The sequence below is a fragment of the Colias philodice genome, chromosome 16 (genome assembly GCF_061535455.1).
Source record: "Colias philodice isolate Cphi_HAF_F1 chromosome 16, ilColPhil1 Martin Lab GWU primary, whole genome shotgun sequence".
Lineage (NCBI taxonomy): Eukaryota > Metazoa > Arthropoda > Insecta > Lepidoptera > Pieridae > Colias > Colias philodice.
The window spans coordinates 5,034,774-5,596,752 of record NC_143101.1 but is presented as its reverse complement, the minus strand read 5'-3'; the positions used below and the strand labels follow the sequence as shown (position 1 = coordinate 5,596,752).

The window sequence follows — 561,979 nt, the reverse complement described above, 5'->3', positions numbered from 1 at the left end:
TTTCCCTCAAACAAGCCAAGAAAGAGCAAGAATTCGACAAGAGTAAGTGTTTCTATTAATTTATTTATAACTTTCAATGTTTTGTACAATTTTAATAAATAACTTAATCCTTTACATAGAAAGAAGGTCGCTGCTATTGTAGTCACAAACAATTCTATTATTCCACATATTGATTGTCTATTATACCACAAAATGTTTGTTTCTGTTCAATTCTAAATGTTTTAAAGGTTTACAAAATATTATGACAAATCCATTTGAAAGTCTTTTTAATAATTGTATTAAGTATATTTTATAATATATTTAGGTAATTGTCTTTAATTATAAAATGTAAATATGTATAACTGATTACAGATTTCAAAGGAAATTTCAATTACCAGGGGTAATAGGATGCATAGATTGCACTCACATATCTATTATAAAACCTCACATTGATGAACAGAATTATTTTAACAGAAAAGGATACCATTCCTTGAATGTGCAAATGGTAAGCTATATTTCTTTGCATAATTAGTTAGTAAGCATTGTTTTTAACATGTTACATTAAAACAAAATAACAAAGCAACTGCAAATAGAATATTTTTTATAACTTAAATTTTTTTTCAGATATGTGATGATAATTTAAAGATTACCAATGTCAATGCAAAATATGGTGGAGCCACGCATGATTCCTTCATATGGGCATCCAGTGAAGTGGAACCATACATGCGTGGACTTCACGAAAATGGTGAATTGACGTGGCTATTAGGTAAATCAAATAATTCCTACCTACTTCTATATATTTATCATAAAAATATTGGAGTTATAAAATATAAAGCTCTTTAACTACATTATTTGTTTAAGGTGATTCTGGATACCCGCAGAGAGCGTGGCTGATGATACCAATTTTAAATGCCGAACCAGGTTCTCGGGCAGCGGTGTACACTACACGCCATTTACAGGCACGCAATTGTATTGAACGATGTTTTGGTATACTGAAGGCTCGTTGGAGATGCTTGCTGAAGCATCGTACACTCCATTACCATCCTCGTGTTGCCAGTAAGGTAACTATTGCATGTTGTGTTCTGCACAATATTGCACAGGATGCTCAATTACCTCTCCCTAATAATATGGCTGAGCAACAAGAGGATGTTGATGAACCGAGTGTGCTGGTTGGACCCATTTCCAGCAACCAAGACGAGCTGATGAGTGGCAGAATAATACTTAATAATTTAGTTAATAGGTTAATTTAATAGGTTATTTTTGTCTCTCTATGGTAATGGCGTGTAGTATGTAGCGTGAACTAGTGGTTCCCTGGTCCAACTAACTGGAACAGCACCTGGCACTGGCAGCACTGCACACTCCTGATTCACGGGAGCATTATTTTATTTACAAATAAGTTTGATAATTAACCATTGTTTAATTTTTTAAAACAAAAGTATGTAATTTTGGTTATAAAGACTGAAGTAGTCATTTAGTTAATTGTTGAATTAAGTATAATATTATTATAAAAGCTAGAAGAGTGAATTACTTACTAAATAAAGACAAATTAAAATTAAGTACATAAGTGCAGTAGGTATTACTTTAAAACCTACAGTGTATTTTTTAAAGTGTGTTGTGTGTAGTTTTAAAGTGTATTACTTTTAAACCTAATGCAGTGTGCCTGACCAAGTAGTTTTGTATAATATTTTTTCGCTCCTAAAACATTATTTTGTTTACTTCACAGATTTAAATAATGCAACTGCATTAGTTACAGAATATATTAATCCTTTGAAAGTTTCTGATAACTGCTCATATTTTAGTGCAGGTCATAAGTGAAAAAACTGATCATCGTTACAGCCTCAACCTATTTTTTTATATTTTTAAGTTTGTAATTTTAATTGTATTTTTTGTTAGTATTTATAAAAGTGTGTACTGAATTAATGGTGGTATAAACTACTTAACTAATTAAAGAATAAAATATACTATTATTATGTATACATGTTTTATTCAATCTTCTTAAAACTAAAACAAACACTTAAAATAAATTAAGTACATATAAATCCTATAAAATTTAAAGATTAAAAAGTAAAACAACTAAAGACAGAGGACAGAAAATACTGTACTTAAACTATTAAATTAAAATCAAAAACAAATTCAATATTCTTAAAACTAAAACAAACACTTAAAATAAATTAGAACATATAAATCCTATAAAATTTAAAGATTAAAAAGTAAAACTACTAAAGACAGAGGACAGAAAATACTGTACTTAAACTATTAAATTCAAATAATATTAAAATCAAAAACAATTTCTCGATGACACAATAAAAAAGTCATCGGGATATGTGAAATTCCATCATCATAAGTCCTCGTAAAAGATAAGTAATAACTTTATTACTTATATATTATACTTTTATTTTTTTAATAATTACAGTTAACTAATGTTTTTAGTGGGTTATTTCATATTTGTTACGCTTTTAGGTAGTTATGTGAATTTGATGATATGTTAGTTATTTTTTAAATGTGTCTGGCTAGATGTAAGAACCATGAAAACTGTCTGGCTCTTAAGGTAACATCTTTTAATAGGTCCCCAACTAACATATATAAAATTTAGCTTTGAAACTATAATGAAAGTTAGGTACAATTTTATACACCCTTACCTGTTTCCGGCCAAAGTAACCACAACCCAGACTTGATAATCGCTAGTCGTTCTTATCTATATCTCTGAGACATATACAGAGAAACTTTCAAGTTTATTAAAGAAAGGAATGTCTGGCTGTCGTGGGCTCTTGATCTACTATACAATTTAAAGATTAAAATGTAAAACAACTAAAGAAAGAGGACAGAAAATACTGTACTTAAACTATTAGGGTCGATCAACTTTTAATGGTCCGACGGTACACGCATCATGTCCCTGAACGATAATTAATAAACATGAAATCATAAAGAGTTAAATTGGTTTTAATTATATTCTTTTTAATATTTTCTAACATTATTGTAAACAATATTTTACTTGTTTTATTAATTTGTGCGTAGTTTCATGGTTGTCCAGAGACTAAATGCAATTTTCCAGTACTATCACATTTGTCCCCAAGCTACAATGCATTAAAAAAACTTCGCATCACGAACACATACTATCACGACCATAAATACCAAATACACTTCTTGTTTCAGTTAATGATTATTGACATAAAAACATACAAATATTTTTTTTTTATTGGATATAATACGATTTTCAGGCATTTTACTTATGTCCCCATAAATCATCTACATGGCACAGGTCTCACAGACAACCGTAATTTAGTTATGGAAACAAAACACAGAGTGCGCGGTAGATTCCTAAACAACAAGCTAAACACAATAATTAACTGTCGGGCTCAAACGCCATTTTGATTTGTATAAAATCACGGCAACAGTCGTCCGAGCAACGTTGGTGAGTGTGGGGTGGCTTTATTGTCAGTCCGTCAGACAACTGTGATTAAAACATAAGTACTTGATGCATTGTTATCAATTATACTACACGAGATGCGCTTTCGTCTATAATTTAGTGTGAGCTGAGATTAATATATATGACGGAAGAAGAGCCCGAAAGGCTATTTTTAAAAAGAGTGACGTCAGCAATTCTGACGTCACCATCATCAGGGCAGGCGCTCACACTCGAAGTAGAACGCCCGTGGGTATTTTTACTGCCTTTTTGATCTACGTGGAAATTATAGAGAGAGCTCCGAACGCTCCGACGGCCGGCGAGTGAATGTGTTCTGTGCCGTCGGTCGCTCGTATTTAAAGCAAACAATGACTCACAAGAATTAGTTTGAGTGTTGCCACTCGAATTTTTACAATGAATTTTCATCAGTTTTAACAAACATTAATTATTTCGTTAATTTAATTATTTCATTAGTGGTTGATTAATGAATCAACCACTTATTTAAAAAGATCAAAGTAAACTTTAGCTAGTTATAATTATTTAGTAGTTTGAGGGTAGTCGTTTATCGTCGTTGCGCCGACACGGCCATACTGACAGGCGGTGCGCGCTCTGCACCAGCCTCTTTGTAAATGTCTCGTTGTAAAAGCAGGTCACTAATGCGCTGGACTGACCAAGTGAAATCTGCTATAGGAATTTGTGTATCAGACTGCACCAGACAGTCTAGTAACAGGAAGACATGGCGGGAGATCGTGCGGAAAGCTGTGTCCACCTCCACTACCAATGTGGATGTCTCAACGTGACCACGACCACTCTGCCAAGAGTGAATCGACAAAGAAGAAGAGAACGATTCTCGGCGTATTTTGTGTCGGTTCTCGGAGAGTCTCGAAGGTTCTCGTAGATTTCTCGGAGGTTCTCGTAGATTTTAAGTCTAACACGGTCATACTGACAATCGTACGTCCTCGTACGCCTTTTCTCGTATTACAACACTACGGTAGTTCATCTCGGGATTTCAAAAACACACTGCCTCGGCCACACTGACTTTTCAGAATACTGAACACTCCACATGACAGACACAGTCCGTTCGCGTATCATGTGATCAACACCTACTCATTTGTGATATAGGCAGATTCTCGAAGGTTCTCGTAGATTTCTCGGAGGTTCTCGTAGATTTATGCTTATCACAAAGAGAGGCGCAGCTCAGATAACACACACAATTCCTTCGATGAACTACACTCCCGTTACAATTATCCACGTAACAAACTTTTACTTTACACAACGCACGAAAAAACACAAACGCCAGTATGCCGTTACAAAACTACGTAAACGATAACATTTAAAAATAGAGAGCTTGAATTCTATCCCACTTCTGATGACGGAAGAAGAGCCCGAAAGGCTATTTTTAAAAAGAGTGACGTCAGCAATTCTGACGTCACCATCATCAGGGCAGGCGCTCACACTCGAAGTAGAACGCCCGTGGGTATTTTTACTGCCTTTTTGATCTACGTGGAAATTATAGAGAGAGCTCCGAACGCTCCGACGGCCGGCGAGTGAATGTGTTCTGTGCCGTCGGTCGCTCGTATTTAAAGCAAACAATGACTCACAAGAATTAGTTTGAGTGTTGCCACTCGAATTTTTACAATGAATTTTCATCAGTTTTAACAAACATTAATTATTTCGTTAATTTAATTATTTCATTAGTGGTTGATTAATGAATCAACCACTTATTTAAAAAGATCAAAGTAAACTTTAGCTAGTTATAATTATTTAGTAGTTTGAGGGTAGTCGTTTATCGTCGTTGCGCCGACATATAAAATAACAATAGTATTTGCTTGGCGGGTCAAAATTTTAAAAATGTCCCGCCGACAACCAGTCACTTGGCCAACCAAAGTGGTTGCACCATGGACAATTTGGTTGTCCCTAGGACAATAATTATATAAAACTTATACTTTAACAGTTAAATAGTTCATGTTTTGTTTATTACTCGGCTGTTTCGGGAACACATTTTTATTACGCGATTTTATGTCTAGTTTAATTGTAATTTTAACATTTCAAAAATCAAGACGACTAAGATGTCCCCATATGAAAATCACATTATACTTTATTCATTCAGTTATATCGAGAATCAGTTCATTTTAATTAAGTAAAATCAATAATACGATACGTAACAACCTCGCCTTAATAGTTTTTTTGTAAAAAATATCACTATTTCCGCTTTACTGAAACTTTTTTATATATGAAACATTGTTTGGTTGTTCAAAAGACATCATTCGTTTCAATTTTAATAAAAATATTTCGTATTTTGGGTGTAAATAGAACAAATATCAAAATATTATTTATTATTTAATATTAGAAGAATTTATTTTAATTCTGAAGGGAATTTAACATTTAAAAAAGTACTATTGTGTAAGTTGTCCAAAGGACATTATTTCCCGTGAATAGATCGGTTCGTGAAGTTAAATCCACAAATGTATTTAATCAACATCACTGCTACCTATATAATCTTAATCTACGAAGAATTATCTTCTAAATGAAATAGTAAAATGCTGAAAATTAAGTTAAAAAAAAAATACGAGAAAATTATGATCGGGACCTTTAAAAATTGATTGACCCATTAAATTAAATAATATTAAAATCAAAAACAAATTCAATATTCTTAAAACTAAAACAAACACTTAAAATAAATTAGAACATATAAATCCTATAAAATTTAAAGATTAAAAAGTAAAACAACTAAAGACAGAGGACAAAAACAAATTCAATATTCTTAAAACTAAAACAAACTCTTAAAATAAATTAAGTACATATGTAATTATAAATCCTATAAAATTTAAAGATATTAATCTAAAATAAACGCTTAAAATCATTTAACACAGTAAATATTTTACATCAGCTCTATAAAAAAAATAAAATGGTCACAAATCCAGTCACAGTCGCTCCATTTCTCTTTTATGGAGTAGTTTCTCACATTCATGGAGGAGCTTTTCCCTTTCCCTTTCTCGCTCATGGAAGAGCTTCTCTTGCGTCTCCTCCAGTGCAAGGAGTCTCTGTTCAACTGCCACAAATTCTGAAATATACAGCTGGGTTAACAAACAATTGAGAGTCTGAAATATACAGCTAGGTTAATAAACAATTGAGAGTCTGAAATATACAGCTAGGTTAACAAACAATTGAGAGTCTGAAATATACAGCTAGGTTAACAAGGTGCAAGTTCAAACTTACTTTCTTCCACTTATCTTGTGATTTATGTACCCCACCACCAATTGAATTTAGTAAGACTGTCAGCCTTGCCCATATTTCGTCGGCTTTTACTCGACCCTGAAGTCTCCACTGAGGTCACCATACCTATAGGTAACACACACCAACGAAGCACTTGGTATTGATATGATTTCATTGTTTATTATAAGAATATTGAAGTAAGTTTGGAAACAAAACTGTATTTTTTTTATAGTACCTTTCCATGAATTCTATTAGAGCAGAAAATTGCTCCGGGCTGGCGCTGAAAAATAAGTACACATTTTAATAAATTCAATTTAAACCTTGAAGACATAATATATTTTTATGCATCATTGCAAATGCAAAACGAACTTACCTCTATATGTATTTTTATAATCTAAAGCAAAACCTGAATTTTTTAATTCACTTCAATTAAGTAAATTTATTGACTTTCTACTTTTTCGGCAGTTTAATTATTGAATTATTGAATATTTTTCAACATTACTAATGTCAAACTGAATGACAGTTCACAGTTTGACGTACCCTGACTGACGTTAGAATTCGAAGCCATAGACATTAGCGTACGATCCAATAGAATGAGCGTTCGCAAAGTTGTAATCCACTTGGCTACCTGTCGTATAGCGTATTCGATAAGACGTCAACGTTTGTAGAAAGAGAAACGCTATGAAGCGTAAGCCACTTGACTAGGCCCCAAGGTATGTTTAGGTTAAAAAATAAAATCAAAGCAATTTTCATTTTACCTGGAATATTGTTGGCATTCTTGAAATGTAACTAAATTTGTCATGTTTTATTTAAAAAAATTTATACAAAAACGACCCGTGTACGTTTAAGTATGAAATTTTAAGTAAGGTAACCCTGTTTTCTCTTGAGATTTGATTCTCTGATTGAAACATATTTCACTGCTTCACCCCATTTTTAATATTAAACGAGAATCTTTATACTCCATAAGTCCATAACATAATATTATGGTGTCTACAATATTATAACATTAAATTTTCCGAGCAAAATGTTGAAAACTTGTAATTGTTTCATAAATTCAACAGGCGCTTTAATAATAGAAGTCTATTTTTTTCTGCCGCGGCCGGAGGTGAATATCGTGCCATGAGTAAAAGGTACTTAGGAAGTACTTATTATGTTTTTAAATGTATTAATTTTTCCCCATTAATGTTAAAGGATATGATTATGATATCATGATAATAAAACATAAACATATGAATAGGTACTCATCTATGCAGACATCCACGTATTTCCTTACATGAAAGGAAAATTGAAATATGAAGCAATCCATCACCATAGGAGTGACTCTACAGACTCAAGAGTGATTCACTTCCATCCAGTTTTCTATAGTTTGTTTGGCTAATAGGATATTAGAGAACGTCCACATTGAATTAATTTCCCTTTAAAAAGATAACGATTCCAATTTTAATAAATAATAGTACAACTAAGATTCGAGCTATATTATTTTATGTTATTGGCAACTTGTTATACGCTGGATTATTATTATACATTTTTTTACACCTAAATAAGTTTAGTCAAGCAATTTGCAAAGGTAAAAGGGAAATCAACGTCTTGATCTAATATTACGAAACGTCGTTATGAAAAATAAGTACATTCGGCAGTATCCTGTGTCGACAGAACAGGTAAAGTGGAAGCAAAGGGTGCTAATGGACACGCTAAATTGAAGGGAAACGCAATTTTCAATCTATTTGGAGCTCGGGATATGACCGGAACGCCGAGGGAAAATTCCACACGTTACTCCGTGGTTTACACAAGATTTATACCGAAAATGTGTTTATTAGTCTACGTTTTAGCATATAATTTATTCAACTGGTGCGGATTTTGCTTGTCAAAATTTGTTGTAGTCGTGGGCTGTTTTTTTCATATTTGTAAAAGGGAAAATTCAAAATCCAAAAAAGGTACCTAACAAAGTGTTTATGTATTTTCTTGTTATTTGAAGTTACTGCAACACAAAACTAATCTTTTGTCTAATTGAATATACAATATCCTACATGGCTTCATTATAGTATAGTATTGTGTGTGCCTAGAGCTATGTAAGTTCAACATATTCAATTTAAGTTCTCAACTAAGCGTATTCTCAAGTCATTAGCTCTACAGCTGTGGTTCAACATATTTAAATTACTTTATTGCAAGTTGAAGGAAAACAACAACGTAGGTAACAATATAATGAGTGTATATAGGTATAATATATAATCATTTGATTTCACAATATCTATAGGTATTTCTCTAGATATTCTCCATAAAGTCAATTTATTTATTTAGTCACAAGAAACAGGTACATGATACACATTTATTATTAAAATCATCGTTAACTCAAGAGAATTCTCATTGAATTTAAAAACGCAATACTATCGCATTTTTATCGTAGTTACATTGATTGATTCATTAAACTTTAATCAAATACTCAACTTTCTCAATCGAAATGTATAATAAAGTAACCTGCAGATATTTACAGAGAACAATGCATCGACCTTACAAGATTGAAATTGAAAATTGAATCAGGGTTTTCTGTTTCTATTGGAGAGTTGAATAAAACACATTATAATATAATATAATTTCAAACATTTATTGGAGGTACAATATGCACCATGAATTTATACTATTTTAACGTATTACATAGTAATATTATACATAAAACATTATTTAAATAATATCTGACAAGTAAAGTATTTACGTATATTTAATACTAGCTTCCGCCCACGACTTTGTACGTGCATCCCCGTTTTTCCTCGTTCCCGCAAGAATTTCAGGAAATCCTTTCTTGGCGGATGCCTACGTCCTAACATCTACCTGCATGCCAAATTTCAGCCCGATACGTCCAGTGGTTTGGGCTGTGCGTTGATAGATCACTATATCAGCCACCTTTGAGTTATATATATATAGATTAACATTAATAGTCATATTTATTATGACTTATCACATTTTTAACTACATTACTGTGTTTTTGTCATTGGATAATGATTTGAAATACTTTAGGTACCTATATATTATTCTTTTGTTCGGATATTTACAACACATACATTATTAATTTGTAGTAATAATAGTAACATTTATTAGTTCATCTTTTAAAAATAATTGAACACATATAAATTCTTGTAATAGATAGTTGTTGTCTTTGGTTAATACCTATTTATATGAAATTTGAAGTTTGAATCCTAAATTAATGAATATTACGGAAAATTTAAGCTTTTAAGAAAAATCTGGCAAACAATTACGAAAATATACTTTTATTTCTTACAATAATAAACCAACGTAATATTATTTAAGTTTTAAAAAGTTATTGAAGATAATTAAAATTCAAACTATCAATCGTAATTATACTCTCTGAAGTAAAAAGCGTCAAACTTACTGCGAGAGTAATAAGTTCATTGTGCGATTAAGAGAAAAGTTTCTTCAGACAAAAGCATTAATAACGCGATAAAACTTAGAGTTAAATTTCTCAAAACTAAAAAAGAGCCATTGTAAACCTATTATGGTTTTAGTTTTTTACCCGACTGCAAGTGGTGTCAATAGATTCGTCTTATTCGTGACACCGGCTATATCAAAATTGAAAAAAAGGCGTAGGTAATCATTAGTAAAATTAGCAGTTGGATAAATTATTATATAAAACAAGATTGTATATGATATATAAAATACATCATTTTATTTTTTTCGTAACTACTAGTTACCTTTTTCGTCAAGGTATTTTTTAGCACGCTTTAAAAACCATAAGTACGAACATAGGTCATAAGATCCGCTTCTTATTAATTTTATCAAAGAATTAGCTTACATAATTATTGTACAAAAACATTGTCATGGTAGAAAATAGTAATTATAAGATTCTATAGTCGTTCCATCCTAATTTTACAATAATTTATTCTAAAGAATTACTTACCTATAACAATCTTAAGAAATTAAGGGTTCCTCATGAGATCGTGAACCTCAAGCCTAAAACATATAAAACATTGTACAATAATCCATTTGTTTCTACAAAATATGTGCTTTACTTAGAACCTCGAAATTTCATTTGATCTGGCGAATTCTTCTTTTCTGCAGGGGTCTGTGACTAGTATTTTGTTCCTTTTCCTCACCAAAGTATAAATAACCCTGCAAATTATTAAAAAAAGATATAGGTTAGTTAATAAGATTCTATTGAATTTGGTAATAAGAAAGGACACGTTTTTAACGAAGATATGTCATTTGTAAATCCTTAACCTGTATTTGCGAATGAATAACATAAGATATGTACGCAAAATTTATTAAAATAATAATAATATTTTCACAGTTATATCTCCTGTTATTAATAACTGAGCATTAACTATGAAAACAGACATTCAACAATACATAAAAAATTAAGGCGTAATTATTAATAATACTATGTTGTCCCAAGATATAATTACGCATTAGGTGTTAATAATTAATATATATTTTATTACCTACGAATGCTTTGTGTCTAAATTAATCGATGAAAATGTTTAAGTTCGATTGATAAATAGTAAGTACCTAGATACAACACTCACGTGACACCGCACCGTGTTATCATATAGAGCAGGCTCCAAGGAGATGTTCGTTTGCAAAAATCGCGGACCTAAATCTGACTTCTGATATATATTGTATAGATCCCAGACATCCTATAGACAGATGTTGCCAACCAGTTTTGTGGTCCCCCTGCCCGCACCCCGGTAATTAAATATGGCATACAAAGAAAAAAATAAAAATTTCCAAAACATGCCGTGTGGGGTATCAAATGAAAGAGCTTATTGAGTAGATCACGAATATATAGCATACTATATACATTTCTTACACTTTCTCTAAGATTTTTTAGAAAATTTACGAAAATGGTCCATTTTTGAGTTAACTTTAAACCACTATAGATTGAAAACTCATGAATATATTTTTTAAATTATTATTTTAAATATTTGACAATAGTCCATTGTTTATGATTCAATAGTTCGTAATATAATATAAGTGAGCTATGTGGTGGATTTGATGAAAATAACTATATACTATATGAACTTGAAAATATACTCGCCATCTTTGAATGCTCCCCCCACTCCCCCATGCAACTATTTCACTGTACGAAATATTGAATCGTAAACAATGGACTATTGTTAATTATTTAAAATAATAATTTAAAAAATATATTCATGAGTTTTCAATCTATAGTGGTTTAAAGTTAACTCAAAAATGGACCATTTTCGTAAATTTTCTAAAAAATCTTAGAGAAAGTGTAAGAAATGTATATAGTATGCTATATATTCGTGATCTACTCAATAAGCTCTTTCATTTGATATCCCACACGGAATGTTTTGGAAATTTTTATTTTTTTCTTTGTATGCCATATTTAATTACCGGGGTGCGGGCAGGGGGACCACAAAACTGGTTGGCAACATCTGTCTATAGGATGTCTGGGATCTATACAATATATATCAGAAGTCAGATTTAGGTCCGCGATTTTTGCAAACGAAACTCCACTGAGAGTCCGGTCTAATATTATATAATAATAATATGTATGTTCTTAACTTCATAATACTTCTTAAAAAGCTGAACGTATAATATATATAGTATTATTTTGTTGTAATGTATTAAAAATTAATTAATTACATAAATTATTTATGTATTCATGAATGCATATCGCCGTCAGCACATTGTAATAATCATATAGCGAAAAGATTACACTTAACCATTTAAAGTCTTAAAGAACATGTCTTACGATTGACATCATAATACGATAAATCGATTTTAAAAGGGATCTTTAATATTCCAACAAATATCTGGGTAAAACTTTCTCTGCTTGTGTAACACTTTTGTATAATCTTATGCATTTATAAGTTTTTATTATTATTGGGAAATGAAACTTGTTTAAGGTATATCTGCGACCTGCGTATAGTGATTAAGTTTACTGCGAAATCGGAAGTAATTTATCACTTTTAACGTTGCATATATTTTTGTCTGGGGTTTTTACTGAATAAATGTATACCAACGTAAGATATCTTAAAAGAGTCATTTGAAATTTAAGCTATTTCAAAAATTTGAATTTAATTTTATTGTAAAGTACGCTTGTCGCTTAACGTAGATATTGATAAAATAAATTTATAAAATAGGTATTTTACGTTAATTTTATGTACTCTAGTATTTAATATTACTCCAGTATTTTGTTATTATTATAATCTCATAGCAATCGCTTTGCATAGTTGTTCAACTGAATACAGTCAAAAGTGGTTCTGGTAGGTAGGTAACTACCTACTCCATTAAATAAAATGGCAAACGTGGTTACCTTATTATTATTTACTCTTTTACACGTACATACTTACGCATGAAATAGGCTACTCACATGAATAATCCCAAAGCGAAGACCGTAAGGGCAGCGTCGAACAAATAAAAAGCGCCAGGTAGGGTTTCTATTGTTGACACGTAAATGAAGCTAGATGTAGGCATGTATATGGAAGGGGCGAGGGCCTCCATCACACCCATTATTGAACTAAGCTTGGCTGAAATAAAAGCAAACTATCGTAAAGGTTTACAAGTACAAAACTTGGCCTGAATACTTTGTTAGCGATAAATGATGGATGTGGATTTGTAGAGTGAATGGACTTTTTATGTTTATATGATTACAGGTGTGCTTCTTTCCTGTTTGAAAATAACTTCTCAGAATTCGTCCGTAATTTATACGTATAGGTAAAAACATGTAGGTATGGTTAGTGTATTTACAAGTATTCATAGCCAAGTGAAATAAAGAATGAAACTAGGTATAATATACTAACCTACATCTTCGCTAGGAACAGACTTAGTAGCAAGAGACCGGATAGCGGTCAAGCCTGAAGAACTGAAGATATTGAATACTGGTGCCAAGTAGTACCAGTTTCGAGTGGGAGCGAAAGTGAGAACGAAACATGCTGCTATCCTGCTCAAACCAGCTAGAACACCAATAACGCTGTCTTGCACTTCAAATTTTTTGCTCAGTATAGTGATACAGAAGAGGGTTCCTGAAAATGAGTTTTAAAGTATATCACAGGAATAATTTTTATCTATAGGTACTAATATCAGTTATTAGTTAAGTGCTAAGTTAAGCAAACGTGCTGGTCTAACAAAACGAAATTACATATTATTCTATGTCGCCGTTTCTAGGTTACGTTGTTGAATTTTGTTGAACTGTCAAATGTTGCCTATTAAAATGACAATCAAGAGTACAATGCATGTAGGTACCTACATAATATATCAATGTTTTTATGTCGTACGTACAAAAGAAGGATCAGGACAAGAAATCAGTATTTGCGACGAAAGCTTTTCACTTTTAAATAATAAATAATTCCTTGGTGTAGAGTTGGTTCTAGGTGGCGCTATGTAAAATATAAAATCATGTATATTTCGTTCCTACAATAGATGTACGATCAACTAACGTGCATTGCAACAAACTAATCGCTACTAATTAATCCCCTGGTTATATTTTCAAATTTATAGCATTTATACGCGTAGGTACTTGCTTCCGTCCACGACTTTGTACGTGCATCCCCGTTTTTCCCCGTTCCCGCAAGAATTTCGGGAAATCCTTTCTTAGCGGATGCCTACGTCCTAACATCTACCTGCATGCCAAATTTCAGCCCGATACGTCCAGTGCTTTGGGCTGTGCGTTGATAGATATAGTGATATACATATATCAACGCACGTCATCATCACCTTTGAGTTTTATATATATATATAGATTTGTACAATATTATTATGGGGCTCTTCACAATTACTGATTAACTGTCACTAACACTGTAGGTATAAAGTGAAACTACATAATATATTGCGTGTCGATTTTGTCACGACGATTTCGTTTTTCTGACATCAAAATGTATGCTAACATGTATTATTAAAATGTATATCCACGCACCTCAGCTGGTATTATTTTCTAAATAATTACAATTTTTAGTTAGGAATTTGTCGTTTATTCAACTGTTAATTCATTATTATCATGAATAAAAGGCAAGGTTGTTATCACTTAAACTCAACTTGTTTTTGAATTAACTAACTGAAGGTCGTTTACATTTATTTAGCCTTCTTTGGTTCTGGGCACTATTGGTTTCACATTCGGAATTGAAAATTAATGAGTGCTATTATGAAATTTATTATTAAGTACCTACTCCAGTTTTTGCAAGGAATGTTCACATTACGCTTGGTTTACTAAAGTCTAAAACCATAAATTAATTTCTAAGATTTTTTTAAATCAACCGATTGTTGTTTCGTTGGTTAAAAAAGGTATAAGTAGTAAGTTATATATAGTAAGTAAGTTATATGCTGTTCTAAAATTTCCAGATCTTACGATCGCTATAATAAATATTTTACACATATTTTATGGTATTTTTATTTTTAGGGTTCCGTAGCCAAAATGGCAAAAACGGAACCCTTATAGTTTCGTCATGTCCGTCTGTCCGTCTGTCCGTCTGTCCGTCTGTCACAGCCGATTTACTCGGAAACTATAAGTACTACAGTGATGAAATTTGATGGGAATATGTGTTGTATGAACCGCTACAAAAATATGACACTAAATAGTAAAAAAAAGAATTGGGGGTGGGGCCCCCCATACACGTAACTGAGGGATGAAATTTTTTTTTTCGATGTACATACCCGTGTGGGGTATCAATGGAAAGGTCTTTTAAAATGATATAAAGTTTTCTAAAAAACATTTTTCTTAAAGTGAACGGTTTTTGAGATATCAGCTCTCAAAGTCGTAAAAAGTATGTCCCCCCCCCTCTATTTTTATAACTACGGGGTATAAAATTCTAAAAAAAATAGAGGTGATGCATGCTAATTAACTCTTTCAACGATTTTTGGTTTGATCAAAGTATCTCTTATAGTTTTTGAGATAGGTTGATTTAACTGTAATTTATTATATTTGCTGCTACGGAACCCTTTGTGCGCGAGCCCGACTCGCACTTGGCCGGTTTTTTAATATCACATAGGCTAAATAGAGGGACCAATTGGAAATAACTGTTGAAGATCATCCTTTTTTTTTCTCCACTATAGAGAGTAGAGCAAAGTTTGCATTGCCACTTAAAGGGTTTATTATACGCCAATTCTCTGAACATTGATTTGTAAAATTATTTATAGTCCATTGAATAAAAAGTTCTAGAGTGCGTGAGTTAGTAACGTAAGATGTTTCTTCGGAAACATGTCAAGAGTCCCTAGGTAATAAACACACTAAAACCCCGGGACACTAGGAGGAGCCCCGGAGTGGGGGGAGGGGGGAAATGGGTCCATTTTTTCATTTTTCGCTTGAATCTCAAAAACGGTACATGTTAGAGAAAAACTTTCAAGCAAAAGTTGAAAGGCCATAAAATTATCTACAAGTTGTACCTAAATCATTTTTTCCTATATCCTACCGTTTCTGAGTTATACGCAGTAAAAAATTATTTTGGCTCAAACAATTTCCCCATACTACACATCAATCGATCAAAAAATATTTATTTCTTGCAAAAAACTCAAATGTGCAACTTGTGACCGGTACTGATAGATTGCTCTTAATTAGGTCTATAATTGGTAAAATAAACACATTCCTCCATGGAAGCCTTTAGGAGGAATCGATTGTCAAAATGTTATATTAGGGCAGTTTGAGTTACTGAACTTGATCTTTTATTTTTTTCTTCCAAAAAAACTCAAAAGTGCAACTTGTGACCGGTACAGATAGATTGCTCATAATTAGGTCTATCATTGATAAAAATACCAGATTCCACCGCGGAGGCGTTTACGAGTAATTGAATTTTATTAGGGTAGTTACGATACTTGAACTTTTTATTTTTTTTCTTCCAAAAAACTCAAAAGTGCAACTTGTGACCGGTACTATTAGATTGCTCTTAATTAGGTCTATAATTGGTAAAATAAACACATTCCTCCATGGAAGCCTTTAGGAGGAATCGATTGTCAAAATATTATATTAGGGTAGTTTGAGTTACTGAACTTGATCTTTTTATTTTTTTCTTCCAAAAAACTCAAAAGTGCAACTTGTGACCGATACTGATAGATTGCTCTTAATTAGGTCTATAATTGGTAAAATAAATACATTGCTCCATGGAAGCCTTTAGGAGGAATCGATTGTCAAATATTATATTAGGGTAGTTTGAGTTACTGAACTTGAACTTTTTATTTTTTTTCTTCCAAAAAACTCAAAAGTGCAACTTGTGACCGGTACTGATAGATTGCTCATAATTAGGTCTATCATTGATAAAAATACTAGATTCCACCACGGAGGCGTTTACGGTGAATTGAATTTTATTAGGGTAGTTATGATACTTGAACTTTTTATTTTTTTTCTTCCAAAAAACTCAAAAGTGCAACTTGTGACCGGTACCGATAGATTGCTCATAATTAGGTCTATCATTGATAAAAATACCAGATTCCACCATGGAGGCGTTTACGGGGAATTGAATTTTATTAGGACAGTTAGTTAAAAAGTTCAAGTATCGTAACTACCCTAATAAAATTCAATACCTCCTAAACGCCTCCATGGTGGAATCTGGTTTTTTTATCAATGATAGACCTAATTATGAGCAATCTATCGGTACCGGTCACAAGTTGCACTTTTTAGTTTTTTGAAAGAAAAAAAATAAAAAGTTCAAGTATCGTAACTACCCTAATAAATTCAATTCCCCGTAAACGCCTCCGTGGTGGAATCTAGTATTTTTATCAATGATAGACCTAATTATGAGCAATCTATCTGTACCGGTCACAAGTTGCACTTTTGAGTTTTTTGGAAGAAAAAAATAAAAAGATCAAGTTCAGTAACTCAAACTGCCCTAATATAATATTTTGACAATCGATTCCTCCTAAAGGCTTCCATGGAGGAATGTGTTTATTTTACCAATTATAGACCTAATTAAGAGCAATATATCAGTACAGGTCACAAGTTGCACATTTGAGTTTTTTGGAAGAAATAAATATTTTTTGATCGATTGATGTGTAGTATGGGGAAATTGTTTGAGCCAAAATCATTTTTTACTGCGTATAACTCAGAAGCGGTAGGATATAGGAAAAAATGATTTAGGTACAACTTGTAGATAATTTTATGGCCTTTCAACTTTTCCTTGAAAGTTTTTCTCTAACATGTACCGTTTTTGAGATTCAAGCGAAAAATGAAAAAATGGACCCATTTCCCCCCTCCCCCCACTCCGGGGCTCCTCCTAGTGTCCCGGGGTTTTAGTATGTTTATTACCTAGGGACTCTTGACATGTTTCCGAAGAAACATCTTACGTTACTAACTCACGCACTCTAGACCCCCCTTGGAGGGACTCATTCAATGGACTATTACTCTAGCACTCTATAAAAAAAATAATTAATACGTAACTAGATAAGGTTAGAAAAACCCTATTATTTTTATTGAATATATATAATTATGTACTTATACAAATATATAAGAAGGTACGGTCTAAATCATAGGTTCATTAAACTCACTGGTAATTATTCACACCTGAAATGTAGGTATAAATGAGGTAATTTATATTAAATCATACAATGTTTTGCAAAGAGATAAGGAATTGGAACATTTTATAGATATTACTTTGTACGTTTTCATGTTATTGTAATCCTTGACCTATGGTATAATATATTAAAACTATGTTGCAGATACTAAAATAATAATTTATTTACGTAAGTGAATTTATGGAATTTGTTGATTTTTTATTGTTCTGGTAAAGAGTTCATCTTTTTTTTAATAAAAGTATCTTTTCGTACCATTGGTTGATATAAATAAAGAATATATTCTATTGGTATTATTCGGTTTTTAAGTTTATAATTTAAACATGCTCGATCATCGATGGACAACAAACTTCCATATACAAACATTACTACTCCTGGGGAAAATAACGTTGGAATGAAGTCGATTAAAATGATTTCACGAGAATTCTTACTGTTCGGAGAATGAACTCTACAAAAACTGGTAAGTACAATACATTGTCTATATAAATTTGGCATTCATTAACATGATCTAGCATACTTTGTATGCCCTTATGAACACATTATCGTAAAATAACTACTATACCTATTATTTGAATTTTAAATTTAATATTATAATTTATAACAGTAATCAAATATAAGAACGATATATTATATTCATTGTTTAACTTTATTTATTTCAAAATTTTAACAGCAAAATATTTTCGTTGCGAATTTAATACAATTTAATTCATTATCTAAGGATAAAATGTTAAATAATTATTATTATAACCTACTTCAGATTCAAATCAAGAATTACAGATATTATTATTATGAAAACAAAAAGAACCCGACAGCTAATTAATGGAACCTATGTCCACCGATGTCACTACCACAATTTTGATGATTGCAAAGTCGTAGGTACCTACCTCATAAATGGAAATCCGCGGTTTGGGCTGTAGGGCGTACCAAAATATATATTTATACATAAATACATATTTACACTCGAAATAAATAATTCTTCTTTCACAGTAAGGAAAAAAGCAAACAACAACATTATTATAATCTTTTTACTACCCAGCGATGACTTGATGAATCATATTATAACCGCTGTATTTTGCAAGTCGATTTTATAGATAAAAAGAAGACAAAAGCATTCATGCCCTTATTATCACATCAATAATATTGAATATTGTAAACATATTATACTAAATACCAACGGTTAATAACCTTTGTATGCAAGAAAAGTTAACATGAACGTATGTGTTTTATATTATTTTTTATATTGATAAATGTAGGTAAGAAGCGTTATCGTCGTTATTTTAAAACATTGGTTTTTTGATCACTACTGTATATAATATAAAAATAATATAATCGCCATATTAACGTATTAATTATGTTGATAAATAATTTTAGTGCAACTTAATTTGTTTTGTGGAATATTGGCCGATATTAAAAACAACGCAGTTTCCCAATAATTCATTTAGTGTAATACTTTTTCGGCATCATGAATATGTTAATATTTATATTACTAGTAACATTTTTTGAAGACTCCTGCGCAAAGGCGGCGGAAAGCGTGGGCGGTGTGGTCCACAGCCCACGGCCTCGCGTTGCTAGGGGCCTCGTGCCTCACAAATAAATTTGAAGCACACGTCATCAGGCTTTACTTACAAAAACAGTTGACTATACAGGGTTACTTGTAAAACACCGGCAACCTCGCAGGACAAGATAGCTAACATCATAAGTAACAACATTTGTTCTACGACTTTTGATAATTTGTTAGATTTTATTTTCATACAAAAATAAATATTCATTTAATTTTCCGTCTGAATATTATAAACTCTACGCCTCCCAAAAATTACGTAAACAAAAAGCGAACGAGAGGGGGAAGGGGGCGTCGCGTCGTCCATCCGATAATGAATAGAACATAGACTTACAAATGTAAGGAGAGTACAATAAAAGTTTAAAAAATCATTCAAAAATAATTTATTGCGTTATGCCAAAAGTCGTAGAACAAATGTTGTTACTTATGATGTTAGCTATCTTGTCCTGCGAGGTTGCTGGTGTTTTACAAGTAACCCTGTATATGACTCTATATTTGTAAATATAGGCAATAGAGGGCCGAGGCCCGAGACAAACGTCAAAACGCAAAGGAATAGAATCCGCTATCGATATTAATAATTGACATAAGCGTATAATGTTTTGCTAAGGATTTGGTCACCCTATCAACGACGACGACGACCACGAACAAAGTTTTCATCCAGTCGTTCGTTTTCATTCGGCGCCTCATCAAATCAAGCGTAAAACTCGAGAAATGCTCGACCAATTCGGCATATTTTTATTATTTTTGTTAAGGAACACAAGGAACGCAAGGTTCACATAAAGTGAATACACGAAAAAAGGACGACAGGGCAGGAAGGTAGTCAGAAATAAAAATAAACATCATATTTCATATGTAATTTTTTGATACATAATTTTCATAAAACGGTAACGGCATTTTCATGAGCGTGTTTTTCTTTCAGTTCCGGATTCTTCACAACATCTTTCAACGCTCGTCTATGTGATATATAAAGGTATCTGCAAAGAAAAAAATATATTTTAATGTTTATATTTTTTAATATAAGAAATAAATCGTGAAAGGTCATCAGGAGATTCTTCTTAAGACCGCCAAACCTAGATTTTACTTTTTAAATGTTTAAAATTCAAGAGGTTTTGATTGTAATTTCTACAAGTAAACTTCTTTTACAACAAGTTAATATTATTATTATCTAAGTTTACTTCGTATATATACAATTTTAAATCATGAATGAAGGCTGTTATATAAAAATATTGACTATTTGATTGACTAGTGTTAAGGTTAGCTTATTATAGCGCAATTTCATTAAGACGACTTATATACATATACATATATATACATATACACTTATATATAGATATACTTATAGATATCATTACCTATGTTTTCCACAACTACAGTAAGTAAATAAATGTATTTACTCTACCTGCGTCCAATTTATTGAACTATTGAAATATATTCCTCAATATTAACTGTTTAATTCAAGTTTAATAATCGTACCGCTCATATGCGGATATTATTCGAGCTTTTTGTAAACCGTTTTGTTGTTATAGTGTGTAGTCATTTTTTTAAGGAAACTTCAAAAAACTGATAAAAAATTAATGATTTGATACCACTATGATTCTCGAGAAGCAGACACACAACGTACAAATAATAATCGACTAGAATTCCAAAGCGTACTGAGTCACGAAACACAATTAAAAAAATGACCTAGACCTTTAAATTGGACGGGTGGAAATATTTAATATTTAATGTATAGCTTGTGTTACTTCGTGTTTTATTATATATATCTAATTTTAATAATTTTAAAGTATTTTTTTTAATAATTATAACTAGCTTACCTACCGCCCGCGGCTAATCACATATGCAATTTATTAACAATAGGACGAGGCAATTTGCCGTCGAGTGCCAGAAACGACTTAAGGGGGCTTCCCATTCTAATAGAAAAATTAAAATACTTAATAACTCATTCGAATAGTATAATATTGCATAGGCATTAGGAATACAAAATTGGTTATCTTATAAGAATATCTATACAATTTATAGTTGTTGTACAATCTTTGAATTTCTCTACTCAAAAATACTTACATAAAAATGAACACAGCCGGCACCGTCATCATTCCACCGAGAAGGTAAAACGCTCCCGTAAAGGTGTCAAGTGTATGCGAGTACACTTTACTATAAATAGGCGTATAGATTACAGGAACCACGGCTTCCACAAAACCGATTAAGGAACACATCTTTCCTGCAATGAAAAATTACACTTATAACATAATATATTTTAACGAAAATCTATTTATCGCCTATTATGATATGCTCAAAGTCTAAAATCGCTCATGCAGCGAAAAGATAGTAAAAGAGGAAGAGCCACAACGTAAAATTCGCGTTGTAGCTCTTATGAAAATGCAGCGTGGCACCTTTTCATTGCCACAGCGCGTAGTGAGCGAAACAACTCAAAATTCGTGTTTTGGCTCCGTTTACTGTGACCACAAGGGGTTGAATGATTTTGGCCTTTGAAAATAATCTGTAAGCGTTGCAAATTTTTAGACAGCTAACGGAGTCCGATCTTTAATAGATTTTTCCGACAGATATTATGAATAACTAATGTGGACATTACCCACAAATCATGATCCCATAGTACTAATGGATAAAAGCACGCACACATCGCGCATGGCTACTTTTTATTTAGTAGACTAAGACATTACAAATGATAATAATCTTTTACATGATGGAGCTAATTAATATCTAGTCCATTAGAAGAACAATATTGCCGTGATGATAGTGATTGTTCATAACTCCCCTGTTTTAAGAAGACGACGGCTTCAAACTATCGTCTAATGTTAGTATGCCGAAATGATATTTTAAAGTGATCTAATTGTTGTATCTTATTTAAATATTATTTAAACCCTCTTAAATCTGACTCTGATATACTGGTGGGTGGCAACGTTATTTTTTATTCCAAGTGCATATTAGGAAATAAAAGTTTACGAATTCTTGTCATATATATTTGTGTCGCCTTCTACAAGATTTAAAACCAATGGAAGAAAATTTCTTTTTCTTTTGTCCCCGTTTTTGGTACAGATAAATAATAAATAAATAAATATGAATTTGTAAGTTGTAACTTTTGCACTTAATTTAAAGAAAATACGAAAGATTTTGTAATCTGAAAAGCAGTTCGTAGACAGAAAATGAAGTTATTTTTATCTCTCAAAAGTTTTTCTAAGTTGTTAAATTGTTATAATATCTTAATATTGCTTAAGAAAATCAATGACATAGAATATCAGTGTAATTTTGTATTACCTAGTGTAATTAAGTTACTGAAGTTTAGCAGTTAAGTCAAATTGGATTTCGTGCTTGACGCTGGACAATAACGTAGAGGTACAATCCCCGAAAAAGAGACGGAACTTGACTTTTTTGTAAAACGTAATTACACAATCATCCAGCAAAAAATGTGGGGTCTTATCATGACATCATACATTAACTAGGTGTGGCAAATTTAGACAATAAACACTTTCTACCCAATCTATATATGTAGATAAAAAATCCGGCTAGTCACTGCTACGGTTTTACTGATTCCAAGGGACTTTCACTAGTATAGCATCATAGCTTTTGTAAAAGAACGAATTACCTACAATTTATTTTATATAATATAATAATATAAAGACATTCCATCAGATTTTTTATGATGTGGGTCATCTTTTATTTTGATACGTTCTCTATTACATAACACGTTATTTATGTAGAAAAAAATAACTGGTTTTTTGAATTATCAAACAAAATTATGCTATTTTAGTGGTCGTTTTGTGTTGTGATAATGATATAAAATTCCTTGCGACTAGTATGCACTAGTCCGGTTAGACGTGAACTCAAACTTTGATAATTTTGATAATTGTTTAAAAGTTTAGTTCTATAATTTATTTATATATAAAATATTCATTCAATAAAACCACTGATTGATGAATCCGAAATAGCTGCACAAAAAGGAATAGACACCACATTTCGTAATGCTATTACAATTTTACAAAAATAACAAGTTTTAATTTTGTTTAGTATACCAATATGAAGTTTCAATGCAATCTAGATGATTCCTAAGCAGCTAATTTATACATATTAATTAATTATACCAAGTAAAATACTCTATAAATATTAAAAATCAACATACCCACTTCATCAGGTTCGACAATCTTAGTGCCCAGCGATCTTATCACGGTTGTTCCAGAGTTTCCAAAGAAATCAAATGCTGGACCAGAAAAGAACCAATTTCTATTTGGGGCAAGTCCGTACACAATGCTGGCTGTAATTTTACAGCTGGTAGCTATTACACCAATGACTGCGTCGTGCATTTTGAGAAGCTTACTGAAGATTGACACTGCTATTGTTGTACCTAAAATATAAGCATTGAATATTTAAACAGGGTTAGCTAACTCAAGAAATTTCTTTGACGAATTTTTTATTTTTTTTTTGAAGTGAAACTTCTATAAGCGCGTTCAGTGTAAAATCTCAAGGTAACATCATGTCAATACCATCATGTAATTCAGTAAGGCAACGATTTTGGAATCTTTAAATCTTGCCAAAGAAGTTTAACTTCTGACACGTGTGCTCGGCACACACGCTCTTTTTTATTTTCGCCTTGACCTCTATAGTTTTGAGAAACATTGTACGTAGTGTGCTATGTACTAACCTGCTAAACCCATAAGTAATGAGTAGGTGGAGAAAAGGCTGAAGTCAACGAGATCCATATTAAACTTTTTTAGCACGTATAAATAAGTTAGTGGTCCTTCGCCTGTAATTGAAAAGTTCTTTATAGAGATGGATATTTATAAATTTACTATTGTATTAACTGGTGAAATAAAAATGGAACTTACCAAATACCGGGCCCACAACGACTATGTGTGCCCAAATAACAAGTAAAACATTGGCAAGTTTCTTTCCACGTGATAAGATTATCAATGAAAATGTATCCCATGCATTTTTTGGATTAAAGAATTGCACAATAATCTCAAAAAATGACCCTTTTAGGGGCTCTTTCCTGACATCTTTAACCCGGAAAAAGGTATATATGAATCCAAAGCAATACAATCCTAAATTGATTCCAAATATGCCGTAGTAGCCAACTGCTTCCGTTAAGACCCCACTTATGGAACTTCCAAAAGGAAATGCCAATGTAACAATAACAGCAACAATTCCAACCCTAAAAGTCCGAGATTCCACCGTGGTCACATCTGCTATATAACTATAAGATCCCATTAATGCGATAGACAATCCACCAGACACGGCTGTAGGCACAGCTTCTATTAAAGCAGTAATCCATAAGGGCCATTCTAAGAAGTTATATGTAGCTAATATGAGGCCAATCGCTGAAATTATTTCTCCCACAATAGGCACAAGCATCAAAGCCTTTCTGTTTCCTGTTTTGTCGCTCCATGCTCCAACGAACAAAATAATAATCGCCGGTAATCCACTTTGTAAGGGCTGCTGCCAAGCTGTCATGTCTGCTACCATTTTCTGTGCTCCATCCAATGCCTCTAATGTTATATTGTCATTAAAATTACCGGAAACTGCAGCTTCGCAAATGCTCTCTGAATAGTTGAGGTCCACGCGGCAGGCTTTAACCATATTTAATTTTTGAACTGCCAATCCCGATATTATACTGGGCAAAATGTAGCATAGCAGAAAAGGTTCGACGGTAAAAAAGTTGACAATGTTTACCGGGTTACATATAAATTTTAATCTTTCCACCAAGGACACGGGCGGTGGTGATGATTCGACATCTTTATTATTCTCACTTGTATTACGATCGAGTTCAAGTTCACTTACTTTTGCCATTATTTTTAGCTTTTAAGCTTCGGCTTAAAACATTTTCGGTGAGACAAAAGTCCGTATATTTGTAAACACGCACCACAACTGACATCATCAATGGCTTTGAAGCCCGGATAAACTTGTTCTTGTGTAGGTAATTATAGCTGCGGTCATATTAATCGGTTATCTTCTTTGATGATACTTACTTTAATTTTAAAACAAAATGTTTGGAAAAAAACACCATAATATAGCATAAAATCATAGTATATTATATGCATAAAATGATTCAATGTAGAAGTTTAGTTAGCTTTTTTTATTTAATACTAGCTGACTCGAAAGACGTTGATATGTTTTCATGGAAATTGTCAAACCCGTGAAGTTAAAATAGCGGTTAATTTTTCACATATTCTTAATTTTAGTCGCATTTTTCTTGAAGTTTTCTTTCATCAATGGCTCCTAAGATCCCTCTCCTGATAATAACGTAGCTACACATCAAAATAAGAATTATCGAAATCGGTCCATCCGTTCACGAGTGATGCCGTGACCAAGAGAAATAGGGATTCATTATTATACATTGAGATAAGAATAAAATTCGAATATACAGCTAAGTATATAGCTTTTAATAATTACGTTCTACATTAACATTGTACTTTTCCACTATTTATATATTTATAAAAGTTATCGTACATAATTATTATTCAAGTAGATATTTGAACACAAAGAACAAAAAGGGTTATTTTGGTTCCTTAGGCAAACAAAACGGTTATGATTATCACAATTATCAATTATTAACGGAAGGCTATGATTATTTAACTATACTGCTTCAATATTCAATCGGGAAATGTATAAATGTCATTCAATATAATATGCATAGGAATCACCTTCAACGCCTTTGTTGCACATTAGAATATTTGCATAGAAAAATTAATAAATAATGCAGAAGAATTCTTCCTCTCTGTGTATTAGATGTATTATTAAAACAGCTCTACCTCTCTACCCCTAACTGGCAATCCGCTTACCTGCTTCCCGTTCGAGCGTTTTCGTAAGATCACGTTTTTTAGACACTATATGCCTATGATTGTGAGCAGTAGATAATAATATAATATTATGCCGGCTGAATATTGAGTTGAAAAAAGAACAAAAAAAATGGCGTCTATTAGTTGTCTGTGTATTTTTTACGTAATATGCATATGCGTAAAAACTATATAATTTATAAGTATAAACTGGTAACCTATTAAAAACTCGAATTTCTATTACCCGAATCTTAAAACCCCGAAAACGGTTGTTAGAACTTTTAAAAGACAGATGTAATGAATGACAAATTTTTAAAATTCCTTTTTTAATTTCCCAGATGAATCAATTTCCAGATGCACCAAAACCAGATTTTTAAAAAGTATTTTTTTGTTTCCCGTAAGTATTCTCATAATCCAGATCTCAATATACCAGATTCTCAGAATACTTTTTTTTGTTTCCCATCGTACCATTTTCCAAATAAACTATTGCCAAATTTTCATAATCTTTTTATTTGGTTCCCATATAATCGTATAACAGATAAACTATTGCCAGATTTTCATAATCTTTTTATTTTATTTCCATACAATCGTGATTATACTATTACTATCGACTGAAAATAAACATTGTCAGTAAGTAAATTTATTGTTTTACTTGTCCATTACAAACCGGTTTTAGTGTCAAAGTCGACTCAGTAGGTTAGGTTTGAACTACGACCCCCACGCTAGAACTGACTCGCTATTGTTTTACTTGCCTATTACAGAAAGGTTTAAGTATCAAATTCGACTCAGTAGGTTAGGTTGGGTTTGAACTGTGACCCCCATGCACGAGCCGAGCGAGCGAAGCGAGCGTGCCGCGGCAGCGGCCGGCGAGTGCCAGAACCGACTCGCTATTGTTTTACTTGCCCATTACAGAAAGGTTAAAGTGTTAAAATCTATTCAGAAGGTTAGGTTAGGTTCGTGCTGCGTCCCCCTGGAAGGATTACGTTTTGCTGGATATCGTTTATTGGAATTTCAAAAATCTGGACATTGTTTGTCTGGATATCAATTAACTGTATTTCAAAAATTTGTGTTTTAAAAATCTGGCTTTCGTGCATATGGATTACGTTCTTCTGGATTTTGTGCATTTAGATTTCGTATGTCTGGAATTCATTCGTCTGGATTGTAAAACGTCGTACAAATAAAGAAATGGGCAAATGAAATTCGGAGTTGCGATTATATGGCAAACAAAACTTCGAAATTTTAAAATTCGGGGTTATGAAAAAATGTCCAAACGTTTTCTGGATTATGATATTCGGAATATTAAAATTCGAGATTAAGATAGGTTACCGTATAAACTACCTATGAGTTCCCTTGAGCATAGTACACCGACAACGGGACACCCTGTATATAGCGTATTTACGTGTTTATAAACTCTTCTAATAATTTGTAATGGTTATATATTGTGTGCTATATAATGGTACATATTATCTTGTACTGACTCTTTAAAATATAAGAAGAAAAAAATATTTCAAATGCACGTTTCTGTCTTTAGAGATAAATACATAGGACTCACAAAATGTACGCCTTTTCGATCTAATAATAATAGATGACTTTGCAAAGAATATACACGCTTGCGCTAGCAGGCGTTTAAAATTGCAAGAGTTATTGATTTTTAAAAACTTTAAAATATAAAATACTCAAGTGAGAAGTTATTTGGGCCCACGTTAGATATAGTATATTTAGATAGTGAATCTTATTTTTAAATATGTATTATATACTCTCTATTAAGAGGTACTTAGTTGCCCATCGAAAAATTTTCTTTTTCCATAACTTCTTATAAATCTATAGTAGTAGACATAAGTTATTAATTATTATTATCATTAACGTGTAGTTATTTTCAATTCATTCCCAAGCGTAGGTATAAACACTGCATTACTAACTACAAAATGCCAACATAATAAATTAATGAATGGAGAAATCTTCATTCCACGAAAATAGAAAAGAATATAAAAAATGCATAGAGACATGTTCGGTTTTGTCAATTAATGTATTATTACTTACCACTTAATCCCAATATCATGTTAAGTGTACCATAAAGGCTGTATTCCACTTCGGTCAAATTGAATTTGCGGATCGCGTACAAATATCCAACCTGGGAGTCACCTGCAAAGATATGCTATATTATTAGAATACCTTACTTTTAATACGTGTTTGTAAGTATAGTACAGTTTTTATCAATCTTTAAAGACGAAGAAAAATTTTTCGCAATATTTAAAAATATTGCGCGATTCTACCCGCGGACGATCCAGCGGACAAATCTAGTACCTATATGTTTCTACATATTATGTGTTATTCTGACCTAGGTTATTAGGTAGGTACTGAAAAGTTTCATCCAAATCTGTCTAGTAGTTTTTTCGTGAGAGATAAACAAAAATCTTTAATCACAAACATTGGCGTGCAGAATATTATAAGGATTTATTATACCTACATTTCGATACCAAAATTATCTAATATTAGCTTTCCGCCCGCGGCTTCGCCCGTGTTTCCACGTGGGATTTCCGGGATAAAATCTATCTTATGTGTTAATCCAAGTTACACTCTATGTGTGCTAAATTTAATTGTAATCGGTTCAGTAGTATTTGCGTGAAAGAGTAACAAACAAACGCACCTACACATACACATACATTCATTCTCACAAACTTTCGCATTTATATTATTATAGTAGGATTTTTTACTGTAAAATTATTTACAGCAGATGAAATATTTAAATAAAGTTGTTCACAAAATTAGTATGATTTTTAGTGTGACCCTTTAAAATATTGATGCACCCTTCGTTTTAAGAAATATCTAGATACTAATTACAATACAAGTAGGTAGATATTAAAATTTAATCATTTCTCTATTTTAACTTCAAAAAGTGTAAATTTATCTACTTAAATATCAGTTTATTTGATAAAAAAAATTATATGGCTATTTCAATACATTTGATCCTCTTGATACACGGTAAATAATTGTCTAGGCTTATCGCTTAAAGTTCATTAACACGACTAACTGTTTATATGTGACGTGTAATTGCCACAATACGTGAACTTAATGCTTTTATTGTTATCGTTACTTGAGAATTAGATCCGATTGTGTGAATATAACAACTAGCTTTTTCCCCCAACTCTGCCTGGGTTGCTTACTTGCTTATATTCTTTCCGTCGAACGGGATAAAAAGTATTCTTTATACGTCTTTTGATTCTAAGCTAAAAAAAAAAATCAAACAGATTTGGATGAAAAATCCAAATCTGTTCAGCCGTTCTTGAGTCATAAATAACATTGTAACTAACGACTTTCTTTTATAAACATGTTTAAATCTTAATTTTAATACAGACTTATCTGTAACTATGTCATGTGCGAAATTCTTATTTACTGGAGGAGCGGATTTCGTACTGCTGATGGATGTTCTTCATACAATTTTTGATAATTTTACATTTTTCAGATCGGCTATACGTATTATTAGGTTATGATCATAAACTTATATTATTGAAATAGGAACGAGTATAGCATCGATCGCTGAACCGTTTTGCAATTGAAGGTAGAGCGCCTAGTGCTCTATGCGTAAATCTTTTTGAATATACAGTGACTTAAACCCGGACTGGTGAATATTTTTTAGCAGTAGCAAACACATCACTACATATTATAATTATTATTGCTTACCGTCGTTTTTCCGTAAGCTTAGATCTTTAAAATAACGCAACAGATTTTAGAGCTTTAGAATTACACAACAGATTTTTATAGGTTTTTTTAAATAGATAGAGTGATTAAAGAGGAAGGTTAGTATATAATTTGTTAAGTTTTCTATAACGTGGACGAAAGAAAGAAGGACCAAATCCCACTTCCACTCGTTTCAGAATTATAAATTAGAGGCCGCTAAGTAAGTGTAGAATGATTTTTAGCTCAAGTTCAAGGTTATTTCGTAGAGTGTTACAAGACTTTATATAACACGCAGATTGTATAATCTAGACAAGAACAAGTTTTGCATTGATTGCTTCATACTAATCGCTAACCTCCATATTAGAAATTGGAATTATTCATAATGTTATCTTTACAAATTTTTCTACATTATACATACGTTATGTAAGCTATCCACTTGGAGTGATTTACATGTATTTATTGCACGTAGATGAATTGAAATTAAATAATAAAAAAAAACAAAACACACACTTTTGGATAAATGTGGGTCAAAATCGAGTCTAAAGGAGTTAGTTTCATACAAACATGTCGGTTACAAACAAACATATCAGTTAAAAAAAGGCATGTTATAAAGAACAGCATTAATTCTAACCTATTACAAGCATGTAGAATTTTCTGAGATGAATGTTTTAGGTAATGTAATAAACTAAAAAAACTGATAACTAAATAACTAAACATCTAATTACTAAACATTACAGTCATTCTCTTCGCAGATAGTTTAAATTTTTAAATAATTTTATATCTATCCAAAAGATTTTTAGTATTTTTGACAAATTATAAGTACCGATCTGACCCATATTTTAACATAATGAAGTCCATCAATTTAAATAAGGTCACTAGCGCTCTAGGAAGAAATTCTAACTAATTACGTACCTACTCGATTTTTAATGAGTTCTAACGGTATGGATTAACTTGGATGCAGTTCATGTGATTGCAATTCCATTGGATTGCGGTAACCGTGCGCTTGGCGTTATATAACACAGTAATATAGTCTTTATTTATGTTTAAAAAAGGTTTATAATACGTGGTTTAATGTTTATTGATAATTCCGAAAGTATATTGATTTGAAAAAACTTAAACTAAATAAATATTTTCAGAACGGATTTTGTATTGGGAAACTTCGGAAAGTTTGATTTAGCCTCATTGTACTGCATTATTTGTTAAGATTATTTTTTGTAGGTGACAATGCATAATAATTATATCTATTGTCTTTTTTAAGATTTATAAGGGCATATTATCTACATCAATATACTTGAATTATTTGATCGATTTTTAGTCAGTTGGATTGGTATCCCAGTGGATGATAACTGTAAAATTTTTGAAAAAACAATATAAATTACGGCCCGGGTGGTGTCGGGGTGAACAACTAGTAGACAATATTTATAGTAATATCACATAAAGTGAAAACTCGGTTTGATCCTCGATGGGGACATAAAATGTTTTCGCCTGGCAGGTCATAAAATGCTGTAGGTACAGATCGAGCGAAGTCACGTAAAAATAAGTTCTCTGTATGCTTGTTTACGGGCTTACAATTTTCATCTGTAAAGTATGGCGGGAAAATTTCATACATTGCGATTTTGGTAATGTATATACGTACGTTATTGTACACCGTTAAGAAGGTATACGAACGTAACGAAGATTATATTGTGTTAAAAATTAAAATAGATTTATCTATGATTTAGATTCAGCACATTTAGAGAGTTTAAAAAAGAAAATATTCATTCATAGGTACATATATTCATAGGTACATATAGTCAGTGCAAAGTTGAGGATTGTTTGAAAAATTGAAACACAATAAATTAGGTATAGTAAATTAAGCTGTAAGCATATAAAACTTATACAAGTATAATTTGAGCCAAAACTGTTGACTTTTTATTAAGGTTTATGCCTGATTTAATGGTTAATAACGAAAGTGGTACAACTGCAAGCAGGCCTTGATAACTTTATATTGCAGTAGCATAGATAATAATCCTTTCGCTGCAACTTTCGTTTTTGTTCGTTAAAAAGACTTAGCAAGAATCAGTTTTATTAATTCCATGTTACTGTGGTTCATTTTCTATCAATAAATTAAGCCAAACCATTTTTAGTAGATAATAATTTATGAAGTTATGAAGATCAAAGTTTAATTGTGAAAGTTGAGACCTGTTACACTTTAATTTAATTTAGGTAACTGCGAAAATACTCGGCAAATTTTAATTATGATAGGAAGCAATTATATTGATTACCTACATTGAAAACTTAATGAAAAATTTAAGTGGTTTCCCAAATAATTAAGAGAATTGAAATTAAACACAGTTAGGTTTTTTTTGTTAACGGGGAGGAAATCTAAAGATATTATACATAATACTCTCTTTTGAGGGAAAAGCGAGCATATTGGGTTACCCACTAAAACCTCCTCGGTGGCCAAACTCAAAGCATGGTAGTGGAGTCTCCGGGACCTCTTATAGAACGCACCAGAGCCTAGCTTTATATTATACCAATGATTACCATCGTATATAATAGAAAACAACTAACAATTTTATGACAAACGAGGTAGGAACCATTAATTGAATTTAAGTTTTTAAACATTGCAATAATTGATCGCATGAAACTTGGTTAATCGAATTGACTCAATTAGCCACATACAGCAAACGAATGCCCAGAAAACCTTTATACGAATATCTCCAAACACCTAATGGCTAATTAAAGTTTAGCCAATCGGTACAAGAGATGCCAGAGTGTATAAATTAGGTTTTTGTACAGTATTGCACGTTGCTGCAGCATTGCGTGTGCAGACACTAGTTTACCTCGGTTGTTTGAGTGGAACGACCTAAATGCAGTCATACATATTTGATCGAGCTAGACATTAATGAGTTTAAGTTCTTAATAAAAATAAATGTGTCAATCTGCACTGTATATTATATTTCGCGCGGGATCGAAACGATTATACTTACAATGAAACGAACGATTATTATATGTGCAACATAGTTAAAAACCATTCTAACCGTTTAAGATAACACTGGGTTCTCAATATTTAATTAAAATATTGTCACTGACTGACTTATCATTCTTCTAAATTGTACGGTAATCTTTTTCTCAAAAATAGGCCAAATAATTTAGAGACGAACATTTTATAACTATTCAATTTAAATCAGGGGCCACCGATAACGCTAATAGTATGGCCTAAATGTTAAGCAACGTGCATTTATTATTTTATTTTTTAAGAAAAGAAAATTGGGTTTTTGTATTAATTTTTAATAAAGTACCTATCGGTATATATTTTTATCTAATAAACATCACAGCAAAAAATTGTCACCGTTAAAAGATTCAAACCTCCTGAGGAGTTAAGGTTAATTAATTGTGCATATTATTCTGTCAAAATAGATAGAAAACGAGTTTAGTTATGATATTTCCCATCCAGCTGAAAATTGGTAAAATGATTTGAAACGTCTATACAATTTATATATTTTTAACCGACTTCAAAAAAAAGGAAAGGATAGCGATGAAACAATATCATGACATAGAGCTGATTTGATGATGGAATCGGAAGGCGAATGGTTGTTCTATAATATAATGTTGAACCATTTTGGTGTGTGAAGTCCCATGTCCCCAAGTGGGGTAAAGGGCAGATGCATTATACATCTGTTTCAATGATCGGTTTTCTTTAGGGACAAGTAGGTGATCAGCCTTCTGTGTCCTGCCAGACCGAGACATTTTTTTTTTCTTCGTCTCCACCGGGAATCGAACCCAGGACCCCTCGGTTCTACGCTCACGCGTCAACCAATGTACCAAGGAGGCGGTCAGAACCATTTTGGTACTTGGGATATAAATATTCGAGGTAAAAGAAATTAGGTATTCGCGATTTTTACTGAAACGATACCTAATTTTTATCATAAAATCACTTATGAGATTAGAAATATTGGGATATCATTTTTATAAATGACTAAACTGGTCAATCATGTTTGCTTTTTACGCTTTTAAATTAATATAATGTATTCAAAAATAAAGTAGGTAATATGTAATAGATCATTGAACTCTATAATGTATATTTTAGTTTAAAGAAGTCCTTGTTTTATTCGACATTAAAATTCAAGATTAATTTACTCGCAAAAGAAACGGCGATAAAATTGAGGTCATTATAATGTTGCATTTATACGTACATTAAAATTATCTCGAAATCGTATCGATTTAACGTAAACGCGTTTCCGACTATATTATGTCAATAAGTTATCAACGCTATATGCGCTCGTCGCTATATTGCGTAAATACCTACGATGCATTGAAAAAACAATCATTATATTTTTATACCTATTTGTTTTTATAATATTTATATAAAAACAAAAAAAATTTTAACAAACTTATTAAAATGACATCTGTGACGTACAAATAATTTTGGAATCCGTGAAAAAGAAAAAGCCTTCATTTAGCTTTTGCAGTAGAGACCCACCACTTGACGTTGTTACACGTATTTAAGGAAGTTAATTACATATTTTTACTATATTTATGTAGTTTTTATTTTTTTATTTTTTACATATCGTTGACAAATTGTATTTATATGCTAATACAATGTTAAACCTTGTAAGTAGTAAATGTTCTTTCTTATCTAAATGAAGGTGATATTTCAATTTGGTTTTTAGCAATTCATAGTTACACCTACCTACAGTATTATATAAAATAATATCAAATATAACTTACTAGATCTTCGTTAATTCGCTTTCTGAATTTATTTATTTGTAATAATTTGTATGTTGTTATTGTTGCTTTTTTAATTATACCTACTGCCTATATAAATTGATATCATAATCATAAAAAATAATGTTAAAGGAACATAATAACAATTTACTGTAACTTAGGCATTTAATTGCAATCAACAGAACTGTTATCATATAAGAAAGTACCGTTCATATGTAAACAGGTAAAAGTTTGATTAATACATATTGTTCCTTGATAAGCAAACGAAATGTGTTTATCCAAAAACCCTTTCATTCTTAATGTGTTTGATATAAGATAACGCTGCACTTCACTTTGTAAATATAATTAGAATTAAGCTATTATAAATAATTATGAGTAATTAGCGTAATTTGTTTTTGACTTACCATACAAAGGTCCCACCATCAAGAGGTATAGAACAATTACGGATAAAATTTGTTTTCTCATCCCAAATGCTCGGGGGCGAACTGCTACCATCACTGTATTAGTAACCAAACTCAACACTTCCACAATCTTCCTTAATGTATAAGTTTCTGAGTCTACTGAACGTCTATCATCTTCTAGAGGTAAAATGTCTTCTAATCTAAATAAACCGTAAAGAAACGAACATATGTGCAATACAAGGATTACGCAGAATACACCGTAATACCCTAGCGCTTTTAGAGCTACTCCACTCAAAGCAGTCCCAGCTGGAGTCCCTAAGCTCACACATATTGTAACTAAGCCTAAACGAAACGTCCTCGTCTTCACAGTTGTCCTATCAGTCATGAAACTAAACATTCCCATAAATATGATAATGTAACTGCCGGTGAATGCCGGAGGCAATGCTTCAATTAATGCAGTAGCGGTTAATGACAATTCATAAAAGTAATAGGTAGCTAATAAGAGTCCTATATTGGCTAAAATCTCCCCGATGAATGGGAATAGTATACATATCTTTCGCTTCTTAGTTCTGTCGCTCCATGCACCTACAAACAATACCATAACAGCAGGAATGGCGGTCTGCAAAGGGAACTTCCACGCTACGACCGTAGCGACTAACGACTGTACGTTATTCAACTCGGCACTAAGTCCCGTTGTATTCCTGTCTCTAATACGATCGCATATGTCATCTGGGTAGTTGAAGTTTACTCTGCACGATTTTTCCAAGTGCATGTTTTGCACGGCGAGGGAGGAGAGCGCCGTGCACACCATGTACGTAAACAAGCACGGCTCGACAGTCGTTTCGCGGTATACGTACTTGATCTTTTTCAATTGGCGTTTGAATTTTTCCCGCCATGTCTCCTTCTCTTTGTTATCCGTCAGCCGTATGTTCGATTTCGTCAAGTCGATCGTGCTGCATGTGTTAACCGCGCTCGCACTCATGTTAAAAGTGAGAGTTAGTAAAAGTGAAGGCACTGTTTGTTATTTGAACCACTCACAACACTACACTCGGTATGCGGTGCCACGGCCGATAGCGACTACTTAATCCGTGGCTTTCCGACTGTCGTTTTCAAAAACCAGAGTTGTTTATATCAGGTTGTAAAATGAAGCGCGATATGAGTGTGCGCCGCGTGCGAGTCGCTCGCATCTCGGCTGCCCCGATAACAGAGGTCTCATCGCACACGACAACTGTTTTATTAAATTGTTCGTTTATCTGTGCACCTTAAGTTACTCATCGGTAAACACGACACTTGAATGGGAGGGTTCATAATTATTTACGCACTCGATGTTTATTTACGCTCGTACATACATACCTAATACATATTCTACTGAACCGTGACGCGACAATAGCGAACTGTATTTTAAAAGGTGCTAATGATTAAACTAAGCCTGTGTACAGTTTATAATAATATTATGCCCGATATGAGATCGTTGACTTCATTTTATTGTATTGTCTTGTTAATTTAGCAGACCGTTAAATTTTTAGTAATTTGAAAAGGCGTTTCATAAGTAGAGTGGTGTGGGTAAATAAGCAGTTCAATTTTTTTATGAATTAAAAACCTTACTTTATGTATTTTTAAATCGCACATGTGAACACCTGTTCAATCTAAATGTTTGATAAGATATTTGTGTAAATAAAATATTAAACATTGATATACCTACTAGTTGTCCCTCTTGTATTCTATAATCTATATTATACCTAGTTAAATTGATGTTTAATAATTATTATATTTTCATCACGCTCTACATTTTTTTCCTTCATAACTCCTATTATTTTGTAATATTTATCCTTTCTATACAAGTGTTGTAAATTATCTAACTTATGCTAATTTTATCTTATAGAATTGTTAAAGATAAAAAAAACGGTCTAGATGTTTTATGAAAACCAGATTATCGATAAACCTTTTTCCCGTTGCGTATTTTAGTTTTACGGTTTTCCCTGCAGGACCAAGTCATGTCATTCTAGTATTTACAATATCCGTAATAATATAAAAAAAACGACCAAAGGCGGTTTTATATATTTATGGCAATGCGGGTAAATTTTTTACTATAAAATAAAATAATATTTATTTGCAAAAACATGCTACAGCAAGATGTCAAAAAATGTAATAGTCCATCATGTTTCGCATGCAAATATGAAAAATTACTTATCTATCAGTTTAACATAGAATTTTACACAACAAATTAATAAAATTATTGTATAAATAGAAAAATGAAGTGACTAGGCTCTGGCTCTATATAAAATAGCTGAGCTTATGTTCTTAGATATTGTCGTTGTATATTGTGGTACACATTTCTTTTTGTAGGTGACCTTTTAATTAAATTTGTAGTTTTAAGATAAATAAAGTAAAACAAAAATGAGAACTAAGTAGATATTAAAAAGGCATTTGCCATTAAATTCTTTTTGTATATCATAAAATGTTTGAGTCGTATAATAAAATGATTGACCTTAAGAAGTTAGAAATATCCAAAACTTTGAACTCAAAGCAATGAACTATATATATTCCAATAAGTTTCCTTTTGAGTCATTTAAAGCATTAGTAAAAAAACAAAGCCATATTATTTTTCTTCTTATTTTTTGTACTTTTAATGCTTGGAACGGGGTACTTCTATTTTTAAATAACTTAATAATTTTAAATACTTTATTGCTCTATAATTTTACTGAATATGAAGCTAAATATAAGTAAAAACAAATGACCGCCTTATCGCTAAATGCCGATTTCTTCCAGACAACCAGACGTACCGAGAGAAATAACAGTTAGAGGAGAGTTACTACTACTGCTCAACCCTACTGAGTAGAGCATAAATATATAATATGTAAGATTAAATAAAATATGTATGGGCTTATGTATAAATATAAAATTGATGAGTTTATTCACAATAGTATAAGTAGGAATAATTAAAGTCATAAAAATATGTAAGTAAAGAAATGGAATAAAGATATAGTAGAATATACAAACTTATACTTTGCCTTTTTTATTGTTTCAGGTAAAGCGTTCCTCAGCTTAACAGCCTGAACAGTGAACGAAGTATCGTAGAAACTAGTAAGATTTGGTGGCATTCGTAAACGATATCTACATTTGAGTGGAGCGAAGTGGTTCACCATTATTACCCCTGAAGACAACATTTTTCTAAAAAAATTTAGGCATTTTTTGGGTTAAACAAAACCTGATACAGAAGATGTAGCATAGGAGCATCCCAGAAATATGGGATAGGTAACCATATCTTTGAATTTGCATAAAGGATTAAAATCATTAGTTTAATCCGTTTCAAAAAATATTTTTATCCAAAGCAGCATTCCAAGTTTGGTGAATAAATATCACAGGTATACGAATATATAAAACCATTTTAAGATTATTCCCATTACGGTGTAAATTACCTTGTTTATTAAACAAACATCAGGTAAAATTTACCGTTACCTTTTTATGAAATTTGCAGTACTTACATGTGACTTACATATTAAGCAAAATATCTTGAAATGACTCTTTTATTATGTCGCATGCTTAAGTTTATTCAAATATATTTCTACTTTAAAAAACATAAATGAGGTAAATAATTAATAAAAACATTAAACGCAGATAGTAGTTTCTACGAAAATGCAACCAGCATTTGTTCTTGACCGAATTCCACGTTCGTTGCTATACTATACATATAGATTATAAATACATACGCACACTGCAGTGCGATAGATTAATTATTTTATAAGCATTTTTTGTATAATCTATGCTTTAATGTTATATAAACGAACACGTAAAGTACGTACGTTTTTCAATTCAACTTTTTATAAGTTTGCTATTTTATTTACCGTATGTACCTACTATTCAGTGCAGCCAATATATTCATATTAGAAGCAATAACTCATAAAATAAAAAAAAATAGGCAGATCCACACAGAGGGCGCATCACCTGCAGTAGTGCAGCAGTGTTTGCTTATCTGCAGTAAAAAAACCGGCCAAGTGCGAGTCGGACTCGCGCACGAAGGGTTCCGTACTATGGGGACTCCCCTTAATATTTTACTTCTTTTTAATTTTAGTTTTGGTGTTATAGCGGCAACGGAAATACATCATTTGTGAAAATTTCAGCTTTCTAGCTATTACGGTTTATGAGATACAGCCTGGAGACAGACAGACAGACAGTCAGATAGACAACAAAGTCTCAGTAATAGGGTCTTGTTTTACCCTTTGGGTTCGGAACCCTAAAAAAGCGAATACGTTGTATCCCGAAATACAATAAGCTGTAGGTAAATGCTGCCTACTGCTGCGTATTTCTGACCGTTGGTTAGTCTTGTTAACCTTTAAAACAGGAACCACAGGTGTACCTATATATCAATTATTGTGCCTATGGTACCCGGATGTTACTTAAAATTATTTATATGTAATGCCTTATCAACATATTATACATCAAATGTAGATACTATTGTCTGTTGTATTATATCATAGTAAATACGCGAATATTGCTATTAGATAGATACCTACCTACCTAATGTAAAAATGTATTTTAATTTTGTCATAACTTTATAACATTGTTTCTAAAAGTAGACGAGACGAACTCTCCAATATTCAGAATTAGTTCGTGATCAGAAAGTTGATGATAACATCACGAAATATGGTGATATTTTGGTATATTAAAATTCTGCAGAATTGTGAATTTGTAGGTCGAATAGGTGAAGATACGAGTGTCAATAAATAATCGTGGCTCGTTCTTAACACTCTTTTATTAGCTTTACCTGCATGTTTTTAACGACTCGATTTTGACAAACAGATTCAATTTAAAACGGACAGATTTATTTCAAACTTTGTACACTTATCAAGGATCTGTGACAATACAGTAATTTCTTGAGTTTACCTTATCACTACATCACTACATAGTATAAAACAAAGTCGTTTTCCCTGTCCCTATGTCCCTATATCCCTTTGTACGCTTAAATCTTTGAAACTACGCAACGGATTTTGATGCGGTTTTTTTAAATAGATATAGTGATTCAAGAGGAAGGTTTATATGTATAATAACATCCATTAAATAGTGGAGAAATACTGTTATTTTTGAGGTTTCTAATGTGATGTCGTAAAAAATTACATTTTTTCCGCTTACATTGCAAACGCAGGCATTAGGTATACACATTGAAAAGGTCTACAGAAAAGTCCGCGATGGTATATGTCTATCTCTTATGGATAACCCACAATAACTTTTTTTGTCATTTACTTTTTACGACAAATAATGGCTAATTTTCGATGCGAATATTTTAACCAATACAGCATTAATCCTTAACCAATTAAATACCTTGAATACCTTATTCATTTAATATAGATCTATATGGCCCTTTACACCGTATGATTTAAGTGAATATTTTCGAAGATATAACAGATTTAAAAAATGTTTAAAAATTGCGGGACGTAGCGTTTGCGGCGGCCGCCCAGCTATCTATTTTAAATACCCGTGCGAAGCCGGAGCGGGCCGCTTTGTTTTTATATACAAAGTTCACAGTTTTTCTGTAGTGTACTTAGTATCAGCATTGCACCCGTGCGAAGCCGGGGCGGGTCGCTAGTTATTCTGAATAATTAAAATATCATTTATATTTTGGCCCTTGAGCTCTACATTAGTAATTCGCTCAGAAATAAGAACAGAGAAGTAGAATAATAACTTGTAATTTTACTAGATAGTTCTATGAATTCCTTTAATTAGGTATTATTACTATCAGTTCGAAAATTATTTATCTTTGTTTACACATAAAGAAAGCGCGTTAATAGTGTAGGTATTACAATTTAATTTGGTTTTTTGTTTACATTAATTAGTAGTCCCTTATTTATTTGCAATACAAAATTTTGTTTAAAACTAGTTGCTAGATAATAATTTCATAAAAATAATATAAAATATAGTATAAATTATGTTTCAAATGTGTTTCAAAAACTTTAATACTTACGTACCTATAGAGGTGTCATCTATACTTATAATAAATCTGTAGAGAGGCCAATTCTGTACATGAAATATATTTTAAAAAAAACTATGAAGGGGTGATAAGGGATCGCTACTGATGCCAAAAATGCAATCAGTAAAATTTTTGTCTGTCTGTCTGTCTGTCTGTCTGTCTGTCTGTATATTCGTTATAGAAACAAAAACTACACGACGGATTTTAACGAAATTTGGCACAATTATTCTTCATACTCCTGGGCAGGTTATAGTAAAAGAATCATGTAAATCGGTGTAGAAACACCAAAGTTATACATGAAATACGCTATAAGTCATCGCGCGTGAATTACAGAATCATGCAGCTATAAGGATTATTTTTGTGTATCAGTTGCCGCGTTCGACGCGCTTCGCGGCGGGAGCTTTATAAAGGCGGCGGGTCCGCACCCCTTTCGCGTTGTTACGGCATCACGTGTGAACGGCTGAACCGATTTCGATAATTCTTTTCTATTATATTCCTTGAAGTACGAGGATGGTTCTTATGTAGAGAAAACGTAAATATGTACCACGGGCGAAGCCGGGGCGGACCGCTAGTATTAAATAATTTATATGGCCAATGCTATATTAATTACTAGCTGTTCTCCGCTCCTGATGCTCTTAGCGAGATTATATATAGCCTTTTTTTTTTTTAAGTGGGGAAATCTTGCATAGATACCCGCGGCCTCCGGGGAAGGGGCCGTGGGTTATGTCGGATTCCTACCGACCAAAACCCCACTGTGTTCCGTCAAGCCGCATCAACGACGGGGCCACGGGTATGGTAGAATTCTTCCGTGACCCCGTCAGCGGCTGCCCGTCGCCAGGCCAAAACAGATTATATATAGCCTATGATGATATTATATAGCCTTCCTCGATGAATGGGCTATCTAACACCGAAATAATTTTTTTAATCGGACCAGTACCGTACTTTCCGAGATTAGCGCGTTCAAACTATAAACAAATAAACAAACAAACTCTTCAGCTTTATAAAGCTGAAGACAATATTAAAATATTAGTATATAGATAAATGTAAAAAAACAATAATTATTATAAAAAATTCACTGGCTTGAATAACAACGAACGAGAAACTATCAGCTAGATTGCATTAAATTTCTGGTCCTTATAACTTAGTTCCCTTTTGTATATTAAAATAAAGATCTTAGAACATACAATTTGAATATTGATCAATAATATTATGTATATAGAATTTGTATAACATGCGACTGTCTTTTGTTGCGCCTTTTACAATAAGAAATAAATTATCATAACTACTGCATTGCTATTAATTATTTTATCATATGCGTCTATTTCTATACCTACCAAGATTTGCGAGGAAAAAACTGCAAGTACCTACTATACTAGCTCCGCGGTTTCACCTGCGTGGCTCCGCTCATGTTATAGCCTTCCTCGATAAACTATAACCTAAAGAATTTTTCAAATCGGAGCAGTAGTTCCTGAGATTAGCGCGTTCAAACAAACAAACTATTCAGCTTTATAATATAAGTATAGATTTTAATTAAAAGTGAGAGCTTGGTGCCGCCCCTCTATTACCATGGAGGTATAAAAATAAAACAAGTCGCTTAACAATTTTCAAGGTGTATGTAATTAAATTATACAATTTTCATAACACTGTGACGGCATTTTCATGTGCGTGCATTTCTTTTAAATCCGGATTCTTCACGACATCTTTCTTCAAACTTCTGTAAAGGAATCTGCAATGAAAACATAGTTTGAATGTAGCCGTAACTATAGTCAATAAATAAAGATAAATAACTTAGCTTTTCAATTGATCTGCAAATTATCCTGACAAGAACTGCTCAAAACGGTGAAGGAAAACATCGTGAGGCAATTGTGTCCAAGAATCTCTGTGATAGGTATTTGGCAACCCGCACCTGGCCAGCGTATAAGTAATAATAATTATGAGGGCTGATGATGATAATTCTGTCTGTCTGTCTGTTACTCAATCACGCCTAAACTACTGAAGCAATTTGCATGAAATTTGGTATGGATATATTTTGATACCCGAGAAAGGACATAGACTACCTTTTATTGCGAAATATGTACCACGGGCGAAGCCGGGGCGGACCACTAGTTACTTATATAATAAAATTCCTATTACCTCAATATATATTATATATTTATTTTTATGAATATTTTTATATTCTATTCTCCACCAAATACAGCTAAATTGTCTTTGCTATTTTATTACTCACAGCCATGAAAGTAAAACACTATTACCTACAATTAACAATAGTTAATTTTCCTTTTTTTATTTGAAATTACATATCGGTCAAACAATATAACAAAACGTTATTTGTGTCTTAATGAATGTTTGAAAAATTTCCAACGCTCATTTAAGTAATTACCATTATAATCATAATATTTATCTACAATTTGCGACAGTGAACAGAAAATGCCATTTTATAAAATTATGAAAGGCCATTTCATAATGAATTAAATATTATCACTTCACTTCATTTTCAGATTTACAAGGCACGTGGAAGTCCAGCTAAAATAGAAAAGAAATAAAGCACAGATAATTTTCAATTTCCTTTCTTTATGTTGGACAAAACTACCATTAACATATTGCGAAAAAATGTTTAATGACAAAGTTGATTAAAAGATCAACAACCTTGGTATTTCATTTTCATGTACTTAAATACAAAACCTGAAAATTTATATGTAAAATTAAAATAACCAAGTTTATTTCACTTTGGCAAAAAAATAATTAAGAAGCGGAGGTGTGGCTTGAAGGCATAGCATGCAATAGCTTTACCGCGGCAGTCCCCGAGTGCCACACGTCTTTTTTTTAGAAAACGTAGAACTTTCGACTGAAAATTCATGCTTTTTCGATATTGAATCGAAATAAGGCAATTTTGGGGCCGAATCATCTGCGTTCATAGGAAAGTACCTGGTTTCAAATCCCTACACGGGTGGTTCTAATTAGATTAGTCCGGAGACTAGTTAATCGAAAGAAATATAGATATTAAAGTAATTAGAAATAAACGTCACACTACTTGTAGAGCTGCACAGCCCCCCTAGACAAGGGCTTTCTATTAGCGTAAAGTTGAATAGAATAGATTATGAATGTATGAGATTGACGTAATCAATCGTCGTCGTCGTCGTAATCTAACGTCAATCTCATACATTCATAATCTATTCTATTGAACTTTACGCTAATAGAAAGCCACTTGTCTAGGGGGGCAGATAAGTCACACTTCTATTGAAAACGGCGATCTAGCCAAGGCGTGGAAGTATTATGCTTAACTCTAGCATGCTTTTCAAACCAAAAAAGTTACGTATACACACTTACGCATACATACTTACTTCTATGTATTTAACACCCACTCAAAAATTATAATATTATTAATGCGAAAGTTTGTGAGGGTGGATGTGCATGTGTATGTTTGTTACTCCTTCACGGAAATACTACTGAACCGATTACAATGAAATTTAGCACACATATAGAGGGTAACTTGGATTAACACATAGGAATGATTTATCTCGGAAATCCCACGGGAATGGGAACTATGCGGGTTTTTCTTTAAAATCGCGGGCGAAGCCGCGAGCGGAAAGCTAGTACTTACATAAAATTGAACACAGCCGGCACCGTCGTCAATGCACCGAGAAGATAAAACGCCCCCGTAAAGGTTTTAATTGTATGATTGTACACCATACTATAAATAGGCACATAGATCACAGGCACCAACGCTTCCACAAACCCGATTAAAGAACACATCTTTCCTGCAATGAAAAATTAAACTTAAACACATAGTAAGTATAATATTCGACGTCGTTATGGGTTATTAGTAATTTTCAAACATTTGATTTGAAGCAGTTAATCAACTGATGATGATTTTTTTAATTTTCAATTTTTAACATTAATTATCGTCATAAAAAAAATATACCAGCCGAATTGATAACCTCCTCTTTTTTTTGAAGTCGGTTAAAAATACGACTAATTAGTAAAACTTTCAGAAGGACTCGTTACCGAAAACTGTTTGATCTCAACAATTTTTATCTTTACATATACTTACAATGAATCGCTATTTCCTCCGGCCACGGCATGACGCGTGGATGGATTTCGATTGTTATTGTATATATTGATCTAAAAATATGCCATGAACACTATTTGATAGACATAATATTTGTTCATAAATTAGGTATACATATTTGATAAAAATACGTCTGGTTATCAGATGGGTGAACGTTGATCTTAATTCGGATCCTAGACCACTGGTAGGTAGAGAGTATCATTGCATCATCAAATTAACGAATAACATGAGTTTATTTTATTTGATAAAATATTATACAGAATTTTTATTTTGTGGGTTACTATCAAATATCATCATATTAGGTATACGTATATGATATAATACCCAAAAATAACTTACTTTTAAAATTCTAAAAGCAATTTATTTTTGCGTATTAAATCGAATTAAATATGAGTTATTATTAGGTATTTATTGCTCGTTTTGTGTTTTGATAATGACTTAGCATTCCTAGCGACTGCACTGCACTGATCCGGTTAGTCGTGACCTCAAACTTTGGTAAATTTTAAAATTATTAATATATTCAACAAGTTTTAAAAGTTAGATATTATAATTATGTCGCAGGGAAACGAGAACATGTATATATATAGATATTTACCGAATTTACTAAGGGTGGAAATAACGGAAAAACTTAGACATAAAAATATAGATGTATTTAAACGCGTTAAACGTAGTTAATAAAATTTAACACCTTAAATTATCTGTTATATAACATTCAACTGATAAAAGTATTTCAGAAATATTTAAAACGAATTCATACCTACTTCATCAGGTTCCACCACCTTAGTGCCCAACGATCTTATGACAGTTGTGCCAGAGTTTCCAAATAAATCAAATGCTGGACCAGAAAACAACCAATTTCTATTTGGGGCAAGTCCGTACACAATGCTGGCTGTAATTTTACAGCTGGTAGCTATTACACCAATGACTGCGTCGTGCATTTTTAGAAGCTTACTGAAGATTGTCACTGCTATTGTTGTACCTATAAAGTAAACATGGAATACTTAAAAACAATAATTTGAATTAGTCGATGTTTTACCATATTTTGCATTAAATATTTCATTGTTTAAATCGGTGCATTTTTTTTCTTGTATTGTATTTTCACGAACAGTCACGGTAAGGGGAGGGGGTGTCAAGTTAATTTCTTAATTTAAAATATTTCAAAAGTAGAGTTCTACATACATTTTATTCAGTGTATCATCTACTAACCTGCTAAACCCATAAGTGCTGAGTAGGTGGTGAATAAGCTGAAGCCAACCATATCCATATTAAACTTATTTTGGGCGTATAAATATATATAGTGTGATTCGCCTGTAATTAAAAAGTTCTTAAAAGTGATGGAGATCCACAAATAGACTTTTGTATTTTCTGATGAAATTTGAACTTACCATGTATCGTGCCGTAAATGACTATATGTGTACAAATAACAAGTAAAATATTGACAATTTTTTTTCCACGTGATAAGACTATTAGTGAAAATGTATCCCGTGCATTTTTTGTATCAAAGAACTGCACTATAATCTCAAAAAAAGACCCTTTTAAGGGCTCTTTTTTGACATCTTTAACCCGGAAAAATGTGAATATAAATCCAAAGCAAAATAATCCTAAATTGATTCCAAATATGCCATAGTAGCCAACTGCTTCCGTTAAGACCCCACTTATGGAATTTCCAACAGGAATTGATAATGTAACAATAATAGCAACAATTCCAACCCTAAACGTCCGAGATTCCAGCGTGGTCACATCTGCTATATAACTATAAGATCCCATTAATGCGATAGACAATCCACCAGACACGGCTGAAGGCAAAACTTCTATTAAAGCAGTAATCCATAAGGGCCATTCTAAAAAGTAATATGTAGCAAATATGAGACCAATCGCTGAAATTATTTCTCCCACAATAGGCATAAGCATCAAAGCCTTTCTGTTTCCTGTTTTGTCACTCCATGCTCCAACGAACAAAATAATAATTGCCGGTATTCCACTTTGTAAGGGCTGCTGCCAAGCTGTCATATCTGCAACCATTTGCTGCGCACCATGCATTGCCTCTAATGTTATGTTATCTTTAAATTCACTGGAAAATGCAGTTTTGCAAATGCTCTCTGAATAGTTGAGGTCCGCACGGCAAGCTTTTACCTCATTAAAATGTTTCACTGCTAATCCCGATATTATTTGAGGGAAAAAGAAGCATATTAAAAAAGGTTCAATGGTTAAAAAGTTGAAAATGTTAACAGGGTTACATATAAATTTCAATCTTTCCATCAAGGACACGGGAGGTAGTGAAGATGCTTTATCTTTATTGGTCTCACTTGTATTACGATCAAGTTCAAGTTCACTTACTTTTGCCATTATTTTTAGTTTTTAAGATTCGACTAAAATTTTCGATTGGACAAAAGACCGTTTATTTATAAACACACATTACAACTGACATCCACAAAGTTTTTAAAGCCAGGACTTGTTCTTGTCTAATTTTAGTTGCGGTCACTCAATGACGTTATATATTTGAATCTAAATTCTAAATATATGTATAGTTACTTGAATCTAAAAATAAAAAGCCTTGTTTTATTAAGATAAAACCAATAAACTAATTACAATATTTTCCGACCTGCTACATACACATTATCTGTTTTGAACTTTGAATCATTTGGTTCTAATCCTACTGGCTGTGCAGCATTCTCTACTCCTATTCTATATCATTTTCAAAGCTTATTTTGCTAGCATGATCAGTATATCGGTCATTACCACATTCGCCAGAAAAATGGCTTCAGATTCTTCAAAAAGATGCTATTATCTGTATTGGTTGTGTTTTTACGATATTCTACACGTTTATAGTGAACATACACCAAAATGATATAGGTAACATAATTAGAAGATAAAATTTGTTGGTTGAAATTCGTTACAAGTAGCGCAAAGTGGGTGTCACCACGGAACAGATAAATAAGTAATCTATTCCGTGGGTGTCACGCACCCATTGACCACTTCTACCTCATCCACACCATTCGCCGGGCGATGGATAATCAAAACGGTGTCATTAAATGCTTCTTAACCTCCCCCCGCGCAGCTACAGAGGCGCATGAAGCATAATAACAATTCGCAAATAAAATATTGATTGATTTTCGTAGGTCAGGGTGTATCACACCCAAGCTTGCGAACGTCGGGTTAATATCCACCTATCAAACTCAACTAAATTACGTTTTATAGTCACACAAAATTTTAGCCAGCCGTGTGGGAGGTGACACGAGAATGTTATATTATATTTATATAGAGATTTGCACAACAACATAATAGTTATGATTACCATAATTCTCAATATACGGAAGGCTATGATTGTTTAATTATGCAGCGATAGTACCTACACTGTATTATTAATTAATCGGGAAATGTAATTACATTCAATTTATGTATATGAACTACCTTCAACGACTTTGTACTAAAGAAAAAAATATATTATATAAGTAATTCAGAATAATTCACACAATCATAGTGTCGTGGCAAAATTAAGAACTAATACCATCTTGTAAAACTTCATTTAATGACCGATTGATGAGTGTGATTTACTATCTAATTTCAATAACTCAAACTTATTATATAAATTTATAATATCATTGCACGAGCGTGCATGAGCACAACAATATGATCTGTATAAGAATAAGTTAAGATTTCTGAAAAATTTGACGATCTGAAGGTTTTTTTTTGGAAAATTCCCTGAAAAAAAGGAAATTTTTGCGTCGGCATACCTTTTTAAACACCAATTTTGCTGTGACAGTGTCATCCAAAAGCCGAAATATTCTCGTATTGATGATGATGATTTCTTGTACTGGCTCTATAAAATATGAATGGAAAAAATATTTCACATGCACGTTGTAGAGATTTCAGATTAGGTACCTACCTACCTATATTTAGTACACATATTATTATAGTCGAGCCAATTTAATAGACAATATTGGACGTCTATCAATTTTATTTTCAAAGAGAGGTAACCTGCATAAAAACATCGATTAAAGTGAATTAATTGATACGGACTTGAAACATTTGTCAATCGAACTTGAAACACACTTATAAATTTATGATGATTTTTATTCCCAAGTAATCAATGCATACTAGATACTAGATGTCAGATTTCGATTTTTACAGTAACATCTCTTGTATTTAAAAAGTAAAAGGTTTATTGACACAAAATTGTAGCGACGCCAGTACTTTAAATCAGAAATTGTTTATTATGTTTGGAATGGTTTATCAGTAAAATCAAATCTTAAAATTATTTGTATCGGTCATTATTATTATAATTAGGTAATCGTAATTGAAAAAAATTAAGCAAATGTGCAGTTCTAACAAAACGAAATATCATGTTATTCTATTACTTGTTGAAGGTTACGTTGTTGAATTTTGTTGAACTGTCAAATGTTGCCTATTAAAATGGCTCTACTATAAGAGCTAGCGCGCACGAGCAACTTTGTCTCCGCAACTATTTTGTCTCCGCAACTATTTTGTCTCTTCACCCATGGGCTAGTATGAAAGTGCGCGCACGTAGCGACGCAACTCTCCATACAATTGATGGGAGAGACAAAATAGTTGCGGAGACAAAGTTGCTCGTGCGCGCTAGCTCTAATAATTATTATGGTATCTACAATATGTACCTATCCCCTTTCGTTATGATAATAATATAGATAGATGACTTTGTACAGAATATACATGTTTGCCTAAACTAAGTAGCAGGCGTTTAAAATTAAATGTAATAGCAAAAGAGTAATTGACAGAGAGAGTAAAGTTATATGGCCATATAAGAGATGTTTATTTTTTACAGATTTTTCATTTTTCTTTCTCATATATTTTTCATATAGTATAAGTGTGTTATTTCGAACCTTTAAAAAATCATAGGTATCTCTAATAAATTTACTTTATCGTGCAAAGTCATAGGACCTTTCTTTTTTTGTATTAAAAAAAAATGTCCGACCGGAGGAAACAGCAATCTAATTTTATATTGAATACTCAAGTCCATGGGTCCTTGGAAACTGTGAAAAAAATCAAACTAGCCAACGCAATCAAAAGATAAAGCGAGACGAAGCAACGTCTTATAGGACAGATCTGTGGGACAGATAAAGGAAAAATTGTGAAAAAATCATTTTATTTTTATTTTGAATTTCCAACAAAGAATGCATAGTTTGTAAAATTATATATATATACGGAATCCGATTTTTTTACTGTCAATAGGTAATTCGTTCTTCAGCTGGGCTTCTTGCTTCGTCGGGAAACGCAGCTTGTCGATCACCTGAGGGGTCATTCAAACTTTATTAATTTGTAGTGTGTAAAAAAAATGTGTAATGTAAACACTTGACATAATCTCGCTTGATGTTAAGCTGTGGTCTATGATGGTACGTGTTTGTGTTTCCCTACGCTTGTAGACCCCCATATTGTACTCGTCGGCTCCAACTCGTTGGTTAATTCGTCTAGTAAGTACCATAGTCATGTGTCACCTACTTTAGAATTTAAATGACTGTGTTTTTGAAGTGAAAACTTGTTTAGCGGCGTTGAGTACTTTTTCTGTAATGGGTATAAAATCTTAAACTCGCGTCAGGACACATGACCTGATCGAAAAAGCGTAAGACGGATACCATTCCAAAATATCAAACATGCTCAACGTTAATAATCAAGTTTTCACTTCTGCTGGCACTCCCGGAGTGCAACCCGTCTTTTTTGTAAATATATAAAAAGAATTCTACTACATAGTGTACAGTGAGACAACTGTAAGAATACCAAAAGTATTTAAATGATCACAACTGACTCCCTTGACCCTTAAATATAGATAGCAAATGCTTTCTTTTTTGGGAAAATAAAATATATAGTTTCTATATGTGTTGCTCGTCATCAAAATAAATATTATCATGAGATATTATCCTATACATGAAGGTAAATAACTATGACGATTCAAATGTGCTTCTAGACGAAATAAACAAATGTTTGAGTTAGAGTTTAAGCAAGTCGGGCTCTGTCAAAATTTGTAAGATACCTAACCCTCCTAACAGCATAGGCAGCAGAGCTAAGATCTCCAAAGATTTGTCACATCCAGTGTTATCCCTAAAAATATTGTGGATTGCACCGAACATAGCCGAATACACTGTGGTGTAAGAAGGAAGTATATTCACTAAATAATTTATTGTCACAATTCTCATTTCTTTCTGATCACAATCACATTAATATTGTGTTATAGCCTCACCTATAAGTAATTGATTTCCTCCGTGTATTATAAATATCCTGTGAAAACCTGCTATTAAAATATATTATTCATACTAAATTTTCCGTTAGAAATAGGTACTTATTACGTACTTTTATGAAGTAATTTATGTGAGTGCTAAAGCTTTAGACTATCAATGTAAACAACATTCCGATAATTTATACGAAGTTTTCATACCTTACTTTTTAAAGGTGAGGCCGGACGCAGAGTTCCGGGGCATTCGGGGCTTAGTTCCATTTCATTATTTAAGGGTTAAGGGACTTAAGGCTGCGCATAAACCCAGGAAATATCTTAAACACAGGCGGGCTCCCGCACACACCCCTGTCATCAAACCATAGGCGCAGCTAAAAATTTGATTGTCTTCTCTTTTCATAGAAGCGATAGCGATAGCAGATAGATGTATGCGTGCGATGGAATATGACTTCTTGCGGAATTAAAAACGTAGTAAGCGTCAAAAGTGTTTTATCGTGATAAAATCGAAACTAAAAGTTTTTACACAAAATGCTCAGACAAAGCGTTTTAATAGAATAATTTATGAAAAATAAAATGATAATAAGTCCATGTCCATTCCATTACCATGTCAAATATAAAACGTAAACGTGTGAAAATTAGATGTAGGTATATGTGTACCTATATGTTTATAGGTATAAACAATAAAAATTAAATTCGGCAAAGTGTAAGCGCAACATCAGAATATTTCAATAATGTGAAATGGTTCTTTAATTTTTCTTTGCTTCCATGTTCCGCACCCGCATGATTTTCTGTAAAGTTGTATATAAACGCTCTTAAAGGAGACGAAGAAATATGTGGGTAATTTAGACATTTCTTAAAATAGTAACGTCCACACTGCTTTTCTTTCTTCGAATTAATAGACGTTTAAAATATGAACGTGAACAATTGAAAATTGATCTTATATATAAAAATGAATCGCAAAATGTGTTGGTAAGCGCATAACTCGAGAACGGCTGAACCGATTTCGATAATTCTTTTTTTATTATATTCCTTGAAGTACGAGGATGGTTTTTATGTAGAGAAAACGTAAATATGTACCACGGGCGAAGCCGGGGCGGACCGCTAGTAGATGATAAATATCAGTAAATAGTTGAAAAATAATATATGACGTGGAATATAGAACCTCCTCTTTTAAAAGTTGATTAAAAACTCTAGATTCACGTGAGAAGACTTGGACTACGTAAAGTTAAAAAGTACTAGCTGTGCTCCGCGGTTAATATAAAGTAGGTACTAGCTGTGCTCCGCGGTTTCACCCGCATTGCTCATGCAATTACGCACTTGCAAGCCTATAGAGGCTTGCAAATGAGGAATCTATCGAGGGAGGCTATAGAGTCTTCCTCGATAAATAAACGGGCTATCTATTACCGAAATAAATTTTCAAATCGGACCAATAGTTCCTGAGATTAGCGCGTTCAAACAAACAAACTAGTAAAGATAAGCTTATGTACTTATTATTTACTGAGGTTTATTATAAATGCTGGATTCAGTGTAGCGACTAATACATATCAGTATTGTGAGGCAATGGCTAATGATTCCGTTATGGCTAATTACCGATTACCAAACAATAATCGGCTATCACATTGCTATTAATACATTCAAGACGTGCATTGTATTGTATCGGAATAATGAAGTATAGTAACAATATAGTTCTACCAAAGGCAAGGTATAACAAATATGCAAAAATAACACAAATGTAAAGAAATGCAATAATGCATAAGTAGTTATTTTAAATTTCGGTGGGTACCTATCCATGATTTTTTTAGACTTGAACCAGGGGGTCTATTCCACATAGGTAGTCCCAAGATCTATACAATCGATTCGATTGAACACTGAATTAATACTATAGCGCATAATCGTTGTGTGATTTAAAACGAAATTAATCTCATCCGAAAATCTCGAGCTAATCGTTATATATTTTGTTACCATACTCCTCCAAAACGGCTGGATCGATTCTCATGAAATTTTGTGTGCATATCGAGTAGGTCTAAGAATCGAACAATATCTATTTTTCATACACCTAACTGATAAAAGAAAGGTAGAACAATGTTTGCTGGGACAGCTAGAGTCTGGGTATAAAATCGAATTGATTGCAAAGCAAACATTTTAAATTGAGGTTGAATCTAAATCGAAAACAAAATCAAGATCAAATCAATTCCGTGGTTAGGCTCGAGAATAGATAAATAATATAAAATTCGTAAATTTACATAAGCATCCTATTTAGTTTTATAGCATTCAAATGATTTATAAATGCGAAAATTTTAAAATATTAAAAAAAATCGACCACGAGACGGGATTTGAATCTGTATTTTTCACAATATGTAGGTAATAATTTTAAAATGATGACCAGACCTGCAGGTCTCCATCACAAGCGCGAACCCATAAAACCACCTCTTTACAGGCGAAAGACACGGGTTTAAACTTCAAAGCCTCTAGATCGATTTTGTATATATGTATTCTTAAACTTTTTTCAAATTTACATTATATAGTATTTCATTGCTAATGTTCACGAGAAGGCGTTGGTCGTTTCTATCCACAGATTACTAAATATGATTTTCATTAATCTTAATGTTATGTAGTTGTAACTACTAGTTGTAGCTAGAACTTACTTAAGTCAATACAATAAATTATAGAGCTAGATTTAATTCGGAATTTCGCAAACGTTTGGACAACTTTATATACTTACCTATATAAATATCTTAAAATAGTTATTTATGTGATTTTGAACCTAATAAAATACAGGACATTTAAGTAAAAAAAGTTTTCACTAAGAGCTTAAAAATAATTAAGATAAGTTAATCGATAAATGTTTCAAGTGGTTAGTTGAATCCGTAACTTTAAGTTGTATTGCCTTTTACGCTTTACTTATTTTTATTACTTTAAATACTAGTTTAAATATTCACCAAACTGTAAAAACTTTAAAACTGTAAGGAAATAACACAAAACGGTCTAAATCCCCATGCAATCCAAGGAAATGCTAAAATATAGATTTTATAAAAAAGCCTCAACAGCACTTTTGGTCTAGATATACTTTTTTTAATAAATTCAAGGATTTCAAGAATTAAAAGTTTATAACTGATTATTAAATTCGAAGATCCTGAAAATAAGTTTTTGTTTAAAATTTAAAATAACAAGCAAAAAAGCTTGAATCTGGAGCCCTAGCACAAAATCTTGATAAAAGTGAACTTTTTATGACTTACATGGCGGTTATTTTTCATTGGTCATCGAAAGGAAAAAAGAAAAAAAAGTTTTTGCCCCAGGGCCCAGGGGTAACTTGGCGAGTGGCCTACGTCACTGCATTCCACATCTATTAAATCAATATTTTGAAGTTAATTTCAAGTAATGAAGTAAATTTTAAGATGTTTCTAATTAAGCTTTGAAATTTACTCACTATTTCCAGGACAGAAATGATACCTTTTCGGAATACTTTTTAAACAAGTGAGTATTTTTTATTTTGAACGAATTTAATGATTTTTCTGTTGGTCGTATTAGTCTCCACTTGGATTAGGGTTATATCTATAAAATATGGGGGAAAAGATGGCCAGGGCGGGGCCGGGGCCCCGAGCCAGTATATAAGGTATGTATCTAAGGTTTTAGTTTGAAGTTATAAATTTTATTTCAACCAACTCAAGTAACGAACGTAGATTTTCAATCTATATAATATATAAAACTCAAAGGTGACTGATATAGTGATCTATCAACGCACAGCCCAAACCACTGGACGTATCGGGCTGAAATTTGGCATGCATGATGCAGGTATATGTTAGGACGTAGGCATCCGCTAAGAATGGATTTCCCGAAATTCTTGCGGGAACGGGGAAAAACAGGGATGCACGTACAAAGTCGTGGGCGGAAGCTAGTTAGTAAATATATTTTTTTCGGATTAATAAAAAAAAAAACAATATCAAATTTTCAAAAATTAGAAGTCGTATCGCTCACCTCTATTCTAAACTCAAGAATATGGCTTACATGCAAAAATAAAATATAAATTTAAACATAGTTTATACAAAACATGACTATAAAATGAGCAAAAATTAATTAGAAACCTTGGAACAAAAATTGCTTTTTGACTATGGACCCATTCACGATAATATGTTTGACAATAAGTCTTAAAGTGTTGCGCAATTTTCATCTTGACCGACATTATGGGAAAAATTAGGACGTATTCGTACGTGATTCTTAGATGCAATCAATATTCAAACGTGTTAAGATTATGAAATAAAATAGTAAAAAGCGTGAAAAAGTTTATAATGGGATATTTTTATCGCTCCTTATTCGCAGCCAAGGTCAGCCATGGGAGTAAATTCACGTATGACCATTTTTTAACTGTAGTTTGTGCATAAAGCGGCAGCGGCTGTACAACATGGCCACGTGATAACATGATAAAGTACAAATTAAACAGTAACAGCAGCCAGCTGATAGGTAGTAGTCGATTGAAAGTCGACCACGACACTCGTAGGCAGCGCTCATACCCTAAGCAATTTCAAACGTCGCACGCGTCGTCGATCGCAATCATTTCAAAATTCATATCAGTACACAGTACTTACTGTACATGTATATGATTTAAACAAATATAACAACAATAATTATTATCATATCATATTTTTATGGTATATTTTTGCGTAATATGTTTAAAAACAAATGAACAATAAAGTGAAAATTCATTACGAAAATGACGTTGCGGGTCGAAGTGCCCGGGGAAAAGATTGTGAATGTAGAAACATGCAAGTGCAGTAAATCGTTCGGCGGCGAAATTAAAAAGAGAGAGGGAAAACTCAGCAGAAGGATTAAAGAGATCATTAAAAACTCATGGTCGTTTAGATCTAAAATTACTGTGGAACCGTATGTGGTATGTTACGTTTTACCTAGTGTGTTAGCGGGACTGGCTGTGCAGAATTTATGCTTAGAGAAATCTTGCCTCGTAAATTTAAACTATGACGATAAAACATGCACCAACATTATGCAAGGACGGACGCACAACCTCACGGAGCAGGAACAAAATGTACAAAAAATGGTAGCCAGTATGACGGCTTGGAGTTTCCCTCTGCAGACTGCCGTGCCTGGGATATTAGCCTTGTTTGTGGGTGCGTGGAGCGATCGAACAGGAAACAGAAAAAGGTTCATGGTATTACCTATACTCGGAAAGTTGATTTCAGTCGTTGGGATAATTCTAAGCACAGTGTTTTTTCGTCAAGTCGGTGTTAACGAGACTGCTGTGATCGAAGGTCTCCCACCGGCTCTGGCCGGTGGACGTGTTGCTATGACCATGGCGGTGTACAGTTATATCACAGACATCACTAGTGAATCCGAACGGACTTTTCGTTTAGGGATTATAACGGCTATATTGACACTGAGTAGACCGATCGGCCTAGCTCTTAGTGGTATTATGACAAAACGATTCGGCTACTATGGTGTATTTACCGTTGCGTGCGCTTTCTATCTGACGGGTTTCGTGTATATTGTGCTCAGACTGAAGGAGAAGACCAAGAAGACAGTGGACACTGATCAAACTGAATCTCTGTCATTTTCTGTGAAGGATCTCATTGCGACAGTGAACGTGGCTTTCAAGCCAAGGGAGGGCTTTCGTCGTCTTCAAATTATTTTGATCATGTTCGCGTATATGCTAATCGTCGGACCAGTCCTAGGTAAGAAAGTTTTATTATTTCGTATATATAAGACATTGAACTAATGTTAGTCAGATGCTGATTATTTTTTATATCTAACGTAGCGTAACCGTCGCGAAACAATTACTCTTAATATATTTGAATACATTTTATATGAAAGCAGTTTTCATCATAGACGGAATATTATTATCGTAAAAATTCACCACATGTGTTCGGATCGCTTCATTTTATTTTCTTTTTATGGCAAAACGTAAATTCTCTTGTTTTCAGTACTGTTGTATAAATCGCAACATATTAATGACTCTACATAAGAAAATTTCGCACATTATTTCAATATAGGTTTTACGAGTTTAACATAATAATAAAGAAGTAAACATGCTCTAGCTTTACTTTAAGATAGATAGGTAGTACTTATTATTTATTTCACAATACTAAATGTTTTCAACTTAACATAGATGTTAAATAAATAATAACTGCAATAGGTAGCAATTGTCTCATTTAAATTTTAGATACATTTGTTTTTGCGTAAACCGCTGCCTCTGCGTAATTGAAACATTAAACAATAATGATTTTAGTTAATTAATAGCCGATTGTTTTAGCTTCATTCGTAATTAAAAACTATACTAATTGATCATTTACATTTGAGCGAATTATTTTGTCATATGTTTAACAATAATATTTATCGATGAAGGTACAAAGAAGCACACGTTTCAAATATAATAAATCTAGTTCAAGATTTATTATTTACATTTAATTTATCACAGTTTAAAGGTTAAATTGACACACTAATCTTATTTGATACACGAACATTGTTATTTAAATAAATTAGAACTCATTATGGTTTATCTCTTCTAAATACACTTCCCTTATTCTGTTTTATACCGTCATTAATTCTAACATACTCAATTTACTTCATCCTACGTTCCTCAAAAGCCTTACTTGTATAATCATTATTCATTAAGCTCTTACCTTATGAGTTTATATCAAATCAATAATTTCATGTTGCTTCCATTTCGAATTATTACGGGAATACAGAACTTTTGAAAAGTGGTTTATCAAGAATTAGATCCTATACATCGGTATATATAATAGTCATAATAGGTATATATCTACAGATCTAATTCTTGAGGTGTCAGACCCAATAAAGAATAAGTAAATCACTAAAAGTATCCTGTAACATTTAAAATTCATCCAACACTAAGAGATTTGATCTAAAATAGTCGTCAACATATCTCTTATCAAGATTATGTTTAATAATAATAATATGTTACGTGAAACGTTTATATATTCTTTGCAAATAATATAGGTGAGCATAATAACAACAATTTTTTATGTGAACTATGCCGGTATATGCTTGGAAAATAGAGCGATTTAATACTGGATCAAACCTTTTTTTATCATCATCATCATCATCAGCCCATATACGTTCCCACTGCTGGGACACTAGCCTCCTATGAGGGTACAGGCCATAATCCACCACGCTGGCCAAGTGCGGGATGGCGGATGTCATGTCGTCGAAGTTTTGATTGAACTTTTTCTTATAACATATCTTAATTTTATCAATCTAATTATCATTTTTTGTATTACTTAGCTTACTCATGAAATTATTGTATTGTCACTGATCCTTGTTAAGCTTGTACAGAGTTTTAATTAATGAAATCTGTTCGTTAAATGTGGGTCAAAATCAAGTCTAAAGGTATCTCCAATTTGAATTTCAGTATTTAATTCAGAAACTGTTAGTTATAGGAAAAATATACAAGAAATAGTCTTAAAAATGTCTATAAAACACCAAACAAAAATAATTTGTTCAAGGTATTCGTTCAATTTGAAGTTGCGATAATAATTTTCCAATTTATTTTAACTGTTTTAAGTATTTATTTTTGAAGTGAAAACTTCTTTAGCGGCGTTGAGCACTTTTTCTGTAATGGGTATAAAATCCTGATCGAAAAAGCGTAAGACGGATACCATTCCAAAATATCAAACATGCTCAACGTTAATAATCAAGTTTTCACTTCTGCCGGCACTCCCGGAGTGCAACCCGTCTTTTTTATATATTTATACATCGTTTCGTACATCTACAATAAGAGGATCATTATAAATAATATTTGGAGAAATATGTTTGATAAGCTACATAGTATAGGTAAAACAAAGTCGCTTTCTCTGTCCGTATGTCCCTATGTATGCTTAAATCTTTAAAACTGCACAACGGATTTTGATGCGGTTTTTTTAAAGATAGAGTGATTCTCGAGGAAGGTTTTAGGATATCATTTATTGGGTTCAGACTAAGCGGGCGCAGCCGCGGGCGTGTCGCTAGTAATTTATATAATTCTGCAAAAACCAAACCTATCGCTAAACTTTATCGGGAAATCTTCCCCGTGCTCCTGTTAATGTATTGGATTGTATCTAATTACCTCGGTATTTAATTTCCCTATAAACAACACACGTCACTAATTAACATAATGTTAAATACTTACACTACCTCATTAGTTACTGCCAAATATTCCGCTTCATATAAGAAGATTATTTCGCTACACATCTGGTAAATAAAATCGTACTTCATAGATCCTACGCCTAATAAACTAGATCAAAATAAGTGATTATTAGAATACTTTTTAGAATCTTCACTGACTTCAAATAGTTATAACTGGATCAATATTTTAATGGGAGCAACCAGAAGGCACTACTTTACAAACAAAAACAAATTAACACAACCGTCACCCAATCGTAAGTTCTGAGGCAACAAAACCAAACAAAAAATAAACATTCAAATTGAGACCTCCTCTTTTTTAATGTCGGTTGAAAATACGATTTTACAGAATATTTCAAAAGTAAACATCGCGCCTTTTTAACCGTCTTGCAAAACCACAAAATAAGCACTCTGTGCTAGTTTCTATGTATTTTTTTGTGTATGTTAGACGATGCTTTCGACAATTGTAACACTATTAAGGAATTTTTTATTTGGTTCTAAAGGAGGTAGGCCCATTGTCAACAAGTCAGGTCTGATGAAGTAATCAGGAAAATGATTGAAAAATTAGTTAACAATGTAATGAAATCTTAGTTCACTTCCCTGATGTGACATTCCTACGCAATATATCCTGATTTCTGATCAAATTGATTTTACAAAGTATAGTTTAACATAAAACAACCACATAGTTTAAACATATTTCAGAAATTTTCATTCGGCTCTTAATAATGGTTATTCCTCCGCAGAAAAAATATATTTTTGTATTCATACCATAGCGTGTTTTAATTCAAACATTGGGGTAAATGCATTGTATTCAAACATATGTCTCTTTAAAGCTTTTATGGCTGTTACAAATTGATTAGAGTACAAAGAAATATAACAAAAGCAGAAGAGTTTACTAAGATAATAAATTATTCATAAATATATTTGCATCGCTATTATATTTTTGGCGAACGTTTTCGATAAATTCAACATGTGTAAAATTATCGCAAAATCACGAAGAAATTGCAATTATATCGTCTCATATAAAAAAAATATTGGGCTACCAAAGTGGATCTTTTGATTAAATTTGAATTAAAAGTAATGGGTTCCGTACAACTGAACGTTTTCCAAAAAATATTCCCCTCCAATTTATAACCGCGTCAAACTTTGCTTAATCGTAAATTTCTATTATTTTGTTGTTATAGCGGCAACAGAAATGCAACATCTCTGAAATTTTCAACTTGGAGGAATATATAATTTCTATTGGCTGCAATCTTTATTTCATCTCCCTACACACCGCTACACTAAATGTATTATTATCACGGTTCATGAGATACAGCCTGGTGACAGGCAGACGGTAACAGTACATTAATTTTACTTTTGGTTACGGAACCCCAAAAATATTGAAGTTGTCATGTCCATATAATCCTTTGCTTTCAAATAATATTATATAGAGTTCGGCATAAACAAAAATACTTCAGAAAATAAGTTAAACTTACCCATGTAGTTAAAGGCACACATTAGTTACGGTTATTAATATAATTCAGTGAATATATTGCTTGACGAGGTACACAATAAAACAACCTACTGCTTTGTCGATAGAACAACTATTGTATACATTTTTAAAGAACCGTACTAAATGCCCTGTAGAGTTTTGGAATTACTTATTTGCATCACTTATTTTTTAGTCTAAGAATTCTTAAAAATATCTTATTAACACCGAACACGCTTTTATTAGCTCCATTTTATACTTATATTTATTTTTATAAATGCTTAAGTTATGTGTAACTGTGAATTAAATTAATTATTTGTCTATGTTTATTATTATTTCAAAACGCAATAAGTCGACAAATCGATTCAAATCCAACACAGAGTGAGATCTATGATTTACATAGAGATACATAGAGTGGAGACCTTATGGATAAATATGTAAATTCAATACAATATTGCATTCAATTGAAATGTAAAGTAATTTTGTATTATTTATGCACTTAAGATTTGTATGCAATATACATATTTGATGCATTGCCAGTTTAAAAGACTGATTTATTCGTCATTCACGAATTTATTATATTATATTAGACTAGCTGTGCCCGCGACTTCGTCCGCGTGGAATAGTGACTGTATAGTAGTTACTATTTAATTTTTGAAGTGAAAACTTCTTTAGCGGCGTTGAGCACTTTTTCTGTAATGGGTATAAAATCTTAAACTCGCGTCAGGACACGTGACCTGATCGAAAAAGCGTAAGACGAATACCATTCCAAAATATCAAACATGCTCAACGTTAATAATCAAGTATTCACTTCTGCCGGCACTCCCGGAGTGCAACCCTTCTTTTTTATTGAATTTAAAGGAAAAACACGTACTACCATAAATAATACAAAGAACTATTAGTAAAATTTATTACTAAACTGAGCTAAAAAATAAAAAAATAAATACCTAATTAATTTTCTACGTAAAATTTATTTTTAGGCACCAGAGGGGAAGGGAGCAAATTTATTTTTCTTCCTTCCTTGTATGGATGTTTTTGTTAATAAATCGTGAAGCAACTGAGCGCCGAGACAAACGTCAAAACGCAAAGGAATAGAATCCGCTATCGATACTAATAATTGACATAAGCGTATGATGTTTTGCTAAGGATTTGTTCACCCTACCAACGACGACGACGACCACAAACAAAATTTTCATCCAGTCGCAATTTAACAAAATAGTGCTAAACACAATTAGAATAAAATATTAAAATTTCCTGTCGTTCTGGTGCTTGGAATTTTTTTTTTTGAATGAATGAATAAATAGATTTTTCGTAGAAACGGTAGCTCCTAGAAAATCGAAAAAAATCTATTTTTTATTAATTGACCTCGAAATTTTTTTCTTCCGAGTACCAGTATGACGGGAAATTTTAATATTTTATTTTGAACAAATTTGGTCTGGATGAGAATTTTGGTCGTTGTCGTCGTCGTAATTTTGGTAGTGTGACCGAACCATTACTAAAATGTGATGAGCTTATGTCAATAATAATTAGCGATAGCAGTTTCTATTCCATAGCGTTTATTCTAATCTCTGCCGTCTCGGCCTGCAGATCTTTCCTGTCTCACGCCTGTAGTAACTAAACCGTTTAGACCGTGCAATAAAAATTAATAAATACCATTTTAAATATTTATAAAAATAAAAAAACAAAGTCGTCGGAGCTGCCATACCATCATTATCATATCATATATTATATTTTTTTTATAATGGTACTTAATTTTAAAGATCCTCGGGAAGTTTGTAAAATTATTATTTATTCCTTTACATTCGTTGCGTTGGTTTTTTTTTTAATTTTTAAATTTTAAACTTCGGTTTCTTATTTTCAAGTAAGCGAGACCTACCTCTATTTTACATTCCTATATCATATTGATATCTATAAGTTTGTTGCTCCTTGACATCATCATCAACCGTGCACAAATTGTAATGGACCACAGTGACAAAAGAAGTGGTATCTTTAGGAAAAAAAATTGCCAAGGGCCAGGCCTATGTGGCTTTGAGTAGAGTTCAAAATTTCCAGTGTGTGGCTATCCTCTCGCTCCCATATCCCCCTCTTCTTTAATAGACTTTCAACCCATTCCCTTTCCACCCCTAGTAAATGGGATAACCGATTTTGATGTAAACCATATTATCTAATTGTACCTATATGTACACGTCATATCCTGTCGTTTGATGCTCCATTTGGTTTATTTATCTAACCACTGTCACCCCTAAAGTGCCCTATATGTAATAAACGGATGAACCGATTTCGATAAAACATTATTAATTGTAATTCACACGTTGCTCTTTCATATTTTGATATATCTACCGCTTGAGTATATTATTTGACAACATTCCATTATTGTTCATTCCCACTTTTACCGCTGTAATCTAATAGAAGCTGTAATGGATAAACCGAATTGGATAAAAATATAACTAATATTTTTTCCCACATTCCCACTTTTACCCCTATAAAGGTATAATAAATGGATGAACCGATTTTGATACACTTTATCTAAGAACCAGCGTCGGAAAATATGCTTTAACTACAGTTTTGGGTTTGGGATCGATTTAATAATTTAACCCCTGCTAATTTTTTTTACATATTTTCATTGTACAGACATCACTTTTCTAGAATTTTATTATATGTATTGATGATTGATGATTGACCACGCGCAAGGTTACTAATTTCCACTACATCCTCACGCAAATCGCCAATTTTTATTAACATTGAATCTGTTAATAAAAAAAATCAAAAGATAACCGTACCTTATTTTATTAAAAAGCTACTAACAAATAAAGTTTTATCAAGAACTAAAGTGACCTTCTTTATAGTCTTGTAAAAGTTATACCTACATAAAAATAAAATTTCATCATTTTCTTATTTTGTCATACTTAACTTTAACTAATAAAACATGAGTATAACTATATAATTATAATTATAAAGAATAAATACAAAAGTTACAACTTATCTTTTGTGGGAACGCAAGAAGGCGAAAATTAAAAAAAAAGCTGAAGATTTATAACAATGTAACGAATGAACACAATCACTGTTATCTACTATTACCTATATTAACTGTAATGGTGTCTTGTTTGACATCAAATAATAAACATCTACCCTCACTTATAAAAATTTAGTACATATATTCACATGAAATATAAGCGCACCTGAAATGGACTCTGGGAAGATATGAATTATTTATTTAACTTTAAAAAAAACAACCTCACCAACATCATAATATTTAAATTATGAATTTCCAAGAAGCGTTAATATTATGTAAATTGATTTGATTTTAATGAAATCTCATAGATGGCGCTGTTTTAAATTTGTCTTTATACTACTAAGATTCATTATACTGTTTCTCTGCCAAAATTACTTAAATGACGTAGTTTTTATAGTGTAAAGGTAGACAATAGTATGGCTTACTCAAAAACAACATTTAAACATGAGTCTTTAGATTGTACGCTATCGTAGTACAGAGAATACGTAAGAAGAATAAAGGTTCACAGCTCCTCCCCCGCAGGTGATAGCTTGATAATATGTAGCCTATAGCCTGACCCGACCTGTTAGTAATATTCATGCAAAATTTGAAGTCAATCTATGCAGTACTTTTCGAGATTAGCCCGGTCAAACATACAGACAAACAGACAAACAGACAAACCGACAAACAGACAAAAATTCTAAAAACTATGTTTTTGGCTTCTATATCGATTATAGATCATGAATTATGTATTCTTTTAAAAAAATATTCAATGTACAGTTTTGACTTTCCTACGATTTTATTATATGTAGACAAGAACTAAAGTGACCTTCTTTATAGTCTTGTAAAAGTTATACCTACATAAAAATAAAATTTCATCATTTTCTTATTTTGTCATACTTAACTTTAACTAATAAAACATGAGTATAACTATATAATTATAATTATAAAGAATAAATACAAAAGTTACAACTTATCTTTTGTGGGAACGCAAGAAGGCGAAAATTAAAAAAAAAGCTGAAGATTTATAACAATGTAACGAATGAACACAATCACTGTTATCTACTATTACCTATATTAACTGTAATGGTGTCTTGTTTGACATCAAATAATAAACATCTACCCTCACTTATAAAAATTTAGTACATATATTCACATGAAATATAAGCGCACCTGAAATGGACTCTGGGAAGATATGAATTATTTATTTAACTTTAAAAAAAACAACCTCACCAACATCATAATATTTAAATTATGAATTTCCAAGAAGCGTTAATATTATGTAAATTGATTTGATTTTAATGAAATCTCATAGATGGCGCTGTTTTAAATTTGTCTTTATACTACTAAGATTCATTATACTGTTTCTCTGCCAAAATTACTTAAATGACGTAGTTTTTATAGTGTAAAGGTAGACAATAGTATGGCTTACTCAAAAACAACATTTAAACATGAGTCTTTAGATTGTACGCTATCGTAGTACAGAGAATACGTAAGAAGAATAAAGGTTCACAGCTCCTCCCCCGCAGGTGATAGCTTGATAATATGTAGCCTATAGCCTGACCCGACCTGTTAGTAATATTCATGCAAAATTTGAAGTCAATCTATGCAGTACTTTTCGAGATTAGCCCGGTCAAACATACAGACAAACAGACAAACAGACAAACCGACAAACAGACAAAAATTCTAAAAACTATGTTTTTGGCTTCTATATCGATTATAGATCATGAATTATGTATTCTTTTAAAAAAATATTCAATGTACAGTTTTGACTTTCCTACGATTTTATTATATGTAGATATAGATAATAGTTATTTAGGAAATATATTTCATGTGCAGAATTGACCTCTACAGATTTAATATAAGTAGGTATACATATATTTAGATTCCAATTTCCATGTAACGTTAAATTCGACTATACAATAACTAACAGACAACGCAGGTTACTCTCGTTTCCGTAAGTTGAGGCGGCTACATATTCGGTCCTAATAACATGACTTTTTGTGAACGAAACGACAGCGCGGTTTAATTCGATGGCAACACCATCAGAAAAAAGGAAATATTTATTTTAACATTAACACAAAATATAAGACTGTGAGTGTGTAAAAATAAATCCAGCTAGTTTCACATCACACTTATGTTTATAATTAGGTATACGACATGAAAATATATTAATTACCAAGCAATAATCATATAGATAAATACTGAACAAAAGTATTAACAGTCAAAGTATATTATTTTTTACTAACAACATGTAAATGATGAAGGAATAATAATTATCAACGAACTAACCTTTTTGTATTAGAGTCCCGCCTCGTGATCGAATTATTAAAACACGAAGATTTTTAAAAATGTAACCAATGAACACAATCAATATTAGATTAACTGTAATGGTGTCTAGTTTGACTTAAAATAATATACATCTACCCTCACTTTTAAAAATGTAGTATATTCACACGAATTATAAGCGCACCTTATAGGGAAGGGAAGATTTATTATGGGTTAAAGAGTTAAATAAATAACTAACATAATTATATTTAAATTATTAATTTTTAACATTGTGTTCAGTAGTGTTAACATGTAAATTGATTTGATTTTTACGAAATCTCATAGATGGCGCTGAATCAAATTTGTCTTTATAGTACTAAGATTCATTAAACAGTTTCTCTGCCCAAATTACGTAAATGACGTAGTTTTTATAGTGTAAAGCTAGATAATAGCATGGCTTACTCAAAAACAACATTTAAACATGAGTCTTTAGATTGTACGCTGTCGTAGTACACGGAATACGTAAGAAAAGTAAAGGTTCACAGCTCCTCCCCGGGAGGTGATAGCATGATAATATGTTTAAAAAAACCTCACTCGACCTGTTAGTAATATTCATGCAAAATTTGAAGTCAATCTATGCAGTACTTTTCGAGATTAGCTCGGACAAACATACAGACAAACAGACAAACAGACAAACAGACAAACAGACAAAAATTCTAAAAACTATATTTTTGGCTTCTATATCGATTATAGATCATGGAATATGTATTCTTTTAAAAAAATATTCAATGTACAGTTTTGACTTTCCTACGATTTTATTATATGTATAGATTTCCGCCCGTGACTTTGCCATTGCTTAGTCAAAGAAACACCCGCGTTTCCGTGTGATTTCTAGGATTTCAACCAATGTCCTTTCTCAAGTCTCACTACTTCTGTTATATCTTTACCAAATTTCATCCAAATCGGTTTAGTGGTTGAGGCGTGAAGAAGACTCAGACAAACAGACGTTACAAAGTTACTTTCGCATTTATATTATTTAGTTTACAGATACAAAAAAGCGACCTTTTTTAAAGCAATAAAGCTCACGTTTCCTTTCTATTAGGGCTGATTTTTCAATCCTTGGTTAAAACTTATTCGTCGAATAACGTATAAAACTACCATTTTAAAAACGTATTCTAATTGCCCGTATTTGACAGTTTGCGTGACATTTTAATATTATCGCGTAATACTTTATTGGACGGATAAGTTTTATCCAAGCATTGAAAAATCGGCCCTTAATGGAATTATAAAATAATATGACACAGTGCATTGCGAATGCATAACGATGCACTATGAATATTTAGTTTACAACTTGTTTCTGGTATCAACATCAGCATTGTGCAATTGCTATAATAAAACTGGAAATATGTTGAATACATTCATCCTCACAAGATCGAGAATATTCTATGGGATTTTATTGATAAGTAAAAAATCTATAGGTGCGTATTTTCCTAAAAATTATAGACATTAGGAAATCCTGAATCCATTACTTTAATGGTTTTGTTGTAGTGTAATCCATCTTCCAACCTCATCCTAAGACTTTTGTGAGAATTTCTATACATACTTACATACTAATATTATAAAGCTGGAGTTTGTTTGCTTGGTTGTACGTGCTAATCTCAGGAACTAAGGGTCCCTTTTAAAAATGATTAAAAAATTATTTAAACAATCTTCACAGTACTTTTTATAATCACCATTTTCTATACGTAGGTAGGTCTTATTTTACATTTGCATTTATATTATAAAATGTTTTTTTTTTGTTTAATTTAAACATGTAACAACATCGTTTAAAATATTTATTTTGAATAAAATAACGTAGAAGAAAAAAAAAATGTTGTGTGGTTTTATGAAACCACGGTAAAAGTGAAACTGTTCGAACGGTTCCGAACACTGCTTTGTGTAGCGCATGTCGCGTGACGGTCGGCTGCCGAGTAGGTATACCTACTCGTCAGCCGCGATACACGCGACATGCGCTACACAGACCAAAAACTTTGAGACGATGTAATAAAAGTTTCACTTTAAAAATAAATAATATAGACGAATATTCGATTTCCAGAACTCGAGGTTTTTAGTTAAAATGAAAGTCAATGTAATTAATGCTATAACAATTCACTATCAGCCTTATTCCAATCGTTGATTTTTGTCGAAATCAAAGAAGAAAATGTACACATACTTTCCTATCCTATAAGTACACAAAGTAGTCGCAGTAGTGCAAAAAATTATAATTCTAAGTAATTAATATACTAAGGGCCGATTTTTCAATGCTTGGATAAAACTTATTCGTCGAATAATGTATAAAACTACCATTTTAAAAACGTATTCTTATTGCCCGTATTTGACAGTTTACCGTTTACGTGACATTTTAATTTTTAATAATTCTTGTTTATTCGTGTAATACTTTATTCGACGGATAAGTTTTATCCAAGCATTGAAAAATCGGCCCTTTGTTAAAAAAAATCTCTTATTAACCCATGAAAATATTTTATTGTCAACGATCCTTGATAAGTGTAGGTAGATACAATATTTGAATTAAATCTGTCCGTTTACAGTGCGTCAAAATTTAGTCTAATGGAGTCGTTTACGCATACAAACAAATCAGTTACATACAAACATATAGGTGAAGCTAAGAAACGCGTGTTTAAAATGAAAACATAATATTTTTACATACCTACTATCGATTAGGTACACTACCCTGTACAGTTCAAAGATATTTACACACACGGACGTCACTATTGCAGTCCTTTACAATAAGCATGTTTGTCCATCTCCGTGAAATTGAGATGAAAAACGAATCTCGTAACTTTCCGTAGAATTCCTGTGACAAGGCCTGATCATATTGTGATCGGCTAATATTTATCTGCCACGCATGCTGTCTGCTTGGTAAATAACAATGATGTATAAACATCGCCGTGTACATAGTTGCTAGATACCAAATAATTTTCGCACACCTTTGTTTGATGAATCCACATCGAAATTAGACTACTATATTTATTTATTTATTACACGCATCGATTGAATTATGGTTTTCGGTTCCATAATATCATCAATGCACCTAATTTTATGAGATTATGAACTATGAGTTTTCAAAAAAAATGGTGTATATTTTACCTAAATATAAAACTAAATGCTTTTGGATATCGTTATAAAAATAACAAAATTGAAATGAAGTAAACTGCCTTATTATTTATAGGTATTAAACAATGATAAGAAAAAGTAATTAAAATATAAACACGGTTAATGAGTATTTTTGTCTTATATAAACATTTACCATTGCATATACATTGTCTTTAATTCGCGGAGAATGTAATTTGCACTTTTTATGCAAGTTACCTATACCTTACTTATATTATAAACTAGCTGTACCCCGCGGTTTTACCCGCAGTTCTCAGTCTTGTTAATCTTAGCGTGATGATATATTATAGCCTATTGGTAGCCTTCCTCTATAAATGGGCTATCTTATACCGAAAGAATTTTTCAAATCGGACCAGTAGTTCCTAAGATTTGCGCGTTCAAACAAACAAACTCTTCAGCTTTATAATATTAACATTATTTTTTCTTTTATTCACGTGAAAGTCTATAAAAAGTCTAGTGATAGTTATGAGGCTAGACAGAGCAATATGCTAATTTTACCGCGATGTAACTTCTTTTTCCAATTTTTACCACCTGGCTGAAGTCGAGTTCAGATCGCTAGTTAGGTAATCCTAAATAAAATCTTTACGTGGCTATATTTTGATTTTGAATTAAAATTGTGCTTTTTATAGTTTCACAATAATACTAACTTAAAAAAAATTCGACTTTTGTTCCAAGTTTAGAATAATATAATTCCATTCTATGTTTTTATAATTATTATTTTATTGGCAATGACTACGTATTTTCTCTAAAGATCTAAAGCACAAATTTTAATGTCTACAAACGAGACGAAAATAATAAATGAAATACCTACAAACATTCGATTTACAAATAGTAGTTTGCCATTTCTTAATTTGATTGAGTGATAATTTTGCAAGGAGCACATAAGTTATCCAAATGTAAATGCTATAAAATTATAAATGACAATGGGTAAAATATATTTTTGTATGGATTGGATGAGATTGAATCTAATGCTCTACCAAAAGATCGACCTTTAACGATATAGTTAAGAAACTTGTTTGTTTACTTTGAAAGCTCCCTTGAAGAATGTATACACTACTTTCCACGCCTACACTGTACAGTGATCTCACGTCTTCAGAATTATAAAGTCTTGAGTGCAATTTGTTTCTTTAATACATTCAAAGTAATCTTACTTTTTCAATTCCTAATGGAGAAGGTATAAAACTGCACTATCATGGTATAAAGTACAGAAAATAATAGTATCAGACAATCTCATCAGTTCAAGTTATTGGAGTATTATTTTTTGTTATGGTTATTACTTATTATAAGCTAGGTCCGATTAATAAAAATAAACTCATGAATTACTAACATATCGCTTTCTGAATGCATTGTTTAGAGCCGATAAATACTTAAAAACTTAATAATTAGCATATTATCATTTACTATCGGGTTTTGTACTTACATAACTAAAATTGTGTTACAGCTAAAAGAATAAGTGCATACGCAAATCTTAGTTCTGCTTTGTTAAAAATTACGTTTTAAAGTATTTAACGTTGAGATATCTAATTTTGGATATATTTACAGGAGAGTCATTTATCACAAAGAATTAACATAATGCTTATCGTTATCTATATAATAATAATAATATACATTCGGTCGTTTTTTTGTACATGTATGCGTGTTTGTTAACCGACTTCAAAAAAAGGAGGAGGTTATCAATTCGGCCGGTATGTTTTTTTTGTTTTTATGTATGTACACCGATTACTCCGTGGTTTCTGAACCGATTTACGTGATTCTTTTTTTGTTCGATGCGGGATGGTGTCGAATTGGTCCCATAAAAATTTTATTCGGATAGGCCCAGTAGTTTTTATTTTATGAGCATTTTTGTCTGTATTTGTAAATGTTGCAAGTGCAAGTTTGAAGTCGGTTGTTTTTAACGCAGTTATTGCATGTAATGCAATCATGCATATTATTATACTTATATGTATAATCGCATAGATATGCCGTGGACGAATCCGCGGGTGACGCCAAGTATTTCTTCCAAACCCGTCCAATAACTTTTTTGTGAAAGAGAAGTCCATCCTCACAATCTTTGCAGTTCACATTTCAGGAATGCATGCTTTAATAGCGATCATATACAGTGGGTTGAAATTGAAATGTTACTGAACCTTTTATTAATTTAATCATATTGAGGTCGTTGTACAATATGCAAATCGGTTACATACAAACATACAGGTGAAGCTAATAAAAGCGTATTAAAAAGGGATAGATAATGTTTTTCTCCATGGTTGGGTATTCCCAGTAAAATTAAATGCACGCTGTGCAGTACTCCGATTTGGACACTGCGTTCCATTCTAGTGTTGTTGTAACGATACTTTCCCTAAATTTAGGGAGTTTACGAGTAAGTAGGTCTAGCTCTATGAGCGAGAGGATATAAAGATGCTATAAGATTTACTATTAGATATTTTTATATACTAGGTCTAGTCCCTTTCAGCTAAGTACACCGACACGGTGGGACAGCCGGTGTATTATAACGTAATATGTATTAATCAATAATAAATTTATTTCTTTCTTTCCAGAACATACATGTACAATATTTAAATAACATTTTCAATATAATTTTTTCAAGGACTGTCTCAACGTCAGAACCTAATGATTCATTTCATACAGAAATTAAAAATAAATATTAATAACTGCATTAATCTTAACTGCATAAACACAGTCCACAAATGGGGAGATAGAACAATACAATTTGGGTCGCATCAGACGTGTGCTATCATTACCTACGGTGAGGAAATCGTATTTATTATTTACCCGTTGTCATCACGTATAGGTACATATTATATCTGCGTATCACAACTATTGTGTTAAAGGGTTAGACACGTTTATGACATTGATATAAGTTGTTTGGAGACAAAGGTCTGTATGGATGTCAAAGCAAAAGTATGAAATAGGGAAAAATAATTGTATGAGATATATCTTCTTCTTATATATAAAAATGAATCGCAAAATGTGTTGGTAAGCGCATAACTCGAGAACGGCTGAAACGATTTCGATAATTCTTTTTTTATTATATTCCTTGAAGTACGAGGATGGTTCTTATGTAGAGAAAACGTAAACATGTACCACGGGCGAAGCCGGGGCGGACCGCTAGTATATTATAAAATTGATATTGTATAGATGTATGTATTCAAAAGGTCATAAATATAGGTACTTACCTATTCATTATTCCTAACTTTTTTTAAATATATAAATGCCTAATATATAACTCTGCCTGTCTGTCTGTTTCTTCTTCACGGCTTAACTATTGAATTAATTTGGATGAAATTAGATACAGAGATAGCTTGAGAACTGAGAAAGGACATAGGATAGGTATTTTTTATTGCAGAACTCCCACGGGAACGGGAAATACTAATGGGTTTTCCTTTGATAATGCAGGGAAAGCCGCGGGCGGAAAGCTAGTAACTAATAATTAATTAGACACCTATAAATATAGGTATATTTAACTCGTCTCGAGGCCGTTAAAAGTCTAAAATTTGTTTTCGCGCGCAAAATCTAAGACAAGGAAACACTAATTAATTATTGTTATTCATTTAGTTATTCAGAATTTTTATTCATATTATAACGGTACATTTACATCAAACGAGCGAATGCTCATTCTAACCCACTATGTCAAATTATTTTAGAGTAAGGGCCGATTTTTCAATGCTTGGATAAAACTTATTCGTCGAATAATGTATAAAACTACCATTTTAAAAACGTATTCCACAACGTATTCTAATTGCCCGTATTTGACAGTTTACGTGACATTTTAATATTATCGTGTAATACTTTATTGGACGGATAAGTTTTATCCAAGCATTGAAAAATCGGCCCTAAACAGGAGAAGAGCATTATATCGTTGTTTCGAGCATTATTTTGTGCGTTCGAAAAGATTATATGCAATGTTCTATTACTGAACAATACTGAGTACGAATTTTCGTTTACACTAAAAGACCATGAGAGAATGCTCTTGCTCTTGCTCTAGCTTTAGCTCTATGTTCGTTTGATGTAAATGCACCGTGAGATATCGGATTTTTACACGCGAATATTTTATCACTATTTTTGTTTCGAATGACACACTATTACAGTATCTCTACTGCTTATTTTTTTATAATAACATAATATTATGCAAATATGACCCAATTTTTCCATTAGGTAAAAAATATTTTGATGAATATTTTTTTTCTACATATGAGATTATATATTCAAAAACACCGGATATAGGTACGGAAGATCTCCCATCCTCTGTTTCTTGACGTCAAATAATTTTAATTTTATGTAAAAAAATTGTTGATATTTCCTAGGTCATATTTATTTATTTATTATTTATGAACCTAATACCAACGGAAGTCATAAATCAATCTTATTCATTACTCACATTAAAATAGCCCAAAATTAATTTTTTGTCGAAATAAATAATTTTTAAGTATTATTATGTCTTTTTCGTACATTATACCTACATAAATTATTTTCTAAAACTTACACTATACGAATTGACTTAGAATGATTTCAAATTGAATTTCTTGTTTCTTAACGAAGCAACCCGACCTATTTACTCGCATCTCAACTTAATTAAGACAGTAAAGTAAACTTAGGTATCAAACAACTGATAACTTAATATTCGCTCTATTTATATTATCTAAACTCACATAAATTGCGAGTTATTGTAACAATATAGTTATGAATACAATTCATAATTATTACAATACTTTCCTGTATAAAATTTGCATAGAGAAATTATTTCTTATAGGTATTGTTTTTATTGTACGGCTCTAAACGGTGAAGGTAAACATCGTGAAGAAACCGACATGCTGAGGAATTAAAGGACGACATGTGACATCCGTCAACCCGCACTTGGCCAGCGTGGTGGATTATGGTGCCTTTATTATGGCCTGTACCCTGTACCCTCATATGAGGCCATATAGGACGTTGCCACTGGGGCAATGTCCTATATTATGAGCTGATGATGATGATGATGATGACGATGACGATGATTGTTTTTGTAAAGTATAACAATGAAAATGTCAAATTTTGGAAAGCTGGTTAGGAGCATGTTTCAAGCTCTTTTTTAGAACATATGTATAATAATAATAGTTTAAAAAAAACTAAAAAACACGCTACACTAAAAAAGGTTTTCTATAAAAAGCGTGTTTTTTATTTTTTTTTAACTATTATTTATTTTATCAAATTAGTGTATTGTCATCGGTCCTCAATAAATCTACAAAGTTTGAACGAAATCTGGCCGTTTAAAGTGGGTCAAAATCGCGCCCAAAGAAGTCGGTTACAAACATACAGGTTACAAACATACAGGTGAAGCTAATATAAAGCGTGTAAAAAACAGTGTCAGTCTCAAATTTCATTCGTATTAAGACTTCGAGATTAAACTTCTTGGTCATAAGAATTTATTGTGCATTTTTTAGACATTTAAGATAACGGTAACTAGATAAAATCCCAAGGTCATCTCTGTTTTGATACTGTTCCGAAAACAAATATTTTGATATTAAAAAGATAATTAGAATTAGGTTTTATTATTCATGAGACGATCCGAACATATTTTTAAGGTAAAATCAGAAGTTTTAATTTCGTTATGATCATTTTCAAATTTCAATATTACCTACTGATACGCAAATAATATCAGTCGCTTTTAATAATTTGGAGGTTCATCGTGTAAATTTTCTTTAATGTCTTGAAAAATTCATAATGTGTAAAATATTTATTGCATATAATTTATATGCAGGAAATAAACTATGAATAGTAAATATTTGAAAAATAAAGGAAATGAATATCTCTATCATTATTAAAATTAAATAGTTATTTTCAATTACAAATTGTATTAAATGATGCCTATGTATTATGCATCCTTAAAAAGTGTAGCTTTTATCGTAGGTACCTAGTATATACGTATTTAGGTATGTAGAGTCGATTAAAATTCGAAGATTATTCTCAACTCTCAAAGAAATTGTTTATTATTGTACCTACCAAGTACCTACTAATACTGACCTTTCAAATGTTATATTTTTACCAATCCAGTATTTTGATACGCTAAGAAATTGAATATTTTTAGGCGGGATTCATTGTGTACATAATAAAAAAGGCTCTAAAAGATTTGATATCCAGATGACGTATGCATTGATGTTGGGGTAAACGTAGGTGCTTTGACGAAGGTCACACTTGCAAGACATTTTGAGAAAATTGTTCTTATAAATAAACTATTTCGCACCTCCATTCTTAATTCAATCTTGGAACCCTTTTATTTTGCTTATTTATGTTATAAAAAACTAAATAAAGCTTAGGTATGTTGCCTTTATCATAGAAGTAGAGTTGCAATGGTAGGAAAAAAAGTGTATGTATATTTCACTGTGGTTCGTACCTATCTGTCTGTCTGATACAGAAATACCTATAAGTGCTATAAAAACGAGTTTTTGTTTTAACCCGATTGGGACTTGGACAATGGACATATTTATTTATAAATTAAATGGTCTTTTATAATTATTATGAAATAAGAATGAAAAGATTATAATGTGGTTAAAACAAGTGTACCACGTGGTTATCATAAAAGCCAGCCACAAATCGATGTCCCATAAGCCACAATAACTGAGATACAATGCCCAAGAGCAAGAACAATGGAAATCATAGAAAATAATGATATATTTAGTCTGATTATTATTACAATTTTCCAGTCAATTAAAATTGCTTCTAGCAGTACTAGATGACAAACTTATCGTTCTTTATACAATGTTCTTCATACGATACAATAAAATATAGCAAATTCAAATAAAAAATCTTTTCTAAGAGCATTGGCACATTATCTAAATTCCGATATAACTACTATGATTCATTGTTTATCGCTGTAACCACCCCGGCTAGCAAGTTACTTATTGCAAATTACAAGCCTGTTGAATAAATACGTTTCGTTCCGATAGGTTTGGTTAAATAACCTACTGCTCTTGTTAATTAGGGTTACACATACATGACCCATATTATCTTCTGCGAGTATTTTTCTTCGACTAATAGATCGAAATCTCTAATAAACATGGCCTATTTGTTATTATCTGACGACCTTTAGCTGCATTAGCTGCGCTCCGCGGTTTCACCCGCGTGGCTCCGCTCCTGTTGGTCTTAGCGTGATGATATATAGCCTATAATAGCCTTCCTCGATAAATGGGCTATCTAACACCGAAAGAATTTTTCAAATTGGACCAGTAGTTCCTGAGATTAGCGCGTTCAATCAATCAAACAAACAAACTCTTCAGCTTTATAATATTAGTATAGTATATAGTATAGATTATTTTGAATCTAAATAATTTAAAAGTGCTAACGGGAATAAGGTTTCCGTTTTTTAAACAATACGTATTTCTTGTAAAATGATTGTTTTATGGAACACCAATTCTGGGAAGTGGATGATGTGGCCTGTGATGCATAATGTTTGCAGATTGGCGATTGGCGACACTCAGCCAGTGACGATTGTCATAGATGCTTCTGATTTAGTTTTATAGTGCTCAAATCTTTATATATAAAAATGAATCGCAAAATGTGTTGGTAAGCGCATAACTCGAGAACGGCTGAACCGGTTTCGATAATTCTTTTTTTATTATATTCCTTGAAGTACGAGGATGGTTTTTATGTAGAGAAAACGTAAATATGTACCACGGGCGAAGCCGGGACGGACCGCTAGTTTTTCATAAATTAGAATTATTTTTAAAGCGAAAGACGTGGCTTCGACTTCCTCCAAGTGATCCATTTTTTTCTTTTCTTTTAAATAATTCTAATAGATATTTCATTTCGTTAGGTGAGGCACAGATGACGTACTGGTTTACACGCTACAAGTTCAAATTCACCGAAGTCGACTACAGTTTGTTCCTAACATACTCCGTCCTTGTGGGCACTGTTGGTAAGTTTTATATCCATTTTATTTATAGGCATAAGTATTATTTATTTATTTATTATGAAGTACATAGCCATTTTGATTTGTGAATATTATAATAATTTAGTTTTCATTTATTTGTCATATTTATTTCGCTTCATTTTCCATTCAGGTTTTATGCCCAATAAATGAGTATGATCGACATTTAGGAAATATTAGATAAATACTAAGTTTATAAGTCTAACAAGTTTGTTTATTAGGAAGTATTAAAATGTTGGAAATATAGGAAAAAAATAATATCATGAATACCAAATATGAATCACTACGTAGACGACATTATAACGCGTAATTTGATTGAAAGATGCGTAATATTATCAACATTACTAGGAAATTGTAATCAAAAGTAAACCAACCACGTTTACATTCCACTTATTGTGCACTGATTCAATTAAGGTATACGCCTTTTAAAACATGTTTCATATTAATAATACAGAGGATTACATACAGATTTAAAAAAAATGATCATTTTAATGTAACGTTCAGTTTAGTTCAGCTAGAAATGTTCTTCAAATCTTGATTAATGACGTTGAGGCTTCAAAAGACTTATAAAGAGAGTATAAAAGATGTATGGTGTTATCGGGGATAGAAAAATTGGTATGGGAATATGTGCCTTCAAAATTTGACGATCGAGGCTTATTCCACTTGTGTTATTCCAAATAATAAATCTTATTTTACGGCTAATATCACACGCTTTGATAGTCTGTAAAATGAGTTTAAATAAAGTGCTAGACTTTACAAAACAGCAGATAGTAAGTCATCATTAAATATTTAATGCAAGTAATTCTTGGCACGCGAAAGCGTGCTAGAGAAACAATTAATTAACTAGAGTTTTTACTTTGTTTCAACAATACCTTTACCGAGAGTCAGCCAATAAAATATAGATTCAGGAAAATTAAGACCTTTACAATGCAATGAGGTGAATATCATGAATATGACAATGAAAATAACAATTTTACTCGACGCAATTGAAATAAATGAATATATATCTCCTTTTTATTCGTTTTACAAAATTATAGAGAATCGGCTGCTATAAAAAACATTGCAAAATCAGTATGTTTTTGTTGATTTGTCTGTTTACATTACGTTTTTGTGAGAATAACTAAGTGCAATGTTACGTTCTTATTTACATTTGGAAATGGTAATAATTAAGTCTTGTTTTTCATTAAATACCAATCTCTATAAGGCTACTACTTAAAAAGTGGACTTGCAATTTAGGCAATTTGTCAGTAATTGGATATAATATAATCTGGATAGAAAACTTATATTGGAATTTTATAATTCGTGTTCCTTTTAAAAAATATAGTTAAGGGGCACACACTTTGCGTAGTTGTTAGATACGTTTATCAGATTCTTCCTTCGTAATATTTGTTTTGAAATGTGTACATTATTTTGACTAGTAATGTTTTTATGTTTACTATGTAAACATCGCTTAATACTATATAACATGACGACGGAAGTGGCGATTAATTGCTCAAAGAAATAATTAGATTTTATCAGTAGTGTGCATACTGCTTTAAATTGTGTAAACATAGAGACAGCGTGTGAATTTTAATTGAATTTTACATGACACAGGTATTAAAATATAGAGTTTATTGACATAGATAATAATATTATGATACCCTGATTTGAATCTACAATATCGATATTCTTGGTTTAAGTTTTCTTTATTTTTTATGTTTTCTAAGACACTATATTATTTAAGTACACGTGGTAATTTCATTTATCTTCAGAAAGTTCTTCAAAGGAACTCATCAGCCATACTCAGTAGGATTATTTTTACGGTCCAAGTGTAAAACTCAAGAACTAATTGTCCAAAATATATATGTGACATTGGAAATGAGTTGCATTTACTAGGAATAGGTAACTTAAAACAAATTGAATATATTTTGTCGATTAAGAATCTATTTACAGAATTGCATCTACCTATATCTATTTAAATAAATATATGCAAGACAGTATGTATAGAAAAAGATTAATCAGTTAGTACATACCCTGTTGTCTACGATTTGGGAAAACGATATTCTAATAAACATCTAAAAGTAAGAGTAATACTGCTAACATTAGTTCTTATAACAGGCAACAAATAATCTTAATGGACTAGTAATTTACTTTGATATTTGCGAAGGAAAATATCTCAATAATTATTTGGAGAATTGTGACAAGTTTGTTTGAATAGTTAGTATTTACAATAATATCGAATTTACCAATATTGATAGAGATATTAGTAGAGCCCACAGCACGACATTTAACATCGAGAAATTTTCGATAATTAATTATTACCTTTTTTTATTTTTATTGTACAATAGGGGAGCGCTTGGCCACAATCTCGCCTGATGGTAAGCTGAGATGTGGCCTAAGATGGAGCGCGCTTCCCTAGAATGTACCTGTTCACTCTCCTCTTGAAGACCTCCAAATTGTACTCGTTGGGGAACACAGGTTCAGGAAGCATCTATTAAAATATACCTTTCAAATTTAACCGTGACCGTTATTACGAACCAAGCAAAATAGCCTTATCTATTTTGCCTGGACCAAATGCCAATAACATAGTTGATTTCGATATCATTGTTAATGTACAAAGGCGATAGTTTGAACTTTGACCTGACAAAATGTACGACTTGCTACAATCAGTTCATTATAATAGACAAAGCTCATTTAGGTTATCCAGAATATTACTGTAGAGGAATAGTACTGAGTTAGATACTAAAAGGCAATTTTCCGCAGGTTCCTTCATAACTATATACCTCTTCAGTAAGAGATGGAACATAGAAGATAGCATCATTGGAATGGTTGCGTGCGTGAGCAGAATTGCAGCCAGCGTGGTGTACGCTATGGCCCCCTCGAGGACCGTGTACTTCCTCGGTCCAGTCTTGGACATGTTCAGCGCGGCAGGAGCTACGTCACTACGATCTATTGCCACTAAATTAGTCAATGCCGATGAAGTTGGTAAGTTTCGCCATATATTTATGTTAGCTACAGTCAGCGGCATCGTACCTACATATATTAAAAGTCTATAAAGTAATCCAGGGTACAATTTTGCTCAGTGCCAAATTTGCAAAATCGATGAGCCGTTTATGTGTGAAATAATGACAAACATTCATCCATTAACCTTGATAAATTTTCGCGTTTGTTGCGTTTATACCTAAAGTAGGATGATACATACTCAGTGGTACACAATAAATGTCAGAATAGCTTATACAAAGAATGGCAGCCAATAACTATTTTGTATACAGAATTTAAAATTTCACTTTTTTATTAAATTGTAATGACTTAAAGAAAATATGTGGTGTTTATAAAATTGCCTGCTATATAATCCTACCAAACACGATCTAATATATTTGTTTGGAGTCGTATCGTCTGATTCAAACGTTACGTTACAATCAGACGAAACGACCTTCAATATTGCACTGAACTCTTGTTTTGATGCATTGCAATTGCAGCTGCTGTTTCAGTAGCAGAATATCAAGAAATTCGATGTATTACAAGAAAATAGGGCATGTGAAAGCCAGCGTGTAATATCTTTTGTCGGGTTTGGATTTGTCACATCGGATTATTAGAGTGAGATCACGTGATGAACAAGTATTTTCACAATCGATACTATACATTATTGGTACCAATTTTTAGTTACTATATTCATTATACACCCAAGATGAAACAGTCCAGGAAAAATTGACCTGATCATATAGATAAAAAGATTCAATTTCCATTGTGGAAATGGTGTTGAAAGCTCAGAAATTTTAAAGGGATACTTGAATTCTTCACTTTGATTCATTATCATTGTTTATTTCATTTCAGTTCAAATTGACAAGAATCAATTATCATGTGCTAGTTTCATTAGGTTGCTTTTAAAACCGATCGGAATTATGCAATGGCGCACGCGATCAAGTATTTTAGTTTTTCATTAATGAGTCGATTTATAAATACTTACCTATTTAAGTGTTGCATGATCATGCTTCCAAATCAAATTAAATTAGCATTATCGTCTATGATATTGTTTACAAGCGTTTAGTCAAACGTTTCAACAAAGAATCGACAATATAGTATTTACATATTAATGACCTAGCTATAATTGCTTAATCATCTATGTGGTATGAGACTTGCACCTAGTGAATCATTTTATATCCATGTTTCATATCCTAATGAAATCACAAAGAAATAAAACAAATCATTCATACTTTTAAAAAAAATCCACCTCAAACGCCAGTCAATTTTCTGCTAAGAAAACAAAATTTTGTTCTACTAATACCTATTATAAGTGCGAAAGTATGTGAGGATGTGTATGTGTGTGTTTGTTACTCTTTCACGCAAATACTACTGAACCGATTATAATGAAATAAAGCACACATATAGAGGGTAACTTGGATTAACACACAGGATAGGTTTTATACCGGAAATCCCACGGGAACGGGAACTATGCTGGTTTTTCGTTGAAAACGCGGGCGAAGCCGCGGGTGGAAGCTAGTATTTAAATTTTTTTGCAATATTTTCTTATTTCTATCCAAAAGACATATTATGCTAAATATAATATTATCGATTATTTGCTGTAAAAAATAAGTACATAATTAGTTTCAAGGATTTTATAAATTTATACTGTTTGAATAGCGCCAGAATTCAGTAGTATAAGTTTATTCAATAGGAAGTCGTATAATATATTACTTCATAAAGCGAAAGACCAGTTTCAGTGAACTATAAAAAATTTCATTAACACCTTAGCAAATAACATTTTCCAATCCGATGACTAACAAGTACAAATAAAAGTGTAAACACTGATTTACAGATTCTAAGAACTGTCGATAGGTATTAAATGCCGATTTTAACCGTGAATAAAGAAAATAAAATATATCCGACTTCAAAAAAGGGGGATTCCCTCTAGTCCACGAACCAATAAGAGGTTAAGGTATAAAGACTTTTATTCCTATAAATAAAACATAGCCCATTGGCATTCATCTTAGATCGACATCTCGGCGAATATAAATTCATTCATTCTTATGCATTCGGGACGCTGACAATTCAATTGTTTTTACGCGAATCAATTCTGTTTTAATGTAAATGTATACCTAATTGTAATTATTAGTCCTCGATGGCCAGCGAGCGTCAATCTCTCTTTTGCGCAAGTGAAGTAACGACTCACCTACAAAAGTTACGTTTATTATTGGCTGGTAATTAGTCGCGGTAGTTTGCTTACTTATTTACTAGCTTACGAACCGCAGCTTTGCTCGTGTATTCAAAGGAAATTACTATAGCAATCAGATATTTTATTCCAGTAAAAGTAGTCTATGTCACTGTACTCTATCTCTAATCACTTCGTTGCGACCTGAAAGAAAGAATCAATGAACAAACACACATTCGTATGTATAATAGGTATTAGGAAGGATCACACGTCTTATTTGTAATTGAATCACTATACTTAAATCTCTTGCGAGGTACGATCGTTCGACTGATGAAACGCTAGATCATGCATTATATTGCTGTATTCTATTCGATAAAACTAACTGGTACATTATCTATGTAGACTACTGAGTCTCATTCGTCAATAACATTGATATTTTTCTTGTAAATAGTATGACTTGTTTGAAAATTTCAGACATAACATACCTACCTACATTACAATATACACATACATTTAATGTTTCCCATGCTCCTGAATGTCGCTTCCTGCAAACATTTAGCAATGTTACACTTATATTCATAGAGCAATTAGACCATAACCGATATAAAACTAGTCCTAAATGAGGTGTTGCCAGTCGAAAATTTCTAGAACGTTCCATAATATGGATTCCACAATTATGAGTAACTAAGTTGGCAATTTTAACATCTCAATTTATTTCCACAATAAATCGATAACGTAAAAAGCGTAAACACACGTGTTAAGTTTTGTTTTATGACGCACGGGAAATAATTTCATGTTCTTTCCGAATCTCCATATTACGGTGCATTTGAACCGAATGCTCATTCTAACCCTACTTATTACTTTTGTCAAATTCTTTTAGCGTAAACAATTCTTAGTGCGTTGAGAAAGGTTCTATGCAATGTTCTCATAATGAACAACACTGAATACGAGTTTTCGTTAACACTAAAAGATCACGAAAGAATGCTCTTGCTCTAGCTCTATGTTCGTTTGATGTAAATAAATGCACCAGTTAAACAGTGAGTTGATTTTTTTTGAACATCATTATACTTATATATACCTACTTGTATTTTCCGAAAATATTAAACGCAAAGTTAATTCATAAAGTTAATGTATTTGGCATAAATAAGAAAATCAAATTCCGTTCTTTTATTATATTTTACGCATGGAATTATTTAATCTGTACCTACCTGCAATATTAGGCGATACATAACATATTTTATTGATATGAACTAACTAGATTGCTTCGCTTCGTTTGCACAGAAAATAAAACAAAAAATAAGTCGTTAACCGTAACCAGTTAAGTTAGACCGTTAAGTATAGCCAATGCTATTAAATGTTGGTAACTTCATCAAAATCCCTATAATTTCTCTACATGACAATCGATAGGCAAATCTTATATTGATCTGAATAATATTTTTTCTGTATAAACAGCGACCGTATTAATAAGTACCTCTTATTTCCAGACATGATTACACCGTGAATTGTACTGATGACTGTCAAATTCATATTATTTATCGCAATAACCAGTCATGGTTTATCACGGTATTATATGAATTTGACAGTCAGTTCAATTCACGGCGTAAACTGAATGGGATTAAGAGGTCATAATATTACGACCCCAGGTATAACGAAAATTCTAGATACAATCCTGCCTAAGAAGAATGCAAACCAAAGCTAAAATGCATCTTGTTCCAAATTATACTGGAAGTACAATTAAATGCACGCTATCAAAATAAATTTATAAATACAATTTGTGAACTGTGTTCTAAATTATTATCAGTCCTGCGACGGACTAATTTTGCAAATTTTCAGTCGACTTTAAAAAAAGGAGGTTTTTAATTCGACTGTAGTTTTTTTTGGTTTGTTACTTCAGAACTTTCGACTTTGTGAACCGATTTGATGATTATTTTTTAATTGAAGACTGGTGCGTTCCGGTTGGCTCTATTAAATTTTGTCTAGTTCTGACAATTTAAGTAGTTTAGTTTTTGTTTAAAAATAATTATCCTTTATGTCAGAAAAGCTTAATGTCCAGAAATATTCATTGAAAAATCTAAAATATATTGTTCTCTTCAAGAATCTTTTGTGTGACGTGTTAAAAGCGACTCTTCAGACGACGACAAACACTTTGATCTAAAGTTATGAATGTCGTTGTTTGACCTAACGCCTGGCTTATAAAAATATGGATTTTTTTTATTTTACAATGTTTATTTACTATATTATACGTATACTCTAGATGTTAAACTAACAATACGTACGTACGTACGTACCTACTAACTATATTCGTATAAGTAATAGATATACAAGTAAGAAAAAGAGCAAATATTTAGAAACTGTTTCGAATCATATCTATTTCATAATAAGGATAATATTATATTACTAGTTCTTAAGATTTTCAAAGGATTGTTGATCACGATGACACGGGAAAATATACTCACATTACTCAGTGTAGAGAATCAGACATTAAAAAATAAGAATTTTTTTTTTTTATGTGAAGAGCAGGCAAACGAGCAGACGAGTAAAATATATTATGCTATTAAGATGCTGAAAATTAAACTATGTATTTATATATTTAAATCGACGAAAAGTTAAACAGATATTATGCATCGTAGAAATAATAACATAAGAAAGATAATAAGAAATAATTATTGGTGACTGTGATGCACATAAACGAATCTCCGTATTTTTGTTATTTTAAGTCCCTGTGTATTTTTTTGTGTTTAACAAAAAAAATCTAATTGCAATAGAGAGTTTTACTGCAGTCATTGTTATAATTCCGTTTTAATGGAAACATTTTGATATTGTTATTTATAAACTGAGGAAAAGCGTAAAAATTCTTAAAGAACAATGTAAATACGATTACGAAACGAAACCTTGATATATATTCCATCTCTCGTTATCAATATTAACTAATTACACGGCTATTGTTTGATATTCTAAATTGGTATAGTTTGCTCGCTTGCTTTGTTGATTATCCAAACAATATATTTAATAACATTATGTATTGTTATAACAAAGAGCTATGAAAAATATCCGTATAATTTGTCCTTTGCGAGTAAAGTACCAAGTTGTTTGAAAATTTGAATACCAATATAGTTAACTAGCTTTCCGCCCGCGGCTTCGCCCGCGCAGTCAAAGGAAAACCCGCATAGTTCCCGTTCGCGTGGGATTTCCAGGATTGCGTCATTTTCCCGGGATAAAAAGTAGCCTATGTCCTTTCTCGGGTATCAAAATATCTCCATACCAAATTTCATAAAAATTGGTTCAGCAGTTTAGGCGTGATTGAGTAACAGACAGACAGACAGAGCTACTTTCGCATTTATAATATTATTAGTATAATTAGTATATTAGTATATTAGTATTAGTATGGATTATAATTTGACATCTACAATCGTGATGAAAGCATTCGAATGGTTATTTTCCATTTTTTTGTCTGTCTGTATCTTTACCGAGAATTGCGTTGAAACTATAAATAGAAATAAATAGATTAGATCTTTCTTGTTTTGAACAAGTAGAATATTAGATATAATATGAGCTTTTTATTCCGAATTTTAACATAATTCTGCTTGGAGAGAAGATGTACAGAGATTGTGAAAACAATACACGCACTAACGAAACAAAAAAAATGTGAGGAGAATAATTATGAAACATATTAAAAAAAATATTATTCAAGTTGTTAAATATCAGCGGCATCCTGAAGTCAGAAATTAAACAGTGATGCTCACGTGCCTCGAGGAACAATTAGATATCTAGGTGACCTTACCAAATGTGACATTATTCCCAACACGGCAATCCATACTAATTATAATATTATAAATGCGAAAGTAACTCTGTCTGTCTGTCTGTTACTCAATCACGCCTTAACTACTGAACCAATTTGCATGGAATTTGGTATAGAGATATTTTGATACCCGAGAAAGGACATAGGCTACTTTTTAGTTTTTACCCCGGGACATAGGATAGGTTTTATTCCGGAAATCCCACGAGAACGGGAACTATGCGGGTTTTTTTTGACTGCACGGGCGAAGCCGCGGGTGGAAAGCTAGTTTAACATAATAATATCTGCGTATTCAAATTGCCAATAAACTAAACATCAAATACATGCCGAGAAATTGCTCCATACATATAAAAAGCTAATTTATTTTATGCTTATTACCTTTCCCCAAATGATATGTTGTCGTATCATTTTCATTTTGTATAAAATCCATACTAATATTATAAATGCGAAAGTAACTCTGTCTGTCTGTCTGTCTGTTACTCAATCACGCCTTAACTACTGAACCAATTTGCATGAAATTTGGTATAGAGATATTTTGATACCCGAGAAAGGACATAGGATAGGTTTTATCCCGGAAATCCTACGGGAACGGGAACTATGCGGGTTTTTCTTTGACTGCGCGGGCGATGCCGCGGGGGGAAAGCTAGTATCAAATAAATAATTGAAGATTTAAAGCAGTGAATCAATATTAATATAATTTGTAGAGGTTTTGTCAACTTGGCCAGCGTGGTGGATTATGACCTGAACCCTCATAGGAGGCCCGTGTCCCAGCAGTGGGAACGAATATGGGATGATGGTGATGATGATGAAACTATGATCTTAAAAATGATGCACCAGTTATAGAGCATAAACATAAAAAAATATACCGGCCGTATTGAGAACCTCTTTTTTTTGTAGTCGGTTAAAAATAAACATTCATTAACAAAGGTAGGTTTTTATCACAGGACAGAATACTATAGAATAATTAAATATTCTACACACTATAAAAACTTTCATGTAGTCCGAAAAAAAGCCAAGAACGTTGCTAGTACATATTTTATCAAAAATCAAAAGTCAAAAGGCACAAACCCAGGTTTAAACTTACGCGCGATTTGATATACGTTCAACAAAACTGCCGTTAATTACTTTAATTCGGTCACCAGTAGCCTGAACTTCCATAAAAATGATTGAAGACGTCTGTTGCGCTATCGCACGAAAAATATACTTTAAACTTCGCATAATTACACAACTTTCTGAAATATGTCTCCAACGAAATTAGTAGCAGTCGCTTTAATAAAATTATATTCGAGTTTCATGACGATTCAGCGAAATGGAAAAACTTAGTGCTTTTTATTGAATTCTGTATTGTTTTGTATAATGCTGCTTTGTTATTAAATTTTACAATTTATGTGCGATTTCGAATTTTAAATTAAATTAGTTGATAATAAGCTACGGAGTTCTGAATAGAAATTATTTTAGAAATAGAAATATGTAGTGCTCATATTATTTTAGAAATAGAATATACACTAGCTTCTCGTTGTGGTTTCGCCCGGGTTGACCAGGAATAAACTAAAACATAATATGGTAGCTAACGACACTAAAAATAATGTAACGTTTAGCTAGTGACAGAATTCTGAAAATCACGTCGAAAATCAAGTTTATTTCGTACGAAAAAAAAAAACTTTTCCGTGCATTATTAGTATAAGTTCGTAATAAAATTGAATCAATACTTCTCAATGCGTCAATAATAATGTTATCAGAAATTTAACTCTTTAGTGGTTGATTTTTATCAAACACTAGCTGTTGCCCGCGACTTCGTCCACGATTCGGTCGTTTTTCGTCATTCGTCGTTTAAAAAAAATACGTGACACTTTATTTTTGAATGTTCTTAATTGTCTCTTATAAAATTTAACTACATTAAAATTGAATACTCTGATAAGAAAATCTTAAAATCATCGAAAATCATAGACATCGAATATCTGAGGAAAACATGAATGAATGTGATTTAAATTCTACATTTCTTAGTAATTAAAATAATAATCTAAATTAAATGTAGATTAACAGTTTGAGCGCACCATTATAGAATATGTACCTAAGTAATAAATTACGTTAGTTTACATTGTAACTTTACTAAAAACACGATGACTTTCTTTCGCGCTCGGTACCACAAACTAAACATGTTTGTGGTACGTGGCCCGCGTCACTTTACCCCCCACGAGTTCCCCTCCGTTGCTATGCGAAAATACATTCGTCGCCCTACTGTAGGAAAAATTGTAATACTGCGGCCTGGGCGTTATAACACGCTCAGGGAATTCCTGAGTGCTGATAGACTTCCGTCTATCGGCATTTATACCAATTTTATATTAATATCACCATCTTGAGGAAAAGCTTCTAATGTCGATTTAAAACGCATATATACGGATTAACCTGATGAATTAACATGTTCTAAAATTGTGAAATGAGTTCAGTTTTAAATTCGAGAAATATTGATTTCTTGTATTCGATTATTCGTCGTAGTCGAATACAAAATATATTTAAAGAAACTTAGGTTGGCCTTCAGGCAAAAGGGATCCTATCAAATGATAAACTTGACCTTGTATCTTAAAAGTAAGAATGAAAGGAGCATCTAATAATTGTTGAGCACCAAAGGATCATTTAAAACGCAATACTATAAGAGCTAATATTGTCTAAGAACTGTTTAGATTGCACATGTTCCTCTAAAACTTAAAAGTAGTGATTTCAAAGGTTCCGGCGTATCTTCAAACGAAAGCCGACTCCTTACTCCACTTTAAAGCATTACAAAAAGAACATACTACGTTAATATCGCCTATACAGAAGATGATCTGTAATCAATTGTGAGGTTATAAGCAAACCCACTTTTATATTATTTTGTCGGACCACACCACCGAATTTGTAGATTGATCTTCTATGTTTACCTCTAAGTCATTAAGACTATGTCGAAATCTGTTTGCAATAAGACGGGCCTCTCGCTATTCGTCCGTTTAAAGAGACCAATAGTTTCAATTCTTAATCTTTCATTAAACAAACTTATTAATCGTTCTTGTCTCAAATAATGGTAATATTCGCGTCCCTACTCTAGTCATTGCTTATGCTCATGTTCATCTTCGAGAGATCGAATAATATTATGGTGCACCCTATTATTTGTCAAACGGTCTTCATATTGAGTAAAAGTTTCAGAATTCTCGAGATAAAATATGACGATCGTGATCAGCTGTGAGACGTAATTCCCTCTCAGTGAGGGTTTCGGTCTCACGGGATAGTACAATATGCCATTTGCGATCAGCTGTGAGACGTTATATATACCCTCAGTGAAGGTTTCGGTCTCACAGGATAGTACATGCCGTTCGCGGTCAGCTGTGAGCCGCAATTCTCGTTGTGAAGCGGTTTCAGGTTCGGCATAACACATGTTGTTTTCGGTCAATAGTAAGCCTTTTATCTCTAACGATCCTTGAGAACTCTTATTTCTCATTTTCTTAACTTTGCTCGAATTTCGATATATAAAGATTTTTTAGGTGGCACTGATGCGGGTGAATAAAAATTAAAACGGACTAAGAGTGTTATAATCTCAATCATCATCATCAATACATATAATAAAATTGTGGAAAAGTGATGTCTGTACAATTAAAATATGTAGAAAAAAATTAGCAGGTGTTATTATTATCGAGAAATCGAGAGAAACCATTTTTTTCTCTTAAAAGCTCCCCCCCTCCCACTTCCCGAACTCCGATTGACCGTAATTTATTTTTCCTTACATTTTTATCATATCCTTTTCTAATGGGTTTCATCCTACTGCGATTTTTTTTTGTTTCAAAAATTATCTACCCTGGTGTATAGGTAAATTTTCCACATAAAATGTCCTTTAAATTATGTCGTATTATATTTTTAACCCCCGACGCAAAAAGACTGGTGTTATGTGTTTGACCGCTATGTATTTCTGTGTGTGTGTGTGTGTCTGTCTATGGCACCGTAGCTGGCTAACAGGTAAACCGAATTAGATGCGGTTTTTTTTGTTAGGCAGAATATTTTCCGACGCTGGTTCTTAGATAAAGTGTATCAAAATTGGTTCATCCACTTATTATACCTACATAGGGGTAAAAGTGGGAATGAAAAAAATGAAAGTTGTAATTTATTTTTAAAGATCGTCGGGAAGTTTATGAAATTATTTATTCCTTTTTCTATACACTTTTCTTCGTCTAAACGGTTTAGTTACGTGCTCTCTCTCTCTTCAGCCTTTAGTTACGTGCGTGAGACAGGAAAGATCTAATTTGGATTTGTTTCTGGATTTGATAAAAACTGAGTATCGATTAAGCTGATCAGTGGCTACTGGCTACACCATAGATTATTAAAAACATCCGTTTAAGAAAGGAAGGAAATAGAATTTGCTCCTCTCCCCCCCCCCCCTGGTTCCTAAAAAATAATATGACATAATTTAAAAGAAATTTTACGTAGAATTAGTTAGGCATTTCTTTTTTGATTTTCGATATTATATACTAATCATAATTTTTAATTACAATATGTAGTAACTATTTGGTATAGGTTAGGCATTTCATTTCTTGATTTTCTTTAATAATTTGGTACGTAAGTTTTTTAGCTCAGTTTAGTAAGAAATTTTAATAACAATTCTTTTAATTATTTATGGTAGTACAACAGTACAGTATGGTTGTACGTATTTACTCAATAATTGTATGTTAAGTAGTAATTCAGCATGGGCGTAGCCACGGTGGGGCTGGGTGGGGCGCTTACCCTGGCTTTGATCTGGTAGGTACTAATTGTGAAGGGGAGTGGGCGTGGGCGTGGGATTGGGACTGAACGTGGCATATGGCGTGGGAGTGCGAGTGGGCGCGGGAGTGGGAGCATGAAAATAAAAATGATTTTTTATTGTTGCCCCACCCTGAGCCCATGGTCATAGGTCCCATAGTCACTATTCCACGCGAACGAAGTCGCGGGGACAGCTAGTAGACAAATATAATCAGAAAGCTTTGAACTCCTAAGCTCAACCATAAAAGATAGACATTTATGATGTCGGGAGATATTTTTTATATAATATGGAGAACATTTCTTTCATACTTGATTTCTGTGTAGCTTTAACCATTAAGATACACGCATTAAGAACGCACACGCGACGAAAGCTTAAAAATGGAGTTGCTGCTCTGCTCACGAATATGAAAAATAATTGTACCAAGTTTCGTTTAAATCCGTCGAGTAGTTTTTGTTTCTATAACGGTTATACAGACAGACAGACGGACAAACATTTTTGACGTCGATGTCGATCTCTAATCACCTCGTGATAGTTATTTAGGAAATATATTTCATGTGCAGAATTGACCTCTACAGATTTAATATAAGTAGGTATACATATATTTAGATTCCAATTTCCATGTAACGTTAAATTCGACTATATAATAACTAACAGACAACGCAGGTTACTCTCGTTTCCGTAAGTTGAGGCGGCTACATATTCGGTCCTAATAACATGACTTTTTGTGAACGAAACGACAGCGCGGTTTAATTCGATGGCAACACCATCAGAAAAAAGGAAATATTTTTAACTTTGAAAAAATATTATGATTTACACTATTAATACTATTTTAACATTAACACAAAATATAAGACTGTGAGTGTGTAAAAATAAATCCAGCTAGTTTCACATCACACTTATGTTTATAATTAGGTATACGACATGAAAATATATTAATTACCAAGCAATAATCATACAGATAAATACTGAACAAAAGTATTAACAGTCAAAGTATATTTTTACTAACAACATGTAAATGATGAAGGAATAATAATTATCAACGAACTAACCTTTTTGTATTAGAGTCCCGCCTCGTGATCGAATTATTAAAACACGAAGATTTTTAAAAATGTAACCAATGAACACAATCAATATTAGATTAACTGTAATGGTGTCTAGTTTGACTTAAAATAATATACATCTACCCTCACTTTTAAAAATGTAGTATATTCACACGAATTATATAAGCGCACCTTATAGGGAAGGGAAGATTTATTATGGGTTAAAGAGTTAAATAAATAAATAACATAATTATATTTAAATTATTAATTTTTAACATTGTGTTCAGTAGTGTTAACATGTAAATTGATTTGATTTTTACGAAATCTCATAGATGGCGCTGAATCAAATTTGTCTTTATAGTACTAAGATTCATTAAAAAGTTTCTCTGCCCAAATAACGTAAATGACGTAGTTTTTATAGTGTAAAGCTAGATAATAGCATGGCTTACTCAAAAACAACATTTAAACATGAGTCTTTAGATTGTACGCTGTCGTAGTTCACGGAATACGTAAGAAAAGTAAAGGTTCACAGCTCCTCCCCCGGAGGTGATAGCATGATAATATGTTTAAAAAAACCTCACACGACCTGTTAGTAATATTCATGCAAAATTTGAAGTCAATCTATGCAGTACTTTTCGAGATTAGCTCGGACAAACATACAGACAAACAGACAAACAGACAAACAGACAAACAGACAAAAATTCTAAAAACTATATTTTTGGCTTCTATATCGATTATAGATCATGGATTATGTATTCTTTTAAAAAAATATTCAATGTACAGTTTTGACTTTCCTACGATTTTATTATATGTATAAAAAAAACCTCACACGACCTGTTAGTAATATTCATGCAAAATTTGAAGTCAATCTATGCAGTACTTTTCGAGATTAGCTCGGACAAACATACAGACAAACAGACAAACAGACAAACAGACAAACAGACAAAAATTCTAAAAACTATATTTTTGGCTTCTATATCGATTATAGATCATGGATTATGTATTCTTTTAAAAAAATATTCAATGTACAGTTTTGACTTTCCTACGATTTTATTATATGTATAGATACCTACCTATTGAGTTGATTTGAGAAAGGAAAAGTACCACGTGTAGACAGGTACATTTATCTTTACAACAATTTGAGTAAAAGCGGGCTACTCACATACCTGCAGCAGGGGCGATATTGGAATTGCACACTTAATTGGCTCCTTAATTGTGATGTGTATAGGCAAGTAGGGGGCATTAGAGAACAGCTGAAATTGCTCCGACCGCGCGCCGCGGCCGTGCAACCGGTGCAACCGAGATTGTCCCTACGGTTGGTGTGTGAGTAGCCCGCTTTATGTGCACATTTTGTCAATAATATCACAATAATATTTTCGCTAATAATTAGATCAGTTAATATTGATTTTGACGCAAGATGTTTCAGGACTATTCAATTTGCATCCGTTAAAAATGACTACAAAATGCAATCCGAGACGCTCAGACAGTTATACTTGGATGACCTTCGTCTATGATCAATATTCCTTTATGTAAAACTTTATATAACTTTAAAGTTTAAAGTTCAGAAATTTATTGACGACCCAACTTCCTGGCTCGTCTATAACCTATTAGATGTTACAATTACTTAGAGCAATTTTTTAATATTTTCAATATAAATAATTAAATAAAACCAACCAAGCCTAATTTATTGAACACTCTACTGAGAGAAGTATTCACAGTAAATATAATTCTAAGTACCTAAGTGAACAGATGAGTCAGTAATTTTAAATTTTCGGCGAAGTTTCCAACCTACGAAAAGACGAAGTTCCCATCTAAATCTTAAAAACCGTAATATCACATGATATCACTAAACATAGCCAAGGACAGTTTCATTGAGGCAATACTTTTAAATAAATTACCTATTAACTTAGATCCTTGCGTGTAACAGCCACGACGTCAGACACGCAGACAGCCATAAGAAACAAACAACAGAATTTCAAACTAAAGCTCTTGAAACAACATATAAATACGACTCTATTCTTCTGGAAAACTGTATGTACATATTTAAGCTAGATTCGTATATTAATTGTAAATTGTTTATAATTTCTTGAAGATCTCATCCCTTCGCGTTGATATCGCTCAATTAAGACTACACCATCCTGCCCACAACTATAATACTTTTGAATCCTATACCATCTAACCTATAAATCATCTATTACAGGTAAAACGAGCTCTCTAATCAGCATATCAGAGGCTTTGGTTCCTGTCATATACTCGCCCGTGTACAGCAAGGTGTACCTCAGCACGTTGTCAACGTTCGCGGGAGCTTTCTATCTCATCAGCGCCAGTTTGGCTGTTCCCGCTATTCTTATATATTTGTAAGTATATAACTATAAAATAAATATCTACACTAACCGATCATATGTGTAGATTGGTTACCACATTCGATTTTCAAAAACGGCACACTTAAGCACATATGATTACCCGTCAAAGTGAGGTGGAATATTGTGATTGGAAAAGAGACAATTGATGGAAAATGTATCTAATTAGCCGATTTTAGACTAAATACAATTACAAACAATTCAATTGAATTTTGATATTCTTACTTCCCTACCTATGGTGTGAAACGTAACACAAATGCGTCACACAAATCACATTCGTCTAGTTTATTGTAGAATGTTATACAATGTATTCAGTTTTAAAGAATCGAACAATAACACTTGTAAATGCATACTTCCACGTTGCCGGTTCTCGTTGTTTGAATGGCATTTCAACATTATCGCAAAAAATATACTTGCGGTCAACGCTATCTTGCCCTTCTAACGATTTCTATTGGCAGCCGACCTTGAACTGTTAGAAAATGTGCTATTTCTGAAATTTTAAGAATTACTATAATCGACCTTCTATCGGCCCTATTTTGAGACAGTTTTTTACTTTTATTCCTTACAACTATTACGATTGGTCGTTCATTTGTAGTGTTGAAATTAATTTCATGTTGAATGAAGTAATATTTTTTACTAGTTTCTTTTTAAGAAATCGTTAAAGGGCATGTTGGTATGTTTTTATAAAGAAAATTTTATATAAACAGGGCCTTTACCCAGATTTTACCAATGTTGCCATATCGAATAAAAAAGCACTCAGTAACGAGATAATACAGTAATGAAGTTAGTTCAGCTAATTATAGGTAAACCAGAATCTGATGGCAATTAGGGAAATCAAAATTTTGAGTGTGCAACCCTAGGGAAAATGGACTGAACGATCTTGATACTGCTTATTTTTTAGTTTGTTCTCAATATCATTAGTCACATTACATAAGTGGACAATACTGTACTTAATAATGAGATATCGACTTAATATTATGTAGGTACATATGTACTTACATGTATAATATACATATTACTTTTATACAGGTAATACATATTATTATTTACACATACCTATATTTGTATGTTCATTATCATTATGCCATGTGAAAATATCGATGTTATATCGATAGAAAACTAGACTGCTTATATTTTTTTATAAAATAAAATAAAAATAAAATAAAACTGTTTATTTTCGTAAGTATTATCAGATACACACATTATTAAATTGACTTGGACAGCTTGGACTTGACGAATAGCCGTATTGGATACTCCTGTAATAAGTTTTCATAAAATTATATTCCAATCAACAAATAATATTATAGTTACCTACATATAATATTTTTTAAAATTGAAAGTATCAAAGCGGGTAAGTCCAATTTACCAATAAAATCTTCTAAATTGAAAATTGTGATGTGTTTGACCCTTCTTCATCAAATATTTTTCTACACACATTATAAACAATACCTCTTGCTTGTGATAACAGCGGCTTTTTCGACATTTTCGAAGATTTTTTAGACAAAATCCTAAAAATTATTTATCAACTGCAAAAAAGACAAATAATTTGACAACCAATTTGATAGTTGTCAAATAAGTTGCCACATGAAAATCTTTTATTTCTTAAATATAAATATGCCATCAGATTCTGGTAGACCTATATAAGATTTTAGTTAATTTTATGGTGTAAATTTTACACCATAAAATTAACTGATAGTGACATAATATTCCATAATTCGTTTGTGTTACCTATATATATATATATATGGGTGATTATACAAAAATGGGGTAACTTTTGAGGATATTTTGTTTACTATATGTATTTTTTATATCAGATTGTTACAAATTAGGGTGTATATGATAGCTAATCTAATGAATATATTGTTCCAAATCGGGCCAGCCACTTTTTTAAGTAGATTGTGAGATATTTTAAATTTTCTGGAATTGGCCTCTAGGGGACTGACGAGGCTAACATGGTACTGATAAAAAACACAATTTTGTAATATTCTTAAAGAAATTGAATGAAAATTACTACAAATCTCTCAGTTTTAATAATGGCACATGTCTTTTAAGTATTAAAATCACTTAGTTACGTTTAAAAATGATAATTAATAATATGTGATACTGGGAAAAAACAATGTCTCAAGTTTCAAAACAGCCTTCTGATATTTAACGCTACGTGAATATTCTTACTCTCTTACTTAACTTTTACTACTTTGACTTAGTTTTACTTGATATGTCAAGTAATTTACAAACAATAGAAACAAAAAAACGGCCAAGTACGAGTTGGATTCCTAACAAACCTATTTTTTATTATGTTTGTAACTAAAAATTTACACTTTTAGCAATTTTTCCTTTATCTATGTTATAAGACGTTGCTATCTACCAAGTAGAAGTAAACTATATAGCAGTTTAAAGTAGACTGTATACACGGCAAGCATCCTGTGTGTTTTTTTATTCCCTTGCGAATATTGAATTTTGCGGAAATTTGCAGTATTAACAGATGTAGGTATCTTTTGATTGCGTTGCGTTATAAGTTTGATTTTTTTACAGCCCCAAGGGTTCTTAATCTTGAGTATCTAATATAAATTTCAGATTGATACCTCCACGCGTTCCAAAAAAACGTCTTAACAGACAAACGGACAACAAAGTGATCCTATAAGGGTTCTGTTTTTTCCTTTTGAGGTTCGGAGCCCTAAAATCTATCAATATTTATGTTAAAAGTACTAATTATAGTAAAATTAAAAACCAAAGGCTCGAATGAAAGTCTCATCTGAGTTTTCATAAGAGCCCCTTGACATTTTTATAATGTTATTAAGTATATTAATTAACTTTTATGTTATTTTGAGGTAATTTTACTTCATAGTATTATACGTATACGTATTTATCTGATAAATATAAAAAGCTATGCCCTGAAAGCATCAAAATCAATAATTAAAATAAAATATGATCTTTTTAATAAAATTATTAGTAGTTTGTTTCAATAGCTCTTTTCTTTGCTACTCTTTCTTAAATGTTTCTTCCCTAGTCAAATTCAGTTTCTTTTAGAGTGGCGCATGATGTTTTAAACTGAAATATAAAATAGAAATGCTTATACCAATAGCAATCAAGATAAAAGTTCTCAAAAACGACTGAATCATCAGTACTATGGGGTCGCGTCAGTCCCCTGGCACGATATCTGACAAAGGACTGATGCCAGCGGATTGATGAAAAGGGACTTAATATGAGGTTATAATCACAAATTATGTTTTTTTGTCTAATTTCTAATATCAACAAACTATATTTTTACAAATCATAGTTAACCATTTATAAATGAAAATAAAAATCAGATTAACAATAAAATAACGACTCACCATAGGACTGAAATGTTGACTGGCGCAGCAAGATTTTAGAGGACAAACACAACCCTAGCGCTGGTACAGTTATGACGGCCGTCAAAATATGCGGTGCACAAGTAACTTCATTACCAACATTAATACTTAGACAGGGATTTGACCTCGACTTGGTGATATTTAGCGAGAATTTCAAATTTAAAAAACACACAACGGACTGACTAGTGAAAACGATGACAAAGTTTAATTTTATTTTTTAAATAAAATGGAAAACATTGCGTTATGAAAGTTGTAGTATATAATACTATGTACATCAAAGATTGTAGTGAATTAGTAAGTTTTCTTAAATCGATGATAATGTTTAAACGATAGTCACTTGATTGTTGGTTTTCGGAGTTGTGACATGCCAAAGTACTGACGTTTGAAGCATTAATTTATTTTTTTTATTCATTTGTATTTTAAATAAAGAAGTGAAATTGAGTGACCAAATAAAGGACGCTTCATTGTTTTAAAATAGATTGTTATTTGAATAAAATATAATAAGACTTTGTTTAAATTGGCTGATGACATCGAGTTACCCCATTTTTGTATAATCACCCATATATATATATATACCTATAGGCTATAAGTTATAACCATCGTATAAATGGTACAAATATAACATAATATTTAATTATGTGCTTTCAAAATAAGGATTCCATCTCAATTCATCAATGTTCTCGTTTTATTATGCGCGCGATATCTTTTTTGTTTTATTTTCTTTGTGCTTTTAATTTTTAAACTGACTCTTTCAATGACAATTTTGTTCAATCATTCTTTGATGTCATCATTTTATCGCCTTTGTATATGTTTTGCTAGCTACCACCTGATGGTAAAAAAATTATAAAATATTATTATTATATATTTCAGATCACTGTTTATCATACGCCGAAAAGAGACTGAGATGGAGCAGGCCGCAGCCACTAAACCTAAGGATAACGAAGTTACAAGATTTTAGCGAATTAATATAAATTATAAATATAATAATTATTACCGATAGTTATTAAATTAATAATATTATATAACTAATGTATTTATTGTTAAGTTTTATTAATAATGTTATCTACAATGTACCTATTGGAAAATCTCAATAAAGTTAATGTTTGTATTGAAGGAGTTGTTTTCCTTTATTCCATAGCTTAATTTTTTTTTCAATGATACTTGATAGGTATCTACTAGATTTGAGGTTCTTGCCTGATTGACTAGCTCGCTTGCTCGTTTAACTTATTGCCTTTTTAAAATGCCAGCAAGCGATATTCGACAACATGTCCATGTTCTACCATCCATGTTGTATACTACGTGTCCACGTAGTATTAGTGACAAGCACTAAGCACTTAGTTACTAATCACGAGAAAACCAGCCCTTATGCGTGTCTCAATTTTTAGTCAACAAGATTTTCTTCATTGATAAGGACATTGGCCTCTTAAAGCTAGACGAAGACTTATAGTTTTTTTCATTGCCATTAGGGACCAAATTCAAGTTGACGATAAGAACTTGGTTCAGGAAAAAAATAGTATATTCCCAAAAAAATAAGTTCAGAAAAAACTAATTGGACGAAATGAAACAACTACCTAAATAGTTATACAAATTATGAACGGTTAATGACTAATGAGTAATATAATTTGATAAGGAAATTTCAATGTAAGATCCTATATTAATATTACACCAAATAATATTGTTAACTTTATTTATTTAAAAAATGTACCTACTACCTAGTGAATCATAATATGACAGCAAAGATTATTTAAAGCTTTCTCTATCATCCCTCCAACAAAAAAAAATTGGTTGTCTGTAAAGTCGCTTTACTGACGATAGTTGAACGTGACAACGTCTGATTGTGCTTCTTTGTCGCTCGTTCCGCGATCTCGCTTGCACTTCAAGCCTTACATGGAACGCCTCAGAGCGAAGTAACGCCGCATGAGTCATGTTTTTTCGTGCGTGCAGCCAGCTCTATCAAATTATAAGACGTTGTCACGTCAAAAGTTAATTTAGCCCTCATTCTTCTTTACAAATAGTAAAAGTATAGACTATAGGCAAATCATACTTAAAGACAAATGTACTGTTTAAAGTAATAAGTGTAAAACCTGATTGCAATAAGAGGCTTAAATCTTTTCAATTTTACAAAAATTGCCCAAAAACTGTTAGGATAATACTTTACTATGGACTAAGTATAGTATTATATCTAAAGCGTGTCTGCCGAATGTTTAAATAACTTTTAAACGATAACCTTTCATTGTCGTCTTCTTCCTGATATGTAATATTGAGAGCAACAGACTCTACTGATACAACTTAGTAACAACACAGATAAAAATATATTATGATACTATAATAGATACATAATAATAAACAATTCGCTAAATATAAGTTTTCATAAAGCGCCATCTAGCCAAACAATGCAGTAACAGGTATGTTTCTTACTGAAAAATGAACTTTGAAAACTTGATATATTATTGTTTATTTAAGAAGTTAATATCACGATTTCTTCCACCTTCTACTTATAATATAAACGCTAAAATTTTATTAAAAATGTATGAATTTATTAATGTTTTTCTTTCACGCGAATACCACTGAACAGATTTTGATGATACTTTGTGTTGACATAGCTTATGTACCAGAATAACATAAATTATATATATTACTAGCGGTCCGCCCCGGCTTCGCCCGTGGTACATATGAAAAATAGATGTTGGCCGATTCTCAGACTTACCCGATATGCACAGAAAATTTCATGAGAATCGGTCCACCCGTTTCGGAGGAGTATGCAGAATAACATTGTGACACGAGAATTTTATATATAAGATACTTCCTTTAAGAAATATTTACCCGCGTGAAAACGCGCAGTACAGAGAATACACGTTTAAAGGTATTTCAAAAATGCTTAACGAAGAAAAGTAACCAAAAACCACATTCTACATTAAAAATACTTTATTCTATCTACAAATACAAATCTACTTACAAATATACAATATCTACAATAACATTTGTTAAAATATAATACTTAAAACTTGAGTTTGAAGTCTGTTTTGGCTGGTACTGTTTTATCTGCATCTTTTCTTCCAATTAATATGTTTATAAATTGACTCTGAAGGTATGTTGGTAATGTTATGCCCAAAACTTCACAATTTCGCAGGATCTCTGTGCACCCTCTAATGTCCTTGTTTTTTACTGAAAATTTTAGTAATAAATAATTATTACCAACAAATATCTTGAAACTGACATCTCCCGGTTAGAATAAAATCTACACTAATATTATAAAGCTGAAGAGTTTGTTTGTTTGAACGCGCTCATCTTGGGAACTACTGGTCCGATTTGAAAAATTCTATCAGTGTTAGATAGCCCATGTATCGAGGAAGGCTATAATATCATCACGCTAAGACCAACAGGAATGGCGCACTTTGGGTAAAACCACGGAGCACAGCTAGTGTAATATATATTGAAATGGTACATTATTTCTTAAAATTCATAATTTACCTAATGTAATTTTCATGCAAATTGCATTGTTGAAAAATGTAAATATTCAATTCAATGAGCCTAGTTTTCACAACAAATTAATTAATATGGATGTTTTTTACTAAAAAACTGTACTTCTTGTCTGATAATTTCCCTTCATAAATAAAAATAACTTCCCCAATGAGAAATGGCACTTCTTTTTAATTTAATTTGAATAGTAAATAAAATAAATATTCAGGACAATTTTCACACACGACAAGGTCTGATCCCATACTAATCTTTCGCTTGTGTTATGGATACCAGATGGCTAATAAACATACATATATAATAATTTTTAAATAAATACTTATATAGATTATTAACACCCAGACGCAGAGCAAACATCTATCTTCATCTCACAAATATTTGCCCCAGGTGGGAATCAAACCCACAACCAGTGGTTTGGGAGGCAGGGTCACTACCAAGCCAACCGGTAACTTAAATAGTAAAATAAAAGCGTGATTGATAGACGTTAATGATTACCATCATAGAAGAGAACTGCATTAATTATACATACATTTAAAGTTGAAGTAAATCTGTAAAACTTGGGTATATTCAGCCATCATATGATATTTGAGCAACGTCTGTAGGAGTCTTGTTACAGCATCCTCATTATATTCCTTTAATGCAGCCAGGCAAAATGTTCCTGCCCTGAAAAAATAAATTATAAAAGTAAAATATTTGTAGTTAACGATTTCGAATAGCATTCTTTCGTGATCTTTTATACTAAATGCAAACTCATATTCAGTGTTGTTCAGTATTAGAACATTGCATAGAATCATTTCAAACGTACTAAGAACAATAAAATAATGCTCAAGGCATGTTTACGCTAAAAGAATTTGACATAGTGGGGTAAGAACAAGCATTTGCTTGTTTGATGCAAGTGCACCGTAATACTACATTGAACCATCAGAAAAATAATTTTAATATTGAAAAATGTCTTCAGTTTTGGAATAATCAGAATAAATAGAAAATGACAAATACTAACATCTCTCTCATAATTTTTTGAAGGCTTTCAGATGTTTCCAATAGTTCATTAGCCAGCATTTGATCTGAAAACCAGTCACTCTTCCAGCACACATGCCAAAGACACACGAGCGGGTAACTATCATTCCATTTGTCACTTAACTCTAGAACATATTTCTTAAAAGTAACCATTGATGCCTCCGACCTGTTCATAACAGAATCATGAATTAATTCTTTCAATATTATTCTGTAGAATGCCCTCAAATTTGTATACTTTCTATACGCATTATCTAAAATAGAGAGACCTTTTTGCGAATTCCCTTTCAGACATTGAGCTTTAGCAGAATAATGTAAAAATTCTCCATTTTTTTCATATAACAGAGGTGTCACTTTAGAAGTATATATTCTCAGATGCTCAACTGCTTCAACCTTTCCACTAAAACTGTAATCCCTGAAAAGCTTTTTTAGAACATCTTTTCCTATTATAACTTTCTTATTCTGACTTTCACTTATATATTGCAGTAATTCCTTATCTTTGTTTTGTTTATGAAGTTCTAGCAGCATGTCATCTAATTCTTGTGCTGATAATTTTGTTAAATCAACAGAATTTTTATTTTCAGCCACAGTGAAGTGTCTTCTTGTAACATCATTCATAACGTTACTTGCTGGTCTTAATGTTCTTGAGTCATCTTTCGTGTGACCATCTGATATTATATGATAAGAAAACGCGTCTAGGCTACCATATACAGTACTATAATAATTATTAAAGGAATATCTCTGTATTATTTTTTGGGCATAGCACAGAAGACGGTAATGTCTAAAATATAACCCTAAGTTTTGCATATTGAATGTGAACGGAGACCTTCTCCAATAGCAGGGAATTTAATTATGAGCCCCCTTAGATATTAACCACATAATTAATAAAATTTGATCAAATTAGTAAAAAATAAAAACAAGAATCCACAACTTTTCAATTTGTTGACATTCACTGACATTAGTGATGTGACATTTTGTCGATTTGTCATTACTTGCATAAATTTTTAAACCTAAAAAAGGTAAAACAAAATTATTATTTTTAATGTTATAATTAAAATTTAAAAGGTATTAATTATTCATATATTAATTTAATAAATTGTTAAATAAAAAGTGAAAAATATAACTAAATTAATATAAGCGCCATCTATTGATATTTATCACAATTGCTGTATGTCTTATTTTTACTACTCAACACTAGGTGGCGCTGATATAAAATATCTCAAAATTTTCGTTTCTACTATTTAATAATAGAGGGCACCATGAGAGTTGTAACCACATTTGTAACTATGAAATAATTTTTGTTTTGTAAAACTCACAAAATATAACCGGATAGACGTAAACGCGAGTCTCTCACTTGTATGCAAACATTTTTAATACAGTGTAGTGGCGAAGGATACTATGACGTGATGATAATGATAATTGATACGAGAGGTATTCTCCGTACCGTAATATTTATGGTAGCCGGTATTAATTTATTGGATACACTTTTCTAAGGAATATATTATAACAAATATAATTATATTTTGCATAACATTGCCAAAGCGTTTTCCAAACGCTTGCTTTGATGTGGTTGATATTCGATACGTAGTTCCCATTCGCCCATCGCTTGAAGACAGGCTATCTTAATATCATGTAACGCTCTAGTTTTTTTCAAAGTGACCGCTCAATGATCGGCGATTATCGTACAACTAACCATAAGGGTAGATCCACAGTGTGAGCTGTGGTTTGAATAATTTTCTAGTCTCAACTACATCCGTTTTTACACACTAACTAGGTACTAATTATTCATTTTTGCATTGAATTTATAGTAACTCTGGAATTAAAAATTAAGAGAAATTGCAGCATTAGACTAAAATTTATCGTAAAAGATTATGTTCCAAATAATATCTACTATTATTAAGATACAATATACGTAAATAAGTATTGTGGTAGGTCTGTTTTATTTTTATTAACAACTAGCGGTCCGCCCCGGCTTCGCCCGTGGTGCATATTTCGCAATAAAAGGTAGCATAGGTATTATGTTCTTTCTCAGGGTCTAAAGATTGTCTGTGCCAAATTTCATCAAAATCGGTTGAGAGGTTTAAGCGGGAAAGCGTAACAGCCAGACAGACAGACAGACGGACAGAGTTACTTTCGCATTTATAATATTAAATAATAGTAGTTAGGGATAATTTTATCATGATATAATATGATGATGATGATAAATATTGGAAGGATAAGGGGAATCCATGCATACACTAGTTATAAATAACACAATTAAATAGCGTTTATGAACAAAATGGTAACATTACCGTAATAAGTTACCTATTACCATATCACGATGTGGATTCACCCTTAGTTATCCGCGCCGTGGTCCCAGCGGGCGGTGACAGTCCATAACGTAACAACGTGTTCAATGTTCATACGCATCGATGGTATTGACAAATTTGAGACTAGGATTTACCGATACTTGTCTTTTTATATTCTTCAATGGTCACGTTTTCAACGTAATAGCATTTTTACTCTGTGGAAGGAATACTTTAAAGGAGTTTTTCTTTCTTTGCTAATTTGCTATTAGGTACTATAGGATGTATGTATTATTAAGACATAAATTTACAAATTAGGATCTATTCATATTATGGATTGTTGTCTCAATAATCAGCCGATTTTAATACTAAGATTTCAGCCTATTAGTAGTAAGCTATAGGTCTACTTGTAATGTGTTTAGATACTAACATAAAATATAGTTCCTGCACTTGCACAGATATTATAATAATTCTTATATTGCAATAGATAGAGTACCTATACAAAATTCTCGACCGATACTCTGATCTTTGCTAGTATATCAACATAAAAGAAAATATAATATAAATATCGCTTAACAAGCATAAATACTATAATCAACACCTACACACTGAACTCGAACTTTCCGTCAATTAATGTTGCAATTAGTCAAATTAAAATAGGATTAATACTTTCACAGCGTTACAAAGATATCATTAGCGGTTAAAAAGTGAATTATGACCAGTTTACTTTGACACTCCATTCAGTTGACGAGTTATGGATATTTGTTATTGCGGGAGGTCGATATAAAGTAGTCACAATGAGTTGGTAGCTTGTTCTTTGAATTAAATGGGCCCGCAGGCGCACCGTAAAGCTACAGTCTAATGAAATGAGTTATGCTTCGTTCTCCACGAATGCAGTTATCATTGTTGACAATATCAGAACTGGCTTGTTAGTAAAATGTTTGCTGTCATTACCCCATTTCGTATCTCTATTGCTTTAACTGTGTTACGGATTCATTTGTTTTATTTTGGATCGTTTAATTATGGCTGTCGCGTTATACGAAATATGATAATTATACCAACAACTCATTTAAAACAATTGGAGTAATACTATAAATAGTTTAAGTCATTGCCTATATTATAAGACGTAATACACTGGATAAGTAAGGTAATTGTTATAAGTTATACTAATTAATATGTACATTGAAAAAATATTTTCAAAAATCCAGGAATTTTTATTAGCAAAAAAAGCTTATACTTACTACATTTTAATTCTTACGAAATTTTATAGATTCATACAAGTTAACAAGTAGAGTACTTATACCATGGACGAATATAATTATTTGTCTATGCTTATACATAGAGCTGAATTGTGCAAACATTTCCTCTACTAAAGAGTGTTTCTTGGGGAAGGTTTTAGTATACAGGTCATTTGTTACCTACAAAGCGGGCGATGCCGCGCTCAGAAACCTAGTTCTCTATAAATTATATCTATTTCCCATTAAGAGAAAAAACGAACTTTAATTATGATTGGAATTGTAATTTTACCACTGATCCTTAATTTTCCATACATATAAAGGCGTTATTCCATACATAGAAAGTAGATATTTAAAGGATAATATAATTTCGTGTCCTGTCACGGTCAAGAATACGAAGAATGCACCAGATAGTCACAATGGTGGACGTCGATTAAATCTGAATAGGAATGATAACGAAAATCGATGCCACAGATATTATGATACCCACATTGTCCTGTCTCCACCCCCATTATTGAGCATGCTAAACTAGGCGTGGATATTGGACAATAGCTGCTATTCTACGCCTGTCTTTACCCATTATACTAAGAAATTTTGTTACGATTGGCTCCGTCTTAGACACGGAGGGATGTATAATGTTGTTATAGCGTCACTTGAGAAAAAATATAAAATCTATATATATAAAAGAAAGTCTGTATGTTCCAACACTTATAACTCGAGTTCTACTGAACCAATTTTCATGGTTTTAGATTCGTTGGATTTGTCTCCGTCCAGAAAAGAAGAATAAATCATAAAAACAACAAAAACTAGACGAATAAATATTTTCCCAAAATTTTGATTTTCGTACATGTCAATCATTATTTGTCAATCCTGTCAAATACGGAAAATAATGTTTGACATTCATGCGTTCAAAAATTTATTATGTGTAAAATAATAAAAAATTAAAAAGGGTGAATAAATATTGTTTGTATTTATTTTAAAATCAATTATTAAAAAGTGCAATAAAAGCAGATACATAAGAATTCCTCAAATGTTTGTGTTTACGCGTGTTTTCAGAAATTAATAAGGTATTTTTGGTGGGGAAACTAACCAAGAAGTTTAGTTCGATTAATTATTAAAAAAATTCTATAAAAATGTAAAAATTCTGACAATTATTTGTTGCGATTTCGTCGACTGCGTCAACAATATTGCTATCAAATTGCTATAAACAAGCTAAATTGCGTTTTGAAGATTACATCCATTTATGCGATGCAATTAGCACAGAAGAAGGTGCAGAAAATGTTGGTCTATTGATTATTTTACTGGCGACATACACAGGTAGCCCAAGTGAATATGCGCAAGATGCAATGACATAATAATATGTTCGTCATTATGGTCGGCCAGATTTATTCATTACATTTATATGTAATCCGAAATGGATGGAAATTATTCAACCGCTGTTTCCCGGACAAATATCAAGTGATCGGCACGACATCACCACACGTGTTTTCAAGCAAAAAATCCGATCACTGATGAGTTACATTAAAGGAACACATCTTTGGGATTATTCAATGATGGATGTATTCAATCGAATGACAACAATCTGGCTAGCAGCATGCACACATTTCAATTTGGTTAGTCGAAAGGATTCGGGCAGATAAAATATATGAGTGTGCGGGGATTGCTAATCCTGAAACTGATCTAGACCGACATAACGTTGTTATCACGAATATGATTCATGGACCGTGTGACACCATCAACCTCCAATCACCATGCATGGTTGACAGTGAGTGTACCAAAAGGTATCCACGAAAATTGATGGCAGAGACCATCACAGGCAACGATGGTTACCCACTGTATCAGCGTCGATCGCCCACTGATAATGGTAAAATTATGATCACAACTAAAGTGAAACGAAACGATGGCGTGGTCGATAACAGAAAGAGTTAATCCATGCTGTACGACTTATTAAAATTCAATCATTTTTCTCTGAGACGTGTTTTAAGTAATAAATTAAAATACTATTACATATCAATCCATCTAAATATATTTATTTTGTATCATTGTATTACGTTCATCAAAGCCTAAATTAGTTCAGCTAAAAGGTAACACAACATTCATTGACAGGGCGGTACAAAGTTCGCCGGGCCAGCTAGTATATGTATAAAAGTAATAATTTAATTGTCAGCTAACTACTTCAATTAATTTTTAAAAGACTATTTTTCAATAAGATCAATTATATTTCACTACTGACAACGATCAAAAGTGAATAGATAAAGTAAAAACATTAAAAAACCTCTATTATTCAAGTAAGGCTAAAGACTTACAACAATTTTTTTTGCTCGTGAATAAGCAATTCCCTTGAAAGCTTAACAAACGCTTCAAAGATGAAATATATTCCTTCAATATGAGAAATGTGACATACGTTGGTAACATATTGAAGGAAGATATGCTATTTTAACTCTATTTTCTCATTGATCAAAACTTTAGGACAAATTCTAATTCCATATTGGAGTTAAGTTTCTCAAGACAAAACTAATCTTTAAGTACAATAAACTATAACTTCTATAGGTTGTACTAATACATTATTTATACTTCAAGATTAGACTATATTATATTAATAATAATATATTACAGCGAAAGTAAACCAAACAATCCTGATTCATAAGAATAAGTGTCGCATGTAAAGCGGTGGTGTCACCACAACGCGGTCCCGCGGTTTGACCCTTTGTCCCCGACATTGAAACTAGAACGGCATCCGTTACACATTCTTACAAGCCCCACTTGTGTACTTATTAAGCCAGCAGTACAAATGCGCAGTATGAAATTGATTACAGCTTATTATCGTACCAATAGTTCACATTGTTCAAAATAGCTCTATGTGTAGCCCTTGGGATTTTCTCTATTTTATTTTATGTTACTACACATGGCGATGATTTAACGAACCCGGTCGTAATTTTTATAATATAAAAAAATCTAAAACTAAATAAAAGTGTTACAAGTGAATTGTGTGATTAATTTAAAAATAAATTGGAAAATCCAAAAGTGCACGCCTCATAATTTTTTTTTAATAAATATTTATTAATTATTATTTTTGTTTATTTAATAACAATTAAACCACATCGAATCAGACCCTGAAAAATGAAAGGGTTCTATTCCTGAGCATACTCAAGCGTAAGAGAAAAAAAAAGACTCGATTAGTAAAGTATTTCGGTCGCTATCGTGTTAACAAGAAAAAGGATCCGCACATACAGACACACGGACGTCCAAGACAGAAATTTTTTAAACTGTTTTTTAACTAGTTTAAATAACAAAAATGACATCAAAAATATCATGAACGTTAAAAATAGTGTTTTTTCTTAATATGTGTGTGTATGTATTTTCTTACAAGTGCAATGTATGATACATAAAGACATTTTAAGTTTGAAAAATCAGATGTTTTGCGCGAAGTGACAGTAGTACCCACCTCAACGCTTCGCTTATGAGGCGTGCAATATAAACTATTGAAATGCAATTCCATCAAGAGGTAACAACACAAAGTACAAATTATACTACCTATGTTATCTACTATTTACTTTAAGAACTGCATTTCAGAAACAGAACCGGTTGTTTACATTTTGTTACAAAAGGGAATTTCATCTATGATAATGCGGTAATATTTTGTCACATTCATCACACAGGAGCGTCACAGGTGACGGTAAGTGACAAGGCGTTCTTTTCCATCAACATAATAAATTATATTTTTGTGTTGTTCGAATTATTCCATTTAAATGTATGTGACCACCCTTCAAGAAGAACTTTATCCTAAAAAGAATAATGGGATGAATAGAAGATAAACGGAACAAAGGTAGGTATTTAAAAGTGAATAAGCTCTATCTATATCTAGGCAGGCATGCCCCTCCATAGACTGCATCACTATTTACCATCAGGATTCAGGTAGGATGCAGTTAAATGCATGACTATTGACTATCTTGTCAAAAAAAGGGGAAAAATGTAACTATAAACTGTAGTTCTGATGACTATCAGTCAAGACTCATAAGACGACAACTCTCTTTTATCCTGTTTTCTAACACAATCTGCAAAAAAAGGCAATCTGCAATGTAAATGATGTAAATAAATACGAAATAAATCAAATTAATCAAGGTAATAAATTAACCACTAATTCTGTTGATTAATTAACATTATAATTTTTTTTAATTATTGTTTTATGCAAAGTAACTTCTTAACGCTCTTTCTATAACTTCGCTAAATCTTTATCACCAAACAATTATTTATTAATAAAAAAAACAATACAATAGAAAAACGTATCGAACAATTTATCACTGCTCTTTACTTTAAATAATATGTTTTACCGTGGAAGCTCACAAAGCCGTCATCTGCAGACACGGAAGCGGCAATAATGCATGCACGACCAGAAAATTTATCTGTAAACATAATGCGTTATTTTCAAATAGTACATTGTTGCATACAAAAATAGATCTTAAAGCTATTGATATAGTTATATGATAAGATTTAACAATACTGGCGAGTTTTTATAGGTGAGGTGTCAACGATACTGTATCAACTCGAAATATTAGAATTACGATTTTATTATAGTCCTTATTGTGTATAGTAAGAGCGGTACTATGAATATGATTTATGATGGACTTTTACAATATTGCACGCCTCATAAGCGAAGCGTTGAGGTGGGTACTACTGTCACTTCGCGCAAAACATCTGATTTTTCAAACTTAAAATGTCTTTATGTATCATACATTGCACTTGTAAGATAATACATACACACACATATTAAGAAAAAACACTATTTTTAACGTTCATGATATTTTTGATGTCATTTTTGTTATTTAAACTAGTTAAAAAACAGTTTAAAAAAGTTCTGTCTTGGACGTCCGTGTGTCTGTATGTGCGGATCCTTTTTCTTGTTAACACGATAGCGACCGAAATACTTTACTAATCGAGTCTTTTTTTTTCTCTTACGCTTGAGTATGCTCAGGAATAGAACCCTTTCATTTTTCAGGGTCTGATTCGATGTGGTTTAATTGTTATTAAATAAACAAAAATAATAATTAAAAAAAATTATGAGGCGTGCACTTTTGGATTTTCCAAATTATTTTTATGATTTAATGTTAATGTTTAATATGATCTCAAAAGAAAAGATCGCGATTGTTATTATTCCATATTATTAAATAGATCTTTACAGAGCTTGTTGCATTTTCAAATAATGCCTGGAGCTTGTATGAAATATACGTTTTTATAGAAATAAAATCAAGAACTATTTTGAACATAAAGGACCTAAAGATAATTTAACAATGTCAATATCTACCTAATATTCATATTCAGGTTCAAAGAAAATATTATTTTAAAGAAGACGCTCTTAAAACTTGTAGAGAAAGACGGGACGCAGTCACGCTAGTGCCAATATCCGTCCTGTATATTGAATTTTATATTCTTCAACTATTAAAGTAGAGAATTGCACTTGTCATCCAATTTCCATTTCATACAAAGACTTCGAGAAATAAAGAATGGAAGAGAATATGTTACTTAACAGTTTATTTCTGTATAGGTACAAGAAGTATTTCTGCGATATACCTACATTTTTCTAGTGATAGAAACCTTAACATTTTCATTTCAAGTTTATAAAAGAGCAACATGGACACTAAATATAATATTACTAATTGTTAACCTCAAGACTCTCTATATTTACTCCTCCACGTAGGTAATTCCTACCTATTAAATACTCGCAATTCGAACCATCTCACATCTAACGGTGTACGACAAATCGTGAATAATCCGCGGTTATCTTCATAAAAATCCGCTGACCTGCCCAGTGCCCATCTACTACGGTGATATTTCCGTCATGATCAGTCAGATATACTGGCAGATAGCAAAATCTGTAGCACGTTTTCACACGATATCATTGAAATGCGACGTGATGCCGGATGAACCGTCGATCGTGTATTTGGCCATCGATAAACAAACAATAAGATGGTAAAAGTTCCAATATTAGCATCGATTTTAATGCCATGCACGAGAATTTTTAAATATTTACGCGACCGTTGATATGGCGTTTCAAACATCGCGGAGAAATCAGACTGGTAATATTATAGAAAATATTAAATACAGTCCTAGAAGTGGCCACATGTACAAATGCTTTGACAAGAATTTGAACATGTGGTCATATTTCACTCTTTTAAATCTTACCCAAATATTGTTAACTAAATACCGCTGCACCACCAGGTAGAACAAAACCATTTCACTTTGCAAAAGACCAATAGAAAGTGGCTCTGTTTAATTAATTACCCTGTACCATTATAACTAATTATTAACCAATATAATAAATCCCGTATCTCTAGATCTGCGAATGGCGACACAAATGAATTGCCAATTATAATATCGACTTGATCATCGGCGCAAATAGTTTCTCTCGTAAATTATCTGAGCCATTATTTACATTATCAATGATTTGGTAAGTCCGTCACCGCTATGATATCTAGCAAAGGCGCCGAACGCATAAATTGTTTAAGAAAATAGACCGCCCACCGCATCGGAGTGCATTCTAAAACATGACGTAGTAAAGAATCGTAACAGTATGGTGATGTTTGTTAGACGCCGAGTTTAATATTGAAATGATAAAAATGAATGGGTGTATTTTTAACATTTCACTTGTTACCTATAGAAATAAAATTATTATAAGTAGCAATAGGAAATATTTTAACAATTTACTGCTCATGGCATTTACAAAATATTTAAATAAAAACTATAAACCATTTGAAAAGAGCAGTTACAGTTTACGGGAAATCTAGATAGGTACGGAGTCCTACCTATTATAACATTAGTTTTAATAACTCTACTTTAAAACATGTTGATCAACACAATTTCAATTTCCCAGCACAGACTTCAGAGCTAATTTCCTACACACCTTACTTGTCAAAACTCGGTGCATTTAATTTATGAAACTGCCTTCTAATTGAGATTGGTTGTGCTAAAGTTGTTTATGAAGCGGCACTATCAAAGACCTGCGATAAGATTATGGATACATGCTTTATAAATAACTCAATAACTGCAATACTATTATTTGAACGTACTAATAAATTTCATGACATATTGCAATAGCAATTATTACAGATGTTAAAGGTGTTGTTATAGCTTCTATTTGGTAAGCGTTGAATGATTGATTTATAGGGTTTGGACTGTGGAGTAATGAGCATGCTTTTGAAGATTTATGCTCGCATTGAGTACCTAACTTTGCTTCAATACCTACTTACTACGTGGCTCTACAAAAATTGTAATATATTATAAAATTTCGTACAATTGTTAAAACAAGAATTTCTGATAGCTTCTTTTTGTTATCCTTTAAATAAAAAAAATATAATTACTGTACTTAATCCGTATTCCGCTTAGTATTCCGTAATATGCAATAGACTCTCCAATATGGAAAACTATCTATGATTAATGCAATAAGTTTATTTACAGTTATAATAAAAGTGGTTATCGATTCCGTCCGTAAAATTTTCAAGGAATAAAGCAGCCAGTGGTTTAGCGTCAACAGCAGTTATAAAGTTAGGATATACTGAAGCACATGAAAGTATTTCCTACGAATAGACAATGAGACAATGTGCACGACTGCATTGAAAGACAAAGGACATCCGTATTTTATACAATATTCAATAAAGGTATAATTTTGAAGCCGTTTCAATATCGCATTGAATAGCTTAAGTTACCGCGTAGGAAGGTATTTTATGTAACTGAACGATCGCAGTGAAATGTTAATAAAATTGATTAAATTATTACTAAATATAAATTTATAAATATTTTATAAAGAATAGAAAAAAAAAAAACAATCTAAATTATTACTGTAAATGTCATTTAAATTCACTATTTTTAAAATTGAAGTGCTCCTGACAATAATTAGTAACCTCTATTTACAAAATTTTACAGATTTTTTATTAATTAATAAAGTAGGTATTACTATTTAATTAAAGTAGTTTTATTATTAATTGAACTATTCATAAAAGTAATTTTTTTTGTGTTTCTACTCTGTATTTCATGACATACATATTTTATTACCAAAGAGCGTCTAACAAACAAGATAAACAAACTTTGAATGAAATAAATTTCTACGATCTACCAGAAAACCTACAAGCATTGTATTATTCAGATTTTAGATATTATACCACTACACTAAGCAGCCAATCATATAGGTATTCAGGATTAATATACGAGCTACAGGTAATCCAATACGTAAGTCTGTTTCCTAGTCTCTATTACATGTATACGATCTTAACATGACGTGGTTGATAACCATGTATCTTAATAAAAACACTTTAGTGATATTAATTGCATGCAAAAATTACTGGCTCAGACTGACGGTAAATGAAGCAATCCCAAGAGATTTTTACACTGTAGAGAAGTTACTATGTTATTACCATATTCAATAGGAAATATTAATTTATATAAAAGACTTCATGAAAATGTTCTAATTACATCGAACTTTATGTCGAATAATAAGTAACAGATAATCGATAAAATAATTTATAATTAGATTACAAACATTTTGATATGTCACTGAGGTTCTACGATTGAAATATAATTACGAAATGTAAATGCGACCGAATGTTTTACTTTTTTAAGTATGCGCTGAATAAAAAATGTCCAATACCGCCGTGTTATTTGCACGCCAAAATTTAAATATAAACTCTTGAATTGGTCCGAAAAATGGAAACATACCAGACCCGCCGAAATAATGAGGTGAATGTTTTAACACGAGGTTTGTTCTTGGAAAATTTGTATATTATTCATCTATTTTAAGTATATAACAAGCACAATCAACCTAATTTCATTGTGAGTGATTTAAATATTTTTGTGGAATATGGGTTGATAGAAAAATGATTAATCAGGTTATATAAGAAAAGTTTTCACATTGTTGATCAGCTGTTATGGTATAATAATTTACAATAATGTCTATGTTTTTGACTTTATTATAGAGCTTATGAACTTCTCTAATCATATCTATCTAGTCTCTACATTGAACGTGCGTTTATTTTAAAATCTTACTAATATTATAAATGTGAAATCTAGTAGGTATTTTATAATTCTGGAATAGAAATGATTAGAATGAAGGGCAATTTCATATGACACAGTTTCAAATGTGGTTAGATAAGAAAGGTTTTTGAATGCCTCTATATTGAAGATCTTCTTCGTTGTATTAGCTTTCTTTGTTTTAAAGTTGAAGTAGTATGAAACAGGTGTGCAATAACGACACTAACTACTATAGGTATACATTTTACAAAATGTTTGATGTGCCTGATTTGATTTTATGAATGAAATGCCTCCAAGGTTTGAATGGTCAAAATCAACATTTGTTCATTACATAGTACTATGATGTTATAGAAGTGTACAATACCAACATGTCATTGACTAATACAGGTAGGTACTTATAAGTGATACTATAGTTGCAAGGTACTTCTTCCGATAAATTTAAAACTATGGGTATACTAGATATATTTTCTTTACATAGCATCTTGTTTTTATGAAAATAGCATGTAGTAGATTTTTCATATTATGTGTATAAACATAGAGACTATATTGCAGATTTTTTGCTTTTAGTTGTTCTCATAAACACCCTTTATTTTTTTAATATCTATAATGAACACATCAACTTAAAAATTTTATTACACGTAGATTAATATGTTCTTACAACTTGATACTATATAACAATCTGAAGCTGTCATTGAATGTGTCAGCTGACAGTCAATTACGAACGAATATTAAGTTCTTCGCTAACGATGTGTTAATCAAATATCGTTGACATGCTATTAACATAGATATTGTATTGATAGGTGACAAAAAATATTGTCGTTAATTTATATTAACATGATCGTTGATTGGGATATACTTTAGGTGTTGGAGAAGGCATAGTTAATACGGTATTATTTTTATTAATAACTACATTGAGTGTTAATGTTTTGACTTTTGAAGTTTTGAATAATATCAAGGGATCTATCCAATGTTACCTAAAAAAGAAATAAATAAAAATATTTACTCCATCTGCCATAATATGTGTTAATATTTTGTGGCAATTAAATTTAACAATTATTATTGTCCAATTATTTTGGAACAAAAATGCACCAACAGATAAAATGGAAACAAAGGAAAGATAGCAGAACACGGATAAAGATTCAAAATATGTAGACTGTAGAGTCATTGGTGCATTTTCAACACCTTTTTAACAGAGTTATAATCGTTGAGATAAACAATGTTTGTTTACACAAATTGGACTTTTATGGGTAGGTACACAATAGGCAAATAGGCAAAAGGTCTATAAATATACTTTTACACCGATAGTGAACTGCTGTGAAAAATGTTCTTATTTATAGTTTTGTTTTTAGGTGTGAATTGATATTAGACAAAAAGCTATGGAAAATGCTTGAATGTATTGGGATTAAGAGGGTGGAAAATAATGTTATCTGTCGTCTTATATTTTCCAAGTTTGTTAAACAAATACATAACTTAAAAAATATGTTCTTCAATAGACTAGATTACTCGATTATAGGCAAAAAATTGGTAGAATTTATTTATTTATATTTATGCTTTATTGCTCTGTATAAATTACAAATTGAGACTCAATTGATTGTTGAAGTTGTCAATCAAATCAATAGGTAAATATAACTCATAAGAATGAACAGAAATATTTTTATTACAAGATTATAAATAGGTAACCCACACATCTATATCTAAGTACCTATTTCTATTTAAGAGCGACGTCACTGTCTGAAGGAGACCCTTCTACCAAAACACTGACAGCATCAATAATAATTATATTAATCAGTTAATGAGAATCAAAAAATTAATTTGCACTCATTAAATATTGTTACGCAGCCTTCATTAAGTACGTACGATAAACCTGTTCTAATGATGTTTATCACAGTGAATGACCATTTAAATTATGTGCCAAAAATATTATTAGAAGAAACATAAAAGCAAAACATTTTAATTGGAAGACGCAGAGCGAAGAAATCGCATCTCTTTTCGGAAATAACGTTAGACATTGACGAATGAAAAGGAAATGGGAGACAATCTTTGACTTCGAAACCGTTCGCTACAAATTCACACTATTATTTAAGTCGGCTAACAAAAAAAAAACATTATTATTTGCTAATTCATCTTCACGCTTCGCTTCTAACGAATGAGCTTTTTGAATACTTATCTTCTTCTACATACAATGTTAAGAATTTGATTTAAATTTGAAGTGTTAAATGAGTTTTCTTGTTGACGAAATTCTAAGTTTTTCTACGTAGAGTATATTGTTATAAACCGATGAGACGTAACCGTTAAATTGAAGCACCTGATGAGGATCCAACGGAATAGAGTTTTGTAAAAAATATTTTATAACTTCGACTTTATACTATTTCCTAGGAGTATAATTAATATTAAAATACCCATGAGAATAACGCCTACATAATTGTGAGAATTTAATTTTAAAGATTGGTTTAGTTTTACTGTAACTATAAAATATCAACTTACCGCAGCTCTCTAATAATTGCCATACCCAATCATTTTAACACCTAACATTATCTAAATCATAAAGCTCTGGAATTCGATTACCATAGAAGCTGTTTCAGGTGTACTGAAACTTAACTACATACAATTATGTTCCTATATCATAGTAAATTTCTAGTTAAAGTTTTGCCGGCATTCCTCGGTATAGTCGACCATACGGCGCGACAGAGTTCAGACGTGCCGTACCGCGCGACACTTCGAAAAACACGCGGCAAACTCCGTATCTATAAAACAATAAAAATAACAACATAAAAGGGAATTACATATAAACATTACTGCCTAATACTACAACATTAACATAGTTTGTGAATAAGTGAATGATTTTCAGTGATCCGTAATTATGAGGTCAGTATGCCTGCACTATCTGATAAGAACTTTTACACTTCTTGTCTTAACTAAACTCGTTTGTTATGAAACTGCTTATCTAATGTAGATTGCACTCTGTTTGTGTTTAGTTTCTTTTTCGGTTATTTGTGTCATAGTAACTTCGATTGATGCCGGATACATAAAGTTCAATGAATTAACCTTAACCCTACTTTCGTAATAGAATTTGAATGAATTGTTGTCTAAATAGCGTGAAAAATTAAATAACAATAAGATTTAGCGGTTGTATGCTATGAATATATTTTAACAATGGTATTTTTTACATCATAATATTAACGTTAGAAATACTCCACCCACAAGAATGACAAAGTCTTTGTAAAAATTGACAGTAGAGATATTTATTATATTTTATAAATGTTAAAATGATTATTAAATAATATTATATTAAATGTAACTTATTTTATTCATTCATATACAATGAAATTAAATTGTAAACTACACCATATTTTTAAATTAAATAAAAAGCAAATATGGAGATTAAAAAAATCCGAAGTAGAGAAAATATTTCTAAAATGAGGTAACGTAAGACAAACGCATGGTTTCAATATCTGTTAATTAAAAAGCACACGTTGCTCTTTGGTTAAAACTTTAATAACGATGAAAGTTGCGAACAATTTTCGATTCTAAATATCGAAGTTTTCATAAACCTTTATTTTCTCTTTTTTTATCTTTATGCTCTCTTTTAGAATAGAAATGTTAACATGATTTGTCACTCTGTAAAACATTCGATAAGTTATCGACTGATAAAAATCTATGAATTATTTATATTCGATGCGGTCATTGACATTTGAATCGCAAATTTCAAATTTTCCTTTGCCTATTTTATTATCGTTTGCAATTGTAATCTTGCATTAATTTATGATAAAATAAATTGTTTTTAAACAATTTTGGTAATTTTTGAGCCCGAAAAATTGAATTTTAGTTTAATTTTTGATAAGATGCATTGTTTTTTAAACAATTTTTGTAATTTTTGAGTCCGAAAAATGAATTCAACTAACAATGCAAAGAAATTCAATGCTCTACATAATATAATATTTCATTCGAACATATTGTACAAGAAATTAGTAACCGGATAATTTATACTACCCGTGCGTATTATAAATTATAATAAAATTTTAATATTAAAGTTCAATTCTAAATACATTTAATGAAAAACAAAAGGTTTTTATACTTTGTAAAGTTGCTTCAGACACACAATCAGTACGCAAAAATGTTAAAGGTCCCGGAGTTACATACAGTTTATCTTTGTACTTTCGTTGTTTACTATGATCATAAAGTAATCCTTATCTTATATTTAATCTTCATAATGTTGTAAACCCACTTTTTACATTGTCAAAGTTTTTGATACAATAATATTGTAAACATAATCACCGATTAGCGTTAAGTCTGGAGATTTTATCTTAAACAAATTGGATGGTAATTTTTTATGAATCAATAACCAATAGATAGTATCTTGCATAAAATTTTAATTGACGTATAATATCTATAAAATTAAACAGCTTACGATTATTTGTCTGACTCTTTTGGAATCTTTATTGATACATTCATAATAATGATGTATTTTTCATTTACATATGTAAGTATGCTTATTAAATTATTAGGAATTTGGCTTTACATGTAAAAAATCATAATCTGCCTGACTAAAACCAGTTGCAGTAGCTTATTTACGTAAATTCTCCCGTGTAATTAAAAAGATTGCCTTACAATTTCTCTTGCATTTAGATGAAAATCACGATGTATTTTTCAAAGACGGTATCTCGACTCTTGACCTAGTACCAAGGCTATGGTTAGAACGCATAGAAGTTGCTTCTAGCTGTAATTTACGCCACTGTAATGTTAAGGCATTGCTTTGAGATGTTGCAAAAACTGGGACAAACCCTTCCAAGACTTAGCATACTTGTTTGGCTTTGAGTTTTCGTGGTTTCCAGGAGCTTAAAGGTTTTAGTTGGCACATAATAGACACGCTTTTGGAACTTGTTTTGTACTTTGTTTAGACGTAGGTTAGTTGAATTTATTATTCATTTTCTGCACGGCTTTCAACATTAAATATTTTTAAAGATTAGTTATACATACGTAGTATATTATTATTAGTCTGTGGTTATACAGTAAAATATACCACAGATAAATATACCTAGATGTAATTAAGTTTTAGTTATAATAATTTCATCATTTTCCTTCTCTGCGTAATTAATATTAATTATTTTAAATTTCAATTAGAATGCTCGTTTTATTTTTTTTTGCAAGTTTAATTTAAAAAAGCTACTTATTATTAATTGCGAATTCATAATTTAGTAAGTACCTTTAATCAAGACGCAGTTGCAGTCCAATCAAAAGTTTATTTCTAATCTGCCATGTTCCAACGAAAATCACAACAAAAACGCTTCACAATGCTACCGAAGAGTTTTCTCAACCAAAACGCTTCCATCAGTCCTCGGAATCACAGACACAATAGAAAATCTATTGTGTCGCGCCCCGATCGGGGCTTACGGTGGTCAATGGGTTAAACAAACTTTATGTCGATGACGTCACTGTGTGAGTCATAATAATTGTAACACTTTCGGCTCAATTAACACATCACGATAAAATTCAAGCCGGTATGTTTGTCTCGAGATCAAAGCATCGTGGAGTAAAAGTTATCAAATCCTTCAAACTTCGATTTTGTTTGGGAAATAGTTTATTTCTTCAATTCGTTACATAATTTTCGTTTCTGCTGATTGTAACTGAATTTTTTATGTGTTTGGTTAAATGTTAGTGTAGCGTTCGAGAATTTATTGTAACATAGGTAGTCTTGAGTTCGTTCCTTGGTGGAAATTTAATTAATTTTGGCAAGTTCACGTACTTCAATAGCTTTTGAAAAATGAGTTCAAATGATCGGTTAATGAAAAGGCGTAATATTAAGATCGCGAACTTACCCAAGGTACATCTTATTATAAGCTTTTTTTCCATAAATTCTGCGTATCATATAATTTTTTTAATAAATTGAATCTGCAGCCAACCGGATAAAGATGATATTCTAAGATATAAACTTATATAATCTCAATTGCTTCAATAAAACTATTTTAACGTATTTTATGATTTAACACGCTCAACAAATGAAAAGGTAGTTTATGAGCAAATGAATACGTTAATTGTACAAAGTTGAAAAGCTTCTTAATGGCGAAAAACTACTTAAAAGGTCAACAACCTTACCATAAGTGATATCTAGTCACGCGTTTAAATTTTGTACAATAGAATATATAAACGTTTTTATGCGAAAGCCCTGATGGTGAACATGACGTTGCCATATTTTTTTTGTCATTGCCGCTTGGTACACGTTATTTATTTTACTTTTAATATGTTTATGGGCTTATTCGTGAGTTTACACGTGTTTTCGTTTTTTATTTAATTAACTGTGATCTTTATAATATGTTACTTACCCACGCGAAACACGTCAAATTTGGTACAGTTATTTCAATATGGAAAACTAGTCATTTGAAACAAACCCAATATTATTTGTATAAGCACTTAGTATTACATTTCAATTTGCAAGTAGTATAAAAACCGTAATAAAGTGTCATCTCAACAGCTTTTGTGTTCTCTTACTTTTTGCCATTATTTCCTGCTAATATATTGACACTACAGTAATAATTTTTGAACCGTTAAGGCTTTAGCTATGAAGTGCTTATTTTAAATTGTATAAGTAGTAACAGACACTAGCCACGATTGCCCTCGAGTCAAGCAATTCTAGACTAGAGAAATATGTAGAGACCGTTTAATTTATCATTTATAAATTAAATAAAAAAAATACAGGAAGTAGCTGAGGTAAAAGTAAGGCTCAGTATAGTTTTATTTACTTTCTTATTAATATTATAAGATTATATATTTTATAATTACCAATTAACGCACTTGGTTCGTCTATTACTATAAGTACTACATACTAGATACGTGTGAAAAAATAAAACACATAAATATGTAGAAAAAATAATTTCCGTACCAACTTTCCGTTCATCTTCACCAACTATCCTACTAATACATATTATTATAAATGCGAAAGTTTGTGAGGATGGATGTGTATGTTTGTTGCTCTTTCACGCAAATACTACCGAACCGATTACTATGAAATTTAACACACATATAGAGGGTAACTTGGATTAACACATAGAATAGGTTTCATCCCGGAATTCCCACGGTAACGGAAACTATGCGGGCTTTTCTTTGAAAACGCGGGCGAAGCCGCGGGCGGAAATCTAGTTAAAATATAGCTGGCTAATAGTTTAATACGTGACGCAATTAATATCTTTTATTACAAATAAGTTCCTGTTTTCAACACAATCAGTTAAATATTTTAATTCGGATAAAAATCCATTCACATTAATTAGCGAAAATAGTGTCCTATTGTAATAGTTTTACAGTTTAAATCCTGTCTTCCTATGAACTGGGGATTCGTTAAAAATAATCAGAGTACAATCAAAGTTTCCGTATTTACAATCTGAAGGTTAAATAGTTGCATAATACTTAATAAGTATAGGTTTGTAATTTTTTCTCTTGTAATCCAATAAAATTGTGGCTATACAAACTGAACTCTTTGGAACAAATATCATGTGTTCAAATTAATTTTCAGTATTCAACAAATTATGATCTTGTGCGGGAACCTAATAAAATATGTAATTATGTATATAAGGAAGATATGATTAAGAAAACCTATTTCTCATAATCTTATGAAGTTTTAAACTGTTCCAATTTAATATTCTATGGTCTTGTGTTGATTATTTCAATTATATAAAACTATTCAAAATAACGGTGATGAGAAATCAGAATGCCTTGAAAAGGTATAAGCTGTAAACATTTTATGGGGTATCAAAGAAGATGCAAATTGATTTAAAACAAATCAATGCAAATTACAAACACGATTATTAAACAGACTGCGAATGTTGTTTCACATCTTATAAAATAACATCAACAAACTGCATAACTACATTTTTTTAAAGATTTATACGTTTTATCTGTAACTGCATCCAATTTTTAAAGATTTATACGTTTTATCTGTAACTGTAGTAAACGTTATGATGAAATGATGAAAAGTTGGTACATCTTGTTATGATAACATTGCCAACTATAAAATCTGTCCTTCAATCATGTCACTTCAATTTCCTGAAGTTGATTCCTGGCCACGTCGAAGCGCGCAATTAGGTTCCATCCCGTTTTTCTTTTTAAATAATGCCCTTCTAATTGGCCTGGTAACTGTATCCCGTGTATTCAGGGTAACGATAACACTATCAACGGATGGCTTAGCGGGTTCGATCGTGTGATTTTTCTATTGGACTCGCGTGGATGTAGGCCACCGTGATGGCGATAAGCGCTAGTTGGGAACAATATTCTGTTCGTAAAATCTATTTAATAAACTGCGCTTGCTAGCGTGTTAGCGTTTTTAACCGACTTCATTAGTATTTGAGTAGTTCCATAAACATTGAATAAGTACAATCACAAGCTCTATAGTTTGTGAAAATATTATTTTTAAAACTAAAAGTTAAAAATAATTCGTGAAAAAGCTACACTTGACGCTGCGCTGGCATGAATATAATGAACGAAAATGTTGCCTGTTAAATTGTTCCGTTTTTTAAATTGTTCGAAATATACTCTTTTCAGCGTTCAATTATGACGTGGTCTTTTTAATCTAAAGTTGACTTATCAGTTTAGACGATAGGCTAAATAATAATGTGAAAGTGTAAAAACAATAACAAACAGATAATAAAGTGTCTTGATCGTATAATAGTCAGTTATCGCAGTCTGTGACATAATTTCTATGCAGGTAATTTGTTATTGTGTTGTGACAAACTGTTGAGGACTATTAGACGTTTGTTACTAAGCACGTCTGCTTATGCCCATTAGGCCAAAAATAGGAAGATTTATAGTCTGTTATTTTCCTATATTCGTTTAAATGTCTATTCCACCAGATTCCAGAACAAAATACGCCTTATAAATTTTTAATGGCCATGTGTCTTTCAAGGTTAATTTGTTTAAGACTCCTGTTTTATCCCTCAATATATAAAAACATAAATACTTCAAATCTCTATATAAAATTGTACAGCTCTCAAATAATAATCTCATTGTATTGGCTTCCGTATAATCTGAAGTTTTTGTGATAAGAATAGCATCGTGATTTGATAGGAATCAATAGGTACGTGTACGATCACTATCAATTATAGCTAATTGCTTGTATAGGTTTTAATAATCTTATTATGGTCTTAATGTACCTTCATAGAAAACATTTGAATAATACATTTATAGATGTGTAAAAGAAAATAAGAGTTTTAACATAATAGTCGTTGTTCAAACATTCATCAAACAGAATATATTACCATTAAATTAATTTTAAAAGGAAGTAATTACTTACTAATACTTTTTAATTCAATTCATACAAATCTCGGGAAAAATTATTATCACTTATAAACAATTTTCTGTTCTCATAATATACCTTACTTCTACCATTACGAAGTCGGTTTGTAAACAAATATAATGCCCTCATAATACAATCAGAGTAACTGATCTTTTGCGGTTGGGATATTTTTAGAGTTCAGATGCTTAAGAAAAGGAAGTATCGAGTACTTAATCTATTTAGCCTATATATAGTTCTATTGATGTGAAATTTGAATAGTCTCACATCGTATTTTGAAATGACTGTCAGTTGCGTAATCAGATTTTTCCTTACGATATTAACTGTGACCATTTTGGACGTGTAAAATAATGTTCGAAAGCTTTTCCTGACATTATTCAGCTCAATGTTCAGCTTTTCCTGAGATTATTATCATGAGCGTTTTTCGTAAATAGATATATATCGCAATAATCAGGTTAAAATAAGCAATTAGAAACCTTATAAATGTAAACTTTAAAACTAAAAAGTCGAAACTTAATTGAATACATATCCAATGAAAATGATACGCAGAAAAACATGACATAAAAATACATTTCGTGTCGAATACTCGGCAAGTCTGAAGTATTAAATTGATTGAGTGATACGAGTCGAGTATACTTGAAAGTTGACTGTAATTGGTAGTTAGACGTACTAATTAAAAAATCCCGGGAACGCAGTACAGTATCAATGAAGACAGTGTCCTACATTGACACTTTTTGCCTTGCATCGAGTTTCTATAGAGATTTATTGCGTCAATTTAAGACAATTTCTGATCGTTGTAAATAACATTGGTTAGTAACGTATCTGTGGGTGGTGGTATTTACATCCTTTTAAGTGATAATATTTTATTATTTTGATGTATTTTACGTACTTTAAGACAGTAGAATATATTTATATTTAAATGATAGGTAAGGATTACTTATGTAGTGCTCTATTTACTTGTTTTCATTCTTCAATCGAACAGCACCTTTATTGTGCCATCGTTTTTGAGAAAATATCAAGCTTATTAGCATAAAAACAAATAAAAAGACGTTATGGGCAGAAATAATATTTATTTTTCACAATGCAATACACCATACTGAGTTAGCAAGCAGTGTTGTATTGCAACATAATGTAAATGATAACCTAATTACAACGCCGTATCTTAAGAGTAAAAATTACTTCATCGTGTTCACGCCTTGGCTTTTTATTAGATTTTAATTATTTAAACATTTTATCTTTTACGAGGAAATGACACAGGTCATCACATTATTCACACTTTCAATTATGTACTTGTACTAGACGTCACCCGCGACTTTGTACGCGCTTTTTTTTTCGTAAACTAATTTCTTTAGAAATGTCGCAGTAGTTGTATGGTGTTTAATATCAGATAGTAAATTCTACCATTACATAACTACTCTCTAAATATAAAAACCCTTAAAGCTCTATATATAAGAAATTTAATATTGTATTCATATGTTTCCAACAGACTCGTCGAATTAATGATAAATATTTATAAATAATTCCTTGCAATAAATATTCTACACCGAAATCTGGTCATTGTGTCGAATACGAATACAAGATAGTTGGTTATACGGTAAAATTGTAGCGTCAGACCTAGGCTATTTATATAGTAACTATACTAATAGTTAACTGTATCTGCCTACCGTTCCTGTGGGTAAAATTCCAACACTTACAATTTTCTAACTATGTCATACTGAGCATTTAGAATATTTTTATGATGTGCTATTTTTTATACTTATTCAAAGATTGAGCTCGACAAAGCTTACGTTAACAACGAAGCAATTTGTCCTATAAATATAAGTAAAATAGTAATAATAGCACACATTAGATACAATTATTGTATATATCGGAAATAGCAAATGTGATAACCTGTTACCTAATATTATCTAATCTGCGTAATTTAATTACTTTAATGATTCACTTTGTTATGAATATGAGGTTTAATGGAGCTCACTTTGATAGCTTAATTATTATTGTGCTTGTTCCTACAATATAATAATTTATGCGTATAATTAACATGTTTTACATATAGCCATATTACTACAGCAAATATAGCATTGGTTAGGTGTTAAATTGGGTTCAAATTAAGATATTATGTAGGTAGATAGTAGGGCTGTCAAAAAAACTTTTGTCATTTTTTTACATCGCACCCAATTAAAAAATAACGAATGTAATCATCCAAAAATAAAGTTAATCTACACTTAACAAAGGAGCCATCATCCTTAAAGTGTGAAGATGACGATCGTGTCTATGAATAGTCTATTATGTCTTTTAAAGAGTGGCACATTCAGAATGTAAATTAGTTCATGGCAGTGTGTTGTTTGCTCAGTTGACTGTGTGTAAACAGCAGCTATTCGACAAATTATAAGAATTATTTGACACCATTAAATGTAATTCCGGTCAGGGTGAAATAAAAATGTACTTTTGTATGACCAAATGTGTGTGCAACTGCAGGAACACGTCTCTATATGGAAAAAGACTAATATATTTTTTATATTTCCCAAATAAAAAAAAAATCGAAATTATATTGAGAATAGACAAAACTAAACTGGTCTATTGTTAAAATTTTGCCACGTTTACGCTCTATCTGATAAAGCTTTGGTAACTGATATGACTCTATTTGAACTAGATTAAAAACGCAAATACATCTTGGTTGCAACCCATATTGTATAATATTCTATTAGCACATATATTTTCATATAGCTACATATATTTTCTTTATTTTGTTATATAAACTCTACCGTTTTTTAAAAATTTAAATATATTCTTCTTTCTTTGAATTATTGTAAAAAAAAAATATTTTACAGACATATTAAAATATCTTTTGCATATTCCCAGTTTTATTAAATGTGACCAAGAATTCAGGTCTTTGAGAATAATGGCTTATTCAACCCAACAAGATTGTCATGTAAGCCTCCAAGAAAATGGGTTATAATATGAGTACAACTATGGTATATAACGTTGCGAATATCATGTGGGGATTACGTTGAAACGGGATGGTATTTTACAACGAAGAAATCCACGTTTAAGCTATTTGCTTTTCCTTCTGAGATATTTCACTTGACATTTACGTTATTATGTGTAAATACGCGTAGAAGCGTACAAAGGATTTTTTGCGGCTGAATATTAAAAGGGAAAATCATTCAGATATGTTGGTAACACAGGTTGGTAACAATATATCTATTGTTGGCAGTCGTTTTATTGTAGGAATTCGCGTTTGTAAAAATATAATATCGTTGGTGAAAGAGAATATAACGAACTAGCTTTCCGCCTGCGGCTTCGCCCGCGTTTTCAAAAAAAACCCGCATAGTTCCCGTTCCCGTGGGATTTCCGGGATAAAACCTAGCCTATGTCACTCAGAAATGATGTAGCTTTCCAACAGTGAAATAATTTTTCAAATCTGCCAAGTAGTTTCGGAGCCTATTCAATTCATACAAACAAACAAACAAACAAAAAATCAAACCTTTCCTCTTTATAATATTTGTATAGATGTATAGATAATCCCGGATGAGGATAATAGGATTGATTATATTATATAAGAACTTTATTCACGTCTGTACTGCTTGACACTGCTTGACTTTCTCTACAGGCAAAAAGGATGCATTATTTTTTACGGGAACCAAACCTAACTAGCTTAAAATATTAAAACTGCTCATTCGCTACCAAATATACAAATTTCACATAAAATAAAAGCTATCACTAGTCACGCCAAAATATTTAAAACTACGGAACCACGTAACGTAATTGCTTATTAGCAGACCCATGTGGTAATTTCATGGTATTTGAAGGGCAATGACCTCATCGATGTTTGCAGTTTCACGTGAAGTACATTTCTCACGTATCTCAAGTTCTTTGCATTACAAACAATTAGTTATTTACACCTGCCAATATTGTTTGTGTAATATTTACAGTGTCTTGAAACTCTTCAGTACTTTCTTCACGAACTTTAGATTTAAGTTACTCATATAATATTATAGAGATATATAATCCATACTAATATTATAAATGCGAAAGTAACTCTGTCTGTCTGTCTGTTACTCAATCACGCCTAAACTACTGAACTAATTTGCATGAAATTTGGTATGGAGATATTTTGATACCCGAGAAAGGACATAGGCTACCTTTTATTACGAAATATGTACCACGGGCGAAGCCGGGGCGGACCACTAGTATTATATACAAATGATTCCTAGAGACTTATGTAAGTGATGAAAACCCTTTTTAATTTAGTTATAAACTATATTCCCCAATTCTCTGGTTAAAGATAATAAACTAAACTTTATGCAAAATGACATTTAGGAAAGTTAAAATTTTGTGTAAATCATTATCATATTGTCCGATTGTATCTAATTCTGAAGGGATAGAACTAACAGCTCGCCTTCCCTTATAGACTGGGGTAGAAGCCTTTGAAAATAATGAAAAGATAAAAAAAATCGCAGTCGGATGAAACCCATTAGAAAAGGAGGGGAATATGATAAAAATGTAACGAAAAATAAATTACGGTCAATCCGAGTTCGGGAAGCGGGAGGGGGGAGCTTTTAAGAGAAAAAAATGGTTTCTCTCGATTTCCGACAAAACTACAAGTCCTATAGAAAAAAGTTCAATGGCAAAGTTGTAGGTAATTAAAAGTTCTACAAATTTTGTATTCACAATTTTTTCACATAACCTAAAAATTTAGGTGAAAAATTCAAAAAACCAAGTTTTTGGTCTTTTATTTCTATCTACTTCAAAATTTATTTTTTTTCTACGAAATTTGGTGGAAACTTACTTTATTATGTCCCAAATACACTGTAATTTATTTGATTGAAAATATTTATTTTTTCGCCTTATTTTGAATTAATACCAAAAAAACAACCTAATTTTCAATCGAAAAGTCACCCGTCAAAATATCAGCTTTTTTCAAAAACTTGGGGTGCCTTTTATTCATTGAAATCTCTGCTTTCATATGGTGTAAAAAAAATAAACACCACCATAGTAAATGTTCTCAGGAAATGCATACAAACAGTGTGATAATGAGCTTTTACTAAATCAGGCACACTTCTTGAACTCTATATCTTCTCTTGTATCGGCTTTTCGGTAATATTTCAAAAGAAAAATAATTATCTGTTCTAAGTTTAATATTTTACAGCATATTCAAAAGCAAAATGATGTCGATAAAAACATTTCAGGTAGTTCGAGAAGTGTGCCTGATTTAGTAAAAGCTAATTTTCAGACTGTTTGTATGCATTTCCTGAGAACATTTACTATGGTGGTGTTTATTTTTTTTACACCATATGAAAGTAGAGATTTCAATGAATAAAAGGCACCCCAAGTTTTTGAAATAAGCTGATATTTTGACGGGTGACTTTTCGATTGAAAATTAGGTTGTTTTTTTGGTATTCATTCAAAATAAGGCGAAAAAATAAATATTTTCAATCAAATAAATTACAGTGTATTTGGGACATAATAAAGTAAGTTTCCACCAAATTTCGTAGAAAAAAAATAAATTTTGAAGTAGATAGAAATAAAAGACCAAAAACTTGGTTTTTTGAATTTTTCACCTAAATTTTGAGGTTATGTGAAAAAATTGTGAATACAAAAGTTGTAGAACTTTTAATTACCTACAACTTTGCCATTGAACTTTTTTCTATAGGACTTGTAGTTTTGTCGGAAATCGAGAGAAACCATTTTTTTCTCTTAAAAGCTCCCCCCTCCCGCTTCCCGAACTTGGATTGACCGTAATTTATTTTTCCTTACATTTTTATCATATTCCCCTCCTTTTCTAATGGGTTTCATCCGACTGCGATTTTTTTTTGTTTCAAAAATTATCTACTCTAGTCTATTAGGGCATAAGGAATATAATGTAGATTTCTTAAAGAAGAGAGAAAAATGTAAAGTTTTTATTTAGAAAGCATATTACATTGGAATGCTCAAATGCCTTTTTGTCCAATTCGTCGTCGTCGTCGTCGTCGTCGTGTCAGCCGTGGGACGTCCACTGCTGGACAAAGGCCTCCCTCAGGATTTTCCACCACGCCCGGTCACCGGCGGCCTGCATCCAGCGGTTTTTTTTTTATTTACTTATGAATCTAAAATTATAATCGGTCGTTTTTTTTCCTTTCAATATATTTATAATTATCATAACATACTAAAATCGTCATAATCACCTACTAAGATTACTTGAAACAAATAAAATATTTATAAAAGAATATGACGTCTTCAACCCGTTCCTGTTTAATTGCGTCTAATTTTATGGACATACCAATTACCAACAATTCTGAAATCCTCCGACGCTTGGGCGTCGATTCGAGACAGCGTATTAACTTCGTTAAAAATATTACGGTTTTGTGTGAACTCCCTTTTTCTGTTTAAACTGTAATATTATCGTATAGATGCTAGAATCCGAGCTTTATTATCACGCGTGTTATTTTTAACATTTTGTGTTATCAATGTCATATAAATGGAAAGGTTATTACGACAAATGGGAGAATATAATAATATATTTTTTCTATAGAATCTAGTTACAAGTAGCACACAGTTTAATTACATTCTATTTAGCAGACTTCATTCAAAATTGTGTCAGACTTTCAGAAATGTAATTAAAATTGTACGTTAGGATTTATGAAAGAGACTTGACGAAATAGGCCAGCTGCTACTTGAAAACATGAATAGGCTCTTTTTAGAGTCGAGTCCGGGTTACTCGAAACACAAGGTTACGTTTTCAAAATGTATTGCTGGCTCCGTACTAATTAATGGAAGTGAAACAATTTGTTTACTGCGTTGATTACACGTCGTATGATTTCTCATATCGATTCTAAAAACTAACAAAAGAGATGCTTCGAGTTAAATACTTCAGCAGTGTGTGTTTTTAATTGGAGCAAGAAGCAATAGCATCGGAAACGATAACAATAGAGCAACTGCATGCCTTATTAATATTAGAAGAAAATTGAAACAATCATTATAAATCAATCCATATATTTTTTTTTATGCTGCGATAGGGGAGCGCTATGTAGATGACAATAGCAAATAATAAAATATACCATTTATCCTAAAAATTCAATGATAACTACAACTAATTGATAGGGTATCATATACGTTATGCAAAACTTATAATTCAAATGAATTTAATCAATATTTAAGATAAAGCCCCGTTTGGCAGTTTAAAGTTTTACGAACTAAAGTTAACGTTTGAAAATTTATCACCAATCATCACCTATAATGTTGACGCAAATATAACCTGCGCTTAAATTTAACTTTATGAATCACATAATCAAGAGTTTAACCAGTGGGTGTTTAGTGTTCGACTTCTAATATCATTATAGAATCATTATAAAGTTTGACAAATGCCTATTTGATGCTCGCTTACAGTTAGCCGTGGCTCCACAGCGTGGCTCTGTGGGCGACCTTATGAATTTTATGGCTTTTAAATATTTTTATCCCCAATGTTTTATTAATTCCGATGCTAATGTGAAATAAACATTTTATTTTAGTTTTCGGTAGGGATTTATTTATGGTTCTGATTTAGTGTAGCAAGTGAAAGTGTTGTCTTGATTTGTTCGTTTTTGGGTACTTACAAACTTACATTTTATTAATTTAATATATCTATAACTAGTCACAGATAGATAACATACATAAATAATTACAGCTGTAATGAAATGAGGAGTTTTTGTTAGAAAAACAATACTAAACTATACGTTAATTAATATTACATATTCACTATATTCTTAATTTAAATGCGAAAATTATGCAAACAAACATTCATTTGGATTCAAGTTCATGTAATACATTATGAATGTATGTATGAAACCTGTCCTAGGACAATGTAATAGAGATTTGGTATTCATTGAATAAGTAACAATGCTAGCACAGGTATAACTGCTCATGTTATCAAATGAATAACAAATGAAAGCGCCAAAAATGTATTGTTCATTCTCCATTTATGATAAAATATTTAAATTTTACACATAAAAATATTTTTTAACTTCACGGTTTTAAAGCAGAGGTATAAAAGTGTAGCTCCGGTATTTTTAGGTTATCTAAACAAATAAATAAAATAGATTTATGTTCCAACTTCTAACCCGAGGGCTTGGCTTACTTCACTTTATTTCAAAGAAGCCTAATGGATTTGAGACATTCATTGATTTACCATTTGAATAATGCCGAAACAACAGCAACAGCTAAGAACATTTTTGTTTAATACGAAAATAGCTATTATAGGTACTTTCAAATGAAATTAATTTAATAAATTTAAAACAGAATAAACGAAACCATTCATCACCCATTTAATTTAATCTATTAAATAACATCAAATAGAAACTGTTTCTCACCCTATCTCATAACTCGTATCTAAATATAATTCAATTAATCTACATGATAACTTATAACACTTCAAGTCAACTCAACAAATCAATACACTGACATTTCAACTCGAATATCCAATTGTACCAACATCCAGAAGCCCTTATATTAAATATTCTAACATATTATTTGGGAACGTTGGCGCTATGTTGACGAAAACCCATTAATCTTCACGTCACTTATTTTTTGTTTGTAACACGCGCGTATCAACAGCATCGAATTACAGATATTAATTATGAACCCTTTAATGATTTATCTAATTCAGTTACGTGTTGTCATTCTTGTTGTCTGTTGCAATACTTCATCATTCCGATACAAGACGAAAGATTAGCTGAAGTCTATCAGTAGTTACTACGAAGGTATATTAGAAAGTAGAAAACTACGAGAAGGAAATGAGGGAATAAATATTTTTGGATTGAAATTTGATATCCAACTTTTACTGCGATGTTAAATAACTTTCAGAATACTTGTTTCTAAATGCTATTCACATCTCCCACGAAATAAACTAGAAAATGTGAAAAATGTCACAGAAAATATAAAGATGTTGAAAACGAAATGTGTCCTTAAAGACGCAGTAACACATCTAAGGCCGTTAGCACTGAAATCTTTCTTCATTATTTGGACATATTGTTATGTTTCAACCAATCAAAATACTAATCCTATACATTATTCAGATTTTTGCTCTATCTGCAGAAAGATTCACATTTTAAATCTAATTTAAAGTTATATTGCACAATTTTATAATAGTTAGAAAAAACTAAAAAGAAAACGCATATTGAGTTACTTTCATTAGAATATTTTATATTGGATGTGGGTTCGATAGTATAATATTATTTAATCTATAGACTGTATCACAACATAATGTTATTATTATTTAAAAGATTTTATCTAAGGTAGTAGTTAAAATCCCAGTTTGAACTTGGTGCAAATTTAAAATTAGATATTATTTTCATAATAAAGCAATTTTATTCACATACCTACCTATTATGTGAATACTTTATTGAAAAAAAACTTTTATTGATTATAAATATTATTTATGTAGGTAATGTATAATGAATGCATTAGAGTAAGATTGAATGTAACAAACGTGTGGGAAGCTGTGGTCTTCAGTCCACCTCACGATCTATAGAATGAGTTATTTGTTTTACGTCAAGAATTGATCGATCGTTGGCGTTGATAGTTTTCTTATTGTTTTTTTTTAGTAATATGCATATTATATCAATAGATATATTTCTAAATCAGAACACTGTTAGAAAATTCCATTAAATATGCATAATTTCAAAATAACACCATAGAATACTGATTAGCGAACATTTACAATAATAATAGCAGTTGTGAAAATAAACACGCAGTGAATTATTTCAATGATTATAAAATACTAGCTGCGCTTCACGGTTTCACCCGCGTGGCTCCGCTCCTGTTGGTTTTAGCGTGATGATATATAGCCTATAAGCCTTCCTCGTATAACACCGAAAGAATTTTTCAAATCGGACTAGTAGTTCCTGAGATTAGCGAATTCAAACAAACAAACAAACAAACTCTTCAGCTTTATAATATTTTCCTTTCTTATCTTTCCAGATCTTTTGGAGCGATCGACTGAATATCTAACACTGAAAATGACTGAAACTGGCGTCACGTGAAGATAGTGAAAGTTATTACACAACAATTGATTTATTTAGTGAAATCAGTGCATACCTTGGAACTGTGTGATTTAATTGTGTTTAACGTCATGTTGTGTCAAAGGCCTTTACTCTGCGTCTCATTGTAAGTATTGTGTAACAGAAAACGAGTTCTAAGTGCGTACATTTTTTGCGATTAAGCGGGTATATGAAATGACACACTTGCTATCGTATTGCTTTTGATGTAGCAACACAATGGTATCCAAAACAATTGTGTGAAAAAATTGATAACTAATTTGTGACATTTAACGCTTCTTTCATAAGACAATGTCATTGATTATTTTTCCGACCCAAATATCAACCAATAGAATTGCACCATTCGACGTCACGTGGTACAACCTACATGGTATTATACTGATAATTTTTTGAAAATTTTCTCTGGTCGTTGACGTCAAACTGACAGGTTCAATTCAATTGTGAAATTATTGGCCGACATTTGGGACGGAAAAATAATCTCCCGAATACCACACGAGCTTCAAAATTATCTGGCATTTCCCTCAAGGTTCCCTGCAAACAAATAAAGTCGTCAAGTATTTCAGGAAAAATCACTCGCGCTTCGCGCTCGTGATTTTTTAACCTTAACTAAAAACTTGACTCCTTCATTTGTTTGCAACGAACCTATCGGAAAATACCCGATAATTTTGAAGCTCTTGTGGTATTATAAGTGATTAACTCAAAATCAAATATACCTGTACAAATGATTATCGCTGAGGCTAGGTATATAGATTAAAAAGCTGGCGTTGCCGTTGGCTGCATTTTATTTTGTGAATACATTTCACATATATCTTATATTCCTAGTAGGTAGCTTAATTTCGTTGGCAACTGATTTACAGTACCAACATTGTATACGATATAATGGATAATATAGTAACCGCAATTTATAAGATATGTAGTTAATGTTTAGTATTTAACCAATAGCCCGACAACCATAAAATGCTTCATTGAACTTTATAAAATGATTTATTCGTTCCATTGAATCTGAGTTTGTAGCCTGGTGGCTGGTCCGCTTGTCTGTATGTTACTGCTCTACATTATTAATGTTTTGCTACCAGTACTTGTAATATTATGTATAATATTTAGAATCTCTCATTTTTTCATAAGTTCAAAAGCAAACTTTGCAGAGAAAATAAAATTTTGGGTAGAATTGGAATTAGTGTCTTGTTATTTAGATTTCTATGATTGGAATCATCAATCATTCGGACGTCGCGTTGCGTCGCAAGATGCTGACCTTTAATTTTTGAATTAGATTTTAAGCGTAGAGTGAACAGGTACTTTCTATCTTATCTTAGACCACATCTCAGCTTAACATCAGGCGAGATTGTGGTCAAGTGCTTCCCTATTACCAATAAAAAAATAAAAAAAAGATAACTTATTGCTGAAAATTGAATGCGTATCATACATTTCTTTTTATGAGAAAACTTTAAAAACACTTGTACGAAGGAAATTATCTTATAAGTGGTTATTCTTCGGAACAAAATAAGTTTATGCTTTGGTCTACCAGGTTGTTACAAGATTTAAAATCAATTATTTGAGTCGTAAATTAAATAATAAAGCGAGTATTGATATAATAATATGTTTACAGTTTACTATAGACATAAGTGTCTCATAAAATTAATTTTATAGTGCAGGTATATTTTTAATATCTATATTAACGAGCGAGAATAAACTAATATGGTTATAATTAAATAAACTTAAAATATTACGCTTGTCTTTTTTTATAGCTGTAGTTTAAAATTATGTAGATATGTTTTGTAATAAAATAACATGTGTAAAGTTTATAACCTTTTTAACCTTTATAAAAATATCTATGGTTCTAGACATATTATTAAACAGTGCAAATATGAAAAAACATTATTGAATTAAATTTCTCTCACCCCAAATGACGGGTAATTGATGCCAAAGTTGTGGATAAAATTATATTGTAGTCATGGTGAAATAATGTCATAGTAAAAACAATGTTCATTGGTTTATCTGTTTTGATACTTGCTTCATTTCTATGCTTCATTTAATAAGACTAAATGCAAATGTAACAACACTATAAATCCGTTTAAGCGACTTAATCGTCAACTGGCGAGCGCGAATCTCGCGAGCGCGCGCGAGTTGGCACTTTTCGATTTTGCCTACTTTTTTTGTCGTCAACTCGCGCGTCTATGTAAAGTACAGTCAAATAAAAAGAGATTGAAAACAAAAACTATTAATAATTATTTATTGACCGCGTTAGCTGATTCTGTGAAGTACTGACTTAGATTACGATTTAGAGGGCCGAAATGAGAAGGCCTGGGGAACGCATCCAATGACACATACTATCTCGTCTAACGCGCATGCGCACAACAGTATAGCTGTCATAGCGCTCTTTCTAATTCATTTTGCAAACTGAGTACAAATTTGACCATTTTATGCGATGGTACTTTTAAATTTTGTTTAAAACCTTTCCAGCAGTTGTACACTTTACATGTTGATTTAGGAAGTAGTAAAACTCATAATAATATTATACCCGTTATTTATGCGTTGTTGGGTAACAAAACAAGAGCAACTTACAAAATTTTGTTTCGCCTTATCAAGAGCCAAATTCCTCAGTTTAATCCCAAAACCATTCTACTAGACTTCGAGAAGGCTGCAATGTTAGCAGTCAAAGACATATTCCCTGAAACAAGCGTTAGAGGGTGTTTCTTTCATTTTTCGCGAAGTTTGTGGCGGAAAGCTAACGAAATAGGCATAACAAAATCTGTACTATTTAGAAAACATATAAAGAGGTGCGTTGTTTTGGCACATTTGCCCAAAGAAGCTGTTGAGAATGGTTGGTTGTATATTATGTCTCAATGTCCGAATGATAAAAATATTGTAAAATTTAATGATTATTTTGTAAGAACTTGGTTGAATGAGACTTCCATTTGTCTGCGAAAATGGTATTGTAATTTTAGCCAACACCGCACTACGAACATGGTTGAGAGCTGGCATTCTACGGTAAATAAAAAAATTAATAGCAAACCCAAAAGTATTGCACATTTTTTGACCATCTTAAAAGAAGAAGATAATTATTATCAGACTTTATACTTAAAGAAGTCTAATATAACTACAAAATGTAAAGAAACTTGTGCTATTGACGAGCACATTACCAACACTGTTAACGAATTTATCCATGGGGTTATAAATATTGACTTATGTATCGAACTTTTGATCTTGTGATTTTTGATTTAATTTAGCATAGTCTGTTTATTTTAACGTTTGCTATAAAAATCATTTATAACAAACCATGATCTGTGATTGTATAGTCTGTGATTAGTTTTATTAGTAGGTCATCAGTAATAACTTAGCCAATTGATGAATCTACTTATTGATAGTGTTTAGCGTTTTTTGTAAAAATCATTTACAACCATATGTGATCTGTGATTTTATAGTTTCTAAGACTCTTTCTATGGTTCCTAAGATTGATTTTATTAGGGAGCAATAATAAGTCAGTTTGTTGTCAATTACTATGTTTAGCTTTACTATTTTATACTTACCAATATTCATTATACGAGTATGTGAGGGGAGTGTTTTCGTTGTTTCTATTTTATTTACTTAGTTTTTTACAATTTACATACTAGATAATAAGATAATAAGCCAAATTCTCAAATCAATGTGATATTGTTGATAATTAGTAAGGGAAATACCACTAATAATTTATATTTTGTCCTGTTGATTTATAATAAACTGATTTCAAAACGATGTATATTTTGTTTTATTTTAAAAATCAAATTTCATAAAGTTTCTTATACATTTATAGTAGGTAAGTACCTAACTAAATTAAATTTGTTATAACGTTTTTGTAGCTGACTATACATTAAAACATCAAATTATATAGACGCGCGAGTTGACGACAAAAAAAGTAGGCAAAATCGAAAAGTGCCAACTCGCGCGCGCTCGCGAGATTCGCGCTCGCCAGTTGACGATTAAGTCGTTTAAGCTAGGAAGAGATTACGGTTGACTTTCGTAATTAAAACCGATCTAATTTCGCTAACTATAAGTTTTAAATTGCATAATTGCGTGGTCGATATTTATGAATGGAGGTTTCCGTAGGCGATCCGGATTTGTACGGGAATGCTGAATATCATGTCATTTGCTAATCTTTGCTTATTTATTAAGACTTGCTTCCTTCAACTTTCGTTCAGCTAATCTTGTTGCCAATGTTTCTAATGCTATTCTGTTTATTATAACACCTATTTAATTATTATTGTTAAGAAAATCTACCCAGATTTTTTTATGCACACCAGAGTTGAGAGCAGGATCAATTACATTTAATATACATAATCTATAATATAAAAATGAATCGCAAAATGTGTTGGTAAGCGCATAACTCGAGAACGGCTGAACCGATTTCGATAATTCTTTTTTTATTATATTCCTTGAAGTACGAGGATGGTTCTTATGTAGAGAAAACGTAAACATGTACCACGGGCGAAGCCGGGGCGGACCGCTAGTTTTTTATATAAATAACATACTTACTTTAAAGTTTAGTTTTCGAATTAATCTTTCTGCTCTCCTTAAATATATTAAAAGCTAGAATTTAAAATGTATGGTTTAAAAAGTGGTAATGGAGTAGAGTGCAAGTGCATTAGCGCCTTTTCTGAGTCAGACCACGTCAGACTGAGACTTTTGCGCTTTTTGGAAATCTAGTAATTTTGCGCTATAAAACCCATTTTACTTTATACATCACGAGTTTATAAAATGTTACATTGCTTCGTTGTTTTTATAAACTTAAATAAAATCATCACTGGATAAGTTTTCTATAATAAGTGTGCGCTAACGTGTCAAAATACCTGTCTTTCCCTATTTATTACTTATCATTGAATCGTAGGACACGTTCTAGAAGACTGGAACGTTTTGTTATTTGTTAAGATTTATAGTCACGACGAACCGGGGAATTTGTACAGAATTAAATCCTTTGGTTTTTGTGCTTCGCGCTCATATAAACTTTATAGAGAGAAATGTAGGAACTAGGAACATAATCAGTCTGCGATATTTATACAGCATAAGATTTTATATTTTTGTACGATTTTTTTACATTTTCATTTTCAACGATGCAGTATTAAATCATTAAAGGACTTTGCGTGTAGTTGATAAAAAATGTAACAACCGTTATGAATTATGATCTAACTAGCTGTTGCCCGCGACTTCGTCCGCGATTCGGTCGTTTTTCGTCATTCGTCGTTTAAAAAAATACGTGACACTTTATTTTTGAATGTTCTTAATTGTCTCTTATAAAATTTAACTACATTAAAATTGAATACTCTGATAAGAAAATCTTAAAATCATCGAAAATCATAGACATCGAATATCTGAGGAAAACATGAATGAATGTGATTTAAATTCTACATTTCTTAGTAATTAAAATAATAATCTAAATTAAATGTAGATTAACAGTTTGAGCGCACCATTATAGAATATGTACCTAAGTAATAAATTACGTTAGTTTACATAGTAACTTTACTAAAAACACGATGACTTTCTTTCGCGCTTGGTACCACAAACTAAACATGTTTGTGGTACGTGGCCCGCGTCACTTTACCCCCCACGAGTTCCCCTCCGTTGCTATGCGAAAATACATTCGTCGCCCTACTGTAGGAAAAATTGTAATACTGCGGCCTGGGCGTTATAACACGCTCAGGGAATTCCTGAGTGCTGATAGACTTCCGTCTATCGGCATTTATACCAATTTTATATTAATATCACCATCTTGAGGAAAAGCTTCTAATATCGATTTAAAACGCATATATACGGATTAACCTGATGAATTAACATGTTCTAAAATTGTGAAATGAGTTCAGTTTTAAATTCGAGAAATATTGATTTCTTGTATTCGATTATTCGTCGTAGTCGAATACAAAATATATTTAAAGAAACTTAGGTTGGCCTTCAGGCAAAAGGGATCCTATCAAATGATAAACTTGACCTTGTATCTTAAAAGTAAGAATGAAAGGAGCATCTGATAATTGTTGAGCACCAAAGGATCATTTAAAACGCAATACTATAAGAGCTAATATTGTCTAAGAACTGTTTAGATTGCACATGTTCCTCTAAAACTTAAAAGTAGTGATTTCAAAGGTTCCGGCGTATCTTCAAACGAAAGCCGACTCCTTACTCCACTTTAAAGCATTACAAAAAGAACATACTACGTTAATATCGCCTATACAGAAGATGATCTGTAATCGATTGTGAGGTTATAAGCAAACCCACTTTTATATTATTTTGTCGGACCACACCACCGAATTTGTAGATTGATCTTCTATGTTTACCTCTAAGTCATTAAGACTATGTCGAAATCTGTCTGCAATAAGACGGGCCTCTCGCTATTCGTCCGTTTAAAGAGACCAATAGTTTCAATTCTTAATCTTTCATTAAACAAACTTATTAATCGTTCTTGTCTCAAATAATGGTAATATTCGCGTCCCTACTCTAGTCATTGCTTATGCTCATGTTCATCTTCGAGAGATCGAATAATATTATGGTGCACCCTATTATTTGTCAAACGGTCTTCATATTGAGTAAAAGTTTCAGAATTCTCGAGATAAAATATGACGATCGTGATCAGCTGTGAGACGTAATTCCCTCTCAGTGAGGGTTTCGGTCTCACGGGATAGTACAATATGCCATTTGCGATCAGCTGTGAGACGTTATATATTATACCCTCAGTGAAGGTTTCGGTCTCACAGGATAGTACATGCCGTTCGCGGTCAGCTGTGAGCCGCAATTCTCGTTGTGAAGCGGTTTCAGGTTCGGCATAACGCATGTTGTTTTCGGTCAATAGTAAGCCTCTTATCTCTAACGATCCTTGAGAACTCTTATTTCTCATTTTCTTAACTTTGCTCGAATTTCGATATATAAAGATTTTTTAGGTGGCACTGATGCGGGTGAATAAAAATTAAAACGGACTAAGAGTGTTATAATCTCAATCATCATCATCAATACATATAATAAAATTGTGGAAAAGTGATGTCTGTACAATTAAAATATGTAGAAAAAAATTAGCAGGTGTTATTATTATCGAGAAATCGAGAGAAACCATTTTTTTTCTCTTAAAAGCTCCCCCCCTCCCACTTCCCGAACTCCGATTGACCGTAATTTATTTTTCCTTACATTTTTATCATATCCTTTTCTAATGGGTTTCATCCTACTGCGATTTTTTTTTGTTTCAAAAATTATCTACCCTGGTGTATAGGTAAATTTTCCACATAAAATGTCCTTTAAATTATGTCGTATTATATTTTTAACCCCCGACGCAAAAAGACTGGTGTTATGTGTTTGACCGCTATGTATTTCTGTGTGTGTGTGTGTGTCTGTCTATGGCACCGTAGCTGGCTAACAGGTAAACCGAATTAGATGCGGTTTTTTTTTGTTAGGCAGAATATTTTCCGACGCTGGTTCTTAGATAAAGTGTATCAAAATTGGTTCATCCACTTATTATACCTACATAGGGGTAAAAGTGGGAATGAAAAAAATGAAAGTTATAATTTATTTTTAAAGATCGTCGGGAAGTTTATGAAATTATTTATTCCTTTTTCTATACACTTTTCTTCGTCTAAACGGTTTAGTTACGTGCTCTCTCTCTCTTCAGCCTTTAGTTACGTGCGTGAGACAGGAAAGATCTAATTTGGATTTGTTTCTGGATTTGATAAAAACTGAGTATCGATTAAGCTGATCAGTGGCTACTGGCTACACCATAGATTATTAAAAACATCCGTTTAAGAAAGGAAGGAAATAGAATTTGCTCCTCTCCCCCCCCCTGGTTCCTAAAAAATAATATGACATAATTTAAAAGAAATTTTACGTAGAATTAGTTAGGCATTTCTTTTTTGATTTTCGATATTATATACTAATCATAATTTTTAATTACAATATGTAGTAACTATTTGGTATAGGTTAGGCATTTCATTTCTTGATTTTCTTTAATAATTTGGTACGTAAGTTTTTTAGCTCAGTTTAGTAAGAAATTTTAATAACAATTCTTTTAATTATTTATGGTAGTACAACAGTACAGTATGGTTGTACGTATTTACTCAATAATTGTATGTTAAGTAGTAATTCAGCATGGGCGTAGCCACGGTGGGGCTGGGTGGGGCGCTTACCCTGGCTTTGATCTGGTAGGTACTAATTGTGAAGGGGAGTGGGCGTGGGCGTGGGATTGGGACTGAACGTGGCATATGGCGTGGGAGTGCGAGTGGGCGCGGGAGTGGGAGCATGAAAATAAAAATGATTTTTTATTGTTGCCCCACCCTGAGCCCATGGTCATAGGTCCCATAGTCACTATTCCACGCGAACGAAGTCGCGGGGACAGCTAGTAGACAAATATAATCAGAAAGCTTTGAACTCCTAAGCTCAACCATAAAAGATAGACATTTATGATGTCGGGAGATATTTTTTATATAATATGGAGAACATTTCTTTCATACTTGATTTCTGTGTAGCTTTAACCATTAAGATACACGCATTAAGAACGCACACGCGACGAAAGCTTAAAAATGGAGTTGCTGCTCTGCTCACGAATATGAAAAATAATTGTACCAAGTTTCGTTTAAATCCGTCGAGTAGTTTTTGTTTCTATAACGGTTATACAGACAGACAGACGGACAAACATTTTTGACGTCGATGTCGATCTCTAATCACCTCGTGATAGTTATTTAGGAAATATATTTCATGTGCAGAATTGACCTCTACAGATTTAATATAAATAGGTATACATATATTTAGATTCCAATTTCCATGTAACGTTAAATTCGACTATATAATAACTAACATACAACGCAGGTTACTCTCGTTTCCGTAAGTTGAGGCGGCTACATATTCGGTCCTAATAACATGACTTTTTGTGAACGAAACGACAGCGCGGTTTAATGCGATGGCAACACCATCAGAAAAAAGGAAATATTTTTAACTTTGAAAAAATATTATGATTTACACTATTAATACTATTTTAACATTAACACAAAATATAAGACTGTGAGTATGTAAAAATAAATCCAGCTAGTTTCACATCACACTTATGTTTATAATTAGGTATACGACATGAAAATATATTAATTACCAAGCAATAATCATACAGATAAATACTGAACAAAAGTATTAACAGTCAAAGTATATTTTTACTAACAACATGTAAATGATGAAGGAATAATAATTATCAACGAACTAACCTTTTTGTATTAGAGTCCCGCCTCGTGATCGAATTATTAAAACACGAAGATTTTTAAAAATGTAACCAATGAACACAATCAATATTAGATTAACTGTAATGGTGTCTAGTTTGACTTAAAATAATATACATCTACCCTCACTTTTAAAAATGTAGTATATTCACACGAATTATATAAGCGCACCTTAAAGGGAAGGGAAGATTTATTATGGGTTAAAGAGTTAAATAAATAAATAACATAATTATATTTAAATTATTAATTTTTAACATTGTGTTCAGTAGTGTTAACATGTAAATTGATTTGATTTTTACGAAATCTCATAGATGGCGCTGAATCAAATTTGTCTTTATAGTACAAAGATTCATTAAACAGTTTCTCTGCCCAAATTACGTAAATGACGTAGTTTTTATAGTGTAAAGCTAGATAATAGCATGGCTTACTCAAAAACAACATTTAAACATGAGTCTTTAGATTGTACGCTGTCGTAGTACACGGAATACGTAAGAAAAGTAAAGGTTCACAGCTCCTCCCCCGGAGGTGATAGCATTATAATATGTTTAAAAAAACCTCACACGACCTGTTAGTAATATTCATGCAAAATTTGAAGTCAATCTATGCAGTACTTTTCGAGATTAGCTCGGACAAACATACAGACAAACAGACAAACAGACAAACAGACAAACAGACAAAAATTCTAAAAACTATATTTTTGGCTTCTATATCGATTATAGATCATGGATTATGTATTCTTTTAAAAAAATATTCAATGTACAGTTTTGACTTTCCTACGATTTTATTATATGTATAGATATTGTTCATTACACTAAGTAAGGAATGATATTTAAATTTTGACCACAATACATATTGATTGGTAACATGTAACATTGTAATTTGACGATACAGGTAATTGATTTCGTTTTAGCAAATCAATTACAATCATACAATCAATTGTATTACATATATTGTAATATAACAATAAAGCAAATTGTAATCACAATTAAAATCACGTTTCCTGTAAATTTAATAGCATGACACACGCCTATACAAGTACCTACATATTAGGCTTTGTGGCTTTCGAAGAACTACAGTCATGCTTCTAAATATGTTCAATGTCATTCGAGTAGCTTTTAAAATCGAGATTGATTAGTGTTAAATCGATGTATACATTAGTTTATGCAAATCGAGTGCTCAATTGAAATCGTACTTTGAATTGTAAAAATAGAGCTATTGATCTGGTACCACAGAACAGTAAAAACATATTATAGAAGTGCTGTAATGTCTAATTAGTATGAAAACCAGTGTCGCCAAACCCACACATTTAAACCGATAGTTATACAGTACACTACAAGTAAACTATGCCTTTGATTGGACAGCTTAATTTGAGTAAAAACTGACTTAGGTTATAAATTCAGCATTTCAATATGTACCCTAACGCACCATGTTACGGTTTATTTTAGTATAACATCCCTAGGTATATTAGCTGTTTTGTTTCTCATTGCACAGAAATTCCAAATTCGAAAACATTCAGCTACTCCACAACAGAGGGCGTTAGTTTTCGATAGATATAAATTTGAAACGCAATACATAGAGATAAGGTTGAAATTTGTGTCACTCAACATTAATGACATTAACTTGATATTTATCTGATGCTATGCTCTGAGGGATGTCAGCCTTGTTATCGATATCGAGATATCGATAATTCACAAATAAATATTTTTTGTGTATTTTTTTTTCTTTCTATTATACGAGTATAGTATAATGTGTCACATTTTGGAGTATGTTTATTACTACTAAGTACGTCTTTTTATATTATTATTATTAAATAAAAAACGGAATAGAATAGTATAAATCTATATTTACAAAATACAAACAGAAAATATGCATTATTTTAAATCTTGGAACTGCTGTAGGTTCGGCATCCAGTTAACTCGTCACGTTGCATTTATCCATTTCTCTTTTAAATTAGCCTCTTTGGGAAATCTATAAATAAATTAGACAAATGAAAGCTAAGGAAAAATAAAATAAAATTTAATATTTATAATGTTTGTCTTTTCTAAAGTATCGATACTGTCGATATGCGCCACAAGCATCACTAAAGCGAAATTCGTTTGTTTATTGCAATAATATTCCAGAAAGTCTTGTTTGCTGTTCAATCTATAATAGTACTAATTTCTTATGGATTAAGGTTCATTTTGACTAGATATTTGTATACAATTTTGACAAATTACGACAAGCGAAGTTATAATATAAAATATAATTAAAATAAATTAAAATAAGACTTACCGACGGTATGAAATGCCTTCATTGCTGATATTATTTCGTCTGCTATCATTTTTGCACTCTTTATACCGAACAACACGTCCTAATTAATGAATAAATATGGAAAAAAGGTTTGACAGTTGACAACCGACTCGAATATTTTTCTGCGCACAACTGAGAGCAAGTTAGGTGATCTTACCTTACCAGTGACACGTGGGCCACGCCCACATCACACTTCTATCTACTTTACTGTTCTGTGTCTGGTACCTATGTTACCTTGGTGAGGTCATACATCGATCGGGTAATTAAATGTGGATGTCATTTCTTATTATGTGTTTTTTAGGTATATTGTATTATATAATTACAATGTATTACGAACACTTGATGCATAGATTACACACGCTATTTTTAAATGCATCGTAATCTTAATTTAATCGCTTAAAATATATTGTAAATTAAACGCTTCATAGTAATTAACATTTTGTCAATCAATAACTAATTACTTTATCGTTTTGTAATTGCCTAATAGTTCCAAACTTATGAGGTTAGGATGCCGAAAAGCATACCTCGTTGTTCGAATCGTAATGCCAATCGGTTCTATGAATCGTAAATTTACCAAACACAGTATTGACGTTAAGCTAATATTCGTTTACTTAGCATTTACTGCTGCTTTGTATTTATGACTATTTAGCTGAAATTAACCTTTGAAGCTTGTCGTTCCATGTATGACTGTATTTCGAATTTATGAATATCGATTCGTAATTACGCTACTAGCATAATTTACACACACATTACAGCACACGCAGCTTAAGCATTTTTTTTAAATTTCATAATGAATTTCGTTTAATATTTAAATTTTGTACTAAAAATATGTATATTTATGTATTCCGTAGAATGATCATACTATTGTGAATTTAAAGCTAACAGCTTATTGCTAAAAATATGTGTTAATATGTTTTATATAAGCAACAATTTTGGGAAGAAAAACTTTTGAGGTCGTGCTTCACTTCTGCTCTTTAAACTTTCGACAATTGTAGATACGACTGATAGTGAGCTTATTATAACGACAGTGTATCAAATCAGAATTCACTCGATTAATTTGAATCGAATTGAGGCGTCCAATTTGTGTCATCAACGTATGTGGTCGAATTGAATGTAATCGTCGTAATTGACACACACTTTCTGATAATTTTTATAGTTTGTTTTCAACTAGCTTAATTAATAAAGAATATTTTTGTGGCGCTTTTTCATTGATTCGAGGTCGTTGCATCATTATTTTTAGACGACTTATATAATAGTAGGTATGTTATATTAACAAATGTAGAGTAACTATCGCGACGTTAATTCATTCATTTTTTTTATTACTGACCTCTGTCAGTCCCCGTATTACTATATCCTAGCTAACATTTTTATCCAATTCAAACCCACGTTGTAACAATAGACAGTATAGGTACACATGATGAATACATTAATTTCACTTACATAAGTAGAGAAACAGAATATATTTTAAAAATAAAAATATGCCAAATAAGCGCAGTAGCACGCAGTAGTCATGTTAAAGAAAAATTATATTAACATTTAGGTGCAGATCTGACAGCTATTATAACTATTAATTATAATAATTATTCGCAACTAAATATAAGGTGATTAATGGTTATTTGATAACAGCCTGGTAAAGTCGACTTAGTTTGACGGACAGCGATATGCAATACTGTAACAGTAACCTATACCTACAATTTAAAATTAGACTGACTTGTTTAAATGTATTCAATTTTCATCTTGTTACATACTTATAGACTAAATTTAATCCTTAATTTCAGCTGTGTTATAGCTTAACACAATTTATTTTAAGTATTGTTTTTAGTAATTAAGAATGAACACTTCAAAAGAATTAAACAATCAAAATCAAAGACTTGCATATAATATACTCACGTAAAGGCATATCTATTAAAATATTACAATGTCCACAAGAAAAATTTACATCACATAAAAATATATTTCAGTCATTTCTTTTAATGTCCATTATGCCCAACAAGGATTACATTATTTTTCGGATATATCTATATATATCACTTAAAGATTTTCAAGAACCATCTTATTATCTACAGTTATTACATAAAAATATACTAGACATATTATTATTTATTATGTATATTTAATATATGGTGGTTTCCAAACAGTGAATCACTAACAAAACATCATAACTATCGCAAGTGAGCGCTAAATGTATCATAATTAAAGAGAATAGTGAATGTAGAGAATAATAGCATCCAGCTATGTAGGAAGACTATAATAGCGTTAATTCCCTAACCTGTATTCGTTATGAATGGCTTACACATTTATCGCTGTTGCAGCTATGTTTACATTTACGACGTGAAAATTATAATATAGAAGCTTATGTGCTCCGTACACGTACGCTGTAAAACAAGATGTATATTAAAACATTATTTATAAAATAATATTTTTAATATAATTTAGGAGCTAAATCCTTAAAAAAATTAAAAAAGTTAGTTTTTAGGTACGTAAAATATGTTATAAACTAATTGTTATATGTATTTTCATTATACTACCAACAGTTTTACATGAAGATTTATTGTATTGGTACACCGTTGCGTGATCAGCGCGGTTTATAGATAAGTCCGAATTGTCTAAATCGATTCGCTACGGATATTCTCCTAAAACGTTACTTGTTTTGTTGCTATATGAATTTTAATTTTATTTATGATGGCGTTGGACTACTTGGTTTTTTCTCTTCTTTATTAGTTTTTTTAATACAAAATACAAAATTATGCATATAGAGATTCAACTTTAGATGTATCGCATAATCAAAGTAAGTATAAACTACTCGTAAATAAATATATTTCTCGTTCCCTGACTTTTTATTTTTATATAACGTAAAATATTTTTAACCTACATTATTGTTTTAGATTATTTCTACGAGCTTCTTCTCTATGTACAATGTAAATTATTAGTTGAACGTAAGTATTTTACTTTTTATTTGCTAAATCTATAGGTATATAACACTCAAAGGTGACTGATATAGTGATCTATCAACGCACAGCCCAAACCACTGGACGTATCGGGCTAAAATTTGGCATGCAGACACTTACAAAGTCATGTTAGGACGTAGGCATCCGCTAAGAAAGGATTTTCCGAAATTCTTGCGGGAACGGGGAAAAACGGGGATGCACGTACAAAGTCGTGGGCGGAAGCTAGTAGTAAATAAGATTGAGAAAACAATTAGCTTTTCTTTCATATACCTACTTACTTATAGTGTGGGAACGAAAGTTGTTCGCAAAATGTAAAGCATTTATGACTCATATATTATGATAAGGAAATATGTTAGCGCCAATACTAGATAACAGAATATACCGGCGCTTATATGAGTATTGGCGGTTCAGCTATAAAGACATACCAATATTGAACATGTATATTTTATTTGAACAACTAATAGCTTACGTCTGCTTACAAGTTTTCGATTATTATTTGTTCAATATTTGTGTTTACTCTTACACATAAATGCTAAATTCAACATAATTTTACTACACAAATCGATAAGTATTAAAAGACAAGTGAAGTAAGAAAAGTGGATTTGGATTATTTTTTATTATTAGCTTCTCACTTCAAACTAAGTATTTGAATAAGTATTTAGTATTTACCAAATAGGTAGGTACTAAGTATTTGTTTATCTTATTTATTCCTATTTCTTGTTCTTATAATTTTACAACAATGGACGTTACGACTTACGACGGTATTTTTACTGTTTATTAATTAGCGGCAGAGACATATTATAAAGTTAAATTCATATAATACTCTGTATATTACTCTGTATCATAATATTTAGTAGGTACACGTTATTCAGCTTAAACATTATGAACGAATTTTACGAGAGGCGTCCTTAAAGCTTGGAAATTAATATTTTACACTCGACGAGAGCTTCACATTCTGTTCTACTAAAAACCTTGAATCTTCATTAACCGACGATATGAATAATTATATTTCTATTTAAAATTGATGTAACGCCAGATTTTACTTACAAAATTTAACAATTTGAAAAATTTTATGGAAATATGTTTACGTGATTGTTAGACCAATATGAAAAATTTATTCGTAATACAATATGACTTCAACAATCGAATTAATTACTATACTAAATAATAAATATAGTAGGTACTATTACTATTCACCAGCTGTAATGCTCTACTTATGAGAAAGAATTTCTACAAAATCAAAAAAGTGTGTGCCGAGCACACGTGTCAGAAGTGAAACTTCTTAAGCAAGATTCAAAGATATTCTTAACAAAATTGTGACCTTACTCTATGACGTGACGGTATTGGCATGACGCGACTCGCAACGTGCCTAAATAAGTTTCACTTCAAAAACCTTATTTGACACAGTTATAAAACGACAACCTACAGCAATAAAATAACATGCACCTTCCGTAAGCGTTTCCATTCAAATAAAATATTAACGGTCATATTCGTTACATCGTGAGCCAATAATAATTTGCATGGCAATAAGGAAGAATCGCCTCCATCCATGGAACGCTATGTAAAATGTCAAATAAATAAACGGGAACTAGTGAGGCGTGCGAAAATAGCATCACGATTGAAATTATGGGATGTTCGTTCGCTACGTGGTAGGTCAATGTTTCGGCCATCGATAGGATGCGCCATACTTGCGAGTTGCGATAGTTATTTTTTTATCGTTACTGCAGAATATTTTACAATGTTGACATGTGAGAGCAAATCTCAAGTGTGAAGTGGGAGTTTGGAAGCTCAGCTTTGTAGAGTACCTAATTATTGCAATCATGATATGATTGAATGTTTTTCCAGCTGATAGTGCTATTTCTATTTCACAAAATGACTTTTTACATAAGAATTAAAAACCTACACATACACCAAAATACAAGATTTTAGGTTATCCTGTTTTTAATATAATAATTCATATTATCTAAAAGTAATTCCACAAAGATATCGCAGAAAACGGCCCAAAAGCTCATCATCAGATATAATAATAATAGCGATAGCCATAAACATATACATTTTTATGCCTTTATAGAAAACAAACTACGTCGCAAATTATATTCATGGTTCCAAACTCGTCTATAAATCAACGTCAGGTCTCAATACGCCTACTTAGCCTAAATTAAATGCGAACAACGTTTTAATAAAAAATTCTGATGTTACAAATTAATCAATTCACACCGGGGCAACGGCATGTCATCTTTCGAAGCAAGGTCGAATTCATAAGTTTAAATGGACTAGAAAATTATAGATGCAAAAATTGGAGAGGTTTTTTTGCGATAGGTAGTTTTTGGACACAATGTCTATGATTACTGAAACTGAATTTATTACAGAATATTGTATTGTAATTAGTTTGTTATCGTTTATATTTGTAATTTGTAAAATCTCTCCTAATGGTAAGCAATTTATAATAATATGATAAATTGACCTAAGCCTAAGATGGAACGAAGAAAATTAATATTAAGGTAACCGTAAAGTTAGTATCCCTAAATTTTAACGAAAATACTTTCAACAGTATCGATTACTTAATATCTAATTACCATATGACCCACTCGGTCGTATACACATTATATTAGGTACTTATATCTTACGGGTTAATGTTTAAAAATAACTTTGACTTCGCCCAGCCGCTGGTGACATAATTATACGCTCCATTTAATTTTCCTAATGCTTGCACTTAATCGATATATCACATTCCAATAACCAGATGGATTTAAAGCGGGTTAAAATTTTAAGTTCGTAGTGTAACAAGCATTTATATATTTTTACATCATAGCAAATTAACATTATCACTCGATAACAATAAGTTTTTAATTAATAAGGGATTTTATTTTGTACAGATGCATTTTTTTAATTAATATATGAATTGCACTGACCAAATATCTAACATCCTGCTGCGCTTACGTTTACCCGTTCGAAATCACTTATTGGTGCGCGTTATGGTAATGTCGTTCCGATTGATCGCAATTCTTACCACTTATAAAATACTGTTAATCATTTTTGTCCAATACATCATTATTTTATGCCTCATTCCACAAATTATCCCAAACAATCTGTACATGGACGCACGGCCAGTTTAAAGTTCAATTTTTTTTTTTTATGTCAGAGCAAGCAAAGGGGCAGGTGGGCCACCTGATGGTAAGTGGTCACCACCGCCCATAAACACTTGCAACACTAGAAGTGTTGCAGGTGCTTTGCCGGCCTTTTATGGACAAACCTGTAACAGCACTACAAAAGTAAACAGCTATGAAAATATACCGCATTATCCACACATTTTCAAAGCAAACAAAGCTGTAAGAATTTTAAATTGTAAATTCGAACCCCGGTACTCCTGAGCGCATAGCAATTTCAGTATTTACGACTTCTAGCTGACTAAAGTAGCATACATAATCGATTATGACATGTCGTTACATCGCCGTGACAATTTCATTCAGTATTCTGTCATAGCAGTGGCGACGACTCCGTTTTATGTGTTCCGACTGTGAGCTTTTGATACTTGCTTACTTGTATGCTATTGGTATCATTTGTACATGAAAACAGTGGTATAATGTATTATGTCTTGTATTATTTGTCTTGTTCTGAAATTTGGAATGTATTGTATCCTTTCATTTACTGTTATAAGGTTCATGCTATTTCGTTTGTGCATAAATATGGCTTTGAAATTTCTTTTTTATCCTCTGCGGGTTGATATACTTTATAATAAAGTGAAATATAATTCCCCCATATGTGCTGATTTTATTAAATTAAATTCGACCAAAAAATAATGATTTAAAGTATATAAAGAATACATAAAGTAACTATAGATTCAATTGAAACTCTTTAATAAAGATAGACATGCAAAAATGCACTTAATGAAAGAGAAGTTACAACAGGTATTAAGAAATAACAATAGGTAAATAAATTTTGAATTTGAATTTGAATTTGATCAGGTATTAAGAAATAACAATAAATAAATTTTGAATTTGAATTTGAATTTGAAATTGAAATTTGAATTCGTATATACAAATATTGTGCTTTTATAGTGAACATAATATTATAATAAATATTAATAGTAAATGCTAGTCCGGATCTGTGCTACTTTAAAAGTGGGTGATAATATTAAAACCAGCGTGTTTGCATGACACGCGTCTAATTAGCGTAACATTGTTGTGAAATAAACTAAATATTTTAGCATTTTGTTCGTAAAAGAAATCTCATTTGTGTTAGTGATAGGTTGTCTTTTTTTCACGAGATTTTGAGATTGAGCTTCTTTAGTATCGTTTCAATTAAATTTATTCCTGATGAAACTACTTTGCAGTATTTTTAATAAATTATAACATCATGTTTGTCGTACGTATTATTTTCATGTTTTGGAAAATATCAAATAGATAGGTACCTATTAATTACAATCATACAAAATTAGCCATACATTGATATTTACCTACTGTAAGCGTAATGTAAGCTTTTGAACAAACGTTCCATAAAATATTAAAGTATTGATTTTATTTTGATATTTTAAGGCTTAAGCCTTTTTAATCCGTTTCAACGTCAACTGGACAGTACATAAATATTTGAGAATATAATATTATATTACCTATATGAAATAGGTAAAAGCTTAAAGTTTAAATAAATACTTTGGTAACATAACATTAACTTTACTTTACTTTTGTTATACCTATCACTAAGCCTATCACACTCTTTGTACGTAACAAATACGTGTACCAGATTCATGAATGAACGTCCCATATATATGTCCAATGGTGCGCACCGCCGCGTGTCGCAATACCAAACGATGTCACTCGCTTTGTAGATCACAATACTTTTACATTCGACATGTTTTTACACTTCCCCTCGAACATTTTTGCTAAAGGAAAATGTGTGGGGATTTTGCCTCTAGTTGCTATGTCGTTATCTGCTCTACATATGTATACAATATGATTTGGATTGCCAATCAATTTATTTTCACGCAAACAGACCCGCGGGTGTCTATAATTAGTATACCAATAACTTTTAAAATTATCATGTTTAATTTAATCTGCTTCTTATTTTTTAAAAGTATATTATTAATTTGTCGGGAATACCACTAATACCAGTCAATGTAGAGATATTAAAAAATAGGTACAATACTTATATAAATTGCATATACATAAGCATAACCAATAGTGTGTATACATACTATAGATAGAGTATGTACTAAAAACTACTTCTATTTTAAGATGGCACAAAACTTCCGTCATTAAACCACGTACATCGTACAATTGCAGACAGTCTAGCGCTCGATCCCAATTAATTAAGACGAATAGAACCTATCTTTGTACACGACCTGGTATCGAGCAATATCGATAAATCTAAAGTCAATCGAATCCTTAATAATTACAGATAACGTTGCAGTTAAATCGATTCCCGGGCATTCATTAGGTAGAGATATTGAACACATAACCTGATGGCTATAAACTTGCATTTAAATGTCCATTTCAATGCTTAATATTAACCATCAATACAATTAATTGAATCTAATTTGAAGTATTTCAAGTTAATGTGAAAATTTGAAATAATTACGGCGGTTTTGATCCAACAATGTTTATTGATTTGGGAGAGTTTTATCTTTATGTTAAATAATATCATCTCATCATTTCAATGAAACGGATTATTCAAAGATTAAATGATTGGAATAACTTTAATCGGCGGATGTTTTTGAAAATGTTTTAATTCAAAGAATGAATACTTAGCCGTAATTATATCACAAATATTGAATAAGTATTTATGATCACAAGACATACATATTGTTTAAAATAAAAAAATAAAATATAAATATAGTTTTTTACAAAGCTCTAACTTCTAATTTATCAACACATTATGTTCACGAAGCGCACGTGCCATCTTTGTTTATTCAGATGAATCTCAACACTCATAATCTGCTTAACTAAATGGATTACAAGATGTTCGTTATTTATCATCTTTAGTCGCAAGATTTCGTCTTTATTGCTCACGCCTTTCATATCTCTTTTATGTTATAAGAAGATTATTAAAATTTCATTGACATAGAGCATAATATAAGAACTTCGTGAAATTATTAATTATGTTGTTTACAGTTTACAATACGGGTATAAATACATTAGCTTTTCATTTAATTTTATTACCTATGTAAATAGTATTTTTAAATAGTTTACTTATACATTTATTTTCTTTTTGTGTTTGGTTTTTTTTCATACTTCAATTCCAATATCATATAGAAAAAGGTTGCTCAGGTAAAAATAATTATAAACTAGGTAACGCACAGCAATACATAGGTATTTAGATTGTGCATAAAAATGCGACCAGACGCAACTTCATTCCAATTTTTATTAGGTATAAGAAATAATTACAAGTGTACGCATGCATACCACAGGACGAGAACCGCGTTGTTCCATAAAGTTCTATTTATGTGTTATTAAATAGCAATTTATGATTAAAATACACTTCACTATGTTATGGGAATGTAAATTGTGATGTAAACAGCAATTATAAACTTCAACCATGCACGTCAGTCGTCAATGTTAAGGTAAGGCCATGGTGAGGCCTCGAACGGTAGCGATAAGGCGGGTGACAACTAATGACTACCACTATTACCTATGTATCAATATAATATTATGATTAATAATTATAGTACATACTACAAATTTAGTAAAAGTAGTACCTAGTCATGTAGATAATTCATTAATATTATTTTATAAAACAAAAAAAAATAAGTTTGTTATGGCTGGCCAGTTGTAATGATATTATTCAAAATATAATCTGTGGCAACCTTGGTGGCAACTGTCGCTTCTTCTTCTTGTTCTTTTTTTTTCAAATGGATTCAATTTTCAACTCCCGATCCCAGTGAGGACGGATTCTGCTTACTTACTTAAATTAAAAATTTATAAAATTTACGTTTATGTATTAGTTATACGTATTAAAAACAATTTTTATTTAAATAATCCTAAGAATTGGTTTAATAAACTACAGTATACAAAAGTAAATACCCTCTTATTTATTCACATTATTATAATTTACAATGCAAAAATGACTACCTTTTCGCACCTAACCATTCACCTAACCTGTTTATTGATGCTTAATAGCAAATCATTAAATAGAAACTGGAAATATAAACAAATTAACATAGATTATCTATTACAAAAATGTGATAAATGATACTAATTAACGTGAAACGTAATATATCATGTATTTTGCGTTTTATTTGTAAGAAACTAATGTAAACTTTTGACTGTTTTTTTTTATTATCATAATAATATGAGCAAGATTTGTTTATAAACTTACTAGAGGTCCGCCCCGGCTTTGCCCGTGGTACATATTTCGCAATAAAAGGTAGCCTATGTCCTTTCTCGGGTATCAAAATATCTCCATACCAAAATGCAAGGAACCTAACTGGTATACCTAAAGTTGGAAATTTTGAAAAAACTTCATTTTGGCGGCAAGAGATGAAACATGTGCCAATCGATAGTACATCAAAATACAAATAGGAAATACTCTTTGGTAAAATGTCGTAATTGATACGGTTTCGGAATAAATAAGGGTTAAAAAAAAATTTTTTTTTCAGTTTTTTGAATTATTTGTTACTTCTTACACTTAAAGGTTAAGACAAAGCATATAAAACTTCTAATTTGTAAAAAAAGGGTTTTAAAATGTTGCATTACTATCTAAACCAAAGTAATAAACCAACTTTGGGCTAGGGATACGCGCAGTGCGTCACTTATCGACAACCGTTATCGATATGGTTAGTTACGATGAAGATTAGTTTAGTTTCAGTTTCGGATGCAAATAAATTATTGAGTATTGAGTATTGGAGTAAATAAGTTTTTTTTTTACTTTTTAATGTTTCTTACTTAAATGTTAAGGTAAACATTATAAAACTTAGAATTTGTAATAAAAGGTTTTTAAAAATGCTACATTACCATCAAAAGCAAAGTAATAAAAATTAAACTCGAACCATTATCAAGCCCGCTTTGATTTTCAGGTGTCAGATCCATCACGATTTATCCCAAAGATATTATCAACGATGGAAAATCCTTATTCCATAGCATAAGCATGAATCTGACGCATTTCAAAACGGCCCTATAAAAGTAACTCAAGCTTCAAGCATTCATAATGTTTGTTATTCGGCCGCACTATGATCATAACAACTTACCACTGATAAATGAACGATTTTGTGACAGGTAGAAAGAAACAAATAATCATACATATTATTCAGATCTTTATTTATCAACTTACAATCTAAGTAAATAATAGAAGCTTTAAAAAAATATATGGAAGCAAAGCATCCGTTTGGTCTGCGGCAAAATAACTTAAGCTTTTTTGACTTTGTATACTTATTTATTGTAATTTATTGATTATTGATTTCCAATATGACATGTTTGCTCGTTAAATATTTTTTTAAAGCAATCATACAATTCTCAATTGTTGAATACTTCAGACACATTTAAAATAATGTTGTCTTATCAAAGTAGCACTGCAATAGTAATAGTAGTAGTACTGCAATAATAAAAGTAGTAATTGCAGTGCTACTTTGATTAGACAACATTAGAATGAGAAAAAAGTAAAGAACATAACACAAACTTAAAAATATCTACATAGCTTTTAGGAAGGTGCTCGGTATGGATTAAAATTCGTCATTAGCTTCATTTTCTACGTCATGTCGTACAATAATTGTATCCAAAAATAATGCTGGTGGCAGCGGAAAAACATTTTGGTGACGGGCCCATCCCAAGAACCATATAACGCTCATGATATGGGAACAACATCCCAGAGTTCTCTTCCCTACTATGCAAAAGCAATAATGGCCTTCGAGTTTGTCCCTTCCTTGCATGCCATTGTTTATTAAAATATAAACAAAATATGTCCGGTTTCCGGCATGCCGTGAATCAATTTTGGCTCGTAATAGCCACAAGTTCTCCAGAAATAGGCCTCCATCATCCCTACAGACTTGTATTTCTTTTGGAATTTTTTGGAATGAATAGTTTGAACTCTTTTGCAGGGATTTTTTTTGGAATGAATAGTTTGAACTCTTTTGCAGGTAAACATATGTCCCATCACAAATTACTATCAGACGATTTGAGTGTTCCGAATTCGAATATAATAAGCCCGGTATCGTTAAAATTCTTTGACGCAATTCTTCGCGTTCCCGATCTACATTGTCCAGCCCAAAGTTGGTTTATTACTTTCGTTTTGATAGTAATACAACATTTTGAAACCCTTTTATTACAAATTAGAAGTTGTATATGCTTTGTCTTAACGTTTAAGTGTAAGAAGTAACAAATAATTCAAAAAACTAAAAAAAAAAAATTTTTTTTTAAACTCTTATTTATTCCGAAACCGTATCAATTACGACATTTTACCAAAGAGTATTTCCTATTTGTATTTTGATGTACTATCGATTGGCACATGTTTCATCTCTTGCCGCCAAAATGACTTTTTTTTTATCGCAAATTGGTAGGTATACCAGGCTTCATACTAAAATGTCCCATGCTCTTTCATGCAAATTGGTTCAGTAGTTTAGGCGTGATTGAGTAACAGACAGACAGACAGACAGAGTTACTTTCGCATTTATAATATTAGTATGGATTAACCGCTGTTGTTAAAAATATTGCTTTAGGAGTATTCATTGATTTAAAAAAAGCATTTGACACAGTTAGTCACTCATTATTAATAAAAAAACTCGAGGCTATTGGAATCACTGGTATTGCACTAAAAATGTTTATTTCATATCTAAATAACCGAACACAACTTGTCAAAATTGGCAATACGCAAAGCGATCCCTTACCAATGACCTGTGGAATACCACAGGGATCGGTGTTAGGACCACTGTTGTTCTTAATTTATGTGAATAATATCCATGACATAGGCCTACATGGCGAAATTACCCAATACGCAGATGATACATGTCTATTTTATTTCGGATCCTGTATAAATAATATTATTTCACAAGCTCAGGAAGACCTCAACCACTTATTTGAATGGTTTCAGTACAACCTCTTAACTGTTAACGTATTAAAAACATCCTATGTTATTTTTAAAGCAAAAAATAAAAAAATTCCACCTCATGTGCCAATTACTTTGAATGGAATTCCACTTCAACAAAAAAGTAATGAAAAATATCTTGGTTTAAGAATAGATAGTGGCTTGTCCTGGAACATTCAAATAGACCATGTTAAATCTAAACTCTCATCCCTTGCTGGCTCACTTCGTAGGGTTGTAGGATGCCTTCCTAAACAGGTCCGCATAAATATTTATAATTCCTTAGTAAAATCACATCTTATGTATTTAATCGAGGTATGGGGAACTGCTCCCAAATACAAACTAAAAGAGTTACAAATAATTCAGAATAAAATAATTAAAATATTATATCACTATCATTACCTAACACCGTCAATCAAAATTTATAAAGACACAAAACTGATGAACATCAAACAATTATATAAATATACAACATGTATTCTTATTAAGAAAATTTTAGACAAGAACATACATACAGCACTAACTTTCACGAAAAATAAACCAGCTTATTCTAAACGTAACACAAAGGATCTAGACATACCGAAGGTCAGGACCGGCTATGGACAGAAATGTATTACTTTTGAAGGTGCCAAATTCTATAATAAACTAAACAATGATATAAAAACAGCTGAATCGATTTATACATTTAAAAAGCGCCTAGCTGATCACATACTTAATGACCAATCACTTCTGGAATAAAACACCTACCTTTGGAATAGCTGTGCCCGGACGACTGTTAGATTATTTATTTACTTTGTTATGTTATTCTCATGTAATTAGCTTTAAGTCTTTAAATGAGAATAAATGATTCTTTAAACCTATCTTAAACAATGTGGTCTCACTTGATGAAATAAAAACAATTCTATTAATAATAATTATATCAAACATATTAGGTTTAATAAGCTAATCCCAAAGGCATTTGTTATGAGAAATGTTCTCACACCAATTATTTATTTAGATATCCTTAAAGATGTTAAGTGCAATCAATGGTTATCGGGTTTTCTCAGCAAATAGAGGCACATCTGTGAGATGTAAAGTTTGCACAGAACTAACATGTAGCGCTTGTCGGAAATACGCTGTATTAGTAAGTACCTACATTGGTTTCAGGAAAACAAATGTGTGGTTAAGGACCTTAATATTTATCTATGGATTGGTATTCACTTTCGATAAATTCTAAACTTATTTGAACGCATAAACTTATAAATAAGGATTGTGATATTTCTTCCAACATACAAAACTATTTATATTAATAATGGGCATGCGCCACTGTTAACTCGAGACAGCAAACAACCATAACACAACCGCAATTTTTTTCTCTTAGCAATTTTCTTAATAGAGCATAACCTTCCATATTGTCCATAAACGTTCAAAAAAGCTGAAAACATGTACACAGCTGCACCAAAACCAGACGCGTATTTGATCAAGGAAGTGTTCAAGCTTTATATCTTCCTGCTATATTTAATAACTTGTCCAATATAAACATGGGATCGTTTGTCGCAGCCTTGCTCCGGTCATTTGATCTTAATAACTGTGCAAACTAACTGAGTGCTTGTAACGCGACACATCAGTATTTGCGCCGCCTTTGGAGGACGTTAGCGATTTAAACAATTGCTTGATGAAAATATTCGCTTTTACTTGAACCTTCAGCAAATATAAAGCAATACCGTTAACATTATGGGCAGTAATTTGAAAAAATGTGAACAATTCAATCCGTTGAGTTAAGGCTGATAAAATATTGATTGATAGCTGCAGTTGACCGTAAATATTTATTCAGTAAAAAAAAACCTTTTTAAAATGAACTAGTAGTAGTGTAAAGATCTATTGTTCTCAAAAGAATAGGTGCTTTAGAACCCTCGGTTGAGTAAATTTTAAATCAAAGTATCTTTTAACTCACTGGAGACCCCCGACATAGATTGATGTACTTTTTCGCCAAAACACTCTTCTATTGTCTTTGTTTTCCGATTGTTTTGAAGCTGCTAAAAACTAGTCTTCTTTTGAATACAATGCGGTGTTCGTCTTCATCATTCCTGTTTTTCCATATCATTCAATCTGCGCGAAACTTTTTACAATAAAATCCTCAAAATTTATAAGAAATAAAGAAAGGATTTTTGGTTGGATTTTTTATTTCGCATGTCTGAGTGGACTATTTATTTTTACGATACACTTATTAGTATTCATAAAATACGTATGTCGGTTTCGTAACAAGATTCTTTTTACGCGGGAGGGGTGTTAACCCTCCGCACAACCCCCGAAATGGTGGAGGACCACATCCTACTTTGGTCGGCGAGTCCATCGGACTTAGCCAGTAGCTAGCTAAGTAGCTAGGCTGTACTACCGGCAGTTCCCCCATCCGCCAACCGGGGGAGCGCCAACCCTACGCTGTGAGGCCCAGCGCGGGGAAAACTAACTTTAATTTACTTGTCAAAATGTAAATTTCAATAGAACAAGCCGTATAATTTAGAATTTGCTGCAATGCTTTTTGATTTTATTTATTAACATATTTTATTCTATGAATATCATTTATATCTAAATTTTTTAAAGCCACTGAATATTCTATTTGGCTACCATTTATGGGTATAAATGAGAATTAAATTGTCAATTCTTTGTTACCAAAATTTATTTTAATTTTATTATACATTGTTTAGACTGTTATTTTATGGATCGTGACCTTGAAATAACAAACGGCTAGTTTGTTTGATTGCCAAGAATTTCAATGGGAATATTATACAGGCTTTGATTTATTTACGATGTCGGTCCAAATGTCACAAAATATTTTAAATAGATGTTTGCTGTTGTAAATTAAACCATACAAGATTACATTATAATGATATAATACGTGTTTCTTGTATAAGAATGCATACTAAAATTTTATTGGCACATATTATAAATATTTTACCTACCTAATAAAGATAATAAGTTTAGTCTTTATCATAGTATGTAGGTGGTTCAAAAATATATTATATCCATACAATGAATGCAAAGTTATGCGGATTTAGGAGTGTTACTAAAATAAATAACGAAACAATCTTTATTCGAAGAACATAAAATTTAAAACAACCATAATAGGAGAGTTTCAAAGATAAATAATTCAATCGAATATAGTCACAAAACAACATAGCTTTCAAATGATAAGAAATGTTTTTTATTGTTAATATTATGAACATAATAATAAATTAAGGCTAAGTTTTCTAGTCTTCTACACAGTTATAAAGATTTATATAGAAAAAATATTACCATTACCAAACAGAACTTGAAATGGTCTAGCGATAAAGTTTATATCTCACGTCATAACTACATCATAAGCTCGGTAGGATATAGTTTTATTTAAATCGTATACAAGATTTAAATGTCTAGATCTAGGCGCCAAGCCCAAGGTCTGAGCAAAGTCATCAGGAGTCATCATATTTCGTTCACGTATTAAAATTTTATGCATAAGACTTGTGTCAGAATAGAAGCTATAAATTTTCTTACGCGATGGATTGTGGTAGTGTAGTCGCAGTACCGTAAAAAGCGCGTCGGAAAACAGGGGTTTCAGGTGGTAAGAATCCGACATTACCAGCTCTTTCCCTGATGAAGATTTCTCTGCTTAAAGAGTTAGTTTATATGATGCAAAGATTGTATGATGTATCATGAGGATTTGAAGCGTATGAGTAAAATAGCTATACTTCAGTGCAATTTTTTTTCCTCAATATGAATGACTTTGTTTATTTAACGATCGCTCAAAAGAAGATTAAAAACTCAGTCACTAACCAACAAAGGCAGAAGAAGGCTCTACCAAACTCTCTATATCATAATGATATAATATTTTAATTAGCATAGATTACTATATAACTGCGTCTTAATACTTAAAACGGTTGTAAAACGAAGCTCTAGTATTTCTAGTTCGGCTTTGAAAACATGAATTTATTCGCATAAATGGTTTTAAGCGCCGGTTTATGGTTTTATGTAGATTTATGTGATTCTCACAATTTTATTCGGTTATTATCCTTTACTAATGGTATAATTTTAAGATCAATATTGATAATATAATGTTTTCATTTCTATATTGTGATTTATTTGGGATAAAATGTAATAAAATTAATGTTTATTTTATGCATTTTTTTAAGTAAATATAATCTCAAGTAGATAGACGGAAACAAAACATTACCATATCAAAAGCGATTTTACATATTATAAAATCCACATTTTTATTTTATTATTATAACTCGATGATGTAATTAAAATGATTTAATTCAAATTTGTTTTACAATTAAGTAGATGTGAGATTTTATAAAATTGTTTATTACAGAAAATTTTATCAATAATTGATTATGGCATTAAACTGCGTATTGCGTAACTGCTTATAATTTTTTTCTAGAATTCAAAAGATTATTCCTTCTTTTCGTTTTATCTTGTAGACGAATAACTGTATTCAATTCCCGAATAATCAATTTTCAATTAAAGATGTATTATTGCTCTTTATTTCGAAAGGCAACAGAGATCTACGCAGTAATACGGTAAACCAATTAAAAAATACAATTAGATACACAAGCTAAGCTCGATACCTAATTGTATGCAGCGACCGATGTTTAGTATCGGTATGAAATGTGAGTCCACGCAGATTCCTAGCGGGCCCTGGCGCCTTGCGTACGATGAATACCCTTTGTTGCTCATTCACATTCACTGCATATATCGATAACTGATATAATACGCATGTTGGGAATAGTTATGCGTTTTATTTTAAGTGCACATAGGATTAAATACCACCTGGCGTTTCTTATTTACCGTTTTGATGTTACGAACATGTATTTTCTCTACTACGTTTGAAATAATGGCTATGTTTTTAGTATGTTGATTTTGATGGATTTTAGGTCGAGAAGTGACGTTGACTGAATTATGAGAGCGACACTGTATGTGCATGAAACATTTGAAAAACAAATTGCGAAGTTTTGGACCATTTTTTTTCCCACGCTTTTCTGACTTTGTTTTACCAGTAAATACTTATTCAAGCAGGCTAGACGTTTCCCCTGTTTATAGCAATAGGCTAGCCCATAGAAGATTTAAACTAACTTATTTAACATGACTTTTCCTCCTACATAATTAGCCAAGCTTTCCTGAACTCATCCAAGGTCCAATTATCAATTGACAAGACATCTACAACCACCTAGAAGCTAATGTATACGGGTGGCTTGTCACTGCCCGTTGTCACGACTATTCGATTGTCCACATATCCTTATAATTATTGACCACTATATTAATTAGTATAATAAACATTAGCGACCAATCTAAATTCTATAATTTATTCGTTTCTATATTATAACCTAATTACATTAATATTGGAACAAAATATATTCAGTAGTTTCAGTTTAATAGCGGTAAGTATAATATTTCTCGCTACTCTTGAAACGTTTAATTCAGTTCGGCAATTTTAATTATTATTTAATTACTTTTAAATTGCTTAATTGCGTTCAAATTTGTAATCACTTTTCGTTTAATTGCATACTACGAATGTTTACTATTTCCAATGCTTTTAGCTAATTGGTCAATTATATAACCTCTATATAAAAATCGGATTAAAAATTACATGGAGTAAAATAATTATGCAACGCAAATTTGTGAACTATGTTTATTAAAATAAAATGGGATCAACGCAAATTCGTCAGCTTCGAGGGAAATGGGGTTAGGAATTTATTCCATTTCACAAAATAACGATCAAAGCATTCCAGAGCAATTGACACCGACCAATTAAGTGTTAGCACCGCAGACATTTACATCTGCGTCTTATCCTAGCTCGGACCAGACTAGACACTAGAGACTTAATTGAACCTAGTGTCTGGAACCGTTACCCGCTTTGTACAGCCATTTCACAGATACTCTGACTTTTATCCGTAAACAAATAGTATTTAAGGTAACTGTAAAACTTTCATAGATTGCATGTTTCGTATGACATGCAATTCTAGGCTTTCACAGATAATTATTTTAAATATATAACCTAGAATCCACTTTAGCATTCGCTTTTGACGGATGTAATTTTCCAGTTTATGTGGAGAACAGATTACTGTTTGCCTTCTGTTTGAAAATGAAGCGAAGTTTATGATATAGCGCAGTTGTAAAGTATTTTGTTATAGGTTTTTATATTATTATGAGCACATCGCATATTTTCAAAATTTGTTTGCTTCTATATAATTAAAATGTTATCTCAAGCTATTCGCAGATATATTGCAATTTTAAAGCTTTGTTGTCTAAACATCTATGTTTGCAAAACATCGTAAACTTTCTAGCGTGTAAAAATAGGTGAATTACTAAATACTAGACTAACATTTGAGTCTAGACATCAAAGTTGAAAATTATGGCTCCTGATGCCATTCTTGTTTTATTTATCTAATTTACTTATACTGACGCTAATCAGTTTATGACACTATTAAAACACGAATAAATTATAGAACTATTTGCATTTTAATACCAATTTTTTGTCTGTGATCATAAAAAGTATTTTTATGTATCACAAATATTTCTAGAGTTCAATAATCGCTCAAGTAAAACAGAAATTTTGAGCAAACATCTTTAATGCTAACAATTTTGTATTTTTCCTGGAAAGTTTCGATTAAGTCTGCTCAATTCAATCCTAGCTTTGACATCCATTTGATTTTTTTTAATATAAAAAGTTATAAAAGGTGATTAAAAGATACTTTCTCAGTATTTTAAACGTTACTAAAAATAGCAATCCATTACGATTGTACTCGCAATATTAACTCGTAAGTCGTGATCACAGTAATTAGTTATGACAAAGACAATACGGTCAGTATGACCGACTTCCATCCGGCCAGAGGAGTGGTTGGAATTGGCATAACACAAATATAATGATGTCATACCATGATGCAATGATGTGATTTTTATATTGGTACTTAATTGATAAATTACATTGATATTGTTATCTGATTTGCATGTCTAATTGTAATTGAGTTGCTCAAATTCTACGATCTCGCTATCTGATGCGTTGATCGATTTACTAATGGGTGTCTATTGTTTGGTAATTAGTGGAGTTATGTTTTTTTTTATATTTTAATTATAATAGAACGATTTAAATGATCGAACAGTTTTTGATAATTTAACACTTTATAATTTTATATAGGGTCGCAAATTTGTTTCATTAAATGATATAATGATGCCAATTTAACTTTATTTACGACCATCATTTCAATATTTTATATCGTAAATAAAAACTACCTTATTAGCGCTTTGATTTATTACAGTAACAAGTTTTGATTTAACTTATAAAATGTATTCACAATTTAAACAAACACTAATAAATAAATTTAAACAATTCACGATTACGTTTAACGAATTATCGTTAAATTCTCAAATCATGATAAATAGCAAACACCGTAAACCCTAAAGTAGCGCATGCCATTTGTGGGACTTTATTGGTTTAAAATGTCACCGGATATAACAAATAAACAAACAGACCGCATGAAACGGTTGACCTTATAGCGGCTCACCACGACCCCAATCTTGTAACATGAGATTAAGACGAATTACAGCAATTAGTTTTATGGGCTACACAAAGGGGTTGATCCTATCTGCATTGTAAACAAATTATTAATCAACCACTTAACCGCTACCGAGGGCCAGAAAGACCTGCAAATTTACATACTGTTTCGGTGGACAGGATACTGTCCGAGTTGATTAATTCATTTCATTTAGTCTTTCGGATTGTTACGTGTAATTAACATTTATTATGTAGCGATTTAAATAACGCTTGTGGGTTAATTTTGTTGAGTTTGACATTATTTAAAATTAATTGGGAATTAACTTTTAATGGTCGCTACTATGTGCTACTATCGATAAGTAGGTACTATGCACTAATTTATAGTTGTTATTAAAATCTATGTTTATAAATGATTTTGTTATAATAATTTGATGTATTGTCATGTCTATTTTTACGTCGTTAGAAATGAAATAATTTTAAACAATGTATCTATTTATAATCTTTTGAGATATTTATACGTGCAACTATGCAATAGGTGAAGGTTAATAGCGGGCCTGTAGCAAAATACCGTATCTATTTGAACTTGACCGAATCACCATTTACGGGTTAAGTTGACTAACTACAGGTTAATATTACTATGTAACTAAGAATTAGTTTAAGCGAATAATTGTTTAACCATTTTAATGATGCATATTTACCTATTCATTAATACGTAACATTTTAACTATTTTGTTTTAATACCTATTAATTATTTAACTAGTATATTTTATTTTTATGATATTTGATTCATACAATACAGTTTTTATTAGGGATGTAACGATACATGATTTTGCCGATACGATACCGATACCGATATTTGTAGTAATGTATCGGCGATACCGATACCGATACCGATATCGATGGCTTGGTAGAAAAATAAATAGTGAATTATACATAAAAAGTTACCAACATTTAACAGAGACAACTGTTAATCGTATTCTTATAAATAAAAATGCCAAATCAAAAAACAACAAAACCATTTATTTTAGTATTATTATTTTACGAAGTCAGTTAAACTTTAAGTAATACACATTACACATACAATCAGTACCTACCTAATAAAAGTTTACTATTGGTAGAGTTTTTTCAGAAAACAAAGTGCGCACGCGCGGGCGGCCTCCCGCATCGTTCATTGGGCGCGGGTTTTTGAATTATTTGATATCAAAAAAATTGGTTGTTTTTAAAGTAGGTTTACGATCGAGATGTTTACGTGATAACATAATGCAGTGGCAGCGCTCGAGATGAAACGGGAGATCGGTCCGTCTCTCTCTCGTTATACCTGCGATCGCGCTCGTGAGGTTTTGGTGTGACACAAGTTTATGAACATGTCACCCGACTAAAACGATTTTAAAAACGTTATCACGTTAAAAATTAAAAAAATTCAAAATTATTTATTTCTTTCCTTTACATAAACAAATTTGTGATTGGAACACTCCTAGTAAGCAAATAAAATGCTTGTGTCAGGAGGTTCCGCTCTTCCTTAACACTATTACAGAAACAGAAATAAAACAATATGAATGAATACAATGCAAAAACATAAAAGAAAAGAAAGAATTTAATAAAAAAATATCGGTATCGGTTCATTTATTATCGGCGATACCGATATATCGGCTTGCCGATATATCGGCCGATATATCGGTATCGGTATCGGTATCGTTACATCCCTAGTTTTTATCATGATGATACTGAGCTTTAAACCTGGTATAAATCAAGAAAACTGATACTTATAATTTTACGTAGGTTAAGGAATTTCCATGTAGGTACTTACCTACATAATGTTTGTTAGCAAAGAAATTCCTTTGACACTTCATTGTCAAGAATATTATGATTATAAAATTACGCTGTGGCACATTATCCAATCAAGTGCTCTATTAATTCCAATAATTATTATAACTCGATATTATCCTGAAGTAAACGACTAAGATAAATTTTGCCTAAGGGACTAATTTGTTTAATCTGTATAATACATATATTTTAATTCAGCTTAGCACTGTATACGAGTTCCGAGTATTTTTTACACATGTCTGTACTCTGTATATAACAAGATCTTCCATGTTCGAATCTTTTCATCGAAAATCCATAAGTTAAATTAGTCTTGTCTTTCATTAGCTTTCAATATGGACCCGTGATCTCATTTCGGCAGAAGCTGATTTATCGGCAGATTACACTGTCGAAGTAGGGTTGCCACCCACGTTGTTATTAAAACATCAATCATTTTAATTCGATCACTGTTCACGTACATTGAAAATTCTCCATCTAAATAATCTTTTGCAAAGATTCACACGTTGTTTTACTCATTTTTAAGTACTAAGTATATCCTATATTTTTGTAAGTGCTGCTAAAAGCTACTTAACATTATAACCGATCAAGAAGGAAATACATTCTGTTAATACCTAATTCAGCCGTCTTTTTTCGTATCCAAAAGTAGGCAGCCCTATATTGAAATGACGCAAGCGTCCACCAATCCGTGACTGCTCCACTCCTTGCTATACCTAACATGCCCTATTTTTACACATGTCAATACTGAAAAATGATGTCGTAAATGATTCACAATGAGAGCAATGTCATTACTATTCGTGATTGAGATGTTGCCACAGCATCGATTGGTATTTTTTAATTGATTTATGGGTATTCATTCGACATAATCATGCAATATTGTTATGCAATGTGAAGTAACTTGCTTTTATTGATTGTTGTAATTCAGTTTTTTTTTATAAGTATATCTATCTTCTATTATTAAGGGCGCGTATAAAGTCAAATCACCAATCAACTTTTAGTTGATACGTGTAATATTCAAGACCAAATATAAAAAATAAAATATATGTAAAACTTGATGATATTTTCGATTATATTGTCAGATCAAAAACATAAAATATTGAAATTGACTCGATAGAAAAAATTCACGAAGTTACCTCTAAATTTCACACTTTTACGTTTTTTACTGGACATGGTAATACTTATTATGATTTTTTTTTCATAAACAATTATATTAAAACATTTGCAAGATATTTGTCAGAGCATTTTGTGTAATTACTTTTAGTTTTGGTTTAATCACGATAAAACACTTTTGGCGCTTACTATATTTTTAATTACGCAAGAAATCATCTTCCATCGCACGTTCCGGGAGCTAAAAACATAATTCTATTTCATACATCAGACGCTATCGCTCCGTTGAGACGAGTAGACCACGCTAAAATTGCTGCGCCGTGTTTTATAATTACGCCGAATATTGATTTGTTGAAAATGGTAAACATCAAAATGAAAAGACTTAAGAAACGAGAACTAAAGAAGATTCAAATTGAAAAGATAACTAAATGTCGAAGTTAAGTTATAATAGTATTGTTATAATATTAATAAATAATAATTATAATATAAAAAGATAAGTCTTGATTTACCTATTTGAGAAAGTTTAGTTTCTGTAAAATAATTTCCGCGGGCTGAGTATTGACGCGATAGCAGCAGCAACTATAGATAGGTAAATAAAATTCATAGTGGTACCTAATTCTTACAGTCGCGGTGCAATCAATCAAGTCAAGAAAGATTTATATTATTATTATTACTATAGGCAGATCCTATGTTCGCTCCAGTAAATAATAATATAAATAATATGTAAACCGGTTGTGAATAGTACATATATATTATATTTACAATCTGTATTAGATAATCATACATAACATCTATACATAGGTATAACAAATTCGTACGAAAGTCAAAACTGTACTTACATTGAATATGAATAGGTATTTTTTTATAATATACATATGTATATACAGTATATATATAATATATTCATAATCTGTATTACATAGTAATATGTAGTACATATCTATACATAAATATAGTTTATTTATATATATTATAAATTTCTAAATTTCGAAGAACTTTGTAATATTTTATAAAGGATAATTTTTATTCTTATTTTTAGAATAATTGCTGAGTCGAAAAATGTCGTACAATCTAATAGTCCATTGAATAAAAAGTTTTAGAGTGCGTGAGTTAGTAACGTAAGATGTTTCTTCGGAAACATGTCAAGAGTCCCTAGGTAATAAACATACTAAAACCCCGGGCCACTAGGAGGAGCTCCGGTGTGGGGGGAGGGGGGAAATGGGTCCATTTTTTCATTTTTCGCTTAAATCTCAAAAACGGTACATGTTAGAGAAAAACTTTCAAGGAAAAGTTGAAAGGCCATAAAATTATCTACAAGTTGTACCTGAATCATTTTTTCCTATATCCTACCGTTTCTGAGTTATACGCAGTAAAACATGATTTTGGCTCAAACAATTTCCACATCAATCGATCAAAAAATATTTCTTTCTTCCAAAAAACTCAAAAGTGCAACTTGTGACTGGTACTGTTAGATTGCTCTTAATTAGGTCTATAATTGGTAAAATAAACACATTCCTCCATGGAAGCCTTTAGGAGGAATCGATTGTCAAAATACTATATTAGGGTAGTTTGAGTTACTGAACTTGATCTTTTTATTTTTTTCTTCCAAAAAACTCAAAAGTGCAACTTGTGACTGGTACAGATAGATTGCTCATAATTAGGTCTATCATTGATAAAAATACTAGATTCCACCACACATTCCTCCATGGAAGCCTTTAGGAGGAATCGATTGTCAAAATATTATATTAGGGCAGTTTGAGTTACTGAACTTGATCTTTTTATTTTTTTCTTCCAAAAAACTCAAAAGTGCAACTTTTGACCGGTACAGATAGATTGCTCATAATTAGGTCTATCATTGCTAAAAATACCAGATTCCACCACGGAGGCGTTTACGGGGAATTGAATTTTATCAGGGTAGTTACGATACATGTAACTGGTATGTATCGTAACTACCCTAATAAAATTCAGATCAGATCAGATCAGATCAAGTTCAGTAACTCAAACTGCCCTAATATAATATTTTGACAATCGATTCCTCCTAAAGGCTTCCATGGAGGAATGTGTTTATTTTACCAATTATAGACCTAATTAAGAGCAATCTATCAGTACTGGTCACAAGTTGCACATTTGAGTTTTTTGGAAGAAAGAAATATTTTTTGATCGATTGATGTTGAAATTGTTTGAGCCAAAATCATGTTTTACTGCGTATAACTCAGAAACGGTAGGATATAGGAAAAAATGATTTAGGTACAACTTGTAGATAATTTTATGGCCTTTCAATTTTTCCTTGAAAGTTTTTCTCTAACATGTACCGTTTTTGAGATTTAAGCGAAAAATGAAAAAATGGACCCATTTCCCCCCTCCCCCCACTCCGGGGCTCCTCCTAGTGTCCCGGGGTTTTAGTATGTTTATTACCTAGGGACTCTTGACATGTTTCCGAAGAAACATCTTACGTTACTAACTCACGCACTCTAGACCCCCCTTGGAGGGACTCATTCAATGGACTATAACTAAATTAATCAAAATAAAGTTCTGGAGGAATGTGTGTCGTCGACTGCGTATGTTTATTTAAAAATAGTATCTAACTATACTCGCTATTTCGACAGACTTTTTTTACGGATTCGTGCTCTATACTGTTTCCCTAATATTGTTTTTTTTTATATATTACATACAGACAGTTTTTTTACTGTTTTATAATATGTATAGATTATCATTAATAATTATAAACAAATAATAATAAAAAGACATATTACATAATTTGTGATGATTTCAACTTCACTGTTTTATACAATTATTTTAGACAACATACCTACTAACTACCGAAAATACGCGTTGAACGAGCGAAGAATATTGTGTATAATTTAGCGTGCGATGAACTTTACGTACGTTGGATGAGCCGGGTGTATGAGGGTATTGTGAGGGCGCGCGGCATGGCGCGTAATGGGCAGGGCTTAATCGTAGAATTATCTGGCTTTATACGCCCTCTTAAATGAATGATCCAAGACACAACTACCTAATTCTTGCATTTATTTTTCTTATTTTAAATATTTTTATGGTAGGTCATAATATGAAGGTATATTTGTAAATGTAACGTCTCTGATTTATATGTTTTGTTTATTTTTTTTATTGGACTAATTTGTTAACAATTTACATATTCTCACACGCACGTGCTTTTAAGTTTATCTTTGTTACAATCCTATTACAAATTGAACCTTAATCGATCTCGATTTTCATTAATTATATTTTCAAAGCATATTTTCAAGTATTTCTGATTACAATCATAACCCACTTCGTCGTACGGAACGCACAGAATGCGCGTAGTCATACGTATTTTTTACAGCGACGTGTGTGTTTTATAAAACATGTTTTTATGACGAATTTAATGGTAAATCGATGCCAATCTAGCGTGCGTATTAGGTGTTAAATGATATACTACTATTATAATGCATCACGTTTCGATACGAGGGCACTTAGTAATTTATAAGCGTTAGCCCTTTCCGATTATATTGCTAGTTGTGTATTCAAAGCGCCATCTATCGGCAATATAAAGCACACGAATGTTTGTGACGGAAATTATAATTGGTTTTCGAGGAGGTGAATTTTGCTAATAGGGGTTTTTACAGTGATTTATGTGGACATCTTGTGATGTATGTAGTAGTATATCAAGCAATTAAAAATCTTCATTCATGTAAATACGAGATTTTTCTCTGATACGAGGTATCATAAAAAAATTAATTAGGTAGTGTAGATTTTGTGAACTAATATAGAAATAAATATTAATAAATTTCAAAACTTAATTAATTAATATCTACAAATAACTTCTCAAAAACTTCATAACCTTTGTCAAGCGAGAAAATAAATGCGTTGCTAAAGATTTAGGTATACTTTTTGACCAAAAACTGTCATTCCGTGACCACTATGACCAGATGATTGGAAAAGCGCTCCGTATATTGGGTTTTATTTCTAGATTTTCAAAGGAATTTCTCAGACCATCTACATTTATTTACCTTTATAATACTCTGGTACGCACGAATCTGGAATATGGGTCAATCATTTGGTCACCTTACTACCACATTCATAATGACCGTATCGAGAGAGTACAGAAAAAAGCACTTCGATTGGTAAACTACAGATTTAACGCAGGAGAAAACATATCCTATGAAGATAAATTGGAGATGTTTAAGGTCACGAAACTTTCAACGCGCCGACAGTACCAGGATCTTATATTTCTTCATCATATTATACACTTTCATATTGACTGTCCAACTCTGCTCTCACTTCTTAATTTTAACATAAAACCTAATCCCAGACACCCTTCTCTCTTCTGCATAAATGTTTTAAAAAATAATACTTCTTTCTATAATCCCATGGTCCGTATGTGTCGCCTGTATAATGATTTGACTTCGCGTAAGCCAAACACAGAACTTGACGTATTTGATCCAAAACTGGGTAAATTTAAAAATCAGGTCAAAACCGTGCTCAAGTCTAATCTACAAGTTCTATGATAATTTAAAATTTAACTTCCATAGTTCTTAGATACTTTACTGTTTATTAGACATAATTTATTGTTATAACTACTGTGATGAAATGTAATGAATTTTATTTTATGTGATTGAATGTAATGTAGGTATTAATTGATTTAACTGTATTTTATGTGATTTATTGTATTGTAGCTATATTGATGTGATATTTATTTGTACTATGTTTTAGATTCAATGTATTTAATGACATGTATATTTTAAAAAGAAATATTTTACTTGATCTGTGAATTGTTTGAATGAATTGTTGATAATTTAATCTTTGACTTCCATAGTTCTTAGATACTTTACTGATTGTTAGACATAATTTATTGTTATACTGTGATGGAATGTAATGAATTTTATTTTATGTGATTGAATGTAACATAGGTATTTATTGATTTAACTGTATTTTATGTAATTTAATGTATTGTAGCTATAGTGATGTGATATTTATCTGTACTATGATTTAGATTCAATTTATTTTATGACATGTATTTAAAAAAAAATATTTTACTTGATCTATGAATTGTGCTAAATAATGTAATTTTTAATAATTTTTTTTTTTAACCTCAATTGTGCTGTGTACATGATACAATTTGGCTGGCATTTTACCGCAACATGTGATTAAAATTGTGTATAATTAGTCAAAATTGTCAGCTGTGATGTGTACCTATTTAAATAAATAAATAAAATAAAAGAATCATACAAGATAATGATGTTTCAAAAAAAATATAAATTGAAACGTCGTCAGATTAAATGTAACGAATTAAATGAAAAATAAAAAACATGCTGTGATAAATAAATTTATTACATAACACTATTAATTAATCCTATATAGTTTTGAATACGAAATAAATTAATAAATAATTGTCAGTAAATTAAAAACTTAACAACATAATAATAAATAAGATAATTGTCGTGTTTCCTTATTTATCGTCCTCTCTTAACAGTCTTCATATAAATATATTATTTTCTTCCAGGATTTGCTTATCTTTTGATTCCAACAGATAAGAATATAATATCCAGAGATATAAGTATCACAATCCTAATCCTAACTTTCTTTATAAACCATCGTACATTCAGCTAAATCAATTTGAATCATCGTCTTCGACAAATACCAACTTTCTTGCCCGAAGTCCGACAGTTCGTCGTACAGCACGTTTCCTTGGTGTCGATTTCACAACTTGGACTGGTGATGATGAAGAAGCCGCTGTTGATGATGATGACGATGATGATGAAGGCTTTCCTTCGGGAGAAAACTCCAAATTTGGTGAAGGCATTTTTACACTGGTGAAAGCATTAGGAGTTGAGGTTCTGGGTCGACTCAATCTTGTTAACTTCCTCTTCTTAGATACAGAATTGTATTTTTCAATACGTTCACCGAGTAGGTCACAAATTTGAGACAAACTAATTTCCATTTTGAAAAATAAAGGTGTATAATAACTTATGTGCACGAATCAAAGGAACGATGGTAACTGATGCTAATTGTGAAATAATATTGTCTTATATACTATGTAAACTAATTAAACTGTTGTCTATTAGGATTTTATTAATTACTTTTCTAATTATTTCATAAACAAATTAATTAACGAATGAAAGTCAATTGATTTCAGGATAATTAAGTGAGCCATTAACTAATGACCGACATAACTACCGTGTGAGACTTTTGATCCCAGAGTTCATTCGTCACTTTCAATAATACGATAATAAAATCTTGTTGACATCCCTTTGTTGTACATTAAATTGGCAAACTTTTAAATATGCTTTAATGGTTGTTTGTGAGATGAATACAGAATGTAGAATTTGGTAATATAATCGAATTATAGTATTTGGTTTGAGTTTAAAATATCATATTGTAAAAATCGTGTATGTAGAAACCAAAATAAAACTTGAGTTTTTACAATTAACCATTATAAACGGATATTACTCCCATAATTGGTCCTAACTCGTATGGTAAAGTAATCTTGACATCTTGTGATCTTGATACCTGTCCCATCTGGATAAAGATCCATCCTTACTACAAAACACTACCCAGCTCAGAAATTGTGTGAGGACCTAAAAATCTTTTCAACAATCTCTTTAGAATAAACTGTCAAGAGCAGGGCTATCTATTCTCAGACTTCACAACGGTCAACGCTATCGCCTCAGCATATGCTTATGAGCCAGCTAAGATAAGGAATAAATCGTGACCACCGTCTTCATAAATCATCTCTCGCTTCCTATTGTTAGTGTAGATTCTCTAAACAGGTGGGCTTGCATTTATGTGCTAATCTGATTCAAAAACCTACAAGCACCGTTTATCTCATTTTAATACAACATTTATAGACAGAACATGAAATTTAGCTGCAGAATTATTTTAATATCTTGATTTATTACTGGAAATAAAATGTTTTGCGTATGCAATTCATAAGCGTCTATTTTAATTTTCATAAGCATTCTATAATTAAAGTACCTACCTAATGTATGTTTTGGATCCTTTTTGATTGTGTTATACTAAGGGCTTTCTTAATATTAATAAACACGTGTGTGTAATTAATTGTTCTGTTAATGAATGAACGCTAAGTACCTTTCATATTAAATTACAATAATTCGATCACCATATGAGAATAATGGTTTAAAATAGCACAAAGTCGGAAGTAAGGATTTAGGTCTGTCCGAGGCATATGGAGCTAATCGATGTACGGGATATCTCATATCCTTGTCATTATAAGATCCTGGATCTAATTAGTGATTGAAGCCAGGAAGTACACTGTTTATCTAGATATTTTACAGAGCAGGATAATCGGATGAGTGTGTTTGGATCGCGGTATTTGTAAAAGAGATACTTCAATAAGGAATTGTATTTTTTTGGGAAATATAATTTTTGAAGCGATAGAATTCGATCAATTAGCCTTTCTTGTTAACATGTCTATTTATGCGTAGTAATCTTTCTTATCTAGTATACTGCCCAAAAAAATCTAAAAAAGTTCATAATTTAATTTAAGTAATCGAAATTATTAAATAAATAAGATAAAAACGAGAACCTATGAAAAATATTATCAAATTAGTTTGTTGTATGTGCCATACGCGGTTCAATCTTCACATTAATTAATGATGTAACTTTAATTCCTAATTGCATTGGATTTCTACGTTCCATAAATATAGCAACAGACGTAATGGGACTAATAACTAAACAAACAATTGCATAAGTGAAATCAAGCTGAATAAACAAGATAAATTCGTACTGTATGACATATCGGAAACATGTATGTTTGTTCAAAGGATAGCCGTAACTGATGGAATTTTGTTATTACAGGTTCATCGCTTTTGCCGCCCCGCTTACTAATGCTGAAAATGCTAACACAGAAGTTGGATTACCGGTATGTAAATTAAATATGTAATTATTCTATGTCTACAATAGGTATTAATTACACAATTATTAATTATTCAATTTATAATATAAATATGTACAATAAGAATACAATATTCTTGGTCGTTGGTGGATTAAAAAAAAACAATCGCTAAATTTCAATGACTCGCAAATCGCAATATTCATTTTTGAAAATGGAATTCCATTATTGTCATATCGTTTTCTTTTAATATTGTTTATGATTGTTTTATAGATAAGAATTTTAATTGCATATTCTTTTTTTAAATCGACTAAATATATTCAACAGTAAACTTCAATCAAAATGAACTTGAGATTAGTTATGAAATTGTCCTCATCTAAAAAATTCAAGATACATTTAAATAATAATAGATACAACACGAGGCACAAAGCTCACATTAATAATTGTAAGTACCAAATAAAAATGACTCAAACAAATACGCGATCAATTTATAAAACTGAATATGCATCGAAATGCGATATTTAAATTACAATATCGCCGATTGGATTTACAAGAAGGTCATTAGTATGACAGGTATCAATACCACATCCGAATTTGTGAATGACGTTGCTTGAAATTGATCAGTGTATCATTTATTAAATGAATTAAACTAATATTTGTCAATATCAGTGGCTTTTTGAATACATTATAGTAATTTGTTTGGAAGGCATGTTTATGTTTGTTAAAAACATTTCGTTCTGAAGGATGTAAGGTCATGTTATTTTTTTTTAGTAGATAAAAATTATGAATGGCCAGCCTTAGTTAATTATTATATTTTTTTTAGTGTCCCACTTGTAAGATAATTATAATACTTTAGAGTTGGGTATTAATAAATATAAAATCGAGATATTATTTGTTTTTAATTTGAAGCTTAAAATTATTAAATACATTCAGCAATAAAACTGTGGTTAGAAAAATTAAAATAAAAAAAAATGCAATTTCAAATTTCGAACGACATAGTTAGTAATCTCTAGACGTTTATGAGATCATTTTATTTTTAACTAAAACTACTAACAATTATTTTAGTGTTGTTAATTCAAAAATATCTATCTACAAGACGTCGTGGGCAAGCTTGTTATATTTTGAACTCCGTCGTGATTGTAGTACGTGAGGGGAGGTGCAGGTGAAATGGCAATGACATTAACTAGTGAATTCAAGTGTTATTTAATTTCTGGAAATGCAGTAAAATTAAAAGAAGATGAGAGATAAAAGATAGTATGAGATAAAATAAAGTAAAAAGAACCATATTACATATTTATATTGTAAAGAGGTAAGCTTTATGAGTGGCTTGGTTTTTTTGACAGAAAAAATGTTTGGGGGGGGGGGGTACTGAACTGATTTTAAAAACTACAATTTTCTTGGGGACGAAGCCTATAAATTTTTAATAGTTTTTTAGGCCGTGGCGAGTTGCTAGTTCGCAATAAAAGCCAATGTTTTAAATCATTTGTCGATTGCCTTTAAATTGATTTTCTTTATAAAACAAGCTATCTACTGTTTCGTGAATATAAACGATTATTTGCAAAACTCCATTCACACTCAAGCGTACGAATTTAAAACATGATTTATGTCTAATTACAAGTGTTTGCCCTTTTGGCTTCTGTCGGCATCTGTTGCCTAATGTCACATGTTCGATTTGCTAAGCGGTATGCTTTGCTTACGTCAATGACCTATCAATATTCCCAATCAATACAAATGGGTTGGTCGACCGTACTACAATGTTGATGTGATCGTAATTAATAAAAAGTTAGTATTTTTTGAAAGAATGTTTTAGTACATACCTAATGTAGTAAGGAATAGAACCAGATGTTTGGTGAAATCAGTAGGTTTCTAATAGCTTTTAAAAAAATACATCATAGAGTCAAATATATTTATCGTTATCGAGGGAAAATTCAAAATAAAAATGTTAATATTATGAATTTTATACAAAAAACTATTTTGTAGCTTAAAATGTTATACTGTTAGCATTATAATTTAGTTCCAAGAAGAACAGAATACTTCCATAATAGTTTTTCTTTCTCTAGCAAGTTTTAATTGTCTTTTGGTTATGACTGAAGTTGGGAGCTGCAACTAATTTGAAAGCAGTAAAGTTCAGACAGTTTCAGCTACAGTTCAAAGATGTAGTAAAGATCTCTTAAACGCAAAATGTTTAAATACTTTTTACCCGACTGCGAAAGAATGGTTATGTTTTTCGAGTGTATCTATGAATGTATGACGTATCTATGTTTCTTTGGCACGTTCTACAGCATGTTTTGTTGTAATCCATACAATGGTGGGAGGGACATAGGCTATATACATCTGCAGACAAGTTTTTTTCATAATAATAATAATTCTAATTGTATGTAATTTCAGCACCAAAGCGAAATATCGCGAACGAATCTAACGAATATGTACGCGTGGAGCTCCTGGGGCACGTGGAGCGCCTGTTCGAAGACTTGCGGTGGTGGAGTAGCCGTGCAGGAGCGGCAGTGTTTACCACGGGATCCTACCAGGTATATAAAATAAAAAAGCCTATATTAATTCTAATAGCATTTACATATGATTACATAGAATGATACAGAATTAAATTCTAATAATAATTATTAATAATGGACCAGGTCTGTAGAATAAAAAAAATACTATTCGCAAGGCGTGATATATGGGGCATTTCACGCGAAGCGGACACAGATTTTTGGGTCAGGTTTCCGATTTCGGTTATATTTTAGTATGTTACACCTGTATATATCCTCGGTATGTATACGAAATATTTTTGCATTTAGAAGCTTAGTTTTCAAAATACAGGTCTTTGAAGATGTCAGCAAGCGCGAGGCATGCATGACTCTGAATGTAATTATCAGTTCAAGAAAAGGATTTTTTTAATAAATAGATGACTGAATAATAATCCCCATTAAAAAACCTTTTTATTCTCATATTTTTAATTTCAAATTTATTTTTAAATTCCTAAGAAAAATTAAAAAATATTTTTCTTTGTAATTTTTTACGAACTTAGCATATTTTTAAAAAATTTTAAGATCATTAAATAAATGGCTTATATTATGCGCGCGGCAATATCCCCATACATCTGCATCCCCACTGCAGAACGTCGCGCTAACCAACTAGGGCTAGTATGGGGATATTGCCGCGCTTCGCAATTATATTACATGTAGCTTCGAAACTTCTGCGATGACCACTCTAGAACTTGGCATGTAGTTTAAGCATAATATAAGCCATTTATTTAATGATCTTAAAATTTTTTAAAAATATGCTAAGTTCGTAAAAAATTACAAAGAAAAATATTTTTTAATTTTTCTTAGGAATTTAAAAATAAATTCGAAATCAAAAATATGAGAATAAAAAGGTTTTTTAATGGGGATTATTATTCAGTCATCAATTTATTAAAAAAATCCTTTTCTTGAACTGATAATTACATTCAAAGTCATGCATGCCTCGCGCTTGCTGACATCTTCAAAGACCTGTATTTTAAAACTAAGCTTCTAAATGCAAAAATATTTCGTATACATACCGAGGATATATACAGGTGTTACATACTAAAATATAACCGAAATCGGTAACCTGACCCAAAAATCTGTGTCCGCTTCGCGTGAAATGCCCCATATAGAAGAATTTACATGTTAGTGAATAAACGCATAACTTATGTAGAGGGATACTGGATGGTTGTACGGCTTGTACCTATAATATTTTTTGTAAATATTTTACTCAAATTTTTCTGAAAAGTTTCTGTTCAAATATGATTTTTTCATGAGGGTGTGTCGCGGGCTGTAGCAAGTAAAATATAATTAATGTGTAATGTGGTATTTTATCATTAAAAATAAACATTGGTAGTATTATCTAAAAATTAAATACATAATATAATACACCTACATAATTTGTCAAATTTATTGTCAAGTTATAGCAAAGGCAGAATTTTATTTTATTTCGTCACATAATTAAAGTACTTAGTCAGTAGACACGTCAGTCGTCACCACCACGCACCTTCAATAACAATTGATTTGTTTTGATAAACACGACAGAATCGCAATGAATTTAGGTAAACAATGTTACAATAAGATTAAATATTACTTAATAACAAACAAAAACAAACAATCTTCCGAGAGAATAATAAGACCCGTTATTTTTTTGTTTGTTTGTTTTAGCATATTTTTTTACATGTTTATATAAAGTGGTCGTTTTAATACTATTGAAATATTATATCCGAAGACATCAAACTGTTTATTTTTAAGTTTATCTCTAAAACAACATTATTACGGAGAAAAAACAATGGATAAAAGCTTGAGGAAGATTAATGAATAGATGTGTTTGCTTTTAGATATCCGTGACAATAATACTAATTTGTATTCCTGTGATTAAGTATTTCTACAAATCGTTGTAAAGAGCGCTCTAACAATACTAACAAAATTTAAATATGTATTTTTATTGAAACATCGAAATGCGTTATATTTTACTACCGTTATCTAGTTTATTCTGAAATTTTATATGATTACTTAACTATTTAATAAAATTTTTAAAAAATTTTTATTTAAATCAATTCAAAACACTTGTTCGGACAAAACACTTACGACCTCAAAGACCTATTAGTAATACTATGTAATAATTCGAATAATTACTATTTACTAGTATTAATTTAAGATTATTGTTAATTAAATACCTACTTCTTTAATTAACTACGGAACTCTTATTATGTGTCGTAACTTCAAACTTAGGTTTTTTCTTTTGTAAGCGTTGTCTTGATTGTTTCATTAATGGACCCAATACAAGCTATTTAGATACGATATGATATCGCATGTTGTTTACGGTTTTAGCTATGTTTTTTATAGGCTCATTAATATATTTTATCCGTGAGATCAAATTTGAGACTAAAATAATTAGAGGGATCGATGTGAAAGAGTCACTATAATGTTAAACGTATTTAAGAGAAATAACTTTGTACTTTGATAGGTATACTAAAACAAATAAAGATCATTTGGTTTGTAATATTTTGAGTTACCTCCATGGACTAATGGTTACCTCTATGATTTTTTTAAACATAAACCTATACTATATTTTGAAAAATTATAAAAATAAAATTAATAAGGTTTCGTTTTTGCTAAGAAAAATATAAGCATCAATTTGTTTGTAATATGTATAGATCCATAACTTGTACTAATTGAGTACAATGAAAACCTGTTAAGCGATAGATTCTCTGATCCAACGATTTCGTCGCGTGGTGCGCAGGCGCACCATAGATCATAGATCACAATGATATCTAATGATACGCCGCTAGATCGATAAAAGGATCTATGCCCACCGCGGGAGAGCCTTCCACGCTATTGGATATTGTATAACTTTGGAATCTCGATTCTATGTCACTATTTTATCTTATTGTAATCAATCGAGATAACTCGAAACATTACTAACAGTATTACACTACATACGTTAACATAAATTACAGATAATTTCTCAAAAGTGTTGAACAAAAATTTCATATTAGCTGACCAGTATTATAAGTACGACTAACGACAAACATGAAAAAAATACTAAAAAGGCTGTCATGCGTAATAACAGGTATATTTTTTTACAGGTATATTTTTGCAAGAAAAAAATAACTTAAATAAGGCATATATTTTTACTCGTACATGCTGTCTTACAAATCTCAATACATTTACAGAACCTGATCGAGTTTCAATAGTAGTCTGGTCAACGGGATCACAGCGTGAGGGGCCACGTCGCGCCTTTGTAGTCGAGACATCATAATTTACCTCTTTCATGTCCTTACAGAGTAAAAAAACTTGCGAGAAGTACAAATAAGATACACGTAGATTCACACGATAAAATAAATAATACGATAAAATAGTACGAACTAGAATGTTGACAGTTTTTAAAGGTATATCAATCAAATAGTTCTTTTAGTAGTTGATGAATTATACTTATCCGAGACTAAGCACTTTTGCTTCTTATTATGTGAAGGCATAATTTACATTGCTATAAAGCTCATTGTAAAGAATACCTTAGAGTATATAGTGATAAAGACTCTTTAAGATGCGATAAAGACGAAATGGTAGTTACGTAGTTACTTTCAATTTCCCAAGACTTGTTTCATCAATTAAATGTATTAGAACATACCTATTTATTATTTCATCAAACCTTGAGCGCTTCCTCTTGAATTTTCTCTCTGAAATTCCTTCAAAAAATATGCCGAATTATTTATTAAAGTGGCCTGGGCTAGTTAACTTTGATACGAACCTTAGTAATGGCCACTTTTCTTTCTCCATAGTCCATATAAACACTTGAAAGCACTTAGCTAGAAACATTTTGCGTTAAATTGGGACTCATGTGCTTGTCGTTTCAGCTAGTGTTACTTGAATATTATCGTCTTGACACACTTTCCGGTATAAATATTAAATAGCATATACATAGCAGTTTTGAGACGTTTTACTTTGGCATGGTTAAAGACTAAAGTCTTCGAGAAAATACCTATTAGCCAAGCTTCCATATTTCCTACAAGGCTTTCTCATCAAAATTTTGTGACAAAATCAGTATGCATAGAATTTAGCTTTGGAAAAATTATTCACGATTTTATGTGATATTCGTCAAACTACACCCATAGACAAAGCCTAAAATAGCAAATGGCAAAATTCAAAACATTTTCTCTACTTTACGATGTATTGGACTTTACAATTTCTACTATAACTCCGTGGATAATAAACCTATGTTAAACAATAATCAAAGACCGTTTGACGTACTAACATTTATATTTTATATTAAAGCGATGTTCGTTTGTAAAACATAAGTACCGCTCTTCAAAGTTCAAGCCCGTGCCGTCTTATTGATGAACTAAACTTTCACATTTCCCACGAATCTATAACTGAATTAAATATAAAATTAACTGAATTTTAGGTACTAGGTCTTCAATAAGTTCATATTTTTTATACCAGAACCTATTGCTACGTAATAAATTTTATAAGCATTTTATCAAGTTTTCGCTAAATATTAAGTTTTTTCTTAAGAGATTTATTATGTACAAGACCTTATAATATCTCATTTTAATGGTGTTTGTTTATAAAACATATATTATACACTCACAACACAACTATTATAGAATAATCGATATGATCATACATTTGGCAATGGAAAGCAGAAGTAAGAATTTAAAGACTCTTTAACGGAATTTAACCTGATACTTTACCAGAGCAAATAAATAGCATGATCAGAATAATCGAAAATCCGTTAAAAAACTTTAAAAACTATAATATATATAATACAAACTTAAGAAAATACTAGCAGATCTAATTTAAATTCAACTAAGCGGACTAGCAATGAAATTACTTTTAATTCTTAATGAACAGGTTAAACATATTTTATCCGTTCTACACTACAGTATAGTAATTAAGTTTTGCTGCTTACCTACTTGAGATTCAATACACGAATCAATGATTTATTTCAATCTATTAAAGATAAGTACCCAATATGCATATTTGTATAATTAAAAGCCTGTTTAGTGAATCCAATAGAGTAATTACGAAATAGTGTCCTTGCTCACCAGAAGTATATAGTTTGTAAATTTAATACCTAATAGGTATCACAAAGCTCAAAGCTTGGAAAATATAGTGCCTAATATTTGGGTAATCATGACACATTCGAACCGATACCCTACCCCGTAATACAAAAATGTTAATCCACACATAACATGCATATTCCCTAAATTACCATTGTTCCATATGATTACATAAAAGTGAAACAACCGTAGCCAATGTCCAAAATTGTGGCATCATCGCAATCGCTCCAGCATCCACTTATCCAAGTGGTTCCAAATATTTCATTAGGCATTTCGGCAAGACCCGCTGACCCCCGCCCTCGAACATACAAAATTAAGGTAATATTGAACAAGTACACGGCACAAGCTCGAAGCTCTCCGAAGCTACATCGTACTGTGATTGACGCACAATAATTTGAAGACCTTTTGCTAATGCACGATGCTTATCTCTTTGTTTGCACCGGTTTAAGAATTCTGTGTGAATGTTTGTTTGGGCCATTAGCGGTAACGCTGAGTCAGCGTGTATCGTTTTGAGCAATCGACGGGCGTCGTGTTAACAAGCATCGTATAGCTTGATTATGTAGACGAGACATAATTGTAGTTTGTTGTTTATTAGATTTTTTTGTGCCTTCTTCATACTGCTTTTGTCTTCAAAATGTTGCAACAGAAACAGTGGAGTTCATTCAGGTTTAAGCCGTAACCTAAGCGTTATAGGTACCTAAGCTTCGTATAAGAATGAAACCAATACTTTTAATTTCTGTCGTTTATACAGACGTACTATAAAGGTCCTTAAAATATAAAATAGAAGGCATTTTCCTCAAAAATATACGCAAAATATTTGTGTTAGTAAATGTTGACACTATAAAGATCTAAATCTATTTAACCGAGTTTTAGTAGCGGAACAAAATGTTTCCTATGCGATTTAACGATTATTTAAACAGAATACATGCGTCACTGAAGCTATAAAATTAACAACAGAGCGGTTTGTGCACACCGATATTTCTGTAACCAAACGCTAATTGTGATTTAAGTATTGGAGAGTTTAGCAAATTAAATGTTTAAGAACAATTTTAGAAGGTATTTAATCGTTGGAAAATTTAATCTGTTTTAAATTTTAATTGCTCTAGAACCTGTGATGCGAGTCTATAGACTACAAAATAGTCTAAGATCCCGATATAAAACGACCTTCGTTTACTAAAAGCATTTTATGAATTGATGATAATTTTATGTTTATAATAGTATCTAAATAACATTATCATTTCTTTCGAATATCTTCGTACTGAAAGGTGAATGCTTGTTTCTGTAACTAATGAAAAATATCTAAATGTGTACATCCTGTTTTGTTCCGTAAATATTGATATGTATGGTACGAATTATGAAGGTAGCTTGAATCTTATTTCGTAAGCATCATCTCATACATCGAGGAGGTCTGTTTTCATACGTTCCAAACCGACTGATCACTATCAAACATATTGATACCAATTATAACATAAATGAAACCAAATTCCTAACTAATTGCATCGATGTAGGTTATTAGAATCCTATATGATGACACATACACATGTTTTATAAGTAATTGTTTTCACCACAACGGGGCGCCACAATACTATTGTATCTGTAATTAATATTATATTGCATCAGAGGCGCATTATTACCCATCAAAGTATCTGATGATAGTGTAGGTTGCTTTTGTTTTAATTTCAATACAATTGATTTCAGTTGCAATTGATTGGAGGTTGTGTAATCGATATCAACTTTTTGTAGAGGTAGCCGTAGTGAAAGTAAATTCTTTTCTACGATACAGGATTTTTCATACATGCAGTTCGAAATTTTATATTATTTTCTTATTATGCTGGCGGGTATAGTACCTTTCAATAAACATTTTGAAAATATATAGGCACGAAATATTTAAAACGAAATTCTTATTTTAAATTAAACTAATGATTTTATAAAAACAAAAATTAAACACTATATACTAATTTAATTATTAACTCATTGCACATTTTCGAAGTGCAGTCATGAACACAGCGTGTCAAAAAATGTCTCTCTATAATATTTTAATCGTCCCACAAGTAAATTTTCTCCTATTTTCTTAGTACCTACTCAAGAAATTGGTGACTTTACTGATAAATTCACTTTGAAGTCATAAAATTACTTTAGAGTATTTCGAATTAATTATTTTATTTAACCATGTATTATACCCAAACATTTCCTTTCAGATGGCGTCGCAGCAGAAAAAGGAGGAAGCTGGCACGGAGCACAGACAGACTGCGAAGATCCCGGGATGCGGTCAATGTTCCAGATTGTCCCGGCTTGGCGAGGCGCTATCATGAATGTAATACAGCGGTAAGTAATAGGTATATTATTTAAAACTAGCTGCACACGTTATTCTGCCCTTTTGCTCCTTTTTCGTGTTTTCTCCCCATAAGGTAAATGGTAAAACTATGTTATGACAATTAAAAAGTGCTTCTAATTGAATAAATAAAATTTTGAGTTTGAGTTTAACAACCTTCCTTGTGCCTTAACAAAAAAGTTAAAAAAATAGCCGATTTGATCGAGCCGTTGTCGAGTTTTACGCTTAGCTTACATTTGGCGATTAATTTTTACTATATTAAAAGGTAAGGTTTTTATTATTTCGTATTAGAGTATGAAGTGATACTTTATTAATATTTACGATGTATTAATTCTTCTGCGTATAAACAAGCCGAACGCTATCATATGGAAGCAAAATATCCCAATAATTCTTATAATAAAACTGTCAAAATATTATTCTAGTAGTATGCTTTATTTTCCACAGCCGTGTCCCGGGCCGGTACGCGACTCCCGGGCTGAGCAATGTTCGGTGTACGACCGCAGGCCTTTCCGTGGAAGATTCTACACCTGGGTGCCATACGTTGATGGTAAATAGATTATTTTTACTGTATAACTAAGAATTAATGTAGCTTTGCAAAAAAAATGAAATGATTACAAAAATTGTTGTTTAAATTAAGTTTAGCGAAATCTCAGTGAACTTTTATATATTTTGATTAAATAAACACGAACGAACACGATTAAATTATCTCTAGCAATACTGCCAACCTCTAAAATATTCAACATACCAACTTCAGAGAAATAGATGACGCTAGTTCACAAATAACAATTTTTAACTATCGCGAAGACATAACATTTAAATCTACCCGTAACCAAGCTTGCTCTAGTTTTGAAACGTCCGGATAAATAATATTATACTAATGAATAAATCGAATTTCGAAATCCTCTAAATTTAAAAGAACAACAATTCGAGAAAAACATTCCTAAAGAACCTTACATACCTACTGGATAAATTATGTAAACTAATAATATAGTATAGTGTGCTAATATTAGATAATATTAATTCATAATTGTCAGGTAACGCACCATGCACACTGAACTGTCGACCGCGCGGGCAGCAGTTTTACGCGTCGCTCGCGTTGGTGGCTGACGGGACACCGTGCACCAAGCCGGGCTTCAGAGCTATATGTGTGCAGGGGTCGTGTAAGGTAAGTTTTTGTAGGAAAAACTATTTTTTAAATAATAAACGTTTAAGAGAGGTCAGAGATCGTAGCATTGTTTACAGAATATGTGCCTAGGTTGTAACTTTTACGAAAAGGAAAATATTTATGTAGTTACGTAAATATTGTCATGTTTTAATATTAAAAAAATGAATATAATAAATGATATAATCTCAAGCTAAATTTGTTTAATTAAAAAATACTGCGTATTTAGCTAGTTATGTATCGAATATCCCAGAAAATGAATTGTGACAGCGACATCTAGTGTTCAGTAGCTGGTACTACACTACCTTATATTGATGTTTGTGATATTCAAAATTTGAGCACCAAGTTTGTCGGTTGAAGATTCAATTTGTAGGTTTTAAATATAAATGTTACGTGGATAGGATAAAAAATATATTCTTTAGATTCTATTATGGCTGACATTTTTTTAAACTATCGATCTTTAATTAACCGATTTGTATGTGTACATACAAGTTTGAATTTAATAGTATATCAATAGAGTCTAATTATACATCTGGGTTTATGCTTAAATACTTGTGTTAATAATGTCTTAATATGCAGTTAATCTGACCGGCTTTACCCGGTAAAGCTACCAAAACTATTTTAAAAGTTTAAGATGCCTATTTTACTTTATAGCTACATAGAATAATATGGATTCTTATTTAATTAAATAAACCTAGATTGTGATGGGGAGGAAATATATTTAAATAATAAATACGTTCATAAAATTGAGTCTAATGAATTTGTGTAAAATTTCTAGAAATCAAATCAATCAAAAGGTAATATTGGGAGAAATATTAAGAATTAAATTATCTCATTAAGTATAAGTAACAAAAACGTCACATTAATACAAAACCATCTCATTCTATAACAAAAATCCCATATATAAGTCAATTTGCAAAAACCCGCAAATTCTTCACAATTTAAAGCTTAATAAAGTACGTATATTCTCACAAATAATCCACTGCTAATAGATCCACTTTCAAACAGGAAAATGTCTATTAAAACACCGTAATTTGTTCTACTCCAAGCTTGTAGTAAGACCACGTCGGCTTTCGAGGCGCCTACCATTTACTGCAGTTAATGCATAATTTTTCAAGATATAATTAATTATGAAATCATTTCCATAAATATATGGGATAAAAACTTTAATCGTTTTAAAAGTTGCAATTGAAAGCATGTTTGCAAAAAACCGCAATCATTATTTTATACAATGAAATGTCTAGATAACGAATTATGCGACTATTTGCTGCAGGCTTGGTTTTGAAGGGTACATAAACAACTTCTAGGGTGATATTGGGAAATATATCGCTTTTTTCTACCCTCATTAAAATGAAAGTGATTCAGTAAAAGTGCTATTTCATAAAAATAAATCATACTTAGACTTATCATAATATCATATAAAAATAAAATAATATTAATAAATAATGAAAATATAAGTAGACAAAGTAAGTGTCCATAACCCGTATCCGATAATGCATGGCTGGGGGCACGCGCGTTAACTTAAAACTGTTTACATCGCGTGGCCATAAAATACGCGAAATACGAAATATTTGAAGAAGAATTTTTTTTGTGCCATCAATCTGACAATGAAGTTGAAACTACTCGCTACCTTTCAATCTGAAATCTAAACAACTGAAATGTAACTCCAAATAATTAAAGTGAAACTTTTATTACATCGTCTCAAACTTTTTGGTCTGTGTAGCGCATGTCGCGTGTATCGCGGCTGCCGAGTAGGTATACCTACTCGGCAGCCGACCGTCACGAGACATGCGCTACACAAAGCAGTGTTCGGAACCGTTCGAACAGTTTCACTTTTACCGTGGTTTCATAAAACCACACAACATTTTTATAATATATTTTTTTTTAATTCACAATTCACATGTGGTACCTACGTGCATTTACTAAGGTTACATTAAATCCAAACCAAACCATAATAAAAAAGAGTCATTTACGATCACATTTTGTTATTAATAGACAAGTTAAATTAATAGGCATAATTAGGTAATTTTTATAAAAATCATACTCTATTTCCCCAATGTCACTTACCCTTATTGAATTTAAAATATATAAAAAATATTCACTATAAATAATACTGCTTTACAATTTACAATATCAGAGTTAATGGCCATACAATTATAGCCTACGGTGCTGATCCATCACTTGTCCTCGACTAGAGGATTGTTAATGCTATCTTCAATTTCTTTAAAATTTCCCTATGTTGCTGTGTATGGATTTATCTAATAAATGAGGAATTTATTTACATTCTACCTTGCCAATATAACTACCATGAATAAATATCTATTTATCCTAAAGAGATTCTGATGAGGAAAGATTTGTTTTATGTTATTTATTTTCATTGAGCCCTTAATATTGTAGATATTTTTATTTTAAAACTGAGGCTTCTTAAATAGCTTCTGTTCACTTTTGTAGTATTTTATCAAACCGGCTTCTATTAAAATTATATGATTTTAAAGGTTTCTTTGATAGTAAACACATTTGTAAAAGAAGAAAAATTAAAAATTATGCTAACAGTTTTCAAATTACATATTAAAAATACTGAGCACAAAGAAAATGTCTCACAGTGACCACATGAGCCATGACTTAGATATGTAACATGTGTAATTTCAAAGTAGATACCTACATTAAAATTAAATAAGTAGTTATTATTATATCATTATAATAAACATTGTAGATAAAGTTTCCAGACAGATTTACAGAATTGCGTAAATACGTTGCAAGTCGCCAATTTTCAGAAAAGCCAAAAATAAAGACCCATACATTCGAACCCGTTCTCGGAAATCAAAATGCATTTTCCCGAGCCGCAGTTCAACTTAAACTGGTCACGGTATTTCGACGCCAATTGCTAGCAATTTTCAACGATAACTGTCAAACGATACCAATACAGGGACCCGTTATAGCCCTAGGGCTTCGAATCGCTAACGAAATATATTTAATAACATTCGTATCTTGATAAATACGTGTTAATATAATTTATGGTGTTATTCACAATTTGCTTCCGATCTTTAATTACTGTGTGCGCGAGTGTAAATTACTACCTATGGACATTAAAACTTATTGCCTATAAATTTAAGTAATGACAACAAACTGTTCTCTAAGTATAACAAATAAGCAATGTTTATGGCCACTGCTTTATTATGAAGTAATTTCATTTTACGATACTAACAATGGTCATCGATTGCTATTTTGTTAGAGTTTACGATTTATTTGCGAACTTGTTTTAGATTATTAATTATGAGTATCATTTTAAATGCATGCGTGAAAACTAAATTTAACTTTGTTTACAAAAAGTATATTTTTAGAATCGTTCTTATCTATGAAAAAAAATGAAAACTCACTACACACGTGTAATAATAAAAATGTTAGAAACAACAAAATTACAATACTTATTTTAGATCTAGCAATTAATCGTTATACCATAAAACCTCTTATACCAACTTCCCTACTATTAACATAAATCATATAATAAACATGACTAAAGAAAGCAGCCCATCGGCTAATCACACTATGATGTAAAAGGAAGTCGAATAAGCAGTAATACTAATGAATTTATATGGAATTGTAGATCGCATAATGACATCTTTGGTATCGGGACGACAAATTAATTGCTCTGTAATGACAAGTCGGCATTCCGATTGAACACCACTTGGCTGCGTCTAATGGAAGTGGAACCCAGAGTATAATATATTACTTGGAGAGAAAACATCGTGCGGGATGTGAGATTTAATACAGACGTCTAAAAATCCATGATATAATCTTCCATTTTAATGTGTGCACATCCCTACTAATAATATTAAAAATGCGAAAGTAACTCTGTCTGTCTGTCTGTGACGCGTTCCCGCTTAAACCTCTCAACCGATTTTGATGAAATTTGGCACAGACAATCTTTAGACCCTGAGAAAGAACATAGGCTACTTTTTATCAAAACACCACGCGGGCGAAGCTGCGGGCGGAAGCTAGTAATAAATAACATAATTATTCTTGAAATAAAAACTAATCTAATGTAATTTCAGCTTAGAGATTAGATTATTCATAGATTTTTTTCTTATTTAAAAGAGAGAGCTTTAAAATAAACTGTAGAGAAAATTCGGTCCTTAAAATTGCAGTTTAACGTTATTATTATAATGTTAAATTAATATCTGTATATAGGTAGGATTTGTTTAGAAACTGATAATATGTGCAACCGACACGAATCAATTCATCAAACGTGTCAATAAGAATATTGATTTATAACCAAAGTAGCATAATATATTTTAAAGTGAAACAATATACATTCATTTAATATATAAACGTTATCTGAATGGTTTTTTAACCTAAAAACATATATTTTTAAAGTAAATATGGCATATATTTAGTTACGTTATGAAAGGTTCTATTAATTTATATTTATTAACAGAAACAAATTGCGAATTTCCGAAACATATTTGTACCAAAAACGAAAGAAAATTAAGTTCAATAAACAATCAAGCATTAATTTTACGACATAGCAATAAAGCTCCTACTTTTACTCCACCGCATTTCACATAAAATCTCCATCATTCTTAACCCATATTTCTCTATATTAACAAACAAACAAACAAACGTGACGATCCTACAAGCGTCTCGCTTAGAATGCTACTCATTGCTGTTTCTACTTAAATCTGCACCGTTAATTCACAGATGGACAACGGTACAACGTCTTAAGCTTATCATACTGCATTAATAAATACTGCTGCAGAAATAATAGCTTTCATTTAAGATTATGTCTGCACTTACCGTAGAAAAAGCTATTTGGGGATAGTTTAGATGTTATGACACTAATATTATCATACATGTTATGCTACTTATTCTAAAAATACTAATAATGCATATTAAACTTCTAATATTTTCATACAGTTAACATAGTCTTCTAATGTCTGTGTAGTTTATATGCTTTTATAGATTATATTGATTCAATAGCTACCGCATGAACACAGATATGACAATATATTGTTAAGAAAAACAAATCAAAATATCTTGTGGTGACGTATGCATGATAGTAAATTAACCAATTAAGATTTATGTGGTGATGATACCTAAGTAACATATTTGGCGAGTGCCAAATACCAACTCTTTGTCTACCATTATTTAATTGTAACGTTTAGTTAACAGTCGCTAATTCGCACAAGCTACGAAGCATTAATTAAACAATGTACTAGAATAAAACGGTATCAAAACAGCAATCAAGTCGCGTAAATTAGTTTTGTTCGAACCCCGTGTTTATGTGTGCACGAACGCAAATCGTGAGTGTTCCATCAGACTAATTGGTGAATTACCGTCTTGACGCTCACTTGATCTCGCAGTTCATTAAATTAATATAAAACTTTCCTTCAGACGTTAAATTCATTCTTTAATGAGACTCAATGTTTATTTTTACATCCAGTTTCAAAAAAAGTTTGTTAAATGTAGATTCAGAGCACTTAAGGTTTTGCTAAATAAAAGTTATCTCTTAAATATTTATGTTAAATTAAGCTGTATTTTCATAAACATTTTGAGTACCTTTCCGTGCTTATTTATTTTTATTTCGTTGCTCTATTTATCATAACAAATATCATACTTTCCTAAATAATAAAATTATTTGACATTCAAATTCATTTTGCCGCATTTTCTGTTTATGAAATGAAAATATATTTTATTTGAAAATATTACTTGCACATTACTGAAGTTTAATATACCTAGATTGTTATACTTTTGTCTCCTTAAAACCACTAAATAACACCTCACAATTACTAGCCAGTGCTATAAAATTCACTCAATATTAAAAGCAAAAGTAGGTACTTCCATAAAAAAGATCAATAGCTCGTTAAAATGATGATAGACTACGTAATGGTCCTGTTATATCGATATAAAACGTTAACATGGATCCAATAATCTTTGTATAATAGCACTTTTTATACTTTAAACCCGATAAATGGATATAACGAGCCTAGGCAGAGATGAGAGAACTTGAATAGCTCCATAGTCGGGCAAGAAGAATTTTGTCAGACCATGAATTATTATTATCGTTTGATTAAATAATTTTTAAACTAAAATTGTTTGACTAGAACGTTATATCTTGCACAGAAGCAAATGTTTCTGTACTCCTTGCGGCATTGTTATAAATTGAAGATCATTTGCGATAGCAAAATTCTCATGGTGCCAAAACCATATTATTAGAATTGCTCTTTTTTATGCTCTACCCCATAAAAATGAAAGAGACAGTTAAACAATTACATATAATAATTAAATTTAGAATAAAATATTCATAGTGTCATTTTGTAATGTTTACTTTACTGGTTACCTATATGATTTTCTCTACATACCTACTACCTATATTATGTTCTATTTCTAGTAGGTAATACATTGGCAAATATTCACCGCTATTCGAGGCGGTGTTTCGAGAATTTTTCCTTCTCTCCGCTGCACATAATAATGAAAGTCTGAATAAAAGATGCAAGTATCAATACATTGTGCACGTAACATTGCAGATTTTATACCTACCTAGCGTTGAATTGATGAAAATAAATAAAATATCTTCACCTATGTGTGTCACTTTATTTTTTAAACAGAACGATACCTAATAGGTTTCTCTTCTTTCCCCAATTTACATATGGATTAATTAAAAAGTTTTTATGAAAATTTCAAGAGCTTTGTACTTTTCCGTAAACTTTAATTTATAAAAACAACAACTCAACTGCCTCAAACAATTCTGGCCATTATACCCAAAAGAGTATTTAGAGAACTTCGTATTATTATTATTGAAATAGCAATTACCGTATTTAATTTTAGTACCTACTTGCAAAATTTTGACATGCGTAATAACAAAATTCCATACATTCCAATCTATATTAGATAATTTCGATAACTTGTGTCATATTATATTCAGTAGGTACTGACAGTCTACTGAACCCGCTCGCTTTGCTACAAAATATGCCATCATACTTCGTGTACTTACCTTTATTGGAATTAAACCTATACTTTTCATCTGTATTTTTTTTAATAATTACTTTCAATAATTAACGCTAAGATAAATAGACTTTACTTCAGTATTTACTAGCAAAGTGATGCAAATCGTTATAATATAAAAATGCACATTTAAATAATTAACATTATGGTACCTAAACGCAAAGATAACAATTAACAACAAACATGTATTATGTCATGTACACATTATATAAGAGAGTTTAGGCATGATCGTTTAATCTAAGCAACGTCAAAACCTTCATAAATTAAAGGGCCTTTTAGATAAAGGTAATCCATACTAAATGTGCAAACACTATCAATCATTACTTATATTTCCTGGCTACTGTTACAAACATTAATTACTATCAACCTAACTACTACTTGAAATTTGAACATTTTCATATTTTTAAGGTTGATAGGATACAGTATTGTATAATGCTTATACATATTATAAAAATGCAAATTAAATTTCATTTTGTCTTTTGTTATTCTATTATACCTAAGAATATTCCAGTCTGGGCAAAGAATATTTTAATCTGATGTGTGTTTAAACAAAATATTAGTTTCTGCATATAATTTTATTCTAGCATTTTATCAAAGATTCTTAAAGGTACTAAGGAAAAATATCCATTTAAATAAATGCCAAATGAGTGTACGTTTCCACACATCGATACAGATCTGAATCTGCTGTAAATACCGTCCTTAAAATTCACAGCACCGAAATCCAGTAATTTCCTTGGTATTCACAAAATTGGCAACTGAAAATAACTGACATGTGAAAGCCGACGTCCAATATTTTACGATGAACTCCACCCAACACGTTCTTTGTGCCGATGTTTATTTACGAAACAAACATTTTGTTTATTTGCTTTATGTCCGCCGTTTTTGAAATGTTTCGAACCCTCTTGTTAAAACATATTGTGCACATATTTGGAGAGAGCTCCGAATTTATTAATAAACAAATAAAATATATTTACGCCAATGACCATTAAATTGTTTGTCTTTGCGTAGCGTATTTATTTCAGTTTAAATTTTATTATTCATGCATATTTTGCAATAATCAGTAAATCTTACATGTTTATTTATAATTGTACTAGTACATAAACAAATAAATTTGGGAAGTAAATATTTAATTATCTAGGTACTTTTTTTATTTAACTATCATAATTTATCACAAATATTGATATAAAAGCAAAAGTTAGTGTGCGGTAATGGCGGAAGGGACATGAATAAATTTGATAGTAAGACAACTTCTATCCTGAAAAATGCAGAATTCCAGTGAAATGTTTACGAACATTTTTCATTGCCAAGCACCGCGGATTTAGTATGCAACTATGTTAAATACAAACTAGCCATTTTTGTAGATATGTTGGTACTTATATTTAAAAATCTCTGAATTTAATAACCATTTAAACTTAACCCGACTTTATCCATTCTCATTGAATGTTCAATACATAAAACTACAACAGAATAAAACCTATCTATTCACTTGCCAATCATTACAAACGATATAAATCGAATTAAGTATTAATCCATAAATAAGATCAAGCTTTTCACTTCTGATAAGCTCCAGTACCACTTTATTTACAGTAGATATATAATTTGTGACCACAAGATTACAGCAAGAGATTGCAAGCCCGATATGACAAATTCCCAATCAAATCCATAAGTACTGTGCTATTAGGCTTGCATAAAATTATAGATCAGTTAACTAGGCAAATAGAATTATACGGTGTCTAACGAATTCTCAGCTTGAACGGCTCAATTGATGGTTATTGTGTTCCGATTTATTTCGTAAGTTTTAAAATATATGCTATGTAAGTATTTGTTTTCGTGTATTTAATGTAATATGTCGTAAATTACTATATACAATACTTAAAAAATAAGCGGGCTCAATTTTGAGACGAAAGATCTACACTTTTTTCATGTCCATTCTATGTCAGCTATAGATAATATGGGTTGCTAATTGTTATGAAAAAGGAAATTTCAAAATAAACAAAATATTTAACTGTAACTCTATGTAGCTTGTGTGACCATAATATACATTTAAATTTTGCTAAGTGGAGCCAAATACTAGCAACAGAAATTGGCAACCACTTTATTACTATTGGAAACTAGGAATATTTTCTGTTTTTCTCCGCAATGCAATCGCACCAAATGTAGAATTGTTTTTGATAAGATAACAAATGGCGTCAGATAACGCGCCAATTATACATATTCCAAGACTTTTGTGACAGATGACACTGTTTACGAACAAATTCCGACATCTAAAAATGTGACAAGGGTATTTCGCTTCGTAACCAAGTTTTTCTGAGCATTTTTTTTTTTATTTACCTTCGGCGACATATCCAATTTTTGGTGTGATATTAATCAAGGCGTCTTTCGATCGATTCAAGTTTAACTAGTTTTTGTATCAATATTGTATTAATCAATACAACACATTCTTACAGAGCAATAAAATTTAAAGGCATTTAATATGAATACTTTAAATGAAAATTATATCGTTAAGATTTAACGTTTATTAATGCCAGCATCTTTTAAATTAGAATCCTGTTTAAGATAACATTTACAATGTTTATCATAGATTATAATAGAACATGAATAAAAACGAAACCTTATTAACATATCTGTTCTCGTTACATATAATAAAGTACAGCACTTGCCAAAATTAATTACTAACGTTCCGACATTCCAGAGGATGATTGTACTCTTTTAAGAATTTGTATACGTGATTATCGCAGATGAATAATTGTTATCTCTACGATTTGTAAATCAAGCGTGTTATAGTTAAAAAATTGTTGAACGTCTGTTTACTTATGATATTTCAAAGCGCAGTTATTCACAAAAGATTTATCGCCGTTGCGACATAAAATAAATAGCCCACTAGTGACAAATGGGTATGATGTAAGGATCCCAGTTGCCTCTCAACTGAACCATAACGCGGGCGGTTCACATAGATTCCCTATCATAGAGCATAGACGATGATCCCATACATTGGCGCCGAGTTAGCGCATTGACCGAATATAATCATCTGAATCACGAACAAACGCACGCGGTGTTACTTAACATTCCTATCGGATGTTATTCACATAATTATTGAAATAAATCATTTGATACACATGCGCTATTAATAAATATTCTCTATTAAACGGCGCAACGTGTTACGTAGTGTTTATAAATACATTTAGATTCATTGTCGGTGTGAAGTGGTTTAACTATTAAAAAGTGTTTTAAAATAGATGTTTCTAAGCTGCTTGAAATTATTATGCCACCGTCAGCATGTATTGTAAAAACTACTTTAGGTTTGCTATTTCTAAGCAGACATCACTTTTCTTTCAAGTAAACTGTTTGAACGATTGCATAAATATTACTTTGAAATATAAGATATAATATGAGACAAAGAAAATAAAGATTTGCAAAAATACATTGTTAGTTTTCGGTTAACCCACCTAAAGTGGGAACAAATGTAGCTGTTTATTTAGTAACATGACACTGATCTTGGCTGGGGGTGAGATGCTCGGCTCTTGGAAGATTTAGTGCCGTATCGTGTATCAAGTGCATGCAATTTAACGATTAAATAATACTAAATAGAAATCTAATTGATTTTATAAATAAATGAAAATTAACACGTTCCGTTCCATGTCGTAGTTTCGAAAAGTACTGATTTAAAGTAAATTTTGTAAATTGAATCGTTTTCTCTTTTTTCAGTTTGTTGAACTACCTAATCGTTACAGAATGTTCATTTTCTATGGAATATGCAATTTGCATATTTAAAAACACTAAAATATAGTATATCTAAACGTAGCTTGTAATATAGCTTTTTTTAGTGACTGAGTCATTACTTGTTAATATCCTTCATCATTCTAACGATTGAAAGCTCAGTTTACTTATTGTACTTCAGTATCTTGCAATAAATAACTGTAGTTAACGTCCAACAACGTGTTTTTCTTTCAGAACAATGACGAAAAACTTCTACGTACATTCTTATTTACGTTTAAGACCACGCCACACATGGATGGCCATCTGATTTTGAGAAGAAAAATGCGGCATTGTGTATTCACGCTAGAATCGAGATAAGCTCTAAATAAATTTGTTTACGTGGTCTCATGTCAACATTCGTTAGACTATTTCCAACCAAGGCTTCGGGTTCAATGTGCCATCTATGGGGACCTCCAATATGGTGTCTATTGTAGATGCCATATGTCATTACTTCATTACTTTTAGAATTTATGAAAAACTTGCTATAAGTATTACGTTTTTTGCTGGAAGGTATGGATAGTCACTCATTATTTTTCTTATTTAATTTTATACCCCAAGTACCAGAACGTATAAACTAAAGAAAGATAGGGTATGGAAATGTTAGTAAAATAACATAATATTATATGTTATACAACATTGCTATAAGAATATTAGTGAAATATTATAAATGCAACAGTAAATCAATTAATATGTTTACGTAGATATGTGTATTTAACAACATTCTTTTAATACGATGATGTTACAAGAGTAAAAACCGAAACCGTATCGTATATTTTATCACCACATCAAAAGAACAAAGAAATTAGCTCAGAATAATATTCTCTTCCAGCCATATTTTATAGTTGTGGTCTTGCTGTCTCCGAGAAAAGGCCGAATTTCGTAACCAACATAAAATGATTTATGAAGTAACCATACGCTTTATAGAACCTTTTTTGGGAAACTTCACTTTAATATATGCCTCATGCCTCGTACGCAAACAACGAACCGCCATAAATAATTAATTATTAATTTGTATTCTGTGTAAATAGATTTTTTTCTTATTCGTAAATCATTATAAGATGGCTACTGAGCAGAAATAAATTAATTTCTAGATAATGTTAATGTCGGTAAAATAAAATATCATTTGAAAACGCAATCGTGTAATTTAATAACCGCTAATGAAAAACAAAACAGCTATAAGATAACTCCATAATTGCTGATTTTCCATAACATTTTATCAAATATACGCAAAAATAATGTTATTCGTAGCACAAAACATTCTCTAAGCTTCGTGAATCGTAAGAAATTATTTTACAAAAATTCTCGCCTACCGATATTGATTAAATTTTATGACGTGTACGTATACATGCCGCGTCCTGAATTTAGTAAAAATCGATGATTTATCTAAAACAATGCGGCGGATGCGATACAATATGTTTATTTATGTTAAAAATATGAATTTCAGTATCGAAATTTGTAAGGGATTGCAGCGGATATCTGGCGCCAGCCTGAAATATTTTTTAGTGCAAACACGACGTGTAGTTAACCGATAACTCAAATTCTTGTAAATATTTTTCAAATACCGTCGTGAATAAGGCTAACTCAGCTGGATATAGGTGTATTTTGTATTTAATTGCATGTTCTTTGATTTTTGAAAAGAATTTCTTAGCTCATTACTCGATTTTACCTGTGCTAACCTCATTTTATTTTTTGCCTATTATCGATTAAGAAGCCTATAAGGCTTCAAAAGTTCTCTTATTCTAACGTGGTGAACGTAAACGTAGTGTTTGCGTGTCTCTGGAACATCTTTATATCTTTACAAACGTTCGTATTCATGGCATTAGTCGTAATACATATAAAAAACTAGAAGACATTTCGAATATTTATGTCCTTTGTATAGGTAGTTTGTTTCAGCATACATTGTATGGCGGCAATTAGAACGCGGTATGCACAAAATAAACGATTTTATCAGGGACCAAATTGCATAATACATATATCACTGAAATTTTCGCAAATTCCAACATTTAGCGTTTGTCTAATAAAAGTGTAAACAGTAACGTGGCCTTGTGTTTGTTTGTTTATTGATGCGACACTAGAATTTGAGAAACGACGAGAACTTACTGAATATACAGGGTGTACCAAAAAGTAGTGATGAACGGAAGCTGAGAGGTAGAGGACCTAGAGGGCTATCCGAATCACCCCCATGTATGTTATGCGATTTTTCGTATTTTCGGAGTTATGACGTTTTTTTCAATTTTTCACCTATCGCCGAGTACGATGATATTTTCACTCATGCTGACGTCAATGATTGCGGAAGATGCTTGATTTTTTTTGTGTGCTAAGCTGAAAGATAGGCCAATTCAGTATGGTAACATTTACTATCGTTAGATCTTTGAATGGAATAAAAAAAAGAATTAAATGGCAAGAAAGATAAAATTACCCAGTATGTTCACCACTTCAAGGGCCCGTAAAAAAATAAAATCACATAAAAAAAAATTTCCGTTTGACTTTTAAAAACTTGCTCTATCTATCAGATAGCTACCCTGAAAATTTCATTTACTTATTCAGAAGGCTTCAATAGAAAAATTTCAATCTAAATGTGGTAAGTGCAAAAATTGAATTAACATGATGATCATTAAAACCAATAAATAGGTGTTTATTTACCAGAAATTTTTAAAATAACCCCGCTGTTGCTCAATGCAAGTGCGACATCACCGTAAAAAGTTGTCTTTTAAATGTCTGAATGCCCTTTTATCATTTTTAATAGTTTCTTCTGCTACTATGAATTTCCGGGTTATTTCGTCCAAATTGTGGCAGTCTCTCGTCTTTGTAGTATCCCCACGGAAAAAAATCAATAGGGTTTATGTCCGGAGACCGAGCAGCCCAGGCTAAAGGGCAAAGATACCCTGAAAGATGGATTGGTCGTTGCAGCCTGCGCATGCGCCGGTGACGCCTGCCTTAAAGCCTGGCCTCTACGGTCCCTCGACCTAAACCCCATTGATTTGTTTCAATGGGAATACTAAAAAGACCTCGGCTACTTGAGAGAATGCCACGATTTGGACGAAATAACCCGGAAATTCATAGTAGCAGAAGAAACCATTAAAAATGATAAAAGGGCATTCAGACAATTAAAAGACAACTTTTTACGGTGATGTCGCACTTGCATTGAGCAACAGCGGGGTTATTTTAAAAATTTCTGGTAATTAAACACCTATTTATTGGTTTTAATGATCATCATGTTAATTCAATTTTTGCACTTACCACATTTAGATTTAAATTTTTCTATTGAAGCCTTCTGAATAAGTAAATGAAATTTTCAGGGTAGCTATCTGATAGATAGAGCAAGTTTTTAAAAGTCAAACGGAAAACTTTTTTTATGTGATTTTATTTTTTTACGGGCCCTTGAAGTGGTGAACATACTGGGTAATTTTATCTTTCTTGCCATTTAATTCTTTTTTTTATTCCATTCAAAGATCTAACGATAGTAAATGTTACCATACTGAATTGGCCTATCTTTCAGCTTAGCACACAAAAAAAATCAAGCATCTTCCGCAATCATTGACGTCAGCATGAGTGAAAATATCATCGTACTCGGCGATAGGTGAAAAATTGAAAAAAACGTCATAACTCCGAAAATACGAAAAATCGCATAACATACATGGGGATGATTCGGATAGCCCTCTAGGTCCTCTACCTCTCAGCTTCCGTTCATCACTACTTTTTGGTACACCCTGTATAATAATGTGTTGTGAATTATTCCGTTTCACTTGCGGTTTATGTTCGTTCGGAGCTACAATGCGATTAAGTCATGAGCTTGCAGAAATTTTATAGACTTCGGTCGGGATAAATATTTCAAGTTCGGTTTTATTGGTTGGGGTATTAGTCTCTATCCAGTTTATGTTACGAATGGTCTGATCATTTCTGTCTCTTGAGCATTGTCATGTTGCATCTGTATCTAATGATTTTAAAGAATTATAATTATTATTATTGAGATGCTAAGTAGAGATGGGTCAATATTGATACCAATGTAGAAGACATTTTCATTCTCATTTATTATAAATACTTCCATAGAAGAAGTATTAGAATTAAAACACAAAAAATTGTTCCAAATATTTTGTTATTTAGTGATAACAACTGCTCGTGCAGTTCCTATTACTCATGAATTTATCTAGCAAGACACTCCCTATCTACATTAACATATCACTCAATATCTAAAAGGGTAGCGATGCCTCAGTCGCCTACATCCTTATCACAGTCCATTTGCTAGTAGCGGATAGAGAGGCTAATTACACCTGTCCGTCAAATCGCAGTTATCTGAAAACCTTTATCGTACATTTACCCGCAACTGTGTCTATGCATTTAATTTCAATATTATGACGAGCATCGATCGAACCGATACACGTGGACCTGCCAATTCCAAACAGTACTCGCTTTTACCGCATCACTATTATGAGCTATTTCCATATGGCAATGATTAGTCTTTGTTATATATATATCACTATTTCCGATAGACGAGTGAAGTCACGTGATTAAACGATCATCTTGATGAAGTGGATCGTGGATAGTTAATTAATCAATTATGATAATTGCCTTTCAATGTCTTGTTTATAAAAGTTTTCTGTGCGTCGTAGAAATATTTTTTAAAAGCCGTCAAATGCGACTTGTATGACTTGCGAATTGGGCTGCCGATATTTTTAGTTTTTAGCCGAATATAGATATATAATAAATTATTGCCTTAGTGTGATTTATTTTTGATGGTCAATGACATGTTAAATTTATAAGTGGAATGTCGAACATGTTTCAGGCTGAATTAGGTCACACTGGTATCAAAGAGGGTTTCACATTAGACTATAAACCAAGTTGTGTGTTTTATGTTGCTGTAGCAATCCTACTACATAATATAACTGAATCCTGCTTCACGTTTGCGATTGAGGATTGACACCATCGCATCGTCATAAGTAGACGACTTAATAATAAAAAAAATGTTACTAACAACCGTTAAAATTAAAATTCGAAATATAAATTCTATTATTTATCAATGTTTTGTTTAAGCCTGTATTTTAAATATTTATGTGTCTTTCCTCTTTTTAATATCACAACGTAACTACTAACTAGCTCTTATTTATGAGTGTATAATTTATGCGTAACGGTGGTGAAAACCAATGTCTATGATTATGTTTATAGCATTAGATTACGAAATAATTTTATAATAACAGCGATTTTATCAAGATTATGCCAATCTTGTCCAAAGGGTCAAATATTTGAAAATAGAGTTACACAATAGCGTATTATTGAAGAGCGTCCTTGATCATTTCCGGATCAAAATATCACTTTCTTAATTCCATTGGTTAGGTATTGATTAAGGGTCAAACATACAAATTAATGAATAATGGAATAATTTAAATTAATTCGACATTTCTACATTGGTTTTTTTATCTCGTTCAGAGAGATCACATATTTAACCTACCATCAAGATTATTCACAAATAACAATTAAAAGAAAAAACCACGAGCTATAACCAAAACCTTATTACATATTTACCTTCGTATTTAAATAAAGAAAAAAGTGGAAATTTTTTAATTCTGGTTCAAAATTAATTAAGAAATTACAATAGTAATGTACACTTTATGTGGAAACTGGGTCAATTATAATAATATTATCTAGGCGGCGCGTTGCCTTATGTTGAAATATTACATACATACCCTATTATGAAACCATAATAGGGTATGAAGAGGTTCGGACTATTGTATTTTTGACATGTCACATATGTACTTATAAAAAAATGAAAATATTTAGTCGGTTTATGTAAATGATGGCATGTGACCTATCCCATCAAGAGGCATATTATTAGTGCGTCACGCTCGTAAATCGTAAGGTAGTAAGATGAGGCGCTTGGTGGTCGCCGCACAGTTCACACTGAGAGCGCGCGAGCGCGCCATCGTCTATCCCCGACCGGACTTCTCCCGCGCGATCCGGAAAATTGGCGCGAAAATGCGGAACTGTCAAAACGCTTGATTGGCGTTTTAATTTTGTTCTCGCGAAGGCGTGATCGCATACAGCCAACGGACTAATGTGAAGTGTTTTAAATCATCTTTTCTCTGACAGTATGTAATATCTGTGAAAATCATGTTTTACAAATCTCGTAAATATTTTCAAATATAAAACTCGTTCATCAAAGTACACATGTTACAAAAACCGTGATATTTAGCTGTTAGTTAATTGAACGTAATAAAATTTACACACATTTGGCACGCAATAAAGCAAGCGAATAAACTTGACCAATTATCGCCTTGTCAAACACGATTGTAGTGAAACATGAAACATACGACATGTGTCGTTTGTCCTTCTGTTATGACTGGATTAACTCTTAACACGCTTTTAAATTATTCTTTTATTTCACCGAATTGTGTTAAAGCGAAGCGACCGCGTGTTGTACGTGATAAAAATGTTTCATGGATGAAATTTATGGGGCTGTTCATTAATATACGCCATATATTATAAGCCTACAGTAGACCAAGGAGAAAACTTTTAAGATGTATATAAATAGGTACATTAGCTAATAGATTTCTCTCCATTAATCATTCTGTTGCTATTATATTATTTGTGGTTATTTTTATGTATTCATTGTGACTTATTTTTTGAGTAATGATCCGATATGCAAACGAAGAAAATTTAAATTATTCAGTTATCATTTAGTGATTGTTTAAATTAATAAAACAACTTTTAAATAACTTATAATACAAAATAACTTATAAATACTAATTAATTTTGTTTTGTTAAGAATATTTCTCAAAATTGCATGCTTTAACTTTCATTAACAATCTAGAGAACGGAGTCGTAAGTGAACAATCAAGTAAAAAGATGACAATTTAGAAAAAAGTAAATGAGCAGCAAGGTCGGTTGCAGCCCAATGTCATCGCAGGACCTTATCAGTTTATCTACTTAATTTTTATCAAGCCACAGAATAGGTAAGTAGGTTACACGAGTAAATCATAGAGCAAGAAAAGGGCCTACTATACTGAATAAATACTACCATTGATGATGTAACAGTTTACATTTGTAATGATATTCATTTCAGTAGTAATCGAGAACATTATGATTATCTTGTAATTCAAATTCAATCGCATAAATTACTCGAGATTTCTAATCAAATAAATTACGTTCTGTCTATACAAACGTACCTATATCTTATAAATATAAAACTTTGCCGTCAAAATAGGCCGCATTTAGGAATATAATGTGGTAATTTAAGAAGCCTTTGTCGACAAAAAAAATTATCAAATAACGCCGTATTATATTTACGTTCGTAAGGTAAATGTAGCGTTCCTTTTATAATAAGTTCAGTAAATATTTGTAGGAAAATTCATTATAAAGAGGCCGCTGTAAATTGTATTTATGTCACATGATTTTGGAATACGAGCACCTTGAGGGCTTCGATATCTTCTTACAATATCTTCTTAATTATAAAGTTAATTGTATTAAAGTTTTAATCCCTGAAATCGAATAAAATCGAATTATATTTTATTTTTAAATCCGTTAGTAATCTTCTCACATTAAAAATTTCATTAGAAATATAGCATTTAATTCACTTTGAGTATCACAAAATCATCAGTACAATTTGTTGGTTTCAAACGTTTATGGCAAGTTGTTCCGTTCCTAACTTACTCGTAAAATATTTTGTCGTTTGATGTAGCCGCTTGTCATATATGTCATCAGAGACGATTTAATGTTTGATTAAAGCCGTTCACGTGCGGACCACCTAGTTTGATTGGACTTGCCATTTTTGTTAATAATACATGTGTATTTATTCCACGTTCCTTACCTATATCATTATTTTGTATAATGCGAAATCATTTATCTTAGAAATTCAGTTATCTTGGCAGAAAATCTTAATAGTAAAAGCTGAATGGTGAAGTGAAATTTTAGCAATACCTTGTTAAGCTTTTACAATATGACCATTTAAATTAGAAAATTATTTACCTACACGTCAATTTATTGGTCATATAATTAAATTTTAATATTGCTGTTCTAAAGTACATAAACTTTTTAATAAGCACGTACTTATTTGTTGCTCAAATTGAACATAAAAAATTTTTACGGACAAGAACTATTTTTTGGAAAATTTGTTTGCTAAATGATTTTTTTTTTGTCAGTAAATATAGATAATGTATGTTAAATTATACAAATGTATATAAACGATATTAAAGGGTACTTGACAGATTACATATTGATAGCACTTTTATATCGTCAGATCAATGTTACAACATTTTGAAGATACGTTAAAAAATGGGCCAATTACAAAATATAATAAATATTGCGAGTACGTACCGCGTCCTCGGTGCTCTAGCAAAACAGTTTACTTGCCCTAAATTACTAAAAGGGCCCGAAGTTTATCTCCTTATGTCAATTTTGCTGCGATCTACAATTTTTTCTAGAGTGAGGCTGAGTTTTTGTAATAAATCCTGAAAAGGGTTTTGCCTTATCAGACGTAGAGCGGTTGGTAATTCACAAATTTATTTTATAAGTCGAAATACCTACTTAACCTACCGTTTTAAATCTTCGAGATTGTTATTAAAATGCTGTTTAGCAAAACAATAAAAAAATGAAACAGAAAAAAACTATTTTAAGGTAATAGGAATAAATATGTTCATAAAATAATATGTATATAGGTACATAATAGTTTGCTCAGCAGTTATAATGTATAACATAGCTATAGATACACATATACATAACTTATCATATATAACATAACGAAATTCGATACTTCTCATAAACATTTTCAAAAGCCTACCGAATGTAAAGCTTATAATTTTTCCATAAAAATGAGCTATGATAATATTTTACACACCGATTACCGGTTGTCATTTCCCCGATACCTCATAATAAATCTCCTATAATTGTGGATTGACACCCAAACGCCCAAATTCTCTGAGGCGTGCTCATAAATTTTATTCACTAATAATCAAAATTATTATCTACACTTGTTCAATACGGTAAAGTGTAATAGTGTATAATGTAGATCTGGGGGCACGGTAGTGCCCCCGCCAAGACGAGCCAAGCGAGGCGCACGGGCACTACCTACCTTTTCTCGAAGCGCTTCGACGTTTTTTTGAACCCTCATAACTTGGGTTTGGATTATGCTAGATCAACAAAATTTTCGGGATATATTGTCAATAGCGGACTTATTGAACGTATTAAGTTTTAATTACATTAGCTTTTATACTTCAGATTTTATTTATATCTAAAAAACGCTAATTTCGTCACTGACTCACTGATGATCATCAAAATTCTTAAGGTATTTCCTAATGTCCTAGAAAGCTGAAATTTTGTATGTAAGCTAGTATTAGCACATAAACAACAAAAAAATTATAAAACTTGTAACTTTCATCCCCCAACCCCTTAAACTAGGGGATGGGAGTTTGTATGAGACCTGTAATTTTAAATTAAATTTTGATGACGCTAGAGGTCTAATCTAATAATCTAAAACTTGGTTCCCCTAGATAGATATATATATTATACTAGCGGTCCGCCCCGGCTTCGCCCGTGGTACATATTTACGTTTTCTCTACATAAGAACCATCCTCGTACTTCAAGGAATATAATAAAAAAAGAATTAACGAAATCGGTTCAGCCGTTCTCGAGTTATGCGCTTACCAACACATTTTGCGATTCATTTTTATATATAAAGATATGTATAGGTACTCCTTGTTAAAAAAAATTGTTACAAACAACCTACAAAAAGAAATGAAATCCCACCAAAAACATTTTCATGTAAAATGTTGCCAAGACGAGCCCATATGATTCGCACTGTCAAAAAGTTATCAGATCTCATGTAGAGCCAAGCTTCTAACACTACACGCCCTAACTCTACAAGGCCTAACTTCACAAACTCTACACCTTAGTCAAAATATGTGGCTTGGCCGTTCGTTACTACAAGAACTATTGTATAACACAAAAGTAATGAACAGTGAATTAATTTTTCACCTTACGCCGATGTGAATGTAGCGAAATGGCCAAGCCACATATTTTGACTAAGGTGTAGAGTTTGTGAAGTTAGGCCTTGTAGAGTTAGGGCGTGTAGTGTTAGAAGCTTGGCTCTACATGAGATCTGATAACTTTTTGACAGTGCGAATCATATGGGCTCGTCTTGGCAACATTTTACATGAAAATGTTTTTGGTGGGATGTATTTTTTGTTTTACTCATATCTAGTTGAAACCTAGTTACAAGCTTTTAGACGGGTAAATCTTGCCGTTTTTACATTTCATCTTTGACTTGTTACTTATGAATTTGAACGAAACAATTTGCTTCAATGAAACATAAATTTAAACGTAATGCTTTTGGACCAATTACCCTAGTACCAGTATAGTTTGTAATTTTTAACAAATTCTATTAAATATATTAAGTATAACATGCTGTCGTACGTAAGTTAAATAGGCACTTTGTATAATTAAAAAAAAAATATTTGAAAAGCATCTATATTCAATAAACGCCGCCGCCAAAATGATCTGACAGCAATTTTATAGCGGGTGTGTACAGAATATTAACAATAAATCGAAATTACGCGTATCGCATAAAAGCAAAACATTTTAACGTACCTATCTATTATCAGGTGATTTATGTTTTTTCAATGGAATGTTTCCATTCAAAAGAAATGAGACGTAGTAAAATATGAGAACAAAGCAATCAGTGGTTTTGGATATATGCCAGATTCTTATAACCTGGGGTAATCATTGAAGACCGTCATTCATGTAGGTACCATGTAATAATCATAGCAAAAAAATGGTTTACCGTTTGTTTATGTTGAAAACTAGTTTACGCTATGTTTATTTGTCAACGGATTTTCTTGGATTTTTTTGCATGATTTACACATTGTTTTGTTTAGAATATGGGTAAAGAAAGATTATAATGTCAAGGTTTACACATCCATAAATTGTGAAAGAAACAAAGTGTCTAACCGTCTCGGACTTTAAACTTTTATATTTATTGTAACTATCATGTCTTTCATTTTGTTTGTGAACTAAACCGCAAACGAAACTTTTATAGGATTTTTTATGTGTTTGCTAACATCTATGAACATATAATTTTTATAGTTTTCACTTCTCTTTCCTTAATATCATTCGTAAAAGCTTTCCGGGGACATTTCTGGCTCACTCAAGCTCTAAAATGTGTATATAAAAATAAGCTTCTCAATTGTGTAAAGATTTTTAACAGTAATTCAGTTTTTTTATTATTTGCTTTTTTTATTAAGTACCAACATGTCTGTAGGTTGATAGACGGCTTTTTCTTTTAAGATGATCATGGATCAAACTATGAATTAAATAAACTTGTGATCATTTCTTCTAGAAAATTCAGCATATTATGCCAGTTCAACTAACCATTTTTATTTATACAGCATAATCATAAGATATAAAATGCGTGTAAAATGCTCTCGGAAAATTGATACAGTATGAATATGTCATGTATGTATCACTCAGATATATGAGATGCGTTCAAAAACCGCATTCCACATACATAATCTAATTAATAATTAAATCGTATTACATGTGACGATAATTGAAATTGATCATGCATTCAATTTACGGTAAATCGATACATATTTTTTTAATTAAGAATTATTAATTCTTGTTAACATAATTAATGAAAATGCAATATTGACTTCAATTAAATTTATGATATATTATTATAGATTTGTTTTAACTTTTATATGTGTCTGTCTCTAGCTTCGGTCCTTAAGTAATTGCAATTTTTAAACATACATATAGATAAATCTACCTTTATTTTGCAGAAATGTATGTGCAACTAGTGTCAATATGTAAGTATCTCAGCTAACTTTGCTACTATTAAAAAAAATTGTTCAAGACATATTATTCCATCAGGCCCCGGAATCACCGACACAATAGAAAATCTATTGTGTCGCGGTCGGATCTGGCCGTTCGGGGCTCAATGGGTTATTATCATTTATATATTTTTTTTGTAGTTTAATGTAGTTTATAACAAACTAGTGTAACATTCGAACTATTTGGAACAGAAATTTACTTTCTCATAGTTGTCGGTTTAAGAACTTTGCAAGTATTTTTGCCCGCAAGGTGATAATGCTACACTCTAATTTCATAAGCTAAGGCTTATCGACATGACGGTTACCACTAAAAATAAATCAATGACGCAAAATACAAGGCAGTTCCTTAATAAAACTGAAATCAATTTACCGGTCTATTTGAAGATGATATAAAAGTTATTTTAAAATCGGTATTAAATTTGTTTGCTCAACTACGACTCGACCTTGGGAAGGCTCAGGCTGACACTAAAATCCGTGGTATGGATTAAATTAAAAATCTATTTTAAATATGCTGCTCTTGATTCAAAGCCAATAAAAACGCACTATGATTTACAGCCTTAGAATGTAATCCCGTAATACGCAATTAAAATTTTAACATTCCTCGGGATTAGATCCTTTCGAATTTGTAACGTATGCAGACACATGCCGTTTCTGTTATTAATTATGCTTTCAGTTATTAAATAATATCGTTAGTTTAACTTACATAGTACAAACTACAAAGTAAGCTAACATGTTACATAATATAACTGCATATCCACTACCTGAAATACACGATTATTCTGAACAAAATTATTATATTATATTCTCAAAGCACAGGCTTTGCCCGAAAGCATATTATGTAGATATTATTATATTTCTGAATAGAAAATTTTCGTATTTTGTATTTTAATACTTAATCATATTGTATCAAAATCTGTACCTACTCTTCTATACTAACTATTTATCCAAAATATAATTCTCCTTTGTTGGTGAAATGATCATTAGAACGCATCTAACATAATATGTAATATTTAAAAATACGCAGTAAGTCATGCATATTTAACTTGTTACCGCTATCTCGCTCGTATACTGAATCAATGTTTTATTAACACACATCCTATAGACTTGCAGGAGTTGAAAATTATGAAAGAATATTTTATTTACCGCGTATTTTCAGAGTAGTCGCGGAATTTTATCGCGAGATAATGAATGCAATCTAACGAGGCCATTCGAATAATAGGGATTATAATATAAACGAATGTTTACAAGCATTTGTTTAGTAAAATGGTTTTTGTAGTTTGTCATTTTGTGGTTAAATAACGAAAAGAACGTTAACTCAGAAATAAAAATGTTATGAAAATGATAAATTTATAAAAATTAAAAGAGGTTACAATATTATATACCTACCCCTAATGTAATCTCTACTTCTGTCACGCGTAACGATGACTGAATCACTTTTATTTAAATTTCCATTTTCTACAATCTACCACACATACAAAGTGTACAGCTAATAATTTGTTTAATGCAATGTATAATTTTTCGTGGTCTGAAAATTTTCCTAGGTGTCACCCTTTTCAAATTATTTGTCTTTGGACATGTGAGGCTTTTTTTCATTTTTATGTTTACAAGTTTTAAACAGCTATAATTTAATTAAAACATCCCAATTCCTAATAGTTATTTAAGCTCGCAATCAATAATCCAATTTCAAATATTCTAACAAAGCAAATTATTATATATAATTTATATGTCTGGTCTCAAGGATTTTGAAGAGGAGATAATATAGTATGTACGTATACATTGTTTTGCCAAATCCAAACAATATGAATAATCGTACGGCTTATAATAAATATACTTAGTAATACGCGTTAGATGATTCAAATAGCGCAATCACGATAAACTACAGTGCATAGACCTTCTTATCAGCCAATGTCGAAGTGTGGTATCAACTATTTCATATTTTTACCCGACTGCCAAAGAAGGAGGGCTAAACGGCTTGATGGATTTTGATGTATGAGGTATCGTTAGATTTGTCTTGATTACGGGAGTGTCATAGGATACATTTTATCCTAAAAGTCCCACGGGATAAAGACATAATAATATTTTTTCTAAATTTCCCTTTAAAAAAATATGTATGCGGTATCATTAGATTCATTTCAATCACTCTTTTTTTAGTGTGCAGTCGGGTATTTTGTTTTTTTAATAATTTACTTGTTAGATTTCGCGATTCTGCAAACTTTTAGATTAGGTAAACTAAAATGGCGATAAAAATCCTTTTACTGTAACCCACTCAGGGCAAGTCATTGCTCCAAATAATTACATTGAAATCTTGACAAATGCCACGCTGGTTGTTTACTACGATTACAAATCGATTAGATATAGGTTAGACTGCTTCATAGTCAAATAAGTTAGAATGATTTAACTCTACGCCCTTAACCAGAATAAGTAGGTCCACTTAACCTGTAAACCTGTATAGTATATATATAAAGATTTGATGATTGACATACTTTTTAATACCCCTTAAAAAGATCGACAACTTTTATTTTAAACTAGCAAACCGGGCGAACTCCGTTTCGCCACCAGATACATCTTTTCTTTACTATAAATCTCATGGAGCCCGAGACCTTTCCAACGAATGCAAAACCGTGGAAATCGGTTCGTGCGTTCTGGAGTTATAGCGTCAGAAAGGAAAACCCGACTTATTTTTATACAGTAGATGAAGAGCTTTTAGATACTTAAAAAAACTATGAGGACATTCAAATCGTCCAAATTTAAATAAACATATATTCAATTTGTATAAAATCGAACTGTAGTTCAACTTTCTTTTATAGTCGGGTAACAGTCAGTTACACTAATTACTAAAACAGGATCAACCATTAAAATATATTGATGAATCTAATTGACCTGACACCAAGTCATTTGGCCCATAAAACGTAACGGCTATCTTTGTTATTTAGAAATCATAAATTTTAAGTTAACGATTAAGTATTATCGTTATTCAATATGACTTTAAAAAAATAGTTTTGTGTCAAAGAGATTTATATAATCTACTAGCGGTTCGCCCGTGGTACCTACTTGTTTAATCTATCCTATCTCTCAAGTTGGATCGAACTGCACATGGTGTGCGAATTTTATTATAATAGGGTTAAGTGGTTTAGGAGTCCATTGAGGACAAACATTGTGACACGAGATTTATATAGGTATATTAAGATATATATAAAACTCAAAGGTAACTGATATTATAGTGATCTATCAACGCACAGCCCAAACCACTGGACGTATCGGGCTGAAATTTGGCATGCAGGTAGATGTTAGGATGTAGGCATCCGCTAAGAAAGGATTCCCCGAAATTCTTGCGGGAACGGAACGGAAAAATGGGGATGCAAGTACAAAGTCGTATGCGGAAGCTAGTATGACATAAAATTAAACAATAAATAAAGGCTCTATAATTTTTTTATCATATTTTGTACCATTAATAAAATAAATAATAATATTGCAATCTTTATAATGCTTGTATCTTTCGATTTAATTTTCAAAATTTAAACTTTTGCTGTTGCCTTTGCGTTTTAATAACTACATCATACAATAGAAAACTCACTCTATTTTAAAGTTTTCTTCGAAACAACATTGAAATATATCTTAATTCTAATTGATTTTCACAGATATGATATACAATTAAAGTAGCGGATAATAACGAACTATTCTTTTCAAACAAATTAACATTTGTTTAGTAATAAGAAGTGTTAAAAACTGTGTCGACGAAATTCTTAAGAATGGCGAAAATACCTGCGATTCTCACCATTACCATTTTGCTGGTAAGTACTATTTATATATTATACAATATGTATGTCGTATCTACTTTAATTTAATAACATTTTATAATTGAAAATGCAATTATGTATTTACATTTACCTTACTTTTTAATTATTAAGTGTACAGGAGGACGCAAATGTGTCATTGAAAATTATTTTTCATAAGTATAGGTACTTAGCGATTAGTACGATAGCGATCTTTTCTTCAATGAACAAGAACATATTATGTTAAATGTAAAACATGAATCAATCACAGTCTTAATACATGCTGATGTTCAGTCTCATCTCTGGTCGCAATATCGATCGTTGTATATCCATAGGAAATATCGAACCTTGAATTCATTACCGACTACGTCAATTTCAGCTCAATCTTCGACGTTGTTTAATTTTTTCAAGAACACATTAACCTCATTGTATTTCGCTTTGATCTAGTCAAGTAGAATGTTTAACAATCATTGGATAGCTACGTGTAAATCACTGCACATTTGTGAGTCTAGACACTCAATTTTAAATCATTGTGGTAGCAGAGTGTTGATTAGAAAATTTGCGAATGCGTGACATTTGTGTCTAATGTCAATTTAGGCCGCTATCTGTAGTAGTGATAAATGATCGTCACTGATAAACAAATCAGCCAGTGTTGATTGCAGAAATAGAACTGGTCAATAACAAATCAATGTAGTCGTAACTGATACATTTACTTGGTGGGGGATAGTAGAGCTTGCGAAGCTTAAGGAGCAGAATGTTTATAAGGTACTAGAAGATCTACTACTAAACTATTTTTTTAAATATCTATGGTTATATTTAAACGCTAACTGCTGTTTGTTGACAACAAAATAATCTATTAAAATTAATGTCACAGTTAATTAATTGATGCTACATTTACTTCTTTTATTCAGCATTTCGTGAAATTGAATAAAATTGTAAGTAGGTACGGTCTAATTGAAATATGACTTCTTGTTATTTCCGTACTTGACCTACATATTTATGTCGTAGATTTAAAGTAAAAAATTACTTTCTGCATAACGTTTCATAACTTTTTCACGCATCTAACACTGAAAGAATTGGAAAGAAAATAATTTTTACTGTGATTGTAATTCCGAGCGAGATCGCACGTAAGCACACATTGCTTCATTTGCCGGTCGTAAAATTCGACATTGAGATTGTTAGTTCACTTTTAGTACCAGGAAATCATTTTCAAGACTACGTTGTCATTTGGATATTATTCGACATTGTTCTGCGGGTACATGATATATTCTTTATTTGCTATTCCTTGTGGAATGTTGGCGCCGAGCGATATTTACTCTACGTTGACCAACCGCTCATATAATATTGACATTGGACAGTACAAACTTTATCACATTTTTAACATTAAATTTTGTTTCCAAGAAATCTATTTAGCTTTTTCCACTTAAAGATATAAATAAACCGTCCTTATGATTGTTTAAATTTTATATTTAAACATATTCATTTGCCTATTATATTACGAATACTCTAAATAAATATTATGTTGTACAAACAGTTGGTTCAGTAATTAACACGCATATTTCAAAAACAATAAACTAAACCTTCGCGAGTGAATGCTTCAACGACGCTATTACTTAAAACATTATTCGTATTGTAATGCATCGCATATTTAACTATTTTCAATGAGTATTATTATGTTGCATGATAAATCAGATGCGACCCAGTTGTCGCGTGCACATAGATGTGTGTAGTGTCGCCTTGACGCACTCCTGACCACCTTTGTTTTACTTACTCCACATCTGAATGGCTAAATTAGATACATACTTATCTGATTCAGTTGTTCATTCGACCTCAATATTAAGCATCACAAATTTAATAGCGATCACAATGTTATCGGCAAATATTTCGCTTTTTTATTTACTGTAAATTTGTTCTCATTCACAAGAATAACTGAGCATAAAGAAGTCACGGATGAAGGAATCCAGAGACGCGTTCGTCGTTAGACAGATAGATGTAAAGCAGAAATCCGGGTTGATTCGCTGGAAACAATTTGACGTATTGATGAATATTTAAATAACTCTGAGACAGAAGTTGCGATTGTGCCGAGTCCTTTTGAGCTAGAAGTACCGCAGAGCTAATAAATTTATAATTCACGTCGAGTCAACCTCATCGCATATGATAATGAAAAGTCAACGACTGGTCTAGTTGCACTAATGAATGAAACTCCTCTGTAATTTATATTAGCTACGCTATTGTATTAATTACGAACTTTGTCACATTTCAAAGAACTCGGACTATATTTAAGAACCATTGTTACGTTTAAGTGCATATTTACTTTTTTGGTGTCTCGAGGATGACGCATTGTACCAGTTTTCTATGTATGCACTAAATTGCATACCCTAAATGCTCTGGCCTTGTCCATGTTCGTGAGCTTTGTCCCATAAACGGCAAACAATTGGGAGTAATAAAATCAAACGAACAGCTGATTGAAATAAGAAGCGCAGTGATTTTTTAAACAACTTTTCCAACAGCGGTATTATGAAGTAGCAAACGTTTTCCAGAATTCGATAACTTGTAATTATTTTATTCGTTTATTGTTATATTTACAAAGCATATCCTAAAAACAATATAAATATAACTTCTGTCAAGAACTAAACAACTTAAAACAAATTATTTAGACCGAGGAAACTTGGAAACGTGTTTTCGGAAGTTGAGGTTTGTGAAAGTTCCACAAAGGCAGGATAAGAAAACTTTAAAACGGTCAGAAAGAAAACTTATTTACAATTTCCAGTATTATTTATTTACATATTTTAAATAGTTATCTGCAATTTATTTTCTTTTGTGTATTATAATTCTTATTTTTTTCCATCTTATATTATTATCTGGATGAGATGTAAAGTGTATATTATATTATAATAATTTAACGAAATACTTGGCAATTTTCTACTAGACTAAGCTTTAAAGTTTATCTTTTTCCTTATGTATTATATATATAATATATAGTTCATAATGCACTCCTGTTATTAGATAGATATTAATAGCTTAACATTGAACTTGAATGCCTCGATACAGCCGTTAAAATGCCCACCGCAACTTAATCAAATAAAGAATTTTTATTGGCCATATAGCGGCTGTCTCAAAGATCAGTAAAACATACTGACAAGGGTCATATATTTAATAGTTAACTGGTTGATTTGAACAATAATGAGTGGGTTTTTAACGAGGGCGGATACAGCTCCCGATTGTTACGTAAATATCTTCGATTAATTTAAAAACTGGTTCCCTTTAATAGAGAGCTTCCACGTTCATATCATTAATTTGATCTGTTGGAATCATTTTTAATGCATGTTTGTTTGTTAATGGAACCTTCGGTTATATGATTGTGATCTGTTAATTACTTTTTATATAAAATCTTGTGCTATGCAATCGTAATATCATAACAATTAATAACTTGCAGATGTTTAAAACATCAAACCAGTAGACCCAGAAGTTTGCAAAACATTTATAGATAACAAAAACAGAAGACAGCCTTTATTGCTAAAAAGCTCTTTCAGTGCCGAATTAAAAATGGCATGTAGAGGACATCTTAATCTTGCCTATTTCAATAATAACATCGTATATTCATGACATTGGCTGACGTATTTTCCCCACACACGATTAAAATGATTCCCGCGTCGCCCAATACAAGATTTAGACGTCGTTATCTCGTACAAGCTCATAAAACTGACATTACTATTCACTAATGTTCCACTCGCATTAGTGTCACATTAAATGTTACGAAATGATGTAAGCATCAGCCATATGCATCTTTGATCACTACATGCGTTTTTCTCACATGAATTCAATAATTGGAATTGAGGTTTGAGCAATTTGAAGATGCAAGCTTCTTGTTAGTCGTTAAGGTTGTTGTGATTACTTGAGACTTCGTTATGACTGAACAAGATGACAAAGTTTTATTATATCTGAGAATTATAATATAGAGTATTTTTTAGTTATATGTTGTGAGTAGCTCACACACTAAATATATTTAACGCGATCTGGATATTTATAAAAAAGGAAATGTTCCTTTGTTATATTTAATCAAATAGTTGTTAGTTGCCGCTTGAAGAATATAGCCTTTTCACAGAGAAGCTAACAAAATGAACAGTATAAAAATTTTCAGTCACGAGACAGATTTTTATTCTCGTGTAAAATCTGAGATAGAATCAACTGTGATTTTATCAACAGCGAAATGATTTCCGTTTAACATAAACAGCTACTTTATTTGACAATATTGTTAATTTTATTTGACTTTTTCTAAAAGCTACGCGATTAAACTAGTAGCGAAGACATTATTTTGATGGCTTAAGAAAGTTAATTATATGCTTATAAATATTAATTGGAACATCTATTATTAGGATTTATTTTAAAATAATATTTTAACATTAAATATATACAGCAACGAAAAACGAACGTTATCTCTATAATTAAGGCACTTCTGTAATATTTTGAAATAAAATACCTATAGTGCAATATAAAAGGGAACATTTCCATTTGTAATCATTTCCCAATCTAAAATTAGATTTTTTACCTCAAAATATAACTCATTAATTCACTCGTGCTCAAACATAAAAACTATGCACATTGACACAGTCATACATTCACCGTACATCACAATAGATAAACATTTAACTGTTCCATAATAAATCATAATTAAAACTGTATACTTACCTTGTATTACTGCGAATTAAACAGAATAACGTATTAAATGTTCCCCATATGAATAGCTCTTCATACTCGTAATGTAAGAGCTATTCATTTAAGATACATGTAGGTTTGCCGTAAGCCATTCGTTAGCAATGTATGCACCTTGATGATATATCAATTCAACGAGATTTTAAATTAGTTATAAATCTTAGGGCCATGTATTAAACAGGTAGGATATACGTCATGGGAATAAGCGGGTTTAGCGGCCTGCGAATGAGGACCATGTTTTCTGATAATCTCAAGATAAATTACCGATAGATTTTCCCAGACTCAAGTCTTAGTTTCTAACATATAAGAAGGTATTTAACTAACTTATGCGACATACGAATAAGCTGTAAATATGTATACAAGTTTTAAAGCTGTTGTCTTAAATATTGTAAAGATTATTTTTCAAATAGAGAAAATAGGAGTCATTTTATGTATCTATATTTCTAGAGACAAAAAATTGTATACACCGCGTATTGTAATGTTTCATACCTAATACATATAGGTATATAAATTTTAATGCAGAATATTTTTCGATAATTTATAAAACAATGGCATTGCATGCAACTTACGCAATACAAATAAAAGTGGTGTCTCGCATATGGTATAAACTAAGGTATAAACACTTGTAACCTTACAGTATCAACTAGATGCTGTAAGGTCACAAGTGTCACTGGTATTAAAACTGCAAATTACCCAAATATTAAAAAATACATTAAAGCCATCCTTAGAAATAAAATAAAATAACAATAGGTAAAGTGGGATAATATATTTGACTTTTTTCATGTATCATGTTGAGAAGAATTGTGTTATTTTCATTACATAAATATCTATCCTTAGATTACTCTCTGAACCATCGACTATAATATATATATATATGGTTATAGACCCAAAACCAAAAAAAGGAATAAATCATGAAAATATACATTACAAAAATTCATAATTCATACAATAAAACAACCCTTAATTACAGCCGATATTATACAGCAAATACTAAGTTATTATAGTTAATATCGCAGTATCCGAGGCGCCTGCGCAGACACCCGTGAAATGTGCTGACATGTTAATCCCTATCTTCACACTGATCTCGGAAGACGCGTGACTGATTCATATCGTAAAAGCTTCTTATGCTTTCGTATTAATAGCTAAGGGAAAGGAGACGTGAAATTTTACACATTGTCTAAGTCTTGTAATAAATTCTGCTGGACAGTGTAAACGATGAGTAGTTATAATTAGTTCCTTATATTCTTGGAAAGTTTAAGTTATGGTACTTTCGTTTTATAGATTTGGTTCTAGGAGAAAAATAAAATAGATTCATTTATAAAAAAAAAATAAGATGCATTTTATTACATTACCTACTTTAAAAGCATAACCAATTTCTTAAGGCTTATACTACTAATTATAAATAATTATAAAACTAGTTCTTAATAAAGCAAGAGTAGAGCCAATACTTAAATGAGCGAGCGAACTATTAAGTTTATGATAATGACCTTAGATGCTTCCATATTTGATAGGTCAAATTTTATTCCGTTCTCTGCTTCAGTTAAGATTAATAGACTTCACAATATAACATAATTAAAACACAATTTGTTCCCAGGTGGTCGGTCGAGAAGGAGTACTATCGTCCGTGACGCGTGACCTGCAGTGCGGCAGGCGCCTGGTGTCCGGACTGTTCTCCCGGCCGCGCCTGCCCCTCGGCTACTCCTATGTAACCACGGTACCAGCTGGCGCGTGCAGGCTGAACGTCTCCGAAATTGTGTCTAGCGAAAATTATATTGGTACGTTGGTTAATACTTTGAAAAAAGTCGGTCATAGTTTCTGCTTCTAAAATTCAACAGAGCTTGCAAAGCTTTAGTTCATTTATTAATTTTCTGCGCATTCTTCTGAACCGTTTGTTATCGTAGTTATCGTTATCGTAGTTGTTATATTGTACTTAAATTTTTATAAATTCAAATAGGGCAAGTTCAATAATTATAAAATTCTGTCAAATGTTAAAATCCTCCTTCTAGTCTACTTGTGAAAATCTTTGAAAGTCGGCACTCCTCTCTCTTTGTATAACGCAGTTTCTTAATTGTACTCACACGAAAGGTTGTGTATCATAATATAGGTCAGCATGCACTATAATTCCAGAAAGGATTTAATTGAACTCAGTTATACTAGTTCAATAAACATAAGTAGTAGTTAATAACTAATGAGCAGATGTTGTCTCCAAGGCCGTCTAATAAAGCTTTCGGTAGCGCAGACCCAGCCAATAGGTTTCAATTTTTATTGAAGTGATTTAGTTCGCCGATTGTGGGTCACAGATTTTAATAGAACGATGAAGTGCGCAGTGGAACGATTGATGTCGAATCGATTAATAGAAATTGCACGCGCGCATTTTGCGAATGCATTTCCTCAATAGAGGCGCCTACGCCGAGAATTGCGAGATAAATCGAGATAGCGGTCTAACCAATTGGTGGTTAATTATTTGCATGACGCAGTCGGAAAGCGTTTTGCCAATTTGTTAATTGTTCCGTTAAAACAATACGATCGTAACTCTGCGCTTATTAATTTGATGAGTAATTTGATGCGCACGTGTTTGCTTAAATAGATAAAGTATGTTAACTATTGGGAACCCTTGAACTATTCAATTCTATAAATAAGTGTGGATTTTATTAGAAGTTCTATCAATTGTTTATTAAATGTTATGCCTTTCGATTGTTCTAGCTTTGCGAGTTACGAATGGATCGTATATTGTTAACGGCGAATTCGCAGTTAGCGCCCCAGGCAACTACGAAGCGGCTGGAGCACGTTTTATATATTCTCGAGCTGGTGGACTCGACAATATATTTGCAATGGGACCTATACATCAAGCCATCGACATTATGGTTAGTCATTTAAACCGCAACATAATTTTATTGCCTTGTTTGCATTGTCTCATTCGAACAATACATTTCAGGTTCTATATACGCAACCGCATCCGAACATAAAATATGAGTACTTGACTGATACATTGCCAGATGAAACCAGCAACGATATTCCAACAGAGAGCAATGCGACTCCGCATCATCCGATGCAGAGACATCATCGCCATCATAACGCCGAATCTCACACGAAAGTATTGGATAAGCCAGATCCGAGCTTAGCGAAACACCCAGATTATACGTCGAATGAAAATCCATACCATATAGAGAGTAACGTTGTTGGAAATCGGCGGTTCATGTGGAAGATTCTTTCGTATACACAATGTTCACGATCGTGTGGTGGTGGGCTTCAAATTGGGAAATTCAAATGTGTAGAGCTGGGTCAAAAGGAGGAGCGGGAAGTGTCTCCAGCACATTGCACGGGAGCTCCTCCAGCTTCAAGGAGGAGACGGTGTGGCACAAACCCTTGCCCGCCGCGTTGGAGAGCCGCTGCGTGGGGACCCTGCCCGGTGTGCGGCCCGGCCCATAGAACCAGAATTGTGGGCTGCGTGCAAGATCATGCACGAGGAATCACAAAGGTATTTATGTTCTAACCGGTTTTAGATTAACTTTGTTTAATTCTATGATAATTTTAAATCTACAGTTTACAGGTTCCATCAGTTATTTATTAAATATTTGTCTTTACTTTCAGATAAGTGACCAAAAGTGTCCTCTACCTATGCCACCAAACAGTGAACCTTGCGATATTCCCAATTGTGATGGAACAGCTATTGCCTCTAAGACTCCAAGACTTGATTCCCGACGTCAAGTCCGACCAAAGGATCACATAGAAACATTCCGCGATGCTCCTGCTATATCTCTAGCTAGTAATGTGTCGGACAATGAAGTCAGTCCTACGTTGGGACCTTCGTATAGTTTTACAGCTGCAGGAGGGTGGCTTTATACAGAATGGTCAGGAGTGAGTCTACCATTTTTTATATATATAAATTAATTAAAAATAAGTATTTTAATTAAATATCAATGTTTTTTTTAAAATGTTGAGTGAAATTTATGGAATCAAAAATGTGTTGAAAATTAAATATTTTTACAACTTTTTTTGTCTTTTAGTTATGTAGGTATACTTGATACGATATTAATTAATTACAGACTTGGTTAGAAATTAATCTTTTAGAAATGAAATATAGCTGTTGACGACGCGGTTGGCGCAGTGGTAAAGTAACTGCCTACTGAGCCGACGCGACGGTCCCGGGTTCGATCCCCGGTCAGGGCAAATATTTGTGTGATGAACTCAATTATTTGTTCTTGGGTCTGGGTGTTATCTATATATGTATATTTATTAAAATATTATATTTATCGTCGCCTAGTACCCACAACACAAGCCTTAATTGAGCTTACTGTGGGGCTAGGTCGATTTGTGTGATAATGTCCTATAATATTTATTTATTTATAGCTGCTAGTATATTATTTCCCTTTGTATCCGTAGTGTGTCGGCTGGTGCGTGGGCGGCGGCGTGCAGTCGCGCGGCGTGCGCTGCGCCGAGCCGGCCGGCTGCGACCAGCGACCGCCACACGCCGAGCAGTCCTGCTCTGCTAAGAAACAGTGTGATGCGCAATGGTTTACTGGTGAGAAATTACTTCATACTTTTATCTTATACAAAATAATAATTTACGATTTTATACTTCTATTTCTCTATTTTCCTTATCTAAAAGTTCTCTTCTTTTTAAAACGTTATTAGAAGTTAAATTTTCATCTCATTACGCAAAATTTAGGGATAATCTTGCTTAAAACTTCTAGATATCTAGTTATCTAGAAGTTTTAAGATATCTATAAGTTCTTACTAGATATTGTCTCTGCAATAAAATATTGACTTACGTTAGAAATTATTTTCTGAAAATTCGTTCAACTCAATATGTATAATTGTATAACCGTTTTTTTTAATGACCTCTTCTATAATGCCAATTAAAATATGTGGCTTTTCCGTTAATATAGACTTGTTTTAAACTCTTATTTATTTCGTTTAGGTGACTGGTCGCCATGTTCAGCGGAGTGTGGAGGTCGTCAGATCCGAGGCGTTATCTGTATCGGAGGGAACGGCAGGAGGCTCAGAGATTCCTCCTGTAGAGCTCCGAAACCGGAGGCTGAAAGGGAATGTGGGGGGACTTGCTCGCCTTCCTGGTATCTGAGCGATTGGGGAGAGGTAAGATATTAAATGAGTCAATAAGTGATCTCTTTAATTCTGTGAAATGTCTTGTGTCTTTTACGGTGCATTTACATCAAACGAGCGAATGGTCATTCTAACCCCACTGTCAAATTCTTTTAGTGTTAATAGGCGTAAAACATTATTTCGTTGTTCTTCTTCTTGTTCTAATACTGAAGAACACTGAATATGACTTTTCGTTTACACTAAAAGATCACGAAAGAATGCTCTTGCTCTTGCTCTAGCTCTATATTCGTTTGATCTAAATGCACCGTTACACGAATCATGATGAAAATATACATATACTTAATACAATTAACTGTACACTGTAATATACAAAGATTATGTTTCTTTATATATTATCATAATTATATGTGTTGGAAATACCATAACATACGAGCAATTGACACCTGCGTATAATAAGATAAATGGCTCTATAATCGTATTTAATTATTTTAATTCGAAGCTTATTGATATAATTCAATAAATTAGATACAACGTTTTTCACAAATAATTGCAAGATAATTTTTTGTATCAATAACTAAAGCGGATTTCGTATAAACTATAAACTAATGAACTGTACCTAATTTAACATCTATGATAACGATATTTGAATTTATTTGCAAAACGGCAACGCAAGCTTCAAGCTCTCGGCTTTCCGCCAGCAATCTTTTTTAGTTTCATTAGCATGTTTTTATTATTTGTTTTATTTCTGTATTTCGTTCCTTTTAATTGAAATCGATAAATTTGGCTTGCGCTTTTGTGACTCACATTTATACTTACAGAAGATTATTTGAAATATATAGTGTAATTTTATATAATACTAAGAATTTATTAACACCTTTGTTATTAAATAGTAAATTGGAGATGCAAATTTTAATTCCATCTAAGTTTTCCACATATTTTTAGTTTACCATATAACCAAGTAAAACTTGTGCCACTGTAAAATAATTATTACTTGATGATAGTAGTAGTATAATTTACGTAGTAACTATTTACTAATCTGTGATATAGTTACTACTGTACTTATGGGTAGGTACTCTTTACTATGTAGGTACTTTGTAGCATCATTGTTGGAAGACTCTCCACTTTTAAAAAAAAACTATCCACATACATTTGTATAATATTATATGCTTACAAGTGTATGTGGATAACAATTAAAAATAATTGAATATATGATTTTATTTAATAAAATAACAAGTAAGAGATTATCACCATTTTCACTATGACATCATAATTTGAATTGATCGAGTACGCATAACTAAACATGTATACACAGTGCACGGGTCCCTGCGAGGCGGGTGTACAATCCTTTTTACCATTTTCACTATGACGCGGACTTAATGATTTGAATCGATTGACTTCGCATAATCCTTCCTACTAATACATATTATAAATGCGAAAGTTTGTGAGGATATGTGTGTGTCTGTTACTCTTTCACGCAAATACTACTGATCCGATTACAATGAAATTTAACATGCATATAGAGGGTAACTTGGATTAACACAAAGGATAGGTTTTATCCCGAAAATCCCACGGGAACGGTAACTATGCAGGTTTTTCTTTGAAAACGCGGGCAAAGCCGCGGGCGGAAAGCTAGTTTAATATATTATTTATTGTACATAGTGTACGGGTCCCTGCGAAGCGGGTGTAGAGTCCCGTACAGTATTAAATATTATGTATTTATTGTGTACAGTGCACGGGTCCCTGCGAAGCGGGTGTAGAGTCCCGTACAGTATTAAATAATATAATGTATCTATTGTGTACAGTGCACAGGTAGGGACCTGTGAAGCGGGTGTAGAGTCCCGTACAGTATTAAATATTATGTATCTATTGTGTACAGTGCACGGGTCTCTGCGAGGCGGGTGTAGAGTCCCGTACAGTATTAAATATTATGTATCTATTGTGTACAGTGCACGGGTCTCTGCGAGGCGGGTGTAGAGTCCCGTACAGTATTAAATATTATGTATCTATTGTGTACAGTGCACGGGTCCCTGCGAGGCGGGTGTAGAGTCCCGTACAGTATTAAATATTATGTATCTATTGTGTACAGTGCACGGGTCCCTGCGAGGCGGGTGTAGAGTCCCGCACGGTGTGGTGCGCGCGGGGCGGCGCGGCGGGCGCGGGGGGCGCGGCGCGGGACGGGGAGTGCGCCGGCGTGCGGCCGCCCGCGCGCCGCGCCTGCGTGCCCGCGAGGTGCTCCACCACGCCGGAGAGGAGCAGTGCTGTGCAGGGTGAGTTCCTTGTCTCCTAGTGGGGTAAGGGGTACATACATCTGGACTAATGCTGTGCACGGTGAGTCCCGTGTCCCCTAGTGGGGTAAGGGGTACATACATCTGGACTAATGCTGTGCATGGTGAGTCCCGTGTCCCCTAATGGGGTAAGGGGTACATACATCTGGACTAATGCTGTGCACGGTGAGTCCCGTGTCCCCTAGTGGGGTAAGGGGTACATACATCTGGACTAATGCTGTGCACGGTGAGTCCCGTGTCCCCTAGTGGGGTAAGGGGTACATACATCTGGACTAATGCTGTGCACGGTGAGTCCCGTGTCCCCTAGTGGGGTAAGGGGTACATACATCTGGACTAATGCTGTGCACGGTGAGTCCCGTGTCCCCTAGTGGGGTAAGGGATACATACATCTGGACTTATGCTGTGCACGGTGAGTCCCGTGTCCCCTAGTGGGGTAAGGGGTACATACATCTGGAATAATGCTGTGCACGGTGAGTCCCGTGTCCCCTAGTGGGGTAAGGGGTACATACATCTGGACTAATGCTGTGCACGGTGAGTCCCGTGTCCCCTAGTGGGGTAAGGGGTACATACATCTGGACTAATGCTGTGCACGGTGAGTCCCGTGTCCCCTAGTGGGGTAAGGGGTACATACATCTGGACTAATGCTGTGCACGGTGAGTCCCGTGTCCCCTAGTGGGGTAAGGGGTACATACATCTGGACTAATGCTCTGCACGGTGAGTCCCGTGTCCCCTAGTTGGGTAAGGGATACATACATCTGGACTAATGCTGTGCACGGTGAGTCCCGTGTCCCCTAGTGGGGTAAGGGGTACATACATCTGGACTAATGCTGTGCACGGTGAGTCCCGTGTCCCCTAGTAGGGTAAGGGGTACATACATCTGGACTAATGCTGTGCACGGTGAGTGAAGTCTGTTTGGGCCCGGTGACGGGCTGCCGCTGCCGCACGGAGGAACTCTACCAATACCCATGGCCCTTTCGTTGATGCGGCTTGACGGAACACAGTGGGATTTTGGTCGGTAGGAATCCGACAACCCACGGCCCCTCCCCCGGAGGCCGTGGGTATCTATGCAAGATTTCCCCACTAAAAAAAAAAAGGGTGAGTGAAGTCCCATGTCCCCTAGTGGGGTAAGGGGCAGATGCATTATACATCTGCTTCACTAATCGATTTTCTTTAGGGACAAGTAGGTGATGAGCCTTCTGTGTCCTGCCAGACCGAGACATTTTTTTTTCTTCGTTTCCACCGGGAATCGAACCCAAGACCCCTCGGTTCTACGCTCACGCGTCAACCTCACTGTACCAAGGAGGCGGTCATGATGCAGGGTGAGAACGTTTGTTAAATCGGTAGAATCATATATGCCTGTGGATGCTCCACACAAGACAAGATAGAGTTGTTAATGCTGTGCTGGGGCTTATTTGATGTGAGATTGTAAACTCGTGCCAGCTTGTTAAATAGGAAAATCATGTTAGGTGAGAATACTCAGCTGTTAGACACTGAATGAATGAATGAATGAATGAATTCTTTATTGCACACACCAGTTGAAAGAAATAACATAAAATACGATACAAACAAATTGCACAATGGGTGACCTTATGGCTACAGAGCCATCTCTTCCAGGTGACCCAACCAAGGAAAACAATGATAAATTACAAATACAAGTAGGCGGTGTATACTAAAAAAGAAACAATGATAAAATAAGTTTAAATAAATTAATAATATAAATTACTAGAAAAGTAAAAGTATAAATAATATCTATACAATATGTAATAAATAAAGAAATTCATATATTACAATATATATATACGTATTCATAATATAAATAGATATAATATATACATATTATATAATACATATACAAAATACATATAGGTAACGGAAACATTATTAAAGTCATCATTTGGCCACTAAGGAGATGTAGTGGTCAAAAAGCATGTTTTTGAAAGCATCGATGGATCTCGCTTGGCGTATGGCTATTGGTAAGTCATTCCATAGTCGAATAGCCTTCACTGTAAATGAGGAATTGTAGAATTTAGTTTTGTGTACAGGTACATTAATGAGATAAGTGTTATTCGATCTCAGATTTAACCCGTGATTACTAGAGTACTCAAAGTTATTTTTTAAATAAAGTGGGGTTCTGGGATCGAATAATATTCCGTACAACAAATGTAGCACATGAGCATCCCGGCGATATCTGATAGGTAGCCATTTCAGCCTGCGACGATAAGCTGAGACATGGTCATACTTACGCAAACCAAAGATAAAGCGGATGCACAAGTTCTGAAATCGCTCAAGCTTATCGAGTTGGATCTCAGTAAGGTCACAGAAACTGACGTCAGCGTAGTCGAGGATGGGAAGAAGGAGTGTTTGCGCTAACAAAATTTTGGTCGGAATCGGAAGAAAGTTTCGTAATCGCTTAAGGGAGTGGGATGCTGCAAATAACCTTTTACTGAGATGTTTCATTTGATCATGCCAGGAAAGTGTAGAGTCTAAATGGACACCAAGATTTTTGACAGACAGACTGAATGGAATCTTAGTGTTGTCGACGTAAATTGATGGCAAGTTTTCCCACACAATTTTAGACACAAACTGCGGACTTCCGATAATAATAGTTTGCGTTTTGTGGGGGTTAATTTTAAGGCCGTACAGCTTGCTCCATCTAACAATAAAATCGAGATCAGTATTTGTTGAGTTAATGGCTGCAGGCAAATCAGACAAAGGAGAATGCGTATAAATCTGAAGATCATCAGCATACATGTGGTACCGGGATGAGATGTTACTCGTAATGGAGTTTATGAAGAGGGAGAAAAGAAGAGGAGAGAGGACACCGCCTTGTGGTACACCTGCAGTCAGATAACTCCAGGATGAGATGGACTCGTCTAGCTTTATCCTCTGCCGGCGACCATGCAAAAAGCTACGAAACCACTCTAACACCGATGCAGATATGTTAATAGAACGCAGCACACTCAAACACACTCCCAGTTAAAGAGAAATACTACTGCATGAAAAGACAACTGTCCCTTTTAACGTATTTGCAATGCATTTTCACGTATTTATAGATACAATTGCAAATCAATATGTTAGTAATTAAAACTGCGTTTGAAAAGATTCGTTCGTTAGACAGATCATCCAAAACTTGTTTCAAAGAAGAGATACGAATTGGCCGCAGTTGCACTCTGTACGCTATGTAGTATTTATAATAATATTTTTTTTATTAACTATAAACATAATTATACTGTTTCAGATACCCAAAACCGAGTGACCAGGCACCAGAATCCAAACCCAAAGGTGCAGAATGTGAGGCAGCGAACATATAGCGATGGTAACAATTATTTTTTAAATTTCATAGCAAAAAATAAAGGAGCGAAATAGAATAATCGAAAAATAAATACACTTCAACAACCATTTGTGTCTGTTTTTTATGTTTGACCTAATTTGAAACATTAAAGCGCGTCACACACGGTGAAGATACTATAATATTTTATGTTAAGATTCTCTAATATAAAATATTACAGTATCTTAAGGTATCCGGTATCAGCGTTTTGACCATCATATTTATTTTTGTCATTGCGTACTAAGACCCCTGTAGAACCGCCATCCTGTTACGAATGACCCGAAACACTGACACAAAATTTCGGGTAAAAGTAAAAGTAAATATTTATCTTAAAATTAATATAAATATTTCCAGGAGCCTGTGTGGACAAACTCAGCAACTGCGTGTTGGCGGTACAAGCTCGCCTCTGCCATTACCACTACTATGGTGACAACTGCTGCCAATCTTGCCATGGACGATAAACTGGGCAAAGGTATACAATATTACCTATATTATTTATTTGTAGTTTTTAAATAGTTCAATTCAGCTCATTCCTTTCTGAATAATTATAATGTCAAGTCAATAACTCTATTATACCTTGTTTGTGGCTTTACCAATAACACTTGCAGAATACCAATAGGAAAAAAATGTTAAGACGATACACAAAAAAAAATCCACTGCTTGGCGGGCGGAGTCTAATAGCTCGCTATCGCGAACGCGGGTGTGCGCGAAGTCATTCTTGCAAACTCGCCGCGCTGCCGCTGGCCGACTCGGGACAAACATGTATGGAGTCGTCATACAGTTATAATATTGTTATACATATATTTAATTGTTGATTTATTGGTTTTATTTTCTTGCTTATAAACAAATAATCTTCTTTTTAACAACTACTTAGACATTATTAATAATTATTATTATTTCGTAATGTTTACTTTATTACAAAATAATACAGGTTATAAATAATCTTTAAAATAACAAAAAATATTGTTACTCTGAAAAAATGAAATGGTACTCAATAACGCGGACTACTGAATGGATTTAGATAGAATTTGATGCTGACGTAGATATTACGTCATGCCCAGAAATGAAAGGTAATATTTCTGAAAGAAGTTATAAACCCTAATTCTTCTCAGTCAAAGTCAAGAGTGGAAGATATCACTAATACAGTAAAACTGATGCGTAACTTTGGATGTTAATTTGTATATTTTTTTGTTAGTTGTTACTTAATCACGTCAAGACTACATTACCAATTTTGATAAAATATAGCTAATTGCCTGGATTTACACATAGGATACTTTTTATCCGAACTGAACACTTCTGTGGGATAAGACAGGATTCATGATATAATCTAATTCCACGCGGGCAAAGCCGCGGTCGGAATGATATTTTTTTAAATAAAAAAATTGTTTAAAAAAAACACAAAATATATTGACGCATGTATTTATTTTTTGCACTCTATTATAATTGTAATTATTCATTACAAATAATCAAAATAAAATAGCCAGAACAAAGTTAGGCCCTGGTAGGGTAGGTAGGCAGGTACAGCAATGTGAGACGAACACTGGCTTATTTATACCAATAATAATGTATTATAAACATTAAATTAAATTTACTTTCTAACAACAAAAATACATAATATTAGTAGAATCAACCAATCATCCCACAAAAATGAAATGTGCACACAAATATTCATCCAAATCGGTTCATGTCATTAGGAGGAGTGACTGCAGCGCCATCTTCCGGGCCCAATTGTGTTTCCAGATCACCCAGGAACTCAATTTAATATACTTACACAAAATTTTTCGAAATGAAAACTCACATTACTATGTAAATATGAATATAAACCTGTTTTATTACTAAGCAATTTCCCGCACAGGTGTAGTAAGTATAAATGAAATAAATATCAACATCAAATTCTTTATACAACATACTTATCTACCACCTTCTAAGAAATGTAATTCTTGAAATTATTTCGTATTTTTTTTAAATATAATACTACTCCAATGAGCTCCTGTTCCATATTATGTCCGCCATACTTCCACTAAGTTCACCATGATTTTTTATTTCTTTGCACTTTGTTGCTTTTTGCTAGAAATGGAATCATGCGATAAAACCAGTAGAGCTTTGATAACATACATTTTTGACTGAATAAAGGTACTTACGAAGGAGTGGATTCACATTGTGAACAATCAGTGGGTTTATTTTCCTTCTGGATTCCGGATTTCTGAACAGATTATTTATGCTATAAATGAAAAAATCTTACACATTCGTTATGTACTTAAAACAGGGGTACATATCAAACATCGTCTATAATACAATTATCATCAAATTTAAAATAAAACCAACTTACTTCATTAATTTGTTCCAATTGTAAGCATTCTTTTTCCTCCAACCTTTATGTTTCTTCTTCTTATTTTCTTTATTGTCCCCATTTGTCTCATTTTGTCTTATCGTGTTGTCACCCTTTTTTACGATTGCGCGAGCGACACAAGTTCCCCGTGTGACGGCCGTAGCGGGAATGACTCGTGCAGCGATCGGGGTAGGAAGGTACAGGGCGGCTCTCGCTATATTGGCTGGTCGCGCGCTAATTTCAAGTATTTCTTGTTTATTTCAAAACCATCGCATATTTCAAAATTCTAACACGGTAGACGTATAGGTTGTATATTTTATAGTTAATATCCAAAAAGTCGTAACTTTACGTTTGTTATTTTGAAGATGCCAGAGATTAAAAAAAAATAACAATGATAACTTTGTATTTTTTTTCTATCGAGAAAATATCATGGAATCATGTTTCTAAAACGGTAGACGTATTGTGTTACTATTGAACTTTCTTGTCAAGAATTTTCATCACGACAACTTTAATAATATAAAAATTACGAAGGTTTGAAAAGGGCCGTAAATGTTAGAAAAATTAATTCATCACCTTAAAGCTTGTATAAAGTTATCAGAAAGTCGTGAAACTAGTCTTGTTTATTCAATAATTATTTTAAATTAGCATTGGTAATGCGCACGTGTCTCATGTCCTGTTTTTTTATACAATTCTTCTATTTTTATAAGAGGAAATACAGAATTGAAGCATAACATTGCTGAGTACTGTACAAAATTTACCAAAAATCTCTTACATTCTATTTATAATTCGATGTTAAATTTAAGCTAAATTTACTGCACTCTGCCCCAGTTTATTTTCGGCTATTCTTTACCACAAAATTACACTTATTATAATGGAAGCAAGCGCCATAACTAACGTGATGTAACAAATAAAACGGGCCAGAGTTTAACTCCAAGAATATAGTTGAAATAATTTATTATTTGCTTACAGGCGCCACCGGGACAAGTGACTATATGACTCATAGTATTGTGATACAATGGACAATTAGTGAATACATTCTCATAAAACCACTCGAAGTCAAATTTTTCGCATGTATTTCAAAGTAGTGTCGACTCCTATATAGTTGCAATCTTCATTGTATTTCAGTAAGATAGGAATAGTTTTGTGATCTCCAGTATATAAGTCGAGAAACTTCAGTCAGTTTTTCCTTTCGTGACTCGAGATTGTCACAGCAAAATTGTCATTGCTGTGGCGAATGCTCAAATCACGAAAGAAATCTCATTGGTGTGAATGGTTCGAAAATTTTAATAAAAATATGTACTGATGCACTATACTTTATATTCAATGCACCTTAACAATGATTATAACTTGCCTCAATACTTAACTTGAATCATTAGAGCGGCCGTACACGGGCGGCTCGAGCGGTCTCGTGGACTGCTCGAGCTGTCGCTACAAACCGCGCAGTTGACGGTTTGAAACGGTCGCGACGGCTTGAGCAGTCCGTGTACGGCGGTGAATGAATGTCCATTGTCCATAGTTCACCGCGCGGTCGCGGCTTCAAGCCGTCGGTCTCAACCGCTTGAAGCGGTCCGTGTACGGCCGCCCTTACACCGAATTTTCGAATAATATTTAAATTTAGAGATTTTCAAAAATTTGTATTATAATTAATTTAAGATCTTCGATTTTAGATTTTAAAGGTAGTCATTTAAAATGTAGGTTATGTGATTATTAGATATAGTCAAACGATAGTATTTCTTATCATGTAATAATTATAATATAGAACAGTGTTTTTTGGTTTATATTCGCATCCGCAAATATAGTGTGTTCATTATTTATTGATATTGTAAAATGGCTTAGTTTAAAACTTGTGACTAGAATGATTTTCAATAAACTCATGCTTTCATTGTAATACATTTTGACCATTACTTAATAATTATTTAATAGAACATTCTAGTGCACGTTAATTTATAGAGAAATATGTAAATAGTTATTTTTATGTATAGCGCATTTATTTACTGGCTGTTAAGTATTTATGTTATAGGTTATAGAGCGAGACCGCCATAATTTATACCATCACAATTGTTTTATTCAATATAATGTGTCTATACTAATAACGCATATAACAATGTACAAAAATAATAAGCTTTAAAAACTAAACTCTGTGTTTCATTATTATACCTACAACCCCCTTTACGTTTTCTGGCAAAGATAATATTATATATCTACACATGGCAACAATTAAGAGAATGTAGCAAGATACCTATTTCTTCCGATTCGATAGCAACATATAGACCTTATAATAAGAATACAAAATTAATCCAGTATTAAAGCTACATACTACATACCACATCTATTACTTATTATTTTGAAATTACACATATTATTATCCGCAGCAAAATATTTTGTATGTCAATTGATGTAATATAAATCTTGAAAAGGTGCTACTTGAGTTAATCCTAACATCATTTAATTAAGCTTGGTAAGAACGTGCCATATTACACGTATAAAGCTAAAGATACAACTTCTTACTACAAATATACTATTAACCCGCCATTGGTGACGTGAATTTGACTTACAGCGTTGGTGACCCCGGTCTCACGCACCGGGGTTTTTGACTACGAGTTTATCTGTAATTTACGGTTCATGCTACTTTTCATTGGGATAGATATAAAATTTGATCTTTTATTGTCAATAAAACATAGGTATTTATTAAATCAAATTTCTTTTATTAGCATAAGACAACATCTTTGAAATAACTAAAATTGTCAAGTATTTTAACAAAGTTTTTTTAAAACTCAAAAATAAAGCATCAATCTTAATTATTTAACAGTAAAATTAGGCTTAGTCAGTCTTATGACACTGAAAACATAAAATGAAGTAACATAAATGGTAATACTTCGACCAAAAAAAAAATATACAATACTAAAATCACTCATCTTCAACAGCCAAACAACTAGAGCAAGTTATTGGTACTACGTGCGATCTGGTTCGAAATTATCTGGTTCGAAGTCACTTCCAGATTCACTTTCCGATGACGTTTGTAATCTGTCCTCATCAGATACTGCTTCTTGCAAAAGAGCCTCGAGACGACACTGATTACTTTCATAAGACATGCTGAAACAGTGTTCACAATTTGAACAAAAAACACGGAATTTCTTGTGAAATATCGATCAAATCTAGCAAAACGCTTACTAATAATAGAATTATATGATTAAACTATAAATTACAAGAACAGCTTTATCAAAATAAGTAAAATAAAAAAAATACACAATAACCATTTGACTTACTTAGTTGGTGACGCCGGTCTCACGCACCGGGTTGGGGCCAAAACTCAGTAACGTGCGCCCGCGTCGCTGTCGTGGGGTAGGGGTAGGGTAGGGGGCGCGAAATTAGGCAGCTACTCGAAACCACAGTGCAATTCGATAAACGGTGACAAAAATATTTGGGTTTCTTTAACTGCCCGGTCTCACAGACATATGAGGTCACCAATGGCGGGTTAACCAACAAGCAATTAGTACTACGAATGACTTATTTATCTAAGTGGATTAATAAGTCATTCGTAGTCCCCACTTTAAAATATAAAAAAACAATGTATCATACTACTATCTTTGTCTATGATCCGCCGGTAGAGTTGGAGTGATACTCCACAATAAAGCATACCTACATAAGTAAATAAGTAGTAGACATTGTAAAGGCTAACACTTTTCCTGCGTATAGAAAATAATATTACCTCGATAATCTGCTATTACTATCTCAACATCCACATCAACATCGCTCTATAACACACCACCATGATAATAAGTAAATAGAAAAATCATCTGAAAACATTCAGTATTTTAAAACTCCAAGGAAATTCATCAGTGTAAAATATTTTACATAATATGTTTTGACCAGCAGCATTTAACTGAATTCACTTTACGAATATTGACGATAGAACATAGGATATGATACATAGTGTATTCTAGAGAATTAAATTTTATCGTATAGGTACATCAACAGATTAGTAGTACAAACATTTATCCTGAACATTTATAATTGTAGGTAACCACTTATTTCATCAAGGAGAGTAGCGCATTATTTCATGAACTTACTAAGACATTAGTCTGTCAATTGTTATAATGATTAGTCAAGAAGAAGGCATAACAAAAAGAAACGAAGAAAATTGTAAAAATTCACATAGTGCTTTTCAAACATTAAGATTGTTCCTTAATTATGTGACGAATATTCTGATGGTGTTAATAATTTTTATTTGCTTGTTATTTTCGTTACAAACTGGAAATTTTGGAGCGTATGAATGGCATATAGTGTTGTGTGTTCTGGGTGTAAGTATTTTTTTCTTATAGCTATTTTATATACTTATTAATCGAGCAATAGATTTACAGAAGCACTCGATTCCACAATTTATTTTTTTTTTTTTTTGTAAAATGGTAGTAGGTTTACAGTTAATGCTTTTATTATTAAAAATGTATCAATAATCGAGTCCAAATAATTATATAGGTCCAATACTTTAATAACAAATAATTATCATAAAAAAATAATCATGAAGTAACCTAGTCTCAACAATGATCATCAATGCATGCATTCCTTAGGAACTCTACAAAAATTTAATGCACCTACTTATCATAGAAAATACGTTTTTAGGATTATTTTTATCTAAGAGGCTTTGAGGATAACACATATAATTATTTGCAGTATCAATTACTCATGAGTCAAGGAATACTAGTAATATCGAAATATAACTACTGGTCTATGTATCTGACTCGACGACATAGAATTTATTCACATCTTATTCTACAAGTTCTCAGCATTATCTTGATTACAGTTGGTTCAGTTGTAATGTTTTATCAGAAGAAAATAAATTTTAATACAATTCACGGAATTTTGGGTAAGATAACTTTTAATGATCATGACTCATTTCACTAAAACAATATAACTACATAGTTACTATCTGGAAGATAATATAGATAAAAAATAATAAAATAAGTATTTTCACTCAATTATCTAAATCTTTTAGCTCATGCCAAACCGATCCTCACATTATTATTAGGTAAAGGATGTCCTGTTGTGTCTACTAAGACAATCGATTCAATTAACACACCTAGGTACCTATTATTTTTTATTTCAATATCTCGAAGATGATTTCTGCAATTCTGATCATACATGGATTTTTTTTTTATTGAAAACGAAAATGCCTCTACCATTTTCAATACATCCAAACTGAACTGCGAAAACACATTTCTCGAAATAGAAAGTTATATTTTAGACTTAACTTCCTTTTCAGCATTATGCGCTCTCATTATGTCCATAATGAGTTCACTGGACGGGATAATCCTGATGTATGGGAGAAACATAAGTAATTACATAAGCTCGTTTTGGCTTAAATCTGGTCACTATATTCTTGGAGCAGCAGGACTTATATGCTCTTCAGCCAGTCTTTGTTACGCCTTCAAGAAAGGATCGTTTAGAAAATGGGTCAGCAATGACGACAATGTCTTAGTGTTAATCGTTCTAACCAGCATTTATACTGTTTTGGTTTTAGCCGAGTTTGTAATTGCGATGGGAAGAAGATTACGTACTTAATTGATGTTTTTTAATAAATATATTATGGCGAATACCTTCTACTCATTTTTGTGTCGTATGTAAGAAAAATACTATTATAAGAAGTATCAGATCCAATGTTACTTAGTTTGTATCGATTCATTAATGTAAATCCCAATATTTTAATGATTAGATTTGAGTCACAGATTTTAGCATAGTATTAAAACTCAATCTAATTATCTAATATAACATTACGATATCCGAAAATTTGATTCCATCATATCAGGTGTAACCAATGATAACGTTTCGATATCTTAACATCGATTTACTTTCAATATATTTCGTGTGTTAAGGACGTCCGTTTTACTAAAATGTCAACTAGTTTTACAATAACAAATAATGCACCGGATGAAGTGAATAGAAGTGCACATTATGTATCTCCTGTATATGTTACCTTGTTAAGTGTTACTACAACAGTAACTAATTTGTGCCTCGGTGCGGCAGTCATGGGTGCTATAGTCTTCATACATTCTTTTGCACTGCCGACAACAATGATACAACATGTTTATTTATGTGGTATTGGTGTAAGTACTTTCATTTTTTATATTAGGTATAGGTAACTTGGTAAGTTTTTGACTTTTGTATACATAAAACTGTCGAAGAGATTAGGTACATTTAATTTTATAGTACAAGTGCACTATATTTAGTAGTAGCAATATATAATACTATCTTCATCTTCAGCTTGCTTAACATTATATCCAGTGTTTTTCTTACTAGGATCCAAATAACTCTCGTAATTCTACAAAATATTTCTAACGTTGTGTTCATTTCAGTATGTAATTTTAATGGCGCAAGCTATACAGTCTCTGAACCCTCACTCCGGCTGGGCGCGTTTGGTCAGTTACCAGGACCGGAGAGTCGTCCATTGGATGCTACAAATTTCTGCTTCCACGACAGTTATCGTTGGCAGCGTTATTAGAATGATGGACGTGCCAAACAATTTTAGAACTACTCATGGAATCCTTGGTAAGATGCTTTATAATATAGTATACGGTCGAGAACGACTTATTTTGATGATACTAAAATGTGAACGGGAAGACGAAGCGTGGGACGACCTCCCACAAGATGGACAGACGACCTGGTCCGAGTGGCAGGGAGCCGCTGGATGCAGGCCGCCGGTGACCGGTCGTACTGGAAATCCTTGAGGGCGGCCTTTGTCCAGCAGTGGACGTCCCACGGCTGATAAGAAGACTAAAATGTGGCCGTATAGATATTTTTACGTAAGAATATTATTTTCCCAAACTAAAATAAAAATGTACGTTTCATTAGAATGAAACGATCGGACGTTCAACGTTCAGATTAGAATCTGCCCCCCTAGACAAGTGGCTTTCTATTAGCGTAAAGTTCAATAGAATAGATTATGAATGTATGAGATTGACGTTTGATTACGACGACGACGACGATTGATTATGTCAATCTCATACATTCATAATCTATTCTATTGAACTTTACGCTAATAGAAAGCCACTTGTCTAGGGGGGGCTGAACAGAAAAATGCATCTATTAACACTTCTGTAAAAAATTTCCAGGTTTAGTATCCCTAATCCTCACGGTATTGAGCATGGTGGGAGGAATAGTCAACGCATATTCGGCGAAGCTGAACATAAACCCCACTTACTTGAAGATAGCCCATTCCTGTTTAGGCAGCTTAACTCTGAGTTCTGCTTTCCTCTGCCTATGTTTCGCATTCAACAGCACATTTAGAGTGGGATTGGGTAATCAAAATGCAGATTTAGCTATATCGGTAACTGTTATAGCACTAGTTGGTACGCTGGCTTCGCCTTGTATAGACGTGGTAAGGAGGATATTTAAGAATTTCAGATCGAACTGAATTTGTTTTTCGTTTTGTAAACTGTTGCAATAAAATGTAAGATAATGGAAATAAAAGTATGTGTGTTGATAATAAAATGCTACAATTTATTTATTTCAATAGTACATAACTTTAAGTTTATTTAATGAAAAGTTACGTGTAGAACTCATCAGAGGCAATCTCAAGATCCATGTCTTTAATAAATATAGGATGTAAATAGTAAAATAAAACCCTGATAGCTTGTAAAGTTGATTTTTATTTCGCTTTTATGTACAAATATCTACTTATAAGTACAAAATCTCTTGTAACGTAAAGTACCAATGTTTTCACGATATAATCTATATTTAGGTACTACTAATACAAAAAGTAAAGCTAAAGTTAAATGCCTATTACAATACTATAATCCTTGTAAGAAAATAAACGTTAAACTTAATATTAAATACATTATATCACACCAAATTACAAGTAAATATAAAAATAATGGCACAAATCAATTGTTTTTATTTTTTGTGGGATAATTAAGCGCTTGATTAGTTTTTAGAAATATAGATACAAATCACATAAATATAAATCCGATACCTTTTAAATTTGCTTTAAAATATCTAATCGTTATGCTAAAAAATTATTAAAATGCTACAATGGCAGTAAAAAGCTAAAAAATAACAATACACTTGAAAGACATTGTTAAATAAATTTCATTAAACTAAAATTATTTTTAAAAAATATCATACAAAATATCATCTCTAACGAATAAATTCAGCTTAAAATGCCCTTAAATATTAATGTTTGTGAAAAGAGAGTCTTTCAATTTTATTTTATCATATAAATAAAAATAATTATGCGTAGTTATTTCTCGTTCAGATTTCGTATATATTTTTAAGATATTATGTATACGTATATTTATGTATTTATATATTTTTGAACAAAATTGCATGCTATTTTTTCTGCTTTCAAGGGGATGGACGAAAGATTAAAATTTTTATTCATAACTAAATTTAAAAATTTCCTTTCCACTCTATATAAATTAATATAAGTATTTACGTATTTAGGTATTCGCATATTAAGTATAACTGTTTCAAGTAAGTGTAAGCTGTTTCAAGCTTATAGCCTTATAATACATATTTTATAAATGAATTCAATATCTATAAAAAATAATAAATAATACAAATGCACCAAGATTTTTCACAATAACCGTGTAACCGTAATACACAATCATTATTATCTATTGTTCCGTACATTTACTTCAATTATAAATACATACATATTACCTATTGCATAAAATGCCTATAAAACTGATCATAAAGAAACTCTTCTATTTCAAACTTGCCAAGAATGAAATAACCTATCAACACAATATTTCTTATATTCAAAAAATATTATTATGAAAATTTGATTTATTTAATATGGTAAAATACGTACACAATTTTATGAAAAAAAAATATTTTTTTTTTAGAATAATACTTTGCCTGCTTTTTTAAGTTTTTTAATATGTGTATAAGTATTGAGATTATTCTATCCACTGCAAGAATGACAACAATTTTGCATGTAGTACTTGTAATGGCAAAGTCTGGCTTGAACGACGAGAGCGCAGTTTCGCAATTTGTCTTCGCAATCTGTAAAACAAAGGGAAATTAAAAATTAAGTGTTTCATTCATATTCTGAAATAAAAATATGGCTATCGAAATGCTTTGTGTAAAACAATCATATACCAATCTGTTAATCATACTAGTCTTTATAGGAGCTTAAAAGTTTTATAATTTGTGTAATCTTATAATACCGAGTTGAAAGTTACTGTAGCAATAGAATAAATGTGAATAAATAATTTACCCTTTTCTTCGGGTATTGCTATCGTAGTCCTATGGGTTGAAGTCGTCTCCACTTTTTGGGATTCTGCAACAGAAAATTAAACTAATCTATCACACTTAGACTTTTTATAAAAGTTGTAACGAAAATTTTCTTCCAAATTTTTTATATTATGAAATGCTGAATGACAGAAAATGAATATGATCTACAATTTTCAGCCACATTAATAATTAAATTCAACATGTTAACCACTATCCTTCTGCCTAAAACATGTAGAGACTAGATCTTAGCTATCCTTCGTCATTGGAACATCAGTTATATAATATATTATTTTGTCGCAGTCATCGCCAAACTAAACGGGTATGTGGCGTGCCGACGCACTATGGGACAGAACGGTATAAACCATCTCAAAAATCTATAACTTTTTTGTTTCTCGTACTTTTTACTTGAATTTTGGTATACGCATTCTTGAATAACTACGCTATAATAAACCAAGTCCATTTTTGTTTTGGTAATTTTATTTTTTTGTTTAAAAACAAATACAAATAAACTTTCGTAAATTTTCTTACAAAAATCTTACATTATTTAATAATTTTCCTCTTATCTTAACAGAACAAACATTGCTTATATATTAAACAAACATTTCAAGACTTTATACTTAAAAAAAAATAAAACTTAGAAAATAATAAAATAATTATTGAGTTGAGTACCTATATTAAAAATGTTACAATAAAACAACTGTTCCTTATTAAATACCAGAAGCTATTAAGATTCTTTTGGAATTTTTGGTCTTTTTTAAATATGTTGTCTTTATATACTGGATATACATATAGGGATCTGTTGTATACAGCAAGATGTTTCTTCCATTGCAGCTGAACGCGAACACTTTCGGACGTGATTTAGCCTAAATAACGAATACAGTGATGTATATAATATATCACCGCTGATAGATGAAAATTTTCTAATAAATATTTTTCAAGTCCTTCAGAATTTTACAACTTATTAACAGCGGACATATATCGCGGCGAACACAAACACACTCATTTTTATATTTTTAGACTTTCAACAGTTATATTACTGTGAAGAAGTATCTCAATACTTTGTTATAAATGCTGAAATTGTTGGGGTTATATAGGACCTGAGTTTTAATAACTTATGCAAAACCAATGAGAAAAATGATAAAAAAAAATTCCCATACAAATTATTTAACCTATAGGCAGATTACAATTAACGCAATGGATTCTACAACAATATAATTATTAATTAATTATGTTAATGTTGTTATCATAGGTGTGAAGGTAAAAAAAAACTATTTTAAGTTATATATGTCATTTAGAATTTTAATAACAAGTAGAAACGTTAAATTGGTTTACATAATTTTTTTCTCCCTCTCTTCACATTTCAGCATCTAGCTCGAAAAGGCGCAGTAATGACGCAGGTTTTTTTTACCTTTTTGGAATTTTGAATAACTAAAGAATCTAAAAATCATAATAACTCAACTTCGGCAGCTTTCGGCAAAGACGAAAACTCAATTTGAAAATGAAAAAGACGATAAAATTCAATGATTCACAAAAAAATTAAAATTAAAATGTGGCAAAATATTTCGCATAAAATATGTACTAATTCATAAATTTCAGATCCTAGTCAATCCAAAAATGTATGATACATATTAATTTTAATGGGAAACTTAGAAATACTTCAGAAATAGATTACGTGCTAAGTAAGAAAATATGACTATTGACTACTCAGGTTTACTGTGAAATTTAATGAGATAAAACTGATTAAAATTTAATTTCATCTATTTTATCGGATAGTTCGTTTATTCAGGAATGTAATGCCACCAAAAAATCGTCTGTACGACAATTTTGACCCAAACCATTTTTGAGATGGTTTATACCGTTCTGTCCCATAGTGCGACGAGGAGGCGAGTCGCTCACTGCGCCTTCTATATTGTACCCTAATGCCTAGGGTACAGTTACTTGCATTTCGGGCGGGCACTACAGCTTGACCGCAGTGGCTGTACCGTTGTATAGGTATGTGCGTGGCGAGGCGGGGGAGAGTACCGACCGCTCCGTTTCTTTTTTACTCGTGCTCTTTCTTACCCGGTCCCCGCCTCAGCACACATACCTAGGGCGCGGTACAGCGGTTGCGGTCAAGCTATAACACACAAGTTATTGTGGAGCTGTACCCCGGTGTGAGGGTACAGTTACTGATACACTGCACGCTGTACACTGTAACCACCACTACACACTCACCACTAGTCAGCACGTTGTCACACTTGTGCGCGCACGGGCGCGTGGCTTGCGGCCGCGCGCTGACACACAGCGAGTCGTTCACTGCGGCCTCGCTGCGGGCGCACACTACGGTGCGGTGCTGTGCCCCAATGTGTAGGGTACAGTTACTGATACACTGCAAGAGAACGATAAATTCGAACTCAAAAAAAACTTTTATTTCTTAACATTGATTTGGAAGGCAGTACAGAAAGATATAGAGAAGTCTTGAATTAATGTTTTAAAAACCTATTGACAATTTTATGTCGATCTAGAGTCTATTCAGAGTTTCTAGAGTCTTGCCAGTTATTTTAAAAGTAGGCGGAATAAAATCACGAAATTATAATATAAATACCTGTCCCCAATCGCTAGTATACCATGTGGGAGAACAGTCCCCACCACACGATCTTTCAGCCTCGGGTTTCGGTGGTTTACACGCGGAATCCCGTAAATGTCTTCCAGAACCGCCAATACACAATACACCTCGTATTTGTTTGCCACCGCAAGAAGTACAAGGTGACCAATCACCTGTTGCGAATAACAAAGAATCTATATTTATACCTGTACCTATATCTATATTTGTACAGGGTTAATAAAAATTAGCGCATCATCTCTTGCAACGTCAGTGTAATAAGCTCAATAAGAATTATAGTTTTGCATACACTGATTACGTAAAAAATACTCATAAAATTCCAAACGCTTTATTCTTTATCCATGTTTGTTTCAGTATTATAATGTAGATTTTTAAAACAAAGTGAAGAAAATTCGACGATGTGTTAACAATTAAGATTTATCGATTGTTATTACAGGTAAATGATACACAAACGTTATGCATTAACCATTTTAATACGACACACAGAATAATAAGTGACTGTTTGGTATTCAGTGTTCGATAATCTATCTAACCTTGTCTCACATTATTTATTACACTTTAAAATTTGATCTTCACTGATATGTAGAGCCCTTCTCTATGAAGGTTAGGGTCCAAATTAGATATAAGCAATGATAAGTCGTGCTAAAAAACTGTTACATAGTCAACGCTTAAAACAATGGCAAATAAAGGTAAACAAAATTGTTATGCTATTAGCTCCTGAATAATAAACAGAGATGATTTCCAACTTAAAAACAAGCAAAGTTCCTTGCGTTGCAGTTTTTGTTTTATTATTTTTGTTCGTAGACCTGTTACTAATTACCTATAATTATCAGAAACGCTACAAAGAACTTAATATTCACACACGTTTATTACACCCAGAGATAGTAAATCTCTCTATACATTTTAACATATTACAATTTCAAGAAATATTCAGAACTTTAATAATCTATTTATATAAAAGAAAGTCGTGTTAGTTACTCCACTTATAACTCAAAAACGGCTGAACCGATTTAGCTGAAAATTGGCAGGGAGATGGTTTAGAGCCAGGAGAAGGACATAGATACTAAATATGTACCACGGGCGAAGCTGGGGCGGACCACTAGTAATATAAAAAACAGTATCACAAACCTGTAAACCACTGCCCTTCATGCGGCTCACACGACACTTTGGGAGAACATGTTCTAGAATGTTCTGGAAGTTGTCTCGGAGTGCATCCAGAAGGATCGGCACATCGCACCGCTCTGGTTTGTATACCGCCGCCTACACACCAGCCTGTGCACTGGGAGAAATGGAAGAAACTCCAAACTCAAAATATTTATTGCAAAAAACAATTCATCAATCCATAAAAAAAAATATAATATAACCAACGCACATGGATAAAAAATTATACATTGCCACGTTTCAATATTTTGTGTATGAAGTGAAAATACCTTTACATTATAAAATTAGGTAATATTATTGATAAAATTATACCTACACAGACATTTTCATCGAGTTTTGTCAAGTTCTTTATTTTTATTCATTCATCTAGATTCTAGATGGATCTACACATATAAAAAGAACCTTTTAAAAGGTTTTGATATTATTAATCCATTAGCTTAAATAATTTGAATTCAAATTATTATGCATCAATTGCTTTATGTGCAGGTTACTGGTACTTTGCAATTATTGGTGATGTTATAAAGTCGTTAGATCTTTATTACAATAACAAACAAGCAATAAAATTTGTTTGTTTATTATAATGCTGCAAATTGTAATAGCAAAATGATGTCCCTAATGTAAATACGACTTCCATTAGCACCAATTGATTGCCGTAATTTTGCAGATGAAATTACCCACTAAATTATTTATCTACCATATTATTACCAATAAATGTTACCTATTAGTCTTAACATCATCATCATCATTCATTTATTCAGTTATCATCATTTTATGCAAATACAAAATATCAGTTATCCACCAAATAGAAGTATTTCAATATAATATAAAAATTTATCAAGGTATTATTAAGGAAACCTGACAATAAACAACCAGAGGCAGATAAAAAGAATTAACTTAATTAACGTAATTGAAGTGAAACTTCTTTATCGGCGTTGGAAAAAAATTTAGTGTAACATTTTTTCGTTGCGCGTGACATTTTTTCGTTACGCGCCATCTTTTTCTTATCCCTATCACGCGGGATTAGACGTATTTCTGTAAAGTTGCATATAGTAAATTTTTTTTTGAAAAATAAGGTCATAAAGAAGTTTCACTTCTTACGTGTGTACACTAGTACACGCACATATCTTTATTTCAAAAGATCTTGACCAACCTCAGACCAGTCCGTGTAAAGCCAACCAGCAGTTGCAAAGCTATATTCCGGTCCTACATCTAAATCTGAGCTGTTAACAGTTATCGTATACACAGGAGCATCTCGAAAAGTGTCCACTTGGTCCTGTGGTTTCGTTCGTTTCGTTTGAATCTGTCTGATTCCACCAGAATTACAATCTGGTATATTGCATATTTCTGTCGTTGGTGGCTTGGGTGCGGGGCATTTTGCGTCGCTTATCTGAACAAAAAATGTTAGGTAACGTAAATTTTTTTAAGTTGCTGATAAAAGTAAGAGATTTCAAACTCTGATGAAAATGCGGTAAAATTCTTCACAAATGGTTAGGAATGAATTGGAATCTTAAACAAATCAAAAAGCGACTGCAAATTGCCGCATCTATGGCGCTTTCTCGCGGGCACTTTAACCGTACAATATAGAGATACTTCTCTATCTCCAGAAGTATAAATACCTACATACGAATAGCTAAATTGCAAATTGCCACATTTACGGCACTCAACCCGTACAATGTGTTGGAGATACTTCTCTATCTCTAAAAGTATAAATGCCTACAAACCTATAGTAACACAACTAACACAAACCTTAGTAATCCCTTTCGAATGATCTTGCACGCAGCCCACAATCCTGGTCCTCATAGCCGGTCCACACTCTGGACAAGACGACCAAGTAGTAGCCCTCCATCTTGGAGGACATTGCAAATTGCCGCATCTACGCCGCTTGCTCGCGGGCACTGAGCCAGTGCAATGTGCGGGAGATACTTCTCTATCTCCGGAAGAACTGGCTTCTACGCAACGGTACTTTCCTACCTATATTTAAAGTCAGAAAATAGGATGGTATAAATAAAATATTACTTCAAAATCGTTGAAAAATCTATATAAAATAAGAATAATTAGGTAAAACATGATTCTTGGTAAAAGTAAATTCATTGGTTTTAAAGATATTATAAATTATTTTTTTATGATTCATTTTTACGATCAGGATGTTATCCTTAAATTTTGACTAGGAATATAAAAATATATTTTTGCTTAAATAAGACAAAACTTCCAACAAAAAATTAATCTTATGAATCAATATCACAAATCATTACCTGGAAGCCGCCTCCACAACTTCTAGAACATTGCGTATACGACAAGATTTTCCAAAGGAACTTCCGATTACCCACAATATTTTCTCCAATACCATCATTATAAGTTTCTTTAGGGAACCCAAGATGTCTAGATTTGTCAAGACCATGATGCCGTCTAATATGTTTTGGTGTAGTTTCTGGACTAGCTTTTGTTATTGACTCTATATCGATTTCACCAGGTATTGCGTCTGTGAAGTACTCGTATTTGATACTTGGGTTCGGCTGAGTATAGAGAATCTGCAAGAGATTATTCATTTAGTCTGGAAAAAGAATATTCTCTGATAATCACCATTTGTTTTAAAAGAGACACGGTTTGTTTGTTGTTCTGTAAGATTTAAAAGCATCAGATTTGTGAATTTAAAAAATTGCCGATATTATTCAAATAAAACGATAACGGAATGATTCCCTTTCCACCAAACCTTTATTTTTAATCATAAGAATATTTACTTTGCAATAATATCATTACTACACATTACATTGACTAAGTGTCTCCTAAACTAGAAAAATTATGAATCTTAGCATCCAGATTCCAGATTATTTTAAAGATCTTTCGCATAATCTGGTGAAGGCACTTTCGATCTTAGGATATACATATTATTATGTATAATGTTCCTATTTAAACTCCTCTAACTTTAAACTTTATATTGATATAGCTGTTCCTATCTAAATTATTATCTACTTACCATAATATCCACAGGATATTGTAAAGGACCGAGTGCGAACACAGAGTCCAGGCCAGTATTTCGCGTATACACAAATCTGGCGCCAGCTGCTTCGTATGTCCCCGGTGCGCTCACAGCAAACTCCCCATTCATAATGTACGACCCATTTGTTATTTTCAACGCTATAACAATAATTATGTGATAATAGGATCATGCTTTTTATTGTTGTTTTATGTTTGATCTGGACTTGGCTCTTGATTTGTTTCAATTGGATTATCATATTTTTTTTACATAAAATATCGCAGTTAATATAGATTAACATTAACAGACTTATTACTGTTACACTTAGTTGCATTTTTTTGGTGTAAATATGCCTAGTATATGCGTTAATGTAACAGCAAATTCACAGTCATAACTATGTAGATAATGCAACATAGAGAGTGTAAGGTGTAACATTTGTTTCCGCTAAAACACACCAAGGGACACTATTATACCATGCAACAATGTTTGAACGTACACTTATTTCGTAAAAGATAATTTATGAAAAGTTACGTAAAGCTAAATGGTATAATAGAACCATCAACAGAAACTAACAGCAACCTGCATCTCATTACTGCTTTTACTTTACAAACATATTATTTAAAGAAACATTACATCTTTTTAGTTAAAACACATCACCATAAAATAAATAATATATTATGTTAGCAAAACAACTCCTACATTCGAATCGCATTAGTCGAATGTTTATTCAATAAAGTGCTGTTAATCGATTTATATAAATCGGAAATGCAAGATGAATCTATTCATAAACACAGTAAGTTGGTAGGCGATGCTATTGTGGTAAAAACAAGTGATTTACAGCCAATCAAATGGACAATACTGATAAGTGACGAACCTCATGTTCGCGGCCCATTTGCAATCATCAAAGGGCCATTGAGTAGTTAATAATGAATGAATGTCTGGTCCCGCAGCCGTCAGCAAGGATTAATCATTCATTGCAAAGATAAATGATTTAGACAAGACTAAGTGTTTCATTTCTTAACAGAATGCTAGATTTATCATTAGTTTCCAAGTACGCTTTGCAGGCTTTAACGTTTAACTTTGTACAAATTTAGTAGAACAAGTTCTTTAATGGAAATCTAAATATATAAGTGTCTAACAGCTTTGCTCATTTATAATTATCATAACATTATATTATTGTGAAATTAAATAAGCACCTGACACCTACAAGTATGTACATACATTGTAATAAAGTGTTTATACAGCGTTTGTTATGTTGATTAAAGTGAAATGAACAGGTAAGTACATAGTTAAAGGATCTCTGCAAAAATCCAAAAACATCTGAGAACAGGCAATTAAAATCAAACGCGAGAACATTTCACAGCTTCAGTGCAACATATGATTACTCACCTATATAATTATCGCTGGCTGCGATCTCGGACACGTTGAGTCTGCAGGCGCCCTGCGGGACGGTCGTGATGTAGGAGTAGCCGAGGGGCAGCCGCGGCCGCGCGAACAGCCCCGACACCAGCCGCCGGCCGCAGCGGACTTCGCGCGTCCCCGCTATGGAGAGCACTTCGCGACCCACCGCCTGTGCAATTAATGTTACCCCGATGTGTATTGATTTGTTGATAAAATAAATACATATGATGAGTAGATGAGATTACTTCGCGAACCGCCTGTGCCATTAATGATGACGTAATTTAGTTGAACAATAAAATATTGGCTACCATTAATTCTTTTCGTAAAACTCGACTTTTTCATATCAGTATTGTTTAAATTTAATCCAGTTATTGAAAAAAATGTTGGTATAATAAAATTACAGGACGTTCTGTCAAACTATTATAATATTATATGTGTAAGTTATTAACACGTTTAACAAGTTTGGTAATAAAACATAACAGAGTTTATCAGAGGCTCTATATTTATTTTAAGAATTTTCATCGTCATTCTATTAAAAGCTAGAATTCTAGAATATAGTATAAATATTATTTTGAATTGCATCTTATATTCCATGTTTACAAATAACACAGATAAATTGTTAAAATATAAGATTAAAAGTGTGCCATTACCATTATAGATGTGTAAAAGCAAGATTAGCAAAATAAAGGTACATAATATAGAACGAACATCTTACTGCTTACATATTCTATCTGCGTTTAAAAGTGCCCTTAAATATATTAACAAGTAAGATAGTAAGTTGTATTCAAAAGGATTTGTTAATAAACGGAATGGCTTTATACAATTTTAATTAATTGATTATTAATTTATCTTTGTACAGATTTAAAGACAAGCCTCATTTTATTTACAAATATGAATCAATTGTAGAGTCGAAACAACTCTTGCAATTCAAATGTAGCCTTTTGAGATTTAAATTTACCCTTTTGTACAAAGAATTTCTGTCCATATAAATACTTTGAAAATAAACAAGACAGTCTGTAGATAAAAAAGCTGCTTAATGTAGCCAGGCTTTATTCCGATTAATGCAAATGTCATATCAAACATGTGATAAGTTTTAATCAATTTCACAAGTCTAGTCAATTATGAATAGGTATTTTAATTAAATTCTTGTTAATATTGCGTCGAGTAGGCGCCGAGCATGGTGTCACAACTCACAATACTATATATATAGCTATGGTACAACAATGGTTGACATTGTTCAAAAGAATTCAATCTCATCTCCAATATACATTACGATAAATGACACTGATATTTGAAAATGACAAAGGCATGAGCAAGAAAAGTTTCTTTCAATTTGTAAGTGTCCAGACTCCAGAGAAGTAGCTACATATTATGATTGTCTATAATTTGGAGTAGGTTTAGGACTACATTATATCTTCTAATCGTATAAGATATTTCATCGATTCAGATTAATATGGCTTTATTATATTATTATATTGAATATTGGTTAAAAATGCATCTACCCTGCTGTTTTTGCTGATTCTTAAATTAATCATAATAAATCCAATTAAAAGCTAAACTTGGTAAAGAGGCAAGCACTTGTATAAAACAGTGATTAAATATTTCAATTACTGATAGCGAAGAAAGCGTTGTTGCTCATTTATTTCTACTTAAAGGTGGGCTTGCTAAAGATCTAATGAACAGAGAATAGCTACGGAAAGCGTATTAATTAAATTTAAGAGTATTTTTCCATTCCGTAATTATTTAGGAAACTAAATGAACAACGATTTGAAATATCATAATAGATGTCAATTAAGTTGATATAAAAGAAATTACTTTCTTAAAAACAGCCCATTAATATGAATAAGTACCAATTCAAATTACAAATATTTCGAAAACTTAGCGCCGAATAATATTCATCAAAATTAACAAAGCAATATTTTTTTTGTTTTATATAAATACGTACAGATAGCAAATGCAAATTGCACTTTATCCATTGTAAATATCATACCAGCTTTTACAATTACCATATTATCGAATACAAAAATCTTCCACGACTTAATCTTGTTATTACTTCTCAATACTCAGGTTTAAAACCTTATTAGGGTTGGATGATAAGATGCCTCTTCAAAATGCATTATGCAAATTGACACTTACGACTATTTGTTTGTAAATGTAGAAACTGTTTACTTTTAACTGGTTGAAGAGTAAATTAAATATGTGGGGATGTAGCAAACGAAGTAGCATAGAGTCCTGGCTTACTGAATATATGCGATATGTGCCTAGTCTTCATATACTTGTAATATACATTTATTAATGGTGAGCTTTAAAAAGCTTTTTGTAAAGCTTTGTACTTAATTAAAAATGTAGATGTGAATTTTTTACAATTATTTAATAAACTAATATTATGTAGGTATAATATATATACAGGGTGTCCCACTGTTGGTATACTAAGCTCAAAGGAGGTTATAGTTTTGCATACGCTGAGTACGTAAAAAATACTTATAAAATTCCAAACGCATTTTTTTTTCAAATAGATGAATTTTTAAAACTCTATATTGTACACCTATAACAAGCAACCCGCCCAACTTTGCCACCCGCACGTGAGCTATCGTTTAAGATTATGTTTTCATAGACATAATGCTCACATTAGAGAAACGGTATATGCCGGCTGCGCTAAGCTAAAAAAGAAAACATGAATTTTCAGGAAAAATTTAGCAAAATTTTTTTGGCGTAATTTTGTTGTTTAAGTATTTTTTACGTGGTCAGTGTATGCAAAACTACAAGTTCCTTCGCGCTTAGTATACCAATAGTGGGACACCCTGTAGGTATATTATACATAATCTATACATATAATAAATCTGTAGAAGGGTCAATTCTGTACATTGAAAATATTGAAGAAATAAATAGCAGGGGGTGTTACTGGATCGATACCAAACCCAAATATGTGATTAAAAAAATTTTTGTCTGTCTGTCTGTCTGTCTGTCTGTCTGTATGTGAAGACATCACGTGAAAACTACCGGTTCGATTTCGATGAAACTTGGTATAATTATACCTTATTATCCTGGGCGTAAAATAGGATACTTTTTATCCTGGAAAAATACGTAGAAAAAAATTAGTCTTAATTTTTCAGTTTTATCCATAGACGTTGTTCTGTAGAACCGCGAACACACGTTGCGTATTATTATAGGCCTAGCCGTATTTGGGTCCAATAGATATTTATAAGATGTCATTGTCAGAGTTACTCAAAAATGGAGAAATAAACCATCCACGCGAAGACCGACATCCGCGCGGACGGAGTCGCGGGCGGAAGCTAGTATTAAATAAACTTACGTTATTTTATACTCTTTAAAATCAATAAATTTAAAAGATAATCAAATAAAATCGTTAACTTCACAATTCTCATAAATATAATACTAAAAGCTCGAATTACCAAAATATTTAAAGCATTACTCGATTTTGTTTATATTTTATGACTTAATTCGTATGTAAATTATGTAGTTTCTACGATATCATTTATATTTAAGTGCTGATTGCCAGTTTCGGGCCTATCAATAAGCGTATAAGAATTTTAATGAATATGCGAATAATGATAATATATAATGTCCATATCATAATTATACGCTCCATTTAAAATTTTGTTTCATTTTCAAATCCTTAAAACTTTTCTTATAGACGTATAACTTTGAAGATTTTCTTCTTTAGATTAAGTCACGTAGTTCCCTCAATTCATTAGCACAGACAATATGATATAAAAACGTTTATTTTAATCGTCCACTTAATGAATGTCGTAGGAAGTCTTTAAGCTAACAACCACTTAATATTCGGAAAGATTACAATGATCTTGGCGTTATCATCAATCAATTAGAACTGTGGATGTATAAATCAAACAAGGTGGTAATTGAAAGCGTCTGACTAATAGCCAATTAATTAGGATTAAATGTGTGGACCAACCCGCATAACTTAACCAGTTAAGTGACTGTGGCCAATGATTTATTTTCGCCTATTTCTTTATTAAGGACTTGGCATTACAATTAATTCGATTTTATAGATAAGATGAATATTTTGCGTAATATATTTAATTAAATTAATTATAATTACTATTTGAAATGTTTAACCTTTAATTGATAATATTATGTTAAATTTCTGAAATTTCATTATAATTGACCACTAGACCATGCATAGAATAGATGAAAATCTAACGCATTTTATTTTTATTTGGTATGAATAGCATTATTAATTAAAAATAATGAATCCATTACGTAAATCGCTCTATAGCGGTTATTTTTCCGCGTACCCTTTGGCCGCTTTAAATCAAAATGTTTATAAGAATTCGATATAAACATTCTAAACATAATTAAATTACCGGCCATTACACAAAAATGCCAGGCATGTAAAGTAATCCATCAATATAATTGGCCATAATTTTAAATATAAATTAGGCAAGTGAAAAGCTTTTGGGTCAACAATTTTACTTCCCAGCTCGTCCATTAATATAATGAGACAAATGCAATAAATTTTGTTTCAATAAGTTTTGTTGACACCATCGTTACTTAGATATTTACGAAGCATGTCAAATTAGAGTGTATAATTAGATTTTACGGGTCACAACCAAAAAAGCTCAAAAATGCATCTCTATAAAGCTTTCATACGATACTTTTTACCTATATATTTTATTTTCTTTATTACAAACTATTATCATATAACAAACGACACAACTTAACTAAAGAAAAACAATTTCTAGCTTCTACTTGTCTATTTTTACAATTACGCAAATACACACAGAAATAGACGTAGTAGTGTAAAAAAGTCTCACGCATACGTGAAAATGTGCGTTTACAACAGGCGAGTAAAAATAAATAAAAAAAATTGCAGAAGTTATAAGAAAACATAATTATACTTACAAATATTAGTATGAAGAGTAACTTAACAGCTGAAACCATCTTGAATTATTTAACATGGAACCACTTAGAATCTGATATTTAATTCACTTTATACTTCACTTGTCACTTATTGTGTGTATCCTGTATTGAAAGATTAAGATACTTATACCTATAGCAAATTGATACGAATGTCTTTGTCTTTAGATTAGTGCCTATATAATTATTTATTAATCATCCTTTAACACTATGAGTTTTATTTGCTATAAAATAAAAAGGGCCATAATATGTCCAAATCGAAGCTTAATGCCCAATAAGTGTCGAAGCTCAATGTTAATACAATACAGTAGTTTCACAAAATCGCATTATTGTGACTAGCGGAACGCGAAAGCCGACTAAATACCTACGCACTTTGATCTCTTAATATGAATTGAAGCGTATTTCTAAATCCCCATTGATATCTTTATACGCAGACCGCTTTGAAGGAATCGCACTAAACGTACACGTTCGCTACGGATTATAACATTAACATTAATTTGTCATAATTCAATCCTTTTGATTTGCATAGCGTAATGCAATTACCCGTATTTCAAGATTATCTAGCCAACGTCATTTTGAAGCTATATTTTGCGGAAACAAATGGGTTTTGATTTAGAATTATTTGAATATGTCTATTAATTAAATTAATTGCGATGTTTTTTCAAATGAAAACTGTTGAAAAGTTTTTAAATATTTATCGAAGTATTTGCAACTCGTTTTTGTAATTGAAATGATTTTTTGTCCTCGATTTTCAGCAACAAAATCTAAAATTAGTGCAAAATAATTTGAATGCTTGATAAACAACCTTGCAATTCTAACAAACTAATAAAAGCGCATCTGGTACCTACATAATATTTTTATGACGATAACAAAGACGAAATAGCGAATGCACATGCGAATTTTTATAATGAATTTGTTATGATAACCTGAATTAAGTGAATGCCGTGTAATATGCACATTGACCGGGATTCTTAAGATTTCCCTGAGCCCATAAAGCAATGGCTTGGCGCCAGATTTTCAACAGCTGTGCATTGCGTCCATAGCGTGCATATAATCCCAAATGTGCTATTATTGTGTACTGAATAGACTTATGATTGAAACATCAACCGAATCACATTATCCACCCACGAGATATTATCGCACAAGATTCATGTATATGATACATGAATCTTGTGCGATAATACTACTATACTATAATACTAACAACGATTTAAACTTTTGATTGGTATTATAGTAAACTTCACGAATATTATATGAATACGTGTCTTGTTTTGAGTGTTTATAAGTAATAAATTATTGAACCATTGGTAGGATAATTATAATTTAATAGTGTTTATATCATATATTTACAAATAACGTTAGTGTTTACAACTTTTTAAGAATAAATAAATAAACAACAAAAGTTCTCTATCAATCCAATCGAATTTTAAGCTGTGCTTAAAATTCAAGTCATTACCGACAACATATTTTTATGTTAAAATTAACTCAAATGTACCACAATATCCTGTAGCTCTTATTGTAACATGTACAAAAATCTCTACACAATTTAGAAAGTAGAGATCCGTGTAGTTCGATAAAGTATACTTTATTATAAATATTATCTAGCGTGGTTACAAAGGCAATAAATAGTGGTCGTTTATCAATTTACAGCAAGAGACTGTTTAACCCTAATTTGGTCACGTGTCGCTGTCGAATATTTCAATTATTTTTATTATGATATTTTAACCCCGACTGTTTCGAAACGTCAATGAAGAAAATCAACCGCAGGGAATAAAATTGAGGTTACTTTGTAGTTTATACCGACGATATTTTGATTTAAATCTCAGTTTATTGTGATATCGTTTACGATCCATTATTCAGAAGCTCGTAGCTTACCTAAAAATAAAGTGTAGTTCATGAAGGTATTAATGACCTTTTTTTACTGTTTACTAGGTACAAACGTATTTTTGTATGTATTACATTGACACAATTGTAAACTGATTGCATTGTGTAATATCTATAAATACATTACAAAAATACAAACACAGACAAAAACGTTCAATCAAAAACCAGTAATCTTAGCAGTGCAATGATATTTATGTCCATTCTTTGTTAACATGACATGTAAAGGTTACAGCTCTATTATGCAGTAGGAACGATTAATATCCACACAGGACCCCGAAGTCGTAAATCAGTGATGTTTTACAAGTGGACACTTATTTTGTAACTGTATGTAGGACGTAGGTGTCACTAAGTGAACGTGCTTTAGATAATAAAAATATACGGACCTTTGTCCCGATGTTCAGCTAAAAGCTCTGCTATAATCGTGTTTTGTTCTAGCTAGAGTAAGAAGCTACTAATGAGCTTTTAGATACGTTTTGGTGAAACATTTATGTGAAACATGAAACAGACATGATTCTATGAATTTTTCCGCTTTCGAGTGTTCCATGCTCATAATTTATGTATCAAAATGTTTGTCATATAAATTGTATAAACTTGTTTGTATGGTGTTGTTATTACAACCTTAATCAATAGAACCACAATTAATTTTACTGATTTCTGGATGTTAAAATTATATTATTAAAATATGCTATGAAACCAAATGAATCCGACGATTTGATTGAAATTTGAGCACATTTTAATTCGTCACAAAAATATAATTAGCGCTTTTATGAAACTAATAGACACTTCAATTAGATGATCGCTGTCTAGTGGTTTTTTCGTAGAAGTGTAATTAACGGATGACTAAAAATTAACACAATGTCGGGCCGAGAATGACTATGAAAAAAATTAAATGGTGTCAACAACTGCGACAAAATATTATATTTAGTCGCCGATTAAAAACACAAGTACCACTTTTTTTTGTTCACGGGATTATCATTTCGCAAATTAACGCAAGTTTTAATTTTCAAATATAAATAGATTTAAATACAAAAACAATTTTGTTATTAGAAGCCGGAAATATCTAATTTAGAAGGAAGTTGTTTCAGTCAAAGAAAAGTTCGTTTAAGGAATTCAATCCAACATCACAGGAACTATATTGATTAATTAATGGCGCCAGTATTTAATGTTTTCATTTTTTTTTTCAATTAGATTGTTATATGCAAACATTTTCATGAAATAATTTTCCTTGATTTGTTGATATCAATGAATTAAGTTAATTATTAAGCAACTTAGCAAAGGTTAGAAACATTAATCGGCATGATAATAAAAAAACATGCATTTTTCGACGTGCGATAGAGTTAAGAGATTTTATTAAAATATGTTAAGGATGTAAATCGTAAATTAGTGAACATTAAATTATTATGAAAAATAATGTTACAAATAAATATGATGATTTCTCATTGCATGTTTTAAAAATATAACTTTTATCATCCACCCACCAGTAACACCTCCACTTCATTACAGTCATTTTTAACTATCATCTCAGAAAAATATGAATCATATCTTTAAGTTTAGATGCTTTGAGATTCAATAATAGCTTCTTTAAATAGAAAATAGCCTTTTTCTAAATAATAATAATATATAATAATAAATAAATTACTTTACTTTACGTTATTTTACTTCAATTTTGAGATGGTAGTATTTTTTTTACACCAATACAAATGACATACACATATTGACCCGAGTTCCTAATATAGTACATATATTTGCTTACCCACAACATATAAGTAGTTATATTGCCTGGTAGAGCCTACCTAGCGATAAGGCCGTCCTTTGCTGTTTTTGTTAAGTCTTATTGGTTAGTTATACGAATTATATAAGACACCAACAAAGACGTGTGTGGTATAATGTTCCTGTAATATTTGAAGCGAGGACCATTTACAGAACCATTAGCAGTTACTAGAAACATTATATCGAGTGTCCCATTAATTTAAATACGCTAACTGCAAGCGTGTTTTATTTCACTGTTAGGTGTTAGTTGTTACTTGTATTCTTCTGTTTATTTATAACTATCGAGTTTCTCCACGTCTTTGATGAATTAATTCGTGAGATATTTTTATCGCTCTACCAGTAGAAGAAATAACAAAGGTACTAGATATTACACGTAGTTTTCGAAAACAATAAATTTTTAAATCGAGTTTTTTAACGTACCTAAGTTGTTAGAATAGACTCTCAAAATATCTAGTTTAAACTATTACTAATAAAACTACAGCTAATAAAAAGGACTAAAAGCTTTGATGGTGTGACTTTTGATACATAAAGTTGAATAAAGTCAACTTTGTAAGGGATATGCGTTAAAGGCATCGATATTCAAACTAAGCACAGATAATACAGCAAACAATACCCTATTATTATAAACATAAAAGTTATTTCATGTTTAAGTGTTCACGGGTGGGTGATATAATATTTTTGAAAGGATAGATAATATCTTGAAAGGCAAAGCAGGTACTAAGATGCACTATGGAGATGTAAATGAGTGGTTAAATATTTACAAAACGTAACAAAATTGCATCTCTATTAGCATATTTAAATAAAATGCCTTTCGTCTTTTGTGTGTAATCTCAACTAAAGTTAACCCTTGTGATTTAATTCCAGAAAGCAGCAAAAAAAGAAGGAAGCAGTTTTGATGGTTCACATTTGCGTGTGTTTCTATTGGATGCCAATACGTGTAATAAGTTTGAAAAACATATTTTTTTTTAAACATTTTGATAACAATCGTTCGATATCTATAGCTATACTGTAATTCTAATACTGTAAGTACTTACGGCTCACACAACCGAATATTATGCAATTATGTAATTGAATATTTTTCTGACTCTTTTACAATTTTTAATAACAAAATTGAAAAACTTAAAAGGCAAGTGAAATTGTCGTTGTTGTAAGTAAAAATGCATGTAGAAAAATAAACAATATTTTTTTACCTATGTTATGCATTTTTACTTTATCATATTTTTATGTAATTACTATAACGGGTTTCAACTTAACATTTCACGTAGGTATTTTGTATAATTTTTCATTGAAATTTTACGAACAATATAGCGCTAAGAAAATAATAATCTCAAGAGATCTGTATACAGCGATTACTGTTAGAATCTCGTTTATTAATTAAAAACAAATGTTTGAACCTCAATTTTTTGTAGAAGAAGCTTAAAAGCTACCAGCACTCCCTTAAAAAGTGCAATATACGAAATAAAAAATACGAAACTCAATATTTGTCAACTATCGAATTAACATCGGATTGTCATTGACCGATTCGGTGGTTACATCACTTTACGTCTAGCCGGTAAGAGTAAGCGGAAATTCAATTATTTACTCTTTACTTCTCAAATTTGACGGGATTTGTTAACGAGGAATTTATAACCGCAACCGCGAATAATGTAGAACTTATTTATTTTCAATTTCAATGAACACATAGTTTTTAAACTGTTTATCAATTTAAATAATAATTTATCATTTCGTTTTAATTGATGTTTTTATTATATTTTTATGAATTAAACGAACACCACTAAAAATTGCACGTATTCGATTTCTGCCAACTATTTTAACTTATACAATTCTCAACTAAAAGCTTTTCAAATCTAGAAACTTTACAGATTACTTAGAACTCCCGAAATTTCGGTAGATTTTCCGAAAGCCACTGTGCGCGCCGTTGTCGCGCGCGATCGTGCACTACTGAATTTGTCTATGCGTCTCCAGCACTCGCATATATGTGGAAAATCTTTTACAGCCCACTGCATACTAGTATAGCACGACTGCAGCCGTTCATCCGTAAATATCAAACTTTTATTACTCCCGCATCTGATCATTGATAAAATCTGCGACTCGTATGACAGATTTAAAAATCGATAAGGTACACATTTAATACATCTGATCCTCAAAAATCCTGTACAAACCAGTACTATTACCATCACGGTCAAGTATAATACGGCTTAAAGTTGTAGCCAATGCAATTGAACCTTCCTGACATTTAAGCTCATATTCTTTCGGAATTCCTGCGCATTTTAATAAATTTTTCCTTTATTGCAGCAAGTATAGATGCTCATTCGTTCGTTAGCGGTTTTGTGCATGTATTCACTTATAATGACCGAGATCATAATGATGCAATCATGTGTATTTCGTAGAGCGTAATTCGCTACGAAATAACGTTATTTTGTTTACAGGTAATTTATAAAGTTAATGAACCCCATCGATAAAACCTTGCAGTTAATAATGTCAATTAATCTAGAATAATATTATGGAATGTAGAATAAAATAATAGAGAATACCTATTATAAATGAACTATGTGAAATTATAAGTAACCAATAATGCCCTTAAAACCTAACGTATAGTGTAGTGTATGTGCCTTGAACCCAAGGCACATACCTACACGGTACACCGGAGTCAATTTAATGATGTGCCCATTAGAAATTATGTTACTGCATTTATTATCTAGTGTACATCATATCAACGATACGAGCATAAATTCAAGTTCATAAACTATACTTCGCGGATATTTTATACCAATTTAAACTGTCTATTGCCTTATAAAGAGACTATAAAGAATGAAATAGCAATTTCTATTCATAATAAGGCGATCAAAGCACTAGTTAAACAAGCCATCGGAGTTAAGTGAAGTAACAGGCTATTAAAGTCCATCTGCGGCGTGAACACCCGTAAATAAAGCTTTTGTTAACACTTTATTGTCTTTAAGGTATGTCAAATAGTCTCGTTTACTGTGCTCGTTTAATACTCCTGCCAATATTCCCTTGTTATGAATCTTTACTCATAATTCTGTACCCTAACTAAATAAGAATAACACCTAACGTGTTTATACTCAGGAACGCCAGAAAAGGAAATAAATTTGATGAAAATGAATTAACGAATTAGGGAATGTATAGATAGGGTTTATTATACATATATGTATAATTTATACAAAAATATTTTTTACCACTTCGCACATAGAAAGTAGGTACTAAGCTATAGTCTAGCCTAGTATAATATTATTATCTGTGCTAAAGCTATAATATTCATAAAGATAATTATAAGGATTACTAATGTGTAAATCATTTAAGGTCACTCTTTTCATCATGATACATCGGCAGTTACATTAGTATGTTAGTTTTATGAAATTACGTTATTTACGATTTAAATAATAGGTCAAGACTGAGCCGTGTTACTCACAGAATCCATATTATATTATTTATAGATGATCATAAAATCTCTAAGTCAAAGTCATTGACATAGATATAGGATTGAAAACTTTTTGCCATTCTTCTAAAAGGGTTACCATCATTATATAAAATAATAAGCTTACTTATAATAAACCCGTAGCGCTATCGAAATAAATGTAGTTTGTTTTATAAAATTCATTCATGGTATAGATTGAATGGACGGGCCTTTTATTTATTTAGAAGTGATGGTCATAACAGGAACAGATAGAAATTACCTATTAAGTAGATGAGAACTAACTCATACCTTCTCTACCTCTTTAATTTTTTTGGTACTGACTCAATAAAAATGGAAATTATACAGCGTAAATTTAACGTAACGTATTTATGTGGTGACATATATAAATAGTAAAGTATGAATAAAAAGTGGGTATTATAAATCAAATTAACATAGATATAGGAAATAATAATTTTCTACATCTGCGCACATAAATGTGCGTACCCACATGTCAAAGAGAATAGATGTCGCAAGGTGTAAGGTATAGCGTACACAGATCACGGGCCTACGTGTTGCAATTCGCTTTTGCGTAAATGGCTTAAGAATGCAGGGCTTTCCTCGTAACGATTTTAATCATTCTCAATAAGAGATGCATCGCTTCGTTTAACACTTACGAGTATAATATATTACAGTAGGTAGTATAAATACTCTAAGGTTTAACAGTTCCCAGTTTCCTAGTTTGTAAATACAATTATTAAAACCCATATACCATGAAACCATAAGTCTGGAAGCAAAAAGGAATATCGTACTCGTAAATTTGCGATCAATTAAAATCGAAAGGCTGGAATGAAAAGACAACGTGCAGGTTGTTTCTTCGAATAGCAAAAAGCGTTCAATACATCAGTATATTTGATGTATCAAATATACTGATATCTATATCTATATTTTTAGAAGTACATTATCTCCTTAACGTAAAATCCCGGTCTTAGAACCTATTTATCCTGATAGCATCTGATAATTCACTTCATGCTGATGCTAATTCCGATTAAATATATACTTAGTTAAAATTATTATTACCGTGATGCCCCCGGGCGGTGAGCGGGCCTTAATCGCCGTCATATCGCGATCTAACCAGGCGCCGGCGCCGGCCTTTGTAATTAAACATCTAGGCTCACTAACCACGTAAACCTGATATGTGCGGAGACTGCAATGGATATTTGAATTTTTTGAATGGAGCTTTTGGTTGTCTAGCAGTGACTAGCATACGATAATTAAGGATACCTACAAAAACTGTGGCAACCGTAAAGGTAGAGTCAAAATCAATGCAGTTAGTATCAATAAACGTCTTGCCTACGTGAAGTCCGAATTTATCCTTTATAGTATTTTAATTTGATGTTGTAATTAAGTGAAAAGATCGTAAACGCTAAAGTGAAAAGATCGTAAACGCTCTCGTAAAGTAGAGTAAAATTACCTCTTATTGGGTAAAGGGTAGCCTTACTTACTCTACTGTCGTGAAAATTTATCTTTAGGTCAGTGTAGCTAAAGAAGGAAGCCATATCGTTCGAACTATTTGTATCAAATGTAATGGAAAACTAAATGTACGTATAAATATTTCCTAATAACATGCAGGACTCGTAAAATCAAGTGAAACGCAAAGCAGCATTACCATATAGGTGAAACCTCAAACACGCCGGCCTAAGAGCCTGCGATTTTATGAATAGCAATGGAATTCTCACCTTTGAATAATGCTCAATTACCATAAAGGTATGCAGTAAATATCATCAAATTGACAGGCATTTACAAATAAAAGCAATATTTTACCCCATATATGGTGCCAGTTCATAGGTGGCGCCACGTAAAATTCACGATGTTTTGAATTCATTAGTAACTTGCTAATCGAGTTATTTGGGTTTAATTCTTTCGTTTATTTCCATGGTCCTACTAATTATACTGCTTCAGAGAGAATATTTAATAACCCGTTGTACTACTGAACACATCAATAACCAGTCTTTATCTAAAAGGGTCGCTCGTAAAAAGCTCAAGATAAATTAAACAAATCGATTAAAAATATAACATTATCTTGATTTGAAATGGACCAAATTCAAATCCCAGAAAAGAACTGGCTATTTTAACTACAATAGGTATACGCAACGTTTTCATTACTGAAAATTGTCAGCGTAGCTTTCCCTGTTAAAATAAATCACAAACTAGTTATCATAACGAATGTTTATATAAATCTTTAAACAAAACAAAACTATAAACAATTATGACATAGCCAGCTATCGAAGCACAAAAGCTATCGATTAGGCGGCACCGTTGTCACGAAACGCTTAACAGAGGTAATATTATCACGTAATAAAGTACAATAAGAATACTTTAACTAATTTACGGTTACGACGCGCATGTCCTTGGTCGCCGACAATGTTGCAACGATTCAACACTTTATAGAACAGACGTTGCTTTGACTTGCTAAAGCAGATTACACATTATCTGCTGTGTCAAAAACGTGGTGTGTCACTGTATTAGAAGTATAAATATGACATCTGACTGACACATATATATTATCATGACTCTTCTTGAAAGAGTTGAGCTTAAATAAAAGCTCAATTCTTTTGATACAAAATGTAACAGAGTTTTTCTGAAGTACCTACAAGTCAAACTATAATTGCATGCTTCTAAAATGTGTCAGAAGCGGCAGAATCTTCGTGATAAGTAAGGTTATATAATTTATTCGACAAAAGTATGCTGAAGTTAACAATAATTTATGTTTACTTCTGAACAAATCACTGCTAAATCACCTGGGTACTACGTCAACGGCTATTGATAGTTGATACCACATTAGTATTTGACCACTATAATTATTCCACGTTTTGTTGAGGCGATTTAACTGACACTACATTCACGGTTGCAAATTCAGAACATCCAGTGTAAAGTTGGCTTAAAATCCAACCAATTCATATAGTTTTATTGCAGTTACAACTAATAGAACAGATGTCGAATTCTAAAATATTGTTCAAGGCGGGTACGTACTTTGAGCTATTTCAATAAAGTAACAGTATTAAGAGCATACATAAATTAGATTTAATTGACCAATAAATCCAATCTTCTAGCCGTACGAAGGGATGCTATAAAGCTACTACATATTATTATAATGAGCTAGGTTTTATTGTTATACTTAATTCAGGCGCCGAGTCTAGGCTTCTGGAGTCGCTGCCTTTAATCATCCGAAGCATGGTAATAACTATAGGACGTGAACATCTAATACACAATTATTGCAAAACTACATTGTAGAGCTATGTGATGTATCAGCTAAGCATTGATTATTTAATGTTTTCTCTTAAAACGAAGCATAGATATAAATATATGCTTCTTGTTTTTAATATACATTAGAAGTCCCTAATAACTTCATTATTTTCAAATATATCCGCAATACAAAAAAAAACAAACGACTCTATGTGCATTGGTACACTATTGACCATTTTTATTTGAAAATCAGGGTGACTTAAAAGTGAACTTATTAAGAATATAATTATCTTTGTCATTTAAGCTTTTTATCAACCTCCTTATTTGGTCTCACATACCGCATGACAAATATTAAATACTAGCTTTCCGCCTGCGGCTTCGCCCGCGTTTTCAAAGAAAAACCCGCATAGTTCCCGTTCCCGTGGGATTTCCGGGATAAAACCTAGCCTATGTTACTCGTGGATAATGTAGCTTTCGAATGGTGAAAGAATTTTTAAAATCGGTCCAGTAGTTTATGAGCCTATTCATTACAATCAAACAAACAAACAAACAAACAAAGTTTTCCTCTTTATAATATTAGTGTAGATAAAAAGTAGAAGATTTCGTTAATACCCAAAACTCATTGAGGTGATGTTATCCCGACATTACTGGTCAGAATTAGGATTTTCATCCATTGATTGATTACACGTTTACATATTGCGAAAGGTGTTGTGTTCGATCAAAGATCACACATTTATTTATAGATGCTTATAAAAGTAACTAGAATAGACATATCAATTGACCCTTGCGGCGGTCTTCGTATAACTATTAACATCTTCCTAGAATATTGAAATAAGACACAAGGTAACTAATAAATTAGTTAAGGCATGCTCCTGTTAGGGACACAATATAAACATACAGACAGGGTCAATTATAGTCAACTGCAGTTTTATTATGTACAACTATCTGATTTTGCAATTGAATACCAGGTAAAGATTTTATTGGGTGGTTAATAAAAAATCTTTCAGCAGGTTCAAGTCTTGCCTTTACTTGTTTTCTAGCTATTTGGGCCTACATCACTAGTCTAAAATTAAACGAAATAACCGCAACATTTAAGCAATTTTTTACCTGAAAAAAAACACAAAATCATCAGAAAATCAAAAATATTAACTAAAACTAAATTACCTTACACGTGCCCTGCACGCAGATAGCTCTAAACCCTTGCATGGTGCACGGCGTGCCATCTGCTGCTAGAGATAGTGACGCGTAGAAATGGAGGCCGAGGGGTCGACAGTTTAGCACGCATGGTGTGTCACCTAGTGAAGACTATGTGATTAAGGATTGAATAAAATAGATAATGATATTAAATGAATATCAATAGATTGATGCCGTTAGGTGTCCCTAGTTATAAACAAATTATGATGAAATGTTTTGAACGGATGCCATACCGCTATGGCAAGATGGTAATAATATTGTCTTTGTTTTTTTTTTTTGTTTTAATAAGCTCGTCGCAATGCAAAACTGTATTAGATAAAATGAATCAGTGATTTGTAAAATTAGGTACTTTAACAAACTTTATCTCATCCTAGAAGAATAATAACTTTTTGAAGCACTACTTCTACAACCCGGTTACAATATCTGTGGACCTGGCTTCGATGACGTCACGTCGCGAACGCAACGAAATTGCTAACCGTAATGACGCGCCGCGGGCGAGCGCGGGGAGGTAAAGGGGAACGGGAAGGGGCTCCGCATTCCAGCGAGGTCCACAGATATTGTAACCGAGTTGTAACTGAATTAGAATGTGTAAATATTCAATATAGGTTTAGTATAGAACAAAATCGAAATTCACAAGCATTACTAATAAACGCAACATCTTCCGTAGCAACTCTATTAAATTTCCAATTAATTCGCTAAGACGGTTTATAATAAAGATGCAATCAAAATCACATTACATCGACTATCCATTACAACTTATCTAGAATATGTTACTGATTATTAATATTTCACTTGCAGTCTTGTATTAATATATTCGCCAATGAACAAGTCTCTGTGCCATCATTCATATCTTATTATACCGTAATCCTTTACTTATAAAATAAAAAGCAGCATGCTGGTTGTAAAGGCGTAATTATTTTTATTTATTAAAGTTACTAGTATAAAAAACATTGTATTTTTTTATAATAGTAACGTTTTAAATAAAACAAAGATTAAAAATTAAAACTTTAGCAAAGACTATCACGTATTATTGATTCTAGCTCTTTTCATAGTTTTTCGTGGTTTTCACTTGGAAGCAAAAATATGAATAAAATATACATTAATAAAATCCAATTTTATTTCCTAACTACGTCAAACTAAATTACTTACCATCTATATAAGGCACCCATGTATAGAATCTTCCCCGAAAAGGTCTCCTGTCGTAGGAAGAACATTGCTCTGCTCGCGTGTCAAGAAGACCACGTGGACACGGCTGGATACATATTTGTTTATTATTTTTAAACCTCACAAATTTAAAATAATACATATCCTAAAAATATTATGCTTTTTAAATATCTTATGAACTTCAGAAAAATATGGAAACATGACTAATAAATTAGTATAATTATAGAGCCACGAAATTGATTTCTTTTTAAAATAAACGGAAATAAATAAAGTCCTTTTTTGTGATAAGTTATGGCTTATATCATAAAAAGTTTAACCGATGCTAGGGCACAGATTTTTAATTTATAAAAAGTTAGTAATTGAAATGCAGTATACTGCAGTATACTGGAAATGCATGACCCTACCACGTAAGGTGAGCAAATTTCATGTTACGGTTTACTGAAACGTTATATATTTTATATTGCATACTAATATTTCATAGACAATGTGTTTGTATGCATGTCAAAATCAATTAGTATTCAATACTTTATATTTTTTTTAATAAGTGTGATTTTCCAATACACTTTCATTCAACAGGGTTACATTGAACTAGTACATGGCATGACTAACGCAATGAATTAAAGGAAGTAAGGCGAAACAAAGGCTGCTAATTGTAAATCAAAACGGGATTAAGAGACATAAAACTTTTATTGTATTTTAAGTATCAATGAGGCCACATTGTTGAATGAACAATAGTAATCAAAGCGTTTAGTTCTAAAGTTTACGAAGCGTAGTGTATTTCAAGACGGAAGTGATTTGAATGATTATTATTAGGAAATTGTTTGAAAAACCAAAAAAATGTTAAGAATTAGTTTAATAAAATTGTTAGTAGTTATAGCCGATTTAACTAATGCAATACTCTCTCTACTCTACACAAATGCATCTGTGAATTGGGATTCGTCCTTCTACTGAAAAAAATTAGTTATGAACATTGTAAATTATTTTTCCTATCCGGAAAATTGAAGTCACACAAAATATGTTTAAGATTATGAAATAATTACTCCGTTAATACAAACATACTCAGTAATTCAAAATATCTTACTTTTGTATTACACTCATGGTACCGCCTCGCCATACCCACACAATCCTGTGGCTGTGCCTGTCTTGTAACTCGCACTGTTATAACTGGTGTCGGTAGTGTACTATTTAATGTACTAGGAATTCTGTAACAAATGATAGTATCTAATTTGAGTGTAGGTAGACCTTTTTTAAGTTATCTAGAATTTGTATGAAAGAGTGTAGAGCTTTAAAAGCTCCTGCGTTTGTTGTTGTTGTTTGTTATGTGCGTGATCTGGGCATAAGGATACATGCTAAAGAACACCTTATTATTATAAGACAAGCTACATAGATAAAATATCTTAATCATACAAAGTGAGGAGCTAATAGAATATAAATATTCCAACCGAAAGTTCTGAAAGTTAGCAATAACTTAAAACACAAATATTTATGCAGTGATAGTGTTTGAATTTGATTGTTTTGTTTCATCTGACATGAAACTAACTTAAAACCTACAAAAGTTCCATTCGTGTTCTTTGAAAACGATAATAGAATATTAAATAGATGTAAATATCACATACACACTCATATTTCCTGCGGTTTAATTGATCTATACCCCAATAAATCCTTGTAATTATAGGCGTATGATAATTTACTCTGAAGACGAAACAAAACGCACCGGCGAGTTAAAAGCCTTCTTAATTAAATCAACGGCACAAATAAAAAATGTATCTCCTTGTTTTATTTTATCGTATTAGTAAGGTTCTATCGGTATTCATTGTTATTAGCGGTGTAAGTAATCATGTTAGAGTTTTCTTTTTTAAATTGTCAGACGATCTTTGCTGGTTTGGTGTACGATCTTTTATCAATTGAAAAAAAATAAATAATACGTAACTACATCAATATAAATTTATGTTCTTCATATTATAATTATTCAAATTTATTTAGTTACCTTAATTTATGTACACTATAAAAAATAACTTTGAATGTACCCCATTATTTTGGTTGCATCCGTCATTGTCAAGCATCGCAACAAGTGAATAAAAAAATTACATAACATTTCCTGACAATAATGCGCTACTCGACTACTTTTATCACAAAAATTTGATCACCTCAGAAAAAAGATAAATAAATTAAGGCAATAATATTTTTTATTCAAATTACGCCACTAATGTCCAGTAATAATTTATTCCAATAAGAAGAACGCACGATATGACAAATGACTTCGGGTCTAATTTGTCTACAGAGTGTCCTATCAGCAGGATACTGGAGTAGAATGTCGTTAATGAAAGAATTTATAACCCCATGTACATAATATAATTTATCTCGTGTTATAATTAACGAGAAGTAATTACTGGTATCTTATAATATTGAATATATTATAAGTACATTATGATAACAGCACATTCTCGTTTTATAGGCTGTATTGAACCTTTCATAAAATTAACCTCATGTGGTAATATAGATGGTACATTTAATTCAAATTTGTAAGATCTATTTATCGTTTTGTTTTTATTATATTAAACAGAATTTATATATAGAGGTTATAAGATCAAATAAAAGACATTCCAAGAAAATTATAGTAGGTATTTATTTCTAAGGAGTAAAAGCTCAAGATCCTCTGATAATTTATAAAAATTCAATAGTCAGACATACTCTATACTAACAAAATTAATTATCACGAGGTTATTAGATCATCAATCAAATGCAGGCGTCATTCCTATCTTAATTAAGAGTGACTGCATTTAAATAACCTACTTACAATGTAACGGTATTTTATATCCATAGTATTGCTGTTTTATCTCAGACTTGGATGAAATTGGAATAATATTTATTTGGTTATATATTTATGATATGTTATTAAGCATTCTATTAGGAACGATTAGCAAAAAAAACATGACTACCACAACTCCTAATGTCTCTTATGAACAACCCTCATTTGGTAGGAATTTCACTGTTAAATGACATTTGCCAAGAAGGGTTTCTGTCATAATATTATCAGTAATTTCACATATTTCTATCAATTATATAAAATTAAGTCCCTGATTATTATAATAGCTTGAGCCCGCGGCTTCACACGCGTGATAACCAGTCGCGTATAAAGTAGCATTATATTTGCTAATCTATTCAATCTATATACCAACATTTAAATAATGATTTTAAAGAACGGCCAAAAAATTATGGAAATCAAAAGACATGTAATATTCAAAATACACAGAATATAGTAAAGAACCTTGTAGGAGCTGTCTTGAGATAAACTTGCGAATTTATATTCTGTCAAATAATAGCATACAGGGTTGAAATTATATGCCGCGGTCTCAAAGGTGCGAAACGTCAGAATTACAATACAAACGCCTTTAAACCTGCCACAAAGGTAAATAAAATGGATACTTTCTCGCGGATATTAACAATAACCGATATTGTATGTTTTGCGAATAGATAATAGTGGGCCATTGTTTTGTCGGTTTGATTCCCTGCGGAAGTATAACAATGGATACTTCGGCTTATTCTATATAGGTTTTAAATGGGACCGGTTCTATAAACATGAAGATTTAATTTTAAGTGTACAGTGCCTAATATTGATGTGGACGGGGACCTAACATATTATGACCGTTTTAAACATTTTTATACTATTTGTATAGGTAATTAAAGCATTATATTTTTGAAGTTATAATTTAAATTTTAACAGTGTTATCAATAGAGTAATGATGACAATTGACGCTATATTAGACGTTATTATTTACTTACACGAACCAACAGAATTTAGTGTGCACATCATCTGAAAAAGCTTTTCTATTAAGAATTAATTATGTTTAAAAAAATAGGCTTTGTAACTTTAAAAAAAAAGCTGTATTTACTTATAAACGTATCTAATAGCTTTCCGCCCGCGGCTTCGCCCGCGTTTTCAAAGAAAAACCCGTTCCCGTAGGATTTCCGGGATAAAACCTATCCTATGTCCTTTCTCGGGTATCAAAATATCTCTATACCAAATTTCATGCAAATTGGTTCAGTAGGCGTGATTGAATAACAGACAGACAGACAGAGTTACTTTCGCATTTATAATATTAGTATGGATGTTTATTTTAATACAATCCTTCGAAGTTCGAATTATTAAATAACTTTAAATTACTCCGTATTATTAGCATGTATCTTTAACCTGAATATTCAGCCGACAGAACGTGCAAAATTCTCACCTTCTATGTTTAACTAATAAAATAAAAAACAGTATAATCGCATGCTCATTAAAGTATATAAAGGTGATGCATGTCAATCAGGGCTAACAACGGCTAGTTACGCTCGCTACGGGGATTCCATTACCTGTTCATTTAACCTGTGACCTGCGCTGATTGCCCACTGGGCGAAATTGCATTACTTTACTGTAGAAAATTTAAGCGGAGATTTAAGTTTGGCTGGCGGATTTATTATTCACTATAAAATTCTTTCAATTCTTTGCCTTATTATTAACTATTTATCCGTGATTGGTCCCAAACATTTACTAAGTACCTTTTTTTAACTAGCATCAAATTATTATTGCCTCCATCAATTCTCTTCGTAAATACAATTAATAGTATTATATATGTATTAATAGTATTATATATGCATCATAACATTTATATGACTTAAGTCTTCTTTTGATTAGGCATTTTTAAACAAAGCATTTTTACATGGTAAACCATCGTTATGCAGTGAATAGGTACTTTGTATATATTTAATATATTACAAATATAGGTGATTATCCCTATGTTTTCATTAATTTTATCTCACTCATTAAAACCCCAATTCGTGTACCTATACATTTGTCGAAAAAGATAGTGTTATCCGGCAGATTACTATTTTATTCGTTATACCCATAGAGATCTAGAGAGATGCCAATCGCTTGCGCTGAGTACGAAACCTGTGTCTCATAACAAATTTACGCACACAACAGTAAACAAAATAAAAACAATACTTCGCGTTGTGTGCGTGTCATCACACAAAAATTTGAGAGCGACTATTCGTTCGCACACTAGATTGTAAGTGACGTACGTATACAGCACCACACAGCCGCAAGATATGCGTTTACGATAGGGATTGCTTGTCGATAAAATGAGAAACGTTAAAATTAAAACAATTTATAGGCAATACAGTAACTACGTAGAAAATAGAAATGGACACCTTGATGGTAGCATTCATGGTGATGAAGTACATAAAGCATTGCCTATTGACTTATTGTAAAGTAATATAAGTATGAAATAAGTGACTTCTTTTTTTAATCCATGTATAATAATTACTATAAAATTATTGCTCGAGTACCTATCAAATAATAATAATACAATCAGATATTAAGCTAATAGTAATACATTATGATATAAAAATAAGGTAGTAAAATAATACATAATACGATAAAAAATCCGAATCTTATCGACATGGACACACTCGACGCGCATCCTCAACTAACGACCGCGAGCAGCGGCCTGTACTACACGATCGAACGTTTTGTTAGCTTTATTATGTTCATTATACATTGCGGTATTCGAACTTCGCGTTTGAATAGAGTCACGTACAGAAGAAGCATTGTAAACTATTTACATAAATTATTGTGACTGTTTTACTGTCACATAATGAAGACAAGAAATCACTCTACGTAATATTGTTTTTGAAATTTTAGTAAGAAAATCGTATAATTTTCAGTACTTACCGATGGTATGTGATTCCATTTGACTTAAAGTTGCTGGTTTCACTTCGGTTTTTACAAACTTTAACGGAACAACACGGCATTGTCAAATAATACCCGGCCGACGGTCGAACGTCAACTGAATGGAACAAACAGCATGTGTTCTTTTTTTGGGCATATTGCTGCGACACCGGCCCCGCCCCCTAACCATATCTCCCTTTAGTTTCTTTGATCTGTGGTTATACCATTAAGATTACAGGTTAAACAAATCTTTTGGCAGTAAAATAAGTGGATTTGATTGCGACATAAAGTTAACATTGTTTTTAATGGATCTAATATAGATTATAAAAGATAGTTAGCGTACAGATAGCGTAAAACGAATTACCTTAATAGCTGGTGTTTATTTTTTTCCTCTTTTGTATAGCCCGAAGGGTTTGTCGGCGGGTTTAATACGTGTTATAAGATTTAGTTATAGCCTATCACCGTAATAAACGAGAATGATAAGTGGTTTACGCAATGAGGATTTTATGTTATTTTCTTTTTATTTACTTCATAACCGACGTTATAATGTTGAATTAAAATAATTTTGTGGGTCTGAATGGGTATACCTAATATGTGTTATACATAATTGCACTACAACTGCTTAGGGGGCATGTATAACCAGAATTATTAATTTATATAAATATAGTATAAAATAAAATATAACTATTTACACTCGTCTTACAGATTAATTTAGCCACATGTTTTTAACAATTTTAACAAAATAGTCCACATTCACTATGCATTCATTCTGTTTAGTCTATAGGTATTCCCAAATGTACCACACAACAGATTTTCTCCTAAGTATACAAAATCCTTTACCTCAGTAAACACTGTCTCTCCTGGTAGGAGACGCCTCCACCGCAAGTTCTAGAACACGCACTCCAACTACCCCAGGTACTCCACGCATATAGACTAGTCTCTGATCTTTTTGGAACCTGAAACGTAAATTATTATTTATCTTCATTGAATGAGTATTGCCGGTAAAAACAAGAAGACGATAAGAACTTGGTCTTAGTGGAAGAAAACAAAAGACGAATTTAAATATTTTTAAGCGTTTCAAGTTACTATTTTTTATACGAAACAAAACTCAAGCTATTCTATATACCTATATTTTTGACAAAAAGTTTATCCTTATTCTTGGTTCGTTTTTAAATTTTAATAGCATGTAAATAGTGTTTATAAATGTAAATCATTGAATAATTTACCTGCGGTTGCGTGGTCTCAGTTAAATTGGAAGCCGTTGTTAGTAATGCAAATTGTATTACTGCTGCAACCCTGGAAAATAAAAGAAATCCTTTTAAAACATAGGTACAACATTTAAAATTCTTTGATTAATATTTTCATTTTTCAACAGTATGTGTAGATGAAAGGTTTGCTCAAATAAAATAAGGCATAGGTATTTACAATCAATTTAAATTAATCGTAGATAAATATTATATCAAAATGAAATATGCAATTAATTTATTATTAACAACTATCAAGTGAAACGTGGATTTATAACAAAGAGCTAATAATGCTCCAACAGACTATTAAAACCTATGAAATTACGTAGCAAATTGCACCAAAACAAATTCTTCCGGAGCGAGTAACAAATTACTCAATTTACTCTCAACGCTAACAAAGGATACGTGATCTATTTCGAAATTATCTCCTTAGTGAAAACCGTGGGCTCGTACATCGTGGGTCCACAAACAATTTGTTAGTGCATACAATTTACCGCTCTCACGGCCGGGTAATGAGCACTAACAACCATTGAGGTATCATTCATGTGGCCAAACGTTCCGTGTTTATGGGATAATCTCAATGTTCACGGTAATGAGCAATGGCGCATTCGAAGCAATGGAAATGAATACCTTACATACTCGTACCTGAACAAATGTCTTTATTTCGTTTAAATTCAAGCGATTGCTCCGTTTCGTTCTCAAGAGTTCTTTGCCCTGTGAAATGTGTAGTTTTATGTGTTTTAAAAATGTGAATAATGAATTTTCTACCATATCGTGATTTACTTAACTAATTTGTATTTTATGGCTTACTCCATTGATATTCTCGAATTCAATTACAGTAAAATTTAAAATGTTTAGAAACTAATTCAAAGGAAAATAATGTTCCTCATTAATGATGCAGTATTAATTGCCATTTATTCAGTTTTATTGAATTGCGGAGTGCTGCGGTAAAGCCGGTTGAAAGCAACAATGTTTATCAATTAATAGCATAATAAAATATACATTACATTTACACGACCGCGACGTAGCAAAACTTTGCAACAAGTAACAACGTTATCTCTTTCAAGATTTTATAATAAACCAACAATTCAATAAATTAAAAAAAATCCAAGTGAATCCATATTCACACAGGCCAAAATACATACAAATCTAATCTCTTTCATTCAGAAGAGGAATATACCTACAACTTTCTTTCATTCAAACTTCTTTTGAAATGTTTGAAGCAAAACATTATTCCCATTAACTAAAATATATGGTAACAGAACACATTGTTTACGTCCAAACAAGACTGGACGGATGAACCCGTGGGTGACGGAACATAACGCGGAATCACTTTGTCTTTTCAATTTACTCGCATTGCTGGTAAGGTAACTGTGTAAATACAGGGCTGCTAGTGGCTAATTAATTTATGATTACTAGTGCTAGTGAAATCAATTTTACGTTTTATAAGTGGAAATATTACAAATTATCTGGGTAGGTTTATCTGATTTTTGGTGAATTTCCATTTTGAAAAGTGATGAATCAAATGTTCTTCTATAGTAAAGTGAAAAATTTTATACGACATGTCAATGTATTTAGAAGAGATATTATGTACTGTGAGCATGTACAAGCCGTAAGTTGAATGGTAGAAGTTCACTTCTATATTGATACTTATATGGGCTATAATTATTCAATGAAAAACGTGAATGTTGTGTGGTTGGTAGTAAACATAGACTCATTGAATAGATGAAGACATTAAGTTGTATTTATACCCGTAGGTATAATTTTTCTCTCATATTATTACACCAGTTGGCAGCCCTGATTAAGTTGCGCCTACACATTTAAGCCCATTGCACAATCCGACATCTCCATTAGGTGTTTGTAGCAGCACCGATACATTTTCTACGCACTGCTCAAGCATTAAAACGATCTGACGAATGTGTACAACGCCTTAATGTCTTAAGTGGTTTATTAAGTGCCGATAGCAGTTATTTTTATGTTCCCTTGCCTGTTTAATTTGGACACATTAATGCTATCTTTATTGCCGAGATTCTCATGACTTCGATTCGCTAAAATGTAGAAATCAAATTTTATGGTCATCTTGTTTGTTTGATATATGAATGTGTGTAAGCAGTTAAGGTATTTTGACAGTTTCACGTAGTAAAATAAAAAGTTATGTTTCTTTTTTACATAATACTTCTATATAACAATCTAAGTATATCGTTATCAGAATATAATATTTAAACTGCTTAATCAATCTGTTGAATTCTGTAGGAGTGATTTTAACAACTTGCTACTTACAAAACTTTTAAAGATAATTTATATGGTAGGTATCCCAGAAATTATTCGAGTACCGAAAGCAAATCGGTATCATATAGTAAATGAAGAAAACTTTAAAAGCTATACGTATTGCGTAGGTATACACACAGACTTATAAATAGGTACATTGATATATTGTACATATAAATAGTAACAATCCAACATTCCTGCAGTTGGCGAGGTACTAACGACTGCGAAGCCAAGATACCGTTCGTAACAACCATGACAGATGCAATATTGCAGTAAAGTATGCATAAAATAAAATCATTACCATGGGTCTTCTGGCTTCCTGGCAATTTGAGTAGAAGCCGGGAGTTAATAATTTCTTTACTAATGACGGTAAGAATGTAAATTGTTTATTAATGTAAATTATATACATTTTTTCCTGATGACTTTTAAGTATAGATGTCAAGTGCATGGTATGTAATTACATGAACATAAATTGGGTTGAAATGTGGTAAGTTGGTAATTTGGTATAGATATTACGTTATAATTTTTATATGTCGTAATAACTTGTAGTTCTAGTGTCATACTATGTTCATTAAGGATATCCTAATTCGACCATCAATGTCTAAATAAAACTGAAATATTTATTAGAGGACTACACAGATAATTTAAATCATCATAACATTGTTTTTTATACATACATATATTTATCTAAGAATACGCGTTACAATATAGGCCGTGTGAAAAAGTATTTTTTAGTCCTGCATAAGCACGTGCTCTACCTTGAATGGACCGTATAATTTTATTTACTTTTACTCTCCAAGGAGTCTCGAGTAGCGATAAAAAGTTTACCGTTTAATCCTATAAAAACATTTGTTATGGGTAAATATGTACGTAGCGGTGCTATTTGTGCTTTTAAACTTTGATTGAATGTAAAGTCACAAATAAGCTTTATTTATATAATATTTCAGTCATAACAACTTTCTACGGTTTACGTATATAATATATAAACTTTATAATTTTTTCGCTAGTCTATTCAATACAACGGAAATAGAAAATAGAAACTTTATACTGGCACCCACATGTCATAAAAATATATTATAGGTACGTAACTTACTTTTAATATATTTTATATTGCATTATCAACGTAATATACGTTCTCTACCGTGAAAAGGTCAACAAAATTTCTACACTAACACTACCTACGAAGTTTTCTGATATTAAATTAGAAAACCTTTAGTCATAATATATAATTCATTTTACATTTTTATAAGTTTGTGTAACTTTTAAACTTTTAACACGTATATCGAATTAAGGACAAGTTAAGGATAAGATCTTGTTCACCTGCTCACAGTTCGTAGCTGCCCCAAAATTGTAATATAGTATGTAAATAGATTGGTAGGCGATATGAGTACGTTTTGTTTATCCAGAAAAAGAAACAGAAACTACATCATCAAGAGATCGTTATACGGCAGTTTATAGGAAGCACTCGATGTCAGTGATGTTTTTAAAGGAACTGTAGTTATCTCAACAGCCTGTATAAACACTTGGATATGACGGCAACAGCCGCGGAGGTTACAGACAGCCACCGACAGCCGTTTCCAATACAAATTGAAAAGTGAAGTTGGAAAGATTTGCTTGATTTCCAATTTATTGCTGGATAGAGAGCTTTTATTTATATGTATATTTTGGAACATAGCAGATGCACTGTTTATAAGGACTTAAAAATTAGACTAGTTCAAAATTATAATAAAAAATTCGACAAAAGTAAGATAATAACTTATACGCAATATACGTACTTATAAGTTATTATCTTACTTTTGTCGTATACTACGTATAATTATATTAGGTAAGTCACAATCTTGAAAACTTAGGAAAAATTGTTGTGTAGGTTTCATATCAGATTAGAATCTAGATTTTTGAATTAAAGTCTAATATAATTATTGATTGTGTCTTATAAAAATGACAAAAATCGAGATAAAATTGTAAGTTGCATCTCACTCACCAAAAGGGTTTTTCACTCCAAGGTTTCGCACGAGCCATTTCAAAAAGTTCATTCACATTCACGAATTATTATTGTCCATCATAGCACGCTACTGTCCACAAACTAATCTAATACAAGTGTCCAATATAAATATATCAAAGGAATCACATGAAAACATTTTTATCCACTGCTCACGTCACACCGCGATTGATCATGATTGTCCTCTCAATTGGTGTTTTACGACCTGTAACAAATTAACATTTTTGTTAATAAACTATTTATATTTCCATCTAAAACAATATTATGTCCTCACAAGTCTGAGTATTGTTCATTTGTAAATAATTGTAAATAACAGCTAAATTTTCTGAGTTATCTCAACCACAGATTACTTAATTTTGAATGAATGAATGAAAATACTTTATTTGCACCAAAGGAAACAACACAAAAAAACACATACAAACAAACACGTACAAAAAGGCGGCCTTATCGCTAAAGCAGCGATCTCTTCCAGGCAACCTGGAATTTAACGTTTCAAACTTAATTTTAACTTTGAAACGTCAATTTAAATGAAATATAAGTACCACCCTCATGGAAATATATTATATACTTCGTATATTTCCGTGACCACCCTACATCCTACAAGATTATGTCAAAATAGTAAGCGCCTGTTCCTCGGAAATGTTGGTCATATAGTGGGAAATTTTTTGAAAAATATTTCATTCAATTTAGATGAAGGGGTTGACTTTTATAGTCGTACATTAAAATATCACATTTTTAAAACACATTGGTACAGAAACAAAGGAAATGGTCAATCGAACACTAATTATTGAGAGATAAACATTGTTAACTTCCGATAAAGGATGTTATAAGATAACAATGCACCGTGAGAAACACTTTATATGTAACATAAATCTAACACTGTTCTTCTAAACATGTTTATTAGACGATTCTACAACAATTATGACCACCATTTTTATTATACAGAGATAAAACATGAGATAAACGCAATGTGTGATTTCTTAAACAAGCAATACTTATCTACATCTCTATAATAATAAATTAATAAAAAAGGCTCATAAATATGTTTGATTTTGTATGTGTAGGAAAATAAGGCTAAACCAAGTAAAATTGACTATTCCACTGTAGGTATAATATCAGTGCTAAATAAGTGCACTGCGTAGGATATTTATTGATTTAAAACAAAATTAAATAAAACATGTCATTGAGGGCCGATTTTTCAATGCCCAGATAAACAGCTAGATAGACTTTATTCTTCAGTTAACAAAATATTCAATTTTTCAATAGACGAATAGGACGTATCTATCGAATAACTACGTTATTTGAGGAATAAATCTATTTGCCGCTCCAACGGCCAGATAGCGCGCTATTCGACGGTTAGGCGTTTGAGTTGACAACTGACGTGTCAAATTTGGGATATTTTCGTATGTCATAACATAGAGAGTAGAATTATTAACAATTAAACCTCTTTCTATATAATTATTATCAATTAAAATCATATTGAAATTGATGTTTTTGATAGTACTGATGACCATGCCATTAAAAATTTGCCGAACGCTACCTATTATGTATGTCGTTTCCATCGTAAAATATATAAATTGAAACACAAATTTAACCAAACTCTTTACTTGAATCAAAACAACAATCAACAATCATAGAAGACAAGACAAACTTAAAAAAATGCAAAATGCACTCCTGACGTGAGTCATAATGACGGTTGTTGACAAATTGCAATAGTTGACTCTATCCCGCTCTAACCTGACTAATTTAATATGTTTGTTTCGCCACTCCGAGAGCAGAGCTGCCAATATGGAAATATTTGGTCAGATAGTTGTTCATCAAATAAATCAAATTGAAAAATAGGCGAGCCGTTATGAGTTAGATAAATAATTGAATAAATCTATTCGACGGGTAGTTATTAGACTGTTTATCTCGGGATTGAAAAATCGGCCCTTAATCTATTTACCGCTCAAGTCTAACTTTACCCGATATTTATGAAATATGAAATACAAGTTACAAACATACAATACACACAAGTTCATGAATAAATGTTTGCCTCTACACAATACGATTCAGAAATCACAAGGCACAAAGTAGCAATTACATACCACGTAAACTTTATAACAGCTTTTTCAAACATCATTTGTCCGCGGTCACGACTTTATCACAGAACAAACATACAAGGTAAATATTCGGATGCATTACAAAACTATTACGAAATCCCTCACTGTGTCACTGTGCTAAACTAGATAGCCTTATCGGCTGATTAAACATTAAACTATGATAGAAAAGTCAACGCACTCTATTATTTTAGAAGGAAAGTGGACTGATTTAATTGCAGAGGGATTATTATTAACTATTTGCATGCTATGCGGAATAGTAATTTGATAGCATGACTACCTACATTCGTTTGGCAAATGTTAGCATATTCCTATTCTGACTACCTATTGCCTTTTGATTTTTGTCTTCACTGTCTTATTTTAAAAGTTTAAATATACATACCTACATGATAGCTTTCTTAAAAGCTTTTATGATATTTTTTTTATAAAAAAGGTTTGCACTATGCCCTGGATGCAATGAGCAAAATTATATGCATTGGCAAATAATAATCAATTTTATATTACGATGTTTCGAGTCAATCATTGAATAAACAATCAATATTAAAATAAAATTATAAATTTAATGATGACGAAAAACCCGATATATAAAACTTTGGTAAGTACAAACTATCTATGTAAAAAAGACAACTAAATACACTAGTTAAAACTACAAAAATATTCGATACTATAAAGAATAAATAAAAAAACCAACAGCCGGCCGCGTAGGTGTGAAGCCCTTTACCGACTGGGCGGTAAACACTTCTCTATGGATACTTCCATATAATGATTCCTAGATGATATCTATGATTGCCGGTATTTTATCTATCCCGAGATTAACACCACTGGAGCCTAATGAAATTGAAACATCGCTGCTATCGGCGATCTGTTAGCAGCATCGATTAAATGCTATTTAAATAGATTTATTAGTTCAATTTCCAGGAAGATAGATTGTAATGTTTTTAATAGGGAGTTGGAATTTTTATATTTCGTCCTTCCTATAACAGTGGGCAAAATTCAAGTAAAACAAAAAGAAAAACCGGAATAATCATGATCAATAATAATTATAAAATGTAAAGCATTACTCACACAGAAGAAACTATATTATGCACATCCCGACTCAAACTTGCTTTTCAATAACATCCTACAATAAAACAAAACAGCAATCGGTAGACGTATTGAAATCAAATCCAATAAAATCTAATCAAAACAATCCCCACAATTTTGTCGAGAACATTCCATTAAGTTCATTTAGAGAAACATAAAACTTCCCAATTGAACTGTTTTAACAAGCCTTTCACCGTCACTATAGGTGGTCTGAATCCATGCATTGCCGCTTGATAAACTTTTATTATCCAAAAACATGACCCATTTCACTTTATTCCATTAGTTTTGATACAAATAGTGTCGATAGTAACATTAACGTTATTTAATCTTTCGTGATTAAATGAATTATGTGTTTGAATTCATAACCATATTGGGCAATATACTAAGTAGAGTTTGTACTTGTGTTCGTCCTTATTTCGTTTATTCTTGCTGATTTTTGGCACTGACTTTTTTAAGTCAGTTTAAGACAATTTTTGTCTGCTTTGAACTCTTAAGATTAGGCCTCTTTATTTACCTATGTGAGTAGTGTGTACTTACTTGTTGTTATATGTAATAACTAAAAAGACTGAACTAGTAAAACTGTTAAAACTCTAGATTAATGTACGATGCCGTAACATTTCTAGACATATTTCTCGGTAACTATTAATAAAAGTATTCCAATCAATAATTGTCCTACCAGAAGAAAAATCAAGTTGAAAAGGCAATTACTATCAAACGACATAATAAATGAGAGTAAATAGCTATAAAATAAAGATAAGAAGTAAACAAAGAAGAGCATCACTACAACTTCTTTATTTTTGCTTACATCACAATCTTGTGAGTTAATCAACATGTAACATATTAATCTCATTAAGCATTCAAATAATACAATAGTACCATAGTGCTCTAAACAAAAAAAGTTTTTCAATAGCACAATAGCTCAATCATTGGTTCGTTTAATTGAACCAACTTTGAATTAAAATTTTTAATACGAACAATTAGGGAGAGAGTTGTCGTTCTCAGCATTCGTTCGAGCATATTTGTTGTTCTAATTAACGTTAGAATAGGTACTTCAATGGAGTACATATTATTGTAAATAAAAAGGACGAAGTTTTATTTGTTATGTTTCGAATTCTAAGAGAAAGTTTTCGTTCGAACAATCGTACTACCGCTTATAGCCATGGTAAGTTTACCTTTACTAAGGTAAAGTACTTTCAACGGTGTATAAAACCACACAATAGACTATTTAACATTTTGACATACGAAAGGTCTACAATGAATTAAATTTACTTATTCAAATCCACGTTTGTGTTTAGATTAACATAAGCACACGAAAGTTGCTTTACAAAGTTTACCTTCATTTAGAGTTTGCTTGTAACATTCGACTTTTCAAGATTTTTAAAAATTACAATGGGCTTAATTCTCATTTCTTTCCTTACGTGAAGCCATGACAACCATGGTGTGTTCTAATCGCTTGTACAAACTGAACCCGAATTAGAAACATGAGCCGTGTGTGTTAGAGTCTAATTATCGCCTGTTAGCAAATTTCATAGAAGGGCACCAACCTTTGACCGAATACACGGCTTCGATATACTAACCTACATATGATTCTTCCTCTATTTGACCCTTCAGACATTAGGTAATTTACTTCGTGAAACTTATAGACAATTCGATACCCCTATTAGAAAATTTAACTTGCTATACGGTTTTCACTTCGACAATGATAAGATTGCAAAATATAAAATATTTTGAAAGTAAGTTACATTTAAGGTGTTGGTAGTTATTTAGAGTACTTGTTGAAATAATTAATACATTTCCAGATAAAAAAAGATCCTTCTTAGCGGCGTCATCTACCTATATTAATGTAAATTATAAGATTTTCTTACATAAAGATTTTCCACTATCCGTTCTTCAGGTGTTTCTATAAATTATTAAAATTAAGCTATAACCATAACTTCGCCTATAAATCTCATGTTACCACACGTTTTACAATTTTGATACGTGTATCCAACATAAAATTAGAAAGCGCATGTAATTTGATACTAAATACACAAGTAAATTGCTAAATGACATCAGCGTCCACTTGTGGTTTACTTTTACCTAAAACCGCGAAAAGGGAACGTGTCAGAAGGTTTAGAGTCAGTTAGATGACATGCGGTTACCATGGCTACGTCGGCGAGAGCTGATACGTTACTTAGCCATGTTGTAAAACTAAAATACCCTTCGGAAATACATTCGCTTTCGAAAAGAGAAGTATCGAAAGTGGACGAGACAAACTCCTGAAGGGAAAAACTATTAGAAATAAGTATTATTATATTCAGGACAGGAAATTATATGATGAATAAGAACACAAGAAATTAACCATTTAGCCCATGTAGATTTCAATCCTTCATCAAAGTATTGTACGTTGAAAATGGCTTCTGTTATTAAGGGGTGGCAGTGAAACATTAAATTCCTTTACATCTAGCGCCAATAGCTTTTGCAATTGGTTCCGTAATATGAATTTGTTAATCTCTCCACCATAATTCCTATAAACTATCAGATATTAGCTACATTAAGTGGGTGTATCGAAACCAATATCACATTAACTGAAGTGCAGGTAAGCACCTCCTGTAGGAAATTGTAGTAGAGTGAATGTCCTCAGAACCGTTAACCATACAAGATAAGTCCGGTTAGTAATAACTTTGTATTCAATGATGATATAAACTAAATAGCATGCAAAATGGTAAATATAAATAACTGAACATGCTTCGGATCGTTTATAAGATAGTCTTACAAGCGCCAATGCGAGAGCTGGACTAGTAACCCTAAAATAAGGAGTATATTTTAATGATGAAATAAAAGCATTACAGTTCAAGTTTTAAGCTATACATTTATTTTTCTTAAAATACTCCTTGACCATGAAATTTGATATAAAGTACACATTATAACTCAATTATCGTGACTTGTAGGTATGCCGTATATTGTAGGTAAGTACTTTGAAGCAAATCTTTATCATCGAGAAAAACATTTTCAACTATTATATTATGTATTTTGCCTTCACAACCAAACGTTTATGAGGTAAATTTCAGTACCTTGGGTAAACAGTAAACACACAATAGGAATAGTTCCTATAATGGTTGGCTTTTGAAAACAAAACATAAGCAAATTGAAGTGTGTACTAAACAAATAGACAAGACTACTTGAGAGTTGACAGGTCAACAGGCGACAACGATCGGTACTATTGGACGTAATTATATAACCGCTTGAGACCCGTGATTTCAGGAGGTCAACGACACCCTACTGTACAAGTTTAATGAAGTGCTCTGGTATTTTACAACTGGGTGGCATTTTGATATGAAGTTCTCCATAAATATATTATAATAGAAAGCTAGAAAGTATCAAGTATAACTACTACCTATATTGACATCTTGAAAGAACTGAAGAAGAGATAAAACATGCTATTTTCTTAGGTCGAGCCATGACTGCACTACATAATATAAACAAAAAGGCCGACCACGTTTCAGTTGTCCAAAACTTTTCAGCGTAATAAAAAATTATGATTTCTACTTAATTATATTTGGGAGAAAATGACAACATTCTGTTTTTGAATCAAAATCCATTTCTATTCTAGAATGATAAAATGTTTTTAAACATAAGTATTAAGTTATTATAAAATCTATTCCATTCATTTGTTTAAAAAAAAATACTTAATAAATATCTCAAAGTAATTACCTCCTATCGGGTATTAATTCGACAGATGGTATCGTAAAATTGTTCGAATGTTGATGCTTCAAATACATTGTATAAACGCCAAAGTGTCATGTCTATATTGAGATACAAAAGTGACACCATTCTATTTCCGTCCAATGGGATTATCGCAACAGGAATACCCATCAATTATAAACCATTAAAATCTCATAATCACGATATGATAAAATCGTTTGAAAGTAGTTATATTTAACAGTGCTTCACTTTACGACTACAAAATAATTATTGACAGTGGAGATAATGTAGTTTAGAGTAACTTAATACTGTAGTTTGTTTTCTTAACTTCCGTCTTGACAGCAGTGATAATGTATGGCAGTGCTTACTGCAGTTTTGTTGTGGAAAGTATACACAAAAATAGGGTTTATTTCTTTAAAATTTAATAAGCATTCATTCATTCTATCGTTGATGTGTTTATGTTTCTTATATCGCTTTTTAGAAGAAACATTTCAACTATAAAATTCTACTCAAAGTTTGAGACGAAATAAGTTCTTATCAATATCGTATGTCAATATAACAATTAGCTAATATCTATTGTAAAAAGCTTTCTAACACTCACGTGACATCCGATAAAATGGTACCATATGGGTACCATCTAATGGATTCTAAAAAATGTGTTTCTTTTCTTTCCTATGAAAGTAAAAAGAGATGCAGGAATCTGTATATACTATAAGTTTACATTTATAATTCCTAGATTTTCCAAGAAAATAATGTTTAGTTCACGAAACTATATTTATAGCTTATTCCATAACAATAATACAATGTTAGTTCTAACCTTGTTCTTCGAATTCCGTTCTTCTTACCTAATTACCTACAAATCTATTGTTATATATTTTTATATTAATATATATCACCAAAACATGGTTAGATAATTAATTGTGTGGATATATACTGCTAATAAAAATGTATCTCAAAATAAGATATATGTTTTCACTGATCGTTTAGAAATATTGTACATTTGATAAGTTTTTCATTGTGTCCATAGCCAACAGGCGATAACATTATAGAATGTATGAAAAACGTGAATTGCTTATTACAATAAAAAGGTTAAACCATCGCAACAAAGCTGCCGCATTATTATTAAACCCCGGAAAACATTACAATATTTAAGCCCGTTATACACAGTCAGTTGATTGAGGACTAGCAAAAAGTAATCAATAAACTGCACATAGATAAATCAATTACGGAACAAAACATGCGCCTGCGCGGCGCTTGATGTTATCTCGGAGTGATGAGTGCCGACGCGCTCGGCTCTACACTGGATTCGTCACACTTTATCAAACCTTGTCACATTTTTTCTTACTTTAATGTTCAGTTATCAATTTTCTACTTCCCTGACTGAAAATTGTACGCTTCATTATCAAATTATTGAATTTGTTTTGTCCTTTTTTTAAACAGGTTTGTTCCAAAAGTCCAAAAATATTAAAATTGAAACAGACAGGGATCTTTTCCTCCCTACTACAATAAAAGGGGGTATTTCCAGTTCACAACAATAAAGTTTATCGACTGTCATAGAAAGTTGAGTACATTTTGTCATCCCCATGTAAATGATTTAGACATGGTAAAAAAATTAAGGTTTTATCAAAATTCAACCAGTCGTTACGTATGTTATGCTTTCCAATAAATAAATCAAATTTTACAACTTGTCCAGCACAGCTGAGGATAGTGTGACCTGACTGGAGTCGTTACATATTTATAGAATTGTAATACGATAGACGAGCATGTGCCGTTTTATGCTGAATTTATACATTTTTGTTATTTTCGGAATAAATACAACTACTTAAACTACTCTTCTAGGTATACGTTATCAATGTGCATAGCTCATAGCAACAACATAAAATTCTATGAAAGCAATCAATTAAAAAAATCAAGAGATAATATTCACGAATAAATCTGAAAACAATTTTACTGAAAACAATAAAAATATTGTGTTAACGTGTAAAATAATATAATTTCGCACGTTTCCGATAAATTATAAAAGACGTACAGAAAAACATAGAGAAAAAATTCAAGTTAACAATAAACAAGTTTCTAAGCTGCTGGTTGTAACAGCTCTATACATGTACAACGTCAATAAAACATTGAGTAGACCGCATCAGCTGCTCATGGGCCGGTTCACACTGAATACCCGATAACACGATTGATTAAGCTCGTACTGTGTAATTCCATACTGTGTATCTATGTATACTACTTTTAGCTAATCGAATATCAAACTTCAATGCGAAAGCTCTTTATTTTTTATAAAATCATCGATATTTTTTTACAGTTTTGGAAAAAAAGTTAAAAAGTATAGTTGTAGCAACTCTATAATATATTATGTTTACTGATAGATCACTGGCTAAAAAACGGTTGTCATTTAAAAAGTTAACAGACGCAGATGTTTTAAACGAATTAAACATAAACACAAAATTGACAGAACTCCTTTTTATAATCGTTAGGACATTCTTAAAAGTCCTTTCAATTTAAAATTTATAGCTTGTTCTGAATCGATTACGTGTGTGTGTGGGAAACACGGGTATTTTAGGTCAGACATGAATAGCAAATACTTAAAATTGCAAGCAATAAGAGCAGTGATGCGAGCAACGTGGTCACAGCGTGCCATTAGCTCGCCGGTGTCAGGTTCGCTTCCTGACCAAACCACTGTATTAGTGACGCTCTTCGCTATGCGATTATTTTAATCTATAATTTATCGACTCTATGGTTACAGTCTATTTATAGAATTGTCTTTGTGCGTGTGATTCTAAGTCAGTAAGGAATTTACTTAATAATTCTTGAGGACAAGTCAAATAAAATTGTATAGGATTTATAGTACTTTAATACATCTAGTTTACTTTGATGCGAACCTTTGGGTTAGCACTTAGCTTCCTTCTTGGTCTAAAGATGTAGTTTTTACTAATCGATTAGGTAAGTATACTAGAAAGAGAATGACATTATTATATATTATTATACCCTATGAGTAAAACTTTCTAACGATTGCACAGTTGATTTTAGCAAGTTGAGTTGAGTTGGATTTATTTTAGCAATAACAATGGGTAGCAATGGGTCATCATCGCAAATCAAAACGTCTTTTTCCTTTTCTTTTCAGGAAAATGCCTCAAGAGATCCTAGCTTTGTTGATCACGTCGCGTAGTCGATAAAATGTATATATTTAACTTAATAATTTAACTTTTTTGTTGTAATCTCTTGACTCAGATTTAAAAAAGATTGCGCTGAATAAAAAAATGTCTGATACACTCGTGTATAAACAAAGATTTCTTGGTACATAACGTAAATATATTCTTGCATACCTATACAAACACTGACATGTATATTGTAAATATAAAGTGAAAATGATTAACCTTTTCCGATAAGTTAATCAATTTAAATTAAAATAAAAAGCTCTCTATTTTTTACAGTTTAGACCAAAGTATGCATAGGAATTAAGTAGAAACGTACGTACATGATTGAAATGACTCTCTCATCTAATGTAAGTACGCAACTTTTTATTAATATGTACAACTAGCTTCCGCCCGCGACTCCGTCCGCGCGGATGTCGGTCTTCGCGTGGATGGTTTATTTCTCCATTTTGAGTAACTCTGACAATGACATCTTATAAATATCTATTGGACCCAAATACGGCTAGGCCTATAATATTACGCAACGTGTTCGCGGTTCTACAGAACAACGTCTATGGATAAAACTGAAAAATTAAGATTAATTTTTTTTCTACGTATTTTTCCAGGATAAAAAGTATCCTATTTTACGCCAAGGATAATAAGGTATAATTATACCAAGTTTCATCGAAATCGAACCAGTAGTTTTCACGTGATGTCTTCACATACAGACAGACAGACAGACAGACAGACAGACAAAAATTTTTTTAATCACATATTTGGGTTTGGTATCGATCCAGTAACACCCCCTGCTATTTATTTTTTCAATATTTTCAATGTACAGAAATGACCCTTCTATAGATTTATTATATCTATGTATAGATATAAAACAACTTCTTCAAATTCTAATCAAATAAAATAAAAATGACACTCAAAATATTTCTTATAAAACGTATGTTTTCGTTATTAATGTACCTAACGATATTGTACCTAATAAAGGCAAAAGCCATATCGTTACTTAAAATATTTTGTAGAGACAAGCATCCTTAACTATTTAATATCATTATACAAAAACGTAGCTCAATTATTGTGCTAAATATAGCACCCATCAAATATACGTAACGTATTTATGAACTGACGAATCATTTCGCAAATAATTGTGCCCAGTTAACAAAGCATATCTCGTCACTATTTTATGATATTTGTCTGTCGGCATGTGCAAACGCAAGTCGGAAGCGTCTCGTGCTTGTCGATCGTTGACACCTTAGTTTAATCATTTATACTATGGTTTAATGTATGATGTAGAGATAATTGCAAGGTATGAAATAATTGTAACCTTTACAGGCGTGCGAAATAAGAGCTGTAACATTGCTTGAGATATAAGGCTGATTTATCAAATGAGTGAATTCTTTAGAATCATATTATGATTAAAAAAATATAACACAAATCAATAAAATATAAAATATAAATATTTTCAAAAAGTTTAATTTGAAATAAAATTGTGCTTCATATACTTACCTTTTTATTTCTGTTATCATTTTCCGCAAACTTAACCTTCACTTAATTTTCGATGCGAATAAACTTTTAAAAATTTCAACTTTTCAATAATATTCTGGATAATAATTATGAAATTTATTAGTGTTATACTTGGTATCAATGTTATTTTAAATTAGAAAAAACTACTCACCGCATTGTTGAAATGCATGAAAATTTCATAAATCACTTCACTTCCAATATAGTCGTAGATTAAAACTAAAACTAAATGTTTATATTCTTATGAAATGCTCCGTTTGATATTCGAAATAGTATAAAGTACTATACCGGCTTTTCTCTATGACGCGACACGCGTTGCGTCTGCGATGGTCCGCTAACACGAACAGCTTTCAACTGTATGAAAAGGGCTTGGTACTTCCAGAACTTGGTTATTGCTATTAGAGTGGAAAGTAAAAATGTTATGAGTAAAAGTTCTAGTAATTATGCGACAGTGCTACACTTAGCGCCGACGTTCGGACGTAAAATTCCGATAACGTCCAATAATATTGTTGAATTAAGTGGACTATAAATGCATATCAATTTATGTTGCATTAAAAGATACATTTTAACGCTCACACTGAAGTTTAATTTTAAATAAATATAAGTTGAACGTGAAATTGAACATTCATACATATTTAAGACGTTAATTGAGTATAATAATTATAAAATCTTTTCTCTATCTCTCTTTATCTTAGCTCTATATGTCGTATCCCTGATTTTAGAGTTTCATTTAAATCAAGTTAAACGTAAAGTTAAACTTTTATCGTGACAAAACCAAACGTTTATCTCGAGAAAAAAAGAGCGCCAAAAGTGGTTTATCGCAGATAAAACCAAAACTAAAAGTAATTACACAAAATGCTCTGACAAATATCTTGCAAATGTTTTAATATAATTGTTTATGAAAAAAAAATCATAATAAGTATTACCATGTCAAGTAGAAAACGTAAAAGTGTGAAAATTAGAGCTAACTTGGTGACTTTTTTTTTCGAGTCAATTTTAATATTTTATGTTTTTGATTGAACAGAATCGTTGAACATATCATCTAGTTTGATATATATTTTATTTTTTAGATTTGGTCTTGAATATTACACGTATTATCTAATAGAAGATTGGTAATTTTGCTTTATTACCCCTTTATTAACCCTTAAGAACCTTGTAATTTTACAAATAAAAGTTATGTTTTTGTCCGAACAAGAAACATAACTTTTATTTGTCAATGTTTAAAAGTTTACTCGGAGAACATTTTGATCCCATTGGAGCAACTATAAAATTCATATTCCAACAGAATCGACTTGATCATTACATCCTGGGAGCTATTCAATAATTTCAAAGAATGCTCGGGTGATTTATTACGGATAATCTAAAAACAATGACAGGAAAATTTCCTCGACGAAATTCACTTGATGTTCCCTCAGGAGACCATTTTCCTATTAGACATGGTCCATTGCGATTTCTAGGATAGACAGCTTGTGTTTCATTATTGAAAGCGATTATTCATATTGTAAAGTACATTAATTTTTTATTTCCAATAATTAGAAGACAAATGCACGAATTTTGTGCAAACTTTACCTCTATATTATAGTCGTATTTATTTGGGAACTTTTATCGACTAATCTAATCAAGTTATCTCTTATCTAATAAGTCAACAAACCTAAGTGTATCTTTATATGAACTAATAAATTTATTAAATCAATAATTAAAAATAAACACAATTGAAATAGTTCGTTAGTTTGTTTGGAATTTGGTTATGTGTAATAAATTTCAGAATAAAACTTTTAACCCTAATCGATAATTAAAATAAAGTTGCAACTATGACATTCAAAATAATATGTTATGAGCATCAATAATAACTCACTGAATGATATATAATCAGCTGTTCATAGTGATGTACTTTTTATCGACACGTCTCGATTCACTGCAATTCATTTTGCACAAATCAACTCGTTATTAAATAGCAGTAAAGACTAACTGTAATAAATTCCATACCAGTGATGAATTTCTCTAATTTCGAATCTTATAGCATTCACAGCGGCGCGGCGCTCCAATTTAAATTCCTTTTCACATACCCCTGGGCGAAGGTATCGACTAGGTTATATCGATAACCGCCATGCCTAGCGCGGTGACGGGACCACACATAGCGGCTAGTATTATCCCAGCCCACCCCCATAGACCAGACTCTGTAATCTCTATTACATTCTTATTAAGATATTAACTACTAGTCGCAAATCCTATATTGATTGTGGACTCTCACCGCGGTGCGCAACAAGCTTTATGACAGCGCTGTTAGACGCGCTTATAATTACACCTAAACGGAATTTAATTTAAAACACCTCCAATACTTGGAAATAATTTCCATTCATGCTCGGACAGTTATAGAGAAATGTTAAATTTTATTGCTCTATGTCAAAATAGTAAAATGATAATTTAACAGTAAGTAGGTAATGGGGTACATTTCAAAAGACTAAATTGACAACCCTATTAACGCAACGGTAAGTAGCTATTTAGCCAGGAGTGTTAATTTTATGCTCAATACAGGTAAAATAATGTGCGATAGTAATTTATTTAAATAAACAGCTTTATTTGATAAATTTTACAAGACTACCTAGTTCAATACCAATTTTTTTTTCTTCTTCAATCAACACAAATAAGAAACGTCCCATAAATAAAATGCTCGAAATTCACTGTATATTTTGATTAAACAGGAAATGGAGCATCGTAGAACACGTGCGCCAGCGCATCGCGTTCCTGTGATAAATGTAATGATAATAATCGAGTGTAGTGGATGCCGACCAGCGATTTATAATAACAAGTATGGGAATGACGTGAGGTGTATGCGAGTGTGATTTACAGCGGGTAGTTGTATTTTATTTCATGTTCTTTTTTAGAAGTTATGACGTCAATTTTAATCCTTCTAAATGATGTCGTTGTATACTTAGTTTTTACGTTTTAGTACAAGCGATGCCTTTTCGACTTTGAAGGAATTTAAGTAGTAAGAGCAAAAATTAACATATCAAAACTCCTATTATTTTTCGTAATGCCTAATAACATAGTCTTAATATTTTAATCTAAACACATTTAAATTAAGATTTTTCATTTATTGAAATGTAACGATTTCATGTATGAAATATACACTTTTTATGCGCTTTTAACGAGCATTTTATAGTCAATAACAATAGACAAGCATTAAAACGTTAGCTCTACTAAACGAAATATCGTTTCGCGTGTCGATAGACGCAGTATAGACTATAAATCAGAATCATTATAAAAAGGCTTTAAACGATGAATCGAGTAGTTGCGGACAATCGATTTATCGTCTACACTTGGGAAGAGCACTGGACATCTAAATTCAACTATATCTAAGTTTTAGTACAGTAAGACGATATTATCATGATAAATTATTATTTTCGTTTTAAAATTGATACAAAAGATATTAATGAGTAAGCAAATGCTACAAAAATACACGAAACTATGTAAATTTATTATTTTAAAGCGATAATAAGGTGACAAATTAGTAAAATCCCGATTAATATCTTGCCTTAGGTGAGAATCAATTAACTCCCTCATTAATTGGAGGGCGGGCTCTATCACTCCAGCGCGGTATCTTTCAAGCTCTTATAATTAATAGCTATACTTTTCTTATTGTTATATTAGGTATTTGTCACTGATGAAAATTAATAGATTTAAGATTGTTGAATACAAAATCTTTGATTCTCAGTCCCGGAGCGATCCGCAAAATCTGTAACGTTGTTGAATATTCAACAATTTGGAACGTTTTTGCTTTATAATTTATTATATTCACATTTTGCAAATGACTATCCGAGTGGAAACGTTTCCGATACCAATAATATTTTAAATTGCTAGCGACAAAACAATTACCTACAATTAGGTAATTTTTTTGTCTTGTCTTAATGCTTAAATGTAAGGATTCAACTTATTGTTGTTAAAATATGAATTTACGGAAATTTTACTAACCCTCTATATTTAATTCCAAAATGACCTTGCCCATCGAAAATACCTTTTTGATTCAGACTGTAGATATAAATAAAATATCTCCTTTATTTCTTATCATCGTACACATTTTGTTTTATCTTTTCCGACTTATTCGAAATAACTATGAAATTCCGATAAATGTCTCCAATTCCAGATTGTTAAGCAACATGAATAACACTTTATATTTTCTTTTAACATGTTTGTATCCATTAAATATCAATTCTCAATACATTGAATTAACTATAAAATACAGTTGACAGCCAACGTAATTAAAATCATATTTATGAAATATGAATATGAATACGTGGTGCCATCTTTTGAAGAGTAGCCGAGCTAAAACTTTTTATATAGTAGATGTAGTATTATTAAGTACCTACTCGACTTGTCTGCTTTCTTACTTGAATTCGTATATTACAATTTCATTTTAAAACAAATTTTAATGCAATGTGATATTATGATGACATTGAACTGAGAATAACTGATAGGACCATTGAATTTACATTTTTTTACAAATATTCAGACGATTTGTAGTTTTTTGGTTTATTTTCTCGTTTGGTAATTTTTTTCGTATATGTTTACGGTTACCTATAAGATTATTTTCTCCCCTCCAACAAACGAATTCTAATTATTTAAATATAATATATATACTTACTTACTTACTTACTGGAGTGGCGCAGGGACCCAAAGTGAGTCTTAGCCTCCGACAATAAGAGCCTCCATTTTACTCTATCCTGCGCCATCTATAATATATATATGTTACGGCTAAAGGTAGGTGAGAACATAAACTTAAGATTAGCCGGCTAAACTTAGGTTTATTTTCGACGAGGTGTTAATGTTAGTTTGTTCTATCTTTAGCCGGCTAAACTTAAGTGTAACCGCAGGCCCGTGGCTAAAAATGTCGGGGTGGGTAGATTTGGTTACTATAATACATGTAAGGAACAGGGCGAGTGTTTTCTGGCACTTCGCCGGCTGCTGCCGCAGCACGCTCGCTGCGCTCGCTCGGCTCGTGCGGGTCTTAAGAGTTCTAACCTAACCTAACCTAGCCACCAGCTTTCTGCCCTGAGTCGGGGTGGGTAGATTTGGTTACTATAATACATGTAAGGAACAGGGCGAGTGTTTTCTGGCACTGTGCGGGCCCCTCAAGCCCTCCACCGGCCCGGCGCTAACCAAATCTACCCACCCCGACATTTTTAGCCACGGGCCTGCGGTTACACTTAAGTTTAGCCGGCTAAAGATAGAACAAACTAACATTAACACCTCGTCGAAAATAAACCTAAGTTTAGCCGGCTAATCTTAAGTTTATGTTCTCACCTACCTTTAGCCGTGACATATATATAAGGTAGGTAAGTAAACTATTAAAAACGCAACTTTTTATTTGTTTATATATTTTTGCTAAGATAATGTGAGTTAGTTCTACGATGAAGTGGTTCGCTGGACACAAAATCCATTATGGTTTTTACGTTTGCAGTAGAAGAGTAGGTATTTTCCCAAACCCAGTGAGCAAAATTTGGGTCAACAATTTAACTTGGCCATTTCGACACTTCCACATCTAAGATAATCCGCCAAATATGTAGTATCTCATCTCATACTATCACATTGTTACACAAGCTTCTAATCTTCAACCTGTCAATATGGTGAAGATATAGCAAAAATGTTCGAACTCTGAACGTTATCTTATAAGAGTATCAATATCCCTAATACTGCTCCACGTTTAGTCAGTACTTGTGCCGTGAAGTGTCCATGTCACAGTGTACGTAGAATAGAAAACGGTCCGTAGGGTGTATAATATTGCCAAGCAATCGAAAATAATGGATCGACCTAGTACGAGCCAGCAGTCAATTCAAAAGGTGGAAATGTTCGAAGTACGCGAGCATGTTCCGTACCAAGCCGAAGTGACGCGGGCACCAGCTGCCTATGACGAAGAAAGTGGTGAAATATATGGTTCATCCTGGACCTCAGCCTGGACTGCGATATGTCAATTTGTGAATCTGCTGCATCATATGCAGATCGCTATAGTAGTGTTTTGTGTGTGGCGTTATGCGCTTACTTCTAATGCGGATGGGACAATTACGAACCTTCAACTGCACATCGTATTTGCTGGCACGGGCGTATGTACATTTTATATTTACAAATATTTTTTTTTTTTTACAAAGCAATGAATTGGAATACCTTTTTTTGGTTTTATTATCAAATAACTTAATAAATAACTTAACAAAAAAATTTTTGAGAAATATTTATAATATTTCCGTTTACTAAACCTGACAGATCCAAGAGCCTATCTTACCTACTCAAAAGATTAATATCTATCTAAAAAAAACATATTTTTTTTTATAAAATTGTGGACTATCCAATAAAACACACAATTTAAGATTAATTAAACATTTCAGTATCAACTGTTCCTAGTCGAATCAGTATTGACTCTTCATAGACACAACGCCTGGTCATTCCAACTGAGCAAAGATAGCAAACGAATAGTCCACGGATGTCTGCAGGTTCTTGGCTCTATATTCGTGTTAGCTGGGACCTTCTTGGGATTAGCACATGTTAATATGCAAGTAAATACAGCTCACGGAATATGCGGTAAGGACATAGATTTTTATCAGCACGCACTTATGAGCAATCTATGACATGTGATACTACTATCAATTTACGAAATTTTATGTGGACTAGAAATTGAGATAATTGGTGAAGTGTTGTTATGCTGTAATATCGAGAATCTCATAGAGCATGGGAAAATTATTCTTCATGGCAATTTCTCTGTTGCGATTATTATTTGACTAACATTTTCTATAATTTTTAAAAATTAAAGGAAAGTGGTTGAGAAATCACCGTAATTGAATAATTAATGAATATTTTTTGAAGTAGGTACAATATAGTTAATAAAATAAGAAAAGTTATAGAAGGCTCTAGATTTGTAATCATTAAAAGGCTATTCTCTCATTTTGTTCCAAAATGACGTTGATGAAGCGGTAAAAGAAATTTGTTATATCTTCAAAAGCTTCAAGCTTGTTGGCTACACTTTTCTTTGAAACATATTCACCAAATGTATATGTCACGGCTAAAGGTAGGTGAGAACATAAACTTAAGATTAGCCGGCTAAACTTAGGTTTATTTTCGACGAGGTGTTAATGTTAGTTTGTTCTATCTTTAGCCGGCTAAACTTAAGTGTAACCGCAGGCCCGTGGCTAAAAATGTCGGGGTGGGTAGATTTGGTTAGCGCCGGGCCGGTGGAGGGCTTGAGGGGCCCGCACAGTGCCAGAAAACACTCGCCCTGTTCCTTACATGTATTATAGTAACCAAATCTACCCACCCCGACTCAGGGCAGAAAGCTGGTGGCTAGGTTAGGTTAGGTTAGAACTCTTAAGACCCGCACGAGCCGAGCGAGCGCAGCGAGCGTGCTGCGGCAGCAGCCGGCGAAGTGCCAGAAAACACTCGCCCTGTTCCTTACATGTATTATAGTAACCAAATCTACCCACCCCGACATTTTTAGCCACGGGCCTGCGGTTACACTTAAGTTTAGCCGGCTAAAGATAGAACAAACTAACATTAACACCTCGTCGAAAATAAACCTAAGTTTAGCCGGCTAATCTTAAGTTTATGTTCTCACCTACCTTTAGCCGTAACATATATATGTATTTCAATTGCCTAATCACTAATGTTGGTTTTGTTAATTTCAGGTGTCATCGCTCTAGCCTTCACAATTTTAAGTTTTATATCAGGTATTATAGCGTTATTCTCGTCAAAGGTGCGACTTTTGCTAAGAAGCAATCCAGTGAAGATAGTTCACATGGCTGTCGGAATGAGTGCGATAACTATGGGACTTGTAACAATGATTATAGGTTTCAATAGTGTCGGTTTTAGTACGTCACAGGGAGCGCTTTCTACCGCGTTAATAACTTTCGTTGTTATGATTTTGGTGTACACTCTTATACAACCAGTTGTAAATTTAATTTCGACAACTAGAAAGGGTCTATGACTAGTCGAAGTCGACGGATCGACAGATGGGGATAGCACGGCCTAATTGTTAGGGTATTTACGATTTAGTTTTTCCTTTTATTTATTTTTTATGTCTAAAATAAATGTAATTATTATATTATATTAAGCAGGATTATTTATTAATCTGAATAATATTAAACATTTTTTAAACGTTTCTATTGTCACTAAATTACACTTACATATTGTTATTGTGAGGGTAGAACGTAGGTCCTTTTGTTACTGTTTACATGTACCTACCCTCTAAAGGTGACTTATTTTTTATTGAAGTCCACCTTAATAAAACTGTACACTTAAAAATATTACAATTGCTTCCAATCCATATCATAAAAATGTTTATGTTTATTACCAACTTATAATTAATTATTATTAACACGCTTTTTTAAGTACGTAATTGTAAGCCTTATAACAAAATTTTTATTCGTAATTTGGTGTTACGTATAACAATTTTGGTTTAAAATGTTACGCGTGGATTTAGTTTGTTAGTTCACTTAAAAATTGTTCTGCGAGTTCTTGCGTAAAGGTAGAATAATAATCAATAATTTACTTTTATAGAAAGCTCAGTAAAATCTATACAAAAAATTAAATCGCTTCGATATAATAATCGCTTCCTTATACCTAACTAGTTACCTTTTAAAGTGTGTGCTAATAATAATAATAACTAACTCTAAAAATGTATTTATATGTGTTTATCCGACTGCCAAGGAATGTAACTAGTATTGATTTTTACTTTACAGATTCAGCTATAATAAAATCATAAAAGTATCTATTCTACCTTTACGTAATTTTCATGTTCAATGTTGTCTAGTGCTGGAATGTTGACAAGTACATAAAGTGAAGCGTATTGTGAACCGTTACTTGTATTGTTATTGTTGTATAATAATATAAAGTAGAATAAGTGAACAGAATATGTTGGAAAATTTATAATAAAATGTTTTTTAAATAAAATGTCTTTGTTTATTTCTCTTATTTTTAGCTACTCCTCTACGTAAGTACGTAACTCTATAGCTAAAACGCTATAAAATATCAAATTGCAACCTTAATAATTTTATTAAAACAAAGATCCGTGTATAAAATTTTTTTAAAAGATAGAAAGTAAAAGATGTTAAACATACCTTTTCAACAAATTCTTCACATATTTAAATGAAAAAACAAACACTTTTCTGGTTTTAAACATTGTTTTAAAGTTAAAAGTCTTCTTCAGAAAAAAATGGCAATTAAATGGCGCATTATAATATTATCTTTAATGTCTTTATTCATTTTTTTTTAATAAGCCATTTAAATTAAGAATATGTACTTCGTCCTATCTTTTTCTAACAAACACAATGTCTTTCAAACCAGTTTTATTACAAATTAAAAAAAAATAAAGCTTCTGCATGAATTAATCTTGACTCCTTTGTAGTATGAAAAAATTATGTTAATAATGTACGACTATAGTTTGCGATATTTTTAAAGTTACATACCCCAAAATTAAACTGAAAAGTAATAAAATTTAAATGATAAGCAATGAATGAAAAAATTAAAACAAGCAATTACAATTAATATTGAACGCATTTGTTCATACTAAAGGCCTGTCTCTGAACGCTACGTTAAAATCAAAATTTACCTGTCATGCATAAATGTCTTCTGTGATCTGTCACCGTCCGGCATAATTTTATAGAAGCTGTTTTCAAACTGATAGCAAAGCGACATTATCTTAAAATACACATCATTGTTGATTTAAACTGTTAATATCTTCAAAAAACCAAAATGGTAAGTTATGTTATTGATAAAATACAAAGATGTCCCTGGAAAATGTTGTATTTATTGGTCATTAGGTTAGCAAGTTATTGCTTGGTCATTGAAGTCAACAATTATTAAATTTATTGTAAATTATAGGTTCTATGTTAATCCAATGCTGTTTTGTTTTAATAGGCCCGCCGTTATGATACTCGAACAACTATATTCTCGCCAGAAGGTAAATTTCTTTGTTTTTAGTACTTTTTGCATGCCTACTATTATTATGCTGCATGAATACTTACGAACTTAGTGGGTTGAAAATTTTTGTACAACATTATGTGATTTAAATTTTTTGCTTTTAAACACAGGATAATCGTATAAATAGATAATCCAAAAATTAGTTGGTGTTACACTTAAAATAATAAACCTAAATTTTTGTTTTAAAGGGCGTCTATATCAAGTCGAATATGCTATGGAAGCTATCAGCCACGCAGGAACATCTCTTGGCATCTTGGCAACAGACGGAATATTATTAGCAGCTGAAAGGAGAAACACTAACAAACTTCTTGATGAGGTTTTCTTCTCAGAGAAAATCTACAAGCTCAATGATGATATGGTTTGCTCAGTCGCCGGTATTACTTCTGATGCGAATGTGCTGACAAATGAACTGAGGTTAATAGCCCAGAGATATCTCCTGCAGTATGGCGAATCCATACCTTGTGAGCAGCTGGTTTCCTGGTTGTGTGATGTGAAACAAGCTTACACACAATATGGAGGTAAAGTTTTATCCAAGAAACTATTTACTAATTTAAGACTGACAAACTGAACATTATGTTTACACACTGGGTGACTGAAAATATATTTCACCAAGTATTTAAATTTTTTTGTTCTTTATAAAAATAAAATTGAGTTTAATTATTGATTTATCTAATAAGCAGTGTTATTCTCTTCATTAAAAATTTTGATTTAAGCCATTACAATTGAAAAAATACCTTATTAGTGGCTATTATTATGAATCTAGAAATCACTCAATAATGATTTTCTCAAACTTAAATTATATTTCAGGTAAAAGACCTTTTGGTGTCTCAATTCTTTACATGGGTTGGGATAAGCATTATGGCTATCAGCTTTACCAGTCTGACCCTAGCGGTAATTATGGTGGATGGAAAGCCACCTGCATCGGAAACAACAGTGCTGTAAGATCTTTTTGTGATATTATAATCGAAATTTGTATTTAATGAAAATTCTATTAATTATGACAATGGTTACCATATTTCCATAATAATAAATTAATTAATCAAAGTCTATCTTTATGTAGCGACCAACAATTTAATTGAATATCTTTACACATATACCTGACTTATTCTTGTGAGTCTCATCATTATCTCTGTGATTTGATTAGCTAAATAAATAAATAAACAAATATTTCTTATGAAGTAGAATAACCTTACATCCTCCCAAATTATTATAAGTGTATTCAAATTTTTTATTCTTAGTTATGTTTGAAATAAGTAGGTATGGAAATATATTCAGATACATGTTTTATAGGCTGCTGTGTCAAGTCTCAAACAGGAGTACAAGGAAAATGAAACCACTTTAGCTGAAGCCCAAGCGCTAGCGATCAAGGTTCTGAGCAAGACATTGGACATGACCAAGTTGACTCCTGAAAAAGGTATCTTACATTATTCCTTAACAGCATAACATATGGAAACAATTATTCACAATGCCCTCGTAATCCATACAAAAAGATACTTTTACAAATGTTAGACTATGAGTGGAGCCAAAGACTAGTGTTTGTAAATGTGAATTCATTAATCTTAATCATTTTCTTTAATATTTACAGAATATAAAAAAATAAAAGTAACAATCAGTCTCATCTATTTATAATCTCTGTTCTTATTTAGTCATTTAATTATTAATATTTCAGTGGAAATGGCGACTCTGACAAGGAAAGATGACAAAACTGTAATCAGAGTATTGACCAGCACTGAAGTGGAAAAACTCATAGCAGACTTTGAAAAGAGTGAGGCTGAAGCTGAAGCCGCTAAGAAACAACCTCCTAAATCGTAATTTTTTATATCTTTTGGCACAATAAAAATATAATATTCTAAGTTTATTTTATTTTGAGATACACCTATTGAAATACATAAAAGTTAAGGGAAAATTTGATCACAAAAAGAGTCATAGATAGTGTTAATTCTTATTTATACTGTATCGGTGGAGCTGACACTGAACTTTGTTGCAATAATTTTGGTTATTTTTTATTCTCTTGTTGCCTGTTGGGGAAACATGGAAAATGGTCCATAAAATGGGTCATTTTTAAAAGTTTAGTTCGATTCCCGTTCGAAGCAAGTGAATTTTCGAAAATCTTTGAATGCAGTTCTATTTCTTTTGAAAAATAAAGGAATGTTTCTTTTAAACAAAATTCGCTATCTTCAGTATTTCAAGAATTTCCACAGCTATTCTATTATACTTACTACTATTAAATTATTCATATTCTGGCAATAAAGATGGCAAATAAACTGTGCAAATAAATATGCACGGGCAGGCAACATTACAGATTATCTGCCAAAGCCCAAATGCCAATGCGGCAAATGGCGGCTGTTTTCCAATTACAGAGCATAATGCGAGTTGCGACTCAGTGGCCTTAGGCGCGGGACATATACAAGCGGCGCGGCGCGCATCGGGCGCACTGCCGGCGTGCATCGGGTGCGCTATTGGCATTTTGTATGAAATAACTTTGGAAAGGCGGCACAACCGTGGCGTGCCGTCTCGACGCCTTTCTAAAATTCTTTCATACAAAATGTATAAGAAGGACGTGGTGCAAAACAGATTCAAGAGGTGCGCTTATGGCACGCCCGCGCCCGCGCCGCTTGTGTTTGACCCGCGCCTTAGATCATTAAGTAAAGTGGCGCACAATGCTGATGCTTAATTGGAACGTGAAACGCACCAGCAGGTTGCGCTAAGTTCAGTGTTGAAAAAAAAAATTCATAGAGTTAGCAATAACCGCATTATTGTGTAAATAAAGTAGTATAAGTACCTACATAATAATTGGTTGAAAAATATTTACGGTTATTTTAAGTAATTTGGATTTTGATTATTTCATTACCTAATATTTTTTTCAATGTTTGTACCTTCATCCATACTTAAATTTATTTTTTTAAGACAATTTATTTCGAAAAAACTACAATGAAACGAAAGCTTTAAACCACAGTAAAGATTGTCTAATCTAATAGCATCTACAGACGCTCCGATTTGGTTGGTGCCAACCATCCGACCACGACCAAATCGGAAAGTGTAGAGAGCGGTCGGTCCGACATAATTATTATTAATATTGGTTTGACGTGGTCGGATGCGCCAGCAATACCGACCAAACCAACTTCCTATCCGATCCAACCAAATTGGAACGTCTGGAAGCTTTGTTCCGACCAAATCGGCTCATTCCATAGAGTAATATAGGTAATTGGCTCATTCACATTCGCAACGCCGCCGGTGTAGGACGTCAACATGAACGCCGAGGGAGTTACGGTCACCGAACGTGACATATTAATAAAATTGCTGGAACTATATAAAGACTTTCCCTGTTTGTGGGACTTAAGTAACAAAGATTACGCAAATAGAGATGCCAGAAATCAAGCGTATTTTATTATGTTAGAAGTATTAAAAAAAATTGACAGTGCGGCTACATTAAAAACCTTAAAAAATAAGTTGTAAGAGCCGCATATGACTGTAATTTTCTCTATTTCTATAGTAGAATTTAGCCCATTCTCTTCGTACTATGGTCAACTGACATATTACTCTATGGTCAACTGACAGCTGGAAGGCCAACCGTCGGACAATCTGTAGCAATGTTGGAATGGTTGCCTTGTCGGTTCCGATATGGTTGGCACCAACCAAATCGGAGCGTCTGTAGATACATTAAAAATGAACGCCCCTCCACTGTGTTTACGCTCACATTCAAAGTACGTGTATAGACGCAATACACACAAATTGGTCTGCCTCATTGGTCGTTCAGTCCTCCAGTCCCGTCCATGCCCGAACGACAGGACCAGTTGGCCAACTAGTGCATAAATGACGCGATGCACGACAGAACGGACGTGTCATTCCGTACATAGCGCGCCTCTCCCCGCCATACAATGCTAGGCACCTGAACTGATCGCCCGATTAGTTGACAAATCAGTGCGCGAGTGTCAAAGTTTGCAGTAGAATCGACGCGCGCACACATATAAAGTGGTTCAATAATTATTTGTCCTCACACATTGAAACAATTAAGTTTAGTGGAGGGGCGTTCATTTTTAGATTAGACAATCTATACTACTTTACTCTATGGCTTTAAAATTTTTTCGATAAATCGATTGCACGCATCAATTCACGCGCATTACATAATAAAAGAGTGCATAAGATTGTGCGAAGCGTTGCTGTAGTTGGAACATTGAACATTCAACGTTAAGCATTATGCCGCATAATGCGCTCTAGTGCTGTAATTGGAAAACACGGAGAAATTCTGACTATAATATGTATGTATATATAAGTATATAGGTAGTTATCTGTGAAATGGCAATTGGCATTTGGCAATGCCATGAGCAATGAGCATTGAGCAGGCAATTTGACATTGTATCCATTGTATCAACAATAATAAAAATGTTCTTTGTCCTTGTACAAGTCCTTGTTTAATTCATAATTTCATTCAAATGTGTTATTAAATAGACTAGTTTTATTAACGTAAAATGGATGGTTTATCAGAATTATCTCTAAAACAGATTTGTTGTACTTGCTTATGTACTGACAGAAAACTATTTCAGCTATGTAAAATTAACGACGGGGTAAATTATTTATATTATTTACTGTCGTCGGATCCTGAGGTATACAGCGTGAGTATTTATGATTATAATTTACCCATTGAATTGATCTTGAAACATTGGCTTGGTCTTTTTAAATCAACGTTTATTACCGGCTACTATCACTACAAAAATATCGTATCAACTTGAAAAAAAGAGATTGTTTTTTCAAAAATGGGTAGGTAGGTAGTTAATTACAAAATAAATTGTTTCTTTTCAGAGAGGATTCTTACAAGATATTGTAAATTTACATGTTTGTTGGGAATGCAGAGCTGTGATCAAGAAACAAATTAGCTTTAAAAAGCAGGCTTGTTTATCACAGAAAAAATTGTCATTGATGACCAATGGTTTTATTGCAGTGAGTACAGATAATATTTTTATTTAACAAATTCATATTCAAGCATATATTTTTCATTTATTACAATATTGAGCTATGAATCACTTTTCAGATTAACATACTCGGAAAATCTCTGTCTCAGCTAACAAAATTTCATCAAAACACCTGCACTCATGTATTTAACTCCGATGACTCAACAGACAATTATATTATTTGTAGTCCAGATATATTCTTAAAAAAAGAAGCTGATTTTGATACTATAGATAGGTTAGAAGACTGTGAGAATTATTCAGAAAAAAAATCATTAAACAATCAATTTGATAATACTATTATAAATTCTACCGATGAAACAATATCTGGTGATGTCAGAAATGTAGATATAATTTCATCAGAGGATAGAATAAAAATTGAAGACACAAATAAATGTTTAAATGAAACAGATGATATTGAAGAAGACATTTCTACCTTTCATCTAATTAGCGCCAATCTTATTTCTAGTGATAAAGAAAGTAAGGAATGTTATATACAAATAAAAGCAAGTGAACATGAAATAGAGTCGCTAAAAGAAAAAAAGAAATTGAATAGAAGTTATATTGAGGCATATAATAGGTGTGACCTCTGTGTTCAAGCATTTAGAACTGCAAATATTGTGGAAAAACATTATTATAAATTACACACCAATGTAAGTCCATTGTAAATTTGTCTTCAAAACCTAATTTGTTTAACTATAAAAAATTGTATAATAATAAATAATAAAAGAGGTCAAAATAGGATAAAGGGTTTTGTTGTTATTAACCACAGTTCTATATTGAGTTTGTAAAAATATTAAACTGTCTGAAACAGAATCCCTAACAATTATTTAATTATCAAATTTCAGAAGCCAGACTTTGAGAAATGCAGTCAATGTTTCCAGTATTTTAAGACGACTCGTCTAAAAGTACACAAAAATGAACACTCCAAATACTACAAGTGTAATTTATGTAATGAAGATTTATTTAATAAAAATGTTTTATACTGGCACCTCATGTCCTTCCATGGCATAAAAGTAAGTAAACTCAAAATTTTTTTAATACATTGTACCTATATTTTGTGTAGCAAATGTTAATGATTGCTGGGATATAAACAGTAAGATACTTTTTTTTTATTAAAAAAGTGGTAACTTCTTGCACCACCTATTTTATATCTTTAAACTAATTGTTTGGAGAAACTTTATGAATAATGTTTAAATACTAAGTGTGTTAAATTTAATAATTTCATTAATAAAAATCATCTCATAGGTCTGCTTTCAATTTCCTTGGTAGATAACATCATGAGAAACACTTTCAGATAAAAAGGACACCTGTAACAAAAAATCCTGGTTCAAGGCCAAGATTAAGCAAGCCTCTTCGTGATAAGCCTACTGCTCTAGGCTATAAATGCCCACAGTGTAGTCAATATTTTGAGTAAGTATTGTTTTCTAATATGTGTATTGAGCTGTATATGTGCTAGATAACTTCCAATAATTATTCTTCAGTAAAAAGTAGTTACTACATAAATAGGCATAAGTAGATAAAAGTATAGATATATGAACTATATAAGAAAAAAACAGTTTTTATAAAATGTAAACTTTTAGATCATCAAATATGCGCTACAAACACATATTGCAGCAGCACAGAGAGGGCCATAGGTGCTCTAAGTGCGGGAAAGCATTTTTATATAAAAGTAATTTGAAAAAACATGAACGGTAAGTCACTGAAAATAATCTATAGTAGTTAAGTTACTTTATTTTTTCATCTATTTTTACTTGTTGAATTCGCTTAGGGACTGCGTGGACTAAGTCTGATCCCGTATAATTTGAAATCATTCTCATAATAAACTCAAATAGACTAACATTAACATAAATATTAACTTGTTGTCAAAAAGTCAAGTTGAAATTCATATGTATCGCTCGTAAAAAAGATTGTCTTAAATACATGAATAGAGTTTTGTATCGGATAATTTTTGAGTTTGATTGTAAGTCTTTTTGTATAAGGTACCTACATCAATGTTTGAAATATATTTGTCACAACTCACAACCAATTTTCTTTTTCTTAGAGTCCACGCGGGTATACCTAAAGAACAATGCGCGCAATGTGGCAAATTTATCCGCGCAGATGTAATGTATACGCACGTTCAAATACATTCTGAGCGAGAGAGTTACGAATGTGCGCTTTGCGAGAAAAAATTTGTGTCTAGAGCCACTTATGATAACCATTTGAAGTATACGAAAGCACATGCCAAAGATAAAATAATACTTAGGTAAGTAGTGGTAATTTATAAAAAAATGAGTGATTAATTTTTTCTGGATATATTCTTTATACAAATGTTCAATGCATTCAATTTATGTATTTTAATACTTATTTAACTATACTTGATCATTATCAAGTATTCATTAATCGTAAATATTTTAATGTTGGATACAGGTTCATGTCATTTCCATTATTTTTATGAATACTCACGATATTATTGCAGGTTTATTTGTGATACTTGCGGAAAAGGTTTCCGATCCAAGGTGGATATTCGAGATCACATACACAGCCAGCATTTGGGGAAAACGCAACACAAGTGTACTATATGTAACAAGGTACAGACATTGCAAAATTAACATGAGACATAATTTATAGACTCGACGAATAAAACTCATTTTAAATTAAAATCAATTGAAAATATCCATCATAGATTGGTGACGCTGAATAGTAAAACCTTTCTAATCAAACTCTCGTACGTCGTACATATTTTCTAAATGGTTCGATAAACTATAAAAAAACTATATTAACAAAAGTGATTTCAAAACTTATATTAATTCTTTTCTTCAATAAAAATAACTACGTTAAAAATAGCAGACTTCAAAAACGGAATACTTTTTAGTGGATTTTTTTCAACACGAATCAAACGAGCCCAAACTCGATAAAGTTGAGTCTATTAATCACTGAGTCCCTTCCGATTCCATCATCAAATCAGCTCTATGTCATGATAATGTTTCATCGCTATCCAATTTACATACGTATACAAAATTTCAGCTCAATCGGTAATCGGGAAGTGAATCAAAGTTACATGCTAGATTTCAATAATTCATTGAGATCAGACAAAAATGCTCATAAAATAAAAACTACTGGGCCTACCCGAATCAAATTTTTATGGGACCAATTCGAACCTATTCCGCATCAAACAAAAAAAGAATCACGTAAATCGGTTCAGAAACCTCGGCGTAATTGGTGTACATACAAAAAAAACATACCGGCCGAATTGATAACCTCCTCCTTTTTTTGAAGTCGGGTAAAAAAGGTCACCGACTTTGCCCTAAGGAAAAAACGATAAAGAAATACAAAGTTTTAGAAATTACACGAGGCGCTGGGTTCATTATATTAGTTTGAATCTAATAAGAATTTACTGTGATTCTACACAACTGCTTAATTGATGTAGACAGTTCATAACAAATCACAGCAAGTCAACGACTATTAGCAAAGTGAGGGTAGTTGGGTCAAACGTCGTATAAACAACGTCTGAGCTCCTAGGTAGTAGGCGGCATTTTATAGTATTCGACAGCTAAGCATGTTCTAACAGGAAACAGTGACAACTAGGTATTCATCCACAAAAATATTAAACCAAAAGTTACGTATAACAGTAGATTAATTATTATTAACTGATATAATGTGAATTAATCGTTTATTATGACTTTGTATTGTTACCTCTAGATGGAACTGCATTTTATAGTAGAGATTTTTTAAAGAAACACGCAATACACTAGTTCCACTCGAAATTTGTGTTTCTTTAGAAATCTTAACTTTTATTATGATTTTAGGTACAGTTAAATATAATTATTATTTGCTACTTTCAGTTATTTTCTACACGCAGCAGTATAAAACGACACGTGAAAACCCTTCACGATGGTATGCCTGCAACTCCCAAAAATAAAGTGTGTCAAATATGTGGGAAAACTTTCGGCGTAAGGGATATTATTAGTTTTAATTTTAAAGAAGACATGCATCACCTACATACCCGTTGATTATTATTATTTGAACAATGTGTTGCCATAAGTATCCATATTATGTAAATCCTTTTCATATAATACAATTTGTTCTACACAATCAGCCAAATCTCTTAATACTCTTTTATCCTTTTATAAATAAAGACTAATTTTATACCTATTTTTCCTGCTTTCTAAATTACCTACTTACTTATCTATTTTTTTTGTCCACAGACAAATAAGAGCCTATATGAGCACCAATTAATACATAGTGGAGATCGACCTTTATCTTGCAATGTGTGTGGGGTAACGTTCCGACAAAATGCTTCTCTGTATACACACAAGAAAAGAGTACACAAGATAATATTTCCAAAGGCGAAAATATTAAAGCCAATTGACTACATCGACACCTAATATATAGCCAGTGTTTAAACTTAATTATTTTTTTACGGATATATAGGCGGAGTTCATATAAGGGAATCTAACATTGCTTTGTATTACATACTTATTTGTTCTTATTTATAATTTTTAAATAAACATGTAAGAGCGGCCGTAGACGGGCAGCTCGAGCAGTTAACGGCTGAGCGACGTACACGGACGGCTCGAGCTGTCGGTCGTGGACTGCTCGAGCTGTCGGTACGAACCGCGCAGTTGACGGCTTGAAGCGGTCGCGACGGCTCGAGCAGTCAATGTATGGCAGTGAATGATTGTCCATAGTTCACCGCGCGGTCGCGGCTACAAGCCTTATGTCTCAACTGCTTGAAGCGGTCCGTGTACGGCCGTCGTAAGTAATGTATTTTCCAAAACTATTAGCAAATAAACAAAGAAAAAGAAAATGTTAATTTTATTCAGTTCCTCGAGATACATAACTCGTGAGATGATGCAAAGTCAAACAAAATTCACGGTCACCTAATCTACCATCACACTACCATAGTTAGTTTGAACTTTGAACATAACGTAAACGTCTTTGCTTAAGCTGGCTACTCACCTATCTGCCGCAGGGGCAATATTAGAACAATCTCGGTTGCACGGCAGTCGGTGCCTTAAATAAGATTGCCAGTACTCATTGAGATAATATTACTACGTATGTAGGAGACACCACGAACAAAATCTGTGCGCCATTTTTTTGCTCTAGCTAAGTTTTAAAAATTATTATCTAGTTAGGTACTTACCGATGAAAGTAATTCCTTAGCACTTTTCCGTATTATTTGTGCCAATTTAGAATAAGATTTTATGTATGAATTCTATATTAAGTTACAATTTGAGCTACTGTTGGTGCGTCTTTAAATAAATAAATAAAATATGTGATCTCAGAGGGCCAGGCAAGAACTTTCTTGACTATATATCTGTGCCTCCAGTGAATAAGGGAGTAAGACGAGTTATTCCCTTTGGTTTTTATTGCACCATTGGATTCAGCTCGTCAAAATACACAACATATCAAAAGGTCATATCTCTAGCTGCGTCCTAACCCATTTTTTCGAATGACCCAAACGGTATAAGTAGGGTGTGATTAACGGTATAAGTTACCTTATCCATCATTTTAGACAATCGCAAAGGAACTATTCGTCTCGAGTCAAAAGTACCCACGAACACAAAGACGTATGTGTAGTTATACTTTTTGAATAAAGACTTAATTCATTTTGTTCCATCAGTCCTAACACTATTTTAGTATAAACGCATTTGTGTCATTTTTCTAACATGAGCATAAAGGAACAACTCTTTTAGTGTCATTGGTTCAAGTGACGACATGAGACAGTTTGGCATTAATGCCGTGTTGCTATTGGTCAATTTGAATACTACACGGAAACAACACACACTATTCCTTATTATTTTTAAATCGTTTTTTCAATAAATCTGCAACAACAAATCTTTTTATTTTTTAAAAAAGGTATTTATCAGTTAACTTGGGATACTAATATATTTCTATGGAAATTAACTATTTTTTGCAATAGATATTAAAAATACAGTTAACACATTATAAAGTGCATTTAATGATATTATACTCTTTGTTTATATAAATACAGAACGATAATTGAATCATCTAAAAAAAGCCAACAAAAATGTTAAACTTATATTTTCTTCTTATAATTGGGTAAGTTTTTAAAAAATAACTCGTTTTTAATCTTTTTTTAAAAAAAATTATCTAACTACAATAATCAAGACAATAATACTAAGTATAGTCTATAATAGTCGCATAAAAAAAAGTATTTATATAGCGTTTTAGCCACTGTGCTTTGGTAATTTGCCTTTTTTATAGGAAAAAAATCCGCAATATCGATACTTCTTTGGTCCTGCATTTTCGTAAACATTTTATGGACACTCTGGTACCACATATTTTGAAAAAATTGGGCTATTGTCACGTAGAGTCTCTTCAAAGTGCGTGCCACAAGTCGTATTTGCATCCAAGGCACGTTCAAATCTGTGCTTAATTTTTTCATAAAATCTTTGCGGCTCATTGTATTTTCTTTATTTATCTACATTATTTTGATATTATATGATATAGAAATTGTTAAAATTCTATATCATGCCGTAAAATATCGCCACTGACCAACTATAACTTTTCCTGTATTAACTGAACATACAGGAATATGGTTTTCGGGCTTCTCTTATCTCTTTATAGTGCTTGTATCCTCAATGTATACCACCATGACATTGTGGCGTTGCCACTTTTATTATCTATATTTTATTATCTGTGGCGTTCCGAAACGGAACGCACTTGATCGAATTTTAAATTGATTCGACGATTAATTTTCACTAGGACAATAGTTAAAACGCAAAACGCAATACGCAGTTGATACGTATTTAATACCAATACTCAATGATTGTCTCCTGCTAACCTGTACAGACTAGACTCATTGTGGTGACTGGTGAGACATTGTATAGCATTAACAACATAGTACCTACTGTATTATTGAAAGATCGATTAAAGGTTTATTTTACAATCAATTCATCAATTATACATGGGTTATAACAAAACCCCATAACATATTCGGTTTTACTCCGGACAACATCTTCAGCCACCCAATCCCCTTGCTTGAAGTCCAAATCCAGCGGAGGACAATAATCGTCATTTACTAAAATTGAAGGCTTTCGTCCTAGTATAAAAGTTGTCTGGATCCCATTTTATACTCAATCTATAGTAATATAATACTATAGATATCATGTGAAACGAGACTTTGAAAAAAATTATTCAAATAAATCACTAAATAAAAATTTGAAACAATCTTAAAAGTTACGAAAAGCCCTATTATACGTCAAAATGACGCACAACATCCTCTTTACAACCAAATGGCGGAATTTACCGGGATGAGCCAACTATGTACTGCTAAGTCTCGACGGCTAATAAGTTGGTTCTGGATTTTGCAGCGATTCGATGGTAAATATAGAAGAGTTCATACGTCAAATTTACGTAGATTGGACTTCTAGGGTGAAATGCATAAATACCTAAATGTTGTTTTGTTTTTATTATCTAATAACGATAAAAAAACCCGTTGATTTCATTCGTTTTTCAAGATACGTGCATAGTTTTTCCACTAAAATGCCTCAATTGAGTCATAAAGTACACAAATTTCAAGCATAATAAGTCACATCATTTCTATAAAACCAAAACTGGCAATAATATAAGTCGTGTTGTGCGATTATGAACATAGTGCATAAGGGCATAAGTCGTTATATTGCAAAGAGTAAAAAAAAAATTATGTGAATACATTGAGTTATTCCATGAAGTACTCGTACATAAGGCAACAACTACAAAAAAACACGAAAAAAGTATATTTATGGGGTTGTTACAATATGTGTTCATATGTAAAACTATAGTCTAACATCATATCTTACCCATACAAGCTTAAAATTTTGAATTAATAAAGATTTAGTATTGATATATAGTTTTTTGTCTGTCCTGAAAAGTGCTGTTTTTGAGTTATTCCCTTATTCACTGGAGGCACAGATATTTATCTTTATATTATGGATTAACTGCACTTAAGTATTGTTATAATATGACTTAACATTTTTTAATATTAATTACAAATTCTGTTTCATCAAAATAAGTTCATAGTTTTTGATAAAAAGAGTATCAAATACTCACCCATCCACAACAAATTCGACATCTGTGCTTGACAGTGACAGATGACAGATAATTGACATTTGACGTGGAGACTGGAGGTGTTGTGGATCAATACTTTGTTTACAATTCCAAAATATCGAATAATTTAAAATTTAAATGTAATAAATTATTCTTTGGATTAAGTCCTTAAAGACTTGAAAGCATTCAAAAAATAACATTTGTGTTTAATTGATTCTGAGAGCCAAAATGCCAATTCAAGTAGATCCTCGAATGGGAAATTGCACTTTGCCTACAAGAACAAGAACAGAAGTAAATGTAAGAATACTTTTAAATAAATGTGAATCGATTGCAAAAGATGAATCTTTGGATGAAGACTGTCGTCTAAAACAATACGTGCAAAACTTAGAGGAATTAATAACTGAATTAAAAAATGAAAATCCTGAGTAAGTACTATATATGTTATACTAGATTTCCGCCCGCGGCTGCGCCCGCGTTTTCAAAGGAAAACCCGCATAGTTCCCGTTCCCGTGGGATTTCCGGGATAAAACCTATCCTATGTGTTAATCCAAGTTACCCTCTATATGTGTGCTAAATTTCATTGTAATCGGTTCAATAGTTTTTACGTGAAAGAGTAACAAACATCCATACATCCATACATCCATACATCCATACATCCTTACAAACTTTCGCCTTTATAATAGTATTAAGATTAAGATCTGCAGTAACATTTCAATTTATAATATACATATTATAGCTATTAATTTTTTTTGTCTATTATTTTCTAGCAAACCACCAAAAGATATGCCGGAATATATAAAAAGGGCTGCATTTTTGAAGGGATTGATTCAGACTAGTACACTCAATAGCCCTATGGAAAAAGTAAGTTTATACTAAAGTACAAACTACATATATCCATACTTAATATTATAAATGCGAAAGTAACTCTGTCTGTCTGTCTGTTATTCAATCACGCCTTTACTGAACCAATTTGCATGAAATTCGGTATAGAGATATTTTGATACCCGAAAAAGGACATAGGATAGGTTTTATCCCGGAAATCCTACGGGAACGGGTTTTTCTTTGATAACGCGGGCGAAACCGCGGGCGTAAAGCTAGTACATAATATATGACATTACCTAAAAAAAGTAAATACCATATTTGGTCTATTTTTGAAACTGGTTTTACTGTACAATTGATTTAATTTATATTTTTTGCATGGACTATGATAATTTAATTATTTCTCCAGTTAGAAGCTGTGCAATTATTATCTCACGGAGCAGCCACTATGTCTGCCGATGCAGCAGCCCAAGAGATTCATCAGAAAACTGTTGCAAAATATGGTTTAGAACTAAGATCTGAATTGTTTGGAACTGGTGAGTGTATTTCAATTGTATTATTCTAATTTCAATATATGATTGATATGTTATTAGATATATTTTAAACTGCATTGCTGAGCGGTTTCACGCATGAATTAAGTATCTATATCTACATTATATAGTATAGTTTTCTATATCTACATTGCAAATTATTAATGAAATCCGCTCAGTGGTTTTTTGGTGAAACAGAAACAAACATACATACATAAATGCGTACACAACCAGACATTGTATTTTTGTTTCCACTGTATTTGATTTCTTAGCTTGTAAAGTGTATCTTAAACTATCCAAAAATCTTAACAATTATTTAGAAAATTTAGAAATTACAACAATTTACTTCCATATTTACAGAAGACAGCGATGATACATTGAGGAAACGGAACATAATAAAAGCACCAAATTTCACAAGTAACAGCAGCAGTCAGGAAGATATTGATTCATTACTCAAATATCACCAAAATATGCAAGAGAAAGTAGCGGAGAACATGGTGCTTCTCACTAAAAGTTTGAAGGAACAATCGCAGATTGCCAGCAAAATTATCAAAGCTGATACTGAGGTATGATGGTCCTCTTTATTTGTTACTCAAATGAGAACAATTACTATTATATAATTAATATTTAGATTTGTTAATAATAATAAGTAATATTGTAAAATTTGATTCTAAGCATGCTACTTGCCCTTTGAAATTATAAGATTAGTAATCATTTAGTGAAAAATCAATATTATTATCATTCACACAAAACTAGACACTCTTCAAATTATTATTTATGGGAAATAGCGTTGGCTTATCCCTGCAATTACTTACAATTCTACATTTAAATGAATAGCAAGATCAAGAAAATAAATGTGAATTATGCTTTTAGCAAAAAATGTAAAATTGCTACTAATTTTTCATTCTATTCTATTTTTGCAGGCGTTAAAAAAGTCATCAGATCTCACCGATAAGAACTTAATGTCACTAAAAGTTGAATCGGAGAGGTTACAAGAACACAGTCGCAGTGCGTGGAAATGCTGGTTGTGGCTCATGTTGGCTGCAGTCATGGTCATATTTATAAGTAAGTACATTTTTAAAGAAGAAAAGGGAAGGGGGTTCGAATCGCGGGTTCGAATCCCGCCTCGTGAGGGAATTTTTTCTGTTCTTTAAAAAATTATATCTTATCTTAATATACTATTATAAAGGCGAAAGTTTGTAAGTATGGATGTATGGATGTGTGGATGTTTGTTACTCTTTCACGTAAAAACTACTGAACTGATTACAATGAAATTTAGCACACATATAGAGTGTAACTTGGATTAACACATAGGATATGTTTTATCCCGGAAATCCCACGGGAACGGGAACTACGCGGGTTTTTCTTTGAAAACGCGGGCGAAGCCGCGGGCGGAAAGCTAGTACTATATATTTTTAAAGAATACAGAAGAAGAAAAGCGAAGGACGCGGGTTCGAATCCCGCCGCATAAGGGAATTTTTTCTATTCTTTACAAAATTATATTTATATATAGCATTTGAATGCTATAAAATAAAAATATCAATACTAGTAATGTCCAAATGAGTACTTTTTTAAGTGAAAAATGTGTTTATTACCCAAGGGCATGTTAAACTTCTGAAGTGCTTACATTAAAAATATACAATAGTAAAATCAATTATCTTTTATGATTATATTTTTTTATCATTTCAGATATGGTTCTCTTTATGAAAGTAATGAAGAAAAGAAAAACCGACATGTAAATTAGTCAATGTTAATATTATTTGGTATGTGTTATTTATTTGTATATTTGAATGTTTATTATAATTTATTAGTTTCGCCGGTGGTTTGATAATTAAAAGACAATTTTCATTACTATTAAATATATGTATTTTTATTTCTACCAAAAATTTCATTAAATCTTTATATATTGTGATAACATTGCTTCCAATACTATTTATGGAGAGATAAAATTCTAAAGCATTCATAAACATTTGCATAGAAACCATAATCTATGACTACATATACGTATTTACTCCATATACCATAGAGGAATACACTAAAAACACATTTTCGTACATCCTGTGCGTGATTTGATTGGACCTATAATTTAAATACTTCCAAGAGACCAAGACGTCGATGTGCCCAGTCAATATTAAATCTATTCGAATAATTACTAATAGTTATTAAATATAATGAAGTACCTTCGCAATATACTACCTTTTTCTATAAAATTATTCTTTATAGTTATAGGTTTGATATATCAATTTGCTCTAAATAATAATACGTGGTAATACTGTTTATACAATATTAGTATTAATGTGAAAAATCTCGATACATTATATTGATATAATAAATTGTATTAATAAATCAAGCATCTACAGGTAAATTAGCTTGGAGAAATTTTTGCGTTTGTAGTAGTGTATGGTCAGCAAATAAAATAAAACAACATTTTATTTTTAGTTTTTATTTTATACAGGGTTACTTGTAAAACACCAGCAACCTCGCAGGACAAGATAGCTAACATCATAAGTAACAACATTTGTTCTACGACTTTTGGCATAACGCAATAAATTATTTTTAAATGATTTTTTAAACTTTTATTGTACTCTCCTTACATTTGTAAGTCTATGTTCTATTAATTATCGGATGGACGACGCGACGCCCCCTTCCCCCTCTCGTTCGCTTTTTGTTTACGTAATTTTTGGGAGGCGTAGAGTTTATAATATTCAGTCGGAAAATTAAATGAATATTTATTTTTGTATGAAAATAAAATCTAACAAATTATCAAAAGTCGTAGAACAAATGTTGTTACTTATGATGTTAGCTATCTTGTCCTGCGAGGTTGCCGGTGTTTTACAAGTAACCCTGTATATATAAGGGATTTTAAATTAAACTATATGTGTTTCTCCTCTGAAAAAGATGAGACTTTATTTTAATATTTGCACATTTAACATACATATAACTTTTACATTAACAATGTTACTAAAATGAAAAATTTACTAACCTGAAAAAGAAACGACATTTAAAGTTTAATTCTTTAGTTTGAGAAGTCAAAGGCTTGCCTCGACCATGTTTTAACACTGGAGCCATATTGAATTAACAATATAAAGTTACAACACTTACACACAAATTAAACACTAGTTATGGCCCTGCCTTCATACAAAACTGCTAAATACGCCGTTCGCACGGGAATAGAATGTGGATGCGATTTCCCTTAGTTAGCATCCAAGCTTACGTCTTTATAATTATTAAACTGTATAAATTCATTCTTTAACTCCGGTCTGCATCGTGCAGACATGGGTGTAAAAGTCTCATTTTAGCTATTAAATGTAGTTTTTAAGTACATCTGAGTTTTCATTTGGGGCCTCCGGCTGCGGGACATGTAATTCACTTCAACAAATATTATAACAATAATAACAAATAATAACAACAATCAACAAATACAAAATTTATCAATTAAACTACGTACATAATAATTATAATTTTTGAATGAAATGTGCTTTATGTTCTAACGCTACCAAACGACTGCACGTGGCACCTGCGGACAGCGTAAACTGGTTTATTCTGGTTTTGTGCGTGTTTCCACTTTCCACTATCAAGTGACGATTTATTTATTTGTTTTGTTTCGTAATTATTATGGTCAAATATTAATTATGAAACAAATTATTATGGACACGATATTTTATTGTTTCACGGTAGTCGCCTTGTCGTTTGCTCAAGGACGTAAAATTGAATGATATATTTTTTTTTATAAAGTCAAAACCATTTTCTTTCAAATAAAAACTTGTTTTTATTGAAAACAAAAGTGTTGCTAGGAATAAGTATAAAATTAAATAGTAATGTTAGGATATCGAAACATTTTTGTATAGGCCAGAACGATATAGTGGAAACGCGCTCTAAGATCTGAGTAATATACACACCACTACATATGCAAAAATTTCTCCAAGCTAATTTACCTGTATTATATTAAAATAGAAATATCATCTATTAGTGTACGACAATATACGCCTTAACAAGAATAGTTAGTTTTTACGAACACTCTACAGTTGAACACCTATTCATTTAATTAAAGATATATTAGGAGAAAAAGATCTTATAACAATCAATTTATTATAATATAGCCTCTTTCTATACCTACTCCAGATAAAATATATTTTTTGTAATATTTATATGTAACAAAATAGGCAAAAAACGAATACAAGTACTGTACCTAAACGCTTTATTACTTTTTATAAAATTAAATCCATTAAAAAATTACCAAATAAATAACTAGTAATTTGAAATGCTCGCACCTTTTTTTGATTGGTACTTTCGAAAAACCTATAAAGTAACGGAGGCGTAAATTAGCCTACTAATGAAAAGCTATCTGAGCAATTTCCCACGCCATAAGAATACCTATTCATATCAAACATACAGCATACTAGAATACATTTATTTTTGTTCCTCTATAATATATTTGTGGATAGGATACAGACTATTATAGGTAAGTGGAATAGCTACGCGCGAATTTAATTCGCATTTAAGCAGGTCCCTATTCTCTAAACGCTACATCAGTTTTAAAGCTTCATATAGGAATGATGGCTAAGCTTTATTTTCTGTCATATACATCTGTTAACTCGAATTTCCATATTTTGTTCGGGCCGATTTCTGTGACGTAGAGGTGAGATCCATTACGGGTTACTGCAAGCGAGTGGGGGTTTGTGAAGCCCTGTAAACAGAAGAAAGTAAGATATATATATATATATAGAAGATAGATAGGTACACATACATACATATAAAATTTTCAGAATGTATGTGGCTCTTAATTGTTGATAAAGCCGCAGATCATGCCTGATGTATGGAAATACATTAAGTTATAACAACAGAAATTTTGTCTTATTTATTAATACATTATACTGCAGTAGATATTATTTGTAATAAATACTAGATTTTTTTGTGAATTGTGCGTTTCAATTGAAACCAGTAATTACAGTTACCAACTTACCGTAGTCGGTTCCCAGGAATCCAATATGTTACCATACAGGGCGTTAACAGTAAAACCTCGTACAGCAATATTTTGAGCGGTCGGGCCATTCACGGCGTAAATCATGTCACCGTGTGACGTCACTGCGAAAACTCGTCCCAAAGTCGGGTCCTCGATAACGGTCGCCGGTTCGAGCATCTTGGCATAGCTCTTCAAACCAGCTTTTGGGCAGACGATTCTCATGTTCTCTCTGTCAGCGACGCAGACCATGTCTAAATGTTCTAGAAGAGTCACGCTATGTGGAAGATTTAAGGTGAATGTATCTGCGAAGGAAGGTATGGCTAGGAGCAGTGTACCGGCTGCGTTGAATTTGAGGATTTGGTTGTTACAATAGCCATCAGCGACGAAGATTTCTCCGGTTGTGGCGATGGCAACGGATGTCGGCATGCATAGCAGGACTCTTCGTCTATAGGGATATCCAGCGGTAAACGCCTCACCGATCGTCAGTGTAGGATATTTGTGATTGTTTGGAGTGTACTGAAAATATAATCCTTGTTACTAAGTATGTATTTCCTCTTTAGTAGGTGTAATTTAACTAACTAGCTGCATGATAAGTTGGTAGAAAATTTAAAAGTTAGCTATGTAATTCTAAATATGTAATTATTAACTCTACTTTGAGAGCTTTAAGCTCAATATACTTTGACAGTTAATCTCGTTCAATTAATAATTTTCTGTTTGCGTTTAAGATTAGGACGTTACCTTGAAAACCTGATGTTTAGCCACATCTGTAACCCAAACATTATCATGATGGTCCACAGTTAAACCATGGGGCATGTAAAACGCATAAGCTCCCCAGCTGTGTAAAACAGAACCTGTTTGTGGTTCGAGAACTAAAATAGTGTCCTCAATAATTGGTCCTTTGTCCAGGTTTTGGTAGACATTAGATTCGTTGAAAGTGCTGAAAGTAAAATAATTGTCAGAACAGAAAGGCAGGAATCCTCCATCTATACTAATATTATAAAGCTGAAGAGTTTGTTTGTTTGTTTGTTTGAACGCACTAATCTCGGAAACTACTGGTCCGATTTGAAAAATTCTTTCGGTGTTAGATAGCCCATTTATCGAGGAAGGTTATAGGTTATATTTCATCACGCTACGGGCAACAGGAGTGGAGCCACGGGGGTGAAACCGCGCGGAGCAGCTAGTAAACTTATAAAGTGCTTTACTGTGAAATCTTGCCCATATATCGTGGGTTCACGTTATTTAGGTAATACAAACTTTGAAACGTTACACATATCTTTGTTCAGTTACCTTTCGTCCCATATTCTTTCAGCCCTATGAAATATGACGGGCTGTCCCAAAGAATTGATCGAGACGGCTGTAATTTGTCCCACATTTAGAGACTGTTGTGGCCAGTCCTTGACCTCTTGTGGTCTAAGAACAATGTCGTCTTTAGGCTGAAAACACGTCGCAATTATTTAAAGTTACTACCGTAATGAACTACATAGGTAAAACAATAGAATATTCATTCTTACCGCATGTAAATCGGGATTCTTTATTACATTATCTTCATTTCCATAGCTAAAGTAGTCGAAATTATCTCTCACCGTTTCGGGATCACAACTTATACCGTACAAAGAGAGAAATAACAATAATATCGGCAACATTTTGAAAATTACGTGTTTTGTCTGATGTTGAATTCGTTTGCTGTGTACTGAGATTTTATTGATTGTTAGTACTTTTATTAAGTGGCTCGTATATAACGCATGCGCGCTTTGGGTATCGCTTTCATGACAGAATAAATAACTGATTATATTACCAAGGTCAGGCAATAAAGCGGGGTTTGGGAAATCGTTAAGAGAAACTACATATACAGTTTTATATCGTGTTTATTTAAGGATAAATTGAAAAACAGTGGCTCAAGACAAAATGCTTATCTTCCATCGTAAATGGAAGTAAAATAACTTAGTGCTAAATATGAAAATAGAATTTGAAATTTTATTTCCTCTCCTACGGTATCAGTCTCAGCTCATGATCGTCACGTTTGGAAACATTTTTTGGGTGACTACAATTTGGAATGTAAGGAAATCTTGGTGCGAGTATTGTTAAAGAATTAGTGTGTTATTGTCCTCGCCATTGAGAGTTTGGCTGGGCCCATATGTATCCGGTTTCCGTCATGGAACAAACAGCATTGTAATATCTCCCAGGACTGCGGCAGTAAGACCAAGATGGGCATTTGCATCTGAATAACGTTTGAAACTCCTCCTTACATACTTCGTTCCACCAACAAGTTCTCTGGGAATTTTTTACGAATTTACATAACCTTCAAATCATTACAAAATTTTCTGTATAAAACACTACTAACCTCAGTAACATATCCTCTCACAGATCGGTCGGAATAGCTCCTCTTGACTATAGAAGCCGTTTCGAACATAGTATTCAACAAAAATATACACGCGATAATCACATATTGCACCTGTAAATACATATTAATCGTACCATAGCACAGTACGTATTGCTATATCAAATTTTTACTTACCCTAAACATATCAAAGGTATTCTAAAATTAGATACTATCGCTTGTCACGTAAGCTTTTCATTTCACGTCTACGTTTGAGCTTTGGCTCAGCTGTGTTATTCGTAGGGGATGGGAAATAGGTATGCGGAGTTTTGACGCTATTCCCGACTCAACTATGTCAACAAGTAAACTTATGTTCGCACTGTTGAGTCGTTCATTTATTAATGTAAAAGAAAATTCTACGGAAAAATATGTGAAGGAAAGATTTTAAAAGAAATTAAAATCATATCGTAAACTCTTTAATAATTCTTGTAAATAACTTATGATAGACAATTAATAACAATAAAATAAACATTTTTATACCTATGATAACCTAACAATACATACATTATAAAAATAATTTTAACTAATATTTGTCAGGATTTTTTATCACATTATTCCGTTATTCATAATGGTGATAGCTTAGAGAACAGTATTGTAAAAATTATATTTATTTAAACAGCTAAGAATTACGTACATTAATATTTAAGACTACAATAGAGGAATGTACCTTAAATTTTAAATGGCACTTATAGTAAGATTCATAAACATTATATTAAGATTTTGACTGATTTGTAAATATGAAAAGCGTATAAAATATTAGGACCCAACAAGTAGAAATCAAATAAATGGAAAATCACATACATTAAAATTTTAATCGTAATTATAAACATATACTGGGGTTTTATTGTATTGTATAAAATGTATCCTACTTCCCAAAAAATCAAGATCTAAGACCAAACAAATGCTTCTCTCGGCATTATTCATCCTTTCACCGGATTAATGATAATGTAATCTTATAAATAAAATGCTTATGAATGCCTTAATTTCACATCACTAATTTCTAGATTCACGAAAATAACTAAAAATGCCGCGCCTTTATTGTGCTCATTGTACTCTATTGACTGGCTTGTAACATTAAATTAAATCTAAAATTATACGGAACATGTTAGTACAAAACTAATATGTTTAACACTTCGTTATAAAGTTTAACTATCATTAAAAGATGACACAGACGATTGCCAATTAATAAAAAGAAAACGTTACGTAGAGACGTTAAATTACTTTTTGTTTTACGCGGAAATCCTTAATCAGTAATAACTTTCCTATTTATGTAATGTGTGTAATAATTCACGGACATTGAATATTTTGCTTGAAATAGATGTTCGGCGTTCTAGGAATATTGTTATTGTGAATCTAGAAGGAATTAGTGCAATAATTACATTGTTGTAAAGACTAAATTTTCTTATAACTTTGGTTGGACACTACCTCTACATTTGGGACATTTTGATTATCTTATTTACATAGCTTTTAGGTTATCTATTTCTATTTTATTCTCTTCGATATTATCGTGTTCTCTCCTGTGTAAGAGCTCAGCGTCTTCTCTGTTGAAAATAGATATAAATATGTTAATTTATTTCATCATTAAATCTTAACTCTACAAATATATAAAACAAGGCATTTATTTATATAACTTAACTTTAACCTTTAAAATGTAAAGGTGTCGGAAAATTAAAAGGAATTTTTATTCTTTCGTGGCGTGTGGAAGCATTGATGCATTCAATTTTAATTGCACTTGCGTTCTTTCCAATCTTTGTAATAATTATCGGAAATTTTGTGATTAATCCAGTTCATTGCTGGCTCTAACCGATGAGGTGTTATTATTTTTGTTTCCTAATTAAGGCTTTGGACGTAATTTGTTCGAAACTTAGGAAGCGTTTTACGCTCAAAATATAATTAATTAATTAGTGTAATGCCTTGTTTTTGTAAATGGGTTTGCGTGTTACTAAATGTCTGGAGGTCGCACTAATTCAATTAGCTGATAGCTGAACAACAATGTATTATTATATAACGGCCAATTTCTGTCTAGTGGATTGTTTTCTATATAATTATTGGCCTCAAAGAAATTACAATTAAACCATTATCTACTTATCCAGTAAAAAAAATATGAAAGTAAATATTTGAGCAATTTTCATTACATTTTTTTAAGGAATAATTATTTTTATTGTTACTCACGCATATTTGTTTTGCGTCGATTGGAAAATGCTCTTTGGACATAGTCTATAGTACGGCCAGCATTCACCCCCTGACTCTCCAGCTTGCTGGGCTTTCACATACTCGTCCAGAAGTGTAGCATATGGTGATTTACTTGGGCTAAAAACAGATAAAACGATATTTCAATTATAAATTTTTATAGAATAGAAAATATCGATCACACTTGGCGGGATTCGAACTCGCGTCTTCTGCCTACATGTTATAAAATTCAATATTTTAAATACTTTTAACGATTAATTAATGAAGAATTTTAAAATGCACAAAACATTCACACAGTAAAAGAACTAGAAATACTATTATTATCTAGCTTTATGGTGTGTTTTAGCCTTAGTTTTAGCATAAAATGAAGAACATTTGTTTTCTTCATTAGATCAAATAAATTAATAATTAATTAATGAATATGGGTTATTAAACCGTAAGGATACTGGTTTTATGACAGAGTAAATATTGGAATTTTATTTCAATCAATAATTCTTGAATAAGCTAATCTGTGTTTCTGTCACACCATTTTACATAAATTAAACTGGTGTAAATTATAAGCTCTACATTTTTAGCTAGATCTAAAAATAGACCTACTTATCTGCAAATGGAGAATTAAGACAAATAACAAGTACCTAACTGCAACTAATAATAACTTGTTATAATATTCATTAATTATAATGTAATTATAGAGTTCATTGATAGAAATTAGAATTTATATAGAAATAATAAAAGTGGATTGGGTTAATTGCGAATGTAGATTTGAAAACTTGCGAATGTCAGTTCATATAGGTTCGTATTATTATAATTATTACTAGCTACATGTTAAATTTACATAATTTGAAATTATCCAACACTTATCTTGAAATCAAAAAGTTAAATCTATAAACCAAATTATATTATGAACCAACAGCTCAATGGACTATAAAATGTTAAAGGCATAATTTTTATCATTTTCTTACCTGAAGAATAACTTCATGACTTCGCCAAGAAATCCAAAATTGTGCAAAGGATGCGCATGCACCTCGCAAATGGCTCTCAAAAAGCACTCTTTTCCATCTAATCCGAAATTAGCCAGCAGGTCTTCCGCAATTCCATACATAAGCGCTCTATAAAATAAACAAGATTTGTTATCTATATGTGTTTATCAAATACTGGAAGCAGTTTTCAGAAAAACAAAGTAACACACAGCAACGAGTCTTTACATTTTTGTAATATGTGACAATGACTAAGCTGAAACCCAGAATATAATTTATGGACATAATCGTATGCTCATTTTATGCGTATGTGCCGTTTTTTATTATACTGTATAGCATGAGATTTATTATATTTCTGTGGCAGTTAATGTAATATTAACAATTAACATATTAAATTAGATGAAATATAAATGTGTTTTCTATCAAAATAATGCATGTAGGTCAACTCGACAAATTTTCTATGTCAATACTCAATATCACAGAAAAGAAGTGGAGAAGTTACTATTACCTCACTATTACTGCATATCCTGGGTAAAGGTATGATACCCAAAATAATTAAATTTCACCTCACCAAAATCATTTCATAATTTGGCCAACCAATTACGTGTGACACCTTAAAAATATTCGCAGACGACCCTAATTATCAATCAAGTCACATCAAATAAAAAGTGACAATAAATCCTCTAAACATTACATAATTGAGAGGAGCAAGTGAATTCTAATTACTATTGTACTAGCGTACTTCCTTCACGCGATGCCAAATATTGCGTGCCGAAATCGCGATGTCCTATCGAGGCGAGTGAAAGTAACGGACGATTATTGTCACACGGCCATAGTCGTGTTTACGATTTTATGCGTCCTTTAAAATAACAGTCACATGTTCCTTTAGAGATTTTAGGGAAATTTATAGCTCTTAAATAACATACAAGGGTGTCGTTTATGATCTACAAATCTTAGTTTTTCCGGAATATTTCTGATATTGTCAATGTAACACTGTAACTCCTACTACTAAACAGCAAAGATATTATATACTAACTAGAGGTCTAGGTCATGGACTGCAATAGGCAATGCTTTATATGCAATAAATGTAAATTTTATTCAATTGGAAAAGATCGCAATTAGTTATGACAATGTCCTATACAATAGGGAGAGCTATGTATTATTTAAATAACGGCTTATTTTTCTTTTATGAAATTACAATAAAGAGAACCGTTCATAAGTCACACAATCATTACATCACACAATCAGTCACAATATTATTATAAAAGTTCAATACTTGCCTTTCACCTCCGTGAAATTTGTCAAGAATAACCTTCTCAGCTTCAGGGGGTATTTCAGAATCTGTGGATCTCTTCCCTCGTCTATGCTCTAGGTATTGTCCTACATAATCTGCCATTACAGAAGCTGCTGTCCTTCCCATGGACCTCGCAAAAATTGGCGGCAAATCACCGTAAGGATTCTCGTTGTCAGTCAAACCCAATTTATCGAAATCAACTGCAAATATAGGTTATTTTCAATGTTTGTTACGTGCAAGTGTTGTTTTGTTAGCATTTATAGAAGAGAGTAATTCATTTTTTAGATATTTGTTTTATGTTTATATAAGCTAAAATGTCTGGTAAAAGCTTAACAACATATTATTATTAATATTATTATCTTATAATAAAGGTCAATAAATCCAAACTACTAAATACTCTACGCGCTTTTCCTTTTAATTTGGTAAATTCATTCCATTTTATATCTACAATCTACATAATATATATTCTATCGATCTACCTATTATTACGGAACTATAAATTAATTATAATTTATTACTTAAAGTTACTATTAAGGTTTTTTATTAGTCCTATTTAACTACCTTATGCGCGCTAATGTTTTAATCGCTCTATTTACTACTGAATTCTATATTTAACTCTATGTTACATTAGGTTTGTTCTACATTTCTACGTAGTTCATTTTCAATTTAAATACTGACTTTTACATTCCAGCTGATACATAAGGGTACCTGTAAATTGGCATACTTGATAATAACACTGTAATAGTAGTTACATAATTAAAGTATTGTTTAAACATTGTCGTAGGTATTATCTACACGAGCCTATCGTAAAACTTAGGTAATGCAGCAATATGCCACAGTTTTGCTCTAACATCTTGAATCATATTATATAGAAATTCGTTGTTACTTACGATGGATAAGAACATAATATTTTCTTATGTGAGATAGCTTAAAGTTTTTTTGTATACACATTTCATAGCCAGTGTCTAGAGAGCCTTCATCTTTGCTCTACATTGAAAAATATTCCTAACTAAATCATTTAAACGTGTAATTCTGTACTCACTTGTAAACGGGAAACTTATCGTCATATTCGAAAGGAACCCCTTCGGCGGATGCCTCACAAAGGGCATGGATATCGAAGGGGTTATCGTCATAGTCGTTCCTGGGGGTAACGCCAAGCGGCCATCGTTCGTGATCCATAGTATCCTCTTCTGTCGAGAATGAGGTATATTTTCTTTGCCTTCCTCCTGGGTATTTGGTGAAGCCATTGGGAGAAGTGCAGCTAGTGCTATGCTAAGTAATACGCGAGGTATTCTCTCCATCGCCATCTGTTGAAGACATTTTTTTGTTGTTTTATTAGCTTTTTATATAGACATTATTCATAATAAATAATCCACAAAATAATCTCTTGATTTTAGTCAACCTAATATTATCATTGCTATTTCGAATACCTTTGTATCCATCCATCAATCTAATAAATTAATACGCCGTAAATGTCAAATGTATTTTTTACGTCACTCAGTATTTCTTAAATATTTTACTCAAGATTTTACTTATTTCATAAATCTATGTGTTTTATATTATATTCGATTGTATGTTGATATTGTAGGTGTAGTTTTTTTTCAGTATGAACTTATCACAGTGCAAACACATTAGAATACGTGGGAATGGCGATTATGCAGTAGATATAGAGAGTTTTATAAAATCACTAGAGGTACAATACAAAATAGATTTACGATCGATAGATCAATGGAAAGATGTTATAAAATCCATGTTTGAGGTGAAAAATGAAATGAAAAGTAAAGTACGAAACGCATTTGTACGAAAGAAAAGCATAATAGAAAAGCTCTATGTACAAAAATACCGAAAATCTCCCTTTTCATTAACTGCAGAGTTAGCAAGAACTGCTGAAATTTGGCATGAAATGCAGCTAACTAAACACAAGAAGAAGGTAGTCGATATTAAAGAAGCAACTGAAACAATAATTACATTTAAAGGCAAAGACTATACGAGTGAAGAATTGATTGGTGAAATAAGTGATGTTGAATTAACAGGTCATCCTAATACAGAGGTTGTTGATTCTAAGGAAACAATTCATCCTGATTTAGATCAAGACCTTAAATCAGAAAGTTCGCAGAGACTACCTGTCATTATTTGCACAAATCCACATAAATTGATTTCACCCATTGGTTCCCATTGCACTGCTTTAAGTTATCATTCATATAATACCTCAATTAAAGATGAGCCCGAACGGACAGAAAATAAGGAACAGACAAACTTTGTCTTAGAAAAAACAAAATCCATACGTTGTTATCCTGAAGGAATTAAAGTGTGCAACGAAAATGAACGATCAATTAAATTTACTCTACGAAATTGTACAACCGATTGTATCTATGTTCGGTTTAAGGATTTATCTAATAAAACTTCTATAAAGAAATTTAAATTAACTCCGTCTACACCTGTGAAATTGTGTGCAGGTCTTTCTAAAGTTTATTGCTTGAATTTTAAATTAATGCCAGGCACTAAAGTTTACGAAGGGTTTTTAAACTTTAGAATCGGCTTCATTTCTTATAAGAAACCAGAAGAACTTTTGAGTGTACGATTTATTTGTGACTACAATGAAAGGCGATCAATTGATGTTACTGAAACTGTTTATATACCACCAGTATATTTATGGCAGCTTACAGGTAGTAAATATCCATTTGGAAATATTAAAATTAATGTAAATGACGATTATTCCTACCATTTACACATAGGAAAACAAGACATAAATTTTTATGAACTTTTGTCTGACGAAAGCGTAAATTCTCTTCATGTAGCAAGCCCAAACTCTGAAAGTGTAATACAGAGAAATGATGATGTTGAATCAGAAAGCGCATTAATTTCATCAACTAAGTTGGATAATCAAGAAAAACCTGAAGAAATAATTGAAACCATTGATATTGTTAATGGTGTCTTAAATGAAATAATCACTATTTCTCTTCAACCATACTATCTAAAATCGACTTACTTATATTTGCATCCACATAGTGTACAAAATATCAAAGTATATTTTACAAAAGCAGAACACATTGGATCTCATCAATATTACTATAATTTAGATTTTTATAACCCTAACGACGACAGTGTGGTTATGCGAAAAACTATCAAAATCTTTTCTGAAATTCTGCCCCACCCTATTCAAATTCATCCTATTATGTTAGATATGACAGAATGTCCTATTAAATATGGAATATATAGAGATTATTTCACTATAGTAAATACGCACATATTTGTACCAGTAACTATTAAAATTAAACTAACAACAAAAATGAAGAAAATTTTTTGTATTTCACCAATGGAAACTTTAGTACCGGCACAATCAGAAGTTAGATTTGAGGTGCATTTATGTCCAAGAAGTGTATCATTCCCAAGAAATGAAGAAGATTCCGTACATTTTACTATAAAAATAATTGTAATAGGAGACAAAGCTATATACGATAATGCTCCGCCAATTTATTATGAGCTCATTGTTCCTTGCGCCTCAGAATTCAAGAGAATTTATGGTAAAAAATACTTTAAAGATTCTCCAGGTTCGAGCCTAAAATTACTGGAAACCACTAGCGAGATAGCAAAACAAGTATCCACAAAAACTGTCCCATTTAAATAAAAAACAAAAAAGGTCTGGACAAGGTTACGTGTCTTATATAATTATTATGAAAATCAACTCCATTGAAACTCATTATCAATTTATTATGTTCTTTCGGTCACACTATTTTAATGAAAATAACTTCGTAGCAGCTATGTATTCTAAATGCATGTGCAACTCTACACACGCACATTTTCATTGAAGCAATTTTCAAAGGAATGCTGCATGAAATTACGGAACTGCACAAATAGGTTATTTACACTATAGAATAAAATATCTGAACAAAACGGTACAGGAGTTTAAATTCAATAAACATTGTATTAAAGATGCGAAGATATCCCACCGTTATATGTTTTCTATCTCATATGTTGTTGACTATGCTTCCATTAAAAATAAACAAGTAACGACAATAAAAGTTAAGTGTTGATGTTTCAAGGAATGTTGTAGGCGAGGACGGCAAGGATTAAACCTGTTAATTTGACCGACTTTTAAGTGTTACGGGTCAGGCAAGTTGATTGCCCGTACCCGCATAATATTCAGACCTGCATCACATGAACCGGTTTAATACGACAATCGTTTATAAATCAACGTAAACATCGATTGTGTTATAATATTATTATGATCGAATCATTGTTGTAAGATTGGAAACTATGAATAGTGTTACGTGTGTGTGAGTTTATATAGAATGAGTTAATATTTTACGTATTGCTCTTTTGAGTTGGTATATGTATTTAATGTTTAATGACAAAGAATAGAGGGGGTGTTTAATGTTAAGCAACGCCTAGAGCTTCAGTAAATAGTCTATATGTTTGGGACGATAGAGGAAATTAGCTGTTCTACAGCTACCTAATCTATATATATGAAACTCAAAGGTGACTGATATACTTAGTGATCTATCAACGCACAGCCCAAACCACTGGACGTATCGGGCTGAAATTTGGCATGCAGGTAGATGTTAGGACGTAGGCATCCGCTAAGAAAGGATTTCCCGAAATTCTTACGGGAACGGGGAAAAACGGGGATGCACGTACAAAGTCGTGGGCGGAAGCTAGTCTTCTATAAGTTGCAAAATTACGATAATATAATTAATGTCAGAATAATATTTTAAGAGGATATGATCATTAATCCCTTGAATGAATCACTCAATTTGAGATAAGGCTTTTTTTTTTCCTTTTATCTCTATTAAATGCATTAAAGTAATATGTAGAGCTGATTTTAAACGCGATTTATTAATTATTATATTATTTACCCCAACGATTCGAACAGCGAGTGTGGTCAGGGGACACAGACTTTATTTCTTAAAATGCACATCTAAACTCTTTAACTTACCTATGATTTATTAAAATCAATAGATGGATAATAAATTAGTCAGAATACCAATGCGTTTGTGCACTAGAGCGTTATATTTCTTCTGGCTACATGTGTAAGTCTGAATTACATTTCCCACTAGGAACATAATTAATTTGTCGCATGTTCGTGTTTGTAATTGTGGTGTGCGACATGATTATTTAACATTACTACATAATCACCTTATTAAATAAACAAGGGTATAATTAATGCGTATGGAATATAAAAAAATATTTATATGAGCGTACTTGCATAGCTTGAAAGAACAAATTAAATAGATACGTAGTTACTAAATTATTACAGGTGTTCTGTAATTATTTTCTACTTCTGTATGTTTAGGTCCTGCTATTATTAGAGAACTATATTATTAAATAATTAACTATAATTCGCAATACTTCATAAAAAGTAATTAAGTTAGTACGTTTTTAATAAAAAAGTGGCAGGTTATAGATAATGTTTTAAATTGTAATCTCTGGAAGTTTTGTTTTTTTTTAATTTACCTACAATTCAATGCGATATAGTTTACTAGCGGTCCGCCCCGGCTTCGCCCGTGGTACATATTTCTTGTTCTCTATGTTCTTCCTCAGGGTCTAAAAATTGTCTGTGCCAAATTTCTTCAAAATCGGTTGAGAGGTTTAAGCGGGAAAGTGTAACAGACAGACAGAGTTACTTTCGCATTTATAATACTAGTAGGGATAGTTCTTAAAACTTAGAAAATTAATGACCGTAGAGGGTAGAGTGTAAGGTAGAGAGTCAACTACTTATAGGTGAAGATAAAAATAAACATAATGAAAAATAATTGCATGCTGATATATCAGTGGAATTGTTCATAATTCAATCCTTCTAGGACGTTAGTCACTGTTGGCAAGATTTATTATTCTGATAAAGTTTTTATTCATAGATGGTAAAGACACGGAAATACATTGTACTGTGTACTTTGGTGACTCTACACTGTTTCTGCTTTGTAAATATTCCAATTAATTATTTAACAAACTTCCTTTGATAAGACTTACTGGTATAAATTTTAATGTCCCCGAAGACTATAAAAAGAACATAGGATGTTCTTTGTATTCTTTGGTATAGACTATAGAGTATAGACCGTACTTTCATACATAACTTCCGATAAGGGTTCAATTAAACATTATTTTATATTGAAAAATAAAGCGTAGAAAAGACAATTAATTTCTTATGTGAATCGGTTTGGATTGAATCAACAATAATAGCTTTTAAACCCAGCTTTTCGCACGGGGAAGCTGCGTTCCCCCGCGTAGTCAAAGGGAAACTATAGTTCCCATTTCCGTTGTATTTTCGCGATAAAAATTATTCTATGTTAATCCAAGTTACCCCCTATGTGTGTGAAAAATTTCATGATAATTGGTCGAGTAGTTTTTGAAGGAAGAACAAACAAACAAACATACAAAATTTCGCATTTACAATATTAGTAGGATAATTTAACAAAGAAGACATCACTTAATAATAATTTTAAAACTAAAGAATAAGCGAAGAAATAAAAAGTAGTCTAAAAATACACACCAAATTCAAGCCTACTTATAATTCTCATCACGGCCTTGTCACTGCTTATATAAAAAGTTCAGTCGAGATCGAATATCGATAAGGTATCGATTTTTAAAGTGTAATCACGAAACCGATTGGTATGCACATCCCATTCAGCTTTCACGATGTAAATTACATGCACCCCCTTGATTTCGTTAATAATTTGAAAATTTAAATCGGCATGAAATGTATAACTCTTTTATTTTTTTTTTTTCATGAAAGTGAACTAGTTTTGAAAAGAAAACTATATTATTATTTAGTTATCATATTGAAATGAAATTTAAAAATTAATGTATCTAGTAATAATTTTTATACATATAGATACTTTAATTAAGTATCTTCTACGGCTCAATAACAACTACATAAATAAATAGGTACATCAAATTTCTAGTACACTCAAATAATTCAGTCGCATGAAACGTCTCTTCATAAATTCGTATCCAGTTTCTTCCGGGTGACCTACAGAAAATCTAGATTTACAATGCCTCGTGATGTATTGGACTTATATGAGCGTTTTCACCCAAATGTTTTATTGTTTTAACTTGCGGCCTGCTTTATTGCAACGTGGTCTTTTGTTCCTATCAGAAAATGCATTCTAGCTGACATCTAGTATCAGTAAGCTTATTCACAAACGACATTTTTGGTATAAAGTTTACCGATGTCGATGATATTTCAAATGTAAGTACGTATTTTCTTATATCTAGATATTAAACATGTCGCTGATATAAATACATCTTATCTTATCTTAATATATATAAATCTCGTGTCACAATGTTTGTCCTCAATGGACCCCTAAACCACTTAACCGATTATAATAAAATTCGCACACCATATGCAGTTCGATCCAACTTGAGGATAGGATAGTTAACATGTAGGTACCACGGGCGAAGCCGGGGCGGACCGCTAGTATCTATTTATAATCATTGTTATTAGTTCATTGCTCAGAAAATTCGCAAAATCGCCATTCCAATCGGAATATGGTTTGGTCGGCCGATTATTCAGTTTTTCATATTTTTGATTCACTCTAGTGGAAAGTATTCATGCGAGTATACTTTCCCTTATGATAGACAACGAATTCACGTGAATTGAAGCAGTACTTGATTATAATTGATTTATAAGTCAGTTATTACGAAATTCTGAAACGCAAACAATATACGAAACAATTATAATACAAACTGCTATAAGTTATACCACTATTAAACTATAACTGCTAGGTAAATATTATATGTATAATTAAAATGAATACTATGTATAGATGCGAATAAGCGAATGTGTGTTTGTCTGTCTCTTCTGGCACACGCACAACGGTGCAACCGATCGTAAATCTTACCCTGACTACACTTTGATGAAGATGATAGATTTTTACGGCATCAAATCCATTACTACATTTTAACAGTAAAATCTAAATTTAAAATTAATTTAATTTTGTAATATAACTATATTCTTGAAAAAATGTTTCCCTCAAGACCCGCAGATTCGCATTTATTTATTTAAAGTAATTTTCTAGGTCACAAAATTTCTAAGGTTATAATAATAATACTGCATGAATCGTAGTTAACAATATAATAAGGTGCTGATTAACAGATGACAAATTATTCGACGCAAGGACGAAATTATATTCTTTTCCGAGGTGGAGGCGAATGTAATAAATCACAGATCGTAAAAATCGGTGAACCGTTCTTGAGTTATAAAGAGTGCAAACTATTTATTTGCAGGACAGACGGTCAGATGATATGGACAAGTAATTATTTAATTAATGCGATTAGATATAAATCTTATATTACAGTAGCAGATTCGACGTCATAACGTCATTCTTGATTATATTAATTAGGCACGTGCCCTGAAAACGTACGAAGGGATTTACTATGAGACTGGTCCCATAGTTATAGCATATCATGATATCAGTATATACCTACAATACCCATTCTTAACCTATACCTTACATACAATAACCATTATTACATTAATTTGTCGCAATTAGTCATTCAGACGAGGCACGATCTTTGGCCTAGATCTATGTATTAATGTCGCATAAAATACACATAAATATTAAATACTATTTCTAATGAACATTCTACAGTTACTGAATATAAAATTTATGATACTAGTCATAAAACTCAGTCTTTTTCTAAACTTGTTTCATAAAGTAGGTAGTGTGACAAAAACCTGTCATTCTTTCCAACGGCCACCGGGTTAAATAATTCAGTGAACTATTTGTTAAGTGCTTGCCGTAGGTAATGCTACATCGTTCGACTGATTTCCGATACTATCTATAAAATAATAATAAAAAAGTTTGCAATACTTTTAGCGGCTTAAATAAATTCTGCCGGTTTTATATTGTTATAATTACAACGCTTTTATGATAATTTTCTGAAATAACGAAATCCGAAGAGAGGGAAAATTTAAATATAAAGAAAAATACTTACCAGTTTTATGAACTAAATTAAATAAACACGAAGCACACGCGCGTATATAGTTACGAGATATCACTAGGTATATATCACTCAGAACGTCCTTCGCAGACGATCATCACACGGTGTATCGGCTGATCAGCTGCACAATGCACCCGTTAGTCTCGTTGCGTTCTTGCCAAAAATTTCGCTAACTTTCGGCAACGGTCGCGCATAACAAACACATTTCCATGAAATCTGTCCTCCTTAATTCGCGGCGAATTTTCCCTATGTCATCGGTCACGATGGTCGCGTCCTTGCGTCCGGCCGTCGAGTGGTGTCGGTTTGGTATTCACTTGCCGCCAAAACTCTCTTCGTTAATTGAGATGCACGCGGCGTCCTTCGCTTTCCTCTTTATGAAACAATGGAGCGTGCGTGCACCCGGGGGTGATAGGTGGTCCGTCATCGTACCGCGAGCCCGCGTTAATACGGTTTCATAGTAATGTGAGATGTTGCGAGCGACGAGGTGGCGGTGCTGGGTCGGAATGGAGGCCTGTACGCGGTGTAATCGTTCGCTGTCGACTAGCGAGTTGGCCACTGGGTTAGCGGGCTCCTTTTCCTGCTTTGCTTAATGGGCAAGTAGGCACACTTGCGTGCTGACTTGTTCGGGAACCAATTAAATGTGAAGCTAATTTATGACAATTCTGTGGATCACGAGGTATCAATCACCTTATTCAACTTATTTTATGGTTACGATTTTGCCGCTAATCGCCGTAGAAATATGTACTAAGTTTCTTTATCAACTAAGCAAATCGATAATTTGACTCTACAAATGCCTATATTATAACAAATTCTTATGAGAATCTGATGGTATTTAATCCTGTAGCTATCTCAATAAAAACTATTAAACATAATATGATAATAATATTTTTTGTGAACGATTGCCTCCATATTGCCATATTGCTCTATATTTAAATCCAAAACGACTACTATTTATGAATCTTTAGATCAGTCCTTTATATGATTTAGAAACATTCGCGTTTAAAGTATTTATAATATCACTAGAATATATCTATTGCGTACAGCATCTGAATATACAGCACCGTTCATTCTTAGTAAACGAGCCAGTTCATAGTCTTTAGAATACAATTACAGCTCATTAAAATTCCAGGCCTCGATGTTTTAGTCTGAAGCGAGTTGGCCATATAATGAAAGCGAAAACTCAAATACGGTTTCCCATATAACGTAATTTCTGTAATCAAAATCTGAACATTAAGGTTGTGTAACTTATTTGGAACGGAATGGGTCGTGGTGATTTTATCTCAAAGCCCTATGAAATTAAAAGTGGTTCAGTTATTGCATTGCATCGTTTGAGGCAGTCCAGTTTTGTAACTTGGTGTCACGCATTTTCGGCCAGAGATATAACTTAACTGGTTGAGCCGTTATTTATGTTTAACCAGAATTTTGATGTTTACTTGCTTATTTATTTGCGTATATTTCAGTGACAAAATTAATGTGTAGGCTGTAGAGAGGTTTATCCAAATCAAATAATATTATTCGAAAACTCTCTTGCTATACCTATTTGAAGTGTGAATGGTGTTAAAACATCTGACCCATCTAGATAAAATTTGATATAAAAGTAAATTATTATTTTTTATTTAAGTATGTGTCATATTATACTACCTTTCCATCTTCATCCAGGTTTAAAAATATTGGGAATTCATCAAAAAACTTCTTATTTGCAAATAGTATCAATTATAAGTAATTTACAGTTCTCATTTCTAAGCAGAAAAATAATAATTACCTTTGGTAAAACCCAATATGTTTTCTTGACATTCATGCTGGAATATCAGCTATGAAATTTAGAACAAATAAGATAAATATAGCCAGCAATTAACTCGTAAGAAATTCCTATAGAAGCTTGTTTCTAGATTTTCCTGTCCGTTTTATCCCCTTGAAATGAAACTTTCTCTACATTTTATTAGCCACATCGCCACATGTAGGTTAAGGGTGATCGAATGGTTATTTAAAATGTTATGATCAATGAATTTTAGGAACTTTTGTTTCATTTGGGTAAAACAAACTGACACTTGTTTGGTATAAAATTGAAATCTAGAGCTGTTGTAGAACTCTCTTTTACCTACATTTCTTCGTATATTACTTATTTAAAAAATTATAAGATAATAAGATTTAAAATCCAGTATGCATGTTTTTTATTATTAATTTTTTTATAATTTGATATAACGTGGGTATGTTATTATTTATTATCCTTATTTATTCGATCAATAATGCGGAGACTTTTAACAATTGCAATTTCGAGAATGATCTGGCTGTTCAAAACTTTACTTAACACATGTTTGTTTGAAATTCTCGACTCATATAAATAATATACATAATTCTTGGCAACGTTTCCTACTTAGGTATATAACGTCCAGCTTTCCATTCATTTCTTTGCGATTCAAATTCAAATGTACATGGAAACTTAACGAGTGGCACCCATCCACTAAACAGTATAAATAATGTATTTTACTGCAGCATTGTTGTGGTAATTAACCATTTAGCCCACATACCCGGTGCGGGGTGAAAACTCCGAGATTTGTATGCACTTTTGACAAGGGCACGTCATGCGCGGCACACATTCCCCACTTCCTAGCTATATTAGTATTTTAATAATACAAAGCCGTTAAATAACTTCGCTTAAACACTATTGAGTTGAGCAAACAATTAGTTACGGGTGGCTTTACACTTCTTGTTAGTGACTTGCAAGATTTGTAATTTTTGTTAAACTAGGTGCTCATATTATATCGGAATACCTATTAATAGTTCTATAACAATAGCAGTAAAATAAAGTCATATCACGTAAAACTAGGATCAAAGGCGAGATGAAACTATCTGATATGGAGCACTGCCAATTTAGTCTAATATAGGAGCCAGGAGGATAAGGATCTGTGGGTTTGTCTGAATAATATACCTACCCAAATATTTTATGGAAATATTACAATAATAGATAAGAGAGTTTTGAGGGCATTTTTTTTAAATATTTTTATGCAATAAATTTCTACTTATTTTAAGAAATATGAATGCTATGATGTATTAGAATATTTGCTCTACATAATGATGAGATATCCAAATATAAAGAAGTAAAAATGAAAATGATAGAAATTGTTTGTAATCTTATATATAAAAATGAATCGCAAAATGTGTTGGTAAGCGCATAACTCGAGAACGGCTGAACCGATTTCGATAATTCTTTTTTTATTATATTCCTTGAAGTACGAGGATGGTTCTTATGTAGAGAAAACGTAAACATGTACCACGGGCGAAGCCGGGGCGGACCGCTAGTTTCCTATAATAGGTCATGAATGTGTTTGAATTCGCTGCTCAACCCATTTTGAAGTTCACAACGAAACTAGGAATATTACATTTGACACTCTTGTGACCATTGAAAGCATAATATCAATTTGTTATAGAAAATATCATGTGTGATGATCATTATTTTATTTATTCTATTTCCCTAACAACCATTACATTAGAAACATATATGCATAATAACATGAACGTTATCTGCCATACTGTCACATTGCATTGATACAATAAATGTCTATTAGCTGCGCACACGCAGAATGTAAGCAATTCGCATAGAATAGAAATGCGAATTTCCCGGCCAATATGTACCTATAGTCCTATTTATTTTATTATTACACGTTTATTGAATGTTTTATGGTTAATTATCTATGGTTAGTTAGTTACGAGTCAGAAATTATTATGAGAATATTGTAATAATTATATGAAAACGCACATTAAATTAGATGTATTGAAATGTAATACCGTTTGATATTTCATCTTATAGCATTCGGTCGAATTCAAAAAAATCGATCACGAGGCGGAATCTTTTTTTTCTTTTTTGCTATTCTTAAATTCTTAATTTCTCATAGTTACAGCATTAGAACCTTTAATTATTTCTTAACTAATACAGTTTTTAATGTAAATTGACATAGCCGTTGCAGACTAGTTTTCATCAGACGGTGTAACGGTTATTCCTATCCCTTATGAGTCAGGATAATTGCACTTCCGCTGTACTGTGCTGATTTCACTTCAATGGGACATAATTTAATAACATAGTTTTAGGACATATAGAAGTCAGACAAAACAAGGATTAAACTGACAACTTTTTTAGGTATCACCGTAAAACTTAGGTACCTACATTAATAATTGAATAGGTAGGTAATCGAATTCTATTGTAAATGAATAGAACTATTTATTTGATTACTTTTATTGTATTTTAATATCGAAAATAGAGAAGATAATATTGTAGTTCTCTTCTGTCCTAATAAGTTTTTTGCTTCTAATTTAAATACATTATATTTTGGAATATTAACAAATATCCAAAAAGCGATAGGTACAATAACTCAAGATAAATTTTATTATTCTACAGAACCTTATAAGCGAACTTTTACAGTTTTCTTGCACTTCTTCTGGACCTCTGACATGTTTTTGTACCGTTAATGCAATGTTTCTACCTAAAATATTGTAACCTCAAAGCCCATATCTTTGACAACTTTCTCGTTATATTTTAATATAATTTATCGTTATCAGCTTCGTAGAATTTTTTTTTAAATATTTTACCAAAACACAAAAATAGAACATAAATCAATCGCAATACAACACCATATGTGATTTATAGATAAAATCTTATAGTGCAACATATTAAAATAGATAATATATATTGCACTATACCTAGGTAGATAGTACCTACCTATTACAGAGTAACGTAACATGTCTAATTATCGGAATAGTAATACAACACGAAGATATAAAAGTCATCCCTACCAAAAACTAAAACAAATTATAAGAAAAATACCTAATTATCATTACACAGAACTAAATTATGTACCCATATGAATAATCGTCATTATCTTATCCTTAATTCATATCGGAAATCGCAGCAATCCGATACCGCTCGATAATTATGATTGCCGATCGCGATAGTCTTATTTTGTTATTCGAAACACAGTGTTCAGGATGGCTGAGAAAGTCAAAAAGAAAGCCTCCTTCTTTAGTATTAGAAGATGGAATAGTCAGAAGAGTATGGATGATCATATCACATCTAATCCCGCTCCTGTAGCTCAAACTAGCTCTTTGAATGGTGCCAAAAGTCCATTACTACCAATTTTGAGTAGAGCTAATTCTAATTTGGATAAAAAGTAAGTGTTTTTTTGATAACGATGTTGTAATTTTTACGTTAGGTAATAGTAGATATATCTATATTATGTATATTTTCAAAGTAATGAGACACAACGTGCCTATAACGTATTTTAAGCTGTTTTTGCTTTACTGCAGGTATGCATCTCACTTCATAATTTCTCAGCTTACAATATAAAAAATAAAAGAACAAACAAAAAATATAAAAGTGTATTTACTTATTTAATTAAAAAGACTCATGCTAAAAAAATACGTTATCTATAATACCTGTAATCGATTTTGTAATAACAATCTACTATTATTGGTATTGCGTTATAATAATTACCTACCTTTAAATCATACACTACTTGAAACAATAGAAAGAAAGTGAAATACATGAAGACAATAAGTTTTATAATAACATGATTAGGCATGTGAAAGAATTTTCACGATTGATTGGAAAATCATGGATGCCTTATCGAATAGAATTTAAACTATTGATTATAGAAACATATTGATTAAATAAAGTAGTTGTATTTATTATTCTTAGATATTTTAACATTCTTAAACGACTCTTCTTTACAAAATAATTAGCAAAAACTAGATATATGTGTACTATTTAATTAAACCTATAAAATAATAAAACCTAACCTATACATCTCAATTTAGCTGATATTTCTATTAAATAAACTACAGCTTTACTCTTTATTTACCTAATAATAACAGAATTAAGAATTCAAAAAGTTGCTTGTGGCAGCCCTAACATCAGCATAGCGCATTGGAAACAATAGAATAAATACAAAAAATAAACAGCGAAAGTCACATATGGCGCCTGCGTTTCGCAAAAATCTACATGAGTTTCTGCCAACTTGATTTGAAACGGTTGCACATTTTAATGTTCCTATTTATATGGACGGCACGTTTTGAATAACAAATACCTAATAGGGACAAGTGCACATGAAAAACTGGTAGTTTTATATGTAATACATATGTTATATATACATATAAATTATATCAACTTCATTCATAAAACATACTATTCGCATAACAAATTTCAGGAGGTATTCTCAGGGCTGATATTACAATATGTGTACCTAGGATAGGGATCTATGTCAATGATGATCAATTTGATTTTGATTTGTACTGAAATAAAACTTTAAGTTTTAAAGTAAAATTGCTTGTTAGTTATTATCCCTGCTTAGTTTAAACTTTTAAGATTGATTGTAAATGTGAATGACAGTTGTAGCACTCTCTTAATTAATATTTATAAGTAAGAAGAATTTTCTAAGCGCTACACGCTGAAAATTTAAAACTTACCGTCCATTGAAGAACAGGAAATAGAAATACAACATTAGAATACCAAAAAAATCAGTACATTATGACTTTTTGATAGGTAATAATTAGATTTTTGCTCTACATTTCTTGCTTCTATTGTAACTATATTTAACGGAAATGACTCCATTGCTTTTTGTTCCAGATTAACAGTTGCGGGGATAAACGATTTAGTTCAATGCGCATTATGCCTGGAAATCCTCAGCATACCTAAAATGTTGCCATGTCAACACACATTTTGCCTAGCTTGTCTCAAAATTTATGTCGCTGGTAAGATCTTAATAGTCATTTTTAAATTATGGCTTTTTTCGATGCAAGTTTATACATTGATCTTTTCAGCGCAAGTATAACTATGTTCACACTATAGAATGCCAACCTTCTACATTGTAATATGAGGAACATACAATATAAAGTTTACATATTATGATATTAGTAAACTAGTTGATATATCTTATAAATGTTACGATGGCCCTTATTGATAAAAATTGTACCTACAATCTACATAGCTAAATTTTAATGTGTAATACATATAGATAACCTACATAAAGTAATGTATAATTGAAACTATGATACTTAAGTATATATTTTTCAGATTTACACGTAATCAGTTGTCCCGTCTGCCACACAAGAATACAGACAAATGGCTCTAATTTCGTAGACAATTTACCATCCAATCTTTACATAAACACCTTGCTTCACATGGTGGGAATCAAACCGTCAGATAAAACAACAAATGCGACGCCTCCAAGCACGCCGTCTACACCACTTAATTATCAAAATGTGGATTTATTTGCTGCTGGTATAAGATGCTCTAATTGCAAAACTTTGTGTGACAACCCTGATATTTCGATGTGTGAACATTGCAAATTGGTAAGAAGCGAATAGCTAAAAAAATATGTTTTGGTGATTTTATCATAAATTTAAATTAACTGCTTCTTTAATTTTATATCTATAGTCAGTTTTATTTAAAGTCCTAATAATTTTACTATAGCGATAATTATAAAGAGTGACTTATACTTACAGAATTTCTGTCGCGTCTGTTGGTCTCAACACATAGAGGACTTACGAATCCAAGTGGGTTCTATTCTCAGAGAACTCGACACGGCAGCCAGTAGATTGGACCACAAAATTGAACATTATAAGGTAAAATCTATACAAAAGATTATATAGAGTAGGTAAAAGATATGGCTTATTGATTCTCGTTTATATTTATTAATCGAATGTATGTCTATAGGATCGTTGTGAACGAGTAGTTGAACAAATAAACATAGCTGCTGAAGAGAAAATAAATGCTATATTGGAAGCAAAAATGAACCTATTGCAAGAAATGAACGATTTGCAAAAATCTGGAGAATTGACCGCATTAGCAATTCAATCGTCATTAAATGAAGCAAAAGATGTGGCTAACAAAGTCCTTGACGTTGAAAAGCAAAATATGGAAGATGATATGCATAAGGTAAGTTTATTTTTGTTACATCGCTTGAACATATTTTCCTAAAATTTACTGTTCTTTCAAATTTTCACAACTCATCATATTAAGCAAAAACTGGTTCAACAGTCGTCTATTATTGAATATCAATAGCTATATTTTAAGTCTTATTTCCAACTTATCCACAGCAAATATTGAGTCATGAGTGGGATATTTCAGAACTAATGTATATTATATAACTCTACAGGTAAAAACATTCGTGAATTTACACCAAAACACGCTGCAACTGCTCGGCGATGTTTCAAAATGGGATGCTGAAAACTTTATATTCGATAAAGAGAATTTCCGCATTGACTCCGATGTTAAAACTCCGTTTGATGCTGAGTCTGATGATCCACTTCCAGAAGCCGCAAAACAAAATAATCCTTTGGAGAATGAGAGCACTCTAATACAGCATTATAGGTAGGGATTTTCTTCATCATTATTATAAGTTCTGCTTTGCTTTTTTTAGTTTTATTTTAAAATGCTAAGAATAGAAAAAAACATCGGGGTCTCAGAGGCAGGATTTGAACCCGCTTCTGTCACTTAGCAAATAGCAATGCATAAACGCTTGTCTTTTAAACGTACCTTCAACAGTACCTAATTGAAACAATATAGAACATCAGAATATTAATTACCTGTCCTTTTGCCATTGTGACGGGTAAATACCTTTATCAGGCAACATGCCGACATACCTAACTCCTATTACAACAAACATAATAATATACCTACGTTACTATTATAACTAATGACTCGGTCCTGATAAAACACACGTGGCACGACTACGGACATATAATGTGCGTAGTCGTCATCATATTCATACGTATATACTATAGTATTAAGATTCGTTCAGGGGGCTTTTTGTCTGGTACAAAAAGTACGGGTACGCGACCCCGGACACCCCGAGCCACTACTACTACTTCCCCCTTTTACCTGGTAATAGTAGTGTCCTATGCCCTTATTCCTTCACATCTTTTTCAATCCTTATCCGTCCTCAAATCCCTTCCTTTCTACATTCCCACTTTCGGAGAGACGGACTCCGTTAGCATTGGTTTGCCTTTCGTATAGGAGAAGGAAAACTCCGAAATAAAACCCGGAATTGGGGCCTCCGTAAGGCGGATGTTTGATCCAATCAAACGAACGGCAGACTCCTGCAGCTTAGCTGACTCCATACGTAATGTGTACTCATTCCTATGGATTTAGTCAGTGACGCCGAGAGGGTGGCGTGGGTCTTGGGAGGCCCCACGTTTCCTCAATTTATCCCTGGCAATGCAGTTACGTGGAGAGGACACTCCACTCATAACAGCTACATAGCTTTTTGGTCAAAAACACGGAGGATGGCAGTCTACCGGTTATAAGTTTGCGCACATGGGCGTAAGCGCGGACGCCAGGGGTCATCCTCGACAGTGGGAGGGTCCATCGTAGGCCCACTGATCAGTTACCGCCCGCTTTAAGCTGGGCAGCCCCCAGCCACCAAGGTACTGATCCGTCCCGGTACTGGTATGCTTCTTTAAGGTGTTGGGAGCAATTGTTTGCCAGTACCGTATATTTTTACACCTGCAATAATACAGAAGAAAATAAATACAAACAATCGTTATAACATGAGAATCGGCACTTGGAATGTGCGCACTATGACTACTGGCTTTCAGACCACTGCCGACAGATCGGATGATACTCAGGTCTTACGAAAAACAGCTTTGATCGATAGAGAACTAACGAGACTTGGCATATCTATTTGCGCATTACAGGAGACCAGGTTACCCGACGGGGGCTCTCTGCGTGAACAAAATTACACGTTCTTTTGGAAGGGAAAAGACATAAGTGAGCCGCGATTGTATGGTGTTGGGTTCGCTGTTCGCAATGATCTTCTCGCATCATTAGAGTCCCCCATAGGAGTCTCAGAACGTATAATGGTCCTGCGTATTAGGTGCGCCAGTGGTTATGTTACACTCATCTCAGCATATGCCCCAACCCTCAGCGCCACTGCAGAAACTAAAGACGCTTTTTACGAAGAGCTATCATCGACCATTCGCGCCACGCGTACAGGTGATCGTCTGTTTATCTTGGGCGACTTTAATGCTCGCGTCGGCGGCGATACAAATGCGTGGCCCCAGTGTTTGGGTGCTTACGGAATAGGGAATTGTAACGAGAATGGACAACGTGTATTGGAACTTTGCTCTAGGTTCAATTTGTGTGTGACGAATACCTATTTTCGGGGTAAATTCTGTCGTAATGTATCCTGGAAACATCCTAGGTCTGGACATTGGCACCAAATTGATCTTATTCTAACCAAGAAGAAGAACCTGTCAGAAACACTGCATACCCGAGCCTATCATAGTGCTGATTGCGATACAGACCACTCTTTAATCGTGTCTCGGGTCGCAGTTATACAGAAAAAGATTCATTCTCGTAATATCTTGGGCAATCAAAGCATCGACTGTAGGAACATCCAAAATGAGAATAAACTGGAGGAATTTTCTCAATTGGTACAGGAAGCTAAAGGCGTTGTATTGGATGCCTCTTTGAATGAAAAATGGTTGAGAGTGAAAGACTTGCTTACAAACAGTGCGGAAAAGGTGTTTGGACGTCGTAGAGGAAGGAGCCAAGACTGGTTTTCCGATTACGAAAAGGAGCTCAAGCCATTGGTGGAGGCAAAACGCGAAGCTTTCTTATGTCACCGAATGAATCCTTCCAGAACCACTCACGCGAAATTAAAAACTGCTCAAGCCAATTTGCAGCGTTCTTCTCGTTATTTTAGCAATAAGTACTGGTGTGAACTCTGTCACAGCATCCAGCATTTTGCAGAAGCAGGCGATTTTCACGGAGTGTTCTCAGCAATAAAAAAGGCTCTCGGACCTCTAGCGAAGAAGACCGGAATTCTAAAGGAGGTGGATGGGACTCTCATTACGAATGGTGACCGCCAATTATCAAGATGGGTTGAACACTATACAGCGCTATATTCGCAACCTGCTGACATAAATCAAGATGTCTTAAATCGTATTCCGAAGCTAGAGGTGTTCAATGCTTTAGACGATCCACCATCCACCAAAGACTTGGAAATTGCTATTTCTCAACTTAAATGTAAGAAAAGACCGGGATGTGACGGAATCCTCCCCGAAATAGTTAAGTTGAAATGCTTATTGCCTGTTTTGCATAACCTACTTCTTGAGTGTTGGGATCGGGGTGAAGTGCCACAGGATATGCGCGACGCGAACATCATAACCCTTTACAAAGGAAAAGGCGACCGCGGCGACTGCAACTCTTACCGCGGTATTTCCCTCTTAAGCGTAGTTGGAAAACTATTCGGAAGAGTTATCGTTAACAGACTCCTGAAACTTGCAGATCGCGTCTATCCTGAAGCCCAATGCGGTTTTCGCTCTCAAAGGTCAACAATCGACATGATATTTACCCTACGACAACTTCAGGAAAAGTGCAGAGAACAACAGACACCCCTGTTTATTGCCTTTGTAGACCTAAATAAGGCTTTCGACTCAGTTAGCAGGGATGGTCTGTATTCTGCCTTGGAACTTATCGGTTGTCCTCCCAAATTACTCTCAATGATAAAGTCATTTCACGAAGAGACGAGAGGAGTAATCGTGTATGATGGAAAAGCCTCGGAACCCTTCATAGCGCGTAGAGGTGTCCGTCAAGGCTGTGTTATGGCACCTACACTGTTCGGTATATTTTTTTTCACTACTTTTGAACACTGCATTTAATAATGACCAGCAAGGTATACATCTGCACACCAGAGCCGATGGTAAACTATTTAACGCCTCTCTACTTAGATCTAAGCGACACCGCCTAGATCTCTTTGTGGACCAGCTTTTATTTGCAGATGACGCAGCTTTTGTTGCAAATTCCGTCGTGGAATTGCAAACAATTTTGGACAAATTTTCTCGCGCTTGTACTTTGTTTTCGATGTCCATCAACACTAAGAAAACTGTTGTTTTGGCTCAGGGGTTTACTGATAGACCAACATTTCTTCTAGACGGAACTCCATTACAATTAGTCGATAAATTTATTTACCTTGGATCAACTGTTACGAGCAATCTTTCCATGAATGCTGAGATTGACAGTCGCATCGGCAAAGCTGCAGCAATGTTTGGGATGCTCCGAGAAAGAGTGTGGGAGAATAAACATCTAAAAACCAAAACAAAGATGATTGTTTACCGATCTACAGTACTAAGTGTTCTCCTATACGGCGCTGAGACCTGGACTTCGTACGCCAAGCAGGAACATCGGCTGAATGCGTTCAACATGCGCTGTCTGCGTAGTATTCTGCGTATAACATGGAAAGACCGAATTACGAATGAAAAAGTCCTAGAGATTGCACAGTTGCCCAGTCTTAGAGCCCTGCTTAAGCAGCGTCGGTTGCGTTGGCTAGGACATGTCCATCGCATGGACCCTTCCCGATTGCCGAGACAAGTTATGCTCGGTGCGGTTGCACATGCGAAGAGAGGCATCGGAAGACCCTTGCTACGTTTTAAAGACAGCGTGAAACGTGACATGTCCACGTTCAAGATCAACCCCCCGGACTGGGAAAAGCTCGCCCAAAACCGTACTTCTTGGCGCAGTCTTATTCATGAGGGTTGTAATGCACATGATCGCAGTTGGTTCGATGCACTCCGTGATCGTCGGACTAGATTAAACAATTTATCACCTTCCACAACATCATCATATAAGTGTAAGACTTGTGGGCGTTATTGTCGCTCCAGAATCGGGCTCTTTAGCCACGAACGACACTGCCCTAAATCATGACTGATTAGGAAAATTGCAACACTAATAAATTAAAATTTTCTTTTTTGAAATTTAAATGTAACTGCATATATGATCTACTACAGATCAAATAGGCCAACGATAGTATTAAGATAGCAGACGTATAGCTACGTATACAATATGCATACGTCATATTCCCTCACTTATTTCTAGGTCCCGAAATTTCGTACCACATTACGTATGGCGGAAAACTTCAAGGCCCTGCGGAGTCGGTATTGGTCCTTGGAATAACCATTTGTACATTTGTGACATGGATAGTCATAGCGTGCTGGTGGTCGAGAGGACTCAGGCTAAAATTGTCACGCGTCTATCCTGTGAGGAAATGCTCTGCCCCGTGCAAATTGCTTTTATGAAGAGTTTGGGAGAAATTTATATAACAGGTCCGTTTTGAATTACTTTGCCTGTTTCAAATCTATAAATCCAGATTTAAAATAAAACTTTAGGTGATGTAAACAGCTGTATAATTCTATAGCTACTACATTTTTTCCAATGGTTTGAAAAAGTTTATCGCATCATTCGAGAAGTGTTTAATTCATAATTTTATTTCCATTTCAGATAAATGGAAACATTGTATTCACGTGTTTTCCAAGGATGGAGAATATCTCACCTCAATAGGACAAAAAGGTAGCCGCCTAGGAATGTTCAGGTCGCCTGAAGGGATAGCAACTGATAACGCTCAGCACCATATTTATGTTGTTGATACTGGCAATGATAGGATTCAGGTATACCTACAATCAAATATTTCAGCCATAAGCCTTACATAAAGCTATAAAAATTAAAATAATTTTTGTCACCATCTTTGTTTATAATGCACTTCAGCATTACTACTTACCACCATAATCTTTAATATTTAAAAATACATTCAATAATAATAGGACTGTATTTACTTATTTTGCTCTTGTCAGGTCATCCAACCAGACGGAAAATTCGTTGACCAATTCGGAATCGCGATGAGAAATCAGCCAAGGGACACGTCAAGTATTTGGGAAATGAAAGAGACAATGTGCACAGAACTAAACGCGCCAACCGGCGTTGCTGTCACAAACGACAGAGTCATCGTCTTGGACAGTGGAAACCGTAGAGTTAAAGTTTACAACAAGAACGACAAAAGTAAAATCACAGAATTCGGCTCCACTGGTCATAGAAAGGGACAGTTTAGACAGCCAGAAGTCCTCGCTGTTGATCCGATGGGCAATATACTAGTAGGAGACTCTGGCAACTGTAGAATTCAAATTTTCAAACCCAACGGTCAACTTGTCCGTGTTTTTGGCAGACTTGGCTCCGAACCCGGCAAATTTGGCTGGATATCTGGTCTCCACGTCACAAAGCAATTAGACGTCATCGTCAGCGATACGAAAAATCATTGCGTCAACTTCTTTTGAGGATAAATAAAAAACAGTTGTAGGTAATTAACATAATTTTATTGTAAACAAAAATGTTAACACTAGTGTTAATCTAAATAAATGTATTGAAAACAATCGAGTAGTGTTTCTATATTATAATGATTTACAAAAAGAATATAAAAAAATATCACAAGCGGATGTTACGAATCACAGATATGAATATGAATATTTGCTCCGAAGACGAGATTCAAATAAATTACAGCAAAAATACATTTGCGGAGCAATATAGTAGAATATAAAAATAAACGAAATCTATTAAATTATTTGTGATCAGAACATTCAGTATGAGATCAAACGTAAGTTAGCATCTAGATTTCTTGCGATTTTTAGAGCGAAATGTGTGAAAAAGTTTCAAAGAATGAAAGCGATTTAAATTTTTTGCACAATTCATAAATTTCAATAACTTCTATAAAACTGATACTATGATCTCATAACTCTATTATTATATATAGTATACACAGTGGAATTAACAACATAGCACTGGTGGAATATAAATCTATTTAACATAATTAAATTACACCACCTTACATACATACAATACATAGTTCCTATATTTATTATTATGGCGTACATCAGTCTCGAATAGGTGGTACATGACTAATATCGTAATGTCATACAAATATTATCAATATATCAAAACTGACAAAGATTGCAAGACACCTTAGACTAGTTAGTTTGTGACGGAAATTTAATTAAAGCCCCATATTTACGAATAAATAAAACCTATGCAATGCTGTAATATAAAATCAATATTTATTTGATAAATGCGAAGAAACTCTGTCTATTGAATTTGAAGGTTAACCTATTGCAATGGAATAAGGGTGTTTAGGGGCGTTCAGTTATTACTGTTTTCATAGAGATACTTAATACTTGAGAAGCCATAAATTTATTATTAAATTACTACGTTAATAAAAAAAAGTTATTTTAAAACAACTTCATGTTACGTTTCGAGTTACGACACCAAAAAAAAATCATTACCTACTTGATAAATTCAAATAAAAAAGGCTAATGCCCAATATATATATTATGTATGTTTATGAAGAGGTAGTGATTATTGAAAAGTTGTTTTAGTCTAGTATTTGGTTAGATATATTGTATAGTTACTATTCATTATTTTGGGATAAAATATTTTCACTTCATAGAACTTATTCCTTAAAATAATACAGATAAATTTTAACTTAAAATTATTATAAGAAAGAATATATATCAATATCATATTTTTATAAATTAATAAAATACCAAACAATATTTAAATTGTGTGAATGTATAGTGAATGAAAACACACACTTAAAATAAAAAAATATTTCAAAATAAGCATAAAAAATACATAAAATCCATAGATTTTAGAAAAATTATTTCAAACTAAACATACAAAATACATAAAATCTATAGATTATAGTTGTGATAATTCTTTGAATATAAAATTTTTTAAACATAATTTCATTAACAGATCATAGCCATAAGATAATACAAGAAAATAAACACAATGTTTATTCATACTTATTTACAACAAATATGATACAAAATAATTTGTATGAATTTAAATTGTACACTAAGTACAATTGAGAACAAAAGTGTACCTATTTATGTTTTTAATTTTCATACTTATACTATACAAACTATAATGTACATATACAAACCCATAATTTAAAAGTAATGTTATAAAATTCTGGCATCATAAGTTCCCAAAAAAATATGGATATTATAGCAGAAAATACTCCAACTACGAGCACCTGTAGTTACTATTTGTGACAATGCTTTCAAATAGGTTTGTGACACAATGTCGAAATTTACTTCTCATCAAAAAAATTGCAACACTTTAGTTTTTATTGTTTTATGTATTTTATTTATGTATATAAAATTAATTTGAAAAAATTTACATTAGGATTTAAAATCCTCATACTGTTCATTATTAAATGACGTTTATTTAATTATTTCTAAATGTACGCATTTTTCTGATAATCCTTATTAAAACATAAACTTTGAAGTTTTTCGATTTTTTTTATGTGAAGTATATTTGGACATAGGTGATATTATAACTATAAAATTTACATCTCAAAGAGTGTGTTAAGTGTAATGGAATAATAAAGGTGCAGGGTAGGTATATGCAATAGCAAACAGCATATAAGTCTAATAAGGCAAGATCCAAAAATGGTCCTCATACAAACTCATTTTAAACTGGGATACATTAAGCCAGCTACTCACCTACCTGCCGCAGGGACAATCTCGGTTGGAGCAATTTCACCTGTTCTCTAAATTGCCCCTGCTTGCCTTATACACATCACAATTAAGGAGCCAATTAATGGTGCTATTGCCCCTGCTGCAGGTATGTGAGTAGCCCGCATTACACCTTATTTTTAAGTCAATATTGCTCCATGAACACAATTATTAGACTGATGAGGAATTTTTTAAGGGTTTGCATAATTTTATGAGCCAACTAACACAAACATAATTTGATCTAATGAGTAATTATCTACTTAATTTAGTGGACTAAGACCGGCAGGGCTGACACCTACTTACAGCATGGCTCTCTCCTAAAACGACGGCATCTGAATCTGCAGGCGGCCCTTCACTACTATCATGTTGCCGCTGAAAAAAAACAAACTTCACTGTGAAGATATAATTTTATGCTTCAATACATAAATATATATATGTTTACATTTTTATTTATAACTAGCGGTCCGCCCCGGCTTTGCCCGTGGTACATATTTCACAATAAAAAGTAGCCTATGTCCTTTCTCGGGTATCAAAATATCCCCATACCAAATTTCATCCAAATTGGTTCAGTAGTTTTGGCGTGATTGAGTAACAGACAGACAGACAGAGTTACTTTTGCATTTATAATATTAGTATGGATTATGAGAAAATATAAAATTTTTGTTAATGTCTATTTCATATTATCTGTTTGTTTAATAAGAGCTTGTAACTAAAAAAATTGTTTAATAAATCATTATTAATAAAACAAATATTACTGGGATTGGTGAAATATCCTATAACCCACAAACGGCTTAATTTTATATTACACAGCTATATCACGTCATATGCTTATTATCAAAGCCAATAAATTAATAATATTTTTATCTAATACTTTTAAGTCAAGGGTATTGGTCAAAAACGACAGTTATACTTGAAATAAACATTGAGTCCCGTCCTGTATATAAATTAAAGCTAGATCTAATAATATAAAGGAAACCATATTTTGGTGCTACATCCAGCCTTGTATTATCTCTAAAATAGTTGATAATATATAGTCTCTATAATGTTGTCGTCATTTATTTGCAGCAACATTCCTATAATTATATTTTATTATTTTATCTCACAAACAAATTACCTTTAATTCAGTAGCTAGGCTCCGAAAGGTATCTTCAACATTGGTGTTGTCTTTAGCTGACGTTTCCATAACAAACATAATCTCAGGAACATATCGGCAGAAAGACTTAGGCTCTTCAATTTCTACCTCCCTCTGATCAGCTAGATCACATTTATTGCCTATTAATGCTACTATAACATTTGAAGATGTGTATCTCCTAACTTCCTCTATCCATTTCTTTAGTGATATAAATGATGTTCTCTTTGTAATGTCGTAAACTAGAAAATAGAAAATTACAGTTATGTTAGATCAATTTGAGTTGCTATAACATTTAACTGTTAGTTACATTATTACATAGAATCTCATGCAGTATTGAATCACAAATAGTGTGGGCGTTATAAAATATAAACATACCTATAATAACTCCATTTGCAGACCGATAGTAACTTTGAGTAATTGTTCTAAATCGCTCTTGTCCAGCCGTATCCCAAATTTGGAGCTAAAACAATGAATAGTTACATATGCAGACAACTTTGTTTAACTTACTATTGAGCGTACTATAGTCTCTCTTACCTTGACCTTCTTCCCGTCTATTACCAAAGTTTTCATTGAGAAATCTACGCCTATCGTATTTCCGTGCCGTTCTATGAAATTTCCGGATTTTAACCGCTGCACTATACATGTTTTCCCGGTTCCACAGTCACCAATCAGAACAATTTTAAATAGATAGTCGAACTGCTCATCCGGTACACTCATTAAAGTATTTGGATTGCGACTGCTCATGATTTAAAATAAAATAAACTACAAAATTCATAAAATCTTCTGTTTACGTTAATCGCTTGACACCATCTTGACACTTTGACCACACTTTGACAGTTCTGCCAGGTTCTGCCATTCCCATGCCTATTGACAGCTACCATAGCCAAAAGCACTCTAGACAATTATATTGACGAGTCGCACTGAATTAATATTGTATTATAATAATAATCCCCGTTTTCCAATTACAGAGCATAATGCGACTCAGTGCCGCACAATGCCGAATTATGCTGATGCTTAATGTATCTACAGACGCTCCGATTTGGTTGGTGCCAACCATATCGGAACCGACAAGGCAACCATTCCAACATTGCTACAGATTGTCCGACGGTTGGCCTTCCAGCCGTCAGTTGACCATAGAGTAATATGTCAGTTGACCATAGTACGAAGAGAATGGGCTAAATTCTACTATAGAAATAGAGAAAATTACAGTCATATGCGGCTCTTACAACTTATTTTTTTAAGGTTTTTAATGTAGCCGCACTGTCAATTTTTTTTAATACTTCTAACATAATAAAATACGCTTGATTTCTGGCATCTCTATTTGCGTAATCTTTGTTACTTAAGTCCCACAAACAGGGAAAGTCTTTATATAGTTCCAGCAATTTTATTAATATGTCACGTTCGGTGACCGTAACTCCCTCGGCGTTCATGTTGACGTCCTACACCGGCGGCGTTGCGAATGTGAATGAGCCAATTACCTATATTACTCTATGGAATGAGCCGATTTGGTCGGAACAAAGCTTCCAGACGTTCCAATTTGGTTGGATCGGATAGGAAGTTGGTTTGGTCGGTATCGCCGGCGCATCCGACCACGTCAAACCAATATTAATAATAATTATGTCGGACCGACCGCTCTCTACACTTTCCGATTTGGTCGTGGTCGGATGGTTGGCACCAACCAAATCGGAGCGTCTGTAGATGCTATTAATTGGAACGTGAAACGCACCAGCAGGTTGCGCGTTCAGTGTTGAAAAAAAAAATTCATAGAGTTAGCAATAACCTCATAAATAAGCATAAATGTGTAAATAAAGTGGTATACATAATAATTGGTTGAAAAATATTTACGGTTATTTTAAGTAATTTGGATTTTGATTATTTCATTAACATTTTTTTCAATATTTGTATACTCATATTTTTTTTTTAACACAATTTGAATTAACTTTGATTATTTCGAAAAAACTACAATGAAACGAAAGCTTTAAATTTTTTTCCAACAATTAATAATTACTAACGATAAATCGATTGCACGCATCAATTCACGCGCATTACTTTTTCTAGTGCTCGATTGTGCGAAGCATTGCTGTAGTTGGAACATTCAACGTTAAGTATTTGTGTTGCTGTTTGCTGTTTGCTGTTTGCTGTTTTTATTAGATATAAGCTTCTTGGCTTAGAGTATAATATATTCTATCTATAGAGTGCGAATAACCAAGTGGGAACAGTAGGCACAGGTAGGAACAACACGACGTTCCCGCCGCGAGCGCTCGTAGTTGTGGTTGAGTGCTGACGAAGTGCGTTGCTCTGGAATTTTTTTCATATTTACGAATAAACATGGTGAAATGTGCAGTTCTATCTTGCAAAACCGATTCTAGAAAATACACAAAATTGAAATCCAGTATCACATTTCATCAGTAAGTCGATTGTTAAACTTATTTTTGTGAAAATAAATTTAGCATCGCAGGGGTGAAGGGGAGGTGGGAGGCGGACACGCGCGGGCTCGCTCGCGCGCCTCACTGCCGCCACGTGATCGTAGTGATGGACCTGACCAACGCTGTACTCGATATAAAGTTTACTAGAAGAACTATATTTTAACAAATTATTTATTTAACTTTAAAATTAAAACTCTTTTAAAAATTTTTTATAAATAAATTTGTGGTGTGTTTTGTATGCACTTTCTAATATTATGAATGCGAATGTATTAAACTTAAAGTGTTAATGTAAAGTATGTAATGTTAAGATATATTTTCTGAACCGCTAAATTGATTTTGAAGATTTTGATAGTAGAATGTTTAAAATTAAATAAAAAAATTATTACTATTATTTATTATACTATCATTTTAAATAATTAATTATTTCTTATTTTTATTAAACATTTTTAAAACATTATTATTATTTTTTTATTTATTATTAAAGAAATATCACTAAACCCGATCTTTTATTTCTATTAACTTTATTATTTAAAACGTACTCACGTTTTTCTGATATTCCAATTAAACATATTTTTTTAAAGTACATATTTACTAGACATGCGCAAAACAGTAGGTACGTCAAATAGTAATGCAACATCACGCATCTCTTCCACGGAAGTGATATTACTCCGTAACATCACACATTACCCGATCGATTTTTAATATGTGAAGTATTACAGATCATATTGAAAAATAGCAATAATAACTGCAATACATATTAGTTATTACATATCGTAAAATTACAAATTAAGTAAATATTTAAAAAATGTAGTTGATTTTCCTTCATACTTGGCCACGTACTTTATGTTGTTTGTTAATAATTGTAATGAACGCAAGCAAATGTAAAACAAAATAAAAAAAAAGTGAGTGATGCGAGTGATGTTTGTAACTGATGCGTAATGCGTGATGTTGCATTACGTGTCAAAGTGATATTACTTTTGTACTATTACACGCATTACCTACCCATGTCTATTATTTACAATTAATACAAGAAATATTCAAATGGAATAAACAAACTTTAATCAGTTGGTAAACAAATTTAAAATTACATATTTATACTTTATTCGTATATTTTTCCTTTAATAACTTATTGAACATAAAATTTACTTACGATACATATTTATTGAATTATTAAATATGAACTATCGATAAGTTATGTAAACTTATCGATAGTTCAACACGCAATTGATACGGTCTACCCATCCCTATTTGTCACACACACATCTATATATAATATCTATAGCTCATCTGCCTACGATGTGCACCCCGAGCAATTTGTGCAATACACGCGCTCTATACTATTGTAATCTCAGAGGAATAAACCTATAGAGTTCTTATATTGAGACAGAACAAAATACATATTTTCTAATCTACTTACTCTTAGTCAATAACAGCATAAGTCAGATTGAGATAGCGATAGAGTATCTGCACTGTCTTCAAACGTAGCGCGCCGGCAGTCAGTGCTGGTAACCCGCGCAGGAAAATATATGAACATGACAAGCGCCGATAAGCGCTTATAAGTTTCAAGCTTTCTTTTTGAATACGCCCTAAGCTTCTTGGCTATTTCCAAGTTATTTATCTCTCTTTCTTTATCGAGTGTCAACTGTCAAGTGTGAACTGTCAAAAATGTTAATTCTTCTTTTCTGTCAATGCGGTGTAAACACTCAATAAAATTAAAATCAATTAATTATTAAATAAAGCTAAGAATTACATTTAATAGATAAATGGAAAAGTGAACAAAATGAATATGTCGTCCAAGTCTAACGTGCATTGCTTGATAATATTAACTGCGACCATAATATCTACTAGTCAAGCGATAGAAGTACGTAATTTTTTATACGAAAATTGGATAGCTTTTCATAATCATATTCTTAAATTAAATTGTTGTTTTAGATTCCAGAACAGTTCCAGAAGTCGAACCACACAAATAATTGGGCTGTTTTAGTAGATACATCACGGTTTTGGTTTAATTACCGGCACGTAGCCAATGTGCTGTCCATATATCGCAGTGTTAAGAGATTAGGAATTCCAGATAGCCAGATTATACTAATGATATCGGATGATATGGCTTGCAATCCAAGGAATCCACGGCCGGCCACAATTTTTAATAATGCTCATGAACAAATTAATGTTTATGGTGATGATGTTGAAGTAGATTATCGAGGATATGAGGTAATATCGTATTTTGTAGTTTACAATTAACATAAGTACCTTTTTAAAGCATTTGATCTAGTAGGAACCTTGTCAGGTAGAAATATATTTATATATTTATAGTTGACAATAGAGCACCTTGTCAGGTAGAAATATATTTATATATATTTATATTTGACAATAGAGCACCTTTTTGGATCAAGTACTATGATATTTTTGTTGCACATAAATTAATTTTGCTTATTTCAAAACAAGTGAAAGAACAGATCAGATTTGAAGCCCAATTCAACCCATTAAGATGCCTCAGAATTTTATTTAATTTGCTTTAAAATTCTATTAAGTATAGAAATACATTGAATCTGCTACCTACTTCAAAAATAAACAATATTTTACAGGTTTCAGTTGAGAACTTTGTCCGCTTGCTGACAGGTAGAGTTCCACCTGACACACCAAGGTCTAAAAGACTGCTAACAGATGAAGGCAGTAATATTCTCATTTATTTAACTGGTCATGGAGGTGATGGCTTTTTGAAGTTTCAAGACTCGGAGGAAATAACCAGTCAGGAATTGGCTGATGCGCTTGAACAAATGTGGCAGAAAAGAAGGTAATAGGAATTGTAAATTAATCTTTTATTATTTTATCACCAAGCATTTGAAAGTGAAAGTACTCAGTGTAGTACTGCAATTTTAAATCATAAAAATTGGGAGAGAATTTGTATTAATTATTTTCAATTAAAACTTTTTAATGACCATGATAAATACAATGAATACCATACATATTATTATATTTTATCTGACCAATCATTTAAAATAAAAAGATGTGTGGCACTCAGGGAATGCCGCGGTAAAGCTATTGCATAGCATGCTTTCAAGCCACACCTCCGCGTCTGTCGGAATGGGGAGCGTGAGGTTTTATCATTACGGAATTTCTCGGTCCCCGCGCTCAAGGCCCGCGATAGAAGCTATGCAATAGCTTTATAACACCATGTTGATTTATTTTGTCTTATTTCCAGATATAATGAAATATTTTTCATAATAGACACATGTCAGGCGTCTTCAATGTATGAGAAGTTTTATTCACCAAACATTTTAGCTACTGCTAGCAGTCTGGTGGGAGAAGATTCACTTTCTGTAAGTTATTTATTTCTAACTATATCATTGAGCCCCAAGCGGCCCGATCGGTCCACAACACAATAGATTTTCTATTGTGTCTGTGGTTCCGGGGCCTGAGTTATTAAAAGGAGAATAAGAATTATTTGTTTTAAAAGTCTGAAACTCCATTCTGATTTCCAATAAAGACAACCAGGCTATCTATCACATGAAACTAATAAATAAGATAAATTTATATATGTATTTAATATAAGTATTTTATTAGAGTAAAAACTTACAATATACAATATCAATATATAAATTAATATGTATAGTATTAATTTTAATTATCTAGATTCGTTAATAATTAAAAAAATGTTTTCAGCATCATGTGGACTCTGCAATCGGAGTGTACATTATTGACAGATACACATATTATGTGCTAGAGTTTTTAGAAAATGTCCATCCAAATAGTAAGAAAACTATGTCTGAATTTGTGAGTATAATCTTTATTGTTATAGATTGATAGCTATAACACTTTATTGCCTACAATATAATGTCATATACTTTTACGAACATAATTAATTCAATCCATTTTATATTTTCAATTATATCTTTCTCATGACATCAAATGATTGAATTTTATTGTTAGTTGTTAGAGTTATTCTAAATGCTTACAAAATTAATTATTTTCAACTATATTTAAATTGTTTCAGTTGGCAGTATGTCCAAAACATGCTTGTATATCTACAGTAGGAGTTCGTCGAGATTTGTTCAAACGTGACCCAAGTAAAGTGCCTATAACTGACTTCTTTGGCTCTGTAAGACCTGTGATAATCACTACAGAGCCTATTAATATTATTGATATACCAAAGAGGAAAAAAGTTAAGACTGAGTAAGTGTTTAACCTTCTTGCTTATGTTCGTAGTTTATGTTGAATGCTTTATAAAAAGTTAATCATTTCTTCCTTAGAGAGTTTATAGACTGTAGCTTCTCTTGCTTCATAAATATTTGTTTAAAGGTAAATCTGACAAATGAAATATGCATTACATTGAAAAAATTCATAAGTAAATTAAATTTCAACTGAAAAGTACATTTTTTTCTTGTTTGAGCTTCAAGAACTAAATTATTCGATTATGGCTAATGTTTCTTCTTTTTACAGGAACATAACATCGCGCGAGAAAAGGGCATATCTACCTCAATTTCCAATGCATTTAGTTTCTCAAAATACATAGCATACTATTAATCATAATTCATAATATACTGTTACCAAATAAAATATTTAACAAATAATTTCTGACGTTTTATTTCAAGAATCACACCCTTAATTATTTTGTTATACATGCTTATACAATTTTATTGTTACTGTGAATAATGTAAGTAGGTACCTGTTATACATATTTTATTGTAAAAAATCAGGGACTCTTGTGTAAAATTATCTATTTCATTCAGGTTTAAATGTTGTGAAAATTATATTTGTAAATGTAGCTCTTAGGCTGACACTAATTTTCTTTTTAATTACCATTCATAATTCCTGCAATTAAGTCTGCAATATACATCTATAGATAAAGAAATAATGTGGTATGGGTAAATAAAACAAACATTCCATTATATAATTATTTATTTCTCTATTATACTAAGAATAAAATTTCTTTAAGAACAACATAACACAACCGACCCTTCCTAAACGGGATACATAATTAATTAGCAACAAGTACACGGCACTACATCTCATTCTGATATGAGATCAATTTCTAAGAGACTATAGCACCATTCCAGTTACGTTCATAGGCCATATCTTTTGGTCTATTCCTTCCATTGTCTACAACTACGGAAATCTCATTTTAATCTATACATAAGCAGTTTTCTTAGTGACTAAATTTAAATTTTCATGGATACTCATACTTTTAGATATCATTGGATAATAAAAAAACGACAAAACTCGATATCCACAGACAAACATAGACCGCAATTCGTTGCTACATTACAATTTAACATTGTTCTCTCCTAGCAAAATAAATCGAGCAAATTAATCACAAACTTTGATTCCCAATATTAAGCATTATTAATAAAATTAATATGTGCTCTAAATGTCGAGCTTAATTTAAAAATATAGGAAGTTTATCATAACAGCTTATGTTTTTAAAGATAATTATTATTTAGTTGTTCTCGGTGGCCTTTTAAAAGAATGATTTAATCTTATAGGTAAACCAGAATCTGATGGCAAATTGGGAAATCAAAATTTTGACTGTGCAACCCTAGGGAAAATGGACTGAACGATCTTGATACTGCTTATTTTTTATTTTGTCCTCAACATCATTAGTCACATTACATAAGTGAACAATACATGACAATACTGTACTTAATAATGAGATATCCACTTAATATTATGTGGGTACATACTTGCATGTATAATATTCATATTTCTTTTATAAAGGTAATACATAGTATTATTATTTACACATACCTATATTTGAATATACCATTATCATTATGCCATGTGAAAATATGGATGTAATGATAATGCAGATCGAAACTAGACTGCTTATAATTTTGTATTAAATAAAATAAAACTATGTTTATTTTCGTAAGTATTAACAGATACACACATTATAAAATTGACTTGGACAGCTTGGACTTGACGAATAACCGTACTGGATACTCCTGTAATAAGTTTTCATAAAATTATATTGTACTTAATCAACAAACAATATTATAGTTACCTACTGATAATATTTTTAATTTAAAGTATCAAAACGGGTAAGTCCAATTTACCAATAAAATCTACAAAATTGAAAATTGTGATGTATTTGACCCTTCTTCATCGAATATTTTTCTATACACATTGTAAACAACACCTCTTGCTTGTGATCGCAGCGGCTTTTTCGACATTTTCGAAGATTTTTTATACAAAATTCTAAAAATTATTCATCAACTGCGAAGTAAACAAATAATTTGACAACCAATTTGATAGTTGTCAAATAAAGTTGCCACATGAAAATCTTTTATTTCTTAAATATAAATTTGCCATCAGATTCTGGTAGACCTATAAACTATTAATATACAAAATGAAAAAATCCATAAAAGGCAGAATTGATCAGTAATTTTAAACTACAATATATACAAGTAATTTTTCTTAAAACATCAACACTATAATAAATGTAACATAAAAATAAATATTAATTCAACATTAAATCATATTAATTTGGTCTAACTATGCATTTACAAAATTTACAATCGTAAATTGAAACAAGACTTACTTTACACAACATAAAAATAGTTTGACATCAACAACTAGTAAGGTTAGCACGAACTATGGGCAAGTACTTTTTTTTGAACGTATTTCTTGCAAAAGGTAACATGGAATTGTAGTGTAAGAAGAATATAATAAATACCTTTATTTTGTAGATAACACGTCTTACAATAATTTTATAATAAGAAATCTAATTTTACTATCTACTGAAACTTTGTGCGTTAGCGATGGGTAATAAATTAAATTAACAAAATTAGAGGCGGTATAAAAATATACTGATATATTAACTTTATGCAGCTTTTATGATCGTTATACGTACTTTATATAGATAAATAATATTTTATACAATAATGTTCATAACTTTAAGTTCAAATAGCTCTATCGGTTTGATCAAATTTTATAAGGGTTAATGAAGTTATACATCCGAAATATTTTTTACAACATTTTTAACCACACATTATGTAGGTTTTAACTTACCCTGCATTTTGCATGTACTATGTAATTTAGATACTACTTAATGCACTTACTAAACCAGCTAAAGTGATGCTAGTTCAGGCAATAGAAGGATTTAGATTATAAACATTTTTAAATCTTCTATAGGTACATTTTTTACAACGTAACAATCAGAAAGTAAAAGGATTATTCTTATCTAAAACGATGTAAGAGATAATATAAGATACTTAGGTAAATTTAAAAATTTAACAGCAAAATTTAAGGAAAACTATCGATTTGATCTACGGATGTTTTCAACACAATATCAGAAAATGTTGTGTTTTGGAATAGTAAATACTTAAATAGTCTCTGATTTATAAAATATATAAACCGAATAAAAATTTAACATTCCTGTGTGTGTTATTTTAATTCAAATGCAATTTACAATACCTACCTGGGCAGGTACATAAAAATAAAGGCAATTTGATTAATAAAGATGATGTATATAAATCATCAATAATAATGATATTTGAGGAAACAAGCGTATATTTAAGGAATGTTAGATCAATTTCAATTGAATCAACACAAACTATGTAATAACAAACATGTCATGACGTAGGTAGATCATTTTTATTCTACGGAAGCACGTTGTAGTGAATTGGGCTAGTTCATACATATAAGAGCTATTAATTACTTAAATGTGTAAGTTTCCTAATGCTTTGATGTTAAGATTATTTTTATTAGATAGATATATTCATTAAAGTCCACAATATTTCATATTAACAAACAAATAAATAAAACGGTAACACGACATAAACGTAACAGATTATTTTAGAAACTTTACACAGATAAAATATCGAAAATTGACAACAACAAATTGTTATACGTACACACATACGTACACATTTCACGTACCATCATTGTTCATACATTATCGCTAAAACGTAGATTTAGGGTAATCAATTAGTATTGACTATACTAAACCCCACGAATTATTTTCAGTCTTTCTTAATATTTCTAACCAACAAATACTGACCATTTATTTTGGTTCAAACTAGCAATAATTCACACTCGTTTAGTTCAGCCGCGAGTGCTGCCATCTTCTGTTTGAATTATGTCGTAGTAACTGTCCACTGTGTAGTTGAAGAGCTGGAAATCGTTTCTGAAAAATGATACATTGTCTTGGATATTATTTCACGTGAGAAGATCCTACTAGCATAGCGGTGTCGTGTTGACGCTAAATTACAAACGCGGCGATTATAAACATCCGCAATATATTAGTCCGTTTATGGATAGTGTATTGACATTAAAGAAGCAATAAAAATGTTTTCCTCACATCAATCAAGACACATCATATACGTACATTTTGGTACATAATATATCCTTTTCCTAGTGAGATTACTTAGATCTACTGAAACACAAATTAAAATGGATAATATGCTTATTTACTTCTGACTCTTTAATCTGGACAAAAGAGACAAGATTTCTTGACCCAATAAAAAATATACTATATAATATTATATAATCAAAAGAAGCGTACCTTGTATCTTTAAATAGACAACAGTTTGTGTATCAAGTACTGTCGCTTATTCTAACAATAAGACCGTTCTTGATTATTCTGACCTTTATCTACTACTACACTTACTAGCACCTTGTGATTGTTCTATTATAAAATGTGAAAAAAAAATCTATTTCTTTGATTTCATTCGATAATGATGTAGTTAACTATGTTTCTAACGATAGAAGAATTTTTTAAATCGATAGGGAAGTTTTTCAGTTTATTCGTAACAAATGAAAATACAAAAAAAAAACTTTGTGTTAATTTTTGTTTGGAAAAATAACTTACTTGTATAAATTATAGAGACCATCCAGTTGAGACTTTTTTAGCCTGGAGTAAAGGTGGTTGATATTATTCAACGTGCCTCCCTTGCCGCTGTTTCGCCACTCCGGTTTGATTATGTCTTGAAGTCGCGCCATTTGGATCAAGAACCTCTGATCCTCCTATAATAAAGAAAATGGAATGTAGAAAAAAATATTTTTTTTTTATATTTTGTATCGCTATTGATCGCAATGGCATCTGGGACGTCACCAAATTTCACAAAGGAGACCTATCGATGAAATCCACTCTACAAAATAATCTTCTATATTTTACCCGTTAATAACACATTTCTATGCTAAAAGATTTTCGATTAGGTACCTATTTCATATATTTTACCTTTACATCGTTTAAAAAAATTGACAATTGTCAAATAAAACCTCTAATTGGAATTATGTAACTACCCACGTAAAATCAATACAAGAAAGAGGTCGTAAAGCATATTTAGCACAAAAGCTTTAGCTTGGTTAGAAATAATAATGATGTGTATTCACCCTTAGTTTTAATGTAGAGTACACATCATTATAATATTATTTGCTGGCAGAGTTTCTTACGAATAAAACCTTAGACGTTAACGATTATTTGATTTATTTTCGTAGATTGTTCCCCGATATTTTGAATGCTAACATTCAACCATTTTTTATCGATGTAATTATTGTAAATAAATACAAAGAAGAGACCTTTTAAAAGTAATGTAGGTACATAAAATATATTCATTTGATAAAATGAACGATATAAAGCAGTTTGGTGTCCTTGAGGCTTAATGCAGGTAAATTTAAGTTTTACTGATCTTTTTTATGGGTAGAAAGGTGATCCTCTATCGTGCTCTACCAGACCGACACTTTTTTAATTATATCGAAACAATTGGACTAGATATCCCAGTTATTGCATAAGCAAGGGAAGAGAATTAAATATTTTATAAAAAATTATGTATTACAGTCGTAAAATCATCATCAATTATGAATCACTGAAAGAAGGTCATAACATCTCTACGATTCTAAAAAGTAAAGAATACAATTAAATAATATTCTTAAACACTTACGTCAAGGGTTTCAAATTTAAGAATGATGTCGAAGTTAAACTTGCAAGGCGTGCAGAAGTTCGTGTAGGGAGTCCAGTGCATGTCGAGGACTCGCCTCGCCTTCGCTTCGTCCAGTATATACGAGACGAACTCTTCGAAGACGGGATACCGTTCTGTTGGCGCTGGTTTTGAATCTGTAGCCTGTGGAGACACGAATAGTACAAATATTTAGTTGCCAGGAGTAAGTAAGTAAGTTTTAAAGTGATATCTAGACGTTTTGTTGGTTAGTAGGTAAATACTTCGAGTACAGAAAGATAAGTAGTGCGCAATTCACAGTGCATAATTATAATATTAGCTTTGAATACATCCAAAATTAATAACCTGTCTTTTTGGATAATGTCTACACCCGCTTCTAATTATTGTCACCCTGCAGGAAAGGAATAAGCTGATGATGATCTTGGAGTAACACAGTTTTCATTAAAAATGTGGAAAAAGAAAATACCTAAGAGACTGTTCGGTTATAATAAAATAACAAGGTAGTAGAGAATAAATAAAAGATAAAAAAATAAATTGCAAGAACTCCGCTTTATCTGACCACGAAGTCATATCACGACAGGGTCGTTAAAGAAAAAAATGGCGATGTACAAGCTTATTGCAATTCCTAGAACACAGATTTACAATAAGATAATTTTATAGACTTAGAAATAGTCGTGCCGTTTACAGTACCGGGAATATAAAACAACTGTTAGACTATGAGCTACTTACTTGAAATTGAAGAATAAACGTGGGTTTGTTAGTTGAATTCGGCTTTTCTAAAAATACAGACGCTCTCAATTATCGATGTAATTTAAGACCCTCTTATAAGACAACGTTTCGTTTGTTTGTTAAATATTTATGTTTTCAGTTATATTTCTCCTCCTATGGTAATCGTAATTTACATCTAAAGACTAAAGCAGTAAAGCTGATAAACATTGGTATACTTACTGCCTTCTTACTGCAAATACGTACCGAACTCGTAACCTGTATTTACTAGAACCATTCATAAACTTAATGCAAATATTTTTAAGAAATGGCCTATGGTTACATAGTTACCTACATCATTAGATGAACTGATGATAAATATAATAATGATATCCTACATTAGTATGTGGGGCCTAAAGACGTAGTTATACAGGTGCACTTTCTATCAGAGTGGTAAGCAAATACAATAAATAAAAGGGTTTGAAATAGCTTACCTTCCTATACTTTTTTATAATCCGTTGCCCCATTTTGTCGTGAAAGGACTTCGGCCACGCATGAACGATCTTATCATTGTACGCGGAGGCCAATCTTTCCAACGGGTGCCTCACTATAAGGAAGGTAAGTGAGTCCCCTTGGGCCTTTCTGAGCATCTCAACAGTTGGTCTCGCGTATCTCTTTCTTGCCAACTCCAAGGGCACCTCTTTGGTTCTATTTAAAAACGCCGCAGTGTAGTTTGCCATCAAATTGAAGTTATACATCCATGACGTTGACGCCGCTTTGAAAATGTTACACCTGTGAGAGATGTTTCTATTTATTGTTTCATATAAGAATCTCAGTCGGAAGAGGAATAAAATAGTTCTGATAAGCAGTTTATTGCAGATGTTTGTGATATCTTATGTATTAATTATTATAATACAGATAAGATTAAAATAAAATTACGTCTTATTTTGTCTACTTTGAGAAAAAATATACAATACAACAATTGGTGCAAATAAAATGACATGTAATATGATGATATACCTACATACATCAGTCATCAACATGTTACTGCTTCGCGTGCACCGATTTCCAGATAAGCTGACTTGTGCAGTCAAGGTCAAGTTAAAAATTTAATAATTCTACATTCCTATTAGATAACTATTCTTTCTTTGTATTATTTATATTAATGTGCACATAACCAAAGGCATTCAAACGCAATATGCAGTTTCAAGTACACTTAATTTTATGGATCAGTGTCTGCTGCACATTATCCAAGTTAAGTCCATTATTAAAGTTATAAGATTTATCATTCATCTCATCTTATCCACCACATTAGAAAGAGACAGCACTACTTCAAGTAACGTTACTTATTATGAAATGAGCATTATTGTGTCATGTTACTCACCATATAACGTGGTACTGTCGGTTGATGAGATATTCCCACGCATACGCCTTCTGACTAGACCCATCTAAGCCGAGCCTCGAGCACTCGTTGCTCAAGTAATTCCTTCTAGCTTCCATTCTAGCGCCGACTTCCAGAAACTTCTCCCGTGGGAGGAGCCCATCATCATGAGTACCGTTCTCGAAGACGAACTGTAACAATAAGTATAAGAATTAAATATAACCATCAAACGTAAATCGTGTTAAGTTACATATTGTATCGAACCGTGGAATAACAATGTAGACGGCTCTATTGTTAGCACTTAGCAGTTCGTAGTTTTATTTTATTTTTATTTTTTATATTGTCCGAACAATTCTTTAAATCGTGGTATTTAGACCACATCAATCATCCGACAAATGGTATTGTATCGATATGAGGTTTCTTGGCGATCTTCAATATACAGTTATAATGGATACAGCAATAAAGTAACATTTTTATTATTATTTCACTCAAAGCGCACAACTCTATCTATAAGATAAACCTAATTTAACACGTTCGCGGACAGTAACGACCACAGGCGTCTAGACAGCTAAAAGTGATACGACAGTACGTCTGTCGACGTATCAGTTTTTACTTGCATAAAATCAGTACGCCAAACGACGAGCGATTTTTCATACTATCATAAAGAACGGCATGTTATACTGCATTATTTACAAAAATTCGTCAAACGAAGGTACTTCCACGCATACATTCATATTTTTTTACCCCTCTCCCCGCGCACACTACGCCCGTGGGCGTCATGTTTGCATACGGTTAGTCGAGTACTGCGCCGCTGCGGTGATCCCGCGTGCCGCGTGTGAATTGTTGTTTAGAAAGTGAGTATTTTGTTTCCAACGTAATTTAATTGTTTTACTCATACTGGATGTACTAATTCAAGTCTAGTTGCTTATGTAAACAACATATTTATGTTGCTATTGTTTGTTGTGAACACGATTTTGTTGAACTAAATTTGTAACGAATATTTTTGCAGATGGCGTCTTGAGACTCGTTAGAAAAAGAACAAAAACGTCTTCAAGACCTGTTTGATGCAGCGTCTACCCCTGAATCGAGTCAAGACCCATTTGCTGATGATGGTGACTATGAATCTGACGCTGAGTACTTACGACATTTACGCCTATATCCGTTCTGTCATATCATATGGTTTTTTAACCATGTGTTGTAACACTACGCCCCTGGGCAATGTATGAAAAAAAGTAGTGTCTCAACAGCTGCAACCTGTAAGACATACTGTCCGCGAACGTGTTAACAGCATATTTTTAATAAATTCAAAGGAATATTCCAATATCAGGCTCATATATCACCGCAGTCCGCATAATATAAGTTTGTATAATATTTATATCGAAATTCAAATTATGCAATATTTTCTTTTCGAATATCATTAGCAGTAGTCGAATCTTGGTTCTGGTTTGAAAGTCAAAGAGCTTTTGACCTTAATTTCACGCAGTTCAGATTAACACTTAATTAACATAAATTCATTCATTAATTACCGAAATAAGCGGAGCATTTAAAATTTGCCTTAAAATTATATTAACTCGTTGAAAAAAGCTTTCTCATTGTTGGAAATTAAAATAAATAGGTACATTACATTTCCACGCTCCACGGGCTTAATGAATAAAGAATTTTTTAACCTAGTAGCATATACATAAAGAGTATGTGAGCTAATTTCATATAGTTTATTATTGTCATGCAACACGCCATTCGAGAATAATTTGTCACGTATGTATTCATAGATTGTTTTTATGATAAGCTATATTTCATTACAGAGTATAGTTTTTCAGTTAAGGCACATTTTTCCAGCTAATAAATTTACTTTTCTGCGTCTTGACAACATAAATATTCTTAATACACGATAATCAGAGTTATTTCTTAGAAAAGAACTTACAAATTTTGTAAACGTTCGATGGATTAAGTTGAATCGAAAATGTAAAACAAACTAGGTGCCAAATTGTCCAGCCGTTCTCGAATTTCACACAGCATCACATTTGGATTAGTAAATTTTGTTATAATAGATTATACAACAAAGCAACAAACAACGGTCGGTATCTTTATTATATTTTGCTGATACAGTTGTTTATGGCCGGATAATCCAAGATTATTCTACATTACATTATTAAAATCTTATCAAATAATTACTATAATTATAATATTTATTGGTCAATATAATTGATTTGGATTATTCTCTTTTATTATTAAATTAATTTATTATAATCAACGTATCTCGAGGCTTATAAAACCATTTTCTTTTTGACCGAGCTATCTCTATCTAAAGCCCTCTGATAATAATTTTGAAAAACCAGGGACTCTAGAATGTGTTGTTTGTGTGTATTTTTATTCTATTTTATTAAATGACAATAAACATTAGATTTAGTTCTTAATATTAAGATTTAGTTCTAAATATGATTCATTACAAGAAAAGAAACGACGTAGGTATGATAATTATTAATTACTTATTAGTGTAAAACGTGTACGCTTGCTTTCGTAAATTTCCTTTATCAGCGATTTAAAATTATTTCTTCTTTAATAATTCTTCGACAATTTATTAAAGACAAGCCAATTGTTTTATTGTTGACCTGTACGTAACACGGTTAACAGATATTACCGGACTATCCCGTAATACTTGTAATAGTTCTAACCGCTTTGCTATGATTAATTATTTTCTATTTAGTCATGCTTTTTATAGTTCCGTACAAAGATACAAAATAAAGAATAGAGACAATAGACTCAACTAATTACAGAAGTTAGAATACTGGTAAAAAGTAAACCGGACGGTAAATGACAAGCAAGGTACCCGGGAACCTTTTCTATTGATTTTTTTTATTAGGATACTACTGTGGGATACTAGCTGTGCACCGCGGTTTTTCCCGCAGTGCTCCTATTGCTCTTAGCGTGATGATTTATTGCCTATCCCAGTTCAAACAAACTAACAAACTCTTCAGCATTATAATATTAGTACTTATAGATTAGAAGGGCAGTATAAAACGCATGAAGGTTATAAAACATGTATGAGAATATAGAAGTGCATTATGTAGATCATTGTTCAAATCAATCGCTATTCACAACACGAATCTTTTGTCGACATGCGAAGTAATTCACTTTCAAATGAATTTATACGAAAGTAATAAAATGCCTAACGGATCACAATTTAGTCCCTCCTCCGTATGTATTATCCTATTTAGTATTTTCCTTGAACTTTCTCATTGAGTTAACTCGTGACCGTAACGACAAAAACGCAAGAGAATTCTGAACTTGTTAAAAATTAAACAATAAACTAATATATTATTATATTGTACGTTTTCATCGGTAGTTCTGAGTTTAGTGCGTCAAATGTTTTTAATCTGAATTCTGATAATGGTGTCTTGGAAATTGGCAAGATTAGAATTTGATGGGTCAGCTAGTTCAATATTTATTTAGAAAGATTTAGATATTATACTACTGAGTAGGAAAAATCGAAATTAATAAACATATTATATACAATGTTATTTGTTACCTTGAACTTCAAAATACATAAAAAAAATGAAAACGTCTCACCTTGTCTTATAGCTCACGCAAATCGTGGCGTGTGCAAAACTTAAAAACAGTTGTTACAATTTAGTGAATTTACAAAATTAACAAAAACTAATTGTATCGACGCGACGTAGAATTATGCATAGCTATTATTTTTTGTTTTATTTTTTTTATGTTTTATGTTAAAATTTATCGAATGCATTTGTAGAAATAATTTGGAAAATCCAAAAGTGCACGCCTCATAATTTTTTTTTAATAAATATTTATTAATTATTATTTTTGTTTATTTAATAACAATTAAACCACATCGAATCAGACCCTGAAAAATGAAAGGGTTCTATTCCTGAGCATACTCAAGCGTAAGAGAAAAAAAAAGACTCGATTAGTAAAGTATTTCGGTCGCTATCGTGTTAACAAGAAAAAGGATCCGCACATACAGACACACGGACGTCCAAGACAGAACTTTTTTAAACTGTTTTTTAACTAGTTTAAATAACAAATAATTTGGAAAATCCAAAAGTGCACGCCTCATAATTTTTTTTAACAAATATTTATTAATTATTATTTTTGTTTATTTAATAACAATTAAACCACATCGAATCAGACCCTGAAAAATGAAAGGGTTCTATTCCTGAGCATACTCAAGCGTAAGAGAAAAAAAAAAGACTCGATTAGTAAAGTATTTCGGTCGCTATCGTGTTAACAAGAAAAAGGATCCGCACATACAGACACACGGACGTCCAAGACAGAACTTTTTTAAACTGTTTTTTAACTAGTTTAAATAACAAAAATGACATCAAAAATATCATGAACGTTAAAAATAGTGTTTTTTCTTAATATGTGTATGTATGTATTCTTTGTTATTCGTAGGCTTCCCTCCTGGCGTCGAAACCGAACGGACGTGTTTTATAAAAGTCAACCGAATTAAATTACTTTTTAAATTATACCGTCAGTGAGTCTTTCTTATACCACAACAACGTATACTAAGAACTTCAGCAAATTATTTTTTATTTAATTTTTCTTTCGTCTAAAAAATAATGTCAAGACTGACGCGCTCACCCCCTGGAGGTGAGTTACAACATGCACTATCCGACACAGATGTTAACCGAATAGCTACCAATGCTCCTGCTACTTCATTTGTGTCCCAACGATTAAAACGGCAGCGTCAACCTAGTGAAGATAATTTCCTGGCTTTTAAAGACGAAATGATAAAGATGCTTGCAGACTGGAAAGATAAGCAGACATCTTTAATGAATACCTTAATTACTGAGATCACTGATATAAAAACGCAAAACGCTGGTATTAAACAAACAAATGAGGAAATCCAAAAATCGTTAACATTCCTCAGTGATCAATATGATAGTATGAAACAAGCTGTTGATGATCTCACCAAGGAACGAAAACAACATCTTTCATACATAGCCTCATTAGAAACTAAGATTGAAGATATAGAAAGAAATCTTAAGGCTTCAGTGATAGAAATACGAAATATTCCAGTTCCAGCTGAGCGTGAAACTAAAACAGATTTATGTAATATTGTGCAAAAAACCTGCAAAGCACTCGCGATTAATGTACAGAAATCTGACATCAGAGACACGTATAGGGTAAATGGTAAATCCAATAAAGGAACTATTGTAGCGGAGCTGGCTTCAGTCATTATGAAAAATGATATTCTGGAAGCATTGAAATCATTCAAAAAACAACATGCTGATCAAAGATTGAATACCACCATCATTGGATTAAATGGCCCAAACACCCCAATTTATGTGTCCGAAGCTCTCACTAATAAAGGAAGAAGACTATTTTTCCTCGCAAGAGCCTTCGCTAGGGCTCATGACTATAAGTTTTGTTGGTCAAACTACGGTAGAATATTCCTTAGAAAAAACGCTGATTCACCTCATACGGAAATCAAGGACGAAGCTCAACTCACAGCACTTCGAAATCAAATGTGACTATACCCAATTTTGCATGCTTTCATTATTCTTATTATTTGTACTTTTTACTCTTATTTTTACATTAACCTTTATTTTTACAAGCGTTTACCCATATTTCTGTTGTTCAGCTTAGGGAGTGATCCCAAAAATTATTATTCAACATTCTCAAAATTTATTTATTTTTCAAATACTTATCTAATGTATTATAATATCCTAAAAATTAAAAAAATACAAACTATCTTAATGATCTATGGGACGATATTTTATAGACTTAAGTCTTGGGTAATTCTACTAAATTTACATTCGATTCTATAAGTAATGCTAATTTAACTCAAAATATTGATAAAATTGCATCAGGGCCCTCTTTTTTGTGCAATCCAGAATCATGTAAAAAAATTTTATCATCCGAACTATCAGGAAACAAAAATTTAAAAATCCTCACACAAAATATAAGAAGTATTAGCAAAAACTTCGCAGACTTTGAAATATTACTCTCGAGATTAGCTATTGATACTGAAATTCTTGTACTTACCGAAACCTGGAATAGTAAAACGGAATACCCCCCAACATTAAAGTCTTATGACACTCATTACACCAAGAATAACTTTAATCAAAATGACGGAATAGTTGCATATGTTAGGCAAGGCATAAACTGCACAGTTGAAGAAGTAAACATTTCGGATGCAACAAGCATACTTATAACTATAAAAAACGACATAGCTATTCTGGGTATATACAGGTCTCCATCCTTTAAAAACACAAACAACTTCTTAAAATCTTTACATAATTTTTTAATAGGTGCAAAAACATTTAGTAATATAGTTATTATAGGGGATTTAAATATAAATATTAGTCAAAATAGTATTGACACCAGTGCTAGCGAATACTTAAATTTATTATTTAGTCATGGTCTTTTACCCGGACATTTGTACCCGACAAGAGATAGCAACTGTCTGGATCACGTAATGATTAAGTCAATATACCAGTCAAAAACCATAGTCTTGGACGCCCCGTTAACTGATCATGCACTAGTTCTTACTTGTATTGTTCTAGAAAATAAAATACAACCAAAAAATAACACCACTAATAAATTAATAAAATATGACTCAATTGTTTCAGAGTTAAAAAATTATGATTTTAGAGACATACTTGAATCTTCTGACGCAAACTGGTCTGCCGAACAATTAGTGTCAATATTAAATAATTTAATTCTTAGTAACACACTCAAAGTAATGACACCAAGAAGAATACGTTGTTTAAAGCCTTGGATTACGCCCGGTCTCATTCGATGTATACGAAATCGAGACCGCATGCATCTAAAATGTAAAAAAGAACCCTTGAATGAAATTATGAAAATAACATACAATAGATATAAAAATCACTGCAATAACTTGTTAAAACGTCTAAAAAGAAATCACGAAAAGTCCGAACTAGAAAAATATGCAAATAACCCTAAACTCAAATGGAAAATTATAAATTCAATTACTGACAGGCATAAATCAAAACCATCTACTGAGGCCTTGTTTAAATTAGGAAATACGAAAGAAGAGGCTCTTGACGTAGTAAACAATTACTTTGTGAACGTTGCAGAAAACCTGGCAAAAAAATTCCCCGTCATAAATGATCCAATTACCAATGATTCTCTACAAATAAATTCACCTGCAAACTCAATGGTAATTCTAGAAACAACAGTACTCGAAGTAGACTCCATAATAAATATCCTAAAAAGCGACTCCTCCACCGGTCTGGATAATATACCTATGAAACTAATTAAAATGTCAAAAAGTATAATTTCGCCCCTAATGTGTCATATTATAAACCTCTCCATTCAATCAAGGGTCTTCCCTCGTATATTCAAGAGATCTGTCGTTCACCCAATCTTTAAGTCAGGGAATAGAGACTGTGTAGGCAACTATAGACCTATCTCGGTGCTACCAGCGCTTTCCAAAATAGTTGAAAAAATTTTGAACAGTAGACTACTCTCATACTTGGTAAAATTTGATATTCTCGCAGATAACCAATACGGTTTTAGAAAAGGCAGATCAACATCTCAAGCTGTTTTAGACCTTACAAATCTCGTTGCGAAGCAGGTTGATAGTAAAAATAAATGTATTGGAGTCTTCTTAGACTTGGCCAAAGCGTTTGACACAGTCTCCGTTCCTATTTTACTGCAGTCAATGTCGGATATCGGTATAAGAGGAGAACCTTTGGAGTTATTCCATGATTATTTAACCGATAGATCACAAACCGTCGTAATCAGCGGCATCTATAGTAGAGAAGTCCCAATTACATATGGCCTCCCGCAAGGAAGTGTCTTGGCTCCCTCACTCTTTCTAATCTATTTAAATAACCTATGTAAAATTAAACTAAAAAATTGTAAGTTGTTTGCATTTGCTGACGATACAGCACTTATTTTCTATGGCAAGGATTGGAAACAAGCAAAATTATACGCCGAAGATGGTCTAAAAATAGTTGCACGCTGGCTGCTTCGTAATTTACTCACTCTTAATGTAACTAAAACGAAAGCTATGCTTTTTGCTAACAATATAAGATCATTCCCAAAAGAACCGCTTGATATAAAACTACACACGTGCAAAGCCACCAGCGACAACTCTTGTGACTGTCCCACTATAGAATTAACCCAAGAAATCAAATATCTAGGAGTTATTATTGACCATAAAATGACATGGATACCACATATTAACCAGCTTACACAAAGAACAAGAAAGATGATATATATTTTTAAAAAGCTAAGACACGTTGCAGACTACCCTCTCCTAAAACAAGTGTACTATGCTCTCGCGCAATCTATTTTGACATACTGTATTACTTCATGGGGCGGTGCAAAAAAGTCTCACATAATAGGTCTAGAAAGAGCACAGCGAGCTCTGCTCAAAGTGATGCGTTTCAAACCTATATTATACCCTACATCCGACATCTATACTGATTGTGACGTATTGACTATCAGACAGCTATTCATTAAAGCCTGTATCATGGAGCAACATACAAAAATTGATCATAAAAAAACGTTAGGACGTCAACGTAATGTTTGTCCCACGAATAAATTCAAGTCATATTCTATTCGAAAATTCCAATGCTTTCTCGGACCCATGTTATATAATAAAATAAATAAACAAATTGATATATATCGTACCACATATACTCAGTGCAAAAATAAAATACATAATTGGCTAAAATTACAAAATTATACACAAATTGAAAATTTATTCAAAACCTTGGAATAAGTACATTATTTCAACGATCTACGTATCTTCAAACAAATAAAATATGTAATCAACATTATTAACATAAATTTAATAAACAAAATTAAATAACAATACATAAAAAAAAATTCTAATCACAATCACTACAAATAAAATCAATATAATATACACACATTCTTTTTTAAATTAAATGTTTTGTAAAATTGAGCTTAAGTCCATAACTTTCGTTGTTGTTTTTACTCGTCATCAACGATCGGTTAATAAGGTCCATTATTCTTAGAATTATTAAGTACGCAAATGTCAAATCACCGTCTTTGTTATGATAATTTTTGTAACTTCGTGAACGCTTGTATTATTGTGAATAATTAGTTTAAATATTACATAGTGGGAAGATATTATCGTCTAAGATACAGGCTCGGCCTAGTTTAGACGATAATGTCCATAGTTTTAAGTATTGTGTTTATATAAATTGAGTGGCATACACAGTGTAATTGAAGGTATGGATAAATAAAGATTTTATTTATTTATTTATTTATTTATTTATTTATGTATTATCTTACAAGTGCAATGTATGATACATAAAGACATTTTAAGTTTGAAAAATCAGATGTTTTGCGCGAAGTGACAGTAGTACCCACCTCAACGCTTCGCTTATGAGGCGTGCAAAATGACATCAAAAATATCATGAACGTTAAAAATAGTGTTTTTTCTTAATATGTGTGTGTATGTATTATCTTACAAGTGCAATGTATGATACATAAAGACATTTTAAGTTTGAAAAATCAGATGTTTTGCGCGAAGTGACAGTAGTACCCACCTCAACGCTTCGCTTATGAGGCGTGCAATACAATCTGTGACCTCTCAAATTGTAATAGCTGCAATATTATGTACTTAGTAACATTCTAACTAACAATTTAACAAATCAACGATGTAGTCAAAAGAGAGAAATTTTTATCAATTAATTACTAAATGGCCACGGAACCCTGGACTGTGTCAAGGTCTATCTAGGTCAAGATTATACCTACGTTTTTAATATTTATATATTACATATAAGACACGCAACATTATGGCTAATTGTTACTAGGTATTTCTATTTGATTATTTTCTTATTTCTAGCAGCGGTTAGCTTTGACACAGTTCTTCGTAACATAAAGTTGCTAGGTTATCTTTCTATCCATCGCTTAGAATGTATTTGAAGCTTTTTCTTTATGATATTTCTTCAAGTCTTTATTAAAATATAGAAATTTTTTAAATGTAAGTTAAACCTAAAGTTTTAAATTTATTTTCAGGTAACTCCTCCGTTTTGAGCCTAAAAATAATTTTGTACTGTGTCTATTAATCAACAATATTGTCCCCTAATGATTTATACCTACCTTTATGTCATAAGGTCACTAATTCTTGTTTTAAATTAAAAAAATAAAAACAATTTTGTATAAAATAATGTTGTTCAAAACATATTATTTGTTTTTGGGTGTGATGGCAAATAAGGCAAAACTTCATACCACATATTAAATTACGTGATAACGAGACAAATTAATTGGCTGGTATAAATGCACATGCAAGGTTATTTAGGTTGTACCTCAGTATAATTAAATGTAGCCACATACAGGTTATATCATCCTCTATGCCCATTGCGTGACAACATTACATTAAAATTGAAACAATTTTGCAGCAAAACGAACTCATATTTATTACTCTCTATAGTCTATAAAGTACCGAACCTAATAGACGAGAGTGTCATAATGTTAATTTAAAAACGTATTTCACATGGGAATTGTATTGAAAATGCTAAATTGAAAAAATGCTAATACTACTAGCCATAATATTATATTATATCTACTTAAATGTCAACCTAACCAAAACTTATGTTTTTCGTTTTTGGTTTTCACTCACATCTACTAAAATTAACTCCGTTAGTGGGATCAGTGTCAAGACCACCACCAGTCACCACGTAAGACATAACTTGAAACGTAATAAGTCTTATATGTACCCAAAAGAAATATTAATTATTATTTAGATAGGTATATTAGATATAGAAACATTAATTTATTATAGGTTACCTAGCGTTAGTTTTATTATGGTTTTATTATATTGAAATCCTGCACACATCAGCATCACTCAACGGTCAATAAAAATAAAAGTTTAAAATGTTATTGCCTGAATGGAAAATTTATTTCGTATCAAGATATCTTCCGAGAAACTGGTGGTGAAAAAAAAACTCGACTCAGAAACGAGTTAAGAAAGAGTATAGCGAAGATTGATGCAAGGGCCGCGTTAGGGTGCTTTTCGACCAATAATGTGCGAGGATGTTTTAGCAAGGAATGTGTTTGTTAATAAGCAAAAGTATCGCTTCAAATGTAAGCGTTTCCAACTTCAAACTAAATAAAGATATTATGATTGGTAAGAACCAATCATAATACATATAACATCCTTGCACATTATTGGTGGAAAAGCACCCTTATAAGGTAGGTATGTCATAGGAATCAATCCGTGCAGGTTTTGCGGTTTTTACCGTATTTGTCTCAATGACTCTGAACTTGGCAGTAGGTATGTGGAACGTGTCTTTCATAAGAGCCAGTTTTTTGTCGGAAGACTTACCTTAATTGAATGATGATTAAAGCCGCTGACCTCAAAGTATTACAGTGTGCTACTTGAGGTTTAAATTTCAAATTATGTAAATATATGCAAAATTGTGACAGACTCCCTTTTTACTGAATAACGTTTTTCTATTAGTAGGAACACGAGTAGTACCTACCAACGTAAATATAACTACTTTCTTTCCCCTAAAGGTAGCTCGTGTGCTTTTCCGGGTAGTTTTCCCCCCGTATTTGCATAGCTATGTTCAAATATCGATTTATCATTCAAATACCATGTACACGGACACCCCACCCTATAAATCATAATTTAGTAGTAGTTCATGTTTATCAGTTTTCATGATAGTTTTGCCATAAGTATAACCCTACATGACCTACATCTATCTATATAGGTGTACTTAATATTATAAAGCTGAAGAGTTTGTTTGTTTGTTTCAACGCGCTAATCTCGAGAACTACTGGTCCGATTTTAAAATTATTTCGGTGTTAGATAGACCATTCATTGAGGAAGGCTATAGGCTAAATATATATATCATCTCGGTAAGACCAACAGGAGCGGAGTAAGACTCCTGTTGTTCTCGGTAAGACCAGCGGGTAAAACTGCGGAGCACAGCTAGTATTAAATAAATGTTAATTAAAATAATTTAATCAATTTTTCACATCATGATTACCAATGTCATACATTAAGATACCACGTGTCGGCGGTAATTGAACATTCAAACAGAATGCCTAAACATTCCTGGGAGGCTGCTAAATCATGTTTATGGCCATGGTTAAATGCATTTTATGATGGCTATTACAGTTTACAACGTATTTCGCGGTGTGGGAATTCGCACTCATTACACGATTACAAAAATAATTACTGAAATGGGTCACTTGTCTTTCGTTCATGTTACGTCATTGCTGTATATTTTTTGCGATCACATATTTCAAGACTCGCCTATTTTCGCTGCCCACGATAATATTGTTCACTGTTGTAATGAATAACTTATAGGTTATAGATGTGGTAATTGAAATATGATATTCTATTACTTATATTGTGTTTTGGATTGTTTAGCGGAGTAATCTAGAACTGAGTAATAAGTATAGTCCTCAATAAACTGAATTTCGACAGCAACAGCCGTAATATCGACGAAGGAGAAAAGTACCTAGGTATTTTAGTGAATTTATATGCGATGAGGCAACAAGATGAGGAAGGAATGAAAGTTCCGGCAGTCGTAGACAGCATCAGCTACATGGTGCCTAGCTAATTCCAACTGCAATTTTGACCTGGCACTTCTAAACCTGTATTCAATCCTAAACCAACGAAGCATCAGGTCAAGGTTAACATTGGGTATGAATATTCGGGTGTGGGAGTGTTAACTCACTGTGTGAAATTTGAACTGGTGTTTTGTTAAAGATCTTTTTTGGAGATAATTAATTAGGACGAGATTTTAAAAGGCAGGCTTTTTTTGCATCATTTTGTTAATTCATTATATGTGATAATTGAGATATTTGATTTCAAATAAAACATTATTTCATCGTAGGTATATGTTCAAAATAACGTTACCTCTACTTTAATAGAGACTTAGAGAGTATTAATATCAGTAAGTTACGCCCATCAAATCCGATTATAGGAAAACTGTGCAATATTATACAAACATTACATAACTTCACTATCCTATTAATCTTTGCGTCAATACAGTATCGTGAGAAAATCAAATTAAGCTAACGTATACGATGTAGACACAAGATACCCTTTATCCATTGCTTTTCGTATTTGTAATGGAAATCCGTTCGGATCTGGAACAAAGCTGCATCCGAGTTTTTGTTAGCACAGTTAATGCCAGAGAATGATGTCGGCAATACTAAATGTGTCAGTTTCATGTTTCCATTGAAATGTGTATTTTCAGTGTTTTTGAGTGTCAGTCTTCAAATACCTATTCTATTTAATGTGGAGGCACTTTTTATTTTATGCTGCTATGATACTAAAAGTTTATTGTATTTAAGTAGGTAAGTATATAAATTTGGCACCTATCGAGCGTATAAAACCCCAGATCCGGCTCATGCAAATATTGACATTTGTTTTTGTTTGAGCATTAGAAGGTCTGCGATGATATTAATATCCGTGTACGATTATATTGTGAGAAATAAAAACTGATTTTAAAGCCGAAGTGAAACCCAAGCTATCCAAAATAGTAAAAATATGAACTTAGAACATACCCCTCTCATGAAAAGTTTATCTTTCTACGCATTAGGTATACATACTTTCCTATTTCTTATTCGATTTTCATAAAAATCTGATTTTGATAAAAAAATCGAAAAATGCTTCCTGTACCTACGGACTACTAAGTAATCTATGAGTAGGTACTATCTTGCAATGAAGACGTTGAAATCTCGATATACCGTAAAAATTGAAATCCATAACTTTATGAAATAATAACAAAGTAATAAGAATGACTACAATATTGACTATCTTCAATGTACTGTAACACAAACACATTACCGTATCAACCGCTGCAGCTGTTATCACGATGTTGGACGTTATTTCGCTAAAATCGATTGAATGGCCGCCCATTTTCGATGGCCGTTATATTGCGTTATTTTCTCGTACTTTCGTTGACCCTAATTGCTTACCAACAATAAAGTCATTGTAAAAACATCAATGCAACGAAGCAAATATTGCTTCGTCATAATGCATTGCTCTATTTTTCAATGTTATGAGCGTAATTTGTATTTGCCATTTCAATATAAAGATTAAAATACAAATGGCATGATATCGGTTTAACTACTTTATGAAGAAAGAAAACTATAAGAAAATATAACTAATATAATATAACTACTATAAGAAAACTTTCTCAAGCCGATGATATGCTAGGCAGCTAGATAATTAAAAATATGCACACAATTATTTATACCTACCACTTTATAAAATGTTGATAGAAGTCGATATTGTGTTGTCTAAAACCTACCTAGAACAACGTTTTTATCACTAGAAACATTTCCATTTCATTAAACCCTAACATGTACCAGAAATTAACTTTTCTAAGTTCCACAGTAAATCGTTCCTCTCTAATTACTGCCGCAGCAGGAGATCGGTTCCCACAAATCTAAAAGGATATTATCAGAAATAGCACAAATTGTAAATGAAAGTTAAGATTGTTTCGCGTTCTATTGTCTTAAGCATGCGAGAAGTGTTATTTAGGTGCATTGTGAGAACGTCGCAATGCGGTAGTCACCGGCCTTGCAAATGCACTAGAAATATGTTAACTCTATGGAAACTCAGGCTTTGTTCAAACTTGAGAGTTGGAAGTTTTGTTCGTCGAATTTTCATGACCTATTTTTGTAATCTGCGTGGACAATGGGTGCGGATTATGGTTTTAAATTTTAATGTAGCTATTTGAGGTAATAGAGCATTTGAATAGGTACATTTTTGATAATTTTTTTGCGGTACAATTCAACGAAATAGTGTGTAAGACACAGATTAATATTATATTACGTGATTAATGAATTTTATAGAAAAATCGTTCATTTTCACATGGGTATATGAAAATTATCTACAATAAAAGTTGCAGTAGTTCCAAGTAGCAGCAAACTTTATTTACATAAAGATGATATTATGTCATCAGCGATTAGAAGAGAACTCAAGCTTCAGATATAATCAATATCTTACAATAATCACTCATTACAATAAACTTATGTAAATGACTATAAGTACTTTCCATATTAAAGGTTGTATGATAATATTTTTCCGATGAAAAGTTTTAATAAGAAAAGGAGAGGCTAACTTAATATGCATTCTTCAGTTGTTGGCAAGTATTCGAACCTCTCTGTATTAAAATATGCATTAGATTCAGAACAACGTGGGCGTCGAATCTCAACCCTTGGAGTTTCCAGAGATTCCAGTTATTGTTCGTAAATATTCAATTATATTAAGACTAGCTTTTATTAAAAGAAAGTGACGTATAATTTTATGTTTTTTGGAACAACATTTGATATTTCAGAGCTCTTTCAAGGCTTTTGTTTTACATAAGCAAACAACAAACATCTTTTCAATGTTTTTATTGCTCTGTAGGCGTTCAGATGTTTCAAGAAGGCATTATTGTTGCCGGTTTCGTTGATATTCTAATTTTGGTAAGAACCGACTTGCCTAGTCGTAACTTTATATAGATTAGGAAGGTACTAATTCAAATAAAAACAGACCAAAAATTGTTAGAGTAATAAAGATTAAAGATTAGAACTATCAAAGTTATAGCACACCCCGGACACTCCATACAAAATGATCGTTTTGACAGTCACACTGTAGAGACTGCAAATGTGTGTGTTAAGGGCTTGGTCTAGTAGTGCAAACAAATGCATCCTGTCATCCTATATGTAAATAATACAAATGTACTAAGGGAAAGTTGCTCCACTTAATTTTTAAAAATTAAATCATTCGTATGCATAATTTAATATTCGTAATAAGTACCAAAAATGACAATTTGAAACAATTTTCGTGAAAATTACACCGGGTGATTTTTAGTGTCCGACCGAAAGTTCGGTTTCGGTTTCGGTTTCGGCTGAGTTTCGGCCAAAAATCAAGTTTCGGCCGCAGTTTCGGTTTCGGCCAGAATCGGCCGAAACTTTTGCCGAAACCGAAACTTATTTCGCAAGTTCAGTGAACTTAGTTCACACACGTTCACGCTCGCCTAACTTCGTTTTCCTCGGCTCGGTTGGTTGACCCACGCTGGTGGAAACAATTTTTGATTATCTATGTTGAGATTGGAACTGGGTGTAATAGTAATTATTATTTTTATATAAGAGGTACCTAAAAGAGACTGATTATTTTTCTAAGTACAAATACCAATCCAAAGTATTAAAGACTCCTTAATAAAGAGAAAGATCTCAAAATACCAATACTTAGTATTTAAAGTAACAGTTACAATTACTGATTTGATTTAGATGACTGATTTTAGTTTTTACTGAGAACTTATTTTGAAAAAAAAAATAATAATTATAATTGTTATTATTAAATAAATGATTACAACAAATTTAATATACTGTGTTTTCATTTCATGCCCTAATTAAGGCAAAATAATAGGTAAAATGCACCAAAGTTCAGTATTTTTAGAAATTTCATACTTGACCACGTGAGTTTCGGTTTCGGTTTCGGTTTCGGCCGAAACTGAAGTCACGGCCGAACATTCGGTTTCGGTTTCGGTTTCGGCCTGGAAACCAGTTTCGGTCGGACACTAGACTGATTTTTTTTTATCAGTACACAAAATTTGCGAATACTTTCTATTGATATCTTCATCTTCATGTTTATATAACTGATCAACTTTTACAAAGAAATTTGGACGAAATATAAAAAAAAATAAGCTTTCCATACAAAATGCATAACTCTATACATTTTTTTCGACCTAAGTTTCTTAGTGAAAGTTGTACAGTTTAACTAATAAAACGGATAAACAAATTTTGTATATAAAAAAAAAATGTAATGTTTGTGTTAAAAAATTATAAAATAGAAAAATACGCAAATGAAAACAAAAGATATTTATTTCTGACTAGCTTCCGCCCGCGACTCCGTCCGCGCGGATGTCGGTCTTCGCGTCTTCTACAGATTTATTATATAATGTATAATATATAGATTTATATTGATAAACCTAATAAATCTTTTGCTAGCATTCTGATGCTTTATCGGTTGCACTGGATTTATCTCTTTTTTTTTTCAATCGCTTGAATGATATAGGATGGGTCCTTGATGGGCATCGAATGCTGAAGTCTCGAATCAATCAATTCTGACAGTAGGCAATTTATGTAAAATCTTGATAATGGTCCATCATTTTATTTTGCCTAAACGTTACATCATTTTTTATATATTCTATTTTTAACGAATGATTCACTCCAGTCCAAACAGCAAATAAGCAGACTTCTGCTTCTGCAACGTTTAGTTGCAGAAGCAGAAGTCTGCTTATTTGTATTTCAAAAGTGTTATTTTTTGCATTGTATTTCAAATATTAAATTTTTTTTTAACCGCATCTTCCGCATTCATGTCTTTTGCCGGAATTAGACATTTAACTTCTACTAGTCCCATTTTCCCTTTTTGATATGGGAGTGTATAAAGTAAATTTTTTAGATATTTCTCGTTATACTTTTAAAAAGTTATTATTGTCATTTTGCTCATTAGGTAAAGTAATTTCGATATCAGTTTTAAGTTTTTTGATACCTGCAATAATAACGTCATAATCGCCTGCACATACTTATCGATTACACCCTGTATACAATCCACCATCAACATTCATAATGTTTTCCTGTCCTCCTCTCCTTTACGCTGTTCACCGATACATTTTAAATGAGTAAATCTGCTACCACTGAAGAATGTTTCATTGTGATCAGCAAATTTTCACCACTGTTGTCGATTATTTGTTTTTCATTTTTAATCAGCAATTGGGAATCATCAGTTTTGTTTTTTGCAGATTGGTGATGTACCCTAACAATACGTCGAAAAGGGAAAGCATCAACGAATTATCGTTTTCGTCCTCTTTTTTTATTCTTCGCGTCTCTGTTACTTCTGTTTGTTTAGTTCTCAACCCCACTGAATTTTGATGATGTGATGATAATCCATTCGTTTTAATATTGGTACTTAGAGTTTTTTGGTAGTTTTGTAGTTAGACTAAACTAGAAATGGTGGACTAAATTTGTCAGCGCGTCTGTAAGATCAGAATATAAAACCAACATCCTGTATTTAAGTTACAAAATTAATAATCAAACAACATGCCGCTACGTTGAAAATGACTAGAAGAAAAAATTAAAACACCTCGGATCAATTTTGGAGTAAACAAATCATTTTCCCCGTATGGGGATTTCCCCGGATGAACTTGGGAAGTTCAAGTTCTCAATACAAGTTTATATTATATTTCGTATTTCTCAAACGAAAAATAAACATTTTTGGAACTTCAAAAAAATTATATTATAAGAAAATTTATGAGCTTACTTTAGTTTTAAAGAAATATACATCCCTTTACTGACACCCCGTAAAATAAAGAAATTGTTGCCAATCACCTTTGCAATCTATTTGGTTTCATTAACTTTATGTTCGAAGATAATTTTTTTTCTAGTAGTTACACGCGTATTTTTTTCGTTTATTTTCCATATCGAAATCAAATGTTTAAAAATACGAATATTTGCACAAAACTAAGATAAAAATAATCAGTTAACAAAAATATTAAATTTAATGAAGTAGAGCAACTTTCACTTCGGTATGAAGGAAAATCGAGCGTGGAGCACACGTCAGAACGCTCCGGCCCAAGGAGCGCGACTAAAGAAATTCGCTAGGATTTTTCCTTATTATTTTAAATATTTTTTTAATATTTAAAGAATTATCAAAATTCAAAAAAAAATTTTTTTAAAGGATTATTACTCATTGGTCTTCCACCAACTCGAATAAATTAATGGAAAAAATAACTTTTAGCAGTATTTATCAATCGATTTTGTAAGGCAAAAAATGGGAAATTTAATGAATTTATAACGCTCTAATTAAGAAAATCATAAGTTTTTCGGCAATTGTATTCAGCAGTTTTTAATAACGACTATATAAGGATAATAATGCGCTGATCAGATTATGTAAATTGTAATCGGTTGCAACGTAGTGAGTGCACAAACTTAGCTCGAAATGATTTTGGGGGAAAGAGACTTATCTTGAAGGCCTGATTAAGGTAACATAAAGTAACTTTATAAATGTGAAAAAATTCACGCGCATTGCGTATATAACACTAATTGATAAACAAGAAAAAAAAATTCAGTTTATCATTTTATTAGCCGGGAAAAAATTGTCAAATAACTTGTTGAAAACGCAATTTTGCTAGACTGCAGCCTTAACGCTTTATGGTTGGCACATTTGTGACTAGCGTAAAAAAAAATTCGCGTTTTTCTGATGAAATATATCCGTAAACAGCACAATATCTAACCATTTTCTACGAAAAACGATAATCACAAATCCAAAATAATAAAATTACATTAAGTCAATTTGATTAATGTTGTCAATCTTCGTTGCGTATCGTCCTTGCAGAAAAATATGGCCCATTTTATGTCTGATCGCGCGGGGGTGAGGTAAGTTTAATTTTGGCGGGAGGCGGAGAGTGTCCGTTCTGTAGCGTTTAGCTACTATTATGTATTCTGTGGTTATAGTGAAAACTTTGGATAGTAAGTATCATGTATCCAACGCGCAACGATGACTTACCGATATTTTTACATGGGTATGATTGACTCTCAGCGGTCTACTAATGATGTATTTTTTGTTAGTAATATAACGATGTTCTTAACAAATGGGGAGAAGAAATATTGACAACAGATGTTTACCTTGGACAAAGATGTAGCGTGTATCATGCTCTCAGTAATGTACAAGTAGTAAACTTTTGACTACAATACAGTAAGTAATAATTGTGTATCTAACAATTTAGACCGGTTATTATCTAATATTATGATAAGTATTGATTCTATAGACTATACGTAGACATTGAAATAATTTTTAATAATGTAAGTCTTTTCCAATAGATGTATCATCACAATACTGTTTGAAATCAGTAAGTTTGTGTGTTAGATGATAGCTCATAGCACACGCTTAAATATCAAGATTTTACGAAAAAGATACACATTTCGCATACAAAATTTTTAATAAAAAAGTAAACTTATCTGTTAAAAATCCATAGACAAACCCACTTGATTTCTTATCCGCAAATAGTTAGAACAAGTAGGGGTAAACTTCAAGAAACTTGTCATATCTCTAAAAGTGGGGTAAGTGATGAGTCGCTATGCGAAGCTTACGCAGGCTTTTCATTAGCTTTTCTTTGATGTTGAACAGTACTTTGTAAGAACGAACCCTTTGTTGCAAGCACTTTTATAAGTAAGCTATAGCTTAAATAGTTCGTGTTATTGCAATGTCCATAGAGATATCAAATCGTCTGATGGAAAAAGTTTTAATGATTGTTTTGTTTTGCAGTTTTTAAATTTTAAAAACATGCCATTAAATAAACCTATGAACATGTAGTTAGATACGTGTTGTAATTTGATCGATTTTATATTTTTCTCATTATTTCTAAGTGCTTCCTACATTAAACTTAAGCATTGAAAAATGTGTTATAGGAAATATGTATGTAAAAGGTACAAGGGCTTTGCAATTTTTTCATTCATTGACGTAATAGGTCACACTAGCTTGTCCTATAAGAATATCGATTATTGAAACAGATGTGAAATGCACCTGTCCCCCTCAAAAGGGGCCCACTTGAATGTATGTTTTTTCCTCCTACATATTTTAACCACAGAAACTCCCAGCCTATCTTCAAAATGTAGCGGTCGTTTACCAATACAATGGATCATTATGAGTCAGTCGACTTATTAGGCCCGACAAAGCGGCCGACAAATTGTTTTGGATTCAATACAAATAATAGGCTCGGAGTATAATTACATGAGTATAGAATGTGCACATAATGAAAAGCATTCATGATAGCGGTACGTATAAATACAGGTCACAAGCGCAGTCAGTAGGTACCTTCGTATGTTTAGTGGAGTGAAGCTTGTTTAATGGACTGTTACTGGTAAATTAAAAATACTTAAAGGGAACTCTAAACATTTTATAGTTAACCGTAATAGTTATGTACAGAACTCTTCATAAACTTTTCGACTTGCGAGTAGGGTTAGGTATGATAAAATTATGATATTATCATACACGTAGACCAAGTCAAAACTCAAAATGGATGGATTTTATATTTACACAATATTCTGTTGTTAATTAAAGTTTTAACTACAAAATGTTCAATTCCAATTAATACCTAGTAACTTTAAATAAATGTAAAAACCTACTTCCAAGTATAATTTTCATAATCCCTTGTGTAATAATGTCACGCCCTGTTAGTCGCCCAACATAATATTCAATATATGTATCTATTTAACCGAATTTTACTTACTTTTCTGAAATTTCTTTGTTTAGCGTGAACGTATTTAGATTTTTGCACGCATGGCGCGGCGATATTTCACGAATTTTATCGACTTAGTTTGTAAGGAAAAATATGTATTAAAGTATTTTGTCGTGTACAGACTACCGTTGCTGTCAGATTCCGCAGTGATTTATTTTAAAGAATTCCCGTACTGTAAGGTCAAGCACGCCTCACAGGGTTGCCAACTTTAGGTTGATTTTCAAGATAAAGTTTTATAAAAATAAATATTGTTTGAAGACAAAAGGAAGGGTTTCTTATAATACATATTTAATTGATGGGCTTTTAATAATCAAATAAAAATTAAAAATCCTATAGATAAACAAGTACTGTGTAAAGAAAGTTAAGCGTTAAAGTGGCATTATTCTTCTTCGTATCGGGAAATGCCATAGAATAAAAGAAGAAGCTTGAATTTTCCATGAAGTACAATTTTATTAAATATGTAGATAAAAAAGAAGCAACCCTGTGCAGCGGTCTGTGGTTTTAGCTATATCTGCGCGGTTTTTGTTATTTCTAGAAAACGTAGTCAAACGTTAATTTTTTTGTACGATATTTATTCAAAGATAGCCTTTCTTTTATTGAACCACTGCTTTCCCGTAATAAATAGACCATGTTAAATATTTTATCATAAGAGTAGGAAGGTACTGTACTTATCTAGTGCTCCAAATCTTTAACCGTAGTTGTTTTCCATCTTATAATTATGGGATAGATAGATTATTTAATATAATGTAAATTGTAAAGTATAAATCACATGAGTCATTGCTATGTGAAACCCAATAAAATTGTGTAAACTGACCTTACTTTTCATGTACTTATGTACTTACATAAAAATTATTTTTTTTAACTCAATTTTTTTTTAGATGTAGAACAAAAAAGTTATTTAAGAATGAAGACACTTGTAATGTTTTATCTATCTTTTGAATAAATCGTGCATATAAATGCCAAATATTGATGAGTTCTATTTTTTGAAAATACGTTTGCAATTACGAATCGCTTTTTGTAACTACATAAGGTCAGTTATTTGGAATAAAAAGCATAAAAATAACGGTTGTTCAAAAAAACGTGGCCTTCCTACTGATTAAGCGAATCTTTCATCGGAAATAGGTACTTAAAATCGAGCAAAAAATGAGCAAGTCACAAGATTGGAGAATGAAGTCAAAGGAGGAGTATGTACTTGTATATTCACTCACTATTTTCATTAGGGCGCTTAAAATTTTTTTGACCATTGTGTAGAATTAAAAAAAAAAGATACGAATTCGTTCGAGATGAGGAGCTCCATCGCTGTTTAAAAATGAATATTCTACACCAAATAACACTTTAACATGCTTTTCAAAGGAACTAAAAACTGTTTATTGTAAGATGTACAGACAAAACTAACTGAAATGTTCCTACAAACAACTAAAACATCGTTTCACAAGGGGATGAGAACGGAAATGCGTTCCACATTTAGCTTCTTTGTTGATTATTATTTACATCAAGGATAAATCCTATAAAGATAATATTGTATGCATTTTGATTACCAAATATTTAAAATATTGATATTTAAGATATAAATTATGTACTAAATTAAAAAAAAATATTATCAAACTATGTATTTTTTTACTTTTCAAACTCTATCAAGTAATTTAGGTATATACTTATATTACTAGGTACTATACCATCAACGAAACCCCGTCATTACAAAATAATTTTACAGTACAAAAACGTCATAATGTCTGTAGAGTGTAGGTTATTCGGGTGTAACAATCAGGCAGAACATATTAAAAAAAAAACATGTTTTTGTGCCACAAGCAGACGTTTTTACGAGTGTGTTCTATTGTAAAAGCGTTCTCACACAGCACATGTATTGTACTGTAATCGCACCGTTATGTCGTTGACCTAAAGTTAGGACTTGAATACAAATTGTGTTTGACAAGCTTTTGAAAAAATATTTAATTATAACGGGCGTATGTAATATAATATTCTGGCTGCATGCCGAAGCTCATGTGCATTGGTGGTGCCAAATTATGTTGGTGGATGTAATATTTCGTGGATTAATATTGTATGTTATTGATTTATTAGCTCAAAGTCCATTCTATTTTTGTGCGTAATTTACTTTATACTCCAACATAAATCTTTTCTAATTAAAAAGCACTTTCTCCAAATACAGGAAAATAACATTAGATACCTATAAATAAATAGGTGTCGGAATTCAGTCATAGAAATATGTTTTATGAAACTTTATCCATCGAAATAATTGAACAACTACCTACATTTTTCTTCATCACTATTATTTTTATTTCTTTACTTCACAATTCGAATAAAAGCTAATTAAGAAACTCATGATTTTTTTCGCAAGGTTTCTTTATCGCTAATGATAACCCAATGAAGCGGTAATATTTGAAAAATAATTTGGAAAATCCAAAAGTGCACGCCTCATAATTTTTTTTTAATAAATATTTATTAATTATTATTTTTGTTTATTTAATAACAATTAAACCACATCGAATCAGACCCTGAAAAATGAAAGGGTTCTATTCCTGAGCATACTCAAGCGTAAGAGAAAAAAAAAGACTCGATTAGTAAAGTATTTCGGTCGCTATCGTGTTAACAAGAAAAAGGATCCGCACATACAGACACACGGACGTCCAAGACAGAACTTTTTTAAACTGTTTTTTAACTAGTTTAAATAACAAAAATGACATCAAAAATATCATGAACGTTAAAAATAGTGTATTTTCTTAATATGTGTGTGTATGTATTATCTTACAAGTGCAATGTATGATACATAAAGACATTTTAAGTTTGAAAAATCAGATGTTTTGCGCGAAGTGACAGTAGTACCCACCTCAACGCTTCGCTTGAGGCGTGCAATACATGTCTACCATACTATTCATTCTTTTAATAGAAGTCTACCCAAAATTATATTGAGGTTATAGTTTACTATTATTTTGCAACCATTCAATAAACATGAAACATGCAAGGCACACAGTCGCTAATAAGGAAAACAAACATAACGAAAGTGGCTGCGACATTGATAATATTATTAGGTAATCGATGACCAACGAATATATGTGGATGCCTGCTTATAACAGGTTTGTATTACGAAATTTGTCAGCTGCCATCAACAAAGCTTATGACATAGATAGTATAGAACAGCGATATTAAACCTGTGGTTTCGGAATTTCATACTATCTGCATTAATATATTCTTATCGTTAGATAACAAAACATCAGTTTCGATCGGCTTTCTAGCTGGTTAGGCAAACATTTACAAAAAAGGTTTCATCGATATAGTTCTGTGGGTTTCATAATATTAGGGAAAAATAGAAGACAATATTATGCTATCGTCAATACTTTTAATCGTTTCAAAAACCTCGGGCATGTTTAAATTTATACTTCTATGTGTTTATTATTCATTTCACGGCAATTTTGAATTTCAACCAGCACCCACTATGTAAAAATAACATTTTGATTCACTGAAGCTAGTGCATGTTATTAATATTCATCACGTCTAGAAAAATAAGTACCTACCGCCCTTCTCAATGTTATTATGGAATAATCACGAAAAGGCCTCTAAATTAAATTGTAATACTAGAACAATTCTGCTAATTCATTTACATCCAATCATTTTCTCATTATCTTTATTAACAACTTTTTTATTGCAGCTTAATGCAATAAAAAATGATAATTTTCACAATTGAATTCAAATCAAAGGTTGATTATTTCTGCTTACCTACAAGAATTTGCGGAATGACATTGTAACATAAATTCATTAAGTATAACAAGTTATACTTAATGAATTATAATTTGTACGTTGTTCTATATTGTTTCTAATTAAAATACTAATAAACACGAGTACTTTGATAATACATTTTCAACTGCTTTTTTTGCTTTTTTTGCCCTCAGCTTATTTAACAATCATATGAAAAAAACATGAACAGATTTAACTATCGTTTTATTTTTTATAGTTTTACTAGCGACCCGCCCCGGCTTCGCACGGGTGCAATGCTGATACTAAATACACTACAGAAAAATTGTGAACGTTGTATAGGTATAAAAATATAGCGGCCCGCTCCGGCCTCCGGCATCGCACGTATAAAATACATAGCCGGGCGGCCGCAAACGCTACGTCCTGCAATTTTTAAATCTGTAATATCTTCGAAAATATTCACTTAAATCATACGGTGTAAAGGGCCATATAGATCTATATTAAATGAAAAATGTATCCATGGTATTTAATTGGTTAAGGATTAATGCTGTATTGGTTAAAATCGCTTCGAAAATTAGCCATTATTTGTCGTAAAAAGTAAATGACAAAAAAAAGTTATTGTGGGTTATCCATAAGAGATAGACATATACCATCGCGGACTTTTCTGTAGACCTTTTCAATGTGTATAATACTTAGTACATTATTTTGATAAAACTCGTAGGGTTCAGCCTGCGTTTGCAATGTAAGCGGAATAAATGTAATTTTTTACGACATCACATTAGAAACCTCAAAAATAACAGTACTTCTCCACTACTTAATGGATCTTATTATACATATAAACCTTCCTCTTGAATCACTCTATCTATTAAAAAAAACCGCATCAAAATCCGTTGCGTAGTTTCAAAGATTTAAGCGTACAAAGGGACATAGGGACATAGGGACATAGGGACAGGGAAAGCGACTTTGTTTTATACTATGTAGTGAAGAAGGCTCATTTGCCTTGTCACGTTATAAATGCCAGCCGTTCCGTTAAAATAGGTCCAGCCGATTTTATTTTGTTTCAAGTCATACAAGTGTTTGTTGTTGTTGTGACCTTTCCATGTTTCATGGTTTTATACCTACTTTAGTGTTCACCTATTACTTATTTCTATTAAAGTTAGCTCGTAGTAATTTATTTGATAATCTGTGGTTCTCTGTAAGAATAGAGCACAGACTATATTTTGGCTTACCTAACTGTATAACATGGATAGGTCTTAAATACTTTCAATAGCATATTGAAAAAAGAAAATGACGACTTCGATTTCATTGAATTGCTAAATCATAAAAAGTAAAAAACATTGAAATGGTAACAGTAATTACGAATGAAAGGAACCTTGATGAGATTAGTCATTTATCTCTAAGTTGAAGGTGACTAAATCTGTTTTAATGATGCATAAATAAAGATTACTAGATGCCTCTTCATAATGACAACCAAAATCGTAAAGGTTAGTACTGTTCCACGATGTTTGAAGTATTTTTAGTGTAAATTGATGACATTTTAAGGATCACAAGCACCTTCCGATGTTCGTGATAGTTATCAAGCATTTCAACATACTTCAAAGGTCAAAGTTCATATTATGAAATTATAAAATATAGGTACATAGATATTTATATAAACAAATCTCTTATTAAGGTAAAAAGAAGAGGTAAAACGTAATAATTTATTATTTGATAAATTAATATTATGATTAGTTTTGTAGGTAGTTAAGAGGTAGGTACTAGCATGTACTAGGTACAACTTATCATAATAATACCTACCAATAAAATAATAATTCCAAGATTTTCAAGATTTCATTTATTTATTCTTTACACGTAGTTATTTGGATTGTATCGGCTTAACATGACTTCTAAATATAAGCGCTTTATAGCGATTTATAAGATTATGCAACCCTAAAAGTTGATAAGAATTCACACAGATGTAGCCAACCCCACTTCACTTGTGAAAATGTATTTCGAAATAATACACAATCAATAATAATACACAATAATACACAACAATGTATTTCGAAATAAACGTAGGTGTAAAATTTTCATTTTACACCTACGTTGTAAAATTATAAAGCAATACGTTTATGGATTGAGACATAAGTAAACCATACATAAACATAAAACAATAGTAATTCAACTTTTCTAAAAAATACGACGTAACAGAAGTCACAAAACAATTTACTATTTTATTTACTCTTCATATTTATTGAAATTCTTATTTAGAAATTGTTATGAATGTATTAAAGATTAAAATATCATCAATGACATTTTTATCTATTTATCTATTACAGATACGGTTATTACAAAAAACAAACGACTAGTGCCAGTTGATTTTCTGTGAAAACTGAAAACCGTTAAATCCTATTTAACTAATCCGGAAATCGATTATCAGATTATATTATGATAATCTTACATTTCACAGTATTATGTGTGTGTGTTATTTATATTTCTTTCTTTTTAAACGTTCCCCTAACTTCAACATAAATAAGCTAAATCATACAATCCATTCTCGAGTTTAGCAAAACAATTGATAATCATAACAGATATCCATACTAATATTATAACTAAATGCGAAAGTAACTCTGTCTGTCTGTCTGTTACTCAATCACGCCTAAACTACTGAACCAATTTGCATGAAACTTGGTGTGGAGATATTATGGTTATATGGTACCTGAGAAAGGACATAGGCTACTTTTTATTGCGAAATATGTACCACGGGCGAAGCCGGGGCGGACCGCTAGTTATATAATATATATAAACATATAATAGACTAGCTTTCATACTAATATTATAAATGCGAAAGTAACTCTGTCTGTCTGTCTGTTACTCAATCACGCCTAAATCCTATGTCCTTTCTCAGGTACCATAATATCTCCACACCAAGTTTCATGCAAATTGGTTCAGTAGTTTAGGCGTGATTGAGTAACAGACAGACAGACAGAGTTACTTTCGCATTTATAATATTAGTATGGATAGTATGGATAGTATGGAAGTATGGATATAAAATATACCATATAAGTCTTTGTTATTTATAACCCTTCAAGCAAAAGAAAATTTAAAAGAAACTCTGAGTAAATACGCAAACAGCAAGACAGATGTGATTTATGGCCGAGACGGAAGATATCTGTCTCAGTAAAAACTTCAACAGACATTGCAATCATTTATTCTAGCAACTGCATAAAGCACATTTAAAGAGCGTTTATCCTTATCCTTACTATACTACATATTATTAATTCGAAAGTGTTTGTTTATTTGTATTTGACGTCGCAAAAAGCGATTTCATAATATGTATTATGATTCTTGTGTCTGGAGATAGTGAGGAAGCTAGAGACATAGAAACATCCAATTTCCATCGGATTTCCTTTCACGAGAGAAGCCGCGGGGAAGCTAGTATTGAATATGTCTTTCATTAACACAAAGCGATTTCAGAATATTCACTTGGCTAGCTATTAACCACAGTATTACAATATTATTTCCTACAGTAAGGAATCGCCTTTGATGTCGCGCGATGCCGCCGCCAGCGTAGGTACTTACGCTGCCACACGAAAATACGCTAGGGTTGCAACAAATGGGAAATAAAACAATTGTGATTATTAATATTATAATGAAATCTTTATTCATATGTACATTCAAAATAATTGCGATTATTAAATCTGATGTAAGTAATTATTTGTTCATAAATATATAATTACAGACTGATATTGCACTGCTAAATATTATTTACGTGGACACTTTATTTTTGGATGTTCTTAATTGTATATTATAACATTTAACTAAGTAATGCATTGGCATTGGGATGTACAATCTGATTAGAAAATAATGAGGACAACATATAAATAGCTTTGATTTTAATTCAACAGATACAATTAATACAATCTTTCTGAAATATTGTTTCCTTCTGGGATTTCAATGTAGATTTACATCCGTAAACCGAACAGTTTGTGCGCGCCATAATAGAATATGTAAGTACCTATGTATAATAAAATTATTACACAAAAAATACGACTGCGTCATCCTTTCGCGCTAGGTAAAGCAAACTAAGCGTGTTTGCTTTACGCGGCCCGCGTCGCCCGACCCCCGCCAGTTCCCCTCCGTTTCTCTGCACAAGTACATTCGTCGCACTACTGTAGGAAATAATGGTAATACTGTGCTATTAACAGCCGATCGCGTGCAAATTGCTTTCTCTCGACGGTTTGCGGATTGAAACGGCACGGCTCATCAATGAAGCGAAATTGATTTATTATTAATTCATACATTTCCAACCGTTTTGTGTTAACTGCACTTTTGTATGTGGGATCGATAGATATGTTTTTTCCAGTATTTTCTTTCATTTATTTATTCAAATACATTCAATTAATTGGATGAAAGTTAAGCAGTACATTCCTAAATTACGTACTTACAGTTAACACATATAATATAACATATAACTACACAAAACACAAAATTCAAACTTAAAATACATAAAAATAGACAACAAATTTTAAAATAAAAGCATAGACAACTTGCAATAGAGAACAGATTAAAGTGTGCTACATGATTGCTAATATTACGCACTATGGCTAATTTTTGTACTGAAGTATTCGTGCGGAGTCGTCTCAATTGTTTTTTTTTTAAAGCAAGTGCACATAATCGTGGAATTCGGAATTTATTTACCTGCGTCCGATAAAAAGGTGTGGTTACGGGAGCATATAACGTCCCGTTTATTTTATAGAAGTCACTCTGAAAAGAAGAAACTAGTGTTTACCGAATTGTAATGTTTTCCTTCACTTTAGACTAGACGACACGACACGAAACATGCAAGCAACTATCGGTATACATGCAACAACTTAGTGCCAATTAGTTAAAAATTTAAATGCTTTGATAAATGATTTACCTGTAGTATGAAAAACTTGACTGTCATACAATTTGATTAACCATGCATAAAACAAATTGATAAGCGGAACGAATGCTGAATTCATTATTTATGGACAACAAAATATTTATTTACCATTGGCAAAAGTTGCACATGTTAGCATTCGCAAAATAATTTTCTAGTTACTACACAATAGTAAATACAATAACTAGTACCTAACTAGAAAAAAAAGCGCTAAAAGCTACCAAACAAACATGTCAAACAGTCATACAATTTCAAAATACGAGACCGAGGCTAGAAAAAGCGCTTTTCATTAGTAGAATCTAATTACATTCACTAAATTCGAAAAATCCGAGCTTCTGCGCCAAAGAAATTAAACGAGGCTTTCCACGTCTTTCATTTTGCTGGACGCAGAATCCTAGTACATAATTGAATGTCCTATTTTTATCTTTAACTTTTACATGACACCCATGCATTCTAAACTACTAATAAATTCATACCCTTAGATACCAGTTCTATTGTATCATAATTCAAGACACAAATAATACTAATTGTAAATACTCACTTCTTGATAGAACACTCGTTTGGAACTATATGTGAAGCTGTACTGCTGATCGGCGACCATTAGCAGGATGGTGAATGGCAGCAAAAACGCAGCAAGGGCTAGGAAGGCTACACATCTTCCCAACCTTACCATGCTCACGTTCCTCTTACCACGTTTAATCATCACTGTCTTTTTTGAGGCTTCCACACGAAACTGAATCACATTTTTAACACAGATATGTGTACTTTATAGTTCACATGTTTGTTTTAATTTTTTATCTATAAAATTTAAGATGGTCAGAAAAAATATTCGAATAATCTGCTCAAAGTTTTTTTTTTATATTTATGGTATCCGAATTCCGAATATCTCAAGCTTTATTCATAAAAAACACGTCCGTCCTAGATAAATAGCGGCACAGAAGTAGGTATTTATCTAAATATCTTCCCAATATAGGTATTGTGTTCATAAATTGAACCAGCAGGATATATGATATCTTATCAATGATATTATTGCGCTTTATTAGTATTGCCAAGGCAAAATAAATTAAGGTAATTCTCATGTTTTCGGCCTCGACTCGCTCATCTATTATCGACTTTACAACATGCTTTAATAGCAATAAACGCAAATATACAAATCTATACTAATATTATAAAGCTGAAGAGTTTGTTTGTTTGAACGCGCTAATCTCAGGAACTACTGGTCCGATTTGAAAAATTCTTTGGGTGTTAGATAGCCCTCTTTCCTCGATAAATATCGAGGAAAGCTATAGGCTGTATATCATCACGCTAATATATTACCAATAGGAGAGGAAAAATGCGGGTAAATCCGCGAGGCACAGCTAGTATATTAATACAACCCTGATATTTTTTTTATATGGAATTGTTGGTATGACAAGCTAAACAACTTTGATTTTCAACTCAGCCAACTTGAACGTCTTATTATTAACTTTCGTGTGGGAATTTTTTATCCAATTATTCCGATAATTCAAGAAAAATAGGTAATATGCCGAAATAATATAGATTCCCAAATTGTCGTCAAGAAGAACTAAGAACTATTTAAGAATGCGATATCTCAGAGATTATGCAAGTCGAACTCAAACGACTTACGAAGAATGCGGAGGTCATCTGAGCCCTCGAGTAAATAACATCAATTCCGCAACCAATTTTCTTCCAAACGGGATGAGGTGCTTTAAAATTTAAACAGGTTCCCTTCTTCATTGTGTATAACTGGATACCGTTTTGTATTAGAATTGTGCCGGCAGAGATTATTTTCCCCCCTAACATTTCTGCTACAATTTGAGGTTATAGTTGACAATAATTATTAATTATAATATTATGTGATAATAATATAGCTATGTATTTAGTATGTGTGAACCCAACATTATTGGTGAGACAAAAGCTGCCCGCCTTCGATGGATCGGTCACCTAGAAAGGATGCCAAACGATCGCGCTGCGAAGAGGGTGTACATGAGCAAGCCGATCGGTAGGCGCCCCGTCGGCCGACCTCGTCACCGTTGGAGAGACGAAGTCCAAAAAGATCTGGACATCCTTCAAGTAGAAGACCTCAACACCAGGGCGCTAAGGCGCGAAACCTGGAAACTTTTGGTGTCGGAGGCCAAGATCCTCTTTGGGTCGTTGCGCCGTTGAAGTAAGTAAGTAAGTAAGTAAGTAAGTATGTATTTAGTATAAATTTATGTAACTTCCCGAGTCTGTCGTCTGTGAAACCCAAAAAAAATATTTTCAAATTTAGTACTAGCATTCATTGCCCTTTATAATATCTATTATCTACTATATAAAAATAAGTCGGGTTTTCCTTCCTGACGCTATAACACACGAACCGATTTCCACGGTTTTGCATTCGTTGGAAAGGTCTCGGGCTCCGTGAGGTTTATAGCAAAGAAAAGGTGTCTCTGGTGGCGAAACGGAGTTCACCCGGTTTGCTAGTAATATCTAAAACTTACTTTAGTTACCTTATCATGAGAGATATTATTATAAACAGATTTTTTTTAACATCTACAAAAGCATACACAGTTGAAAGATTTGTATTTAAATAAAAGAAACATAACTACATAATATATAAATTAACGGACCTATTTTTTAAACAATACCCTTAATTTATTTTAATCAAGGTTACCTAAACGTAAAAATATTATAACGTTCAACATTAATTAGTTAAATTAGAATTATTATCTTGAAAAATAATAAATGTTGTTATTTTAAGTTAATGGTTCGCAAAGTAATAGAGGGTCAAAAATGTATCACTACATAGTTACATACTACATAGTATAAAACAAAGTAGCTTTCTCTGTCCCTATCTTTAAAACTACGCAACAGATTTTGATGCGGTTTTTTAATAAATAGAGTGATTCCAGAGGAAGATTAATTTTAGTTACATTTTATAATAGGTTTTAGAGTTTAGACAAAGCGGGCGAAGCCGCGGGCAGTAAGCTAGTTATAAAGGAACGGCTATTGAAAAACTACTCTTTCTGATTGTATATCAAAATCATTCGCTGACTCAGTATGTATTTAGTACTAATCTGTGGTAATCTAATTATTTTTCGGAAATAAAATAATTTATTATCAGCAATGTGTTGGGTTTTTACGTCTGACAATCAAATTAATAGCACCAATTGATTAAAGTAGGTACCTAATCATAATCTTATATATGTCTTATATATAAAAATGAATCGCAAAATGTGTTGGTAAACGCATAACTCGAGAACGGCTGAACCGATTTCGATAATTCTTTTTTTATTATATTCCTTGAAGTACGAGGATGGTTTTTATGTAGAGAAAACGTAAATATGTACCACGGGCGAAGCCGGGGCGGACCGCTAGTAATTTATATAAAAATGAATCGCAAAATGTGTTGGTAAGCGCATAACTCGAGAACGGCTGAACCGATTTCGATAATTCTTTTTTTATTATATTCCTTGAAGTACGAGGATGGTTCTTATGTAGAGAAAACGTAAATATGTACCACGGGCGAAGCCGGGGCGGACCGCTAGTAATCTCAATAATATTAATATTATATTATATACTTAGTTATATTATATTATAAAAATTAAATACCCTTAACTAAATACTTATATGAATTTAATGTCAATCTGTTTAGTTGGTTTTAATCCTTATTCCTTATGTTTAAAATTCGAATATTATCTGATTACAAAGCATGTAGGTTGTTTCGTTGTTGTAGGATTTTTTTTATGTGTAGTAGGCAGTAGCTGTTAGCCCAGTAGGGCCGGGCTTATATTGGGCGAGCATAGTTCTCAACTTTTCAGCCACGTCTTGCGCGGCGGGCCTAAGGGTCTCATAGAGGCTGTGAGACTTGAACCTCAGCTTGGGCTATCGCAATATCATTTTGTTGACTCTATTGTCATTTGTCAATGAATTATTCTTAAAAGGGCCGATTTTTCAATGTTTGGATAAAACTTATCCGTCCAATAAAGTATTACACGATAATATTAAAATGTCACGTAAACTGTCAAATACGGGCAGTTAGAATACGTTTTTAAAATGGAAGTTTTATACATTATTCGACGAATAAGTTTTATCCAAGCATTGAAAAATCGGCCCTAAAATAAATATAGACCATGGTTTGACTCAACATTTTACATACATGCTGCATCGTGGTCGACTTATCCGATGGGGTACGTTAAGCATGTTTAACTTTTTTATTTGATCTATCTATCAACGTTTTAAAATAAACTCCTATGTACATGTTTGCAATTTGCATATCTAACGACCCATTAAGCCTTATTGTTTCGAAGCTTTATCGCATCAAATGAAAAAAAAGCTAATGAAAAAAATAGACCCGCCCTACTCGAATATTCGATAAGATAATAGTTTTAACAAAGATTAAATATATCTAGTGACTAATATGTTGCTCTAAGTCGGGATAAATTTATATATTTTTAGGTAAAAGCTGCAGAATTCTTTGAAATGTGATAAATCTACTTTTCATATCTTTAAAATATTTCAATGGATAGTATGGATAGATAAATTTATAGAAAAAATGTTACGTCTAATAATTATGTTCCTACTTCAAATCTAATAAAATAAGGACAAAAGAAGAGCTTTCCATTATTACTTTTATGTAAATTACTCTAATAGAGTCAATGTATAATGTGTTATGTAAACATTTCTATAAAATAGTAGGTGAATAAGTTGTTAAATTTAAAACATAGCAATACGAATACATATAATATCAATAAGTCATCAATTATCATGTAACAATTAACAATTATTTTGTTGTTGCTAAGTGCTCCCTTTATATTGGCACACTTATATTGTTGATGGAAAATAGAGAAAAGATTTTCTACATACTTTTGGACGATATCCAAGATTTCCGAATATTTGAACAACGACAATTCATTTGTCTGTGGTAAGTAATAACTATGACCGCTGAGTGTTTTTAAAAAGATTTTTTATTCTTCCATAATTTAATTATGTATTGAGTAAACTATTATAAATTATCTATTGCAACTTCAGTAATAGGATATTAATATTTTATGAGCCAATTCAATGTAGCTTCGTTTTATATTAAACTAGCGGTCCGCCCCGGCTTCGCCCGTGGTACATAATATTTACGTTTTCTCTACATAAGAACCATCCTCGTACTTCAAGGAATATAATAAAAAAAGAATTATCGAAATCGGTTCAGCCGTTCTCGAGTTATGCGCTTACCAACACATTTTGCGATTCATTTTTATATGTAGCTTCGTTTTATATTAAATATGCTTAAAATTTCGACCACGCGTCGAATTTATTATCTATTATTTTAATTTATTACGCTAAATTACGTCCATAAATAAATATAGTTTTATTTGAAATGTCCAACACATCTATATTCAATGTTGGAAACGTAGAAGTTAATAATTAGGTATTTGAATAGTAGTTATTCTTATTTCAATGGAAATTATAACAATCTGTATTATTTATTATCGCAACTATAAAAATAAAAGTTTCTGTAGAAGATTATATATCCTACTAGTTTATTTATAGCTGGCCCGACAGACGACCTGTCTTCGCGCGAATTTTCAAACATGAAGTTAAGTTTTTTGATTTTTTTTTTTAATTTTTAGCGCAATTTTCATAAGTTTACTTTCATAGGATTCTTCTCCTGACAATAAAAACCATACATTGTGCCGGTTGGAGTGGGGTTAGGCGTTTTTACATTCGGTCGCCGCGTTCAAAGTCAGTCTGAGATAAAAGCTATGCAATAAAAAGGTAGGTATAATATAATCTATTTTTAATCATTAGTGAATCATAATATATTTTATAGTTACTGATAAACCATTCATTGATAAAAAACGGTACTGGATAAAATGCACGATAAGCAAAAAATAAATTGGGTAACAATTTCAAAAAATGAGTAGGTAATAGGTACATAATAATTGAGCAATTGCTGATAATATCAATCTATATCTGCTGATTATTTTAATTGCGTATGCAGTAACTAATAAGTAGGTAATAGAAGATTTAGGAAGGTGTGTACCTAGGTCCAATATTATTATATCAAATATATCTAGCTCCTTTTATCGTACGTCCAAAGACAATATGGGATCTAAATCCTTACATCAGATGTAAGGATTATTGATTAAGTACCTACTCAGAAAAATCAGTAAAATGTCAGCAATTAAAAAATTAAGAAGATCGCACCTACGGCCTACCTGCGGACACTTTACTAGTTATATATATTTTATATATAACTAGTAAATATAATAATGTAAAGTATATATTTTATTTTTAATAAACACCTATAAAATATAATAAACATGAGAAAATCTGATGTACCTAACCTATTTTCAGAAACGTAATTTCACTCGGGTGCATTAGGTGGATAAAAATTAAAAATAAACGTTTTGAATTTGGAATCTTTATATAATATAGTTAGGACCAAGTCAAAAAAAAAACAAAAAAGTTGATTAACCTTTACAAAAAATATTTTAAAGTACCTCTAGTTTCTACATATAGGTACTAAGGTACCTATCTAATGGCAATAAAATAAAATTATATTCGTTTGTTATATATATATTCGTATTGGAAGTTCGCATTAAGAATGACTATAGTCACGCGATTCGCGAATCGCCCACTCAACTCCAAACCATTAAACTTTTGTCATCGATTCTGTAAAACGAAAGCTTTTAACAATTTAAGCGAAATTTTATCGTGATCGCAAAGTTACGGTTTTTTTGTTTGATAGGCCCAAATTGATATACTTACCTAGATCAGTCTTATTTAAACTACAATCAAAACAAAGGTATTATAAATACCTACCTGACAATGCCTAATTTTAATACATGTTTACGTGTAGATAATACCAATAAATACCTACCTAGGTACAATATTATGAAGCTAAATAGTTATTTACAGTTTAAATTGGTTTCAGTATGTTGCATCATTTCAAAAACGCGAAAAAACATTTAAAAACGTTATGTAATTACTAGTTAGGTACCTACCTAAGTACCTACCAACTTATTAGCAGATGTAAATTTTAAGTTTGAAAAATCAGATGTTTTGCGCGAAGTGACAGTAGTACCCACCTCAACGCTTCGCTTATGAGGCGTGCAATAGAATGTAGGTAGATATTGGTAGGTAGGTATATTATCTATACATATAATAAAATCGTAGGAAAGTCAAAACTGTACATTGAATATTTTTTTAAAAGAATACATATTCCATGATCTATAATCGATATAGAAGCCAAAAATATAGTTTTTAGAATTTTTGTCTGTTTGTCTGTTTGTCTGTTTGTCTGTATGTTTGTCCGAGCTAATCTCGAAAAGTACTGCATAGATTGACTTCAAATTTTGCATGAATATTACTAACAGGTCGAGTGAGGTTTTTTTAAACATATTATCATGCTATCACCTCCGGGGGAGGAGCTGTGAACCTTTACTTTTCTTACGTATTCCGTGTACTACGACAGCGTACAATCTAAAGACTCATGTTTAAATGTTGTTTTTGAGTAAGCCATGCTATTATCTAGCTTTACACTATAAAAACTACGTCATTTACGTAATTTGGGCAGAGAAACTGTTTAATGAATCTTAGTACTATAAAGACAAATTTGATTCAGCGCCATCTATGAGATTTCGTAAAAATCAAATCAATTTACATGTTAACACTACTGAACACAATGTTAAAAATTAATAATTTAAATATAATTATGTTAGTTATTTATTTAACTCTTTAACCCATAATAAATCTTCCCTTCCCTATAAGGTGCGCTTATAATTCATGTGAATATACTTACTACATTTTTAAAAGTGAGGGTAGATGTATATTATTTTAAGTCAAACTAGACACCATTACAGTTAATCTAATATTGATTGTGTTCATTGGTTACATTTTTAAAAATCTTCGTGTTTTAATAATTCGATCACGAGGCGGGACTCTAATACAAAAAGGTTAGTTCGTTGATAATTATTATTCCTTCATCATTTACATGTTGTTAGTAAAAAATAATATACTTTAACTGTTAATACTTTTGTTCAGTATTTATCTATATGATTATTGCTTGGTAATTAATATATTTTCATGTCGTATACCTAATTATAAACATAAGTGTGATGTGAAACTAGCTGGATTTATTTTTACACCTCACAGTCTTATATTTTGTGTTAATGTTAAAATAGTATTAATAATAGTGTAAATCATAATATTTTTTCAAAGTTAAAAATATTTCCTTTTTTCTGATGGTGTTGCCATCGAATTAAACCGCGCTGTCGTTTCGTTCACAAAAAGTCATGTTATTAGGACCGAATATGTAGCCGCCTCAACTTACGGAAACGAGAGTAGGTAACCTGCGTTGTCTGTTAGTTATTGTATAGTCGAATTTAACGTTACATGGAAATTGGAATCTAAATATATGTATACCTACTTATATTAAATCTGTAGAGGTCAATTCTGCACATGAAATATATTTCCTAAATAACTATTATTTTTCATATTCGTGAGCAGAGCAGCAACTCCATTTTTAAGCTTTCGTCGCGTGTGCGTTCTTAATGCGTGTATCTTAATGGTTAAAGCTACACAGAAATCAAGTATGAAAGAAATGTTCTCCATATTATATAAAAAATATCTCCCGACATCATAAATGTCTATCTTTTATGGTTGAGCTTAGGAGTTCAAAGCTTTCTGATTATATTTGTCAACTAGCTGTCCCCGCGACTTCTTTCGCGTGGAATAGTGACTATGGGACCTATGACCATGGGCTCAGGGTGGGGCAACAATAAAAAATCATTTTTATTTTCATGCTCCCACTCCCGCGCCCACTCGCACTCCCACGCCATATGCCACGTTCAGTCCCAATCCCACGCCCACGCCCACTCCCCTTCACAATTAGTACCTACCAGATCAAAGCCAGGGTAAGCGCCCCACCCAGCCCCACCGTGGCTACGCCCATGCTGAATTACTACTTAACATACAATTATTGAGTAAATACGTACTAAAGTCCGGTCGCGAAGAAGAAAGAATTTCGTACAATGACCTCTTTACCTACTGACAGTGGTCACAAACATTTTTGAATGAAGTGCAGTTTACATGAAATATTTGGAGGAGAAAATGTTTTTTACTAATTTATTAAATAAATGTCCTCTATTCATTTACAATACTTATTAGTTAGTTACATTTTAACTTTTTCAATAACAACGATATATTATATAAAAAAAAGTGTGCGTGTACACACATAAGAAGTGAAACTTCTTTATGACCTTATTTTTCAAAAAATAATTTACTATGTAGGTACAATATTACAGAAATACGTTATTCACACGCGATTTCGACTTAGGCGGATTTTGATTGGACATAAAGAGTTTGAGGTTTATTCTTATAAATTTTGAATTCACAAAATCATAATTGAAAACCTGACACCAATCAAGCAAACACAAACCTTACGCTCTCAGGTTAAAGGTTTACAATCCCTAAGGACGGCGGTCATTGCACCTGTGCGAGCAAGACACATTATTTTTACAAGGGAGTGACAGTGACAGGTTAATGTACGAAATTCTTCCTGCTCCGCGACCGGACTTTACCATAAATAATTAAAAGAATTGTTATTAAAATTTCTTACTAAACTGAGCTAAAAAACTTACGTACCAAATTATTAAAGAAAATCAAGAAATGAAATGCCTAACCTATACCAAATAGTTACTACATAATGTAATTAAAAATTATGATTAGTATATAATATCGAAAATCAAAAAAGAAATGCCTAACTAATTCTACGTACGTGTACGTCTACGTAAAATTTCTTTTAAATTATGTCATATTATTTTTTAGGAACCAGAGGAGCAAATTCTATTTCCTTCCTTTCTTAAACGGATGTTTTTAATAATCTATGGTGTAGCCACTGATCAGCTTAATCGATACTCAGTTTTTATCAAATCCAGCAACAAATCCAAATTAGATCTTTCCTGTCTCACGCACGTAACTAAAGGCTGAGAAGAGAGAGAGAGCACGTAACTAAACCGTTTAGACGAAGAAAAGTGTATAGAAAAAGGAATAAATAATTTCATAAACTTCCCGACGATCTTTAAAAATAAATTATAACTTTCATTTTTTTCATTCCCACTTTTACCCCTATGTAGGTATAATAAGTGGATGAACCAATTTTGATACACTTTATCTAAGAACCAGCGTCGGAAAATATTCTGCCTAACAAAAAAAACCGCATCTAATTCGGTTTACCTGTTAGCCAGCTACGGTGCCATAGACAGACACACACACACACACAGAAATACATAGCGGTCAAACACATAACACCAGTCTTTTTGCGTCGGGGGTTAAAAATATAATACGACATAATTTAAAGGACATTTTATGTGGAAAATTTACCTATACACCAGGGTACATAATTTTTGAAACAAAAAAAAATCGCAGTAGGATGAAACCCATTAGAAAAGGATATGATAAAAATGTAAGGAAAAATAAATTACGGTCAATCGGAGTTCGGGAAGTGGGAGGGGGGGGAGCTTTTAAGAGAAAAAAAATGGTTTCTCTCGATTTCTCGATAATAATAACACCTGCTAATTTTTTTCTACATATTTTAATTGTACAGACATCACTTTTCCACAATTTTATTATATGTATTGCTTCACAAGCATTGGCAGACGACAAGCGCTTGTCGCCATCCGTCGCGATTTGAACTGAGCGTTCCCACGGCATGTGTGCGTATGGCAAGCACTGGCGAGCGACAAGCGCGCCGATTCCCATGGCATGTGGTGTGGTGTGGCGCGGTCGGATTTGTGAAGCAAACATGTCGTGGGAATCAGGCTTTAACTTAATTTTTATTCACCCGCATCAGTGCCACCTAAAAAATCTTTATATCGAAATTCGAGCAAAGTTAAGAAAATGAGAAATAAGAGTTCTCAAGGATCGTTAGAGATAAGAGGCTTACTATTAACCGAAAACAACATGTGTTATGCCGAACCTGAAACCGCTTCACAACGAGAATTGCGGCTCACAGCTGACCGCGAACGGCATGTACTATCCTGTGAGACCGAAACCTTTACTGAGAGGGTATAACGTCTCACAGCTGATCGCAAATGGCATATTGTACTATCCCGTGAGACCGAAACCCTCACTGGGAGGGAATTACGTCTCACAGCTGATCACGATCGTCATATTTTATCTCGAGAATCTGAAACTTTTACTCAATATGAAGACCGTTTGACAAATAATAGGGTGCACCATAATATTATTCGATCTCTCGAAGATGAACATGAGCATAAGCAATGACTAGAGTAGGGACGCGAATATTACCATTATTTGAGACAAGAACGATTAATAAGTTTGTTTAATGAAAGATTAAGAATTGAAACTATTGGTCTCTTGAAACGGACGAATAGCGAGAGGCCCGTCTTACTGCAGACAGATTTCGACATAGTCTTAATGACTTAGAGGTAAACATAGAAGATCAATCTACAAATTCGGTGGTGTGGTCCGACAAATATAAAAGTGGGTTTGCTTATAACCTCACAATTGATTACCTACAGATCATCTTCTGTATAGGCGATATTAACGTAGTATGTTCTTTTTGTAATGCTTTAAAGTGGAGTAAGGAGTCGGCTTTCGTTTGAAGATACGCCGGAACCTTTGAAATCACTACTTTTAAGTTTTAGAGGAACATGTGCAATCTAAACAGTTCTTAGACAATATTAGCTCTTATAGTATTGCGTTTTAAATGATCCTTTGGTGCTCAACAATTATCAGATGCTCCTTTCATTCTTACTTTTAAGATACAAGGTCAAGTTTATCATTTGATAGGATCCCTTTTGCCTGAAGGCCAACCTAAGTTTCTTTAAATATATTTTGTATTCGACTACGACGAATAATCGAATACAAGAAATCAATATTTCTCGAATTTAAAACTGAACTCATTTCACAATTTTAGAACATGTTAATTCATCAGGTTAATCCGTATATATGCGTTTTAAATCGACATTAGAAGCTTTTCCTCAAGATGGTGATATTAATATAAAATTGGTATAAATGCCGATAGACGGAAGTCTATCAGCACTCAGGAATTCCCTGAGCGTGTTATAACGCCCAGGCCACAGTATTACAATTTTTCCTACAGTAGGGCGACGAATGTATTTTCGCATAGCAACGGAGGGGAACTCGTGGGGGGTAAAGTGACGCGGGCCACGTACCACAAACATGCTTAGTTTGTGGTACCGAGCGCGAAAGAAAGTCATCGTGTTTTTAGTAAAGTTACTATGTAAACTAACGTAATTTATTACTTAGGTACATATTCTATAATGGTGTGCTCAAACTGTTAATCTACATTTAATTTAGATTATTATTTTAATTACTAAGAAATGTAGAATTTAAATCACATTCATTCATGTTTTCCTCAGATATTCGATGTCTATGATTTTCGATGATTTTAAGATTTTCTTATCAGAGTATTCAATTTTAATGTAGTTAAATTTTATAAGAGACAATTAAGAACATTCAAAAATAAAGTGTCACGTATTTTTTTTAAACGACGAATGACGAAAAACGACCGAATCGCGGACGAAGTCGCGGGCAACAGCTAGTCTGCAATAAATTCGCAACTTTCATATTTCGTAAAACAGCATAAAAATTAAAAATGTGAAGGTGAGCTCATTTTATAGTATCCACTTGTTTATTTTGAAAACAAATAAAGTAGCACACACTGTAGTTAATTTTAATACCTATTTATGAATATTGTATAGGTAAGTAGTGCTTACTTAGAATGTCAACTGCATACTAATATTGTTTTATGTTGACAAATAGGTCCTTTTGTTATATCTAGGTAGGATTTACTTTATGTAGGTAATAAACGCTTATTTAAACAAGCAGGTAATTTAGTTCATTATTTTTCACGTATAACATTACCTAAGTTATTATACAAATACCTACAACTTTGTTTAAAAAACCTAAACCCAACAAAACAATGTTGTTTATGTTACCTTCCAAACATCTAAATTGCAATCTTCTGTTTAGCAACCTCTCAACATCACCGATTTACATAACAGGTAATATCCTGTGACTTGACAAATGACACACGTGTTTTAAATAAATTTAACAGGATTTACCTACGTATAAACTTTCGATTTTCAACATAAATATAAATAAATATTTATAATTCAAGGAAACACATAATAATTAATTAAACTTTGAGCAGATTTACACAAAAATAACGTTTGTTTATAAATAAAGCTTTACTGTTTGAATTGCGTATGTCATAAAGCGGCGCGGTATGACGTAACAACTGGGACATCCGCGCACCGAGGAAGGCGCGTCGACACTACTCTTTATCGACCTCCCACATGACAATGAATGGAGGGACCGGCACCGCAGTCTGCCGCTGCAAGCGCGCTACTGCACTGCAGCTTTATTCTTGGCAGAACGTCCTGGCAACGGACCTTTTATAAATGCCAAATGAAAAATCTTCTGCCATTAGGCAATTGCACTTTGTCTATCATCGCTGCATAATGTGCCTCAATATTTTTGAGCTAAAAAATACGCATGCGTAATAATCCCCGTTTTCCAATTACAGAGCATAATGCGACTCAGTGCCGCACAATGCCGAATTATGCTGATGCTTAATTGGAACATGAAACGCGCCAGGAGGTTGCGCTAATTTCAGTGTTGAAAAAAAAAAATATTCTAAAGAGTTAGCAAAAACCTCATTAATGTGTAAATAAAGTGGTATACTTATTAATTGGTTGAAAAATATTTACGGTTATTTTAAGTAATTTGGATTTTGATTATTTCATTAACATTTTTTTCAATGTTTGTACCTTCGTCCATACTTATATTTATTTTTTTAACACAATTTGAATTAACTTTGATTATTACGAAAAAACTACAATGAAACGAAAGCTTTAAATTTTTTTCCAACAATTAATAATTACTAACGATAAATCGATTGCACGCATCAATTCACGCGCATTACTTTTTCTAGTGCTCGATTGTGCGAAGCGTTGCTGTAGTTGGAACATTCAACGTTAAGCATTATGCCGCACAATGCGCTCTAGTGCTGTAATTGGAAAACGGGGAATATGTACACCGTCCCATTCGTCCCAACAGATGGTGTGACCTTGTTCTCACGTTAATTGTGTTTGACTAGATATAAGTTTAGAGGTTAAGAGTCCATGGTCGCTTGATATAAATAAATTATTCAGTCATCGCCTCTTAGCGCTAGCCGCTAGGATAGGTTCGCTGGGCGAATTCCTATTCGAATCTCACTATCCGCTCAGTTATGAGATTATCGTGATAGATTTTATCTCCGTTATCAATTTACACATGACACACATGCTTCTGTATGAGAAATTGTTTAGCGTAGATAAGAGAATTGGTATAACCCAATGGTATAACCTGAGATGTTTTATCGACGATAACGCTGTCAATCAATCAATCACAATTATTAAAGGTCCATCAGTCCGCTTTTTTCTTAAATTTTTTGTGTTGTTTTATGTCATGTATTTCATGGTTATTATAATTTTTAAGAATACTTACATGAATCATTATTTTCACTCACATTAGGGGAAAAAAATTGAAACTTGTGGTTTATTCCGCACATTAAAAATATTTTTTTGGTCGCACTTAGGTTGGTAACAATGCCAACAAGTCAAAATAACAGTATACTTACTTTCTAATTAGGTAGTTATGAAGCAATGATAATATAAAATTAAGCGTCATTGTTAATATGGAGGTAAGTAGAAAAAACAATCAAACCGTCTATAGTTTAGCTTACAATTATTAAAAATGACTGGACCAATTTAAGAAAAAAAATATATTTTAAAAGTGACCCCTAGACTCAAAAGAAAGTAAAAACAGTAGGTTACATAGTAAAAAATGACAAAATATGATATATGTATGATAAGGAGATATATGTATTCTATTAATTCATAATATTATGTCTAATATCTACGCACAATTCTACCATTAAACTAGGTATGATTCTACGTATGATTCCATCAAGATTCAATTTCTAGTGTCCAGTTGCAGTAGTGAGTAGAAAAAGTGCTTCAACTTCAATGCGCATGCACAATGTTAGAATGAAATTCTTTGTCTCATTTGTCAGTCAATGCTTTACATTATTTTTTATTTTCACAATGGGTAAGTAAGGTGTAAGTAGGAGAAAATATACCTACCTACTTGAATTACTTGACTTTTATTGGTGTTAGTTTCTTTGCCCTATATTGCCGACTTGCCCACTGCCGTACCTAACTATATTTTACAGAAATTACGAAAATATTATACCTATATGAATTACCTATTCCTAAGATCTTATACATAGAGGTATTTATTTTGGAAAGTTCATTAAAGATTAGGTACTTATGTAGTTATGTAGATTGTAGCTTGTAGGCTTAGATTACAACTTGTAGGTTCCTAATTTCAAAAAAGTAGGTTCTGTGTTCGTCGTACCTTTGTAGGTATTGTTTTTAATTATTATTATATTTAGAGTTACCTGAAATAAAATGTGAATTTTAATTTTACATGGCAATGTTTTCAGTTTTTGCTCAACAAGCAACGTTATTATTAAAAATAGAATTACATTTTTGGCACTAAAAAGCGATGCTTGATCGTCTGCTAGACAGCTAGAGTCTGCTAGTGACATTATACAAGGTTAAAAGTTCATGTTTTGATAAAGGGTAAATGTCTGCAGTCTGACATTAACATCGGAAATTGAGGACGTTACAGCGTCGCTTGATAAAATATTATCTGAATTATTTTTAGGAAAAGTATTGCAGGCGGCTATTCAAAATGGCGTATTTAATTTATCATCTGTATTTTACAATACATTTCTAACCATCAATCACTCTCTTAATCACTCTATACTAGATTCTAAATTGTAAAATGCATTCTGAACTTTCTGTTCGTAGTACCTACCCTAACTTTTCCTGACAGGGAAAGCTGAAGATCATATTTTGAGATTAGTTACATCACCTCGTTGTTTTAAATATCTATTAACTTACTTACATAGCTTGTTTTATTTATTTTTAGATCAGATAGTTTTATTTATTTTTAGATCAGATAGCTTAATTTGTTTTAGATTAGATCAAGCTGATAAGTTATTATTAATTGCCACAATTCATTGTTAGCTAGTTTTTCGCACAACGAGCGTTTTCGGTCATGTCTTGTGGAATTAGAAATAAGTAAAATTAATTATACAGAAATACTTGTAAAAATCAACACTATCACATTAAATAACTGTGATCTAGTATCTATGGCTTGATTAAATCATACTGAAAGATAATAATATAATAAATGTTTCTTAGGTGAAAGTGAAAGTTTACTTTCGATTTTGATGCGCTATTGCATAAACATGTTAATTACTTAGTGTAGAGTTGTAGACGATAGGTGTAAATAAATTAGAACCGATCGTTCATCATTGTCAAGTAATTTAGAACCTCTTCGAAAAGTAATGGTAGCATCGAGATAATATTATGTACTACAACTACATACTATCTCTATGAATGGTAGACGTAGAGCTTTAACTAAAGGTGCCTCCTGCTTATTTGCTCTGTCCTGAAAAAAAAGTGATATGCCTACAGTAAATGTAAATGTAAAAAAATTCTATTTGTATGGAGTCATTTTGTCAGATCTGAGGATTGATCAGTCCAACCTAGTAGTGCCGGATGTTGGGTGTTTGCCTATAACATACTTATATCCTAACTATCTGATTAATTTCGTATCAGTATAAGTAATTTTAATAAAAACGTGATGTACAAAAATTTTAAGTGGCTTACATGTTTTTTTTTTTATTTAAGTATAATTTCACCAATTGTTTGTAAAAGATTAAGATAAATTTTTACTTCCAGTGAATGATATTAAACATATTAACTATATAGGTACATAGATAAAATATCATTATTTCCAGCTATAAAATTACCTAAGTAGGTAGGTAATCTAAGAATTTGTTTTTGTTGAAAAACAAGATTAGGTTCCTAGAATGGTCGTAACTCGTAATAATACGATTTTATAAAAGTTAATAAAATACACATCACAGATAACGAGGACTCCTGCATATCTTTTGATGAACATTTTAAAATAACTAGTAACTACTATTGGTCTATGAATCAAAAAAAGAATTTTTAAAAAGTAAACTTATTATTTTTATTGTTCGGGATAATTAGACAAAGATAAAAAAAATATTGTGATGTCACCGGTCTTTGGTTAGTGTACAAAGATTGAATTAAATCAGTCTATTATAAGTGGGTCAAATTCGAGTCTAAAGCGTGCTAAAAAGGTTGAAAATCTTTGCCTACCTACAGGATTCCATTAATCAAGCATAGCCGGGGGCGTATAGTCTATATCAAACACAGATTTGATGACAAGGTCCGAGCGGCATGCATAGTCGTTTCGGTAACAATCAACATCTTGACAAAGGAAGCATGCCATTCATTGTAACTATTTTAATCTACCCACGGCATGCTATTTGTGTAGTGTAGTCAACCAATTCAGATTCTCATATATTTATACCTATTGCTACAATGTTAGTACATACCTACTATGTAGGTATATCTGAGAATAGTTGCGAGTATAGGTAATAACCGAATTAAAAATACGTAACGACGTTGAAGTTAACGGATTTACCAATCGATTTATCGAATTGGCACTTACCTAATAGTGCCAATTTCTTCATCAAAATAATATTTTTTTTTACTCATAAGTTCATAACCAGTATTAAGTACCCTCAAATGTTGGTTCTGTACCTTATATTGACGTATTATTTACTTGCTTATAATATGAAAATGTTGAAGAAGTACTTAACTATTATGTCCAATTTCCGAAAATATGCTGAAACTTTTTTTATAATACATAATATTGTATTGATTATCACTATAATATTATATTACCAGTATAATCGGAATTTTGCAGAAAAGAAGAAAAGCAAATAATAATAATTTAGAATAGAACGTAGGTACAACCACAACTTAATTCGCAAACCGAATTATGTTCCTTATGTAATATATTATTATCCACCATGATTAGAATAAGCGAAAACTGCTACGGCTTATAAGAAAACCACGAGAAAACATTACGTTTTTTATACTTGAGAAAGCACTTATACCTATTGTACATGGAAAATAACCTCATTTCTTCTGAAAAAAAACCTTTTAGTATCTACTATTGTTATTATTAAGACCTTACAGTTTAATTTTATTAACTACTATAGCGGCCCGTCTCGGCTTCGCCCGTGGTACATATTTCGCAATAAAAGGTAGCCTATGTTCTTTCTCAGGGTCTAAAGATTATCTGTGCCAAATTTCATCAAAATCGGTTCAGTAGTTTATGCGTGAAAACCATACATACATACATACAAACCTTTCCTCTGTATAATATTAGTATAGAAGTATAGATAATGACCACGATAAACGAATATAAACAACTAATATAAAAACCGAAAAGCGAGAAATTTGCAGGCAGGTTATGTGCAACTATAGGTGCAACACATCAAATCAATCAGTTTATAATAATTAGTAAGTTATAAGTATAACCATATTATAACGCTGAAAAACCAAAATAGGTTTCAACGTGTGGGCTGTGGCACAGACGACCAAAACATTGCGCAGACTTATTTGAAAGGAGTTTACCCCTATTCAAATTTACTAAGTTTTATTTTGGTAGATGATAATATTATATTATTAAAAACGAGCGGTCCATCCCGGCTTCGCCCGTGGTACATATTTCGAAATAAAAGGTAGCCTATGTTCTTTCTCAGGGTCTAAAGATTATATGTGCCAAATTTCTTCAAAATCGGTCAAACGGATAAACTTTTTCCTACGATAAAAGATTTCATAAAATTCAAACACATCGTTGTTTAAACTTACTAAAAAGGGCAGGTAGTTCTATATTATTCGTCAAGATCTACATCTGAAAGATATATAAACCATTTTAATTATTGCAGAATGCGGGGATCGTTACCAGATGAAATGGAACGAGCTATAAATAAATATAAATAATGAATAATGAAGTTTATGCTATGTGCTTTCATAGGTATTGGTGTCAGTTGTCATGGGCTTTTGCGTTGTGGTGATGCGGGTGATGTGGCTAAGGGTAACCTTTACTGTTCATTGACCCGGAAGGATCGATGTTCAATTACCGAGTCAATGCTTTGCCGCCTAAGCAACCAACTGTGAATCTAATCGAATTAACTGATTGTTTGCAAAGGAAAAATACTTTTGTTCCAGAATCTGAGGAAGACAGCAAAATTAATTCCTCTCTGTACGTTTGGTTGTTTGTAATCACAAACCTAAACTATAAAACGATGGTGGTGTACTAAATGTTTAATTTGTAATAAGTGCAGTTATAAGTTAAATATTTGAAAAGTTTTATTAAGTATCTAAATTATTTAAGAATATAAGAAATGTTTTACTGTATATTTTAATATATTTTACGAAGCAGTTTTATTTATATTGGCATAAGTAAAAATAAATTTATAGCTGTATAGTCTAGGGTTGTTGAGGATTCCTCTTCCGCTTCCTCATAATGCGGAAGTTCCGCAATATTTTGGGTTCCTCTACCGTTACCGCATCCTCAAAAATGAAAATAAAAAAATCCTCTTCCGCTATCGCTTCCTCAAAATTTAGAGGAAATTTATGAGGATGCTGATCCGATCGGGCGGCGAATTTACAAAGCCTATTTAATTTAAACTATATTTACTATTTGAGTTACGAGTCGGACTCTACTAACGAACAAGAGTAGAGTCTTACCGCCATATTTATATCTGCGCCTAACACTTATCTCTAAACATAATAATATAACATTTTCTCTCATACTCAGAAGAAACATATTTTACCAAATAATGTTTGTCAAAAGTCATTTTAAATTAAAAAACAAACAAGTTGTACGCTTACATAATAATATCTACCAGTTAAATTTATATTTTTGGTTTTATGGCATTCAAATGCTTTTTAAATATAAATCTATAAAGAATAGAAAAAATTCGATCACGTACCAAAAATATAAATTCAACAAAAAAGGTCGTGTTCCATCGTTACAATATTGTATTCACTGAAAAGTGCTTCATATTGGTTGAAATGGTTGTTAATCATCTCAATAGATGGCGCGCGGTGTGTCCCTTTAGACACATAAAACTGAAAGAATAGAATAAATTCGATTGCTCTGGCGGGTCACGAGTGGCTGAGTTGGTCAGGCATCCGCCCCGGAATGGCGCGAAAGGATGCGGGTTCGAGTCCCGCCTCGTGATCGAATTTTTTCTATTCTTTATAAATTTATATCTACCAGTTAGTTTTTTTTTTGTGGAAATCGCCTAATGTCGCTTCTGGCACTGATATAGATTCGGTTTTTTCGAGTAATATGCATAAACAAAAGCTCATCTGAGTCCGGCTCGTGACTCAAATAGGTAGTATAGTACCTAGTACTAACAGGCTTTGTAAATTCGCGATCGGGCGAGCTAACCTCCCCTAACCTTAAACATCAATATGTAGAGACAGGAGAATGGCTTTTGATTTAATTTTCAATTTTAAAAGTTTTTTTTTTAAATTTTGATTATAATTTCCTATCATCCTCATCCTCATCCGCTTCCTCTTCCGCTTCCTCATCCGCATCCTCTTCCTCAAAAAAATATCCTCTTCCTCATCCGCATCCTCTAAATTTGTGTGTGAAAATTCCTCTTCCTCCTCCTCTTCCTCATAATCACTTCCTCAACAACCCAACTGTATACATATAAAAGGCTGTAATATGACTGCAATTTAAATATTTTAGTAATTAATAACGTTTACTTTTTTACTATTCTTTATGGTCACCAATAACACTTTAATATCAGTTCGATTCTATTCAAGTAGACCGTACATGATCGGCTGTTTTCCAATTACAGAGCATAATGCGACTCAGTGGCACACAATGCCGAATTATGCTGATGCTTAATTGGAACGTGAAACGCACCAGCAGGTTGCGCTATAAGTTCAGCAATAACCTCGTAAATGTGTAAATAAAGTGGTATACATAATAATTGGTTGAAAAATATTTACGGTTATTTTAAGTAATTTGGATTTTGATTATTTCATTAACATTTTTTTCAATGTTTGTACCTTCATCCATACTTATATTTATTTTTTTTACACAATTTGAATTAACTTTGATTATTTCGAAAAAACTACAATGAAACGAAAGCTTTAAAATTTTTCCCACCAATTAATAATTACTTACGAAAAATAAAAATAAATATGTACTTAATAAGCGAAGCGTTGCTGTAGTTGGAACATTCAACGTTAAGCATTATGCCGCATAATGCGCTCTAGTCACAGGCTCTAGTGCTGTAATTGGAAAACACGGAAATACTTTTTATTTTAAACCAAAAGACTATGCTTCTAATCATTTTATCTTATCCGACGAAGTTTGAAGTTGACGTTTGTCAAATGTCATTGAGATTTGACGAGTTTGGCATTTCAAATGTCGCATTTGACAATTGATTATTGATAGGTAGCCGCCTAGCTGGTAGTTATTTTCAAAAGTTTTGTTTTGAAATCATAGAGTAATATAATATATATATTTGAAATTAAACTTGATTATTCCGCACAATGGCAAAGTCGATTAAAATTATTAATATTAACTACCTTCTTCCATTTTAAATCATAAAAATCACGTTTGTAAAACTTTTGTGTTCACTCCATTTAAACTGATTTTATTTTGCACTAAACAAAAGTAAATTTTTGTAATGGATGTTCCTGAAAATGTACGCAAGGATTTAGTAAAACTTTTACCGGCTTCTGTTATAAATGATATAGTTTGTTTTACTTTATATGAAATACATCCACGGGACCCAAGAAGAGTAGACATAATAGTTTCTACTAGCAAAGGTGAAGTGTTGGAATTTTACGACAGACGTATAATTTCATCAATTTTATTAGACGATGCTCGGAATGTGAAAGAAATAACCATACTTCGGAATGAAAAATGCGTCCCATTCTACATACTTTTAACTAAAAGTGAGATAATTATATTATCAACAAACGATACATTGAACATTCATCGTAGAATAAGAAATGTTGAGAGTTACGAATTAATTGATAAAGAATGCTGTGGTCAACCTTGTCTTAAAGTTACTTGTAAGGAAGATGCTGTCCCAGTTATGTTTGACAAAAACTTTAATGTTAGCCAGCCACTGTTGGCATCCCAAAATAAATATTCTACAGAGTCTGTGCCTTTAATAACACAGTTGCAAAGAAAACTCACAGAAGCTAAGTACAATGTGAATAAAAATGAAGGTATTCTAAATGATTATAGAAAGCTTAAGCAAGCCGCTGCCTTTGCATTGTATGAGTCAGCAAAGCCTAATGCTGAGGATTCCGTCTTTAGATTAGGAACTGCTAGTGTGAGTGTATTTTACTTATTATAATGCAATCTTAACAGTGAATAATAATATTAACCTACATCTAACTCTAGTTGTAAAATCATACATTTGCAAAATCAACAATACATTTATTTCTATATCTTTTATAAAACAGAATAAATATTCTTTCCTTTTGGTAAATAATTCTGTATCCTTAATTTTCCCAAATTTTTCAGATATCAAAAGCATTGAAAATAAAAACCAAGTCTCCAATACTTAAAGTATGCAACAAGAAAGTTGTTATTATAGTAAATGTTTGGAATGAGGATGATGTGTAAGTCAAAAACCCATTTATATATTATGTATACTAGCGGTCCGCCCGGCTTCGCCCGTGGTACATATTTACGTTTTCTCTACATAAAAACCATCCTCGTACTTCAAGGAATATAATAAAAAAAGAATTATCAAAATCGGTCCACCCCATAGAAATCTAAATAACAAGACACTAGAAGTCGTAAGCGTTCGTGACCTTGTCGCCACTCAGGTGATTTCCACATCACCAGTGCATTCGTCACTGTTCAGTTGCTCTGGAGACGTATGAGTGTATTCATGGTGTGTTTCAGCAATTCCCAATGCGGAAATTCTTCCACAAGTTGTAATTATACTTATAAAGGAATAATATTTCATCGGAAAATATATTTTTTTAGAAATAATGCCGTTTTTCCTTAAAATTATAGAATATTTACAAGTATTACGAGTGTCACCATAGTAATCGAAATAACAATGAATGACACAGTCGACCATTCTTAGGGTGCACTCACACACATCAGTCACCGTCAAGTCACCGATGACTGATCGGTGACGGTTTGTGTACGTATCCACAAACACCAGTCACCGTCATGTTGTCCGTCAGTCACGTCGCCGGTTTGACTGAATCATTGAACACATACATCAGGTTAGTGAGTGATTAGACGTGTGTCACGCTAGAGAACATGTAGCAATTGACGGTAGCACGACGCTGACTGAACTGAGACGTGACGGCACCGGGTGAGTGGGGATAAAAGTATGATACATGTATGGAAAGATTATTTGACGTGCCTGACCGGGGACGTCACTGATAGATTTCGTGCCGGCGACTGTCGTGTGGGAACAGAGTCATACTAGAACTATTGATACATATTTTTTTTTAATCCTGTCCGGTGACGTGCCGTGACGGTGACTGATGTGTGTGAGTGCACCCTTATTATCACGTTTGTTCGTATTGGAGCAAAAAGTCTCATATACTTAGGGATGTTATTCTAAAATAAATCGTAAATTCGTGCGTTAGGATACATATTCAAAAGCTTAATTTAATAGTTAAGTTAGTTTTCACTAAAATCAAGCTGTCCAATAAAAGGCATAGTTTACTTGTGTGTACTGTTTAGCTTTCGGTTTGAATGTGTTGATTTTGGCGACAGCGGTTTTCATACGAATTATGACAATAAAGCACTTCTATGTGTCTTGTTATTTAGATTTCTATGGTCCACCCGTTCTCGAGTTATGCGCTTACCAACACATTTTGCGATTCATTTTTAATTTATATATAAGATTAATTAAATTAGTTTATTTTCATGTAGTAGTTAGTTCAAAATAAGAAATTTTTAATTACATATAATAATAATACTTAATGCAGATTTGAGAATAAATCTGAATTCTGAACATGTGCAATCGTTTTCTATCTGGAAAAGGTACCTATAAGTTTTTTTTTTTTCAAATTTGAGTAAACTTATATATGCATGACTGTTTTGAGAAATAAATTAACATTTTAATTGTAATTCAGAGCCAAAGATCTTTTTTATGTATGTTTTATTTTTTTTCAGACCAATAGAAAATGTACAGATTCTTCTACATGGTACATCAAAACAGTCCTTTTCATATACTACCAAAATTTTTAAGTCAATAAAATCACCACCCTTTTGGCAAGAGAGTGGTTTTCATTCTATACAAAATAATGAAGAACATTTTATAACAGGAGTTGTAGATTTGAAGGAATTAAAATATAATATTTGTAGCAGAATTGAATTTGAAGTAGCTTTGTCATACAAAAAACAGGACAAAAGCTATTTGTTGCCCTTAGAAAATGTTTTAGTGTCAGCATTAGATATTATGTGTAAAGATTATGATGTGATTCTGGACAATAAAGGTAAGTCAGCTTTTCTAAGTAATATTTTATATCAAACTACCTGTTGGTCTGAGTGTGATGATATTTACCTTATAGCCTTCCTCGATAAATGGACTTTCTAACTTTGAAAAAAATTTCAAATCGGACCAGTACTACCTGAAATTAGCGCATTCAAAAAACAAACTCTTCAGCTTTATATACAAAATTAATTTACACTTTTTCTAATTACAAAATGGATCTCAAAAACATGTTTTTCTATTTCAGATGATCCAAACAACATATTAGCAGTCTTGGCCTCTTCTGAAAAGACTGATTTAATTTTAAGGCATATTAAGGATGTAAATGGGCAAGAAATAAATATATTCAATGAAATATCAAAGCACTTAGAATTTGAAGCAATAGGGACCGTGAAAAATGTACTGGTTCATAAGAAATCACCTTATCATTTATTATATGGGCTATCAATTATATTGGTACAGGAATATGAATTGAAAAATAGCATTGGAATAGAAGTATATTCAAGGTAAAACATTTTTTCTATCATAGCATAAATTAGAGGTCAATGAATGATAAAAACAATATTTGTGATCCTTTATTTTAAATACTTAAACAATTTAAATACAATCACAGGCAATTCATTCCTTAAGGATGATTAAACTGTAACCATAATTATATTCATAAAGAAATAAAAGATTTTGAAAATTCATAATTAATATCTGCTTTTTTTCAGATCTCCTGCTCAAGTACTGGGATTCATACATTTCTTATATGATTCTATTCCACACAGGATCATGGTAACATTGCCAGCACATAAAATTACTGCCAAAACTGAAGACTTATCACATTATAATGATGTTACTTCTGAAACTTTACCGGCAATAGATTTTACAAATGAAGCATCAGGTATATTGAATCAAGCCACTTTAATAAAAGAATACTTTGATAAATGTATGATTAAAATGAATGAAAGTACTGATCAAGGAATTTTGAGTAAAATTGGTCAAGAAATAGATTTAATGTCTTTGGGAGTTCCAGAGTATATTAAATTAAAAAACCAGCTATTAAATGAAGCTATGATTGGTGTCCAGACTTCTGTTATAAAAAATATAGTTAATGTTGATTCTCAGGAAATGATGGATGTATGAAATACTGTTTTATATTTTTTATCTGTGATATTAAGTGGATCAAGGTTGTAAGTATTAAATAAAAAATCAATTTCAGTTTATAATTTTATTATAGCATTTTTCAATAAACATAAAAGATAATGAGAATACTGGCAGCCAGACAAGTATTTACTATCTACAGAAATAACTTAATTTTATCAAAATTATTTTATAACTAACTTATTATACAAATATGCACCTAGTTGAGCGTTTCTCTCAGAAATAAATTAGGTAGTTATATAAATTATATAAATATAAAGATCTAAATTAAATTAAAAAATACCCGATTGTCCTGCGTAGCACCATTCATCAGCCATATTTAATCCAAATTCTTATATTTACGTATAACTATTTATTTATAAATGTAACCCATCCCGCAACCCATTATACTATAATATGCACGTTGGAAAATTGCAATCATATTTGCCTGAGTATAAAATAATCGTAAATGATTTTTTTGATTAAATGTTTTTAATGAGTAGGTAAAACTTAAAAAAAGTAACTAACTAACTAAAACTTAGTAAAACTTTGTTACTTAATGATTCATAGCTTATTTGCTATAAGTAATATTTTGTTTCAAGTAAAACATAATTTTTTATACTGGAAACAGAGAAAAGTTGGATGTTGTAGAGGTAGTTTATTGCCGTTTTTATTGGCGGTAAACTTTAAAAGCCGTAAATTTTTGCCATGAAATTACATTAAAATAAAATAAACTTTATCACCGTGATATTGCACAGATAATTACTCTACCTACATCTGTAGTTAATAGCATCTGTTATTAAAGTCCCGAAGATTAAAAACAATTTGGATGGATGGTGGACAGAATGTATTAATGAAAATAATGTGATGAATATAAAAAAAACTAAAGATCGTAATTTTTGTATTCAGATTTCAATAAAAAACAATTATGTATGTCGAAAGTGATGACACTTACAGAAACACTTTTTTTGTTGAAAAAAAAAACTCCTTTCTCTACCGTATTACCTTAGAATTAAAATCAGTTTCAATAAATAGTCTACAAGTATCTAGTATTCACTTTTGTTAATTATTATTAATTCAAACATAGATTTGATTGCTATTTCCCAACATGACACTAACGCAATGTGCTCTTGTTTTTACAGAGAGAATAAATTGCACTTTGTGCGTCTCTCTGGAGCAATACAAGTCAGGTACAAGGAAGCCATTTTGTGCCGCCCGACTCTTAGTGACGTCAATTATTTACAAGTATTCATATTCATAGTTTATTATTAAATATTTTATTATGTATAAAATATTACTACATCTCTTATACTTAAATGACTTTTAGTCATCCTTAAATCTAGTTATAAATACATTTAAATAAATTCAAGTTTTTACCCTTGTTAGAACCTAATTACGCTATTATTGCATTGCACGACCGGCCATTTCATGTTTTAAAACATTGTTATTATATCTATTTTATTGTAAAATTAAATATAGTATCAAAATTAAGAAGACTCGATCAATTACAGTGTTAGAAAACTTAGCTTAATATATTATTATACATTTATTTCCATACGAGTATTTATACATCATTATTATTAAACACATTGCAAGCTCGGACTTAGTCCAATAAATGGGTATTTAATATTATTTAAAATCTTAATTTATAAGAAACTAGGAATATGTATGTAAACTATGTAATGTTTTTGAAATCTAGATATATTTTATTTATTGCACAGATTCACAATGATGTCACTTTATTGCACATAGTCCACATATTGCACGCTCACTTAACACTGTTTAGTTTTTAACTTTCAGTTTATTACTTCTAGTACTTTTAATGTTACTGTTTTCAGCTCTTGGCGGTAAATTTCTAAAACTTCCAAAATAAACGGAATGAGTTTCTACACTTTCAGCACCGGATTCACTTCTAGCTTCGTTTCCAGTGTCATCACTGTCACTACAACTTGCTAATTTCGCTATTACTAACTTTCTTTGGAACTGTCTCGAACTCGTAGAATCGCTACTAAGATATCCAGAATCTTCAATACTGAGTCCTTTTCTCCTTCGTTGTTTAGTTTTATCAAACTTTTGATCTTTCACGAATGTATTCGTGTTAATTCCGCTACAGCTTCTTATTGAATTACGTCTCGCTGAACTTTTGCCAGCTTCCGTAGAGAGCGATACAAAGTTTGTTGGTTGAACAGCTTTCATATCCACGTAATCTGAAGTATGCGATGGTATTGAAGCATGCATTGGACTACACGACGGTTCTTCATTTATACTGCTCGGAATATTACTTGTTACATTTGATTCCTCGCTAGATTGTTTTGAATCTCTTGGACTGAGGCTTCTATCACTTAGGCATTTTTGAGGCAAATCTATTTCTACTTTACAATTTTCTACTCTTCTTGGAGGAATAACTGGTTTCTCATAAATAGTGTCTTCAGTTGGGGGTAATGGAGGGAGAACGTCTGGTCGAGCTAAATGTTTTTGTTGCTTTGCTGTGGGTGGTGTGCACTGCCGCTGTCGTTTCGAATGTCTATATTCTAGAGTTAATATTCTTCCTTCTTCCGATGTCCAACCACCCGAATCTTCCAAACTTTTATCTGAAGTATCTTCTTGTGAATGCGAAGAAAACATATTCGGTGCTATTTTAGGTCTACTTAATACTATTTTGTTGTATTCATAGTCACCGCGCAAGCTATTAAATTTTGGATTGTGCTCGATTTTATAACTGTTTTTTACGAATGTACCACTGCTTCTTAGTTGTATTCGATGGCTGTTTTTTACGTTTGGGCTTCCAAGATTTTTAATAAGATCCCTACGACTAAACTGCATGTTTTCTATCGCCTCTTTATGTTTAGGATGTTTTCTATCCAAAGTATCGGGTTCAAAACCATCGGATTCGTGAATACGTATATAATTTTCTGGAGGATCTTTCACTTCTATTGTCAAACAACCTGGTTTCTCTTCAACATTTTGTAGTGCGATTAATTTACGACTTCCAATAGAGCTCTCAGATCCGCTAGGCGAAGTTGGGGCGCTCCCGAAATTGTAACTGTTGTTTACGTATACTTCGGTAACTAAACTATAATTGACGCCAAAACTTTTCTCTGCTTCTTTTTGTCCATTATTTTTCTTTATACCAATAGTTTCATAATGATTTTGATTCACTCCAACCTCCACTTCCGGTGAAGGTGTATTGCTCTCGCTATTGGAGTTTGATTTGTATACAGCATTTCTCATCGTAAGTTCTTCTTCTAATGGCAATGCGCTGCTTAAACTGGGACTAGCTTGTGAAGAAGGAACCTCTAAAAATTCCGTTGGTGTTGTTATACTCTTTTTATTTGAAGAACGTTCCAAACTGTCTGTTTCATAGTCATTCGCTATTGGACTATCAGAAATATTATTAAAGGTTTTCTCTGTGGTATCATTATCTAAGTTCTCAGTAAGCATTTCGTCATCAGAACTACTTTGATTGTACGACTTTGAAAAGTTGTCTAAAGCCATCGCGTCGTTTACCATATCAGGAAGAGAATTTTTGTTATTGATTAATGAGTTCCTACGTTTGCAAGAACCCTTACTTCCAGAACTACTAGTAGGTCTATATTCATCAAAATTAATCGACTGAACGATTTTATTTGTAACAGTATTGTTTGAGTTTTCTTCACAGGCGACACCTTCAAATTCACTCAGTGGTATATTATAATTTCTCGTAGTAGGCTCTGATCTTACAGACCTAGAGGTACATTTCTTCGAAGCGGTCAGATTGTCGTTGGAATATAAAGAATGACTTTCTGAAAAACTGTATTGTTTCCTAATATTATTGCGACAAGCAGCTATCGGTAGTGAAGATAAGGATTTTGCTAATTTACTGGAGTTTATGTCGAAATCTTCATTAATTTCTTCTGGTCCATTTGGAATATTTTCCAACCATTTGCGAATGCTACTTTGCTTATCGCCTTTTGAATGAAGACAGCTTTTACAATTGGGATTGTCGTATTTTATGACGTTTACTGTGTTATTATCAGATTTGCATCCTGGGCAACCTAAACAAGTAGAGGATCGACGCCGACTATTTTCTCTTTTAAGACTGATTACGCTCCCGCTACGTTGACTACCAAGTCCATTGTAAAGATCAATGCTGTTTGCATTGGACGGATATGTCTCTTCTTCTGGTATTTCATTTAGAACAGGGTGGAAACGTTTGGCTGCCATTTTGTGTTTTGCTATTGATATGACTTCTCTGATTTTTGATAAAAATTCCAGAGCGGCCGCTGGTGGATCCTGGAAATGAGGCACAAGACTTCAGAGTAAGTTAATACAATTATTGTTTATATGATATAAAAAGACGATGTTCATAAAAGGAAAACGAATACTTACAACCATAAGCTGTGGTTCAAAATAAGCTGGGTTAAAGTACAGTTTTCTTCGCGTAGTACCAACAGGTCTAGCAATTTCTCGGTCTTCAATAGTTTCAACAATAGATACATGTTCATCTGGAAGTCGTTCTATACCGGACTCATCGCGATGATTAACTTCCATACCCTCATATTGACTTTTTAATCCTTCATTATGGAGATGGATAATTGCTGATGTCGTTCTTTTCTGAAATGGAGATTACATTCCTATAAATATTTATTTAATTGTTTGATCAGTGACAATTACATTTAACAAAACTTATTATTTTTAATTTGTTCTTACATTGAAAACATTTTCATCGCTACGAATACTGCTGTCAGGCAAGTCTTCTGAATCCGATATATTGCTCCCAGAGTCGCTTGTGAAATTCATTTTATCACTAAAAGTTCTGCCAACTGATAGAAGCGGGTTGTTTTTGACGATACCATCATCTTGTCCCATTGCATTAGTAATTGTTTGAACACGTTCATTATTGATTCGAAGTATATCACGATCTACTGTGATAGTACCATCTCTCTTCTTTAATCCTTTAATTCTTCGAAGGCTGCTTTCTTCAGACGCGACTTTTCGTCTCTTACGAATGTGTAAATAGAGAAAGACTGATGCTACATAGATTAGCCCAAGGAGTAAAGAGCTGATGCCTATTGCTATGTATTCGCTGGCGCTCAATCCAGAATATGTACTGGAGTCGGATGTTTGCGCGTTTGGTGTGAATTGTACTTCTGTTATGTCTGAAAATAAAATTAATTGATGTTAAAGGTATATTTTTAAATTCGTTTAAAGAATAATGCATTTCAAACCTGCTGCTAAATCTACGAGCAGTGTATGTACCGTGCCCTCTTAATATTTTTGTAGAACAGGTTGCTATAATAACGTACTCTAAAAGCTTCACAGGGTGTGAACACGCCGCATAAGTCCAGTGGTGACTGGAGAGAAGTGTGGCAACGTTGCGGCACAAAAGTCTGACTACCATCACTCGCCCGGACATGCACCTAAGTGTACACCTTCACCATTCTATTAGAATGCAGTATCTTTTACTGATTTTAAATTACCTGTATGCGCAGTATATCGCTGCTACCACATTTGGACCGTGTAGCTTGCACTCAGAATCATCCCGTACTAAATAGTAGGCTGTATTAACATTCTGTATAAATATACAGAATTTTTAAATAACTTACTTGCAGCATGTCTGGGCGGTGTTCCCTGCACTCTAAAAGCCACACAGGGTGTGAATACACCACGCAGATCAAGTGGTGAGGAGGGCGGTGTGGCAACGTCGCGGCACAAAAGCCTGACTACCATCACTCGCCCGGACATGCGTCTGCGTACTTCATCTTCACCGCTCCACTGGAATTGTGAATTTCGTTAGTTATGAGATGCGCGTGGTTATACTTTTGATATTTTATTAAAGACTAGCAATGCCCTGCGGTTTCACCCGCATAGATAGCGATATCGTGCCTACGATATCGGCCTGCTCGAACAGTATACCTACTATTTTCTGTAGATTGACTCTTTTAAAAATTCGTTATATCTTTTGAATGGAATATCCAATTCTTTTCATTTAAAAAGTATTTTGCTGGTATTGAAACAGTCTATAAGAAAACATCATTTATTGGGATAAGGATTAATATATGTGTATGGATAACATGGTTTGATTACTGTCGGCACTTCTATTTACTTTGAAAACGTAAAAAAGTTGTTGTAGTAACATAACTACTGAAGATGGACATATGGTATCGCGGACTTTCTTGTAGATATTGATCCATTCTATAATACCGTAGAACATTTTTTTGTTCTATCTTCCATAGATTCCGCAGCGCACGCGATGACAGAACTTTTATTGAGGAATTTTTTACACCTTGGGTTACTTTATTGCATTTTTGGTAAGGATCTCTATTTTTTTTCACAATGCAATATAGCCTATGTTGCTCAGTGAAGATGCAGCTTTCTAATGGTGAAAGAATTTTTGAAATCGGTCCAGTAGTTTATGCGTGAAAACCATACATACATACATACTTACAAACTTTTCCTCTTTATAATATTAGTATAGACTAGCTTCCGCCCGCGACTCCGTCCGCGCGGATGTCGGTCTTGGCGTGGGTGGTTTATTTCTCCATTTTGAGTAACTCTGACAATGACATCTTATAAATATCTATTGGACCCAAATACGGCTAGGCCTATAATAATACGCAACGTGTGTTCGCGGTTCTACAGAACAACGTCTATGGATAAAACTGAAAAATTAAGATTAATTTTTTTTCTACGTATTTTTTCAGGATAAAAAGTATCCTATTTTACGCCCAGGATAATAAGGTATAATTATACCAAGTTTCATCGAAATCGAACCGTTAGTTTTCACGTGATGTCTTCACATACAGACAGACAGACAGACAGACAGACAGACAGACAGACAAAAATTTTTTTAATCACATATTTGGGTTTGGTATCGATCCAGTAACACCCCCTGCTATTTATTTTTTCAATATTTTCAATGTACAGAATTGACCCTTCTACAGATTTATTATATGTATAGATAACACATAAGTTTCAAATCAATTGAAACAATTCAGTTTATTAATTTAAAAAATACTTCCATCTGAAGCGGTTTTGAATCGTCAAAATACATTATCCAATATTTATCACCGGTTCGCAAAGCAGTTGCTACAAAGAAGAGCAAGATATTGCAATTGCTCTTATAAAGTAATATAATTTTAATGACATAAAACGGTAATAAAAATATTTACAAATGATCGTACCTGCAAAAAAGTTCTACCCTCATCTCTAAAAAGACTAAATGGCACATCCGCGTCTAGTGTATTACGAAGGTCCAAAAATCCCTTCGTCGTAAGAAATTGAGCTCCGGATACCGCGCAAATAGGTGTTTTGACATCTGAAAATATACACGATTTGAACACTACTAAATTTAAACTATAATAAATCATGAATAAAAGTTACAAAAGCTTTTTATAAATGATTCAATTTATCACAATAAATCGAGCCGGTCAGTTTTCATTCGGCATTCAACGACATGGTGTGCTTATAATGGCTTGCTGCCGGTCATATAATATTTACACCGTTAATAATAATATAAAGTAGGTAGTTATTGCTTCTAAATAAATATTATATTCCATAGTGTAAATAAATGTGCATCTAATACTTACTCTGAAATGTTATTTCACGCGATGGATGTATTATTTGACCTTTTAAAGGCAAGAAGACAAATGGTATACGTTGTAACGCGTTACCGGTGCCAAAAGTGGCCAAGGCACATTCTGGAAAAAATAATGAATCGAAAATAAACATCCGGTATAACAACTAAGTATCTGATATGATACTTAGAACTTTCGGCAAATAAAAAGTAGCAATGTAATTGCTTTCTTTGAATATGAAAACATATTTCAGTTTAAGAGGCTTAAACTGTCGCATTTGTAAACGAATTAAAGGTGCTGTATTAGTTGTTAAATATTTTATGCTTACAAAAATAATTGCAATATGGTTGTATTCGAGTTACTAACGGTTTTAAATTTATATTATGTGTCTTTCTAAAACACACAGCGTTGGTGAAGAAAGCTGTCTATGAATCCTATATATCTCTATGAAAAAGGGTCACCTTACCGAATATCGATGGATTTTTCACCTCACTAGCAAGAGCGCGTCCCTAGTATGTCATCTGTCATACCAATTTGACATCACCTTTGAAGCGCTGTCATCTGCCTCTGCCGGCATAGCGTTTATGAATTCGTGCGCAATAACATCGCGCAGAATATAATTAGTATTTATCTCTACTAAAAGTGATAAAAAAGTGTTAAAACACATTAAGCGTTAAATATTAGTAGTAATTGGTGTTATTATAGTTGTTAGGAACGTAATTAGTTCCAATATGAAACACAAAAGACCACGTTGTCGGAAGAAAATTCGAAAACCGGTGCTTTGGTATGTATAATAGTGGCGGGAACTCTTTTTCGTCCTCGGAGGACGAGAGAAGCAATGGTTCGTCACTGCCCAAGAGACCGGGAGACGAGAAATTCCGTAAGTACAATCAGACTTGTCATGACATGTCCGGACTCGTGCATAGAATTCCATGCAACACGTGGCATACATTTCAGTACCTATTTGACACAAATACATCAATATTTAGATGTAGGTAATTAATAATAAAACACAATGCATGCCTATAGTGAGATCGCTATATTATCATCGGGTTTCTTTATCATACACAGACACATTGGTTACTGTGTCAAGTATTGCTTTTAAGCAGACTTGTGAGATAGCGTTAGGCTACCTAGGTTGAAGGTACTTAGGTATAAGGAATCAACCGTGATCCGCTATGGCTAACGAGCCCCAGCAGCAGGTAGTGAGGTATCTCAATCACTTTTACCATTCAAATGTAACTACCTAAACAAAAGTGAGTACCTACTACTTAGATTTTAGACAGGTACAAAACCAATCTATTACAATATTCTAAAGAGAAGAAATTGTTAATTAACTATTATAATATTATTTCAATATTGATACATGTCACATATAGATTTTACATTACTTAGGATATGATATAGAGTGTATAATATGAGCAACAGTCTCACACAATATTCAGTAGGAGCTACTTATTATTGCAAGTTGAGATTACCTAATTTATCTTACGGTAAATAATTCTTAACATAAAGAGCTTATTTTCATAGTCAATTGATACCAGAATAAGCTTTGGTTCTATGGGTACTTATTTGAATAGTAGTGGAAAATCATAAGAAATAGACATTGCATATTATGAGAAGTACATATGATATACATTATCATAATCAAGGACCCATATTTACCGTATCCCCGAACAGTTGAATGATATCATTCTTGCTTATAATGTTACCGATGATAATGATGTTTATCTAGTTCCTTTCTTACTTAAGTGAAAGAGCTTGCCTTAAAATTAACACTCAGGCGTGATAAAATTTTTATAATATCAAGAGTAAAGTAACCAAAATCTTTGTATTTTTTATTTGTATCTTCTACAAAAATATGTACTGAAAATATGTACAAGGCGTCCTTAGCCATGATTAGCTTAGTATGGTTATGCTGAAAGAACTGAGTGTCCAGAAAGACACGGAAAAATATATGCCATACTTACATTCAGATATGCTTCGGGCAATAAGAGCTGATGGCTCCGCCAGGTTGATATTCAACCTGAGACACCTAAACACCTAGGTATTAACCAGGTAATTTTGATACATATCACAGGTTATAACAGTAATTAAATTTTTTACAAAGCCAGGATTGGCTTGTAAAATTAGACATCATTGGTAACAGTAATGAGATTCTTCCAAGGCCAGGATTGGCTTGTACAATCAGGCATCATTGGCCTATTTTCTGCCTGCATATTGCAGCCATTTCAAATGGTCGCGGAGACCCTACAAGCTAGAGGTGCCCTCTTTCTGTTTTATTTAAGCTATTAAGTTTGGTCTATTGAGACCGTTACAAAATTAACTTCACAGGTCTTGTAGACTGTGAGGATTTTGGAAAAGCTTGATTGGCACTACAGCCACATAAAGTCCATTGCCTTCTGGTTTAGTTGGACAATTATCTTTTGGGTCTACCATGACTAATCCAATTTAACTTCACAGGTCGCGGAGACCATGGAGGTTTTGGTAAAGCCTGATGGGCAGGACTATTCCAATTCAACTTCACAGGTCGCGAAGACCATGGAGATATTGGTAAAGCTTGATTGGCACTCCAATCACAAAAAGGGCCACAGCCCTCTGATTTAGTTAGACTATCAGGATTATTCTAATAATTTAACTTCACAGGTCTCGGAGACCATGGAGATTTTAGTAAAGCCACAGAATGAGCCACAGCCTTCTAGTTAGACAATTATCTTTTTGTCTACAAGGATTGTTCCAATTAACTTTACAGGTCCCGGAGACCATAGAGATTTTGGGAAAGCAGGTTTGGCACATCAATTACAAAATGTACATTGTAAACCTGGATACTTGTGCCTCATGTGTGATAGTATAGAAATGTCTGTGTTATTGCTAGTCCCAAAAGCTTCAAAGATAGAGCATACTGTGGTAGTCATTAAGAGGACCATGTCTTGCACTAAATAAGAGTTGCAGACAGTTCTAGACATCTAACACTGAGAGGACTGTACAGTTGTCGCCTCCAGGTATTTCTCTAGAGTTTCGCGCACAGCAGACCAAGAGAGAAAGGCTTTCCCTCTACATGCTATACAAGACTTACGAGCTGTGGAAAATACAACATACACAGAAATGTCATAGTCTTTGTAAAAGAACAAGTTTGTCACTTCCTAACTACAGATACCGCGGATGCGGGCTGAGTGGGACATCTGAACAGTACTTACCTGTCAGAGAAATGGAGAGGGAAGCAGGGGACTTGGCCTTAGAATTTCTGACTTATATGTAGTGTACCATAGGTATGCAATAAAAATGCTTCTGAGTAGATTGAAAGGGGCGCACATCCTGTAGCCCAAGCAACCAATCAGACTTTGGTCGCCCACATACAAAGGTTGCTAACTCTCTTAGCCCTCACAACTGAGTAACTGTACCTAGCTGAGAAGTTGAGAATAACTCTTGGCACGCTTCCAGGACGCCTAAATGGCTTTTGATTTAGATTGCCTCTCAAGAAATCTACCTGTACCGGAGTGGCTTCTCCTACCTTGTACAACAGGAAATATATTTCGGAGGCTCCTGATATGGTCCATTCCGCTATCCAAAGAGGTGCTTTAGTGCCAGGGCAAATTTGCCAAAGCCTGCTCCGAATTTTGCGACATCTGCAGTTGTTGATGGAGCTGACGCCTAGGCTGAATATTCCCTTCCAAGGATAATCCTCCAAGTGTACTAGCGCACCTCGCACCCCGGGACCCGGGCAGATACATAGCACCCAAGGGTGGCTTATGGTTAATATAATAAATAATAATAATATACGGGCATTTCTCCGCAACTCGATGTCAAGCGCCTAAAGATGGCTTATGGTTATTGACTATTATGGTTATATATGGTTATTGACCCGGAAGTCAGGTGAGTCAGAGCACTCAGACCATTGGTGAATGGCCTTACCCCCAAACTGCTTGGTCAGAAAAGGGGGGGGGGGGAGAAAAAAGCCCATTGTAGAGCAAAGGAGAAAGAGCAGTTAGGTAGTGGTGCCCCTCCACAGTGCCAACATATGATCCTCCAAGCAGGAGGTGACTTTCATAATGCAAAAAAAAGAAAAGAAAAAAGAATGCATGTAATCTAGTACACAGAGATTCTAATTAAATTAAAGAGCTAATTAAATTAAATTAATTAATTTTAATTAGCCTAGGTCTATCATAAGCAAGCTGACCCTATTCTCTCAGGAGCTCTTATGCTATTACTGGGGTCAAGCCGAGAAGCTCATGACATGAACATGACTTCTGAAGATCTCAAAATAGAGTTTTTTATCACAGCAAAATAAGATTATAACCTGACCTGAATTTGGATATAAAATGGATACAACAACATATTATCCATCAGGGGTCGGTTGTGAGGACAACCAGACACATAAATATGCCCAGTGACCCATGTGGAAAGGTTGGTTCAAGTAACAAAGAACTGATTTTCAGTCTTAAAAGTAGATAATTGATTCTTATCTATAGAGGGGCGGACCCTTTAAGCTTGCAACACAAACCTTTATGTCTGGCTAGATAAGGTCCTTCAAGATCTTAAAGACAGTAGCAACCCTGTCCAGCAGTGGCTTCAAGAAGGTGGTAAGGGCACCAACCTGTTGAGGCAATGGAAGGACCATACAGTCCTTTATAAAGTTTTACTGTCAATCAGTCAATTTAGCCAGTGCCAGTGAGTCTGGTTTACTTTAAGGTAACCTTAAACTGTTTAATTAATTATTTAATTAATTGTAATTAATTTAAGATCCAAGTAATGATCAATGTGTAACAAACATGCTTAATGCTTAAGGTACAGTTGTGTTAACATTGGTATTATAGTTATTTTATATACAGATGTTATTTACTGTAGTATTTAGCCTTAGAGGCTCCATTGTTTATTCTTGAGGACATTGATCTTCCTTTGAGTTATAATTTTTAAAATGTTATTTTTATCTTATTATTTGAACTTTGATTTGTTTCAAGATACAGAGAAATAATTAATCAGTTCTTAGGTTCTAAGACTTAGTTCATTAGTATTGGCTTATGATTATCTGAGGAGAATAATTTAAAATTTAGAGGATATATGGTTAGTTCTTACATGAAAGAAAAACAATTTTTGTTGTTGCTACATAACCCCCTTGTATTGTTTTAAGAATTTAAAATATAACTTTATTTTACAATACAAGAGGTTCATTTAACATTCTGAAAGGAATGAAATTTAAGTTGTTAATACTCTTAGGTAAGTATTACAATATTAACAAGATAATTTATTTTCAACATAGCGTTTGTATGTCTTTCTTCACCAGCAGATATCAAACACATCTTCACCAACGCTGTGTGTTTTAGAAAGACACATAATATTGATGTTTTGCATTAAAACAAAACATGTATTATGTGTCGAATAAAACACACAGCGTTGCAGTTTACTGCTTGCTGATGAAGATGCTATGCCGGCAGAGGCAGATGACAGCGCTTCAAAGGTGATGTCAAATTGGTATGACAGATGACATACTAGGGACGCGCTCTTGCTAGTGAGGTGAAAAATCCATCGATATTCGGTAAGGTGACCCTTTTTCATAGAGATATATAGGATTCATAGACAGCTTTCTTCACCAACGCTGTGTGTTTTATTCGACACATAATACATGTTTTGTTTTAATGCAAAACATCAATATTATAGAGCTTTTCATTCTGGGAGAGATTATGTTTGTAAATATTTTGTCCTCTATTCGTAAAGATTGCTTCGAAATAATGTTCGACTGGATGCTTTTTAACGATACCTACTCGTATATTTTTAGTACATCATTATCCTGCTATATATTTTGAGAAGTTACTGAAGGCTTTAAAATTATACCTGGATATTATTGAATTAAGTAGAAGTTAGTGATGTTTAATTTAAAATATAGAATTATCTGGCTTATTTATAATTTTAAGTCTATATTTATGAGACATGACTACACACAAAGGTGTAGCGGTAGTGTACCATACTCTGAATATAATGTAATTTAATCGATGATGCTATATTTTAGTAATAAGTATGTACTGTATATTTTTCACATTGCTTTTAAACTCGTTCAATTTTTTATACACACAATAGGTAAGTACTTGACATAACAATGTTTATACGATATTTTTCAAATGTTGCATATTTCCACGTTTTCATATACTCTTAAAAAGTTGAAGATATGGCGTTCTATAGAAAAGTAAATATGGAAGTTAACATTCATTCCTCAAACGTATTGAAAATGTAAATCATGTCAATATTTGCATCTAGTTGATATAGTTTGAACTCGAGTGTGAATAAAAATGGCTTTCACAAAACTTTGACAGCAAGATGGAAAAATCCCATAACGGATTTGTATCTACTTCAATATATCAACATTTGTGTTAAAAACAAGCAAGTTATAGAATGCAGAAATAAAAGTGTTAGATATAGGTAGGTATAACTAGGTAGGTACCTACGTAGTTTTGACGTGTGATTTGGGTGTTATAGGTAAACAGATAGACAACTAATCTGTATGTATCTAAATCACTGGCAAATATTTTCTCTTCATATCTAGAATAAAGATGATATTTTAAAATAATCAAATTTTACTACCAATAAATAAGCTACCTGTGTCATATTTTAAAATAAAATACGAAACTAGTCGTCTCTAAACTAAATTGAAACGATTTGATTTTTTTTTGTTTCTTTTGTTAAACTACTTAACTGATTTTTTTTTTTCAAGTGTTTAGTCTTTATTTCTTCTCATTATGCTTACCTGGTAGATCATCCACGCACAGCTCTCTATCTTCTCTAAACAAGGGTGCGCGTTGTGGGCATGCGCAGGCGCAGCCGCCGGCGAATGTCGCGCCTTTTATACTCGCCGCACCCGCGCCGTGCTCTGCGCATTGTGCTGGACCGCATTCGTCGCCTATGGAAATATTAATCTAGTATTATAGGTATTACTGAGCATTATTAAAACATTTCGGTTGATATTGTCGAAAAAAAGGTCAATTACAGGAAAACTGGTCGTTAATTTTGAGTACCTACAACTGCAGGTTTAATAGAAAAATTAATTTATTAACAAGACTATGCCATAAAGGTGGGTAATGTTTATAAAATTATATTTTCTTTTTAGGAAAAACTCAATAGGTACCTATACAAAATCATAGGTAAGTAAGTAGGTATATGAAAAAAATTACAAACACAAACATAAACGAGTTGATCGTAAAATTCAGTGGAATTGCATCTACAATTGAATATTTTATATTTGAGAGAGATTGCATAAAGCGATAAGATCGCCACTGTAAATTTTAATATTAATTTTACTCCTGTTTCCTTGTACTCTTCTGTTATAAATTTAGAGATTTCTTAATAGTTACCGCGTGAATAGTGTGCAATTAAGACAACTTCATTAGTCTACTCTACAGGGAAGAAGAAATACAAAAATGTATAAGAGCTAACATACCAAGTAAAGTGAACACATCGCCAGTCTCCCGTCGCGTGAGATCGCCGAGGCTGGCGGCGGCTGCGGCTGTCGCTAGCAGCAGCAGGGCGGCCATGCTAGCCCTCCCTCCCGCCGGCCGACCACCCGCCCCCCCGCATCGCTAGCTACTGCTGAAAAGATACAGTATTATTTAAAAATATACTTGGGGCTAAGTATCCTTTACGAAAATTATTACCTATTTGCAACTATATATTATTATGGGATATAACTAAAAGCTTTTAAAAATTTTAAGGCCTGATTATATACACATGGCACACCACGCTTTTTTCACAAATATACTAGGTATATTGGTTATTGTTTGATTACAAGAATAAGAATTATTTTTACTTTTTAGTTGAATCTATATTGAAAGCGTGTTTTTTTAGTTTTTTTAGCTTATCATTAATAAAAGAACCACGAAACTTTTATTAGAAACCTCATCAACTAACAAGGCGAGGCGAGGTGCGAAGCCGTAATTTTTTATTATCTTATATAAAAATAAGTCTATTTTAAAACATGTTAGGACTACGGGGCGAAAGTGTTACCTTTAACATGAGTACATTATTTGAATATAATAAACTGGTAAGTCAAACAGACGGTTTGCTTTTCTATACCAGAAATCTGAAAGTATCTTAGGTGTCTGTTAAAATATGCATTATGTTAAAGTGATGTTCAACTGTAACATAACACATGACTGTGCAAACTATTACCACGATAGGTATACGAAAATGTTAATTTGCAACGGTTTTATATATATTTGAGAATTTAACGGTAAAATATTGAGTGTAGTATATGAATAACTCAAAGGTGGCCGCCTAAATGAAATATAGGTATTGAATTTGTTACACATACTACACTAATTATGTGCGTGTTCGTATAATTAATAGCATATACTGAATAGTTCTATAGAAAAGTTCACGCATGGGATTTGTAATTATTACAGTAAAGACCAATACGTTTAAAATTACACTTTTCACGCAGTCATTTTATTTAATTATACCTACTCAAATTATATTTTATACTTACAAACGCTTATTTAATGATAAGCTCGTCGAACTTTGAACGAATTTAAGATATTGTTTGACGTCAGTAAAAAAGTTGACTAGGTATTTGTAAGCACTTGTAAAATTGTACAGTGTTTAAGTATTTTTAAATATCTGAGTGTTTGCATCTTTGTTCAATGACTAAAGATTATATATTTTGTATTTTGTTGAGGTAATTCTAAAAATATATGAATGTTCTTATTTTCATCTTAGGTAATAATAAAATTGTTCGCTCGACATTTGAATAAGAAGCATCGACGACAGTTGTCAGCTACTATAAAATATAATAGAGGCAGAGAAAGCTCGCACGACATCACAAAAATTCAATGGCATTGTATGATGTTCGATTTCACTTAGTTCACATTATTACCTCCAAGTATGGGGATGATAACCTCTGTGAACTGATGGGAAAATACCTCAGTGGAGATGGGTTTTTATCAGAAATATCAAGTCTGTGACCTTAGGTATTGAAGTGTTACATAGATTTTTATCTTTATTTAAAAATGAAATATAATAGACGTTCCAAAAATTATGTAAGTTTGAAAATGTTTGTACGAATTAAAAAAGTTAAACACATTCTGTAAATTAGCTAATAAACTATAGATGTTATACCACGTGGGTTAAATAAATTATTTTGTACGAGCTTTGGCTGAGTTAACTTTGTATTCATGTATGATGTAAGTATTCTGCAAATCCGGTAGGTACTTGAATCGGTACATACCTATAAAACTAAATATTTGGTATAAACTACCTAAAAATTACAATTTTGTATCAATTTTGTACAAAAATTTGAAAGTTGGATACGCGTAATGTCACCCATGATTTGTTAGTCTTAACACCCTTGAACTTAGCACTCAATTCCATCGGTACACAACAATATTTTATGCTAATTTAACCAAAACGCGAGTACTGGCACGCGTCTCAGTATTGACACTTGGTAATTCTGTTTCCCCGTTCGACAAGCTTTTGGTAGTGTTTGCTTATTGCGAGCAAACAAGAATCGGGTCCAAGCCATTACCAAAGTGACAATGTTTCATGGTGTAATGACGCTGACAAACTCGCGCCGCGGTTGGTCCGACCCCCCATCAATCCTATCGATAGGAGCATATCGTCAATCATTTAACATTTGTGTCTAAAGACAAATATGTAGCTAGAACATGGACCTAGACAAATGATGATTTATTGAAACATTGCGCGACGTATCCGTTATTTTGAGATGTGAGACAATCATGTTTGCTAACTTTCCCGATCTGCTAGATTTATGAACGATCATTCGACAACAGAATGACTATTTCGTTTGTGTTTTACTTTTTCACAGTAGGTATGTTGGAACGTATAAGGTGGTGTTCAATTGAACACATCCTTATACGTTTCTTTTAAAATAACGTTATAATAAATAAACAAAATTTGCCGCAACCGTTTGTAAATTCTTGGACAACTTAAATCTTATATATAAAATTCTCGTGTCACAATGTTAGTCTGCATACTCCTCCGAAACGGGTGGACCGATTCTCATGAAATTTTCTGTGCATATCGGGTAAGTCTGAGAATCGGCCAACATCTATTTTTCATATGTACCACGGGCGAAGCCGGGGCGGGCCGCTAGTATTGTTATAATAATGAATAACATATTACCAGAGGGTTCTTTTATAGAAAGCATAGTTCGTCATGTAAAAATAAATTAAGCTGCACAAATAGGTACCAATCAGAAGACAGAACAAACCCAGGCTTTAATCGTTTACATGTCTAGTAAGAATCATTAGACTACGTAATATGTATATCCTTATATATAACATTGGTACCTGTAAGAAAATAGACTATTGTTATTAACCATGCTAGAGGAAACAAAGCCCACACAAGTTTCATTTAAGCTGTATGCCCATGTCATTCGCGTTTTGCATAGCGTTTTAGACGAAGTGGTGATTTGTGGCGTAAATGCATAGTTTGAGGGCATACCCATCTCAAATTTCCTATTCATTGCAGTCGGAGTCAAACCATTAATAACTTAGAAACTGTTGTTTAATAGAAAATCATTGTTTCGATTTACTCACAGTATGTAGCTTTCGAAATAGTCCATTTTGACAACAGTCGAAAGCTGTTAGAGCCTCTTAACAAATTTTACATAAAGCAAAGTAAAGACTTGACAATATTTCATAACACTTCATGACTGTTATTCGTTTCCGTTTATCGTAAAATTGTCACTAGTACGACAGTCTGCAGAAACCGTTTTAGTTTATTCAAGCGAGAATCTACTTAGAGATTACTACCAGAAGAATTGTGTTCATTTGTCTCAAATTCTATGCTTGGGATATAAAAGTGTATATTTACTTAAGAGAATCCAATAGCGCCCAAGTCTCATAACGATTAAAATAGTAATAATATGTGGAGCAAACGTAATATTTGCGCGCCACGAGCCATGCTGGGTACTTATTGTTATTAGTTATTAGTTATTACCTTCAGGCTTCAACCACTATCCAGGACTGATATTAGATGATGCTATGATAATAACCGATCACTGATTACGATTAACTACCGATACTGTTAGGATTAAAGTGAAGGAAGATGATACATCTAGGCTACTGTATATGTAATTATTATTAACGTAACGTGACATTAAGTACCTAGTTACCTACCTTCTGAATAAAATTAACCACTTTTAAAATGTCATGTTTTAAAAATCATCAAAATACGAGTTAGTTTCGTAATTTTCCCATCTTATCTCGATGTTAGTCCTCATACGCAAGTCTATTACATAGTTACAAGAACGCATGTCGAGGCACAGTAAGCTAATTTGTATTGCCACAGGAGCGCCCCAGGCACTGGTACTGATGCCGGTTTAACTGGTTAATTGTACTCTATCCTTAACATCTAATGTCCCCTTCTTCGTATTTATGAAGATTAATGATTAGTAGGTTAAGGTTTTCCAGTTCAGAAATAGTTCCGGTCGCTTCGGGCTCTATAATTAGTAAGGAGCCGTTACGTAATACTTGTATGTTTGTAACATTTTCTAGTAGTACGTTGAAGTGAAGTATATATTTACCGCTACTGTTCATTTTTCTAATAATGGTCTTTTTCAAAGAGCCTCTATGTCTTTAAAGATTGGAAATTGGAATGAGACATGTTTAGTATTCCGCTTTGTTTCTTTACGTTTGAAGTTGAAATTACTGTTGGTTGGTTATGGTTTCTGTGTATGTATTTATTTTTTAATTACGTAGTGTCCTTTTTACTATAAGTTATTTGTATTATTAATTATGACTCGGCGTATCGTTAGTGCTTCGTTTAAGTACATCCGGAAGGATCTCGGCTATAAACTATATAAGTACCATTATAAAAGTGAAGTCTATCTTAAAAACGTTTTAAAATATATTTCGATCAACAAGATCGTTATAAATAAGATAAATTCCTATAAAATGGGAAATATTCAAGACTGTAAATAAATATATCAATATGATATAGATGTTTTCCATAATCTACTACCGAAAGCTTGAATTTCAATCTTATCGATTCTAGTGTTTAGTATTTACCTTTTATCGAACAATTTGATTCATGTAAGTATTTTTTAATTAAATAAAAAATCCAAAAGGAAATATTAAGCTGTTAAGACAGAGTTCAAACGGTAAACTCACCATAAGAGCAATTTATTTTCTCGCATGTGATTAGAGAGATAAAATTGACAGTTTTCAGACAGTTATAATAATATAATATTGCACATATTTAAGCGCGTCACACACGGTGAAGATACTATATTATTTTATCTTAAGATACTGTTATATTTTATATCACAGTATCTTAACGCATCCGGTATCAGCGTTCGGACCATCATTTTTCTTTTTGTCATTGCGTACTAAGACCCCTGTAGAACCGCCATCCTGTTACTAATGACGCGAAATTTTGTGGGTCATTTGTAACAGGATGGCGGTTCTACAGGGGTCTTAGTACGCAATGACAAAAAGAAAAATGATGGTCCGAACGCTGATACCGGATGCGTTAAGATACTGTGATATAAAATATAACAGTATCTTAAGATAAAATAATATAGTATCTTCACCGTGTGTGACGCGCTTAATATGCGCAAGATTTTATACCTACTTCGCGGAACCGCCGCGGCCGCGCCGACTTATTTAATAAATGTGACGTCTCATATTAATATAAATCATATATCTCAGCAAACTCATTTCTAAATTACAACCGTCGGATTTTATCACCTGCAAATTAAAGGTTACTGTGCAATAACTACATCGTAAACGAATCGCAGTTAAAACTATATATACCTAATGTCAATTAACCATAAAAGAAATGGATATAGAAAACTGTCGTTATAAATACCGTTCAGAGTTATTAGTAATTAAAATATTCCCACTTCTATTTACTCATACGTAGATAATTTTATTCACTTTTCGTATTTTTTTATTTCATTTTGTAAAACTTTAAAGTCATGTGCAGTATTCTAATATGGTTAGGTTAAGTCTGTTAATATTTTAGAATAGAAAAAATAATAGGTAACCCAAGTGACCATTCATCGATTAAGTACTTGCAAATCTCACACTTAATACGTAGCAATATTCCTTGTAGTTTTCATGGTAATTATAAATGAAATATAATAAAAAGACTGTCAGCACAATCACAGAGAACTCGTAAGTCGTAACCTATTGTTTGTTATGTAACATACAATGCGCACTTATATTTTTCCAACAACGCGGTAGGTACACGTACAAACAAATACCTAATGGACTTATGTCATACAAAATTTGATATACCTTTAGACGTGTTTCACCAACCAGAACTAATGATCTACTCGAATCCTAAAGTTTATTTGAGACGGTTAGGTCGGCTTCGTAAATACAGCGTGGGCAAATATTAACCTCTTGAGACCGCGGACCGGCACCCAATAGTGTGGACTCCGTGCGTGCAATGTTTCCTATTTGTAGAATTCCGACGGTATACAGAGGGTAGCTATAATCGTAATTAAAAACCAATGATTGTGTAGAAGGTACGAATCTGGAGGAATAACGGAGAAGTATTGTGTTTACAGTCAGCAGCGTATTTTTAAAGGATATTAGCAGAAATGTTGAGCTCCCCTTTTCTGCGGACGTCTACCCTAATAAATACCACTTTTCAATTTACCCGAATTCTTGATTACCTACCACAGCGATAATATGGATAAGTCCACACTGCGTAAACCGTAGAATTCCAATATTTTATCAAGATAATGAGAAAATTTAAAGTTTTGTTGAATTGGCAATTTTTAAATCAATATTAGAATTTCATTAGCCGTTCCGATAAATGTGTAAAACCTTGATCATTTCCAGTTTTGAGAAAAGCTTCAATACCTTCGAGACCTTTAATGACATCTAATTATATGATATTCAAATATCTGATACTCAGCAGGACACTTCATAAAACATTAAAATTCCTATAAAATGGTAAAAGTCCATAAAGTTTATCGACGTAATTGGGAGCATTCGGTCGACGTACGGGCCCGCGTTAATAGCGATGTCACCGAGTGTTAACGATATTTTAAGGATTCTTTATGGTTTCCAATGATATACACACCGGTTCTACGTAACATTTATATTTTTCCATCTTGTATAAAATTTGAAGCTGTTGAAAAGCTGTATTAAAAAAATGACTTTAAAAAGCTCGATAGATTTTAATTAAGATTCAATAATAATTAGCAACAATAAAACATATATAAATTAAAATATTTTCCGTATCCCGTTGCCATACTACTAATATATTATATCTATGATTATACATAGTATAGCCTATACTCCATAGGTATGGGAACATGGACGATTCATTGTCCAAAGTTCTAGCCGTCATCAATCTTGTGTTAAATCTAATCAGTGCCGCTTAGCAGCTTATTGAATCTTAACGGAATCACTCGTAATGATGTGTTTTTGCTGAGTCTCTGATATGGCTGTATTGTGGGATTATCGAAGATTAAACCACGCAAAAAGCTTAAATAGAAAATAAAAAGAGGCTGTCTGGGATTTTAACAAAGTCATCTATAGCCTATATTCATCCGTGCGTGGGAGTGATGTAACTATTTGTCCGTTAATTTTAGAATAATATTAAACATAATATATATAATAAGCAAAGGCACAGAACGTGAAATCATTGTTGAAAAATAATATTTATGAGTTTATAAGTAAATAAATTTTTAACATCATTGAAGATGCTGGAATTCAAATTTATTTCTTATACGTATTTAATTTCAATCAAATATTTATCCATTACCACTACCGTGTGAAGTTGTTCCGTGACTTGTGGTAGCGTTATTCTTAATGAGAAAGTACGAGAATTTAAATCCCATAGAATAATTAAAAAGTCAATAAATAGTTGATATTTGATTGACATCACTAATACTCGACAATCATAGAGAGCTCATAAAAATTGTTTGCCTTTACGCCTTTGGTTAATTATCTACAGATTTCATTTAAAACGAGATAACAGCTTTCAGGGATGGGTATTTGAAAGCCACTGAACGCTTCTATACTAGATACCTACTTTATATATAAGAGTTTATCGCAAAACGAAGTGGTGTTTTATTAGTCAGGATATTTATTTATCTTGTAATTCCTACTTAATAAGTTTTTAACGCTTAAACGTTGTCAGCGTAATGGAAAAGTTATTTAAGTTTATTAACATAGACATAGATAATATAAAATTCGTCTTAAATTTATTTTTGTATGCGAACATACACACGCATACATAATTGATCGACATATAATAATAATATGGGAAGGGTATTCAATATTCATTACCGAACAAATATGTATTGGTTCGGTTTATGAAGACAATATTATCAAAGTTCTACATGTCATAACATTAAATAATATGTTGAAAACCTTATTCAAATTTGAAAAAAAGCTGATAAATGTTACTGAAAAAGAGTATAGAGGAATATTTAAAGTTACCAAACGAAAATTATAACAACGCTGCTTCCAATAAGTACCTATATTTAGCTCTACGTAGCAAATTGGTAAAAAGTTCATCTCTCTACCTATACTTAGCAGTATAGTTTTAATTATTTGTTTTTTATCATTCAATTTTAATTACGCAATTATCTTATTCTAGTTGTCCGGAAAACCTTCCTATAATTCCCTTCCCCGCCCTTCTAAATAATCGAATTCGGACTATTTATTTTGTTATTCGAGCAAAGCATTAAAACAATCATCAATGTTACTCAATTCTGATTAATAAGAGCCACTAACGAGACAATAAACCACTTAATCGTGACAAAAGAATCGCAATGCCCACGTTTGGCGTGGCTGCCGAAAAGCAGCCAGAATCCGACCTTGTGTCTTTACATCGTTTCCAAACACTTATCTATTCTTTATGATATCGTGTGAACGTTTTTATCGTGCCGTGTAAATGCATCACCTGTCAATCGCTGGTTCCCAGGCTAGTTCGCATACATACGTGACTGTGTCAGGCTGTTCTCAATAGCGTCGCAATTTTATCATCATAATATTAAGGAAAGTAATAAGATAATTTGGCATATAATTGTTTTTCATGGCGTCGTGCGTTGTAAATGGTTTGTGGGATCTAGTCTGTGGTACTATTCAAAACTGGATATGAGAAATGTTTAAAAGGATATTTTTGTTAAAATTTGAGTTAGTAATGAAAACAGTATATATTTAAAAGTTAGTTTAAAATTAAAATTTATTATACAATTACCTACGCCCTTTCCTCTATTCGATTTAATTCTTTCGGTTGAAGTCAATTAAAATGTCTTAGTAACTTTATTTTTCCCCTTAAACCACATGTCTTAATGTTTGCTTATACTAAGGCTTATACGTTTTAACGTGAAAAAGGAGAAACAATTATTATCTCTGACATTAAAAGATAAATAAATGACATTTTAATCATTAAAAAAGTAAACATTTAATTGCAATTCACAACATGACTTGGTACCAAATTATACGAGTTATTTCTTATGTTATTAACTAATAATTTTTACTAACACTTCTTACAAAGTACGATTTACCGTTTAATTTAAATAAAATGACACTCGAAAGTGTCGCCGAATCCATAAAGAGTTTAAGAGACAGTATGAAGGTGTCGCAGTAGCTGATAATTTATATCCCATGTTGTAAATACAGGAGACACCGGTAAAAATTGATATGCCTATAAAAATTGTAAAGTCAATAAAATAAAAACAGTTAATTTTCAGAAAGGTGTTAATTTTAATCTTTAATTACTCTATAATAAATAATAAATATTTTTACAATATCAGCCATGATGATGATAATTTTGGATTCTAAATAGTTGTTAAAATGTATTTTGCTATGTGTAAAAGACAAAACTTCTGTACGTAGGTAAGTGTAAATTATTACCTACATTACAATACAGTCACATGAAAAATATATTTTAAATGTGAACCATATTATATTAATTTTAAATGAAAATAAATTGTATTATAAAATTAGTTCTAGAGCTTTATTTACTGTCAGGTGTATATTATAATGATTATTTTTCCGACCCAAATACCAATAGAATTGCACCATTCGACGTCACGTGGTACAACCTACATGGTATTATACTGATAATTTTTTGAAAATTTTCTCTGGTCGTTGACGTCAAACTGACAGGTTCAATTCAATTGTGAAATTATTGGCCGACATTTGGGACGGAAAAATAATCTCCCGAATACCACACGAGCTTCAAAATTATCTGGCATTTCCCTCAAGGTTCCCTGCAAACAAATAAAGTCGTCAAGTTTAAACTAAAAACTTGACTATTTCATTTGTTTGCAACGAACCTATCGGAAAATACCCGATAATTTTGAAGCTCTTGTGGTATTATAAGTGAAAATATATCACCATAGAACGGTACATTAAAAGTATTTCTCAGTTTAACGGTAACATAATGACACAAACTTTACAAATCATAAAATTGTTATGAATCATATACTTACCTATTTGAAATGTTAAACAAATGTAATAAACTAAATACTGTCTGTAACATTAAATAATTAATGGCACAGAGCTTGATTTAAGCACATTTAAGTAAGTCAATTCCAGTGCTCTACAGTCTACGGTCTACCTTAATAATAATCATTTAAGTAAATTAACATTTGTATTAAGGGGCCGTATCGATTTTAAGAGTGATTTTGACTTGTTTCTTTAATTCTTTAGGAGCTCGTTTAAAAAAACTAACTACTATGTTATATGAAGTTAATGGTATAATTTAAAATTCTCTAGAATATTCGATTATATAGATCTGCCGTAACAACGTTTGCGCTCCCGTATATAATCGAAAATTCTAGAGAACTTTAAATTATTCCATTTCTTTCATAAAACATATAATATGTATTTTTTTTATTGCAAATTTTTAAGCATTAACCTATCATTTAGTGTGTATTTTTTATTTTTTTTAACTCTGTTGTAAGAACTAGAAATTCGACGCCATATACGCATAAAATTTCATCAAAGTAAGGCTATTTTAACTTAGATGTTCTTTGAATTTTTCAATAAAAGTACATAAATTGCCTCGAACATATTTTAGGATGTCTCAGTGTCTTTACTGTAGTATATTTTATAAGAAAACTTCTTCTATTAAATTCCGTGTAAAATACAAAGACACGAACGTCCCGCATGGAAAAAATTGAAACACGCCTTAGGTTATTGGCTATTAAACAAACTGGACAATGAATATCAATAAATTGTCTCGAACGTATTTTAGATATTGAATGAATCTTTAATTTAAGATATCATCACACATTGTTACTAATTTAGTTTTGTTAAACGAGCTTCTAAAGAATTACAGAAACAAGTAAAAATCACTCTAAAATTGATAAAGACTCTTAACCTCAATATGAACGAATACAGAAAATTACTACAGCTTTATTTGAGTTATTCTTTAAATAGATACAATTATACATTATATCAAAGAGGCGTGTTGGTTGGCACGTGCCATGTGCTTTAGTTAACAATGCTTGCACCTGTAACTGTGTAGGCGGTACGCATTATGGGGCAGTCAATATTCGATAAGTAAGATTTAAATCCGACATAACTATTCTTTTATTATTTCTATTATAGATATCATATAATACAATAAAAGCGCGTTATAATTAAAAAATAAGTATGTATCTGAGATTTAAATGTATGAGATGATAATATGACAATTTTTTATTGTTTCACGATCAATTCATACTTGAATAGCTTTCGAAATCAAACAAAGAGATATTTCATGAATTAAAACAGTCATTTGAAAAATAAATTATCGGTATAGACTAGAATCTATTCGGAACTAAACATTTGTATGTAATCTTTTATCAGATTAATAATTACAGACTTCGCAGTTTGGTACCAACGACTCTATACGCTTGAGTTCCACAGATAATTTCAAATTTATAAGCTATCAATCGTTTGTATGATTGACACAAAAAATTAAGGTATTGTCGCGTCATGTTTGTAAATGGGAACAGACAGGTTTTTGCTTGCTATCATTTGGGCTATTATGCATGACCGCGGCTGTTTTGTCAAACACAGTGTACAATGACCATCGTTAAGAGCTGACCTGCTATTTTTTACACGTTCTACAAACGAGATATTTGGATTTGAACATGTCCCGAAACGAGTGTATAGACTGCGAATACTGAGAATTTTATATACTAAATGTGAACATGACAATGACTAGTTTCACTCTCTTTAAGTAGGTTTATGCAAAATTTTGTTGTCCTACAACATTTTAATTAGCACTGTTGCGAATTGAACCGGTAACTGCTGGAAATCATCTCGTAAACAAAGACATTATGTAGAGCTAACAAAAGAAATCTCCACTTGTCCTTACTTAATATTAAAAATACGAAATTGTTTGTTTATTTTTATTTCACGACGCCATAGAGCAATTTGGTATGTGGTAATATGATTTTTAAGGTTTCCATACAGGACTACACAGGTTACTTTTTACTGCGATACATTCATTGAGAATTTCCTTTGACCACTTGGAATAAGTCGCGGGAAACAGGTAATGATACTAATCTTTTTTTTAATAACATGTATCTATATATATATACTTTTACGATAACTTTTATTATCATTAATGACAATAATATAATGTTACTGTTTATTCCAACAAACAGATATAATGTATCTAATTTCCAATCAAATTGTTCCATATTGCTCCCGGAAGTAAGATCACGAATTATGGCAATTGAAGTTCCATTTCACGAACCGGTCCTGTTTCTAAATCGATCGTTTTATTGAGAAATTCGTTTCGCTTTTGAGTTTAGTTACGTGTCGTCATTAGTGATGTTCATGTAACGGGTGGACGCGCATGATTTCGTATTGCATCGGAAACTATCGCATATTTCAGACGTAATCTAACAGAATCTAAGTGCAATACATTGATGCTTGTAAGTCATGGTTGTATCAACGGTTTCTGATATGTTATGTTACGAATTACGATGGCGTAGATGGTCGTCTGCTCTATGTAGGTATGTATCAATATATTCTAAATATTACTTGTACATATTAATAATATAGTGTCTTTCAGTGCAGTGCAAATACAATATGAACCAATGGTTCAGATTTTGACTTTAGGCGACAAGCCCTAACTTCAATAAATTCATGGAACTTCAATCAAAACGTTGTAACTTTTGATTTGTCTCTTGGTTTTAACAATACACAACAGTCTGTCCAAGAACTCAGTATTCGATATTTTGTGTCGTTTATCATATAACTTTTAATCACAAACAACAGGCAATGTACATAGCAAATCAAATATATATACGGTATTGGATAACTCAGTAAGATGAAGGCTTTACCGTAGATTGAACACGCATTTTGATTTTATGCAGATTGCCTGTATTATGCTATTTCTCGAAAGTTTATCTTCTTCAATTGAATTACTTTCTTCAATTTTAATGAAATTTATCCTACCATATATTGATTTTCCTGAAAATACACTATAATGTATTGTAAAGCTACTTCCCTACACACTTACTTATGTACTACACCTAGATTTAACTACATTTTTAATTTATATATTAACAAGTTTTTATTGCATTATACGCATTACGTATACGAGTATGAAATTACTGATACTTAGTTGTTTATACATATAAAGTTTATAGAATCCTAACAATCTCCGATAGAAATTGTTAAAAATGTACCCAGGTATGTAATTTATTATTATCTCCTTTAGTTTCAAAGAATTAAATTCTTACGCAATAACTGCTAACAATCTGTCATAGAAAACAAGTAAGGAAATGCAGTTATAGATAAAACCATAAAGTGAGCTCATAAATCATCACAACTGGGAGACTAGATAAAGTTGTCGCTTTGATTTAGATCCAATTTAGGTACTTGAGTATTGCATGAAATAATAGATTTGCGAACGAAAATTATAGCTTTTCCCGTATAATTGCATTTATCAAAGAGTTTTCATTTTACACCTAGACAAGATACATAATATCTATACAATGGAATTATTGATCTTGTTGTTTCAAATGAAGATTTAAAAAATACTTATTAATTATCACCTAAAGCTGTCCTAAAGCTTTTCAGCCGCAACTTCGTTATCGTTGTGTAAAACTGAACAAATAATATACTTACCTAAATCATACAAAGCGCTGTTACAAATAGTATAAGTAATTTTGTAATTGTTCTTGTGTTTAAAATGTAGTACATGAAAAGTAGCAAAGCCTCGATAAATATTTTAATGATATAGGACTCCTGACCTCACCTCTCGTCTACAATCATCAAAATTTCTTCCAATTGTGTTCAACTTTAACATAACGGCAATTCATCCAATCATTAAAATGTATACAAGTATTCAATTACATCAATACGTACAATCATCGGAACTTGATATGTGAGCATTTCATACTAAAGAAATGTCATTACCGTGGAATATATCATTATGTTTGTATTTCTACCGCGTGCTCCGAGATCCACAATAATGAGACCTTAATAGCATATGACATAGTTGTGTCAGTCGTGTATCATTCAATTAAATGTAATCTAATGGAGGTGCGTTTTATCTAATAGTAGTGTAGTTATTTTGTAAACGATTTAATGTGTTTGAACTTTTGTAAAAGTGTTTTATTACTCCACAGATGATGTGCATTCACTACAAGGCATCGTGAGCCTTACATTTAAGGAAAAATGTTAAATAATTATAACTTGAAAAACATATTGTGGCAGGAAACGTGTTTATTAAAGAATTCATCTTGAAATACCTATTGTTGACAACAAGTACGTAGTAGAGGCACAGAATAGTTAATAGTTACTGGTAGAAGATAGGGTTGGTTTGCGTTATCGATACGCGCAACAAATTATTATGCTCTGCTGACTTTTTTCTATTACCCATTTCCAAATATGGTACGTTGAATTTTATTTTTAATTTCTTTCTCGACGTTATAAATAATTACAAACCTTTATCAAGTATAATTACTGCCCCAAGTAATCGTCATTAAACGAGAGGGCCGTGCCCAGTACCTTTCCATTTAAATGCCTATCTATTTATATCATTACAGAACAATCAAATATTTATCGATCAATCAATCAATCAGTCGATATATTTCGGCGCGCATACTGTAATTACAAAATGTGTTAAGTGCGTCAATACCAAATTATGTTATCCAAATCCAGCTTCCACGTGCCACTCCTATACTTCACAGTAAGCATAACATTGTAGCTATTAAAATAACATTTATAACATACCTTGTAGCTGGCATCTATTGATCGACGAGTGAATAACTGAACTTTACCAAATCACGGCGACTAACAATGTTTGTAGAAGCCATTAGTGGAGCTTTTTTTCAGCATAAATAAATATCGGGCTTATAAATATTTTAGGTTAAGAGATTTTAATAAGTTTATTTGTAATGTTGTCTTGCTTGGTGTTACCTGGAATTTGTTTGGCGTACATTATAATGGTTGTTTGATTTTAATTAATTAAAACTTGGAAGTGCAAGTATAGGATTACCTGTCTATGATTTTGATTTATAGTTAAGTATTGACGAGATTTTCTAATTGAAGTTGCATCTTCTTATATATAAAAATGAATCGCAAAATGTGTTGGTAAGCGCATAACTCGAGAACGGCTGAACCGATTTCGGTAATTCTTTTTTTATTATATTCCTTGAAGTACGAGGATGGTTCTTATGTAGAGAAAACGTAAACATGTACCACGGGCGAAGCCGGGGCGGACCGCTAGTTGTTAATAATTTTTTATGACTGCCACAATATGTCTTTTCTTAATGCGAAGCTATATTATTTAGACTATTATACATAGTTTTTATATATTTAACAGTTTGAAAATAGAGAATTATCTCTGGTATTAACCAAGACATTTGTACATTCACTACATCTTCTTTCACGTAAAAATTCCTCCTCTTTTACTACCTTCCTTGAAATATAGCATTAGTCTCTACTTTTGAGATGATAGTGTCTAATTTGTAAGGCATCTTCTCATCAGTACAAACCGGCCAAGATTGAGATGCACTCATTAGATTTAATAGACGCGACTGACGGCAGGTGATGCTTTCTAATAACTCATATATTACATGTAAAACTACGTTAGGCTACTACAGTACTGAGAAATGTGTTATTACCGTACTCCCTGAAAGAGAATCCTAGAGTATAGATATATGAGGCTATTTCTTTTATTTTATAGAATAATTATGGACTATAAATTTATATAGTCGACAGCCTTCGGGTAAATAAACGTGGCAGAATACCAAGCAAATAGTGCAACTTTGAAATGTTGACTTGAAGATGAATAAAATAAAACAACTGAGTGCAAATTTGAATTGGATGCATATATATTCAGCAACATAATTTGAAATATTTTTTCTGTATAATATGAAAAACTCACAGACGTTAATATAGTGTAAGCAAACAATCAAATCAGATATTTATTATTTTACAAATAAAGTATGTAATTGAAAGAAGCACCAAAATGAACTAGGAAGTTTTTCTAAAAGTGTGGTACAGTAAGCTAATTTAAATTCAATTGGGGTTTATGAAAGTGATTTAAATCTAGCTCTCTTCGCATTAGACCACATTGTAAGTAACTTGAAAAATTATATACACATTAGAAATATTTTGAAGTGAAAACTTCTTTAGCGGCATTGGGTATAAAATCTTAAACTCGCGTCAGGACACGTGACCTGATCGAAAAAGCGACGGATGGATATCAAACATGCTCAACGTTAATAATCAAGTTTTCACTTCTGCCGGCACTCCCGGAGTGCAACCCGTCTTTTTTTATTATGTACCGGATTAGGTGTTAATTCTATAAATAGAAAAATGACACAAATTTAAAATGATACCTAGTTTAAAGATTTAGAGAATTTTCTCAATCAAAAATATGAAAATATTGACGATATATGAAATAGTGACATCCTATTTAATCAGATAGTAATTTCTTTAAAACGGAAGAGTTCCTTGATCCATTATCTTACTGCAAATCACCGCCAAAAGTCGGTCAACAACTATAACCATATAGGCATTTACTAAATACACTAATGTTATGTACCAACAAATGCTTATGCATGCCGATCATTAGGCTCTTATCCATTACACCTGATTGATGATTCGGCGTTCTTTCTACCTTCAGATATATTACGATCCTGTCTAGAGCTTCCTGTACCGACGGCATAAAGATGTTAAACCTAATTAAGTATTGTTTAATAGTAGTGAGGTGATGAGGGTTAATTAGTGCAATATCTGTTGAGTTGGTTAAAGCTCTAGCGGTTTATTTTTGTGTGTATTCTGTCGATTATGAAGACTTTGTATGTAGGTAGGTAGGTACCTAAGACATGGATGAACAGAAATTTATGGGTAGTTATGTTTGTTAATTTTAATAAGTACGCATTGAAATATTCTGGGTTCCAAAGCAGACTGTCATAAACCAATAAGTAAAAAATAAAATAAAACGGACAAAAAAAATTGTTATGAAGCATCCCACAAGTAAATAAATAAATAAATCATATATTTCACATAATTTTTTTTTACAAATTAAGCATGCATGTTTTAGGTTTTCAAAGGAAATAAACATGATAGAAATACGAGAGAAGGTGTTATGCCACTTCTAATCAACTAAAGTTAACAAACATACAATAAGTTAACATAACCGTGTGCTTAGGTACTGCGTAATTACGTTTTCAATATAATTGTGCATTTGAAGGCGCCTGTCAATGAAATGTCCTCTGAACAAACAATACTACATTATTCAACTAGTGCCTATTGTTAGAGCATTTCCTCTGTATACTAGGTGAAGACAAAATTATCTTGCGAATGATAATACTAATGCAAGATATACTCGAGCTTCGAAAACTATAATATTCACCAGGTTAAGGTACCTACTAATTTGAAAGTTAACTCATGACTGCACTCAACTAGAGTTTTCAGTCGTCTTCAATCATCTCAATTTAATGCAAAGCTTTCTATTTTTAACGTTGTAACTTCTTAACCCCCTATGGAAGATATTTTGCGGAATGGTGAGTATTTTGAAAAAATATACAAGCTTTATGACTCTTTTCCTATACAAGTACAATATTTTTACACTGAATTTCGACATAGAGTTCAAGTTTTTTTGCACTGACAATTTTCGCAGATCTAATACAAAGATTGTAGCCTAGATGTGCAAAGTTTTACAACAAAAAAGGAATACTTATTGTTAATGATTTGAACGAACAATAGGCACCATTAATGCATGTATATCTGATCAAGTTATCATATTAACCCAATCCATTAATACTTGACCTCTCGTTTGAGCTAATGACAATGAAACATACTGATTTTATTCATCAAATTAGAGATAGCTAACAATTTCGTTTTTAAATATTAAATTGACGTTTTTTCAAGGTTTGTGTGTCATTTATTATAAAGCTAACACCGTTATTACTATGCAATTATCGACGACACACAATCTAATATCAAATTATAAAAATCATATAAAGTTTTTAGTGTTTTACGTGCGACCATGAATTATTTTTCTTACATAAAGTTATATAGACACTCCTAGATACAAATGGTTTTCACAGGACGTGAAAAACGTAGGAATTCTATTCTGATGATGAATCATTCCCGTATGTATTCCAGAGTCTATGAATACGTTGAAAATTGCTTGAATATGTAGAGTCTTTATAGAGTAAACCGTAGAATGAATAATTTTGGAAGATTCTCGATCTCTTAAATTGTGTTTGTTGTTGCTTGCAATATTTATTACCATAAAGACTATAATATAAATGTTATAAAAATTAACAGTTATCAAGACGTCTTCATTAGAGTGAAAAATAGGATTGAGCTTCAAATTATTTATTTGTTTGGCAGAGCTAGTAATAAATTATAACAGTGATAAAATCTAAAAACTTGTGACTACGTATATTGCTCTCAGTTTCGATAAAAGTAGCAGTTTTATTCACATTCCTTCCTATATACGAGTATATTCAAATACCTATACATACCATATTAGAATAAGACAGGTTTGTGATTAATACCACATACAAAATGAATTTTTTCAACTGTGAAAGTACCCTCGTTTTCATACGTGTTGAAAAAATCTGTACCTAGTCATGGTCAGGTTATGCAGTCGAGTTACTGAGAAAGCTAGACATTTAGATATAGCATAATTTACAATTTCGTTTAGTATTGATGTCCCGAAAGTCTTTGCAAAAGTATGTAGATTATGAAAGGGAGCCAATTATCGTCTTTTTGATTGTAAATTGTTCTTTATTGTTTCAACTTCAAGTCTCTTTTACTCAACGATTGTAGGTATTCTATGATTGTATTGCTAATACTTATAACATAAGTTTGAAACGTCCATATAATGACTAATAAGTTGTTTTAGTACCTACTGGAAAACTGTACATTCAAGGGATACAAATCTCAACAAAAACACGGTTATTTAAAAGAGACATTTTCTTCAACATAGAGTAAAACTATAAACGTTAGAAACGACCATGTGCATTTTCTCTAATCCATATTATTACAGTATGCGTGCGTGGTCCTATTTGTGTGCAATTTCCCTGAGTTGTCACAGGGGTTCAGTAATTGTAGCAATGAGGATGCCATGCTATAATCACGAGCAGGTGGATTGGCAGTTATAGGTTTTTTCTATCCACAATTTCTTATGCTAAACGACGTACGGCATACCCTATTACGTATTCTTTATAATCACGCGCGTGTCTTTTAATAAATGCAAATGATCGTGATACATGTATATTAATCAAAATTATATTCTAGTTCTCTTCTTGGTAAGTAGAGAATGTGATAAGCTTTTCAGAATGCGGTTATCCTAAAGGACATCAAGTTACAATTTTCCTTGCACAAGAAAATATCATTAATCAATGAACCGGCCGAGGAATGAGAATCCAATAACCACCTTAATCAAAAAGCTCGCAAAAACCTCATTTATGCATTAATAGCAAAATAAGAACCTATGTTCAAGTAACTAGCGGCTGATTTATAGTTTACTATCAAATGATCATCAAGAGACCCGTTACCAAGATTTCATTATCACGCGGGAACAATTATAAGTTAGAGGCGTACGCGAAAAAACGACCTCTCGACCCGCATATTCTAAGATACTATACGGAAATCAAAGGATAAACAAGCAAATTCTTTCAAATCATCGCGTGGACGTTAGATATTGATGATATAAATTCCGCAACAATGCCTCGATCCGTTGGTTATTTTCTTCTTATGACATAGTTGGTCAATTATTGTCTATCTACCAGATGTCGATAAAAACCGCAAGCCATGGCACATACCGCGCTTTTGATGGCACGCATTTTGAGATATAGTTCGCCGCTTTAAGCGCTTTCTCTTTACCTCTAAGTCTATTTTCGAGAAGCAACGTTTTTGCTGGAATAGCACGCGTGCGTGTCTCGTGCGTGGATAATGGTAGTCTATTGCAGTTTTATACAGCACTCCGATACGTTAATGTGATGTGATGTACTGATCGATGTCCAAGTATGTAACCAATGTTACTTACGTGGTGGTCGTATTATTACATTTTTTGCGTGGATTATTTCATAGATAATCGGACTTTTTGCACGTTGTATTGAGAAAAGACATTGTTTTAGAATATTCACTACAGTTCTTCGTATAATGTATTGAATAATCATACGTACTGTTACGTTCTCCATATTTAAGATATTATTATTAGAACCCGCTGTATGCATACATCGTTTTGCCGAGAAAAGAAATACGACCATCTACGATATACAGATGTATTTACAGCTTAGACTATTGAAAATACTCATTGTTTCCTTATTCCTAGTATGTAAATGTAGTCTTCTAAAACAGCCGATATAAGAGTTTGAAACCAGCTCTATAGATATATTAAAAGAACTTGAAATATGGCCCTTATTATATACCAATCCTCATTTCACAGTAAACAGTAAAAAATAATTTGGAAAATCCAAAAGTGCACGCCTCATAATTTTTTTTTAATAAATATTTATTAATTATTATTTTTGTTTATTTAATAACAATTAAACCACATCGAATCAGACCCTGAAAAATGAAAGGGTTCTATTCCTGAGCATACTCAAGCGTAAGAGAAAAAAAAAGACTCGATTAGTAAAGTATTTCGGTCGCTATCGTGTTAACAAGAAAAAGGATCCGCACATACAGACACACGGACGTCCAAGACAGAACTTTTTTAAACTGTTTTTTAACTAGTTTAAATAACAAAAATGACATCAAAAATATAATGAACGTTAAAAATAGTGTTTTTTCTTAATATGTGTGTGTATGTATTATCTTACAAGTGCAATGTATGATACATAAAGACATTTTAAGTTTGAAAAATCAGATGTTTTGCGCGAAGTGACAGTAGCCTCAACGCTTCGCTTATGAGGCGTGCAATATATAAGAACGGTCCATAATAACTTATATGATATAACGGTTCCATTAATAAATTATAATAGAAACATCCTCTCATAAAAAGTTCTTCAAGTAAAGGATATGCGACTGTTACTTAGTAAGCAAATACCACCCGGTTTGATAGATTGCAGGCAAAGTTATTAAGGCTATTGACGCAAGAAACGCATTATGGTCTACACCTAGGCGTTACTCTATCAGGAACAAGTTTCTTGTTTATTCAATTACCTACTAGATGTTTCCCGCGCTCATTTTCAAACTAAGAATTCTTGTAGGATTTATTCCATTTCTGTTTCAAGGAACTGAATGAAAATCATGTATTTTTAAAGGGAGTTTTTACGGAAGGGGAGACTAAATCCAAGGTAACATTAAACTAATGGCATGAAAATAACACGAATCTACTAATTATGTATGTATTATTAAAACAGTTATAAACATAATTCCTGGTATTGTTGAACATAGTACATATAATATGCTACTCGAATTGTTATTATTTACTAGCGTAAATATGCGGTTTTGTTTGGAGGTTATAAAATAAAATTAATAATGAAAACGATTAAATTCATAAAGATTACTAGGGGACAGTAAATGTATCATTTGACCATATAGTGGTCACATAGGCTGAATAAAATAATAACATAATAATGGGTACCTACCTATTAAACCCAAAATTAACATTCTGGTTATGTAAGCCGTTTAAACGAATACGAGGATAAATGTGTTCAAACGTAATTAATAGCTAAATACATGTGTCTATCTCAATTCTCAGCCACCTAACATCTCACGAAGGATGAATACCTAATAATTTGTCCTACTACTTTCTATATTTTAGTGACTGCTGTAATAAATTAAGATTTTGAAGCGCCCATAATTTATACCTATAAATTCGTAGCGTTATTCCATACATATGTTAATGAATACAATATGAAATAAATAAACAAGTATGCCACAGCCACGGTATATCAAGATTAACTTCATTGCTATCATTCGTCAATTCAAACCATTTGTTAGATGAAAATCGACAGAAACTGGATTTGAATCGATGGTTTCAATCAAATGCTTTAAATTACGCTAGTAGTGATATTTGATACCAGTAATAAAATAATATTGTCCTGAATATTGATTTAATAACATTGTATAGTTTTGAATGAATTTATTATAATATTATTTATTCTTATGCCTACATATGCTTCACGTTATTTTTTCTTTGCTATTTTGTTTAAAGTTAAAAATCGCTCGTAGTAAACTTACCTTACGTCATCATTGCAGTCTCTTATGCCCTTTTACAAATCTGTAACCAAAGAATATATTTTGAAAATGTATTTTTAAGAAAATGCTTAAATGTAGTATTTAACTATTTTTTTCTTCTTAATATGCAAAATTAATATTCAATAAAGATTCTGCCACGATTAGCGCGCATACCGATGTACATATTTAAATTTACTTAAGGTTACTAAACAAATAATGTATGCGCATAGTTCATTCACTTAAACAATTATTGTGAGGGCGACCGAAGGTTTCAATATGTTTATTAATTCATCAACTTTATCTTGAAGAAATTAGAGGCTAAAATCGTGAGTGGTTATGAAGTTGTGCGATATGGTAGGATGGTCGGCAGCGAAGCGTGGTGCATGCCTAGCCAGCCATGCTTATGGCTTATTTCTTCCTGGGTTTTTTGAGACGGAAATAATCGAATTAATTAACATTCGCTATGACTGAGGTGGAGATGTTTTGATGGATGTGAATTATGGTGTTGGACGTTTAGGCATCTATTATGGGTTTTTACGTAAATTAAAATGTTGTACGTATCAGTGGCAAGAAGGAATAATGCTTTCGTAGGTACAGCTAAAACGTATTTCCAGCCGGGTGGGAAAAATATTAATTTATTTACCTTTTAAGATTTTGTTAAGTAGGTATAATTTGGTATTTAAAATTTTTAGATGCAGATAGAGATGGACTCTATCACACGTATTTTATATGTATTTTAATGCGAATAAAGTAAAGTTGGTAGTAGATAGGTACATAATACAATTTTCGTTACAGTTTCTGGAAATCATCCGGGAGGTTCTTTATAATTGATTATATTGATTATGTCATTATGTTGAAATTAAGTTGCAAATGGAGTTCCATGTCTCCTTGTGAGATATGAGGAAAATGCACTATAGTCCTCCGTCACTTATCGATCTTTTTCTTTATCGTTGACTAAAAGTAAAAACATAACACAACTTAACATATTTTTACACGCTTTATATTAGCTTCACCTGTATGTTTGTATGTTTGTAACCGACTTCTTTGGACGTGATTTTGACCCACTTTAAACGGCCAGATTTCGTTCAAACTTTGTAGATTTATTGAGGACCGATGACAATACACTAATTTGATAAAATTATTCCATTTTTCAATTTGCAAAAAGCGTGTTTTTTTTAGTTTTTTTAAACTATTATATTTATTTATATTCGTTCTCCATTTAGCTGTAATTCCCACACTTAGCACGGACAACCGCAGACAGTTGCTCTGAACTCTAAAGTCTAAGGGCGCCTAATCTCATGTAATAAGCATGCTCTCTGCGTAAATAACGATTTATGTTTGTAAATACCTGTGTCGCTTGTCCGTCTGGAGATCACGGTCGAAATTAATAGTGCAAAGACGTTGTAACGGAACAATTAAGCTTGGTTTTCTTATTAACTTTAACTATATTTTTTGTATACGAAATAACATGTATGGTTCTCAAATCAAGTAAGGTAACATATTCTTCTAGTGCTTTAGTTTACTTACGACTAAGTACGAAAGCTTTTTTAAATCAACTACTGCAATAAAGGCCTAAAGTTTTAAATATAAAACAACTAGCTGCGCTCCCCGGTTCCACCCGTGTTGCTCCGCTCCTGTTGGCCTTAGCGTGATGATATAATATAGCATATAGCCTTCCTCGATGAATGGGCTATCTAACAAAAATTTTTTTAAAATTTTCAAATCGATCCAGTAGTTCCTGTGATAAGCGCGTTCAAACAAACAAACTCTTCAGCTTTATAATATGAGTATAGATAGTATAGATTCTCTGCAATGTCATATATGTTTTAAATTTTTAATTTACATGGATAAATGTATTGGATTATAAATGAATTATAAATAGATTGAGAATTATCAAAAGTTTCGATGAGCATGTCAAATAAAGTTTATTGTACCATAACGACACGTTCCAAGACAAAGCTGATCGGCTAGATAAATTAATGATGTCACCACTGTCTGCCAACGTAAATAGGATCCTAATTCCGGATCTGCATGTTACTATAGTCCTAATTAGTATGTAAAACATCGCTTGAAAGTCCAAATACGTTTGGAATAGTAAAAAAGACAAATCACTTCGATCGCCTAGATTCTTATCTATTAATGTAGGTACAGCTCAAATATTTGAATTCAAATATTGATGTACAATCGATTTAGTTTGCTCAGTATTACTTGAATTATCAAGAAATAGAATTGTTGACCGTTAGAGCTTTTTTTTAAATATTGTTTACGATTATTGGTTTCGATGTGTTATTTGTATTTATATAAATAATTCCCTTAACCACTGCAGGTACATAGGCCTCAGAGGAAGGCTATGAGGGTTCACCACGCTTGCCAAGTGCGGGTTGGCAGATGTCACGTCTTCGAACTTTTAACTCTATACCTCTGATAGGTACAAATTGAATATTTTAATTTTTTTATTTAATTAATTTATTTTATTAATCTTATTCATGAACAAATATAAAATTTTGTGCTATGTTAAAGTTCGTGCTTCCATTGTTTTAAACAAGTCAGTTCTTGAAAATTAGTTATAATACTCTGTTGTTTTTATTACTTGAAGCTAAATCTACATTCATAACCGCTACTCGAACATCAAGGCAAATTTTATTTCGCAAATAAACAAATACTGGGAAAATAAAGGTATGCAAACTACGCAGTTAGACACATCGCCGCCTTCGGGACGTGATTGCACATTAGTGTTGCCAGTTAAACGCGACTAACATTTTGTCAGAATTCATTGTACTTTGTCAAGTACGTACAATATTATGAAAACGCAAAACACCTTGCCGTGAATTCTTAAAACGGTAATGTTTACAGTTTACATGGCTATTTGCGTTCACCTCTCGCTTTGAAGTGGTTAACTTAGTTTTAAAATTCTAGTTTGTTGTACACTAAATGTTTGAATATAATTATGCTTAACACTGGCAAGTACTTCAAAATCTTCTTTGCGTTTTATGCTTTTACTCCAACGGGTTTTTTTGGTTGGATATAGCTGTCATACGCGTCAATTAAATATTCTAACATTACGTTTGTCAACAATTTTGTATACGTGTTCATTACAATTTCATATAATGTAGGAATACTGAATCATATTTATTTATGTCTGAATGCATCTTTTTCATCCACAGGGTCGCATGGAGCACCCTTATAGCTGCAGATTGACAGAATCATCAGACTAAAGAGACTGGAGATCTACTTAAAGTCTTGGACGTTAAAATACCATGAAAATAGCTTCAGGAGAGCTTCACACTCCACAGTTTTTAAAACTCATGCAATAAACCATAGCTTACAATGTAAACTATGTGGATATTGTAAAAAATTATACTGAAGAATTGGACCAAATTGAAATAGCAAAGAATTATAGAGAAAAAAAAAGCTACAAAACAAAGTACATATTCGATGAATTGAAATGACGCATGCGGATGTCTGAAAATCACCTCATGTAGCGTGAAAGTCGGTTCGTTGCTACAATACTGTGCTACAAGTTTCTCTAAGTACTTCACATTTATAATTGAAATTTTGTGTCTCTCAATAAGATACAATTTCCTAATCAAAAATTATCCGAAGAGATTACTAACTCATATCTGTTTTTTGTATACAACTACTCAATACACTACCAACTAAACCAGGAGATGATAGCAACATTTATAACCATAATTTATGGAGGATCTACTGAAGATACCATCAGTTGACGCTACATATTTTTACCATTTGACGGGATCCACATTAAAGTGAGCTTAACGAAGATGGTTTGAATCATAAAAGCATAACGAATCGCATAAAATAACTAGTTACAGGATTGCGTGTTATAAAGCTTCACCTTCCGTTATCCGACTGACCGTTACCGAATCATAACATATGGATCCAAAGTAACGGCGCGTGCGCAACGTTTAATTATTTTTATGAGGATTTAAATAGATTCACGGGTGTTGCGCAAACCGCCGAATTGAAAGATTCACTTTTCACGTCTATGAGTTCGTTGACTGGTGTTGAGATGAACTGAATTGTTGAGATCATGAAAATATTAATTCTTATTGAAATTATTTAATTGTAAACTCTCCATTGTTATATAGTAACATAAGCTTAAACCTATTTTGTTTCCGTTTCAGGAACACTGGCTGAACTGTACAAGTGTGGGTGCTTAGATGTTTCATGACTTTTAGGTTCTATGTGATGTCAGTTTCATGACGATATTTTCATTTTGGTATTGAATGGTTTTGAAATCATTTTAAATACCTATTATCTGATTCTTAGTAGAATCAATTTGGTTTAAATACAATATATTTTCCATGTTTTATGGAATTGTAAATTGATTTAGATTTAAGATATTTCTTACGAGGTATTAAAAATTTTTCGTATTGTCTTGGCATGAAATTAACCAAGGCACCTAGAAATCTCTACATTTCAGAAACTTTTGCAACAGAATTGTTATAAAGGTTTCTACATACTACATAGTTTAATTATATTATAATACTTCATAATTAATAGAAACCTTCCAAGCTGTACACGTATAGAATAAAAAACCTACACAATATGAAAGCTTTATTGTACAAAGTTTAGCCGATTTCTTTCGGGGAAAAACTTACTACTGTGAGTGAGTCATTAAGTATTAAAATAAATACTAAGCATTTTAATTAGAGTTCTAATATATTTTTTTCAATGATGTCACGTCTTTATGAATCATAATTATGATACAAAATTTGGGAACTCCCTAGATCATATATTTTGAGTATAAACTGGATTAGAAAACCTATAAATAGAGCGGTAATTCACAGAGATTTGCTTAATTATTTTCAGTTTTTGTAAATTTACACTGTAATAAAAATGAACAGTAAAAATCTACGTTAAAATTAATACATTAAATCGCAATAGCCCAGTAGCAGCCAATGGTGAGGTCGGCCTACCGTTACACCGGCTAGTACCGCCTCTTAGGCGGCACCTCACACCGTTACCATCAAATACGGATTGATCTTGTAATGATCTCACTTAATGTTTACATAAACCGAACGCTGGAGATATAGAAACAGCTATTTGAAGTCATAAATATGTATTTCGATTAGCTTATAGCTTTTCAATAATTTCAAGCAAACATTTAATTTGCTTATCCATTTGGATTGAAAAGTACTTTCAATGATTTCAGGTTTTATAAGCAGGTAAAAACTAAACTAAGATAATAATAGTTACTTTCTTCCCTCATTTTCTTATAGACTCTACTCATAATCTGATCTGATCGTTGTTTAAAAATTATTGGTAGCATTGTTAAGTAGTTAAAGTCTAAAGAGAAAAATATACTCTTACTTAGATTATTCTTAAAAGCCTCTCTTACAAGTTTTAAAGTCTTCTTATACCTATCAAATTATAAAACCTTCCGTCATTCCTCTACTCAAGTGATTAACAACAAATCAACTACAATGAAATACAACCAACCTTACCACCTCAACTTTTCTCTGACTAGCCATATTTTTCTCAAGGCAAATGATTCCCATCAATACGTCACGACACTCGAACACAATGCACAATCACTTATTATGTACATATAATATTGTATGCGTCAATTATCTGCACTTATTATCGAGGGCTCTTTTTATTGTGTGGGAACGACCGGAACAATATCTTCGGAAGCGTTCACATCGTTTTATATCTTGAAAAACTTCTATCGGTTCTCAGGTAAATGCTTGCTGCGTTACTGTTAATTCAGAACTAATGAAAACACGATAGACCAAAAATTACCGTCTTATTACAGTCTAATATTAGGTTATGATTACCTATGAAAGACTTCACATTTGTTTTACTATTCAGAATAAAAGACATGAAGTTAAAATAATAGTTAAAAGATTAAAAAGAGCTTTTAATAAAAAAGCTTTGATATTTAACAGTTAAATAGTTTTATTAAATGACTCTACCGTGGCTCTACATCCCCAAAAACCTTTGTTATTTAATCAATGCTTATTTAAATTTGAAAACCACATTTTCTTAGATCATAAAAATTGTTTCTTGAAGCTATTGCATTATTTCGCTTGCGTGTGTGAAATAAATAATAATTGAGACAAATGAGTTCTTTCAGTCGATGTGAGTGATTAAGGCATGAATTATGCTAGATATAGAAGTTTTCTAAGTCTTTCTTATACATGTACCTACTTGAGTTTGAACACTATATGCACTTTATAAATGATAAAGAACTTTCAGTATCTTTTTAATGAAATTAATCAGTGCAACAGAATTTATTATCACACTCAAAAGCTTCACATCTGAAAACATTACACGCAAATATCTTTCTTTGTTGCTAAGTGAACAATTAGTAGCCTAGTACGTAGTACATTCAAGTTTACTCTAACAAGTCACAATTGAAAATAATTTTTGCCCAAACCATAAGCTATCCTTTATCAGGTCCATCACTGCAAGGTACCAGCTTTCCTCTTTCAACGACCATCATGAGATTTTTAAATTACATTTAAATAAGCCGGGCTTAAGAGCAAACAAAAGAGCCACTTTTCCTCCCTGGATTGTGCCACTAGAGCAATCAATTTTTTACTATTAATCTATGGTAACTTTAGCCATGTTCCTACGTTTTCTTTTTGTCATATCTTACTTATTAAAAAAAGATATGTATCTTTCAAAACGTAAGAAATAGGACAGATTTTCCGTTATGTTCCGTCTTCCATAAAACTAATTTTTGAACATTATAATTGAATTATCTCGCTCTTTTTGTTGGCTCTTAAACACCGAAATGCTTATTTGGAATCATTACCAGTTACAAGGCTAGTGCATAAACGAATTTACTAACTAGAGCCTTAAGACTTCTATAGACTAATATAATAAGAATACTTAGAGATATAGACTAAATAATATAGAATAGAGTAAAATTATTTTCATGTTAATGATAATACATTTTCCTTAAATAATTCATACTCTAGAATCTACATACTACGTAATTGAAGCATATGCTTTATATATTCCTTTCATATTATATAACGACGTTTCTAATGTGTTTGTGGTTTTATATAATCATTAAAATATAATAATTTAAATTTATAATTGAACAATAAAAATATGTACTAGACTATAATAATATGAAAGTATGAATATGTTATGTTTGAATTGAGAAGACAAATGCGTTAATTAGTTCAAATTCTTTGATTGCATAATGAATGGTAATAAATGGAACAATATCCGCGTTGAAATTTACCAACTCTCTTTTTATACATTATTTATGTACATCAGATTATTGTTCGGTGAAAATAAAGGTGTAGTAATAATTTAGTAAAACATTGGCAGTTCATTCTTTTATCATACTTTTGCAGTATTTTTTTTATCGAATATTTGGCTCTACCTATGCGATGTTATACAAATATTTTACAATTTGGAAAAACCTTAGCGTATTTTTTTAATAAATGAAGTACCTACCTATTAATTATGTGAGTAAGCAGATTGATATATTATGTGTGTAAGTAATAAAAACGAATCGCCAAATGTAAGCAGTAAGCGTAAAACTCGAGAACGGCCGATCCATTCGGCTAATTTTTTAACGTTTTTGTCATGGCAGAAGGAAGCTTCTTGTGGAGAGAAATAAAAAAAAAGGGGCGATAAGACAAAACAACGCCTGCTAGGGCAGCTCGCTATTATCTGATAATTAGTACTATATTATAGAGTCTCATAGTTCACAGAATACGATACAGATATCTGCCGAAGAAATAGCCTTCTTGGTTGGAAGGTGTTTGACTTAAGATTATTTAAGTTCAATCGATCCTCGGGTCATTTTTATTCGAATTATTATTTATGAATAATAAAGGAATACTATTTTCACTTAAGCGTGATATTTTCTATCTATTAAATTTAATTTAGCCTTCGTATTTTTAAAGCGATAATGCCTTTATTAGGGACCTATATTAATGTAGAGATTATCGATGGATTTGAAAAAACATTGTTTTTATGTTTAGAAGTGTGTGTGTGAAAAAATCACACAAGTCTCTGTAATTAACCTATTATGTATATCTAATTGTGTTGTGTGTTATGTTACAAAATAAGAAGATCTTTTGTTTATATTGTGAAAAATATATATCTACATTCTATACACTAGTTGCCGCTTCTTACTTGAAATATTATGTAGAAGTGTAGGAAAGTAAAATATTAAATACTTATACAGTGTGTCCGGACATGACATACCGATATTTGAAGGGGCTATTCTCCAGGTATTTTTATCGACAATTCAACCCCTCTACAGTCCCCTACCTCACCCCCCTCAAAATGGCAAACCTATCAATTCGGATAGTGAATTTATGAAAATTGTAATAACTTCGAAAGTGAGTGTCACAAAATACTAAATTTGGTTTTATTTGAACAATAACAAGTTATTCTAGGGACCACTAAACAAATTTAATTGATAAGAGTGATGAAACATACTTTAAAAAATTCGAAAACCATTTTGAGGGGGGTGAGGTAGGGGACTGTAGAGGGGTTGAATTGTCGATAAAAATACCTGGAGAATAGCCCCTTCAAATATCGGTATGTCATGTCCGGACACACTGTATATTCATAAACCTTACAAAATAATACATAATGTTAATTCATTGGAAATCATAACTATTCATTGTGTATAAAATGTGGTAATTGTTAACTCTAGAAAATATATAAACATGTACCTAAATTTTACGCATATTCTCACTTATAAATACCAAATTAAATGATTATAAGACGCTTCATGTTCAATATTATATTATATTATGTACAATGTACATTGTTGTGCAAAAATAATAAATTATAAATTAAATTTAGTAAAGTAAGTATGTATGAAATATAAATTACACGAAACACTTCATATATTATGTACATATAAATTACTTTTAATATATTACATTAATATTGTTCCTGTTGTTTTTATTATTAAAGGTCTCGCCTTCCTTTCTATTAAGAATAAAAATCATAGCTTTACGCATTCAAAGACACTCAACTTTTTGAAGTGAAACTTCTTTATCGGGGTTGGACAAAAATTTAGTGTAACATTTTTGCGTTACGCCGTACGCGTGACATTTTTGCGTTACGCCATACTCATGACATTTTTAAGGTCATAAAAAAGTTTCACTTCTTACGTGGGTACTCTAGTACACGCATACATTTTTTTTTACTTACCAATTCTGATAGATATTCTTGCACTATATTTATTGAAATAGCCGCCAAACGCAACGTATACATTTAAGTTAATCATATAAATTCACAATAAACCTATCCACTAAAGATCACAATAAAAAAAAAATAAAATAAAAAGAAAATTCTATTTGAAATGAGATTACAGATGATAAATATTATTCACGCGCGCGTACGTTAACCGCGGGAAAACGTGGTTCATTTTATCTTGCACAGATTATATTCGCGAGGCATACACGAGTTGACTCGACTGTACCGCGCGTGTCGGATAAATGGCACCTGTCGGCCCAATCTGCACTTGACTGTATCGCACGGGGATGCGTTTACATTCAAATCAATTTATGACACGCGTTTTAAAATGGAACAATATCCGCGGTTGTTTTTTTCCCGCGCAAGACTTTTTTTATAATATTTCCGGCGGAGATTTTTTTATCATTTGAGTTTTATTATGATGAAATTAATATAATTATTGTAAAATATTGTAAGGTTTATATTTCGTATAGGTACTTAATTAAATATGTACTACTATTGAGTTCTTATATATTTATTATTTATATTTGTTGTCAGAAATGATTTTTTATAATATTTTTAATAAGCTCTACTACGTATTTAAAATTCATAGAGTTAAATTAAAAGTTAAACTATTATAATTAAACCATTATATTCAAAGGTTTTAGAAATTAGATGCTTAGTTATTTTCATGCAGATAACGCACAATCAGTATTTTTTTCCAGTAGACTTGTAGACCCATGAAACAAAAAAAAATTCATGTAAGTAGTAAGTTGTATTAATATTAATCTTATACGAACAATTTGTTCACAAAAGCACCAAACTAATGGCTTTGTAGACATTTCTTTTCAAATGCAGTCATCTAATAAAGAAAAAAAAATATAGTAAAAATAAACTCTATGTTACCCTTTGATGTTACTATTTACTAGCTATTCAGGGACTGAGGAATGCCAATACAACTCGAGATTTGATAATGATTGACGTCCCAGTGTTGATTTTAAACAGAACTTTGATTAGCTTATTTTGTTATCAATACAGTAGTTAGTAGATATGTCAGAGATAATTTATGTAAAAGTACTTGATTGTATTTGACAGTTTATTAGTTGTATTCAAAGATGCAAGCAATAAAATGTATACTAACTGCCAATATAAATTGTACATTGACCGTATGATTAGAAATTTTATTCGGAAGATTAATAAGTGAGGAATAAATAAAAACTTATAAAAGAAGTTGAATTTGTTTAAATTTGAAAGAACAATAATTTAAAACTTAATAATTAAGTGTATATTTAAAATAAAAAGTTTTATGGCAGCGGTGGGATTCGAACCCACGCCTCCGAAGAGACTGGTGCCTTAAACCAGCGCCTTAGACCGCTCGGCCACGCTACCTGTGATTAACGTGTCGAAATTGTGTTTTGGTATCTGTGCACATTTTTTTAATCTATTTAAAACAAAAATATGTAAATTACCAACCAAAGCATTTTGAAGTAACAAATACAGTTTTTTTACTGTGGGTACCAATATTTGTATGAAATATGTTTTATACTCACCGAAATTCAAATTTCAATAATTAAAATATATTTTTTTTTATAGTGACTGAACTTTTGCAAAACCTTTATATAATATACCTTTTCTAAAAAAAAGTACCTATTCACTTAAAGAAGCATCCCATTTTTATCGATTTTTTCTTTAACTACGTTTGAATTTTCATTATTATAAATTTTATAATTACAGTTGTAATTATACACTGAAATAAACATAAAATAGTAATAAGTTATATAATCTCATACAATTCAGGATCCGATTATTAAAAACCGCATAAATGGACGGTGTATATTCCTTGGAGGAAATTACAGCAATAGCTGTTGAATGAGACCTGCTACTGTAATTGTACGTTGTAACGTCGATTACAATGTTTGAACTTCACTACTGTACAACGAACAGATACCTATTATATCCTATCAATATTGAAAATGTGAAAGTTTGTGAGTGTGTGTGTGTTTGTTACTCTTTCACGCAAATTCTACCCGATATTGATTACAATGAAATTTAGCACACATATATAGTTAGATGGTAACTTGGATCAACACATAGGATAGGTTTTATCCCGGAAATCCCACGGTAACGGGAAATATGCGGGTTTTTCTTTAAAACGCGGGCGAAGCCGCGGGCGGAAAGCTAGTATTTATATAAAATACAGCTGGAATAGTTGCTCCTCGTACCAACCGGGGTATATAAATAGCTACAAATAAAATATAAGTATTTTATGTTGAGCACTTGAGCCGAAAAGGTTATGCCGACATGTTTATGTCAGGCAGCAAGACCAGTGCAAACTTAGCACCCCATCTATGGAATTTTGGGTCGAAAATGACCTTGATCGTTAGGTCCCCGTTAGGTCCTTTAAGGTCCACCAATTTTTTCGTTAGGTCCCCTTTAGTTTTTTTTTAAATAATTTTTTAAATTTTAGGTATAAAAAAATTACACTTTAGCACCCCATCCATAGAATTTTGGGTCAAAAATGACCTTAATCTATAGGTCTTCGTTAGGTCCTATAAGGTCCCACAATTTTTTCGTTAGGTCCCCTTTAGTTTTTTTTTAAATATTTTTTTTTTAATTTTGGGTATAAAAAAATTACACTTTAGCACCTCATCCATATCAAAATTGGCGAATTTTATCAAAATCGTATTCTTTACCGTTAGGTCCGTATAGGTCCATCATTGAAATTGTTAAATTATTTATTTTATTAAAATCTATATATTTATAAGAAAGTCGTGTTAGTTACTCCACTTATAACTCAAGAACGGCTGAACCGATTTAGCTGAAAATTGGCAGGGAGGTAGTTTAGAGCCAGGAGAAGGATATAGGATACTAAATATGTACCACGGGCGAAGCCGGGGCACTAGTTATAAAATAATTGAAACCTGCGCATACGCCTTAGAGCATTAAGACATGCGCACATCATACATAAACAGCGCGAAATTTAAATTGGTATCGTTTCATTTATTAAATCAATAAATAAATCTATACTAGTCACGTCTGGTTCGAAAGATGAGACTGGCTTTTTATTTCGAAAATTTATTTGGCAACACTTAACAGTTAACTGTCATTAAAACCTGAGTTGTTGATGTGTCAAAGCTTGTCAAAGTGATTTTATTTTCTGCGATTTTAGCTTAGGATTTTAGTGATTTCTAATAATTGAAAACTGAGTTGAAAACATGACGAAAACTTTAAACTATGATTAATAAATTTAAAAAGAAACAATTTGAAAGAGATGTAGTTTTCAAGGAAAAACACACAGTGTGACTTGATATTTTGATACTTTTCATCTTGATTGCATTGCACATTATATGATTTGTTTAATATTATTATTATTATTTTGCATGGATGATACCAGTAATCCAGTTATAAACTATTAAAGCAACAATATAAAATTGAACGATCTGTCCGTTCAAAATGTTTAAAGACACAAAATCAGTATCTCAACGAGATTTCTTCTATGACCGAACCATGTTATTCATGTTGAAGAGCAGTACAAAAAAAACAAGATGGAATAACTGCAGAAATGGAAGAGTTAATGATGTCAGAGATAATGATAGTGATTCTTATTCTTTATTCGCGGCTGAACGCGGCTTTTAGATTTAATATGATTATATTGATTAAACAAAATTTAATTGTATTTTATTATGTTTTTTATTACTTTCACTAGCTGTTCTTTTTTTTATCTGTATCAGATAACTGTACCAGATTACATATATATAATATTATATAGATGAAGAGTTTGTAGAGGTTGTTAATCTCTCAAAAAAACAAAGCTCGTAATAATAAATTAAAGTATCAAAACTTTATTTCCAACTATAACCTAAGTTACCATTAGGTTACCTTAATATGATGATTTTTTGAATTTGCCGCCTTTTCCAGTCTTATCTTTCGTTAGCCGGACTATCACCACAGTATCACCATATTTCCTACAGTATGGCGACGAATGTACTTGTGCAGAGAAACGGAGGGGAACTGGCGGGGGGTCGGGCGACGCGGGCCGCTTAATGCAATCACGCTGAGTTTGCATTAACTATCGCGAAAGGACGACGCAGTCGTATTTTTTGTGTAATAATTTTATTATACATAGGTACTTACATATTCTATTATGGCGCGCAAAAACTGTTCCGTTTACGGATGTAAATCTACATTGAAATCCCAGAAGGAAACAATATTTCAGAAAGATTGTATTAATAATTGTATCTGTTGAATTAAAATCAAAGCTATGTATATGTTGTCCTCATTATTTTCTAATCAGATTGTACATCCCAATGCGAATGCATTACTTCTTAAATGGTATAATATACAATTAAGAACATCCAAAAATAAAGTGTCCACGTAAATAATATTTAGCAGTGCAATATCTGTAATTATATATTTATGAACAAATGATTACATCAGATTTAATAATCGCAATTATTTTGAATGTACATATGAATAAATGATTTCATCATAATATTAATAATCACAATTGTTTTATTTCCCATTTGTTGCAACCCTAGCGTATTTTCGTGTGGCAGCGTAAGTACCTACGCTGGCGGCGGCATCGCGCGACATCAAAGGCGTTTCCTTACTGTAGGAAATAATATTGTAATACTGTGCTATCACTATCATTATTATATTATACATAGTATAAAACAAAGTCGCTTTCTCTGTCCCTATGTCCCTTTGTACGCTTAAATCTTTGAAACTACGCAACGGATTTTGATGCAGTTTCTTTTAATAGATAGAGTGATTCAAGAGGAAGGTTTATATGTATAATAACATCCATTAAATAGTGGAGAAGTACTGCTATTTTTGAGGTTTCTAATGTGATGTCGTAAAAAATTACCAGCCTTACTTATAAAAACTGACTGATCTGTTGCATAAACACCTCTCAGTTAAATAACTCTCAACTCCTTATACAATGATTAAAATAATCTTAGGTACTTATAAACCTATCTCAGCAGTCTCTCAACTAAGTTACGTCAATATATGTATTTTTTTCTAGTAACATTATCGAAATAAAACCCGCTATTCACGTAAAACTTGACTAAAAATGTACTTTTTGACAAATATGAATGGTAGACTTTATTTTGTATGACGTTTAACTGACAGGATATTGATAACTTTCAAATTTCAAACATTTGTACAGATTTGAGATTTTTGATAAATTCAAATTCAGTTTTAATTTAAAATGAGTTCAATGATCAATAAACGTTCTCGTTCGACGAATTGGAGTGAGGAGGATAAGGTACGTAATGTACACAAGAAATCTAATAGAATGTACTTATTTCCTTACATGTTTTAATGCTTATTAATAAATATATATTGCTCTTTAGAAAGTGCTTCGAAAATAATTAGTGCTCGAGCGAGCACATATTATATTAGAGAATAAGGATACGTCGACTAATACAAATACAGCAAAAAAACTTGCATGGGAAGATGTTTTGTCTTGGTTATTTTAGTTTTACTTATTCTAACAGTTTCTTGTATTTAATAAATTGTTACAGTGTAATAACATTATTATTGTATTTATATTTCAGTTATAATATCATTTCACTCCATAAAAGGGACTTAAGCCAAATACAAAATCAGTGGAGGAATTTGAAGAAAGCTAAGGCTTCGGAACACAAATTTAGAACGGCAAGAAACATGACAGGCGGGGGACCTCCGCCACCAAGTCCTCCGCCTGAAGATCAAGAGCTTATAGCAGCTCTTCCTAATGAGTTTGTGGTTGATAACAATCCTTTCGATAGCGATGCAACACATGGCCAACAGGTTTATATTTTTTACATTTTCTACTGCTATTATTCCTTAATTTGGAATATCCATTAAGGGATAATAGCGCTATGCATATATAGTTTTTTATTGTGAGATTGAGTAATTATATTTTATATATTTATAGGAAGTTACTAAGGAGTCTGCTGATGATACATTGAAATTGAATGAAAATGATGAAAGCACTGCACATGCATAGGTAATCATATTATATAATAATTTGTATAATATTTTTATCAGTTATGTTATACAAAAATATCAGTATTATAAATAAAATTTATATTATTTTAAAATAATTATTATTTTTTTATTTTTAGCCTGAATTGCCAAATTTCTCCACTGAATTGCCACGTATAAATCCTACACATCATATTTTCAAAGCTAAACCAAAAAAAACGTAAGTATGTAATGTTGAAAATAGAATTTCATGAAATTTCCTGTGCTTATTGTTCAGCTGTGATTTATGTGAAATAATGTTTAATGTTTATGTTATTTTTACAGTGGGAAATCAAATTCCAATTACGAGCATCAATTATTCCTCCTTGCAAAAAAAAGCAGGGAGGAATTAATGAAGCAACAACAAGAGTTGCATCTATTAAGAATAGAGCAAGAGAGGGAGCTTCACCTATTAAGAATAGAACAAGAGAGGGAGCTTCACGAGAAGAAGCTCCAAATACTTGCATTAGAGGAGGAATATTTAAAAAAAATAAATTTTGAAAAATAATAAAATATGGTTTTTATTGATTAAAATAAGTTTCAATATAAATGGCCCTGTTTATATTTTCGTCTTCATCTTCTATATTATCAGGGATAGTTGGATCGATTAATAATTGATTTTCAAGGCCTGAAGGATCTAGAAAAATACAAAATAAAGAATTAAAATATGCTTATTTTTTATGTATTGGCATTATTAAATATACTTTGTTTACATATTAGTTTGCACAAATACCTTGATTTAAAATAGACTCATTAAAGAGTATTGCTAAATTGTGCAAAACTGCACAAGCAACAATAGTGGTCTTGATCACTTGCAGAGACCCTCGCATTGTTTCGTTGAGTATGCGGAATCTTTGCTTCCACACCCCAAAGCAACGCTCTACAGTATTCCTCGTTCGTATGTGACTCAGGTTGTACCTTTCTTCTGCCTGTGTCCTTGGTCTTAATATTGGTGTTAGAAGATGCGAAGTACAAGGATACCCGCTATCTCCAATCAGCTTCCCATGAAATTCATTCTCCTCAAACCTCCGCTTTATTGAGCTTTCTCTATATATGCGGGAATCATGTGTACTTCCTCTCCAGTGACACACAATATCGCAGATTTTAAGGTCAGAGTCACATACTACCTGTAATTATTGTCATCAATATTATTATAAATTAGAAACACATAATAGCACACATAACAATGAAAATTTATTACTTTAAATACACTATGATCAAACTAAAATGTTATTGTACAATGTTCATACTTGAGTGTTAATGGAGTAATGTCCCTTCCTATTAACATAGTACTGTCCAGCCTCTCCACTCACTTTGCGTATCTTAATATGAGTGCAATCTATTGCACCAATGATACGCTTCATCCCGCATATTATGGCCTCAAATTTCCTAATTGCTTTGGCTTCCTCGGTTGAGTTCGACGGCATATTAATATAACGCGAACTTTTAGAAGCTAACGCAATAGCAACATTTCGGGACAAACGGGAAAGGGGTTGACTTTAGAAACGTGCGGCACGAATTTCGGCGCGATTTTAATTTTTATCGATCGATAATGATGCCCCGAAACATACATTAGCGGCTTTTCGTGCGGAAACGTGTAATTACAGAGAAATCTTTTTTTTAATTTTTGAGATTATGTTCAAAATTGTTTGAGTTACATTGACAAAACTACAAGAATTGTGTTTGAAAGAGATAACAAATGTCTTAATGTACATATTAAAAACCATAGTTCATTCAAAAGCATGTTGCTGAGGGGACAACAATTCATACGGGTTATTGGCGAGCATATGATTGTTTGGGGCAATATGGGTATGTTCATAAAAAAGTTAATCACTCAGACCCAGACAACCCATTTGTTGCCTCTGACCCTTTTGAGTCTCAGTGGCATGTTGTAAAAAGATTTTTTAAAAAAGATAACTATAACCACCCAGCAAACTTCGGTGATAATATTATAGAATATGTGGAGATGATGGGTGGAAATAAATAAAATGGATCCATTCATTGCCATTGTAAATTGTATCAAACATGTATACAAGATTTGAAAAATAATTATTAAAAAAAAATGTTTTTATTGTATGTATATTGCACACAAATTGTTAATCACAGAACCGAATCTGTCCACCCCGATTCCACGTGGTACTTGTCTGTCATACACTAGAGTGTATTAAAAAAGTCGGAGGCGCGGAGGAGCGTGGCGCCCGCGTGTGCTGAGGAGCAGGCAGAGTCAAGCGAGCTGGAGTGGCTGAGGCTGGTCGCCAAAGGCGACCAAAAAGCCGAAGCTACGAAGGCGAGTGAAGACTCCTGCCTGCAACGAGGTACAGGGGGGCAAGCGCCACGTTCTGCAGCGCCGGAGCAGTCAAGAATCCATAATCTTCGTTATATTTCTAACTACATCACTACATATTATAAAACAAAGTCACTTTCTCTATCCCTATGTCCCTTTGTATGTTTAAATCTTTCAAACTACGCAACGGATTTTGATGCGGTTTTTTTTAATAGATAAAGTGATTCAAGAGGAAGGTTTTAGTGTATAATTTATTAGGTTTAAGTCAAAGCGGGCGAAGCCGCGGGCGGTAAGCTAGTATAAATATAATCTCAAAAAAAATTAAAAAAAAATAGAAGGGGGGGTTTCCTCACCCCCCCACTTTATAGGGGGTCTCCCCTTACCTCCCCCCTCCCTTTCCCTCCCCTCCCCCCCCTTAATTCGTGCCGCAAATTTCTAAAGAAATACCCGGGAAAGTGTCTGTTGACTCATTCTGTGAATGTCAGCACAATCTTCTTGGATCTGTAATGTAATAGATCGTTATACAGGCTTTTCTATTGTATATATCCAAAACTAGAGCACAAGTCACATCTACCTCATGCCGGCCCCAATATCGAATAACTGCCATCACTTGCAGTTCCACTGGAATACCGCCCCCTCGAGTGTCCACGCGAAGGTCATCCCGAATCAAATTAATGATTTGTTGCATGTTATTCTTTCCGAATCTATACCTCGACCGTAGTGTGGCCCTGTGGCCGCTACAAAAAATATATTGACACCATAGATTGACACTAATACCAGGTTATTTTAATTCTAGGTTGAAAAGTAGGTTTTTAATAAATAAGCACTCTCAGAACAATAGATTTATTTAATAAATGAAACGATACCATTTTAAATTTCGCGCTGTTTATGTATGATGTGCGCATGCCTTAATGCTCTAAGGCGCATGCGCAGGTTTTTATTATTTTATAATTTTAATAAAATAAATAATTCAACAATTTCAATGATGAGCCCATACGGACCTAACGGTAAAGAATACGATTTTGATAAAATTTGCCAATTTTGCTATGGATGGGGTGCTAAAGTGTAACTTTTTTATACCTAAAATTAAAAAAAAATTATTTAAAAAAAAACTAAAGGGGACCTAACGAAAAAATTGTGGGACCTTATAGGACCTAACGGAGACCTATCGATTGAGGTCATTTTTGACCCAAAATTCTATGGATGGGGTGCTAAAGTGCATTTTTTTTTATACCTAAAATTTAAAAAATTATTTAAAAAAAAACTAAAGGGGACCTAACGAAAAAATTGTGGGACCTTAAAGGACCTAACGGGGACCTAACGATCAAGGTCATTTTCGACCCAAAATTCCATTGATGGGGTGCTAAGTTTGCACTGGTGGCAGCAAGTCCTAAATGCTCTAAACATCTAATTTTGAATGAAACTTGTATTGTTCTAATAATAATTTCCTTACATCACGCGGTTCTATTGTTGGGATACGCATCGAATTCCTCTTCACTGAGTGACCATACCCTCTAAAGATCAATTTAATTTATATTCAAGAATAATAAAACGAAAACCCACAAATATATTTATGAAACACTTGCAGTCGAATAAATCATGTAGCGCAAAGTGACGACGTAAGTGTGACGTAAGTCATGTTTCTCGGTGCTTATAGATTTTAAATTACTTACTTACATATTATTATTTTTATTCCGATTACTATAAAAAATAGATGCAAGAGCAAAAAAGTACGCGTGTACAACTGTCATCATAATCATTGTCGCCTAGGAACAGAAAAATATTTCGTTACGAATCTTTAAAAAAATGAGTGTTTAAAAAACTCAAGTACCTCTTCGCCAAGTTCGTCAATATTTAAACAACACCAGAGTTTCTTTACTTAAGTATATTATCACGGTTTCATAAAATAAAAAATGTAATTCAGTTAAAGTAATGCAAACGGTTTTCTTTTATAATTTTTACCTAATATTTTTTTAATTAAAGTTAATTTTTTTTTATATGCAAATAAAGTATATTTTTGAATTCAGCTCCGAAGACGAGTGTGCGGCGAATATAATGTTACAATGTCAATTTAAGTTTTTCCACATAAATTATGTCACTTGAGATGACATTTTTTCACGAATTTTTTTTTATAAGTACACAAAAATGTGTATATTTTTTAAAATACTTTACCTAATAAATAATTATAGACTTTTTACAGTCAATACGAATCGGGGATTCACATAGCGTGGGTGAAGTCAAGTACCTACTCGTTTAACGCCCACAGGCTTCAGTCTGGATTATTACATTAGTTAAATAATATTAATTTTCGGTAGTTCTGTAAAGATACAGTGAGTAGTATTCAAGAAGCTTGATACACTTCAAAGATGAAGTGTTTCAAGCTTCTTGAAAATGTTATATTTGTTATCGAGAGACTCAATTTATTCAATAAAAGAGAAAAATACGTAGAGCAAGGCAGATTGTCTTCTGACTACTCTACCTTTTTATTAATATGGCCCTTAGTCTATACAGTAAATCAGAAATATCAAATAACGTAGCTTACTGATGGTGACAGAATTTTTAAAAGAAGGTACATTTGTTTTTTTCATTACACATAAATTAAGAACGAGATATTCCTCTTTATAATATTAATCTAACTTTGTTAAGATTTTTTATTGTTGATTAAGACATGCGTTGTAGTATTGAAAATTCTAATAAGAAATATACCTACTGGATGTTAATAGATTCTGTATTTATATTAAAACTAGGTAATATAACTATTCCGCCTGCGGCTTCGCCCGCGCAGTCAAAGAAAAACCCGCATAATTCCCGTTCCCGTGGGATTTCCGGGATTGCGTCATTTTCCCGGGATAAAAAGTAGCCTATGTCCTTTCTTGGGTATCAAAATATCTCCATACCAAATTACATGAAAATTGGTTCAGTAGTTTAGGCGTGATTGAGTAAGACAGATGTTACTTTTGCATTTATAATATTAGTATGGATTAATCGATTATTTTATTACTTGATCGAAACTTTTAAAATAATTATAAATGATTGAATAAAAAAATCGCATTAACCTTGGATCCAATGCACATAATTACGTTTGACTCATCTTTTTTTTAATATATCGATATACGCATTTTGTAATCTCTACATTACATTATATAATGTATACTCCAATATAATTATAGTATTATTTCGAAGATTTTTCCAACGGCCCATTAGCTCAGTTGGTTAGAGCGTCGTGCTAATAACGCGAAGGTCGCGGGTTCGATCCCCTCATGGGCCATAAATATTTTTTAATACATTTAGTTACGGCATGTAGAGTCCAAGGTAGAGTCACTAAGAATTGACTTAAAACATCGAATAATGATGTCTATAAAGACATTTTATTAAAACAAAATGGACGAGTGAATAATACGTTCCATCAATATTTAAATAAGTAAAACACATAAACAATCCTGTGTTGATTAAACGTAATTGTAGTTGTATAACAAATAGCCTTAAATGACAACAATAAAACACAGCTTATTACTATAAAAGTTTATTACATCCTATACTTATTATAAATTATAATACATACAATATTAAAACTATTTTTGAGCTTAAACTATGAATACTTCGCAATGCGTCTATTAAATATTACATTTTTCATATAAAATTACAATAATTTAGCCTCGATTCAATTTCAGTTAATTGCAATTGCTGAAAGCTAAATATAATTATGTATTAATTGCACAACCGGCCGGTTAATAAAAATTTACAAATCATTATTATATCATCGATACTATTAAATATTATTTACAAAAATTAGCTATGTCAACATTAAATAGAAACACTCAGTCCAATCCTAGTTTATTAATTTACTAGCTTCCGCCCACGACTTTGTACGTGCATCTCCGTTTTTCCCCGTTCCCGCAAGAATTTCAGGAAATCCTTTCTTAGCGGATGCCTACGTCCTAACATCTACCTGCATGCCGAATTTCAGCCCGATACGTCCAGTGGTTTGGGCTGTGCGTTGATAGATCACTATATCAGTCACCTTTGAGTTATATATATATAGATGATAAATATGTACTATGCTAGATTCTTACGATTTCATCGCTTATCTAAGTTTATAAAATCGTGTCTTTTGTAGCATGTCTTTTTACAACGGAAGAAATAAACAAGGGAAAGTAATATTTACTACAAAGTGATTCCATTACAATTTGAATATACAGCAAAATAAAACTACTACTACATATACAGCAAAGTAATCTTTCAATATTTGGCTATTCGTATATCCTATTAAATAATATAAAATACAATATTTACAAGTTTCTCGTTAAATAACAGTTCAATAAAATTCATAAAGAAATAAAATCTGTACAAACACTTATTCCTTATTGAGGTAAAAATCGGTGGCTAAAACTATTTTTTAATTTCATATATTTCTTACCACAATATTTACAGTCTACCTCATAAAATAATGAAGTCTTTTTATAACACTTTATTTACAATAACTAACATTCTACAGATTTACGATATGGCGTATCTTCTAATTTAGAAACTGATGAAGCAGATGCTCTACCGTCTCTACCAGTCACTATCGATATGACACTTTTGTGTTCTGAATCACTATCACCACTTAAAATTAAATTCGTTTCACCAACAAAACCAGAGTCAATTTGTTCTTGACTTCGCGTCAATTTATCTCTTTTTGCATCCTCCAATGCGAGTTCTTCGTACATTCTCTTGGAATCGTTATAATTTCCAAAGAAAACTGAGTCTGTTTCTACACTTTCACCTCCCGATTCGCTTCGACCGTCACATAAGGACTCCAATTCATCTGTATCAGATTCTATTTGAAGACCTTTGCTTAGTGCAGGTACTGGTTTAGCAATCACATCTGGTGTGATCAATTTTGGTTTTATTTGCAAGAGATATCTAGCTCGACGTTTCGATTCATTTGAATCTGTACTTAGGTATCCTGAATCTTCAGTCTTGCTCAGTTTCTTTAAGTCTCTGCGCGTTCGATGTCGATCTGATCGTCTTACAGATTTGCGTGGGTTCAGATGGTCAGATCGAGACTGAGATGAAAATCTGTCCCTTTCTTCCGATGACCTTTGTCGTTCGCTCTGTGGACTGTTGCGTGTGGAACTTGTTTTAGATTTATTATCTGCGATATGCAACCTTGAATTTGTCGGAGACATTGGTTCATTGCTTTCTTTTCTTTGGGATTGATCTACATTTTTTGAATAACCCGCTAGTTCTACACTACCTCGTCGTTCATAAAAAGATTCTATTTTGTTTCCTTGAGCTCTGTTCTTAGCTTCGTAAATTTGTCTTAAGCTACCTATTTTTCGGGTAAATGCTGCTTCAGGTGGCGTCTTTTCTTTGGGCTTTTCTGGTAAATTTACCTTGCTTTTAAAACTACCACCAGATTTCAGCAATATTTTTTCAACACACTTTTTGTTTTCATTTGACTCAATAGATTTCTTTGGTTTTCGATCAAGAGTGTCAGGATCAAAATCTTCAATCTCTGGCTTTCTTTCTTCTATAGGAGATCCGCGTACTTCAATAGTTAAAAGACCTGGTCTATCGCTATAAATTGTATCATCACTGTGAACAAATATGTCTTTAGTATAAAGATTATTCTTGGATTCCGGAGATTCTACAGACAAATGCTGCAATGAAGAAAAGTTTGTATCTATTGCATTTTTTAAATCTCGCCAACTGCGAGATAATCTTTCACGACATGTTTTTAGGTTTTGTTGATATGGAATCTCATCGTTATCAGGTAAATCTGAAGGAAAGTCTAAAGATAATCTTCTCTGTTTATTAACTGTCCTTTCTAAACTATCATAGTCAATATCAACATCTCTTTGTAAATAAAACTCTTTTTTGTGCGTTTCTGAAAACTTATTAGTATCGTTATAGAATTCTGAATCTGCTGCTACTACAGGTATGATAATTTTAGGTGGATTTTCTGTTTCAATATTATTAAAGTTTTCTGATTCAGGTCGGTGGCATTTATTTAATTCTCGTATAACAGCTTCCATGTTCTTTTTGACTTCTGGCAAAACGGGTTCAGGTTCATCACGCTTATCAATAACTTGCGAATCTGGTGGTGGAGGTGGTGGCGGTAATTTCTTTCGGACACGTCTTGTTGCATGATTTAGAGATATTCTCTTCTCCTTACTTTCATTTGTTATGTCATTACTATCCACATTATAATTATTATTTATTTCTCGTCCTAATTTCTGTCTAACATTATTGTTATTGATAGAATTGCCAACGCTATCATATATTATTTCTTTTAAAATCGACTCATTGATTATTAAAGTCTCAGAATCTTCGTCACGCAATGGCTCAGCTGGATTAAGTCTCATTTCCTCTTTTTCTTTTGGTTCAGTTATTCTGGGAGTTCCACTCACTTTTGCAATTTTCGCGGGTCTGACATTTGCTGCGGGTGGAGTTGGTACATCTTCTAACCATTTTTGTACAATTTTCTGTTTGTAATCTTCACTAACACACGTTTTGCATGAATTTGATCGAATTAAACCCGTTGATGATTTTTGTACACTATTGTCACAGCCAGGACATCCTCCACAATGAATAGCCCTCCTACTATTTTCTCTCTTAAGACTGATGGCACTAAATCTACGACCACGTCTTGCACAAGGTATATCCCATCCCAAGTCAATCGTGTGATATGATTCTTCCTCTGGTATATCCGAAAGGTTTGGTATGAATCTTTTTGATGTCATCTTTTCTTTTGCAATTATCATTACTTCGCGAAGCTTATTTAGAAAGTCAATGGCAGCTGGTGGAGGATTCTAGAACAAAATTAATTAAACATTTTTAGTTTTACGCCTTGTAAAAATAAAGCAACCCTATATATAAAAGGTAGTTTATTTATGTACCTTTAGATGTTCAGTCTCAAAAAATACAGGATTGAAATACAGTTTTCGTCTTACAACCGGTGCTTGGTCAGGTGTGTTAGGAACATTTTCAACTACATTATTTTCTATACTGCAGTGCAAGATTGAGACATCTGAATGGGGCGCTTTTTCCATTTCAGGAGAAGCAGACCGCCTTTGTAACCGTTCATTCATTCTTTCAGGTGTTGAAGTTGCCCTTATTGCTGGTCTGACTGGTTTCTTCCTTTTCGTATGAACTACTGCAGACACAATACTAGAATTTCTTTCCTGGAATAAGAATAATGGTGAGCATGGAACAATATACACTTATAAAATATTGGATAAAAGTTATTCTTACTTTATGATACTGTGATGGAGACGACTCAAGGGTATCTTCAGTTTGTTCACTAACATCGGACAAACCCGCGTCATTCATGTAATCATTTCTCATATTATCCAATTTCATCAGTGGGTTTGTTTTGAGTCTCTGAAAACAAAATAATTTGATTATTTAATTCTCTCGATATTTGATATTTTATACTGTTATCTAATCATTGTTATTGTTACTAACCATACTATCCATGTTAATTCTCGAGTCTAAAGTGGAATCATTCTCACTGGAATTGGAATGGTTCAATTCTGGATCGTTAGGCTTTTTCTTTTGTTTCTGCTTGTAATGTATGTAGAATATAATACCAGCAGCGTATATAAAGACTAACATTAGCACACACACTCCAATGGCTAGAGATTCTAGGACACTTAAACCGTGAGCTTGTGTTGCTGACTCGGTTGTGACTGTCTCCCCAGCGTGGAATGGTATTGATCTTACATCTGGAACATGAAATATTTTATAGTAGTGGTATATATTTCATTTATCCTAGATAACATGTGAAAAATTGTAATAAAGCAGATAAAGTTACTAAATTAATAGGCACCAAATCGAAACTTTTTCTTTCTTCAGAAGACATCTAATTTTATTCTTGTATTTTTTATATAAAAATAATGCCTTTATTAATGTTATTTATGTATGTTCCTTATATGTATAAACTCACCCAGAAGAGCATTATGAGTGGCCCCCGCGACTCGGAACGCCGCGCAAGAAGTTGCAAGCCGTGCCGGCGGCGGCGCTGAACATAGCACGTGGGCTGCCACCAGCCTGCCTTCTAGCCGCGCGTGGAGGCTTGTTGAACCTTTCCACTGGGGAAAAAGATAAAGCTGTACTGGAGGAATATGGTGTAAACATTATATCGGAATATTCGATGAAAAATATGTAAATTTTAATGCACAATAAAGTATTTTTGTTTGTTGTTTGTAATTATTTGAGAGCTGTTGCGTGGTTTGTGAATGTTAAATTAATATTATGATAATAAGCAGTTCTCTGAAAGTTTAAAACGAAATGAAAATAACATTTAAAACAAAAATGAAGAGTAGGTAGTTCATTTTACAATTCATCGTTTGGCATACAAAAAAATATTTTTATCGTAACCACGATATTTAAGATATAAATCTAATTATGACACTATAAATAATTTAAAAAATCAAGCTACATCCAAATCCTTTTCATATTTCGTCCACATTACTCTTCAAAACGGTGTTATATCGATCATTCTCTTATCCATACACGAATCTAAATGCTAAGTATTTGGACAGTTCAACAAATTGCTCCTTTGAGGCCGCCTTATCAGCAAATTCATCAGAACGCCGCATTTAACACCTAAGAGCGTTGAAATCTCAGGCGATAGTTGACTTACGTTTGATAAAACCGCTTGTAAGATAACATCTCTGATATTTACACGAGATCAGCAACTAAATGTTTGCTATAAAACCGAAGGCGATTGCTATAATCATACTTTAGCATATCAAATATCAAATAGGGACCATTTGCATTGGTAAAAACATACTTTAGCATATCAAATATCAAATAGGGACCATTTGCATTGGTAAAAATAACAAAGAACGACAAAAAATAATATGAAGATTGAAGATAATTAATAATATATGTATGTTGTATTGGAAGTAAGCATGGATTTCTTATAGAAGAATTATTTCCAGTGCGGTTCCAGGAAATAATACTGCAATAAGACGTCATGGTATTACCCCTGAATCTTATCGACATCCAGGAGGGTTACCATGCTGTGCAAATCAGAATAAAATATACCTACCAAATATAAAATAAAACTGTAAGGATATAATTATTTACATAATATGCGATGTAGAGCTTTATAGAGATTAGATAGAGAGCGAACGAATCAAAGTTTTAATGCTAAGAATATCGATTTAATTTACGCGCGTATTATGTGAGTAAATAATAAATATGATTTATTAATTTAATTATTATTTATTTTAACACAAAATTCAAACACTTAACAGAAAGCATGTCTTACTGTGTCGTTTATAAACATAACTAAATGAGAGAGTTTTTACACCACATACAATAACAAACTAAAATTATATTTCAAGCCAGCACGAGCGCGGTAAAGATATATTATGATTAATAATAAATATACTATGTATTAAATAAATTATTACATATTTATTTAAGTTCCGTCGCTATGTTTTTTACCGTTGTTAAAACACGAATGCTCAGCAATCAGTCAAGTACCATTGAGTTGTAGTTTTTTTACCTTTTTATTGTCATTTAGTTTATTTTAAATTTTATATGTATTATTATTGAAGTTGACCAAAAAAAAACCTTTTCACGTCTTGACTAGAAATCAATATTAGTCTTTTTTACGACTTTTTATGGTCCAAAAAGTTTAGGCGAGTTTTTTATTACGATAGATGTTATTTTTATTAATTGAAAGCACAGCTTTTCAGTGAATAGGATACAGATTTTGGTCTATAATAGGTAAATGTAGTAAATTATTTATGGTTTTTTATTTTTTCGAACAGAGGGATGTTAACAACGATTCTCGGCTTTTTAGGTACCTAAACGCTAAGTAGTAAAATGCCATAGCTTTTTATTTGCAAGTTTAGGTAAAGATTTAAATATTATAAAAATTCAAAAGATTTGATAAGTAATAATGGATGAATGTCGACGATTAGTTCTAAAGTGGTAACGTATTTTAGTATTGTTATGTATTTTCCCAATCTTGGTCGGCGCATCATATCGTAGTAAGTTAATTTTGTCATTACATTTAAACATGAAATGAAGCTTTAAATACTTATCTTTTACAATAAATACATAATGAAATAATTGAATATGAAAATTTTATGTGTATTTTTATTGCACATAAACGCAGCGTGATAAGTGTTTATGTTTCATAAATATGTGGATCCGATTAAAACATTAAAAATTAACAGTTTTGCGGAAAACCTATCGAAAATTAAATAAATACTTGGAATCAATTGAAAAACGTTATTACTATAATATATTATTAATTATTATAGAACCGTCTGTAAAATCGCAGGTTGTAATATATTATTTGTGTCGAGGTTTTATATTGGTCGTATATATATAGGTACTATTTCCATGGCAAATTTCAGTTGAATTGTTTCAGAAATTACTTTTTACTTGAAAATTTACAAAATTATTAAATATGAAGTTAACTTAATTTGGAATGAAACTCATAACACATGTAATAATTTAAGAGATTTCCTTAAATTTTCCTTAAAATTTAATATTTTGATACAAACTTAGGACCACCACGGTAAAACGCTTTGTCTTAAAAACCGAGCAATCTCAATATTATTGTGATGTTGCGTCAAATGGACCGGTATTTGCTCCCGATGAGATAAAAATTTTACGAGACCGCATACGTTATGGATTTGAAATAGTCCGTGTCTCGAAATTCAAGAAAAAATACTGGATGTGGCAGATTCTGTTTGCGAACGGTACACACTACAAAATAAAACGATTAAATAATCGTTAGAGAATATTTATTTATTTAACGACGTACCTAATTAAAATAATGGACATAGGATTAGAAGTGAAGAAAACTTTTATCATCATAAAATATTACCTACTTTAGAGTGTAGACATACTTATCGTAAACAATGAGTAAACTGTAAAATATACCCTGTCTCTTATTATTTTGTTGTTTAGGTAAATACATAATATTTTAAATTACGGTTATCCGCTTTAGTGAAAATTAAATATGTATATCAACATATTATTCAAATTAATATATATCGCGATTAATTTGAATAATATGTTGATATACCCCGCCCGCTGGATATAAAAAAGCAAAATGTCACATCCAGTTCAAATCAAATCCTTGTAAATGCCCGTCTTATTATTGCTTCACTTTATTATATTCGTACCTGCTCCGATAAAATCTTTGTTTATGTAAGTTTATATCCAAAATTTTATAACTGCTATACCTTAATTACCTATTTTTGATAAGACTTTCAATAAATATGTGATAATAAGTGGATCATTTTGATAACATTGGCCCGGAATCAGAAAATATTCGATATTTGTTAAATCTACTTGGGCGGTTAATGTTAAATAATTAATTTTACCTCAATTAAGTAAGTAAAACATTTCCTACGTACTTCGTTGGGTGGTATACCCAAGTACGGTAAGTGTTCTTTGGAAATGACAATAATTATTAAATACAAATTACTACGAAAAAAGTGAATGACTTGTTCAAATCTTTTTGAACTGAGATTGTATTTGTTGAATGATGAAGTATGAGTTTAGTTAGATATAAAGGTCATTAGATAGAGATATAATAATATATTGTCTTATGAGGGAATTATTTCTAACGGCATCTATGAATGTAAATTTTGACTTCTCCGAACTAGAGGTATGAAGAAATTTCCGAAGCTATTCTTTATGTAACTATGTGTGGATAAGTACTCTTTACTGCGAAACTACTGCTAATTTTGCGAACTCTGATATAAGTGTGTTTTTTCATTTGATTGAACAAAAAGTTTTTACGTCAATCTATTTTAAATTTATTTCCCTATTCATATGATCAGACATAAACACACATACTTAAAAATGTTAACATCCCCGTTATACCCCTTTTTTAAATAGATAAAAGCAATAAAGAATCCGAAAACAGATAAGAACAAATACCAAATACAAGGACTGATTATGAAAAGGTCATGTTTAAACTGAAAAATAATTCGAGCCACTACGGAATTTCTTGCCGGTTCTTCTCTGTAGAAACTGCTTTCTGAATCGGTGTGGTAAAACCACAGGGTAAAACTATGTTATGACCACCTAGTTATGACGATTCAAAAGTGCTCCGAAAAGTCTAATTGAATAAATACGACATGGGAGCCTTCAAGAGCCTTCACCTTCCTGAAAAACCAACTTCCACCTTAAGGCTGCCTGTCCACCGGAGCGGAGCGAGGCAGCGGAGCGGAGAAACGGAGAAATATTAACCAATAGGACTGCACAAAATCTCCGCACCTCAGAGGTGCGGAGATTTTAATCACCTACCACCAAGTGAGTCGCCTGCCCTATTGCTAGGGTTACTAATTACTATATAAAAAAAAAATAACCGTTTGAGTTTGTGTTTACCTGTAAATAAGTGCTGCCTTCATCCCGATATAATCCAAACGGCACATCATTGTCTACCAGATCTCGTAAGGTGACCCACCCTGATGATGAAAGGTATTGTGCGCTCGTCACTGCGCAAACTGCGTCTTCCACATCTATGAAATTAATATTTGAATATTTATTGCGTGTTTAGAAAAGTAGTATTAGCTGTACATTAATAAGGTTATTGTACATTTTGTACATTTACAAAAAAAAACTGCTACAGAAAAGTAAAAGACTTTTCTATAGCAGTTTTTTTTTATTGACATGAAAATATCCGCATCTGACTAACTCATAAACGAATTAATCAAATGTTTGAAAATTCAAACTAAAATTGGGTTTTTAATATTATTCTATCCAAAAATTAATAAATGATTAAAAGTAGAATACATTTTACATTATTGCATATTATTAGTAAATGCGCACAGAATAAAGCGCTAATGATGTTTGAACAAGTTTAATCTTCGAAAACATGCGTCACGATAAAGTAAGAGAAAGATATTTTTTTTATTTTTGTTTCTTAATACATTAGGTACATAAGATCCTAAGGCACGTACGTATCTCTGTATTTAATTGCTTTTAATAATTTTTGACATCAGGTGAATATCTCTATATAATACTAGCGGTCCGCCCCGGCTTCGCCCGTGGTACATATGAAAAATAGATGTTGGCCGATTCTCAGACTTACCCGATATGCACAGAAAATTTCATGAGAATCGGTCCACCCGTTTCGGAGGAGTATGCAGACTAACATTGTGACACGAGAATTTTATATATAAGATGTAAAAATGAATCCATATTTCCCTTGGTCATCACGCGTGAACAGGTCGACCGATTTCAATAATTCTTTTTTCATAATATTCCTTGAAGTACGAGGATGGTTCTTATGGAGAGATAACGTAAACATGTACCACGGGCGAAGTCAGGGTGGACCGCTAGTATATAATATAGGTGGTTATAATATAATTAAATTGTAAACTAGTCATCGGTCGCTATCGCAATCTAAACATAATAAAACCAAGGGCGATGCTAAAATTAGTCTGGTGCTGTGGTCTGTGCATTTTGTTTCTTTTTTTCATCTTATATTGAATTGTTTTATTTAAAGAACAATGTTAAAAAATATGTATAATTTCAACCGTTCTGATATATCCGATATGGTCTAGTGGCTAGGATACCTGGCTCTCACCCAGGAGGCTCGGGTTCGATTCCCGGTATCGGAATTTCTTTTATATTTTTTTTAAATCAACGTAAGTACATAATTTTTTGTTACCTTTTTTATATCATTTACGTCATGTTTTCTATAATTTATACTACATATTATTTTCATCGAACTTCCATAAAAATAGTCCATCTTCCTGGAAGTCATCTTTTCTGAAGTGCCACGTATTAAATTAATTGTTTTTACAACGCTATAAATGTATATTCTTTATTTATTGCAATTGTATTAAAAGTATTTATATTTATTTACACATTTTCAATTTCGATCATCATTTAAATTCGCAAAGCCGACAAATTTTCTGCTTTTGAAATCTCTTGAATCTCATGCATTTTAAAAACCTATAAAGTATTATTTTACCTGTAAACACAATTTCTTTGGAAGGGTAGATAATCTGTCCCTTCAATGGTAAAAAGACGAATGGTATCTGTGGCTTCTTTGAACCTCGGCCGAAGCTTGCCATCGCACATTCTGGAAAAAATATCAACTAATTTATAAACTGGGATTTCTTATTCCTTTCATTATAATTTATGTTTAGTTTTATTTACAAGAACATAAGAATTATAATTTAGATTCATACAACAGTTAGTTTTCACTCGATATTACTAAATTAGAACATTCTTGTTGTTGTTTCTATTACTACGTCATCCGAAAAAACTATAGGATACCTACCCTGAAATTATGCCTCATTTATTCTTATTATTTCTTTAACCTCCTAAGGACCAATGGCCTCATATAAGTACATAAACACCATCACCATTACAACCCAAAGCACCAAAAAGTTTTAACTAAATTACCAACCACCGTCCTCATCCGATGACAAAATCGAAAATTCGAAATATCTTAAAAAATACCGCGCTTTTCTGCCTATGATCACTGTGTAACGCGATTGGCTGAATTGAACTATAAGGTTTGGTAGGTAAATGGGTTATCCAATCACAGAATTTTAAAATACTTTAGTTCAAGTTTTTAAAATGGCTGGTCAACGTAACAGAGGTAAGTTAAATCGTTAATTATCATATTAATCTCTCACTTGATTTTCATTTGGTATTGAAAAATAAATAGTAAAAACAGTACAGGAACGTATTTTAATTAAATTTAACGAATCAATTCATATTGTATTTTTTAAATTCACGGATAATTTTTATGTGATCATGTGAGAACATTGGTCGTTACTTACAACATTATTTTCATTTTTTTTGTACTCAGTTGAAGACATTGGTAGTCAATGACTATAAAACATTTAATTAGTTAATAATTTATTTTGTTGTTTTACAGTAATTTTGAGTATAATTGTCCTGTTTTATGATTATAATTTATTTAAACTGTCAACAGGAATTACTATTGCAATCAAAATAAACAGTTATCTTCCTTATTTTCTCAGTTATTCGTGACGATAATATTTCCTAGCCGACTGACGGAGATTTTATTCCTAGTGATGAAGACTTAGGAGACCCACCATTTGTTTCCAAATCGATTTTTAGTTAGCTCATTGATATTTCAAGTTCCTAATATTGTACTTCCAATGTTTTTATTTCTTTTTTTAACATATGTTCAGATAGTTTAGATATTTTATTACCTAATATGTAGTAAACTTACACATTTAGAATTTAAGAAAAACTGTTTTTAATTCTTTTGTATACTTTTTAGAGGTTATTGTATGATCTCATATGTTATAACATAAGTAAATAAAAAAATCTACAAGTAAAACCTAATTTTATTAAAAAAATTTTTGGAGTCACTTAGGTCTGATGTGATCACATGGGAACAAAATAAATCGAGTTTTTTTTTTCAGAAATGTATTCTATAAGCTATATTTTACACAGATAAAAAATCCCACAAGTAAATTTTAACTCTAACAATAAAAAAAACAAAAAAATACCATTGGGTGGCAGGTCTGTTGTATTTTTATGTACTCAGGTGAGAACAATGGGTGGTAATGCAGAATAGGATTTTTTTAGCTTGGTCCTTAGGAGGTTAAGTTAGAAGTACCTAAGGTATAAGTTTCAGATAGTTCAGGTATATCAGATAGAATTTTAATAAGAACGACTTCTGAAGCGTATTTTTTTTTAAATGTGCTACTCATATACCCAAAGTCATTGTTAATACATAATATTCTAATCATAGATCGAGTCTTGTCATTTCCGAATTAGTAGGTTCTGATATAACTTTCTCATTAAGCTTTATATATATAGCAATGAAGCTTATATGGGTATAATTTAAATCACATTATAATATGGCCTTGTAACTGTATCTCTATATTATGTGTATATAATAGTTATTATTGATATTCAATAAGAGATGGATTAAAATGTGAAATTGATAGTAGATTACCAAATAAATTATAATATACATAGTAGAATGTTCTTAGCTTACAATTTCTGGGGAAAATTCTACGAACACGCTCTACCTAAGTTTTATGCCTAATCTTTTCTTTAACCTCCTGAGACCCAGGATTTTTTTCTCTTTCTTTTTTAATAAAAATTAGCTGTATCTGTTCTAATGCAATTATAGATATTCAAAAAAATGGTAAAAAAAATCTTTCGTGGAAAACTTGGATTTTCTTTATGTCATGTATATATTACAGGGGGTCCCAGTTCCAAGTGTAATAAGTTTATGAAAATGAAGAAAAACTACATGTTTTTTTAGTTATTATATATTTTTAAACTTGAATCTAAATATTTATTATTCTATCCATTGTTCTGTGTCTATTTTTTGTACCTTGGTTCAAAGATAGGTATTTATAAGGGTGAGAAATGACCAGTTCAAGTATTTTGCACCGGCGCGGTGGTGTATTTATATTGTCACGTCCACCTCTAGGTCTTATTTCTTATCCATCCTCTCGGTCAGCCTCCTCTTATGCTTGGTCCACGTCATGTGCGTCCCCGAGATGGTCTGCCAACAACTGAAGATGACATACATAGTGACGATTCTGTTCTGAAATGACTCATACTCATTGGACGAATGGAAGAAGAATCATTTTCTGGTATTTGGGCGGCTTCATCTGTATCATTTGGGGGATTATCTTCATCTCAAACATTTATTTATTCAATAAGACTTCTTCTAAAAGCATTTTGGAATCGTCACAACAGTATTAACATTTACCACCGATTCGGAAAGCAGTATCTATGGAATAGAACCGGCAAGAAACTCCATAGGTCCATCATATAGGTCAATATTTGACTCATCCAGGTGTTGGTAGATCTCAGTATCTTATAATCCTTGAAAATAATAATAAAATCTGTAACATAAACTAAAGAATGTCATATAGGTAATACATGGGGCCCTAGTAACCAATACCAATTTGGCAAGAATTGAGACCAAATGTCTTACCAGTATGACATAGAAGAAAACATTCATATTTTTCACAAGTTTTAGATTTATCTTACAAAATAACTATTTCGGTTGCAGAAATAATATCTATTATCATTAGATATACAAAGATATCCTGCAATATATGAATGGTTCCACTAGAAATGTAAGATTACTGACCACGTGTTTGTCGTCGCACAGCCACCGTCAACTTCGAAATGAGAATACTTCAAATCACTGTCACTTATAAAACCAAAAACCGTTTAGTATAGTGGATGACATACCACTACATCGATTTGAGGTATTATTCCCGCATATACGCAAAAGATGGCGTTGAAATATTTTTTTATTGTTTATGTAATATATATATGACCGCAGGCCCCAGGAGGTTAAACCAATTTTTATATTATTTAACAGTAAGAGCATTTTTTCCTTTTATAGATACTTTATACAATATAAATAGGATATTAAAACACAAAGTATATAAAACAAAACGTATTTAATAAATCAGCGAAAAAGTAAGTTTAATTTTTACCCGACTACGGCAAAGCAAAAGGAGGGTTATGATTTTGACAGGCTATGTATGTATGTATGTATGTATGTATGTATATATGTATGTATGTATGTATGTATGTATGTTCATCTGTTCCCTCGTATCTTCTAAACTACTTATCAGAATTCGACAAATGACATATCATTAGAAGCGTCTTAATTGTCCGCTGGTTATAGGCTATATAGGGTTTCACAAAATCTAATGTGGCGCCCTCTAGCGGACAAAACATACAGAGTAAAAAAATAAAGTTAAGATAAATATGCCGTGTTTGGTATCATTTGAAAGCTTTTTACTTGCACATTTTGAATATATATATATTACTAGCATTTGCTTGTGACTTTACCTGTATTCATGGGCTGATTGCATATAATTCACATCTTTTCGTTCATAGCTTCTTTATTAGTTCATCAATTTAACTTTTGTTTTATACTTTTTCAGCGTCGTTTTTTGTCGTAGTTGGGTTTTAGTTGTTTTACTTTTTATCTTGTGGTTAACTCGAATTTTGTTTTGTGACAAACTTCAAACTTCAATTACCTATTATTCTTCCTTTTTTCATTCAACATAGACAGCTTACAAGTTCACTGTCCCGATTGTAGTATTATATTATAGACTCGATTGTATTAGGTGAAAATTACCGGATATATTATTTCTAATTAAACCATTTACAATGAGGCCTATCCGTTACCAAAGGTAGCGTTATAATTTCGCTCACGCGCACATATTATCAATGATATACGTTATTGTACAGCATGACACGACATAACCTAAGTTACTCTGCTTATTATGAGTAAGCTGCAATTTTCTATTCAATTCGCACCTAACATATTTTGTACTCTGTGGCGAGTAATTACCAGATTAATATTGTATATCCATACGTTTGAATTGAGTTAGTTTGACCTTACTTTGTTTGAACGACCCTGTCCCGCCCCCTCATGTATAATTAAAATATAAGAACAACTTTCTTTACAAACGCGGAAGGCTTTGTTTTATATTTTTTTATGTCGTGTGCTTTTACTATTTATACAGTAGAATGGTTTGTCTATTCAATGTCATTTTAAGTGACTTGTCAATTGTCAGAGTTTAGCTTTTCTAAAGTTTTGTTTACTTTAGAAATTAAATTTTAGATATTTGGTACTAAAATTAGTATGACAGGTGATATCTATATTGGTGGATAGGTAATGTGGTGCGCAGGTAGGTACTGTAATAGGTATTTGTACCTAGTTTACGAAGAAAACTATTTAGTATTTAGTCATCTGTGCCCTAGTAGGTAGTTACATTACCTAGGTAAGAAAATTTCAGTTGGAATGACATAACGGCCCATGGGATCACGCCTGACAGAATCATGTTAACAACAAGATTACACAACCGGGAACCCCAAAAACAACCTATGAAACTCTAAGATCAAACTAAGTCATTTATAAATTTATAATGATTAATGTTATAAAAGTGACAGAATATAAGTATCTATCTAATGTTGCAATAAATAAAGACGACACAACAATACATGGATGTATTTATCGAAACACGACATACCGTCAATATGATTGACACAGCTCCGGCGGTCCTCTCTAAAGGCGGGTGTGTCCTTACGGCATTGGCAGGTACAACCATTGCTGCCCATCGCCGCGAGGGCTGTTCCGTGAGATACCTCCATGCAGCGAGTGAGGCCGCAGTCTTTGCCTGGAAAGATGTGATTTCTATTCATAAACTATGCAAAAATAGGTAACTGAAGGCTCGTATTAAACTGGCTAGATAAGACGAACACTACAACAAAAAAGAGCGTGTGTGTCAAGTACACGTGTCAGAAGTGAAACTTCTTTGGCAAGATGCTCCATGACGTGACGGTATTGCTATGAAGCGACAAGAAGATTCACTTCAAAAATCACTTAGGATCTCTTTTATTTAGGTGCGACTGTGGCCTGACTTGATAATAATTCATTGTTCATTCATCTCAAGAGCATATCAAAAATCTATCAGAGCAATGTTTTATCGAAGTTGACAATGAATATGCATATTAAAACATTCTAGTTTTGTGTCAGAATAATTGAATTTCTCAATAACAAAATTTATTTATTTAACGTTGAAGTCAAAATAGTAAAAATCGTTGATAACGTTTATAACCAGTGCAATTAGATTGTTTTTGTTTTCAAAAATTAAGTCTATCAAAATAATTATAAAATTCAACAATAATATGCAGTAAAAATAATACTGTTGGATTTTGAAAACTTACCAACTAAAGTAAAAAGGTCTCCATTGGCGAACCTTGTAATATTAGCCAGCGCCATCTCTCCGTGAGTACTTGCACTTTTTGTTGTACCTATCACGATCAGTAACAAGAGTACTAACGCCATCTTACGTCGTGTAGCTGAACTAAAACTTAGCTTCTAACATTCTGACGTTCTCTCACAGATGGCGCTGTTATAAACTTTTTAGTTATTTTAAATTTTTGTTGGGAATTCATTTTTTCTGTGCTGTATCTTGGGTCTGCTTTTTTCTTTATAAAATTTCACCTGAAACAATGAAATAAAACTTAATTTACGTTGCGGTCAATTTTAAATATACATTTAATCAGTTTGATAATAAACAATCCGGAAGCTAGTTGAATATTATCCGTGCTGTAATGCTGAAACTTTTGTAAGCTTAATCTCATATCAGGGCTTAGCTTCGGCCTTATTAGTGATATGGGGCTTTAAAAATTAAAAACGACATTTAAAAAAAAAGAACGTCAACCGTTATTTTCCGTTGTTTTGAAAAATCTTGTGAAAATCCTTATCTCTCCTTATCTAATTTGGGAACAAACAGGAAAGCTTTATTCTATTCGATTCTGAATATTCCATTAAAAATCTGGAACTAGAACATTGGGGTCATTTTTTTTTCATTTCCCACAAGGATTCTTCAAACGTTCGTTTAAAAAATAAGGTACAAAAGTATTTTTATTTATTTATTTATAACACTTTACTATGCTAGTTATACAAATTACTTAAAACTAAAACTTATAGCTAAACTAGCACAGAGGGCGGCCTTATCACTAAAGAGTGATTTCTTCCAGGCAACCCACTGTGTGAAGTGATAAAGGAGGAGGTAGGTCAGAAGTACACAACTACATAAATAATAAATACATACACTTATATATGCATACATATTACTAATTCATATAAATACATACTCATATGCATAGAATACATACAACATTTATAATACATATATAAAATAAAATAAAAAACTAGATAACACTATAAAAAAACATACAAATATAGAACTTACTGATCGGAGTTAAATGCTACGTTTTGGTTAATGGCCTCGGACTTGTTTGGCAAAGCTAGACAATGTTTGAGCTTTTCGAATGCTAACGGGCAGGGAGTTCCATAAACCGGTGGCAGTAACAGAAAAGGAGCCACCATAGAATTGTGTGCGGTGCGAAGGGATAGATAGCACTAACCTGTCCACAGATCGGAGAGAATAGTTATCACAGTGCAGGAATTGGAACTGGTCTTTTAGGTAAGAAGGAGATTTGGGATTGAAAAGGATTCGATACAAAAGTTGTAGGTAATGAACATTCCGTACCTATGTATAACAAAAGCAGTTTATGATAGCTAACATACCGGAGATATTTTCTCATAAATTGCATTATTTCCACAAATCTTATATATAAAATTCTCGTGTCACAATGTTAGTCTGCATACTCCTCCGAAACGGGTGGACCGATTCTCATGAAATTTTCTGTGCATATCGGGTAAGTCTGAGAATCGGCCAACATCTATTTTTCATATGTACCACGGGCGAAGCCGGGGTGGACCGCTAGTTATGTATATAAAATTCTCGTGTCACAATGTTAGTCTGCATACTCCTCCGAAACGGGTGGACCGATTCTCATGAAATTTTCTGTGCATATCGGGTAAGTCTGAGAATCGGCCAACATCTATTTTTCATATGTACCACGGGCGAAGCCGGGGCGGACCGCTAGTATTTATATATAAGTATAGAGCAGTTGATTTTTACTTCCTCTTTATCTTAATTTCATCTCTGCTAATTAAAATTTACCTACATACCTAACGAACAAATTGTAGAGTTGAAACGTAAATCAATTAAGATCAAGCAGTTTTAGGGTCAATATGGATTATAAAGGTTGTTTCACACGATATTTCACGCTTGAATAAACTACTTTATGGTAAGTACGGACTCCCAAAGGTAGGTATAAACACCTGCTGAGAGATCAAGCTCATTTTGGCCGCTAATGTTATTCAGTAACGTTCGTATCTTTCATAAAACATTCGAAAGAGAAAATTTATCACTCTTAAGACTTTCGAAATCTATGTATTATGGAATTAATTATGCATGCGATATATACGGAATCGAATTCAGCCCGTTACAAATACTTGACACAAAATTTGGGTATTATTTTATGATTTTAATAAATTTCACTCTTAGATAAGTAATGAATTTCAATCTGTACAAGCTAATCTTGATAATAAAGCGCCCTTTATATTGATAATGTGGTGTTTGAACTACAAATGAGCCGGTTTTTATATTAATATTCAACGTTGATCAAAGATAGATAATAAAATAAGATAATACTTATCACATATTAATCTTATGTTTATTATGATTTTTTCTAAAAAATCGTGGATAACTATAAAATAAAACAACAATCCGTAAAAAGTAAATTATATAGGCACCAAAATGTGTAACTACGAGTATCTTTTCCATACCCCTAATGTCTCCTCTCGAGTTACTAATATCACTTTTAAAGTTTTAAACACACAATGGTACTGCTCCTAATTTACTATAATTATTAAAATAATTAGTTTCATTACATTTAAACTAAATAACATTAAGTTTTGATTTTACAACATCACGTAAAGAGTCAGGCGTAAAATTAACATTGTCAGTATGTTTCCAGTGATATAAAATAAAGTGTAAATTATTATTTATGTTTATTGCAAATCATTATCCTAATCCTACAAAGTACCCATATTATAACGACAAAATTACCTATAAAATTCTAATATCAAGAAATTTTACACGCTTATAAACATAGTAAAATGATAATAGACGGATTCAATATTATTCAATACCTACATTTGAAGTGTTATATTAGTAATTTAATGGACCATTAAAATATTATTTAATTTTAAAACATGCCTAGATTATTCATAATTATTTGCAAAGTGATGATAATTGATATAATAAGCAATTTAAAATAGCGCAGTAAAAATAAATGATCAAAATAATTTGTGACGTAGTTGATTTATCAACTTTTAGATAGATACATATAACAAATTATTCCTTACACATCACAGGATTTGGCAATAAATAATAATATTGCCAAGTTTGTAATACGAGTAGACCAAGAAATCAAGAACATAAAACATCAAAACAGAATGCCATCACTATAACTCTAATATCTCATCTATTAAAATCTCATCTATTGAAATGAATCTTATTGTAAAATGATCGCTAACATAAAATATAGTCTTTAGTCCTTGATCCTCAGACTTTTTAATCATATTTTATCAATAACGGTACTCAATAATTACGTTGAGATATTTTGTAGCAAGAAAAATGTACAAAAGCTTCTGTTTAATCACTCTTCATAAATATTTTGTCTAAAGAATATGTAAAGAAAGTAGAAAGTTCAAATTATTGCATACAAATGAATAAACAAATTTAACACCTGAGTTAATTAATCACATAACAAGTCGAAGCCTACCGTGCTATACCGAAAAGTTAATTAGTCAAAATAATTTATGTTCGGATGGTCAAAATAGACACGCATCATAAATTACATGGATTCGATTAAAAATAATAATAAATTAATAATCCAAAACGGCCTATGAATTAGTTGCCTAATAAATGTTTCAAGATTCGATGATAGGATAGGCGGATAAGCTACATAACTGTTAAATATAATTATATATGTCTTACTAATATTATAAATGCGAAAGTTTGTCAGGATGTGTATGTGTGTGTTTGCTACTCTTTCACGCAAATTCTACTGAACCGATTATAATGAAATTTAGCACACATATAGAGGGTAACACGGATTAACACATAGGATAGGTTTTATCCCGGAAAACCCACGGGAACTATGCGATTTTTCTTTTGACAACGCGGGCAAAGCCGCGGGCGGAAATCTAGTAGATAATAATTACTTTTGCAGTAGGTAAGATTGAAAAAAATTTAATAAACTGGCTTATATCATTTTAAACCTAGGTATAGTTTCTTCCTAACAAATTGTTAATAAAGGTATTTTGTTAAATAAATCCAGGACCGAGGGAAAAATCTTCTTAAACAAACACGTTGGCAGTTTATAGAATATGTATTACATTTTCAGTAAAATGGCTCTAGTTCCTTTATATGGCTATAAAAATGGTTCATCCCTAAAGGAGTTGACTGTATGTACACCTTCAGACTGCATACGTTTGTCGTAAAAAAATTTCCTCTATCAATTTTTTTTTGTTGTTAATTTAACCTGACAGAAATAAATCGAAAGCCGCGCGTCAACAGTCAATTTGTAACTGGCACTTTATTAAAATAACAAAACAATAATCGCGCTAAAGGTGACAATAAATCTCTCCATTGTTGATGCAAATTGATAAATAACCACTATCAAGAAGTGTTTATGTTAATAAGCTTCTTATTGTCCAATAAAGTAGCAGGGACATTAGTTTAACATATTGTTGAACGACGTTTATTGACACATTCATTATGGAGCCAAACCCATTGTGTCGATATCTGTCGAATCTTTATTGTACTCGGGTCAGCGCTGCTATTAATTATACGTACATATTCAACAAACTGAGGTAGGCTCTTTATTGATTTATGTGCACGCAAATTGAGTAGCATAGTTACGTGTAGGAAAATTAATAATTTATATATTCATGGATGTGTTTCCGGGTTTACTTCACGGTCTTGTTAGGTAATAAGAATAACTAAACGATTGCTAAATATAGAGGAAAATGTAACACTGCTTTGTTACTTATCTATAGATTAAAATGAATTTTTATTAAATTATAACAAAAAACCATTATCGATTGGGAGCATTGGAATCAATTTGAATACGAAGAATTTTATTACCATAACGGTTTTTGTTGAAAGAAACCATTTTATCATTATTTTTACCTAGGACTTAGACTATTGTGGCCGTCAAAAACAATTTAGATAAACTATTTAGAATATTGATGTAGCCATTTGGTTCTGTTATCAAATTGAAAAATGTATATAAAGTTTTAGAACTCCAAATTTATTGATATACTTTACGAATTTGAACTGTCTGAGTGTCTGAAAAGATAAAAATAAAATTCGTAGGTTCTTTAGATGATGGACTCATTTTTATTTATGACTAGATTCGAGATATAAATGTGATTTACCGATTATGTAGAGCGTCAATTATAGTTAGAGCTTCAGTAGGTAGTTTTGTAGACGGTGTATCGATTTATTAAAAATATTAATTGGTCTTATTTTTTATGCAGTTACCTACATATTATAATGTATAAGTTGATACCTATAAGTTTTTTAAAAAAATCGTAGATGCTTGATGATTTAAAATAAATCAAGACATTCGATTTCATAATTAGGGTACATTAGTATAATAAATTATTCTAAATGCTGAATATAAAATGAAGCAGACACGCAAAATTATCTTTCTGATAAAATATTGCACCAAGGTTTCTTTATTAACGTTATAAGTGATTAAATAGAAATCACTAGTTAATTTTTATATAATTTCGTAGGTATAATATGGCAATATTATTCGAAATCGATGGACGAAGAATGGCCTCGCCTGGTATCTTTAAACGAATTTGACTCTAGTTTACTAAGTATCTATAAGTACTTATAGATAAAATTTAATTCGCATATCTCATTTAATCTTTATAACCTATTTACTTTTCATGCAGAAGATTCTCTAGGCCTCTTTAATAGACCCTAACTCCCGTACAATTTTGCGAAGCGGTTAGATAACCCGACATCGTAGGTAATCTGGAAGTGCATTACAGCCTAGACTTTCTTGTAGGGCATAATTAGTATTCAAAGTTAATTACCTCAAAGCACTCTTGAATAATGGTATAATATTTGCTAGTAATAAGCTAGTAGTAATAAGTTTAGAACCAAATTAATTATTCAATTTAAGTTAATGGACTACCAATAGTTCTCTGTGTTACATTTACTTACGATTGATTGGATACTTGTAAATCTATAATGTCTTAACCAATGAGTTATGGTTATTCGCTATTAAGTCCATGATAATGAGTTTTAAGTTCCTCAACAAGAGGAAATGCGGTCGGTATTTTCTCCGTACAAACGCTCTCATCTTTTTACTCCCTGGATCCCTGGATATTGATCAAAAAGTAATAATTTTTTAAATAGAATTAACTATAAACTTCGATGAAACTTTATTCATAAATAAACATAAGCACCCTCAAAAATGCTAGAAATTGGCTTTTTATCCGCTTTTAATATAAACTTTTTAATAAAACATCTCAAATCATCAACGTATATATTTATCTAATACAAACATGCTACCAGCAGATCAGCTAGTAAGGTTGTGTGCTAAGCAAAACAAAACGAAGTGCTAAAGCATGTAAAACTAAACTATTTGCATATATCATTTGTATCTATCTTCAATCTAAAAACAATAAAAATCATCATATTCTTCTCTATGTGTTCCATACTCATCGGAATATGGTAATTATACCAATTCAAACTGTATCTCAGATTAATCGATCCTAAAAGCATCAATCTATCGTATAGGAGGTATAACAACGTTGACAAGAGAGAATTTTAGAATACTTGGTTTTTTGATATACTGTTTCTCTTCCTATTTCGGTTAGAGTCCGGGCTGTCTGTCTGTCTGGCCGCAGTGGTTGCGTGGTTGTTTATTAGTGCGCATCTTATCTGCACAGGAAAATATCCTTAATTTAAAGTCATTTATTAACGCGTAATTTTTAATCTTTTGCCTTTAGATAGATCCAGCAGACATAATTTTTTTATTGCAAGACGTTTTTTTCGTTGTTAAATAGGTGCCATACGCAATTTTTTATTTCAAAATAATTAAAATGTCATCGAAATAAGTGAAATTCCATCAACATAGGTAACCTACCTATATGTTTTCCAGCATCGGTAAGGTCCACTATAAGTAGGTATACAAGACAGCGAAAAAAAAAATTAAAACGCAGGTTACAACTTACAATCAGGTTTCATGATTATTTTATTATATTCTGTTAGTCTGTTACCTATACTTTTATGTAATTAAAATTAACTGTTTATTAATTTTTTTCCTACCGTCGATAAAGGTTTTAATAAAATAGTAACAACCAGTTAACTCTAAATAGCTATCTGAAGGTTAAAGGTTGGGTTTATTAGAGGTTTAATCACATGTACTTTCCCGTTAAGTGCGTCGATTAATTTTGATAAAAAGCAATTTTATCATAATATAATTATATTGGTTTGAAACCGGTCGATTACCAGCGTCCCTGGTATCATTGGTTCCCGCTAGCTACAGTTATGAGATTCCACTGTATCCCTCATTATGCTGTTATGTAGCGAGATTATAAATAATTACTGATATTTAATATCACGCTATGATCCGGATTTAATTGGTTATGTAAGACAGTTCCCGCTTCCGAGTTTACTCAAACTATAGTATCTACGAGTAGGTAGTAGGTACTTATTAGATTATTTTCTGTGTAGAGTTGAGAGTATGCAAGTGCACTAATAATAAGCTACGAATAAACAACCTCTTTTGTTTTATAAAAGGTTAGAATTTAGAAATAAATGAACCTTATTCATAGGAGAATTGTTAAACTGTTTAAATTCAATACTTCGTTTCATTTATTATTCTGCTTTTTATTTATGCAACTATAAAAAATTATATTCTCAAAATAGGAGTTCAAAGTGTATCTCAATTTGGCAAACTTTTGACATTTTGAGTATTTTGTTAATACGAGTTATAATAATTAAAATATGTACCTATTGCAGAACTGGTTACAGTTAATAATATATACTTTAAATTTATGATAACAGCTACGACCACCCAAATGACAACCGTATTACTTAATCAAGCTTCTTGTCAATAAACGATTAAAACCACAGATTAAAACTTTCGAGATATCCAACTGAATTATGTTAATCGAATCAGAATCTAGTTAAAAAAGACATTGCTGACGCACACATTAAACTATTCCGTAGTTTCTATGAGATTATTAATATGCCATTAGGTTAACCTGAATATGTTATATTATGCCTTCTCAGCATGTGTGTTATTTGATACCCACAACATTTTATCAAAGTAAAGTTTTATAGAATTACCTGTGTCCAACAATATCTGTATAGTTTAAAAATATCTTTAACTTTTTAATTTGAGCGAATACTCTATCTGTATAGTATATTAATTAAGTAGGCTTATTTTAAATAATTTCAAATTTGTTGTTATAATTATAATGATATCAGAGATTACGATACTCTACTATTTAGGTACCTAGGTAATAATATCACAGATCTCTTCGTAGCAAATAGCAATATTATGACGCGGATGTTTGTCCAACAAAACGCCTTACTAATAAATAAACAACGAGAAAGTTAAATTAATGAATATATTTAAGTCACATAATCTAAATTAAAATATTTAACATACGAATTTAACTGAGATCATTATCTAAACAGGAATATCTCACGAATCGCATAAATTTGAAAAATTGATAGTTCGCGTCGTAACGGTATAAATAGTTTTGATGTTGTTTTTTTTCTAAATTAAAAAGCGCCAAAGTATATTAATAATTATTATTGACAGGTACGTCGTTTATATAAATGATCATTTAGTTAAATTGGACACTTTGAGAGTGGATTGTCTCTATATAAATGAGAGTTTATTTATCATAATAATATCTATGTTTAGTAAATGAATTTATTATATTTTTGTAGTTATTATTGTTTTTGCATAATTTTGCGTTATATACTACATATTTAGATATTTAGAACTGATTTATTTAGAAGGTATGTATGTTTATATGTCAATCTTATTTATGCTACTAACGTACGTCGTACGAAATATAATTAAAATTAATTACTTAGATATAAAACAGAAGTTAGACCTTACCCTGAGTAAGCCAGTTTATGAACTGGATACTAGAGAACTGAATACCAGAAACCATACTAGTTATAATACAATATATTTGCAAATGCACATAACACAATATTATATTACCACGGAATGACTGGCTTAACATTAGCATAGAGTTTCTTTAAACATTTTAATGAACATTATTTTTAAATAAATATCATTTAGAATAAATAATTAAGCTGTTACATGACGATTACGTGGTCGATAAATAATATCTTGAGGAGTAGAAATTCAACGTATTCCGTAGTCTGTAACTACAGTATACCTATAATATAATATTATATCCATCAATTTGTTTTTGTATAAAACCGTCCATCATATATTAATTTATATCTGCATTCTAAGTAAGTAGATATTTTTTGGTAAGGATATTTTTATTAAAGTATAATGAGAGGTTGATGTATTCGTGTTTTCTAAGGTAGAGAGTAGAGACGTAATCTTATATCATTTCGATCTCAGTCGATATAAAAAGTAATTTTTTCACGTAACCATCAGTTTCATGTTGAATTCATGGACAGGATAACACAGAGGAAACCAGAAAAAAATTTAAGCTTCAGTTATAAATATAATGGCCTACATTAATTTACATTTTTTACCAAATTTAATTTATAGATATTGTAATTAATTTTTTTATAAGTTTAATGCGTCTATCCCGTGTGTCTATAGTTGTAAAATTAAATAAAAAACAGATAATTAAAATTAGTTACAGATTTTACAAATCAAAGTCCTTTTTGTCTAGTTGGTTCTATTTCCTTAGAATCAGTCGTGTTCACACAAGAATTAAATTAATATTCCTGTAAATAAATCTTCATCGTCATTTGCTACTTTTTTAACATAATATAACAAGTAGTAACGTCGTAATCAATAGCTAGATTCACAAGGTATTGTCTAAACATCATAAGGAAGCAATTAACTCAGATGAGACTCACATCTGATACAAAAGCGTATCGTTATAACATGACACCTGAATTTATTGAGCAAAGTAACTAGTAACTTCTTATTGCAATGATGTAAGAATTTACTATACACACACGATAATGTAACAGTTCATACATTTTGGAAACTGCTACGGAACATTCACTGAATAAACAATATTTGCATTTTTAATCCATATAACTTACTCTTGTCGTTAATATAAGTAAACATATCAAGCAGGTGAAGCCTCGTTTGCCTGAATGAAAAAACAAGTAAATTTAGGACAGCTGTATGAAAACCATAAGTTTCGGTTTTCCTCGTATGTTTATTCCTTGGAACATTTAATGTTGACCCTGTTATACAGAATAACATACGGTAACAATATTAAGGAAGACATAAGATACATTTGGAAGAACCAGCCTTCAAGTTGTGTAAAAAAGGTCGGTTTTTATAAGATAGAGTTCTTGGAGTATTAAAAATGAATGTAATTTATTCGCTGGTTAGTACATGTTAATTATGCATCAATCAATTCAAACGTCTATTAGATTCTTGGTAAAACTTATTAAAATGAAATACTTGAGCATTAATAAAGAAAGTTATCCTCTTGTTTAAAATGACTAAAGTAATTAACTTTAAACCGTAATCATTTTGCTTATTCTTTCAATTATTTATAATCCCATATTTATCACTATTTATATAGATTATACAAAATACATGTACCATAATATTAAAATTTCATCTTTATTTTCAAGATAAAACAACGGGATTTTAAATGAAAGAGTTATAGTATAATGAAGGCTCTATAGATATAAAATTTAAATAATTACGTACTATGCATTAATATATAAAAGTGTAAACAAAATAATATATCATAACGGGTATTCTGTACGTATAATAGGTACCTAGTAAAGTAAGTTGTATTGAATTTCTTCTATAACTGGGCTATAAATTTCAAGGTATAAGGGCTAAATGACAGTATAGCATAATAATTAGGAATTAGGAGGTAATATAATCGTGGTTTTAAATACAAGAATGTAATAATATAATATACCTTGACAACGTTTATGATTATAGCACATGCTTGAGATGCATTAACAAGTAACTTAATATAGGTACTTTATAGGATTAAAAGAGGTTTCATGTGAATACTATTTTATACTTATTTTCATCATTGACATGCTGAAAAACTATTAATTATGTATGAAAATTGCGTTAAATTAATATATTAGAAAATTTAAAATGGCTATAATATATAAACTTAGCGATTTTTGTTTAATCCATACTAATATTATAAATGCGAAAGTAACTCTGTCTGTCTGTCTGTTACTCAATCACGCCTTAACTACTGAACCAATTTGCATGAAATTTGGTATAGAGATATTTTGATACCCGAGAAAGGACATAGGCTACTTTTTACCCCGGGAAATAGGATAGGTTTTATCCTGGAAATCCCACGAGAACGGGAACTATGCGGGTTTTTCTTTGACTGCGCGGGCGAAGCTGCGGGTGAAAAGCTAGTTCCTTATACAAGTATAAAACAAAAAACAGATATTGAGAGTCATCAAAGACAGCTTTTAATTCAGTATATTTATAGGAAAAGTTCCATGTGCGTCATATTTTTGCAATATCGCGTCATTTATGTGGTGAAATTTATTACTTCTAAATTTATTTTTTAATATGATCCTATAATTTCCATAATATAAGATCCAATATTGATCTGAGGAAAAAAAATAATATGATATAGCTTTTAATTTTCTCCTTATTTAATTATAAATAAACTAAATTATTATTTCAAATAATGAAACCTAAAATTTTAGTTGCATTTCTAGGATAATCAAATCAAGTTAATTATTCATATCTCTTATCATAACGTTCCTAATGGGCTAAATACCTGAACCTAGGACTATCTTTTCCAAATTTTAATGGTCTGAATAAATAAATAATAAAAACTTTCGATACATTCTATGAAAGTCGTAAAACAAAGTGTATCACTCCATAGCCAAATCTAGAATTTAAATTTATTTAAATACTGCATTAATTTTATGTCATTAACACTGTCTCGGTATTTTACGAGATCGTAGACATGGCTAATGGACTATTAAATGAAAGCACTATTATATTATTTCTTCTGCTTTTTTATCGAAACAATAAATTATAATATATCAAAGCACACTATGCATCGTGTATGATTTGATAAATTTTTAGTTTTAATGTGAATACTAGTTTTATTGCTTTTCGCTCTTACATCGGCGATAAAACAGTTAAGTAAGAATATGTGTAGGTAGATTATTTTAAAATATTAGACTATTTTATTTAAAAAATTATCAAATAATTGAGACATACCTACGATTTCAATAGTGTTAATGTATGCTAGTATCACGTTGGTTTAATTATTTGTTTAAGCGGGCTCGTGCAGCTATAACTGGTTTAAATTATAAATTATTTTTGTATCCATGAAAAACATCATGCCACGTCTGAAAGCAGCGGAACTTCAATGAAAAAAATATTGGTTTGGAGAGTAAAGGAAATTACGAGGCTCGATTATATTATTATAACTAGCGGTCCGCCCCGGCTTCGCCCGTGGTACATGTTTACGTTTTCTCTACATAAGAACCATCCTCGTACTTCAAGGAATATAATAAAAAAAGAATTATCGAAATCGGTTCAGCCGTTCTCGAGTTATGCGCTTACCAACACATTTTGCAATTCATTTTTATATATAAGATTTGCGAACTAACGGTTGTGTTGTCGATGGAACTAACCTATGGTAAAATCACTATCCAATATAATTAAAGCAGTAAAAGAAAAACAGATACAGATAGTCCACATAATTAGTAAAATAAAAGAAGATTATAATTATATAAGTACTTCATTAAAATAATTATTTTTATTTAAATTAAAATGATAAGATAATTGATATTTAAGTAATATGTCTGTTAGACGAATATATTTAAATTAGATTTAGTAAAATAAATAACAGTTCCTCCATCATATCTATTCTCATCCATTTTCTCAACATATATTTTTTGAAACTAGTAAAACTAAAACTATTATTGCCTCATTTATTTTATAAATTGTATGTAATACATAGAAAGTCAAAATATACTTAATCACTAATAATAGACTCCCGGCATACCTATGCATTCCTGGGTAAATATTTCAATATATCTTTTTATATCTTAATATCGAAAAACAATAAGCAAAAAAGTACTTACATGTTTAATTATTCACAAAACAGTACAAATAATCCAATACAATAATCCATTCACACAAATTACCACACGATTAAAAAAAATATAAATTTTCCCGCGCAATCTGCCGCGTCAACGCCGGGACAGCATGGCGGCTAAGCTACAAATGTTTGCTATCAATGTTGCTTTTGCAGAACGATACTCAATTGATTCCAGTCTCCAACGGCATTCGGATCTTCTCCGTGAATTATTCTAATTGCGGATTCATCTGCAGTTTTGTAAAATTAAATTAATATTATAGATAATATATAAAAACTAAATGCATAGAGCCTTTCTATATGCTTTCTATTGTTTTTTTTCTTGTTTGTTTTTGGTCACAGATAATATTCTTTCGAAAAACATATGAAAGTAATTGATTTGATCAATATTAAATAGAGTATAATAGCTACATAATAATATATAATCTTAATAAACATTCGAAGGTAATAATGCAATGAAGAGGTAAGCTCTATGTTTGTTAATTAAATTTTTTTAACGTACTTGCAGTTTTTGAACGTAACGTAACGTTTTGTTCGAATTCTTTTCTCTATTTTAAAAATGTAAAATAGGTGGATACTTTACTTTTTTACTTCTTATGTGCAAAAAGTAGGCCGTAGAGCTAGGAATTAGCGAATAAATATTTGTACAAACTACAAACGCAATGATGCTTAATTAATTGTTAAAAATGTTTTAAATTGTATTTTTTTATAAATAAAGATGATTTTTTTATGTTGCCTATAAATATTTTAAAAAATTAATTAGGTAATTTTCCTTTTTCAGTAATGACCTACATTTCACGATGATTAGTATAATACTAAAAATATAAATGAAGTTATTTTTTTAATAGGTACTTTCTCATTTTAAGATCGTTATTAAAAAAATGTTATAAAATAAAGTAATTATTTCAGAGACACTAATATTTTACACTAGCAACCAATTTGTCTATAAAATTATTTATCTAAAAGTTTTTAATGTCGCATATAGTATTAATAATATGGTAGTAAATCTTTTGAAGTAGGTATTTATCTAATTTTAACTGCCTTTCCCTTCCATTCTCATAGACACACGTGCGTTCGTTAATTTAAATAAACTTTAATAGATTCTACCGAATCTTAACAGTATCGTATTTTTAATATTTCACACAGAACGCTCAGTTATGCTAAATAAGGTATTAAAACGACCTTGTCAAGAACACCGTTAAAGTTAGTTTTATTGATGTAGAAAGGTACAAATATATTGAATATTTTAATCTGAGTTTTCCCGTAGTTTCTCCGATGTTAGAATATGAACTCCGAAGAGTTTTAATTGTATACGATTAATATTATCAATTGATGTTTGTATGTTTACGCCAAAACTGATTTTATTCATGCATTTCGTATACAAAATGTAATTAAACACATGATTTTTAGCGAAATCAAGGCGAGGTTATTTTTACAATAATACTGCGATTTTTGGGATGAAAAAATAAAGGACTGAAACTATAAAGGACTTCATTCTTTGTAATAATATAGATTACGTATTGACTTTATAACTTTAATCAAACCTGCAATACACGATAGGTATTATTTGATTTTAGTTTGATACAAGTATTATAGAGAGAGATTTTATCTCTATATTATAAAGATTAATAATAAGCTTTCACCGAATGGTGCTCAGTAAACAGATGTTTTTTTTTTTAATTTTTACCCTATTTGGACCCATTTTCTTCTTTCATTTCTAGTTGATTTATGCTTCAACGTTAACCTAGTCGTAAAAACGGGTTTTATTTTAATAAAAAGAAGGCTTAAGCACCCTGCTGAGACAGTTTTTTTTTACTATCATAACTTTGAAGAAATTTAATAAATTGGGATTTATATTTATTATAAGCAAGTAAAAGAAATGTGTGTATTTGATCTATAGCGTTGTTTGTGTTATTGAAAATTTGTAATTCGTACAACTACTATTTAAACTATGTACTATAGCATTCCGCGCGCACCGCTTTGAAGAAAACGTCCCAAATTACCTATATACTAAATAACTAAAACCTTCCTCAAAAAGGACTTCATCTATTAAAATCTTATCGATATCCTTTGCATAGATTTAAAGGTCTGACGTATTCATAGGACTTGTTTTATATGTAGGGATTATTGGTTAATTATTTAATTTAGGGGCTTCTCATCTCTTCTTATTATAACATATTGTTCAGATACCCGCGTATTCATATACACATACCAATTCATCCTAATTCATTATTTTTTTAATTGATGGGAAACAGTAGCATGAGTAGCACAAACGATATACCACACCAAACATTAATCACAACTTTCGCTTAATTGTTTAATAAATAATGAAACATGAACCTTAATTAAAGGTAATGTTTCCGGCCTATTATTAAGATTGATTAAAAATATTTACCATCTTTAGTTTTGTTAATAACTGCTTCATTTTGATAAACCTTTTGAATGAATATGCGTAACTATTAACAAACTATTAAAAAAGCATGTAGCGTTTAATTTCGTATGTAAGTGGTGTATTCAATTTATGATATAAGATAATATCTTCACTACATAGTATAAAACAAAGTCGCTTTCTCTGTCCCTATGTCCCTATGTCTCTATGTATGCTTAAATCTTTAAAACTACGCAACGAATTTTGATGCGGTTTTTTTAAATAGATAGAGTGATTCAAGAGGAAGGTTTAGTATATAATTTATTATGATTTAGACAAAGCGGGCGAAGCCGCGGGCGGAAAGCTAGTATATCATAAATTGAATACACCACTTATATTATAGGTTTGAAAAATTATTGAACCAAAGAATGCTTTATGCTTTTAAGTTAATATATGATACATGAATTTTCATATGTTTTTTTTTATCAATATTTATTGAAGATTGAAACGAATCTTTACGAAAAACTTCTGTTCAGATACCACCTTCATTAAACACATCAGACATTCATGTTATTTTACTGAATAGGAAATGAAATAAAATACAAATGCATTGGAGCAATATATTGTGGAAAAAATATGCCTGATGCCCTTTTTATAGGCTTTGTTGTTTCCTATGCGTATGCAACCATGCGTCTTCTATTACATCGTTTATTTACATTCGGTTATCCACCTTATTTTACCAACCTGCGTGTGCAAAGAATAATAATTAATCACCATATTAAATATAAATCCAGGGTTTAATGATTTTTAGTTTATAGTGGATACTAGCCTTTAAGATGTCGATGACATTTTTCTTGCATTTTTCCGATTTTCCCTATCCGTCATACCGGGAGCCGGTATGGTCGACAGACAGCGAAATTTTGAGATAGACTTTTACATTAACTCGATTTTCTCCGTATCTAGTACGAATCAAGTTAATTCAAGTTATAAATCTTATTGTAAATTGAATAATCTTTATTCACTTTCAACCATTTCTATATAAATACTCAATTAAAGCTAACACAGAACTTTCAACAGAGGGTAGTGTGATATTTAGATAAGTTTCGGTTATAATTTGAATGATTTATTCCATTCTAATACCAAAAACTAATACCACTGGTATTTGTTTCAACTCATATTTTTTTTCTATTCCGAACCGATACCATTGTTTAAACTAATACCAAAACAAGTTCAAAGATATAGGTAAGGTACAGTCAGTAAAAATGCTTTATATGTAAATATAAGACCTTTAATTGAAAAAAAAACAGATAACTCCAAAAAAATCAAATTTTGTTAGCAAACGTCTTGTTCAATGATAAAATATCACTTAAATAATCAACTTTAATATAATTTTAGTTCCTCTCTATACCTGTATAATATTTTTTTTGCAAAAACATCAAACAGGAAGAATTTAATTACAATCTAAGAATTACAAAATATCTCAAAAAATTAACTCTTAATTTATATTGAAATTTATCTGACATAGTTATTATTAGACAGGTACGTAATTATTCACGTCTACCTATCTCATAACAACTATGTCAGGTAAATTTTTAACAAAAAGAAATCACTTTTTATCTAACAATTGTAAAATATCACAGAAAATCAACTTTTTGTATAATCTAATCAGTCATTCATCACCCACATAGCAATGAATCAGCATTTTTTTTTTTGCAATAATATCTAATATGAAAAATTCACTTTAAATCTAACAATTATAAAATATCACAGAAAATCAACTTTTTGTATAATCAAATCAGTCATTCATCACTTACATAGCAATGAATCAGCAATTTTTTTGCAATGAATTCTAACCTTACCTAACAATTGTAAAATTTCACAGAAAATCAACTTTTTGTTTAATCAAATCAGTCATTCTTCACCTATATAGCAATGAATCAGCATTTTTTTTTGCATGCAATAATATCTAATATGAAAAATTCACTTTAAATCTAACAATTGTAAAATTTGACAGAAAATCAACTTTTTGTTTAATCAAATCAGTCATTCTTCACCTATATAGCAATGAATCAGCAATTTTTTTTTGCAAAAACGTCATATATGAATAATTCACTTATAATCTAAGAATTATACTTGACTCTGATTGGTTGTTTCGAATTTTGGAACAATAGAGCAAACTCACCCTTTCTCGCAGGTAAAAAAAATAGCAAGATGATTCACTAAAACTACTCTTACCTTTGTAAAAATATTGGAGTGAAGTGAATTTGGAAAGTTTTAAGCATTATATTACGATTACATAAAAATATTGAAAAACAAATTTACTTTGATTAGGTTTGACTGCGCTGACTGTACCAAATTCAAGTTGTTGGTATTCGTTCGTACATTAAATTAAATTATTTAAAAAGTGGTATCCGTTCGGAATAGAAAAAAATATGAGTTGAAACAAATACCAGTGGTATTAGTTTTTGGTATTAGAATGGAATAAATCTTTGGAATTAAAACAACATTTGGAAGTAATTATAACATTTTATTTACAACTTATCACATTAGGTTTAAAATACAACACAAAATTCAAGTGCCACCATACAAATTTTTTACACAACACACGATCTTAATATCGTCACAAAAAACCGCCACTTGAACGAGTCATCAAAAGTGGGTATCGTATTTCAACCTAATTTTAAATGACGCATGCCGATTTGGACACGATGTTTTGTTTATTAGAAACTTAAGCTTATAAACTATGTATTACGAAAGTATCGCAGCACTATATTATATATATCTTGAGTAGGAGTTAAACAAAAATGGGTCAAAAATTTGGGTCAAAAATTACGTACATTTAAAAACATAGTTTTTGGAAAAAATATTGCAACTAACGGAACTTTTAGACATTTTCTAAGATTTAGATAGATTAAAGCATCAAAACAAATCAACAGAACAGTACAGTTCTAAGAAATATTTCAAGATATAAGTTGTTAAAAGTAGCAAAAAATTGTTCATTTTGGTACCTGGAGGCTATAAAAGTATGGATACGACTTTTCGTAAAACATAATATTTTCAAGGTATGACTCTTATTAGATGTGTTTGTTTTTTACTATCATACATTCAAAACATCTATTCTGGTCATATTTCGGTAATGTAGCAGTCAGCAATAAATTAAAATTTTAATGCATACAAAAATATTCCTGAGGCATATCCATACTTAGGTAGCATCCTAAAAATACGCAATCTGTCGACGTACCGGCTCCCGGTATGATACTACGTAGTATCATATTTCACTACGTATTTTCATGTTTTTGAAACAAATATAATGCTACCCTATGAAATATATCAAAACTAAGTAGTTTTACGTTTTAGATCTAATATCAACTTACCTTTTTATCCATTTCTGGCTGAAATATAACGACAATAAAATCGTCATCACGCGTTCGACCTTGCACATGCTGATAGTTACAGACCGAATTTTAGTGAAAATTAACAGAACTATTATATAATTACTATATATAATCAATATTTAATAACCCATCCATCGTTGCTTTTAATATTCAGCGAATCACTTTAAGATTAGAACAAGTTTTCACCAAAACAAAAATACGTAGTCACCACGTGCGATGACGGAGTTTTGAATGACGCGTGTTTAAATTTTTTTCACTAGCGCTGCTCGTGTTTTGGCGTCACTAGCCGGCCTGTTTCTTCTATAAGCATTTGTAATGTGTCAGAAAGGATAGGGTGATATACAATGAGGTTGTTTATACTAAAAAACAAAACACTCGAACCCACACCGGCCCCCGGTATATCGACATACACGGCGAAAATTTGTTTACACCGGGAGCCGGTATTTCGACATGCAAGAGGCTAGATACTGTCCCGCACATAAATCTCAATTTAATTTTAACTCAACGTTTATCTTTTTTACTTTCATATCTAAAATAACTTGAAAGTGAATCAAGTACACTAATATCAACTTATTATGTAGAGTATCTATGATAGAGTGCAATCAAAGATTCTAAGAATAAAATAAAAATAGAAGTTGGGTGCAATTCCCTGCGTTTTGATCGAGTTTTTTTACTACATGCATAATGAATGCATTGTACTTTCCTCATAGGTAAGGTATAATATTTTAGTCTCTAGGTCTTATTATTTTATATATTATACCAAAAATAACACATAATACTTACACTATGTACTATGTAGTAGGTATAATCCTATCCATTTTTTTCCATACTGACGTATTTAGATGAGGTCAATTAGAGAGATGGCTCTCTAATTTTTAAAAAAACGTCTTTATATAATTCTATTCTGTCCTTTTTTAACGGAGCACTGCAATAAATATCTTTGATATATTTAACGCCTTTATATTAATTCCTTTTAGACACAATTCACATTCAATTAATTTGTGTTAATTTATTAAAAAGTACCGTCATTTTATTAATTGTTATTCAAAATTCTAATTCAGCAATTTAGAATTCCGCGTCCATTTCATCTTACATTCTTGTTTAATATTCACATTCTCAAATTGTTTTATCATCTAGGCCCACTTTACATCACGTTTTTAAAAGATTAGGTCCATCTTCATTAAGAAAATTTTCTAGAATTTGTGAATTGTATTATAAAATTTGAAGAACAGTATATATCGAAAAAACCGTAATGATTTACAAGTGAATGGTTGATTATGGGACTAACATAAAAATCTGCATAGAGCCAGATTCGATCGCATTCGATATTATATCGTGTAGTTTTCATACACAAATCTAATAATACATCTATCGGAACCTTTATATCGTTTTTAATTTACCAATTTAACTACTTACATGTTCACATTTATGATATTTTTTATATTATTATGAATGTAGCAAGGATTAATATATGTAGCTTATTTTCTGTGAAGAGTGCGTAAGCTTACTACTTTTTTCCGTGTGTATTTAGACCATTATGTCTTTAAATTAAATTATCTTTCTATATCATGTAGGTATTCCAATAAAAAGTACCGTATAACACATATGTATAAATGACTCAGAATAATGTACCTATCCACTATTATATTAACGAAGTCGCTGAATATTAGAATATAAACTAAGAAATCTTTTAACTGTACTTGCTTGCATCTTTGAGCAGCTTCTGTTTAAGCTTGTTATAATGTCACATACTACTTCTAGTGGATTTCAATAATATTACCCTATTACATTTGTATTTATAGGTATTTCCATATGTTGATAGTCAATTTCTATGATTATTAACTTTCCTTTATCCTCTTATCCTCGTCTTAGCGTGTAAAATATATTTATTAGTAAACATAACATTTGCAATAATAAACCTCGCGTATCTATATGGAATATAGAAATATTCCATTGATAATTCATAATTCATAATTCATAATTCATAATTCATAATTCTTTATTTACGTTAAACATGGTATTTTTAGATGTTACATTTTTACTTATAGTAGGTACAACATGTTTAGCCGTCATTAAAAAACAGCATGCAAATTTTATAATTTTATATAAAACAATGGGTCCAATTAAATTATCAAATGTTAATTACAAAATTATTACTTATATCATATAAATTAGCTTGTCAATTATAATGTTATTTCTCGTCATCAAAAAATTCTTTAATACTGTAGAAGGACCGATTAGTTAGCCATTCTCCTAATGCTTTTTTACATATGTAGGTATATATTTTGTATTCAACATACTAAATATTTATTGCAGAAATAGTTCAAGATATGTGCAACTAGTTATTATTCTGTGATATAGGTTATATCCGCAAATACCTACACAGTATATTTCAATTAAGAAATCATAACTGTAATAGTAAGAGCGAAAGCTACAACTGTAATCCATCAAGACTCATCAAGGGTAACTATAGGCAAATGACTTGAAACAAAAACTACATTTACACAAATACTGCAATAAGCTGCCTTTCTCATTGCCCTTCGAATAGAAAGTCTATAAAATACTCCTGTATAAGCAAATAGTAGATTGTTTATATATTAGCAAAAGGAGACAAGCTCGCGAAATTTTCCACTAAGCATTATACTTTTAAATTATGTTTATTTTGGATAATATCTATTAGAAATTCATACGATAAATCATTTTTATTTCATCCAAACAAAAATAACAACAACAATCTATAAAACTGAATTGTGTGAACGTTATTTTTAATCTGGCACCTGATGCAAAACCAGCAGGACTACGTAATAAATAAACACATAATATATAGATATATTTAAATGGAAATACAGATATGAGCTAATTCAATCTACCATATCTATGATTCCGATATAACAGTAAAGAAATCGCGAAATCCAGATAATTTATAAAACACAAAAAACGTTATACATATTATAAACAATTAATTAGCTCAATTCTGTATCGCACTGTAATAAAAATTTACAACTATTTGAACAGCAAACTAGTTGCAATGTAAAATAAAAGTCATCTTTTGCTTGTCTAGGGGTCGAGATTCCACATAATCATAAATTATTAACTTAATATGTCAGCTTATAACTCATACAAATAAAACCATATTTTATAAAATTCTTTTGCGTCAAGTTTAACATCTGTTGGCCACAGACTAATCAAAATAACGCAGTTGACATTGGGTCATCGACAGTATAAATTAAAGCATGTTTTTTTATTATTTAATTTACAAACTGATGCATTAATTGTACATGAATTGATCAAATACTTTAGTTTTTGTCACTACTTCAGCAATATTCATTTGACTTTTTACGAACTTCATTTCCTTGAAATAAAGTTGTCACAAAAGTATCATGTCTCGTTGGAATTGTTTACAATACACTCGTTCGTGTTCGACGACGTTTCGACGTCCGAACAATGCAGTCATTCCGTTGATTGACGCTCATACATTTCCCGGATGAATGTTTTTCTCACAAACTAAGTGTCAAGTCGCACGACCATTTCCTTGCATGTAGTTTTATGATCTCAGGTAAAAAATCTACTAATTATATGCATTTCTCAGGTGCGATGTACCTACGTCCGGGTGTAATTTACGGTCTAATATGAAAATGAATGCTGTAACAATAATTAAAGGTAACAATGGTGAAGTCAATGAAACAATCTATGAAAAAATCCGCTTGTTTTAATGCGAGAAAAGAAGTAATCAACATAAATTAAAATTGTTTACACTTGTCTATTTCTTATTAGGTACTGAATTGTAATTTGTATAATTAATAACCTCTTATCACTATCATCACTACATAGTATAAAACAAAGTCGCATTCTCTGTCCCTATTTCCCTATGTCCCTATCTATGTCCCTATGTCCCTTTGTACGCTTAGATCTTTGAAACTACGCAACGGATTTTGATGCGGTTTTTTTTAATAGATAGAGTGATTCAAGAGGAAGGTTTATATGTATAATAACATCCATTAAATAGTGGAGAAATACTGTTATTTTTGAGGTTTCTAATGTGATGTCGTAAATAATTACATTTCTTCCGCTTACATTGCAAACGCAGGTTGAACCCTACGAGTTTTATCAAAATAATGTACTAAGTATTGTACACATTGAAAAGGTCTACAGAAAAGTCCGCGATGGCATATGTCTATCTCTTATGGATAACCCACAATAACTTTTTTTTGTCATTTACTTTTTACGACAAATAATGGCTAATTTTCGAAGCGATTTTAACCAATACAGCATTAATCCTTAACCAATTAAATACCTTGAATACATTGTTCCTTTAATATAGATCTATATGGCCCTTTACACCGTATGATTTAAGTGAATATTTTCGAGGATATTACAGAATTAAAAATTGCGGGACGTACCGTTTGCGGCGGTACCGGCCGGCCGGGCCGCTATGTTTTTATATACAACGTTAAAAGTTTTTCTGTAGTGTATTTAGTATCAGCATTGCACCCGTGCGAAGCCGGGGCGGGTCGCTAGTTGGACTATAAAAGTTATCATTTGATAACCGTGACGGTAAAGTGTACCTAGGTTAAAGGCTTATTACACTACCCGATATGAAGGGCCCTGCATCTAGGGTGGGCGTGTTCCCTAGTTAGTGTGGCGCTTATTACACTTCACTGCGAATTGGGCCCTAACTCAGTTTATACGCGAATGTCTAGAGAGATAAACGTATTGTTGCATTTTACATTATGCCGCCGTCAGCATCGAAACTTCAAAAAGTTGCTGTAGCAGTGGCAACCGTTGACGCAATAACAAATATTAAAAAAAGAAGAGAAAGATCTGGGTGAAAGAGTATTTGCGGTTACGTGAAAAGCTTTCAAATATGCAATACTAAGCGTGCTTGAACCGGGAGTTTTAATGAATTAATGAGAGTAGGTGCAGAACAATTTGAACACTTGTTAAGTTTTAAAACAATTAAATAAACAATTGATTTTCAACAATTTATTTATTTGTTAACATGGCGGTGTGATCACAAACATTTGGAACTTCCCTTTTAGGTTATATAAACCTGTAGTAGGGAAGTTTGGTGACACCTTACATACAAAAGCAGCCACTCCACGCACTAGTCGCGCGGCAACTGAGCTCCCTAACCGCCCTAAACGTTATTACATTACCCAATCTGCAGGGCGCTTAGGGAGCTAGGCAGATCGGGCAGAGCCGATCGCCCTAAATCGGGACACTAACTCCCTAAGTCTTATTACACCGCTCTTAGTTAGGGTTAGGGTCCCTAAAAATTGGGTGGTCTAATAAGCCTCGCGCTGGCCCTCACAGCGTATGGGGAGCGTCCCCCGGGTGGCGGATGGGGGAGTGGTCGGTAGTACAGCCTAGCTACGCTACCGGCTAAGGCCGATGGCCTCGCTGACCAAAGAAGGGTGTGGTCCTCCAGCATTTCGGGGGTTGTGCGAGGGGCTGACAACCCCTCCACATAAAAAATCCAATGTTACGAAACTGACAACAAAGAAAAAGAGACCCGGACCCAATTACGACAACCAATGGCGTGGAATAACGGATAGCCGATTTGCCTCGTGGAATGTTAGGAGCCTTTACCGACCCGGTGCCATATACCAACTGACGACAGAACTTCAGCGATATAACATCACCATAGCTGCGTTGCAGGAGGTTAGATGGCCTGGAAATGGGGAATGTGCTCTGGATGACGGATTTATGTTATTTTATAGTGGCAACTCAGACGGAAAACATATTAATGGAACTGGATTTATGGTAGCTAATAAAAACGTCTCAAATGTCCTTCGGTTTGATCCAATTTCTGAGAGAATATGTGTACTAAGATTGAAAGGAAAATTTTCCAATATAACCATCATTAACGCTTATGCTCCAACTGAATTGGCTGATGAGGAGACCAAAGATAGTTTCTATGACGACCTTGAAAATGTGTATGAACAAGTACCTCAATACGACGTTAAGATACTCTTAGGTGATTTTAATGCCAAAGTCGGGAAAGAAGAGGTATTTATGCCGGCAATAGGTAGACACAGTAAGCATGATCGATCAAACGATAACGGCATTAGACTAATTAGTTTCGCCTCCTCAAAAAATATGGTCATCATGAGCACTGTGTTTCCTCATAAAAACATACACAAGGGAACGTGGAAGTCACCTGACGGCCAAATAGTTAATCAGATAGATCATGTTCTCGTGGATAGTAGACATAAAAACAGCATTAAAGATGTTAAAACTGCTAGAGGTGCTGATTGCGACAGCGATCACTATATGCTGATAATTAAAGTGGTTGCAAAAATTAACATCGCGCATTCAGACCCGAAAGGCAATGGACCCATAATTGAAACAGATAACACAAGAGACTTAGAACTTTCAAGTAAATTTCAGATAGAATAGGCATGACGACAGTATCCATAAATGTTCGAATTAGTGTTTTTAAGGGAATATGTATAATATATAAATTAAAAATAGTGACTTAGAAATATTAAAAACATTAAGATTAATGAGATTATCAATAAAATAAAACATTGAAATTCTGCAGTCAGCCATTTTGACTAAAACACGCTTGACGTCACGTCTACGTAAACAACTCACAACAACTTCGCGGCAGGTGTATTTTGTTGTTATGAATATGCTGAGAATACGCATTTTTATTTATTTTCTATTTTTTCACGTATGCTTTATCGACTCAGAACAGAAATATAATTGCGAATTCACGAATATGTGGTTCGGGTTTCTCTGCGTCAAATTTATACAATCATTTCATATTATTTTCTCACTTTGAACAATTACTAACACTTTTTTTGGGTATTATTTTTATGTAGATTCACATTGCAATACTGCACACCACTTATAAACTTTGAAATTAGATTCTATAACATTTTATAATTAAATATTTGTTTAATTTTACTTCGCTATGCATACAGATAATTACGTATTTACGTAAGAGTGACGTCACGCCTACGCCATGACACCTGTGAGCTGTTTTAGCACAGTTAATAAATATTTTTTGAAAAATGGCTTTTATCTTCGTTAAATTTAAGTATATTAGCGAAATATAGGGTTTTTCTTGTTTAATAAACGTATACACACATTATGGAAGAGGTTTTGAAAATCTTTCGTCATGCCTATTACATAATAAATTTAATAATTTAGATATAACGGATGATGTTGATGCTACCTGGGAAACACTTAGTGGAATAATAAGAGACGTAGGGATGAAAATTTTAGGTAAAAAGAAGAAGCGAAAGAAAAGAAAATGGTGGACAGATGAGTGTACTAAGTTATTTGAAGAGAGGAGAAATCTCAAAGTATTGGCAGAGCAAGACAATCAGTGGATCGAAAGTTACGAACAAGTACGAGCTCTAACTAAAAAGGTTATCCGAAAAGCGAAGCGGCAGCACATGGATAATTTGGTATCTGATATGGAATGCTTGATCCAAACACAACAATGTAAGAAATTTTACCAGGAGATAAGGTCTGTCAAAAAAGGATACAAACCAACATCACAAATCTTAGCAGATTCTAACGGTAACCTCGTAACTGATATGCCCACACTAAAAACTATGTGGCAACAATACTTTGAAGGACTCCTGAATTGCCCAGCTCCTCAGCAAAGAGTAGACGCTCCAGCCGAAATACAAGATGAAGAAACAGTTAATCCTCCAACCTTTCAAGAAGTACGGGAAGCCATTTATAAACTGAAAAATTATAAAGCCCCAGGTATTGACAAAATACCAGGGGAATTGTGGAAATACGGCGGCAAGACCACACAAATAAAACTATTTGAACTCATAGGAAAGATCTGGGATCTGGAACGACAACCAAAACAATGGAATACAGGAATCATATGCCCAATCCACAAAAAGGGAAGCCGAAAGGAATGCTGCAACTATAGAGGCATAGCGTTGTTACCATCAGCGTATAAAGTTCTGTCCTACGTGTTGCTACGGAGATTGCAGCCACTAGCAGAAAACATTCTGGGTGATTATCAGTGTGGCTTTAGGCGCAATCGTAGCACAGTAGACCAAATCTTTCTCCTAAAACAATTAATGGAGAAAAAGTGGGAATACGCACAGAGCATTCACACGGTCTTCGTAGATTTTGCTAAGGCGTATGACAGTGTAGATAGACCTGCTTTATATAATATCCTAAGGAACTTTCAGATCCCTCCAAAATTGGTCAGGCTTGTTGAAATGGCTACTCAAGAAAGTAATATAGTAGTAAGAGTTGGAGCTGAATTCACGAATGAGTTTGCCGTCATAAGCGGTCTGAAGCAAGGAGACGCTTTGTCACCTCTACTTTTCAACCTTGCACTCGAACACGTCATTAGAAAAGTCCATAACCTTAATGGTGGAGTAACTTTAAACGGACAGTACAAGGTTATCGGATATGCCGACGATCTCGCAATGGTAGGGGAAACGAAGCAGCAAGTGACGGAGGCTGTAGCATGCCTTAAAGAAGAAGCCGCTAAGATTGGGCTTAGTATTAACGAATCCAAAACGGAGTACCAGCACATGCGCCGTTATAGAAACACGAGACAAAAGCGGGAAGACCTAACTGTTGGAGACACCATTTTTAAGGGCGTAGCTACATTCAAGTATCTTGGATGTCCTGTAACAGACACTAATAGTAGAGAAGAGGAGATCGAACTTCGTGTCCAAAACACTCTTCGGTGTAACGCAGGACTTCATAAGATACTTGGGTCCAAATTATTGAGCAGACGTACAAAGTTTCGAATCTATAAAACCGTGATAAGGCCGATTCTTATGTACGGCTGTGAAACCTGGACGCTCACCCAAAAAGAAGAAAAGAAGCTTCTCGTAACGGAACGCAAAGTACTCCGTAAAATATTGGGCCCGATACCCTTAAACGACGGTAGCTGGAGAATCAGATCAAATAAGGAGCTGGAGGAACTTTTTGCTGCACCAAACATCATAGGCGAGATTAAAGCGCATAGGCTACGATGGTTGGGGCACGTTCTGCGGATGGGAGATGATCGGGCTGCTAAGCGGGTTTACTTGGGGCGTCCCTCAGGCCGCCGGCCGGTTGGCCGTCCTAAGTATCGCTGGGCGGACCAAGTGAATAACGATCTCGTGGCACTGCACAGAAGAGACTGGCAAAACATCGCACTGTGCCGGGATAAGTGGCGTCTTTTGTTGTCGGAGGCCAAGACCCACTTTGGGGTCACTGCGCCAGATAGTAAGTAAGTAAGTAAGTAATAAGCCTTTTAGGTAGGTATAATATAAATATCGGCTACTGATGCTACTGCATTGCTATAAATATGTATGAAAACACTAAAGAACTAGTAATTGCTCTTTATCACGTAATTGGTGAATTGGCGACATACTTCAAACAATTACAATCCTGATTTTTAAGGGGACTAAGGGTGACAAATCAACATCGAGCTATGCTGCGCTGTACTGCGCTGTGCTGTGCTGTGTTTCTTAAGCTACGTTTTTTTAGGGTTCCGTAGCCAAAATGGCAAAAACGGAACCCTTATAGTTTCGTCATGTCCGTCTGTCCGTCTGTCCGTCTGTCCGTCTGTCACAGCCGATTTACTCGGAAACTATAAGTACTACAGTGATGAAATTTGATGGGAATATGTGTTGTATGAACCGCTACAAAAATATGACACTAAATAGTAAAAAAAAGAATTGGGGGTGGGGCCCCCCATACATGTAACTGAGGGATGAAATTTTTTTTTTCGATGTACATACCCGTGTGGGGTATCAATGGAAAGGTCTTTTAAAATGATATAAAGTTTTCTAAAAAACATTTTTCTTAAAGTGAACGGTTTTTGAGATATCAGCTCTCAAAGTCGTAAAAAGTATGTCCCCCCCCCTCTATTTTTATAACTACGGGGTATAAAATTCTAAAAAAAATAGAGGTGATGCATGCTAATTAACTCTTTCAACGATTTTTGGTTTGATCAAAGTATCTCTTATAGTTTTTGAGATAGGTTGATTTAACTGTAATTTATTATATTTGCTGCTACGGAACCCTTTGTGCGCGAGCCCGACTCGCACTTGGCCGGTTTTATTAACAATTAAACGATGCTGCGCTGTGCTGTGCTGTGTTTCTTAAGCTACGTTTTTAAACCTTCCTATACTCGCGCGTTGGTCTGTGAGACCGACGAAACACATTTTCGTAATTATTTTATGCAGGTAAATCCTGTGAAGTCGAGTTCCTTGCTAGTTTCCAGATTTGGGGCTAACTTCATTTTAGTGCAGGTCGCGTGGTCGGCAGAAGTTCACGTATCATAGCATTTGGCGCCAATCGGTCCATGAGACCGACGCGAGTATAGGTGCAACTTTTTGTGTAAGTATTAATATTATATATTTTGTACATTTATATATTTTTTAAGACTGTATACTTTATGAAGTATGTATAGTAAAATATATGTATGAATGTTGCTCTAAATTATATTTTGACCAATTTTTTAGGCCATACTTCATGTCAAAATGAACGATGATCAAATCAGATTGTTGCTGGAAGAATCAAGTTCTGGTTCTGCTATGAAGACGAAAATGACAGTGAGGTGGAAGACAACGTGGAGGTACAAGAAGAGACATACGACACCGAGCAAGACGATGACAATGAAGAGATATCTGAAGTTCCCGTGATTTTTACTTGGGAAAAGATGGACAGGCAAGGCTCAAAACTAAGCCAAACATAGATAAATATGTGCTTTGATATGTTTATTATTATTACTTAGAAGTTTATTTTGTTTTGAAAAAGAAGTTCTGTTTTTAATTTAGTTTTCCCTAGTACTTAAGAAAAACATCTCAAATTCGAGGACTGATTTGTTATAGACTATAAGTCAGTAAAGTAATTAAAAGACTAAGTATGATCAATACTATTTTGTTTCAGTACATCCTAAACTTTAAAAAAATTGTTATAGTTTTCGGTTTTCTTAGTAAATATATATAGTGTAGGGGTAAACACTATCGGTCTGTGACACCGTGCGCGAGTATAGGTGTTACAAAAATTGGCGCGAGTATAGGAAGGTTAACAATCTAGCTCAGTATAAAGTAATCAGCAGCTCGTGTAGTCGTTTATCTCGTCAAATATGACCCTATTTTCAAAAAAACGTAAACATTACGACATAGTTGAATCCGATGAAGATGAAAGTGAAGAAGAAGCGGATATGGATATTTTATGTGTTATTTTGTCGTTAAAAGAGTCCAGTCACGGTAGCTTGTTACCTCACACCATACGTGAAAAATACGGAGAATTTCATTTTCTAAAGAGTATTGCCACTGAAGACGATTTTTTTAAATATTTGCGAATGACTAAAAATCATTTTAATTATTATTAACACTAGAGCGCTCGCGCCTAAAATTTTCCTTGAGTGCACGCGTGGGTCACATAATAAATGTCACCCAATACGACGCACGTTTTTTTTCATAAAAATCGTAGTTTAATCCGTCAGTCCTCGGATCACAGACACAATAGAAAATCTATTGTGTCTCGGCCCGATCGGGCCGCTCGGTGGTCAATGGGTTAAAAAGTAAACGAAGTACTTATTTATGAATCAACTTTATTTTTAAGTGATGAAACAAAAAAAATATCAATATTTTCTCATTTTACTTAAATTATGAGCTAAACATAAACCTCTGTGAAAAGTAACTAATTTTTTACTTATTGTGATCAATCAGTTTTTTTTACTTTGGAAACTACAAATTTGGTAAAAATAATCATCTAATTATAAAGTTTAAGAATAAGTTGTTCTTATCCAATAAAATTTTATTTTCAATAAAAAATAAGTATGTTCTAGCACTCGAATATGAGTATTTTATTTCGATTTTAGTTACCCATATATTAATAATTTCTTAAAAGTATAAATTGATCATAAGAGCAGTAAAAAATAAAAGCGGTAGGTATACTTGATTTTCACTCGTAATTGTATGATTTCAAAAACTTCCTAGAACGCTCGCGCGGGGGACATGCGTCATCCATGTACTTTTATATTTTCGCAGAGTACACTTCGTTGCACCAAGGAAGCTGACACGCTGCTAAAATGTCCGGTGATTGGTATTCGGGGAATACCTGAGACAACAACACTCAAGTACGATTCTTTAAAAAAATATTTAGCAATATATAGCACTGGGTGACCAATGTCCCCCGCGCGTACGCTCTAGTGTTAATAAGCTCGACACAGCGCAGCATGGCAGAGCTCCATAAAAACATAGCACAGTTCGGCACAGCGCGGCTTAGCACGGCGGGTAGCGCGCCTCGCTCGAGACTGCTGCGTTTTTAAACAGAGCGTAGCCTCACACAGCGCAGCACAGCATGGGTTGTTTGTATCCTCATTAAAATATTAAACGAGCGAGTTGACCAAACACAGCACAGCGCAGTACAGCGCAGCATAGCTCGATGTTGATTTGTCACCCTGACGTATGATCGAAATAATAGTAACATCGTACACGTCTCTATTTAATTACATGTTCATAAACGACGTAGGTATTATCAATACCAATTTGCAAATCTCATTCATAAATCTACCTCGTTATTTAAGACATTTATCAATTTGCAAATGAAAGGAATTAGCTTCAAGTGAATATTAAAAATAGTTAACGCTTTCGAAAATAAACAATCGGCATTATTCCATCACTATGAAAGACGGTTTACACTTACGATTGCACAGTGTTTGATTGATTTACGTATGACATTCAGTAATTATATTAATAGACATGTGTATCTTATGCAATATCTTCTAGTTAGGTCATGTAATACATTGATTACACTCAACAATTCGTGATTATACGAAATAAATAATGCTATTATCAGAGCGTTACCAGCATGCGGTAAAACAATAATAATTATTATATTTGATTTTATAATAATTCAGTAACTTTTTAAAAGAAGAAACACGCATCTAGATAACGGTGGCCGATTCTATAATTGTATTAGAAATTTAGAAAATGAAGATTAATATCACAAGATTGTACCTATTTCTAACACATAACTTGAACTACAACCTGTTTTGACGATGTTAAAAAAGATATAAGTTTTCCAAATTTTAAGGGCAATAGGCTATATAATTAAGAAATTTAATCTCCTTTCAAATTAAGACGCATATATAATTTATTATTTTATTGTAGAATATAAAGCTGATCTTTTTAGTAGGCGAACGATTCCGTCCAAACGACCGATGGCCAATAACGTATATATTTCATTCTTTATGTCATTTATTTAATCATATTAGTAGCAATGCCAGCTTGATCGTTTGTGATGTGATAGAATTAATATGCAGGTTATTGTTAGGATTTTATTTAATTGAATAAACGGGTTACAGGTGGCCACTTTCTCAAGCGGCTGTGGTTCTAAATTTTATATTATAATGACTAACTTGCCGCCCACGGCTTCGCCCACGTAGACAAAGAAAATCCCCATAGTTTTCATTCCCGTGGGATTTTTCGGAATATCCTAAGTCCGTCTTAAGGTTTCAATATATCTTTCTCCGAAATTTCAACCAAATTGGTTCAGTGGTTAAGATCTGAAGAAGAGACAGACAGAGTTACTTTCGCATTTTGCAATATTGGTTGCGATATCGTTTGATAATGAAGGCGGTAATTACAATGATCAAGTTTATATCTCAGCAGGTAATTTATTTGATAACTAACTAAAGTTAATTAATTTACTTTTACAAAGGATAGAATTGATCGACTTTAAATTATTATTATAAATTTTTTGAGTCAGTAAATATGCAGAGGTAAGAGCCAGACGAGGATAAACACAAATATCATAATGGATCTTCTATCGGCAACAATTATATAACTCGCAAAAAGAACACAAATAAATAAGAACCATATATTTATTTAGCTACGTAATATACAACATAAAGCGTGTCATAAAGTTCATTGCATCCAAAAAGTTATTGTATAAAAATATCCGGATCCCTACACATAAAATGTGGTATTCATTAGAATACATTCTTCTTATACAAATATAATAAGATGAAAATTTATTCAGTCACAATCAATACAACCATTTAATAGATTCGGTTCATTAACAAAAACGATAGAGAATAATTAAAAATTTACATAATGAAAAAACATTAATAACTTATTTAAATTTTACCATAAAATTTTCAACATCTGGGTCAAAAGCATGGTTTTGAGTGAAAATGGACGACCTTGAAGATGTAATTTCAAGTTCATACATTAACTACAGATATCTCATAAATATTTTGAACATAAAAATATATTATCTGGGAACATGTTTGGAAAGGTCTATAATTCATTAATTAAGGGTCTTATTAATATTAAATACCGTTACATTAGTAGGAAAAGTATCGGAATAAGAATGTACCTATCTTGGTAGGCATGTTAAATTGAAAATAATTAATTATAACGATTAACTATTTGACAATAACAGCTATCCACACGTTTTTCTTTAAGTCGTTGATAAAATTAGACGTTGATTAGAGTTATTTGTAAAAGAAGCCTTTTGTATTATACCACAATCTCGAAAATAACTTATTTTCATTATTTTTCCTATAAAATGTTAAAACAATGTTTCGCTTTTTTATCTCTGCATCAAGCCTAACATTACTTATAAGAATTGATGAAATTATGTTAAGATGTTAATGAAATTTGTTTTGGTCAAAATTAATAAACTACGATTTGTCAGTGCTCGCTTCTACTTAGGTATGTTAGATTCTGAATAAGTATAAGGCCCGTTATATCAACTGTAAATAAAACAAAGCCATGTGAATACTTAAACTTTGGTTTAAACCTTTTAAGTAATATCAATACGATAAACTGTGTCATTTCACATAAAATTCCGTTAAAAATATTATTATCCCAACGCGACAGTTTCGACTATAGCTACTACATATTAAGTATTCTGTGCAATGACTCTATTATACTAGATTCTGTGACTGTACATCGATTACGAGTATTAACAGTTTAAACTATTTTTCTTGGTATAAACTACAATTGATGTTTTATTACGGCCTACGGGCCTTAGCAACATTCCAAGATTACGTTTTATTTAAATAGATAAGTACAAGAATTGCATTTGCAGGATGATTTCTTATTTCTTTTTCCTTTGTCACTTTTAACATCCCGTTCACATTCTTTGGGACTGATTTATTGACTTTTCCCATCTGCGCTTAAAAAATTACTCGATTCATTATGGATTTGGTAATATTTTATCGTGTCGTTTTTATATGAAATGTTTTAAACGAGCTGTCTGATTATGACATACAACGTTTCGGCTTGGTTTCGGCATAACAGCCATATATTATTTTGAATGTTAATAACTAACATACAACTTATTCTCCTGTACCTTATTAGTTTTTTTTAGTAGTGTATTTTTATATTACTTTTAATTAATTTAACATTCTAAAATGAAACCCAAAATTATTTTAAGAATACTCTAATAAGCTACACAAAAACAAGTTATTTTTAATTTAATATATGCAATAATATGGATACTCAAAAACAACTTTTCTGTAAATAATTAGCATTAATTTCATTCCTATTAAAGCATCTTGGCTGATGTTATCAAATGATTTTTTTAGAAATTATTCTCAAATTTTTAATTAGGTAGTTACTAAACTAAGGGCCGATTTTTCAACCCTTGGTTAAAATTTATCCGTCAAATAAAGTATTACACGAACATTTTAAAATGTCACCTGTAAACTGTCAAATACCAACAATTAGAATACATTTTTGAAATGGTAGTTTAATATGTTATTCGATGAATAAGTTTTAACCAACGATTGAAAAATCGGCCCTTAAAGTAAAATGCGGTTAACTTATAGTGCCTTATAGGATTTAGGTATCTATAAAATTCATGAAGTTACCCATAACTAGTAGAGTCGAAGTAGACTGAAGTAGCCCACATTGACAAACATACAAAGATCGAATCTTACGCTGACAAATATAAAATAAACTGTATAATATCCGCTGCCTGTGGCCTTCTTGAATTTCGAAAACATATGTACCTACATATATTTTTGTTTACTACGGTAGAGAACTACGCATTATATATTATACAGGGTGTCTCAAAAGAAAGTTTATATTTTGTGGATGAATAAAAAAAAAAGTAAGCGGTGTATTGAAAAAATGTTTATTAATTATTAAAGTGCATAATATGGGAATTTATTTCTTAAAAATAATATCGTCCAAATGCAGTCCATTACGTTCACGGCACTCATTTAATCGAACACTAAAATTATTTATGACAGCTCGGCAGGTAGACACAGTGATGGCTGCCATTTCGTGCCGGATATTTTCTTTTAAATGCTCTAGAGAAGTTGGTTTGTTGGCATACTCTTTAGATTTACCAGAGAACATGGTTGCAGCAAGACGAAGCTACATCACACACATCCAATATGTCTTTACCTCGAATTCATGAAAATTTTCCGGGAAAATTGATCTCTAGCAGAGGTGATATAAATTGGCCTCCACGCAGCCCTGATTTAACTCCCATGGACTTTTTCTTTAATCTAAAGTGTTTGGCAAAAAACCAACTTCTCTAGTGCATTTAAAAGAAAATATCCGACACGAAATGGCAGCCATCACTGTGTCTACCTGCCGAGCTGTCATAAATAATTTTAGTGTTCGATTATATGAGTGCCGTGAACGCAATGGACTGCATTTGGACGATATTATTTTTAATAAATAAATTCCCATATTATACACTTTCATTATTAATAAACATTTTTTCAATACACCGCTTACTTTTTTTTTTATTGATCCACAAAATATAAACTTTCTTTTGAGACACCCTGTACATTTGTATATTACTGGAACACATCTCCCGCTTTCTATATTGCACCGTAAACTAATTATAAAGAAACTAATGTCTCTAACTCATATATGAATCTGAGTGACGTGAGCCGGAACTTTGATTCCACAGTGATCATAACTCCATCGTTTCCACGATTACAAATCGCTAATTTAAAATAACTTGTTCTGTGTTTCATTCCCCTGACTAATTACGTTAATCGTCAGCAATTATTAAATACTTTCGCTTAATTTTTAAAAGCTAGTTTGTTAATCATCGGAACTTGAACCTTCGTTTTTTAGCCAATGTTTGACTAATGAAAAATAATATCTATTATAATAAGTAAAATATATGTGATTATTAAAAATCATAGACAATTTGTAGGATGGTAAAAAAATTTGCCATATTAAGGATAAGTATACGCTTGAGTAATTACAAAATAACTGTTCAGAATAATTTGATGAATGGTTTGTCATTAAACCGAGGGTTAAGTATACTTAACCCTCGCTTAACTATAGTTAATCGTACAAATTAAGATTATGAATTATGATTTATTTGATTAACACCTTACTTAATGATTATTTTTTTTTCTTAAAATGTTTTTTTATAGCTGTTAATCTATCTTCTTTTTCTGCAATTCAATTGTCAAATCCTACAATTATTTTATCATTAGAATAAGAATTTTTTTGTTACTCAGTATTCAAAATTTTTGTCTCTTACTGTTTTTTTTTCACTTTTAAAAACGAGTATATTGCGGCTATGCGGCTTACCTACTGATGGTCAGCTCATAAAGTTTTATGACGAGTTGATAAGAGAATAATTCAAGATAGGAAGAAGAAAGCCGGTAATGGATATATGCTCCTGGTTCTTATCCATCTATACCTACAAGTTACTGTTTTTACAAAAAATATTAATATGGCCTTTTTTTGTACATATACTGCATATGTGCATATTTAAATGTAAAGATGCTTGTTCCTATTTTGTTAAAATTATTTCATACATTATTTTATATATCTTATACATATCTGCAACATGTAATACATATTAGGAACAAATTATATTAGGGGGGCGGCACAAAATAAATAAAAGGTTTATAGGGTTGCCATTAGTTTAAAAATTTTGGTTTTTTTTTAAATTACTTTGGTTGTCTGGAAGAAATCGCTCATGAGCGATAAGACCGCCTACCTTAACCTCTTGTGCTGATTTTTATTGTCTTTCTGTTAACTTCATCTGTGTGTACAATAAAGTGTTATTATTTATTTATTTATACCTACTATAATATCTGCTATGATATGTAGGTACTTAATACTTACTACTTATTAATAAATAAACTAATACTACTTAATACTTATTAATAAATAAAATAACTATACTTCATTTACTTCCAATAAAAGACAGAATTTACAGATTAACATAATATTAAGAATCATCGTCATCGTCAAACCAAAAAAAAAATTATAAAAAATGTTTATTTTACTGCCGTTTCTTTTATATTATAATTCATTCCATTACAATAAACACCTGTAAAATGCCTACGGCGGATATCTCATTTGTCATTTCTCTCGATAGTAGATATAAAAATGTCAGTAGAAACAATAATCTTCTGATTCATTTTTTATGGCGCATATAAATAAAAATGAGCTTTTGTGCTACGCGTCACTTGACAGTACATTTACAAAATAAGTATAATACCTTGTCACTTTATCATGTCTTCATATATTATCTTTTCTGAAAAACTGCAGTTTTCATGATGATGACGGATGACTAGTAATTAATGAGGTATCGGCAAGGTATCGGTCTAGCTCCTTCTAATCCATTACAAATACCTAAATATTAAAGTAAGATTCGGAGACATTATAATGTCCTTAGAATAATTTAAAATGAAGAATTATACGTTCTCGTCTAGACTTAATGTGATGTTTAAGAAATTGAGAATGTTACAACCAACTTTAAATGAACGTCGTATTATTTGCAATATTAGTGATGAGTGTGACGACCTGCGATAGAATCAAGCATTTTGCAATTTTAATGCTTCATTAGTTATTCAATAAAGCAGCAAGCTTTAATTCAATAATAAAGAGGTCAATGACACGCATATATGTTTCATATAACAAATAAAATCTATTCTATAGCATATAAAGTATAAACTACGGTTCTATAACCGTAGTAATAGTTACTATTCTATAACGGACCTTGATTGTAGAGATAAATACAGATGATATTATGTGGAGGCATGTTTCTTTAAGATTATGTTTTATGAATATATTATTAACTAGTATTGTAGTATCTATGAGAAAAATTCCTGCCTAATTCAATATGCCATAAATTTCCTAAACCATGGTGGTACATTAAATACTAAACCTGTGACCATTTTTATAATTGACCCTGATTCAGCATTTCGTAATTTATAGCTCTTACATTTTGATTTTGGTCTAACAAGTTCTAGACATTTAAAGTATTCGAAGACCAACATGTCTAGCCTGTTTGCCTTTGTGTTCTACACAACAAATCCACATTCTAAAGTAGATAAGCGTGTTTCAGTGTTTATCTAAATAATTTTGTTGATTATCAGTTCACAGTAAGATGGCACCTGAAAACTATGAACTTCTCTGTCGATAATAAAATATGTTTACTCAATGTTTTCTTCGGATACTTCCACGGGCTCTATTATATGGATATTTATTAAATTAATTAATACCATAACAATTTTAACCTTGCATACATTGGATGTTTTAGCTGTCATTTTTGTATCCAAAATAAAAGTACTAATACCTACTGAAAATACAACATGTTTAAATGTACCAACTTATAAACGGAATAATATTATGGACGTTCTGCGTTCTAAGTTCTCGATTTATTCTATCGAAGACTAGACATGGATCACTAATAATTACGTACACTTTACTAGACAGACAGGGTGATGTTTTTATATTTACTGCATATTTAATTCCGCATATTGTGATGAGTCTTTCTATCCCTAACTTATTATTATTAAATATTTTAGTTTTAGAGCGTTCAAATGCTATATAAACATATTTCTTTTCTTTATTACTAATATTATAAAGAGGAAAAGTTTGTATGTATGTATGTATGTATGGTTTTCACGCATAAACTACTGGACCGATTTTGATGAAATTTGGCACAGATAATCTTTAGACCCTGAGAAAGAACATAGGCTACCTTTTATTGCGAAATATGTTCCACGGGCGAAGCCGGGGCGGACCGCTAGTAAACAATATAAAAAATTCGATCACAAATCGGTATTCGAAGACAGAAGGCAGAAGATGCTCTTAAAAAAATATAGAGCCTTTCCTTTTTTTATTTACTTTATTTCAAGGTGCTATATGTATATAGATACTTAGGAATATGTATAAGGAAAATTTGGTATAAATAACTGTTGTCCAAAAATATTCAAATGTTTGGTCGTCGTCTGAGAGTTGACAAAATGTTCATTCATTTGTTCATGAATATTAATATATATTTAACTACCGAGGAAGTCGGTAATTAAGATGTGAATCAGAGCTATTACTTTATTTAAAATATATTATTTTACCTCAATTAACGCGTGGATATTGAATAAATTTAGTAAGTCATTTTGTTTACGAAGAGTTGTTTTTGAAGTGCTATCGCGAGAAAATAAATATAAAACATAGGCACATTGTGGGAAATATACAAACATAATGTATTAAAAATATGTCAATTTCAAATCTTATGTTTTTATTTTATTGTATATTATATATTATAGGCACCTTTATTTATTGTATATTTATCTGAGATTCTTTGAAATCGGTAAAAAATAAAATAGGACTCGACATTCATAAATAAAATAACCGTTTCACATTTAAAATAGAGAACGCACATCTTGAATAATATGCATATTTAAGTGAATCAAAAATAGAAAACTATTTGGTTTAGTATAAAAATAAAACCATTAAAATCGTTAAAAATAGAAAATTTTGAATGATAGAGATTTTTAACCTACTAAGTGGATTTTTATCGACTCTATAAGATCTATATTTAAATTCTATATATACCCAGTCAATATAAATAACTTTAGATATTACTGAATTTTAAACTTACATATTTTTAGAAATTAAAGTCAGTGAAATGTTTTGTAAAAAAAGTTTTTATTTATAAATTGCCCCTGCTTGCCTAAACACATCACAATATAACCTATTTATTACCTAGATACATATATCGAAGCACAATATCATCGACTTAAGAATGTTAGATCCTTAAATACAACTACGCTTTTATGTATAGATAGGGTTAGAATTAAATTAATTGCCATTTATTGACTAAACCAATTGTTTTTATTTTTAAGGAGTGAAAGTAAAAACATACACCTGTCCATCTGTCTTTCGTATCTTCGTCATGTATTTTTCTCGCTACTATAACTAAATAAGTTACTTAATTCGTGAAGCGTCTTATTTATCTCTCTAAACACGTTTGCTGGTGTTTATTATTTTCCTAATAACTTTCTCAGAAGATTCACATTAAAAAAGAGCGTATTCCGAGCACACGTGTCAGAAGTGAAACTTCGTTAATAAAATTCAAAATCGCCTTACTCCATGACGTGACGGTATTGCCATGACGCGACATGAAACTTTACTACGAAATTAAAATTTTACTCCTAAAAGGCCTAAAAACGTTTCACTTCAAAAATCAATAGTGACACAATTTGTGATTAAAAACAACAACGAAAGAAGTTCAACGCGCTATTATTATACAAACGACTAGCTGTTCCCCGTGGTTTCACCCGCATTGCTCCGCTCCTGTTGATCGTAGCTTGATGATATTATAGCCTATAACCTTCCTCGATAAATGGGCTATCTAACACCGAAAGAATTTTTCAAATCGGACCAGTATTTTCTGAGATTCAAACAAACAGAGAGCGTTCAAACAAACAAACAATAAACTCTTCTAATAATCTTTATAATATTAGTTATTAGTTGGTATCTATTATATGAATGAACATTGTAATTCTTGTGTGTATAATAAACACGATCACTCTTGAATTTAGGCTATAAAACATGTTTACTGTAATCTCACTAAAAATATTCTAAATAAAAAGATGCTTTCTTTGATAGTAACGCGGAATGATGCTATAACTTGAAACTTTAATAAGCCGCCAAACAGGAAAGATGTTTCAATCCTGTTTTATGACTACCCACTGTCCATCATTATTTAAGTATGTATATCTTACGTTTATTTTTGATTTATCACTACATAGTATAAAACAAAGTCGCTTTCCCTGTCCCTATGTCCCTATGTCCCTATGTCCCTTTGTACGCTTAAATCTTTGAAACTACGCAACGGATTTTGATGCGGTTTTTTTTAATAGATAGAGTGATTCAAGAGGAAGGTTTATATGTATAATAAGATCCATTAAGTAGTGGAGAAGTACTGTTATTTTTGAGGTTTCTAATGTGATGTCGTAAAAAATTACATTTATTCCGCTTACATTGCAAACGCAGGCTGAACCCTACGAGTTTTATCAAAATAATGTACTAAGTATTATACACATTGAAAAGGTCTACAGAAAAGTCCGCGATGGTATATGTCTATCTCTTATGGATAACCCACAATAACTTTTTTTTGTCATTTACTTTTTACGACAAATAATGGCTAATTTTCGAAGCGATTTTAACCAATACAGCATTAATCCTTTACCAATTAAATACCATGGATACATTGTTCATTTAATATAGATCTATATGGCCCTTTACACCGTATGATTTAAGTGAATATTTTCGAAGATATTACAGATTTAAAAATTGCAGGACGTAGCGTTTGCGGCCGCCCGGCTATGTCTATACTAATATTATAAAGAGGAAAAGTTTGTAAGTATGTATGTATGTATGGTTTTCACGCAAAAACTACTGGACCGATTTCAAAAATTCTTTCACCATTAGAAAGCTGCATCTTTACTGAGCAACATAGGCTATATTGCATTTTCAAAAAAATTAGAGATCCTTACCAAAAATGCAATAATGTAACCCAAGGTGTAAAAAAATCCTCAATAAAACTTCTGTCATCGCGTGCGCTGCGGAATCTATTGAAGATAGAACAAAAAAATGTTCTACGGTATTGTAGAATGGATCAATATCTACAAGAAAGTCCGCGATACCATATGTCCATCTTCAGAAGTTATGTTACTACAACAACTTTTTTACGTTTTCAAAGTAAATAAAAGTGCCGACAGTAATCAAACCATGTTATCCATACACATATATTAATCCTTATCCCATTAAGGGCCGATTTTTCAATCCCGAGATAAACAGTCTAATAACTACCCGTCGAATAGATTTATTCAATTATTTATCTAACTCATAACGGCTCGCCTAATTTTCAATCGTGATTTATTTGATGAATAACTATCTGACCAAATATTTCCATATTGGCAGCTCTGCTCTCGGAGTGGCGAAACAAACATATTAAATTAGTCAGGTTAGAGCGGGATAGAGTCAACTCTTGCAATTCGTCAACCGTCATTATGACTCACGTCAGGAGTGCATTTTAAGTTTGTCTTGTATTGCTCTTGTCTTCTATGATTGTTGATTGTTGTTTTGATTCGAGTAAAGAGTTTGGTTAAATTTGTGTTTCAATTTATATATTTTACGATGGAAACGACATACTTAAAGGTAGCGTTCGGCAAATTTTCAATGGCAGTACTATCAAAAACATCAATTTCAATATGATTTTAATTGATAATAATTATATAGAAAGAGGTTTAATTGTTAATAATTCTACGCTCTATGTTATGACATACGAAAATATCCCAAATTTGACGCGTCAGTTGTCAACTCAAACGCCTAACCGTCGAATAGCGCGCTATCTGACCGTTGGAGCGGCAAATAGATTTATTCCTCAAATAACGTAGTTATTCGATAGATAAGTCCTATTCGTCTATTGAAAAATTGAATATTTTGTTAACTGAAGAATAAAGTCTATCTAGCTGTTTATCTGGGCATTGAAAAATCGGCCCTAAATGATGTTTTATTATAGACTGTTTCAATACCAGCAAAATACTTTTTAAATGAAAAGAATTGGATATTCCATTCAAAAGATATAACGAATTTTTAAAAGTGTCAATCTACAGAAAATAGTAGGTATACTGTTCGAGCAGGCCGTAGTGCGGGGGTCACGGAGGAATTCTACCAATATGCGTCTTGACGGAACACAGTGGGGTTTTGGTCGGTAGGAATCCGACATAACCCACGGCCCCACGGGACGGGGTAAAGGTGATTTTCATGTGATTAAAAATTAAACCTATAGTCCGACCTATTTAGTAGACTTTTCACTGTAACGATATCGCTATCTATGCGGGTGAAACCGCAGGGCATTGCTAGTATTTTATACCCGTGCACCGTGCGATGCCGGAGGCCGGAGCGGGCCGCTATATTTTTATACCTATACAACGTTCACAATTTTTCTGTAGTGTATTTAGTATCAGCATTGCACCCGTGCGAAGCCGGGGCGGGTCGCTAGTTAAAAATAAACAAGGATAATATTATAAGAAGGAATATTTTATAGTTGGACCTGATGATTTTATTATATTCATTTAGTCGGTGACTACTGATTACAGAAGTACTTTTTCGAAGAGGCATTATATAAGGAAGGAAAAAGAAATGTTTCAGCTGGTTCTATATAATATTTCTTATAGGTACCTATACATAAAATATTATGGATTCTATGTAAGGTAGATTTGTCGTCTGATAGAAAACAAAATAATTCAAAAGAATGTAAAGTCTATCTTTTGTGAGTCTAATGATAAGTATCGTCATTAAAATTATACTGGTCACATGGAAGACCAAAATTTGGGCATCTAACGCCCACGCAAACAGTGGGATAGTTTTGTTGATAAGCTAGTGTATTGTGTTTCTAGTTTTATTATTGTTATTTAAATATTTATTGTCAATGAATTAAGCAGGCGCGTTCAAATCACTCAACGGGGTTTCTATTGCAATGTTGCTTAATTGCTCGCAGGAACAAAAAATATGGCTATATTTTCTCACGAAATAATTTATATAAGTATCTAAAATATAATGTAGATGTGTTTAAAAAGGCAGTATAGAACTAAACTACAAATAAATAAATAAATAATAAATTTTCTTATGTAGAGCTTAATATTAATTTATAAATTGAAATTAAACTTTGATAGTTCGATTAGGTATCTCTAATATTAATACTACACGAAGCCACAGAATATTTTAAATGTCGTATAACATGTACTTGAGTAGCGCCTAGGGTAATTTGTTCTGTATCACGAAGAATAATTATTATAATGCGACGGAAACATCAAGGTATTTTAGGAAGTAATTGCTTCGCCAGAACCGATACGGTTTTGTTCAGCAATCCACGTTTAAAATCACTCAAATAACTTGTTTATAAACCAAGTATTTGACTCCAATAACGTACCAACTGAATCATAACATCCGCCCCGGAAATCGAACCGGGGAAAAGTGTTATGAAATGCAGTGAAAGTCGAGGATTAGTATTCAAATACACAAATTGCTATTGATGAGCATTAGATTTTTAATTATTTCATTTTATTACGTCTAGTCTTGAGTATCTATGATCGTTTAATTGCGATCCATAAAATTCTCGTTTGGGCTAACAGTCTAGTTTAATTATTATTTATGATTAATTTTGAATTTGTGCAAATATTATTATTCATAGAAATTTCGAGAATATTGATTAGCAAATCGCAATAGCGATCGTATAGTAACGTTGTTAAGAGAGTTAAATTAGCATGCAATCGTGTGACCTATATTTAAAAAAATAAGACTTACAAAATACCTAATGTTGGTACTTTACTATACAGAAAATCTTATAAAATTATAATGTTGACAGCAATAAGTTGTTCAGTCTCAGCTATCAAGCAGACAATAGCTCAAAGGGCTCACTTATTACAGATTGTAAAGCATCGACTGCGAATATTTTGCAAGTACTCTAGTAATTTTCCACTTTATGAAATGTTTCGTTTGGAGCTCTAAATAACTGGTATAATAAAGTATCATCTATACTTATTTTAGGCTTTCGGACGCCTACTGCGTTCGTGCTAGGTACCTAATATAGATGTCTACTGTCTAGTAAAGTATCTATTAGATTTTTTTGCAAGAAATGTCAAATCTATATGCATATAAACTTTTATATATCATACAGCATACGTACAACGAATATATTATGTACATTGTACATTAATGGATCATATATATTTAAATACGTGCGCAAAAAACCTTCACATCTACGTTTGCTCGAGACCTCAAACCTAGTGTGAATATTGCGAGGCACATAATGAAGCCTACATATTGCACTTAAATATACAACACTCAGGAAACCGTCATTGGAATCGTCATTACATAGAAAAAAGGTAAATCCATCTCCATTTCGTCGGAATACTTGCATAGAAAGTATGGTACGTTATCTGTTTAAACCACAGTGTCTCCGACGTTCAATCACAGCTCTGCCATTAGGTGTACAACCGCTCTGATAACCAAGGCGGTCAACGCGGTTATTTACCGAATATTGTTACAATTCTACACTTATAAATTGCCTTTATAATGCTTTGTTTACCTTTGTTGAACTCAAATTATATTAGAGTTTGTTGCGGTTTGAAATTTTGTTTCTTTTTGGGGCAATGTGATAGGTCACTTTTAGACCTAAAAATGAATGGTATGTTTGGTAAACAAACAAAAGTATAAATTTGGATACTATAAAACTATTATGGACGCACGCATCGCACTTATATAAATCTTAAATCTTCTTGAAAAATTAAGATTTTGGTAGGTATGTCAACGACCCTCATATTTACATTGCATTTAAATATATATTTATTCTAATCGACGTTTTATGAAAGTTACTAATGCATTAAGAAAGTAGCAGGTATTTGCAGTCCTGCTAGACAATTTTTAATGTCTTATAAAATTATGCATAAAACATACAAAATACAGATTTTAGCAAAAGACAATTATTCGAATACATTCTAGTGAGATATGAAAATTTATCAAATATTGTACCTACCTACTTACTTGTTTAATTAATTTTAAGTTTTACTCTTTAGACCTAAAATTAAACCTTCAATCAAATGATTACCCCACCTGTTGATTAGATAGAGAAACATTTAATGAACAGAACGAAACCTGAACCTATCACAAATTAAATACTACCTAATAATAATTTACCCAGTAATTTGTTGGGTAAGAATGAAATCAAATGTTAAAAATTCATTACAAATACATACTAGGCACACAAAGATAACTTTAAAACCAACCAATTAACAATGTTGCATGTAAAATGTACATAAATTATTATGATCATCGCGTTGAATTCTACAGATGATAGTTTAAATATGTGTGGACAATGTATTCAAAGTGTTAAAACTTCTCAGTTGTACTTAACATTTTCTGTTTATAAAAATAAATTTATATTTATAATTTATACTTTGTCTTGTTACCTGATGGAACTGCATTTTATTATATTAGTAGGTATTTGCATTTTATAGTAATAGGTAGTACAGTTTATTGAAAAAATAATCTAAATAAAGTGGAGCTACTGAATTGTGGTTGTTTTGTTACTATATTTATATTTTGTTTTGTTAGGCTTACTATAAACAAAATTTAGGCTAAATCTGTTTGCCTATATGTACCTACTACCTATCTTATACTAGTACATATAACAATCAAACAAAATAAATCGGTTTGTAATAGCTTGAACTAAGACCAATCTGCTGAATAGCTTAAGGCTTAAATAATAATAATAAACAAGTAAGTCACCACAGCGAGGCTCAGCAAGCTTTCGAGACAGTGCCCTTAGGATAAATAGAATTATTATTAGAGCATATCATAAAATGAAATAGGCTAGTTAAATAGCGTTTCCTAATGGTGTATAAATCGATAACTTTTTTTTATTAATTTATAATACAGACTGTATTATACAGTAAACCATTTCCGAGACCCAAATTATAACTGAACTAATATTAAATGAACTATTTTAATTTTTGAACTGAAAATTAAGTTGTAAAGTTTATAAAAGAAAGAGAAAGCATATAGGTCAATACAAACATAAACCCTCCAATAAGAGTGGTTTGACCCAGTTAAATTAAAAAGGGCTCCTGCAGGCTTATAAAATGTAAAATATTTCCCCGTAGCAATTACGTAGCACCTAATTTAATTAGACAATAATGAATAAACTCATTGAGCGCACAAAGAAATCGTTTGTTTCCACGTTCGCTTACATCGCATATCTTTAGCTTGTTTTTCTGCAATTATACTGGATGATCTACAGATTCCAATTTATGGCTTATTCATTATTTTCACGGTGACTGCCCGCCGCGCTCACTAGCATGCCAATATTGATGGAACAAGAATTATTAGACTTGAAAATTTGTACGTGCAAAACATCAGATGATTTTGCATACAGAGATTAGTTGTAATAGCAATTAAGGCTATGAATAATGCAATAGGTATAAGCTTTTGAGACAGTTCTTTATAGGAAAAGAAAGCCATTATTGATATCGAATTTCTAAAAATGCAATTAAAATGTCTCAAAAACTTGTATCGAAGAACAGTTGATATCTCACAGATAATGTATTCGGATCTGTTGCATTTTTTAGAAATTCGATGGGAAACGTGAGCCAAGAATGTAGTTGTGATTAAGAGCCCTGATGATTTTGTAAGTTATTTGATATAGCGCAATTAATCAGGCGTTGTTAAATTCGTAGATATTCAATTTATAGATATCAATAACGAAAAACGAGATGCATAAGTGTCTATCAAGTAGGTATGTAAGTACGTAATTCATTTGAATTAGTAAACCTGATAATGTAGCTTTAAATATTATTATAACTTTTGAATGCAAAATTGAATTCTTGAATATCATACAGTACCTTCATACTTAAAGTTCCTATTCATTACCTTTTATCTAGTTGTAGCAATATCCATGGTACCTAATTCATAGTTATTAACTGAAGCTACTGTAAATTTATAATTTATTCGTAGACTGTAACGGTCTTCAGATTTTAAACATACCTACGTGCTTACTTTATCCGTTTTAAATAATCTTACGTCTTCCATAACGGTTCAAGATTTGATTGTTAGATAAGCTTAAGTAATTTCCATATTTTAAGTGTAAATTAATTTTGGCGAAATGTTTGTCAAACGTTAACTTGTTAGTAACATAAGATCCACATTTTTTTTAAATTTTAAATATGTACTTACATTACAATCCTATAGGTATGATGTCTGTGTGCAGTGTGAATAATATGTAGTACTTACTTATATATCTTTGTATAGGAAAATAATCAGTTTTACAAGTAACAAAAGCAATACATTTAAGTAGGTAGGTATATAGGTAATAACGATCGTAGTCCGTTGTGAAAGATAATAATTAATCGAATTACCTCAGAGAGAGAGAGAGTTAAAAACACTCAAAATTCGCCACACTACGGAAAATTTCTTATGATAAACAATATTGGGTGTTTTTAATTGGCTTCCTTAAAAACTGTAGAGAAGAAATCGCGAGTGAAAATATAAACATCGATGTATAATTGACATAATTGCTAAAATGCTGCAATTAATATGCATTATATCCGATAATTAAACGAAAGGTGTCGGTAACAACAGACGGAACAATTAAGACTAGTCCCATTAGTTGATCAGTTTTGAAATTACATATTCTACGGCTATGTGAAAAAGGAAAAAGTAGTTGCTATACACGCACACTTTAATAAACACTTAAGTTTATTTCTATAAATGTATTTTTATATTATGACGATTGGTTGTATTTATTCAATTTATGCTTTACTAGCTTTCCGCCCGCGGCTTCGCCCGCGTTCCCTTGGGATTTCCGGGATAAAACCTATTCTATGTGTTAATCCAAATTATCCTCCATTTAAGTGTGCTTAATTTCATTGTAATCGGTTCAGTAGTATTTGCGTGAATGAGTAACAAACACAAACATACCTACACTTAGGTACCACATCCTCACAAACTTTTGCATTTATAATATTAAGTAGGATATAAAAGACGAAAAAATGTTATAGGTCAGTATTTCTTCCTTCTAATATTTATATAATACATATTAATATGTAGAGCTGTGCTCTACGTTTATTTTATTTAAAAATTTCCAACATTCATTTTAAATTTTAATACACATGAAACCGTGAACATACGTACCTACTATAGATGCTATAGATCTCCTTCAATATGGTTTAACTTGTTTGAACCTTCAAAATATCGCATGGTGGATCTAAACGACTTATAATTACGTTCTAAGTAATTAATTTTACACACTATTAACTATAACTCATTGTACCAGTTTATTTTAAAATTCTTCTCGTTGTTTTTTGAATTTCTATTTAATAATAAATTTGATAGGGTTATTTGGTTACTGTACACTAGGTAATGTTATTTGATCGTATAGTACTCAAATCGGGGCTTGAAAATTGCATTAACTATAGGTATCTAGGTACGCTAAGATTCGAAACTCTGGAAATAATGTAGGTACATTAAGATTTATTTTAGCAAGGCTATAAATTATGAAGGTAAATAGTTTACAATAAATTATGAATTATAGTAGCATCGTCTGAAGTCTAATTCACTGCATAGAATAATCAGTTACACGGCACAAAAAACAGCTGTGATGCCGCTAATCTAACGCTGGGTCAGCCACATTAATCTCTGATTTATATGAAATAACGTCATACAGTCACGTTCGCTAACCACAAATTTAAATATCATATAGCTCAGTTAATAAACAGACGAACTTACCTAATTATTTTGCGGCAACCGGTCCGATTTAAATATTCAAAGCATCCACGGACTACCTATGTATCATCACGAATTTCCGACTTTCTAACTCGAAATTCGTGACCAATCGATGCTAAAATGATATGTTTTTTCATTTCGTACATGTCAAGTGATTTCACATTTTTCATTATGTTTTTTCTAATGAATAAAACTAGAAACAAGCAATGGAATCGATTTACACAGATGCAGATAAGGTATCCGAATGCGTTGCTGTCGTTAATTAAATAAAAGCTGTCTTGCAGTTATTTATTGATAGAATAGCAAAAAGTCTAGATTTTTTCATTAAAACCAGACAAACGGGCTTATAAATTAATTATTTTGTCTAACAAGAGGCGCGATAAAAAGGAATGATATGTTAGTCTATCAACCTGATTTTTTTAATTGCAAAAACAAACATTATCTATATTCGAAGAAGTAACATTAAATTAATACCGGTAAAAAATTAGTTCAATGTTCAATAAAAAAAAAGTTGTTCGATGTTATATTTACCTGCTAACCCATATTATGAGCCATACCTAATAAATAGTTAGCAGCCGAAATTTGATATCTACCATCGTAAGTTCTTACAAATTAAATAAAACTAACTAAAACTTTTTTTCATATAAACTTTCAGAAGTTTTACAGAGTTTTTTATTTAGCTTGAGTTATCCTGGCTCCTGAGACACAGTATTTAACTAATTCAGGAGCCTATGGATTCATATTTAAGCTGTACCTATTTATTTATGTCAATAAAGTTATTATTATTATTATTATGTATCTCAATTCCATAATACTCGGGTACCATCATAAGGAAGGTACCCGGTCCTTTGGAAGGCTTACGTGGGGACACGGATCCAACACGCAGAGGCCCTTTCGAGAACTTTACTGTGTTGTGGGACACCAGCCGCAGCCTGCCCATGACTGCACTATAGAGATACAGCCCTGGGCAGTCCGCGGCCGATGTAGGACTATTGCAAGATAAGGGAATAAAATAAACTGGGCTATGGAATGGGATGTTAATGGACCGGAATTAAGGACTATGGAAGACTATGGCACCTGCCTTTCTACTAAGATATAGCAAAAAATTGTTGGCAGGTGGTGACTCGCCCTCTCACTGTATGGGCCCCCGAAATAAGTCGCTGCAATAGTGCGACAAGGGGGCAACATATTGTGAGCAGCTAAGGGTGGAGAGGCGTCCCTGGACTTTAAACTACGATCACGCGCTCCCTGAGGGTCCAGCATCACGTGCCCACTCGCCACTTACGCTTCGCATCCACCCTTCGAGCTAAAAGCTCTCGCGACTCCACTCTGGCCGGCCGGTTAAGGCAAGCCAGAGGTGGGGGTCCTGTCCTCGTCAGGCTTCACTCCAACCGGCGGGTGAAGGCAAGCCGGAGATGAAGACAGGGGCCTCCCCCGGGAGCACTCGGTTCCCGCGGGGTCGCTACTCCCCGACACCCCGCCACAAGGTGTCCTGCGGGTTGACTGATTGCACGGGTGGAATATCTATTGTCACGTAGACAATAGATATTCCAACCGTGGGCGATGGGGTCGTCACATCCCTACGCCCTTATTATTATTATTATTATTGAATTTGAATAACTTACATTACCCACAACGCCATCTATTTTGTCCCAAACGAAACAACGTTAATAGGTACGTGCTAGACTATACAAGCACAGACTAATAATAATATACTACGTATACAAATACAAGCATTAATAGGTTTAATTGTAAATATAGGTAGGTATATTACACACCCTTTGCTGTAATATTCACGATTCAGTAGGTAACCACTACACCAACCGGTCATCAATTGTCTATCATTATGTTTGTTTATATTCAATTAATAATAATGAATAATTATATACGGTTGTTAAAACAATAATAGTGAAACATAAGTATAATATTATGCAAACCGCACACAACATAATGTTAAAACTAGTTAATTTTAAAATCTTCTAGTTATTATTCGCAGTACTTTTCACCGTGAAATGGAATTTTAATTCGTAGTAAACTAAGACTCGTTTACCAGGTATAACCAGGTATATCTATAAACAAATAAATTTACTTTCATAGAAATTAGAATCCCTAAGTAAAATTAGGGTACGGCTAGATTTTCCGGAACTAAATTCTTGTTAACATTTAAATGATATCCTTCACAACAACATGATCTATCTCATTTTTACATAATCTACAAATACATTAAGTCATCATAATATTCTTTATTACTTACCTATGTTAAAATTATCATAATTTAATAAACATTATACTTAGCAGAAAGAAGAAAAAGTATGAGCGGTTATTTTACATTTTTTCTCAAACAAACTGACTCAAAATACTTACCAATCATAAACCTCAGAGCGTGTCTTTTTAATTAAAGCGTTCATCCATTAAACACAAATTGCGCTACATTAAAGGCAAACATGAAAAGCGTGAAATCCCTTTACAATGATCACTACAAACGCGCCGCAAATGCTACAATAATGCACTAATTTTGCGACGTGCGCAAACTACGGTGCGCGTAAGACTTGTGAACCGATGCGCTAGATCGCGTGCTTGAGGCGTTTGCGTGGTAATGTTACATATTATTGTTATGGTATTTCACGAAAGTTGGGCACAACACTACTCTACACTCAAGCATGACATGCCGAAAGATGTGCATAGGATAAGATTGCGCAACCTTGCTAGTTGCTTGTCAAGCAGCATGACCATTTTACACGCGTTTTTAAATGTTACGCATTACCATGGAGGTTTTAAACGCAGAATTCTGAATTTGTTACGCAGGTGCCGGCACTTAATTGGCTGCGATCCGAAAGCTTAATGGCGTTCATTAGTAAAATTGATTTAATGTTAAACGGCCTCATAAGTTTCGCTTGAAATTGTATAATTTCACTGAAAGTTTTTGGTGAGTACTTTCACGTGTTCAGTAATTGTTTGAAGCGAGTTTTTGTTATTACTGTTTTATTTATAAACCTTAATTTTTGTATCCATTTAACTGCCTTATTCTAAGAATGTTATGGGTAATATAACGAATGTAAATAAAGCAATTATAACAAGTCTTAACGAACGTATACACTGATTGCTTAATATTCTTTTGATTATCACGAACTCACAAATCGCCCCACTTTATTGGATTTAACAGGTATATATATGCCAAGAAATATAAACTTCTATGTTTAGATTCCAGTTTTAATACAATTTTGAAGCTCTTCATTTAAAACTAATAATATACATTGATATGAAGGTTAATTAAATAAAAATTGGTTCAAAAAAATAAAAAAAAATCTCACGTAATTTATGGACGCCCCTTAAATAGTTTACAATTTACATTACATTTATGATTAACCACTAAACCATGAATTATATTAGCAGATATAAAATAACGTTAGATAAATAATTACTTGTAGGAAAGGAAAGGCGGTTAAAAGTAAAAATTGGAATTTATTAAAATTACACTTAACAAACTAATCTATAAGAAATATATCTTCCAGCTGTTTCCGAAGATCTAATAATTTTTACCACCTGTAACAATGAAACCAATTTAAAGCGTCATAATATATAAAAATTAATGCTCATAATTATCGATACAAAGGAAAAACGTAACAAAAAGACATCACAAATCGTATTTCTGATACCAGTGATTGAATTGACTTTAATCGTAATTTAAAAATTACAATTAAGTACTTTAAAATAATTAACAGTATGAATTTCTACCGTTTGCAAAACCACGCCATCTATTAACGTAGTTCGGTACTATAACTCTAATCTGAATTTTTTTACCTATGTATAATGTAACCAATAACTCAATAAGGCTACATATTGAAATTTTTTTTTTATCAAATTAGGAATAGAAATTGCTTTACGCATTGTATTATGATACTTATTTTTTTCGAAAATATATTTCATAAATAAATAAATACCTGTCCTCTTTTCAGTCCAAAGTATCTTGCGACGGGATCACCTGCTTGTATTCTCATCAACATGTTTTCTTTTAGTTTACTGTATTTGAGTTAAAATAATTATCGTAAATAAAAATGTGTGTTAATTAATATATTATAGTCTTGTTATTAATATATTATGTTGTATATTGCCACATACCGAGCACACGTGTCAGACGTGAAACTTCTTTGGCAAAATTCAGATACCAAAATCGTCGCCTTAATCCATGACGTAACGGTATTACCATGACGCAACCTTGAAATTTTACTCTCAACGCGCCTAAAGAAGTTTCACTTCAAAAAATCTATATAAGTACCAAAAGGCAAAAACACTTAATAAGATTTTTTTAAAAGGATACTATCTCGCTAGTAGTTCCTGCTTCTCATCGGGAGTCAGCACAATATGTTCTGGCACCAGTTCATGTTCAGTTATATTGATGAGCAGTTCAGATTCAAGAAATTGTTCCAAAATATATTTAGGCGCCATATCCACTAGGGACTGTTTCGCTGATGGAGTCATACCTAAAAGGATGGAGAAATTAATCTAAGGAATATGATTTTTTAATAACAATAATTTTAAATCAAATCAATCTGGTCAGCCATCTGGATTCCACAACACAAGCGAAAGCTTAGTATGGGATCAGATCGTGCTGTGTGTGAAAATTGACCCGAAATATTGATTTATTTTATTTATTTTTATGTAGATAGTACTAGCTCAAAGTATTTAAGTAAAGTTTCTAATCAATATCTTGTTATTACAGAAGGACACCAGTTTGAAATCGATCTCCATATATTATAATCCATAATTCAAAAACAACCAAACAACTCTCACCTGCTTGGACCACAACAATAGCTCTATGTATGTTTTCCTCTTGCATTCTTGTACAATAAGTTTTGATTGTTTTAATACCAATTTTAGCTTCATCAGGGAAGAAAACGAACATCTGGTCTGTTGGATCATCATTATGGGCTACAAGAACAATTAAGTCGCTGCGAGCTGGCCTCTTCTCACTAAAAATAAACAATGATTATTCATAAAGGTCACTAGAATATAATATTTTCTATTTATCTATACTAATATTATAAAGCTAAAGAGTTTGTTTGTTTGAATGCGCTAATCTCAGGAACTACTGGTCCCATTTGAAAAATTATTTCGGTGTTAGATATTCCATTTATCAAGGAAGGCTAGGCTATATATCATAACGCACACCAACTGGAGTGGAGCACTGCGGTTAAAACCGTTAGTCAATTAATAAAAAATGCTATACAATGTGTCTTAATCTCTATGTATAATTCATAATCACTACATAGTATAAAACAAAATCGCGTTCTCTGTTTATATTTCCCTATGTATGCTGAAAACTTTAAAACTAAGCAACGGATGATGGTGTGTTTTTTTATAGATGGAGTAATTCTTGAGGAAGCTTTACTATAATATCATTTATTGGATTTAGACAAAGCAGGCAAAGCCACGGGTGGGTCACTAGTAAATAAATATATATCTAAAATTTCATAATGTAGATAACTACAATATTTGTATGTTATAAATTTTTAATTATCTGTAAGTTGAAAACAATTTTATTGAAAAGTAAATTCTTGTTTTTAAAACAAAAGAAATTAATGTCATTGTACAATGACATTTTTAAAGTCAATTCATCTATAATAATTAATAACAAACAATTTCACAAAATCATTTGTTATACAAACCATAACATAATATGGAGACTTTAGAAGAGAAAGTCAAAAAGAACATTCTAGAGAGAAATGTATCTGAAACAGCAAAACTTCACATGGGTATGTGAATAAGTATTATTAAATTTTATTCTTGTGATGTAGCAGTGTGTTTATTTTAAATTCCATGATTTTTGAGTATGACTAGCTTTGCCCCACGGTTTTACCTGCATTGCTCCACTACTATTAGTCTTAGCATGATGATATATAGACTATAGTTTTTATTAGTAAATGGACTTTATAACACAAAAAGAATTTTTCAAATTGAACCAGTAATTCCTGAGATTAGCGTGTTCAAACAAACAAACTCTTCAGCTTTATAATATTACTAGCTTTCCGCCTGCGGCTTCGCCCGCGTTTTCAAAAAAAAACCCGCATAGTTCCCGTTCCCGTGGGATTTCCGGGATAAAACCTAGCCTATGTCACTCAGAAATGATGTAGCTTTCCAACAGTGAAAGAATTTTTCAAATCTGCCAAGTAGTTTTGGAGCCTATTCAATTCATACAAACAAACAAACAAACAAAAAATCAAACCTTTCCTCTTTATAATATTTGTATATGGTCCGGGAGCCAGCAGCAGATTTTATGACCAAGTTCCTCTCAAGCGGTAATTAGTAAAATGCATCAAAGTATAGTATTATGAAGCCTCGTGAACGTCAGCTGGAGCTCGGTTGGGGGGAAGAGCGGTTGTAGCCTCCCGTATCAGCTGACAGTTTTTCCACCAAGATACAGCCAGCTGACATATATATTTATCCACAGTTACATATAAGCTATCATCAGGTAAATTTTTGTTTGAGAGGAAATAACGGAAAATAAATTTTTCTTTAAATTTAACTTTCATGTTCGAGACACCAGCTGACGTATAATACACCATGTTGTAACCAGCTGACTATTTTTTTTCGTTGAGATATTGGGTTAGCTACAATTTGACAAATTTTTAGCTGAGAGGAAATGAATGAATGAATGTATTTTTTTTCCTATGTGCGTGGGAGGCTACAACCGCTCACCCCCCCAACCGAGCGCCAGCTGACGTTCACGAGGCTTTATAATACTATACTCTCATGCGTCTGACGAATTATCTCTTGAGAGGAAATAGTTAACCAAATTTGCACCTGGCTCCCTAACCAATAGAAGTATAGATGTTACTCTATACTCGGATTTTTAATTAGATAAAGTAAACTGACGTTTTCTGTGTTGTCAGTTTTTGATGAAATAAAAATAGAGTTGTCACAAAGTGAATGATTCAAAATCGGGAATGAATGAAATTGAATCGATCGTCTAGTGAATATTTAGTGTGTAACAATATAACACCAAATAAACACAACAATTACAACAAACACAACGTAATTAGTTACAATTAACGAAAAAATTAAGAAAACAGTAACGTAAACATCGTAAAAATAAAAATAAAAAAATGATTATAATTACATTATACTAGTAACTTATATCTTATATAGCTTTATATATTACAATTAGAAATAATGTTATTTTATAGTTTGAAATGATAAACTATTCACACTCATTGTTCATTCATCTGATTGAATGAGAACTGAATTCCTCACTATTACTTTAAATGTGGCAACATTATTTTACAAAGTGACATTAGCTGCTGTCAGTTTACTTTATCTAATTAAAAATCCGAGTATAGATAGGAGGTAAGATAATGATATCTAATTTTTACCACGGTCAAATATGTTGTACCCATGAAGCCGCTGCAAACAGCTAGAAGCTATTTTATAAATCTTTATTATGGTATGGGTAATTGAATTACACAATGTGTAGTTTTAAAGTAACATTGCAAAGTGTTAAGTATTATTTGCAAGTGATTACATACCTTGGCTTATCACCAAACTGTTCTTTAAAATGATCCAGTGACTGATCTAATTCATCTTGAGTTACAAGATAGCCCCTGTCGTGACAAAGCTGCAAAAAAATAGTCGTGTTAAAAGTGCGATATAACACAGTTAAATTAGTATTTAAGTAAGTAATCAACTTGAAGTTTTCTCTATGTTTATGTTTCAAAAGACATAGGTTTTGTCATATTGTTTTTTTAAGATTTTTGTTCATTTGTTAAATATAAACTTGATTGATATGTAGAAAAAGCCAATAAATACTTAACTCAATAAAACGTGAAAATGCAACATAAACAACAACTACATATAACCTATAAAACATACCTGCATAACAGTCTTACGAATTCGCCATAACTTATAAGTTTCCGCATCGTCATCCATTTTTATATTATATTTATTATTCCTTGTTAACTATTGAAATAAATGTTAAAACTAAAATACTCAATAATTAGAAACGGGTAAATACTCAAAATAATTCACATCACAACACCCCGCATATATTATATTACTCTATGACAACACCACAGTCCACACACAACACTCTACGGACCAAGATAAATGTTGATTAAATGACATTGGCATTTGGCAGTTGGCATTTGACATAAAAATTAAAATCTCAGCATAAAATTTGGCATTTATCAGCCTCGCCAGTACTAAAAAAATGTGAAAATATATGTACGTACACACTATGTTCGTTTTTAGAAAATTTTATACCTTTGGTATTTTCAAGTTTCAACCGACTTCCAAAAAAAGGAGAGTGTTTCTCAAAACTTTCTTCTGAGTGAACTGATATTGATGATACTTTTTCTGGAAGTTAACAAACAGTTTAAATGCTGTTCGAAGGGGGTCTTAATATGTAGTTTTTGTTTTAATAATGAATTAGAACTATGCAGGATATTGCGTGAGTGCGTGACTGTGTGGATGATGTAGTTTATAGAACTTATTTAATCTGTTTCATTTCTATTTACTACGCTACGAGCAGATTAAAAAATAATACACAAAGTATTTGACAAAGAGTACTTATTGCTCCGAGACTTTAATTGATAAATTGACACTTGACAGCTGAAAAGTGAAATTTAGACCGCAGAAAAACGTAATAAAATTGAACATCATTGAACATTCTTTATTATCTACTCAACTTTATTTGTAATTTGTGATCTGTGTTGTGATATTGACAAAATTTAAGAAACAGCCCTTGTGTTAAATAAACAAATTACAAAGGTTTCTTCACAAAAAAAAATACTAGAATAAGTAACAATGGCTGGAATTAAAGGTACGTTTTTTAGGATATTAAACTTTTTCGATGCTTTCGTTAGGTTCACGAAAAATGAGTCACAATAATAATTGAAAAAACTATTTTCAAACATTCCATTACGGGATTTCTAATATCAAATCTAATTTTACACATTCTTTTGTTTCATGTAATACTTTGGACTAACTAAAGGGTAAGTGTAATACAACCTCGATATAAGCCACTAAAACCTTATTGTAATTGACTTGTGAGAACAAAATTTTGTTAGAAAAATATTCATGTATTAATTGATACTTGTACATAGCTATTTTTAAACTATTACAAATATTGAGTTTTAAAAGGAAATTCTCATCATTCTTTTATTTTTAATTTTGGAAATGAATTGTGTTCTAATTCTATAACAATAATAAAAAAGTTAAATTACTTTACTTTATTGTGTAATGTTTTTGCTTGAATATGATTCCTTATTGTTTAAGTATTATCTTTACTTCTAATTTAATATTGATTAACATACCTATGAGCATTACATTCTTACTTAATATTTTGCCTGACTTTTCAACATTTAACATCATAAAAACAATTCATTACTTGAATCTATAAAATTTTCGCATTTCTTAAATTTCAGACTGGTGTCGCTAGCATTTGCTGGTTCAATTGGGATGACATTTGTTATATTAGCATGTGCCTTACCACAATACAAGTAAGTCATTTAATTAATTATTCTACAATATGAAGACTCCCACTCAACATTTATAAAACTATGTCAACAACAAAGCTCTAGACGTGGTTAATTTAAAAAAGTAAATTTACTTTTAGGGCCTTTTTCTGCGCCTTCGTGCTATGTTGTAAACATTCAAGCTTTATAGAATGATATTCTATGGAAAAATTCTTAAAGTATAAATATTTATTTTAAATCTAAAACTAAAATTCCGATCATGAGTTTGTATTCTTTATAATTTTTTTTATATTTATAAAGAATTTCAATGCCATAAAACAAAAATATCAAATTCCATAAGAGTCAACTGATTTGCATAAATGATACATATATATAAAAGTGATAACAAATGTCAACAATCCAATACATTTTTTTATCTATTTTCAAGATAATTCCCATAGTATTAATACACAAAGGAATTCATAGTATGTCATTGAAATTATAAGTAGGTATCAAAAAACTGGTGCATAGCTTTCTCTTCCATGCATTACATGAATCAGTATTATCTCAGGAGCTGTGTAAAGCATATTGAACCATATTTTTTTGACATTATGGTTGCTTTTCTTGGAACAGCAATAGTTCTTAAAATTATTTGATGTATGTTCCAGTTTCAATTTGTATGCACTCTTCAATCTTCACGTTTTTGGATATATGTTTTAATGTTCTTATGTAGGTGATATTGTAATGAAACTCATGTTGACTTTATAGCGTTTATTGCATGAAAAAACACCGAACACAAGACAACACATCTTATATACTAGTTTCTATTTCTAACCTACCCTATACTTAACATATTAACTTATTACTACCTTATACACTGTATATGTTATGATTCATGAATAAAAAATTACTCTATTGATATTAAAATTTCTCTACATTTGAAATCTACATCCTTAAATTATATCCTGGTTTGAAATGGGCGGGCCAACGCAAGTGGCTACTTAACTAATAAACAAATTGTGTTTTTCAGACTATGGTGGCCATTTTTCGTAGTACTATTTTACATTCTATGCCCAATACCGACGATGATAGCTCGGCGCCATACGGACAGCGCAGGTGGTACAAACTCACCGTGCATGGAGACAGCTATATTTATAACTATGGGGATCCTAGTGAGCTCCTTTGCACTGCCCATAGTTTTAGCCCGCGCGTCTACAGTAAGTTTTTAAATAATACTATACTATGAACCTTTATTTTGACTGATTATGCATTTTCAAAGAGTTCGTGTGTTTTTTTAAGCTAAAATTGTATGTTGTGAATATTGTTCTGATAACTGCATTTTATTAACTGATAATTATTAATGGTTATAGAGCATTGACATGGTCTGAATACTCTATATTTATAAACATTTTTATAGTAATGAAGAATAATGCTTCAGAACTTTTGATAGCCATTATTGGGTCCAACTTATTTATAAATAAACAATAATCATTGGAATTTTTGACTTTCAGATTATGTGGGGAGCCTGTTATTTGACTTTAGCAGGTAATATCATAGTGTACCTCACTATTCTCGGATTCTTCACTATCTTTGATATGGACGATTCTGATTATGCAATGTGGTGAGAAATCTAGAATGTTTCGCAACATTCACTTGGGAAAAGACATTCACGAGGCAGATTTTTTTGTATAAGATATTATGTTGTGTTAATCCTTTATTATAAGAGTGAATTAATGATACTGATGTTAGGATTTAGAGTTTTATTTCTGTGTAATTTAAAAATCTATACCCAATTTTATTTATGAATATTTTAAGATGATTATTTTTAAATTTCAAAAAATTTCACTTAATTAGTGTAAGAAACGGAACCTGTGTATTTTTTTACAAAAATGTTACTCGTAAATTAATTAAAAACTATAGGTAAACAATAACTAATTACCAAATAAATCGAATGTTGTTAACTGCTTAAATTTGGGTGTATATAAATTATAAATGAATATTTCAAAGTACAGTATTGTTTTTATATTAATATTTTGTATGTTCATTACATTTTGCTTACATCTTTGGCACATCTTCACTGTAAGATATGCTTATAAATAATTACTAAAAAAACATTAGTTTAATATATTATATTACTAGCGGTCCGCCCCGGCTTCGCCCGTGGTACATATTTACGTTTTCTCTACATAAAAACCATCCTCGTACTTCAAGGAATATATTAAAAAAAGAATTATCGAAATCGGTTCAGCCGTTCTCGAGTTATGCGCTTACCAACACATTTTGCGATTCATTTTTATATATAAGATTTATAGTTACTTATAAAGAAAATAATATTAAATACACAATGAAAATATTTATTTATCTTTGGTGAAAGTACATGTAATTTTATACTAAAATCTTAAAAATATTTAAGTTTAATTCATCCATAAATTTGATTAATGATTTATACTTTATATTATATTTGTATTCTTCAAAATTACATTCCTGTGTTATGGTTTTTGTACATACGTAAAACGAAAAAAAACAATGGTTTATCTGTCAATAAAACGCTAAAAAAAACAATAACAAGACTGGGACTGTTTTTGATAAGTTAATTAAATTTTTCTCATCTGCTTTATATCAAAAACATTTTGTATTTACCGACGGCGATCAGTGTTGTAAGATAAGTATGTAAAATAAGAAATTTGTGATTATACTCCGAGTGAAAGAATGGTACAGTACGATTCAAACTTAATGGCGGCTCGGAACATCGTACGATCCGATGCGCAGAAAACAATTTTAGATATTAGCGGGACCGTGCGCACCCGCACTCACACCTGTCCGAACCGCCATTAAGTTTGAATCGAACTGTAGATAATGCTGGAAACTCGAGCGAGTTGAAGAAATTAGCTACTCTCGAAGAAAAAATCGACGCTTTGAATAATGGTTTTTAGCTTAATGTTATTGAATCCTGGTCACAATAAATATCTAACCAAATCTTTGTAAATTAAGTTTTTTATTTATAACCCGCAGATTTTTTTATGTTTAATGTAGTTAGGTAGTTTTATATTTCATAGTAATTCCATGATCGATGAACCAGTTCATACCTAAATTAGCTATTTACCTACATGAAATAATGTGGCTTTAACATACATTTTTAACATTAATTGAAAATATACAATGCATACTAACTACTGTGTATTTAATATTATTTCTTTTCTTCACTCTTCACAGCCTTTGCTTTAAAACCCTTCTTGATTTAATAATTAATCAGCTCAATCGCGGTTTCAAAAAGACAAAAGCTAGTATTTCTTTACCTTATGCATTCAGGTAAGATTCAGATACTTATGCTATATCACTACCAAGTATCATCAAAATCCCTATTACTATTATTATATTATATACCTATTCTAATAATGATATTACTTGTATACGTAGTATATTATTATTAGTCTGTGATATTACGAATTTCGTGTTAGTAATATTTGTAGGATATGCTACCTACGTACCTAGTTAGTCTCTTTTATTTTAAATGCGAGAGTAAATTTTTTTTCTGGCTGACTGTCACGTTTATAATTTACATTATTATCATTATATTAATGAACTGATTTTAATGAAATTTGGAAAAGATACGTAGACTGAAACTTGGGAAAGAACAAAATGATAATGACACCCATTATTATTATTATATATTTTATTCTCGTGTCACAATGTTAGTCTGCATACTCCTCCGAAACGGGTGGACCGATTCTCATGAAATTTTCTGTGCATATCGGGTAAGTCTGAGAATCGGCCAACATCTATTTTTCATATGTACCACGGGCGAAGCCGGGGCGGACCGCTAGTTATTATTATATATTATATTTTATCAATTACCCTACTTCAATTTTATCCGTCTGTTAAACTTAACCTCAAGTTTATGCCATTTTATAGATTTTGGAACTGATTTACAAATTTACAATTAATAAGGCGTAACTTCTGTAACGTGACATGCAGCTGAGCTGCTGAGCCAAGAGCTGAGCGAAGCCACTTCCTATTTATAAATGCTTGTGTAAAAGTTATAAGGTCTATGTTATCAGATAATGAAGCATCTAATCTTCAATATCGAAAGCAAAGCTGGATTTTGTTTTCTATGTACATATTAAAATACTAGTTACTAAAAGACTTGTATGTATGTCATTTAAATTGTGTAAAGAAATTATAAGGATTTGTCATCAATCACAATCAATGACTTGTCAATGTCAAACTCAGAAATATAGTGATTTCACTTTACCGCACCCAATATTTTATTTTGTAATTAATATTATTTGTACTATTTAGCAATAAAATAAAAATGGGTGATCATTTACCGGCATGTGTAATAGACGTGGGTACGGGCTACACCAAATTAGGATTCGCCGGTAATAAGGAGCCGCAGTTTATCATTCCGTCAGCCATAGCGATAAAGGAAACGGCTAAAGTGGGAGATCAAAGCACAAGACGTATGACTAAAGCCGTAGAAGATTTGGATTTCTTCATCGGTGATGAAGCATTTGAAGCTACGGGCTATTCCGTCAAGTACCCAGTACGTCATGGATTGGTCGAAGATTGGGATCTTATGGAAAGGTACATCGAGCAATGCATTTTCAAATATCTACGAGCTGAACCGGAAGATCATCATTTCTTGATAACGGAGCCGCCATTGAACACGCCCGAGAATAGAGAGTATTTAGCTGAGATAATGTTTGAGTCATTCAATGTGCCTGGTTTGTACATAGCAGTGCAGGCGGTACTCGCTCTAGCGGCGTCATGGAAGTCTCGTACATCCGCAGGTCGCACATTCACTGGTATTGTTGTAGACAGTGGTGACGGTGTGACTCACATTGTCCCTGTCGCTGAAGGGTATGTAATTGGCTCATGTATTAAACACATTCCCATTGCGGGAAGGAATATCACTTCCTTCATTCAATCCCTCCTCCGAGAACGTGAAGTTGGCATCCCTCCTGAACAAAGCTTGGAAACAGCTAAAGCAATCAAAGAGAGATACAGTTATATCTGCCCAGATATCGCAAAGGAGTTTGCAAAATATGATTCAGATCCCGCTAAATGGATGAAGAAATATACAGGTATAAATGCAATCACCAAAAACCCATTCTCTGTTGATGTTGGATATGAAAGGTTCCTGGGGCCTGAAATTTTCTTCCATCCAGAGTTTTCTAATGCTGATTTTACAGTGCCACTTAATGAAATGGTCGATGAGGTTATTCAGAGTTGTCCAATAGATGTTAGGCGAGGGTTGTATGGAAACATTGTGCTGTCTGGAGGATCAACTATGTTCCGAGACTTTGGAAGGAGACTGCAAAGGGATATAAAGAGGACTGTGGACGCACGATTGAAGTTATCCACAATGTTGTCTGAGGGTCGCATTACACCCAAGCCCATTGATGTTCAAGTCATCTCACACAACATGCAAAGATATGCAGTTTGGTTTGGAGGAAGTATGCTTGGTTCTACACCTGAGTTTTATCAAGTCTGTCACAGCAAGCAAGCTTATATGGAGTATGGTCCGAGCATTTGCAGGCACAACCCCGTTTTCGGCACCATGACATAATATATTACTTACTGCCAGTATTTAATTTTAAATTACAATTTATTGAAATTTATAAATAAGACTAAATTCATATTACTTATTAATTCAATCAAGACTTATTCATTATTTTATGTGTTTATAATTTACTATAGGATAAATGTGTTACTTTAAACACTCATTATGATTATATTGCTGGACTTTGATAAGCATTTAATGTATTGCATTCCAGCCACAGCCAAATAGTAAGATTTATAAATATGCTTTGTTTTATTTTATACCTCTGTCCTTTTCTTTCCCTTAGTGAGACAATTAGTGCTCTTGAAATTCAACATTTGTGTTCATCTACAAAGTCATTCAATAAGATTTTACAGATTATAGGAATCATTTTTTTTTAATAATATTTTTTACATTTAACATTTTACTCCTATCGTATCGTTAATTCTTCGAAACTCGTAACTTTAATTCAATATCATTATTATTTATTAATTATTACTTGTTATCACAACTTTTTCATACTTTTCAAACATGTTATGACTCATAACCACACTCATAGAGCGTATACGCACTATGCGGGTAGCCGCATTGCGGGTAGCCGTCCGGCTGACCGCAAGCGATGCGGCTACCGCAGACCGCACAGTGCGCATAGAAATGAATATTACGTACATAATTGTGCTTGCGGTCAGCCGGACGGCTACCCGCAATGCGGCTACCCGCATAGTGCGTATACGCTCATAGACCATAGTTTTAACAACATTTTAATAGTTTTAAGTAGGTTCAATAGATGGCGTGCAAATGAAAATTGAATCAATACAAAAAGTTACAAAAGACTTCCATCGAAATAATAATATATTCCACGACGATTTTGATTCAACTTCGATGTTGAATTTTTATTTTTTACTTTGCAACTTATTCAAATTTTATATCCGGATAGAACGGTATTTATTATATCGAAGTAGGTACTACGTGACCAAGCCAACTAGACCCTTTTCAACTGTGACGTCACCCGCCCATGTCTCGGGTACAGATAGCAAAAAAAAATATTTTTTAGATAATGTAATAATTTTTAATTCACGATGTAAATAAATTATATAATTACATAAATTAAATTAAATACATACCGACAATTAACCTCAATCAAATCTATAAATGCACTCAAAACAGTTTATTCAAATCAGTTTTATCACTAATATTCAATATATAGAAATATATATATACTAATAAATAATAAATTATTAGTATCACCGTCGTATATGAAATTGATTCAATAAAAACACCAAAATAATAATATTTATTTATTCACACTGTTTAATTGTACCCTTACGAAACACGTGTTCTACATATAAAAATACTAG

At 32.1% G+C, this 561,979-nt stretch overlaps 27 protein-coding genes, 4 long non-coding RNA genes and 3 other non-coding genes across 56 annotated transcripts; 18 read left to right on the top strand and 16 right to left on the bottom strand.

Annotated features, from left to right (window-relative positions):
- Positions 1-5,998: 5,998 nt before the first annotated feature.
- On the bottom strand, positions 5,999-7,302 carry LOC149481663 (uncharacterized). The gene is made up of 3 exons (XR_016316781.1): positions 6,972-7,302; positions 6,602-6,878; positions 5,999-6,446 (listed from the first exon to the last, which is right to left on the bottom strand). It is a non-coding gene; the product is annotated as an uncharacterized LOC149481663 (long non-coding RNA).
- A 1,882-nt stretch (positions 7,303-9,184) lies between these two features.
- LOC149481662 (putative peptidoglycan muropeptide transporter SLC46) lies at positions 9,185-36,801 on the bottom strand. 3 transcript variants are annotated; one of them, XM_089704821.1, is made up of 5 exons: positions 35,203-36,801; positions 28,451-28,552; positions 13,378-13,599; positions 12,948-13,104; positions 9,185-10,720 (listed from the first exon to the last, which is right to left on the bottom strand). In XM_089704821.1, exons 1-5 carry the CDS (start codon positions 36,179-36,181, stop codon positions 10,621-10,623), a joined length of 1,560 nt encoding a protein of 519 aa, XP_089560947.1. In that variant the 5' UTR covers positions 36,182-36,801; the 3' UTR covers positions 9,185-10,620. The 3 variants fall into 3 exon arrangements, with proteins under 3 accessions (XP_089560947.1, XP_089560949.1, XP_089560948.1); XM_089704823.1 differs by lacking the exons at positions 28,451-28,552; positions 35,203-36,801 and adding exons at positions 24,280-24,381; positions 24,464-26,108; XM_089704822.1 differs by lacking the exons at positions 9,185-10,720; positions 12,948-13,104; positions 13,378-13,599; positions 28,451-28,552; positions 35,203-36,801 and adding exons at positions 20,465-20,599; positions 21,687-21,843; positions 23,761-23,982; positions 24,280-24,381; positions 24,464-26,135.
- Positions 36,802-42,799: 5,998 nt separating this feature from the next.
- On the bottom strand, positions 42,800-47,579 carry LOC149481661 (proton-coupled folate transporter-like). Its single transcript, XM_089705333.1, has 5 exons — positions 46,619-47,579; positions 46,440-46,541; positions 45,991-46,212; positions 44,766-44,922; positions 42,800-42,890 (listed from the first exon to the last, which is right to left on the bottom strand). Exons 1-5 carry the CDS (start codon positions 47,577-47,579, stop codon positions 42,800-42,802), a joined length of 1,533 nt encoding a protein of 510 aa, XP_089561459.1.
- An 8,302-nt stretch (positions 47,580-55,881) lies between these two features.
- On the top strand, positions 55,882-98,913 carry LOC149481660 (putative peptidoglycan muropeptide transporter SLC46). The gene is made up of 5 exons (XM_089704824.1): positions 55,882-57,116; positions 77,254-77,355; positions 80,110-80,331; positions 94,291-94,447; positions 98,671-98,913. Exons 1-5 carry the CDS (start codon positions 56,144-56,146, stop codon positions 98,756-98,758), a joined length of 1,542 nt encoding a protein of 513 aa, XP_089560950.1. The 5' UTR covers positions 55,882-56,143; the 3' UTR covers positions 98,759-98,913.
- A 1,721-nt stretch (positions 98,914-100,634) lies between these two features.
- LOC149481659 (uncharacterized) lies at positions 100,635-103,238 on the bottom strand. The gene is made up of 3 exons (XM_089704960.1): positions 102,278-103,238; positions 101,807-101,940; positions 100,635-100,965 (listed from the first exon to the last, which is right to left on the bottom strand). The coding sequence occupies exons 1-3, from the start codon at positions 103,096-103,098 to the stop codon at positions 100,799-100,801; spliced, it is 1,122 nt and encodes a 373-aa protein (XP_089561086.1). The 5' UTR covers positions 103,099-103,238; the 3' UTR covers positions 100,635-100,798.
- A 14,270-nt stretch (positions 103,239-117,508) lies between these two features.
- LOC149481656 (ADAMTS-like protein 4) lies at positions 117,509-234,108 on the top strand. 3 transcript variants are annotated; one of them, XM_089704808.1, is made up of 17 exons: positions 117,509-117,694; positions 134,040-134,225; positions 176,812-176,875; positions 179,234-179,373; positions 186,611-186,737; positions 187,189-187,291; positions 187,779-187,909; positions 220,561-220,741; positions 221,670-221,830; positions 221,902-222,444; positions 222,558-222,824; positions 223,350-223,488; positions 223,888-224,063; positions 226,117-226,297; positions 229,554-229,631; positions 229,998-230,115; positions 232,942-234,108. In XM_089704808.1, the coding sequence occupies exons 2-16, from the start codon at positions 134,191-134,193 to the stop codon at positions 230,102-230,104; spliced, it is 2,433 nt and encodes an 810-aa protein (XP_089560934.1). In that variant the 5' UTR covers positions 117,509-117,694; positions 134,040-134,190; the 3' UTR covers positions 230,105-230,115; positions 232,942-234,108. The 3 variants fall into 3 exon arrangements, 2 of the variants coding, with proteins under 2 accessions (XP_089560934.1, XP_089560935.1); XR_016316802.1 differs by lacking the exons at positions 226,117-226,297; positions 232,942-234,108; XM_089704809.1 differs by lacking the exons at positions 226,117-226,297; positions 229,554-229,631; positions 229,998-230,115; positions 232,942-234,108 and adding an exon at positions 225,343-225,411.
- Positions 134,996-137,326, top strand: LOC149481658 (uncharacterized). The gene is made up of 2 exons (XM_089705279.1): positions 134,996-135,007; positions 136,475-137,326. The coding sequence occupies exons 1-2, from the start codon at positions 134,996-134,998 to the stop codon at positions 137,324-137,326; spliced, it is 864 nt and encodes a 287-aa protein (XP_089561405.1).
- LOC149481657 (uncharacterized) lies at positions 231,273-232,548 on the bottom strand. Its single transcript, XR_016316804.1, has 3 exons — positions 231,973-232,548; positions 231,785-231,846; positions 231,273-231,710 (listed from the first exon to the last, which is right to left on the bottom strand). It is a non-coding gene; the product is annotated as an uncharacterized LOC149481657 (long non-coding RNA).
- A 1,961-nt stretch (positions 234,109-236,069) lies between the features above and the next one.
- Positions 236,070-237,531, top strand: LOC149481655 (transmembrane reductase CYB561D2-like). Its single transcript, XM_089705158.1, has 3 exons — positions 236,070-236,273; positions 236,644-236,836; positions 237,233-237,531. Exons 1-3 carry the CDS (start codon positions 236,070-236,072, stop codon positions 237,529-237,531), a joined length of 696 nt encoding a protein of 231 aa, XP_089561284.1.
- Positions 237,532-237,830: 299 nt separating this feature from the next.
- LOC149481654 (uncharacterized) lies at positions 237,831-239,593 on the top strand. Its single transcript, XM_089704968.1, has 3 exons — positions 237,831-238,073; positions 238,323-238,515; positions 239,079-239,593. The coding sequence occupies exons 1-3, from the start codon at positions 237,861-237,863 to the stop codon at positions 239,378-239,380; spliced, it is 708 nt and encodes a 235-aa protein (XP_089561094.1). The 5' UTR covers positions 237,831-237,860; the 3' UTR covers positions 239,381-239,593.
- A 1,218-nt stretch (positions 239,594-240,811) lies between these two features.
- On the bottom strand, positions 240,812-290,116 carry LOC149481653 (ADAMTS-like protein 4). Of its 3 annotated transcripts, none has more exons than XM_089705220.1 (17): positions 289,819-290,116; positions 278,114-278,336; positions 273,847-273,916; positions 273,461-273,576; positions 267,992-268,112; positions 266,896-266,998; positions 265,717-265,847; positions 249,330-249,510; positions 247,941-248,101; positions 247,219-247,494; positions 246,713-246,937; positions 246,117-246,353; positions 244,934-245,084; positions 243,788-243,960; positions 243,421-243,571; positions 241,187-241,249; positions 240,812-240,972 (listed from the first exon to the last, which is right to left on the bottom strand). In XM_089705220.1, the coding sequence occupies exons 2-17, from the start codon at positions 278,149-278,151 to the stop codon at positions 240,872-240,874; spliced, it is 2,298 nt and encodes a 765-aa protein (XP_089561346.1). In that variant the 5' UTR covers positions 278,152-278,336; positions 289,819-290,116; the 3' UTR covers positions 240,812-240,871. The 3 variants fall into 3 exon arrangements, with proteins under 3 accessions (XP_089561346.1, XP_089561344.1, XP_089561345.1); XM_089705218.1 differs by having other exon boundaries at positions 243,418-243,571; positions 289,819-290,038; XM_089705219.1 differs by having other exon boundaries at positions 243,418-243,571; positions 289,953-290,026.
- Positions 290,117-295,299: 5,183 nt separating this feature from the next.
- Positions 295,300-298,574, top strand: LOC149481652 (uncharacterized). The gene is made up of 3 exons (XM_089705235.1): positions 295,300-295,762; positions 296,042-296,234; positions 297,332-298,574. The coding sequence occupies exons 1-3, from the start codon at positions 295,463-295,465 to the stop codon at positions 297,628-297,630; spliced, it is 792 nt and encodes a 263-aa protein (XP_089561361.1). The 5' UTR covers positions 295,300-295,462; the 3' UTR covers positions 297,631-298,574.
- A 671-nt stretch (positions 298,575-299,245) lies between these two features.
- Positions 299,246-301,477, top strand: Prosalpha3 (proteasome alpha3 subunit). Its single transcript, XM_089704940.1, has 6 exons — positions 299,246-299,399; positions 299,562-299,604; positions 299,813-300,142; positions 300,432-300,562; positions 300,915-301,038; positions 301,294-301,477. Exons 1-6 carry the CDS (start codon positions 299,397-299,399, stop codon positions 301,434-301,436), a joined length of 774 nt encoding a protein of 257 aa, XP_089561066.1. The 5' UTR covers positions 299,246-299,396; the 3' UTR covers positions 301,437-301,477.
- A 2,500-nt stretch (positions 301,478-303,977) lies between these two features.
- Positions 303,978-309,403, top strand: LOC149481650 (zinc finger protein 711-like). Of its 4 annotated transcripts, XM_089704725.1 has the most exons (11): positions 303,979-304,237; positions 304,425-304,562; positions 304,654-304,808; positions 305,040-305,223; positions 305,419-305,586; positions 305,868-305,983; positions 306,154-306,264; positions 306,615-306,818; positions 307,032-307,143; positions 308,398-308,505; positions 308,761-309,402. In XM_089704725.1, the coding sequence occupies exons 1-11, from the start codon at positions 304,094-304,096 to the stop codon at positions 308,938-308,940; spliced, it is 1,620 nt and encodes a 539-aa protein (XP_089560851.1). In that variant the 5' UTR covers positions 303,979-304,093; the 3' UTR covers positions 308,941-309,402. The 4 variants fall into 4 exon arrangements, with proteins under 4 accessions (XP_089560850.1, XP_089560851.1, XP_089560852.1 ...); XM_089704724.1 differs by having other exon boundaries at positions 303,978-304,237; positions 304,654-305,223; positions 308,761-309,403; XM_089704726.1 differs by lacking the exons at positions 304,654-304,808; positions 305,040-305,223 and having other exon boundaries at positions 308,761-309,403.
- Positions 309,404-310,980: 1,577 nt separating this feature from the next.
- LOC149481649 (uncharacterized) lies at positions 310,981-311,285 on the bottom strand. The gene is made up of 2 exons (XR_016316793.1): positions 311,079-311,285; positions 310,981-311,043 (listed from the first exon to the last, which is right to left on the bottom strand). It is a non-coding gene; the product is annotated as an uncharacterized LOC149481649 (long non-coding RNA).
- Positions 311,286-312,679: 1,394 nt separating this feature from the next.
- On the top strand, positions 312,680-315,771 carry Use1 (Vesicle transport protein Use1). The gene is made up of 6 exons (XM_089705234.1): positions 312,680-313,032; positions 313,375-313,468; positions 313,836-313,962; positions 314,317-314,522; positions 314,880-315,021; positions 315,646-315,771. Exons 1-6 carry the CDS (start codon positions 312,836-312,838, stop codon positions 315,693-315,695), a joined length of 816 nt encoding a protein of 271 aa, XP_089561360.1. The 5' UTR covers positions 312,680-312,835; the 3' UTR covers positions 315,696-315,771.
- Positions 315,772-317,370: 1,599 nt separating this feature from the next.
- Positions 317,371-320,698, bottom strand: LOC149481647 (peptidyl-alpha-hydroxyglycine alpha-amidating lyase 2-like). The gene is made up of 5 exons (XM_089705231.1): positions 320,431-320,698; positions 320,207-320,352; positions 319,658-319,856; positions 318,920-319,435; positions 317,371-318,643 (listed from the first exon to the last, which is right to left on the bottom strand). The coding sequence occupies exons 1-5, from the start codon at positions 320,560-320,562 to the stop codon at positions 318,524-318,526; spliced, it is 1,113 nt and encodes a 370-aa protein (XP_089561357.1). The 5' UTR covers positions 320,563-320,698; the 3' UTR covers positions 317,371-318,523.
- Rab19 (RAS oncogene family member Rab19) lies at positions 317,371-353,015 on the bottom strand. Of its 2 annotated transcripts, XR_016316841.1 has the most exons (5): positions 352,699-353,015; positions 352,540-352,624; positions 352,147-352,403; positions 351,199-351,404; positions 317,371-317,891 (listed from the first exon to the last, which is right to left on the bottom strand). XR_016316841.1 is itself a non-coding variant. In XM_089705236.1 (4 exons), the coding sequence occupies exons 1-4, from the start codon at positions 352,906-352,908 to the stop codon at positions 351,306-351,308; spliced, it is 651 nt and encodes a 216-aa protein (XP_089561362.1). In that variant the 5' UTR covers positions 352,909-353,015; the 3' UTR covers positions 348,812-351,305. The 2 variants fall into 2 exon arrangements, 1 of the variants encoding a protein (XP_089561362.1); XM_089705236.1 differs by lacking the exon at positions 317,371-317,891 and having other exon boundaries at positions 348,812-351,404.
- LOC149481646 (uncharacterized) lies at positions 320,792-321,595 on the bottom strand. 2 transcript variants are annotated; one of them, XM_089705238.1, is made up of 3 exons: positions 321,435-321,595; positions 321,261-321,371; positions 320,792-321,190 (listed from the first exon to the last, which is right to left on the bottom strand). In XM_089705238.1, the coding sequence occupies exons 1-3, from the start codon at positions 321,441-321,443 to the stop codon at positions 321,017-321,019; spliced, it is 294 nt and encodes a 97-aa protein (XP_089561364.1). In that variant the 5' UTR covers positions 321,444-321,595; the 3' UTR covers positions 320,792-321,016. The 2 variants fall into 2 exon arrangements, with proteins under 2 accessions (XP_089561364.1, XP_089561363.1); XM_089705237.1 differs by having other exon boundaries at positions 321,261-321,595.
- LOC149481644 (uncharacterized) lies at positions 321,697-335,234 on the bottom strand. Its single transcript, XM_089705233.1, has 6 exons — positions 334,692-335,234; positions 326,800-327,064; positions 325,744-325,957; positions 324,449-324,595; positions 323,469-323,606; positions 321,697-322,837 (listed from the first exon to the last, which is right to left on the bottom strand). Exons 2-6 carry the CDS (start codon positions 327,062-327,064, stop codon positions 322,753-322,755), a joined length of 849 nt encoding a protein of 282 aa, XP_089561359.1. The 5' UTR covers positions 334,692-335,234; the 3' UTR covers positions 321,697-322,752.
- On the top strand, positions 327,073-329,385 carry LOC149481645 (uncharacterized). Its single transcript, XM_089705278.1, has one exon. The coding sequence runs from the start codon at positions 327,364-327,366 to the stop codon at positions 329,383-329,385; it is 2,022 nt and encodes a 673-aa protein (XP_089561404.1). The 5' UTR covers positions 327,073-327,363.
- On the top strand, positions 335,336-348,890 carry LOC149481643 (uncharacterized). 2 transcript variants are annotated; one of them, XM_089705222.1, is made up of 9 exons: positions 335,336-335,373; positions 341,314-341,438; positions 341,761-342,038; positions 342,192-342,311; positions 342,403-342,624; positions 342,845-343,059; positions 347,566-347,792; positions 347,968-348,134; positions 348,318-348,890. In XM_089705222.1, exons 1-9 carry the CDS (start codon positions 335,351-335,353, stop codon positions 348,792-348,794), a joined length of 1,854 nt encoding a protein of 617 aa, XP_089561348.1. In that variant the 5' UTR covers positions 335,336-335,350; the 3' UTR covers positions 348,795-348,890. The 2 variants fall into 2 exon arrangements, with proteins under 2 accessions (XP_089561348.1, XP_089561347.1); XM_089705221.1 differs by lacking the exon at positions 335,336-335,373 and adding an exon at positions 339,608-339,859.
- Positions 353,016-356,249: 3,234 nt separating the features above from the next.
- On the top strand, positions 356,250-359,161 carry PIG-K (Phosphatidylinositol glycan anchor biosynthesis class K). Its single transcript, XM_089704690.1, has 7 exons — positions 356,250-356,451; positions 356,523-356,801; positions 357,176-357,384; positions 357,793-357,910; positions 358,254-358,364; positions 358,585-358,763; positions 359,031-359,161. Exons 1-7 carry the CDS (start codon positions 356,371-356,373, stop codon positions 359,101-359,103), a joined length of 1,050 nt encoding a protein of 349 aa, XP_089560816.1. The 5' UTR covers positions 356,250-356,370; the 3' UTR covers positions 359,104-359,161.
- A 1,759-nt stretch (positions 359,162-360,920) lies between these two features.
- LOC149481640 (carbohydrate sulfotransferase 11) lies at positions 360,921-409,772 on the bottom strand. Of its 6 annotated transcripts, XM_089705228.1 has the most exons (9): positions 409,626-409,762; positions 409,370-409,449; positions 396,949-397,205; positions 396,185-396,250; positions 366,576-366,763; positions 365,686-365,983; positions 364,472-364,651; positions 363,400-363,554; positions 360,921-362,715 (listed from the first exon to the last, which is right to left on the bottom strand). In XM_089705228.1, exons 3-9 carry the CDS (start codon positions 397,108-397,110, stop codon positions 362,634-362,636), a joined length of 1,131 nt encoding a protein of 376 aa, XP_089561354.1. In that variant the 5' UTR covers positions 397,111-397,205; positions 409,370-409,449; positions 409,626-409,762; the 3' UTR covers positions 360,921-362,633. The 6 variants fall into 6 exon arrangements, with proteins under 6 accessions (XP_089561354.1, XP_089561351.1, XP_089561352.1 ...); XM_089705225.1 differs by lacking the exon at positions 409,370-409,449 and having other exon boundaries at positions 409,626-409,772; XM_089705226.1 differs by lacking the exon at positions 409,370-409,449 and having other exon boundaries at positions 409,496-409,759.
- Positions 409,773-417,932: 8,160 nt separating this feature from the next.
- LOC149481639 (uncharacterized) lies at positions 417,933-422,473 on the top strand. The gene is made up of 5 exons (XM_089705223.1): positions 417,933-418,749; positions 418,944-419,041; positions 420,567-420,889; positions 421,133-421,391; positions 421,599-422,473. Exons 1-5 carry the CDS (start codon positions 418,093-418,095, stop codon positions 422,011-422,013), a joined length of 1,752 nt encoding a protein of 583 aa, XP_089561349.1. The 5' UTR covers positions 417,933-418,092; the 3' UTR covers positions 422,014-422,473.
- On the bottom strand, positions 422,084-468,625 carry LOC149481638 (uncharacterized). 3 transcript variants are annotated; one of them, XM_089705213.1, is made up of 10 exons: positions 468,314-468,625; positions 459,155-459,194; positions 436,993-437,141; positions 436,303-436,455; positions 429,579-429,689; positions 429,174-429,307; positions 427,596-427,764; positions 426,700-427,148; positions 426,379-426,603; positions 422,084-426,282 (listed from the first exon to the last, which is right to left on the bottom strand). In XM_089705213.1, the coding sequence occupies exons 3-10, from the start codon at positions 437,084-437,086 to the stop codon at positions 423,793-423,795; spliced, it is 3,825 nt and encodes a 1,274-aa protein (XP_089561339.1). In that variant the 5' UTR covers positions 437,087-437,141; positions 459,155-459,194; positions 468,314-468,625; the 3' UTR covers positions 422,084-423,792. The 3 variants fall into 3 exon arrangements, with proteins under 3 accessions (XP_089561339.1, XP_089561340.1, XP_089561341.1); XM_089705214.1 differs by having other exon boundaries at positions 436,993-437,138; XM_089705215.1 differs by lacking the exon at positions 459,155-459,194.
- Positions 468,626-469,644: 1,019 nt separating this feature from the next.
- TRNAL-AAG (transfer RNA leucine (anticodon AAG)) lies at positions 469,645-469,726 on the bottom strand. The gene has a single exon. It is a non-coding gene; the product is annotated as a tRNA-Leu (tRNA).
- A 3,698-nt stretch (positions 469,727-473,424) lies between these two features.
- On the top strand, positions 473,425-474,862 carry LOC149481636 (uncharacterized). 2 transcript variants are annotated; one of them, XR_016316826.1, is made up of 5 exons: positions 473,425-473,606; positions 473,899-474,133; positions 474,261-474,332; positions 474,451-474,530; positions 474,635-474,862. It is a non-coding gene; the product is annotated as an uncharacterized LOC149481636 (long non-coding RNA). The 2 variants fall into 2 exon arrangements; XR_016316827.1 differs by lacking the exon at positions 473,425-473,606 and adding an exon at positions 473,628-473,810.
- Positions 474,863-479,827: 4,965 nt separating this feature from the next.
- Positions 479,828-479,901, top strand: TRNAI-AAU (transfer RNA isoleucine (anticodon AAU)). The gene has a single exon. It is a non-coding gene; the product is annotated as a tRNA-Ile (tRNA).
- Positions 479,902-480,140: 239 nt separating this feature from the next.
- Positions 480,141-548,206, bottom strand: LOC149481633 (uncharacterized). 2 transcript variants are annotated; one of them, XM_089705216.1, is made up of 10 exons: positions 547,995-548,206; positions 496,320-496,599; positions 495,623-495,769; positions 490,585-490,695; positions 488,991-489,124; positions 484,567-484,711; positions 484,086-484,345; positions 483,873-484,001; positions 483,518-483,802; positions 480,141-483,430 (listed from the first exon to the last, which is right to left on the bottom strand). In XM_089705216.1, exons 2-10 carry the CDS (start codon positions 496,438-496,440, stop codon positions 481,115-481,117), a joined length of 3,648 nt encoding a protein of 1,215 aa, XP_089561342.1. In that variant the 5' UTR covers positions 496,441-496,599; positions 547,995-548,206; the 3' UTR covers positions 480,141-481,114. The 2 variants fall into 2 exon arrangements, with proteins under 2 accessions (XP_089561342.1, XP_089561343.1); XM_089705217.1 differs by lacking the exon at positions 547,995-548,206 and adding an exon at positions 509,339-509,484.
- TRNAE-CUC (transfer RNA glutamic acid (anticodon CUC)) lies at positions 490,157-490,228 on the top strand. The gene has a single exon. It is a non-coding gene; the product is annotated as a tRNA-Glu (tRNA).
- Positions 548,207-549,072: 866 nt separating the features above from the next.
- Positions 549,073-553,721, bottom strand: Polr2E (DNA-directed RNA polymerases I, II, and III subunit Rpb5). The gene is made up of 6 exons (XM_089705375.1): positions 553,497-553,721; positions 553,154-553,242; positions 550,422-550,600; positions 549,949-550,111; positions 549,572-549,650; positions 549,073-549,173 (listed from the first exon to the last, which is right to left on the bottom strand). The coding sequence occupies exons 1-6, from the start codon at positions 553,551-553,553 to the stop codon at positions 549,108-549,110; spliced, it is 633 nt and encodes a 210-aa protein (XP_089561501.1). The 5' UTR covers positions 553,554-553,721; the 3' UTR covers positions 549,073-549,107.
- A 487-nt stretch (positions 553,722-554,208) lies between these two features.
- On the top strand, positions 554,209-558,065 carry LOC149481631 (leptin receptor gene-related protein). Of its 2 annotated transcripts, XM_089705378.1 has the most exons (6): positions 554,209-554,446; positions 555,050-555,124; positions 556,110-556,296; positions 556,591-557,220; positions 557,392-557,616; positions 557,649-558,065. In XM_089705378.1, exons 1-4 carry the CDS (start codon positions 554,430-554,432, stop codon positions 556,702-556,704), a joined length of 393 nt encoding a protein of 130 aa, XP_089561504.1. In that variant the 5' UTR covers positions 554,209-554,429; the 3' UTR covers positions 556,705-557,220; positions 557,392-557,616; positions 557,649-558,065. The 2 variants fall into 2 exon arrangements, with proteins under 2 accessions (XP_089561504.1, XP_089561503.1); XM_089705377.1 differs by having other exon boundaries at positions 557,392-558,065.
- A 1,212-nt stretch (positions 558,066-559,277) lies between these two features.
- Arp3 (Actin-related protein 3) lies at positions 559,278-560,885 on the top strand. Its single transcript, XM_089704729.1, has one exon. It carries the CDS (start codon positions 559,392-559,394, stop codon positions 560,646-560,648), a length of 1,257 nt encoding a protein of 418 aa, XP_089560855.1. The 5' UTR covers positions 559,278-559,391; the 3' UTR covers positions 560,649-560,885.
- Positions 560,886-561,979: the final 1,094 nt, after the last annotated feature.

Coding starts and splice junctions, on each gene's coding strand:
- LOC149481662 (XM_089704821.1), bottom strand. CDS start 36,181: ATGAGTGCGAGCGCGGTTAACACATGCAGCACGATCGACTTGACGAAA. Junction 13,600..28,450: donor CATGATATTGGGATTAAGTG/GTAAGTAATAAT, acceptor ACTCATTTTCAG/GAACCCTCTTCTGTATCACT. Junction 10,721..12,947: donor TTCGCTTTGGGATTATTCAT/GTGAGTAGCCTA, acceptor AATAATTTGCAG/GGTTATTTATACTTTGGTGA.
- LOC149481661 (XM_089705333.1), bottom strand. CDS start 47,579: ATGGCAAAAGTAAGTGAACTTGAACTTGATCGTAATACAAGTGAGACC. Junction 46,542..46,618: donor CATTTACGGCACGATACATG/GTAAGTTCAAAT, acceptor TTTTAATTACAG/GCGAATCACACTATATATAT. Junction 42,891..44,765: donor CCGGCTGTGTTCAATTTTAT/GTAAGTACTAGC, acceptor TTTTCATTGCAG/ATTCCTTTACAGAAGTTTGA.
- LOC149481660 (XM_089704824.1), top strand. CDS start 56,144: ATGACGTTGCGGGTCGAAGTGCCCGGGGAAAAGATTGTGAATGTAGAA. Junction 57,117..77,253: donor AATCGTCGGACCAGTCCTAG/GTAAGAAAGTTT, acceptor TCATTTCGTTAG/GTGAGGCACAGATGACGTAC. Junction 94,448..98,670: donor CCCGCTATTCTTATATATTT/GTAAGTATATAA, acceptor TATATATTTCAG/ATCACTGTTTATCATACGCC.
- LOC149481659 (XM_089704960.1), bottom strand. CDS start 103,098: ATGCAAAACTTAGGGTTATATTTTAGACATTACCGTCTTCTGTGCTAT. Junction 101,941..102,277: donor CAAAAAATTATGAGAGAGAT/GTTAGTATTTGT, acceptor TTATTTTTTCAG/GGCAGGAACATTTTGCCTGG. Junction 100,966..101,806: donor GATTTACTTCAACTTTAAAT/GTATGTATAATT, acceptor TAAAATTTTCAG/TAAAAAACAAGGACATTAGA.
- LOC149481656 (XM_089704808.1), top strand. CDS start 134,191: ATGTTGTGTCAAAGGCCTTTACTCTGCGTCTCATT. Junction 176,876..179,233: donor ACACAGAAGTTGGATTACCG/GTATGTAAATTA, acceptor ATGTAATTTCAG/CACCAAAGCGAAATATCGCG. Junction 186,738..187,188: donor ATCATGAATGTAATACAGCG/GTAAGTAATAGG, acceptor TATTTTCCACAG/CCGTGTCCCGGGCCGGTACG.
- LOC149481655 (XM_089705158.1), top strand. CDS start 236,070: ATGATTAGTCAAGAAGAAGGCATAACAAAAAGAAACGAAGAAAATTGT. Junction 236,274..236,643: donor TAGTGTTGTGTGTTCTGGGT/GTAAGTATTTTT, acceptor AATTATTTGCAG/TATCAATTACTCATGAGTCA. Junction 236,837..237,232: donor TACAATTCACGGAATTTTGG/GTAAGATAACTT, acceptor CTTCCTTTTCAG/CATTATGCGCTCTCATTATG.
- LOC149481654 (XM_089704968.1), top strand. CDS start 237,861: ATGTCAACTAGTTTTACAATAACAAATAATGCACCGGATGAAGTGAAT. Junction 238,074..238,322: donor TTTATTTATGTGGTATTGGT/GTAAGTACTTTC, acceptor TGTTCATTTCAG/TATGTAATTTTAATGGCGCA. Junction 238,516..239,078: donor AACTACTCATGGAATCCTTG/GTAAGATGCTTT, acceptor AAAAATTTCCAG/GTTTAGTATCCCTAATCCTC.
- LOC149481653 (XM_089705218.1), bottom strand. CDS start 278,151: ATGGCTCGTGCGAAACCTTGGAGTGAAAAACCCTTTTG. Junction 273,577..273,846: donor CTGAGACCACGCAACCGCAG/GTAAATTATTCA, acceptor TTTACGTTTCAG/GTTCCAAAAAGATCAGAGAC. Junction 265,848..266,895: donor ATGGGTGCCTTATATAGATG/GTAAGTAATTTA, acceptor AGTCTTCACTAG/GTGACACACCATGCGTGCTA.
- LOC149481652 (XM_089705235.1), top strand. CDS start 295,463: ATGGATCGACCTAGTACGAGCCAGCAGTCAATTCAAAAGGTGGAAATG. Junction 295,763..296,041: donor TCGTATTTGCTGGCACGGGC/GTATGTACATTT, acceptor TAAACATTTCAG/TATCAACTGTTCCTAGTCGA. Junction 296,235..297,331: donor TACAGCTCACGGAATATGCG/GTAAGGACATAG, acceptor TGTTAATTTCAG/GTGTCATCGCTCTAGCCTTC.
- Prosalpha3 (XM_089704940.1), top strand. Junction 300,563..300,914: donor GCATCGGAAACAACAGTGCT/GTAAGATCTTTT, acceptor CATGTTTTATAG/GCTGCTGTGTCAAGTCTCAA. Junction 301,039..301,293: donor CAAGTTGACTCCTGAAAAAG/GTATCTTACATT, acceptor TTAATATTTCAG/TGGAAATGGCGACTCTGACA.
- LOC149481650 (XM_089704724.1), top strand. CDS start 304,094: ATGGATGGTTTATCAGAATTATCTCTAAAACAGATTTGTTGTACTTGC. Junction 306,265..306,614: donor AATTTGAAAAAACATGAACG/GTAAGTCACTGA, acceptor TCTTTTTCTTAG/AGTCCACGCGGGTATACCTA. Junction 307,144..308,397: donor AGTGTACTATATGTAACAAG/GTACAGACATTG, acceptor TGCTACTTTCAG/TTATTTTCTACACGCAGCAG.
- Use1 (XM_089705234.1), top strand. CDS start 312,836: ATGCCAATTCAAGTAGATCCTCGAATGGGAAATTGCACTTTGCCTACA. Junction 313,469..313,835: donor TCAATAGCCCTATGGAAAAA/GTAAGTTTATAC, acceptor TTATTTCTCCAG/TTAGAAGCTGTGCAATTATT. Junction 313,963..314,316: donor ATCTGAATTGTTTGGAACTG/GTGAGTGTATTT, acceptor CCATATTTACAG/AAGACAGCGATGATACATTG.
- LOC149481647 (XM_089705231.1), bottom strand. CDS start 320,562: ATGTTGCCGATATTATTGTTATTTCTCTCTTTGTACGGTATAAGTTGT. Junction 320,353..320,430: donor AGAATCCCGATTTACATGCG/GTAAGAATGAAT, acceptor ACGTGTTTTCAG/CCTAAAGACGACATTGTTCT. Junction 318,644..318,919: donor ATTCCTGGGAACCGACTACG/GTAAGTTGGTAA, acceptor TTCTGTTTACAG/GGCTTCACAAACCCCCACTC.
- LOC149481646 (XM_089705237.1), bottom strand. CDS start 321,383: ATGTATTTACAGGTGCAATATGTGATTATCGCGTGTATATTTTTGTTG. Junction 321,191..321,260: donor TGAGAGGATATGTTACTGAG/GTTAGTAGTGTT, acceptor AAAAATTCCCAG/AGAACTTGTTGGTGGAACGA.
- LOC149481644 (XM_089705233.1), bottom strand. CDS start 327,064: ATGGCGATGGAGAGAATACCTCGCGTATTACTTAGCATAGCACTAGCT. Junction 325,958..326,799: donor GATAAGTTTCCCGTTTACAA/GTGAGTACAGAA, acceptor CTATATTTGCAG/TTGATTTCGATAAATTGGGT. Junction 322,838..323,468: donor TCGACGCAAAACAAATATGC/GTGAGTAACAAT, acceptor TATTTTCAACAG/AGAAGACGCTGAGCTCTTAC.
- LOC149481645 (XM_089705278.1), top strand. CDS start 327,364: ATGAACTTATCACAGTGCAAACACATTAGAATACGTGGGAATGGCGAT.
- LOC149481643 (XM_089705221.1), top strand. CDS start 339,678: ATGGCTGAGAAAGTCAAAAAGAAAGCCTCCTTCTTTAGTATTAGAAGA. Junction 341,439..341,760: donor TCTCAAAATTTATGTCGCTG/GTAAGATCTTAA, acceptor TATATTTTTCAG/ATTTACACGTAATCAGTTGT. Junction 347,793..347,967: donor GGGAGAAATTTATATAACAG/GTCCGTTTTGAA, acceptor TTTCCATTTCAG/ATAAATGGAAACATTGTATT.
- Rab19 (XM_089705236.1), bottom strand. CDS start 352,908: ATGAGCAGTCGCAATCCAAATACTTTAATGAGTGTACCGGATGAGCAG. Junction 352,625..352,698: donor TAGACGGGAAGAAGGTCAAG/GTAAGAGAGACT, acceptor TCATTGTTTTAG/CTCCAAATTTGGGATACGGC. Junction 352,404..352,539: donor TGCAAATGGAGTTATTATAG/GTATGTTTATAT, acceptor TCTATTTTCTAG/TTTACGACATTACAAAGAGA.
- PIG-K (XM_089704690.1), top strand. CDS start 356,371: ATGAATATGTCGTCCAAGTCTAACGTGCATTGCTTGATAATATTAACT. Junction 356,452..356,522: donor CTACTAGTCAAGCGATAGAA/GTACGTAATTTT, acceptor TTGTTGTTTTAG/ATTCCAGAACAGTTCCAGAA. Junction 358,764..359,030: donor AGGAAAAAAGTTAAGACTGA/GTAAGTGTTTAA, acceptor TTCTTTTTACAG/GAACATAACATCGCGCGAGA.
- LOC149481640 (XM_089705225.1), bottom strand. CDS start 397,110: ATGATTAAACGTGGTAAGAGGAACGTGAGCATGGTAAGGTTGGGAAGA. Junction 366,764..396,184: donor CACCTTTTTATCGGACGCAG/GTAAATAAATTC, acceptor TTATTGTTACAG/TTCGTCTTCGAGAACGGTAC. Junction 364,652..365,685: donor TTATAAAAAAGTATAGGAAG/GTAAGCTATTTC, acceptor GTGTCTCCACAG/GCTACAGATTCAAAACCAGC.
- LOC149481639 (XM_089705223.1), top strand. CDS start 418,093: ATGGATGTTCCTGAAAATGTACGCAAGGATTTAGTAAAACTTTTACCG. Junction 419,042..420,566: donor GTTTGGAATGAGGATGATGT/GTAAGTCAAAAA, acceptor ATTTTTTTTCAG/ACCAATAGAAAATGTACAGA. Junction 421,392..421,598: donor GGAATAGAAGTATATTCAAG/GTAAAACATTTT, acceptor GCTTTTTTTCAG/ATCTCCTGCTCAAGTACTGG.
- LOC149481638 (XM_089705213.1), bottom strand. CDS start 437,086: ATGGCCGCCCTGCTGCTGCTAGCGACAGCCGCAGCCGCCGCCAGCCTC. Junction 436,456..436,992: donor CGATGTGTTCACTTTACTTG/GTATGTTAGCTC, acceptor ATATTTCCATAG/GCGACGAATGCGGTCCAGCA. Junction 426,604..426,699: donor GCGATGAAAATGTTTTCAAT/GTAAGAACAAAT, acceptor TCTCCATTTCAG/AAAAGAACGACATCAGCAAT.
- LOC149481633 (XM_089705216.1), bottom strand. CDS start 496,440: ATGGCGTTAGTACTCTTGTTACTGATCGTGATAGGTACAACAAAAAGT. Junction 484,346..484,566: donor CACTCATAATGCTCTTCTGG/GTGAGTTTATAC, acceptor TTCATGTTCCAG/ATGTAAGATCAATACCATTC. Junction 484,002..484,085: donor GAATTAACATGGATAGTATG/GTTAGTAACAAT, acceptor TTTTGTTTTCAG/AGACTCAAAACAAACCCACT.
- Polr2E (XM_089705375.1), bottom strand. CDS start 553,553: ATGGATGACGATGCGGAAACTTATAAGTTATGGCGAATTCGTAAGACT. Junction 550,601..553,153: donor CAGTTTGGTGATAAGCCAAG/GTATGTAATCAC, acceptor GTTTATTTTTAG/TGAGAAGAGGCCAGCTCGCA. Junction 550,112..550,421: donor TATTGTTGTGGTCCAAGCAG/GTGAGAGTTGTT, acceptor CCATCCTTTTAG/GTATGACTCCATCAGCGAAA.
- LOC149481631 (XM_089705378.1), top strand. Junction 555,125..556,109: donor TGTGCCTTACCACAATACAA/GTAAGTCATTTA, acceptor TGTGTTTTTCAG/ACTATGGTGGCCATTTTTCG. Junction 556,297..556,590: donor TTTTAGCCCGCGCGTCTACA/GTAAGTTTTTAA, acceptor TTTGACTTTCAG/ATTATGTGGGGAGCCTGTTA.
- Arp3 (XM_089704729.1), top strand. CDS start 559,392: ATGGGTGATCATTTACCGGCATGTGTAATAGACGTGGGTACGGGCTAC.